Below are 503,947 nucleotides of genomic sequence, written 5' to 3' on the forward strand. Positions count from 1 at the left end.
TTTTTTGTATATCTTTTGGTTAAAGGAATGTCTATAGACCGTGCAGTTAAAAGTTTCATAATTAGCATGAATTAACAGGGATATTTACATTTTGTACATAGACAGCATTAAGAACATTTTTCATGAAATAGTTTATTCACATCAGATATTCAGTTGTCACTTAAAATCAGCTATTTAAAAATAATACTGTTCTGGTCTCATGAATGTGGACATTTTGGACATTTTATTTGTATTTTTTAAGTGCCAACTCTGAAAATAAATAAGCAATTTGTGAGGATAAATATTTTTAAAGGTAACTCAGCATGTTTTTAGCACCAAATACTGACTAAAAGGTTTATTAGTTGCAATTATGGCTTGTCTGTAGAACAAAGACAAGGTCAACTGACTGGACATGTTAACCTCTTTCTCAGGTGGCAGCTTCCCACCTCACAGATCATGGAAGAAAAAATTCTTGGAGAATCTCATTTTGCATTAGAACATGTTTTGTGTTAAGCAAAACATATTTTACAAACAAACTGAAAGTGGCAATTGAAAATTCTGGGTGTTTTGCCTGGATGAATAGTTACTCTAGGCAGGAACTCTGGGACCTTTTGTTCCGTGGAGTTGTGTGCTTACTACTGTACAGTGCATGCGCTATAGGTTATTCTAACTGGTTTTGTTGATGTAAACATGGAAAGTATTATATTTTTATAGAAATGTTTATTTTTAATGATATAAGGAAAATTTTGTTAGACCACAAAAATACCACACTGTGAACATTTCAGACAAGGTATGTCAGACTTGGATTCCTAACAGCATGATTTCCAATGGCTGTAAAGAGTGATAAGGAAACTTACTGATTGCCAGTCCACCCCACCCTCATTACATCACCCAGACTCAGGACTCAACGCCAAGGGTCAACAGAGCAAGCTGGACCAGCATGCGTTACAGTAAAACCCAACAGTTGGACTTGTCTGTTGTGGCAGGAAAATGACCACAACCGAAAGCCCTTTGACAACGGTGGGACTCAGCAGAAGACACAAGGAATTGTACTGCAGAGAGATCTCAGTTCCACTGTTACTACTTAATAAATGTGAAGAGGAATATTAACTCACAGAGGGTTATAAATGGTGAATGCCAAAAGCAACTGCTCTGCAGAAACTCTATCAATGAGCTCAAGAGAAAGAATTCATCGAGAATAAAAAGAGCTAGGGGAAAACAATCCATCAACAGGATGGACCGACCGCATAGCCTGTACATACATGCTTGAGAAAGCTGCAATGTGAAAATCCTGTTCTCTATTTATGAACCTGTGCTTAGGTTAATGTGTCTGGACATATTGTGGGAGTAAGTGATTCTGCTAAGAATTAGATACTTGTCACTGCCTATACCTGCAGTTGAGCTGAATGGTACTTTGTATGTTAATAGCTGTTGTTCTGATAAGTCATCCAGTTAAAATAAAGTGATGTAACATCTTGTGTACTGAGAGTGGGGTTATTGCTAGTCATGCTTGCTCACCTACTCCATTTACATAATGATGGAGGAAGCCCAAGATTGATTTCACCTGGCTCCATCGAGCACATCCATAAATGAGAGCCTTAGTCAAGTTAATGCACGGGCAGCAGCTAAACAATTTACATCCTTGAATCTTTGGAAGTGTCTTCATTTCTCAGGGTGGTTTTCTCTGAGTTGCAACATTACCTTCTTGTCTCTGACAGTCTTTCAAATGCCAAAGGTTCTGGTTTCTGTTTTAGCTTTGAGCTCTCCCCAGCAGGATGTATCCATGGACCAGACAATATGGCAATCAACAGTAAGCCCATGGTTGGTGCAGAAATAGATACCCCGGTGAGGCGGTGGAGAGATGCCTTCTTGCCCCCTCGAAACTACACTTTCCATCCACACACATGCCCACCCTTCTGAGCCTTCAGTTGCCAGAGAAACTACCTTCAGGTGATCTCCACGTTGTACTCTTGTAATGGTGAAGGAATCCAAGGGTGATGATTCAGTCATCTCCCAGAACTGTGTAGCACTTTGAGGAAATCTGATTTTAAAAGAAGCAGGTTTAACTGGGTGCAGTGGCACATACCTGATACCCCAGTACTTGGAAGGCTCAGACAGGAGGATCACAGGTTCAAGGTTAGCCTCAACAACTTAGCAAGAGCTTGTTTAAAAATAAAATAAAGCCGGGCGTGGTGGCGCACGCTTGTAATCCCCGCACTTGGGAGGCAGAGACAGGAGGATCGCGCAGGTTCGAAACCATCCGCGCGCGCTGGCTTATGAGACCCTGTTTCCAAATAAAAAAGTATAAAAAATAGGTCTGGGAGTGTAGCCCGGAGGTAGAAGGGCTTCCAGGAACCCCAGTACCACCAAAAAATAAAAAAATAAAAATAAAATAAAATAAAAATGCCCCATTAACGAAAATATGTAAATAAGGACCCAGGTTTAAATAGATGTCTACAAAATACAGTGGAGGCCAATTCTTTACTAGTAGAGGATCCAGTCCCTGTACACAGCCCAACTCCCTTTCAGCCAAGAGGTTCATTTCCACAGGAAGTACAGTCACTTCTGTGTGCTCTATAAAGATAAGAACCTGTCGTCTTTATATCCCTAGTATCTGGCATTTAGCAAATTCTCAAATAATACTGAACTGAAACCAAAGTTTTGTGTCCTCGGTTAACTGCTTTATACTACCTTGGAAAAAGTTATTGCTTCTGTAGCTCCCATGACATTTGGTGAACACTGGCATGGGGCAAGGGGATGGGAAGCTTTGGGAAAAGGGAAATAAAAGGATACCTCTTTGCAAAGATTTTCTGGATGCTTTGAATTTTTAATTACCTTATGGTAATTAATTTTCCATTTCATGATTAAAAACATCAATTACATGTTTATTCTCTACAGGGGAGATTATTTAAAAAAATAAAGGGAAGGGAGATGAAACCTGTAAAAATGAACCAAATGTTCAGGTGCTAACATCGCCACACTGTTAATCTACACGATTTAGCTCAGGAGATAAGAGTATGTCAAAGAAAATGATTAGCGTTTTATTTAATTGAACAAATATTTATCACGCACTTATGTATATCAGACATGATGCTATACTAGGTAATGGGGATATAAAACTAACCCTCTCATTCCAAGGAATTTAATGGAAGAGACAGACAAAATTCCACAATTAGTGAATATTAGAACTATGCATTTCTTAGATCTGTAGAATATGTTAAAGAAGAATAGCAGTTTAAACACACACAAAAAATAGAGGGTCTTGGGCAAACTAAGCTCTCGGCAACATACTGAACCTTTCTAAATCTGATTCCCTGTTTTTGGTCAAATAGGTTAATCCTGCTTGCCTGAGAGCTGAAAATGAGTGTGCAAAGTTACCCGGCATGCCAGTTACTCAAGTACTGCATTATTATTATTATCTTTAGTCTTGGACAGTGAAAACCCATGTAAGGTAGCCTGTGCCTGGTGTGGAAGGTTCCTTACAGGGTTCAAATCTTTCTCCAGCTTGCACTTGCTTTCTACAGGAGAACCAGAGCTGTGTATGTTCCTACCTCCTCCTCCAGCATCAAGTCATGGGATAGTGAGGGTGGCAGATGAGAAGGGGGACAAGACAGCGGCACCTCTCCTTGAGTGCAGGACACCCAAAGGTGCCCCCATCTCTTTTTTCTCTGAACTCCCTTTTATTCCTTTTAACACATTTCCAATTACTGATTTCTTTTCTCTTTTTAGACTTCAGACCTATAATCCACTATAGACGTGGAAAAGAACCATCCATCTAAATTACAGGAATATTGCATGCGGGTGCAATGGGAGGAGGCATGGTCCTTAGTACTGATGTCCAGATGTTGTCATTGTTATTTATTTTGCTCAAATACATGGTCCAGGTCCAGAAAAAATACTTAATTGTTTAGCTATATGCTGCATGTTTGTTTGATAAAGAACACTTCATAAATTCTCTTGCCCATCCAGGTAGCTACACAGACAGGATTTACTCATGTGACACAATTTCAGAACAACAACAAAAAAAAGGTATGCTGATGAGGCTGAGACAGGAGGATTGCAGGTATGAGGCCGACCTCAGCAACTTAGGTCCTCAGAAACAGAGACCCAGTTTCAAATTTAAAAAAATAAAATTAAATTAAACAAAAAGGGCTGGGAGTGTAGGTAGGAAGTAGAATGCCTCTGGGTTCAGTCCCCAGTACCAAAAAAAAAAAAAGAAAAAGAAAAAAGAATGAAAGAAAAGGAAGGTTAGACACACATTGTGCCCCCAAAGAAGAAACACTTGCGCTATTTTTTTCTTTTTATCTTGACTTTTTCTTTAGGACTATTTCAATTCTCTATCAAAAAACTGGAAATAACTTCAGTCATAAACCAGTGAAATATTTCAGTTGGTGAATTGAAGGTAATAAAACAGAGGCTTGCCCAATCTGTCCTTTATTGTAAATTACTCTAAAGGTCTCGATTACGTCAGCCAAAGGTATTGATCACAACCTTGAGAGGTTTATAACTACTATTGACTTATCGTGTGACCCTGGAGAAGAAATCTAGGAAAATTGCAAAAGCATATCTATGGTAATGAAAAGTCCATCATTAAGGGGACTTACTGTCCTGTCCTCCAACTAGTACTGTGTTGACCCAAGGCAAATATACCAGAAACAGAAGCAACTTCTGTCTTTTCCCATTTCTCCATTGAATGTTTGAGCTATTGTGATGAATGTGTTTTTCTTCTTCTTTTATTATTATTATGTTTTATTCTTGGAATTGAAGCCGGGGCATTCTACTTCTGAGCTACACCCTCAAACCCATTTTATTTTTATTTTGAAACAGGGTCTTGCTAAATTATGGAAGCTAGCCTCAAATCTGTGATCCTCCTGTCTCGTTCTCCCAAGTACTGGGATTACAGGCATGCACACACCATGCCGGGGTGTGTTTTTCTTCTTATCAATAAAAAGCGTAGTTTATTTAAAAGCTGGTATGAATTATTAACCCATGTAAAATTATTATATAAACATCTAATAGCTCCTAATCTATTATTATTGTTAATATTAATATTATTCTTAGAGTTCCCATATGGATCAATTTAGAATTGGTTTCGAATATTATTCTGAAAAATTGGACCCTCCTTAGTCAAGTAATCTGAAAACCAGGTAGCATTACAGATGGACATCTGAGATGAAAAGAGTGGTCACAGTTTAAATGCACAAACAGAAGTTTCTAATTTAGATAAATTATTAACTCAACAGTATTTTGAAGCACTGGACCCGGATTTCAATGATAATTCATTTCCATCCCTTTCTTGAAAAGAAGCCCTTTGTCTTTATAGATTTATTTGGTCACCGTCACAAGAGTACATTCTTTTCACCACGTGAGTTCCAGGCTGGCAGAAACAGCCCCTAATCCTCTGACCTCTCAGCTGGAACGACAAAAATGCATAAAATCTTACCCGGCCAAAAGAGCTCAACTTTAAAAATCTTTGGCATCCAAACTCATCAGTACTGCTCCCCCCCCACACACACACACACACAAGCCATTTGCGTTCCTCCTTTATGGTCCACGGGCTTAGCAACATCAATTTCTATTTGTATTGGGCAGCCTGGAATTTTTCAGCCCCTCTATTTCATCTATCTTTCATGGTTGTTTGTAATTTTCACAGTGTTTTTACGAGTCCTCTTCCCTCTGCCTCCCATCGTAGGAGAGTGGGGAGGTGGCACTGGACTCTTGGCCACTTTGTTCCTGTGACATCTGCTCTTTCCATTACAGACAGGCAGGGGCTTTCCTTCTGCAGAGCTGTGACTAACCAGCCGCCGTATTCATCAGTGGCAACAATTCTTGTCAACAAGAAATGCCAAATTCAGAGCCTTTGTGAAATCCCGCACCCAGAGACCATACTGCAGTCATGTGATCCTCAGAGACAATTTCAGGAGCCCCCCTGAAGAGAAACCCAATTGTCCTAGGGTGATACGATGGCAAAGCTGTTTCTAATTCGCTGTTTCCCTCTGGGGAATTGAACTGAAATTTTGAATTAGCATTAGTGGTAGCCACAGGGTTTGTGGGAACACCTGGGTGAAAAAGCAGCAAATCACCCTCATGGAGATACTTTAGAAAACTGGTCTCACGAAAAAAATACTGAGTGTTAAAATCACAAAGATTTTTTTCTGAAAATGAACTCAATTGATAAAAGATAATAATGATAACAAGAATGATTTTATCCCAGGACATATCACAGGAATTAATGACTATCTGGAAGCTAATAGGTTAAGGTAATGCTCTCCAGGATTACTCTTGCTTCATGAAATGCTGTTAGTTTAGTAAACAAATGCTTAAAATGGCAGAAAGTACAAAATCTTTCTGGCTGATTCCCATAGACAAAAAAAACAATGCAAAAATGTGCCGTGTGCATCTCTTACTAATTTTTTTAAATTTATTTGTGATTCAGAATATATATTCTTTATAGTCATTTTTTCATATATCTGTCTCATTTTATTCTGAAGATGTGTTTACTTTTGAATTATTTAATTGACAGGGAATTAACCTGTTAATAAAAATACAATTTCCTGTAGTGCAAGCATATCAAATTTCCTAAGATTACGTTTGCCTTTAATCATCTTATCCTAAATGCTCTGATCTGAAGAAGATGTGGATATTCCATGTGGGTATTAGAATATTGCTTCCAAATTATACTTGGCTTAGAAGTCATTTCTCAACATCTTTTGCCAAGATTACTTGAAGAGCTGACCTCTTGGTTCTTCCGTCCTCATATCGCCTGACTTACAACCTAAAAACAGCTGCCAAAATGACCTAGTTGGTTACATCAGTTACCTACTTGAAAACTTATACCCATTCCTAGATGTCCCCTGCAGCAATCCATTATGATGTTTTAGTTTTTTTTAAGACTATAAAATCTATCCTCCTGGAAAAAAATAATGTTTAAACTAGGCAAAAGCTATAAAGTAGACAGGGAATATCCTCTGACCACTCCCTCTCCCCTTCCTCCTCATTAAGCAATGTAATGCTCTCTTGCAGATTATTCCAGAAACGCTTCACCTCAGGACAGGTATAAACTAGACACATCAGTACATCCTGTATAAGCCTCTATCTTGTTGACTAAACTCTTCAGTACTTAGCCAGAGATCCCCACATGAGGAGACTGTCTTTCCATCTCTGTGACTTTCAACTCCCACTCAAAATATAGCCCCCCCCCTTGCTGGGTGTGGTTGTGCCCACCTGTGATCCCAGTACTTGGGAGGCGGAGAAAGGAGGATCACAGGTTCAAAATCAGTCTTAGCAACTTAGACTCTCAGCAACCTAGACTTAGACTCTGTTTCAAAACAAAAGTGAAAAATGGGCTGGTGCTGTAGTTTGGAGATAAGAATGCTTCTGAGTCCAATATCCAGCACCACACACACACACACACACACACACACACACACACACACCCCTTCTGAAAATATGAGCTGTATAAAGTAAACAGGGCTAGACTAAGTTCTTGGAAACAACTGTGCCCCCAACCCTGTGGTTTATAATTTGGTGTCCCTTCAAACCAATATTTCTTAAATTATTTGCTGAAGTTTTTTTAAGCGGAGAGAAGATTGAAATGATTGTCTCTTAGTAAAAATAAAATTAAAAAAAAACAGATTTACTTATTTCCACTTGCAAAGGCAGAATAAGCATACTAAAAAAAAAAAAATTAGCAAAGCATTATACCTTTCTAAAATTCTCTTTCTCTTTTATGATAGAAGTTTCCAGACCGGAAACTATAAAGGGATTTAAATGTAGATAATAAATATAAATCGTCCATTCCTTGTAAATAGCATTCTGTGAGGGATTCTTCCAGAATTCAGCCGACAGATGACTTTTCACTGACTGGAACCGTGCTCACGTACGTGTGGCGAACACACACCACACACCACAGAGAGGGCTTGTTTACTGTAGCGAGTTACTTTCCCTCACCCCAACTGTCCTTTTGGCAGGAGCACACCTAACCTAATTTTGTTGGTTACATAAGGAGCCACATGTGGAAACCTGGACGTCTGATATCACAGTACTGACTGAATCCTATGGTAAGCCAGTGCTAGATGACCTGCCCGGCAGGCCCATCCCTCACTCTCATACTGGTTAGAAGTGCTAGAAACTAAAATTTAGGTGGACACATTTTGGAATCAGACATGCTAGGTTTGAATCAGTTCCAACACTTAGCAGTAGTGTGTGATTTTTGGACCAGTCGTTCAGTCCTCCTAAGCCTGGTTTTCTGCATCTCCAAAATGGAAACACTCACAGTGGTTTTTCAGTGAGATCGTGCAAAAATTGAATGGCACGGTACATGCAAGGCTTTCAATAAATAGCAGTCATTATTTCTGAAGAACTTGGTTTTCACTTTTTTTTATTTTTATTCTTTATAACCTGCCTACAAGAAGGTTCAATGTAGATGACCCAGGCATAAAATTATCTCCTAAAGGGCCCAAAGTTTGCCATCCTCCAAAGAAGTCCCTAGTTCAGCCTTTGACTTTACTACCTGTGTGACTTTCTGTGTCACCTGAAATGTGTGTGTGTGTGTGTGTGTGTGTGTGTGTGTGTGTGTGTGTTGTGGTACTGGAGTTGAACTTATGGGCATTCCACTTCTGGGCTATACTCTAAGCCCTATTTTATTTTACTTTTATTTTATTTTATTTATTTATTCATTCATTTATTTATTTTATGGTACTGGGGATGGGATCCAAGAGCATTCTACCTCTGAGATATACTCCAGCCCTATTTTATTATTTATTTTGTTTTATATTTATTTATTTATTTATTTATTTATTTATTTATTTATTTTGAGGGTCTGGGGATGGAACCCAGGGGCATTCGACCTCCGAGCTACACCCCCTGCCCTATTTTTTATTATTTATTTTGAAACCGGGTCTCACTGAATTGCAAAGGGCCTCACTAAGTAGCTGAGGCTGTCTGCGAACCACGATCTTCCAGTCTCAGCCTCCCAAATGCTGGGATTACAAGTGTGCGCCACCACGCCCATTATTTATTTTGAAACAGTGTCTCACTAAATTGCAGAGAACCTCTCTAAGTTGCTGAGGCTACCCATGAACCTGCAATCCTTCTGTCTCAGCCTCCCAAGTACTGAGATTACAAACATGTACCACCTCGCCTGGCTCTACTTTATTTTTTTTATTTTGAAAAAGGGCCCCTCACTATTGCTGAGATTCTCATTAAGTTGCTGAAGCTGTCCTCAAACCTTCTATCCTCTTGTCTCAGCCTCTGAAGTTCTCTAGGATTACAAGTATGTGCCATTATGGCTGGCTTCGCTGAAACTTTTGAAATTTCATTTTCCTAAAAGTAATTATTCTTCACAGTGGTGACTGTAAACATTAAATATTTGACAATACATTATAATTTTTTATAAGCAGAGTCTTACTCTGTTGACCAGAATTGTCTCCAACTTCTGGGCTCAAGTGATCTTCCTGCCTCAGCCTCTCAAGTGCCAGTGTCACCATTCTCCACTATTATGATTATTAGATTCATCAAAGTGATGTTTATACATTAAAAGTCTTCTTATAACCATCAGATTCATGACATTCCCTCTAACCAACCCCAATACTTTATTTCCTCCAACATAATTGCTGGTCACTAAAATCTGTATTGAAAATCAAAAGACTGAAGGCTGGAAAAGATAGAAAAAGAGCCAGAACCAGCCTCGGGCCTCACCCCCAAGCTCTGACAGGCATTGCTAGCTAATGCATAAACAATTCCAAGTCCTCTTTGGAGTTCAATGTTTGGGGGTGAAATCATTGCTCCTTCTCAGAGACAAACACAAATGGATATCTGAAGCGGTGTCCTTTGCTAACAGAAGCCATGTTGAGTTTGAATCTCATCAGCACAAGTGTTTTTCCAACATAATAAATTGCTCTTTGTTCAAATCAGAAAGTGAATTCACTTTATTTTCCAAAATCACTCCTGCCAGGTTTCCTTGATTTAATTTTATCTTTTTTGTCGGCTGACAATGGAAAGCAGAAGAAAATATTCTTGCTAAGGAAATGAAATATTACCAAGAAAAACAGGCATTCTCACAGTGTATGAGGTAGCTTTTTTTTTTTCTTCACATTCAATCATTTTATAAGAAAAAAGGTTACCCTTTGAAACAACAGCATTACGGTGGTGACTATTAGGTCATATCTGCACTGCCCAAAAGAAAATGTCGGAAAGAAAATTAACTAGTTCATAAGGGTCTGGACAACATTATTTTCTAAAGGAAATGGTCCTTCGTACATAGAAAGAATAATAAAATGATAGCAAAGAGAAGTGAGAGTTGAGACAATTGTTGAAATAATTTTAAAAAATGAATATTTACTCATCATATAGTTAATATGCTGCTAATTAAAGTATCTGTGGAATTTAGGTAAAACTGTCTGCAGAGAATACAATGGACCTAATGATTTCTGAAATTCTTTATTTAGCTAAATTGCCTTCATTTAATATCAGAAAAGCACTTTTCCTCCTGGTTGATTGGTAGGAAGCACTTGTAATAAAGGAATAAGGATAGGAAGCAAGCTCGGGCCAGGTTCAGCCTCCTACTCACCATTTGCCTATGGACAGATTTGGTTTTGCATGGATTTAACTTAAAAATATTATTTAGAGCCTTCTACATGATGGGACTGTTCTAAAGAAAGAAAATACAGCAAAGAATATAACAGCCAAGTCTGTTGGCCCCTGGAGGCAATTTTGCCAAAGCAGAGACGTGTTTATTCCAAAGCACTTACTCCAGTCTATCTTTTTTTTTTTTTCCCCAGGTCTAGGGATGGAACCCAGGGGCATTTGACCTCCGAGCTACACCCCCTGCCCTATTTTTTTTTTTAATTCTTTATTTTGAAACCCAGTCTCACTGAGTTGCAGAGGGCCTCGCTAAGTAACTGAGGCTGTCCGCGAACCGCGATCTTCTGGCCTCAGCCTCCTGAATGCTGGGATTACAAGCCTGTGCCACCACGCCTGGCTACTCCAGTCTATCTTGAGAGGTGGATGATGATAGATAGGAGATAGATAGATGATAGATGATAGATAGATATGATAGCTAGATATAGATGATAGATAGATGATAATTGATAGATAAATGATAGATGGATGATGTAAAGTCATTCAAACAGAATGAGACCACCTAGGGATTGAAGTTCTAGGGAGTCAAGGATGCACTCTCAGGAAACTATCTAGAAATCAGGGAGGTGAGATTGAGAGAGTTACTTTATTATAAAACACAAAGTAATTATCTGGAAAGATCAAACCAAGTATTGCATGTTTTGCCACTAACCTGTTAAAGATACTTAACAAATATTAATTTCTTCCCTCTTTTTTAATCCTCTCCTTCATCACCCACTCCTGCTGTGCCAATATAATTAATCTCTACTTCTATAAATAGAGAACTGAGCCACTACTTGCCGTAAGGAATTAAAAAATCCGTTCTTCTTAACTTAGCTAGGTCCCGACTGAGCACACACTAGCGTGTCATCGAGTGTGGTCACGACAGTGATCACATAGCGACAGAACTCCTCTGCTCTCCAGGAGAATTTCATTTCATTCAAATTATCTGAGTTCCCATCACTAAATTGACACAAATTATATCTGAGACCATCTATTTTAAAGTGGAGAATTGTGTATCCTGGATTTACCTGTTCCCTTTAGACATCTTCCACTCTGCCTCTGTTTAGATCAGCTTATATAATCATTATCATAATTAGATAAAGATCCTAAAAACAACAAAAGTAATGACCCAGAATAAATCGAGAGTATCAGGATTAGATTCAGAAAACCCCAAATTAACTGTGCAGTACAGGTGACAAGATTATATCTTTTACATTAAAAGTTGGGGGGTGGGCAGCTGGGGGCCAATTCAGAGGATACACAGTGTGCCAGGAATCCATGTTCCCATTTTTACCTCGCACCACCCCAATGCATCATTTCTTCATCCAATTTTTGGTACTATACTAGAATAGCAGAGATAGGATGATTTATAATGAACAAAATGTGTTGGCTCATGGTTCTGGAGAAGTCTGAGATAGATGGACCCGCATCAGGAGAGGGCCTGCTTGCTGTACCATTCATTCCATGGTGGATGGGCAAAGAAAGAAAGAGTGAGAGAAAGGGGGCATGGAACTCATCCTTTCTTGAAAAACTGGCTCCCCCATGACAGCACTGATCCACTCACAAGGGCAGAGTTCTCCTTGCCTAGTAACCTCTCATTAACCCCCACTCCCAGCACCAGAGCATTGGGATTGGGTTTCCAATGCATGCTTGCAGGGGGAAGCATTCAAACCACACCCTTATAAGCCTATCCTCAAACTCACCTCATGGTCCAGATGGCTTCCTGAGTTTCAGGAAGGAGGAGGAGAGGCTGAGTCAGACACGTTAAGAACCTTCCTAGAACACCTTAAAACTCTTCCACCTACATATTTGACCAGAGTGCCGTCTCCTCACTACAGCCAGATGCCAGAATGACTGGGATGCGCAGACCTTTATTTGTGGTCCCGATTTGCCTAACTAAGAACTAGGATTCTGTTAAAGAAAGAGAGAATATTAATAGGCAACTGATAGTCTTCTGTAGTGTGTATACCAAATCAGTGTTTCTTTCTCTTTTTTCCCCTTTTTTCTTTTCTTGTCTTGTAGGGAGAAAAGAGAGGGTAGTACAGGGATTTGAACCCAGAGAAACTCTGCATCTGAGCTACACCTGCAGCCCTTTACTAAGTTTTGTTTTGAAACAGGGTCTCACTATTTTGCAGAGAGTCTCACTAAATTGCTGAGGCTGGTCTTGAACACCGGATCCTCCCATCTCAGTCTTCCAAGTACTGAGATTATAGGCATGTGCCACCATGCCTGGCTCAAACCAGTATTTTCTATAAAATAAACCATTTTTTAAATCTTTCCTTTACACAATCATCTGTCCTGGATTTTTTTTCTTTCTTTTTCTTTCCTTTTTTCTATTTGGGGCTAGGGATTTCTAGAACCTCACCTAATCTAGGCAAGTGCTCTACTACTACGCTGTATCCCTGTCCCGATCCTGGCCCCTTTAATCAAGTTTTGTTCTATCTAATTTCAGTAAACTCAATATGTACAGACCCATTTGTATTATATAAGTCATTCATCAATATTATATTTATACTTTTATTAAAAAGAAAAATAAGGACAGAAGTACTAACTGTAACAGGTTATTATGCCTAATTTATATACCTAATTTATAAGCATATAAATTAGGAAATTTTGGAGTTCAGCATAAAAGAAACTCATTGTACTAGAAGGGGGTAAAGAAGGTTTGTTTTGTTGTTGTTGTTGTTGTTGTTGTTGTTGTTTGTCTGGCTTTTTTGGGGGGGTGGTACTGGGGATCCAACTCAGGGTCATTCTACCTCTGAGCTACACCCCCGGCCCTATTTTTGATTCTTTATTTTGAAACAGGGTCTCACTGAGTTTCAGAGTGCCTCACTAAGTAGCTGAGGCTGGCCACAAACCTGAGGCCCTCCTGGCTCAGTCTCCCAAGTACTGGGATCACAAGTGAATGCTACCACACCTGGCTTGAAGAAGGTTTTAAGAACAAAACTGGAGACCATTATGCTAAGTGAGATTAGTCAATCATAAAAAGTAAGAAATCAGATGCTTTCCCTAATATGTAGAAGCTAGGGAGAAAAGGGGTGATAGAAGGAACTCTAGACAAAGAAGGAGAAACAATAGATGAGCAAATAAGGTGACCTAACTTAGGGGAAGGGGATGGGGGAAGAGGGAAATTTCCTAATGTATATTCACAAACATATCAAATTCATGCACTAACATGAGAATGGGGAGGGGGAGGGAATGGGGAGGGAACTGGGGAAGGGCTAAATGAGTGATATGTGCATGTATGCCACTACCATCTTGTACTTCATTAAGATGTATGACCTACAATACAACAATAAAACATTTTTTTAAAAAAAGAACAGAACAAAAATGTACCTGAGTTAGGCCTGGATGGATATGTAGGAAAAGAGCATTCACCACGGAAGGAATCATGCCAGCAAAGAAGAAAATATAAGAATGGTTAAGAAACAAGAGAGATTAATTTAATATGATAATACTCAGGAAAGAAATAGTAAAGTGTCTTTTGATAATGACCCCTGGTTTGCAATCGACCGTGAACCTCTTTCTTCTGCATATAGCCTAATGATCTTTTCTATTTTCTCATGATCTGGGAAACTGGGTTTGGAAATTCAGGGATGAGGTTGGGTGATGGAAGAATCTAATCAGAACAAGAGAGAGTCTTTTGTTCTTTTTTGGCTTCAGTTCCTCCAGCTATAGTGTTGCCAAGCCCACCCATACCATGGGAGTTAGCACATCCAGAACCTTCCATGCCTGTGGATACAATACCATGCAATGCTAGAGCTGCTCTGGGCTGTTACCTCCTTGGAAGAACATGGCATGCCATCTGGTGCATAGTAAACATGTCTACTATTGCAGATGAAGAACCATTGACACTCCTGGAGCTGAGGCCTGTGCATTAGAGGAGCAGAGAGGCTTTGATATCTCCTTAAGGTGGCAGGAAGTGGGGGATGACAAGAGACTTTTAAAAGATGAGCAATGAAATCAGAACTATTGTTTGGAATAATACCTCCAGCAGCATGGATTAGGGAGGAAATATCTTAACAGGTATGTTCCAGTCATTCATAGGTCCAGCTGACTAAGGCAGAAACTGCAGCTGTACTGAAGGGCTGTACTGAAGGAGGCAAGGGGTCAGCACCCCGTGATCACGTCACACTGCTGCTTTATGATTGTGTTTGATGGCACAATTGTTTACAGCCCTTGACTTTCTTCCCTGCCTTATCATTAGTGTTACTTTAGAATAATGAAGCCTGTTCCGTCCATTAACTCCACTAACATTTGATCTCCCCATGGATTGAGGTTAAAAATTAATTACTCTTCCAACATATTGATTACATGACTATAAATATAAAAACAGAACTGCAGAGCAACTGCCGGGACCCTTTGTTTAAACAGCATGTTTGCTCTTTTTAAAGGAGGTAATTAATGTTGAAGGAACTTGAAACTGGGAGAACGCACTGGAAAAGCAACCCTAGAGTGCCATCTAGTGTTGACAGTGTGTTTAAACTCAGCCCACCAAGGAAGGATCTGACTGATGACCGTGTTAAAACTACACTATGCCTGAAGAATAAAAGCCAGATTCTTAAGCTGCCTGTATTACTTGCCACCTGCATATAAACATGAATTTTAAATTTAAAAGATTCTCATTCTTGTACTGCAGCGAGAGGAAGGCTTTTATTTAACTTTTAGGTTGCGACATATTAACAGAATTGGAGGGTATTGGTTGCACCTTTGCCTCATACCTCATTCAACAAAGTCTAAATGCATTCTAGGAAAAGGTTGGCCCTGAGAGCTAGCTTGTAACTCTTCCTTTTCACCGCTAAAAGCAGGTAGTTTTCAATTATTCCGTCTAATTAAAAGTGAATCCATAATCATTTGTGAATTAAAGGATGGGTAACGTAGAAGAGGGCAGGAGCTGGCATTAAAATCTCCCGCCAAGCAATTCATTGTTACTGGGGTGGCTTATATATCACAGTTCAGCCTTCTGCAGACATTAAAATTCACTTTGTTTTGTGTCCCTAATACCACCCAACCCTTGGGAAGCACGATTCTGACATTATATTAGGCAATTCACACTGACCTAGTAACTCGAAGCAATCATCACTGGTAACTTAAAATGACTACACTCTGAAGGAAATAGAGCCTAAGGTCACAGTTGTAAATCCAACACAGGAAGGCCAAAGATTATAATCTTTATGTCAAGAGCTGTGGATTCCTTTCTGCTGAGGAGAGTCATATTTCAAAGACTTTACTAATCTGAAACCTATAGGGGGTTGTGACAATAACAGATATGGCTTAAGTGACACCAAACACATTTTAAAGAATAGGTAAGTCAATTACACATTATGTCTGAAGCGTGGACTTTATAGTTTTAGCTTCATACTATCCTGAAGCCCACATATCATAATGCCTTATGAATTAAAAGGCTAAGCCCTAGTTAGTGAAGGAGGGGTGTGATCCTGGGTATATTTGCATAGTTTGCAGGCAGTCTCTGAGTTTGCTGTACGATGTGTCAACAGGGAGTGTTTGTTCTATTGAACCTTTGTGCTCTTGAGAGCAAGGTCAAAGGTTTGATCCCTAAACAGGACAGACAGCCTCACCATTGGGTACCTCAAGACATCTTATCCATGTTTTCTCATAATCATAAGGTTTTAGGAGAGCAAACGAGTAAATTGGCCACTAGAAAAACATTTTAATAGTTTATTATTTGTTTTTATTACATAATTAGTGTATACTTTCTCTATGTAAAAAAAAAAAGTGAAGATGTAATTTTTTGAAAGTTGGAATTCTTGCAGATCCTAACAATCCCCTCCAGGACCACCCTCTGGTCTACATATTCTCTCAGCTCTGTGTTCACACACGTCTCGTACTTAAAGGAAAATATACATTTATATTATTTTAGAGTTTTAAAATGAAAATTTCATTATAAACACACAATCTAACCTGTATATTTTCACTGTGCAGCATATTACAGGCATTTTTTTCAGCTCATAACTCAATCTTCTTCATTGCTGCCTAACAATCTATAAGATAGATATTTCAAAATGTGTTTAATCATTCCTCTCTTTACAGGCATTCATGCTGTTTTGACTTTTTTTTGTTTTGTTGCTTTTATCATTACAGAAAATGCTGCAAAAATATCTTTTACATGTAATCTGACTTTTTATTCTTCTAATATAAAAATCCAAAGTTGTAGTGCTAAATCCAATGCAGTGTGTATTTCACTCAAAATAGGCAGATAATCTTCCCCAGAGAGTGCCCCTTTCCACACTCCCAACAATATATGAGAGTGCATATGTATTCCTCACTAGCACGGGATGTTAGTGCTCTTTTAAATTACTATTGTAGAGCCGGGCGTGGTGGCACACGCTTGTAATCCCAGTAGTTGGGAGGCTGAGACAGGAGGATCTTGCAGGTTTGAAGCCAGCCTCAGCTACTGAGTGAACTCTCAGCAACTTAGTGAGACCCTGTTTCCAAATAAAACGCAAAATAGGTCTAGGAGTATAGCCCGAAGGTAGAAAGCCCCTGGGTTCCACTCCCAGTACCACACAAAAAAAAAAGTTATTAAAGGCCTCTTTAAGCCAGGCGTGGTGGCGCACGTTTGTAATCCCAGCATTCGGGAGGCTGAGACCTGGAGGATCGCGGTTCGCAGACAGCTCAGCTACTTAGTGAGGCCCTCTGCAACTCAGTGAGACCCGGTTTCAAAATAAAGAATAAAAAATAGGGCAGGGGGTGTAGCTCGGAGGTCAAATGCCCCTGGGTTCCATCCCCAGACCCACAAAAATAAAATAAAATAAAATAAAATAAAATAAAATAAAATAAAGGCCTCTTTAATCAACCAGCACCTTCGAGTAAGGTCTGCCGACCTTGGGGGAAGGGACCAATGACGGAGCAGCAGAGTCACACGGTCAACAGAGTCACAGTCAAAAGAGTCATGGTCGGTCAGCAAAGTCACACAGTCAGAGAGGAAGTATGAAAGTTTGTAGTGGGGGTCTTGAGGTAGAGCTAGCGTCATGGGAGTGCTGATTCTCTCGCAATATCTGGAATCTTGCAACAGCTGGCCTCTGTCTCGCGATGTCAGGAGTCTTGCAACATCTCCACTTCTGGCTTCCAGGGTTCCACCTCCTGTCCCTGCTGTGGGGTCCCATGGGGGAAGGGAGGGATCTGATCTATCAACTATAAAGTAAAAATGATTTTCACTGTTATAATAATTTGTCTTTCCATAATCAACGGGGCACTTGACTTTGCGTGTTTATTAGGCATCCAAATTTCTTGTTTAAATCTGCCTTGTCTTGGCCTTTGCTCATCATATCCTGTTCCTGATTTTTTTTCCTTGGGTCATTGTCTTTTTCTTAGCAGTTGGTAAAACCTTCCCATTTATTAGAGATATATTCCCCTTCATTTTATTGCAAATTATTTTCCCAATCGATTGTCTTTTGATTACATATCTTTTGTTTATGTCTTTTACCATATAAAATTTCAATATTGTTCAGCTCAATACATATGTCTTTTTTAGTGTTGTGGTTTCTTACCTACCCTATTAGAGCCCCTCACCCCAAGTATTATAGAACAGTAATTTCAAGTGCGTATTGTAATGATGGCAGGTCCTAACTCCAGGGATCCATAAAACAGGAATCTCAAACGTATCTCCACAGAAGTTTAGCAGGTAAAGGAAATTGATGATGCCAACCAGTAAGAAAAAATAGGACTCTGAAAGCTGAGACAAAATGGGATGTGGATGCTCCATCCAAAGGAGGCAGGCAGAATTCAAATCAAGTTGGCCCTTTGGTTAAGTTGAGCCCGCCCAGCGTTACCACATTTTCTCTTGTTTTCTTCTTTCAAGAAAGTCCAGCCAAACAATATTTTATGTAAAATCTCCCAATTTCATATATGCCAACTTTGAAATAAACTTGCTCAGGCCAGACCAGCTGTGTCTGTGAGCCTCTGATACGAAACTAACTTCCCTCATAGCACTTCACTATGAGGAAATGGATGCCCAAGACTTCACCAAGCACTCACTGTGCGTGAGGCACTGAAACTTACATGCAGCATTTTGCTTAAACCTCAAAATATCTCAAAATATCTTGACCTTGGAACTGAGGACCTCAAAATATCTTGACCTTGGAAATGAGGCTCGGCCACTTCACTACACAATCCCCTAGGAAATCATTAGAAAGGTGTGTGTACCAATGAGCTATAGAGATTGCAAATGAACAAACAAAAATTATTAGATTCGTGATCAAAGAAGTCCCTTTGAAAAAAGAATCTCACTTCTTTTCTTCTAAGAGACATAAATCCTGGCAAAGTTTAGGATTTTGAGGCCTTTTATTTCAATGAAGCAGCCTATTAATAAGGACAAATAACACTGATTCATTATATCTGTGGATGCCTATAAATACATTCATAATATCTCATAAGTACCTAGATTTTAGGACAATGGCTTCAGGTCTTGGTATCCCACTGTTTTTTTTAAGGTATGTATTAATTAAATTAATTCAGGTCTTAGAATAATACATTATATGCAGAAATTGAAAGAGACAGAAAAGGTAATAATAAATACTTGATTCTGCCTCTGATACCATGTTAAATATCTTAAGTTGAAAGAAAAGCTTCCTTCTTTGACACACAGTAAGTCTGAACATATGTCTTAACAGAGTTGGGCACATTTGCTCAAGCTCTGAAATTTTGGAGAAAAAAAGTTCAAAAGAAAAAGAACAATTATTTATGCTGGTATTATAATCTTGTTTTTAGTATTGAGGATTGGGCCCAGGGTCTCACTAAGTTGCTGAGGCTGGTCTCAAACCTATGATCCTCCTGTCTCAACCTTACAAGTACTTGCAAGTGATTACATGTGTGCACCACCATGCTCAACTTGAGATTGCTTTAAAAGGGAGAACTTTATTTTATTTTATTTATTTTATTTTATTTTTTGCAGTACTGGGGATGGAATCCAGGGGCATTCTACCTCCAAGCTACACTCCCAGACCTATTTTATATTTTATTTATAAACAGGGTCTTACTAAGTTGCTGAGAGCCTCATTAAGTAGCTGAGGCTGGCTTCAAACCTGTGCAATCCTTCTGCCTCAGCCTCCCAAGTACTGGGATTACAAGCATGTGCCACCACGCCCAACTAAAAGGGAGAACTTTAAAAGAGCAAATTCTTGGCCAAAACATTCTCTACATACTATTATTATCTCCATTTTGCAGATGAGGAAATAGGAGCAGAGAGAGTTATGGAACGTGCCCAGGATTATCTGAATAGTTGGACCAGGAATCAGACACAAGTAGTGTTCCCCCAAGAACCCATGCTTGTAATCAGTGTTCTACAGATGGGTAACCTTGACCCTTTTCCTTCCTAAGACTCAGATAACTTATCTTCAACATGAGGATAATAAAAGTTATTCCATCTAAATCCCTATGTCATTTTGAAGGATAAGTGAACTCATTTTATGTAAAAGTCTCAGTAAGTTAATAATTATTACTCCTTCTTTTCTGATTTTCAGAAATGAACAAGATGAACTCTAGGTAAAATTCTGAAATAGATGTCCCTTTCCAACAGAAAGGTTCATCTGTTCATCATTAAGCAAATCACCTGGCACTGTCCTTCCTTACACGATTACTATACTTGGAAATCAGTTGTGACATTCTTTTGGTGGAACATTTAAGTATACCATTTGGAAAGCAAAATGGACCTAAAGTTAAAGATAAGGGTCCAACACTGGTTTCAGTCTTACCAAGTCTCTGACATACTCATTCTTCCAACTCCCCATTTTTAACCCTCAATTCCCCTTTCATGGGTCAATAAGGTGTCCTGCCTGCCTGTGCTTGATAAACCACCAAACAGTAAGCTGATGTTTGTTTCACTGTCACTCATAGAACAATGTACAGCTTAAGGAGGAGAGGGAGAAGGAAGGATGCCCCGGCAGGGAGCCAGCCTCAGTAGCTGTGGGGCCCAAGGACTATAGAGAGGCTGACCTTGCTGATCAAGAGTTGTGTTGCTTTAGGCAGTTTATGTAGGGTTTTTTTCTAATCAGTTGGTTGAGATGATTTCTTTGACTTCAGTCCCAACCTTCCACAAATAAACTATTCATTGAACCTTTCATTCAGGTATCAAAGTCTATTTAACAACTGTGTGCATGGCATTGTGTTAATCATATTAAATGCTGAGGACATGGTAGTGATCAAACAGATTCCCTGTCCTTATGGAACTTGCATTCTCCAGGGAGAAACGTATAACCAATGATAACTGTGTGGGATAAGTGCTATAACTTACCTGAGGTGAGACGACAGAGTGGGTCCCTCCCCTCTTTCTCTCTCTCTCTCTCTCTCTCTCTCTCTCTCTCTCTCTCTCAGTATTGAGGATTGGATCCAAGGGCATTCTACCTCTAAGTTTTTGAGTGTCTCACTAAGTTACTGGGGCTGGTCTTGAACCTGTGATCCTCCTGTCTCAGCCTCGCAAGTACTGTGATTGCATGTGTGCACCAGCATACATACCCAACTTGGGATTGCTTTAAAAGGGAGAATTGATATGACATCTGGATGGATCCAACATGGAGAATAAGGAAAGAGGATTAGAAGATGATTACTAGGCTTCTGCAGTAATCATTCAGAAAGACTATGTCACCATTTGCTTATATGTAGACAATTACAAGAGAGGATTGTGGAAGCCAAGCATACCATTTTGGATATGCTACTTCTGAAATGCCTGTAAGACACTCAAATGTCAAGTTGAACTGTATGAGCCTAGAACCCAAATGAAAGTTTGGAATTGAAGAGAAAAAGAAAGGGGGGGGGAGGGAGATATCATGAGCTTACAGACAGCATTTAAAGACATAGGAATCCATATTAAAGTGTTGGGTTTTACTTTTCCCTTGGTTATTGGCATTTTAATTAGTAATAAAGTCTGAAAAACTTTCAAGACTGGATATTTTTTAAACCCCTGTTAGTGAAATTTTAATAACATTATATATTTAAGGAAAACTGTTTCTGACCAGTAATTATAAGGAAATTCTTAAATCCCTACAAATAATGTCAATGGAGTAAACTGTAGACTGATACAGTAGACTGAGATAGGACTTCAAATGAGACAAACCTGGGCCCAAATTCCAATTCTGCCATTGCTAATTATGTGACCTGTAAAATTTGTCTTAGCTTTGGGAGACTCTGTTTAGTTGTTTGCACAATGGGAATTAAAATATCCAATTGTGAGTTATTGTGGGAAATGCAAATAATAACTGTAAATAATGCAAACATTCCTAGCACAAAACAGTGCTCAGTATATAGTAGCAATATTAAATTTTTCTTTTTCCTGACACAGCAGAATGTCTTGAAATATACAACTTGTACTTCCACACCTCACTCCTCGACTAATTGCGATCCATCTCCCATTTTTCCATTCCACTGGCCCTGTTCTTGTCAGTCCTCAGTGATGTTAAATCTGTTCTCCATTTGATGCCACTTCTCGCCAGAATTTGATCCAGTTGACAACTTTTCCCTCCTTGATTAGCTTTTTTCTCTTGGGGTCAGTGATACCATGCCATCCTGAAATTCCACATGTATCACAGGAAGACTCTTTCCCATTTCTTTAGCTGGTTCCTCTTCCCCAGCTCACACAGGAAATGTTGGAGCTCTCAGGCCCAGTCCTGGAGCCCCCTCCTCTGCATCTTCATTCACTCCATGGGTAACAACAGCCAGTCCTACAGTTTCTCATAACGTCTACAGAATTCCAAATGTGCATCTTCCCCTGAACTCCAGAATCGTGTATTCAACTGTCTCCTTGACATTTCCACATGGTTAGCACCTCATATTTAAGTCTTGACCACACGCCCACATTTTTCGTCTTCTTCTGCCATCTCAGTAAACATCATCATCATCCAACCAGTGCCACTCTGCCAATATCCCACTCATCCACACATACTCCTAACTCTATGTCCAAGATATACCCACAGCCTGTTTCATCTCTGCTGCTGAATCTCAAGGCCAGGTCACCATCATTTCTCATCTGGATTATAACCCAAGCTTCCACTATGAACCATTCTTCCTTACCCACCCTGAACATTTAAAAATATAAATCAAGTCCTTCTTCTTCCATGCCTAAAATCTTTCAGTGGATTCCTGTGGCACTTAGAATGAAATCTGAGTTTACTAGCTTCTTAAAACTTACATGACTGAGCCTCAGCTTCCTTTCCACCATAGCCTGTTCCACTCACCCTCTCTAGCACACAAAACTTCCTGCCTTACCCGTCTTCTTTCCTCTAAGCCTATTTCCTTTTCAGTATCTCACCCTAAGTTTTTTCTTCCACCTGGAACCCTCTGTCTCAGTTCTTCTCATAGAATGGTCCCTTCTCATCATTCTTAGGTCTTCCCTGACCACCTGCTCTAAAGCAGGGGCTCAGTCTACTCTATCGTGTAATCTTATTTTATTTTCCATTTGTCATTTATAATTATCTAAAATTATCTTACCTCTGCATTTATTTCTGTATTACTTGTCTCCACTCTATTAGAATAGATGCTCCAGGAGAGCAAGGACTGATTTCTCTTATTTATCTCTGTACCCTTGGCACCTACACAGAGGCTGACTCCCAATAGACACTCAAATATATTTGTCAAATGAGTGAATGAATTAACAGTAGTTGATATTGTTCTGCTTAGGTACAAAGCTGAGGCACAGGTGTTATGAAATACCGCCTACTGTGTGGTTCTATTTTTTGCTACTTGGCAGCTCCTTCTATTTTATTAAACTGCCTTTTCTACTCCTTATAAGCTTTTATCCACCCACCCACCCATTCCTTCTTCTTCCTCTTCCTCTTCCTCCTCCTCCTCCTCCTCTTCTTCTTCTCCTCCTCCTCCTCCTTCTTCTTTCTCTTTCTCACTCTTTCCTTTTCTCTCTCTCTCTCTCTCTCTCTCTCTCTCTCTCTCTCTCTCTCTCTCTCTTCTTCAAACAGGATTTCACTAAATTGCTGAGGCTGGCCTCAAACCTGCAATCTTCCTATCTCAGCTTCCCAAGAACTGAGACTATAGGTATGCGCCACCATCATACCTGGCCTCCACTCACATTTTAAAAGTTAGTGCTTCCCAAAATTAACTTGTTATTAAAAACTTTCCCCTAAACATCTCTTACAACTTCTCCTCCCCATGTCTATTGCCTTAACTGAGACCTCATCATCTTTGATCCTAACATTATAGTCTCCTGATTGGTCTCCTTCCCACCAATTTTGCCATTCTTAAACTCAATATACAAGTTTTCTAATACATGCATTTTTAGTTGACAGCCTCTGAGTTTCTACTTTTTTATCCACAATCCTAAAATGGGGGAAACCCTCTGTGGTTACGCCCCTGCCTCACATCACAGTCCACAGCTCTCCCTTATCCTCCTATGTTCTAGCCATTGCAAAGTGACTTTCAAATGTCCTTCTGTTTTCATGTCTTTGCTAGTACAAACTGTTCCTTTATCTGGAAATGCCTTTCCATCAGTCCCCGCCCCTCCCATCTGTGTGTTCAAATCATACTCTTCCTATACCTGACTCAAGGGTCTCCCCTGCTGCAAAACTTTCTCAAATCTACCAAATTTCGAGTCAGGTGTGTGGCGTACACCTGTAATCTCAGTACTTGGGAGGCTGAGACAGGAAGCTCACAGGTTCAAGGATAGCCTCAGCAAGTAGTGAGATTCTTATCAACCTAGCAAGACACTGTTTCAAAATAAAAATAAAGCTGGGCATGGTGCCATATGTCTGTAATCTCAGTACTTGGGAGGCTGAGACAGAAGGATCGCAGGTTCAAGAAGAGCCTTAGCAACTTCTTAGCAAGACCTTGCTTCAAAATAAAAAATGAGCCTGGTGTGGTGGCGCACGCTTGTAACCCCAGTACCACCAAAAATAAAATAAAATAAAATAAAATATGAAAAGTATAGGGGAATAGCTCAGAGATAGAAGGATGGAGATATAACTCAGAGATAGAATGCCCTGGGTTCAGTCCTTAGTGCAATGAAAAATGAATGAATGAATGAATGAATGAATGAATAAATAAGTCTGGGTGCCCATCAGTCTTTCGCTCTCCTGTTTACCCTCCCAACATGAGAAAACTAAGAACTCTTCCTAAAATAGTAAAACTAAAGGGGAACTTTCCAATACCTTCAGTAAAATGGAGATTTCAGTAAATGATTGTACTTTATAATAATATTAGATTATATCATACATCTGGCAAAGATGACTTTATTTAGTATGGTAATTATTGCCAGTCAGCTTTTAATTTCTCCCACTTCCTACATTGCTTCTTGTTTCTACCTGTGGGATCACTGGTTATTAGAGGCCCATTCTATTGTACCTTTCACCTACCATTTTGAAAATGTGTAGCATTTTCTATTGATTTTATGCTGTGCTTTCTGGAATCTGTTGACCCTGGAGGACTTGTTCTGCTCTGGCATAAGTACAGACAGTTCTGTGTTCACCTTAGTTCTTACTCTTTCATAAGAAAAATATTTCATTATTATGGGTATTTTATTACTATGGGGTTTTGTATGTCTTCAACTGATAACATTTAGAACATGGCAGAAAATTTAGAGGGACCAAGCAGATGTCAAAAGGAAGGAAGACGCGCTTGGTGTTCTTTCAGTGGGTCCTAAAAATACCTACCAAAGGAAATAAGACTGGAGCATCTTGTGGTGCCAGAAAGCAAGAAAATACTAAAACACATGCTTACACACACACACACACACACACACACACACACACACACACGACCCAGCTGAAAGACTTCCCAAGGCCAAACCTAGAACAGTCTAAGCAACAAAATAGGGTAGTATCAGATTATAACCTAATTTATAAAACAAAAAAATCTATAAATCAATACTAACAGAAGGAAGGATAAATTTCAATGAAGTTTTCATGCACAAGAATTTCAGATAATTTATGTAACTGTTCCTCCTTCAAAGAAACGGAGCATAACTCCCCTTCTCAAGCCCTAAGTATTTTCTAAGCATAGTGACTTCCTTCCAAAGAATACAGTATGGAATTGGGAGGAGTGAGTGGAGAAACCTGACAAACCCTGCCTTAGCCAGGTGATCAAGGTCAACATCAACAGTGAAGGTCACACTGATAGTACGTACCCTTGACACGGTGCCATGAAAATGACGCTTGACCTCTGTGGTTTTCCTCCCCAAGCCCATAACCCCACTCAAATCATAAAGCTTACCAAACATCTAACCAAGCCATGTATGGTGATGCATGGCTGTAATCCTAGGACTCGGGAGGCTGAGACAGGAGGATCGCAGGTTTGAAGCCAGCCTCAGCAATTTAGCGAGACCTTGTCTTAAGAAAAGTGAGATCATAGGCTTCATAAAACCAGCCTCGGCAACATAGACTTTCAGCAACCTAGTGAGACTCCGTTTCAAAATCAAAAAATAAAAAGATCAGAGATTGGAGCTTAGAGATAGAATGCCCCTGTGTTCAAGCTCCAGTACCACAACAAATAAAAAACTATCAAGGTCATCAAGAACAAAGAAAGTCAGAAAAACATCACAGCCAAGGGAACCTGAAGAGACACAAGGACTAAATATAATGTGATATCCTCGCTGAGCTCTTGGAACAGAAAAAGAACTTAAAATTTAAAACCTGAGAGAGCCAGGTGCAGTGGCTCACTTCCATGATCCTAGTACCTGGGAGGCTGAGACAGGAGGATCGCAGGTTCAAGGCCAGCCTCAGCAACTTAATGACAGCCTCAGCAATTTAGTGAGAACCTGTTTTAATTTATTTTTAATGGAGAGTTGTGGATATAGCTTAGAGATAGAACACTCCTAGGTTCAATCCAAGCCCCCCCCAAAACCTTAAGAAGTATGAATTTTAGTTAATAATAACATATCAATATTGGTTTAGTAATTGAGAAAAATGAAGCATACTAATATAAGTTATTAATAGCATAAGAAACTGAGTGTGGGGCATGTGGGAACACTGTATACTATCTTTGCACTTTTTCTGTAAAGCTAGAGTTGTTATAAAATAAAGGGCCTATTTTTTTTTAATCTACCTACATATTTTTCCCTTGCTGACCTGACCATTATGTCACTTAGAGTTTTTGTAAAATATTCATTGGAAAATAAACATCAACTGAGAAAAGTAGCTCATTACCACAGCTTCACTTCACATAGCACTCCTCTCACGCTCCTCTCGCCGTATGAGCCCAGGTCTAGATATTTCCTTGTGGCCGCTCAGAAGGCCTCCTGCTGAGGGCTCCCCTGACCCAGATGCCTCTGTTCCTCACCTCGGTTGTGCATATCGCCCCCAGCACCAGTAACAATACAGCGGCGGGTGAATGAAGTCACGTGACAATTGTTCTGGGGTGTCAGGAGGGATTAATGGTAAGATGTAAAAATACATCATAGAATACTAATTTCAGAATAATGCACTTGCATCCCCGCGCTTGGGAGGTGGAGACAGGAGGATCGCGCTGGCTTAAGAGACCCTGTTTCCAAATAAAAATATAAAATAGGTCTGGGAGTGTAGCCCAGAGGTAGAAGGGTTTCCAGGAACCCCAGTACCACCAAAAAAAAAAAAAAAAAAAAAAAAAAAAGCACTTGCACACCCCTGGTTACACTCCTTTGACATTCAGAACACTTAAGGACAAATGTTTAAAAGGCACTACCACAGTCAGGCATGGTGCTACCTGCCTGAAATCCCAGTACTTGGGAGGCTGAGAGAGGAGGGTCACAGGTTCAGGGATAGCCTCAGCAACATAGTGAGACGCTCAGCCATCTAGTGTGACCTTGCTTCAAAGCACAAAGTTGAAGGGACTGGGGGTATAAGTTGAAAGTAGAATGTCCCTGGGAATCCCCAGTATATATTTTTTTAAAAAAAGCACTTCTACATATTACACATAGATTTGACTACATGGTACATTATACAAATATGTATCGATACATAGCACTAGCTTTCAAGGGCACATGGATACTCCTGGGCCTAATAAGACATACTCGCATCCTTCCATGGGTGAGAAGAGGAGGGTTTCATGGAGAGGACATCTAATCAACTCCCTCAGTTCAAAGACCTTGCCTGTTACCCTCTTCCTGCATCTTCTGCAGCTTACCTCTGGTCTCTCTGGCTCCTCTCCTAACTGAGCTCCCCTCTTCCCAGGTGTGGATTTTCCCTTTTGGCTGCAAGTCCTGTTGTCTAGCATCTGCCTAACAGCCATACTTCCTGCCCACCGCCACCACCATCCCAAACATAGAATTGCTACTTAGATGGCACCTGTCCATTCACAGCTCATCCCAGTCCACTTCTGGTATCAGAACTACTCTGGTTTTTATTTCTGTTGATTTTCATTTCTCCCTCTCCTAGAAACTGAAAAGCTGAATCAGTAGTTTATTTTCCCACCATTAAAGTGGGCTCACTGTGAAAGTTATCTATTATTATTATTATTATTATCATCATCATCATCATCATCATTATTATTTGGTGGTACTGGGGTTCCTGGAAACCCTTCTACCTCCTGGATACACCCACAGACCTATTTTATATATATTATTTTATTTGGAAACAGGGTCTCTTAAGCCAGCAAGGCTGGCTTCGAACCTGCAGGATCCTCCTGTCTCCGCCTCCCAAGCGCGGGGATTACAAGTGTGCGCCACCACGCCCAGCAGTCTAGCATTTTTAGATTGGTTCCTATAACACAATAGAGCTCTCAAAACATACATGCACTGCTATGCCTGCTTTTCTCTCTTGGTTGGGCCCATAAAACATACAGACAGAGAAGAAAGAAAATATGGAGAGTATATCAGTTTGATAAACCTGCTGTAACAACCACAAAGCAAGTGGCTCAAAAAAAAAAAACCACAAAACAAAACAGAATTTATTGTCTCACAGTTCTCAAGGCTGGAAATCTGAGATTAAAGTATTGGCAGGGTTGGTTCCTATAGAGTGCTATGCAGAAAAATATGTTTTATGAAAAAAAATTAAAATATGTTTTATGAACAAAAAAGTTAGAAGCCAGATGCGACAATGCATGCTTATAATCCCAGTACATGGGAGGGCTGAGACAGGAGGATCACAGGTTCAAGGACAGCCACAGCAATTTAGTGAGGCCCTCAGCAATTTGGTGAGACCCTGATTCAAAATAAAAAATAAATAGAACTGGGAGTGTAGCTCACAGGTAGAGTGGCTCTGGGTTCAATATCCAGCACCAAAAAAAAAAAAAAGAAAGAAAGAAAGAAAGAAAGAAAGAAAGAAAGAAAGAAAGAAAGAAAGAAAGGAAAAAGAAAAGGAACAAATATTTATGATGCATCCTTTTTTTCATCTGTTCATCCTCTATTTTTTAATTATAATTTTTGGTATTAATAATTGAACCCAGAGGGATTCTACTTTTAAGCCACACCTCCTAGCCTTTTTTATTTTTAATTTTGAAAAAGATCTTACTAAAGCCAGGCATGATGTGCATGCTTGTAATCCCAGCATTCGGGAGGCTGCAAGAAGAGGATCGCGGTTCACGGACAACTTCAGCTACTTAATGAGGCCCTCCGCAACTCAGTGAGACCCTGTTTTAAAATAAAGGATAAAAAAAATTGGGCAGGGGGTGTAGCTTGGAGGTAAAATGCCTCTCAGTTCTATACCCAGTCCCATAAAATTAAAAAAAAAAGAAAAAAGGAAGGAAGGAAGGATGGAAGGAAGGAGAAGGAAGGAAGGAAGGAAGGAAGGAAGGAAGGAAAGAAAGAAGGAAAGAAGGAAAGAAAGAAAGAAAGAAAGAAAGAAAGAAAGAAAGAAAGAAAGAAAGAGAGAGAGAGAGAGATCTCACTAAATTGCAAAGGGCTTCACTAAATTGCTGAGACTGGTAGTAAATCTGTGATCCTCCTGTCTCAGTCTCCCAGGTACTAGAATTACAGGCATAAGCCACCATGCCCAACTAGGATGCCTTTTTTAAAGCTCAAAAGTAGGCAAAAATACTCTGTAAAAGTAGGAATGTATGTGAGATAAAAATATAAAAGCAAAAAAAAAGATTAACAAATTCAAGATGGTAGTTGCCTGGGGTGAGGGAATGACAGGGAACGAGAAGTGATGGATGGACAGGGACACACAGTGGGCTTTCAAAGTACTGGTAGAATATTCTCTATCTTTAGCTGGATGAAAGGCACATGGATGCTTGTCTCATTATTCCTTAAGACATACAAATTATTTTATACTTGTAGCAAGTAGGGATTCCTGGGACGCAGCCTCTGAGATAGAAATTGTCATACAAGAGATCTGAATGCTCTTGGAATGAGCAACTGTGAGAGGAATTGGAAAAGGCATTTTTGGGTAGAGGATGACATGGGTCTGCATTTCATCTTAATGGAGGCCTTGGCCAGTGGCCTAAGGAGTTTGAAGCTGGGATATTCCTTTAGGGCTGTCTTGACTTGTTGGTGGAGGACAAGTCTTCATACACCCATGTTGATCAGTCACTGGTCATAGGCCACCTTGGAGAGATCGTGACCTTGGGCAAAGAAACTCTCTTTAGCCTAAGCCATCCCCACAGTGGGCTCACAACTGAGAACTTCTGCTAACAACACTCCCAGCATCCGGAGCAAAGTCCTTTATGCTTACTTATTTATTTATTAGTTTTTATTGATACTGGAGATTGAAGCTCCAGGGGGCTTCTACCTCTGATCTACTTCCCCCATCCTTTTTATTTATTTCATTTTATTTTGAAGGCAGGGTCTCACTAAGTTGCTCAAGGTCCCACTGAATCTGTGATCAATTTGTTTCAGCCTCCCAAGTACCAAAGTCCTTTATTCTTGAAAGAGATGGAGCAGCACATCACCATGTCCACTACAACACCAGTTTATGGCTGATATTTTTCACAATAAGAAATCATTTTTTAAAAAAAGAAAATATGTAAGTCAGAAAATCTCAGTTGCCAAATGCTTTGTTTAGAAGTGCTATAAATCACAGACATGACAAGACAGAGTCAGGAACATACCTGGAGAAGGACTGATGAGGAAAAAAACTGAGCACAGAGTTGGGAGTGTCCATCCATAAAGTCATACACAGAATTTCTGCTAGCGAAGGTAAAACCAGTGAATCAGACATGATTTGGTAATAGGACCCAGACATAGTGGAGTCAGCTTCGTGGAGTGACTTAGTGTGACAATTCACAGACAATTAATGTTATTAACAGGGCCACTGCTTTGTCCACACCCAACTGTAAGTGGCCTATCCCTATGCACACTTTTATCCTCTGCTGGGGAGATCTTTATTTTTTTTAACTATATTATGCATAAGGGTCCATTAGGGTGGTAAAAGTTACCCCAAGAATTCTAATCTTAAGGTAAGCTCAAGTTATAGTAGGGGGTCACCTTGTCTTCACCTATTTCCAACCATCTCATAATAATAATAAAAGCTCCCATTTACTAATTCTTCACTATGAACCAGGGGCTGTTTTAAGTGTTTTTCATGTACCATCCCATTTATTCTTTATAACAATGAAATGACATGGGTACTATAATGACTTTTTACATTTTATCCATAAGAAAAAGGAGCATGAGGTGGGTTAAGATGCTTCCACAACTTCACCAAGCTAGACCATCATTGAATCTAAGAGAGACTATCTTCTCTCTGAACATCAAGTTCCATAGAGACAGAAGCTCTGTGTATTGCACAGCCCTCTGTGTACAGATGCAGACTTGACTTACTGATCACAGTGGGACAGCTCAAGGCTGGGATGCAGACACAGCGTCTGGGCATGGAAGGCATGCCTGGGTGGGGAAAGCTGTAGGGTGACGGATAGCAAAGGCCCTGAGGACCAGAAGCCACTTTCACTTGGCTCCAGTCCTGACTGCCCAGCAGCCCCCAGGAGCTCCACCCTGAGCCCACAGTTCACTTTCCGTGAGCAACTAGGATCGTGGCCTGAAGTTCTTGTCCGCAGATGGATTCCGGGGGTGAGATGAGTAGTACCAGTGGACAAAAGAAGAATGTAGATGGTTTCTCAGTTCCATGGAGAGGCAGCAAGATCTAAGTAAAAAAAGAAAAGAAAGAAGAAATCTTTTCTCTGAAGCAGAAAATGTCAGTATTGGAATGGGAACTTTGAGGGCTATCCCTATCAAAAAAGGGTTAAGAGCTGGGTGTGGTGGCACATGCTTGTAATCCCCGCTTGGAAGGTAGAGATAGGAGGATCACGCAGGTTCAAAGCCAGCCATGCTGGCTTAAGAGACCCTGTTTCGAAATAAAAATGTAAAGTAGGTCTGGGAGTGTAGCCTGGAGGTAGAAGGGTTTCCAGGAACCCAAGTGAGATTAGTCAGTCACAAAAAATAAGAAATTAGATGCTTTCCCTAATATGTGAGAGTTAGGGAGAATTGGGTCATAGGAGGAACTCTAGATGAAAAAGGAAATCCTGTGGAGGAGCAAACAAGACAACCTAAAGGAGGAGAAAGGAGGGGGGAAGAGGAAAATTTCTAAAACACACAATGTACTTAAACATATCGAAGTCAACCACTAAGCCAAGCAAGGGAGGGAGGGACGGGGAGGGAATGGGGTGGGAATTGGGTAGGGGTTAAATCAGTGATGTGTGCATGTCTCTACACACAAGTTTTTTACCCCAATATGATGTATGAATATAATGCACCAATAAAAATAAAAAAATAAAAATTAAATTAAAAATAAAATTTAAAAAAAGAGTTAAGAGCTAGACCACGTGACCAGACTGACTAGGTCAAAGGCTTAACTCCACAACTGAGTCATCGGTGACCCTGGGCAAGTGACTGGAAGTCTCTGTGCCTTAAGCATGGAAGAGACAGCGCCCACCTCGTAGCACCACGACCCATAGACAGTTAACAGGGGCCGAGTGTTTAGAGCCCCATCCGACCACGGCTGTTTTAGATATCTCTGTGCTATTATTACTTCTTCCTTGGGAGTAGGACATTGTCAGCCTTGACAATTCTATTCCGGCCTTTCTGTTTTTATCTCCAGGAAATCAAGGCGTGGCTCTGGGATCCAAATCCTTGGGAGGCACAAAGTGAGTCACCGTTCTGTCTGGAAGGCAGGCAAAGTGCCTAAGCTAACTCGGCGATCATACCTGGAAACGTGTCAGAATTTAAGATAGAAAAAACAGAAGACACAATCACGCTTTCTGGGCCTCCCTTTCCTTATCTATAAAGTGCGGTGGGGGGCGCGAGTTCAGTTGGTGGAAACTCGGTTCTGTAGAGCCTTGGTACTCCTCAAAGGCATCGGGGAGGCAGGGAAGGGGAGCTGTGCAGGCAGCCAGGCCCCCACTTCAACCAGAGAGGCTCCGCTTGCTTGCGTGTGTTTTATGTAGTATTACAAATGTAAGAATAAAATACCTGGAGGTGGAAATGGAGTACAACTACAGGCTCTTGACTCAAAATGTAATCAAGTACTTCCTGGAGAAGAGTCTCAAAGCTCCTCTCTTTGTAATTAAGGGCACCGCCACTAAAATACTATCCCCTTTTCTTTTATTCATGAAAAATCCAAATGAGCGCAATTTGGAAAGCAGCAGGGAGGGGAATGAACAAATTGAATTAATTCTTGTGCTGAATATTAATGTAGTGCCACAAAAGAGGAGTTGCTCTGCAAATTCAGGGGAGGTAAGAAAATATTATATCCTACTTAGAGACTGAGCACCATCTCTGAGAATTTTCTTTTCTTTTCTTTCTTTTTCTTTCTTTCTTTTTTTTTTTTTTTTTTTTTTTTTTGTGGTACTGGGGATGGAACCCAGGGGCATTCTACCTCCGAGCAATACCTCCAGCCCTATTTTTTAAATTCTTTATTTTGAAACAGGGTCTCACTGAGTTGCAGAGGGCATCACTAAGTAGCTGAGGCTGGCTTCAGACTGCGCAATCCTCCTGTCTCAGCCTCCCAAATGCTGGGATTACAAGTGTGCACCACCAAGCCTGGCTTCTGATAATTTTCTCATTGCATATGTGTGTATTTGGCCCAATAGGCAGGCCTCCCATGGTTGACTTCTCCATCAGGAAAGGTGCCTAGACACCAGGATAGTTCCAAGGGCCCAGGAAAATGTTTTAATGTTCATTTCTGTTAAAATCAGAAGTATATGTGTGGGCATGCATGATACATGCATGTATGTCTCTATATATGCATGCATGTATATATGTATATGTACATATATATTCACATATAATAATGAATATATATTTACATATAATAATGAATACAGGCTGGACGGGTACCAGTGCAATCATAAAATAAAAATGCTGCTATTTGTTTAGAGAGGAAGTGGTCCTTGAGGCAAATGTGTCTACAGCTCCCAGCTGTCATAATGTAGCCTTCATGCCTGCTGCTCACAGCAATGACAGGTCACAAAGGGAACCAATGCACAGACTCCAAGCCCAGGCTAGACCCTATTCTTATGCTAAACCTTACAATGTGTCACAACTTACCATGCCAGCAGCCTTCTCCATTTTCCCTGAGGAGCCCCCAGGCTTCTCCAATGACTCCCTTGCCTAAGAAGGTTGCAGAACCTTCCTATTCAAATGTGGTGGCAGATGGACAGGATGGGCCTCACCTATAAGACCTTGGTGGAAATGAACATGCTCCAGCCCCACCTTGGACCTGCTGACTCCAGATCTGTACTTTTTTTTTTTTTTTTCAAGTACTGGAGATGGAGCCCAGGGGAATTCTACCTCTGACCTACACCCCATCCCTATTTTGAAACAGGGTCTCACTGAGTTGCAAAACACCCCGCTAAGTAGCTGAGGCTGGCTGGGAACTCCAATCTTCCTGTCTCAGCTTCCCAAATGCTGGATCACAAGCGTATACCACCATGCCCAGCTCAGATTTATACTTTTATAAGCTCTCAAGTGACTTTTATGCACATTAAACTGTGTGAAGGGCAGGACTAAGACGAATGATTCAAATGTAGAGGACTGAGAACTGCAGAGAGAAAAGGCAGAGCCTGGAGCAATATAGATACCTGAGGGTAACTGGGCTTTCCTTAAAAAGAGGAAGCCAGACATGGCGGTGCACACCTTTTATTCCAGGACTCATGAGGCTGAGACAGGAGAATTCACAGGGTTGAGGCCAGCATGCAGTAACGTAGTGAGACTCTGTTTCAAAATAAAATAAAATAAAATAGGTTTGGGATGTAGCTCCAAGGTAGAATGCCCCTGGGTTCAATTCCCACTATCACGATGCACGGGTGGGTGGAGGTAGTACAAAGGGCTGGGGAGCCAGGAAGGAATCAAGGATGGAATGCAAAGGGTCCCCTCCTGAGGGTTGTAGCTTCCAGGTGCTTGTCCCAATGGACTTGGAAACACTTTCCTGCCTGTGTTCTAAGTCTGAACATACCTGGCTACATGGAGTCATGATGCACCACAGGCCGAAGGGACAGTACAATAGAAGGGGCAGTTACTGGCACCACATTCTCCTCCCCACCTAGGCCCAGGGTGAGGGGCTGCATCCCATCAGGGCCTGGGCACAGGGCTTCAAGGGGGCAACCAGCAGCAAAAGGAGCTGAGGTCCATGGTGGCACTAAACTCGATGCCGAAGATCTGAGACAGCAAGGAGCAGCTTCCAAGTAGCCATCTTCATTGGGACACGAGATCAAAACACATGTTCTCCCTAGGTTCCAGAGACGGCAGACACTAGTTTTAAGTTGCTTTTTTAATTTTTTCTTAAAGAGATGGCTTTGTTTTTAGAATGTTTGAAAGCTCTTTAAACTGAACAAATTCCTGAGTCTCTCTTAACTGCAAAATTGCTTATTACAGCCCTAATTCTCCCCACTTTGGGAAGTTTGGGGGCACCTCTCACAGATGCCTTCTCTCCACCTTCTAACCAGTTGCAGAAATGTGTGAAGGAGCCTGAGAATGGTAAAATAATAGGACGTGTGTGTGTGTGTGTGTGTGTGTGTGTGTGTTTATTTTGCAGTACTGGGAATTGAACCCAGGGGAATTCTACCTCCAAGCTATATCCTCAGCCCTATTTTTTATTCTTTATTTTGAAACAGGGTCTCACTAAGTTGCAGAGGGCCTCACTAAGTAGCTGATGCTGGCCTTGAACCTGAGATCCTCCTGTCTCAGCCTCCCAAGCACTGTAATTACAAGCATACACAACCACATCCGGCTAGAACCAGTTTTATTACTGGTGAAGCAGAATGAGGAAACAGAAGAAAAAAAAAATGAGAAGCAGAAACACATCGGTAGGAAAAGCCTGATTGTCCTATGGCCATACCAGTACTTGGCTCTTAGAAACAGCTTGGAACCTGGTCAAGCCATCAATAACAATTTGCCTCAGTGAACAGCTTTCTTTAAGTCAACCAATCATCATCATCAGCTCCTTTGGGGCCAATCACAGACTTGCTTCAAGAAGTAGGCTATGGGGATGAGCAAACAACAGCCTCATCTATGTAACCACCTTCTACAGCTGACATCAAAGCTCTTAGGCTTCCACAAGGAGGCTAATCCCTGACCTCCACATTTCCTGAAAACCCTGTGTATGTTGGCAATATGCTCAGAGAATCTGTGCTTTCCTTACTATGGTTAGCAATGAATTCGGTTTGGTCACTCTATTTTTAACACTGAATGATGACCTCATTACCCTGGGTACCCTGAACCTAGGAATCTGTATTCAAATAACCTCTCCAACCAGTTGCAGGTAGAGAATTTTAGTTAGTTCAAGAAATAAATCAAATCTGATACAGTGGCACACATTCTATGATCCCAGTTTCTGAAAGCTTGAGGAGAATCACAAGTCAGGTTCAAGGCCAGCCTCAACAACTTAATGAGACCCTGTTTCAAAATTGTAAACACTAAAATAAAATATGTCTCGGAGTATAGCTCAGAGGTAGAATGACCCTGGGTTCAATTCCTGGCACCATAATAAAAAATAAGTAGATTAACTGCATAAAATAAGAGACACGTGCTTTACCACTGTTACATACCAGCCCAAAGCAAGTTCTTTTTAAAGATAAACTCTAGCTGTTCTAGTTGAATATGTGGAAAATAAAAATAAAGGGAAAGATTGTATACTGCTGGTACTGCAAGAAGACAGATGGAGAAAAAATACTTTCCTTTCTGTGTAAATTAACATAGCCTTTCTTGAAAGCAGCTAGGCACATATGAGTCAAATTCCTTAAAGATGTATTGTACTAAGCTGGGCATGGTGGTGCACACTTGTAATCCCAGTACTTCGGAGGCTGAGACAGAAGGCTCACAGGTTTGAAACCAGCCTCAGCTACTTAGTGAGGCCCTCTGCAAATCAGTGAGACCCTATTTCAAAATAAAGAATGAAATAGGACCAAGGATATAGCTTGGAGGTAGAATGCCCCTGGGTTCCATCCCCAGTATGACAAAAAAATAAAAATAAAAATAAAATAAAATACTGTACTAGCCACTATGGAGATCAGTATGTAAGATCCTCAAAAGTCAAGAAATGGAACACCATCTGACTCAGCTGACCCTAATCCTAACCCTTGGGATCTTTCCTAAAGAATTAAAGTCAGAATACTTTAGCGATCCATGTATACCTCTGTTTATAGCAGCACAATTCACAATAGACAAGTTATGGAGCCAACCTAGATGTCTGTCAACAGATGAATGGACAAAGAAAACGTGCTACATGTATACAATGGAGTTTTACTCAGACTTAATGAAGCACAAAATTATGTCATTTGCAGAAAAACAGATGGAACACAAAATATATGCTTAGATCAGCCAGTCTCAGAAAGGAAGGGGTTGTGTGTTTACAACTGTAGAAGGTGGAGAGAAAAAAGAAAACTTTAAAAGAGACTTCAGATAATGAAGAGAGTGACCAGGAGAGTAGTGGAAGGGTAATGGGTGTGGGAGGTAGGGAGAAGAAAAAGGAGGATGGAGAGCCAGGCATGTGGTGCACACTTGTAATCCTAGTACTTGGGAGGCTGAGACAGGAGGATTGCGGGTTTGTGGCCAGCCTCAGCTACTTAGTGAGGCTCTCTGCAAGTCAGTGAGAACCTGTTTTGAAATAAAGAATAAAAAATAGAGCTGGGGGTGTAGCTCTGAGGAAGAATGCCCCTGAGCTCAATCCTCAGTAATGCATGTGTGTATGCAGGGACACGCACGCGCGCGCGCGCACACACACACACACACACACACACACACATACACACACACACAGAAAACAGTTCAGATAATGTTCGTTTCATATGTGAAAGTATCACTACCAATCTCATTAACATGCATGGGAAGGGAGGGGGCAGCGGGTGGGAGGTAGAAAGACACACGCCAAGTGGTTTATCGTGGATGTCATTCAGAATGCTGTTCACCCTCCTAAAATGTTCAATTAGTTTTGTAAACATTTTTAAATGTATAAACTATAAAATACAACTGGCAATTCCTCCCAGACGCTTGACCAGCAATTCATTTTAGTCATCATCTTGCTTCCAACGATACTGCCACCCTTCACTGTGGATTTGGGTCCAGGCGCTGCTCTTCTGGTTTGGGCATGGTTTCTCAAGTTTATAGGACTCCTATCAACCTAAGGTTAAAGATCTTGCCAGCTGCTGGCACTTCTGCAAGGGCTTTCTCTACCCACGAGACTTGGGTTTCCCTGGAGTTTCACTTGCTTGGCCTGGGAAACCCAGTTTCCCTTTTCAGTGGTCTACAGGGGGGTGGGGGGGGGAGTACACTTTCTGCTCCCCCCCTTTCTCCTCTACTCCCTCAGAGTCCCACATCCCAGGCTCCCATAATCCTCAAGCCCATGAAAAAAGCTGTTTCACTTGTTTCAGTAGGCTCTGGCCACTCATAAAAACAATTTCAAACCTTCAATTAAAAAAAAAATAGATGTGAATTGTAATTGCATAGAATCTCAGGTTTCTCAAAAACTGTTCATCTCACACTAGGATGTTACATGTGAAAACAGACACAGCAAAATGCAGGAGAGCTTTTATGAAATGTCGCCTCTTTTGTGACTCGTAAGTCCTGAGCTTTTGTTCCCTTCTCGGATCTGCCTGCTTGATTTGCATACAAATTTGAGTTACAATGAGTTCTCCTGAGCCTTTCCAAGGCTAACCACTACTTTGGTCCCCAGATTAGTCCCCATTATACATCCCACTCCAAGATACTTCACCCCAGGGAGCTGTTGCCTTGATTTACTGTTTAATGTGGCATCAGTATAGATATCATACGGTTTAATACATTTTCTTTTTTGCTTTTTACTAAAATTAATAAAAATACACTTAGTATTTTGCATAAGCTGAAGACTGTAACATTTCAAAGGTTATACATCTTAAATTATGTAAGCATGCAAGTGCTTTTTTCTTTCTTTCCTCCTTATTATCATCTGTACAAGATTGCAAAAGTAAACCCCTAGGATTCTCAGAATTCTCATAGCACTAGAAAAGGAATGGCCATGGGCAAGAGAAGATTAAACTTGAATCAAATGTACCTTGCACTTTCTTACATTTTTTAGTGCACTAGATTTATTCAGAAAGCTCATCATCCTATGGGTTGTGTTATGGAATTGTACAAGGATATGAAAGAATGGCTAGACTTGTTATTTTGTAAAATAGGCCACAAACTCAACAATAAGAATACAATCCAATTAAAAATGGCCCAAAGACCTTAAAAGACACATCACCAAGACATGTGGATGAAGTGCACAAAATTCATTTCCCTGATGTTTAATTTAAAGGAAAGCATTGTGGCTTAAATATGCTTTGTTCTTTCCAAAATTTGAGTGCCACTGTGGCAGTCTTACGAGGTGGGTCATGAGGGTTCTACGTGATGAATGGACTAATCCTTTTGTGAATCACCATTAATGAATGGTTATGACAGAACCGGCTTTGTTATAAAAGCAAGATGCCTCCGTCTCACTGAGTGATGCCCTCCTCCATGTGATGATGCAGCAGGAAGGCCCTCTCCAGATGCTAAGGAGATGTCTGTTCCATGTTCTTGGACTTCTCAGCCTCCAGAACTGGGAGCTAAATATGCTCCTATTCTTTATATATTAACCAGTTTCAGATATTTTGTTACAGCAACAGAAAACAGACTAGAAGGTAGGGAGGAGTTTCTTTTTTCTTTTTCTTTTTTTTTTTTTTTTTTTTTTCAGTACTGGGAATGGAACCCAGGGACACTGTTCCTCTGAGCTACACCCCCAACCCTATTTTTTTTTTTTTTTTTAGTCTCTTTTATTTTTGAAGCAGGGTCTCGCTGAGTTGCAAAGGGCCTAAGGAGTAGCTGAGGCTATCCCGAATGCTGGAATTACAAGTGAGCACCACCACGCCCGGCCTGGAAGGAATTTCATAAGCACCGTTGAGAGTTCTCTCAAAATTTTATTTGGATAATAATTTGGCTCAATTTTTAGGGTTATAAGTTATGGTAACTGTTAAGTCTATTTTTGTATATCATATCTCAAATTTGGTTCTGATATTAATAAATTTGTTATAATTGTGTGTGCATGTGCCATGTGCTAACTGTTTCAATGTTCATCATTCTGTTAGTTAAAATTTTAATATTAGGGTTCTTTGAATATGGTTTTTCTTTTCCAAACTCATGTTGAAATTTGAGTGCCATTGTGGCAGTGTTGGGAGATGAGGCCTTTAAGGGGAGATTGGGTCATGAGGGCTCTGCCAGCATGAGTAGACTAATCCATTTGTCAATTACCATTAATTAATGGTTATCACAGGACTAGCTTTGTTATATTAAGCAAGCTTTGTTATAAAAGTATTTCAACCTTCTATTTTCACAATTCTTAGGATCGTAAAATATAATAAAAATGCTAACAATACAATGTGATTTAGATTTTTTTTTTTTTTGGTATGTGTGTGTATGTAGTATTGGGGGTGGACCCAGGGGCTTTTCTACCTCCGAGCTGTACTCCCAGACCTATTTTATACTTTATTTGGAAACAGGATCTCACTGAGTTGCTGAGAGCCTCACTCAGTACCTGAAGCTGACTTCAAAGCTGTGCAATCCTCCTGTCTCAGCCTCCAAAGCGCTGGGATGACAAGCGTGCGCCACCACGCCTGGCCTTTTCTTGTCTTTCAGACAAGGCCAGTAGTATTTGTCAGCCTGGGAGAACCGTCACTGGTTGTCTAGGCAATCTGACAATAACAGGTTTGTCAATTTTGGATACATTAATGGTGATTGACAATTGATTTTTTATATTAAAAATGTAAAGTCAAATCAGGTAAACACCTAAGTGTTAAGACTAAGACCATCGTAAAGCTGGATGTGGTGCGTGGTGGTGCACGCTTGTAATCCCGGTACTTGCGAGGCTGAGAGAAGGAGGATCGCAGGTTTGTGGCCAGCCTCAGCTACTTACTGAGGCCTTCTGCAACTTGGTGAGACTCTGTTTTAAAATAAAGAATAAAAAATGGAGCTAGAGGTGTAATTCAGAGGTAGAATACCTCTGGGTTCAATCCCCAGTACCTCAAAAATTATATAAATAAATAAACAAATAAAATCAAGACACTACATCTCACTAATAAAGCCAGTCTTAAAGCACTTATGACATAAATTTTTAAAGTCTAAATTTGTGATGCTCTTCAGTCTTCCTTCCATCATGTTTTGGAGTGTGACTGTAGCAGGGAGAGTCATCCTCCTCAGAAGCAGCTTGCTTGGCTTTCCAGATTTCTCATTAACAGTCTAGTGGGTTGTTTTGGGGGCTCTTGGCTCCAGGGCTACTGGCTTTAGGCAATCCATCTATGATAGACTAGGCTCGCTAAATGAACTGGTGTTTTGTATAATACCCATTCATACATTTTAACATTTGGGAAGAACAAATAAACCATTACAGTTATACAAGAGTTAACTTTTACTTTAGAAGTAAATTTTAGAATCTAGGGCTTAATAAAATAATCATAAAGAATAGAGATGGTCATTATCTTAATATAACCTCACTGTAAACTTTTTGAATACCTTGTAAATATAACCATTTTTACCATACATGCAATATTCCTTTCATAAGCTTTATCCTACACAAACATTCTATGACATGCTTCTGCATGTCATAGAATCTTCTGCATGTCATAAATCTTCTGCGACTCACACTTAGCTTTCTGCAGGCTGTACTTTTGACAAAAAACTTGGAAGCTCAAATAAGGAACCAGCCAAATCATTGTATTAATGGTGAGTTTCTTTCTTAAGTTTTTTGTTCTAGTTTAGTTTAGTAAGTGCTTTGCTTTGGAAAATTCAAGTAATAAAAATATCTTATTGTTGCCTAAAAAAATACAAAGAAGTTTAACCTGATAGATCATCCGGTAATCGTAGGATTTACAAAGAAACTAAAGAAGGCTACATGGTAGAGCCCTTAAATGTGTGCCCCCGTATAGTCTTGAAAACCATGCTTAGAAATTGTCTTTATTTAAAAGCTGTAGGAAGGATGCAGCTTAAGTAGAAGTAGGGTAAGAAACATGACACCACTAAATTTGTATTTTGAAAAATAAAGTGTTTTAGAAAACTTAAAAACTTCTAATTGTTCGCACAGTGCTAAGATATTGCACCCATGAAAACAAAATGAGATATTTTTTCCAGCTACAATATAGTAAAAGGACTGAAGGTTTTAGGTAAAGCTGATGAACATACATCTGATTGTTCTCTCCCATGAAACCCACTAAAAGAAACTTTTTTAAATTAATAAATATACAAAAGTGTGAAAAAAGGAGGAGAGACAAGAGTACCACAAATGTTGAGGCTAGAAAGATGACCAAAGCTGACCTGGAGACCTTCAAAAGCCAAATCCTTTAGTGGTCATAGGGAAATCCAAGACCAGCCTTATTTGCAACCATGAATCTGCCAGGGCCCATAACCAGAAAATCAGGGTGAAGTGGGACCCCAGATCAGGAGGAGAAGACGGGAGCTATTTGGGAAGCCAGCTGAGCCTCAGAACCCCTCCCTAATTCTGCTGCTGAACAACTATCTCTTCCCCACCCTGGCATAAATTTGGAAGCTCGTTCTCTGGAGAGGGTCAGTTAGGTAGAAGGATTTGGGACTGCTGGATTCTAAGCAGAGTTGAAGGTGAAAATAGAGTACCAAATACAGAAATTAAGGGATTTTCTAGCTAGCGATGCTGAAAAAACAAGCTTTCCTTTCTACTTGGCCTCTAAACTACTACTTGACTGGCCCTTCCCCTTCTGGAGAGGTGTGCTCTAAGTTTTCTGACCAAAGCAAGAATCACAAAGGGCTGAGTTTGAACATCCTAAAGTAAAATCCAACTATTTTGTAAAACACCTATAAACATAAATGTGGTGTGCTCTGTTCTGGAGGGAGACACTGCCATCCAAGGCTGTTTTCTTTGCACATTTCCTTAGAAATGATAATCCATATCAAAGGAAATTAGACCTGCTTGCTAAATGGGCATAAACATGAAAGAGTCAATAAGTATTATCTCCCCCATGTAAACACTCAGATCACCCTGTACATCTCCTTCATTGCACTGGCCACAGTTGAAATTAGAGTTGTTTGAATGATCATTTGTTTGCTATCTGTCTAGTCCAAATAACACCCAGTGGGAATTTCCATGAAGGCCAGGACCCTGTCTATCTAGTTCATTGCTGCATCTCCATATGACTAGCGAAATGTGGATACAGAGTAGACAGACCATGCATGTTTTCGAAGAACTGCTCATTGATTATTAGATTTGAGTCTATTAATAGAGATACAACCAGAAGATGAGTGACTGGATACTGATGTCACAAAACAATGTGGTTTTAATATTTCTTTACATTTATCCAGTACTTCATGCTATACTAAGCACATTTCACTATTTGAAAGCTTCACAATAAATCTCTGAATCAGAGGAAGAGGTTAAAAGACTAAGTATAATTTAAAAGTATATATTTATTTCATCCATTATTTCAATCTAATTGTATATAAAAACATTTCTCATTTGTGCCATTTATTTTGCATATATATATATATTGCTTTATTTTTTATATTTGGCTTTATAGCTTTTACAACCAGAATGAAAGCTGCTTTGGGACATAAATCATATCCTGTAGTTTGCAGTTCTCCCTCTTCTTCCTCTCTGATTTGCCTAACTTCAAGCCCAGTTCAGGTGAGTTTCTGGCTTTATTTTATTTTTCTTCCCATAAAGATACCTCCAGAATTAGCCCCACTGTATTTCAAGGCATAGTCTAACTGAGGAAAAAGTAAAATCCTTAACAAATCAGCACCTTGGGGCTCATCTTCAAGGACAGTCCCAACTTTATGAGATGCTCTAAGGTTGATAATTGGTTCCTCACCCCCAACCGGGAGCCCCAAAGTGCCCTTGGGTATATAACCTGCTCCATATTTTATTGCTATCCTCATGCTCCTACTATCATAACTTTTGATAATGTCTCAGTCTCAATGTGGGGGAGGCAAACAAATTGAGACTGAACTCCTCTCTAAACAGAAACCTGGAGTACAAATTACAACTCTCAGAACTTTGCTGTCCTGAGGCAAGGGAGCTGGACTTTCTTTCTTTCTTTCTTTCTTTCTTTCTTTCTTTCTTTCTTTCTTTCTTTCTTTCTTTCTTTCATCCTGGGGATTGAAGCCAGGGATATTTTGCCTCCCAGCTACACTCCCACCCCTTTTTTCTTTTTTATTTGGAAGCAGGATCTTACTAAGTTGCTGAGAGCCTCACTAAGTTGCAGAGGCTGCCCTTGAACCTGTGTTCTTCTCGTCTCAGTCTCCCAAGTACTGGGATTACAGGCATATGCCACCACACTGGTTTATATCTGCACTTTTTTTTTTTTTTTTTTTTGGTACTGGGATGAAACCCAGAGGCATTCTACCTCTGAGCCACACCCCCAGCCCTATTTTTTAATCTTTATTTTGAAATAGGGTGTCACTGGGTTGCAAAGGGCCTCACTAAGTAGCTGAGGCTGTCTGTGAACCACCATCCTCCTGTCTCAGCCTCCCAAATTCTGGGATTACAAGTGTGCGCCACCATGCCGGGCTTTGTACTTTTTAATTCTAACATCTAATAGTCACTGGTTCAGAGCTGCCCAAGAGGAGCCAAACTCCCAGCTCTGTGCTTGGTGGCAAAGTGACCCTTTAAGCACAAGGGCGGTCCTCCAAAGAATAATTGCAGGTCCTATGAAGGCACTGAGAAGTGTGGTAAGTCAAACTGTTAATCAAGGAAAGCAGTGAAGCAGAGTTAGTAAAAAGTGTTCTGAGGGTATGTGGGCAGCACACTTAATGTCAGACACAGCTCTAGCCATCAGAAGCAGCGCTACAGTTCTGTTTGTCCAAAACAGCTCACAAGAAGCCAGGCATAGTGGCACACACTTTTAGTCTCAGTACCTGGGAGGCTGAGACAGAAAGATCACAGGTTCAAGGCCAGCCTCAGCAACTTGATAAGATCCTATTTCATTTTTTTTTTAAGTGCTGGGGATTTAGCTCAGTGATAGAATACCCCTGGTTTCAATCCCCAGTACCAAACAAACCACCACCAACAACAACAACTACAACAAAAACATTTTACAAGAGAAGACCATAAGAAATTGGGGGTGCTGCCACTCAGCCTAGGACAGTGGCTATGGGTGGCCCTGCACCTACCTGAGAGATGTTACAAGAAGGAGAAGACAAGATGTCATGAGCATGTAGACCTCTGCCCCAGGGGAGAGTACTAGGGAGAGTGCCAGAGCTACACTGGGAGAGACCTGAAAAGAAAGGGAGATGTAGAGGTGATGTGTCAATATCAAAGAGGAGGACTGCTGCGTGAGCCTTTCTGAATAAACACAGATCACTGTGCATCTCTCAAAGAACCAAGATGGAGGCACTTGGGCAGGTACTACTGCAATTCCCTGGACTAGACCTCAGCTGCCGAAGTCCAATTTTATCGGAGGTTGCTGAGGCTCAGGGAAAGACAAATGACAATCTCGTTTTGCTGCTACACTGCAACTCTGACATTACTAAGTCCAAATAAGAGTTTAAAGTACTAACATTCATTGTGGGTAAGAAATTAAAGATACTGGATCTGTCTTTTCACTTGTTACCAGCAAATCTGTGCATGATGACTGACTCCTTTTTTTTTTTTTTTTGGTGGTACTGGGGATGAAACCCTTCTACCTCTGGGCTACACTCCCAGGCCTATTTTATATTTTATTTGGAAACAGGGTCTCTTAAGCCAGCGAGGCTGGCTTTGAACCTGCGCGATCCTCCTCTTGTCTCTGCATCCCAAGCGCTGGGATTAAAAGGACGTGCCACCACACCCGGCTGACTGCTACTTTTGAAGTTTAGAGTTGGACAGTTTGTCATTCATGGCTTGCTATTTATATTGCCACAAAGGGAGGTGGGGATTTTGTTGTTGTTGTTTATTTGTTTTGCCAATGATTGATTGGCCTAATGGTCTCTATGCATGTTGTTTACAAAACTATTTCTGAAGTCATAATAATTCATTTTACAAATGCATCCGAAACTAAGTGCCACACTCAATGGATATAAAAGAGGAAAAAGGAAGGTTCCTGGGTTGAAAATAATAAACACAAGATACAGGTTGGTTGTTACTCATGGGAAGAAGGAGCGGGAATCAGATCTGGATGGAGTCTGCTATGCTTTTTTGTGTACTTGACATATTTTGTAATAATCCAAATAAGTAAATGAAAAAAAAATATAAGCTTTAGAATTTCCTTGCCTAACTTGAAGGATCACATTGGGCACTACCCACCTCTTGTACCGGATTTGGGATATCGTGTGAAGATGCTAAACTCTCAACTATACAGTGACGAAAATGAATTAAAAAGTAAGAACCATCGATGAAAGGGGTATGTAAGTGCTGACTGACCAGAGTTGTAAAGAGTAGGATATATTTGTATGATTTTGGAGTTTGGGGGAAAAGTTTGCTCTCTTATTCTTGAGTCCCCAAATAATATTTTAGGACAAATAATATTTTAGGGCTGAGGCAGGAAGATCACAAGTTCAAGGCCAGCCTGGGCAATTTATCAAGACCCTGTCTTGAAACAAAATTTAAAAGCCTGCGTATATGGCTGAGTTGTAGAGTGCTTGCCTAGCATGTGCGAATCCTTTGGTTTACTACCTATTTATTATTTATTTGGGAGAGAGGGAGAGAGAGAGAGAGAATATTCCAGAAAGAACCTCAATAGAGGCATAAAGCAATATGATGTATAAGTAGCTTACTATGTTTGTATTATGTGAATTTAGTGTATTGGGGAGAGTTGGATTGAACAAGATTAGTTGTAACCAAACTAGGCAGGTCAGCATATTCAGGAGGGAGGAGCTGAAAAACAAGATCTCCCATAATTCCTTGGTAGCTTTAGAAGTCTGAATGATCCTTGTCAGACTTCCTCTGGGACACCATTTTTGCATATGTTTTCAAAACAGGCTGAGGAAATGGATCGCAGGTAGGACAATTACAAAGAAACCAACAGTTTAGGCCAGTATTTGATTGAGAATGGCAATTATTGTTAAACATAAGGACCTTACATGGGACCTGCTATGTTATTGATCACAAGGGTAACATTGTCAACCAAATACTAGCTAACACTAATAGTTTTTATTTTTTTCAGAAGTGAGGTAAGTCAAACTGTTAAACCGAAGAGATTAGTTTTCTGGTGCAAAGATAACATCAAATGATGTTATATAAGTCCGTTAGCTAGTGCAGCCTTCAACTGGTCAATCAGTAACACTGAATACTTGTCATCTTATACCTTATGTAATAAGATATGTATTTGGAGAGTATATATGTGTGAATGAACATGAATGTGGCCATCAGGATACTTTGGGTTTTATTTTTATTTTTTGTGTATTTATTTATTTATTTATTTATTTATTTATTTATTTATTTATCTTGCAGTACTGGGGATGGAACCCAGGAGCATTCTACCTCTGAGCTACACCGCCCCCCTCCCAGCCCTATTTTTTGTTCTTTATTTTGAAACAGGGTCTCACTGAGTTGCAGAGGGCCTCACTAAGTAGCTGAGGCTGGCTGCGAACCGCGGTCCTCCTGTCTCAGCTTCCCAAATGCTGGGGTTACAGGCGTGAACCACCACACCCGGCTATACTTTGGGTTCTAAAATAATATCAATTAGATGTACAATTTAATCTAATATTCCATTTACATGTAAAATAAATAAGAGGCTTGAATTAGGTGATCCCTAAGATTATGGTTCTATGAAATTAGGAAGCTGAGTTACAGCTCAGTGGTAGGAATGTTTGCCTAGCATGAGCAAGGTCCTGGGTTCAACTCTCCACAGCGAAAAAAAAAAAAAAGTAAATGAAATTAGACAATATGGTCGGGCGTGGTGGCACACGCTTGTAATCCCCGCACTTGGGAGGCAGAGACAGGAGGATCATGCAGGTTCGAAGCCAGCCTCGCTGGCTAAGAGACCCTGTTTCCAAATTTTAAAAAAAGATTAAAAAAAGGTCTGGGAGTGTAGCCTGGAGGTAGAAGGGTTTCCAGGAACCCCAGTACAACAACAACAACAACAACAAAAAAAAAAAACAAAAAAAAAAAGAAAGAAAGAAAGAAAAAAGAAAAGAAAGAAAAGAAATTAGACTATATATATGTAGTACTGCGGATGGAACCAAGGGGCATTTTACTCCCAAGCTATACTCTCAGTCCTATTTTTTTTTTTTAAACAGTGTCTCACTAAATTGCAAAGGGCCTAAGTAGCTGAGGGTGTCTGCAAACCACTATTCTCATGTCTCCTGAATGCTGGGATTACAAGCGTGCGCCACCACGCCCGGCTATGACCTGTGATTTTGACAAGCTTCAAATGTCAGGTGCCCAGGGCCTCCTTCTGGAATGTTCTTTGGTACCTATCCTTTAAAATTCTGCTCAGTTATATATTTTTCTTTGAAACTCTCAAAAATCTCTAGAGTTAGTACTTTTTCTTCTAGATTTCTATAGAAAAATTTTCATTGATTTCTCCTGTACCTTTTAAATGTTTACAGTATACATACAGGAAAACAGATTAAGAAGTACATAAGCAATTTAATATATAAGTAACTTAAAAAGAAACACTACAAAAAAAAATCAGGTCTCATGCAGTTAATTGGGAAAGCCAACATTATACCACTAATAAGTAGAATAAAGGTAAATGTGGAAATTAAATAAAAAATTAGAAATCACTGCGGTGGTAGAGCATGCTTGTAATCCCAGCATTTGGGAAGCTGAGACAATAGGATCGCAGTTCCAGGACAGACTCAGCTATTTAGTGAGATCCTTTGCAAGTCAGTGAGACCCTGTTTCAAAATAAAGAATAAAAAATGCAGCTGGGGATGTAGCTTGGAGGTAGAATGCCCCTGGGTGGTTTCATCCCCAGTTACACACACACACACACACACACACACACACACACACACACACACGTTAGAAATTCTCTGTAGGTAGGATTGTATGGGAGGAATCTTTAATTTCTCATTTTAAGATAACTGATTATCAAGAATACTAATATATTTGGCCTCGCTGTCATATAATGATCATTTTATATTTATACCTATTTTATTTTATGTGGCAGCTTGAAATCTTTCCAGAATGTACAGATTATGTAAATTCTATAATTCCTTTTAATTGTATCAAGAGGGTGGTATTGGAAGAGCACCAAAAGGATTATCAGAAATTACACATAATTGGTGTTTGTATTACTATGGGAACCACGTATGAAGTATCACCAAGGTTACAGTTATAAACATCTCTGGCTCAAATTATTGCAAATATTACCAAATTAGGGTGAGGTTTCTAAAGAAAAAGAGGAACCAGTTAATTAAGCAACAACATTTACCAAATAGCCACTGTGTATATATTACACAGGGAGACATTAGGTGTCCTTTAGTAAACAAGAAAAAACACTGGGGAGGGGGCTAAGCCCCAGGAACACCATTGGTACAGTAGGTAGTATGAACTGAATCAATGTGATGCCAGAGAAATAACCTTCATTAACATTTTATTTGTTAAAGAGTTCCATCAGGACATTAGACAGGGAGAAAGATCGTGCAAAGAATATGGGATATAGAATAAGTGTAAGTCACTTGCAAATATGCAACATTGTACCATTTAGCCTCAGGAGTGAAATTTAGCCTCAGTTTTTCTTCTGTAAAGTGGGTATAATAAAGCACCTTGTTTCATGAGATTGCAGTGAGAAATTAACAGTGACTTACAAAGCATCAAAGAGTAAACATGCTATCCAGTGAGGTCCTGGGCCAAACAGTGTGGTTTATTTTTCATGTCTTCTTCACAGTGTTTATCTTCATACCTGCTTTCCCCCGCATGTGTTGGCATGCTTCCTCTTCCCCTTTTCTCTCCAAATGAACGCTCAGTAAATCACTTAATAATAGCGTCTTGCATCTGACTAGTTATTGGAACTCTTTAAGTTACTCTCACATGTCATTTATAATCAGCTGTCAGATTCATCTTGCTAGACATATTTCTGATCATGTCATGTCGCTGTTCAAACATTCTCAACAGCTTTGCATTTTCTGCTGAATACAATCTTAACTCCTATCTAACTCTACCACTCTAACCTGGCCCAATCTCGTCTGAATGGAAGCTAAGGAGGATAGGGCCTGGTTCGTAATTGAATGGGAGAATTGCAAACACTCCAACCCTATCCCAGGACTATTAAATTAGCAACTTCCAACTTTAACAAGATTTCCAGCTGACTCATATACATGGTTCCAGTACATCTTTACTCTTGTAAACTTGAAGCTTCAGCAGTAGAATTGCCAGATTTAGCAAATAAAAGTAAAGGACAGCTAATAAAATTTGAAACAATGAATACTGTTTAGTATATCTCAAATGCTTCATGGGAAACACTTAAAAGGTTAATTGGTGGCCTGGCATGGTGGCGCACGCTTGTAATCCCAGCATTTGGGAGGCTGAGATCGGAGGATCGCAGTTTCTGGACAGCCTCAGCTACATAGTGAGGCCCTTTGCAGCTCAGTGAGACCCTTTTTCAAAATAAGGAATAAGAAAAAAAAAAGAGGAGTGAAGGTGTAGCTCGGAGGTAGAACGCCCCTGGGTTCCATCCCCAGTGCCGCAAAAAAAAAAAAAAAAAAAAAAGAAAAAAAAAGAAAGAAAAGCGAAGTGTAGGTTCATGTATAGCGTGACATAACATTGTATGTCTCTGCAGAAGTACAGTGCCTTCCTCAATTGCTCAATGTTTAATGAATAAAGTGAGCTTGATAAGTTTCCTTATTTTGCTCAACACTGTCCATCCCCAGAGAAAAACACAGTGGCCGGCACACCATAAAAGACTAATAAATACTTGTTGGGTGAATACTTGAACGTATTAAGAGCAATTTTCCGATTACGGACTGCATATTTTAATTACAACGGAGTGTTTTTTCCTAACGCTCAAAACCTGTTTTACACGGGTACAGTTTTTTTGCATGTTCGCTGGCAGAGTTCAGGACTCGATGGGAACATAATCCAGGGCTCAGAATGTACTCGTCCCAGACGGGGTCCATCTGGTCACCGGTGGGGTGAGAAACCCACACTCCTGATGCTGCCGAGCCCGCCGCCGCGCGGGGCCGAGCCCCGCCCCCTCCCGGCTTCCGCGGCGCCGCGCGCGCGCCCGCACGCACGCACACACGCGCACGCGCGCGGCCTCGGCGCCGTCCCGAGCCCCGGGCGGGGGAGGCGGCGCGTGCGCGGCGGCCTGGGCGGCGGGCCCCTCCCTTGGCGGGGGCGCGCGGCGCGGAGGACCGCACGGGAAGGGGGAAGTCAGGTGGCCGCTGCCGCCGCCGCCACGGTTTGTCGCCAGAGGGAAGATGGCGGATCTGGAGGAGCAGTTGTCTGACGAGGAGAAGGTAGGCGGCGCGGGGCGGCGGCGCGGGCGGCAGGGGGCCGCAGAGCCTCGGTGCAGGCGGCGCCGGCGGCCGGGCCCGGGCAGCGCCGCGGGCCGCCGTCCCCGCTCGCCCGCCCCGGCGCCGGTGCTGTCAGCTCCCAGGCCCCGCGCGGGGGCAGCGCCGCGGGCCCGCTCCTCCGCGCCTTGTAGGGTGTGTGCTCCGAAAATAGGCAGCGGCGGCGCCGGGCCTGCGCCGCCCGCACCCGCTCCGCCCGGCCCAAGGGCAGCGCCAGCCCCAGGCCGGGCCGGGCGCGGGGCGAGCGCGCAGGAGCAGACCTGCACTTCTGCCTTCCACTTCCCCTCCCCACAGCCAAATGCTTCCTTTTCTGGTCCTCTGGGGTGCTTCCTTTCCCTTAGAGGTCTCTCGCGCGCGCCCCCAGCCCCCACTGCCCTCCGCCGCCTTTCCCCCCTTTCCTTTTCTGGCTGTAGCTGTAAGCTTTGCAGCTCCCATGTTCCCTGGAAGGCTGTAGAGTTGCTCACAAAAAGGCATCGCTCCCCCTCCCCCGCGCCCACGGCTGTTTTGTGCCCAGGTTAGCATCTGCCCCTCTTCACCGCGGGGGGGACGGTTTGGTAGCAACCCCGGCTTCCTTACAGGACTTCTCCCGAGGAGGGGAGATTGTGCAGCTCCTCGTGACAGTATGTTAGATGTGGTGACAGCAGTGGAACCAGATGAACGACTCAAATTCTCATTTAAAATAAGAAATCTGATCTTTGGACCAGTTCGTATTTGCTGGTTTCCTTTGGCTACTGTAAAGGCCCAGTACCCGAGGGGCCGGTAGGGTGGGAAGAGAGAATCCTACTAATTTTGAGTATTTCCTGAAAAGGGCCTTGACCTTTTTCAAACTTAGAAATAACTGTTGTACTAGCCGGGCGTGGTGGTGCATGCTTATAATACCAGTACTTGGGTAGGCTGAGGCAGGAGGATCTCAGCTTTGAAACCAGCCTCAGCAACTTAGCGAGGCTCTAAGCAACTTAGTGAGACTTTATTTCCAAATTAAAATAAAAAAAAGAATAGGGCTGAGTGTGTAGTTCAGAGGTAGAAATGACCCTGGATTCAATACTCAGCAACACACACACACACACACACACACACACACACACACACACAGAGAGAACACATACAAATATGGTAGTTACAGTTTGGGAAATGTCCACTCTTACAGTGCTTCATTTAAGTTCCAAAATAGTCATGTAGGAAACAGTTACATTGTGGTGTTTAAGAAATGCTAGTGTAAGCTAAAGGATGTTTTGAGTTGGAACCCTGTATTCTTCAGTGTTTTCATATTCCGTGTTCTTGCACCTGACTGTAAGGCTCTATCTGGCCTCTTGTGGATGCGCAGAAGTCAGCCTTACCTTCATTTTTGGACTTCTTCATGGTTTTCGGTGAAAGTGATGATAAAACAACAGAATGGGGACATAAACATAATTCTCCATCATCTACAGACCCAATAGGTAGATCCTTCTGTTTCCAAAGTTGCTGTGCAGTAATGTGTGTAACATTGGTAGAGAGCCATAAGTTGATAGCTGAAAATGAACACGAGTGGGCACACACACAGACACATTGAAGATTAGGTCATTCTAAAAACTTGTCATTTTCTCCCTATGGCTCTTAAGTGGTAGTAATTTCAATGGCCAGAAAGATGGCCAAGGAGAACTCACTCAGTGTGGGAGGTAATATAGACCTACCATGTGTTGTAAAGGCCCCAAAATGCAAAGTCTTTTCAAAATCAGATGATAAGATTCCTTATTCCCTGGGCACTTTCAGGGCACTAAGCTTATTGGGGGTAAGGGGAATGGTGTGTTTTAAGTTTGCTATTCTAAATTTGATTTTGATGTTTTGAGTTTTTTAAAGACCATTCTGTAGATATTTTACATATAGATTTTAACACTATTAGATTTTATCACTATATTTTCTAATTTAAGAAAAACAGGGCCCAAATATTTGGATTAAATTCAAGGAACCAGTTAAGTGAAATTTTTAACAGTCTTGTTACTTGTCTGTATATTCTTTTATTCTTTGAGGAGGAGGATGTTGGGTATGGAATCAGAAATGGAAAGGTTTTGGTGGCCGTGGTGGCACACGCTTGTAATAGCAGCATTTGGGAGGCTTAGACAGGAGGATTGTGGTTTGCATACAGCCTCAGCTACTTAATGAGGTCCTTTGCAACTCAGTGAGACCCTGTTTCAGAATTAAGAATAAAAAATATAGCTGGGGTGTAGCTCAGAGGTAAAACGCCCTTAGGTTCCATTCCAAGTACCAAAGGGGTGGGGGAAAGAAAGAAAAATAAATGGAGAGGTTTTAGGGGTGATTTTTTTTTTTTTTGATGGTACTAGAGATGGAACCTAAGAGTGTTGTTCCTTTCAGCTACTGCCTCAGCCCTATTTTACTTTTTTTTTTTTTTTAAATTTTGAATCAGGGTCTCAATTGTGGAGGGCCTCACTAAGTAGGCGAAGCTGGTAGTGAACCTGTGCTTCTCCTGTTTAAGCCTCCCAAGTACTGGTATTACAAACATGTACCACCACTCCCAGGTCAGGGGTGGTATTTTTAAAATAATACTTAAATTGTGTTACCCTTCCTGCCACATTGTAATTTTCAAAAATAAGCTGTTAATATGTTTCAACTTTTGAAATTTTCATTATAGATTGCAGATCTCAGGAAGTGAAGCTGTTAAGGTATATGTAAAACCACACGTATATATGCCTGGTTCAGACAAACACATTTGTCACTTAGTTTTACTTAAAGTTGGAGGTATGCAGTTTTATAACTAACATTTCACAGATTTAAAAAGTAACATTTCAAAAGCTAAGTAACTCACCCAAGGGCACCCAGGTAGGAAGTGGCAGAGGTGGGATTGAAAACCAAGTTTGTCTGAGCCCAGGGTTCATGTGCTTTGTTATTATGCTCCCTGAAACAAAATTGGTTATAGGACTGTCTTTTGGGTTTGTATCTTGGTTTTTATTTTGTGACCAGTTCATTTTGAAAAAGGAAAAACAAGTTATTTTTCTTTTTTAATAATTGTAAATACCAAGCATTAAATAGTATTGGGCTCTAGATTTGTGTTTTCATCATTTCAGATCAGAGTTTATTATTGTCATTTAAGATATTTAAATGTCTTTCTTATGCTTTCCTGTGGTGAGAAGCATTTTAGGAATTAGTCTAGGATAATAAATAGCTTTGCTTATTTAAATCATGTGCAGTTGCTTTTTGAGGACAACCACTATGAAATTTAATAACCTTTCCTCTTTTGACCAGTGGGTTAATAGGAATATATTTAGCTGAAAAAGTACAAATGAGGTTCTTTAAAACCATTAATTTGTTGTAGTGTGTCCCACTGACTTTTTTTTTACATTGTTATATAAACACTAGACCAAAAACATTTCACATTTTCCATTTGTGGATCAACTATATTGTATGGTAAAGCATTTTTATGAATTTCAAATTACATGAAATTATGGTGTAAGGCCTAAATGAAAAGAGCCATTTCCAAACTCTCCAGAAGGATGATAGTTATTGGTGGGAAAGGATCTTCTTTTACTTTCTGTCCCTGCCTCCTTCCCCAGTGATTAGAATAAATCACTCCCTTAGCTTCAGCTTTTAAGTCTCTGCTGTTGTATTTCAGGAGTGTAACTCTACTTCTCTCTTGAGCACTGGTCCCACATTTCTCTCTGTGTGCTGGTCATATTTACAGAAGATGGTTAACTAGAAGTGTTCAAATAGAACTGGCCTAAAAGTAAATTTGTAACCTTCCTTCTTTCTCTCCACTCAAAGGCAGAAATCTATCTCTTCCTGCTCCTCTTTCTGTATTTCCATTATTCTCTTTATCTAGGACTTTAGTTCTGTTTTTTTTTTTTTTTTTTGGTCCTTTATGAAAAAACTAATTTTGTCACTTTCATCATCAAAAATGTATCGTACAGCCGGGTGTGGTGGCGCACACTTGTAATCCCCACGCTTGGGAAGCGGAGACAGGAGGATCGTGCAGGTTTGAAGCCAGCTGTGCTGGCTTAAGAGACCCTGTTTCCACATTAAAAAAGAAAGTATAAAATAGGTCTAGGAGTGTAGCCCGTGGGAGTGTAGCCCAGAGATTGAAAGGCTTCCAGGAACCCCAGTACCATTAAAAATAAAATTAAAAAAAAATGTATCTTACACAAATCATGTATTTCTTGCTTGAAAAGTTAACTCATTTCAATTAATACTTGGCTTACTGCCTTTGAGTTAACTGAACTATTAAATTAGCTATTGTTTGATAATGATTTCACTGTTCAAACACAATGCAAATTGATTATACCTACTCTGTGACAACAGTTAAGGAAGAAATGAAGCCAGGCGTGGTGGCGCACGCTTGTAATCCCCACGCTTGGGAGGCGGAGACAGGAGGATCGCGCAGGTTTGAAGCCAGCTGTGCTGGCTTAAGAGACCCTGTTTCCACATTAAAAAAGAAAGTATAAAATTGGTCTAGGAGTGTAGCCCGTGGGAGTGTAGCCCAGAGATTGAAAGGCTTCCAGGAACCCCAGTACCATTAAAAATAAAATTAAAAAAAATGTATCTTACACAAATCATGTATTTCTTGCTTGAAAAGTTAACTCATTTCAATTAATACTTGGCTTACTGCCTTTGAGTTAACTGAACTATTAAATTAGCTATTGTTTGATAATGATTTCACTGTTCAAACACAATGCAAATTGATTATACCTACTCTGTGACAACAGTTAAGGAAGAAATGAAGCCAGGCGTGGTGGCGCACGCTTGTAATCCCCACGCTTGGGAGGCGGAGACAGGAGGATCGCGCAGGTTCGAAGCCAGCCACACTGGCTTACGAGACCCTGTTTCAAAATATAAAAAAAAAAATAGGTCTGGGAGTGTAGCCCAGAGGTAGAAGGGCTTCCAGGAACCCCAGTACCACCAAAAAAAAAAAAAAAAAAAGGAAGAAATGAGGAAATGAGGAAAGTGGGGTTGGAAAATATGTATCATATCTATTATTTCCTTTCTGTTGTATTTGCTACTGTGTGTTTGTATTAGTTACTGGAATTGAACCTGAGAGCATTCTACCCTCCAGCCCTGTTTTCTTTTTTACTTTGAAGTACGTTCTCACCTGGTTGATTGGAATTTCACTACTCACTGAGGCTGTTCTTGAACCTTTGATCCTCCTGTTTCAGCCTCCCAAATACCGCAGGTATGGGCATGAGCCACCATGATACTTGGCTGCTCGGCTCTTAGGTTTTTATGATAGTTTCTAGACCTGTCCCTTCCATTACTTTTACCAAAGCTGTACTTTAAATATATTGTTTCTCTATTCTCAAAATTTTAGTGGCTGGATCCTCTATTGCTTTTCCAAGAAAGCCTGCCTCTTGAAGTATTGTCTTATATTCCATTCTAACCTAAATAGTTCCAACATTTTTATGTTTCTTTTTATTTTTTTTCAGTACAAGGTATTGAGTCAGGACTTCAAGTGTGCTAGGCAAACATTCTACCACTAGGCTACAATCCTCAGCCCTTTTTATTATATTTTGAGACGTTGCCCAGGCTGACCTCAAACTTGTCATCCTCCTGCTTCAGCCTTTTAAGTAGCTGGGTTTACAGGTGTAAACCAGCATGCCCAGCCTTTTCCAACATATACTACTATAATATATATGTTGTATAGTTATGTACTTTAATAATTATCATGCTGTGACTTCACAGAGACCTGCATACTAGTACATTTCTAACAGCTTAAGTTATATAATCTGTCAGCCTCAATATCCTTGAAATTTGATAACATAATAATAGGAAGTACCTTTTCCATTAAAATATAATTATAAGTAGTTTCTGGTATTTACTTATTTATTTATTGTACTGGGAATGGAACCCAGGGACTTTTTACCTCTCGGCTACACTCTCAGACCTATTTTCTATTTTATTTGGAAATAGGGTTTCACTATGTTGCAGAGAGCCTCACTAGGTAGCTGAGGCTGGCTTCGAACCTGCATGATCCTTCTGTCTCAGCCTCTCAAGTACTGGGATTATAAGTGTGCACCACCATGCCCAGCTTAGTTCCTGGTATTTAGTAAGTGTAATAAGTGGTAGACATCTTTCTCTTCTCGAGACCTCTCATCCCCTTTGAGCATTGGTAATGTTCCCAGGTCTGTTCTCTGTTTTGAAGATGAAAATTTTACTCAGCCTTCAAGATTTAGCTCAGATGACATGGCTCATTTAATATCGCTTCTGAATTCTGTAACACATTAGTATTAAATACAACTCTGCTTAAAAGTTATTTACCATGAATTCACGGAATCAAGAGAATATAAGTTTTATGAATAGTGGAAAATAGTATATGGATTTTCGAAGAAAAATAAAATGAGCCAAAGTTTTCATTCCTAAATAGTGCTATAGATTTTAAAGATTTATATAGTCAAATGAAATTCCTGGTGCTCTTCAAGGCACAGGTGATATTGGCTGGAGTTCAAATGCTAAATATTATTTATAAGTAGATGATAAAACTTTTCTCACTATAAAAGCATACTGGCTTCTGAAACTTTGTTAAAACAATATTATATTTCATCATAATTAATGTTAAATTAGTATTCTTATTAACTAAAAGGCAAACTCAACCACTAAACTATGAATTTGAAAAGTACCTATTCCTAATTTCGTTTTGTAGATGAATTCTGTTATTTCATCAGTTCCTACTTCAAGCAGGAACTTGATAGCAGTTGTAACATAAATGGAATTTTTCCGACTTTGCACAATAAGGTAAATTTGTAATACATTTCAGTGTATTTGAGTCATTTTTACATAAAACAAGTATAATTCAATAAATAGAATATTGTATTTTATTATAAAAACACAGAGTGCCAAATAATTTTCAAGTTTGAAAAGCATGATGGCAAAACTTGACCTTTAGTTCCATACTCTGACCCAAAGCTTAATCAGTCCCTTGAAGCAGCAATGTATTACAAGAAGTGTGTGCATATCAAAATGGGATCTTTGCCTTCTCAAGACCATTCTTCTTACGGGTTTTAAAAAAAAAAATACTCTTAGAGCCTGGTGGTGCTTCCTTATAATCCCAGCTACTCAGGAGACTAAAGCTGGAAGTTGGCAAGTTCCAGGCCAGACTGCACAACTTAAGGAGAAACTGCCTCAATGTGTGTGTGTGTGTGTGTGTGTGTGTGTGTGTGTGTGTGTGTGTGGTCATGTGGATGGAACCCAGGGGCTTTCTACCTCCAAGCTATACTCCCAGACTTATTTTCTATTTCATTTGGAAACAGGATCTCACTAAGCTGCTGAGAGCCTCACTAGATAGCTGAGGCTGGCTTCCAACCTGCTTGATCCTCCTGTCTCACCCCCCAGGTACTGAGATTATAAGTGTACACTACCACGCCTGGCATCAAAATAAAATTTAAAAGGGACTAGGGACAGGGTGTGGTGGCATACGCTTCTAATCCCAGTATTTGGAAGGCTGAGACAGGAGGATCATGCAGATTGGAAACCAGTCTCAGCCCCTTAGTGAGGCTCTCAGCAACTCTATGAGACCTTGTTTCCAAATGAAATATAAAATAGGTCTGGGATTGTAGCTCAGAGGTAGAAAGCCCCTGGCTTCAATATCCAGTACCATAAAAAATAAAAAAGTGAAAAAGACTGGGGACAGCTGGGGTATAGCTCATCTGTAGAGGACCTGTTTAACATGCAGAAGACCTGGGTTCAATCCCAAGTTTTTTTTTTTTTTTTTTTAAAAAGCTCAAATGTTAAAGGAGAAAGTCACAGATTTATTTTGAAGGATAGATATATAGACATTATATTCTTGTTCATATGACATATATTTATGTTCAACTATGAGTCTGTTGTTTGGGGACTTTTCTTGTACATTTTAGTTTACAATATTTCTATTAAAAATAACTTTTGAAAACTATTTACCTTCATGTTAATTCTTTTACCAGATATAGGCTGAGTGTCCCTTATTGGAAATGCTTAGCACCAGAAGCAGTTCAGATTTCAAAGTTTTTCAGATTTTGGAATACTTGCATATACATAATGAGATATCTTGGGGATATCTTGGGGATGGGACGTAAATCTAAACACAGAATGCATGCACATTTCATATATGCTTTGTACACATAGCCTAAAGGTAATTTTATACAAAATTCTTAGTAATTTTTTTGAATGAACCAAAATTTCATGGTGTGGAGTATTCCACTTGTGTTATGTCAGCACTCAAAATTTTCACATTTTGTAGCACTTTGATTTTGAATTTTTGAATTAGAGATGCTCAGCCTGTACTTTAAGTGAGATTGTAGAGGAGGGGTAAAGAGTGACCCTGTAAGTGGAAGTTTTATGTACTCAGCACAGAGTAGGTGTTCATGTCAGAGTGGGAGGCCTTTAAGGAGCAGAGATTAAGAAGGACTGTGAGACTAAGAAAATCCTTTAGATTCAAGAGAAAGGGGCGAGAAACATTTTATCCACTACATGCTGGGCACATGTATGCTCTCAATTGTCAGAATTACCTTGTTTCTGTCCATTTTGCAAATGGGAAAACTTGTGCAGATAAAGCCTGCTGTATAAGTGGTAGACCAGGGGTCATCAGTGGTCTTCAAGAGAGCAGTTTTACTAGTCTTCAGAGCAGGGAATGGTGGGAGAAAATCCTACCAAAGTCTAAAAGGAGTGCTTATGTTTTTACTCTTCCAGAAGTGACCTTTCAGTCTAGTCTGCATTGTAAACTAGCAATCAGACCCAAAGACTTCCCAATTTCTACCTACTTTTGTTACAACATTTAGCAGTTATGGTACAGTTACCTGATATTCTTACTTCTTATGTGTAATTGTAGTAAAGTTCTATATTACACCAGTGGTTTTCAACTCTGTCTACATAGGAGAATCCACTGGAGAGTTTATCAACAAACCTGAATGCACAGACTCCACTCATGGGGAAAGCTTGAGTGTACTTTTTTGTTTAAAAAAAAAAAAAAAAAAGCTGCTCCCCAACGAATGTACGACCTAGGTTGCATTTCACTGTATTAAATGCTTAATCAGTACTTTGATTAAAGTACAAATTATTCTTGAAAAACTTGGTAGTGAAACAAAAGAGAAAAGAATAGGTTTTACTCCATCACATTTTCCTATTTCATTTTAAGAAAAATTTTAAGACAAAATATCAGGGATGTTTTGCCTGAGATATGATTCAACGAAGAGAAAGAAATTGAAAGATAAGAATAGTTTCTTAATGCTTACTTAGGGGTCATGGGTTTCTTAACATTTTAAATAAATGGTAAAACATCTTTAAAGAAGAATTGATGTTGTATTCAATAGATAACCTAGATTTAGGTTAAGTCTATGAGCTCTATTTTTAATTACCATGAAAAATGATAATTTTAAAGGAAAACTTGTTAAGAAAAACTTATGAAAACACATTACCATTCTTAAATTTATTTGTATTAAATTAGTCCATAACATGGATACATGCAATAGTAATTACTTGGTCATAAACTATTTAAATAGCTTAATGTTTTAAAAAAGTCATTTTCTTTCTTTTTTTGGTGGTACTGGGTTTCCTGGAAACTCTTCTACCTCCGGACTACACTCCCAGACCCATTTTATATTTTTATTTGGAAACAGGGTCTCTTAAGTCAGTGGGGCTGGCTTTGAGCCAGTGTGATCCTCCTGTCTCTGCCTCCCAAGAGCCGGGATTACAAGAGTACACCACCACACCTGGCCTTCCATTCTTATTTATTTATTTATTTATTTATTTATTTATTTATTTATTTATTTATTTTTTACTTGTACTCTCAGCAAGGCTTGGATGATTTTTAGAGAGTTGTGGGAAACAACTTCAAATAATTCTTGAAGTGGAAAAATGCAAGCCAGGCATGTTGGCGCAAGCTTGCTTGTAATCCCACCATTCCTGAGGCTGAGATAGGAGGATCGTGGTTTGCAGACAGCTTCAGCTACTTAGACCATCCACAACTTAGTGAGACCCTGTTTCAAAATGAAGAATAAAAATAGAGCAGGGGGTGTAGCTCGGAGATAGAATGCCCCTGGGTTCCATCTGCATCCCCAGACCTGCCAAAAAAAAAAAAAAAAAGAAAAAAGAAAGAAAAAAAAGAAAAAGAAAAATGCATAGTAGCTCCTTTACCTTTATTACCAGTCTCTGAACAATGTTCCTTTTTGATGTCACATTCCCTGAGAGAAAAGTAAAACCTATGATTTTTTTTCCTCCATAAGACCAAATGCCTCAAATTTTGCATATACAATCCCTTACTGAATCTGAATGTAATATCTGGTCTCCCATCAGAATTACCTAGGGAGATTTTCTAAAATATAAATTTCAAGGTCTCAGTTGTAGAGATTGGTTTTGTAGTTTTGGAATTGAGCTTGGGAATGTGTATTTTCTCCAAAAGCTTTTCAGGTGGCTGTGACAGACATCCATATTTGGGAAATTCCCAGCCTCGTGTCTCCTTCCTTGATCACAGAGGAGATAATTGTGTGTCATGGTGTTGAACATGTGGAAATTACAGGGCGGGTAGGTGGTGTTCTCAGATAAAATACAGATGCTTGGCTATATTTGAATTTAAGGTAAACACTGGATCATTTTTTGTTTAAGGATTTCCTGTGTGGTATACCTTTGAGCTGCTGGAAACCTCAAGGCTGTTTGTCTCTAAATTTAATGGTTCCATATGACAGTGGTGGTGTATATGTGTGTGCTCCTGTGCACTTCTTATACTTTCATCTCCCCCTCTTATTTCAGTTGCTTAAGATTTTAAAAAACTTTTAAATGTTTGGCAACTTGCTATGTTTATAGCAACTTTGATGAGAACTCTATTTCCTGATAAGGAGACTGACAGCAGTTTATTAATCACATATGCTTTTAACAGGTAAGTTGAGGGGACACGTAGCATGCAGGGCCACACAGACAGTGCACCTGGGCACAGTGAGCAGTTGGGCTGTGGAAGGCAGACTTTGTAGTATCAAGAGGTTGGGGTGACCCCTGCTTCCCAGGGGAGGATGTGATTAGCTTGTTTGAGTTGAAACAGACTAGCAGAGAACTGAAGCCTGCTACTTAGGGATAAGCAGGAACTGTGTCTGTTCCCCTTGATAAGGAGGCTTTTTTGGCTCAGGGGCCTAATCTGTGGGAAAAGAGCAAAGGGGGAACCTGTACTTAGACCATTCAGGACACACATAGAAGGTCTTAATTTCAGACCTTCTACCACAGGTCTTATTATCAAAAGTCTTGTTGATGATGCCCTAATAAATAATATTTTATGATGTTTTTAATAGTTTGAGAATTCCCCTATCTATACAGCTGTTTCTTCTAGTAATTTGTAAAGTATAAGCTATTCTGCTGTAGAACTGTGTATAACTTTATCATAGTAGATAAGAGATTGTTAGATCATATAAATGAAGTAGTATGGAGGCGAGAGTATTAGACAAGAGTCCCTGTTGTAAGGCTAAGTAGAATGATAAGGCACAAGTACTGTATGTGGCACAACAAAGAGTGCATAGGTTATAGCAGTAGCAGAAAGAATAGAGGCAGTAGCCATTGTAGTAGTGCTTACCCTGTGCCAAGCACTTTTCTAAGTGCATTATCTCATTTTCTGCAGTTGGGAAGATTAATTTTGTTTGCTTAAGGTCAGACAGGTAGTGGAGTTGTAGTCTGAATCTATTCAGTCTTAAGAGCTTGTTCTGTTAACAGTTACATTTTAGAGCTTTGGAATTGACATATCTTGCAAAGCACTTTATCTTATCGGCAGTGGGGCACCATTAGGTAATTTTTAAGCAGGAAAGGAACATCAGAATTTACATTGAAAATTATTAGTCTGCTGGCAAAGTGGAAAATGAATTTTAGAGAAAAGTGAAAGTAGAGTCAGGGCAGCTTTGTAACAATCCAGAAATAGAGTGGCTGGGTCTGAATGGAGTGTAGACAGGAAAAAGGGGATTGAATTTGAGCAAGAAGTATCAATCATTGATCATAACTATGGGAGAGAGGAAAATGTACACTGATTGTAGGCAGTAACAATAATTTTCTCAAGAATGGAAAGGAGTGGGTTTGGGTGAGACAGTCCAGTATATCTTGGAGGCACTTGAAGATTTCTAAAAGACAAGTTATACTTAAAAAATCTTGATTTTGAGAAGTTGTTATAGGAGATATATAGATTTGAGAGCCACCCTGTGGTGGTAATAGAAGCAGAGGAAGTGAATGAGATCACCCAGATATTTCTTTTGTCTTTATGCTGTCTTCTTTATCATCATAGAAAATTGCAATCTTGTACTGAGAGGCAGTTATGTGAAAATCCTGTCTTCATTTGAAAACTTCATTTGAATCCCAAATCTGGATCATTGTTTCTACTTTCCTAAATTAAGAATAATAGCCAGGTGTGGTGGTACACATCTAAAATTCCAGTACTTGGGAGGCTGAGATAGGAGAATTACAGGTTCAAAGACAGCCTCAGCAATGTAGGCCCTTAGCAACTTAGTGAGACCCTGTTTCAAAATAAAAACTAAAAAGTGGTGTAGATTGGAGGTAGAATGCCCTGGGTTCATTTCTCATTGCCACCAAAACAAAACCCAAAACCCAAAACTGTCAGAATACTTGTAGGTAATATTTTATTTTGTCTAGGAAGGCCAGGGTTTTAAAAAGGTTAAGAAACCTTTCACCCTGCACAAGAGTCAACTTAAGATGGATCAAAGACCTGGAAATTAGACCAGAGATTTTTTATTTTTATTTTTTGGTGGTACTGGGGGTGGAACCCAGAGGCTTTCTACCTCCGGGCTATACTCCTAGACCTATTTTATATTTTATTTGGAAACAGGGTCTCACTAAGTTGCTAAGAGCCTCACTAAGTAGCTGAGGCTGGCTTTGAACCTGCGCAATCCTCCTGTCTCAGTCTCCCAAGCGCGGGGATTACAAGCGTGCGCCATCACGCCCGGCAAACCAGAGATTTTGAAATTACTAAATGAGGGTGTAGGTCCAATGTTCCAACATACTGACATAGATAGAGACTTCCTCAGTAATAACCCCAAGGCACCAGAAATTTAAATGAGGACTAATAAGTGGGATTGCATTAAAGAGTTTCTATACAGCAAAGGAAACCATCAAAGACCTTAATATAGAACTGACAGAGTGGGAGATCTTTGCCAGCTACTCTTCTGATAGAGGAATACCTAGAATATACAAAGAACTTACGAAATTTACAGCCAAGATAAAGCAAGTAATTCAGTTAAAAAAATGGACAAGTGAACTAAATAGACATTTCACAAAAGAAATACAGATGGCCAATCAATATGTGAAAAAATGTTCAGCATCATTAGCAATGAGAGATGGAAATCAAGACTACTGAGAATCCAACTAGAATGTCAGTCATCAAAAAGTCAAACAACAATAAATGCTGGCATGTAGGGAAATAGGAAGTATTCTACACTGTTGATGGGATTACAAATGAGTGCAGCCTCTATGGAGATCAGTGTGGAGATTCCTCAGAAAACTGGGAGTGGATTCACCATGTAATCCAGGTGTACACTCTTGAGTATCTTTCCAAAGGGACTGAAATCAGAATATTATAATGATACATGCATATCCGTGTTTATAGTTGCACAAGTTGCAATAGTCAAATTATGGAACCAGCCTAGGTGTCTTCAACAGATGAATGGATTACAAAATTATGGGATATACACACCATGGAATGCTACTCAGCAATTAAGAAGAACAAAACTTGTAGGAAAAATAGATGGACCTGGAGACTATTATGTTAAATGAGATTAGCCAGTTGCAGAAAGAGAAGGGTCATATGTTTTCTCTCATATGTGGAAGCTAGGGAGTATTTAGGGAACAAGAGGGACTTTATACAATGGGAGAGAAACACCAGTGGATGAGGGAGGTGTTTTAGGGGATGGTGCGGGGGGATTAATAAACACTTCCATTGATGTTATGTACACATGTGAGAATACCATTGCCAGTCTCAATCTCATGTATGGAAAAGGGGAGGGAGGGATCTGGGGGAAGCTCACTAAGTGCTGTGTGTGTTTATGTCACTAGCACCCTGAATTACATTATGATGTGAGACTACAGTGCACCAATGAAAGTATATAAGGAAGATATTTATCTTTTTTACTTAACCTTTCAAAAAAATTAGAAAATCACTCTTAGTGACCATCTCAATAATTCTATAGGCCAAAATCACCAATGGATGCTAAGATTTGTTGGCAAAAGTATAAAACAAAAACAGGTATTGACAGAGTCTGTAAGTATTTCTCAATGTGATAATTATAAAGCAATAAATAGTAATTTTATTATATCTATTTATTTATTTATTTGGTGGTACTGGCTTTTCTACCTCCAGGCTATACCCCCAGACATATTTTATACTTTCACTAAGTTGCTGAGAGCCTAAGTAGCTGAGGCTGGCTTCGAACCTGTGCGATCCTCCTGTCTCTGCCTCCCAAGTGCAGGGGTTACAAGTGTGTGACACCACTCCCAGGTCAATAATGCTTTTATATTAGGCATTTAGCTGGGCATGGTGGTGCACGCTTGTAATCCCCGTGCTTGGGAGGCGGAGACAGGAGGATCCTGCAGGTTCGAAGCCAGCCTCGCTGGCTTAAGAGACCGTTTCCAAATCAAAATATAAAATATGTCTGGGAGTGTAGCCTGGAGGTAGAAGGATTCCATCCCCAGTACCACCAAAAATAAATAAATAAATAAAATAAAATAAAAAATAAAACTAGGCATTTAAAAGATTAAATAAAAAGATTTTGAATGTTGCTTTGAATATACCACTTTTATCTCATGAATGAATTACTTTATAATCACTTGTGTATGCTCTTCTACAAAAGGTGCAGAAGACGAACATATGGTTATATTTTTTATCTTTCTGTATTTTTTTACACAAAATAATGTATAGACTTTTCAGCTTTTGGCTTAGGTAAGTATTTGAAGCTCTAGTAGGTTAGCTTTTCAAAACTCCTCTATACATCTTGGTGTGACTAAATAAATTAGATCAGTAACATTGAAATAAGTTAGACATCAACTTTTGATTTTAACTTTTATGATGAAGTACGTTTTTGTATTTATTCTAAAGAAAAATAAATTAGATCAGTATGAATTAGATCAGTGAGGTTATAGAGGGATAGAGATTATCTCCCCCCAGTCACCTCTTACTAACAGAAACCATCCCCACTTATGGAGTTGTGATTTACATTAATATTATAAAAGTAATAACTTTCCTAAGTTTTACTCCAGTTTGATAGGAAGTGACTTTGAAAAAATATATGGAAAAGATGGTAGTTAATGAAAAAGGAGATTTAGCAGGAATGTTCCTAATTATTTCACTGGATTCTTGAAAAACGCTGTAATTCCCAATAAATAGGGTGCAGCTCCACATATTTTAGATTTTACATTTCTGTGTTAAAAAAAATTGTAAGGCGGGGCGTGGTGGCGCACGCTTGTAATCCCCACGCTTGGGAGGCAGAGACAGGAGGATCGCGCAGGTTCGAAGCCAGCCTCGCGCGCTGGCTAAGGAGACCCTGTTTCCAAATAAAAATGTAAAAATAGGTCTGGGAGAGTAGCCCGGAGGTAGAAGGGCTTCCAGGAACCCCAGTACCACCAAAAAAAAAAAAAAAAAAAAAAAAATTGTAAGAAAATGTTCATCTGTAGGTAGAGTTGAATTCCTGATTGCATTCAATTACATATTTTATATTTAGCTTGTAGTATGACGTTTAATGACTAAAACAGTAGTAGACAGCTTAAGTTTGTAAAATATACTGTGTAAAATCCTCTGAAATCATTTTCAGAACGTTAAAATTATATAATTTTGCAGAAATTATAATTTCGTTAAAATTATATAATTATATAATTATATAATTTATCAGAGATGGGTACTATTCAATGCTCATATCTTCATTTCTATTTTAGGTACGTATAGCAGCAAAATTCATCATTCATGCCCCTCCTGGAGAATTTAATGAGGTTTTTAATGGTGAGTGTTTAATTTGTAACACTAAGGCTTGATTTTATATATATATATATATATATATATATATATATATATATATATCTTTTTTTTCCTAAATTACAATAAAAATATTTGCCAGTCTGAATTTTGCAATAGCTAAGTATAATATATAATATATGATAATTCTGGTTGAACAAATCTGCCCCCTTAAAAGAATAAAATAAAATTTAGTCTAGTTATTGAATATAACCTTATTCTGGGGAATAAGCATTTTTTTGTTCTTATTTTTGTTTAAATAAAACTATTAATCACAAGCAATAGATATTTAATAAAACATTGAAATAAGTTAGATATCAACTTTTGATTTTAACTCTTTTATCATGAAGTATGTTTTTGTATTTATTTTAAAGAAAAATAAATTAGATCAGTATGAACAGCCAATAAAAGTTTTCCTCATGTATAGAAGATGATAACATGAATAGAAGCCATTTATTGTTTAAATTATGTCCTTAAATCATTTTACAATATTTATTTTGCTAGACTTCATTGGCAAACATTTTTATAATTATTTATCCATAGGTCAGAAATGTAAACTGCTGTGGAGTCTCCTGGTTGTTATAAAGATCATAGTAGTATTTGCTCTTTAGTAATAAGGATGACTGGGTTTGAAACAGTTACCAAGAAATGGTCTTACATGGTCTCTTCTCAAAATTTTTCTTAAGCAGTTACAAGATTAAGTTACCACAAATACTGTTCATGTGTTACTATTTTTGCTTTTTATGTATTTGGCCTTCACCATGCCTTAAATTAAAGGTGAATTTATACATGGCTCTAGTTTCATTCTACTCTACTCTGGAGTATATTGTATGAATGTTTTTAAAGAAGTTTACTCATTTTCATTTGTCTTATAAGATAGAGTAGAAACTCATCTCAAAAGATTTGGTTTAAGTAAAAAATTAAATGAAGTCGAGCCAGACTTGTTGGTATGCACTAATCCTAGTACTTGGGAGGCTGAGACAGTAGGATAGCAGGTTCAAGGTCAGCCTCAGCAGTTTAGTAAGCTTTTCAGCAACCTCATCAAACAGCTAGACCCTGTTTCAAAACAAAAAAATAGAAAAAGGGTTGGGGGCTGTAGCTCAGAGGTAGAATGTCCACAGGTTTAATCGCCAGTACCAGAAAAAAAAAATTTTTTTTTTAATGAAGTTAAAATTACTCTTGAAAAATCCCTTAAATCATCCACATATATTGAGTATAAAAATTACATACGGTGATTTTTAAAGGCATAAAATATAACCACTGAGCTATACTTACAGAAAGAATGGAAAGTCTAAATAGTTTAAAAAAATAAAAGTTCTGGATATTGAGCCGGGCGTGGTGGTGCATGCTTGTAATCCCTGCACTTGGGAGACTGAGACAGGAGGATCACACAGGTTCAAAGCCAGCCTCAGCTACTTAGTGAGGCTCTCAGCAACTTAGTAAGACCCTGTTTCCCAATAAAATATAAAATGGGTCTAGGAGTATAGCCCAGAAGTAGAAAGCCTCTGGATTCCACCCCCAGTACCACCAAAAAAAAAGTTCTGGATATTAAATTAATTTTTTATTACAAACTCATGTGGTGAAATGGAGAGTTGTAGAAAATTCAAAGGTACTTACACTTTATGTAATGTATACTTCTGCTTTAATATTCAGTCTCTCTAAGCTACACATGTATTAATACATTTGCTGGTTGGGGGATTAAAGAAGATAGTCTCCTCTGCTTAGGTTCAAATTTGGCTTCCACCTTAAATTGATAATGGTGAAACTGCACTACAGTTAGTAACCACTGAACTCCTATAAAATTCAGTCAAGAATAAACTATGGTTTTAAGAAAAGTGCTCCCCAGCACCATTTTGTTCTTTAATTTGAAACAAAGTTTCTAAGTTGCAGAGGGCCTCACTAAGTAGTTGATACTGGCTGCAAACCTGCAATCCTGTTTTAACCTTCCAAGTACTGGGATTACAAGCATGTACCACCACACCTGGCTTGCCCTGTGTATTTTTTAATCAGGAAGGTCTTAAAAGGATGTATGAGTCATAAAAATTGATTTTTCTAAATCTCACTTGAAATTGACATTGAATTATCAAGAAATGGGCAACTGAAATGAATAGATATTTCACAAAAGAAGAGATACAAATGGCCAATAGATACATGAAAAGATGTTCAACATCACTAGCCATCAGGGAGATGCAAATTGAAACTACGCTGAGATTCCATCTAACCCCAATCAGAGTGGCAAACATGAAGAAATCAAACAACAACAATTGCTGGCGAGGATGTGGGGAAGAGGAACTCTTTTACACTGTTGGTGGGAGTGCAAAGTAGTTCAGCCACTATGGAGATCAGTATGGAAATTCCTTAGAAAACTGGGAATAGATCCACCATTTGATTGGGCTATACCACTCCTGGGTGTCTTTCCAAAGGGGTTGAAATCAGAGAACTACGTTAACATATGAATACCCATGTTCATAGCAGCACAGTTTGTAATAGCCAAACTATGGAACCAACCTAGATCTCCATCAACAGATGAATGGATTGCAAAATTATGGGAAATACACACAATGGAATTCTATTCAGCTATAAAGAAAAATAAAATAATAGCATTTGCAAGAAGATGGAAAGGTCTGGAGAACATTATATTAAGTGAGATTTGTCAAGAACAGAAAGAGAAGGGACATATGTTTTCTCTAATATGTCCAAGTTAGGGAGTAGTGGTAATACCAGAGGGATTCCAGATGATGGAGGGGAAATCTCAGCAAAGCTTGAATGGAAGGATAGGAGAGGAAGAAAGCTGAGGTTGTTCAATGGAGGAGCTACATACGAATATGTGTAATAGCAAAAATACAACATGATTAACCTGGACACTCTCTATTAGGGGAGAGGGAAAGGGAGGGGAAAGGCATGAAGCATAATGTAAATGTACACCACTCTCAATATGTTCCACTTATAAAAAATAAAAATAAAAAAAACCAGAAATCGACATTGAATTGAATTGATATGTTTTATCTTGAACCTGTGAATTTGGCCATTAGCTAAGAACTGTGGAATAGAAGTGAAATACAGAATTCATTTAATAAATTTTAATTAAAAGGATAGTTTAGAGTTAAAAGAAATTAAATAGTTAAAAAGGAAATCTTCCATGAATTTGTTTATTTTTATGAGTATTTTTGTTGAAAACCTTGGTGTCAGAATGATTCTAACAGAAATAAGTTTTAGAATTACTAAGTGATAAAATCTTATTAGTTCAGTGGTTTTCCAAATGCTCTTTCTGGATTCAAAAGCTAGAATGCTAACCCTTATACCATAGAACCACTCCAGATGGTTAAGCTGGCTATATTACAATTGTTGAAATACTGCATTTCTGGTCCTCCATTCTGAAAAACTAGTTGGGTCTGGAGTGGGGCTCCAAAGTCATTTTTGTTACTATAAGCCTCCCATCTACCACCATATGTTTCTAAAGTGCAGCCTGGCTTGGAACTATACCCTAATTTTATTATTCAAATATTAGTTTTCCTATTTCTTCTACTCTCTTTATGATATAAAAGCACAATCTTCATTTTTATAGTAGAGGTAACTAGATCAAATAGCTCCAACTTTATTATTTTTCCATTTGGAACTGGAAAAGTTAGACCACTATTAATTATTGTATTTAAATATTGAACATAAAAATTGTTTATCAAATAGAAATTCTCAGTTGAATTTTCAGAATATGAATAACCATAATTGTAATGTCCATATTTTTAAAATAGTAGTACTTGGATAGAAGCTTCCATATTTTAAAATCATTTAACTTGGAAATACTGTTAGTGGTTAATAAAAGATTGTTTTTTTATAAAATTCTTTTCTCCACTGTTTGAATGAACTACTTCCAACCTGTGTGTGTGTGCATGTGTCTGTGTATGTGAGAGAGAGAGAGAGAGAGAGAGAGAGAGAGAGAGAGAGAGAGAGAGAGAGATATTGATTGATTCAGACAGACAGAGACAGAAAGAAAGAGACAGGATTGATCTCAGGGACATTCTACCTCTCAGCCACACCTCAGCACTATTTTAATTTTTATTTTGAAACAGAGTCTTGCTAGGTGGAAGAGTGTTTCACTACTTGCTAAAGCTGTCCCTGAACCTGTGATCCACTTTTCTCAGCCTCTCAAGTACTGAGATTCAAGTGTGCACCACCGTGCCTAGCTCTGAATCTCTCAACACAGTGCATAAATATGCTAATACTATGCTGAATTTCTCTCCTCTCCCTCTCTCCCTCCCTCTCCCTCCCTCTTCCTCTCTCTCTCTCTCTCTCTCATTTTGAATGTATTTTCATACATTCAAAACTATATGTTTACATTATTATTTTTTTTGTGGGTTTGAGGATGGAACCCAGAGGCATTCTACCTCCGAGCTACACCCCCTGCCCTATTTTTTATTTTTTATTTGAAACAGGGTCTCACTAAGTTGTGGGGGGCCTCACTAAGTAGCTGAGGCTGTCTGTGAACCGTGATCCTCCTGTCTTAGCCTGTTGAATGCTGGGATTACAAGTGTGCGCCACCACGCCTGGCTTGTTTACGGTATTATTATTAATGGCTGTCCAATTTTACACTATATATAAGGACTGTAGTCTGTTTTGGTTCTCTGCACTTTTAATAAAAAGATTAAGATAGCGACTATATAAAATAGCCAAGTGCTTAAGAAAAATAATTAATGAAAATACACCAAGACTAGAATTTTGTTTGCTTTTTTGGTGAGACCATGTGTGATTTTCTTTCTTGTACGTTTCAAGAGTAAATATTTTCCCAATAAAAATACTACTTTTGAATTCTTGTTTTAAAGTTTAATAGTTCACTGTCTATATAAGAATTGACTCTAAGATTAGAAGAGAATTGAGAATCAACTACGAGAGATCATTAAGTCAAAGAAAGTAGAATTCTTCATCTTTTCTTTGAACATGAACTCACAGAAATGCCTGTTAGACTCTGGTCACAAACTGTTACTTGTTTACTTTTCCTATGGAGCAAATTCATTTGAAACTGATGATTACATTGTCAAACTAAAAGGTATAGTTCTAAGTCTTTCTGCAGATTTTATCCTACCATCTTTCGTGTGTAGCTTATCTTTAGTTCTTTGGCCATACATTATAGTCTGCCTGCATAAACTATTAAGGGTACAAAGTGGTATGTATTTCTATTTATTTCTCTAGAAAGTGTCTAAACAAAATCTTTATTTTTAAAAAACTATCATGGTATGTATATGTGGATAATTTGGTCATTACAGTGATATTTTGATCTTGCTTTTTATTTGGGATGGGGCATGATAATACATAATTAAAATAATCTACACTTTCTATATTCTGCAAACAAAAATCATAATAAAATGTAATATTTGCTTTACAGATGTTCGGTTACTACTTAATAATGATAATCTTCTCAGGGAAGGAGCAGCCCAGTGAGTATTTTATATTATCTTAACTAAAATAACTTGGAGAATGAAAAGATGTTTTAAAAGTGGTACTTAGCCAGGCGTGGTGGTGCACATTACAATCACCACGCTTGGGAGGCTGAGACAGGAGGATCGTGCAGATTCAAAGCCAGCCTCAGCTACCTAGAGGCTCTCAGCAACTTAGTGAGACTCCATTTCCAAATAAAATATAAAGTAGGTCTGGGAGTGTAGCCCGGAGGTAGAAGGCCTCTGGGTTCCATACTCAAAAAAAAGTGGTATTTAAGCACTAATCTCTGACAGAGATAATTTGTACATCAAGTTCAAATATATGCAATATATCTACTGAACTTGAAAAGATATATTTTTTATCACATATAGAGGCTTGACCATAGTATGAAATATTTATTTATTGTATGGTTGGCCATGTCTTATATAATCAGTACTACCTTTTGGCACTGGCAAAATTAGGTGAAGTTATTTTTGAAGTGGTGATTAATTTTTATGTAGATTTTTATTGTTACTTTATGTTTGACTCTAACAGACTTTGAAATCTATGAGTTTAGGAGTTCATCCATAATACAGTCCATAACACACACATTTACTGAATTTTTTAGTGATTCAAAAAATTAGGCAATTCTATTCCTAACACATTGTCTTTAGACCAGTAAACACAGCCATGACTTCTTACCGACTATCCTAGGATTTTAGAGAAGTAATTGACTTGCTCCCCACTCTTACCTCCCAAAATAAGATCTGAGGACTCATATTTTGGGTTAACCAACTGCATTACTCGTAGGAAAGTAATGAAGTTTGTATAGATTTTAAGCGCCTTACAAAGAATGTTTAGTATCCATCGACTCAATGACTTTTCTTCCTAGTATACTACCCAATATGTGGAATCCTGACTCATGGGGGGAGTTTTCGCTAGTTCTATTTTAGTAACATTTGAGAACTATTTAAAAAAAATTAGCCTTTATGTGGTTAATCTTATAAGGTAGAGGTTTAATAATAGATTTTTTTCTGCATCTCTTTTGCTTCTGATTAAAATGTGTTAGTGGATTAGAATTTCTGTTTATTTTATTGTAGAAAAATAGACCTAACATAAAATTTACCATTTAACATTTTAAAAAGTGTAAGTTTGGTGATTATAAGTACATTCACATTGTGTGACCATAACTAGTATCCATTTCCAGAATTTTCTCATTTTTCCAAACTGACATTTATAACTCCTAATTTTCCTAGGCCCTGGTAACCACCACTATCTATAAATATGGCTACTCTAGGTACTTTTTCTATTTGTCTCTGTGTCGATTATTTTACTTATTTTCAAGGTTTATCCATGTTATAGCATGTGTCAGAATTTCTTTCCTTTATAAGGCTAGTATTCCATTGTATGTGTATACCACATTTTGTTTATCCATATCTTTCAGTGGATATTTGGGTTACTTCTATCAGTTCATTATATTAAAGGGCTTCATAGAAATTTAGTTACACCTTTGACTTTTGTTACTAATTTCCGAGTGAATGGCCACTTACGGCCAAGGTTTTTTTTTTTTTTTTTTTTTTTTGGTGGTACTGGGGTTCCTGGAAGCCCTTCTACTCCGGGCTACACTCCCAGACCTATTTTATATATTTTTATTTGGAAGCAGGGTCTCTTAAGCCAGCGTGGCTGGCTTCGGACTTGTGGGATCCTTCTGTCTCAGTCTCTCAAGCTTGGGGATTACAAGCCTGCGCCACCACGCCCGGCTATGGCCAAGTTTTTAAATCCTTATTGTTGTTTTTTTTTTTACATCTATTGTATTCTTCTACAGTTTCTCAAAATTAAATATTCACTTGTCATTTTGCAGATATCTGAATGTCTTTGAAAATTAAAAATCAGTGATTAACTTTAGAATTGGTTCAGTGTCCTCTCTGTGAGAAATAATTTTTTATCAAAAAATGTTATTAGCCCATGGTTTTCCTTTTCTAGTTCTGAATTATTTGAAATATTCCAACTTGAATATGTGATCATTTGTCACCTATTATTAAGGCTGTCCAAACTGCATAACATAAGCTTAGACAGCATCATAAAAACATTCAAAATATGTCCAGGTAGTCTAGCTAGAGTAAGTATAGCTCCACAGACTGTTTGGTCTTTGATTGCTTTTTAAAAAAATACTGAATTTCTTTCATACAAGTATATCTCTTTCTCACATATATGTATTTTCCCTCTATTCTTTCACCTTTGCCCTATTGCTTTATCTCTTTTAATGTTTTTTTCCCCCTTTCTCTCTCTTTATCTTTTTGTAAGGGGGAAAACAGGGTTATTATTCTGTAGAGTGTTCTAACAGAACACTAAAGGGCACAAACTCAGTATGTTTCAAAGTAAAATTAGACTTACTGAAGAGTTGTTGCTGTGAAATCTAGAACACTTTGAAATAGCCAGAAATAGCTTTTATTCAACAGACAAAAGAATGTCAGGCTTCAGTGTGATGAGATAAATAAGCCTCTTAGGGATTTTCCAAAGGATAGTTAGATGTCCAATAGCAGGCCAAATGAAATAAAATGTAATAATAGAGGCATATCAAAGGCCTTTAAAGCTCAAAGGAATACAATTCTAATTTCTATGTAGAAATATTTTTTAAGTTGATTCTCAAATAGCAAACAGGATTTTAATATTGAACAAGAGAAATGATGTGGCTAAACTGAGGGAAAAGTGTCATGTGATTTGATGAATAGCTAAAAGTGAAGATTGTAAAAGCTACAGGAATAACTGATGTGGAAGTGGATCACTGGGCCACAGAACCCTACAGGGGCAGGGAGACTTAACAATATCTCCTGGAGTGATGAACACTATCTAGATACTAGAACCCCAGTAGGTAGGCGCATGGGTTGAGGGTAGATGAGTGAGTCGGTGCATGGAGTGAGTTTTCTGTACTGAAGGGACATTGGAAGACATCAAGTTCACACTGCTGTTTTTATGCATCAGTGGGCCCATTCTGGCAAATAATAGGTTTGGATCAAAACCCAGATATTCTTACTCCTAGATTATTGAGTTCCTTTTATATTATAGATTATTTGTTACTATTTAACTTGATCTACGCATATAAATTCTTACCTATTATTGTTTCCTTTATAAGTTTTCTATTCTTCCTTTATCTACTTTCCCAAAGTTAGAGGTAGATGGGGTTTGATTGTATGGGCAGTAAAAAGCTTTTGAGACTACATTACTATTTAAATATATTACTGAATGATGGCTTCTAGAAAAATGAATTCTAAATTCCAAGATACTTAGTTCCCAAATATGACTTTGCAATAAATCCTTTAAGGGTAAGTAACTGCCCAGCTACATTGAAAAGGCTGTTCTTAGGGGAATTACAGTTTTAATGAACTAACAAAATCAGAAGTGAATAGCTACTTTTTCTTTCTTCTTCCCTATGCTTCTATATTACACCCATCTTTTTTGAACTTGTCTTCCATATGCTTCTATATTTACACCCATCACTTGCAGTGTCAGGAATTTGACAGGTAGTAATTTAATTCTGATTTGCTATTTTTACTTCTAGTCTTCTTTTAACTTACCAGTTATGTTTTGCTCAAATGATTATTTCTTTCTGGGGAAGACTCAGGAGCTGACACCTGAAAATTCAGTGGACATCTAGCCATCCAGAGTAACCTGAAAAGCATCCTAGTAGATTAAGTTTAGAGATATGCTCCCAAATTTAGAGACATATGCCTAAATTTTAATTCTCAATATCTTTTCCTAGATTTATTAGACTATTTTATGATTATATGTAATTTTGTAGAGTATTTCCTATGTTTATATTGCATAGTTTTCTGTATGTATGTATGTATGTATGTATGTATGTATGTATGTATGTATTATTATTATACTCTCATGTGAAAGTGTAGAGAGACTTTATTCCTGAATCCCTCCTGTCATATTTCCCAGCTCAGTCTCCACAAGTCTAACATGGAACGTGTAGGGCAGCCTAATTTCATCTTCTGGTCCTATTTTCTCTGCTGCCCAACTTGTCGTACACACTACTGCCAAATTAATGTTTACAAGCACTTCTCTGTTTTCCTTTTTCAAGAAACTTCTGTGACTGCTTTGCCTCCCAAATAAAGTAATTATCCCATCATTTAGGGCCATTCAGTTCAGAGTCACTGAATTCATTCTATTGCCTGGCACATTGAGATTGGTGCTTTCTGAGATGTGAGACCTGTCTTCTATCTGTTTTGCCTATACCAGTCCCTCTAACTGAAATAGCCTTTCTTGCTTATCACTCCATTTCTAGGAGACGAGAGCATACCCAATTTATTAAGTTCATTTGCCAGTATCATATTCTTCATGAAATTATCCCAACTGCCTTCTTTTAATTTTGCCTTAACAAAATGCAGTGAAGTGTGTGTGTGTGTGTGTGTGTGTGTGTGTGTGTGTGTGTACGCGTGCGCGCGCTCGCACGCATGCACACAAATGCTCACATATATACCCTACAGTGCATTATTGGTGGTTCTCTTATGGTACTTTCTACTTTGTGTTATATTTATTTATTATCTGCTATTCAGATGTAAGCCCATTGGTGCTGTGATTATCACAGCACCTAGTCTGTTATGTGTTTTTTGAAATATGTAGTGCTTGAATAAATGGCTATGTATCTCCGGGACATACTCCCAGACCTATTTTATACTTTATTTTGAAACAGGGTCTCACTGAGTTGGGGAGGGCCTCACTAAGTAGCTGAGGCTGGCTTTGAACCTCTGGGATCCTCCTGTCTCAGCCTCCCAAGCACGGGGATTACAAGCGTGCACCACCACGCCCTGCTTATCAATCATTTTTAAAAACAGCTATATCTTTATTATATTTATAGTTAGTATAAGATTCAATAACAGAATTATAATTTTATTAATCTTAGCATGTGTAATATAGGAGACTTGTTGACAGGTGAATTGTTTGACTGTTATTTTAAAAAATCATTAAATGTATAATTTTAAGTATTGGCCTTTTTTTTTTTAGTGCATTTGCACAGTATAACTTGGACCAGTTTACTCCAGTAAAAATTGAAGGTTACGAAGATCAGGTATGTTTTATATAAACATAGACTTTGACTATTCTTTCTTTGGTTTATAGCAACTCATATATTCTACAAGAATTATGGAGTGGTATGCTTAAAGATAAAAAATTTCATTTTAATCATAGCCACTTACTGTTAAAGTAAATGAAAATTTAATATATTTGGTTGGTTGAGACTAATAATATTAGTAGAATGTCTCTTTTAGAAATGGATGGGCTGGGCGTGGTGGTGCACACATGTAGTCTCAGTACTTGAGAGACTGAGATAGGATCACAGGTTCTCTGCCAGCCTCAGCTACTTACTGAGGCTCTCCACACCTTGGTGAGACAGTTTCAAAGTAAAGAATAAAAAATAGGGCTGGGTGTAGAGCTCAGAATAGAATGTCCCGGGGTTTCAATCCCTACTACTAAAAATAGAAAGAAAAAAAGAGAAATACTCAGGTGTAATTTATTTTAAGATTTTAGAAAAAAAATCACTTTAAATCTACTTTCTTGTTTTTTATAGGAAAAAATATCAGTCCTATATTAATTCAAAATCTAGAATATATATTAATAAGATTTATATCATAATTTGGTTGCTCTGGAATTCTATAATTCTTCATGTGAATAACTTAGCATTTAGTAATTATAAAGTGTTTTGATTTCCAAAATGAAAGAATTGTGAAGCTAAGAAAGGCCACAAAACGTCACTAGCTTTTTTTGTTGTTTAGAGTCAGTAATTGGTGATTATGTTAATTCATATCATGCCCATGTGAAGTACAATTTATATAAAACGATGCTTATGTGAAGTTCACTTTATATAAAACCATGTAAGGAGGGAACTGATAGACGGTAAAAGAAGATGGTTAGGAAAGAACCTAAGGCCAGGTGTGGTGGCACACTTGTAACCGCAGAACTTGAGAGGCTGAGGCAGGAGGGTCACAGGTTCCTGGCTAGCCTCAGCTTTTAAGTGAGGCCCTCTGCAACTTATGAGGCCCTGTTTCAAAATAAAGAGTTAAAAATAGGGCTGCGGGTGGCTTGGCATTAGAATACCCTTGGGTTCAATCCCCAGTTCCACAAAAAAATAAAAATGAAAGAACATAAGAGAAAGTTTTTAGTGGCCAATTTTGTTAAAGCTTGTGTTTGGAATTATTCATTAAATAATATGTAGTCTTTAGATAGAAGCTCATAAAATGCAGGGATACATATATATATATATATATATACACACACACACACACACACACACATACATACATACATACATACACATACATACATACACACATAGATAAAATTATAATGTTTTAATCTCCCCAATTTATTTTTGGAGATTTTGCTTTTTGATCTCCCCCTCCCCCTTTGTCTGTCTGTCTCTGTCTTTCTGGTTTTTTTTCTTTTCTTCTTTCTCTCTTTTTAAACCATTAAGAAGTGCTATTTTAGCCAGGTGTGGTGGTATATGCCTCTAATCCCAGTACTTAGGAGACAGGAGGATCATAGATTTACAGCCAGCCTCAGCAACTTAGTGAGCCCCTTCACAACTTAGAACCTGCTTCAAACTAAAAAATAAAATGAGGCTGGACATGTAACTCAGAAGTAGTATGCCCCTAGGTTCAATCTTCAGTGAAACACACACACACACACACACACACACACCCACACACACACACCCACCACCACCACCACCACCACCAACAACAACAACAACAACAAAAATGGTGCTGTCTTAAATATCTTCGTACATCTGGTCACACTGTGTTTTATTGGGATAAATTCCTAGAAGAAAATTTGCTGGGTAAGGAAGTACATCTTTTAAAAATGTGGGGTTCTTGGGAGGCTGAGACAAGAGGATAAAAGGTTTGCAGCCAGTCTCAACAACTTATGACTTAATAAGACCCTGTTTAAAACAAAAAAAGAATAAAATAGAGCTGGGAAGATGGCTTGGAGATAGAATGTTCCTAGGTTCAATATTCAATACCAAACATAAGAAAAGAGTGGGAAGTTTTCAATTTCATTTTATGAACCTAGCATAATTTTAATACTAATACCTAAAAAGATAAAACTATTTTCACATATGATGTATGATGATAGATTTTGTTTGTTTTTTGGTGGTACTGGGTTCCTGGAAGCCCTTCTACCTCCGGCTACACTCCCATGGGCTACACTCCCAGACCTATTTTTATACTTTTTTATGTGGAAACAGGGTCTCTTAAGCCAGCATGGCTGGGGCTGGCTTTGAACCTATGCGATCCTCCTGTCTCTGCCTCCCAAGCGTGGGGATTACAAGCGTGTGCCACTACGCCCAGCTATGATGATAGATTTTTAAATTTTATTAATAAATTTGATCTAGATATATCAAAAGAATAGCATACCAAGACTAATGTATTTAAGAATAGAATAGTTCCTTGTAAAGCAATATATTGGTCTTACATATTAACTAACATATCAGAGAAAAATCTAGTATCAATAGATAAAGGGATCTGAAAAACCCAGTAGCCATTTCTCATTATAAGGAAAACTTAAGTAAAAATTGAAGTAGAAGAAAACTTTCTAAATACAGTTGTTTAACAAAACCCATAATAAATATCATAGACTACAAATATGAGGACATTTAAAAATTAAAAACTTATTAGTTGTGCTTACTTCTTAAAATTATGATTTTTCATGTTATACCAAATAAGACAAAGGAATGAGAACCTGAAAATCTTAGAAAAGAAATCTCTTTGGTGATTGATTTATATATTTAAGAATACCAAGAGACTAGTAATATAATCCCTGACCCAAAAGAACTACTGATGTTAAAGAATTTAGGGAGGATGCTGAATTTAAGATGAGTACTAATGAAACACTTATTATCTATCTTTTCTTGCACCAAGGAAGTATATAAAACTAGAGATGAGGGTGGGATAGGTAATTCCACTTGAAATAATGGTAAGAATTGTACATTAATTCAGGAATAAGCTTAACAAGAAAGGCATAGGATCATGAAGAAAATAGTAATTGTCTTCATGAAACATAAAACAGAGATCTGAACAATGTAAGATCAACCACTCAGAAAATTAAGGGTTGTATGTTTTTTCATGTGGATGCTAAAGAGAAAATAAATAAAAGGGGCTTAAGATAAATGAGGGAGAGATCAGAAGAATAGTAAGAGGGGATGAAGAAAAAGTGATGGAAGGAGAGTGAAAGGAGGATAGAGGAAGAAAACAGTTGAGATAATGTTATGTCCAACTTATAAAGGCACCACGTCCAGTCTCAGTAACGTGCACATGGAATAGTAGGAGGGAGCAGGGTGAAGTGAGGAGGTAATATACCAGCCGATGTGTGCATGTAGCTCTTTGACTCTCACTCTGATTATAATTATAGTATCCAATAAAAGCATTTTAGAAAGCACATTATATCCCAATCTTGCTATTTAATTTTTTAATAATTATGAACATTTGTTAAGCACCAAGAATATACTGTAGTGGTTGACATATTAAAACATAATTACTGATATAATTCCCTGCCGTGAGCTTACAGTCTAAAATGAAATACAACAATGCTATAAGCCTACCTTAAAATTTCCTAAACTTAGAAATGGCTATTTTGAGGCCAGGTGTGGTAGCGCATGCTTATAATCCCAGCATTTGGGAGGCTGAGAGCAGAGGATCTCGATTTGAACATCCTCAGCTACTTAGCGAGGCCCTTTGCCACTCAGTGAGACCCTGTTTAAAAATAAAAAATAAAAAAAAACTAGGGCTAGGAGTGTAGCTCGGAGATAGACTGCCCCTGAGTTCCATCCTCAGTACAAAAAAAAAAAAGCTGTTTGGCAAATGGATGAGGCAAAATAGCCTGTTATTAACAGTGTTAATAAGGCTTTGAATATGATCCAGAAAAATACTGTACTCCTGTTTTTCCAAATTACTTGCTGAGAAAAAAGAGCACTTAGAAATTGGTAAGAGCAATGAATTATTTCAGGTTGCCTTATAGGAATTTAAAGAGATGCCTGTTGGCCCGAGTTTTCCCAGTATCCCGGCAAAGTCTCATGGAAAATATTACAAACTAGATCAAATTTTGTCTTCCATTCCACTTAAAACTTCAACTTCTTCTTTTTTTACCCATACATATGAGCTCCAATGATATCAAGGAAGAAAAATACTTTATCTAGAAAAATTACCCTCAAGTATTAGAGGCCTAACAATTTGAACTTCCAGGAAATATTAATTCATATTTTAAGAGAGGACTGAGCAAAGACAGCTGTGGGACCTTTGGCTATAGGACATGTAAACCTCTGACATGTAAACAAAGGCAGTTGAGTTCATATTTTTTTTTTTTTTTAACAGTTAGATGTCTCTTTATTTGTCTCTGTGTTTAACTCCAGAAAATATTGGTATGAACTATCCAACTCTTGTAATGATTTTAATGTTTTACTTTAATAGATTTTTAAAAAAATTTTTATTGGTGCACTGTATTCATATATCATAGTGGGATACAAAAAACTTTTGTAGACATACATGCACACATCGCCCAGTCAGCCCCCACCCGATCACCACCCCGTTCCCTCCCCATCCCTCCTTCTCTTTTTTTTTTTTTTTTAGGTGAAACTATCATATATTTATATATTTATTTTTCAGAAAAAATCTATCCTAATATGGAATATGGACTCTAGATACCCAAAACAATCTTGAAAAAGAACAAAGCTAGAAGATATATATTTTCTAATTTCAAACCAAATAAAGCTACAATAATTGAAACAGTGTAGTACTATTCTAAAGGCAGATATATAAACCATTGGAGTTAAATAAAAGCCTAGAGATACATTCTTCCATATATTGTCAAGTTATTTTTGACAAGGTTTCCACAGACATTTGGTGGAGGAAATAATAATCTTTTAACTAAATATTGTTGAAAAATAATAATTACATGAAAAAGAATAAAATTGGACCCTTACCTAATCCCGTATACAAATATTAACTCAAAATAGATAAAAGACCTAAATATAAATCTTAAGACTATAAACTTTTAGAAGAAAATCTGGGTCATAAAACCTCACAGCATTGAAATTGGCAGTGATTTCTTGGATATGATTTCAATGACACAGGCAACAAAAGGGTATACAAACTCCCTAAAAAATAAAATATTGTATATCCAAAGACAGTGTAAACAGAGTTAAAAGTTACTGATAGAATGGGATAAAATATTTCCAAATGCTATATCTGAAGGTATATTAATATTCCAACTAGAAATCCTAAAAATTAACAATAATAAAAGCAAACAATACAATTTAGAGATAGGTATAAGACTAACATAAATAATGAATCTCCACAGATAACTAATCTTAGTTGTCTGTTGGATAGAAAAATCTTGTTTCTCTGGTTCTGGTGTGTGTTACCTATTTCTTCTTTGTAGTTAATCTCTTTGAGTATTTTCTCTACTGCTGGTTTTGAAGACATAAATTCCTTCAGTTTCTGTTTGTCATGGAAGCTTCGTATTTCTCCATCTAATTTGATAGAAAGTTTTGCTGGGTAAGAAATTTTTGGCTGGAAGTTGTTTTCTTTCAGAGTTTGGAATATGTTACTCCAAGCCCTTCTGGCTCTCATGACTTGGTTTGGGAAGTCTGGAGTGATTCTAATTGGTTTGCCTCTGAATGTCACTTGGCCCTTTGTTTTTGTTGCCTTTAAGATTCTCTGCTTGGCTTCCACATTGGTCATTTTGACAATTATGTGGCGTGGGGATCCTCTTCTCCGATCCTGTCTAAAGGGAGTTCTATAAGTTTCCTGGACCTGTGTATCGACCTCTTGCTCTATGTCTGGAAAATTTTCTGCTATTACTTCCTTGAAGAGATTGTTGATCCCTTTGGTTTCACCTTCTTTTCCCTCCTCTATTCCAATTATTCTTAGGTTAGCTCTCTTAAAATGGGCCCATATTTCTTCAATATCAGATTCCTGCTGTCAGATATTCTTTTCTAGATTAGATACTATGTGTTCATTTTTGGATTGATCATCTTCTAAGAGCGAGATTCTATTCTCCATGTGGTCTAATCGGTTGTTGGTACTTTGAATTGAGGCCTTTACTTCATTAATTGCATCCTTTATCTCTTTTTGGCTCTTTCTGAATTCTTTTCGAAACACCTCTATTATTTCTAAAGTTATTTTCCTGATTTGATCTTCTAGAAATCTCTGAATTTCTGTTTTATTGGGTTCTGATGTTGTGGGGTTGTGGGCATTCATTGCTCCATTGTTATTCCTCTTTCCCATGATTTCGGGAATTTGTGCCTTCTCTGGGTTCTTCCCTTGGGTCACTATGACTTCACTTAAGGTGCTCTGGAACTCGAGTCTGTGGTATCTCAGTCACCAGTACTCCTTTACTGGGTTGTATCGCAAAGTTTCAGACCCAGGGAGTCAATAGAGGCTGCTTTAGACTATGGGGGGTGCCAGGTTGCGCGTTCTCCTATGGTGTGATATCTCTGCCACCGCCACTCCCCCACTGGGTCAAGTCCCTGATAGTCAGTACTGGGATTTCTCCTCTGGGGCCCGCAATTTGACTCACTGTTGTTGAATACGCAGATGGAGCTGTAGTGGACTTGGTGAATTCCCATATTTCTTCAAAGTGATTAAGAACATATATAAATGGGGGCTGGGGACATAGCTTAGTGGTAAAGTGCTTGTCTACCATTTGCAAGGCCCTGGGTTCAATCTCCAGCTCTGCCCCCAAATAAAAAGAATATATGTCGATGCATGCTTTTCTGATCCGTATTCCTTGTGTAGGAGTACATAAGACCCTATATTATAAACTATCCTATTTTGCCTATATGCATAGTATAATAATAAATACTTTAAAGGTTTTCATTGGTCATCATTGACAGAGGCACACTGAAGAGATTTTGATTATTGTCAAATGCAAAGACTGTTTTAAACTCTGAGAACATATAGTCTTAAACTACATATTGGTTATTTTCAACCATTTAGGATAGTTCTTTAAACTCTAATCAATCTTAAATTAATTTGATACAATTTGAATTAGAATTTTGAGCAGTTCCTTTATTTTGTATTTTCATAAATTTTAATTGTTTATTTTGATACTAGGAATTGAATCCAGGGGCATCCAAGGTCTCACTAAGTTGCTGAAGCCAGCCTCAAACCTGTGATCCATCCTCCTGTCTCAACCTCCCAAGTACTGGGATTACAGGCATGTGCCACCAAGCCTGGTTTCATATATTTTATATGGAAAAAATATGTGCTTGAAAATAACCAAAATGTAAAAGAGAACAGTTAAGAATAGTGAAGGAGAATTACCTTAAGAATTACATTATTAGAAGATATTTTACAACCAATGTAAAGTCAAGCCAGTGTGCTGTTGTATACAATACAAAAATAAGTGTAAAACAGCATAGAAAACCAGGATTTGGTTCTAGAATGTAAGAACATTTTACACAGATATTGGCACAACTGATTTTCATTAAAAAGGAAGTTAGGTTGGACATCTATCTTATATGACATACAGAAATAAATTGCAGATAGAGTTTAATTTTTTTTTTTTTTTTTTTTTTTTTGCGGTATTGGGGATGGAACCCAGAAGCATTCTACCTTCAGGGTACACCCCCAGCCCAATTACCCTATTTTGAAACAGGGTCTCACTGAGTTGCAAAGGGCCTTATTAAGTAGCTGAGGCTGTCCGTGAACTGTCATCCTCCTGTCTCAGCCTCCCAAATGCTGGGGATTACAAGAGTGCGTCACCATGCCCGGTTAACTAAAATTTTAGAAAATCTGAGGAGCTACAGACACAGCATAAGATCAGAAAGGCCACGTTAAATAAGACTGGAAAAGTCAAACTATACAGGATGGACATTTTGCTACATATTGATGTTTTTGAACCAAAGATTGAAACAGATGCCTTAAAAAACTTATGGGGAGGAGAATCAAGAAAAAGAATATTTACTCACAGTAAAGCAAATGGCCAACAAAGTTGAAACAATTTTTAGATCTACAGCAGCCTGAGAAATGTAATTAAAATCCTACCCATTCCTTCTAAAAAGAAAAGTTGTTGATGGTGGTGATATGGACAGAAACATAATCATGTATTGTTTGTAGAAATGCGATTGTTACAGCTTTTTTGGAAAGCGATTCAATCATAAATATATCTAAACCTTTTACCTGCTGTCTCTGTTACCACTGCTGGAAATCTAAGAGAAATAAAAACATTACAGAACAGTAAGATGACTATGGTTGACAACAGTTACATTTGTATTTTAGAATAGAATGGCATTTGAATATTTGTAACACATAGAAATGATAAATATTGAGCCGGGTGTGGTGGCGCACGCTTGTAATCCCCGCGCTTGGGAGGCTGAGACAGGAGGATCGCACGGGTTCGAAGCCAGCCTCAGCTGCTCAGTGAGGCTCTCAGCAACTTAGTGAGACCCTGTTTCCCAATAAAATATAAAAAAGGTCTGGGAGTATAGCCCAGAGGTAGAAAGCCTCTGGGTTCCACCCCCGTACCACACACAAAAAAAAAAAAAAAAAAAAAAGAAAAAGAAATGATTAATATTTGAGGTGATGTGTATGGCAGTTATTCTGATCTGATCTCTGTACATTATATACAAGTATTAAAATATCACGCTGTATTCCATAAATATGTACAATTATTGCATCAATCAAAAAAGAAAAGCATCCAATGAAAATAAAAACATCAGTATATTAAAATATATGATTTTGTTATTTTTAATGGTGTCTTTCCCTCCAATAAAGAGAACAACCTGGAAAAAAAGAGACGGTACAAAAATGATAAATTGTTATATGCACATTATGAGATAATTTGCAACTACTATAAAGAATCATGAGAGGTATATCAATAGACTGAGAGATTTCTCTAAGATTTGAATGTTGGAAAAAAGCATATACTTGTGTGCATGCATTCTTATTCTGTTCTTGAAAAATAATATTCTAAAAGCCATGTTTATGTTTGTATAAGCATGTATATATTTATATATTTAGGATTTCTTGATCATGAAAAAAATTTAGATACATCTTGTGTTTTTAACATATCTTATTACATCAGGGAAAGGAAAGTCCTATAGCTAAGGAGTCAAAGTTTGAGAGAGTTACAATGGTAGGAAAAGAGGGGAATCTTAAGAAATAAAACACAGAATATTAATTTTGCATGTATAATTTAAATCTATATAAATGAATAAATTGTTTTTTAAATTAATTTAAAATGACCTGACTGATTAGTTTATAAGGACAAAAGCAGACTCTTGAGAGCAGATGAGATTGTGAGCCCACAGCAAAGTAGAGCACACTGAAGGACTTCTTCCCCAGACTACAACCATTTCTGTAACTCTCCTGATTGGAGATCATTCCCAGTTCCTCAGTTTTGAGGAAAGAAGCCTGATTATCAGAAATAGTAAACTTCTGGTAGTTTGCAAAGGAAAATCTCTCTCTAACAGTGGGTGTAGTAGAGGATGCATATTTTCACAAAGTATTTAGAAGTTATGTTGGGAGAAAATCTGCTCTACCCTGAATGAGAATAGCCTCATTGCCTTTATGTTCCACTCTTTTGAAGTATTGTAGTGTACCATGTGTTAAACCAGTTGCTGGGAGTAAAATTGTTTTATATTTTTAAGGGCAAAGGTTAGGTGAATATATGTTAATATTTATCCGTACTTTTTATTTTAAATATTTTTTCCTAAATTCATTCTGACATTAAAGGTATTGATAACAGAACATGGCGACTTGGGAAATGGAAAATTTTTGGATCCAAAAAACAGAATCTGTTTCAAATTTGATCATTTAAGAAAGGAAGCAACTGATCCAAGACCCTATGAAGCGGAAAATGCAATTGAATCATGGAGAACTTCAGTAGAAACAGCTTTACGAGCTTATGTAAAAGAACATTACCCAAATGGGGTCTGCACTGTAAGTCAGCTGTGGGCAGCTTTCTGCTTTAGGCATTCTCTTAATGACCTTTCTCAGTTATAATTAAATTAATTTTCTTACCATTGTCTCAGTACTATTTTGTTGTTTGTTTTTTTGTGGGTCTGGGGATGGAACCCAGACCCACAAAAAAACACTTCGACCTCTGAGCTACACCCCCTGCCCTATTTTTTATTCCTTATTTTGAAACCGGGTGTCACTGAGTTGCAGATGGCCTAAGTAGCTGAGGCTGTCTGCGAACTGAGATCCTCTGGTCTCAGCCTCCCGAATGCTGGGATTACAAGCGTGCGCCACCACGCCCGGCTCAGTACTATTTTAAATTACCTGAGAAATAGCATCTCCTAGGATTGTGAATAAAAATGATCATCACAAAGTAGGTCCAGTTTTTACTTGTATGGAAACAATTATATTGGCATTTATATGTTTAAATATGTTACCTACTTTGTTATGATCACTGCATTTTGAATGAAAACATACTGTATCATGCTTTCTTGTTTTATATGCTGAATATTTTGTAGTACAAGTAGTTACAATAAATTTTACTTTGCTGAGTGTGATGGCACACACTTATAATCCCAGTACTTGGGAGGCTGAGACAGGAGGATTAAGCAGGTTCGAAACCAGCCTTAGCTCTACTTAGTGAGGCTCTGAGCAACTTAGTGAAACCCTGTTTTCAAATAAAATAGGTCTAGGAGAATAGCCCGGAGGTAGAAAGCCTCTAAGGTTCCATCCCCACTACCATTCACTCAAAAAATAAAAATAAATAAATAAATTTTACTTTATTGTGAGCCTTTGTTATCTGTTATAATTTGACTAGATGTGGATATTTGAGAATTTGTTTTTCTAGTTCCTGTATTGGAATGATCACCAGCTTTATATCCTTTTGTATGTTTCTGTCAAAGTGCTGTACTATCTTCAATATTTTACAGATGATTAAAATTGAGTATTTTGTGGTCCTAAATTCACACTTGTCCTTGTTTTCTTTACCAATAAGGTGTATGGTAAAAAAATAGATGGACAGCAAACCATCATTGCATGCATAGAAAGCCATCAGTTCCAGGCAAAAAACTTTTGGTAAGTTAACATTTTGTGTAATTGAAGGGATTTTAACATTGCTTATATTGTTTAGAGTTCTTGCATTGGTGATTAGGACTATATCTTCTTTGTTTATGATTGATTAAAAACAATATAAGCATGGCATGAAATATTAGTCTTTTGATACAAGAAAGGAATTTGGTCCATAAATGACCTAGTCATTAAAGGCAGCAGTAGCCAGGCGTGGCACACACTTGTAATAACTGCAGCTTGGGAGGCAGAGACAGGAGGATCGCACAGGTTCAAAGCCAGCCATGCTGGCTTTAAGAGACCTTGTTTCCAAATTTTAAAAAAAAGTATAAAATAGATCTGGGAGTGTAGCCCAGAGGTAGAAAGGGTTTCCAGGAGCCCCAGTACCACATACACACACACACAAAAATAAATAAATAAATAAATAAATAAATAAATAAATAAATAAAAAATAAAGAAAGAAAAAGAAAGAAAGAAAAGAAAGAAAGAGGCAGCAGTAAATTTGATAGCATTCCTTGACAGGGGTGTGGGAGAGAAGAGTGTTTTTGGAGACTAGCAGGCAGCAACCTATGGAGCATGTGTTCATGCAGGCAGACCAGTTGGCAGGCTCACATGCTCATTCTGAGGAGAGGATGTTCCTGAGTGAAACTTACGTGGGAAAAAGACAAAAGTTATTATAAAACAGAAAACCATGATTCTTTTGTAAAGTTGGGGACTCCAAAGTGGATGTTTTTATGTTTGATTGAACAGTCTGGGAAAATACAGTTAGAATCATATCTTGTGGTTTTGTATTTGAATTATTCAATTCTTTCTTTAAAAAGTCTAGCCCCCCAAAGTAATGACTTCCACTGTTATTCTTAGATATTTGACAAATTGTTGATCTTCTTTATATATAGATAAAAATATTACTGAGTTATTGCCAATTATAAAATTCTGGTTCTCTAAATAAGACTTTGCAACTTTCTTTTTTCTTTCTTTTTTTTTTTTTTTGGTGGTACTGGGGTTCCTGGAAACCCTTCTACCTCCGAGCTACACTCCCAGACCTATTTTATATTTTTATTTGGTAACAGGATCTCTTAAGCAAGTACAGCTGGCTTCAAACCTGCACAATCCTCCGTCTCCACCTCCCAAGCGCAGGGATTACAAGCATGCTCCATCATACCCGGCTACAGTTTTTATTATTAACTTACATATTTGTACCAGGAAATGTTTAATAAAATCAATACTATAGTTTACATAAATGTAATAACTTCTTTTGGAATTATGAAATAAAAATTGATCAGGACTAACATGTTATACAATTCTTAATAGTTTTCATATGTTGGGTATTAACTCTAGGTGTGCCATTTTACAAACTTCTGATTGGGTAGACTGCAAAAATATTTAAAGAAACCCAGAAATAATTTTACAGCAAAAGCTAGTATGGTGATTCATTAACACTATGTCCACTTAAGAAATAGTATTCAAAAAAGTTAACAGGTATTAATTTATACATCAGAATGCTTTAATATGCAAAGAGCAAATAAGATGAAAAGAAAGGTGCTATGAAAAAGCTGTCAGAAAAATAGGATACAATTTACTGGTAGACAGAAATTAATAATATACATCTTGTTTGTAATTTCTCAGTTTCTTACCGTGAATTTGTATACCAAAAAGGAAAGGGTGAAGGAGCCAGGTGTGGTGGTGCACACTTGTAATCCCAGTGCTTGATAGGCTGAGGCAGGAGGATCGCACAGTTTCAAAGCCACCCTCAGCTACTGAGTGAGGCTCTCAGCAACTTAGTGAGACCCTATTTCCAAATAAAGTATAAAATAGGTCTGGAAGTATAGCCCGGAGGCAGAAAAGCTCCTAGGTTCCATCCCTAGTACCACCACCAAAAAAAAAAAAAAAAAAAAAAAGGAAAGGGTGACTGTTATGTGAAAATTTAAACCTAAAGTTGGAATGTTTATAGCTTTCTTTCTGGCTACTGTTTAAAAAAATTATTTGGTACTTTTTATCTTATTAAGTATGGTAAATGTGATGTGTGTATGAAAGACCTTGGTAATCTAAACATTTATTCACTGTATTCTTAATTAAAACATACATAAGTGATTCATTTGATTAAATAGCTTAAATTTTTTCTTCAAGAAATAAACTTAATATTTAAACTTGGATTGTATTTTAACCCTTAACTTTAGAATTCTGAAGTTATTCATAATGTAGGTTCTTTCTTATCAGTTTGTGAAGATTAATTATGTCTTATAACTGAACTTATTAACCTTTTAATATTTTTGACTATTTTCAGTGATTAAAAAGTAAACATAGCATCTGTCTCCCACACACTCTCACACTGCAGCATTAAATTTAAGTCTGAAACTTAATATTGATTTAAATTATTTTCCCTACCTTATTTACAGCTGCTGTTTTTATTTTTAAGGAATGGTCGTTGGAGGTCAGAGTGGAAGTTTACAATCACTCCTTCAACCACTCAAGTGGTTGGCATCTTGAAAATTCAGGTATGAAATAAAACGTTTGTTTACTATTCTCCTGATGGTTCTGAACAAAGAAACAATTCATAAGTTTACATTTTTATAATACGCCACATGTCTTTTCCAGATTTTTGTTTTGGCATAATGATAAAAACAAGTACTGTGCTTTAAATCTTTTAAATAACCTTGCAGTTTGTTCCCTAGTCATCAAAAATCTGTAAGGATAGCTGACAGATTCTAAAAATTGCTAAAGTTAGATACTACCATTTGGTCTGCTCTTCTGTCATCGCAGTTGAGTGGAGTTGGGTGAAATATAGGATTTAGTGTGTGGATGTCTAATATGTGTGTGTGTGTGTATATATATATATATATATATGTATATATATATATATATATGTATATATAATTATTCCTGTGCTCATTTGGCTTACATGGAACCCACTAGAATTGAGTTTTTACTGTTAATGTAAGCTAAAATACATGGAAGAACATTTCATAACTAAATACTTATTTGGATGTAAGTATTACTAAATAAGTAAAAGTACTGACTAGTGTTCTTAAATTTTGGTTTACCTACATTTGATGATCAGCTATCATGAAAGATACTGCGCCAAGAGCTGTAAAAGAATGAAAATGGATCCGACAGTGTGGCTGTGTGACAATCTGACTCTGGTATACATTTCTGGTGTTTAATACAATTGTCTTTATGACTTGATGCCTACACCCTCAGGGACCAGAAGATAGAAACCACGAGTACAGAATTTGAAATCAGACAGTCTGAGTCTGAATCCCAGCTCTGCCAGTTATTATTTGTATTACATCAGAAATTCATTTAAATTATTTTCATTTGTGTCCTCATTCACTTAAAAACCACAGTTAAAAAACTGGTATGTTTGAGGATTGGTTAATGGGGTAAAATGGTTAGAACCAAATCAGACACAAAGGTGCTGAATGGTAACTATTATTGTTAACATTATTCTCTCCGTTAGGCGTCAGTATCTCTTAGCACATTTTAATATGATGCCTCTGGTTAGACCAAAGCTTATTGAGTACTTAGGTTGGAATGTACATAAGGTGGGTAAAAGAGAGGAGTCACTGGGGAAATGCAGAGGTGACTGACAAATCAACTTTGTGCCTTGTATGGCATAAAATATGTCTGGACTATATTGAAGTTAAGAGTGAATCACTAAATGGTCTTAAGGAGAAATCTAGATTTACATTTTAAAAAAAATGATCTTTCTGATGGCAACATGAAAAATGGATTAGGGACAGCAAAGGAGCCAGCAATTTAACAAAATAAAGACATGATTACATGCTGTACACTCTGCTAAGTTTTGAAACCAGAGCTGTGAACCAGAGGCATCATACTGAATATTCTGGGTTTTAGTACCAATTAAATGGCTATAAGGTAAAAAAAAAAAAAATCTAGAAGTTAGATCACTAAAAAATTTACACCTGCCAAAATAATTGTAGGAACATCGAACTAGTATCCTTTTTTAGACTGAGGATACGAAGAGTCTTGATGGAATTCAAAAGGTCTTGCGTTCTGCAGAAAAGTCTGGGCTAAAGCTAACATGAGTATTCATCTGCAGTGATGTGATTGCTGAAGCCATGAGGATCTTGCTGATTCCTATAACATGCTTTTTGTGATTTCTTTTTCTAATAGGTTCATTATTATGAAGATGGTAATGTTCAGCTAGTGAGTCACAAAGATATACAAGATTCTCTAACAGTGTCTGTAAGTAACTAATTCCACAATAAAATAAAAGGAACCTAATTCTTCTATAAAACCAGAACAGTTTCAGAACTAATATTTTAGGTAATACTTTTGCTTCAGAGTATTTTAAGATAAAGATGATAATTATAGTTCTGTACCTAACTTTGTAACAGCTCTGTTGAGATATAATTCACATGACATTTAATTCATGCTCTTAATTCATGCTCTTAAAGTATGATGTTTGTACATCAATCACTTAGATTGAGTTGTTCAACAGTCACCGCAAACTAATTTCAGAACACTTTCATGTTCCCTAAAGGAAACCCTCTGTCCATTAGCAGTTACTCCTCATTCTCCCCAGCCCTTCTCCCTGCAACCACTGCTCTACTTCCTGGCCTATCTATGGCTTTGGTATTCAAATGTTACATATAAATGGAATCAGATACTTCTTTCACTTAGCAAGATTTTGTTTATTCTTGTTGGAGAATACATAAATACTTCATTACTTTCTGTTGCCAAAAAAGTATTTCATTATATAGATAGACACATTCGTTAATGGGCATTTTGGTTATTTCCTACTTTGCTATGAATGTTCATATACTCTTTTTGTATAGACATTTGTTTTAATTTTTCTTTGTAATATACATAGTGGAACTTCTTGATCATGTGCTGTGTATTTAACATTTTGAAAAATTGCCAAGCTTTTTCAGAGTGGCTAAATCATTTTGCAGTTCCACCGGCAGTATATGAGGGTTTGAATTTTTCTAAATATTTGCCCAAACTTATCTTCTTTATTATAGCCATCCTAATCAGTATGATGTGCGTCTTATCATTTCTTTTTACATTTTCCTGATGACTAATGATGTTGAGCATGTTTTATGTGCTTATTGACCACTTACATGTCTTTGGAGAATGTTCCATTCCCTTGCCCCTCTCTCCCCTCCCCCTCTTTCTTCCTCTCTCCCCTCCCTCCCTCCCTCCCTCTCTTGTACTGGGGATGGAGCCAGGGGCATTCTACCTCTGAGCTACACCTCAGCCCTATTTTTTATTCTTTTTTTTTTTTTTTTTTTTGTGGTACTGGGGTTCCTGGAAGCCCTTCTATCTCCGGGCTACACTCCCAGACCTATTTTTCCATTTTTATTTGGAAACAGGGTCTCCTAAGCCAGCGCGCGCGGCTGGCTTCGAACCTGTGCGATCCTCCTGTCTCTGCCTCCCAAGTGTGGGGATTACAAGCGTGCGCCACCACGCCCGGCTTATTCATTATTTTGAAACAGGGCCCCACTAAGTAGCTGAGGCTGGCTGTGAACTGGGATCTACCTGTCTCAGCTTCCCAAAGGCTGGGATTATAAGCATGTGCCACCTTGCTCAGCTCAGCTCCTAGCCCATTTCTTAATTGCTAATTTGTGTTTTTATTATTGAGCTGTAATTGTTTATTTCTAGGTACAAGTCCAGGATCAGATAAGTGATTTGCAAGTGTTTTCACCTTTCTGTGTATTATCTTCCCTTTCTTGATTGTCCTTTGCAGGAAAAAAACCTAATTTTGATACAGTTTTATTTATTTTTTTCTTTTATGATGTGTGATTTTGTGCTTTTAGTATATTAATAGAAGATTGACCTCAGTATTATCTGTGAATTATGAAGTGTTAGCTTTTACATTTACATCTATGATCCTGTGCTGGATTTCCAAACTGGATTGTATATACTTTCTCCAGAGTGATTTCATCATTCTTTCCATTGCATATGCAACTCTTTTCTTGTTGAAGTTTTTGATCCCAGAGGTATTAGCAATATAACATTAACAGTAACATTTTCTTATAAATTAGTGTTCTCTCTATGAAAGTACCAGTGTATCAAATACTGTAACTGCCAATATACCAAATGACCCAACTTACAAATGTTAAAGAAAAATATTTTTAATTTCAAGAAAGTATTTAATTTTAAGAAGCATGTAGGAACATGTTGGGCCAGGTACTACTTGAGAAGAGAATGGAGCTCTATATTTTTTAAGATTTTCATCAACACTTAGGTGATTTCTACTTTTTTTTTGTGTGTGTGTGGGTGTAAGAATTAACCCCGGGGGATTTGACCTCTGAACTACACCCTTTGCCCTATTTTGTATTTTCATTTTGAAGCAGGGTATCACTAAGTTGAAGTGGGCCTCACTCAGTATCTAGACTGTCTGCGAACCACAGTCCTCTGGTCTCGGCCTCCCAAATGCTGGGATTACAGGCATGCACCACCAAGCCCGGCTAGGTGATTTCTACTTTTGTGCTAAATAGCTCTCCTTGCAAAGTCTGCCAGTGTAAGAAACTTAGGAATGTCTGGACTTCCCAGATACTGTGTTGCATATAGTTATGTATTTGTATTTGTCACATGTAGTATTTGTATTATTACAAGGGTATTTGGAACTATCCTCTTTGGAGAGTTTGACATTAAAGAAAGATGCCTTTTAAGCTTTGTCCAGAAAATTATAGACTATAGATATGAGAGTGGCTATCCTAATTAAACTTTGTTAATATGCTCATTCTGAATCTCAGGAGTAATTACTTTTTTACTTTATTATTTACAATTCTTATTGCTTCATTTTTGGAAAGAGATATTTGTATGCAAGAATATATGTAGTATATGTGTATGTACATATAAACACAAAATATGTAAAGTGAAGTATTTTACCACTTGATATTAAATAGAAATATAGATTTCCATAACTTTATATAGTTAGGAACAATGCAATCAAACTATATATTGGCATATTAAATATTATTAAAAATATTTAAATAGAATTTACCTTAAATATGCTCTTTCTGATTGTAAGTTTTTGCATCATTATGGTGGTAAATATTTCGCAGTAAATACTTAATATTTAGACAAATAAGGCATAGTCATGAATTAGATGAAGTTTTTGCTGAACTTTTTACCTGTAAATGTTGTCTATTAGATTGTATCTCAAATTTTCATCATTATATAATGATGAAAATTTAACTTACCTTAGGTTAAATATAGAAACCAGGCTCATTCTATAGACTTTTAAAATACTGTTTGCCTGGTCTTTTGGACTTAGAGTAACTGATCTTATAGTTTTTTCTTTACTTATTGTCATCTTCATCTGTATTATTTTTAAATTACAATACTTAACCATACATATATTTTAAAATAATAGTGTTTTAAATTACCATTTTATATATTTTTGGTTATATTTTTCATTCAGAATGAGGTGCAAACAGCAAAAGAATTTATAAAGATTGTAGAAGCTGCTGAAAATGAATACCAGGTATGATTTTTTTAATATTATATAACCTATTTTCACCTACAGTGACACTAAAATTTTTATTTTAGTCGTAATCCTGAATATTTTCACTGTTTTACTGTACATATAGTTTCTTTGTTGGGTGTTAGCTTAGTACAAGGGCAGATTTGTGAAAATGTTGTTTAAAAAGTATTGACAGATAAATTAAGTGAAGATTTTTTATTTTTAAAACACTGACTCTCCTTTAGCCAACTGGAATTTTTGCATATTGGTCAAAACATGCAAATTTAAATTTTCTTTCTTTTTGTTGTGATACTGGGGATTGAACTCAGGGACATTGTACCTCCAAGCTACATTTCTAGCTTTATATTATTTTTTACTTTGAAACAGCGTGTCACTAAGTTGCAGAGGGCTTCATGAGGTAGCTGTGATCCTTCTCCTCTCTCAGCTTTCCAAATACTGGGATTACAAGCATGTGCCACCTTGCTTGGCTTAAGTTTTATTTCTGATTGAAATTTTAATTGAGATGTGTCCTAAACCATTTGGATTTTATTTAATCTGCTTAGATTCTAATGTTTCATTTTGTGCTCTACTTTTTACATTATTAGTTTTTAAACTACATACTTGAACTTAACTATTTGTGAATTATGCAAGTTTCTACCCCTTATAAACAGTAATTTATAATTGTTCTGACTGAAATAGTAAAGTAGATGTAAAATGAGGATACAGCTATTATATCAATTTATAATTTCATTAAGGTAAGTTATTCAAAATGATTATAAGCTTTTTCTCATAGATGCTTTTAAATGCTTTTAAACTATGTTGGGAGCTGGGAATAGTGGCACATGCTTGTAATATGAATACTTGGGAGCCTGAGATAGGAGAATCATAGGTTCAAGGACAACTTCAGCAGATAGTGAGACTTCTCAACCTAGTGGTACACTGCTTCGACATACAAACTAAAATAGGGCTAGGAGTGTAGCTCGAAGGTCGAATGCCTCTTGGTTCAATACACATACACAAAATACATGTTGGAATTTTTGATAATTTAAAAGCAGTTAAAAAATTAGTAAAGATTATTCTACTATAAATTATTTTGTTTCTTTCATTTAAAGTTCTAACTACTGTTTTTCATAGACTGCCATCAGTGAGAATTATCAGACAATGTCGGACACTACTTTCAAAGCCTTACGTCGACAGTTGCCAGTTACGCGCACTAAGATTGATTGGAACAAGATCCTTAGCTACAAGATTGGCAAAGAGATGCAGAATGCATAAGATGAACATTGCATGGCGGATCATTTTAGTGTCTTTGCGTTTAAAAAAAAATTGTTGCAAAAGTATTCAGAACTGTCAAGTTGCCCAGTCACATGGGCTGTTGCCATTTAAAATCACTGTAATTAATTAGTTTGGTTAGAGCACAAAGCTTAGCTAATCAACCATTATTTTTCATTTCTTTTGTTCAGAGATGGCTGAAAATGAGATTTGTTTAAATGTCTTTTACTTTCTGTTATTCCTTTCTTATAATGAAGAGATGATTCCTCTAGTTTGTGGTTAAACACTTTTGAAGTATTTAAAAAATATTTTACTTACTGTAACCCTGAAATTGTCTTTGGCTTATGAAATGGGTAACTTTTGATATTAGCCCAGTTCTTTTTAATAAGGTCAATAATGGACATTCTAGTTTAAGGTGGTTGATGGACTTAGCCATATATGCTGCTAAAGAAATTGTCTACCTTTTCCCCCTCACCTCTTCTACTTATATAAGATTGAAATCAGAGGGAAAGCATTTTCTACATTGTGTTTAAACCTTTCAGTAAGGTTATTTAGCTAGCTTAGTGTTTAACTAAACTTTTTTTTAAACAAGGCCAAGGTCTATTGCTGTTTTGAAATTCTGAAATTAAATAAGAATACTTATTTCAGAAATGCATTTAATGCTTTTTTCTTGTGACAGTTACGCAAATTAGCTTGAATTCCGTATGTCCCTGAGTTATTTTTATCATAAAGCCACAAATGTATTATAACAAGGCAAATTGTAATATATATAATCATGAACTCATGACCATGTCTCAGTTTATTTTTTTTCCTTGGATTGAAAAGTACTGAAATTCAGTGTGACATAAAAATGAAAAATTTCCTATTTATTTGAGTAGATAATCACTTACCACTGAGTCATATGCTATTTTAAAATACTTTCTTTGAATACTGTAATTCTTAACTGGTTGTAAATTAGAAGAGTTCGGAGTACATACAGTGTGCAGTCTCAAGTTTTTCCATCTTCCTATGCATCATAAGCATGTTTGTAATATTTTTAAAAAGTAGATTTACTGATACTACAGGAATTTCAGGCCTGTGGTGAATGTTAGTATTTGCTATAAGGAGTTGGGTGGATTTGTGGTTTCATTCAGTTTTCCTGCTTATACTTGAGTGGAATCCATTCCTCACATACTCCTGCAGAAGTATGGGCCTGGAAATGTTTTTTTTTTTTTAAACCACTTTTATTATGTACAATAAAATATTTCATTAGCTTGAATTGTAGATTTTTTAAAATTCCTCAATGAAAGCATTTACTTTTTTTTTTTCTCCAAAAAATCACTTGGGCTATGAAAGCATTATGAAGTTATGGCATTTTGTCTAAATAATTTTCTCTTTAGTTGTACAAGTTTTGATCTATCGGGATTCCCAAGGAAAATTAATTAGTAACATTATCTGTTTTCTTTTTTAAAAGCAGACTCAAAGGTTTGATAGTGATTCTAAACTAAATACTAGATGAATCTAATTACCCTCGTTGTTATCATTTGGGCTATCATGGGATTTTATCCCATGGAAGTCAATTACTTTTGCTCTGTTTTATAACCTAGATACATTTTTGAAAATATATGCAACTGTTTTTTAAGATTTGCATGTGAAAGGTAAAACATATAAAAATAATTTATAACTTGCCAAAATAATGGTTACACAATAGACTTCCATTTTATTACAGTAAAAGGGGAATGAAAACTCAAAGTATTCTAAAGCTCAGGGATGTGGTTTTAATAGGAATCCTAATGACTGTTGTGCTGAATAGGCCAAAGCATTTGCACAAGAGCAGAATCAGGAGAGCTAGGAAGCTGTGCAAGAGCCCAGTGGAAAGAGATGCTGGTTTGGGTGGGAATGGTGGTTATAGAAAGTGAAATGCTAAATCCAACAAGATTTGCTCAGAGATTGGTTGAGACTCATCGAGGATGCTAGGAGCTTGCGAAACTGGAGAAGATTCCAGAAGGAGAGCAGGTAGGGGTTGAGGGCAGTGATCTGATCAAAAGCTCATTTTAGATTTCAAGGGGAATATGTAGCAAGCAGTTAGATATTGAATAGAGGACAATGCTCTGGGTTAAAAGAATGGGATAGAGAATGAGCCTGGAAAACAGTTTAATAGCCAGGCAAAATGAAAGACTCCTCAAGGTGAGTGAGCACTGGTTGAGAACAGAAGCAGCACGTGTGTGAAGCCGCACAGGTGCAGGCATAGAGCCAGCCCATGGGTTGAATTTAATCACGGCAGGCTTTACCCAGAGTGTGACAGCCTCCCCACACAAAGGGGGATCACTATGGAGAATTGTGGAGACGTTGTGGCCAGTGTTCCAGGGCACTGAAAGCATCGTAAATGGGGAAAAAGCAAAGTGGAAAGTTCTGCCCATTTATACTCATTTTCTTTTCACTTTGGGTAAGGCTTAATGGAGGAAAATGAATTAAAATTTAAAAGGAAATAAGTTCCATGCCAGAAACTTGAAATAAAAAAGCCTTAAACCAATCTAAATATTCAGCACTAAATGATCTGTTGTTGTATTGGGATATGGTACAGCTTTTAAAAACTGCTAAGTCAGCTTCATATAGTAACATACTATAAAAACTTGAGAGAAAAAAGCAAGTTACAGAATGACACTCTGATATTATGTTAGTTTAAAAATCTGTAAATACATTTATGTATAGCAAATATATAAAATATAATAGGATACAAAACTAAATCAGGATTGTAAATGTGAGAAAGAACATGGAATGGGATTCAGAAGTGGTATAGAGGGAGTCAATCATAAGAGTTTATTTCTTAAACTAGGTGGTAAGTACACAGTGTTCATTACAACATTTTTATTTTTTTATGTCTGACATTTTTCATTTAAAAAGCAACATAGTTCAAGTCAGGTGTGGCAGCACATTTTTAATCCCAGTACCTGGGAGGCTGAAACAGAAGGATCACAAGTGCAGGACCAGCCTTTGCATCTTAGCAAGACCCCCAGCAACTTAGACCCTATTTCAAAATAAAAAGGACTGGTGATATAGCTTGGAGGTAGAATGCCCCTGGGTTCAATCCCCTCAGTACCACAAGATAAAGAAAAAAATGTCAACAGAAGTAGAAACATGAAAACAAATACATTAAAAATTAAAATTAAAAATACAAAACACTGACTCAGGCAAGATAGAAAAATTAGACCATACACATAGAATAAATTGAATGGAAAGTTTACTCATATCTCTTCAAAAAGCCATTAGACTTAGTGAATTACATCTAAATTCCCACAGATAATTTTCTGTTACAGGAATTACAGATGGTACAAAAATAAGAAAGTCTATGAGTGCAGTAGAAGTTTAAATAAAAATATACAAAAAACTTTAAAATTGAAAGAAAAATTCCTGGATATATTAATAGCCAAAGAAGGCTATATTTGGCCCATGGCTGTAATTTTAGTACTTGGGAGTCCGAGACCAGTGGATTACAGGTTTGAGGCCAGCCCTAGCTACTTAGTGATAACTTCAAATTAAAAAAATTTTTTTTTTTTTGGTGGGTTTGGGGATGGAACCCGGGGGTATTGGACCTCCGAGCTGCACCCCTTGCCCTATTTTTTATTTTGAAACAGGGTCTCACTAAGTTGTGGAGAACCTCACTAAGTAGCTGAGGCTGTCTGTGAACTGTGGTCCTTAGATTACAATCATGTGCCACCATCCCTGGCTCAAATTTTTAAATTTTACAAAAAGGGCTGAGGATTTTTTTTTTTTTTTTTTTTTTTGATGGTGGTGGTACTGGGGTTCCTGGAAGCCCTTCTACCTCTGGGCTACACTCTCAGACCTATTTTATATTTTTTTTTAATTTGGAAACAGGGTCTCTTAAACCAGCAAGGGGCTCCAAACCAGCGCGATCCTCCTGTCTCCGCCTCCCAAGCCTCCGCCTCCCAAGCTAGGGGAGTACAAACGTGTGCCACCACGCCTGGCTAGGGCTGGGGATTTATTTCAGAGGTAGAATCCTCACCATCAATTAAACAGTGCTACTTTGTGACCAAGTAGTTTGTCAGTGGAGTGCAACAATTATTCCATGTTAGAAAATCTAGCAATGTAGTTTTACTACATTAGTATATTAAAGAAGAAAAACATATAAATCCTCTTAGTAAATATCACCAAAACATTTGGTAAAATTTAGTACCCAGTTCTGATTTTAAAAGCATTTCAAATCAGTGGTGGTAGAGACAAATTGCTCTAAACGATGTTGAGACAAGAAGGCAGCCAACCGGGGAGATGGAATTAGGCTGAATCCCTACCTTGAGCCATACACCAAGTTAAAATTAGAACAAAGATTAAATGGGATAAAATGTTAAAATTGGCTGGGCATGGTGGTGCACACTTGTAATCCAAGCATTTGGGAGGTTGAGACCAGAGAATTGCAGTTCGCGGATAGCTTCAGTTACAAGGCCCCTTACAACTCAGTGAGACGCTGTTTAAAAAATAAGAGTAAAAAATAGGGTTGGGTGTGTAGCTCGAAGGTACAGTGCCCCTGGGTTCCATCCCCAGTACCGCAAAAAAAGCTAAAATTGTAAATGTTCTTGAAAAAATAATTTTTAAGTATTTTCAGAATTTTAGACAACTCAAAATTCACATAATATATTTAGTTTCATAAAAAAATAAAGAATTTCTACAGGATTTAGAATGCTTTTAGCAAAGTCAAAAGACAAATCACCTACAGGAAAAAACATATTAAACAGATTGCTTGTTTTTCCAAATGTCAGATGAGTTCTTCTTTCACAATAGAAAATTGAGTCCCCAACCTTATGGACAGCCTTCCCAGTCTTGGATTAGCTGGACATTTTATTGAGGGGTAAACAATAAATATAGCTTGTTTAGGACCCTGCAATTTGGGTTTCTTTTTTTTTTTTTTTTTTAATCACTTCTGACTCTCATTCTATACAGAATTCAGTCCTGAAGAAGAAACCTAAAGTTCAGCATTGGCTAAGGCAATGTAGATCATCGGGGATCCAGCTGACGTGTGGGTGCAGTAGCCTGTACTAGATTATCCTGCAATATGGCTTTTGCCCCCGAGGCATGATATGCCAGTGCGCTCTCTCAATCCTTGTGACAATCAAAAATCACCAGCTGAGCATCATTTGGGGGACTGGGACAGGAGGATCATAGGTCCTTCCGCAGCAACTTAGATTTCAAAAAATAAAATAGGGCTGGAGGTGTTGCTCAGAGGTAAAATGCCCCAGGATCCAAACATCTCCAGTACCAAAAAGTAAAACAACAAAAAAAATTACACCAGAGGAAGGGATCCTCGCTCTGCTTACTGGGGCAGTTGAGTAGGGCTTAGATGTTGCGGGCTGGAACGTTGGTGACCCTTGGTAGGCGATGACAATTTTACCTTGAATACTCTGGAAAGTAGGTTTACCATCAGGAAGTCCTTGGGCTGAAAGCAGCTGAGCTACAGAGTGGAGGGGGTTAGCAGCTATACTGGGTGTCCTCCCCTTTCTGGAATGTAGGAGGGGACATCTGAGTCCAGTCGAACTTTTCAACACAAATCTTGTACGGGTTACCATGTTCTGATTAGGAATTCCAGAGCATTTTCAATTATACTGAATCTAACCATTGGGACCGTTCATTGTATCGCTTTTAATTTATGGGCTGCAGGTCCAAAATGATATTCCAATAAAACAAAGTTGAAGGCAGGGATGAAAATACAATAAGCAAGTCAGGTGCAGTGGTGCACGCCAGTAATTCAACACTTAGGAGGCTGAGACAGGAGGATATCAGTTTCAAGACCTGCACCATAATTTAGGCCATTTCAAAATAATAAAAAAAGGGCTGGTGGTGTAGCACAGACAGAAGGCCACTGAATTCAATCTGAAGTGGAAAAAAGTGGGGGAAGGGAGGGAAGAGAAGGAAGAAAGATAATATATTGACTGCAGACCCAAGCCCATTGTCTCAGAAGAGGCTTAGTTTTCTATTGTGTAACAAATGATGGCAAAGTTAGTGTCCTAAAACAATGCAAGCTTATCTCAGTTTCCAAAAATGCAGGCACTTGTTGACTGGGTCCTCTCTGCTTAGGGTCTCACCTGAGATAAAGTCAGTGTGATGTCTGGGGTTACACCCTCATCTGAGGCTTGGATTCTTCCCCCAAGTTCTTTGAGAATTTAATTTTTATTACACAGTCACTCCACTTATCATAATATGCATGACAGGAGAGCTTTAAACACTATTATAATATGCTCGACAGGAGAGCTTTAAATAATTACATTGAAAAGACCGGCATCATGGTGCACACTTGTAATCCCAGTATTCAGGAGGCTGAGACAGGATCAGGGTTTGAGGACAGCCTCAGCTACTCAGTGAGGCCCTGATTCAAAATAAAGAATAAAACATAGGGCTGGGGGTATAACTTGGAGGTAGAATGCCCCTGGGTTCCATCCTCAGTACTGCAAACAATTATTATTATTGCATCAAAATAATGTGTAAATGAGAACTATTCTGGGCAGACTGCTATGTGGAGATCACCCTGGTCAATTGTGACTTAGAAAGCGCCCCCTCCCTCCCAGCTGTGACCAGCAAGGGTAATAGTGAAGAAACTTCCCAGGAAGAATGAACAAGCAGTTCTTCTCAGAGAAAAGACGCATTGGCTATGCGCTGGGCTAACCAAGAAACTCTACTGACGGGAGGGACCTTTACATTTCTGCAAAGTGCTACTTCAATTTTTTTTATTTTTTACTTATTTGGTACTGGAAATTGAACCGAGAGCCGTTATACTGCCAAACTATACTCCAAGCCCTTTTTAATTTTTATTTTGAGACAGATTCTAGCTAAGTTGCTGAGACAGGCCTCAATTCTACGATCCTTTTGCTTCAGCTTCCCAACTACTGAGATTATAGGCATGCACCTCCATGCCTGGCTATTTTTTTTTTTTTTTTTTTTTTTTTTTTTGCGGGTCTGGGGATGGAACCCAGGGGCATTCAACCTCCAAGCTACACCCCCTGCCCTATTTTTTATTCTTTATTTTGAAACTGGGTCTCACTGAGTTGCAGAGGGCCTCACTAAGTAGCTGAGGCTGTCCGTGAACCGCGATCCTCCAGTTTCAGCCTCCCGAATGCTGGGGCCTGGTTCTTTTTAATTGACACAAATTTCAGTACATGTACACACTGTGTAGTGATTAGATCAAGGAAATTAGCATACCTATCACCTCAAACATTTCTTTGTGCTAGGAACATTGCAAATTGTCTCTGCTAGTTAAATATCCAATTAATTGTCAGCCATACTTAACCTACTGTTCTATGAGAACATTTAGAAGTTATTTCTCCTGTCCAACTGTACCCATGCAGAGTGGTAATTAATAAGCGATGGTAAACCAGGTGTGGTGGCGAATGCTTGTGACGCTTGGGGGCTGAGATAGGAGGATCCTGAGTTTGGGGCCTGCCTTAGCTGCCTAGTGAGGCCATCTGCAACTTAGTGAGACCTTCTTTCAAAATAAAAAATAGGGCTGGGGGTGTAGCTCAGAGGTAGAATGCCCCTGGGTTAAGTCCCCAGTACCACAAATAGTAATAAGCAATGGTGACATGTCATTTCTGCCTGTTCCATTTATGAATCATAATCATGCTATCTGCACACCTGGGCAGATAGTGCATTTTCACTCTTAGTTTGCTGATGGTCATTTGCTGATGGTGAAGAGACCCGTGCACTTACCCAGCTGCCTGGGACTTTGAGCTGAGTGAAGGAAGAGAATGGGTCTTTGGTGGTGTATCCCTTGGGGATAGCATTCTTTGTGGAGTAAGAAGGGCTCATGCACATAGGTCAAAGGAGTAAATCAGTGGCAGAAATTGAGGGTGGCCCCTTCTGTACCCATTTTTAGCTGTGCATCTGCCCCTCACAGAATAGAGACAGTATCTTCCATTTTGCCTTAGAGCTAGAAGTGGTCATGTGACTAAGTTCTGGCCAATGAGAAAGGTGAAAATATTGTAAGGCAACTTTCTGGCTCTCTAGGAGTCAGAACCTGCACAATTCATTCTCATTTCTCTCTTTCTCTGTCCTGCTCCCAGAAACTTGGATGTCATCAAACCTTCATCAAGTTGAGGCACAAATGGTGTGTGAACCCCATCCTTCACTCTGGTACCCCATGCCAGCTGGCATCACCTATTTAGATTTATGTCAGAGAGGGAATTAAACCTTTTTATTATTTAAGTCATTTATTGCCACCTGTAGCTTAAATTATTCTTAAAAGATAGTCTCACTTCCCCCTAACCCCATCTTGTCTGCTACTTAAAATGAAAAAAGAAGAAAATACAAATGAGCTGTAAGATCTCACCAAACCAAATGATGGGCATTTGGAACTTATAATCTTGAGTTAGGGAACATCCTTTCTAAAACAAAACAAAACAAAACAAAACAAACAAACAAAAAAAAAAACCAGGCAAAACTAAAAGGAAAAGGAAAAAAAAAAGGCAAATACAGTGGCACACATCTGTAATCCCAGTATCTGAGAGACAGACAGGAGGATGACAGGTTTGAAGCCATCATCAGCAACTTAAGAGACCCTAGACCCTATTTCCAAATAAAAGATTTTTAAAAGCCCTGAGGGTGAAACACGGTGGAAGAATGCCCCTGGGTTCAACTGCCAGTGCCAAAAAATAATAATAAAATACTGATGAGTTTCTCCTCCCAAAATACTTAACATTTCTGATCACAGAATGTGTTCAGTGTTCTATAGAACAATCTATTAGCAATGACAGTCAACATTTTCTCTTTACCTGCCTTTTGGACCTATTACTTTTGTGTATGAAATCTTTTGTGGTCACAGATTTTATGCCTCAGTACTCATTTTAGTATTCTGCATGAAGGAAAAATTGTTTGAATTTCAGAACATATGTTTGTGTAGGATGAGATTAGGTTTTGAGAAATTTCCACCAGAGGAACGGATGTGGTTACAGTTCCAAAGAGAGACCAGCAGATGTCACTGTTCTCGCTTTAAGACGATCACAGCTTAGGGGGATACTGAATGGGGAGGGAATGAGGCCAAGACCCTAGAATAAACTAAAAGATTTTGCATCTGCTCTGGTTCCCCTACAACCCCTGTCTTATGTAGTCACAGCAAAGTGATCTTTTTTTTATAATAAAAATCTTGTAATTTTCCACCCCTGCTTTCACATCCTCAGTATCCCTTGCTAACAAAGGGGTGCCTGCCTGCCATCTCGGGTTGGAGGTAGAACTATAGCCACAACAGGAGGGCTAGATGATGTGAAGGACCCTGCATCTTACCCCTCAGTCTTGGACAGTCACATTTTCAGCAGCAAGTTACTTAACTGTGGCTTAAACTGAGGGCTACAATCTGTGGCCTGTGGGCCTTATCAACAAAGATTCTCTCCCCTTCACCAAACTCTACTTGGGCTCTTCTGAGCTCCTTTTTCAACTAAGCTCCTTTTGGACTTTGGGGCTGCTGTGTTTGTCTGCATTGTTGAATTTTAGCAAGAACCCAGCTAACTTGATTTGCCAAGAATCTCCCACCCCAAGGCAAAGTCTGCTCACCCTGGCCTGCCTTCAGCAATAAAACTGTTAGGTTAGTTTAGCCAGAATCTGATGTTTCCTCTCCATAAATTCCCATCCACCAGCCACTCCCTGTGCTCCACTTGGATACTCCTGCTTTTCCTTGTTGTAGTCAGAGTGGAGCCCAGACTTTGTCCCCACTGTATTAGTCCTACACTTATCATGACTGTGCTGAATAAAGTCTCTTACTTTTTAAATAAGTGTTACAAGTAATTTTTCCTTTAGCCAAATTTAGCCTGTTACCTGCTTAAATTTAGCTTGCTCAAATTCAGTCTGTTACCTTAGAAAGCCAAGAAAGTTTTTTAATGTTATTAAATGGTTGACTAAAACTAGAAGAACAACACCTATATCTAGTGCTTTTGTGTGTGTGTGTGTGTGTGTGTGTGTGTGTGTGGTACTCGGGTTCCTTAAAAACCCTTCTATCTCCAGGCTACACTACCAGACCTGTTTTTTATATTTTAATTTGGAAACAGGGTTTCTTAAGCCAGAGAGGCTGGCTTCGAACCTGTGTGATCTTCCTGTCTCCGCCTCCCAAGGGCGGGGATTACAAGCGTGCGCCACCACGCCCGGCTATCTAGTGCTTTAAAGTATACCATGCACAGCTCTCAACTTTTATACTTATTAGCTCTTTTAGTTACTACACCCCAATGAAGTAGGTACTATGGTTCATTTTATAGATGAGGAAACTGAAGCTTCTAGATACCTTAAGGATGTGGCCAAAGATCATAGAGCTAATGCATATTCAGCGGAAAAGTTAAACAGAGGGAGTCTTAGACCCAGAAGAGATGCTCTTAACCTGTTTCCGTCCTATGAAAGTGTATCCAATACTTTGAAAACAGGTACATAAGTGATGAAAGCTCTGGGCAACACCTTCTGGGAACCTAGTTCCCAAGAGGGAGGATCACTGCATCTTAGAGACCCAAGGGAAAGCTTTGTAGGCAAAGAGGCCATGTTTCTACTGCTGTGATAAACCTTAATCCCAATTAAGGGAGCGTGACTCACCTCTTCCTACAAAAGAGTCCCTTCATCTCATAAGTAAGAGTACATTGCAGTCAATGGTTAGATTTTAAATTTTTTCAGTAAAATCTATCATGGATGCCAAGTGTGGTGGTGCATGCCTATGTTCCTAGTATCTGAAAGGCTGATCCAAGGACAGCCTCAGAAAATAGTGAAACTCTCATCAACCTTATTTCAAAATTAAAATAAAAATAGGGTAGGTATAGGTTGGAAGTATAATGCCCCTGGGCTCAATCCCCAGTACCTAAATAAATAAATAGTCTGGCACTGTAGCTCAGGGGTAGAAAAAATGCCTTTGGGTTTAATTCCACTATACAGATATAGATAGAAGAAATTTACTAAGAATAAACTTAAAAGTACTACTGGGCATGTGTGCTGAGAGTACACTGATTGCTCAAATATAAGAGAATGGCCCAATGAACATGTTTGTGGGAGGAGAAGAGGAAACCGAGCTAGTCAGATGTGAATTGTATCTGTTGTAATAAACATGTTAAAAGAAATTTTTATTCCTGTGTAAGTATGTATATAAACCTATTTTGCCTCTGAGCCTGCAAAGCTCGAAATATTTACTATCTGGCCATATATATATATATTTTTTTACTATTTCCTTCTTATCTTAGTTTATATGCCACATCTGTCATTGTCTTCCTCTTCCTCCTCTTCCTTGTCTCTTCTCCTCCTCCTCCTCCTCCTTCTTCTTTCTTCTTCCTCTGTCTCTCTCTGTGTCTCTGTCTGTCTCTCTCATATTGGGGACGGAACCCAGGGGCTTTTTTTTACCTCCAAGCTACATCTCCAGCTCTTTTTATTTTTGATTTTGATAAGGGTCTCACAAGGTTACTGAGAGTGTCACTGTGTTGTTGAGGCTGTCCTTGAACCTGCAAACCTCCTGTCTCTGCTTCCCAAGTACTAGGATTTCAGGCATGTACCACCATGCTTGGCTTACATGCTGTCTCTTTACCGAGGCCTTCCCCTTTCTCTTTCTCTCTCTCTCTCTCTTTCTTTCTTTTTCTTTCTTTCTTGTAGCTGAGGCTGTCTGTAAACCGCGATCCTTCAGTCTTAGCCTCCAGAGTGCTGGGACTACAAGTGTGCGCCACCACGCAGGGCTCCCTTTTTTCTTAATGCATCCTACTGCCTAGATTTTGTTGTTGTTGCTGATGACACGTTTAGTGCTTGTCTTCCCCTGATAAATAAGAACCTTCACTGTCTAATTCACTGCTTCATACTCAAGTATCTGGAGCCAGGAGGAAGTGGAGAAAAGTTTGTTGAATGAATGAATTATACTGAAAATAACAGTGGAAGTCTGTGAAACTTTTACTTTTTTCTTACAGAATACCAGAAAATTATTTAGGTCAGAAAATACTGGCCTGTAAGGGCTATGGCCCCAGAAATCAGATTTAAACCTTCATGGTCTTTGTTGGTTAGGAAGACACATTCTTCAAGGTGTACATATTTCAAAGCATCCTGTTGTACAGTCGCAAGAGCCTGGACTTGGACGATTTCCTTGAGGGGCTGCATAATCCCTCAATTCTGAACTTCTTGTTATGTGAAATGCAAACATAAACCCTGATTTGGTTAAACTCTTGTTATTTAGAGTTCATAAATAGTATAAGCTAAAAACAATCTGAAGGGGTACAAACCTGAACCCCCAGATCCTAAAATAGGATTGCTATAGAAAGTCTTCAGTAAAATGAATGAATGAAATGCACACAGCATTTCTTCATGACCAGAGACACTGAAAGAAGGAATAAAGTGGCGACCTGCAGGACTCAGAGGACCCTTCACTTTGCAGTCTTGGTGACTGTCATCTTTCATGGAGCATGAATAAAAGTAGTGTGGATGCCGCCCTGTGGATTATACAATACGGGGTGTCCCCAAGATCCCCCAAATGCATGTACATCAGTTTTTTACTATACTCACATATATAAAAAATATGATTTAAAAGTTCTTGATGGCTGTGATGGCACATACTTGTAACCAATATTGGAAGTTGAGACAGGAGAATAGCAAGTTGAAGAACAGCCTTGGCAATTTTGTGAGACTCTCAGAAATTCAGTGAGACTCTGTTTCGAAATAAAAAGGACTGGGGGTGTAGCTTAGAGGTAAGATGCTCCTGGATTCAATATCCAGTACTGAAAAGAAAGAAAGTTCTTACAAAATTCACAAATCTTCAAGAATATCCCATTGTGAGGTATAATGTCCAGAAGGCCAATGCTATCCGAGATTTTTCATTTCAAAAAAGTGATCACATAACCCATGAAAAGTAGGTGCCTCTTTTGAGCAGTTTTTAACATTTTTTATTGGTGCATTGTAATTGTACATGATAGATTCACAGTGATAAATTAATCAACATTATTTTGTCGTTTCTGCCCCTATACCTCTCTATTGCCCTCCCCCCTCCCCAGTCCCCTTCCCCTACTATATTAGTCTCTTTACTGATTTTTACAAGATTCCTTTCCTTAACTTTTCTTTCTCTAGCTTCCACATATAGCGAAAGCATACAATGCTTGATTTTCTGAGTTCCCTCCATTTTCCTACAAATGACATCATTTTATCCTTTCTGGCTGAAGGAAACTCCACTATCTGTATAAACTACATTGTCTTCATCCATTTGTTGATTGACATCTAGGTCGAATACATGACTTGGATATTGTGAATTGGAGCACTTCTTTATAGTCATGTGCATTATTTGCTATCACCTAGCTGTATAAATATATGAGAGCTTTAAGCGCCTATATGTGTGTGTTCCTTCCCTTACTAAATCTGTGGCAACTTTCAAGTTAGAAGCCAGCACAGGTTAGTGTCCAGCATGGAACTATACTCTTCTTTTAGCTGTAAGATATCTACCAATTAGCATGACCTACTTATTTGCTCATCAAGTACTATTCATCTACAGTGTAGCATCAAGCTATTTTTGCATTCTAAACATAGACCTAAGAATGTCCAGTTTGTTTTTATTGGGTGTTCTTAAAAGCAACTCTTTCTATCCCCTCAGGATATCTATGAATGTATAAAAAAAAAAAACAGGTTGATGTACAAATCACTCAGTAAGTTAAACCATTTACTTTATGGGTTTATATGAAAGAAATACAGAGATTTTCTTTGAAAAGAATGATGTGAAGAGTCTGGCGATATTGTGCATATCATTTACTGTCTTCCTCCCACTCTCCTCTGCCCACTTGCCCTCGGTTGTAAGCTCTGCAAGAGCAAGGCTGCTTGTTTCGTTCACCAATGTGGCCATGCACCTTGAATACTGAATCCTTGGTGAGTAAATGAACTGGAAAACAACTGCCCATGTCAATCAGGTAGCCTATAAAGAACTGTTGTTTGAAATGTATGAGTGTTTTCTGTTGCTATAACAAAATTTCTGAGGCTGGGTAACTTAAAAATAAAAGGGTTATTTCACTTAGACTTTTGAAGGGAGAAAACACCAAAAGGCCTGGCGATGGCTCTAGTGAGGACCTCATGACAGATGGCATCATGTCAGAAGTGTCTGCTAGAATGATCATATGGCATGACAGGATGCCAGAGAGCAAGGTGTGGCCAGTCTTGTCTTTTGTAACAACTCCCTCTCTCAAGAACTCAAGAGCCCATGAGAAGTACCTTAATCCTTTCCAAAGGCAGAACCTCCATGAGGTTCCAAAGGAACCCACCTCCTAAAGGTTCAAGACCACCACTCAACAACACACACTGGGTACCAAGCTTCTGATACAAGTACCCTTGAGGAACATACTCAAACAAAATCCAAACAATAGAAAAACACAAGACTAGATCATTCTACCCATAAAACATGAATACTTCCTAATATGAGTTACAAAACATGTAGAGTTATTTATGGAAATATTTCCATAAAAATACCCATATTATAAGATTCATATCTATTCATATTTATTCCTCTAGTCCTTAGGATATATAGTGGCTAGGATTTGGCACTTTCATATTTACATTGTGTGCCCTTTATATAAGTCCAAGATACACCTATTCCTTAAGGCCTGACCCAAAGGCTGTATCCTCCCCAAACAAAGAAACCTGCAAATGAATTTCTCACTTTTCTTGAATCCTTCTAATACTTAATTCGTACGTGTCTTCAAAGACTCATCCAGTTGCAAATCTTCTAATATTTTGAAGACATTAAGACTGTTACCCTCACACCTGGAACAATGACAAAATGGGAAAAACATATGAAGCAACAGTTGTTAAGACCTTGGACATAAGGTAACACAGCACAGTGATCCATAAGAGTTAAGAAACAGGGCTAGGGGTGTAGCTTGGAGGTAGAATGCCCCTGGGTTCCATCCCCGGTACTGCAAAAAATAAATAAAATGCGTATATTTTATTTTATACTTAGTATATTGATATTGTAGACCATACCATTTTATAAATACATAGATACACACACTTTGGGAATGAGTTTAAACTTTTTTTTATTATTGACCAAAGTTTGGAGACCATTTTCACACATAGGTGCCCATTAACTAAATTCTATGTTGCTTTTACTATATCATGATTGCAATCTCACCACAGCTGGCTAATATCTGATTTTGGAGTTTTGTTTGTTTACCTCATCTTCTCTGTCTATAATTTTTTTGGAACGCAGGTGTTTCGTGGACAAGATTAAAATGGAAGTCTTAAATTTGTGAGAATTATTTTCTCAAAGTTCTTTCCCATGCCCTTGTATTAAACCTTTGCTTATTGTTACTACCTCATGCACTACAAAATGATGTTTTAGTCAAACACAGATATATATATATATATATGATGACAGTCCCATAAAATTATGTTACCCAGTGATGTTATAGCCATTTCAGTTTGTGTAAGTACACTCCATGATGTTTTCATAACAAATCACCTAACAACGCATCTCTCAGAAGGTATCTGTCATTAAGTGACACATGACTGTATTTGCTTTCTAATGTCTTAGTAAAGCAATAAAAAGCATAGATAAGTATTAAATTAAAAGAAACAGCAAGTCATAGTTTTTTATTTTTAGGTCTGTTTTATTATGGATATGTGTTCTTAGTTGTGATTTTTAAAGTTGCAGATGTATAATATATACTCATATATCTGTCCTTGGCTTGTTTGATGGAATTAAATTTATCAGCATATTAAGATTTGGTAAGGGCTCTCTGACTCCCCAGATATGCTGATGCCTTGAAAAACTTGAGAAGCATTATTTTATTTTATGGCTTTGATATCTGGTGTCTGTTAATAGCAATGGAAAGAATAACATTGTGAACAGATAAATTATTTATGCACAAATACATAGTTGTGAGAGCAGATTTCAAAATTAGACAAGGGAAGGAAATAAAGTCCCATGGCAGCTGAAGAGAAGAGCAAATCCACTAGGAGGTATAGAAAATAAACTTCCTCCTACTTCCCAGTTTTGCCCAGGGTAAGCTCTGCATCTCTTATGACTTGTAAGAAAGATCAGAGGCCACTTAACCCAATTGTGACGGGCGGTTCCCACACATAAGCCTTCTAGTTTTTGTTGTTGTTGTTGTTAAATAAATTTTTATTGGTGCATTGTAGTCATACATCTTAATGGGATAAAAAAAAAACTTATGGAGATATACACGTATACATCACCCAATCAGCCCCTACCCAATCCCTCACCCCCCCCCCTCCTTCCCATGCTTGGTTTCCTGATTAACTTTGATATGTTTGGGGTTTTTTTTCTTCCATATATGGTCAAGTTATTTTTGACAAGGTTTCCAAGAACATTTGGTGAAGGAAGTAATAATCTTTTCACTAAATATTGTTGAAAAGTAATGACTACATGAAAAAGAATAAAATTGGGCCCTTACCTAACACCCTATACAAATATTAACTCAAAATAGATAAAAGACCTAAATGTAAATCTTAAGACTATAAACTTTTAGAAGAAAACCAGGGTCATAAAACTTTACAACATTGAAAGTGGCAGTGATTTCTTGGATATGATTCCAAAAGCACAGGCAACAAAAAAATAAACAAACAAACTTCATAAAAAATAGAAAAAATATTGTACATCCAAAGACAATGTAAACAGAATTAAAAGTTACTGATAGAATGGGAAAAATATTTCCAAGTGCTATATCTGAAGGTATATTAATATTCCAAATAGAAATCCTAAAAATTAGCAACAATAAAAGCAAACAATACAATTTAGAAATAGGTAAAAGACTAAAATAGATAATGAATCTCCAAAGATTTTTATATGACGAATAAACCCATGAATGTCACTCATCATTATCATAACTAATCATTAAGGAAATACAAATAAAAACTATAGAGAAATACTACTTCACACCTGTTAGGATTGCTACTTAACATGAATTACCTTGCTCCAGCCCTTTATCTTGAGTTTGTTACTATCTTTACTTGTAAAGTGTGTTTCTTGTAAGCAGCAGATGGATGGATTCTGTTTTTTAATCCATTTTGCCACTTGATATCTTTTTATTGGGGAATTGAGGGCATTTACATTCAGTGTGATTATTGAGAGATAATTTTTTAATTCCTAACATGTTAAGATTTTATTTCTGTTTGAAATACTGTTTATTCTTCTTTGCTTAGTTGTCTGCTAGATGGAAAATCTTGTTTCTCTGGTTCTGGTGTGTATTACCTATTTCTTCTTTGTAGTTAATCTCTTTGAGTATTTTCTCTAGTGCTGGTTGTTCTTCTAGTCTTCTTTTTCTCTGTCCCTGATGTTTACATTTTTTATTTCTCTTCGGATAGTGTTTTCTGGCTATGAAAAGCACAGATTTTGTGGCAATAGAGATCGAATGTTAGCAGGACTCGTAAACGCTGTTTTTCTCAGTCATCATCTTCCTGGAAGCCTCAGCCTTCCAGTTTTAAAACTGGTTAAGTTCCAGCAGAGCTGGATGAATTGGTCATGAATCCCCCTACCTTCTCCAGGAATCACTTCTGATAGGATAAAATAGGCTATTATTGATCCTAATTTACAGATGAGGGTGGGTGGTTGGCCAAACCTCTGTTAGAATTCTCTCAGTGGCCAGGCATGGTGGCATATACCTGTAATCATAGTACTTGGGAGGCTAAGACAGGAGATGAGCAGGTTGTCCAAGGACAACCTCAACAATGTAGCGAGACTCTATTTCAAAACAAAAACTCAAAAAGGGCTGCAGGTGTAGCTCAGAGATAGAATGCCCCGTTCATACTGAGTTCAATTCCCAGTACCCACCCCCCAAAAAAAAATCTTTCAGTGTTAGGAAACCAAATATTGGATATTCAATAAACTCAAACAAAAATATTTCCCCCTAAAATTTACATGCATCGGTTCTTTCTTACATGAAAATCATACAGGGCTTCTGTTTTATGTCTTTAAAATCAATTTGTTGAGGGGTTAAAAAAAATACAACAAGCATATTCTACCCTCCCCTCCAACTCAACATAGTCATTTCAATACAGCACATAAGACCTGTGCTAAGCCCACAGGGAGATTTAACAAAGGAATATGAGCCAATGAACAAATCTAAGAATAGATTACTACATGTGGGCTGTAAGAATACTTACTACATGTGTCTAAATATGGTAGCCCACAATAAGTGCCATTTTAGAATAAAAGTGTAATATGCAATGCATATGACAACCAGAAGTGCAGAGAATGAAATCTAGGCTACAGGAAGTTACTTGTTATAGTTTGTCCAATCAGTTATACTTGACAAATTAGTACAAATTGGCTTGATTTTGGGGACAGCTCCAGCCCAAAGGAGAAATAACACACTTGTTCAAAGAGACAAAACTGTAGCATAAAAATAGTATAATGAAGATAATTTTGAGGGGGAGAAAAAAGTCAAGGGAAGTCAAAGCTCCAAGTATAAATCATATTTACTAACTTTTGTTATTAATAAGGAGATAAAACCCAGTATAGTCAGATGTTCACAGAGCACTAAATTTAGCAACTTTGTAAGTGGCATTAAAATGCAGAATAAAATGAAAACCTGAAATGAGTTTTGCAATGCAAAGTAGAGAAGCTAGAACTAATATTAGACATACAGTTAAATTAGGCTGGAGTGGGCAATTGCATTATTCAATATTAGCCTAAAATGTACTTTAAGATAAAAATAGCTTTTTCTATCCACTTGTTTTGGATTAGATTTCTACAGAAGTCAAATATCTTAGATGGTATGAAATTTCCACTTTAATTTGCATGCCTAAGTGTAGTCTTGCATGGTAAATGAGAACAAAATTAAACACAAAATTAAATCAGTAAGGAAATATATCTTGGTAAAAAATCAATTTTTAGAAATTTAGGAAAATATTCTGTGTATCAATAAAACAAATGTAAGCTGGATGTGGTACATACCTATTACCCCAGCTATACAAGAGGATCGCAAGTTTGAGGCCAATCTTAGAAACTCAGAGAGACTCTGTCTCAAAATAAAAGATATAAAGGGCTGGTGCTCAGTGGTAGAGCACTCCTGAATTCAGTCTCCAAAACCAGAAAACAACTCAAAGCTAATGTAAGCTCATGTTACAGCTATTAGATTTTTAAAATTCTACTAATAATTTAATAATATCACTCTAACTATTTATTTTTTAATGCAAAAGATTATTTAATTATGTGTCTAAACCTATCCTTTGCTTTGGATATTTGTGTGCATTAACTTGAAATGTGAAGCCACAAAACCAGGGAATAACATGTTATGTTCATGGAAAGTAGACAGACTATTATTTTGGTATTTGAAAAATGCTATGGTTATCACTAGTGCTGAATATTTTTGAAATCATGGACTCTAGTTCCTGAAATCCTTGTTTAATGCTGTGCCCAAAATATGCTTTTTAAAATAAGATAATAAACCTAAAGCCAGGGGCAATAGGGCCCACCTGTTATCCTAGGAGTTGTGAGGCTGAGATGGGAGGATCCCAGGTTTGAGGCCAGCCTCAGCAACTAAGCAAGACTGTATTTCAAAATCAAAAATAATAAGGGCTGAGGGTGTAGCTCAGAGGTAGAATGCCCCTGGTTCAATCATCCCCCCCCACCCCCAAACACACGCACACAGGTAGGCATGCGCAAGAAAAAGAGAGAGGGAGAATGAGGGAGAGGGAGAGGAGGGGGAGGGAGGGAGGGAGGGAGGGAGAGAGAGAGAACTGAACTGACGAGATATTTTAAATATTCAAAATATTTCAAACAAGCTGGTCATGGTGGCGCACGCTTGTAATACCAGAATTTGGGAGGCTGAGACCAGAGGATGGAGGTTTGCCGCCAGCCTCAGCTACTTAGCCTCTGATACTTAGTGAAGCTCTCCGTAATTTAGTGAGAGACCCTGTTTCAAAATAAAGAACAAAAAATAGGGCAGGAGGTGTAGCTCAGAGGTCAAATGCCCCAATACCCAGAAAAAAAAAATTGGGCTGGGGGGGTGTCGCTTGAAGGTAGAATGCTCCTGGGTTCCATCCCCAGTACAAAATTTTTTTTTTCAGATAACAGATTTTTTATTTTGATAAAAAATGTTATAATAGGCCAGGCATGATGGCGCATGCTTGTAATCCCCGCGCTTGGGAGGCTGAGACAGGAGGATTGCGCAGGTTCGAAGCCAGCCTCAGCTACTTAGTGAGGCTCTCAGCAACTTAGTGAGACCCTGTTTCCAAAATAAAATATAAATGGGTCTGGGAGTATAGCCTGGAGGTAGAAAGCCTCTGGGTTCTACCCCCAGTACTACCAAAAAGAAAAAAAAAAAACCAAACTTTTGGATTGGGGGTAAGCATAAAAAAGGACATTATATTTCCACTATTTAAAGAGAAACAGAAGGACTAATTCAACTTGGACTATTTTTTGAAGAGTAAAGAGACTGAGTGTCATAGTAAAGAATAAAGTAAAGATGGTGGGCAGTACTGTGACCTCTCGTGATTATTTAGCCTCAGAAACAAAGGGTCAGATAAAACTTCACAGGGTTCCTTAAATTAAGTTTTTGATATGTTTGTTGAACCTATCAGATATCTTTGCTATCAGATTTTTAAAAATCTCATTAGAAGAAGGTGTGTTGACCTCTCTAATTATTTCCAAAGGATTTTTAGTTTTCTTTGAAATAAAGGAACCATCTTCCACTGCCTGGGCGGAAAATGGTTTTTTAATAGCTAATTTTATTATATAAGTACTAATAAAGTCAGACCAGTATATTGACTTTTTTGGGGAAATCATGCCTTCACTTTGTCTTGTATCTTGACGTAGATAATGGCAGGTATCAGAATACTCCCTTTTGTTCTACTAAATCACGACAGAGTATTGAATGGGGGTGGAAAGGCAGATCCTTGCACATGAGGAAAGTTGTGTTAGTGTTCCAACACATCTTGGTTGACGTGCAGCACCAGGGTAAATGGCTACACACAGCATCCGCTCCTCTGACTGGTCCTGTCTGCCTTCTCCATCAATCAACTCTGAGATACCATAAACTCAAACAGTTCCCATTCAACTGAGTACAGCAGGGGCAGACATGGAAGATACCACACTTTCTCAGCTTTGGGATTAAATAGGGGAGGTGAGCCATGTCCAGAAATAGTTGAAGAAGCTTTGACAAGAGCAAGATTGACATCTGAATTCAAATCCACACAAAAAGTGCTACTGGGGGGAAATAAAATCTTCACTTATGTTCTAAAATTGTCCATAATAAAGGGTTGGGGACAACCCTGCAGACACAAGCTCTCAGAACCCTGACACATGGGGAACTGTGGCTGACAGTCCAGGCTGCTGAGCCAGATGTCGGGAGGGCTGCCCAGCAGGCAGCTATCTCATGGGCTGCATTTGTCTGGCGCTCCATCACAAAGTGCTTTCCAGTGTGTGGTAGTTGTCCATAAACTCTTCAAGGAAGTGCTCGGCACATTTACTCTTCTGGCTGGAAGGCAGGTGTGTCACCAGGATGGTGCTTGGGAGACTTCGGGGGTCTGGGTTAGGTCTTTGGCTGCTGACTCATGCTTCATGGAAAGCTCCCCATTCGTGCTTTGACCACAGTGGTCAAGGGCACTCCAGGCCTCCTCAGAACACCTGTACTCACTCTGGCCCAAGACCCTGTCCCATAGCCGGCCGTCTCCTACACATCTAGCAGGATATTGATGAGAGCCTTCTGTATACCCTTGAAAGGAGTACTAGTGTTTCACAGATCTAGCAAATACAAATGGAAATTCTTGCCCATTAAGGAACAGGGGTGCCTGCCTTCAGTATGAAACAGGATGTCAGAATTGTGGATAGCATCCAGAGCTTTCATCCTGTACAGATAACTGTAAGTAGTAACTTTGATTTCCTTAGTTTTCCAGCTTTAACAGTCTTACAGTCATTGTCTGCAAGGAGCTAAGGTTCATATCTGATATCCTGAACCTTGGATAGTTGAATATCAATTTCCTCTTTCAAATCCTTGGGGGGCATTGTATCCACAGTGGCACGTGGTTCCCTTCTAGATTTCACTGCAGAATGCATGATTGCCTCTTCACAAAAATAAATAGCAGTACAAATTCCAGGCTCCTGTAGGCCATGACCAGCACAATACTCACCCCACACAGCCAAGTTACTGTGGGATCCCATGGCCTCCCTCCCCGCGCAGATCTGCTGTGTTCCCCTGGTCCTGCCTCATAAGCCCAGGATACACCGAAGCAAAGTTGTCTGAGTTCCCTGGAGCTCCCTGGCCACTTCCTGATGGGGGGAGACCAAGCCAGACTGGGCTGTAAACATGGCAGATGGGATGGGGGGCACTGAGACAAGAAGACTTGTCCCAGCTTTGCCTAGGACACATGACTCAGGCAAAGGCACCGGGGAGCAGCGAGTCACATGTTGTTGTTGTTTTGTTACAGGGTGGGGGGGATTGAACCTAGAGGCATTCTACCTCTGAGTTACATCCCCAGCCCTATTTTACCTTTTGTTTTCAAACAAAGTCTTGCTAGGTTGCCAAAAGTCCCACTAAATTGCTAAGGCTGGTCTCAAACCTGTGATTCTCCTGTCTCAGGCTCCCAAGCACTGGGATTATAGGTGTACACCACCATGCCTGGCTTCAACTTATTTATATAGGCTTGATTACTCTATTTTTGCATTCTTGTATCAGAATTTTTCTGAATATCAACAAGGCTAAGGTATGTCAAATATTGACTTGTCTATCAAAGGCTTTATGTAGAAACTAAGATACCTTTGTTAGGAGTAGGAAAATAAGTAGTTAATATGATTATAATTCATCATATTATTTCTAGACCTAGCCATTGTCAATTGTTTAAGATATATGTGTCTAAGATATATATGTATATTGATTATGGAAATGCATTTTTTGATACTGGGGGTTGAACCCAGGGACATTCTTTTTTTTTTTTTGGTGGTACTGGGGGTGGAACCCAGAGGCTTTCTACCTCCGGGCTATACTCCCAGACCCATTTTATATTTTATTTGGAAACAGGATCTCACTAAGTTGTTGAGAGCCTCACTAAGTAGCTGAGGCTGGCTTCGAACCTGCACGATCCTCCTGCCTCAGCCTCCCAAGCGCAGGGATTACAAGCGTGCGCCATCACGCCCGGCGAACCCAGGGGCATTCTACTTCCTAGATATACCCCTAGCCCTCCTCTTTTTATTTTGAAACAGGGTCTTCCTAGTTACTGAAGGTCTTGATAAGTTGCTGAGGCTGATCTTGAACCTGCAATCCTCCTGTCTCAGCCGTCCAATTCCTGGGATTACAGGCAGGCTCCACATGCCCAGCTTGGAAATGCATTCCTCCTTATACATGTAGAATTATATCTTAAGGAAGTTCTCCCCAAGCCTCATTCAATTTAAATAATCTTGCAAACTATACACAGGTAGTTGAAATTTCATCTCATTAATACTCTAAGAATGTTGGCTTGAAGAAGTTAGAAATGGCAAATTCCCATCCAAACCTGTTTTTCTGCTCTTACTGGTTCTCAAAACTAAGCTAGGTTGGATTTGCACTTTTTCAGTTCCAGGTAAATCATGAAATAAAGGTAACTATTTATGTTATCTATGACCATACGGTACTGACCAATTAACTTATAGGCAAGATTTTTCAAATAAAACCCCAAAGTCAGCAAAATTGTTTCTTGTGTTTAAATCTCAGATGAGAGCCAGGCACGGTGGTGCATGCCTGTAAGCCCAGTAGGCTGAGACAGGAGGATTGGCTTGGTCTTCCCTCCTAAGTTTGAGGGCAGACTCAGCAACTTAATGAGATCCTGTTTCATAATAAAAGGGGCTGGAGGTGTAGCTCGGAAGTAGAATGCCCCGAGTTCAATCCTCAGCCAAGAAAAAAAAGAAAAAAATCTCAGATGAACCCTAAAAAGCATTTACAAATATTGATTCTTAAATTTATAACAAGCCGGGCGTGGTGGTGCACGCTTATAATCCCTGAGCTTGGGGGGCGAAGACAGGAGGATCACGCTGGTTTGGAGCCAGCCACGCTGGCTTAAGAGACCCTGTTTCCAAATAAAAATATAAAAATAGGTCTGGGAGTGTAGCCCGGACGTAGAAGGACTTCCTGGAACCCCAGTACCACCAAAAACAAAAAAAAAAAAAAAAAAAAAAAATTATAACAATGCATAAAACTAAAGACCCTTTTCCTTCCAGTATTTTTCTGTATTATAGACATAGGTCACCATGCCTGGCTAAACTAAAGACTTTAACAGGGTGTATACTTCCAAACATCATCATTTACAAAACAAGAAATAAAAGAAATATTTTGAAAGAACTTTTGAAGTTACTTGCCAATAGTACTGGTTTCTTTTTTTTTAATTTTTTATTTTTTATTGGTGGTACTGAGGGTGGAACCCAGGGGCTTTCTACCTCTGGACTATACTCCCAGACCTTTTTTTTTTTTTAAATATATTTTATTTGGAAACAGGGTCTCACTAAGTTGCTGAGAGCCTAAGTAGCTGAGGCTGGCTTCGAACCTGTGCAATCCTCCTGTCTCAGCCTCCCAAGCGTGAGGATTACAAGCGTGCACCACCATGCCTGGCCTAATAGTACTGGTTTCTTATTCAGCTCAGATATCTTATTAAACTAAGATACACATTTTAACCAAATATTGTCATGCACTATCAGACAATTTCCCCCTTGTGCAAACATCACAAAACTTAAGATAGCTACAATGTAACTAGGTGATACAATATATGAATCTGTTATATATGGTGCTGTCATATATGAAGTCCATCATTTCCAAAAACACTGTTATGTGGTATATCACTATATATGAGACAGTGTGTGTGTGTGTATATTTGTGTGTGTGGGTATATGTGTGTATGTGTGTGTTACTAGGGACTAAACCCAGGGGGCATTCTACCTTTGAGCTACATACCCAGCCCTATTTTATTTTCATTTTGAAACAGGTCTTCCTAGGTTGATTAGAGTCCCACTACTTATTAAGGCTGTTCTTGAACCTGTGATCCTCCTGTTTCAGCCTCCTAAGTACTGGGATGACAAGCATGTGCCATTATGCCTTTTTTTTTGTACTGGGGATTGAACCCAAGGGCATTCTACCTCCATAAAAATAAAATAAATCTTTATTTTATTTTTTAAAAATTTAAAATAGTGTCTCACTAATTTTTTGAGGTTGGCCTCAAAATTGCAATCCTCCTGTCTTAGCTTCCTAAATTCTGGGATTACAGGTATGCACTACCAAGCCTGATTTATATAAGACAATATAAAAGAAATGTAGGAACATTTGTTCTTACATAATTCCCATAAATGGTCATTTTACTCCCATTATCTAATTCTGATGTGGTTACACCTGAAACAAACTTTCAGAGAAGTTTACGATAGTGGTGAAAGGCCAAAGGAGTAAAAAAAAAAAAAAATACCTGTCCCTGAGTGTCCTCTCCCCCACCCCCTCTCTCATACAGTGCTGTCACATACTAAGTTAAATCTATGTAATACTATTCTTTGTGTCTGTGTTTGTAAATTGTAAGATTTAAGGTTTCTTTTGATATAGTTGATTTTTCACTCCTAATCATTCCTTTATATGTGATTCAGTCTTTGATGAACTTGTATCACCACGCTTTTTGTAGCAGGAGGTTTGAGAGAGGACTAAAGCTGGGGTAATAATAAATCACTCAACACTAATGGCCTTCTTTTGCTACTGGAGAAGAAAGCTATGGGCCAGGTGTCGCCCTTGGCACTTTTGGTATGCACTGCACACAGTTCCTTTGTAACAGGTACAGAGTAACCCATTGTACAGATGGAGCAGCATAGCTCAGGGATACTAGCCAGTGAGTGAAGGGCAGGGTCAAGAACCGCACTAGCATGGCCTGGCTCAGGACCCACCACAAACTTCCTGATGGCTGGCATATCTTAGTGAAGGGCCTGTACATCTCGAGGGAGTGCGAATCTTTCTATCACAAAGAAGATGCTATTTCTTTTGTGTGTGTATGGTACTGGGAATTGGACTCAGAGGCATTCTACCTCGAGCTGCACCTCCAGCCCTATTTTTTTCTTATTTGGAAGCAGCGTCTCACTAAGCTGATATGAGCCTCACTGAGTTGCTGAGGCTGTCCTCAAACCTGCAATTCTCCTGCCTCAGACCCCCAAGTACTGGGGTTACAGGAATACACTACCACACCCAGATTTCTTAGTATTTCTTATATCTCCACTTATGTAAACATCTGGATTGGTCATTTCCAGCGGTGTGTTTAATGACAAATAACTGGAGCACCTTATTAGTATTTCTGTAAAGCTAGGGTCAGACTTATCACTAGTTTTATCTGTCCCCAGCTGTGCATAGAGCCTGCAATCCAGCCTACTGAAGCAGTCACAGTTTGTAAGATATCAAGCTTTCTTGCATCTATTTTGAAACACAAAGGCTTCAAATCCCCTTCCCACCCCTGACTGCACACCAGGGAAAGGCAGTGGTAACACTAGGCTGACTCTAGAGCATCTAGCGGACAATTAGAAAATTGGAGCTGAGTCATATCCACGTCTCTTCAATGAGGTTCATTGGCACCAAACAACACAAAGCCCCTGGATGTTCATTTAAATCAAGCAGATAATATCCTAGTTCTGTGAGTTACAGAGATTCTGCTCGATTAATCATCACAGAAAATATACTCACATCATTTTATTCTAATGTGACTCCGGGCATCATTGTGAAATGCAAAAATCATTTGGTAGTATGCTGCCATAAATAACTATAAAAAAAAAAAACACTGAGTGTGTGTGTCAGTTTCTCTTTTTCTGGTCTCTATCTCACTGTGTTAGGTCAAGTGCACAGAAGAAAGGGGAGCTGAGAGAAAGGATGGAATTAGTGAAAATGGGAGAGAATTTCTATTACCTGTGCCAAAAATACGACCTGCATGTTCAAGGTTAAAGAAGCCAAATTCATTATGGAGGAAGCTACAATTTTGTGCAGGGGTGGAAATGTGTGATCCTTTCCTCTTCACCCATCATAAAGGTCACAGCCGACATTCACATAAAACAGGTTAACTAGAGAAAAACCTAACAAACCTCTACATAGCCTTGAGAAAGGAAGACTCAAAGACCTGGGAAAACTGTTTTTATAAGACAGCCATGCTGAAGTATCATTGTATAAAAGAACATGGGAATAGATGAGGGCTGGACCCAGCGAGGCCTTCAGATTTGTCCTGTGCGTTCCGATTTGTCTGGGTCTCTCTGGGTAGCATTCCTTCTTCTGGAAGTATGAGGCAAGACTTCTCTAGAAGGAGCTTTTAAGGGAGAAAGTGATAGGTCGGGTCCCTCCCTTCCTCCACGGGACCCTGTGGGAACAGGAGGCGGAACCCTGGAAGCCAGAAGCGGAGATGTCACGTGATTCCAGACATCTCTGGGCAGACTCCAGATGCTGCGAGACTTCAGATGTCTCTAGAGGACCAGCTGCTAGTTCCACCCCAAGACCCCACTACATAAATACCCTGACTTCCTCTGCTCACCACGTGACTCTGCTGACCACATGACTCTGCTGGTCAGTCATCAGCCTCTTCATCAGCCCCTTCCTCCACAGTGGGCAGACCTCGCCCAAAGGTGCCAGTTTGATTAAAGAGGCCTTTGATAACTTGGCTGGTGTTTGCCTCCTTTGCCACCCCCAAATCCATTTCAATGTTACAGAAAGCAGAGAAGGACCTTTCTACATTATATGGCTTGCTCTGAGGGAGAAGAGTTCTAGTTTCTATGACCCACCTTTGAGGAAAAAGGAATTCTGGTTTCTCTGGCTTGCTTTGCTTTAGGGGAAAAAGAGGGTCTGGAGGGAACTACCAGTCCTTTTCATTTCTTTATTTTGAAACAGGATCTCTAAGTTGCTGAGGTTGTCCTCAAACCTTTGATCCTCTTGTCTCAGCCTCTGAGTACAGATGTATGTCACTGAGCCCTGCTAAAAAAATTATAATTCAATATTCTGGTGAATGCTGGGAATTTTAAATGTCTCGGCTGTGTAATGGAGGAAACCTACAATCGTTCAATTAATATCTAATACATAGAAAGTCAAATTATTTATGGACAGAAACTGACTTAAAATTTTTCATGCAAGCCAGGTGTGCAGGCACACGCTTGTAATCCCAGTGCTTGAGAGGATGAGACAGGAGGATCACACAGGTTCAAAGCCAGCTTCAGCTACTTAGTGAGGCTCTCAGCAACTTAGTGAGATCCTGTTTCCAAATAAAGTATAAAATAGGTCTGGGAGTATAGCCCGGAGGTAGAAAAGCCCCTGGGTTCCACCCTCATTGCCACACACAAAAAAGAAAATTTTCATGCAGTCAAATATTTTATAAAATGCAATGTTTAATTCAGCAGTGGGCAAAATTTTCCAAAAAACTTTTTTTGTTGTTTAAAGTCACACATGCAAAATAAGCCAAAATTATCCCAGAGAACTGTTTATATTAAAACTAAGTGGAAGCCAGGTGTGGTGGTAGATGCTTGCAATGTAATCTTCATTCTTGAGAAGCTGACATAGGAGGATCATAGGTTCAAAGCCCGCCTCAGCAATTTGGTGATGCACTCTGCAACTTAGTGAGACCTTGTTTCAAAATAACAAAATAAAAGATAGGGCTGGGGATGTAGCTCGGAGGCAGAATACCTCTGGGTTCAATCTCATCACCACAATGAAACAAAAGCTCCAAAAATTGTTGTTTGAATTGTGAATTGTGATGGCAAAAAAAAAAAAAGTTAATCCTGTCAAAATTTCTTTGGAACTCTCCCTCCTTTTGCTGCTTCAAAAAAGAATAAAGGTGCCTGGCGTGGTGGCACACACTTGTAATCCCCGATCACACAGGTTTGAAGCCAGTGCTGGCTTAAGAGACCCTGTTTCCAAATAAAATATAAAATAGGTCTGGGAGTGTAGCCCGGAGGTAGAAGGGTTCCATCCCTAGTACTACCACCACCACCAAATAAATAAATAAATAAATAAATAAATAAAAATAAAGTAAATAACTCTGCAACCAAAAATCTTGCTAGATAGAGCGATTTATCCTCAGGCCTAATAGTTGGTGACATGAGTACAACTACCTTCTCCTCCGTGCCCTAGGTTCATTTATCACTCTGAGCCTGAATCCTGAGAATAAGAGTGTATGGCTTAAGATCCCCGGCGGTGGCACGCGTCTGCCGAGGCAGAAGGATCACGAGTTCGAAGTCGGCCTTGGCAATTTGGGTTGCTCCATCTCAAAAAGTAAACACACAAAAAAGTTGGCGACGTGGCTCAGTGGTAGAGCGCCCCCAGGGTCAATCTTCGGTGTCGAAAAAGAAGAGGAAGAAAAAGGAGGAGGGAGAGGGAGGAGAAAAAGAAGAGAAAAAAAACAGACCCCTGAATCCAAGATTTCAACTGAGTTTCGGCTGGACATTAGGGTAACCCCGGCAACCACCGCGTGCCTCAGTTTCCCTACGTGTAACGAGGCTAAGAGGATGAGCTGGCAGGAAGCGCGGAACGGCGCCCGCGAGTTCTCATTCCGTCGAGTTTCCCCGCGCGCCGCTCGGCCCGTCCTTCCATCTATTAATACAATCAATGCCCATGGGCCGGGGCCGAGGGGGCCGGGGCCACGTGACCGCGCGCAGGCCACTCGGGGGCCCGGGGCGGCCGGGGCGCCGGGCGGGCAGCGGCGGGCGGGCGCCCGGGGCGGGTGAATCATCCCGCCAGACGCGGAGCCGCGCGGCGCAGAGCGGCGCTGGAAAATGGCTGAAGCGGCCCCGGGCTTTCTGGAGCAGCTCAAGTCCTGCATCGTGTGGTCCTGGACGTACCTGTGCACCGTGTGGTTCTTCCTCGTGCTCTTCCTGGTCTACATCCTGCGGGTGCCCCTGCGGATCCACGACAACCTGAGCACAGGTGAGGCCGCGGCCCGCGCCCGCCCCTCCCCCGCCGCCCAAAGTTAGTGCAACTCGCGCGGGCCCGCGATGGCGGGGGCGCGCGGGCCGGGCGCGGGGGCGCGCAGGCGGGGGCGCGCGGGCCGGGGGCGGCCTGGGGGCCGGGGCGCCGGCGCCGCGGAGGAGCGGCGGGAGGAGCGGGAGCGGCGGCCCCCGCAAGTGTCCTCGCCGCCGGGCCCGGGACGCGCCCTCCAGCCGGCCGGCGCCCCCTCGCGTCCGGGATGGCGGCCCCGGCCCCGGGCCGCCCAGGGCCGCGCAGGTGTCCTCGGAGGGCGGGCGGGCGGGGGTCCCCGAGGCCCCGGGAAGTGTCCGAGGAGGCTCGGCGGGAGGTGATGAGCGGCGGCCCCCCAGGATCCCTCCCACGCGCCGGGCGATTCACACCCATACACTGGGAAGGAGGGTGACAGTCCTTTAAGTCCGGAAATAATTGTGGATTCGAGGTAGATGGGCCTTAAAAAAAAAAAAAAAAAAAAAAAAAAAACTTAAAAAATTTTTATAGTAGGCTGGGAAAGTCTCCAGTCCTGAGTTGTAAGATTTGGACACCTGTTTATGTGTATCTCCTGTCTTGTGGTCTCTACAGACTCTGGGAATCCAGGTCTGGAAGAGTGCTTTCCTGGGGAAGTAACTTTGGGGGGAGAACGAAGGACACTTGTAATAATGCGCTCGTTCTGTTAGGACTTGCTTTTGTAAGTTGCTAACCTTCAGCATCTTAATCACTTGGACTTGAACTTGTTTCTGTTTATGGTTGTTTCCTGGTATCCCTTGGATGGTAACCCTGGGAGGCAGATAGGATTCTGCACCCAAGAATTCTCAGTCCATTACTGGTCATTCTAGAGCCTGGCTTTCTGGCGTCCCACCTTTTAGGGTGGCTCTTTGTCACAATACTGCCTTCCTTACTTTAGGCAAATATAGCTTTATGATACCTTCCAGTCCCAAGTTTTTTATACTTTCTAATCTAGTACTTAAAATTTTTTTTTTTTTTTAATTTTTGGTACTGGGGATTGATCTGGTCCCAGGAGTATTCAACCTCCAGGCTACATCCTGGCCCTTTTAACTTATTTATTTATTTATTTATTTACTTATTTATTTATTTTTGAAACATGGTTGCAAACCTGCAATTCTCTTGTCTCAGTCTCCCAAGTATTGGGGTTACTAGTGTGTGCCACTGCACCCAGATGATAAGGAACATTCTGTATGTGTGTGTGTGTGTGTGTGTGTGTGTGTGTGTGTGTGTACCTGCATGTGCACACATGTGTAGTGCTAGGGATTGAACCCAGGGCTGTGTGTGTGTGTTTGTATGTATATATATATAGATATAAACACACATACATATAATGTCTTTATTGGTAAGTAATATATCTACCATACTTATGTAATATATATTATATGTAATATATTTATTGGTAAGTACATTGCATTTTTTCCCTTAGAATATTCATTGTGGAATTTTTAAAAATGTGACCATTTCTCATTAATGCATGTTTAAATTATTTATTTCAAAACACATTTATGTACTACGTTGGCTTAAACTAGGTTAAATAATCGTCCATGCATGTAAGTGTACATGCACACACAAGTGCCACATACCAGTGCTTTTTACAGAACAGACAAGAAGCAAAATACCTCCTGGGAAAGGGTGTGGATTTCCAGGATGACAGTTAGGGATTCCTCCCAGCAACTTTTCATCTAGCATTTCTTTCTCACAGAACTGCTAGATGCCTGTGGAGGCATTTCTCATTTGGGCTTATAAGCTATAGAGACATTTTTGAGGAGGAGCAGGCCATCTGGGCTGTACCTCACCAGACGTATGGTAGAAGTAAGCAAGCCTGAGGCTTTTCTCCCAATGATTCTGGACTTCTGTTTTCAGAGTGGTTTTATGCACATTTTACTCATAAAGAAAGCTAAAAGACGCATGCACAGAATATTCACCTCTCTGCTATCTATGAGGATGCAGCGAGGAGGAGAGACTTTGGCATCAGGTGTGAGGTAATGATGGCAGTAAGCCACCCCAGAACAGATTAGGCTTTTCCAAAGGCATTGACAGACATTGGAGGCCTTTTTTTCTTCCTTTTTCAGTAAAAGTGAGAAATTCTAGTAGGAAGACTGCCAGAAGATTCAGTTGCTGTCTACTGAATTCCCTCTTTTCCTTGCCAGTTCCTTGGGAACAATTTTCTTCAAGTTATTGAGGAGGAAGGCTCAGAGAGAAAGACCTCCCTAGCTAGCATCCCCTCTAGGTGAGGCAGGAATTGCCCTCCCATGGCCAAACTTGACTTTTCAGGGAGTGTTGAAAGGGTTCTGAGGGAACTCATTTTGTTCACAACTCCTGTGCTGTGTGCTCTTTCTTCCTGTTCCTGGAGAGGAGCCGTGGGAGGCGCAGGCCTTCCACACCATCACAACTAGGCAGAGCCAGGGCACAGGCCCAGCTTGGCACCTATAGGAAGCAACATAAAAAAATGTTCCTAGTTGTTCTTGGCTATCTACTTGGCATGTTCTCGATATCTTGATTATCTATGACATTTTAAAATATTTTTAACTTCATTTGATTGTATTTTGTGGCAAATGTGCCTGACTTGATTTTTGAAGGAAATTCACAAATGCCTCTTATGTATAGGATGCTGTGGCTGGCGCTGTGATGAGAAAAGATGTGCAAGTGTGAAAAACTGACACTAAATAAGGATTTTATAGCATGAGTTCATCTTCTCTTAATGCAAGATGGAGTGGGGCCGATGGGGATTTCTCTTGAACTGAATCGGGGAAAGTGAATCTGGTGCTGAGTTTGGGGTGGAGAAGGGTAGACTTCCAAGCAAAGGCACATAGATGTGAAAATGCAGATGAGATTCAGAGAGCTTATGAATCACTTGGAATTTATAATTTTTTTTGTGGGATTGAAATTTGGGGTGTTCTACATCTCAGCTCCACCCTCAGCCCTATCTTTTTATTTTGTTATTTTGAAACAGGTTCTCACTAAGTTGCAGAGGACCCTGCCAAGTTGCCGAGGCTAGCTGTGAACCTGAGATCCTCCTGTCTCAGCCTCCCATGTACTGGGATTATAGGTATTAACCATGGCACCCAGATACATGGAGTTTAACTTAAAATGATAAAAGAAAAGGAACTTAACGAACAGCCATACCTTTTTAAGTTCTTGTATCATGTGCAGTTTTCCAAGAAAGGATACTCTTTTCAGGGTATAGCTTAGTTTCATTATACTATTTCTCTACTCTCACTAGCTGGGTTTGCTTGGTTTTCATTGCACTGAGCCAGTGTCATTCAGGGTAGGGAAACAGTTTAAAGAACTCCACAGTATTCGGTTAGACTACACAGAAAACTTCACAGAGGCAACAAAATCTTATAATGAAAAATGAATTATAAAAAGAGAAGCTATACATATTAGGAATAGCACACACTGGTTAACTTTGATAATTTTTTTTTTTTTTGGTCCTGGGAATTGAACCCAGAGGCATTCTACCTCCAAACTACACCCCATCCCGATTTTATTTCTTATTTGGAAACAGGGTCTCACTAGGTTGCTGAGATGAGAGCCTTGCAAAGTTGCCAAGGCCAAGGCTGGCTTTGAACCTGCAATCCTCCTTGTCTCAGCCTCCCAAATACTGAGATTTTCAAGCATGCACCATCATGCCCAGCTTGATTATTGATTTTTGATGTTCAGTCCTTGAGCTGGATAGGAGAGTGTTATTAATTTTGCCTTTCTGAAAATAGGATGACTTTTAACAAGATTAAAAAATACCACAAATTTTACTAGTTGTCAGTTTTCATATGAATTATTGTCATGAAACAGTGCTTTCCAGGGAACAAAACCTTAATTGTAGATGGGAACATTCACGCAGTACATAATTCAGAAAAACAATAAGTAACTTTGTCTAAAATATTTAGCATGATAACTTATTTTATAGAGTTATATTGATAGCAATTTTTTTAAATCTACCCTGTGTTTAAGGATTTGTTTATTTTGTGGCACTGGGATTGAACCCAGGGGCATTCTACCTCTGAGGTATTCCACTAGCCCTACTTTGTATTTTTATTTTGAAACAGGGTCTCTCTAGGTTACTGAGAGTCTCCCTAATTTTCTGAGGCCATCAGAACCTGCGATTCTCCTGTTTCAGCCTCCCAAGTAATGGGATTCCAGGCATGGACTACTGTGCTTGGCTGCTTAAGGTTTTAGATGTTGCATTTGAAACGTCATGCATGATATACCTCTTCTTTTTTTTTTTTTTTTTGGTGGTACTGGGGTTCCTGGAAGCCCTTCTACCTCCGGGCTACACTCCCAGACCTATTTTTTACATTTTCATTTTGGAAACAGGGTCTCCTAAACCAGCGCGCGGCTGGCTTCGAACCTGCGCGATCCTCCTGTCTCTGCCGCCCAAGCGCGGGGATTACAAGCGTGCGCCACCACGCCCGGCTATACCTCTTCTTAAAATATGTATGTACCTTTGGTATGACTGAATCAAACAACTTAAGTGATTGTCCAATTCTGCTTCCAGAAATGCAAGTTTTCAAAGACCTTTAAACTCCTATTTTAGAGCCGGGCTTGGCGCACGTTTGTAATCCCTGCGCTTGGGAGACTGAGACAGGAGGATCACACAGGTTCGAAGCCAGCCTCAGATGGCTTAAGAGACCCTGTTTCCAAATAAAATATAAAAATAGGTCTGGGAGTGTAGCCCAGAGGTAGAAGGCCCCTGGGTTCCATCCCCAGTACCACCAAAAAAGTAAAAAATAAAAAAACTCCTATTTTATTCCTTTTGAATAAAAAAAGTGATAAAATTGCCTGGCCTAGGCTTAAAGATCTTTTATTATAAAATATTTTATGTTAATTAAGATGTCAAATACAAATGCAAAAGTCATACTGTTGAAATTATTTAGCTATAACTATGGGTTATTTTTTGTTTCATTATTTATTTATTTTTTAAAATTAATTTATTTTTTAAATTGGTGCATTGTAGTCATATATCAATCACATTGGAGTATAAGACTTGAGAGGATATACAAGCACACATCATCCAATTAGCCCTCATCCAGCCCCCATCCCATTCCCTCCCCCTCCCTCGATCCCATGCTTGTTTGGTGATTAACTTTGATACATGTGTTTATGTACCTCCTTCATTTTAAAGAGGCTCCGTCCTCCAGTATTCCATACCCTCTGATTGGTCACATTAGTTGCTTCACGATAGGGCCCTTTCTATAGCTCAACCTCTTCCTGTTGTCCCTTTCCTCCTAGTTATTGCTGATTAGGGGAAGTGTCTGATTTACATTTTCTGCGATATTTCTCTGTGCATGCTGCGTTGCAAGTACCGATCCCACTCTTGACGGCCCCGTAGTGGCCTGGCTACTCAGTGGACTGATCCAGATCTCGCTGGCTCAAGCTGCGGCCTTGCCTCATGGGAGGCCCCGGTTCTGGTCTCGCTGGCCCCCACACCGGCCTAACCCCTCAGCTGGCTTCGATCCAGGCCTTGGAGGCCACAATAGTGGCCTTGCCTCACGGCAGGCTCTGATGCTGGCCATTGGCCCCGGCACCGGCCTAACTCCTCGGCAGGATTCCGATCCTGGCCTCGGAGGCCCCAGCACCGGCCTTGCCTCACGGCAGGCTCTGATGCCAGCCTCGCTGGCCCCAGCACCGGCCTAACCCCTCGGCAGGCTCTGATCCTGGCCTCGGAGGCCCCAGCACTGGCCATGCCTCACGGCAGGCTCCGATGCCGGCCTCGCTGGCCCCAGCACCGGCCTAATCCCACGGCAGGCTCTTATCCTGGCCTCGGAGGCGGCCTTGCCTCACGGCAGGCTTCAATGCCGGCCTCGCTGGCCCCAGCACCGGCCTAACCCCTCGGCAGGCTCTGATCCTGGCCTCGGAGGCCCCAGCACTGGCCATGCCTCATGGCAGGCTCCGATGCCAGCCTCACTGGCCCCAGCACCAGCCTAACCCCTCGGCAGGCTCCGATCCCGGCCTTGGAGGCCCCAGTACTGGCCTTGCCTCACAGCAGGCTCCGATGCCAGCCTCGCTGGCCCCAGCACCGGCCTAACCCCTTGGCAGGCTCTGATCCTGGCCTCGGAGGCCCCAGCACTGGCCATGCCTCACGGCAGGCTCCGATGCCAGCCTCACTGGCCCCAGCACCAGCCTAACCCCTCGGCAGGCTCCGATCCCGGCCTTGGAGGCCCCAGTACTGGCCTTGCCTCACAGCAGGCTCCGATGCCAGCCTCGCTGGCCCCAGCACCGGCCTAACCCCTCGGCAGGCTCTTATCCTGGCCTCGCTGGCCCCAGCACCAGCCTAACCCCTTGGCAGGCTCTTATTATGGGTTATTTTTTTTTGTGTGTGTGTGTATGTGGTGTTTGAAAATGATTGTTCTCAGCCAGGCGTGGTGGTGGACGCTTGTAATCCCCACGCTTAGGAGGCTGAGACAGGAGGATTGCACAGGTTTGAAGTCAGCCTCAGCTACTTAGTGAGGCTCTCAGCAACTTAATGAGACCCTGTTTCCAAATGAAATATAAAAAAAAATAGGTCGGGGAGTATAACCTGGAGGTAGAAAGCCCCTGGGTTCCATCCCCAGTACCATAAAAAAAAAAAAAGAATAAAACAAAACAAAACAAAACAAAAAAGAAAATGATTGTTCTAAGTTGGGCTTGGTGGTTCACACTTGTAATCCCAGTACTTTGGGAGGTTGAGACAGGAGGACCGCAGATTCGAAGCCAGGCTCAGCAACTTAGTGAGGCCATCTGAAACTTAGTGAGACCCTGTTTCAAAATTAAAGAATAAAATAGGACTGAGGGCGTAGTTCAGAGGTTTAATGGCCCTGGATTCCATCCCCAGTACCACACACACACACACACACACACACACACACACACACACAAGAAAATGATTGTTCTAATTTCTTTTAAGTTTGAATAATTGTGTTTATATAAAACAGAATTTAAAAATACATATATTAGTTTTTATTGGCCCATTGTAATTATACATCATAGTGAGGTTCCTAGTGACATAGAGATACATGTACACAGCATTCATTGTGTGTGTCCCTCTGGGCCCTTCCCTGCCCCACCTCCAACACCCATAGATAAATGAGATTAGCCAGCACAGAAAGTAAAGGGCTGTGTTTTCACGCATAATGTGGCCTCTAGAGAAAACCTGAGAAACAAAGAGGATTTCAGATACATGAGAGTAGACACTAGTGGAATTGGGGAGGGGACTTGGGGAAGGAGTTATGGAGGAGAAACTGGAGATTTGATGATGGCTTTAAATTTAATGAACATCCTGGAATTGTCCTCTAGAGGGCTTGGTTGCAGTTTATATGTCTTTTTCTGCTACTGTGCCTATTGTCTAGAATGTTCTCCCCTATCTATAAATCCCATGAGTCCTTTTAAAGCTTTTCCTGCTGCCTTCTGATACCATTAACTGAAGGTGTGTTGGCAGTTTTTGTGTTACGTGAATTGTGGCATGTGTATGTACATGCCAATAATTTTGCGCATGCATGTCTCTTTATGTGTATATATGTTTCACTACTTCTTTTAGGCTCTAGCTATTTGTCTTGCAGTGTAATTCCTTGTACATAGTGGGTCTTTATCATTCACTGGGTGAACAAATCAGTTATTATGCACATGGTGAGTGGGGATTAGAACACTAGAATTAGTCACATGCATTACTGAGCATGTGTCCTACCTAAGTCAGAGGGTGTCACCAAAACTTACATTCTCTGATGGGTCATCCATAGCTAATTCATGGTGGTCCAGTTTATGAACACATAAAAAGACATTTATCTGATGATTGTCAGCTTTGATTTTAGTCAAAGCTACATTCCACATGCCTTAGTTGCCCTTACTTACTTTTGGACATTTTTCCCTCAGTCATTCATGAAGCAGTCTGAACGATGCCCTCAGCCCACAGTTTCTCTGTGTGTAAAACAACAGCTTTACATCCCTTAAGGTTTCTTCTGTCTCTGTGTTCTGTGTGATGTCTTGGGATGAATTCTACCAAGTGCAAAGTATACCAGCAATCAAATACGTGACATAATATGTATGTTTTTTCTAGTTTTGACTATTCTTAGTGTTTGCAACTTGAGATTTCACGTGCTTCCTTCAGTAGCTTTCTATTGCATTGAAAATTAAATGGCTTACAAAACCTTGAATCTGAACTTCCACCTCTCTTTTCTCCTGTTGACCACCTTTCACACAAACTGGGGTTCTTTTTGTCTTAGCCCGGATTGTCCCTGCCACGTGGCCTGTGCACTGGCTGTCCTGTCCACCCAGAATGCTTTTCCAATTGATTTTTGAATGGCACTCTTCTTGACATGTACATTCGTGTCTCTGCTTCAATTCACTTTTTTCAATTCCATTCTTTCCTTGTTGACCTTATCTAAAAATGACTACCCTATCACTTTATCACCAGATTTCAATTATCTGCATGGCAATTAGCACTATTTGATGCAAGTCTTGTCTATTAATTTATTGCCTTGTCCCCTATGTGACTATAAACTTAGTGAGAGTGGGGACCTTATTTATTATGTCATGTCTATTTTCCTATGAATCCTCAGGACCTAGAACAGAGAGTGTCTGGGCTTAAACACATGCTCAGTTTGTATTTGTTGAATGACTGAAAAATTATGTCAGTTGGTTGTAGTCACTCAGGAGTAACACTGTCCTTGAGGAAATAATTTGGAAATCTACCATATAGTTAATTCTTAGGAGGTCGAGAATGTCTTTACTGACTTTAGTAAAATTAGAAATGTTTATTGATGTTCCAGACTCTTAATACATTTTGATTCACTCTTTAGGGGAAGAATTTAAGGAAGGCTTTTCTTCTACTTCGTATTATAAATTTAAAGAATGTTGAATCGGAACTTAATAGCTTTGAAAGTCAATTTATGTGATAATCTGGTATTTCATAGGCAGATATTTACAGAGTTAAGTACCTTATAATATCAGTAAGGATGGAAAGTTGGGTTATACCAACATGGGAAAAAGAAATGACTGTGGAGGATAGGAGTAGAAGAAGGAGTTGGCTGAGAAATTTTTCTAACCTATATTAGCAGGCATAATGAAACTTAACACACAGAAGCATAACTTGATGCGATTAGTAATATTTCAACACCATTTTAACTTCATGTGTTTGTCTGTTCCCTTCTCTAACTTTAAGAACTATTCATAAGGTTATATGAGAAGCCAGAATGAAAATAGTTTTAGCATTATGGAAATTTTCTTTATAGTCCATTTTCTTTACAATTTTTTTATGTAAGGAAAATAAATACAACCTGTGGTGAGATAGAAGGAAAATTAGATTTAGGATTTGAAGACTTGTGTTCAAATTCTAATTTTTCATGTGTTTGGTAACTTTGGAAAAATTACTTAGTAAGACTTTGTTCCTATTAGCATTCTCATAGCCATAATCTAAATACCTTACCACATAACTTAGAGGAAAGATTTATTTTCTCATAGTTTCAGGTTCAGTCCATGTGAGGCCAGGGATTGTGGATCTCAGGCCATGGGGTGGGAGGAGAGAGAGGGAGAGAGAGAGAGAGAGAAAGAGAGAGAGGGAGAGAGAGGGAGAGAGAGGGAGAGAGAGGGAGAGAGAGAGAGAGAGAGAGAGAGAGAGAGAGAGAGAGAGAGAGAGAAGAGAAGAGGAGAGGAGAGGAGAGGAGAGGAGAGGAGAGGAGAGGAGAGGAGAGGAGAGGAGAGGAGAGAGAGCGCGCGAAAGAAAACATGGGCTGTGGCCCTCACATCATGGAGGCCTGAAGCAAGAGAGAGAGAGTGCAGGGAGGAGGAACCATATATAGCCCCAAGGACAACTCCCCAGGCACCCACCTTTCCAGCCACACCCAGATAAATCCATTTTAATGCATTTATCCACTGCTGGGATTACAATCCTCATGACTCAACTATATACCAACCCTAAATATTAAAAATTATCTCTTTAGGGGTCATTTTATATCTAACTATAACGGACTCTTTCCTTATTTATAAGACAAGATTATTTTTAATCTTCATTTCACAGGCTTATTTTGAAGTCTTTAAGCAAGATAACATTTAACATTGATCACTGAGCATACACATATTATATACCTTGTTGTCCTAGTCCATTTCATTTTCTCGCATCTGTGTTCACTTATTACTTAATTGACTGGTTAGTTTATTGGATCACTAAGAGAAATAAGTGCCTATAAAACTGAAGCTATATTATTTCTGCCAGTTATTTGGACACATGATCTCATGTCAGTTATATTCTTTTGGGTTCTTACATTTGTTTTCTGTATTGGACAATTAGCATCCTCTAATATGCTATCTTGTTTGCTAATGCCTCCAAGTGTGTTTTGATTTTTATGAACATAGACTATATATAGAAATCACATATTAAAATTAAGTTTGAGTGTAAATCTAGTGATAGGAACTCAGGAAGGGTGAGTTCTTTTATGAGTCATTGTGCTGTTTGTTTTATCATTGATTATTAGACAACCTGGACTTGTTCACAAAGTCTGCTTATATTCTTTAATGTAGCTGATATTCTCTTTGTACACGTGGAATCAAAATTGTTCAAAACAAAATGAATACTGTTGAGATACTAATAGCCCTAGCAATATAAATGAACACATTAAAAGTGCATTTTAATGTGAAAGCAGCTTAATTTATGAATGAGGATGAGAACTTCATGGGGACTCTCACAGTATTTTTGGAAGAAACTGTTTTCTTACTATATTCAGAAGCACTTGAGACAAGAATTGAGACTTTTTTTTGGTGGTACTGAGGTTCCTGGAAGCCCTTCTACCTCCGGGCTACACTCCCAGACCTATTTTTTAATATTTTTATTTGGAAACATAGTCTCTTAAGCCAGCATGGCTGGCTTCGAACCTGCGCCATCCTCCTGTCTCCGTCTCCCAAGCAAAGGGATTACAAGCGTGTGTCAGCATGCCCGGAAAGACTTTTTTTTTTTTTTTTTTTTTTGGCGGTACTGGGGATGAAATTCAGAGGCATTTTACCTAGAGCTACACCCCCAGCCCTATTTTTTTTTATTGTTTATTTTGAAACAGGGTCTCACTGAGTTGCAAAGGACCTCACAAAGTAGCCGAGGTTGTCCGCGAACTGCAAGCCTCCTGTCTCAGCCTCCCGAATGCTGGGATTACAAGCATGCAACACCATGCCCGGCTGAGACTATTTTTTTTTTTTATCTTTGCATTTCTATCATGTGGCAGTTGCCCATTGACAATACCTGAAAAAATGGCTGTATGACTGAGTGCAACCAAGACTTTCTGAGACTGATGGCACTGGTGGTCCATATTTCATGTTATCACTGTGGTATTCAGCTTTTTGTAACTGTGACCAAAATTCCTTACAAGAACCACCTAGAGGAAGAAAGGTTCATTTTGTGTCATGCTCAGCAGGCGCCAAGGCAAAAACATCATGGCGTGGCAGAGAAAGACTCTTGGGTCACAGTATCCAGGAAGCAGGAAAAACACGGGGATGCAGGTAGGAACAGATAGAGTTCCCTAGGCCACGTTCCCAGGGACCTGCTTCCTCCAGTACCGCCCCAACCCTGAACCTCGCTGTACTGGGCACCATGTTTTTAGAACATGAGACTTTGGGGGCCATTCCAGATCCAAGCTCTCTTAGTTCATGGGGATACTGTTAATTCTCAGCACTCAAGACTAAGGTTATCATCCAGTTTCACAACTGAAACAGATTCTCCTGTGGAAGCTGGCAAAAGTTCAAAGACAAGGGAAGGAAAAGAGCATGTCAGTGTGTTCAGAGGAGGCCATGGCCAGTGGGGGAACTAATGGAGAAACTAGGCGAGAAACATTTTGGGGAAGATGAGGTAGTATGGGCAGACGTGACTGGACAGCTGGGTCAAGAGTTGCTAAATGATCATGGAGATGTGGGTCTGGAAGAGCGTTGACAGAAAGGGTGTAGCTGGACAAGTACCACAACTTAACGGGCACTTACACATCTTAAATAGCCTTTAATAGACACATACTCGGACACTGTACGAATATTTGCATGGTCGAAATATTTGCCTTCCAGCTTGGTGATAGAACTATCCTTTGATGAGAGCACAGCTTTATATGAAATGGTTACATGAACGAGAAAGTGTTTTTTAGTTGTAAAATCTTAAGTCCAAGGCATTATAATCACTTGTTTCTCCAGAAGCCTATGTACTGTGGGCCTACCTCTCACAAATAAATAACAGGTTAAGATGTATAATGGGTATCCGGGCATGGTGGTGCATGCTTTTAATACCAGTACCTGGGAGGCTGAATGAGACAGGAGGATCCGGGTTCACGGCCAGCCTTGGCTACTTAGTGAAGCACTCTACAACTTAGTGAGACCCTGTTTCAAAATAAAGAATAAAAAAATAGGGCTGTAGCTCAGAGGTAGAGTTCCCCTGGGTTTAATTCTCCAGGGGGGAGGAAATATATATGATCTCTTATCCTGGATATTTTTTCTAAAATCATACCAGTCAGAATAATGGGATTTTGACTGTTTGGAATCACACTACTGAATGTTTGTTGTGTTCGTCCTTATTGTATTTGGGACGTCAGTGTTTGAGGTGAGGATGTAGCCTAGTGGTGGGAATACTTGTATAGCCTGTGAGAGGCCCTGGGTTCAATTCCCAGTCAATCTCAATCTCTCTTTCCCTTTCTTTCTCTTTCCTTGTCTCCCCCCGCCCCTCTCTCTCTCACACACACACACAGACAGACACAGATTTCAATGAAGATATCTATAAAGGGTTTTGAATTTTCCGAAGACAGAAAATATGTAATAAAACTCTTTTTGGTATTTCAGTTGTGGGACATTTGCTCATGTGTTACTCTTGCTCGGTCATTTAAATATAGCAGGCATTCCTGTGATACCCAATGTGCTAAAATAAGAAACCGACAGGCCCAGTTAGCTTTAGCAGTGTTTTCTTAGCTGTGGTTGTGGCTAGAAGAATCGCTGTTTAATTTCAGTTACTAAATCTTTCAGCAAAGTAAAGGCAACATTTATCTGATGAGCATATTTTTCCCCTCTGAGTTTTAGGAAACTGAAAGTGTACTAGTTACATTCATAATCTGTGGGGAACTCTAACTTTGTTTCTCAAGTTGATCTCCAAATCTAATATAAGATCTCTGTAGGTGTCAGTCTTTCAGAAATTTTAAGCAAGCCTGTAGAGAGAGGACTTTAAAGGAATCTTAGGTCAGTGAGCAAGGCCTAATTCTTTTTTTTTTAAACTATAAAAATCTTAACAATTTAACATAGCAACAGCAGTAAAAGAACTCTGAGGCATAATATAGTCTTAGAAAAAAGAAGTAGGTTTTATACATAAGCAGTTTGGGCCTGGCTTTATGTTCTTTAGAGACTTTTTTGATATGGTCTTGTCTTGAAGTTAAAAATTGAATAACAATAGACACTATATCCTCTGTCAGTGTTTTTCACTTTCTAGTCTGCTTGTTTTGGGAATAAGAGATTGAGATTTACTTCCTTTCCAAATTGGTTTTTCTCTTTTATATGATAGGTGCTATTTGATGAGCATTCCAAGTAGAATTAATAAAATAATTCTATTGTAGTGTTTTGTAATTTATTACATCCACTTGACTCAACTGATTCTCTTTCTGTGACATAAAGTGTCACATAGTAAGAATTTGTAAAGTGTTACATAGGAACAGTTGCTATGACCTGGTTTATACTTTTCCCTGGAGGGGTGTGTGTGTGTCTCTGTGTCTGTGTGTGTTCCCCCGCGCGAGCGTGCACACATAGAATCATCCTCTAGTATTTTTAATTTAAAACAATTAAACAAATTATGCTTTCCCTAAGTTCAGGCTCAAGTTGAGATTATGGTTTAGAGAGAAATTTTTATTAGTTTCTGTATGTTCCAGAAATGTAATACTTGACTGTTTGCAAAATGGCTCTTTTAGGAAAAGGTGTTTTATTTTTTTATTTATTTATTTTTCTCTTTTTTTTCTTTTTTTTTTATTGGTGCACTGTATTCATACATCATAGTAGGATACATACTTTTGTAGACATACATGCACACTTTTCCCAGTCAGCCCCCACCCAATCCCCACCCCATTCTCTCCCTATCCCTCCCTCCCATGCTTGGCTTAGTAGTTGACATCTAGTATTATGGAAATTTATCTAAAATTAAAAATGATAATCTCACATAACAGTTTCATTTGTCTGATACCAAGCTTTTGATGACTTAAAGATAACATTTCAATATTTCTTTTTGCTTTCTTTCTTACCAGAGAATATTTTTTTCTATTTTTTAGGTGAAACTATCATATATTTATATATTTATTTTTCAGAAAAAAATCTATCCTAATATGGAATATGGAGTCTAGGTACCCAAAACGATCTTGAAAAAGAACAAAGCTAGAAGATATATATTTTCTGATTTCAAACCATATAAAGCTACAATAATTGAAACAGTGTAGTACTATTCTAAAGGCAGATATATAAACCATTGGAGTTAAATAAAAGCCTAGAGCTAAATTCTTCCCTATATTGTCAAGTTATTTTTGACAAGGTTTCCACGAACATTTGGTGGTGGAAATGATAATATTTTAACTAAATATTGTTAAAAAATAATAATTACATGGAAAAGAATAAAATTGGACCCTTACCTAATCCCATATACAAATATTAACTCAAAATAGATAAAAGACCTAAATATAAATCTTAAGACTATAAACTTTTAGAAGAAAATCTGGGTCATAAAACCTCACAACATTGAAATTGGCAGTGATCTTGGTTATGATTTCAATGGCACAGGCAACAGAGGAGTATACAGACTCCCTAAAAAATAAAAAAAAAAATTGTATATCCAAAGACAATGTAAACAGAGTTAACAGTTACTAATAGAATGGGATAAAATATTTCCAAATGCTATATCTGAAGGTATATTAATATTCCAACTAGAAATCCTAAAAATTAACAACAATAAAGGCAAACAATACCATTTAGAGATAGGTAAAAGACTAACATAAATAATGAATCTCCACAGATAACCAATCTTAATTGTCTGTTGGATGGAAACTCTTGTTTCTCTGGTTCTGGTGTGTGTTACCTATTTCTTCTTTGTAGTTAATCTCTTTGAGTATTTTCTCTAGTGCTGGTTTTGAAGATATAAATTCCTTCAGTTTCTGTTTGTCATGGAAGCTTCTTATTTCTCCATCTAATTTGATAGAAAGTTTTGCTGGGTAGGAAATTTTTGGCTGGAAGTTGTTTTCTTTCAGAGTTTGGAATATGTTACTCCAAGCCCTTCTGGCTCTCATGACTTGGTTTGGGAAGTCTGGAGTGATTCTAATTGGTTTGCCTCTGAATGTCACTTGGTCCTTTGCTTTTGTTGCCTTTAAGATTCTCTGCTTGGCTTCCACATTGGTCATTTTGACAATTATGTGGCGTGGGGATCCTCTTCTCCGATCCTGTCTAAAGGGAGTTCTATAAGTTTCCTGGACCTTTGTATCCACTTCTTGCTCTATGTTTGGAAAATTTTCTGCTATTACTTCTTTGAAGAGATTGTTGATCCCTTTGGTTTCACTTTCTTTTCCCTCCTCTATTCCAATTATTCTTAGGTTAGCTCTCTTAAAATGGGCCCATATTTCTTCAATATCAGATTCCTGTTGTCGGATATTTTTTTCTAGATTAGAAACTATGAGTTCATTTTTGGATTGCTCATCTTCTAAGAGCGAGATTCTGTTCTCCATGTGTTCTAATCGGTTGTTTGTGCTTTGAATTGAGGCCTTTACTTCATTAATTGCATCCTTTATCTCTTTTTGGCTCTCTCTGAGTTCTTTTCGAAGCACCTCTATTATTTCTAAAGTTATTTTCCTGATTTGATCTTCTAGAAATCTCTGATTTTCAGTTTTATCGGGTTCTGATGTTGTGGGGTTGTGGGCATTCATTGCTCCAGTATTATTCCTCTTTCCCATGATTTCCGATGTTTGTGCCTTCCCTGGGTTCTTCCCTTGGGTCACTATGACTTCCCTTAAGGTGTTCTGGATCTCGAGTCAGTAGTATCTCGGACCCCACTACTCCTTTACTGGGTTTTATCACAGAGTCTCCGACCCAGAGAGTCGATAGAGGCTGCTTTAGACTGTGGGAGGTGCCAGGTTGCACGTTCTCCTATGGTGTGATATCTCTGCTACCGCCCCTCCCCCACTGGGTCAAGTCCCAGGGAGTACAGTACTGGGATTTCTCCTCTGTGGCCCGCAATTTGACTCACTGTTCTTGAGTACGCAGATGTAGCTGTACTGGCCTCGCTGAATTCGCTGCTGCTGCCGCCGGGGGCAATATGGCGCTGCTGCTACGCCCTCGGCTATGGGGCTGGCGTTTTTCTTCTTGATTTTGATTTCTACTCTGAATCCCTGCAGCGTGTGCTGAGCTCGGCCACTGGGAGCTTTAGATGCTCTCTGCGCGGAGAAATCCCGCCTGGCTGTTCCGCAGTGGCTCACCTTGGCTTGCTGTAGCCATCCTGTGAATTTGCCGGTGCTGCCGGCAGTATGGCGCTGCTGCCGCGTCTGCCGCGGCCTCGGGCGCAAGGCCAGTTATCTCCTCTGTGGCTCTGTTCTCAGTCCGCTTTCTCTCTGGAGCCTGGTGATTTTTTGTTTCACTGGTTTTGGTGTTTTCTGGCTATGAAAGGCGCTGATTTTGTGGTAATGGAGATTTGTTGTTAGCGGGGCTCTTAAGCCCCACTTTTCTCGGTCGCCATCTTTCCGGAAGTCAGGTGTTTTAAATTATACTCTTTACACAAGAGATGAAGCATGAGAGGCCAGATTATAAACTTTAAATATTAGAAACTAGTTTTTCAAATATCTTCTTAAATTGAAAGTTGTATATATATTATCAATAAGTAAATATCTGAAAAAAAATATTTTTTGGTGGTACTGGGGTTCCTGGAAGCCCTTCTACCTCCGGGCTACACGCCCAGACCTATTTTATATTTTTATTTAGAAACAGGGTCTCCTAAACTAGCGCGGGGCTGGCTTCGAACCCGCATGATCCTCCTGTCTCCTCCTTCAAGCGTGGGGATTACAAGCGTGCGCCACCATGCCCGGCTGAAAAAATAATTTAAAAAATCTTATAATGCCGGGCGTGGTGGCGCACGCTTGTAATCCCCTTTCAGCTGGACATGGTGGTACACATTTGTAATCCCCGCGCTTGGGAGGCAGAGACAGGAGGATAGCGCAGTTTCAGAGCCAGCTGTGCTGGCTTAAGAGACCCTGTTTCTAAATTAAAAAAAAAAAAATGAAAATAGGTCTGGGAGTGTAGCCTGGAGGTAGAAGGGTTTCCAGGATCCCAAGTACCACACACACACACACACACACAAAAAAAAATTATAACAAGTCTAATCAATTGTAGCGATTCATCATCCTAAGGAAAACTTTTTCTGTTTTTCGTATAGTATTTAAACAAATTCTGTTTTGAGAGGAAAAGTATAGAACTGATAATTTATCAGTTAAGTTTGAGCAAACATATGCAGACATTAATTAATTTGAACTATAAAGTTACCCCTGAAAGTGTTTTGGTTTTACACTGACTTATTTTTTTATTGCTTATCTACAGAAAATAATGTAACAATTTCTGAATGCTTTTAAAGGACAGTTCAAGGAACTATGATTCTTAAAAATGAGGATTTTGATTTTTACCATGAGAGTAAATGTAATGGGGGAAGATAAATAAAATATTCAAGCAAGAAAATACAAACAATATGCTACCATTTGGGCTAAAGAAGACCTAAATTCAAAGCTTGCATGAAAACTGGCCAGCTGCTAAGAGAAAAAAGTAAAGATTTACTATTGCTCAGTCCAAAGAGAAAATTTAAATAATATTAATAATAATAATTTAATATTAATAAAATTAAATAATAAGTATAACAATTAGCAGGCTGAGACAAGCAGAAGGAAAGGAGTTGTATGTCAGTGGTCACGGGCAAGTGCATGTCTCCTGCTGTGTTTGTTACGTTATGGCCAGTCCTTGTTTCATGCCTAGCTGACTTTCTAGCAATAAGCATGACTTAGACATAAAATATAGGAGCTCAGTGGTAGAGCGCTTATCTGGCATTTATGAGATGAACACACATACACACACATATACACACGCACAAACAAGTTGAAGTAAAATATGAATTCCCTTATTTATATACTTTTTTACATAGTGAAAATCCATATATTTAGAATTCACTAGCTACAATCTGCTTAGATGATCCCAGTTTTGTTGGTAATATCCAAAGCATCACAATCAGGAGCCAGTCCAACATATGTCTTCCCTCCATCAGGCCTGACCAGGTATTGACCTTGGCCACATCAGTGTTTTAGAGCTAGTGCCTGTTGGCCTTGACATCTACAATAAACTCAAGTGTGTGTTGTCTTCTGTCTTCTTCATGGCTGCTCAGTCGGCAGGGGAGCTTGATGCATGGTGGTCAAGCTTCTTTCTCCTGGGGGCACTCTTCCCAAGGGTATTTGGGCCGACTTGAGAGCCATGGTGTCTTGGGCGGCTGGAAGGTGGATGATGTGTGGATCTTCGTTTTGTGGCTTTGGACACCTTTCAACATGGCCTCTTGGACTTCAAAGCCTCTGTTTTGGCTTCAGCTTTGGCAGGAGTTTCTTCACTTTCTGCCGGAGCCAGCCGGCAAAAGTATGGGTTCGGAAGAGAGGAGTAAGGATGAAAGAATTCAAACAGAATTCAACTTAAGCATGGGAGGGTCGCCAGCCTACTCCTGGGTTGATATCTATACTGGCCTACGACCGGGTTTATTCTCTTGTGGTTATTTATACAGTTTCTAGCTTCAGGTTACCCGGGAATACAAGAAAGACAAGTCCAAAGTACATATAACATGGGGCAGGTCAAACAATACCCTGGTGCAACACAAACAACACAAACCTAATCTTAGCTCAGACCAAACAATAGCATCATTAGTTCTAAGAGAGTCTTAATTACTTTGAAACCTCCATGACCCCAAACCTTGTTGACTCTGGGCGGAAGGACAGTCAGAAGTATTCTTTTAGTCCCCACAGCTTTCAGTGCCATCTTGGTGAAAGGGATGAAGTCCTTTAAAAGGTTTTATTTTTTCAGGGCGTGGTGGCACATGCTGGTAATCCCCACGCTTGGGAGGCGGAGACAGGAGGATCGCACTGGTTCAAAGCCAGTCTCACTGGCTTAAGAGACCCTGTTTCAAAAAAAAAAAAAAAAAAAAGTATAAAATAGGTCTGTGAGTGTAGCCCGGAGGTAGAAGGGTTTCCAGGAACCCCATTACCACCAAAAAGAAAAATTTTTTTCTAACACTTGCAAAAACCAAATAATATATAATATATAATATATAATATATATATAAAATGTAGATGTTAGAACAGTATATTTTTAGTGAATTATACTCTTGTTGTAGTCAAATTGATTACTTCCATAATATATATTTCATTAAAAACATAGTATTCATATGTGAATGCCTTTTTTTGTGTGTGGTACTAGGGATGGAACCCAGAGGCATTCTACCTCTGAGCTTTACCCTCAGCCCTATTTTATTCTTTTATCTTGAAACAGGGATTCACTAAGTTGAGGAGGGTCTCACTAAGTTGCTGAGGCTGGCCCAGAACCTGGGATTCTCCTGTCTAAGCCTCCCAAGTACTGGGATTACAAGTAATCTTGTAATGGTTCTGAACCTATTCTGCAGGCTCCAGCCCTCCTAGGGCCCAGTAGCACTCATCTGCCCCCATTGGGGGCCCCCAAATGCTCCCCCTTGCCTATAAGTGCTTCACTTTCACTACTGGTACTTCTGGCTCCTGGTACTTAGGACCTCAGTCCTATCTTTCCTTCTCACTGGTTCCTATTGTTGGACCATCAAACACACAACTCAATTTAAAAATGGGCTATTAAGTTGAATAGACACTTCTCAAAAGTGTTGGCTACAAATGGCCAAGATATACATGAAAAAATGCTCATTAGCAGTCAGGGAAATGCAAATCAAAACTACTCTGAGATTCCATCTAGCTCCAATTAGAGTGGCAGTTATTAAGAATACAAACAATAGCTGGGTGTAGTGACACACACTTGTAATCCCAGTACTTGGGAGACTGAGGCTGAAGGATTGCAAGTTCGAGGCTAGCCTCAGCTGCTTAGTGAAGCCCTCAAAACTTAGTGAGACCTTATTTCAAAATAAAGGATGAAAAATAAAGCTGGAAGTGTAACTCAGAGGTAGAATGTCCCTGGGTTCAATCCCCAGTACCACACCAAAAAAAAAAAAAAAAAAAAAAAAAAGAATACAAACAATAACAAATGCTGGTGAGGATGTGGGCAAATAGGAACTCTTCACTTTGGTAGGATTGTAAATTAGGAATGGTGGTTCTAACCACCATATGACCCAGCTATACCACTCTGATGTCTTTCCAAAGGAATTAAAATCAGAAGACTCTAGTGATACATGCATACCCATGTTTATAGCAGCGCAATTCACAATAGCCAAATTATGAAATCAACCTATGTGTCTGTCAACAGATGAATGGATGAAGAAAATGTGGTATATATACACAATGGAATTTTATTCAGCCTTAAAGGAAAAGATTATGTTATTCGTAGGAAAATGGATGGAACTAGGGAATATTAAGCTAAGTGAGATCAGCCAGTCTCAGAAAGTCAAGGGTTATATGTTTTCTCTCATATGTGGAAGCTAGAACAAAAATAGGAAATAAAGCTAGGTGTGGGGGTGTACTCCTGTAATCCCCGTGTTTGGAAAGCTGAGCAGGAGGGTCAGAGGTTCGAGGCCAGCCTCAGCAACTTAGCAAGGCCCTCAGCAACTTAGTGAGATCTTGTTTCAAAATAAAAAGTGAAATAGGGCTGGGTCGTAGCTTGGAGGTAGAACATCCCTGGATTCACTCACATACACACACACACACACACACACACACACACACACACACACGGAAACTACAGGGAGTTCAGTTGAATGAGGGGAGGAAGGGAACAGTTAAATAAGTGTATGCTCATACATGCAGGTATCGCTACCAATCTCACATGTATGGGGAAGAAGAAGAGGAGCGGGGTGGGATACAGAGAGAAATACAGCAAGTGATATGTGCGTGTATTTATGTATCGCTTCGAATCTCACAATGATGTAGAATTATAATATACCAATAAAAGTATAAGCCTGTAAAGAACGGCTTTCACCAGTAGTCTGTAAAAGTCATTGTCCCCGGGGCAGGTTGCAGATGTAGCCGATCAGGTCCCATCCATCTTTCTGTTAATTGTATTCAGCCTTTCCACTTTATTTTATTTATTTTTTTTTTTGTGTGTGTGTGTGTGTGTGTGTGTGTGTGTGTTTGTGAGTGAGAAAGAGAGAGAGAGAGAGAGAGAGAGAGAGAGAGAGAGAGAGAGAACAGCTCCCCAAAAGGGAAAGGGAGGGGGTCCCGAGAGGGAAAAACCCCCAGCCTTTCCACTTTAGAACCACCAAACTTGCCGGGCGTGGTGGCGCACGCTTGTAATCCCCCCCGCTCGGGAGGCGGAGACAGGAGGATCGCGCAGGTTCGAAGCCAGCCGCGTGCGCTGGCTTAGGAGACCCCGTTTCCAAATAAAAATGTAAAAATAGGTCTGGGAGTGTAGCCTGGAGGAAGAAGGGCTTCCAGGAACCCCAGTACCACCAAATAAATAAATGAAAATTAAAATGAAACCACCAAACTGTAGTAAGGTTGATGGTGCCTTTTCCATATTTTAGCCTCAAGGTCAACACAGGTTCAAGCCATTCACCAGCTCTGCGGTCTTAACACTAGTCACCTTGTTTATAACTGAGGATAATAATAGTAAGCACTTCATATGATTGTTGTGAGGATTAAATTAGCCTAAGTCAAGTACCAGCACATTCTGAGTGCCCATGCCATTGTAGATATGTGCTTATAGCTTTACTGCCATAATCCTGACCTTGTCTTATAATTCTTTATCAGGCTTAATCAGATTTTTTTCTTGAGTTAGTTTCTAGACTCATAGATTTTTAAAATGCATTTGAGCTGGGTATGATGGTGTATACCTATAATCTCAGTACTTTGGAGGCTGAGACAGGAGGATTGCAGATTTGAGGTCAGCCTCAGAAATTTTTTTTTTTTTGGTGGTACTGGGGTTCCTGGAAGCCCTTCTACCTCCAGACCTATTTTATACTTTTTTTGGAAACAGGGTCTCTTAAGCCAGCACAGCTGGCTTCGAACCTATGCTATCCTCCTGTCTTACCTCCCCAGCGTGGGGATTACAAGCGTGCGCCACCACGCCCGGCCAGCCTCAGAAATTTTGAGAGACCCTCTTTCAAATAAATAAATAAATAAATAAATAAATAAATAAATAAATAAATAAAATGAAAGGGGTTGGGCATAGCATGTTAAGTACAGTGTTGCTGGGATCAATCTCTAGTACTAAAAAAAAGTATATTATTTTTCATCTTTCTCATCTTTCGTCTTTCTCCTTTTCCATAGATACATACACACAGATTTTCTGTATGTTTTCTGTTTTCATTTTTTGGTGGTACTGGGGGTGGAAACCAGAGGCTTTCTACCTCTGGGCTATACTCCCAGACCCATTTTATATTTTATTTGGAAACAGGGTCTCACTAAGTTGCTGAGAGCCTCACCAAGTAGCTGAGGCTGGCTTCGAACCTGCGCGATCCTCCTGTCTCAGCCTCCCAAGCGCGGGCATTACAAGCGTGCGGCAGCACACCCGGCTATGTTTTCTGTTTTCAATTTTGAGGAGAAATACAAGACAGCAACAGGAGGAGTTCCAATCCTAGTCAAAATAAAGAAGGTTTCATTCGCCATTTCCTAACAGTACTGCCTAACTATTAAGCAGTTTTGCTTATTTTCATATTTTTTTTCCTGGAGCTTCTGGAACTTCAAGAGTATTTCAAAGCCCAATTCACTAACCTCTTCCCAGATCTTGATTTACAAGCATGCGCCATGGTTCGGTTATATTCTTCTTTTTGGTGGTGGGGGTTCCTAGAAACCCTTCTACTTCCAGGATACACTCCCAGACCTATTTTTTTTATACTTTTTTTTAAAATTTGGAAACAGGGTTTCTTAAGCCAGCATGGCTGGCTTCGAACCTGCGCGATCCTCCTGTCTCCGCCTCCCAAGCGCAAGCGCGGGGATTACGAGCGTGGCCACCACGCCCGGCCTTCAGGTATATTCTTCTGAGCGGAGCCAGGATGGAGATGAGACGAGTGAGGTTGCCTAGCTGCAGAACCTGAGGAGAAGCTAGGGAGTCCTGCGAGAGCGAGCGCACCACTTAGTGACTTTGCCCCTTTAAATTTTGCACCTCGCTTTGCTCATCTTGGTACTGTCCTGATTACAAACTGTGTCCTGTTTATTTCTTCTTTATATTGCAGTTAGAATATTATGTTGATTTAAACATCTTCTATGCATTTATAGGTAGATTATTAAGATAAAATTTATTTAGAATGATCTGTTTTATAAGAGGAGGTGTTAGATCTGATTTGTCTGAGAACTCCTGCTCTAGGGCACATACTTGGAAATGTCCACTTCTGGGTTATTTAAATATCTTTGACTTTATTAGATATTGCCAGATTGCTTTAAAGGATGGGTGTAGCAGTCAGGAATTATGGCAGTAATGCTACATTATAACAAACAAGCTGAGCATGGCTCCATACCCCTATAATCCCAGTACTTGGGAGGCTGAGACCGGAGGGTCGCAGGTTCGAGACCAGCCTCAGCAACTTAGTGAGGCCTTCCACAATCTAGTGAGACCCTGTTTCAAAGTAAAAAAATAAAATAGGGCTGCAATGTAGCTGAAAGGTAGAATGCCCCTGATTTCAAACCTCAGTACCACACATACACACACACACAGATAAACCAAGTAGCCAGCTATAGTGACCCGTGCCTGTAATCCCAGTACCTGGGAGGCTGTGATAGGACAGTTGCAGGTTTGAGGCTGGTGTGTGATAACTTAGTAAGACCCTGTTTCAAGATCAAAAGGGCTGGTGGTAGCTCAGTGGTAGAATGCCCCTGGGTTCAATCCCCAGTACTACACAGACACATAAAACAAAAACAAAAACATGTCAAACAAATAAACCCAAGCAAAAAGACAAACAAAATGCTTCAAAACCCATCGACTTAGGACAGTAAGTGTTTACTTCTCCCATCAGTCCGTGAGCTGTTGCCCCTCACACGTTGAGCTGGGCTGGGCGTGGGTTCCAGGCTGCAGGTTTGGCTGAGTTTGGGTTGGTGGATGCGCCATTGCTTTCATTCTCTTGCATACGGTACTAACTGGGACATATTCTTCTCGTGGGAAGTGGCAGAGGCCCAAGAACACAGGTGGACATATGTAAAGCCTCATGTGGTCATGCCTGGAACTGGCTCACTGCCATGCCCGCCACCCTCTCTTGGCCAGAGCAAGTCTTGTGACCAAGCCAACATCCGGGAGCGCTCAGTGTAGTGCCTGGTGCTGAAAAGTCACCTGGCAAAGATGGGGATTGTAATCATAATGCAGGGAAGATGTGAAGAATTCCGAATGAAGGTTCGGTTTACCATCGTGATGTTACAGTTACATACTCCTCCAGTGACAGTGCAAACTCCTGTTTGTCTACATCTTCACCAATTCTTGATGTTACCAAGCTTCAATATTTTTGCTAGATTAGTGGGTGTCAAATGATATATTGCCATTTTAATTTCCGCTTCCAATTTCATCTTTCAAACTGTATTTGTTGTAAAAGATTATCTTTCTCTACTGTGAAGTCAGGTAGTAAGAACGATGAGGCTTTTTGTGATGAAAATAAAATGCTTCTCATCTATCACTACCCTCCTCACTCATCTCTCCTGCTCCTAGGCATCTGGGCTTTTACCATCCTGACTCTCGTCTGCTTTAATGATTTATCACGGAGAGTGACCCTTTTTCCAGTAAGCCTTTTCTCTCCTTCTGCCTTCTCAGGTCTCATGATGCCACTTAGATCTAGTCCTCTGCCCACCTTTATTCTGTATCACGAAAGTCCTAGAAACTGTGGACTAGACGAGTCTCCTGGGTTGGTAGATTGGTGGAGCAAAGGACCGGGCAGAGTATCAGTTTGAATTCTCCTAGGCAGACTGTGGACAAGATGATGGTGTCTGTGTAACACTAACATTAACACCTTTTGTCCCGTCACACCAGGAAGCAAAGGCTGGCTTTAGGCCCTAGGAGTGTGACCAGTTCTTGGTGTCTCAGTACTCCCAGCCAAGAGCCATCCTTCAAAAAGAAGAATGTAGATGAGGAAGCCGGGCATTTCTGAGAAGTTCTGCTGGTTTAGTAGGACTAACAGGGATTGACATTGCCAGGAATGGTCTGTCCTAAGACCATGCGGCTTGATATCACCAGGAAGGTCTGTCCTGAAACCACATGTGTTTCTTTCAGATGGGAGAAAGCAGACTTTTCATATGACTTGATGCTCTATACAAGGGTTTTTTTTTTTATGTGATGTTTTGAGTTTATAGTGTGAGTTCTAGAATTCTCAAGGCTTAGTTTTGGTGAATTCTCATTCCCACAACCTAGCTCCTTAGTACCGCATTTCTCCCTGTTGCTAAGTGGGGCAAACATGCCTGTTTGTTCTAAAGAGGTGATTTTACTCTGGAGTTCCTTAACTTCAACCTTTGGGTGGTCATGAAATCTGAGTTTTGAGGCCACAGTTTTAGTAGTGGTTGGCTATTCCAGGATTCTATTAGGCTAATGGTTGGTGACGTGCCATATCCTTTAACATAAATAACTTTATTCTCTTAGGTAAGCATGGAAAGGTTCACCAATTAACGCTAGAGTTTAGCTGAGCCATTCTCTTCCCTCTGCTGTAGGCAGTCATCTTCAAAGAGTGGAACCATAGGTCAGGAAGGCTAGGCTAGCGTATGTGCAGCCTCATGTCTCTAATGAGAATAGGGGAGAGGTTGTTCATTTGCAAACATGCGCTTTCTGTCCTCCAATTTCCTCTCCCTGGAGGCACCAGTTTCCACAGGGTCTCCTTACTATGGGTCCCACATCTGATATCTTAGATCCCAGCATCTTGAAAGGTAACAAATGTACCAGAGTAGAGTAGACCACTTAGACCCTAGCAAGGCTCTTGGCTAGAACTTGCTTTGATATACATCATGATGGGTAATTATGGCTGATAAAGACAGAAGATTATGTTAATGGAGATCCTAGGAGGAAATAGATCATATGTCCAAACTGATCATTGAGAACTGACTAAAAGGACTATTTACAAAGGTGTGGGTAGGAAAATAACAAAGAATATTTTATTGCTAACAAAAGATCACTTTGTTGATTGAGACCACTAGTTATACCTTTTCTCTTCCTCCTGGTAGAACTCAGTTGTTCTAAAGAATTACCTACTTTTAAGGCTCATCAACATCTTCGCCTCTTCTTTCCTTTCTGCGTGGTTAGTTAGAAAATCCTGTCAAGTTTCTACTTGCCTCACGATCTCTCTTCAGTTTCTATGTCTGCCTTTATTTCAGCCCCTATAATCTTATTACAGTAATCTCTCAGCTGATCTTCCTGCCTCTAATCTCTCCTAATCTCCCCTACAACCAGGATATTGCTTTCAAATCCTTTAATATCTTCCTGTTGCCAGGCAAATAAAAGAGAGACATCTAAACCCTCTTGGTTCCCAGGGGCCCTTCCTGCCTGATGCTCAGTACTTCGCATCCCGTGCTCCACTCAGCGTGCGTGCTCACGTACACCGTTGCTTCCATCACGCTCGTATCGTTAGTCATTTTAAGAAGTCTTTACTTTTGTTATCAGGGAGGCCAGATGCCTCATCTGCACTTTGGCTGCTTCTAGTTTAACTGAGTCCAGATGGTTCCAGATACTCCAAATCCTAAATACCCACATAACCAGTGCACTCCGTTTTCTCCTCATCTCCCTGTCCTGTGCTCCCTGAGGACCCTCACTTTTTCCTCCAGAGTTTTGCTTCTACGTCATAGCGCATCCAGGCTGGTTAGCCCCTGGAGGTCCCTCTATTACTCCAAAGTCTTTTTTTTTAATGAAAATTTATATTTTAAGATAATATCAAATTTGTGGAAAAGTTGAAATTTCAAAATTTCAGTATACTTTTTTTCCCTGAACCATTTGAGAATATATGGTGGCTGTATTACTCTGAAATACTTCAGTGTGTATGCGCTGAAGACAAAAATATTTTCTATGTGACCACAGTACAAGTATCAGAATGAGAAATTATTAGTCAGAAACTGGTATAGTACCACCATCTAATTCTTAATTCCTGTTAAGTTTCACCAGTGGTTCTAAAAATTTACTTTACAGCAAAAGAATCCAGTCTATAATCGTATCTTGCATTTAGTTGCATCTCTCTCTAGACTTCTACAGTACGGAGCAGTTCCCTTAAGCTTTCATTGACTTCTTTTTGGAGGAGGTAGGAATGCTTGGGATAAACCTATTGGGCATTCTACCTCCAAGCTTACACCCCCGGCCCTTTATTATTTTGAAAAGGTCTCACTAAATTGCTGAGGCAGGTGTCAAACCCAGAATCATCCTGGCTCAGCCTCCCACGTGGTAGGATTATAGGTGTGCACGTCCATGCCCAGCTATGACCTTGACTCTTGAAGAATACATCCTGTTTATGCTTTGTGTTTCTTACTGTCTTATATCAGGCAGTACATGCTTTTTCTTTGTCTTATTGCTGATGATTCTCATTTTGATCATCATCTGATTAAGGCTGTGTCAGAGGAGATTCCCTACTATAAAGTTACTCTATTTTCTTTTGTTGTTAATGAGTCCTTTTGGAGAGGTACCTTTGAAACTATGTGAATTGTTCATCGGACTTTGATGTATTTATTTAGTAATGCTTTGTACCAGTTTGGGCTTTTGATTTCCCATTTTGTTCTGAGGGCTAGAACTTTTTCCTGTCATTATTATTCAGATAATCAAATTGTCCCAGATTTGGCCTGTGGGAGCCCCTGCAAGCTGATGTCTGCATTTTTTGTGATATACCCCTGTCATTTGATGAGGAATTGATTACTACGTAGGATGTTAAAACGTTCAGTTTCATCTTGTACTTACTGTGTGCCAGCCTTGGAATCAGCAATTTCTTTAAGGTTCCCTTTTTTTTTTTTTTTTTTTTTTTTTTTAGTGGAGATAAATATTTAGAAGTAAAGACCTCTGTACAATATGTGCTTATGGCCATTTGGGAGTCGGTGCTCCAGATCCTCCCAGGGGACAGAGCAAGGGGATCCATGTATAAATTCATTTATAGTTTATGCACATTTGCAGGTAAATTGTTTTTATATCTGTCCGGTTCTTCTCCTTGTCTTGAAGTCATGAGTTCACCTTGATACCTTAAATTCTGATTTTCTCTCTAAGGTCATTCCATTTTCTTCCTTCTTGACAGTTGAGAAACCTAGGCTCTATTATCCTTAATAGGCTTGCTTACCTGCTCAGTCTCTCTGTATGTAGCCAGTACTCTTTAATATCCCTTCTCATATGAATGCTGGGCAGCCCTGCTCAGAGGCTTTGCTGGTCCTGTTTGGGCTCCAGTAGCTGATATATCCTACCCCCCTTCCCTGTCCCCGGAGGGCGCCTTCCTCACACTGGCTCTGATGCTGTGTGTGGTCTACTGTCCTGCCCTCCTTTGCTTGGCCTTGAATATTCCAGCCTGGGCTGCTCACCCTGCCCTGGGGTCTCAGTGCTGTCCCTGCCCCTCTCTCAAACACCAGATATAAAAGCATAAGGACAATAAATATTAAATATAGATGCTTACCTTGCTTGGCCCCAAATATGGCTTTAGAACTGAATTATTTAAGAAGGGGAAGGGAAAAAAGAGGGAGTCTCACCTTTATAATCAATTCCCCTCCCTTCCCTTCTCTCCTTCCTTTTTAATTTTTTTAAACTGAAATAATCCATTAATCAGTTACTGCAGACCTGGAATTTTAATAGCAACATTTTTTTTGGTGCCTAAAAGTCTTGTCCTCTATTATTAAGCCATGCCATCATCTGTTTGTTATATTATCCAGTTCTTAAAATGGTACTGATCTAATTCTTTGAATACATATGGAAGAACTGAACCTTGTTCCAAAGAGCATGTCTGCTAGAAAATGGCATTCTAATGTAAGCTCCAGTTTGCACACACTTTTTAGTCTCCCTCCCCCCCGCCCTCCCTCTCCCTCCCTCCCCCTCTGTGAGTTGTATGTACAGGCATTTGTGTTTATAAATATACAGAGGTGTCCCTATTAATGCCACTAACATGTACGGAGAAGGAGGGCGAGTGGGTAAAATGCAGAGGGAAATACTTAAGTCATTTATAAAGACTTCTCTTGTGAAAGGGATAGACTTTACACTTTTAACTTTAAAAAAAAATTGGGGAAACTTCTGTTTCTTGAAACAGGTTATAGATAAGCAGCCTGTGTGGTGGAAGGACCTCCTGATCTGTGGACTTCTTCACTAGTCTGGAAGTTGTTCAAGGACAGGACTCGGAGGCTCTGTGAGAGCAGTGTGCACCTGTCGTGGGCACCTTTGTGTACCCATCCCCAGCACTGCTGTGCCGCACAGAGGCACTGCTTTCAGTTCATATTAGTTTGTGAGCCCTGGTTCATACTTAGGTCTGATAGCAAAGTCCATGATCTTCTCATTACATTTCACCATGTTCAGGACTAGGATGGGCTCTGTCTACTTCTAACTAATGTGTGGTTATTTCAAAGTCTGAAAGATTACCTGTATCCTAGCAGCACACTTCTCCTGCCCATGTTAGACACAGTTATACATCGCCTAAACAAATGCTCAGTGAGTTTTACACACTTTACCTATCGCATTATTTTATTTTTCCATATATTTCTCAAGTACCCAGTGATAAGGGATAGATGGGTAAGATACTCTATCATTTTCTATCTGCATCACTTAATTATTAATATCCGAGGGTCGGTTCTCTCACTTGTATAGTGGGGATTTTAATTAATTCCTTACTGGGTTGCTGCAAGGTGCAGATGTGCCCTCATGGGGCCAACTGTGTGCTCATTAAACAGAAGGATGTTACCAGGGCAGAGATAGTGTCCTAAACACTATTTGCTGTTGATCTCTACCTAACCATGGGCACTGCCCCCAGCTACATTACTAAGACACTTGTTAGCAAAATTGGGTCCTGCATAAGAACTGTCTATGATACGGATTTTTGGCTGGTACTTTTTACATCTACCACATGTGCATCCAGTAGCCACTCTTTATCTGCAGTAACTCTTGTTGCCACTAGATGGTGTTTGTCCTACATAGTCCTGTGATATGAGGAAAAGCACATCTTTGAGAACTATATAGTGGTATTGATACACACACTATTCTGCTGATGAGATATTTTAAGGTTAAACTGTAGGGTAGAGGCAGAAATTACATGAGAATTTAAAAAGTTCTTTGAGATCATTCTGTTTATCTGTATAATTCCCAACCTTTTAAGTTTATCATGTTTAAGCGTAGGGATTACAAGCGTGAGAGCCACCACGCCCAGCACCCTACATTATTTTTATGTCAATAGAAACTGTACTAATGGGTTTCTACCTTTTATAAATTAGAGCAATTAAAAATTCACCATAGCACAAAGAAAAAGAATTACTCCTCAGAACACCAAACCTCACCCCTGTCTGTACCAGTTGATGCCTCTATGGTCTTGGGTAAGTTCCTCAACTGCTATTTAATTTTCTAGTAACTAAAATATGGGAAATAATTATGGACACATGACATGTTTATTGTGAGAATTAAGTGAGATTAAACATCTGAAAATGTTTTACTTTTAATCTGTAAAGCAATTTAAAGATGTTAACTGCTATTAGCAATTTAAAGATGCTGATATTAATGCCATCACTATATATATCACTATATATATGTACACACATATATATATTTAATTCAACTTCATTACTAAAAGGTATTCAAGAAATAAAAAATAAATAAAAGTTAAGAGAGATTAGCAAGCCACAAAAACTGAAGGGCCATATCTTTTTCTTTAGTAGGCCATAGCTAGGGAATAATTGGGATACAGGAGGAAATTAATTAATTAATTAATTAATGTTACTGGGGATGGAACCCAGGGGTATTCTATCTCCAAGCTACACCCCTAGTCCTATTTTTTATCCTTTATTTTGAAATAGGGTCTCCTAAGTTGCAAGGGGCCTTACTAAGAAGCTCTGGCTGTCCATGAACCTCAATCCTCCTTTCTCAGCCTCCCAAATGCTGGGATTACACCCGACTCAAGAGAAATTTTAGATAATGGAGGAGAAACTCCAGTGGACCTATGGAGTAGGGGGTGTCTAGGGGAGGGTAGCAGGGGGAATTAATGAAGAAAACATTTCCATTGATATTATTTACTCATTTGAAATTACCAATGCCAATCTCAATATCATACATATATGGGAAAGGGGAGGGATTGGGGAGGGAGCTGGGGGAAGCTTACCAAGTGTTTTATGAATGTATGCCCATCTCACTGCACTACATTATAATGTGAGGTGACAGTGTAATAATAAAACTCTCTGTGTGTGTGTGTGTGTGTGTGTGTGTGTGTGTGTATGAAGATATTTACTTAAGAATGAGATATGAATAAATAATGAAATTGTGATATTCATATTATTGAGATGTGCACAAAATTGGACCTAGGCTAATTCATGAATCAGAACTTTCAAAGTAATGAAGCTATTTGTAGGCCCATATGATATCCTGTTGATTTTTCAATGTAATCAGAAAAGCTTAGCAGATAGTTTGTACTCAGACCTACTAAGAGTGGACAGTTTCAGCATTATCCGCAACAAAGCGCACATCATTTGCAGTATGATGACTGTTAAGACATGTGAAGCAGCTGGACATGGTTAAGCATACCTGTAATGCCAGTATGTGGGAGGCTGAGACCGAGGATAACCAGGTTCAAGGACAGCCTTTACGATTTAGTGAGACCCTCAGCAACTTAGAGATGAAACCCTGTTCAACATAAACGGTCTGGGGGTGTGTAGCTTCCTGATGAAATTCCTTAAATACTTATCAAGCCTATCTAACACAGAGATATAGAGATAACAACACAGAGGTTCCTTCCTTTCATGAACTTAGAAATAAACAGATGTTGTTGGCTGAGGTGAGTCACCATAGGAGAGGTTATGTAGGATCCAAGGAAAGAATTATCAGAATTTTTGGCACAGGACTATTTTAGATGAGTAGCAGGGGAAATCCAATTGGAGATTTCCTACTTATTGTGGTTTTCATGAGTATCCAACCTAACCAGTTTGAGAACCAGTACTTTGGTGAAAGATAATTTTGATATTTAGCATTTATTAAATGGCACTCAGAATAGTTCTGGGCATGTGGGATTGGAGTCAGTAACAATGGAAAATGGGGTGACACTGCTTTTTCATCTTAGGTAGAAGGGAGGATGGGGATTTTAATAGCAAATTGAGCATTAATAGTGGCAGAGCAGAGTTGGTTAGTTGAGAGCTGGTGGATGGACAGGGTGAGACCTAGAAGGATGATTGCATGCATATGTTCTTCTTTTCTGAACCCTTTCAGATAGTTGTCCACTTACATTCCTAGTCTCCAGTGTTCTAGCCATCAGCCTTTCAGTATGACTCCTTTACTGCTTTTCCAGCAGGACACTAGCCAGCGCCCAGGGATTTATAGTCTGATCCTATGCCCTCTCTTTTTGTAGACAAAGGGGGAAGACTTTTATTGGAAGAATCTCCTTCACCATTCTCAGTCACTCCAAAGGAGGATTATAAGCTGTCCAAGAGTGTTAGCATGTTACATAGAGCCATCTAAATGGGCTTGGTATTTTTCATCCGTAGCCATCTAACCAGATTCCCCATGGATCTGAGATGTGGGGAGGGACAGGAGTTCATTGGCAAGAGGAGACGCCCTGGGGAACTCAGCCTACTTGGCCTCCCAGCCTGCTGTGCCACCTGCCCTGGCTGTTTAGAGCTATCACAGCAAAACTTCTCCAACGACGTGCTGTGCTTAGTACTGTATTCCTGTCACTGGCAAGTGGCCTCTGGTTTGGTTCCTGAAACTGCACCACCCCCTCAAATTCATATATGTCAATTTCCTGTAAGATTGCTCTTAGACCAGTTCAACAGGGGGGAGGGAGAACGGGAGGGGGAGGAGAGTCTTTATAGACTTGCTGCGTGGGTCAGTGAGACTCCTCCTCATGTTCACTCAGTCTCTGTGTGGTACCAGGAATTACCCACACCGTAACAACTTCTTTTTTTTATTTCCCCTTACTTTGCTAGCTATTCCTAATGTTGGTAACTTTTTTCTCTCTTGCTAGTTTAGCGGTACTGACCTGTATAAATCCAAAGTGTTTGACACTCCTGAAACTCTATAAAAGCCTCAGAGATTTTCCTGAATCTGTCCATATGTCAGCTGCATTACTTGTTTTGATGAATCTGTTGATCAGAATGTTTATTTGGATATCTTTGAAGTAGTATTGGTGGCATATTAGGCTGCAAGTTTTTACCCATTTTTATAAAATGGAATGTTTATTGATATTAAAAAATGACCTTAAAGAGTATTTTCTCCTTGGCTTCTTTTTGCTCACCTGGTTCACTTGAGAGCAGTATTTTAGTTACCTGCATCACTTAGTTTTTGTTCTCTTTTTCTGAGTCCTTTAACACATTGTGAGGTGTAGATTTTATAGTTAAATTTATTTATTTTAGTACCGGGGATTGAACCTGGGGGCATTCTACCTCTAAGCTACACTTCAAGCCCTTTTTATTTTGGAGTAGGGTATTGCTAAGATGCTGAGGCTGGCCTCGAACCTGTGATCCTTCCAAGTGCTCTCAGCATCCCAAGTACTGGAATCATAGGCGTGTGCTACCACTCCTGGTTTAAATTTATTTTACATTTCACCGTAAGGCAACTTTTGTTGGTGGACAAATGTATTTATTCTAATAATATTATGAACACTAGAGGGCACTCTGTAGAAGAAAAAGCAGCAGATTTGTTCACGTCTTGATTTTTGAAGCCTCTGCGAACATAGTTATTGAAATAATTGAGGCTAATGATCAGAATGATTATTTTATTCTGATCATGTATGGGAGGAATAAATCATGATCTGAAATTGGTGCGAAATTACTTAAAATACGTAACAGAAGATAAAAGGGGAGCACTGTCTCTTGGGATGATGGTTTTTGTCTCAGGATGTACTTCTAAAATGTGCACTTTCAAAGTGACGTACATGGAGACTAACAGTATGAAAACATACTTTATTTGTTCAGGATATGCCTGCTGTAGTCTCCCTGAGGGACACAAAAATGATTTAGATACACCCTGTTCTCAGAGAATTCATAGTCTAACATAATGCTATCAAATAGAAACATGAAATACAAGCAAGCCGTGCACACAATTTTAAATTTTCTAGAGGACACAGTAACAAAGTAAGCAAAACAGGTGTAATTAATATTGATAATAGAGATTTTGTAATCTAATGTATAAATATATCATTATTTCAAAATATACCAAATATAAAAAGCTGTGGCACGTTCAGTACTTTTATACAAAATGCTTGGGATTAGAAATATTTTTGATTTGGGTTTTTTTTTTTAGATTTTGGGGTATTTGCCTACACAGTGAGATATCTTTGGGATAGGACCCCAAGTCTAAACACAGAATTCGCTTATATTCCATATACACCTTTTAGTCATAGCCCCAAAGTAATTTAATGCAATATTTTTAGTGTTCCTGTATTTTAACTGTGATAGGACACAGGAGGTCAAGTATGGAGTTTTCCACTTGTGACATCATGTCGACCCTCAAAAAGCTTGTATCTTGACCATTCTAGTTTGCAGGTTTTTGGGTTAGAGATACTCTTTCTGTATTGAGATATTTATGAAATTCACAAGTTTTTCTAAGACTTTGGAATGCAGAAGGCACTTCATGTGTACCGCCTGTCTTCACTTGGATTTGTCACATTGCAGGCGCTCAGTAGTCACTGGTAGCTTGTGGGTGCCCTTTTGGACAGGAAAACTGTGGGTCCCAGCATCCTAGGAATCCAGCAAGCGGCTGTCTTTATTGAGGTATCATTAATATATCAAAAAAATTTCCCACTGTAGTGTACAGTTGTTACACTCGATTTTTAGAAACAGCACCGATTCTGATTCCAAGGATGTAGTATCTTTTCATCTTTCTGAGTTTTTTTTAATTCTATTTTTCTATTTTTAATGTTTCACATTCCTTAAAAATTTGTCTGCTGTTTTTGTCACTGTTTCTTCTGTTAGGAAATTTTCTCATCTGTCTAGTTATCCTTTTTGGTAGAAAATTGTATGTGTGGTGTCTTTAGTGGTAGGGAGATTGGTTATTGTTTAACCTTTTATTTCTTTGTAGAGGGAGTAAGCGAGAATGATTAATTCCTCTTTCAGCCTTCTCCTTTATCAAGCTGGGACCAGTTTGTTTCTAGACTGGGTGAACGTATCCCTTTTACTTTGGTTCAGCATGTTAGCTCTGATTGTACCTAAGAATCGCCTTCTTCTTTGGGCTTAGCATTATTCTATGTACATATGGGACACAACCTTTCTTACAAAGATTTTTACTAATTTAGGTTGCTGTAATTCCATTGAAAAAAAGCAGATAGAAAGTAGGTGGACAGTTTTCTCTATTTTATAAATTGCAATATACAAGCATAGGTTGACCTATCTGTTCTGTACACTGTCTCCCCTTTCAGGTTTCTGTTCAAATGTCATCTTCTCAGTTCAGCCTTCCTTGAACTTCAAACTTAAAGTTTAAACTATAGACCTAATCTTTTCCTATTCTTCCCCTCCTCTTCTCCTTCCTTCTGTCTGTTCTCTCTCTCTCTCTCTGTCTGTTCTCTCTCTCTCTCTCTCTCTCTCTCTCTCTCTCTCTCTCTCTCTCTCTGTGTGTGTGTGTGTGTGTGTGTGTGTGTGTGTGTGTGTGTGTGTTTTACTGGGTATGGAACTCAAGGGCATTTTGCCTTAGAACACTCCCAGACCCTCCCCCCTTTGCAATACTGGGGACGAGCTCAGGGGTATTCTACCTCCAAGCTACACTTTCAGCTCAATTTTTATTCTTTATTTTGAAACAGGGTCTCACTGAGTTGCAGAACACTTCACTAAGTAGTCAAGGCTGTCCACAAATTGCAATCCTACTGTCTCAGTCTCCCAAATGCTAGGATTACAAGAATGCACCACCATGCTCGGCCATCCCTTTTTATTTTTATTTTTTGTTTTGAAACAAGGGATTGCTAGGTTGCTAAGAGTCTAACTATATTGTTGAGGCTGGTGTTGAACTTGTGATCCTTCTATCTCAGCCTCCCAAGTACTGAGACATGTGCCACCATGTCTGGCTTAAGCCCAGTGATCTTTGAAGCCACAATACTTGTCATGGGCCAAGCACACAATTATTTAAAGATTGTTTCTGATGGATCACATAAACTTTTATTCTTGAAATGAATACTAGGAAGAGGAAAAATAAAATTTGTTCAGAAGGATGAAATTAAGCCTTGCCCTGTAGAACCTTCAAAAACAGCAATAAGAGGAACTCTAAATATATTTGAAGACAGAAATTTAGCTAAGGAATCAGTAGTACCCTTTAATTGTATTGTGGAAGGTTCAGATAGAAAAGCAGGTGTCAGAAATACTATGTGATTTTTTTTTCCTTATTATAAGGTAGATAGATATTGGGAGGTAGAGGCCCAATTTTCAAGTTTTCTTTTTTTTTTTAAATTGTGGTAAGCCCGGCGTGGTGGCGCACGCTTGTAATCCCTGCGCTTGGGAGGCGGAGACAGGAGGATCACGCAGGTTCAAAGCCAGCCACGCTGGGTTAAGAGACCCTGTTTCCAAATAAAAATATATTAAAAATAATAGGTGTGGGAGTGTAGCCCGGAGGTAGAAGGGCTTCCAGGAACCCCAGTACCACCAAAAAACCCAACCAAACAAAAAATTTGCAGTAAAATATATAACGCAAATGTTATAATTTTAACAATGTTTTCTTTGTGTGTGTGTTACTAGGGATTGAACCTAGGGACATTCTACCTCTGAACTACGCCCTAATCCTATTTTATTTTTTATTTTTAAAGGGTCTCACTGAGTTTATCAGGGTCTTACTAAGTTGCTGAGGCTGGCCTCAAATCTACAGTTCTGTCTTAGCCTCTCAAGTACTTGGATTACCACCATGCCTGACTTTTAAAACATTTAAGTTTACACTTTTGAGGTACTGAGGGCATTTGTATTATATTGTACAACCAACAACAACAACTATCCATGAAACATTTTCATCTTCTCCAACTGAGATGCTATAGACTTCCTCCAGCCTTTGGCAGCCCCCATTATGCTTTCTGTCTCAATGAATTGTAGGAGCTCAAGCATATAATATTTATCATTTTGTGACTGGCTTATTTGACCTAGCATAATGGCTTCAAGATTTTAATTTTTCTTTTAAAGAAAATAGATTGGAGGATGTTTGAGAATTGATTACTAAATAAAGTTTATTTAGTTTTCTGACATTCAAAGACATCTTTCGAGGGCTGGGGGCATAGTGTAATAGTAGAGTGCATGTTTAACAACAGGGCCCCAGCTTCATTCCCCAACACAAAACAAATAGAAACAACAACAAAAAATTGAAAAATTTATTTTACATATCAGTTAAAAGTTTAAGTTTCCAAAGTATCAAAGATATGTAAGGACATTCTTCTTAATTATTTTCCAAAATAATACAATGTCTAATTGACCAGTGATTTGTATGCATAAAAATAATAGAATCACTGACTAAGGAAGCAGTTATAGCTCTTTGGGGAAAATTAGCCTGATTCTTATAGTATAATTTACAAGATGAGATGGTATATTTACCTTCCACAGGGAGAAACCAAGGGACACTGTGTGTGTGTGTGTGTGTGTGTGTGTGTGTGTGTGTGTGTGTGTGTGTGTGTTGGTGGTACTGGGGTTTCTGGAAACCCAACCCTTCTACCTCCAGGGTACACTCCCAGACCTATTTTATACTTTTTAAAATTTGAAAACAGGGTTTCTTAAGCCAGCGTGGCTGGCTTCAAACCTGCGTGATCCTCCTGTCTCTGTCTCCCAAGCGCAGGGATTACAAGCTTGCGCCGCCATGCCTGGCAGGACACAGTGTTTTTAGATTAAAAGAAGATTCTTGGTTGATATTTTTGAGTGCAAGATTATTCAGATTGAATTCAGGAAGGCATGAGAGAGAATATTTTGATACAAAGGAGATCTGTCTTAGATACCACAGTGAAAAAGAGAAGTATATAGTTTTAGAACATGTAGGTTTAGCAGTGGTTTCTCTGTTGGGAAATTGATACTGTGAAGTAAATGAATGGGTGATGGACTGGTCATCTTCTGTTTTCTCTTTTAGATTCACTTTTCACCTTTTTTTTGGCTTTGTCTTCTGCCCTAGAATGCAACCAATATCGACTTCCAGTCAGAGGTCTTGCCTCTGTCTTCCAGTTGCATTTAGCCTGTAGGAAGAAGCTGGTAGGATCCTGAGGATTTAAGGAGGAGTTATCTGGCTGGGTCTCTCACCAAATTTCATGCACCTTCTGTACTTTTGTAAATAGTCCCTTTACTAAATTCTCTTCAAAATCTTCTAATTTTTGTGTGGGAGCCTCTTTCCGCTAAGGACCCCCCAAAATACTCATGATACAAAATACAAAATCCAATGGCACCGCCCCAGCTGGAGGTCTCTTACTGTGAGACAGTGTGTGAAGCACATCTCTTACTGTGAGACACCATGATCTCTGTGTGTCGTTACCTTTGACAAGTTAGAGAGAGAAATATTAGCCCTCTGCATGGGCAGAGGGACTTGTGGTGCTGCGCATATAGACATATCTGTTTGCCCTAAAGCTTTTTGAAAAACACCTTACCACAAAGGAAGACATTATTATCATTATCCTCATGGCCATGAAATGCCAATGATGGGGAATGAGGCCTTCCAGGTGGGGTGATAGGACGGTGGCAGGATGGTGATATCCGAGCCTTGAATACAAGTGCCGGTGCCCAATTGGGAGGCCATGGAGCGCAGCCCTGAGTGAGTGAAGCTGTCTTGCAGAAGGGGTGGATGGTGCCGCACAGTGTAAAGTCCTAACCCGCTCGCTCCTTCCTCATCATGGTTTTCATCTCTTGATGTGGATTCTAACTCCAAGCGTGTTAGAAGTGGCCAACCCAGATGTCTGTGGTAGGAGCTGGAGGTGAATGTAATGAGGCAATGTATTTATTCTAGTCAGTTGCTATGGGGAAATGGGGATCATGTGTGGACTCTAAACTTCATGCATAGTTGAAAACATCAACTTTTATGCAAAAGCTTCCAGTTTCCAAATGTCAGCAACTAATTACAATTTTAAATATAGTTTGGATTTAAAAAAGAAATCTACATCTGAGAGCTAGGTATGGCCCCACAGGTTGCCAGTTTTTTTTTTATCTTTGATGTATGGCTCTCCTAGTGACCTTATAGGATTTAACTGGAACTGGAGTTCCCACCCCTTCTTACTTTTGTAACAGATGAATGTGTCTTCCGGTTTTGGGTTCCTAATGTTAACTCTGCACATTTCTAGTTCTTTATGTTTGACTCTTATGTCCAAATGCGTTGTAATGCATTTTGTGATCTACTGTCTAGGAAATTGAGCTAAAAACTCTGTCAACTCTTGTGGAAGTTGATCGAGAGAATGATAATATGAACTTATTAGTGCTACTTCATTGTATCAGGCTTATTTATGTCCATACGGTCTGTCCGTAACCTAGCAGTACATGAAAGCTTTGTTATGTTCTCTCCTCCAGCCCATTACCTGTTATTTTCTCAATCGGTCCACTACTCTTTATTGACCTCAGAATGTCACTTGGTATGAGTTAGTTATTTCAATGTTTTCTCATAGTGCAAATGAGTAATCCCCTTTTGCCAAAGTAGGTAGAAAAAGTCCCTACATCACATCTGGATATTATTTACACTTTCTTGTACACAACTGAGTGGGTGTGTACAGCTGATCCCAATTTGTGTCCTTTAAAAGAGTTGTTCTGAGCTGGGCGTGGTGGCATATGCTTGTAATCGCAGTACTCGGGAGGCTGTGACCGGAGGATCGCAGGCACAGGGCCAGCCTCACCAACTTGTGAGGCTCTCTGCAACTTAGTGAGACCCTGTTCAAAATAAAGAATAAAAGAAATTGGACTGGGAATGGAGCTCAGAGGGAGAATGCCTCTGGATACCCCCCCCCCACACACACACACAAAGATTACTTCTGGAGAAGAAGATGTATCACAAGAAAAGGGTTCTATGGCTAGTAAGTTGAAGAAATGCTACCTGCCCTGTGGCCCTGTAGGAGAGCCGCAAGGCAAATTGGACTGGAAAAGTGTAAGTGCTGTAGGCACAGCACAGTTAACTTCGTTTAATCCAGAAATTCTTTCATTCTCTCAGCCACTCATCTTTCAACTAATTATTGAGCACATATGAATAGCAAAATAGCACTTGTGCTATTCTTCCAGGATATACTGTCCTCATGGAACTTAAGTTGTGGCAAGAAAAACTGGCAGTAAAGAACTGAATTAATAAATAAGTGAATTCTTCATGGATTGTGAGAAGTAACAGGAAGGAACTAAAGAGAAGGACGTGATGGAGAATAACCAGGGCCTGTACTGAGCTTGAGTGGACATGAAACCTAAGGAAGGGGAGGAGCTGGCTCTGGTACTAAGGCGGTGTCGGGGGGGTAGTATTCCAGGCAGAAGGAACAGGAAGGGCCAAAGTAACATTAGCAGATCACTGTGCCCCTACCATGTGCATGATAATCTGTTAGCATCCATCTTGGAGATGAGATGAGATCCTTGGTTTACAATGCACTATGCCTACAGTCTCAGAACTCATCAGTTTCTAGTGGAACAGGGATGGAATTCAGGCATGCTTGTGAAAACTACTAGAGGTTGGAATATCTACCCCTCTTGCTTTAAAAAATACTCATCCTCTAAATAATCTTAGGTACTCCAGTTTGGATAACTATGCTTTACAAGGAATTAGGATAGAAATCACTACACTCATCTTAGAGGTACAAATAGAAAAGAGGTAGGAAAATACTTTTCCAGCTTTTCCAGGAATTTATGTACTAAACATCTTAAGAAACTTGGAGTCTAGCCTTCTAGGCCCCTTTGTGGGCACAATTCCAAGGTGTGCTAAGTGTGTGAACAACAAACCTAGTGAGGAAGAGTATCCAGATAAAGATGACAGATGAAGAGGGGGCAGCTCTGAATTTGGGAGAAGCAAATAGAGGTCTGCATCTCTGTGGACCCAAAAGGCTACCCAGAGCCTTGTGAAGGGTATACCAGCCACTGGATACTTTTCTTGTATTAATAAAACAAAGTTTGGCTCTCAGTAGGAAAGTAAGAAAGGTTAGGCACATTATGGGCATTATTTCACCAATCAGCATTATCTTGTAGAACGGTCTTAGGAGCTACTGCACAATATGCATTTTGTGAATAGTAAACAACTTGTTCTGATATTAAAGCTTCTGTTTCTAATGTTGCTTGTGCCTGGAATTTCATCCCAAAGCTAATTGTTAAAAAGAATTTGAAAGCTGGGAGTGGTGGTGCCTGCATGTAATCCCAGTATGTGGGAGACTGAGACAGAAGGATTGCAGGTGTGAAGCCAGTTTAAGCAGTTTAGTGAGGTTCTTAGCAAGATCTTGTTTCGAAATAAAAAATAAAATAGAATTGGGGATATAGCTCGGGGGTAGAATGGCCCTGGGTTTAATCTCAAACTTCACTTATACACACACACACACACACACACACACACACACACACACACACACACACGAAGAGTTTAGAGATGAACTGCAGATCACAAAAGTACCTTTTGTTATGGCCACTGAAGAATATTAAGTCTTTGCTGTGGACTACCCTCAGATAAGGTAGCTCAGGAAACCTTAGAATTCTGCTGTCCAGTAGATCTTTTTGCATTAGTGGAAATATTTGTAATGTAGCATCTGTTCAGCTCATGTGGCTGATACAAATGAGAGACTAAATATTTAATTTAAATCTACATAGTTGTATATAGCTAGTGAGTACCATATCGAATAGCACAGGCTTAGAAGTAACTTCAGCACCTTAATGAGGCAAGAAACGTGATATAAAAGCAGAATGACCACGGGACTTCAAAGCAGCTTGTTTAATAGCTCCTTCAGGGATTATTCCTGTATTCCATATCATCTTTGTTTGCAGTTAAGATTATGAAAACAATTGGGTTATTAAGAGAAGCTACAAGCCGGGCGTGGTGGCGCACACTTGTAATCCCAGCATTTGGGAGGCGGAGACAGGAGGATTGTGGTTTGTGGACACCTCAGCTACTTAGTGAGGCCCTTTACAACTCAGTGAGACTGTTTCAAAATAAAGAATAAAAAATAGGGCTGGGAGTGTAGCTCAGAGGTAGAATTCCCCTGGGTTCTATTCCTAGTAACACACACACACACACACACACACACACACACACACACACACACACGAGCTTACAGCTGGGCATGGCAGTGCATGCTGGTAATTCTTACTGAGACAGGAGGATCACAGGTTCAAGGACAACCTCAGTAACATAGCAAGACTCTCAGCAACCTAGTGAGACTGTTTCAGAAGAAAAAAAAAATAAAAACAAGTGTTGGGAATGTAGCTTGGAGATACAATGTCCCTGGCTTCAATCCCTAGTACCACAAAGAATAAAAAAGAGCTACTTTTGAGCTTTTTGTGACTTATGAAGGCAAGGAAATGACCTAGAAGGTTGGGAGGGCAGCCTGTTCCACTGGGGCCATAGTGAAATGTGCACGTGGGCCTTGTGTTGTCACAATGAGTGGCCGGTGCTACTGGGCTTTAATGCCTGGGAGTCAGGGATGTTAGAATACCCACAGTGCCTCTCTGAGAAGTACTCTTGGCTTTTTTTGATGGTAAGAGTTTTATTAAAATTTAGAGATCCTAGCACTCAAAGGGTTATCTCTTTTCTGAAAGACTCATATGTCTGGTGGACATTCCCCAAAGCAATGGACATAAGGATTTTCTGTATGAAGCCTGTGGTGTTGTGAATTTAGGACTCCATTTCAGCATCAGGCAGTTAGTACCACATTGTAAAGCTGCTGTTGGAAAGCCCTGAGGAAGCTATTGATGTTTAGAGCAGAAGTAGCAAAGCTGGCACCTTATCTAAGGTGTGTATAAATCTATGGGAACCACTGAAAGAGGTGAGCTGCGGGTAAAGGAGGAAAGCAGGAGGTCTCATGGCAGCTGAAACCTCACCTAAGAGGCATTTACTTCTTCATTGTAGAAGATGAGCCAGTCAGTCAACTTGGAGTATTATGTAGCAGAAAGTATTTTTAGAATACACTATGGCCTCCTTCAGAGAACATATTAGAGAGCCACAGCAATGCTGGGTGCAGGTGAGTGGGTTTCCTGCTGTTTTTTTGTTATGATCTGGAGCTCAGGTATCTGTCTGCAAAGGAACTTTTCACATGGCAAGTGAACAGGCAGGTAGAGGCTTTATGTTTGTGTGTGTTACAGAAAGAACGATGTCAGGTGGTAAATTTACAGGGGTCACATAATGGTATGTTCTGAAGCATTCACTGTGGGCTGTTAAGAGAGCCTACAGGCCTTCTAGATTGTCTCTGGGGCAAGCTAGGAAGAATATATGCCTTTTCTAACTCATTGTGACCAGAGACCATTTTTTAGAACAGTGGTAGTATCTCTTGTGTGTGTGTGTGTGTGTGTGTGTGTTAATTGTGAGTGCTAGACTGATAATTGCATAAAAGATAGTATAAGAGGTATATTAAAAAAAGGGAAGATCTTTATCTCATACTAGGAGAAAATACTTTTTTATCTGTATTATAATAAAAGTACATAGAAACCTGTTTGGTCTAATTTTAGCTGAAGATCAATTAAGATCTATTATTTTGGGATTTCAGGTTTCTAGTTCAGTTTTGTTTTTATATTGTATTTGGTTATGTTTACATTTATTAATTCCAGTTGATAACGCAATTATGTTTGCAATGAAATGATCAGTGATATAAAATTCATTAGCTTCCTCAGGTTGTAGAGGTGTGTGTGTGTATTGGGTAAAGGCACATTCCATGGAATGAAATATTGTACAAATCAATAACAAAATCTATTCTGTTTATAATATCAGATGCATCTTCTGAATTAATTATTCTAGAGTGTGTAGTTTTTCCCCTTGTGGTGTTCTGAACGGCTTTTAAAAATGTTTCTGAGGAAGGAGTTTGAGTGGGTTGACTGTGGGCTGCAGTTGCTGCTGACTTGATTCCATTATGCGGCAGTGTCTTTGTAGGGTGGCTGCAACCTGTTTAGAGATGTCTCTTTCATTTTCAGTTATCTCTACAACTCAGGGTCTCTCAAAATGATGCTGCCGTGATCTGTTGCCTACTTTTTCATTTAGAAAGATGAGTTTTTTGGAAACCCCCTATAAATCCTATTTAGGTTTATTCTTTTCTTTTAAGTTTCTTTACATTCTTATGGATGAACACTGAGTAGGATAGATATGTTTTTGACAGAATAATTTGATCCAGATGCAATATGTCTTTTGGATATGTAACAGGAAAATTGTTAAATTATGGAGAACAAAACCCTTAATATTCAGAAAATGATTCCTTGGACAATGATAATCAGAAGTCCAGGGAAATAGCCAAAGGTTTCTTTGGCCTTGCTTTTCTTTTATCCACTTGGCTCAGAATTTTATCATTTCAACTTGGGCAAGTCTCTGGAGAGAAAAGATGAAATATTCAGCTTGTTTAATTTTCTAACTATTCAGAAATATGTTGTATATATTGAGAACAAATGAATACTCTGTAGACATCTTGAAAACTCTGGCAAAGTAGGTATTTACAAAATGATCGACTCTTTTCTATAGCTTTTACCATATGGCAAAGATGGAGAACATGGCTGTGATAGTATAACATGAATGCTTCTATCCTAGTGTCTAACAAATACTAGATAATGAATGCTAGCTAGCTCTGTCTTTCTTTTTATTTCAAAACCTCTTCTTTTCCCTGCCTGTCTCCCTCCCTCTCTTACTCTTTTTCTTTATTCAGGTTATTTTTGGTTTGCTACTGGGGATTGAACCCAGGGACAGTCTATCTCTGAGCTAAATCCTGAGCCTTGTTTTATTTTTTATTTTGAAACAGAGTCTTGCTAAGTTGATGAGGCTGGCTTTGAACCTGCCATCTTCCTGTCTCGGCCTCCTAAGTATTAGGATTATAGGTGTGTACCACCATGCCTGGCTCAAAACCTTTTCTTTTGTTGAAAATGTAAAACAAGCATTCCTAGGATCATATATAATTTTTATTGTTTTGTACAAATACATTTATCCTTTACCAAATGAACTACCAAAAAGAATGCCCCTGTCTGTGGCTATTGACTGCAAATTCAAAAGCTCTGTGCCTTCCACATACTTTATCCCTACTTTTTTGAGATGGTTTGAGGATTATTCAACCAAGTTCTTGTTTTGTTTTCTGGGAGAAAAATGTGGGAGCTGTCATTGAACTATCCCCCAAATAACTAGTCAACCTATTTACTCTTAAGAAATCTGTTAGCTGAGTGGTGGCATACACTTGTAATCCCAGTAATTGGGAGGCCTAGCTGGGAGGATCATAGGTTGCTGCCAGCTTTAGCTACTTAGTGAAGCCCTCTGAAACTTAGTGAGAACTTATTTCCAAATAAAGAACAAAATAGGACTGGCTGTAGCACAGAGGAAGAATGCCCCTGGTTTCTATCCTAAGTAAAACACACACACACACACACACACACACACACACAGAAAATTCTGTTTCCCAAAGGCATGGATTCTAGTAACTAGTGTCTGAAAATAGAATTTTGACCATAGAAGTGAAACTTATTTTTTCATTTATGTTTATTTTATATTTGACATTTAAAGTACTTATGTTTTATATATCTGGTATATAAAATATCTCTGGTCCTCTATTTTGTCTTGTAATGCTTTAGAAATAACTGTTTTAGTATACTTTTAAAACAGTACCTAAGTTAAAAAGTATATAAGTTGCAGAAATGACTAAAAAGATGACTTGACTTTCATGGAATATTGTGGGTAGAGTGAAGCATTTAAGACACTTTAATCTGTATTTCTATAACAAAGATTTGATTCAAATGGAGTTAGGTAAATAGTCTGTGGGAAAATGGCATGTTTTATGTTTTTCTTTCCTGAGCTATTTTTGAACCATTACTATGTTTAAATACATTGCAGCTGTATAATGCCTGGAAGTTCACTCGTCTCTGTATTTTGTTCATTATGATATCATCTATCTTCAACATATACTTTGTTTTTAAAGAAACATACACACTTTTTGTATTCTTAATAAAATGCCAAGACAGGTCTATGGGATATAGTTTTATTTAAATGGGATTGGCTTAATATGTTATAATACCAATAAAATAACTTTAAAATTTTCCATTTCATTTATCATTATTTACTTATAGTTAATGAGAACAAGTTTTTAATGTTAGCAAGACATATGAACATTACATAGAGTAGGGAAATCTAAAAGCTGTCCGCCTAATTCAAGTCTTGCTCAAGTCTCACCCCACTCCCCTATCATTTCTCTCCTGTCTTTCATAAACCACAGATGACCCATTTTCCTCTCTGTCTTCACATTATTTGTCATCAATATAAAAACATTTCCAGTATTCACAAACAGGAGCATCAATTTCTTAATGAAATGTCAAAGGACATTACTCATAGACCCCATGAGATTCAGTTCCTTCCTTGCCTATCATACTTCCTCCTAAGTGCTGATGGGAAGCATTGACTAATGTGGAGGACTTTTAAGATCCAGTATGCTGATGAATTCGCAGACATAAATTTAAAAATAAACTATGTTCATGAAAAGTATGTAGGGTGTGTTTCTGCTCAGACGATAGCAAAAAAAAAAAAAAAAAAAAAATGTCGTGGGAAAAAAAATCCAAGTTGACTTGAGAAGATGGAGTGAGAACCATAGGAAAGAATGGCACAGCTGCAGGAGAGTTCTATCTTTAATCAGGCATTTTAACATTCAAAAAGCCACCGCATTTTGTTCATTATAAATAAATGCATACCATAAGTAGGAATATTTCAGAGATATTTTATTAAGAAAGTCGGTTAGCTGGGTGTCTTGGTGCACACTTGTAACCCCAGGACTTGGGAGGCTGAGACAGGAGTATCACCAGTTTGCCGCCAGCCTCAGCTACACAGTGAGGGCCTTAACAACCTAGTGAGATTCTGTTTCAAAATAAAGAATAAAAAGTAGGGCTAGAGGTATAGCTCAGAGGTAGAAAGCCTCTGGGTTCAGTCTCTAGTACTACACAAAACAAAAATAAAAATAAAGTCAATTATAGCTTAATTGCTAATAATAAGTAATACCAATTCATGATATTTTTCCATTTAAGAGTGCTTGTCCAAGTATCCTCATGTGACCCCACAGCAACCTGTATCTCATATCTGAAAGCTGAGTAGTTAATACAGTCACATTGCTGTGCAAACAATCTTTAGAACTCCTTCATCTTATAGAGACTAAAGTTCTATACCCATTAAACAACAATTTCTCCTTTCCCCCTCTCCAGCTTCTGGCAACGACCATTCTGCTTTGTTTCTATGAATTTGCCTACTTTAGGAGCCTTATGGAAGTGGAGTCATATCAGTATTTGTCTTTCTATGACTGGCTCATTTCACTTACCATGTGTCCTCATATGTTGTAACGTATAGGAATTTTCCTTCTATTTTTTCTACTGTATCTTTTAACTCCACAATCCTATCATATTATTTCTGTTCCTTTATAAATGATTCTTCTTACCCAATCATGTGTTGCAGATGTCTTCTCACATCAATATGTGTACACCATTATTTATATATCATTTCTGTTATCACAGGGTGACTATCTCTTATTCAAAATGCTCCAGACCAAAAGTGTTTTAGTTTTCAGATTTTTAGTTTTTGGAATATTGAATATACATAATGAGACATCTTGGTGTTGGAAACCAAGTCTAGACACATTTGCACACATAGCCTGAAGGTAATTTTGTACTTTTTTTTTTTTTTTTTTTTTTAGTGTGCCTGCATTTTGACTCACCGGGTACATGAAGAATGCTTTGGATTTTTGAGCTTTTCAGGTTTCACATGTTTGGATGAGGGATGGTCAACCTGTACCAAGTACAGCATCCCTGTTCTACAGATGGAGAAGTTAAGACTCAGAAGAGTAATTTTCAATGTATAAGCAGCAGTGGCAGGGACTTAGCCCAGGACTACTTGATTCTAGAGTCAGAGTCAGAATACATGTGGGATGATACACATAGGTATAAATGAAGCACTTTTGAAGACAGATTTCTGTGGAAATGAAAGGACCTGACTCTGGCTTTTGCTGTAGGGAAGCTGCTGCTGTATGGTGGTATCCAGCACACATGTCTGTCTCTAGAAACATTTCCCACGCAGTTCTCTCTGCTGCATTTCTCTAGAGATCACTTAGATCTGTGTCAAGACTGGGCTATTTCAAAGAAAGTAGTAGTTGTCCTAATCAGAAATATATTTTCAGTGTCCTTTCAAAAGGTCGGAGATAAAAGAACAGAGAGGAAGCTATCTGTTTCTTATCTGAAAGATAATGAAAAGTGAAAATGTCATCCACGTGAACTTTGATAGAAATATGCTGAACCCCTCACCCCCATGAACTAGGTCTGAAATATTGATCGATGTAGCTCATTAAAGAATTGTTGTATTTTAGAGCTATAAAAAACCTCAGAAATAATCTGAACTTCTTAATTTCACAATGCGGTTCTTTTCTGAAATGCTTTACCAAAGGAACTAATCACAGTTTGAATTGTAATCTTAAATTTCTGACTTCTCACAAATTCTCCTTCACCCAGTGTTGGTGAACAGGGGCAGATCGTCTCATACCAAACTCTCAGCTACTTGTGTTGATGCCCTAAGTGTGTTCTATAGAGAATTTCCAGGTTGTAAAGTAATTGAGGAGACACGAAAATCTTAGCAAATGTTTTTTATTTTTATAGCTTTTGAGGGCTAGAGATATATGTTAGTTTGAAAATGTTTTTATCTCGTGAAAGTAGTTTGTTTCTCAGAAGTTGATTCAGCATCTTTCTAATGTGATTGGTAATTAATAAAGTAGTATGAGCTGTCAGGACGAGGTGTTCTCATAGTATCACTAGAAATAAAGGGAATTGGAATGAAAATTTCCTTCACTTTCCATTCTTTATCCATCAAAAGTTTGTTGATAGAAACTATTAACTTTGTTCGTCTAGTCAATGGCAGAGACCTAATTTAAGATCAGGGATCTTTCAGAGAAATTTCAAAGCAGCTATAATAAAGGTTATAGAATATAAGTTAGCAAACTATAGTTTACAAGCTGTCTTTTTTATTTTTTTTGGCATGGCTTACAAACTAACATTTTTTAAGAACAGTTTAGGTTGGTTAAGAAAACATATTTGTTCCTATCACCATGAACCTCACTTTGATGTATAATTACAATGTGCCAACAAAAAAACAAAAAAGAAAGATTGTGACTCATTGAAGGTTCAGATGGTGGCATTTTTGGCAATAAAGTATTTTATTTTATTTTATTTTTTAAGATTTAAAGAAGTTTATTAGAAAGAAATACAGAGGATAGGTACAGCTCCATACCAGACTGGCATGGAGGGATGACCCGAATGAATACACCCGCAATAAAGTATTTTAAAATTAAGATACATACTTTTTTAACATAATGCTGTTGCACACTTAATAGACAAGTCTAGGGCATAAAAAGGAAAATTTTAAAGAAGAATACTATTTAATGATGTGTGAAAATAGTAAGAAATTCAGCTCAGGGTCTATATAGTTTTATTAGTAAACTGCTATACACATTCATTTATGTATTATTTATGATTACTTTTAAGTATTGTTCATGGTTACTTGGCAGTTGAGCAGAGTGACAGAACCGGATGGTGCCACAAAATATAAAATACTTACTAGTTGGTTTTTTAAAGAAAGAGTTTGCCAGTGCCTGCTACAAAACAGCAAGAAGAAGCTGGGTGTGGTGGTGCACACGGTGATCCCAGCATTTTGGAGGCTGAGACAGGAGGATAGTGGTTTGCAGATAGCCTCAGCTACTTAGTGAGGCCTTTTGCAACTCAATGAGACCCTTTTACAAAATGAAGAATAAAAAATTGACCTGGGGGTGTAGCTCAAAAGTAGAATGCCCTGGGTTCCATCCCCAGTTCCACAAAACAACAAAAAAACCCAGCAAGAATGATTTATGTTTTGAATTACCATGGAAATTTGTGACCTTCTTTGCTTACCAAGTACTCTGGTTGAAAACAACCACATTTCTTAGAGACTGTCTCCATTGGCTTTTGTGTCTGGGACACCCCATAGCAGTCCATTCATGATTATTTTTCACGACTTTTTTTTTTCCCCAGTGGTTCTTTTTGCCAACACAGTGACCATACCAAAATCTATACAGGAAGGTCTTTGGTTTGCCTTAAGAATCTTTCTTATGGGGGGATGTTATCTGGCATGGATACCTCCCTGTGTGTCCTTGAAACCTGGATATTTATTCTCATCTTCACACTAGAACACTGATTCAAATGTATATAAAAATGACTTTCATTGTCAGAATGTGAGCTGAATGGCATATTTATTGATATATTCCCATTTATAGGAAGAAAATTCTAATCTTTTATATTTTACTAGGCATTTTAGTAACTTTAGTCATGTTTTTCATGACTCCTAATTTTACACTAAGAGTAATTAATGTGTACTCTTTTATCTGTTAACCTTAAATACTTAAAATAATGTATTTTTAAAACAATAATCTTCTGATAGAGTAAAAACTAATATTTATGGCTAAATAGTATACTCTACTTCTTTTTTTTTTAATTTTATTTTATTGGTGCACTGTATTCATACATCATAGTGGGATACAAACTTTTGTAGACATACATGCACACATCGCCCAGTCAGCCCCCACCCGATCCCCACCCCATTCTCTCCCCATCCCTCCTTCCCATGCTTGGCTTAGTGGTTGACATCTAGTATTATAGCATTTTATCCAAAATTAAAAATGATAATCTCACATAACAGTTTCATTTGTCTGATACCAAGCGTTTGATGATTTAAAGATAGCATTTCAATATTTCTTTTTGCTTTCTTTCTTACTAGAGCATATTTTTTTCTGTTTTTTTAGGTGAAACTATCATATATTTATATATTTATTTTTCAGAAAAAAATCTATCCTAATATGGAATATGAATTCTAGATACCCAAAACAATCTTGAAAAAGAACAAAGCTAGCAGATATATATTTTCTGATTTCAAACCATATAAAGCTACAATAATTGAAACAGTGTAGTACTGTTCTAAAGGCAGATATATAGACCATTGGAGTTAAATACAAGCCTAGAGCTAAATTCTTCCCTATATTGTCAAGTTATTTTTGACAAGGTTTCCACGAACATTTGGTGGTGGAAATAATAATCTTTTAACTAAATATTGTTGAAAAAAAATACTTACATGGAAAAGAATAAAATTGGACCCTTACCTAATCCCATATACAAATATTAACTCAAAATAGATAAAAGACCTAAATATAAATCTTAAGACTATAAACTTTTAGGAGAAAATCTGGGTCATAAAACCTCACAACATTGAAATTGGCAGTGATTTCTTGGATATGATTTCAATGGCACAGGCAACAGAAGAATATACAAACTCCCTAAAAAATAAAAGAAAATATTGTATATCCAAAGACAATGTAAACAGAGTTAAAAGTTACTAATAGAATTGGATAAAATATTTCCAAATGCTATATCTGAAGGTATATTAATATTCCAACTAGAAATCCTAAAAATTAACAACAATAAAGGCAAACAATACAACTTAGAGATAGGTAAAAGACTAACATAAATAATGAATCTCCACAGATAACCAATCTTAGTTGTCTGTTGGATGGAAACTCTTGTTTCTCTGGTTCTGGTGAGTGTTACCTATTTCTTCTTTGTAGTTAATCTCTTTGAGTATTTTCTCTAGTGCTGGTTTTGAAGATATAAATTCCTTCAGTTTCTGTTTGTCATGGAAGCTTCTTATTTCACCATCTAATTTGATAGAAAGTTTTGCTGGGTAGGAAATTTTTGGCTGGAAGTTGTTTTCTTTCAGAGTTTGGAATATGTTACTCCAAGCCCTTCTGGCTCTCATGACTTGGTTTGGGAAGTCTGGAGTGATTCTAATTGGTTTGCCTCTGAATGTCAGTTGGCCCTTTGTTTTTGTTGCCTTTAAGATTCTCTGCTTGGCTTCCACATTGGTCATTTTGACAATTATATGGCGTGGGGATCCTCTTCTCTGATCCTGTCTAAAGGGAGTTCTATAAGTTTCCTGGATCTGTGTATCAACCTCTTGCTCTATATTTGGAAAATTTTCTGCTATTACTTCCTTGAAGAGATTGTTGATCCCTTTGGTATCACTTTCTTTTCCCTCCTCTATTCCAATTATTCTTAGGTTAGCTCTCTTAAAATGGGCCCATATTTCTTCAATGTCAGATTCCTGCTGTTGTATATTTTTTTCTAGATTAGAAACTATGCATTCATTTTTGGATTGCTCATCTTCTAAGAGCGAGATTCTGTTCCCCATGTGGTCTAATCGGTTGTTTGTGCTTTGAATTGAGGCCTTTACTTCATTAATTGCATCCTTTATCTCTTTTTGGCTCTCTCTGAGTTCTTTTCGAAGCACCTCTATTATTTCTACAGTTATTTTCCTGATTTGATCTTCTAGAAATCTCTGATTTTCTGTTTTATCAGGTTCTGATGTTGTGGGGTTGTGCACATTCATTGCTCCAGTGTTATTCCTCTTTCCCATGATTTCGGAGGTTTGTGCCTTCTCTGGGTTCTTCCCTTGGGTCACTATGGCTTCACTTAAGGTGCTCTGGATCTCGAGTCTGTATTATTTCAGACCCCACTACTCCTTTACTGGGTTGTATCACAGAGTCTCCGACCCAGGGAGTCGATAGAGGCTGCTTTAAACTATGGGGGGTGCCAGCTTGCACGTTCTCCTATGGTGTGATATCTCTGCCACCACCACTCCCTCACTGGGTCAAGTCCCAGGAGGCCCAATACTGCGATTTCTCCTCTGTGGCCCGCAATTTGACTCACTGTTCTTGAGTACGCAGATGTAGCTGTACTGGACTCGGTGAATTCACTGCTGCTGCCGCCGCCGGTGGCAATATGGCGCCTCTGCCACGCCCTCGGCCATGAGGCTGGTGTATTTTTTCTTCTCTGGTTTTGATTTCCACTCTGAATCCCTGCAGCGTGTGCTGAGCTCAGCCACTGGGAGCTTTAAATGCTGTCTGCGCCGAAAGATCCCGCCTGGCTGTTCCGCAGCGGCTCACCTGGCTTGCTGTAGCCGTCCGTTGAGTTCGCCGCTGCTGCCAGCAGTATGGCGCTGCTGCCGCGTCCTCGGGTGCGTGTGTCTCCTCTGTGGCCCTGAGCTCTGTTCTCAGTCCGCTTTCTCTCTGGAGCCTGGTGGTTTTTTTTTTTTTTTTTTTCTGGTGATGGTGTTTTCTGGCTATGAAAGGCGCTCTTTTTGTGGTAATGGAGATTGGTTGTTAGCGGGACTCTTAAGCCCCGCTTTTCTCGGTCGCCATCTTCCCGGAAGTCTATACTCTACTTCTTATAAAAGTTCTTTCCCTCTCCTTATAGTTGTGTTTACGTAGTGTCAGTTCCATTGAGGCTCATGAAGGAAGAGAGGTCATTTTATTTTATAAGAGGCCACCTAAAGGCTTGGATTCTGTCATCGTTACCACCATTTTTTAAAGCATCAATAGCAGGTGTTTTCTATCCAGAAAGAGCTCTTACCTGAATGTTTGGGGTGTGATAAAGTAGGTCTTCTATCAAGTTTTACTCATGCCTTTAGTAGTAATTGTGTTTTTGTGCATGCTGAGGATGGTTTTGAACTTTGCCCTGGTGCTGTGTCATAGAGATTAGACAGCAGTGGTCTAGTTCATTGCTTTGAGCTGCTCATAGCATGAGTGTTTGCCCTCATTTCATAATGCTGTTTTGTTGTCTGCTTGGTGCTGGGTGCTCATTGGCCTTAACATGAAAGTTTTGAGGTATGAGCAGTAGAGTTCACTATGGGAGGAGTTGGCCTCAGTCTGTAGGAATCTTCTTCCTCCAGAGAATCCTTTTTGCAATGGCATCTTCTGGCACTTTGGGATATCCCTGTGGGCTCTGTAAGCAAGCCAATGAAGGATTACCGAACGTAAAATAGAAATGCTGAGGTCAGATGCAGGCGGCAGTGGGTGGTACGGAGTCAGGGAGAAGGCAAGGTGAGGTATCTTAGGTAAAGCTTGTTCTAGTTTTAGCAGTAAGGGGAAGTTGGAATGAGGCATAACATTAAGGCATTTTAGCTTAGTTCTGACATCGAAAGGAAGGGGAAAGTGAAGGGAAGCCCCTTATTATCATTTCTAAAATGTGGAAAAACAGGCTGAACATGAATGATTCAACTTTTTTCACGGGTTAGTACTGAGAATTGAACCCAGAGGTGCTCTACCACTGAGCCACACTCCCAGCACATACATTTATTTATTTATTTATTTATTTATTTATTTATTTATTTATTGGAAACAGGCTTTCATTAAGTTCAGCAGGCTGGTCTTTAACTTGTGATCCTCCTGTCCCAGCCTCCCAAGTACTGGGATTACGGGTGTGCACGACCGTGCCTGGCTTCCAACACTTATTTCTAAGTGTTTAGTATTTGTCTACTGGAGGCCTGTCTAGAAAGGCATAACGTGCCTGAAAACAGAAGGAGGCTTCCTGGGAATCTCAACTTTCAACACAAGTGCAGTGGATTAGGACAGTACACCTGCTTCTGTTTCACCCTTGGGGAGGACTGTTTCCTTAGCCCTAGAAAGACAAAAGAAGAGATGGTGCAGGCCAAAGGAGGAAGCATGATTACCAGTGGTGAGTTACTTGAGATTTTTCATCTAGCTATAGTGGGTTTGAAGTAGAATCCTAGCTCATTAGAGTTGAATTAGATTTTAGGGATCATTCCATTTAACTTCTTCTTACCAGTGAGGGAACACGGTACAGAACTTATCTCAGGCCAGAGAAATAAAGAGTGACAGTGTTGTTGCTTTAGGCTCCAGGTCTCTTGATTCAGTAATGGTGCTTCTTCTAGCCTGGATCATGAAGGGTTAAATTGTGGTCAGAATCTGGGGTAGAGTTCAGGGGTACAGTGTGCACTTATTTATAGCTTACTGATGACTCAGTGAATTGGAGCTGGGACAGTGGTTTCTGGCCCATAGGCTAGAGCAGGTGACTTGAAAAGAACCTCTGACTTTTCTACATTGTTTTATACATATATATATATTTGTGTGTGTGTGTGTGTGTGTGTGTGTGTGTGTGTGCGCGCAGTAATGGGGACAGAACTAAGGGGCATTCTACTTCTGAACTACACCCCCAACCCTATTCCTTATTTTGAAAAAGGGTCTCACTGAGTTGCAAAGGGCCTCACTAAGTAGCTGAGGCTGTCTGCGAACCATGATCCTCCTGTCTCACCCTCCCAAATGCTGGGATTACAAGTGTGTACCACCACGGCTGGCTCTGTTATACATTTTTAAAAGGTGGAACTGTGTTGTGATTGGGGAAGAGACATCGAGGTGCACTAGCAAGTCTTATTTGCTGAGGGTGACTTGGAGCTAGAGAAGGTTCTTGGGAAATGGGAGGGGAGCTAGTTTAAGGCCCTCAGGAGTGATGCTATGCTTAGATATAGAATATCCATTGTAAAGCTCATTAATGTTTAGGGTTGATGTAATTAAGTCATGAGTGTTCCAATCTCATCAATGGATAAATCTGTTGTGCTGGACTTACTGGGTAGTAACCTAAGCTAGTGGGGGTGGCTGAAGAAGGTGGGTCTCTGGAGATGTAGCCTTTGAATCCTCTTGTTTGCTCTTCCTCTCCTGCTCGCAGCCTCCATGATGTGAGAACAGAAACTTTGCTTTCTTTCTCTGTTTCCTGCCACCCTGAGATCCACAGACACTGCTTCACGTGGATTAAACCCGAAATCTCCAAGAAAACTTGGAGACCAAATAAGTCTGCCTTCCTCTAAGTGGTGTGGCCAATCTTTTGGATTATATCAGTGAGAATGTTGACTGAGAGAAGCGAGCTTTGAAGTTACAGCCAGATGAACCTGCTCTAAGTATTTATAGTGTCCAGGCCAGCACTATCTACTGTGACATTCGGAGAACTGAGAAATAGAGAGGGACTTAGTGGTTGCTGGGTGTACAGATTCTTTTATGGCTATCACTTTCTGCACTTGAGTACTTATTTCTGCTTAACTGGCTAACTTGACTCTCATTTTAAGCTACCACAGTAACTAAACATTATCCATTTCACTCTACTTTTCTCTTTAATATTTCCATATGTTAGAATTGAAAGTAGCATTTTAAAAGATAATTCTTATAAACTGAACTGAAACATCTGGCAAGTTATAGGGTTCATTTTGGGGGGAAGTGATTTTTTTCTTCCATTTATTGATCACCTACTGGACAGAGACAGTGTTGCATATTGGTTAAGCACAATGACTTTGGGATGGATTATTCCAGTTGAATCCTAGACATAATGGTTATGGTATGTGACCATTGGCAAATTATTTGTCTTACACCTTACTTTCCTCTTCTTTAAAATGGGGATAATAACAGGGTTAATTTAAGGCTTAAATAAGTTAATACATGAATTAGAACAATGCCTGAGATAGACAAAAAACTATTTACATATTAGCTGTTACTATGTTCCAGGCATTGATTGAGGCCTTTTGTCAATTTATGTGTATGCTGAGGCGCAGGCAGATTTTAAACTTTGCTTAACATCATGTAGTTAATAAGTGGCTAAGGCAAGACTTGAGTCTTCTCTGACTCAAAACATGGCTCTAACCATTCTGTTGGATTTCTGAAGTCTGGCAGTTCACTCAATTGTAAGGTTATAGGTTTTACATTTACCCATCTACCTATCTGTCTTTCTGATTTATATTTTCCCCATGCTCTGACTTTGTTAATAAAATGCATTTCCTTAAGATATCTGTGAGTTAAACAAGAATTATCAAATATAAAAGAATAAAATAAACCACTCTTAAAAAGAGTGCTACTCAGATAATTAGATAAGAACTTTAAAAATCCATGCCAATAGTACTAAACTGTGAAAGGCATAATATGACATTTCAGGTGACATCTAATAACAGCAGGTTTTCCACATAGTTGTAAGCTTTGTGTGGAGCTTTGGGTAATTATTATTAGCTGTTTTGAGCTTACTCTTTTAATTCTGATGTTAATGTCTCAACCATTTGCACATCTCAACGAGCAGGAATAAACTATATAAAAAGTGTGTGTGTGTGTGTGTGTGTGTGTGTGTGTATGATTTGGGGATTGAACCTAAGGCCTTCTATCGGAGCTACACTTTAGCCCTCTTTAAAGTTTTTATTTTGACCAGGTTCTCATTAAGTTACTGAGAGTCTTGCTAAGTTGCTGAGGCCGGTTTCAAACCTGAGATCCTCTTGTCTCAGCCTCCCAAGTACTGGAATTACAGGTATGTGCCACAATGCCCGGCAAAATTATGTCAAGTATTTATAACTCATGGGAAGCTTCCTATCTGTACCCTAGCCTGAGGTAGAGAGAAAAGTGAGATGAGCCTGTTTAGTAGCAGTGATGGGTGAGGCTGATGAAAATTAGCAGCTTTTGCCAGATCACATGGTGATGCATCCTTGACTAGATGACCAAGTGATAAAATTATCGGGGAGAACTGTTAAATCATAATATTGAGCTCAGAATTTATAGATTTTTATACAAATAGTTTAGATATTGTTTTGGAAATTGGAAATCATATGTTGTAGTATTGCCAACTTAGTATTTATTCTGTGGAGAAACACAGAGTGAGGAAAGCAACAAAATTAACCCAACAAAATACTTCACTACTCTAACAAAACCATCCTAAACAACCAGTACCGTATCTTCTTCAAAGTACCTGCAATTTCTGGGTGGTATTTAATCACTCTAAATTGGAAATTGCTCAAACGTTCAAGTTTCCTTAAAAAAAGGAAAATGGAAAATTTTATTTGTTCATTCATTTATTTATATCTTATCCTTTGGCAAAGTAAAGAATTGTATCAAGATGAAGTAGCCATTGTAAAAGTTTAAAGTTTTAGCTCAGACACACTCCAGCAAAACAAATGGCATTGAAGGAAAAGATGGCTCAGGTGTTTGGCAACGTGACATGAAAGATTACATCAGAAAGAGTCTGTCTCAATAAGGACCACATGCCCTTCCCAGCTGATGTCTGTTTCAGGACTTGGAGACAGGAGGTGGAGGTCCCTTGTCTTAGGTATGCTTGAAGGATTGTTCTTTCACCACCTTCAATAGGTTCACTTCCAAGTTAGTCGGGTGTGTTTCAATGTGCATAGGTACTATCAAATGAGTGGGCATACTGACAAAATTCTGACTACAAAATTGTACGCTGGCACTTTTCAGGGTTTGTGGCTTCATTACACTGAGGAACAGGATGAACTATGGATCTCTTCTTGGCACTTAGAGAAAAAAAGAGCTAATGTATCCTCTAGTTTTAACCTCCTAATGCAGGAGTGAAATGGGAACAAGTGAGAGTGAGTTTTCTAAGAGTGACTTTAAAGAACAGTCAGAAGAGAGGGGAGCTGCCGCGCTGCAGCCGCTGCTGCTGAACGGAGATAAGCAGAAGCGTGCGTGCGTGCACTGCCACATGGCAGGAGGCTTCCCCAGCAGCGGGCTGTCCAGGGAGCCGTTTCATTTTGTGGCTGATAGAGTTGTACTTTGGAAAGTACCCAGTTTCCTGCTTGCTGCTTCATTATGGATTATACAGGTAAAATTAGATTTAAAATGTGTTCTGGATGTATAGGACTACTTAAAATATGATAGTTGAATTTATATTGAAGTTATTTTGGTTTATGTGTACTTCAAAAAATGTCAGTGAATTTTGTACAGTGTATGCCTTTGTTGTATACAGTTGTGTTTAATTTAGGATAAGCACTTCAGAAAATTTCTCAGCTATACCCTTGTTTCTTCTGCTTCAGTTTGGGTCACTCAAATGGATTTAAACTATAATCCATAAGTAATTCACATTTCTCCCCTCTGGGCCAAAAGTTTTACAGTACAAACATCTGAGTTAAGGTTATGCCATACAGAAAATCAAATATATACAATAGTAAATTTTATTTCAGAGCTAGGTGCCAAAAATCCTTGTATTGAAAAGTGTGTGTGTGTGTGTGTGTGTGTGTGTGTGTATGTGTGTATGTTACTGGAGATTGAACCCAGGGGCATTCAAGCTATATCCCCAGTTATTTTTATTTTTTTGTTTTGAAACAGGGTGTCACCAGGTTTCTGAGTCTCAGTTCATAGCTTTCCTTGCCCCTGGGATCTGTCTCCCAAGCACTAGGATTACAGGCATTCACCACCGCTACTGGATTATGGATATTATGGATTTACAGAATAAATCTATTTGGGAAAATTAACTTTACCCACCTCTTGGAAGGTTTGTGCTGTGTATGATGAAGCAGGAAAGAACACACTTGATAGCCCAATTCAAAGAAATTAAATTTGTGATAGTCTCTCAGAGCACCTTATTGTGTATATGTTTTTAGTAATACATTTGTGCCTTTCCCCTTCAAACAATAGAGTCACTGATTAATTCTGTTTTTCTATTGCTTGTGTATTGACATTAGGACATTTCTCTGTTGTTCAACACATAAAGTTATATATCTTAAAATATCAACTTCACATATATAATTTAACAACTAGACATGAATAATACTAAGAAATTAAAAACTTTAGTGAAAACAAAGCAAGTGGCTTTAGAGAATTCACAGATATGACACTTTCAAAACTTGTTGTGTTTGCTGTAGAGAAAATATATAGTTTAAGTTCTTGCCACATTAATAAATACATTAATTAAATCAGTGTGTGATATGGTAGGAAGCTATTGTGAATATTGTCATCTATAGTGATTTTTGCAAATATTGACACATTTGCAACTATAAGTGTATCCAGTCTATTAAACTTCAGACAGAACAACTCATGTTTTCAGCTCATGGGAGAGTGAGCTCTTTTGGATTAGAAAGAGAAATCAATTCTCCTATCAGCTCAGTTCAGCACAACTGCTTTTGTATTAATGATATTTTATTGAAGAGAATATTTTCCAATAGAAAACTAATAATAAGTAGAAAACTAATAATAATAAGAACAGATTTATTGTAAAAAAAAATTAAGGATCCCCACATGTGTCTGTTTATGGCTTTTGCCATCCCTTTTCTTCCACATGATTTCCTTGTGAACCATATGGGTTCAACCAGGAGTGGTGGCGGGTATCTGTAATCCCAGCACTTGGGAGCCTGAGACAGGAGGGTTGCAGTTCAAGTCCTGCCTCAGCAATTTAGGAAGACCCTGTTTTAAACTAATAATAATAATAAAAAAAAGTAAAAGGGTTTATCTCCGAGGTAGAATGCCCCTGGGCTCAATGTTAACCCTCAGTTACCCACCTGCCCCACCACACACACAAAGAAGTTTCGCCTTAGTTTTTGGTTAAAATGTCAGCAGTTTTAGGATGGCCCTACCTGAACAGTTTGACTTAAAATTGGTCCCCTGTTCAATGTCTGTTTCCTCTGATTCTTCTTTAGCTTACTTTATAATAATATCCCACCACTGACATACTACATATTTGTTTTTCTGTCTCACCCACTCGGATACAAGCTGCATAGGAAAGGGAGTTTTTCACAGCTGTGTGTAGAGTGCATACTAGTAGGCTGCCAGGAAATACTTGTGTAGTGACTGTATGAGTGGGGGCTCCTTTAAAAATGACTGCTGCACTACTTTAAGATTATCACTAAGCCGGGCGTGGTGGCGCACGCTTGTAATCCCAGCATTTGGGAGGCTGAGACCTGGAGGATCACAGTTCGCAGACAGCCTCAGCTACTTAGTGAGGCCCTCTGCAACTCAGTGAGACCCGGTTTCATAATAAATAAAAAATAGGGCAGGGGGTATAGCTCGGAGGTCGAATGCTCCTGGGTTCCATCCCCAGACCCGAAAAAAAAAAAAAAAAGATTATCACTATTTTTATCCTTTCTCAGTAGCTTTCTACTTTTATAATTATCTTGACTACATTTTCTTTTATTGCTAATTTTATCCTGAAATTAATAGTACTGTCTTTATAAATGCAAGGGCAAGATTGGAGGCAGGGATAATAAGAATGAATCCAAAGATCAGGAATATATTATATGATTATTATATGATTTTTTTGGAGAGGGTATGGTAAGAGACCTCAGGTCAGTTTTATTCTTTTCTTCATAATCCTTAGGCAACCTATTAATATTTGTGTTCATTCTCTGCACTGACTACAGGAGAGAACTGGACTTCTGGAATCATTTTGTCAGTGATGTGTTATCAGTGATGTGGATCCAAACTTCCTAACGTGCTTAGAAATACCTCAGGAAAAAAAAAGTAAAAATAGGTCTGGGAGTGTAGCCCGGAGGTAGAAGGGCTTCCAGGAACCCCAGTATCACCAAAAAAAAAAAAAAAAAAAAAAAAAAGAAAGAAAGAAATACCTCAGGTCTCCATGTTACAGGAAGTTCCATAGGTTTTAGATGTGATTTGCCCAAGGTTTTGGCAAGGAAATGCCTGATAGTTTTAGTATACTGAACCCGTTAACAGTTGTTGAAAAAGTAGACTTAAAAAAAAATATTGAAGCCGGGCGTGGTGGCACACGCTTGTAATTCCCGCACTTGGGAAGCGGAGACAGGAGGATCGCGCTGGTTCGAAGCCAGCAGTGCTGGCTTAAGAGACCCTGTTTCCAAAAATAAAAAATAGGTCTGGGAGTGTAGCCCAGAGGTAGAAGGGCTTCCAGGAATCCCAGTACCACCCCAAAAAAACAAAACAAACAAAAAACCAAATTGAAGCCTTTATTTTACTTACTCCTAGAAGTCTGTGCCAAAAAGTAAATATAGGCCTGCAGAAAAATGTGTTTTCATGTTCATATACACACTGCCTGTATGAGTTGGCAAAAGGAGCAACATAAGTGAGTGGGTAAAGCTGTTAGTGCATATAGGTCATGGTCTCTGTTGGAGAAAATTTACCTAGGGACCATTTTTTTGTTCTTTCCCTTTGCTTTTCTGATGGCCACACCCATCCACAACTTGAGTGGCAATTCACATACAGTATCTTATATGCAGTTTATGTTTTTTTTTTGTTTTTTTTTTTTTTTTGCGGTACTGGAGATAGAACCCAGGGGCATGCTACCTTCAAGCTACACCCACATTCCTATTTTTTATTCTTTATTTTGAAACAGGGTCTCACTGAGTTGCAAAGGGCCTAAGTAGTAACTGAGGCTGTCTGCAAACCATGATCCTCCTGTCTAAGCCTCCCAATTATATGCAGTTTAAAGGAGATCTATTTCAGGGAAAAATAAATAAATAACATTAAAATAAATCTTATATATGCTAGCCTTCTGGCTTTAAGGGTCAGTCATTTTGAACTTTGTCATTTCCCACTTTCTACAGTTATAATTGAATACCATTATTGATATTCCTCCTTGGTTGTTGACCTATTTTTGAAAGAATACATTTTTATTAATTTGTGATTTGATTAATACTGCAGTTTTTTTGGATCTTTGTATCATTTTTAATTTTTTCTCTTTGGTCTGATGACCTTTCTCTTGATTTTTTTTCCTTCCACCTTTTCAGTTGGTGTTTATTTCCTCTTTATTTCAGTTGAATCTTTAAAACACTACATAATTCTGGCAATTATTGACTTTTCTAGAGGCATTATAGTAGAGTGATTAAAAAATATTGCTTTAGAACAAGACTGCCTGGGTTTGGATCCCAGCATGTCATTTACTACCTGCATGACCTTGGCAAAAATTGAATCATTTGTCAAATGTGGATAATACAGCACTTGGGAGGCTGCAACAGGAGGATTGCAGGTTCACAACCAGCCTCAGCAACTTAGCAAACAACCTAGTGAGACTTTGATTCAAAATATAAAAAATAGGGCTAGTCTTATTTTTTTCTGCAACGAGATTTGTTCTGTATTTTATGTAGTATCATTGTAATAGTTGAACATTTTCAATAAGCTAAAGGTCAAACTACCTTGAATGTATTATGGCACATTCATACAGTGAATTATTCTGCAGCCTTAAAGTTTGAAGTAGGTCAACATATACAGACCAGAGAAGCTGCTAATGATATTTATAGATGAAGCAATTTATAGTTCTACATTCCTATCATAATTTAATGTTTAAAAATGATATCTATATTAAGATATATCTTTTAAACATAAGAAGTTATTGGAAAAGGTATGTACCTTGGTTGAGTGGGTGGAGAGGAGACTTGGATTCTTGATCTTTCTCTACTGTGTATGATTTTAAAAGTGTGGGATTATGTAATTACATACAGAGGCACTTTTTGTGCACTTCATTATTTTTAAAACATTACAATTTTATTTGCTTGTGTTGTATAGGCATTCTCATGGAAGTTTGTGTACTTCTAGTATGTATGTGTTTAAGCTAGGTTTCTTAGTATAAGATAATGCAGGAAAACTTATTTTTCCGGTGAGTCAAAAGACAAATTATTAATATCTTTACATGTTTCTTTGAGTAGATTAAAAAGAAATAATGTTAGTAAGAAGTGCTCACTTATACACAGGTATGTGCACATGACCTTAAAATATCTGGGATTCTCTGGAAAATGACAGAAATTCTCATAGGGCAAAATTAAGAAAAATAAGGCAAAAGGGATGATAGGAGAAATATATGTATGTGAATATATTCATAGAGCAATGTATTTCACATTTGAGTAGTTGCAAAAAAACTAATAATATAGTAATTAACATTTGAGTGCCAACCATGTGCCAAGCAGTGTTCTAAATAATTTCACTATCCTCTATGTTTATTTGTGTGTATATAAGTGCCAGAATGTAAGTGCGGCAGTATATACATACTTCAGTCTACCATAAGCTTAGAGAAAATAAAACCTTGAACTCTTCCTTAATTACTTGTTAAAAGTGGATTATTTTTCTTATTTCAGATATTTCTAATTCCCTTGAAAAGTTCTGTTTTTTACAATAAAACCAGGAACTCCCATCTGCCTATCTTTGTGGTTAGTTGCTATAAAGCCAGTATTTAAATTTGAGGTCTGTTACTGCCTGGTATCAAAGGATGAGGAGCTTCTCAGGAGGGAGAATGTCTCTGTGGTTTTTGGTCTCGTGCATTTTGTGACAAAGGAATTTCCCTTTGAAATGTCCTGCTCCCCTGAAGCCCCCCCGGATCCTCTGGCTGGAGCAGCGCAGTCAGTGTATGCCGAGTCCCTGACGTCATCCAGCGTAAGCATAAGCCCCGCTATTGTCTTACCGCTACAGCAGGGCTGAGGATTGCAGTATCCGCTGTTGCTGCTGCACCCAGTCCTGCCTCACTGCATCTCAGAAGCGCTACGTCTGCCGGCTCTCCTTTGCCCAGTGGATTTTCAAAAGCTGCTCTTCGGTTTTGGGTGCTGTAGGAGCTCTTGCTTTTCAATCACACAGGAGAAAACTGAAGCTCTTAAGAGGAGAATCTGGCAGCTGGACACAGCTCAGACTGCATTGTCTGGCTTCATGACCCCTGCTGTGTAGCCAGCTCACCCCCCGCCCCACACACACACAGGCACACTCTCCTTGCTTTGCTTCCTCTCCTTTTTTTTTTTCTTCTAATTTTTTCAAAAGCAGCTTCTGGAGCCAGCCATGTTTGGCACTGAATCTTCATGTAAGTACATGGATCCCACTTCTCTGCTATTTAGAAATCTGCTTGCTTGTCATGGTTTCATTGGCTTGGAGTTCGTATCATTGCCTTAGGTCAATATTACTATTTGTATTTTGACTCTAATTACAGAGAAATTAGTCTCAGGGAAAGGACTCCCCTTAAATGGGTTATTCATTCTTACAGCCAGGGATGTCAGTGTGGTGGTCAAAACCAGGCCTCTAAGAAGACAGGATCCAGGCAGCTTCCAGGAACGTGCTAATTGATAGGATAGGGGCCTGTCACTGATCCATTGTTGTGGGCTCATAATGATGCTTAAACCCTAAAACAAATGCTGGGAGGATATGAGATGAAACTGTTTACAACTAACAAAAGAAAGGCTTACCTTTTCCATCTAAAGAGAGAAAATGGTATCATTATACCCTCTTCCTCCATATTTTTACAAAAGCATAAGAGTAGATGTTATGTGTAGATGACAGAAGAATCAGAAATTGCTTTATTTTTGACGATGGGTTTTTTCAACAATGGCTTTAATTTTGATGCATTGGCAAGCATCACAGTCCAGAAGTATCATGTTTGCCTTAAAACTTATACAGTGAAATTGCTTTGGTGCAGAGCAGGCCGTGCACAAAGAGCTGAGCTTGAACAGCAGTTGTGGACACCTAAAACTGGTACATAAAAAATCACAAACAACCTCTTTGGGGATTATTTAACGTTGGGCATAGAATAACTTGTCTGCATTTTTACAGGCTCCTCACAAAATTTTTTCATCATCTGTCAGTCAGCAAAGGTGACAATTTAAACTGTCTAAGGAAACTCAACCTGCTGGCCCAGAACTTAAACACTGTCACCACACTGTCTAGGCAGGAGGGAGGGGTTTGGGGCAGGAAATTTAGCAAAACGATTTCTTATGAATTTGTAGTTAGACCTTTGCTTTCTGATCTCAGGTGTCAGTGTGACTATTTGCATAGCTGATGATTATTACAGAATAGTAGCATTTTAAGAGAGCATAACAGTCCTTGCTTCATTTATTTCTTTATTGGCTCTTTTAAAGGGTCATTGTTGTTTCATTGTGGAAGCTTCCTATCTCTGAAACTACCCCATTGCCTAAACAAGTTCAAGACAGAATAATAGTGAGATGTAATGTCTCATTCAGCACATGACAATTTTCTAATAATTTAATTTTTGAATCCACTTAATGGCTCATTTGAAATTATCATCCTCCAAGAAATAAAATAGATCATTAAGTGTCAGAGACCTTCTTCCAAGTTTAATTTCAGTTGTGGAATTTTATTTATGTAGAAGTCTTAAGTATGGACAGAAATATTTGTACTGGATACTAAAGGAAAATTAGTCCCATTATTTTGCTTAGCTGGAAGTGGAAGTTGAAAGAGTGTGAGAGTCTTTGAGTTCTTGAAGTAGGCACTCTGCCATTGTCTGGCCTGTTTTATCAAGCCTACACGTGGCCTTTCTTGAGCATCAAACCTGATCTTTGATAATATTGTCCATGTGCTATATGGTAAGTTTGAAAACTGCTGGTTGCTTTTGGTCTCCATAGCTACCAGATTGCTGAACAGAGCAGAATACCATTTGGAGGACCAAACACTGTCATGCAGGTTTTTAGCAGTTTTTACTTTAATACTGAATATTAAGATTTATTTCTTATCACTAGAAACCCATAGATAGACTCATTCTGTCAGGGAACATTTAGGGCTGAAAATGGACTGCCTTTTTTAGACATAACTGAGCACAAAGTTTGTGTATTTTCTTTTTGGCAAGTGTATTTTGTGTTTTGAGGTGTAGTTTTCTACACCTTTGGTTTCTAATTGGCAGAGGTTATTTTATAGGCTCAAAACTATTTGCATTTAGAATGTGCAGTAAAATAGTCAAATTTGATATTCCTAATTAGTTTAGAAGGGATTTCCCTAACAATGGTTTTCTTCCTAAACTGTCTTAGAAATATTTGTTTAACTATCCAACCTGTATACAATACTGTGCTAGGTCATGGAAAGGTTAATATTTTTTCTAACTTACTCTAAGGATTTTGTGATTTAGGTTGTAATGATTTAGTTGTATGGAATGGTTTTTACATTTTTTTTCTTTGGTAGTAGGGATTGAAACCAAGGGAATTCTACCTTTGAGGTACATCCCAGCCCTTTTTTAATTTTTAATTTTGAAATGGTGTTGCTAAGTTGCTGAGGCTAGCCTTGAACCTATGATCCCTTATCTTATCATCCCAAGTACTGGTATTACAGGCGCATGCCACCTCATCCAGTTGGATGATTTTACTTCTTAAATTGAGACATGATTTAAAGCTGGGCGTGGTGGCGCACTCTTGTTATCCCCGCGCTTGAGAGGCGGAGACAGGAGGATCGCACAGGTTCGAAGCAAGAGCACTGGCTTAAGAGACCCTGTTTCCAAATTTAAAAAAATATAAAAAATAGGTCTGGGAGTGTAGTCCATAGATAGAAGGGTTTCCAGGAACTCCAGTACCACCCCCCCCAAAAAAAAATTGAGACATGATTTACATGTAGTAAAATGCATAAGTCTGGGCCTGCAGCTTAGTGCATTTATATCCTTGTTTATACCTGTGAAACCACTATTCAGAGCAAAATACAGAACATTTCTCTAGTGACCCTTCCTGTTAATATTACCTTTTCTCTTTGTCAAAAGGTAACCACCATCCTGACTTCTGTGATGCCATAGATTCACGTTGTAAATAGCTCTCTTTAATTATCCTTTTCCCTTCCTTGCTCTTTGTGCACAGAAGGAAATGTCTGAATTTTCAAATATTTCATTAAGTCAATTTTATGTTTCAGACCTTTGAGGTTAGGAATTTGTTAATATTGCTTGACTTAAACAATCCCCCCAAAAATAAAAAAATAAAGCCTTTAAAATGAAAAACAACAACAACAACAACAACAACAACAACAACAACAACAACAACAACAACAACCCTGGAAGAATATAACCTAGTTCAAAGTTAAAGATTTACGTACCTATAGCAAAAGAAATAATAAATGTTCTATTATGCCCAGCATCATCATAGTCATTACCTCTAACAGGGTCAGTTTTATCACTTTGACTTAGTAAGATACTGAATTTTCCAGAGTCTTATAGATTGACCACATATATTTTGGGTCTACTTGAATCGCAAGTCTTCTCAAGTATTTGTAGCCTAATCATTATAAAGTGGGGAGTGTGGTAAACCTGAGCTAATTTGTAACTCTACAATCATCTTGCTGTATTTCACTGAGTTTTTTCTTTACCAAAAGTGAAACATGAGAGTAGTATCTGTTTTTTAATCTGCTTTAAGGAAGTATAATTTTAGTTTCTGGGGTCAGAATAATTTAGATGTAAGAATAACTGCCAATAAAGTTTTACTAAGGAATGCAGTCATTATAATATATATATATATTTGGGGTACTTAATTTGATGATAGTTCCTGCCAGACGTGGTGGCACAAGTTTGTAATCCCAGTATGTGGGAGGCTGAGACAGAAGGATCACAGGTTAGAGGTTAGCCCCGGCCACTTAGTGAGGCCTCTGCAACTTAGTGAGACCCTGTTTCAAAAAAAAAAAAAAAAATAGGGATGAAGGTGTAGCTGGGAGGCAAAATGTCTGTAGGTTCAACCTCCTCTATATGAACTATGAATCTGATAGGTCATATTTTAAAATCAGTCGAGTTTCTAAACCCCCCCCCCAAACAAATTTTTATCTTTTGTGGAGTAAGGAAAGCTGTTAAAGAAAAGTGTTCTCTTTTCTTTTTGTGGAGAAAGCTAGTTTTACAGTGCTGCCACTTAGTTAATCCTCCCTTTTAAAGTTAGTTCTTCTCCAAATATTAACCACTTTAAGTATGATGAAAAGTGGGGGTGGGGAGGGCAGCAAGCACAGTCTGAATGTATGCCATTTTCAAAATGATCCACACACAAAAATAAATAAACAACAAAAAAGTACGATGAACATTTATTCAATTAGTGTTTACTTGGATTAGTCCTAGTTTTCCCCCATCCCTCTCTCTTTTGCCATGCTTAACTTTTTAATTTCTCGAGGGTACAATTGAGGGGTTCCATTTAAGATGTGGTGGGAATTGTGCTCCAGCATAACACATTAATATGTCTTCCAAAACATCTGCCTTTCTTAGTCCAGCAAGAAGAGCAGTACCTTCCCTGCAGAGAACCAGGGTGTCTCTGGGGGCAAACAGCATTAATTAGTCCCTTCTCAAGAAATTTTGTTATGGCTGAAATAAAGGACACATCTAGAGTATCTACAAAGGAGGAAGAAATCACCTACGTACCAACAAAGTGATAGTGTAAGACCCACGCTCCTGAGCTTAGTGGAGATGGGGAGATGACAGATGGGCTTGACAGGGGATCAGAGATGCTCTTAAACTTTGGGGTGGTTGGTCCACTGCATTTCTCCTCTGCATCACCTACCTGTATCACTTCTCAGGATGCCCACAACATCGTGGATAGTTAGTCAGAATCTGGGAAGGATTAGAGGTACATGCCCCATGATTTGCATATGATGAGCACCAAATGCTCAGCTGTTGCCTTTTGTTTTAATTACTAATAAGTTTTGTTTTATTGCATTAAGTTGCAAGTGACAGTGGCTCAGTTTTAATAGTGAGCATGGTATTATGTTGCCAAGAACAAAGTATTTATCTAAAAACTTGAGCCATTATGTGAGAAATAGTCAAAGAAATCTACTCTAGCAGTATTAGGTCACCAAGACACTGTAAATAAACATCTCTTTGATGAAGAAACAGAGGTATACTCTTTTATGTGCATTTCAGGGTCTTTATAAACAATTGGTCACAAATGAGATTCAAATTGGGTCTGTTATGGTGTAGTTTCTGAGAATTGGTTGAGATGTGAATAGTCATTCAAACATGGCTATTCATTACTGGAATATTTCTCAATATAATCGCCAAATTATTAAATGTGTAAGAGATTGCTGTTTCTGGTGTTTAGTGTGCTTGGCATTTTAGTATTATAGTTTTCCCCTTTATTAATGTTCATCATGTAAAGCTAGAGAATTTAGGAACATCAGCTATTTCCTTTTTTTTTTTACAACTAAGATCTGGTTGTTAATATTTATAGCTACACTAGATTTTAGATGCTTTCATATGATATAGAGCAAAAAATAGACATACTTAAATATGTGCCTCAAAACTCCCCTCCATGTAAAAGGATAATATTATTATTACATAACTTGAGATAAATAGAATATAGATGACTAAAGTTAAAAATATGAAAATTCACTTGTGGGCCACAGGGGTTTATGTGAGGACATGGTCATACAGAAGTCAGGGCAGTCAAACCCCACATGGTGCTTTGACTTACCTTGCTGTATCATACTTTCTTTCCTTTTCATAACATAAGTTCTAAGGTGACATTTCCTTTTGACTACCTGTTAATAGTTGACATTGTGATTTTTTTAGAATTAAGATATTTTAAACTAAGATAGAAGTAATTGTTTTTTCTAGATATTTATATACTTTTCCATTAGCACAAAAATAAAAATATCCAATGGTTGCTTAGTTTCACTTCAGTGTTGGTCTCCTAATTCTTAGTCTATAGTTTTGGTTTTTTTTTTTTTTTTAGCAAAAACTATATATGAGTTTTCAGTTACTTGTTTTCATTGCCACAATGGGCCAGATTAATAGCTTGTATAAAATAAAATAAAATGGGGAATCTGTCAGGGAAAATTAACATCAAAGGAAACTTGTCCTATAGAATCCCCAGAGAGTTACATAGGATGTAAATGGTACGCATTGTTCTTATGGATCCTCAGCCTGAGAAGTCATTGATCATGTGTATTTTAAAACACTAGTAATAGTCACTGTACTAACTTAGGTTCAAACACTGTTAAATTTTTAATACAAGATTATACAGGACACTGCACTACAAATTGTATGGTTGTTTTCATTTTGTTGCATTTTTGAAGAGTATTGATTTCTTCCCATTTTTTTCAAATGAGTAGAAAGCATTAATTAACTAATGGATGAACTTTGTATTAGTTTTAAAAGTTGTGTTTACTGTATGAGAATACTAACTGAAATATTACTATTTGTATTAACAATGATTCAGGTAATTTTGAATTGAAATAGGTGTAATTTAATGCATGCTGTAGAAATGGCAGCATCACATGTCAGGAGTGACTGAGTACAGAGACTGGCCCTCAGTTGTCTGGATTAAAATCATGTCTGTACCATGTATTCCCAGGACTTGGCCATCTACTGTCTTAAGTTCAAAGTGTGGCTGACTGAGTGAACTTTTGGTGACAGGGGAATTGGAGTTTTGGGGATAGAACACCTGCACCAGGGAGGTACTTATCAAGGGAGAGTAGCATCCAGCAGTGGGAAAGACTGGCTAAAGAAAGGGATACCTCACTTCCTAAGACTGGGTGGAAGACTAATCTCCTTCATGGGGACTTTTGAAGGGGAAAAACTGCATAGAAGTGGGTCAAGTGGGTCGGGGTTGGCAAATGCCCACATATTTCTAACTTCTAGTTTCTCCTGTGGTGGGCATCACTAATTAGTCATAGCACTCTTAAAGGAATGGCTTAAAAACACTAAAAATTGGGATGTTCTCCACTTAGAGTATACATATGTCATTATAATAGTCATAATATTTAAATAAACTTCTCAAAACTTACTTAAGGAAAAACCTAGAATTTTTTTAAAGTATTTAGAGATGTTCTTATAGATATAAACAATTTGTGTCATGTTATAGCTTTCAGTAATAGAAATGGGCTAATGATACAGAACTATCACTGTTTTTTGCTGAAATTTACACTAGTTTGAGATACATTCCCAGAGTGTAGTAAGTCACATGGAATATATGAAGCAGTCACATTCTTTAAAATTTGAATCTGCTCTGGGTTAGGTAATGTCACTGAGAATATGTGTGGCCTTGTAGGTGGTTAATACAGAATTTAATATAAATTTCTTAGTGAAGAATTTATCACATTTATGATACATATCAGAAACATATCACTAAACAACTCTCATCATCCTTCAGAGCAGGAGAAGGTGATGCAAACAGAATAATACCTTGGGGACTTTTATTACTAAGCCCAAATTTGATAATGGATAAACTGCCATATATTGAAAACTTGATTATCTGATCTGAGTTCACTTTTTTATTAAATGAGTTTCTATAATGATTTATTTGCAACATGAAAACCGAGAATTGTTTATTTGCATACCTGATATATTCCCAGAAACTAGAACAAATATTTTTTACCTCTTTGTGAGGATTTTGGATTAAGATTCTAGCCTTTTGGCATCTTTCGGGCAGTAGCAAGACTCATTGGAATTTATGTGGATTGGGCAATCACAGTTACTCTATTGGAATATTCTTTATTCCTTCCTCCACCCCTGGCTATTTCTAGGAGGAAGCTTTTGGTGGGGTCTGGCTTAGAGAGAGACACATGGATGGTCCAAGCCTGGTCTTGCTTTAAAAGTCTGGCTATTGACTAGGATTCAGTGAAACTGCAGGCAGGAATGCCTATACTTGGCTTCTTCATGTGACTCAAGCTTCTTACAGCATGGTGCTGGGTTCTCAGAGGGAATATCCCATGACTCAAAGTTCCAAGAGACCTAGGCAGAATATGCAGGATTTCTTAAGATCTAGCATCGAGAGTCTCAGAAGTTCCTTCTGCCATATTATAGGCCAAGGAAGGTATTGTGAAGAGCCAGATTCAAAGAGAGAATAAGACCTCTTCTAATGGTGAGGGAATAGCAAGATCAAATTCCAAAAACATGTAATATGGAAAATATCATAGCAGACATCTTTGGGAAATACAGTTTGACACAAGTAGTTTCCAAACTCTTCATCATGTAATTGGTTCCCCAGAGATGCTGCTGGGAGTCTCTAAATCAGGGGTGTGTAAACTTTTTATATTAAAGGCTAGAAAGTACTTTAGACTTTTATACTGTCCAACTCTGCCACTGCAGTCTAAAATTAGACAAAGATGAATGTGTGTGGCTCTGTTCCAATAAAACTTTGTGGGAACTGAAATCTGAATTTCTTATAATTTTGTATATAAAACATTTTTTGTTAAAAAAAAATAAGCAACATTAAGGGCCATATAAAACCACATGATGAACAGGCTTTTTAGCTAATAGACATTTGTTTGCTGATCCCTGCTCTTACATTTGACTTAATTTTTATTTTTAATGACTGAAAATGCTAAAACAAAGAACAAGACACAAATTTCCCTACTATAAATAATTTTGATATATTGGGAAATACTGATGCATTAACTTGTATTTTCAATGGTGGACTTTATTATTGAATATTATAAATCTGAACTTACAAATGTCTGTTTCATATATTATTAGGCTTTTGCATAATACTTTAAAAAAAGGTTCTGATAAAAACAAGTGAAAAAGGAATGGGGATATAGTGCACTGGTAGAGAGCTTGCCTAGTATGTGTGATGCCCCGGGGTCCAATCAGTAACCCCCCCCCCATGCAGCATAACCCCTTGAATCCTAGTATTTTTATATTTTATTAGTACATTAAAATTATACATTATAGTGAGGTTTAAAGTGATACAAACACAATCACATAGAACTTTGTGTCTATTTCCGTCTGCATTCTACCCCACTCCCCTCTCCTTATTCTCCATACATGTTTACGATTGGTAGTGATAACTTCATATATGGATTTAGCATTATTTGAACTGTTGCTGTCATCAATCCTCTTTTTACCCAATCTCACCCCCTTTCCTAGATTCCCTTCCATTGTTCTACCGGTCTCTTTCATTTTTCTAAAGTCCTTTATATTTTCTATTTTCTATATGTTCTATTTGTTCTCTATATGTGGGAAAATATGTGACTTGATTTTTGGAGACTGAGCTCTGTTAGCATGGTATTCTTTGTTTATACATTTTTTGCAAATGACACAATTTTGTTATTCTTTAGGACTGAATAAGATTCCATTGTGTGTATATACCACAGTTTCATAATCTGTCCATCTGTTGATAGACAGCAAAGTTGGTTTCATAATTTGGCTATTTTGTGAATTGAGCTGCTATGAATATGAATATGCATGTATCACTAAACTATTCTGAATTTAATTTTTTGGAAAGATGCCAAGGATTGGTATATCTGGATCATATGGTGATTCCATTCTTAGTTTTTTGAGAAAGCTCTATACTGATCTCCATGTGGTTATACTAATTTACAATCTCACCAAGAGTGTATACAAATTTCTATTTTCCCATATCCTTACCAGCATTTATTGTTAGTTTTCTTGTTGGTTGCCATTCTAATTGCATTTAGGTGAAATCTCAGTGTAGTTTTTATTTGCCTTTGATTGATGTCAAAAAAATTTATGTATTTATTAGCTATTTGTATTTCTTTTGAGAAGTGTTCAGCTCAGTTGTCCATTTTTTGATTGAGTTATTTTTTAATATTAAGTACTTTGCATTCTTTATATTCTAGATATTAATCCTCTACTCGAGGAGTAGCTGGCAAAGGTTTTTTTTCTAATTCTCTTGGCTTTCTCTTCACACTTCATTGTTTCCTTTGATGAACAGAAGCCTTTTAATTTGATGCCATCCTGTGTATTGATTCTTATTTTTATTTACTGAGCTTTGGGGGTCTTATTAAGGAAGTCTCTACCAGTGCCTCTATGTTGGAGAGTTAGTCCTATTTTTTCCTCTTAGTAATTGCATAGTTTTTGGTCTAATTTTTATGTGGTCTGATCTCCATATTGAGTGTACTTTTTGGTGCAGAGAGAGGGGTCTAATTTCATTCTTCTGTGTATGGGTATCCAGTTTTCCCAGCAGCATTTGTTGTAAAGACTGTCTTTTCTCCAGTGTATGTTTTTGGCTTCTTTGTAAAATGTCAGCTGTCTATAAGTGTGGGGATATGTCCTTGTATTTTCTATGTCATTAGGTTTTACTTTCTCCCAGTAATGGTAAAGCCAATTCTGAAATTACAAAAATAGCCAGGCTTTTTTTTTTAAATAAGAGAATACTTAGTCAAAGTGAAGTAACTTACATCATCCACCAAATATATGCTTCTAGGAAAAGTACTGTAGAATAAAATATAAAAGTCGTGGCAGTAACATTCATTAATTTGAATTTGGAGGCCGTATGAATGCTCATGATTACAAGAGATCTGAAGCCACACCTATCTCTTAAAATGTTCCAGGTAACAAGTGTCACCTTTAAAACTGAAATATAACTTGATTTTTATAAAGAACCTTTTCTATTTGACTTTACTTGTAATAGTTTTCAAAGTTCTCAACCTTTATAAAGCCAGATAGAGATTGAAGTGACTTGAAACAAAATATTATGTATATGAATTAGACATATAAGTCTATACACATACTTAATGCCAACAGCAACTAATGTCCAATTCATCTACTCTTGTTTCAGATGATTTACAAAAAAGTGGTCCTGTAATAAATAATCCCCGTTAACTAATATAGTCTTCTGAAAACTATAGAGATGAATATACTTAATGGATTGTGAACACATGTGTGCGTTTTCACCCTATTTATGAGTTAGTCCCATACAGCCCTACTTTGTTAGTTATTTTTAGTATGTATTTATATATTGTGTATATATTTAGTATACATATATCACAATGTTTAAGAAGTAGGGCTTTGAGTCAGGCCAATAAGGGGCCTAATTATATTATGTGGCCTTGGGCATCTTATCTCTTAGCTTTGGTTTGTTCATCTGTCAAATGGAAATAGTTAACCTCATGGGATTGTTATAATGATTAAATTAAATAGGTAGAGTGGCAAGCCCTTAATAGTGCATGATAAGAAATCAGTAATTTAATTATTCTTGATGTTTTCCATGCCTGGCACGTTGGTGCACGCTTGTAATCTCAGTACATGGGAGGCTGAGGCGGCAGGATCGCAGGCTTGAGGCGAGCCTCAGCAACCTAGCAAGACCTGAGCAATTTAGTGAGATCCTGTTTCAAAATAAAAAATAAAAAGACTGGGGGTGTAGCTTGGAAGTAGAATGCTCCTGGGTTCAATCCCCAGTACCAAAAAGTATTTTTTTTTTAATACCAGGAATATCTTATACTGTAGTATCATCAATACCCTGTGTGTATGATATAAAATAGAGTATAGGCAAGGATAAAATTGCAGCATCAAACACCAACGAGAAAAATTGCTTTAAATGGAAAAAACATTAAGATCAGTTCCTGCCATTTGCGGACGCAGTGAATGCAATGGTAATTTATGCATTTATACCTTATATTAATATTTTCTTGAATAAGATGTTTTCACACATGTACATTTACATGTTATCAGACCTCTTGCTTCTTCAGGTATTATTCTTCTGAGTTTCTGTATTTCGCCCGCCTGCCTTACCTTGTCTTCCCCTCCCTCCTTCCCTCCCTCCCTTCCTTCCTCTTTCAGTTATATAACACACACTAAAATGCAAAGATATTTAATCCTGAGAGTTTTGGCATAGAATTTTGACAGCACTGCCCAAAGGAAGATACACAACATTTCTATTCCCTTCAGAAGGCTCCCTCATGCTAATTTCAAACAATTCCCCCTCCCCAAAAGGCAATCATTTTCTGTAATTTTATTATTTAAGATTAGCTTTGCCACCCTTAATATATATGGAAGTACACAACCTGTGTTCTTTTGTGTCAGCTAGCTTGCCGATCATGTTCTTCAGTGCCCAACACCTGTTCAAAACACTCTCAATGACTCTTCATTGCTTTTTGAACTAAATATAAACTCTGGGTGTTCATAGCTAGCCACCATATGGTCCTGACTTTTCCTATCCTGCCTTAACTCCCACTACTCCTCTGTACATATACCACAGCCAAGCAGAGCAGTTTGCTTTTTCCCGAGTGCCTTTTATCATGCTCCGCCTTCTCTTTGGATGTACCCTCATTTCCAGCTATTTATATCTCAACTACTCTTTCACTCTTTGCTGTTGTTCATCTCAGGTGCTAGTTACTTACAAATTTTCCTAGGTCTCTTAATGTAATTCTCAATCCCCTTTTAAAAATCTTCATCTCATAATCATCATAAACACCAAACAATGACTCTCATTTTCCCTCCAACATTCTCCTCCCTGTTCACTTTTCCTCCTAGTCACTGTCTCCTACCAAAAACATCCTGCACTTTTAAAATATTCTGCTGTACTTTCTAATGGCAGGACACAGATCCTGGCTTATATGCTCTGCAGTCAGACTTTTTGGGCTGGAATCTTTATTCTTCTATCTGCATGACCCTAGCTATATAGTTACCTTTTCAGTTCCTTCCTCTGTAAAATGAAGATACAAATAGTACTTTCATAGCACTGTTGTGAATTTTAAATGCCTTAAGATGCTTATTACCTAGTAAAGGCTCAATTAATGTTCCTATTTTCACAAGGTATTATTTAGTCATTAGGTTACTGTCTTAACCTTTCAATTGCATTTTACTTTCTTCAGGATTGGAGTTTACTTATTTTAGTGTCTACCAAACTAAATTAAAAGTAATTTGTCTATTACTAGTTTGCCACTGGAAAGTCTAAGAGATATTAGGGGAAGGGTAAAGAATTACTTACAGACAGAACACCAATAGTTCTAGGTGTTTTATCCTTTTATTACCTAGCAACTATTTTTAGTTATTTTCAACTCTTAGACTATCTTATTAAAATAAACACAACGATGTTAGCACTGTATTTATTAAGAAAAATGTGAGTGTAATTTATACCTTTGTAATAGTATCATTTAAACTTATTTAAAACTTGATATTTAAGGAGAGTCTAAGGACATACAATCACTCCCTGGTCTATATTATTGCATTTTTGTTTGCTAAATTTTCTTAAAGCATTCATATGGTTTTAAAAAGCTTTGTAGTACTTTGATATAGATATTGTAGCATGCTTTGCATTGCTTCATCTCAATTTAGATGGATTACGTAGTATTTTCTTCTCTAAGGAATTTTATAAACTTTTCTTGATTCTTAATTGGGATGGATGGAGTTATCACTGTGCAAGGAGGGAAATAATATACCTTTGAGTTTAGTGTTGGTTTGTTTCTTTTAGGATATATACTACATGTATCAGACATGGTTTCATGTGCTGTCTAAGGAGGAATGGCCAGCAGCACTGCTGGCTCTTCCAGTAGTTGTCAATCATGAAAAATTCTACTGTGGTGTTTCTACATGCATAGCTTCCCTTTAAGCTTTCACAAAGCAAAAATTGGTGTTTTCATTTGGTTTGCAGAAGGTTGGTGAGCTGTCTGTTCTTTTTAGATAAAAAATACCTCATGCCCTGAGTCCTTGGGTTTTCATCTGCTGGGAAATCATCATCCACAGTCTGACTATAGTCCACTTGTTTCCCCTGTTAAAATTGACCTTTTCCAGCTTCTCTTAATGAGGAAGTTGGAGCCTGCATAACACCAGCTGTGTGTAGTGTCCGAATGGAACAATAATTCAGGGATGCAGAGTGTGTCTCGCCTTTGTTTCCTGAAATTGTACATTGATTTTTTTCAGTAGGCTTATTTCAAATGAATGAAAGCAACATTTTCTATTTTTAGTTTGTTATTTCTTTTGGAGGACATATTTCTGTAAAAAGCAAATAAGCTATCTGCAAATTCAAAATTTATTTGGTACATCTAATTTGCTTAAAGTAAAACACACACAATAGTAGAAAGTTTCACTGAGTCAGTCAACTTTAGGGCTGTCAGACCCTTTCTCTTCGCGGCAAGTTGATAATATAAAGTGGTTTTATTTTTATTTTTTTTTATTTTTTTATTTTTGGTGGTACTGGGGTTCCTGGAAGCCCTTCTACCTCTGGGATACACTCCCAGACCTATTTTTATATTTTTATTTAGAAACAGGGTCTCCTAATCGAACCTGCGCGATCCTCCTGTCTCCGCCTCCCAGGCGCGGGGATTACAAGCGTGCGCCACCACACCTGGCTATAAAGTGGTTTTAAAGGCTTTTTCATTATTAATAAATAAATATCTTCATTCTATCCATTGTGGTCAGCACGAGGATGTTCTTTTTCATGAATATTTTCAGGATTTTTTTTGACATTTTTAAGTGATAAGACTGAATTATTTTATAGTATTTTCTTTTTTACTTTGATATTGAATTTATTTTTATTTGTAGATTCAAAAAAACTTTTTTTTTTTTTTTGGTGGTACTGGGGTTCCTGGAAGCCCTTCTACCTCCGGGCTACACTTCCAGACCTATTTTATATTTTTGAAACAGGGTCTCTTATGCCAGCGCGGCTGGCTTCGAACCTGCGCGATCCTCCTGTCTCTGCCTCCCAAGCGCGGGGATTACAAGCGTGCGCCACCACGCCCGGCCAGGGTTAATCCCTTTTAAAAAACATTTTATTTTTTAGATTTTTTTGGTGAGCAAAGTCTTTATCCAATAGTCAGTCTTTAAAGATTTTGGTTGTTTAGGATCTAATATGAATGAATAAATATTTGCTAGTTAATATGAAAAACTAGGTGATTGGAAATTCTTGAGAAGTAAACAAGTATTATATCACTTCACACCTATTTCCTAATCCATTCTGGATGTTTCTTAGGATATTAGCGTTATAAGCCTGAATTTTCTGTTTCTGACTGAGTACATTTGTGGAGGTTCCAAGGCTGAGAAGTAGAATAGGCACTTGCTGTTTAATAGATCTCCCTGGGAATTGTTTATTACTGTTCGCGAAGCTCATTCCAAGTGTCAGGACTTGACTTTTCTGTGTTTCATTAGAACTCCCTACTCTTAAAGCACTAAACTTTCTATTTCACCTTTTATGCAGTTACACCATCTCCCTGACAATGATTTCCTCTTCAGGCAATCGAGTCAATGAAATGGATGATTAGATGTGAGCCCAAATAATGCAGAGTGTCTTACCATTGATACTGTGGGAGACCTCAAAAAGCATCACATCTAGAATAAGGTATAACACAACATTAATCATGAATCGGTTGAATGGTTAATCTGGATAGGATCTTACTGGGTATTTTACTCATGTTGCTGACTGGACTTCTGTTTGCTTTAAATAATTGACCGCAGGAATAAGGCTGAGTACCAGCTGTGCTAGGCCCTGTGCTGGGCTCTGTGCTATTTTCTGTCCAGACACCGTTTTCCACAAATTAGAAATAAGCATTTAAGCTGCCTTCTTTCAGAGAACCCTGTGGACAGAGAAAGGGGGCAGGCCAGGGACATTTAGATGGCAATTGCCTAGCTCCCAGGCAACCATATATAGTATTCATACACCTTTTGGTTTGGCTGCAGGTTTTGTGTTTTGAAATATACTTGCATAATAATAAAATGCCATCCATTTGGTGGAAAAGTCCTAATTGCTTGAATCTTCCCATCCAAATTCAAATGTTTTCCTAGGGGTCGGGATAGGAGTAGACGTAGTAATAGTGTCAAACTTCTTTTTCTTTCTCTCCAGTACTTCAGCCTAAAGGTCTGTTTTATACTCTTATGAAATCTAGCATGCCACTTCATAATAAGTTTTCTTTTTCTTCTAACACAAATTAAAAGCCATTGGTTGGAGCCAGGTGTGGTGTATGCCTGTAATCCCAGTACTTGGGAGGCTGAGATAGGAGAATCAAAGATATGCAGCCAGCTCCAGCAATTTAGTAAGGTCTTAAGCAATTTAGCAACTAAGTGAGTTCACGGATTCAAAATAAAAAATAAAATTGGGCTCTGGGTGTAGCTCAGAGTTTGAACCAAGCCCTTAATTTAATCTCAGTAATACACACACACACACACACACACACACACACACACACACACACACACACACACAGAGTTATTGATTGGTTGGGCCCCAGCATTCTGGCTCTGAGAATGCTGGCAATAGTGGTGGGGTGAGCAGCTCTGCCCTGAACAGCTGCCATGGAAGCCACATGGGCAGCCAGAGCAGTTGCTTGTGCCATGTTGTGTGAGGCAGCCCTCCCCCTAAACACTAGTGTTTTATGGTGATGATTAGGGGAACTTGGCATTTGGGAGTAAGGGTCCTGTGACCTGGTATTTTATATGAAAGCATTGTATTTTCATGTTATTTCCTAATGCACAGTCCTACTACAAAAGCTTCCTGAGGAGAGCCAATTCAGGCTATAGAGGAAAAGATTTTATGACGCCATTTAAACTGAGAAGGCATTCAAATGCAATAGATTAGGATGAGGCACAAAGCAGATGAGCCAAAGGCAAAAGACTGGTGGTACAAGGTTGACTGTCATCACCCCTGGTAATCTCAGTTAGGAGGAGACATTTTCTTTCACAGTCTAGATAATTGAGGGCTCTGATGGCGAGAATATATGATTTTATTCAGTTTTCATGAGACTGTGAGAATTATCTATCATACATTCAGCAAACTGTTTTACTTAAAAGATTTTTTTTCTATTGTTTTTAGGATCCCTAAAGGTTTCACTGATAGTCTGTGCTTCTGATATGCGAGGAAGGAATCAAATGGGATTTAATCATATGGCAATAGTATTATCTTTAATTTCACAACATTTATCTGGATAAGAATGAGTCCAGGATCTGACATGATTTCGCTCTTCTCGTCCCAGCATTTAAGTTATCTCCTCAATGAGGGATGGATACTTCGGGAAATAGTTTACTTCAGTAGGCTTCAGGAGGATATTAGTGGGAGTTTTTATAGAATCAAGAGGTACATTAGGAAATAATGGTGCTTAGTGTGTGGAGATGCTGAGAGTAGATTGCTCGATTAAAGGGGACCACAAGCGTGCACCCGGTTTCAAAAATGAAGACTAAAACCTAGGGCTGGGTATAGGTTGGAGTATAATGCCTCTGGGTTCTATCCCCAGTAACACACACACACACACACACACACACACACACACACACACTAAAGTAAATAAAATAAAAGGGACCAGTGGGGGAAAAGAGGTAGCCTTTCTATTACTATGACTTAAATGAGAAATATCTGATGATAGATGCCTGACACCAAAAAAGAAATAGATCTAACATAATATTTTAAAGACTAATTTTCCATAATTGACCTGGAGTCACTTTTGCTGCTAATGGTCGTTTTCAAGCTTCCTAAGAAAAGACTTGTTCACTCCTGTTTTCTGCATTAGCCTATGGAGCCCAAGTTTAGCCTCTGTCCTTATTTGTGGTACTGGAGATTGAACCTAGGGAGATTCTACTGCCAAGCTACATCCCCAGCCCTATTTTATTTTATAAATTTTGAAGCAGGGACTTACTAAATTGCAGAAGGCTTTACTAAGTTGCTGAGGCTGGCTAAGAACCTAAAATCCTCCTGGCCTCCTGAGTATTGGGTAGCTTTTCTTGTTAATACTATGTTTTCCTTACAGTGCATTGGTTGACAACTAGTGGCATTTTCATTTCTAGGCTGGCGTGAGAGCGATTCTTTTTTTTTTTTTTTTTTTTTGCAGGTTTGGGGATGGAACCCAGGGGCATTTGACCTCTAAGCTACACCCACTGCCCTATTTTTTATTCTTTATTTTGAAACAGGGTCTCACTAAATTGTGGATGGCCTAAGTAGCTGAGGCTGTCCGTGAACCGCGATCCTCAGGTCTCAGCCTCCTGAATGCTGGGATTACAAGCGTGCACCACCAAATCACTTTAATCTTTTTAGTATATGTCTAAAGTAATGTATTATTTCCTTAACAATTAGAGTTAATTTGCATGGTAGAAATTTTAATACAAATAACAAAAAAGAAGGGAAAAGAAAGAGCTAAACAGTCTCTTGGTTAAATCTTGGTTCTGCCCTTCACTGGGCTACTGCTTTTTGGCAACTAACTAATCTTTTGATTAAGGACAGTACTCAGCCCAGAAAGGTGATTTGAGGGTTAATGAGAGCGTTTTTGTTAAATAGCTTAGCACAGTGCTCTACATATAGTGTCTAATGCATAGTTACATAAGTAATTGTGAATAAATATGTAGTGAGTGCTTAGAAGTGCAGGACTAAAGGGATTTGTGGTATACATAGACATAGATAGGTCTATGTCAAGGGGTCTGTGGGTGTGTATAAAATCTAGTGAACACCTCTAGTCTGTCCTAAAGGAGAGTGCCCTGTTTAAGAAATGCGAAGCTGGGTGTGATGGTGCCCGCTTGTAATCCCAGCATTTGTGAGTCTGAGAGGAGGATCATGGTTCACAGCCAGCCTCAGCTATTTAGTGAGGTTTTAAGAACTCAGTGAGACCCTGTTTCAAAATAAGGGATGAAAAGTAGGGCTGGGGGTGTAGCTTGGGGGTAGAGTGCCCCTGGGTTCAGTTCTCAGTACCAAAAAAAAAAAAAAGAGATTTCATGGTTTTGAATTACATCTCAAATCCTCTCACTCAGTGGTAAGTCCTTTTAATGTATCTTAATATAGTCTTTGAGTAATCTGTGTAAGAGAATATATTTTTATGTATATTATTTTATAATCTGCATTTTTCATTTAGCAATATTAATTTTGTGGTACTGGGTATTGAACCTAGGGTCATTCTACCTCTGAGCTATACCCAAACCCTCTTTTTTGGGGCTTTTTGGTACTGAGGATCAGACTCAGGGGCATTCTACCTCTGAGCTTCACCCCCTGCTCTATTTTTTATTCTTTATTTTGAAACAGGGTCTTACTAAATTACAGATCAGTAATTGAAGAGCAGTCACAAAGGAAATAATCCCCAAGAAAATTCATCATTAAGATGCTTATACATAAACAAACTATTATAAGAAATTCCAACACTGTCAATTAGTTAAGTATGTATTTACTTGGATGCATGCAAATCCCTTCTCTGAGCAATGAATTCATACTGAGCAGATTGCTTCACAGTAAGTCTGTAGAGGTATACTCCACTTTAAATATTGGGATCTTGATCTAGTGATAGGACATGTTTCTTTACCAATGGATTTGGGTATACCTGTTTGTCACTGTGGGGTGCTGCTTAGTGTCAATTCCTTTTAGGAAAAACCATCACTCAAGTTGCTATCATATTTAGACTTTGATACTTACATTTAAGAATAGTCTATGCAATAATAGTATTGCCAAAGACTTTACATTTACCTTTGAATTAATCTAATTCCTTGAATATTTTCCCTTAATTTTTTTTTGTAGTAGTGGGGATTGAACCCATGTTCATTCTACCTCCAAGCTACACCCCAAATACTACTTTTTTATTCTTCATTCTGAAATAGGGTCTCATGACATTGTGGGGGGTCTCACTAAGTAGCTGAGGCCTGCTGTTAACCTGTGATCCTCCTGTCTCAGCCTCCCAAGTAGTGGGATTACATGTGTGTGCCACCACACTCGGCTCCCTAATTTTGTCAGAATTTATTCCATGGAAACACACACACACACACACACACACACACACACACCCCAAACGTTATTATCTACCTTTTTTTTTTTGCCTCTCTTCTTCGTACTTTTATTCTAGCTCTTTACTTCTCTTCTATCTGGACTGATTCAGAGTTATCATTAGTAGAAGATGCTTTCTCCAGTGTTCAGGATTTCTCTGGGGAACAGTTCTCTGGGGCTGTATCTGCCTTAAAGTGAAGGTTCTGAGCATGGGGAAGAGAGACTGGATAATGTCCATGTAGGCACATTAATTGATTTCCACTCGAGGGTTTTAGAAATGTGTCATCCTGCAGTGTACAATTGAATCTTTCCTGCATATTTATTCAGTTGCTTTTACAGTGAGAATGAATATAATTTTAGTAGCACACAGAATAATTATTTATTGCAAATTGTGCTGTAATCAGAGTGTTCTTTTCTCCTCCTCTGAATCCTAGAGATGTTTATGTGCCAGGGAATCATATTTCCAGTCACTAAATCAATTAGAGCTGTGGTATGGGTATTTTTAAAGAATATCAACAAAGAATGAAGAGTTTCAAAGTAGTTGTAAGACAGTGTTACCAAAACTTTTGAATATTAGCAGAGGATGAAGGTCTACAAAATGATTGCTACCGGGAGCAATTATTTGGAATGTTCTTTTCTTTTCCTGTATGTTGTTTCTCATTATATTATTATGTTTTACTTTTTTCATGATAGTGGGTATTGAACCCAGGGACATTCTATCTCCAGCCCTTTGTTTTTTTGGTGGTACTGGGGTGGAACCTACAGGCTTTCTACCTCTGGGCTATACTCCCAGACCTATTTTATATTTTATTTGGAAACAGGGTCTCACTAAGTTGCTGAAGCTAGCTTCAAACCTGTGTGATCCTCCTGTCTCAGCCTCCCAAGCACAGGGATTACAAGTGTGCGCCACCATGCCTGGCTTATGTTTTATTTTGAAATAGTGTTTCACAAGGTTGCTGAGAGTCTTGCTAAATTGCTGCGGCTGGTCTTGAACCTGTGATCCTCCTGTCTTAGCCTCCCAAGTACTGGGATTACAGGTGTGAACCATTATGCCCAGATGCGTTATTGCTTTTGATATTATACCGAGGAATATGGGTGACCTTGTATAACCTTTCAGAAATATTCTTGCATACTAAATACACATCTATTTTATTCTCTTTTTATTTTACCGAATAAAAGGCTACAATCCATACTTTTATGTTATTTATCTGTTTTGTCATTATTTATTTTGGTATTGGGAATTAAACCTGGAGGCATTCTGTCTTTGACCTACACCTCTGCTCCCCTTTGTTATTTTGAAACCAGCACTCACTAAAGTGCTGAAAGTCTTGCTAAATTGTTGAGGCTGGCTTTGAACTTGTGATCCTTCTGTGTCAGCACCTCAAGTACTGGGATACACTACTACCCATGGTGCAATCCATACTTTTATATTCCTTGAAGTTCTTTTTAATCTTGTGTTTTAAAAGATACAGATTACCATTTATAAACTGGGTACAGTGGCACACACCTGTATCCTAGGGGTTTGGGGGGCTGAAGCAGAGGATCATGAAGCTTAAGACCAGCCTTAGCATTTAGGGAGACCCTGTCTCAAAATAAAATCTAAAAGAGGGCTGGGGATGTACCTCAGTGGTAGAAATCTTGCCTAACATGTGTGAGGTCTTGGGGTTCAGCTCTTGGTACGGTACCAATAATAACTAACTAATGTGGAGACTACCACTTAGATTGTATTCTTCATAGTATAGCTTCACAGTAGTTTTTTATACAATTATACTAGTATATTACAGTTTGTTCAAATAATATCCTATCAATGGACTATTGGGTTGTTTTTCAGTTTAGTATATAGTCTTTGTGAAGTTATATATTTGTGTTTGTGTAAATGGAGTTGGTAGATCATTTTATAAATTTAGAATTTTGCTAAATTTTATTAAATTATCTCTAAAGAAGCCACCCAATTTATACTGTCTTATTGCCCATGTCTGGGCTAGATTATGCCTTGGTTTTTTAGAAAATAGTGTAAGACACCAAGAGACAGAGATTAGAAAGAATGTTACTCTATCTTTATTCCCAATTAAATATAATGCCAAGCATTGTGGCATAATTGCAGGAGAGACTCGTCAATTGTCCAGCTGATTTGGGTCTTAGAAACCCTGTGGCTCCCTTGGCAGTGATGAGGGTGGACATGGGCACCCTACCATGTCCTGCTGGTTAGTTTCTGTGGGATGACTGCAATCATGTGGAAGGTGGGAGGAGCCTTGTGACATACAACTTTGTCTTCTCCCCTACTTGGGATACAGGTGGACATATAAACACAGTATTTGCCTAGTATGCATGATTCTGCACATTTTTTCTTCTGTTTTAGAAACATGAAACCTGTCTCTGTAAGGGGCACAAGACTCAGGCGCATATTGATTTTGCAACAACAAATATGATGTTACTCTAATAAGCAGGAGAAAAATCATATTTCTTTTGGAGTTCTTGAGTCCTGTTATAGGATACTATGCCCAAGAGTCTTTGATACAGTATAGTCAGAAATAAAGTATGACAATGCCTGCCATTCCCCACTTTGACCAATGCTGTGTCACTTTAAAAAACTGGCAATTCTGATATTTCTTAGCTATGTAATGTTAGGACGATTTCATTGCTTTCTAACATATAAAATGAAAATGATAGTACATAAGTAAACATATTTTTATAACTATAAAATTCCTAAACTGAGGGTTGAAAATAACATCTCATTTCAACTTATTTAATTACAAATGCAGTTAAACACATGTTTTATTGAGCATATTTAATAATGTTTTATAAATATAGATTTTGTTATTTTGTTATTTTTGTGGTACTGGGGATGGAATCCAGGGGCATTCTACCTCTGAGCTACATCCCCAGCCCTATTTTTTATTCCTTATTTTTGAAACATGGTCACACTAAGTTGCAAGGGCCTCACTAAGTAGCTGAGGCTGCCTGAAAACCTCGATATTACTCTTTAGGGGTAGGATAAATAGTGTTTTGAACCATTATTTCAACACACAAAACAGTTCGCCTTCTTGATTTAGAGTTAATATAAGTAGGGCAGGTGGTGTGGCTAGGTAAGCACTTGCCTAGGTTGTGTGAGGTCTTAGGGTCCCAGCAGGCCCCCACCCCCACCAAAAATAATGTAGTAATTCATAAAGAATTAAGTAGACATTCAGGAGTGAATTTTTATTGAATATCACAAAACACATGCTATTTTTAACTTTTGGAACACCTTGCCTTTTTCCAATCGCTATACTCTCTCATGTCTGATTATATATAGTTTGGGGAGCAAAATATATTTTGTCTTAGTAAGTTTTTATTTTGATTTAGTCTTCCAGTGGAAGAATAAAAACAAATTATTTAAAGGCAAATTATGCTTTATACTGTTGCAGTTGTTTGGAACTGGTGTTGATAAAAATAATGTCAAATGAAGCAAGCATTTGTATGTATTGCTAGGATGTTTGTTTCTTTTTTCTTTCTTTTTTTTTTTTTTTTTTTTTCTTTGTCGTACTGGGGTTCCTGGAAACCCTTCTACCTCCAGACTACACTCCCAGACCTATTTTATACTTTATTTGGAAACAGGGTCTCTTAAGCCAGCTCGGCTGGCTTCGAATATGTGCATCCTCCTGTCTCCGCCTCCCAAGAGTGGGGATTATAAGCGTGTGCCACCATGCCCGGCTTTAGGATGTTTGTTTCTATTCCTTTTCGATTTTCCATTGTGTCCTAAAAAACTTCATTCTACAATTTGAATAATTTGTATTTTTTGACGTTAAATTTTCAGGCCAAGAAATATTTGTTGGATTGCATGCATATTATTTCCATGATGACCGCTTCTTATTCCCATGTGTACAAGACTTCTCAGAGGAGGGCAGGCAGTTTCTGCTATTGCCAAATTTCCTTCAGCCAATTAAGGCTTTCATCTCTCAAGATGAGGAAGTGATCATTTACACCATCTTGACCCATAGATGTTATGACTCCTTGAAGTTCCTCAGAATACATCACAAATGTTTCTTAGTTCAGATATTTTAAATTCTGTTAATTTTTAAGTCCAAACCATCACACCTTCATGCGATAGAAAGAATTATTTTCATTTCCAGTTGTAGATTCTAGTTGAGCGAGTATTAGTGCTTGCTTTGCCTGTGGATGAAGACGATAGTGTGTGTTTCTTAAATATTCAGCCAGTTTTCTTTAAGTTCATTTGCATTTGTCTAGTGTCACAAAGGTTTTGAGAGGATGATAGAAAAACACAGTCTTAAAGTCACTCTAAACAGGGTCACTTCTGAGTACTCTGCTTCCTGGACCACTCTTGCCTCTCGTCATTTAGTTTATCACACACATTATTCCTTTGCAGTACACAGCCCAGGGAGGGCACTTAAACACTTGCTTTTCCCTTTCTTCTCTCTCAGAAGTCTTTTTTCCTTGATGTCATAGAGAAGAGAAAAGAAAGAAAGTTGTTAAGGTTTTGATTTACATATCTGATGGAATGTTTCATTTTAGTGAAAGGGATGTAGAGGGAGAGAAGGATCTTATCTCTATTTAAACAGAGTTGATACTATCGCTCGTTTTTTTTTTTTCTCGTTTTTTTTTTTTTTTTTTTTTGGTTTGTTTTGTTTTGGCGGGTCTGGGGATGGAACCCAGAGACATTTGACCTCTGAACTAGATCCCCTGCCCTATTTTTTGTTCTTTATTTTAAAACAGGGTCTCACTAAGTTGCAGAGGGCTTCACTAAGTAGCTGAGGTTGCGAACCATGATCCTCTAGTCTCAGCCTCCCAAATGCTGGGATTACAAGCGTGGGCCACCACGCCCAGCTCTGTTTTTTTTTTTTTTTTGTTTTTTTTTTTTTAACCTGATAAGGTCAGGACCAATTGAGAGCTTGACATGTATCAGGCACATTGTATTTTGTGTACTTAATTTAATCCCTGAGGTAGGTTTTATTTTTCCACTCACATAAGAAATAATGAATTCAGAGGCATTTTAAAGAGCATCTAAGGTCACACAACTGTGTCAGTGCTAAAAGTCAAACCCAGGACTCTGTCTTCAGAGTCAGTGCTTGTTCACTCATCTAGACTTACCTCTCCCAATAGTGTTTATGTGCAGGTACCTCTCAAGTTTATGTACGTAATCTAGATACTTCTATTCCAGTCTAAACCTCTCCAGTGGCCCAGTCCATCTCCACTTGGATTTCCTATCCACGCTACAAACTGAATATGTCCCTCCGCTGATTTTGAACACCTGCCCCCCTAATATTCACCCAGTCATCCCTTTTCAGGTTGTATCTGTATCATCCTGTTACTCAGGTTAAAAACCTTGACGTCTTTCTCGGCTCATTGTTTCTTATACTCTACCTAAATGATGTCAAGAAGTCGTGTTGGGTTTTCCTGAGATCTATATCTATCTCACATTGCCACGCTGGTCTACAACCCCAGCCACCTCGATTACTTAGAGAGGTCTCCTGATTGGTTATCTATCTCACATTGCCACGCTGGTCTACAACCCCAGCCACCTCGATTACTTAGAGAGGTCTCCTGATTGGTTATACACTTTTCACCCTTACTTCCCAACTTCTGCTCATTAACCGGAGAGCCTTGTCCAGTTCCACTCAGACCTTGAAACCCTTTCACTCAGACCCTCCAAATTCCTTCTGTACTTTACCTTCAAAGAGAGGTAAATCCGTAAAGGACCTCTTTGATCTCAATTTCCATTATATTCCCTCTTTTTTTTTAAAGCATTCATGTCACTAATTTATTTACAAACATATCTACTATGCTGTGAATTCAAGAGTTTGATCCATTTGTTCAAAGAGATTTTATTTCTTAAAACATTCTTCATATGTGTTAAATGGATACATCAAAACATCTTTCTTAAGCAGTTGTTTTCTTACTATAAAGAAAGGTGCCACAAAAATCCAGATCCAAAGTATAAAGACATCGTAATCAATAATCACCACTTGTTTTCCACTGAAAATGGCAAATTCTTGCCTGGGCCCTCCTCATAGTGGCTCTGGTGGACCATGGAGGTGGTGAACCTCTAGATGCTCTGGCTCAACATGACGCTGCTGTGGGGCTCTGTGAAAGGCGCAGATGCCCCGGCAGAAGAAAGGCCACACCACACCCTCTCTTCCAGCCGGCCTTGCTCCTTAGTGCATTATATTCCCTCTTGCTGACCTGCTCTGCACAGGTCTTCTTGCTGTCCTTTGAACACACCAGCCACCCTGACCGGTCAGGGCTTTTGCACATTTTATTCTCTCTCTTTGGAATGTGTTCTCTCCATATTTTCAAAGCTCACGTTCTAATTTCCTTCACATCTTTGAGCAAGTGGTACCTTCTCAGTGAGGCCTGCCCTTCCCACCCAAGTTGCAGGGACTCTGTCTCTCTTATATTTAGTTTTTCTCCATTAAAACTGTCACCTTTGACAAGATTGTATCATTTATTTGGTGATATGTATTGTCTATCTTCCTCACCTTCTAGCTGCACACTCCCAACCAAAGCTCCCGAGAGCAGGGATTTTTAGCTGCCTGGCTCATCCTTGTATGCCTAGGACTTATGCTAGAACACTGTTGCTGGCCAGTGATATCTGTGAAATGAGTGAGTTCACTCACAGACATAGTATTACTGTCTGTGCTAAGAGTGAAAACTATAGAGGCCATTCAAGGCTATCAAGTTTTTAGTTGATATGACCCTTTTAGGATTTCTACAGCAGTTAAGAGGAAGATCATGTTCCAGAGAGGCTGGTACTGTTAGTGGTGAAAAGAACCAGTCTGTGCCGCACAATTGCTTTGTACCAGATGCTCGATGCAGATGGATTGAACACATTCATTCACATCTTCCAGTAGCCCTTGAGGAATAGGTGATGTGTGTTTTGCGGATGAGGAAACTGGTTTAGGGAGACTGTGTTCCATGCTGAAAGTCAACTTCCCTGTAAGTGGCCCTAAGGAAGAGTTAGTGCTTTCCCCAGAGCTCTGCCCCACTGCTGTTCTCTCTGCCCCCCACTGCCTGGCCTGTATGGTGTACCCCATTTCCTTAGCATGGGTTATAAGACCCTTCCTACTCTGCATGAGCCTGTTAGGTGAGCCTTAGTTTTCCTCTCTCCTCTGCAGCATTGTCAACTCCAGCTTCTCTCTGAAGTCTTGCTTTTCACCTAAAAGGCCATATCCTTGCAGGTTCGCACCTCTGCAAAGTATTTTTTCCTCTAAATGAAATGCTTTTTCTTTCCTTTTCTGCTTAGGGAACTGCGCTTGTCCTTTGAATCCCAGCACATGCGTCACTTCTGTGAAGGCCTTTTGGGGGAAGGTAGTGGGTCATTGCACATCGCTTCTCAAAGTGCTGCCAATCATCCCATGTGCTAGTAGTACACCAGGAATGGGGTTTAATTAATTTATCTATTTATTTGGTGGTATTGGGGTTCCTGGAAGCCTTTCTACCTCCAGGCTACACTCCCAGACCTATTTTTATATTTTTATTTGGAAACAGGGTTTCTTAAGCCATTGAGGCTAGCTTCGAAACTGCGCGATCCTCTTGTCTCTGCCTCCCAAGTGCGGGGATTACAAGCGTGCGCCACCACGGTCAGCAGTTGGGCTTTAATCTATTCTTCTTTGCTTTACCAGTGCCTAGAACAGGGCCTGCAATGGACTATTCACTATATAAAGGTTTCTTTACTTGGTGATGTAATGGTGACTTGAGCTATAGTAGGTAATGTAATCTTCAAGGGATTTTCATTAGAACATGGAAGGGCATAATCTAAGAGAAGCCTAGGTGACACCTGAGAAATGCTGTGAATGAAGTGCTCATTTATATATTTATTGTTATAGAGTATTTACCAAGTGCATGGATTTAATATAGGCTCAAAATCTTTCCCTGCTAGTTATTTCAGGTTCAACTTTGCCAGTTACCCCTCGGAGCCTCTTCTTTATCTAGGAAATAAACATTTTGGTACCTACATACCTACAATAGTGCTAATAATGTATGTAAAATATATTATCTCTAAGTATATTATTACAACAATGCTCTCTGGAGGTGGTATTTGTACTATGTTGTCTTAGGTCTAAATTACATTGAATAGATTGGATAAAAATACTAAACGAGGGACATTAGTCATTAGTTTTGCCATTTGTTTGTGTTACACTTGTGGGTTTATCCTTTAGAGTGATTTCTGCCACTCACTTTTAATTTTTAGCACCATTTGAAGTGATAAGTTGAAAATCTTAAATATTTAAATCAAGAAGTTTTAGAAATAGTTATTTTTTGTGTGTGGTACTGGGGTTCCTGGAAACCCTTCTACCTCCGGGCTACATTCTCCAACCTATTTTTATGTATTTTTTTTTATTTGGAAACAGGGTCTCTTAAGCCAATGAGGCTGGCTTCGAACCTGCGTGATCCTCCTGTCTCTGTCTCCCAAGCGCCATCATGCCCGGCCTTAGAAATAGTTATTGTAGGGAAAGCAGTTGGAACTCCAGTGTTGTGTGTTTATCCGAAGAATTTAATTACAAGCAGTGACAATCTCAATGTCCTTTTTGAGATGGGTAGGGAAAGGCTTTACCAAGTAGAGCATTTATTGTAAGAACTTAACTTCACCAGAATTTGTTTGCAGAGCCATGTGATGTGGTGTCCATATAATAGAATTATGTTTAGTAATTCCTTGAGGAAAATTTCAGAACCATGCCAATGCGCGTGTCCAGATGCAATAGAATTTTACATTAGCTTAGTATCTGGTAGTTATACCCTGTGTGTTGTCAGAAGGCTTCCTAGGCTGGCAATAATTAAAGGATATGGATGAAATACACGTAATATGAAATCTGTGACACCTGAGGGTAGGTTAGACAGCTTAATACCAGGTGTTAGAAGCTGGGGGTATTTTCATGGTTATAAATCTCCATGTCAAATTTTTATTCTAGAAACTGGCCTGAGAAGGCATGCTGAGAAATCAAATGCAGAAGTGAACAGTGATTTAAGAGAACACTTGGAAGTAAGGGATTTATTTTCTCTGTCTTTCTCTCATTGTTATTATAGAAATGCCACAAATTACAAATGAAACAAAGTATGCTTAAATTTATTAAACTTGTTTTGTTTAGCTTCTAGAGATACACAGTGAAAAAGATGGGAATTGTTTTGTCTTAATGGATCTTAAAGTTTAATGGATAAAGCAGACAAACAAAAATGCAACATGTATTTACCAAGCAGGGTGCAGGGGACAAGGGTAATTGGGCTTTTAATTCTGTTAAGGAAAGAGAAAGCCTTTCTGAGGACTTGAGAATTCAGGCGCACGATTACAGAAAGTCAGACTTGTGAAGAGAGAATGCTTTAGAAAGGGGCTCAGCATGTGCAGAGGCTCTGGGTGTGGGGAGGAAGGGCTTGGCTGGGACTACGACACTAGTATCACCAAGATGGTGAGCAAGGTTGGAGAGGTAAGGGAGGGTAGATCCTGCACGGAGTGGATGTTCTTCATCGTCTGGAGCCTAGGGTGTAGGGGAAGTCACTCTGGGCTATAAAACTCAGTTGGGTCCACCATTTGTAATATATAGAAAGTGGAGTCCAGTGGATACAGCAGGAATGGAAGCAGGAGACCAGTGGGTAAGATGAAAAGCCATGGTGGCTTGGACTGGGGTAGTTGCATGAGGAGGGGAGAGGATGAGTTCAGAATACATTTGGCAGGACTAGTTGGGTTGGATGTGGGGAGGGAGGGAGACAGTGAAATCAAGGATGATTGCCAAGTCTCTAGCTTAAAAAACTGGGTGGATGAGAGTTCCATTAACCAGTGTAGGAAATTGTAGGAGATGAAGACATACGACAAAACCAAAGAAAACTTGGAGGTTGGCAGAGTCTAGCCATCCATTTGTTTTAATTCCCATTGTCTTGCTTTTTACTAAAACAAAAGCTTTTCATCTGCTGCAGACTCTGAACACAGAACAGTTGCTGTGTCATTAATAATTTATACAGTATCTTTGAGTAACAGTGTGTGTATGTGGGGGGGGGTCCAAGGCCTTGTGGTTCTGATTTCCTAGAATCTTTCACAAGACAGATTTGAAAGAAAACGTTTAAAAACAAACACAAAAATGTCCCTCCGTCATTTACTACTATGGTGCAATTTCAAGGGTAGTAATTAAATTATACTCTGTGTCACTCTTCATTTGGAGGTATAAAATTTAACTAGAAAGGTTATCTTTCTTTCCTCCAGGACCTGTTCTACCAACACCTGCACCCTATTTATAGGAAACTAAACAAGTTGATTGATGTGTTTTGCTTTAGAAGCTTTTTTCCCCCCATATGAGCTACTAGAAAGGACTTTGGAAGCACAGCTTTGCAACCTTCAGCCTGATGTTGGTAGTTATTTTTGGAAAGTGATTATTCTCAACAGATCTTATTTTTTCATAAAAATCACTTTAATTGTTATAAATATAATATCTTTATTGTAGGAAAACTGGAAAGTACAGAAGTAATACAACCACTTTTAATCCCAATATGAAGAAGTAATATTTTCTCCTAGTACTTTTAAAAAAAGTTAGTCACCTTCCCTTGATGACTTGTAATAACAGTATGTGGAAGGCTGAGACAGGAGGATTGCAGGTTCAAGATCAGTCTTGGAGGTTCTCAGCAACCTAGCAAGACCCCATTTCAAAACAAAAAATAAAAATCCTGGGGGTTTATCTTGGAAGTAGAATGCCTGTGGGTTCAATCCCTGGTACCCCATCCCCCACACAAAAAGAAATGATTTCTGTGATGATTTGTATTTGAAGTGTAATTTATTGCTTTCATTTTTTTCACTTTATGTTCTGTGTGACTCTTTTCTATAGCTTTTAAACTTTTTCAAAGACATTTTAACTATCTGTGTAATATTTCATGTTATGGAGTACTCAATTTCTTTCCTTTTCTGTTGTTGAACATTTAGATTATTAGCATTCTTTATAGAGAAGTTTTAAGTTTCGGGGGAAAACCAGACAATTTTTACAGAATACGTCCACCTGCCTGCCCTCTTGCCTGCCTGTCTTCCTCCCTTCCTCCCCTCTTCCCTCCATACCTCTCTCCCTTAACTGAAAGCCCTGCTAAGTTGCTGAGGCTGGTTTCAAACCTGTGAGATCCTTCTGTCTCAGGCTCCAAGCACAGGGATTATAGGTGTGCACCACCATACCTGGCCCAGAATACAATATTTTAACAAAAGAAAAGAGATCTTCTACTCAAGCCCAGGATAATTAGTAAATGCCACTGTCATCTCCAGGCAGTTTTAGAAGAGTGATTGGGTCACACAATGACAGCAGTAAGAAGCCTAGTGTCCTGGCAAGCCATTGCTAGGCGCTCAGCCCCTGCCATACTTTCTGATGCTCTGAGAGGTGCCCAAGCTAACCTCGGACTCCTTTACTAGGCTGCTCAGCATCGTCACTTGAGGATCTTCACCCTGGTCCTTTTGAGCTTCTTGGTAGCACCTCTAGATCTTGTCTTGCAGCACCAGCTAGAACTAGGGAGAGAAAGGCACAGCTCTCTTACCAGTTTGGGCTGCTATATCTGCACAGCTTCATGCTCAGCTAAGCTCTCCACTGTAGCAGGCCCTCAGGTTTTGGCAGGTCTCCTCCTTCTAGCTGTCTATACAGTCAACAACTCAGTGTGGAGCACCTTCCAAGCCTTAGGAACTGGCTACTATGTACCTCATAGTCCATGCTTAATGGGAAATATTTATATGAGAAAAAAAGGTAACTTATTTGTGGTTTGAGAGAGTAGTATGGCAAAGCAGAGTTCTAGGTGGCTGACTTTAGCTAACTTTCCCACACGCTCTGAGCACTCTAAATATTTTAAAACTTGTACAAATACCCCTTAAAGGATGAGCTGCATCTTAAAATGAAAGACAATAGAATGCACTGAGTGAATTGGAGGCCTTGCCAGTAAGGCTGTGTCTTCTACTGGCCTCTTCTGATCTTGGCATTGTCAGGCTGGTCCCCAGCCTCCACAAGTACAGGTGCGTTAGAATGCTTCCTACTGTGGTGCCTGCTATGGGGCACCTGCCACTACTGAGGGGTGGAGGTGAGAGGATCAGTGCCCCAAGTGTTGCCCTGATGTTACCTTCTAGTAACTTCATAGGTTCTGAGCTGAGGGTCGTGACACATGCCTGTGATTCAAGTAGTATGGAGGATGAGAGAAGAGGATTGCAGGTTCAAGGCCAGCCAGGGCCACTAATGAGAACCTGTCTGAAAATAAAAAATAAAAGGCTGGGATGTAATTCAGTGGCAGAAGGACCCAGGCTTCATTCTCCAGGAAACACACACACATACACACACACACACACACACACAGATTCACGTCTTAAGTCTTTGATACATTTTGAGTTGATTTCTTTTAACATGGTGAAACATAAGGGTCTATTTTCATTCATTTACATATAAATGTCCAATTTCCCTAGCACAGTTTATTGAAGATCCTTTCCTTTCTCTAATACATGTTTTTGGTGTCTTTGTCAAAAGACATATAATACATGTCTGTAAATACATGGCTTTGTTTCTGGCCTCTATTCTGTTTCTTTTGTGTGTGTGTGTGTTGGGTGGGTACTGGGGTTCCTGGAAGCCCTTTTACCTACAAGCTACACTCCCAGACCTATTTTATATTTTGAAACAGGGTCTCTTAATCCAGTGCAGTTGGCTTCGAACCTGCGAGATCCTCCTGTCTCCGCCTCCCAAGCGCAGGGATTACAAGCGTGCGCCACCACGCTCAGCTATGTGTTTGTTTGTACGCCAGTACTACATTGTTTTTGTTGCTATAGTTTTCTAGTGTATGTGTGTGTATATATATATATATAATTTGTTTGGTGGTACTGGGGTTCCTGGAAACCCTTCTACCTCAGGGTTACACTCCCAGATCTGTTTTTATACTTTATTTGGAAACAGGGTCTCTTAAGGCAGCACGGCTAGCTTTGAACCTGTGCGATTCTCCTGTCTCCGCCTCCCAAGCGCGGGGATTACAAGCATGCGCCACCACGCCCGGCGTTTTCTAGTATATTTTGAAGGCAGAAATTGTGATGCCTCCAGCTTTTTACTTTTTGATCAAAATTGTTTTGGCTATTTGGGGTTTTTTATGGTTTTATATGAGTTTTATAATTTTTTTCTATTTCTAGTATCATTGGTATTTGATTGGGATGACATTAAATCTATAGATTGCCTTGAGTAGTATGAATGTTTTTCAATATTAATCTTTCAATTCATGAACATGGGTTATAGTCCCATTTTATTTTATTTGTTGTATCCTTTTCAATTTTTTCATCAGTGTCTTACAGTTTTAAAGATATTTCACCTCCTTAAATTTATTCTTAGCAGCTGAGTAGGGAAGTACATGCCTGTAATCCCAGTACTCGAGAGGCTGAGACAGGAGGATTGCAGGTTCAAAGACAGCCTCAGCAATTTAGCAAGACACTCAGCAACTTAGTGAGAACCTGTTTCAAAATAAAAAGGTCTTGGGGGTATATCTCTGAAGTAGACTGCTTCTGGGTTTGGCCCCCAGTACCAAAATACTTACATACATATATACACATGCATATACATGTATGTATACATATTCCTAGCTATTATAAATGGAATTGCCTTTTTGACTGATTACTGGTATATATTACTGGTATATGATTACTGGTATACTTGCCTAATTACTGGTATATAGAAAGGCTAGTGATTGTTGAATGTTAATCTTGTATCCTTTAATTTTTCTGAGTTTATTAGTTTTAACAGTCTTTTTGTCGATGTGTTTTATACTGGGTATCAAACCCAGGGAGGTTTGACCTTCAAGCTACACCCCTGTGGTTGAAGCTGTCACTTGTGACTCTCCTGTCTCAGCCTGTAATTACTGGGGTTATAGGTATGCATCACCACACTCATTTCAGCTCTAACAGTTTTTTAGTGGAGACTTTATTTTTTTTTAATATGGAAGATTATATTTTACTAAGGATGGAACTCAGTGGTAGAGTGCTTACTTTATTTTTTTGAGGTGGTGAGGATGGAACCCAGGGACATTCTACCTCCAAGCTATACCTCCAGTCCTATTTTTTATTTTTTATTTTGAAATATGGTCTCGCTGAGTTGCAAAGGGCCTCACTAAGTAGCTGAGGCTGTCCACGAACAGGGATCCTCCTTTCTCAGCCTCACGAATGCTGGGATTACAAGCATGTGCCACCATGCCTGGCCTTAGAGTACTTATTTTGTATGCATGAGGGCCTAGATTTGTTGTGAAGCACTGCAAAATAAATTTATATATGCTTATATATATGTATATGGATATATTCATATGTGTGTGTATACACACATATACATATGGATATATGTGTGTATACACACACACAGTTTACTTTCCTTCATTCTGGCTTGGATGCCCTTTATTTCTTTCTCTTGTCTAATTGTTCCTGAAAGAATTTTCTCCATTCATTTTTAATATACCTCAAAGTAACTTGAGTACTATGAAAATATTAGGCACTAAACCTTAGGCATTTGTATATTTATTACATGCTTTAAGTTAGGGATTTTCCTAATAAGATTATTTATTAATGTATTTATACTCATTGGCTTCAAATGCACACACACAGCAAATGATAACCAGTTGACTCCTAACACTAACTAGATATGATATTTAACACTCATACTAAATAACCAATTTAAGTATAGTACAGGAAACTTCTTTATTGTTTATTTTTTACAAAAAAAAAAGATAGTGATATACTAGAAACAGTCAAGAAACCTGAGTTTGGTCACTATATAATATATGAACATGGGCCTATCATTATTAACTTCCTGGAACCAACACCTTTTAATATAAAATAAGGGTGTATGCTAGCATTACAGTAATTATATCAGAATGGGATATTTTAGAGAACCTTAGTTGTTTTGACTCCCCTGACTCTTAGAATAAGGGCTGTTTCCTGGGTGTGGTCCAGAGATTCCATATCTATATGTGGTATAATTCATTCATTTTTCCCAAGTTCTTATTTTTCAAAATTTTTTCATAGTGGAGATTGAACGCAGATGCATTCTACCTCTGAGCTACAAAGCTAGGGTCTCACTAGTATTTTTCAATTCATCAGTGGTAATATTTGCAAGTGGGTGTCAATGGTATTAGGAATACTGATTGTATGAATGAGTGGTTAGAAACACATCTGGAGTTTTTCTTTGGGGAAATAGATTGTTCTATAGCCAGTCATGTCATCTATTTAAATATGACAGGGAACTCAATAACCCCCCCCCTTTTTTTAAAAAAAGAGCAGTTATTTCCCATGAAGTGTGAATGATTTTTTTTATATTTTGGTTTCAAAATAAAACAAAAATAGTTGATCTGATTTGGCTTTAAAAATTTTGATAAAAACAGTTGATTTTGAAAACATATTTATCACTAGGTGTTATAAGTCTTTTCTTTCTTGCTTTTGCTGTGTCATGTTTTTATTGGTACATTGTAATCACATATCGTGATGAAGTTCAGGGTAGAGGCATACATGCATACAGAACTTGTTGAGCCCTCCCTCAGTTCCCACTCCACTTTCTCTCTCCCCCCACCTTCCCATGCACAATGCTGTGATTGGCCTTGATAAATTTGTGTATGTATGTCATGTCCATTGATATGTGTTTAAGTATTTAAGTATATATTTAAGTATGATTTGAGGGCTGGCATGGAAATAGAAGTACAGAGAAATTGTTGAGTATAGCAGTCTTAAATAGGCATGGATGAGGCTTCTTCACCCTGAAAGTAAAAATAAGTATAAGATAAAGCATCTTTTCTATGAATGTGCAGTATTTTAATTTAAATACTTTTCAGTTAATTTACAAACATAATGCAATTTCAGTCAAAATCATCCTGGAATTTTGGGGAAAGAGTGATCTAATGGAAAAATAAACAGGTTTCCTAAGGAACATTCCCAAAAGGAAAAGCAATGAGTAATATGATAAAAACCTGTAAGCACAGATCTATGGAAAAATACTTGAGTCTAGAAATAGATCCAACAGTCGGTTAGCTCTTAATATGATAAGTGTTTTATCCAAAAAAGGAAAAAGTAATAGTGGCATTGGGAAGCTGAATAGTAGTTTCTTAAAGTACTTAAATGAACATCTTTTTTACACTCTAGCAATATAAATAAGTGACTTTTTGGTGGTAAAATGTACATAACAGAACATGCCATCTTAGTTGTTTTTAAGTATACAGCGCAGTGGTATTAAATACATTCACAGTGTTGCACAACCACTCACCCCACCCATCTCTACAATTTGTCATTGTGTAAAACTGCCTGAGGCAACCAGTATTATACTTTTTGTCTCCATGACTTTGCTTCTTGTGAATGGAATCATACAACATTTATCTTTTTAAAAATAACTGGCTAATTTTACATAGAGTAATGTTCTCAAGGTCCATGTTGTTCCATATGACAAGATTTTTTCTTAAGAGCGAATAATCCATTATAGGTATATGCTATAATTTGATTATCCTTTCATCTGTTGTAGATAAAACAGATGGGTTTCTTCCTCATTTTAGATATTGTTAATAATTGTGCTCTGAATGTAGGTATACAGATATCACTTTGAGACCTTTTTCAAATTTTTGGGAGGTATATACCCAGAAGTGGAATTTTTCTACCATATGGGTGATTTTTTTTTAAATTTTTTGAGGAACCAATGCTTATTCTTTTTTATTGACCAAACATTGAGATTTTTATAGCTGAATAGACATACCAGATAATTAACCTAAGAGGATGTACAAATATTAAACCGGACATAAAAATGTTTATTATAAGTTATGACCGAAGATCGTGCTTGAGTTTGTGTTATTACTGAGATAGTTCTTCCTCCCTTCATAAAAGGAAGCATCTCATTTTGGCAAAGTTACAGTAAAATTTCTACACTTCCATTTATCTTTTGTAACCATACAATAAATTCTCATAATGATTATTTAAAGCTGGTTTACAAATAAACACATGCCCAATCCAGAGATGATGGATGCCATTAGGACAGTAAGATATAATAGTCTATTATGCTGACTTAATCACTCATATTACAGAAAAAAACTAGTATGTCAACCAATCAGTCAAATGTCAGTTTACACTTTTTTTTTCAGTACTGAGGAATGAACCCAGGGGCATTCTAACTCTGAGCTACACCCACAGTCCTATTTTTTATTCTTTATTTGGAAACAGGGTCTCATTAGGTTGAGGAGGGCCTCACTAAGTTGCTGAGCCTGTCCACAAACCTGCGATTCTCCTGTCTCAGCCTCCCAAGTACTGGGATTACAAGCATGTACCACTATACCCAGCTACAATTTTTACTTTATTTTTATTTTTATTAATTAAATTTATTTTTGTGGTACTGGGGATGGAACCCAGGGGCATACTACCAATGAGTGACACCACCAGCACTTTTTTTTTATTCTTTATTTTGAAACAGAGTCTCACTGAGTTGCAAAGGCCTCATTAAGTAGCTGAAGCTGTCCGTGAACTACAATCCTCCAGTTTCAGCCTCCCAAGTACTAGGATTACAAGAGTACACCATCATGCCTGGCTTTACACTTTAACTTTTTTTTTTTTGGTGGTACTGGGGTTTCTGGAATCCCTTCTACCTCTGGGCTACACTCCCAGACCTATTTTTTATATTTTTTATTTGGAAACAGGGTCTCTTACGCCAGCCTCGGAGGCTGGCTCCGAAACCAGCGCAATCCTCCTGTCTCTGCCTCCCAAGCACTGGGATTACAAGCATGCGTGTGCCACTACTCCCGGCCAACACTAACTTTTTTTTCTTTTTTTTTTTGGTGTTGTTATTGGGGTTCCTGGAAACCCTTCTACCTCCGGGTTACACTCCTAGACCCATTTTTTAAAGATATTTTTAATTGGAAACAGGGTCTCTTAAGCTAGCAAGGCTGGCTTTGAACCAGCATGATCCTACTGTCTCCCCTCCCAAGTGCGGGGATTACAAGCATGAGCCACCATGCCTAGCCAACACTAACTTTTAAAGAAAGCAGGAAGCTCTTTCATTACTGGTGAAGAAAACTAGTATAGCTTACTTGGAGAAAAAAGGCAAAAAGGTTTAAAAAATTGCTCAAGTGGTATGGTCTACTAACTCATAGGAATTTGTCCTAAAGAAATATGGTACAAGCAATGCTCAGATTGTTGTTTCCGCCAATAACAAAGCATTGGCAAGAAGCCAGTGTTCCTGGGAAGTGCTGGTGTGTAAGTGATGTGCACCAAATGACAAGACCTCAAGTCTTTATGATGAAAAGTATGGAGACTAAATACTTGGGAGATACATTTAGAATCACTTAACGAGAGCCCTTAATGAGGTGAAAAAGAATTTTGTGAAAGCTAATAGGCAATGAAGTAACTCCATCAACATGATAGGTTATAGAGTTCTTTCAAATGATGTTTAATGTGTTATCACCTTTTCCATAAATAAATGAGAAAGGAAATCTAATTCCTGCCCTTGTGAAGTAGATTAAACATATCATAAATTAAAACTCCAAGACTGGAGTTTGAGGTCTCCGAGGTGATTGGGATGTAGGAAGAGGCTTTGGCCACTTGGCTCTGTCTGCAGTTCTAGTCACAGGGTTCAGCTCTAAAGACTTTTGTGCAAAGAGGGGCATAGGGAGAGCCGCTGTCAGGGTTCAGCCTACTAGTCAGGCATTGCACTGGCTCCTGCTGGACTTTTTCAAACCTACCTTCTACAACTTTTTTGAGTGGAGCATGAAGTGATATAGTAGGAATAACTTGAATGCTTTCCACAAGACATTGGTGTAAATTATTGTGTCAAATAATTAGTGACCCAGAGTGTGTGTGTGTGTGTGTGTGTGTGTGTGTGTATAATTATCCAGGTTCCTACATGGTAAGAAAATATTCATGTAAATATACTACTTTCCAGAAGACATTTGTCAAAATCTTATTTACATATGTAAAGGTACTGGATAATGGAAGGTCTAGATGCACAGACGGAGCAGAGCTTGAAGAAGGTGTATAAAGTCACAGAAAGTGAAGGGTTATGTGTTTTCTCTCATATGTGGAAGCTGGGATACCAGAGGGACTTCTGATAATGGAGGAGAAACTCCAGTGGAGCAAGGGAGGTGGTCTAGGGTAAGGAGGAGGGGACCAGAATGAAGGAATCACTCCAGTTGACATTATGTGAGAACACCAGTGCCAATCTCAGAACCCAGTATAGGGAAGGTGGGTTGGGGAGGGGGCCAAGGGAAAGCTGACCAAGTGCTTTGTGCCACCATCACTATGGTGTGAAAATACAATACACCAATAAAAGTATTTAAGAAACAAAATGAGTACTAGAGGGTGACACTGACATTAAAAGGAAATGTATAACCATTGCTGTGCCAGATAAAAGAAAATACATGATAGCGATTCTGAGTTGTCACTTGGAAAATTAATGTGTTAAGACAAAGCTTGCACATTAATCAATATATGTAATTAGTTTATGAATCCATAATTAATCCAGGCACATTTTCGGAATATATTTCTGGGTTGTCCTGATTTAAAAGGATAACTTGAGTCTGATGTGGTGGTGCATGCTTGTAATCCTAGTACTTGGGAGGCTGAGACAGGAAGATCAAAGGCTCAAAGCCAGTCTCAGCAATATAGTGAGGCTCTTAGAAACCTATTGAGACCCTGTTTCCAAATAAAGAAATAAAATTGGGCTGGGGGTGTAGCTTGGAGATAGAATGCCTCTAGGTTCAATCTCCAGCACACACACACAAAAAAAAAAATTAAAAAAATAAAAGGATGACTTGTTTGCCACTGATTTGATGGCATATTAGCTTGGGTTGCCATAAAAAAATACCATGGACTGGGGGTCTCAAATGCCAGGAATTTATTTCTCACATACACTGAGATGCCTATTTTAGAGAAGTTATGGGGTTTAGAAAGCCTAAGGTCGAGGTGCCAGCTGACTGGGTTCCCTGGAAAAGGCTCCCTTCCTGATTTGCAGGAGGGCGCCTTCTTACCTTGTCTTCACATGGTGGGCAGGGGAAGAAAACTCTCAGTTGCCTCTTTTTTAAAGCACTGATTCCATTATGAAGGTCTCTCCCTCATGGCCTCATCTAATTCTAATTGGCTTCCAAGGACTCCATCTCCAAATACCATCACACTGGGGGTTGGGCTTCAACATAGGTGATTTGGAGAGATGCAACTCAATCCACAGCAGATGATGATTCTGCCAAGAGGGGCCCTATCTTATACTTTTCTGACTCCCAAGAAGATGGCCCATTTTAGCTGAAGCACATTTGCTGTCATGGAGAGATCAGTCAGTAATATTTGATTAAAGACCATAACCTATTAATCTTTTGCTCATTGTGATACAAAGTTCAGTCAATTATATTTTAGTAGTAATCTACAGGATTCATTTCAGAAAGTTGTCTTTTGTAAAATGCTAAGTAACGAGTTCAGCTGATTATCCTTTTTCCTTTTCTAAGACATTGATATATTTAATATAGCAAAGTTTCTAGGACACTATAAATTTATGAGTCTTCTAAAATTATAATAGTTTATCATAAGTAAATTAAATTTAGATTCTTACCAGGAAAAAAGTGAATGTTTATGTTTATATACTCAGAATGTCAAACATTGGATAGGTTTCAGGATGAAAAACAAAGGGAGAAATAGTACATTCTGAACTTGGCTAGCATTCCTTGTGACCAAACCAGTTAATCTATTCTGTACCTCCCAAGTGGATTAGTTTTGTCTCTGTAGTTAGAATTATTCATGCATTACTCTCTCACTTAGACAGATAGAGTGGAGCACAAAACATTGAAAACTTTTTAAATTTTTTTATATTTGTCAAGAGAAATAAAACCAGTACATTTGTTTTTCACATTTCTGGATTATTCCATTAATCTATTCTGATATCTTATACTGATTTTTTTTTAACCTACTATGATGGGGCATTGTCCTGGAGACAGAAAAACACATCTCTGTCAAAATCAAAGATGGACTAGGGAGTAATTTAGTGGTAGAGCACTTATATGGCATATGGAGGACCTGGGTTCAATATCCAGCATACACAAAAATCAAAGATAACTGGAGACCAAGCTTTAAATGTTTGATATTTAATTTCTTTGTTTGCTTTTGTGTTTCATTCTTTTCTTTTGAGATTCTATGCAGAACCAAGTTACAAAGAAATCCATAGGATAAGGTTCATTTTATAATGACTGATGATTTATTTAAATTATAAAATGCAGCTCCAAATCTCTTACTCTCCTCCTCTCTCTCGTTTATTTATTTATTTATTGGCTTTAAGCCAAGAACAAAGTAAAAGCTTTCAGAATGATAAAACCTTACTTTTCATTCCTTTCTGTTTCTTTCAGTTGATAGAGGAGAAAGATTATGTTGATATATGTACAAACCTAAGCATATGTACTATTTTCTTGGTTTCTTCTCTCTTCCTATAGAAACACGATTTACTTGCTTCTTGGAAGAAAGCTGAGTTTTTATAAAAAGCATGCTACTTGGAAAATATCTGTGGTACTATTGTCTCCAGCTAGGAGATATAACAATACCAATGAGTGCCATTTATAACAATTTCCAAAGGTATTATTTATATTAGTGTATGAGAGCTGAAGTGCAGTTTTGTGAACATTAAGTTCATTTTTAGGGAAATAATTAGGTTTCTCATATTCCTTTAATATTACAGCATAGCTACGACAGTGCCATAAGACACTTAAATATTGTTTTGCTTTGCTACCTTTGGGTTTTTTTGTTGTTGTTTCAGTACTGGGGATGGAACCCAGAGGCATTCTACCTCTGAGCTACATCCCCAGCCCTATTTTTTATTCTTTGTTTTGAAACAGGATCTCACTGAGTTGCAAAGGGCCTCACTAAGTAGTAGCTGAGGCTGTCTGAACCGCAATCCTTGTCTCGGCCTCTCAAATGCTGGGATTACAAGCATGCACCACCATGCCCAGCTTACCTTTGCTTTTTTATGTAGTATTTTTACAGGAGAAAATGCTAATTTTTGTTAAAGATAAGTATTAGAGCTGAATGTGGTGGTGCAAGCTTGTAATCTCAGTACTTGGGAAGCTGAGACAAGAGGATCTCCGCAGGTTCGAAAGCAGCCTCAGCAGCTTAGTGAGCCTCTGTTTCCAAGTAAAATATAAAATAGGTCTGGAGGTGTAGCATGCAGTTGTAGAAGGCCCCTGGGTTCCATCCCCAGTACCACACACACACAAATAAGTATTAAAATTTATGGGTCAATGTACATGGAGTTTTTTTTTATCTTTCTATTAATACACTAGTTATTTTAAGTAGGATAACAGGAGACAGAACAATATAAAATGGATTGGTTATCATTTATTTAATGTTTCCTTAGGAAAAAAAATAAAGAAATATGTAATTATCAGAAAAAGCAAAAACATTAATGAAATATCAAAGTAATTAAAAAGTTACTTTCCTTTAGGCTTCTGTCAGGGGCTTTCAGAAACGTCTCACAAGAATTTTCTATTTTTACTATTATGTAATTAACTTGAGAAAAGTCCCAAGTGTACCATATCTACAAACAGGCTTCAGAAAAGGTGGTGGCTCCAATGTGTACAGTGATATCATCAAAGGGAAGGCAGGCGTCTTGTGGTTTGCATGTGGAATTTGGCTATACTTTTTTATAAACTAATAAATTTCAGCAGAATTTACAAACCATAATTTTGTTCTGAACTTTGCCAAAATATCTTCTGAAATCGGTCATCAGATTAGTTGCTGTTTTATAGTGAAACTTATTTTGTAGTGGAGGTTTACTTTTCTTCTTTTTTTTTTTTTGCGGGTCTGGGGTTGGAACCCAGGGGCATTTGACCTCCAAGCTACACCCCCTGCCCTATATTTTATTCTTTATTTTGAAACCGGGTCTCACTGAGTTGCAGAGGGCCTAAGTAGCTGAGGCTGTCCGCGAACCGCAGTCCTCCAGTCTCAGCCTCCCAAATGCTGGGATTAAAAGCGTGTGCCACCACGCCCGGCTGGTTTACTTCTCTTTTCCTGAGCAGTCTATTCCCTGGGCTGGGGATTTTAGGGGAAAGCATTCTCTTTAAAATATTTTCTCCCCAGAGATGTGTGTAAGGGAGAAGACCTTCCTCCATGTCAAAGGACAAAATTATCACAGTTTAATGATCTTAATTGGCTTTGCTTTTTAATCTAGAATTGGGGAAAACTTAATTTCACATATTAGAAAAAGTGTTCTGATGATTCCAGCAGAAGAGATTGGTTTTATAGACCAAACAGTGACAAAACAAATGAAAAGGTCAACAAATGGATTCATCATTTCAAAGTTACTTTCCCTGTGAGAAAGGAACAGGGAGATATAATAAGAGAAAAATAGCCCATTGGTTAACTTCAGGTTATTTCAAGTTACCGTGTGTGTGTGTGTGTGTGTGTGTGTGTGTGTGTGTGTGTGTAAAAGGCAGAGGGAACTTTATTACAGCCTTGAAGCTGGGCTGTATGGGAAATTTGGCTGTTATCTTTCTAATTCTGATTCCTTGGAAAATCCAAACAAATAGCTTAGTTTCAGCTTGGTGACTTGAAATTCTAGCATGACTCCATTTAATTTGCACCCAGTCTGTTGGGGTCTACTGAGTATATGAGCTTAGTCCAAATCAGTGGCCTCCTGTATGTTTTGACACCTGTAGCAACTTTAAGGTTTCCCAGAAAGCAAGTGTCATGAGAACAGAAGACGATGGATCCCCTCTGTATTCTCTACAGTTCATAGTTTATTGAGAATGCTTAGTTTCTGCTTTTTAAAACAAATAAAACACACTTTGACCTTAAATCGGGGAGATAGGAGAAACTAGTTAGTGTATTCTTTGTTTTTCTTTTGAGTGTATCTTTTAAACGGACCAGTATTTGTGCTGCCTGGAACTCTGCAGCCACTGTCACATATATTAAGTCAGTTAAGTCTGGAGTAACCCTGTGAGGTGGAGCTGTTTTTCTAATTATACTGGTATGGAACCAAGGCTCAGCAAGGAAGATATGCCAAGATTCCATAACTGGTTGAGAATAGAAAAGGGAATTTGAGCTCTGGGGCTTAATTCCAGTGTAGTACACTTTCTTCCAGGCCAGTTTGCGCTTACTCTTGTGTTCTATCCAGTGCAGGTTGCGTATGTAGAACTGAAAAGGAAAGAATTCTGCCTCAAGCCTTTATTTTCATATCTGGGTGTCTGCCAAGGTTATGCGATCTCTTCCATGGTGTAATCCAAGTCATTTCTCTTTCCCTCGGAACACAGCAGTAGCGTTCTGACTGTGTATTCTTCCTCTCACTGTGGCAGTTATCGTTTTGAGATGTAATTTGGATCATGTCATCTCTGCTTAATAATCTTCAGTGATTTTCCATTGTACTTAGAATAAAATCCCAAATATATATTTGGTCAAGGAGAGCCCACACCTTCTGATTCCTGCTTATCTCCCTCCCTTACTCAGTGATCACCTTAGGACCTTTGCACCTGCACTTCTCCTGTCTGATTTTCCCTCCTCACTGCTTGCGATCCTTCGGATTTTGGCTAAAGTACCTTCTCTCTCTTTCCAATCTACATCTTTGTGGTCTTTTCCCTCTTCCTGGTACTTATAATTTGCCTTTATATCCAGGTTATGGGAAGTGGTGAACCAGGATTTAGACCCAGGTTTCCTCTCTAAGACTATAAACTCGGGGAAGGCAGAGGCTGTATCTGTATGTTTGTTATATTCCCAGTACCTGGCACATAGTAGGCTCTCAATAAATATTTCTTTAACAAAGAAGCCAATAATGACTTATTTTTAATAGTTTTATTGGAAAATATTTCACATGCAGTAAAATTTACTCCTTTAAAATGTGCAAGGCAGTGGTTTTCTAGTATGTTCACAGAGTTGTGCAATCATCGCGGAGATCTAATTTTGAAACATTTTCATCATTCCAAAAAGAAACTTTATACCCATTAGCAGTCACTTCTCATTTCCCTTTCCCATCATTCCTTGGAAACCACTCATCTACTTTCTGTCTCTATGGATTTACTTATTCTGGAAATTTTATTTAAATTGAATCATGTGAAGTATGGCCTTTTGTGACTGGCTTCTTTGGTTTAGCCTAATGTTTTCAAGTTCTACCTATATTGTAGCATGTATCTGTGGATTTTTACTACTGAATTCAACTTTAAGGATATAACATTTTATCCATTTATCAGCTGATAGACATTTGGGTGTTTCTACTCTATGGTTCTGTGTAAATACTTTTATGAAGATTTTTGGCCAAGTTTCTGTATGGACATACATTTTCAGTTCTCATGGGTATGTACTTAGTAGTGGAATTGCTGAGTCATTTGGTAATTCTATTTTTAACATTTTTATGAACTGCCAAACTGTTTTCTAGAATGTCACAATTACTAAGAAAACCAGAGATATATGGTGTTTAAAAAAAATAAAAATGGTTTATTCAAAACTATTGTAGCAGGGTGAAAGAGACCCCAATAAACAAGTAGGGTGAATTTTTAATACAACAAGGAAAAGTAGAGATATATAGCCAACTTTTGGAGTACGTGTAGGATGAGGTCAATGGATTAAAAAAAATTACTGTTTCAGTTAGCATTCTTTTTGCTATAATCCAAAGCAGCTGACTACGAAGCTTAGAGCAAGGATGGTGTATTTGCTCAGTTTTGGAGATGTCAGGGGTTCATTCTGTGTCAGGCTGGTTGCACCATTGGAGCTCAGACCATGGCAGTGAGAGGTAGAGAGATAGAAAGAGTGGGAGAGCGAGAGGGAGAGAATATGCATGTAAGAAAGAACACAAGTCTTCCACTCTCACATCATGGACGGCAGAAGTACAAGAGCAAGTAAGGGAATTCAAAGACATGTAGTCAGGTAGCGCAGTCCCTAAGGCCACACCCCCAGGTCCACCCCTTGAGCCCCATTATATCTGCCAAGGTTACCACCCAAAAAATCCATTACAATGTATTTATCCACTGATGAGGTTATATCCTTCATGATATAATTATATCTGCACATTAATACATGAGCTCTTCAGGGGACATTCTGTATCTAAACCATGACAATTACCAAGAGGGTAGGATGACCTGACCCAACAGGATTCTTGTTAAAGGCTGGACAGGGTGATTTGATATCACCTGAGGGATGGTCTGGGATGAGGAATTTGACCAGATTTTGAGGATGATCAAATATGGGAGATAGAAGCAACAATAATTTAACCAGATTCTTGCCAAAATTGGGGTGTTTCAAAGCAGAACACAGAAGTCCAAAAGCCAATGCCTCGTTGGGAAGAGGTTTTGAGAAGCCTGGCTCCAGTTTGGTCAATGAGGCATTCTTTTTCATACCCCAAATAGGCAATTCAGGTATTACCTTTCCTGTTACATCTTCTCACAGATGTGAGCAATAGGCTTCCCTTCAGTATTCTTAAGTCTACAGAGTGGGATTTAATTTGACATCCAGAAATATTGGCTGACATATAGCTGGAATATAGCTGATATTTTTCTTTAAGACAGGTAAAGCTGCTTTATTTTCTAGTTCATGCTTAGATATTACTTTTTCTTTTTGTGTGTGTGGCACAGAGGATAGAATCCAGCGCATTCTACCTCCAAGCTAAAGCCCAGTCCTATTTTATTTTTATTTTGAAACAGGGTCTCACTAGGCTGATGAGAGAGTCTCACTATTTGCTAAGACTGTCTTTGAATCTGAAATCCTCCTGTCTTAGCCTCCCAAGTACTACAATTATAGGCATGATCCACCATGCCCAGATTTTTTTGTTCTTTTTTTACCTCTTAGATCTGTATGGAAAGATATGGCAGGTCTGATAGTTGCGTCTCTTTGGAAATCTTATTTATACTATAAAGAGTAAGAGGCAGCACCATATGTTATAGAATTTACAATTTAGGATACTTATTTCATTTAGGTAAATTACTATTTCTACTTAGAATTTCCATTTGAAATAAAGAATTATATAATTTTTCATTCTCAATTTTTATTATTTTCTATTTTTTCTTTTCTTTTCCATGCCTTGGGGATGGACTGACTCTGATCTAGTACTCAGTATTTTTGTTACTATTACCTTATCCCCCTTAATGAAGCATAGTTGGAGAAAGTTGCTTAAAAATTAACCAAAAACTACTAAGAATGATTTTTAACTTTCTCAAACTGTTTCCTCCTGTATTTTTCTGCTTTACTACTCATCTGTAGTATGTTACATATCCTCAGTTAATACAAAATAAAATTTATTTTGAGAACTTAGTGTTCCTAAAAATAATTGGCTATTCTGGAGAGCTAGGAATCCACAGTTGTTACTTAGAAAAATGAAGGAAGGCCTCCTTTGTGTGACTAAGGCAGAGCTTCCTAACCTTCATCAAGGTTAACTGTAGCCCTTTCTGTACAGTGAGCAACTAATGTGTGCCAGCTCCTCTTGTATGTGCTTTTATTACAGGAAGTGGATTCTAATGATTATAATTGATTGTGTTACATTAAAATTCACAGCACATGCCTCTTACCTTACATGGTGCTCATTCTCTGTGTATTTAACTACTGTGCCATTTTGCCTTTCATTTTGGCTTGGGGTACCATGATTTTAGAGGATGAGAAACAGAGCAGCTGGGGAAGAATGAATAACGAGAACCCAGTGCCAGGATTAACATACTGATGCAGATATTCTGAGAAGGCATCTTTTGAGGCAGGTTAAAAGGAAGTGCCAAGTGGGACCAAAGCAGACCTTGCCCTGCCACGTGATGCTAGTCCAGGAGGTACTTGGCTTCATTCGCTTTCAGATTGCCAGCTGCTTACACACAGCTAAAATGAAAGATTATTATTACTATATATTTGAAAATTATATTTCTAAGTATGGTTTCTAAAGTTTAGTATTTGGAATTTCTAAAGTTTAGTATGTTGACAGCAGCATATAGATGAAAACTTAAAACTTAGAAGTCTAAAAGGAAAGTAGCTTGCCCTTCTTCCCTCTGCAGATTTTTTAAAAGAATGTGCCTCCTCTGTAATTAATTTTCAGAAGATGAGAAATTTTTTCACTCTTTATTATGATTGAATGTAATTGAATTTTAGGCAATATGAATTAAGATGGGCATACAGCTTTACTATTTTAGGTTATATGGGTGTTGAATTTGCAAAGAGAGAGAGAGAAAAAAAGAGGGAGGAAATAACTTTGGAGTTTAAAGGGCATCCTGCAGTGGGTGTTCAGTATAGGAGCTTGAGTCAACCCTTTTTCTTTGCTACCAAATCTCCCTTTTCATCATATATTTGGTGTCTAGCAGCAGACAGTATCACTTATTTTTGTTTGTTTTGGTTAATTATTATTACTGGAAGAATTCCCTAATTTCTTTCTTTTGTGGAGTCTTTGAATAGTTATCCAGACAGAACACACTAAGAGCTTTTGTAATTTCTCAGACAGGTGTGTATGGAAGCACAGTTTGGCTCACAGGTTATCAGGAAGCCCTTCCTGAGCTGTGACCTGAGTCCTACTGTAGATTTTAGGATCTTCCCCTCAGTTCAGTGCTTTTCATGCTTCCCATATGGGAGGCATGCCCTAGCCAGCTGGGGTCCCAGGCTAACGCAGCTTTCACTATCCCCTTGAAATCCTTTTAAATTTGATTTTGTGTTCAACTGCGTAATAGAGACATGATTGTTTTAATATAAAATATTTAATTTCCTAATCATCAAATACAATAGAAGGCCGAACATGTTTAAGTTGAGACTTCTTGATGTTGTATGTACCTCAGTTTGGAGGATCATGGACTTAATGTGGCTTTGGGAAAATTATTTTAGTTGACTAAAATATACCTGATAGATACCAAGTACTTTCAGAACATATGGTGGTAGAATTTGGATAATTAGCATATTATTTTGGCTTTTTACTCTTATTATAAAAAGAGGCGAGACTGAAAGTCTAGTAGTCTGATTTGTAGCCTTGGCTCACTGTAAACTTGTGGTGTTGGACAAGTTACTTAACATCTTTCGACCCATTTTCTTTATCTGTAAAATAAAGGCATGAATAAGAGATAAAGAAAAATTTTCCAAAGTGTGTTTTGTGAATTATTAATTGCATAACATATTCTAAGAGTGATGGCCAGGTGATGGCAGAGGGGAAATAGGGAGCTGTGGTTAATGGGTATAGAGTTTCCGTTTTGCAAGGTGAACATGTTCTGGAGATTGGTTGCATAACAGTATGAACATATTTAATACTACTAAACTGTACACTTAAAATAATGAGTAAGATGGAAATATCATATGTGAATTTTACCAGAGTTAAAAAGATATTCTAAAGTTCACCTCTAAATAAACCTAAATTGTGCCTATACCCTGCCCCTAGAGGGTTATAGTACCTTTAGCATCCTCAGCATCCTGTACACAAGAAAATATTCTCAACTTTTGCCCAGCACTTCTCAAATTGTCATTCCATCAATTAAACTAACATCTCTTACTAGGAGCCCTATTTGGAAAGAGGTGATCTGAGCTTATCCTGCTTAAATATTTTATTCTTCAAAGACACCATGTGGACTATGCCGAAATAAGACCTAGATAATTGACCGGTAAGGATTAGGTCAGGTCTTCCCAGCTGCTTTCATGTCATGGCTTGCACAGAAGTACTGTTATTTGTGCGGCACATGGGTAAACAGTACGTAGCCCTGTGCTGGGGAACTCAGTAACCAAATCAACACATCATTTGGATGGAGATATGATAATCAAGTGCCTCAACAGTTATCACTGAGGAAGAAACTGCATAGAATGTCTGGTTCTTCAGGTGTCATCAGCTAGCATGCTTGGCCCATGAGAAAGAGGTAGAGGTAGAACATACAAAGCTCTATACTACTTGATTTTTCTTGGTCACATTTATTGTTCACTTTAGACAAGCGGTAAATCAGGAGGATCATCTCCATGGCTTTATTACTGGTCATTAAACTAACTGGAAATCCCTAATGTACGAGAGTGAGGAATGAGAGGTTTCTAGGAGGATAACACTCACAGTTTATTTAATATACTGGCAGCAATTAATTCAACAGCCTCCTATTATTAAAATGAGAGCTTATGTGCTAATGTTATACAGAGAATTGACACTTAATGGAGGGACTTTTTTTTCTACTTCACATTTCCTAGAGAAATAATTATCTGATAGTTACATAGATTCAATATGGGGAGGAAAACATTCATATTAGTATATTCTTAAAAAGAAAAGGATCAGTGAGTTCATTCTACATTTTCTACACTAACATCCTTTATTTTGAAGCCATCTTTAGCCCTCATCCTCTGTTGGTGTTATATTTTCTGAATGACTTAAAGATTAATGGTTTACTTAAAGATTAAGTAAGCCAGTAGATGAAAAACAAATTAGAGTTTAGAATGATCTATGTCCATGTTGAGTTAGTATTTTTTATTTCGCTTAGCTAGAAACTAAGTAGTCATGATCTATTTGGTAACAGACATTGCATTTTCAGAAGTGCCAGGTTGTCCAGTCATGTTCTGCACCTATTGCTCCTTTCTCCTTAATTCTTATTTTGCCTTAATTTCCTCTTTACTGTTTTCTCTAAGAATCCTGTTGGAAAGAGTTTGAGTTTTAAAACTAAACGTAAAACTGCATCTTGGCTTAGTGACTGGGATCCACTGAGAAATTCCATTGACAACCTATTCTGGGCTAGTCAACAGTTTAATGACCACCTATTGAGCTTGTTTGATTTGTCACTTCTTGGGATCTGGCCAGGAAGGGCCAATTTCTTTTAGCAGAGCTAGAAGATGCTGGTGGGCAGGAATTTGGAGAGATGCAGCCTCTTCAGCTAGTCCAGCTTCAAATGTAGACAAAAGTGTGATAGTCCAAAGTGGTACAGTCATGACATTCAGTAAGGGAACACAGAAGCCATAGCAAGAGGAAAGTGGAGACAAAGAAAGGGGGAGGATGTGGACTGCCAGGGGCTGGCAGTCCTCAGAAGTCCAGGCAGGCTCTGCTGGCACCCAACCCAGGCTCTGAGGCTAGGCTCCACTTACTCAGATGTTGGGCTTTGGTTTCTGAGAACACTGAAAAGAGTGTGATCTTAATTAGGTTACTGGAATGAGCCCTGCAAGAAAAGAAGAAATGCAGTGGTAAACACTGTTGGAAATCAATAGGCTATTTAGCCTTATTTTTAGCCATCCATGCAATCTAATGCTGTGCAGTATTTTAAATGAATAAGATAGATCGAGAAATGGGAAAACTATCCATGATATATTAAGCGGAAATGCATTTGTAGTATGTTGTATAGCATATTTTATTTTGGGGAGTTTGAAGTGAAAGAAATTTTGGGACATGATTAAGTTAGACCTCTGTTTAGATGAGTGATACAAATACCTTGGATACACTGTATAGGTACAGATATACTTTATAGGTTCCTAATGAATTCATTCATCTGTCTCCAGAAAGGTCCATAATTGAATAATAACTGCTTGTGTTAGCAGCACTTGGTGGGTACTCCTGAAAAGAAGCAGCTTATCTGGTTGGGCAGCAGATTTGTGGTTATAGATGCAAACTCTGGATCTTAACTGCCTATGTTTAAATCCTGTTTATTTCACTGTCTACCTATGTGCCTTTGGGTAAGTTCCTTAAGTTTTCAGAGTTTGTTTCCCCAACTATAAAATGAAAACAGTGGTAGTAATTACTTTATGGGATACTTATAAGGAATATATGAGCTAATATTTTTGAAATATGTAGAACAATGTCTGGCCCTGGTTAGCTCTATGCAAGTATTTGTTATGCAATAAAAATAATTTTTTTACCTTCCAAGAATCAGTCAGGATCTAGCCTCAGACTTTTTCTATGTCATGTGGATGTTGTTCTCTTAAGACGTTAAACAAAATTTTTAAAGAATTCTTTGTGGGGAAGTATAGTTAAGATTTTTATTCGCAGACCATTAAGAGTCTTTTTTTAACCTTAATTCTCCTGAATTTAGGAAAATAATCACACTGCTTACTTTATGTTGGCTGTTCTATGTTTTTGTAGAAGTAGATGTTCTATGTAGTTAATCTCGTAATTAGTTTAGATGGCTGATCTTTTTTCCTCAGAGTGCTTTGGAAGTTAGGAAACTTCAACCAAACTGTCCACCTTCCCCTGTTTCCCCAAACACTCTAAAATGGTTTGACATAGGATAACACAAATTTTTACACTTTTGGTGAATGCCCTGGCCCAGATTAGAACATAGCAATGACATTTGATTAAACTGATTTCAAATAAGAAGGTGTTTTATAATGGTGTTTTAATTAGAACCGCTGCAAAGTTAGATGTGATTGGCTTCTCCTTAGATATGGTGAACAAGGCTGTCTTTGCATCTGTTCTATTTTTGGTACAGATGTATCACATTGAATTATTTAAAATTAATTAGCATTGTACCTGAAATATAAGATGAAAAACAGTATGGTTTATTGGTGAATTTAGTACTTTTGAGTATACTTGATTTATCCTTTCTAGATTAATTTCAAGAAATGATCACTTAAGAATTATCTCTTGGTAATTAAGGTGATACCAGTGGTATGTTAATATGGTCAGAATAATTCTTACACCTTAGTAGGTTGCCGGAGCCAGCCGGCAAGAGTACGGGTTCTGAAGTGAAGCATGAGGATAAAGAGTTTTTATCTCTAACGTGGGGAAGCCGCCAGCCTACTATCTCTACTGGTCGACCCCTGTTCGTGGGTCAGTATTTCCTATGGGTCGACGACTATGCCTGGGTCAGTATTCTCTATTGCGCGGACGCTCCTGGCCAACGCAACTTCTGGGTCAATCTGATCTTTCTTGCGCCGACACCGACCTTGTTTTTCCAGAGGTATTTATACACAGCTACAAGTCAATCAACATTCTCGTGCTACCACCACCGGAATACAATAAAGACCAATACAAAACACACACATTACAGATAGTCCTATCAGTACCCTCGTGTCATCACCACCTGATCCTCTCTCAGACCTTTTTGAACTTTCCATAACCCCAACCTTGTTGACTCTGGGCGAAGGACAGTCAGCTGAATCAGAGACACCAATCTAGGAGAAGGCCTTAATGGCTCCCAATAATTCCCCCTTTTTTACTATATTCAAAGACGACTGTGCCTGTACTAACTGCTCCGTGGCTTTTTTTTCTAAGGTTAGGGGTCATTGATAAATCCAAACCGGTTCCTCGTTTTTCCAAGTAATAGGATCGGCATGGAGTACAGGCTGATCAACAGCACCTTCTAAAAATATCCTAGACCTGCTCGAGGGGGTTGTAAATGAAGCTTTAAAGGCTCTATAACACCCTGACTATTTATCCCTAGACCTTCCTCTGGTAAAAGTCCTTGATCTAACATTTGCTGTGTCACTATAGGGCTGGGACTATAAAGATATACACCCATGTTCTGCATAACATCTTGGCCCCATAAGTTGACAGGAAGTCCTGGAACAATATAGGGCTGAAAAACTCTAGTATGGCCTTCCTCATCTCTCCAAGTAAGCCAATCACTGCTTTGTTCGGGGTTTTGCGTCTGTCCTATACCTTTAAGGTGAGTGAGGGAAGAATGCTTAGGCCATTTGTTAGGCCATAGATCAGCTATTATGACAGAAACATCTGCTCCCGTGTCTAATAACCCTGAAAAATCTTTCCCATTAATAAACAATTTCAATTCTGGTCTTTGAGTTCTAATCGCTTGGACCCAAAAGGCATCTGATGAACCAAATCCTTTTTTACCCCGTTTAGGTCTCTGAGCACTATTAGTTTGCACCTGAGGTAGCAATACTAATTGTGCCAGTCGTTGGCCTGCATTAATAACAGCTATCCCTTAAGGAGAATGTATCATAATTTTTATTTCTCCTTCATAGTCAGAATCAACTACGCCAGGGGCCACTATAATTCTCTTCATGGTGACACTACTCCGTCCTAACAATCCTACTGTCCCTTTAGGTAACGGACCATAAACGCCAGTAGGAAGGGCTTGCATTCCCATTTCAGGAGTTAATACTGTAAGGGTGGAGGCACAGAGGTCCAATCCTGTGCTGCCTGGGGTTGCACTGAGTAAGTCCTGAATGGTTTGTTTTGTAGAGAGTTGTCCTGCTGTGGTACAGCTGTCTGAAGTGCCCCATAACATTGTTGCTGCGGGGCCTGAGGCGGGCCGCTCCTTCCATTTCCCAACAGGAGCTGATTCCCTTGTTCATCAGTCCTTGATTTACATTCCTTAGCCCAATGCTTCTCTTCTACATCGAGGGCATAAGCCTGGCTCTCGTTTATTACTAGCACTCTGCATCTGTGGACAGTTAACTAAATGACCATTTTGTCTATACCCATAGCTTTTAACCATATTATTCTTAGTTCCCAATTTTTTATGTTGTTGGAAAAGGATTTCTTGTACAGTTTTCCCTTATAATGCTGCAGCCATAGCTAATCCCTGTGTATATGCAGGTCCTATATCGGAACATAGCCGAATATAATCAGACAGGTCTCCTTTCTAAAAGGGCGTAAGGCAGCTTGGCAAACAGTATTAGCATTCTCAAAGGCTAATTGTTTTATGAGCAACAGCCCTGCTTCACTGTTGCCTATCAATCGACTAGCAGTTTGTAATGACCTGGCTACAAACTCCTGATATGGCTCATCTGGTCCTTGTCTTATTTTTGAAAGATCTTTTGTTTTCCTGAAGAAAGTAACTTGTTCCATGCTCGACGCACAGTAGCATTGGTCTGAGCATAAGAAGCTAGACTAAATTTTAATTGCTGAGTAGTCTCCCTAAGTTGTCCTTCTAACATATCAAAGTTTCTGGGTATTCTCTGAGCTATGTTCAAATCTGCTGTGGATTGACACTGTTCTGCAAATTCAGACTTCCATAACAAAAATCACCCCCTGATAAGCTTGGGCTGTTTCCAGTCAGAAGGACACAAAGCCTCCATAGAGAGAGATTCTACCATGGCTTGAGTAAAAGGTGCTGTTGGTCCCTATTGAGCACAAGCCGTTTTTAATTCTTTTAATTGTTTGAGCCAGTTTTGTCGGCATCTAAGAAATCTAATGCTTCTTTAACCATCAGGGTCTTCAGTATCCAGGAAAACTCTAAACCCCCTAGTAATCTTCATTTTTTGCAGCCTGATTTATTGCTGCTTGAAGCAGTGAAATTAAAAAAACAACTCATCTCTATGGTAATGAGCAGCAGATTCTTCCTTAGGAAGCTTAACACAAAGCATATCTTCTAACATATATGCAAAAAAAAAAAACTTTGACCCATTGGATATTATATTTTGACCCATTGGATTTTTACAACTTTTATTTTAGGAACTTTTTTTTAAATAAAAAACTGGATACCCTAGTGATTTTTTTTTATTTTTTATTGGTGCATTATATTCAAATATCATATTGGGGTAGAAAACATGTGTACAAACATGTACACATCGCTGATTTAACCCCTACCCAATTCCCACCCCATTCCCTTCCTGTCCCTCCCTCTTGCTCGGATTAGTGATTGACTTTGATATGTTTAAGTACATTGTGTGTTTTAGAGATTTTCCTCTTCCCCCCTCCTTTAGGTTGTCTTGTTTGCTCCTCTATAGGATTTCCTTTTTCAAGAGTTCCTCCTATGACCCGTTTCTCCCTAACTCTCACATATTAGGGAAAGCATCCGATTTCTTTTTGTGACTAATCTCACTTAGCATAATGTCCTCCAGTTCCATCCATTTCCCTGAAAATGATGTAATTCCTCTATTACTATTTACATGTTAGGCGCCTTCATTTTCTCTTAGTTTCTTCATTTGCCGGCTTAGTCTTTTTTGCACAAAGCTTTACTTTAGTGACTGATTATATATTACAAAATTCTTACATTTCACCGCTACCAAAAATCTTTTGTGCGCGCTTTTTTATTCAGCGGTGTCCTTCACAGGATCCTCAGTTTCAGAATTTTCCCGTACTGGCCACCACCTGCCGGAGCCAGCCGGCAAGAGTACGGGTTCTGAAGTGAGGCGTGAGGATGGAGAATTTTTAACCCTAACGTGGGGGAGCCGCCAGTCTACTATCTCTACTGGTCGACCCCTGTTCGTGGGTCAGTATTTCCTATGGGTCGACGACTATGCCTGGGTCAGTATTCTCTATTGCGCGGACGCTTCTGGCCAACGCAACTTCTGGGTCAATCTGATCTTTCTTGCGCCGACACCGACCTTGTTTTTCCAGAGGTATTTATACACAGCTACAAGTCAATCAACATTCTCGTGCTACCACCACCGGAATACAATACAGACCAATATAAAACACACACATTACAGATAGGCCTATCAGTACCCTCGTGTCATCACCACCTGATCCTCTCTCAGACCTCTTTGAACTTTCCATAACCCCAAACCTTGTTGACTCTGGGCGAAGGACAGTCAGCTGAATCAGAGACACCAATCTAGGAGAAGGCCTTAATGGCTCCCAACACTAGGTATTTTTATGAGGACTCAAGATGAAAATAATCTAAAACATGTTGCAGCTAGGTGTGGTGGTGCATGCCTATGATCACAATGAGGTTAAGGTAGGAGGAGGATGGTAAGACCATAAGACTCTGCCTCACACTCTCTCTCTCTCAAAAACCAAAAAGAAAAAAAAAGGGAGTGGGGCTGGTGATACAGCGGTAGGGCATTTGACTAGCATATGAGAGGCTCTAGATTCAATCTCTAGTTTTAAAAAAAGTAGTATAGACTGACTGTTTTTAAAACGATATATGGTTTTATTTATTATCAAAGTAATATATGTATGTATAAAAATGTTAAGACCATAAGAGAATGTAAAAGCTTAAACCAAAGTTTTCTATAATCTCATATCATCCCATCTTTCAGAACAATTACTGAAGTTCCTAGTTTTATGTCATGCTTTGAAAACCTTTTCTTTGCCAATTAGAAGACACTAACACCATATATGGCAGAAAAATTTTATCTACTGTGAAATAAACAAAAAAATTCATAATTCTACTCCCCAGATGTGAGCACTGTTGAAATGATTACTATATTTATATCTTTCCACATTTCTTTCTAAACTACGTATGTTGCAGAAACTATACATAAGTTTGTGTACCTATGTGCTTATACAGATAATTCATGTATAGTCTATGCATTTTTTTTACAAAAATGTCAAACTGTATATAGTCGTATACCTTACTTTTTAAACTAAATGGCACCTTCATTTTTCTATGTGATTTACAACTTGTTTGTTAATGGTCATGGTACCGTTCTATCATATAGATAAAATATGTACTATTATTTAGATATATAATATGTAACCATTTTCCTCAATTGTATATTTTAGTTTTGGGGTTTGGTGTTTTTTTCTTTTGTAAATAATATATTTATATATGTATTTTGCTGAATATCTTTGAAGATAAATATTTATACAAATCCACTATCATCTCCTTAAAGTAAATTCCTAGATATGTAGTAATTTTTTAAAGAAAAACAAAAAGATGCTCAGTTTCTCAGTTCACATGTACAAACTTATGAGATTGACAAACGTGTAAGCTCTCATTAGATTTTTAGAATGATTTAAGCAAGTACATTGAAAATTTCAAATGTCAGGCATCTAGCCTTAAACACTCTAAAGCACATGATGTACTTAAACATATCAAAGTCAACCACTAAGCCTAGCATGGGAAGGAGGGATGGGGAGGGAATGGGGTGGGGATTGGGTAGGGGCTAACTGGGTGATGTGTGCATGTATGTCTACACAACTTTTTTACCCCATTATGATGTATGAATACAATGCACCAATAAAAAATTTTAAAAAGTATTAAAATACTGTAATTGAAAATATATCACCATATTTACACAGGAGAAGCCTAGATATGTATGCCTTAACACTATTCTTATTTGTGACACTGAGTTTTATATACATTGACTGGAACTGTATATATCACACCCAAACTTGAATCCACAGTGAAAAATGTGGCCAAACACAGGCTTATGGATTGCTCGGTAACAAATAAAAGTACATTTTCTTGGGGAAATTATCATAACTTGAAAAATATAAAAGGATACTATTTCAAATATTGATTAAAGCAAAATTGTTTGGCCAGAATACAATTATGAATGTAGTGTCTGACTACATTTAGATCATTACTGCCACTTAGTGAGCTCAACACAGGTGACATTCATATTGCCCTAAATCCAGGATAGCAATCTATAATGGAACGCCTGAGTGTTTTTATTTTAAATGATCCTCAGTTTATACACCACTTTTGATATTTTGGATCCAGGAAATGTTTGAATATCTCTTCACAATCAAGCATTTCCAATCTATTAATCTTTTCCTTTAGACTTCAATATTTATGGAAATTACTTTAAATGTAACTTGGCACAAACCTATAGCTGAGGTTTCAATCACGTCCTTTATCTTCTTACTGCCCTAGTTTATCTTAGACATAAAAACCATTAAAATGTAGATAACTCTATCTACATAGAGTACCCTCAGTACTCTATGGTTTCAAGTAGCTTTTATTTAGCTTGTTACTATTATTTTTAAAGAATGAATGGTTCATCAGAGTGAAAGGAGGAAACCAAATGTAACAAGAGTGACTGTTCAGTAATGTGACCATAAAAAAATAAGTTTCATTTCTAGGTAGCTATTTTTATCCAAGGAATCGGTGTTCTATAAAATGATCATTTGAAATGTTTTCAGACTTGTTACTAGGTATATCAGGATTCCAGTATAGAAACAGAAACTGTTAAGATGTGTATGGAGAGAACAGGGAGGGGAAGGAGTTGCCTTACTTAATTGGGGGTTCACTAGGTAAGTCAGAAATAGGTAGGCAGGCCATTAGAAGGGTAGGCTAGAGCTCCCGGGCACAAGCTGAAGCTATTATATGCAGGTGAAATTTCTTCTTTGTTAGCGAAGCCTGTTAAGGCCTTTCAAATGATCAAATCAGGCCCACCTAGATCATCCTAGGATGATCTTCTTAAAGTCAACTTTGTGTACTTTGTGTACTTTAATGGCATCTACATAGTACCTTCACAGCAATACTTAGTGTTTGATAGCCTAGCCAAGTTGACACACAAAACTCACTGTTATGCTTAATATCTGAACTAGTTTACACAAAGGTTCAGTTTATCTACTGGCTTCACTGTTATAAAGTCGGTTGATCCATGATAAAACCCAGAAATAGCCCATTTGATGACACTGTTGACATTGTTTGGCTGATATAAAATATTAATATATTACTATAAAATTTATCTTTGAAGTACTAATAGTTACAACAATTGAGAATATTGAAAAGAAATTACATCAGGCTGCAAATGCAGGTTTTAAGAAATCTAGAAGAATGGAGCGTCACTGGAATACTGATGATTTACCAATAAGATTTAAAGAGGCAAAAAGTCATTTAACTCTAAGATTTCAAGTGTGAGTTAAACAACCCTGAAGGACACATTTATTTTTTTCTTCTGTTAAAGGTACTCTATTATCCTGGATGCTATCTTTTTTATTGGTATGTATTACCTATACACAATAGCAGGTTTCATAGTGGCACATTTATCTGTGCATATAAGATAATTTGGTCAATTTCACTCAAATAAGAACAAGTATAGGAATAGGGCAGTGCCCAGTACATCCCCTCACCTATTATTCCTCCCTCCTCCACCCCTTACTCTGCCCTTGTGGTCTTCCTTCTACTTTCATAATGTCCTTTTCCCCCCTCATCTTCCACAAATGAGGGAAAATGTATAAAACTTGTCTTTCTGAGTCTGGCTTATTTTGCTTAATATGGTATTCTCCAGTTTCATCTCTTTTCCTATAAGTGACACAATAGTTTCCTATAGCTTAATAAAACTCCATTGTGTATGTATACCAGTTTTCTTATCCACTCATTGGTTGGATGGACACCTAGGCTGATCCCATGATTCCATAACTTGGCTCTTGTAAATTGTGCTGCAGTAAAAAGGGATATGCATGCATCTGTAAAGTGTGCTGGCTTTTAATTCTTTCAGATAAATTCCAAGGAATGGTGTGGCAGGATCATATGGTAGTTCTATTTTTAGTTTTTTGAGGAAGCTTCAAACTGATTTTCATAGTGGCCGCACGGATTTACATTTCCATCAACAGTGTATAAGTGTTCTTCTCCCCTCCTGCATCCTTGCTAGCATTTATTGTTATTTGTAGTCTTGATGATTTTCATTCAGATGGGATGAGATGGAATCTGAGTGCAGTGTTGATTTGCATTCCTCTGATGGCTGAAGATGATGGACATTTTTTTTTCATGTAATTGTTGGCCATTTGAAATTCTTTGGAGAAATGTCTCTTCAATTTATTTGCCCATTTATTGAATGGGCTATTTGTTCTTAGGGTATTGAACTTTCTGAGTTCTTTATCTACTCTAGACTTTAATTCCCTGTTAGGAGAGTAGCTGGAAAAGATTTTCTCTCCCATTCTGTAATCTGTCCATTCTGTAGTCTGTCTCTTCTCAATGTTTTTCTTTAGTTATGCAGAAGATTTTTATTTGATGCAATTCCATTCATTGATTCTTGCTATTCTTACCTGGGCTATAGGAGTCCTATACAGTAAGTTGTTACCTATGTCTATGTGTTGAAATGTTTCTCTTAAAGTTTCTTCTAGCAGTTGCAAAGATTATGGTCTTATATCTAGATCTTTGATCCCTTTGGTTTGATTTTTTAACAGAGTGAGAGATAGGGACCTAGTTTCATTCTTCTACAAATGAACATCCAGTTTTCCCAGCACAATTTGTAAAAGCGGCTTCCTTTCTCCAATATATGTCTTTGGCACCTTTGTCAAGATCCAGATGATTATAGCTGTGTGGATTTGTCTCTGTGTCTTCTTCTTGGTCTATGTGTCTGTTGATTCAACATCACGCTGTTTTTGTTAGTATGGCTCTGTCAAATATTTTGAAATTGGGTAGTGTGATACCTTTAGCATTGCTCTTTTAGCTCAAGATTGCTTTGACCATTTTGGTCTTTCATTCTTCCATATGAATTCTAGGAGTATTTTTTCTAAGTTTGTGAAGAGTATTACTGGTATTTTTATGGGGATTACCTTGAATCTGTAGATTGCTTTTGGTAAAACTGCCTTTTTTATTTTTATGATACTGGGGATGGAATCCTTCTACCTGCGGGCTACACTACCGAACCTATTTTATATTTTTATTTGGAAACAGGGTCTCTTAAGCCAGCGAGGCTGGCTTCAAACCTGCGCGATCCTCCTGTCTCCACCTCCCAAGCGCGGGGATTACAAGCGTGCACCACCGCGTCTGGCTAAAATAGCCATTTTAACAATATTATTTCTACCTGTCTGTGAACATGGTATGTCATTCCATCTTCTAGTGTCTTTTATTTCTTTTTTCAGAGTTCTGTAACTTTCCTTGTACAGTTCTTTCACCTCCTTGGTTACATTTATTCCTAAGTAATGTGTGTGTGTGTGTGTGTGTGTGTGTGTGTGTGTGTGTGTGTGTTACTGGCAGATGCCTGGCATCCTAAGTAATTTTTTTAATTGGTTCATTATGATTATACAGTGTGTTGGGGGATTTTTTTCAAGCTATTGTGAATGGAATTGTTTTCCTGATTTTTTTTTTTATCAGTGAGTTCATTATTGATGTATAGAAAAGTTGTTGATTTTTGCATTTAATTTTGCATCCTGCTCCTTTGGTGAACTTATCAGCTCTCCAATTCTTCTAGTGGAGCCTTTATGGCTTCTAAGTATAGGATCATATTGTCTGCATATAGGCATGATTTACCATCTTTTTTCTCTATTTGAATCCCCTTTGTTTCTGTGTCTAGAAAATATTAGAGAAGCACTGCTTTTATTTAATGTAAACCAGGAACAAGCAAACTTTTTTCTGTAAAGGGTTAGGTAGGTAGTAAGCTCTTTGGCTTTGCAGTCCTATCGCTTCTGTCACAACTATTTAACTATGCATCCATAGACAATACATAAATAATGAGTGTGACTATGTTTATAAAACCTTAATTATTAATATAGGCTGTGGGCTCTATTTTGCCTGCAGTTTGAAGTTTGCTGATCCCTGATGAAGATGAACCTGGCATGTTTGTTAAAATAGTCACTTACCCTGTCTGTAATACAGTACATATCTAGTGATAGGACATATTTTATTACAATGCATAAAGTTGGTAATTGATTAGCTATTCAATGAATAAATCTTTTTTTTTTTGTGGTACTGGGAATTGAACCCAGAGGCATTCTACTTTCCAGCTATAGCCCCAGCCTGATTTTCTTTCTTATTTGGAAACAAGGTCTAGCTAGGTTGATAAGAATCTTACTACTTGCTGAGGCTGTCCCTGAATATGCAAACCTCATGTCTCGGTACTGGGATTACAGGTGTGTGCTACCATGCTTGGCTTAAACCAACTTTTTTGCTATGTAATAAGAACCATGGAGGAATCAGAACCAAGTATAGGAATAGGGCAGTGCTCAATCTTGTTAGGTAATTAAGGCTATTATATATGTAAAATCATTAGCAAATGATTTAGATATATATATATATTCATATATAATAATTATATAACATTATATATTGATTTCTTTATTATATATACATAAAGAGGAATGTTCCTTCAATACTCAAGAAAGGAAAAAAAGGAAGCATTCATATCTGTTTTTTGTCTCAGCATTTAAGTAGGTCAGGTGTAGGGATTTCCTGGTAGCATTTGGAGATATCATGGTAAGGCAAGTTGCTGAGTACCAGATTCCTGGTCTTGCTTCCTCCTCTGTCTTATTATTAATGGATAATAATAAGGGTAAAAGGAAGTTGAAGAATAATTTGAGAATATATGTAGAGGACATAGGCATTGGGTAAAACATAGACATCCAAATACTCGGGACTGGGAATAAAGCTGAAGGATAGAGTGCTTGCCTAGCACACATGAGGCCCAGGCACTACAAAGAAAAGCAAATTCAGGAGCCAGGCCATGCTTCTGTTTTCTTTACTAGTTTGATAGGAATAAAGATATATTTTTATATTTTTTCTTTGATCAAAAATGATAAGAGCAACTGAATTTCAAGATGTCATTTTTTTCCTGTTCCCTGGTTTTAGGATAGTAGGTTCTTGTTCTCTGTTATTTGGGTGTGTCCATCAGTGTGATGCATGTGTTGTTCATGGTGGGTGGTTCCTGAGAAAATCAGAGGAAATAAGAGACAGGTACATACCGATTCCATTCAAGAAAAAAAGAAAGGGAGGGAAAGTGACACACACACGAAAGGAGTACATCGAGTCACTAGCGCTCTATGATAAACAAGGTAGTTTCAAACTCAAAAGAGGTAGGTCTCATTTTTGTTAAAAACATAGTCTTCCCCAGTAGTCTTCAAGTGGAATTTTTTTTTCTGAATATTTCCATTCAGCAACTAGGTTCTGGTTTGATGTTCTCTGCAGCTGTTGGTCTGTCTCATGTTACATTCCCATCATTTCTAAATCTGGTTTCCCTGTAATGAAGCCTGAGAAATATCTTATTTAATGGCATCTAAGTTTTGTGTCTGTTTGTTTTTTGTTCTTCAGAAGGCATTTAAGCTAATAGTGATGCCATCTCACATAATGACATGCTTCTCTATACATCCTCCTTTCTGTTAGTAAACAATATTTATGGTTTGCATGTGTGTGATCACTGTTTGCCTTATGATTGTCTAGGGCATCGTGAAACTCATTTTAGTAATTTAGTTGTGTTTTTCTGGGTGTCATCATACACTCACAGATTGTCCCTTCAGCATCAAAAGACAATTAGAAAATAGAAGGAACATTGCAGTAAATTTTACTTTCTAGCAAATTGTGGATAGTGGTTTTCTTCCAGTAATGTTTTCCTATAAATTTCAGAATGTTCTGTTATAATTCAGGACATAAAATAAAACTCAGAAAGGAAATTAAAAGACAACCTAGGGGAAGATTAATACCAACTAAGACTCCTAAGAGATTAATATGCTTACTAAGGAAATGTTTTTATAGATCAGTGACATCTCAATAGAAAAAAAAAAATAGGTGAACAACACGAACCAGGAGTTCCCCCAAAAGCAAAAACTAGAAAAATTAAACATAAAAATTTAGCCTGCCTATTATCTAAAAAATTTTCTCTCTCTCTCTCTCTCCCTCTCCCTCTCTCTTTCTCTCTCCTTCCGTCCCCGTAATATGGTGAAACAAATTTTTGATGAGAGTAGAGAAGGGCGTAACCATTCCAGAAAGTCCTTTGGTAATACAAACTGAAAATTTAAACTGCTGTTAGCTGCTGGGTATGGCAGCACATACCTGTAATCCCAATACTTGGGAGTCTACGAGAGGAGGATCACAGGTTCACAGCCAATGTCAGCAACTTAGTGAGCCCCTCAGCAATGTAGTGAGGTCCTGGTTTTTTTTTTTTTTTTTTTTTTTTGGTGGTGGTACTGGAGGTAGAACCCAGAGGCTTTCTACCTCCAGGCTGTACTCCCAGACCAATTTTCTATTTTATTTGGAAACAGCGTCTCACTAAGTTGGAGAGCCTCACTAAGTAGCTGAGGCTGGCTTCGAACCTGTGCGATCCTCCTGTCTCAGCCTCCCAAGCTCAGGAATTACAAGCATGCGCCACCACACCCGGCTTGTGAGGTCCTGTTTTAAAGTAAAAAAAAAAAAAAAAAAAAGAGCCATTTGATGGCATATGCATGTAATCCTAGTACTTGGGAGGCTGAGACAGGAGGATTATATATTCAAGGACAGCCCAGCAATTACTGAGAGTCTAACCAACCTAGAAGACCCTGTTTAAAAAATAAAATAGTTCTAGGGGTTTAGCTCAGAGGTAGAATGATCCTGGGTTCAACCCCTAGTAGCATACACATAAAAAAATGCTTGTAGCCTTTGACCCATTAATATAATTTCTGAGAATCCGTCTTAAGGAAGTAATTAGAGATGCCATCAAGATATTAGACACAAGGATAGTCACTATTATTTCCTTTAGCAGTGAAGACATCAGAAAATTTAGAAACAATAGAAATTTCCAATGACAAGTGGTCACATAAATTATGCAAAATCTTCAAGAGAGAACATTAGCATTAAAATTCTGTTTTCAGAGAACATTTGATGACTCTAGAACATGTTCACATGATATAAAAAGAATGAGTGGCTCCTAACAAAGGACTAGAGAAAGAAGTCAGGTCTTCCAATGTCTGTATTTAAGTTCTGGCAATTAGACCATGCTACCTCTCTCTGTGTGAGAGTTTTATCTCCACACATAGTAAGATAAATGAATAAGGAAAAAAATAGAACAAACACCAGAGTGTGTAACGTTATCCTACATTGCTAATGATAGCTTGAAGGGAGATCAAGCTCATTTAGCCACTACCCACCTTCACTTCCCACTCAGGAGGAAGTTTCCCCATGGCCCTAGATAGGATGTGGCTTGGGGCAGCCCTTTGCTATCAGATCCTGGAGAGTTCCCTGAGCCCAGCCATACAGCATGGCCTTCGGGCACCAGATTGTCATTCTGAAAGAGATAGTGACTACTGGAAATTTGAAACTTGGGCATATGTCTTTGATTTTGTCTCTTCATATGCACTGGCAATTCTCAAAAGAGAAATGTATCCAGGAAAAAAGAGTACACAGGCTTTGGGGCTATGCAGAGCTGTATTCAAATCAAGTTTCAACTACCTAATAGCTGCATCTTTTCAGGAGTCATTAACTCCATGAACTTCAGTTTCAACCTCTTAAAATGGGGAAAATTAGAGCCAGGAGTAGTGGCGCAGGCTTGTAGTCCCCGCGCTTGGGAGGCGGAGACACAGGAGGATCTCGTAGGTTCGAAGCCAGCCGTGCTGGTTTAAGAGACCCTGTTTCCAAATAAAAATATAAAATAGGTCTGGGAGTGTAGCTCAGAGGTAGAAGGGTTCCCAGGAACCCCAATACCACCAAAAAAAGGGAAAAAATTAATTATGATATATTATTATAATGCATCACTAAGATAAGTAAAAATAAAAGGGGGTAACAATGCTAACTTTATTTTTTAACAATTTTTTTATTGAACATAAATAGTATACATTTAAACTATATTTGGTGCCCTCTTCCCCCCGCCCCCATTTTCCCTTCCCCCCTCCCACCAATGGTTGTCCAGCTTAACCATGTCATATTCATAATTTTACACATATTCAGATGTAGATCCTCATTAATCAAGATAAGCCTTCCTCCTCTCCTATCTTTCCATTCAAACTTTGCTGATATTTCCCCTCCATTATCTGGAGTCCCACTGGTATCCTCTGTGTTTCCTAGTTTGGGTATATTAGAGGAAATATATGTACCTTCTCCTTCTGTGCTTGGCTGATCTCACTTAACATAATGTTCTCCAGGGCTTTCCATCTTCTTGCATGCAAATGATATAATTTTGTTCTTCTTTATGGCTGAATAGAATTCCATTGTGTGTATTTCCCAAAGTTTTGCTATCCGTTCATCTGTTGATGGAGATCTGGGTTGGTTCCATATTTTGGCTATTACGAATTGTGCTGCTATGAACATAGGTATGCATATGTTGCTGTATTTCTCTGAATTCAACCCCTTTGGAAAGATACCCAGGAGTGGTATAGCTGGATCTATTCCTACCTTTCTTAGGAATCTCCACACAGATCTCCATAGTGGCTGAACTAGTTTGCATTCCCACCAACAGTGTAAAAGAGTTCCTCTTTCCCCACATCCTCGCCAGCATTTGTTGTTGTTTGATTTCTTTATGCTTGCCAATCTGACTGGTGTTAGATGGAATCTCAGTGTAGTTTTTGATTTGCATCTCCCTGATGGCCAGTGATGAAGAACATCTTTTCATGTATCTATTGGCCCTTTGTATCTCTTCTTTTGTGAAGTGTCTATTTAGTTCATTTGCCCATTTCTTGATTGGGTTGTTTGTTTTGCTAGTGTAGAGTCTTTTGACCTCTTTGTATATTCTGGATATTAGCTCCCTATCACAATGGTGGTTGGTAAAGATCTTTTCCCATTCTATAGGCTTCCTCTTTAGGTTATTGATAGTTTCCTTTGATGAGAAGAAACTTTTTAGTTTGATGCTATCCCACTTGTTTATTCTTGCTTTAATTTCCTGAGCTTTGGAGGTTTTGTTGAGAAATTTACTGCCTGTGCCAATATGTTGTAGTGTTGAACCTATGCTCTCCTCTAATAACTTCACAGTCTCAGGTCTAATTTCTAAGTCTTTGATCCATCTTGAGTTGATTCCTGTGTTTGGTGAGATATAGGGGTATAGATTCATATTTTTACAAATGGTTAGCCAGTTATCCCAGCACCACTTGTTGAAAAGGCTGTCTTTTCTCCAGCATATGTGTTTGGCCCCTTTGTCAAAGACTAATTGACTAAAGATGTCTGGGTTTGTTTCTGTATCTTCTATTCTAATTCAGTGGTCAGTATATCTGTTATTGTGCCAGTACCATGCTGTTTTTTCTACTATTGCTCTGCAGTATAGTTTGAAGTCTGGAATTGTAATGCCTCTTTCATGTTTCATATTGTTGAGAATTGCTTTGGCTATTCTAGGTCTTTTCTTTCTCCATATAAAGTTCATGATTGATTTTTCTAGGTCTCTGAAGAATGTCACTGATATTTTAATGGGAATTGCATTGAATCTATAGATCAGTTTTGGCAGAAAGGCCATTTTGATGATATATATTCTGCCTATCCATGAGCACGGGAGATCTTTCTATCTTCCAAGGTCTTCTTCAATTTATTTCTTTAATGTTTTATAGTTTTTGTTGTAGAGGTCTTTTATGTCTTAGGTTAGGTTTATTCCTAGGTATTTTATTGGTTTTGAAGTTATAGTGAATGGAATTGTTTTCTTTGTTTCTTTCACTGTGGATTCGTTGTTGGCATAAAGAAAAGCCACTGATTTCTTTAGGTTGATTTTGTATCCTGCGACTTTGCTGAATTTGTCAATCAGCTCCAGAAGTCTTTTGGTTGAGTTCTTTGGGTCTTCCAGATAAAGGATCATGTCATCTGCGAATAAGGATAATTTTAATTCCTCTCTTCCTATGTGAATTCCTTTGATTTCCTTCTCTTGTCTTATTGCTACAGCAAGAGTCTCAAGGACTATATTGAAAAGGAGAGGTGATAGTGGGCATCCTTGTCTTGTTCCTGACTGTAGCGGAAATTCTTGCAGTTTTTCCCCATTCAGTATAATGTTGGCTTTGGGTTTACAGTATATTGCCTTAATGATGTTGAAGTACTTTCCTTCTATCCCAATTTTTTGCAGTGTTTTTAACATAAATGGGTGTTGGATTTTGTTGAATGCTTTTTCAGCATCTATTGCTATGATGATGTGGTTTTTGTTCTTGGCTCTATTTATGTGGTGAATAACATGTATTGATTTGCGTATGTTGAACCAGCCTTGTTTTTCTGGGATGAAACCAACTTGGTCATGATGTATTATTCTATTGATATAGTTTTGAATGCGTATAGCTAGTATTTTGTTTAGAATTTTTGCATCTATATTCATTAAGGATATTGTTCTGTAGTGTTCTTTTCTTGAGGTATCTTTATTTGGTTTGGGGATTAATGTGATACCGGCCTCATAAAAGGAATTTGGGAGAGTTCCATTTCTTTCAATTTCCTGGAACATGTTATGAAGTATTGGTATTAGTTGTTCACTGAAGGTTTTGTAGAATTCAGCTGGGAACCCATCTGGGCCTGGGCTTTTCTTTGGTGGAAGAATTTTTATTGCCGTTTCTATTTCTTTGGTTGTTATTGGTTGGTTTAGGCTTGCTATGTCCTCTTGGTTGAGTGTAGGAAGGTTAACTGTGCTTAGAAATCTATCAATTTCTTCCAGGTTTTCAAGTCTATTGGAGTATAAATTTTTAAAGTACCTTCTGATAATCTTTTGAATTTCTTCACTATCTGTGGTGATATCTCCTTTTTCATTTCTAATTTTGATAATTTGAGTTGATTCTCTTTTTCTTTTGGTTAGGTTGGCCAGGGGTTTATCAATTCTATTAATCTTTTCAAAGAACCAACTTTTTGTTTTATTGATTCTTTGAATTGTTTTTTTGTTCTCTATTTCATTTATTTATGCTCTAATTTTAATGATTTCTTGCCTTCTGCTGGCTTTGGGAATAGACTGTTGCAGAATTTCTAGGTCCTTGAGTTGTGTCATTAGGTTCTTTACTTGGTGATTCTCTGTCCTTCTTATGTGGGCACTCAATGCAATAAACTTTCCTCTTAATACTGCCTTCATGGTGTCCCATAGATTTTGGTAGGTTGTATCTCTGTTTTCATTTGTTTCCATAAATTTTTTTATTTCTTCCCTAATTTCTGCTCTTACCCATTCATCATTCAATAGTGTATCATTCATTCTCCATGAATTTGAATACTTCCTTTCGAGTTTCCTGTTGTTGATTTCTACTTTTATTCTGTTGTGGTCTGAAAAGATGCAAGGAATTATATTACATTTTTTGAATTTGCTGGTATTTTCTTTGTGTCCCAGGATGTGTTCTATTTTGGAGACGGTTCCATGGACTGCTGAGAAGAATGTGTATTCTGTAGTTCCTGGTTGAAATAATCTGAAAATGTCTATTAGGTCCATTTGGTTTTTGGTTTCCTTTAGTTCTGAAGCGTCTTTACTCATCTTTTGCCTTGCAGATCGATCCCGTGGTGTGAGAGGCGTATTAAAGTCTCCCAGAATTATCGTATTTGGGTCTACTTGGGATCTTATGTCCAGAAGGGTTTGTTTTACAAATGTGGTTGCACATTATGTTTCCTAATCCACATTGCCAGTCTATGTCTTTTGATTGGTGAGTTAAGTCCTTTGACATTAAGAGATATTATTGAAATATGATTTTTGTTTTCTGCCATTTTGTGTTCTGTCTAGTGTTGGGTGGTTTGATCTTTCTTCTTTACTTAAATGGCCCACTTATTTACTTACTCCCTTCTCTGATTCTGAAGTCTGCTTCTTTTTTCTTCCTTATGGTTTATTTCTTTAAGAATTTTCTCTAGTGTTGGCTTTGCATTCATGAATTTTTTGAGATTCTGTTTATCCTGAAAGACTTTGGTTTCACCATTGATCTTGAATAGTAGTTTTGCTGGATAGATGAGCTTTGGTTGGAAGTTATTTTCTTCCAGGGTCTGAATCACATAGTACCAGTCTCTCCTAGCATTCATGACCTGGTTGTATAGTCTGGGGTAACTCTTATTGTTTTGCCTCTATATGTCACCCTTCCTTTTGTTCTCACTGCTTTTAAGATTCTTTCCTTAGCCTCTATATTGGTCATTTTGCTTATTATGTGGCATGGAGTGGTCTTTCTTTGGTCCTGTCTCAGTGGAGTTCTGTTTTTATAGTAGGATGATGCTTGACCTGCAGTGGTAACATCCATCTCCAATACAGGTTTTCAGTCAGGTACCTTCTGAGTTTGTGGTATAGGATTTCTTAGTGTGAGGTTAAATGACTCATTCAGACCTACACTGTGACTTCAGTAACCTTGGGTTTTAAGAATTAGGCAATCACTAGTTAAATGACACATTTTTTCCCCAGCAGAATGGATAAATGGATCATTCACAGAGAAGGATGACAGTATTTGAAAACCATATGAGCTAATAAGAGTAGAAATGAAAGAGAAAAACTCCATCCACAGGGACTGAGAACACTTTTTATTAGGGATAAAAGAGTATATGTAATTTAGAAACGTCTTTTTATAGAATTTTTTTAGAAACTCCCTTAGTGACATTTGAAAATGTCAGTACTCTAGTTTCCATGATGGTCACATACCATTCAATCCAATTCCTATCAAAATACCAATGCCATTCATTGTAGAACTGTAAAAAAAATAATAATTCCACTACCCTTTAAGTAGGAGTTTTTTTTTTTATAGTAGGGTGATGTACACGTTGTGTAAATTCAGATGCTTTTGTAATTTAGCACGTAGAGTTCACTGCCATCCTGAACCTGGGGAGGTAAATTTAGGTGCCTTCTGGAAGTCATAACTGCTCATTTGTTACAAATACAAAGCCAAATATACTTGCTAGAATGGAAAATAATGCGGCCAGGGTTTGCTCTGGACAACCAGGCATTTGGAGCAGCTGGTCACTGAAATACTCGCCTGTCTGGTTGATTCTCCTGTGGTCTCTTACCTGTGCGCTGTGTACTCTCGTGGAGAGAGAGCCAGCTTTATGCTATGTCCAGCAGGCATTACTCTGTGGTGCAGCTTTCTCCTCCAAAGAAAAGCGAGCTCATTTTTGAACTTTTATAGAATACAATGAAAAGATTAGCAGAGGACTTCAAAACAAAGTAAATTAAAAGGATGTGGAGAAATCAGGATAAATAGAACTGAAAAGTTATTTTTGTTCTGTCATATAATCCCATCTAGTAAAATAAGAATTTACATATGTGTTGTCAGTTTCAAAAATCAAATCAATTCAAGTGCTTCCCTGTGCTTTAATTTTTTCTTAAAAGCACATATAAAAAGATGAATCTCACAAAAATTTGGTATGAAAGTGCTGTGTGCATATATGTCACTATCATAATTATTTATATTATGATGTGAGACGATAGTCCACCAATACAAATGTATAAATTTGCCGGGCATGGTGGCGCACGCTTGTAATCCCTGCGCTTGGGAGGCTGAGACAGGAGGATCGCACAGGTTCGAAGCCAGCCTCAGCTACTTAGTGAGGCTCTCAGCAACTTAGTGAGACCCTGTTTCCAAATAAAAAATATAAAATAGGTCTGAGAGTATAGCCTGGAGATAGAAGGCCTCTGGGTTCTACCCCTAGTACCACCAAAAAAAAAAAAAAAAGGAATAAATTCCATAAATTATTAATTCCAAAACACCATTTCAAATTTAATTTTTTTCAATAAAATTTTTTTTGGGGTTGTACTGGGGTTCCTGGAAACCCTTCTACCTCCGGGCTATACTCCCAGACCTATTTTATACTTTTTTAAAATTTGGAAACAGGGTCTCTTAAGCCAGCATGGCTGGCTTCGAACCTGCGCGATCCTCCTGTTTCTACCTCCCAAGCGCAGAGATTATAAGTGTGCGCCACCACGCCTGGCTCAATAAAAATTTTTATCTAAAACAAAATTAAGCCGGGCGTGGTGGCACATGCTTGTAATCCCAGCATTCGGGAGGCTGAGACCGGAGGATTGTGGTTTGCAGACAGCCTCAGCTACTTAGTGAGGCCCTCTACAACTCAGTGAGACCCGGTTTCAAAATAAAGAATAAAAAATAGGGCAGGGGGTGTATCTCAGAGATTGAATGCCCCTGGGTTCCATCCTCAGACCTGCAAAAAATAAAAATAAAAATAAAAGTTTGGTATGAGAATGAACTGGTATTATATTTCTTAGAAGGGCTATTTGTTTTTGTCATGGAATTAAGGTTTGAGTTTTATTTGTAATAAAAGTTTGAGGTTTATTCTTAATACAGACATAGCAGGAATAGCAGGAAAACTTTTATTCATAATAAAAGTTTGAGTTTATTTGTAATAGAAAATAGCAGGAAGTTCCCTCACCACTCATGGTCCCTGATCACTAGCAGTTTGACCTTGGCCCCACTTCACCAGGGTTCCCCAGACTCACCCTTCATCTCATATTGCCAAGAGCCACATCCTTCTGCACCCACATGAGCATCATCTGACACACCTAACTTCCCACCCCTGTGGTGTTTCAGGGGCTTGTCTCTGAAATAATTTCCAAAGTTGCCCAGGTTTTCCACTACCCCATCACTGCGAGGTGCATCTCTTAGTCACAGTTCAGTTGGGTGGTGAGTATCTTCTCACTGTCTGCTACAGAGAGTCCACTTCTCTTTTTGGGCCAGCATTTGAGCCAGCGTTCTCTTCAACTGCTTCTCCTCAGTGACCCTATTCTGCTACCTGATAGCTTTGCATATGCTGTACTATGGACCAGGAATCTGTGCCCTTTCTTTCCTTCACAATCTCATGTTCAAAGCTTATCCTTTTTTTAGAACCTGGAAGGATGTTCCAATGATTAGCCTTCTCTGATCCACTTAGCTGGAAGTAATATTTATCTTACGTCTCTGCTGACATGCCTCATATCCTGGGTTGTGTTGTTTGTGTGGGCATCTTACTTTCCTTTCCCAAGTGGAGGGTCAGTCTCATTATCATATCATATATTGTCCCAGTGTTTAATTCAGTGACTTACACTGTCCGTGCATGCGTGCGTGTGTGCGTGCGTGCATGCATGCGTGGTGTGTGTATGTGTGTGTGTTGCTGAAGATGGAAAGGGCTTTGCACATGCTAGGTGAGTGTTCTTTCATTGAGACATAGCCCCAGAACTTATACTTTTTATAAGCTAAGTAAATTTTGGATAATTAAATAAACTAGTCAATAGTATTATAGTATTATTAACACTTATTGAAAGGTGTTTTAGAATATGGGTGGTTGTTTCATGACTCTTAATATTCTTCTTACTTTTCTTGGCTGTTTCCATGCATTTTATATTTAACAGCTATTTGTTCAAGTAGCTGACTGCTTTCAGTATTTTGAACCCTTCTATGAGGTAGTTATCTTTGTTCTGGCACATTAAGTAATGAACTACTAGATTCAACTTTGTAGCAGTAATCTTAAGTCTAACCAGTGAGTATCTCTCTGTGTAGCATCTGGTAAACGATGATTAAATGAGAAGTGACCAAATTCGTCTCAAGATGATAGAAACTCTCAGCATATCTTGTACGGCTGATGCTGTGTGGAGCTGTTTGGAGCACCCCAGTGTGAACCCAAGAATTTCTGAGAGTGTTCTCTTACGCTCTTCATTTTAGCCATCCTATAAGAGAATGTATCACAGTCACCCCATCGACACCTCACCTTCTAAGAATTCGGCAATCCAGTCATTTCAACTCACTAGAACACAAGCACAGAGTAAGAAAAGCCAGTGTGTAGATCTCATACAATGAGCATCAAAGGATCTTCACGAGCACCATTTAACTTTTGTTATCAATCATAGTTCTTATTTTACAGAGTTCCCCCGCACATCCTTTGGGACACTGTTTAGCATCCTTCTCAAACATTCTTTGACAAATTCTGTCTCCCACCCCAGCCCAACACTGTTTCTAGAGCAACACTCAGAATTATAATTGCCAGATCATTTGTCTTCATCTCTGTTTCCCACAAACCCCAGAACTCCTAGAGGACAAGAATTATGTGTCACACACCTCCGCATCACCAGCATTGTACATAGTATCTGGCACAGACTAAACATAAACATCTTTCGAATTACTTGCTTTTGAAGTCACAACAGATTTTTAAGTATCACATTCAGAAGGGGAGAAAGCAGCTTGAAGCAGAGACAGAACAAAGATAATACTTAATATCTGATAATCATGTCATATGATAAAAATAACATGAAAAGCTCAAAAGACATATCTATCTGGGGCCACTTGTGTTGCGAGGGATAAAACCTATGGTATGTCAACAATTTTCTGAAAACATTATTGCATTCTAACACAGTTCTAAAGTTTATGTTCATTTTGAAGAATTAAGAGTTACTAATTAAAGATTGAAATATGTTCAAGACATTCTATTTAACACTATAATCAAGTATGTAATGCATTTGGAAAGATTTCCTTAGAAAGTGACTTTAAAAAGAAATGCATCTTTGGTATTTAATAGGATAAGTCCTTAATTACCTCAATTCTAACTTCCAGGAGGCCAAGGTCTTGCTGTATGAAGATAATTTAGCTGTGACATTCTTCATTTATTAATGAATACTAGTATTGAGTCTACTTTATATGCTTTCACACTGTATAGGTACTTTGGGGATAGAAACACACACACACACGCACATACACACACACCACACACCAGCAAATATAAGTCCCATCAAAGACTTCTATTTTAATTTGGAGCTTATTATCAGAAGTTTGAGAAAAAAATTGGATCTCTTTAGTCCAGGCTCTGTGGTTGTACTGGAGGATTGAGACATGGTGTGAGTGCTTATGGCCTAGAGATGCTCAGTGCCCAGAGCACATTGTCATGGCAAAGTTTCTTCTCCTCTGCAATAGAATTATGGGGAAGATTTTTTTCTCCAAAGACAGATATATGTTTTTCTTTGTAATTTTTAGTGGTTTATAAGAAACAAAAATCATAGTTGCCTTCAACCCTAAGTTTAAAAATGTCTTTAATGGCTGGAAATTTAATAAGACATGGAGGTCTTTCTTCCAAGATCTCCCAAGAGGTAATTTTTGACCAAGACGGAGTTGCTCATTATCAGCCTACTTGTAAATAAAAAGGAATAGATAATCTGAGATTTTGCCTCACTCGTCTTTGAGAGCTGTCAGACCTTGGGCAGTCCTTCATGATGACAGGGAAGGTTGACAGATGGTCTCCCTCCTACAAGGGAAAAGGGGACACAAAGACTGAACACTGCATTGTCCATGAGTGTATAGTTTCTCAGATCATAGCTGAGGAAAGAAAGAATGTGCTCAGTAGAGCCAGATGCCCAGGAAAGAACAAACAGGATACCTGTAAAGTTGCCAAGGCAACATCAAGGGTAGAAGGAAGAGTAGACAGAATGATTTATGAGGATTTCTTGCTGTAGGAATAGGTCTAAAAATACACTTCCATTTTTTTTTCCTTACAAAGATAAATGTCACAGGATTTATCAAGGGACTTATGATGCATAACAGCTTGAGACCTTATATACCCGAGAGACCAGGGAAAGAACAAGGAGAGGAGAAGCATAAGCAACAAATGAGAAGTGCTCCTGGTGTGCTTTGAATCCTTATTGAACTGATGCTGTGTCTGGATGTACAACTGATCTGTTTAAAATGTGCACATGTTGTATATTTAAGATCTGCCTAGAGATAAGACCAATTACTGGGGTATAAAGTAAGACATTTTATTTTCATGTTTTAAAAATAGTTTCTCTCAGCTTCTACTTTAGCAGATTTTTTATTATTTATTTATTTATTTATTTATTTATTTATTTATTTATTTTGCAGTACCAGGGATGGAACCTTGGGCATTATACCTCCAAGCTACATCCTCAGCCCTAGTTTTTAGACTTTTTATTTTTAAAAAAGGTCTCCCTGAGTTGCAAAGGTTCTTGCTAAGTAGCTGAGGCTCTCCATGAACCGTCATCCTCCAGTCTCTGCTTCACAAATTCTGAGATTATAAGTGTGTGCCACCACACCCGGCAGTTTTATATTCTTTATTTTGAAACAGTCTCACTAAGTTGCAGAGGGCCTCACTAAGTAGCTGAGGCTGTTCTCCAACTGCAATCATCCTGTCTTAGCCTCCCAAATACTGGGACTACAAACATGGGCCATCACACCCAGCTTCCTTGAACAGATTTTTAAGGAGAATTACATATCAGGAAGTGGAATAACTTATCATGGTTACAGAAAAATAAGTTACAGTTTATTTGTGAATAGTTGAGAAAGAAGTTCTTGGTGTACATTGAGTTGGCTTTTCTTAGCCCATTTTCTGGGCATGCTGCAATTGGCCAGCATTATTAAATGCCCATGTTGATTTTCATTATTGTGAGTTATTATATTGGTGACTGAATCAGCTTTATATTGCTGTGTACCAAGTTACCACAAATAAAGCAACCTGAAACAACACACATTTGTTATCTCACTGTTTCTGTGAGTCCAGCCATGGTTTGGCTGGGTCTTTTGCTCTAGGTCTCACAAAATTATGATTGAGGTGGTGAAGGCTGCGATTTCATTTTGCAAATTCAACTAAGTGAGATTCTACTTCCAGGCTCACTGAGACTATTGGTAGAAATCGTTGCCTAGGATTTGAGGATTTGAGTTTCTCACTGGCTATTGTAGAGACTGCCTTCTATCTACGTGGCCTTTCAGCATGGCCACTTTATTAATCTAGCAGGGTGATTTTTTACTATCTGTTATCAAGATCTTTGCATAGCTTTTATTAGAAGCAAGCCCTCCATTCCACCCACGCTCAAGGGGAAGGATTAAATAAAGTTATAAATAACAGGGGATCAGGGTCCCCTTAGGGTTTTTCTATCACAGGGTCATTCTGAGGAAGAGGGTAAATTTTAAACCTGTGCAGTACGAAAATTTGTTTAAAATAGTATCAAGCCATTGATGCTTCCATTTTTCATTCTGTTGCCCTTTGGTAAATGAGAAAATACAGAAGTGAAGCTGTAGCCTTCCTTGGTGGAATCAAGTAAAGGGAAGGAAAGAGTTAGCAAGACTGAAAGAACAAAGAAATGAAAGAAGAGAATTTTCCCTATTCCTACATGCCAAAGTAATGGATCAAACTAGTCTAGTGTGTCTCTAGTCTACTTTGGAAGTTGGAGGAAATAGTTTGAGACTAGGTCCCCACTAGAATAACATATGCTGTACTATACTTCCTATAGTCAAGGGACTACTGTCTGAAACAAAATCAAAAACATTGCTTTGCATGAAATGGACAAATTTTTAGTCTGCCTTGATGTACAGTCTTTAGGCCTAAAAAGTATTGCGGCCTTGAAAGTTTTCCCTTGCAATTAAAACCAGCATGATTGAGTCATGACCTAATGTGACTTAGGTCAAAAGTCATAGGGGACTTAAAGAAAGCTGAAGAACAGGATTACAGGTGGCTCTAATGTGGTCCAGCTATTCCCATGGTATCTAGTAAGGCAACAACCGGTGACTTACGATGACATGGTAGACTCCAGGGAAAATAATTTCTTTGCTTTTTAAAATGGCTACCTTCAAATTCACTCTAAGTTTAGTACTGCCTCAAGAATTCAGTTAGTAGATACATTTTTGTTTCCCCAGAGCTTTGGGTCAAACCTAGGGTCTCATGCACCCTAGGCAAATGCTCTACCGCTGAGCTACAGTTCTATTAATTGATATTTCATGTTTTGTGGGTCATCCATGTTTAGCATAAGGATATACCGTAGGTATTTACTTCTTAGGCTGTTGTCTGAGACACAAGGTTGGCCACAGAGAAGATGACCAATAAATGCTCCTACGACAGCTGCTACGATATCATTGTCTACACATTCAGCTCTGTCTCTGCTGCTTTTTGTAGCTATGGTAATATCATATGCCAAATCACAAAAGGAAAAATAAACATAAGCCAGAAACATGACTGGCTGTCACAGGGTCGCCCAGGATCCCTGCGTGGGCCTCCTTGTATTCTTCAGTTCCCATAGTGAACACCTTGTATTATCTCCCTACCTATTCTTTTCTCAGATCCATGGAAGTCTTTCAATTTTTTATCCACGTATCTGCTACCTCCTACTAGTTTCTTCTCACATTTAATTCCTTAATTACTTCATATTTACTCATTGGTTAAGTGAGAAGACTGTGCCAAGTTCAAGTTTAGCATCCTTAGAACTCTGGAGTCTACCATGTCATCTTAGAACTCTGCCTGATGCAGTCCCTGAGTCTGCCCTGGAATAAATGTTGCAGTATTTTATGAGCAGTTAAAAGTGTCTTGTTGGGTCCAATTAAAAGGCTTCTCATTTATTTGTTTTTCTTTCTGGATTGAAATAGGGCATTATAAAGTCTTATGAATTTATCCTTCATAAAAGTAGATTAATGTTTACCTATTTGGCTTTTGAATTTGTTCTGATTAGCCTCAATAGGTATGGAGATAGCATTGATATATCTGTAGATTTTATAAATATATATTTTTCTCGATGCATATTTTCTGCTTCAGTTTTTATACTTTATGAGGTCCTCATGTGTTTTCCAAAATAATTGCTAGTGATCCCAATGAAGCTGGGCAAGGTGTTCCTGGTTTTAGGACAGTTCAGCCTGCACTTTGTTCTCCTCCTAATTTACTGGAGGAATCTTTGATTGGATTCTTCCCCTTCCAGAGTGGCTTTCTGCCTTTCTAACCTGGTGTTCACATAAAAATGACAAAATCAGAGAGTGTGTGTGTGTGTGTGTATATATATATATATATATATATATATATATATATATATGCCTTTAAAAGTGAGAGGTAAGAATCAGTACAATATGAAAAATATCTGGCTTACAGTCTCATTTATTGAGCTCTCTTTCTACTGAAATATGACTGTTTTCCTTTTGTTCTTGTTCTTTGATGCCATGCTCATGAGCTGGGGGGCAGGCTGATTTGTGTTTAGGTCTTTGCCTCCAGCTGTAAAATAAAATGAGCAATAATCTTGACCTCATGGAGTTGAAATGGGAATTAAACCTTTTAATATGTTGAAGGGATTTATTTATAAACTTTAAATACATAGACAGATAGATTGAAACAGCAAGGACCCAGTATTAATACTGATGTTCAGAATTGCCAAATGCTACATGTTATTTTCCCAAATAACTAATAAGAGTATGAGATTAATGAATTACTAAATGAATACTTCCCACTCTCTAGATGTTTCTGTTACTGCTTCTTTTACCCTCTATTTGTCTCTATTTCTTTTAATATACACCATTATCTCTTTCAACTCCAGCCAGCTTTCTATAAGTAGACATAACAGAGAAATACATTTTAATTATTAACTACTCCTGCTGTATAATCTGAAATAAAAACAAATGAGTGGAATTTTTATTTTTATCTCTTTCAAAGCTCAAGTGATGTTTTTCTTCACTTATCAATTAGTTTTTGAGCCTTTGCCTCCAGTGGATCAGTGTTTCAGTAGAAACCCTTTCCTTTCCATTACTTTGAACCTTTATTTCTAGGGAGTTAGCAGTGGTGCCTTTTAACTCGGGCGGCTCTTTTCTTTTTTCTTTTAGGATTTTATTGAAATCCATGCTTAGTTTTCCAGAAATCTACTAAAAAGTATATATTACAGCTATGAATGTTCACAATTATAAAATAACAAAGTAAATATTCTGTCTTGATTACTTAAAAAGAATAGGGAAGCTGGGCGTAGTGTCATATGCTTGTAATCCCAGCATTCAGAGGCTGAGACAGGAGGATAGTGGTTTGCGGAGAGCCTCAGCTACTTAGTGAGGCCCTTTGCAACTCAATGAGACCCTGTTTCAAAATAAAGAATAAAAAAAGTAGGGCTGGAGGTGGGGGTGTCGCTCAGAGGTAGAATGCTCCTGAGTTCCACTCTCAGTACTGCAAAATGAACAAACAAGAAAATAGGGGTCTGGGTATGTTGGCCCATACTTGTAATCCCAGTACTTGAGAGGCTGAGACAGTAGGGTCACAGGTTTGCTGCCAACCTCAGCTACTTAGTGAAGCCCTCTGCAACTTAGTGAAACCCTGTTTCAAAGTAAAGAATAGAAAATAAGGCTGCAGTATAGCTTGGAGGCAGAATGCCCCTGGGTTCAATTCCCAGTACCCCAAATAAAGGGAAGGGGAATTTGGAGAATTTTAGGCACCTCAGGGAGGCTGTTAACAAGCTCTAGGATATTTTTGTTTTATTTTATTTTTTACCCTTTTAAAAAACCTGCTTCCTTCTACTCATTGGCTATTGCAAGGGAAGTTGTGTTTCTTTTAATGGCCAAGCAAAGCCTCCTCAATGGTGCCTTCCTCCTCTTGACTGAGCTCTAGGCTGATCACTGCATTCATGCCTTTGTCTACTGCCCCGGAAGAGTCCACTTAGCTCAAGACCTGAATAGAGACTGAGCATATTGTGTTAGTCCTGTCTCCTGTGATTGGCAGTGACAGACCACAATCAAGCTAATTCATCTGAGAATGGATACATGGGAGGAGGGCTCATCAAGACAATGCTGGGTAGCAGAAAGGATGGGATCAGTGTGCCCTTCCGCATCCAGCTCTTTACAAGTGGGCTATTGCTCAAGCTCCTTCCCTCCTTAACAATTGCAGCTGCTTAAAAAGGCCACATTCTGGCCCCTGCTCCTGGAAGCAGGTCTCATCATCTGCTCAGATTGCCTTTTCTTCCCCACCACTGCCCACCTCCCCGCTTTTGATTAACTCCAGTCTACATGCTTCCGTCTCCTGGACATTTTCCCTGACCCCAAACCTGGGTTGCATCCTTTTTATATGTTTTATAACATCTTGTGTACAGGACCAATCTGTATATTTATCAAACTTGGTGGGAGTTTCTTGTTTACTTCTATGTCTTTCAACTGCATTATGGGCTTCTAGAGGGTGGAAACTGTGTGATTCATTCTTTCCTTTATTCATGCTCTCATTCATAACAGAGAGAAATATTTGTTAAATGAGGGAATGTGGCATCTTCATTCATTTTGGTGATATTACTTTGCTTTCTGGGAAGATGGTTCTACTTCTTAAGACCTTCATCAAAAATAAATGTGAATATCCTTACAAAAGAGTTCATTAAGTCTCTTTTTGTTTGGGTAATAATTAGAGTTTTATGCAGTATCTCACTAAAACTGACAATGACTTAAATATATTTATAAACTATATAATTAATAACTAATTCAATGAACTGAAGGGTGGAAATTGGTCAAGAAGGTGCCTGTCAGTGAATATTCCTTTTCATAGTTTACTTTTATGTTTTGCTGGGAGTGGTGGCACATGCTTGTAATCCCAGTACTTGGGAGGCTGAGACAGGAAGATCTGGGTTCATGGCCAGCCTTAGTTACTTAGTGAGGCTTTCTGCAACTTAGTGAGACCTTGTTTCAAAATAAAGAAGTAAAGCAGGGCGTGGTGGCGCATGCTTGTAATCCCCGTGCTTGGGAGGCTGAGACAGGAGGATCCCACAGGTTCGAAGCCAGCCTCACTGGCTTAAGAGACCCTGTTTCCAAATAAAAAATATAAAATGGGTCTAGGAGTGTAGCCTGGTGGTAGAAGGGTTCCATCCCCAGTACCACCGAAATAAATAAATAAAAAAAATAAAGAATTAAAAATAGGAGGGAGGTATAGAATGCCCCAGGGTTTCAATCCTAGTTAAAAAAAAACTCACACAAAAAAACCCCAAACTGATACATTGGTAAAACTGATACATACATACTTTTGTAGATTTGTTCTTTCTTTTTAGGGATAGCCATAGTATTATAATCTTTCATAAATATATAATACAGTTGTTTCCATTTGTTCTGAGGCAAAAATACTGCTTGTTGGGTGGCCAAGGACTCTAATATACGGTTCCCACAAAACATGTAAGAACACCTTTCCTTTGTGACTGATAGTTTCATAACAAGCTTTGATTAAGCTCTTCAGGGGTTATGAATCCATGAAAATAATTCACAGTAGTTTTAGGAGGTAGGTCTTATCTTTTTATTTTCTTTTTAAAATTTTATTTAGTGCACTGCATTTAGACATCATACTGAGCTTCAGTGCACATAGCTCTTGGTCTAGTTACCTCCATATCCAACCCACTCCTTCCTCATTCATCCTCACATGTGTTGGTGACATCAGTAGTATTGGTAGTATCTTAACTGTTTTTTCTTCCAGTATCTATAACTTGATGCCTAGTGTTTTGAGTCTATATAATGGTTAGTCATTTTAATGGGACTTCAATATGGCTTTAGAATTCTTGCCACCAGAAACAAATGATTTTGCTAGAATGACAAAGAAAAGAATTGTTTCTTCTTGCATACTCATGCGTTCCCTGTTCTTCTCCCTGCCTCTTTTTTTCTTTCAGTGAGCATGTTTTTGAACACATTAACACCGAAGTTCTATGTGGCCCTGACAGGCACCTCTTCACTAATATCAGGTCTTATTTTGGTAAGTGGTGGAATCTTTCCCATTTAAAAACATACTGATTATTTATATGTGCACTATAGCATATGTACAAAAAAATCTGGGAGAATATAAGCCAGCAGTTTGCAGTTACTGTCTTTCTTGCTTGTATATGCTAGGTGGGGAACTTAGAGATGTCTTTCAGTACCCAGGTTACCCTTCTGTGATATTTGAAAAAATGTTTCTATAATCATATGCTACTTTTTCTGCAAGAGAAAATCAAATGTATATAAAATGCAAAATAAAGAAAGGTATAATTCTATGTCAAATTCTAGTGTCTGACATACTACAAAGTTCAATTAAAAAGTTTTTTGACACCCATCAAAATGGATTATTAGATATAATAAATATCAATAGAAATATAGCTCAATTTTTCAAATGTATTGAAATAGATTCTGGTTAATTCTAATCCTTTCCCCCTCATCTTATTTTCTCTTAAAATTTACACTTCTTTATTTCATCCGTAAGAAAAATTCTAAGTAGACAAAAAAGTAATATGACTATCATCCTTATGGCTCTTTACATTATGCCCTATAATAGTTGCAAGTGTGCAAAATTATGATGTCTAAAGTAGTTCATTTTAGTGACCTCAAGTGAGCACAGTCTAATGCAGTGGGGCCTTCTAACAGAATTAAATGATCTTTAAGGGAAAATATGTTTAGAAAAAAATTGTCTATATATACTCTTGTAATTAAATTTTTTTGGTGATACTGGGGATGAAATCCGGGGGCGTTTCTACCTCCGGGCTATACTCCCAGACCTTTTTTATATTTTATTTGGAAACAGGTTCTCACTAAGTTGCTGAGAGCCTCGCTTAGTAGCTGAGGCTGGCTTCGAACTAGTGCGATCCTCCTGTCTCAGCTTCCCAAGTACTAAGATTACAAGTGTGTGCCACCACACCTGGTGTAATTAGTAATTTTTTAAAAAGGCCCATGAATAATATTATAAAATTGATATTAATAAAAATGGGTGATCGGTATAGAAAAGTTTTAGAGAAATAATAGACCTAGAATAACGTAGGATTTTAGAAACTGGAGCTTGTAAGGAGCCAGAATAAAAGGGTATATTGGAAAGAAACTTCTGAACAGGTGGAAGGAATGGTGGTGGTGTGGGGAGCATCCTTTCGTAGTGAGAGCATATCCAGGTTCATCTTGCTCCATTCTTAAACACCATGGGATGTTTAAGGTTGATGTTACTGAGCTAGGAGCGTGAAGAATGTCAGCAGGATCCACTCTGATTGGTCACATACATAGAAATCCAAATAGAAAGCCAAACACTGGTTGAAAAACCAACCCAAGGTAAGAGGAAGTACATTAAAATGTGGCCTCAAAATGGGTTGAAATAAAATATGTGTGGCAGTTTGTACATGTTGCCTCTTAAATACAGTTAAATACATGTTTCCCACCCATACAGGTCTCTGAAGTTTTTCCTGCTCTGTAGAGATAAAAGAAAAATAAGGACACTGTAGAAAGTTACTCACAGAGTTGGTCATTAATTTCTTCCATTTAATTATTTTATTCTGAGATTATGTTCCTCCTGTTTTTTCATGTCGAAATTTCCTTCTGAAATAATGGTATATGGTGGTATTATTGTACTGTAATCACTTGGCAAAGAAACTTTGGAAACCTCACGTTGGTCTTGAGATTTAGTAGGAGGAGGGGAAACTGAAGAAATTTCAATAGAATGTCAAATCTAGCTTATGAAACCAAAAACTTCATCATTTTACTCCTCATGAACCAGAGGAGGCACAACAAAAATTGTTCAAAGGAGAAAAGGCAAACAGAAGTATCTGAGTCTGACCTAGACCGATGAATAGAGAAGAGAAAAAAATTCAATCTCTGGGAAGTTGTCCAATTAGAGGAGCCCAGGGCAGAATAAAATGATCTGAGAGAAGATTTAGTGGATCAGAGCTGGCAGAAAATGCTATGCTAGAAAACCACAGGGGGAAAATGGGGTAAATATTGAAGGTTTGTATCTTCCACATCATGAATCATCCCAAAGGTTTCTAACTTTCTAGATTAAAGAGATTTTCATTAGGAGGGAATATGCCTGCTATTTAGTGTTAGGTAAGAAACTATAGTAATGTACTGAGAATGTACTGTGTAATGTATAGTAATGTACTGTGCAATGCACAGTATCCAGAAGAGGACAAGGAGTATGTAAGTGATGGAGGGAGAAAGTAAGAAAAAAGGGTGTCAGTTTCAATGAGGCAGGCAATGAGAGAGAACACCATGGACCCTGGGGACAGCCAGCAAGAGTTAACTTTCCAGGACTCCAGTCATTCAGCCCAAGCCTATTTGAGACTTCCATTAGAGAAAAAAGAAAGTGTTTTGGCCGAGTGCATGTAGTTTGTGGAAAAGTCAGGCCCACAACCTACATCTTCAGGCTCCTATGTTTTGTGGTAGTGGGTGTTGAGCCCAGAGCCTCATACATGCTAGGCAAGTGCTCTAATACTGAGCTACATCTCTAACCCTTCTTATTTTTTATTTTGATACAGTTTCCCAGGCTGGCCCCCAACTTTCAATCCTCTTATGTCAGCCCCCCAGTTACTGGGGTTACAGATTGAGTCACCACACTGAGTCTCTATCTTAGTATTCTTAAATGGACTGAGCAGACTTCAGCCTTGGGATATACTTACACATACTTGATAAATTCTTAATAAGTGTCTCCTGAAAACAATGCAGTTAGCCAGGTGTGGTGTTGCATGCTTGTAATCTTAGTACTTGGGAGGCTGAGACAGGAGGATCACACAGGTTCAAAGCCAGCCTCGGCTACTTAGTGAGGCTCTCAGCCACTTAGTGAGACCCTGTTTCCAAATAAAGTATAAAATAGGTCTGGGAGTATAGCCCGAAGGCAGAAAAGCCCCTGGGTTCCACCCCCAGTACCACCAAAAACCAAACAAACAAAAAACAACAAAAAAAATGCAATCTTTTTGCACATATTTTTTTTCAGGGAGATGGGAGAGCTATTTATAAGTTCCCAATGGATAGATATTATGTATATTTTAAATAATAGTTTAATGTTTTTTTCCTAAAACATCTTTGAAAAAAGTTTTTTAACTAAACAAACAGGAAAAAAGTGAATTTTTTTGATATAATTTTATGATGAAACTGGTGTTTCACTCCAATGTGGTGGGTGGATTTTATTTTTATTTTTATTTTTATTTTTATTCTTGCAGTGTGCACTAACACCTAGCCTGTTGAGATGATGCTTATTATGGTCCATACACTGACCTTAAGCACTTTCCACGCTAACTCATCTACTCTTCACAACAAAACAGTGAGGCCATTGCTAGTCTTGTTTCCATTTTACATACTGAATAGGTGTGATAGGCAAGTTAGAAACCTGTCTCAGATCACATGGGCAAGCCTGTGCTTTTATGGCTCACATCACTGCCTCTCTGGATAAAAGTTCCCAGCTGATTTTCTGGCCTGCTGCTCAATAATGAAAGGTCTAGATTTTATTCTAGCAGTATCATGGTATAGATTCATAGGCTACAAATGCATTGCCACAGTGTGAGTTATTTCCTTTCACTCTGGAAAATCAGATCTGATGGTCATGTTTCCTTCCAACTCAGAGATGGTGAAGTCAGTCCCCTGTGTAATAAAGGGATTTCCCTCAGCCATAGCTACCTTTGTGGATAGGGGCTGACTAGGCTTCTCCCGTGCATAAAGTGCAGCTGCTATAAAACAGGAGGATTGCTGCTGGGCCGTCTTGTGGAACATTTGCCTTGCAGCATTCTCTGGAAGCACAGGATGCTCTTGACTGATGTGAAACTTTGAGCAGAGCAAACCTCTCATGGAGGAAGATTTTGAAAGCCCTTTCTCCAAAGCATTGACCTGTACTGAGGGCACAGTAATTGCAGTGTGTGGGAGTAGCTCTTGCTAGCTGTAGGCGCTTGCTTTAGAGGTTGTGACTTTAGTATCAGCGAGCCTTTGGGGGACTTGGCTTTGCTAGGCCTTGAAATGAACCCAGGTGATGTTTATGTGCAGTTAGTATTCTTTCCTGCCAAGTGCATTTCAGGGAGAGGCAGTGCCAGGTAAAGGAAGGATCAGGTGCTTTGCAAGAAGGCTGTGTGCATAGAATACTTGGAGCTCTGTTTCCTGGCACTAGGGAGACAATTACCTAACTGCTCTCCTCTGAGCAAAGTTCTGAGAGCCTGCCATGAATATTCAAAGTACAGGGCTGCCCCCAGGAGAAATGATTGTTTAGGGACCTCAGGATTCCTATGCTGAGACAGAAATTATCAGATCATTTGATGCTGTGGAGAAGTAAAAACAAACAGAAAAACTTAACATTTCCTTTATGAAGAAAAAGTCAGTTAACTGAATAAATATACATAGAAATAAAATTCATTTGGCAAACACTGATTTTATATTAATGTGCTTAAAAATAACATGGGCATGTATTTTACTGGATAGCACCAGCAGTTCTTATTTCTCAAGTTGAAGCTGGCAGCGAGTTCATTCCACCACCCATCTCACGCTGCCCTTTTGGTTCCCATGACTATCCAGGCAGCTCTCTCCCTTATGCAACTTGAAGCTGCCCCTCTGCTTGCTTGGCACAGCTTCCCCATCCCAGCCAGCTCCAGCCACAGGAGCTGCACCTGTCGTCATGCACCAAACCTGCCAATTTAATCTTCCATCTGCTAGCAAGGACATGTCCAGTCTGTTTGAAGTGGACTCTTCAGGCAATGTTTATTTCAATGGAGAAAATTTTGAAAATGGTACTGTGATTATGTAGAGAAAATTCTCAATTCTCTTAAAATGTTGATAAAGTGGAGACCGCTTCATGTTTTATTGACATCTATACTAAGATTGCTGTATACTTATTAACACATGTAGAAACATATCGATATACAAGTTATATGCAAGTTAATAGGAACATGTCTATATACAAATTAATAGGGATACATTTTTCATGCATATATTAGAGATGTTTAAAAGCCAATTGGGACATAGTTTTTTAAAGTCAGAATCAAGAAAAAATGAGAGAAAATTAGAACAGTAACTAAAAATATTTGTTTCATGGATTGGAGGAAGAAGAGATGACAGTTGGATAGGAATCAGTTATAACAAAAGGTCCATTTATTGAGTTCCTACTCTGTGCCAGTGTATTAAACACACTGCATACATTATTTCACTTAATTTTCATTGAAATTTTAAGTAGTAGGTATAACTTGTGCCTTTATACTATTGAGTATAAACAGACACAAAGACTAACTAATTTGGCCAATGTTACAGATAAGTGGTGTGATTCAAATCTAGATCTCTGACTGTGCCCTCCTTCCTCTTTTGTTTAAAAGTAAGGGAATGAGGCTGGAACATTGTTATATCTCCTTTCAACTCCTTTTCATCCATCCAAAGAACTTGAACTGCACTTTAGGTAACATTTTAATGGATACACAGATGGATCATCCCAATGACTGACTCTGGATCTAAGGGAAAAAAAAAACTTGGGGAATCTTGATTGGAAGGGCTTTCAGGGTGTGGAATCAGCACACAAATGCCAGACTGTATGCTATAAAAGCAAGTTGTCTTTTGGCTCTAGAATACAAGATGACAGAGATGCTGTGGGGCCAGATGGCATCAGAACCTGCAGACAGCAGGTGGAAACTGAGGCTCATTTGGTCTCATCAAATTACAGCTTCTTAAGTTCATCATGAAAATTGATGATCTTCTGCAGGAGAACAAGGGCCCATCAGGGTTTTTGAACATGAGAATTTGAGTGGATCTCATTAAGGATTAGACACAGGAGAGGTAAAGAAGATGAACAAGCTGCTGGAGGATAGTGGGACAAGACTGCCTGCCTTTTTCAGTTTACCTTCAAGCATAGATTGATAGGGTTGAAAGTCATGCAATTGCAGGGTGGAGGCAGGAGCCTACAGCAGCCATCCAACAAACCAGTAGAGACTCAAGACTAGGCCTTTAGAAATAACTTGCTCAGGTCAGAGTTAAGACTAGAATTTAGGTTTCTGCTGCTTTGCCATACCATCTGCCTCTGATAAAGGTGTTATCCAGGAGAGCAGGTTGTAGAATGTTGTAGCAGTTGATATTTTTTTTTAACAGACCCACAAATGTGGGCCAGATGGATATGAAAAAGTGGAGAGATGTGGAGAAGGAGAAAGAGAAGAAAATGAGGAAAAGAGAAAAGAAAGGGGTAGAGAGGAAATCAATAGCCTTCTTAGGAGGAGACATTTTTTTCTTCTTCCATTAGGCCATGGATTAGGTCTAGTTTGGCTAGTCTAGAACATGGACCAACACTTAGCATAGTTTATAATTGTATCTTATTCATGTGATCATTTGTTGGCCTCTTCCTTTCTAGGAAGCATCACAAATGCAGGAACCACATCCATGTTTTTGTATAGTATTATATACCCCATACTTACCATACCAGGGTAAAAGCTTAAATAATATTTGTTGACTACACTGAAGGTTCAGGAAGTTAGTGGACTGATTGACTCAGAAGTATCCGGGAGCTGAACACCTGAATCAGAAGCTCTGGAGGAGGAACCTGGAGGAAAGCGACCTCCACAGAATGAGCTGGCAGGGCTGGGGGACAAGTGGCACAGGCCAACGTCTCCTCATTCCTACTGATCCCCATGACTTCACCCAAGGAGAGGGACCCTCCCTACCAGCCCACAGTAACAGATGTAGCAGTGGAAAGTCCCACCGATGGCCACACAAACACTAAAGTAGGGGAAGATCCTTTCAAAGAGCTTACCTTCCTGTCTTTTTTCTTAAAGCCTTTGTGACAGGTGGCCAGGAACAGGGATGCAAGGATAATAATGCCAGATCTTGATGTAGCCCCCACAACTGTTTAGGGAAACAGGTGGTTGAGGAGAGATTGGCTGAGATCCAGGAAGCAGGACACCAAAACCCACTTGGTAGCTACCCAGTATTCCTAAACAAAACATAGAAGCTGTGATTTTCTTGTTTTGTTTTTATTTTTGTTCTTGTTTTAAAGAAGCTATGTCTATCAGGAAGAATTGGGAAGGTCTTTGAAAGGGTCAGTAAGTATAAAAGAAAGGATATACATTAGAATTCAAAGGAAACTAAAAAGACCACAATTATTATTGTAATGTATGCCAGTTGCCTTGGTTTATCTTATTTAAACTCAGTCTCCTTCTCCTAAAAAATGCTATCAGATATATATTTGAAGACTTAGAGCAGGAGTCAGTTTGGAAGTCTTTCCATCTGAGAGCAGACTGCCAGAAAGTTACCCATTTTTTTCCTACCATCTCTGTATCCATCCTCCTGTGATATTATCATCTACTTTAATTCTTAGGAAGCAGAGCCAGTTTCCAGCTATGACACCATCGGATTAATTGAATTGATATGAAATTACTAAGTTTTTTACTATCTGGGAATCTTGAAACATTTTTAAGTGCAATATAAGGTCTAAGGAAGTTTTTAAGTCATGAAGAGAATTGTTTTATAGGGAGCATGCCATTCAAAAAAAAATAGGAATCTAGACATCTTCAGGAAAGAGTCATATTTTATAGTGTGCAAGATGGGTGGAAGAGCCTCATTTACAGATTTTTGCTAGATTTTTGATCACCTTTTCTTTCATTGTGCTTGGGTTGGAGACCAGAGGCATGGTACCACTGAGCTACTCCTGTGGCCTTTTCTTTTTATTTTGAGACAGTCTTACTAAGTGGCTGAGACTTGCTTTGAACCTGTGATCCTCCTGCCTCCCCTTCTCCCACTCACTGGGATTATAGGCATGCACCGCCATGCCCAATTTTTGATCCCTTCTTGCAGATAAAGATGAGACAAATTGCACTTTAGACCAGCTACAAACCTGGATCTCTGCCTCAAGCTCCAGTACTCCTAGGGCACCCTCTCTATTTCTGACAAATAGTAATGGAGATGGTCATTGAACATTGGTACTTGGATCCTTATTGAAAGGCTTTGTTATATAATCTGGGCCCTGAGTATATCTTATGGCCCTTCTGCCATGCAAAGTTTAGGTACAAACCACTTCATTAACACTCCCTTTCCTAAATCCATCCCCACCTCCCTTACTCCCAGAAGAAAACCCTTACCTGCACCTTTTCCAAAATCAGTGTTACCTACTTTTTGTCCCTTTATTGCCTCTTACCTGTGAAATAGTTCAAACCACATCACATTTCCCAAGATAAAATATCTTCCTTTATTCTTTCATTCTTCTCTTTATTCCTGTCCCAGCAAGGAGTGGCCGGCTACTTTTCAAGGTAGGATGTATGTGCTTCCTGGGACCTTGCCAGCCTTGATATGCCATCTGATCACTTGTAAGCTTTCCACCTTTAGTTTATCTCATTTCACTGGATTCTTTTTCCTTCTACAAATATGTGTGAGACTTTCTTTTTTATAACAAGCAAAATAAACACAAAACCTTTCACGATTCTGCTGTTTATTTAGTCTGTATCCCAATACAGTAACTGTGCCAACCCTTATTATCATCCACCTTCTAATCACCCAACCATTTAATATTGAGTATTTACTCTAAACTTTTTTATATATTAGTACACTGAGCCCCAGAATCAAGAGAACCACCCAAAGCCATACACCCTCGCTTTCTAGTTTAAAGGGTTTTGCCTTTAAACTAGATTAAGTTTACTGTCAACTTCCTAAATGCCAAACCCAGCGATACATTTTAGTTCTCATCTTATGTGATCCATATAATTTTTGCAGTGGAACATGAACAGGAAGAGGAGTGCTAGAGAGATGGAGTATTTAAGTCTATGAAATGCTTGCATTTATGTTTTAAGTTTTTGATTATCTTGGCTCTTTTTTGTTTCACTGTGGAAGGCCCAATAAGCTACCAGTATGTCCAAGAACTACATTTAAAGTCTCAGTTTGTTTATGAGAGCTTTCCTGTTTATACTGTAGGTATATGCCAGGAAAAACAATTCAGAGTGACATCAAATATGTGTGCATTAAATAATACTGTCTGCTCATTTGGATCTGTGAGGTGCTTACCCCCAACCTGATGTATTTGGGGATAAGGAGAAGATTGTACTAACAACCTCAAACTAGAAGGCTTGGCTTGAAATTTCAAAAGGTTTCAAGCCCTTTGCTAGTTGTTTATTCAATGCATATTGGAGAGGCAGGTGTCCTTCTGCACACTAATATCCCAGTACACAGCCGGGGCTGTACTGTTAGTGTGAGTCGATGGCTCTGAGAACAGCCCTTACCTGAACCCCACTCTTGTGCACCTGACCAAGCCTGGGGAGTTGCTGTTTCATTTGATCCCTCTGTAAAGGAAGTAAAGCATTGAGAGCAGGTGAGATAAGGCTTTATTCTAGCTGCAGCAATTTAAAATTGGAGATCTAGGCCTCCAGTACCCACGGGTGGCCGAATGGGTGCATAGGAGCTCCTCATGGAGACTTTCCTCCAGCACATCCACTTGTCTGTGTGTCTCTGTGTCCATGTGCCCACATGGCCGTAAGTCTGCATGCCTGCACCCTGGACTGTCCCAGTCCAGTTTAAATACCAAATCAAAGCAAAAGTGGCAACCAGCCAAGACACAGAGTTACATAAGAAAATGGCATCCTCAAGGACACACTGAGCTTAGTTCTGTTTTTCCTATAGCAGCGGCCTTCACAGGAGGCAAGGAAGCCTAACACATACCATGTTTTGACTGTCCCACACCCACAAACAGTACAGTTTTAAAAATAATTTTCTATTATTTAACAATAGTCTATTCAAGAGTCAATAATGAAATGTTTTTATGAAATAAGTAAGTATAAAGGTAATTAGCTCTATGTTAATTCCACATTCCTTATTTATTATAGACTGCAGCAAAATCATCCTGTGAGACTCTGGGATGTAGTTAGTTCTTAAGTCTTTTCTATGGAATAAGTTATGACTGCTTAAGGAACAAATCCCAAATCAAAGAGGGCTGAGAGGAGAGGATGTGGGAGGGGGGCGGAGGGCACGGCTCAGGGCTGTGTGACGTCACTTGCTTCTCCAGAGCTTAGGAAGTCCTGACTCCATCTGTCGGGTGACCATCATTGTCTTATTCTTTTGTTAGTGAAAGTTACTTCTTTTCTCTTTTATAATTCATGTAGATAACAATTGGTGAGCTTATGAACTAAGAAACACTAATGGCATACAGCAAATGTTTGTGTTCCTAAAGCCCTTCTTACCACATGGCACATTGCTGACTTTTATCAGTTGGTGTTTTCCAACACATGATTTCTCCTTTTTTGTGTGTTGTGAATTGAACCCAGGGGTGTTCTACTTTCAAACTACATTCTGAGCCCTATTTTATTCTTTGTTTTAAAGCAAGGTCTCACTAAATTCCTATGCCTCACTAAGTAGCTGAGGTGCGCCTGATCCTCCTATCTCAGCCTCCTAAGTACTGGGATTACAAGTGTGAACCCCCCAGGCCTGGCTTCTCTTTTTGGAGATGGGACCATGCTATGTTGGTCAGACTGGGCTCTAACTTTTGCCTTCTCCTTTTGAGCTGAAGTAATCTTCCTGCCAATTAACTGGGACTGTAGGTGTGGGTCATTGCCTGTGACCCATTCTTATTCTTTTGTTCTGCAAAACCAATATTCCTCTAAGGAAATTTTTTTAAAATGGCTGGGGGCATGGGGAGACTTTTCTCAGTAAATATTTATAAAGGTTTGGTTTTACAAGACTATGTAGTGATAAGAATTGGAATACTTTATAAGCTATAATTTGAAAGCTAGCTTGTTCATATGCATTTCTGAAGTTACCTTTCAACTAAGGTGATTTTCCTTTATGTGGTACTGGGGATTGAACCCAGGACATTCTACCTCTGGGCTACACCCCCAGCCCTATTTTTAATTCTGTGTTTTGAAACAGGGTCTCACTGAGTTTCGGTGCTGGCCACGTACCTATGATCCTCTTGTCTCAGCCTTCCAAGTATAGGGATTACAAGCATGTGCTACCATGCTTGGCTAGGTAAGATAATTTTGTTATTTGGTTATTATATTAAATTGGAGGGAAATAATATAGAACAGATTTTTTTTGCAGGTCGGGGATGGAACCCAGGGGCATTTGACCTCCAAGCTACACCCACTGCCCTATTTTTTATTCTTTATTTTGAAACCGGGTCTCACTGAGTTGCAGAGGGCCTCCCTCACTAAGTAGCTGAGGCTGTCTGCGAACCGCTATACTCCAGGACTCAGCCTCCCGAATGCTGGGATTACAAGCGTGCGTCACCATGCCCGGCTCTAGAACAGATCTTAATAATGTTCTTTTTTGTGGTTTTGGGATTGAACTCAGGAGCATTCTATTTCTGACCTATGTCCCAACCCTATTTTGTTTTCATCTTGAAACAGTATCTCATGAAATTGCTGAGACCCTAAGTTGCTAAGGCTGCTCTCAAACCTGTGATACTTCTTTCTCAGCCTCCCAAGTACTGGAATTGTAGGCATGGGCCACCATGCCAGGTGAAGAGAGTACTTTAATCCATGATTATAGTTATGTATTATTTTGAAAGCCAATCTTCAGCAGGGAAAACCACTTTGAAAATTTAAATATTATTGGCATTTTAATTTTATAAAAGCCTTTAGCTGCTATAATTATATTTTGGAAGGTGGACAGAATTAGTAAACAATCTATTATATGGGCATGTGTACAGAAATCATAACTGGTAAGAGGCATCATAAATACACACATTATTTTTCTGTTGTAGATATTTGAATGGTGGTATTTTCGCAAATACGGAACATCTTTCATTGAACAAGTCTCTGTAAGCCACTTGCGCCCCCTCCTGGGAGGGGTCGACAACAACTCCTCCAACAATTCTAACTCCAGCAATGGGGATTCAGATTCCAACAGGCAAAGTGTCTCAGGTATGGAAAGTTTCTTATAAAATTATTATGAATATAAGACATAAGAATATTGTTAAAGATGAAGCTTTATAGGAAAAATTCAGTTTATTTTCTGATGGATTTGACAAATATGTATCAAAGAAGGAGAGTATAAACATGCCAAGGTATAGAAATATTTATGCTATTAATTTATTTTTCTCCCATTTGATTTAGCTAAGGGTCATTTAGGTCAGTGTTATGAACCCAAGGCCAATCTTATCATTGACAGCTTCTCAAACCTTCATGAATGCGTACAGTTTCTTTCTTGATAATTGCAGAATCTCGTCTCTAACTAGATCTGATTGCATTACTCATCTGCTTAAAAAGGCTTCATTAGTTCCATTGATGTGGGATTCACATCCCACATTCTTAGTACAGCACAAGCTGCTTCTAACCTATCTTACCAATTTGGCATCAGTCATAATTCAGTCCTTTCCTTTTGTGTCATTTTCTAGTAAAGTTAAGGCTCCTTTTCTTTTCTAGTACATTCCCCATGCCATGATTCTCATGACCCTGTGCCTAGAGAAATCTGTTTCACTTTACTCTGTGTTTGTTCATCCATCTATTTTATCCAGAGCTGGGTGTGGTGATGCACACCTGTGATCCCAGTACTTGGGAAGCTGAGACAGGAAGGATCACAAGTTTGAAGCCAGCCTCCACAATTCATCGAGGCAATCAGCAACTTAGCAAGACCCTGCCCCCCCCCAAAAAAAAATAGGGCTGAAGTAAACTGCCCCTGGGTTCAATTTATTAAATAAATAAATAAGTTAAAATGCTTGTTCCCATGGAAAAAACTGGGAGAAGGATTTGCTTCTTAAGGTGAAGGGCATGAATTCTGAGATTTGAAGGGTGAAGAAGAAGAAGTTAAAGAGCTAGATTAGGTCTTTTTCTAACTTATAACAGGTCAATCCACACTTCACAACTGGCCGGGTTATAAACATCAAGGAGCAGTGGATATGTATTTTATTCCTGATGTTGAGTCAGTACTCTTCTGGTAGACCCTTTGCCTGCCAGACATGAGTGGCAGTAAACAGTTGTGGTCACATTTAGTTCATTCTAAGGATGCACGGTGAGAGATGGCACCACCCAGTAACAAAATTGTTGGCGACTTGATAAATTCATCCGCCTTGTAAAAGAAAGAAAAAGAGGCCTGAGCAAAGCAAAATATCACTTTAACTAGCTCCTGTAATAAGTGAGACTTATAATTCTAGTGAGGAAGCCTTATTCACTCATCATCACATAAGCAGCTGTGGGTAGTTGCTGCCACTTTACATCCACTGTGAAGGCTTCACAGATTAAATGTGCTATTGTCTGGCTCTGAATGACACAGTACAGAGCAGAAAATTATCAGATTAAAACAAAAAGTATCTTTATTGAAGTGCACTCTTCATAGTGAATACACGTATGTTTCCATTAAAGCCCTTCTTTTCTCTCTACCCAACATAAATGTCTTGACATTTCTGAATGCAATCAAGAGTTCATTCTCTCTCCTTATTATCACTATTATTTCCCTATCTTTCTTAGTGAATGTCTTGATTAAGCCTTGTTCATTATATGAATCTTTGGGAAAACCAAAGCCCTTTAAAAACATATTCAGACAGGCATATATAACCTGTAGTACCAGTTATTCAGGAGGCTGAAACGAATGAGGGGGATCACTTGAGCTCTTGAGTTCCAGGCCAGATTGGGCAATATAATGAGACCCAGTCTCAAAAAAAAGGGGGGGGGAAATTACATTCAGCAATAATAACTATGGAAATGCTGTTTATTTGTATCGAATTTTTATCTGGCTAAGACTGAAATTTGAATATTAATATTCAGTTCTAGCGTTTGCAGAGTTCCCACTGTGTGCTCCATATTTTCATTCATTTCCTATAAAACATAGCATTTATAGTATGATTTCTTAATAATGATTAAATACTTTAGAAAAATGGAATTGCCTTCTCTAAATATATGTAAGGCTCCATCTATTCCCTTCTTTTTGACATTTGGACTTTTAATATTTGTCTAATTCTGCTCAACAAACATGTATGTTGGTATGGAAGTACAAGGTACCATGAAACTAATACCATTTTTATTTCTCTTTTGTAGTGGTTTTAATTTATTTTTTAAAAAGATAAATGCTACAAAAGTACATTGTCTTTATTCATCTCTCTTTGTAATCACTTTCTATTTAATGGTCTGGTTTCAGTTAAGTGTAAAGGAAAAAGAAGGTCCAAAGTTTAGGGTAATCAATGTATTAACTTAAAGTAGATGGATTTGCTTTAAAATTCCTGTTGCCTTCATAATAAAAAAAATGATGGTTGCATTAACAACAAAATGGTGAATCTTTAAATTTTCTCTGAACATCATAAGACAGCTCTTTGTTGAATCATATGAGAAATAAAATGTGCCTATCAAAGTCCTGTGGAATCCTGTGGGCATCCCAGAAGTACTAAAATGGCATTGCTTATTTGAGAAAATCATTTAAAAAGCTTTTAAATGATTTTTATATTTTTGTTTTAATATTTTAACTGAAAATATCAGTGATAAACATTGACCTATATGAAAACTCCATTGAGTTCTTTCCTTAATTTGGACTTAAATCTAAAAGATTTGGTTTATGAAAGATGTGGAATGCAGGTGGTAGAATGAGGAGTGAGGAGGGTTATTATGGTTCACAGCAGACTATGAAGCCCTTGAAAACTTGTGGATCTGTGCACAGATGCCTCAACACAGGCTTGCTCAGAATTTTCAGTGCTCATTATCTGTGGGACAGTGATATGGTTAATTCTATCTATAGTTTCTTACTCTAGTTGACCTTTAGCCTGTGTGTCTTAAGTTAACATTTGTGAACATTCTATTTATTTTATTTGGGAACTAATCTGTTATTTTTCTTCCAAATATACAGTTTCTGATAAACTCTGCTGATATATTGTTTTGTATCACCATGTTTATTACTGCTTTTTCCTTTTCTTTTTTTTTAAATAAGGCTTTATTTTATTTCTTATGGTACTTTGGAATGAATCCAGGAGAATTCTACCATTGAGTTACACCCCAGCTCTCTTAATTTTTATTATTACTATTTTTAAAATTTTGAGACAGGGTCTCATTTAAGTTAACTGCACACTGGCCTCAAACCTGCAATTCTCCTTTCTTAACCTCCTAAGTACTGGGATTATAGGCTGCACTACCATGGCTAACCTAATTATTTCTCAATTCAGTGCACCTTTTTTGTGTGTGGTACTAAAGATGGAATGCAGGGGCCTAGCCCTGTTTTACTGTTTATTTTTATTTTTTTGTGGGTCTGGGGATGGAACCCAGGGGCATTTGACCTCCGAGCTACACCCCCCTGCCCTATTTTTTATTCTTTTCTTTTGAAATAAGATCTCACTGAGTTGTGAAGGGCCTCACTAAGTAGCTGAGGCGGTCTGCGAATCACAATCCTCTGGTCTCAGCCTTTCAAATGCTGGGATTTCAAGCGTGCGCCACCACCACGCCCGGCCTTTACTGTTTATTTGGTAACAGAGTCTTGCTAAGTTGATGAGAGCCTCACTAAGTTGATGATGCTGTCCTTGAAGCTGAGAGTACAGGTATACGCCACCATTTCTGGCAGCTCAATGAACTCTAATGAGCTTATTTAAAGTATGACCAACTTCTCACTGTCTTAAGGGAACTTATTCTCAGAGCCTCATAACATTATGAATGTGGGCTTATGAGAACATCTCTTTTATAATTTGTCTTGTTTTCTAATAAGAGTCTATTAAGACAAAAGCCTGAAGCATTCATCTTCTTCCAGATATTGGGAAAGTACAAGATATTCCATCACATGAGAAGTATTCTTGGAAAAGTCAAGTTTAAGTTTGTTGAGACACTGCAATAGCCTTTTGCAAGAACTGGATCTTCAGGCTCTGATACATACATTTGGTTTCCTATCACAAATCATATTATTTTAATCTTCATAAGATACATATTTCAAGTTTTCAATAATCTAAGTAATTCTTATATATGTGTATTCTAAATTCAAAATTAAAATTTATTATAGCCAGGCGTGGTGGCGCACGCTTGTAATCCCCGCGCTTGGGAGGCAGAGACAGGAGGATCGCGCAGGTTTGAAGCCAGCCACGCGCGCTGGCTTAGGAGACCCTGTTTCCAAATAAAAAATATAAAAATAGGTCTGGGAGTGTAGCCCGGAGGTAGAAGGGTAGAAGGGCTTCCACAAACCCCAGTACCACCAAAAAAAAAAAAAAAAAAAAAATTCTGTAGAGTGCAAAAATATATCTGAAGATGTATATAGATCCACATTATCCTAACAGAAAATTTTCTCTATAGAAAGCCGTATAGTTCTAATAAAATATAACACTCTTAATGTCTGCTATCAACTTTACATGATATTATTTCACTTAATCTTTAAAATAACTCCATTAATAAGGAGACACTATTATTACTTTCACTTTTTAGGAAGTTGAAGTCATCTCCCCAAAGTCACCTGACTCAAAACTTGGAAAGTCTTTCTTCAGAATTGAGGTTCTTATACATGATGTAGAAAATTTAAGTGACTAAGGTTTACAAAGCCAGGGTTAATGTAATTATTAAGCAATTAGAATAAGTTTAGCAAAGCCTTGTACTACAGTGTGTGACATTACTGGGGAAATGACATTAACCTAACTTACTTTAGAAACAACTCACTGGCCAGTGGCTGAGAGCGCACGCTCTGAGGTCAGACGGATGCGGCTTGAATCTTGACTCTGTCCCTTTGATAGTAAGTGACCTTGAGCATGTCACTAATTTTTCCAAGCCTTAATACTTTAACCTATAAACATGAGAATAGCAGTAATTTCTACCTTAAAAACTAATTTAGAAATTAAATCAAGGCAGGCAAAAATATGAAGTCAGAAGGCAGTCACTTGGCAGTGTCTCCCTGATGAGCCGTCTTCTCTGTGACTCTGAGCAGTGAGGATGCTGCAACCTCTTGGGATATGGCTGTATGTACAGCTAGCTTACCTGCTAGCTTAGTGACTCTTAAGCCACATCTTGCAGTGTTTGCATTTTGGATATTTCTTCCTCCAAAATTGCAGATTGCTATGTGTCAAGGACAGACTTTTGGGTGGCTCCCTACAAGGTGAATAGTCTCCACAAGGTGAACTCAATGTGTACTTGTCAAAATCTAATGCAGGTCTTGATCTTAGCCAGTGTTTATTAAATCTTTTCAAACTTTTGCCACTAAAATTTATATTAGAGTACAAATTAGGTCTCTAGTTAAATGGTGAAAAAGCCTAAAATATTTTTTGTTGCCTGTGAGTATTTTTCCCCCCTTTATCCTAAGAATTGAACTCCAGGGCATTCTACCTCTGAGCTACACTTCCAGCACCCCAATCCTTTTACTTATTTTGAAGAAGGGTCTCACCAAGTTTTTGAGACTAGCCTTGAACCTGTGATCCTCTTCTCTCAGATTCCTAAGCACTGGTATTACAGCTGTACATCACCATGCCAGGATGGTGAACATTTATTTAATAAGCTTATTTCATAGTTTCCACATTAGTTGATAGATTGATTAAGGTCAGAAATGACCAGAGAGAAAGGTATGACAGATGAAATTAAAGGTTTAACCATTTTGACAATATTAGTGAAAAAAGTAGTATGTTATTTTTCTATCTTTCTGAAAGTAGATCAATAATAATGATCTTAAAACTTATAATTACTCATAACTTTCTCTTGTTCCATAAATGAATTTGAAGTAGCAACATATTCTTTGAACTGAAAACTAGCTACATGTGACTTTTTGCCTTTATTTCTAATTATTTTTCAAAACAACTATTTTGAAATGCTATGAAACATTTAAGACTTAATTATTTTTAAAAATGAGTATTTTTACTCTTAATTATTGCTTTAAATTGATCTTTTGAAATGGAGGAATGATTATTTCTCAGATAATCAAAGCCAATAAATGTAGGCATGTCACAAATTGATTCACTTTGGGCTAACCTCATTGTTGTAATACTTAAAATAAAAGTTTAGCTAGGGCTTTTTGCTATTATACTTTGGAAACAAAGTGTTTATAAGTATTATTAAAAGTGTCTCATGTTTCCCTAAGGGAGTTTTAATTATAATTATATGAAGTTACAGATTTTCAAAATTGATGCTGCAGATTAACAAGTACATAGTAGGTTAAGAGTCAGGGAGGTTGAACATCAGATCTTAATCTCATTTACTAAGAAACTGGGGGGAATTCTCTAGCTCTTTTCTACTTTACTTTTTACTTTTATAAAAAGGGTCTATGCCAGGTGTGGTGGCACACGCTTGTAATCCCAGCATTTGGGAGGCTGAGACTGGAGGATCATGGTTCATGGACAGCCTCAGTTTCAAAATAAAGAATAAAAAAATAGGGCAGGAGGTGTAGCTCAGAGGTCAAATGCCCCTGGGTTTCATCCCCAGACCTGCAAAAAAAAAAAAAGGTTCTAACCTGTGTGATGTGATGTGATGGGTAAAGACAACCCATCCCCAGTACTGCAAAAAGTTAAATTAAATTAAATTAAATTGAAAGGACCAATGAGCAGGGCATGGTGGTGCATGCTTATAATCCCAGTACTTGGGAGGCTTAGACAGGAGGATCCAGGTTTGTGGCCAGCCTCAGTTACTTAGTGAGGTAATCCACAAATTAGTGAGACCCTGTTTCGAAATAAAGAATAAAATATTGGGCTGGGGTGTAGCTCTGAGGTAGAATGCCCCTGGGTTCAATTCCCAGCACCACACAAGCACAAGCTTAAAGCTATGACAAAAGTTGCTGTCAGAGCTGTTTATCATATCATCAGATTTAAGATTTAGGGAAAAGATGGTAACTTTTTAATATAAGAAGTCTTTCCAGGCATTGAATTAGGAATTTATATATTTTGAAGTGCCTACAAATGGAGATTTTCTATTAATTTTAATTATAGAAAGAAAATAATTAACGGTTAAGTTGGCTGTAGAATGGTTTTTTTCTTATGTGATTAAAAATCTTGTGACTTTAGAATCTTTTGGCTTTTCTAAGAATTGAGTTCTCCTTTTTCTTGAGGCTATGACAAAGGGAAAAGACTGTGGTTCTCTCAAAACACTGACTTTTCCTCTAGAGCTTCTTCAGGTAAATGCACATTACCCGTTTTACTTTTCTACCAAGACTGTATGTTCCCTGATGTCATAAACTACCTGTTTTTGTAAGCTAAGGCCCAGGGCAGGGGCTAGTGCATAAAATCCGTTTACCATGTCTTTGAACCACACAGTCTTAGGAGTGACAGGGTGGGCATTCTCAAGGAATAGCTGGGTATAAAAAGGTGTGAAAGAGTATGAATGAGATGGAAGGTTTTAGTAGGGAGTGATGAGAAGAAAGGCTGCAAAAGGGATTGGAGATTGCTTTTAGAAGTAATCTAGTAGTGAGCATTATTTTGTATGTTCTTTGTCTCTTACCCAGAAACGGGTGTGGATCTGCTCTACAGACTTGGGAAACTAAATAAGTGCTATTTTAACGTTGTCTTCTTTTTCTTGGCTTTGCTTTCTTTCTTTACCTCCCCTGTTTTTGTGGTCCTGGTAATTGAACTCAGGGGCATTCTACCTCTGATCTACGCCCTCAAACCTATTTTATTTTATTTTTTGAAACAGGATCTCCCTAGGTTTCTGAGAGTCTTGCTAACTTGTTTAGGCTGTCCTCGAACCTGCAATCCTCCTGTCTCAGCCTCCCAAGTACTGGGATTACAGGCATATGCCACCATGCTTGCTTCCTGTTCTATTGAAGTGTTTTCTTGCATGCAGGCTAAGGTCAGAAATTTTCTGTCAGCAGTTGTGAGTAGAGACTGCACTGTGTATTACAGCAAATGGAATCATATTGAGCATGTATTTCTATCAGGGTCTTATTCATAACTAGACTATTAATAAGACTACCATGTCCTTGATGCAGTCCCAGTCAACGTTTAGAGCTTCCAAAGGACACTAAAATTGTTTATATTAGTAAAGGATGGAAAATTATTTTTGGAAGTAAAATTTTAAATCTGATGTGAACCAAGGAATTTATTCCTCAAAGGTACACACAAGATAAGAAATGGGAACTCATGTGGAAAACTCTTACCCTCTGGAGATCTGAGTTTAATATCGCCTCTTAAATCTGCATACTCTAATATGTTTGGCATTTACACCCTTTGTACGTATCTCTAAACCGATCAGGCAGCTGGATATTTAGGGAGTATGTTTCTTAGAATGATTCCAGGCTAAGAGTTTTTGTACTAAAGATAAGATTATGGAACAGAATTACAAAGAATAAATTAATGTAACAGTGACCTAAATTGAAGCAAAACTCTGAAATATGTTAGTATATGTACTCTAGATTGTTTATTTCTTAAAAGAAAAATAATCTCCCAGTCATATTTAATTTAAAAGATATGACCTATGAAGATATTTATATACTTCCCTGTCACCTTGTTTTCTTAGGACTATTTAATCTGTTCACAGTTATTTAAATCTTCATTTCTTAGTTTCATAGATAGTTGAAAAAATGAGAGTAGAACACCTAAATGACACTAATGTTAACAAGTGTTTTGTTAAAGTTTAGTTCTTTAATAGGAGTCATAAAAGCAGTATTTCCTAATGTCTCCTGCACCCCCTGCTGGCTGTATAGGACACTTCCTTAAATCAAGATAGCTTTAGATGCTATTCAGTGAATACTTTAGGTATACACACTATTTCTCTTTAGAATTATTTTGTTGTTTAGAAATACTTTTAATTTTTATCTAGAATATAATAGGGTTAAAATTTTCATTGAAGATCATTTTTCTTCTAACTAGTTAGTTGATGTTTGAACAGTATTTATCCTTCCAGACTGTACAGTACTATATTTATTGGAATCAAAATATTTGCCACAATTCTTTTACTAATATTTCAAATGAAATTCAGTAGAAGAGGAAATATCTTCTCTAATGTTTGTATTTTATTGTAAATAATTCTACCGCGTACATAAATCTGTGTGTATGTTTATTACGTGCTAACTGCAAACCTTTCAACATTCGTGAGACTTAAGTAGAGGAGCACAGAAAAGGAGGGAGGGAATCGGGCCGGATCTGGGGGAGGGCTTGGCGAGTGCTGTGTGCATGCCTCTATTACCTGGAACTTCATCAAGATGGATGATTACAGCGTACCAATAAAATAAGATTTAAAAAAAAAAGCAAAGCATTTTGAATCTTGCAAGAGTTTCTCAGAGAAAGAATTGACAGTGGTGTGGTCCAAAGAGTTAAAACAGCCAGAAGGGCAGAGATCATGGTTGTCCGGCCATGATCTGGAGCCAGCATGATCATGGCACCTTCAAGGAGCTTTATGTTCGGAGAAAAAGTAGGTGCCTAAGGGAAAGATAGTTTTCTAGTCAGTGACATAGGAAGTGAAAAACCATCACATCTCAGCTTCTCAAGAAAACATTCAGAGAAGCTGTGCTAAGTGAGCAAAGATCTTTTCCCAAGTGGCAATTAAGCTAAGTGATAAAAACAAAAGTAGGGCCATTATTTATAAACCCTGAGTAAATATAAAGTGGGATTCTGTCCTGATTTAAAAATAAATTCATCTTCTTTAAATGAAAACATGTATTACTGTTACAGAAGTAGAATATTTTAACAAATATTGACTGAAGTGTTACACACAGTATTCCCACCCTGCTTTATGCTCCCCATCATCACACCATGTTGTAATTAATGTGTTACTGGATTCTCCCATTGAGTGCTCAAAAAATACTCACTGGGTGGGTGGATAGAAGGGTGGATGTTGGCTGTACAAGACCAAGGGGAGAATCCTAATGAATCATCACATGCCCTTTCGTGTTCTTTGGATTTCTGCAATACTTTTGTGTGTATAAGTCGTTGGGTGTGTTTTTGAATGATCACACGCATACACACACACACACACACACACACACACACACACACGTTTTGTCTATGTTTAAGTGATTTTAAATTTCTAATGAGACCATATTAATCCAAAAAATCTAGAAATATGAATCAATACAAAGTCTTAATCATAGGATGTTTTGATGTTTTAAGAATTGTAGCTTATTAGTCACATGCTTACAATAGCAGTCTTAAAGCTGTGGTTGACTTTTTTTCTTTATTTTTTGGTTTGTGGTTCTGGGACTTGAACTAAGGGATAGTCTACCTCTGAGATACACCTCCAGCCCTATTTTATTTTTTATTTTGAAACAGAATCTAATTAATTACCGAGGCTGCCTTGAAGCTGCGATCTTCCTATTTCAGCCTCCCAAGTACTGGGATTCTAGGCATGTATCATTGTGTCCAGCTTGGTTGACTCTTCTAAGTTAAAGCGGTTTAGTTCTAAGTTTCTGTGATCCTTGTTTAACTAAGAAGTATAATCTGTTACTATCTAACACTGTGATATTAGTTTGATAATTAATGTGTCTTTATAATTAAATGATGTTAAAATGCTTTACTTTCATAGCATTTCTTCCTATAGTGGTATAATTTTATTTTCTTACTACTCTTCAAGAAGGCAAAAGAAACCTAGTGAATTATCACAAAAACAGAATCATTGTGCTTCATAAATAGGAATCTAAGGCTCTGTGTCTTATACATTATACCTTTAGTTTGTCATGAATGAAGTTTAGTGTGTCATGAATGGTGTTATTGTGAGATATAATTTAGAGTAGCAGAATGTAGTTTTACTTTTACCTGTACCTTTTGGCTATACTGTTAGAAGTACACTTGTAATTCTAGCATTTGGAAGGCTGAAACAGGAGGATCGCAGATCGCACACAGCCTCAGCTACTCAGTGAGACCCTGTTTCAAAAATTAAGAAAAAAAAAAAGTAGGGCCGGGGGTGTAGCTCAAAGGTAGAATGCCCCTGGGTTCCATCCCCAGTACTGTACACACACACAAAAAGAAGTAAATTCATAGAATCTACTTGAGTTTCTTGAAATATTGGTAGAAATTTGAATTAGTTGATTGCTAATGAATGATACCTTGATTTGGTAAATGAGGAAATTTGGCCCAGAAAAATCATTGAAACTCCAAAGTTCTAAAGCCACATTTTCTGATTAGTTAATCATAGTTTTTTTTTTAATTTTTTTATTGGTGCACTGTATTCATACATTATAATGGGATAAAAAAAACTTTTGTAGACATATATGTACACATCACCCAGTTAGCCCCTACCCAATCCGCACCCCATTCCCTCACCATCCCTCCTTCCCATGCTTGGCTTAGTGGCTGACATCTAGTATAGCAATTTATCCAAAATTAACAATGATAATCTCACGTAACAGATTCATTTGTCTGGTATCAAGCTTTTGATCACTTAGAGATAACATTTCAATATTTCTTTTTGCTTTATTTCTTACCAGAGGACATTTTCTCTTTTTTTTAAGGTGAAACTATCATACATTTATTTATTTATTTTTCAGAAAAAAATCTATCCTAACATGAGATATAAACTGTAAATACCCAAAATAATCTTGAAAAAGAACAAAGCTAGAAGATGTACATTTTCTGATTTCAAACCTTATAGTTACTATAGTTGAAAAAGCCACATTTTCTGATTAACTCCTCATAGAGTTTCTCTATGTAGCTTCTCATATAAAGGGTAGAGAATAAAATTTTCTTATCAATTGGCCAGGAAGGATGTTTTGATGAATTAAATAGCTTCTAATGTCACTGAACTTATGCATAACATGTTCATCTTTCTTTTTGTTGCAGAATGCAAAGTATGGAGAAATCCACTAAATTTATTTAGGGGCGCTGAATATAATCGGTAAGTATTTTGACAGTTTGGGAAATAAATGGGTCTGGTTCATAGAGCAAAGACAAAAAATGTTTTTACTGGTTCCTTTAGGGGTCATGAAGCAGCCTACTTAGTGCTTCTAATTTTTTGATATTGTACTCAAAATTTTTTATTTTTCTACTTTATAATATTTTAGCATGTATTTGAGATACTTTATGATATGGGTAACTTTTAGAAGTTTTCTCTTCCTTCCAGTTATTCTTTTAAGTATATATTATATAACCACAATATTTTGAATCTTACCTTGAACATGGTTATAAAGATGCCAGAGATGTTCTGTTAGAATTTGATTTAATCAAGAAGTTAGGCAAATTAGAATTTTCATAGCTTTGGGGAAATATCTGTTAATAATTCTAGTTGGGGAAGGTTTTTATAAGCAGTGGCTAGTTAAAATTTTAAGGAAAAAAAGCACAGAGGGAAAAGTTGACTTCTTTTCCGGTCATTCCTGAAGGAAAATTTAAAAAATCATAATGCTTCACAGCTGGGCGTGATGACACACGCTTGTAATCCCTGCGCTTGGGAGGCGGAGACAGGAGGATCGCGCAGGTTCAAAGTCAGCTGCACTGGTTTAAGAAACCCTGTTTCCAAATAAAAATATAGAAAATAGGTCTGAGAGTGTAGCCCGGAGGTAGAAGGACTTCCAGGAACCCCAGTACCACCCCCCCAAAAAAAAATTATATATATATATATATATATATATATATATATATATATATATATGCATGCAGGCGTGGTGGCACACGTTTTTAATCCCTGCGCTTGGGAGGCAGAGACAGGAGGATCGCACAGGTTCGAAGTCAGCCCCACTGGCTTAAGAGACCCTGTTTCCAAATAAAAATATAAAAAATAGGTCTGGGAGTGTAGCCAGAGGTAGAAGGGCTTCCAGGAACCCCAGTACCACCCCCCCCCCCACACACACAAAAAATATATATAGCCAGGAGTGGTAGTGCACACTTGTAATCCCCGAGCTTGGGAGGCTGAGACAGGAGTATTGCACAGGTTCGAAGCCAGCCCCGCTGGCTTAAGACACCCTGTTTAAAAAATATGTGTGTGTGTGTGTGTGTGTGTGTGTGTGTGTGTGTGTGTGTGTATGTATGTATATATAATAGGTCTGGGAGTGTAGCCTAGAAGTAGAAGGGCTTCCAGGAACCCCAGTACCACATATATATATATGAATGATGCTTCATTCATTAGAAAAGCTACTTTAGTATTCAGTTAATGGCTTGTGTCTTGTTTTTTTTTCCCCCCCAAAACTGTCTGGCCATCTTACTTCCCTTTTACAGGTATACTTGGGTGACAGGACGAGAGCCTCTGACTTATTATGACATGAATCTTTCTGCCCAGGACCACCAGACATTCTTTACTTGTGACTCGGACCATCTGCGTCCTGCAGATGCAAGTATGGAAAATCCTTTGGAGAGTTACTGGGTGGGAGAGTTACTGGGTGGGAGGGTTTTCCAGATTGTTTTTAAGTGCCAGGGTTTCTGCTTTTAGAATATCTGCTTTATAACCAGGTGTTGTGGCATACCCCTGTAATCCCAGTACTTGGAAGAGTAAGGAGGATTGCATATTCAAGGTTAGCCTCAGCAACATAGCCAGACTTTCAGAAACCTATTTCAAATACAAAGTAAGAAGGGCTGGGGTTGTAGCTTGGAGATAGAATGCCTCGGGGTTTATTCCCCGCATGTACGTGTACGCATGCGCGCGCGCGCACGCGCGCACACACACACACACACACACACACACACACACACACACACGATATCTGCTCTACTAGAAACCTAGTGAATAAAATATTAAATTGCTTATTCTGTAGTAGAACACAGAATTCTGATACTTAAAGCTTTACCCAGTATGTGGGAGGCTGAGACAGGAATTACAGGTTCTTGGCCAGCCTCAGGAACAGGGTGAGGGCCTCTGCAACTTAGTAAAACTCTGTAAGACTCTGTTTAAAATAAAAAATTGAGCTGGGTGTGGTGGCACACACTTGTAATCCCTGCACTTGGGAGGCTGAGACAGGAGGATTGCACAGGTTCGAAGCCAGCCTCAGCTACTTAGTGAGGCTCTCAGCAACTTAGTGAGTCCCTGTTTTTAAATAAAATAGAAAATTGGTCTGGGAGTATAGCCCGAAGGTAGAAAGCCTCTGGGCTCCACCCCCAGTACCACAAACAAACAAACAAACAAATTAATTAAATAAAATAAAGCTGAGAGTGTAGCTCAGAGGCAAAAAGGTAAAATGCCCCTGGGTTCAATCTCCAGTTACTCCCCTACACACACACACACACACACACACACACACACACACACACACTCAAAAAGCTTTATCCATAGGCTATTCTCTTTTGAGAGCCCTAAGCAGGAACTATTTTTTTCTACTTTCTGTCTCTTTGACTTACAAATAAATTTCCATATTCCTTCACCCCCTAAAAAAGAAAAAGGTTTATTTATCCACAAGGAAGTATATCAATGTAGAGATGAATCTTATTATAATGATTTATGATTTTAAAATATATCAAAGTTGGATAGATAAATTTGAAGACCTGTAAATCATATGTGGAGCTCATTAAATTAATAGTTCTCATAGTTAAGATAGAATGAAAAGTTTTAGCTCTTTGACAGTAGTCTAATTAAAAGTCAGGATGCAGTGAATCCACTGAATCAAAAAATGAATATATTGACATATGTCTATTTGTAGGTTCACTAGCACTGAGTAGGGATATGGCCTTGGTTACTACAGTCTGTATGTATTTTCCATCTTAGAGAAGACTGTTTAACATTTATATTTTACTTCTTAAATTCCAAATAATCCAACTAGTATGTTTTGTATTATGAAACTTAGTTGAAGTAAATATTGAAAAGAAAAAAGCAACCTTCAAAAAAGGAATTTCTACATGCTCTTAAAAAACTGACTCATAAGATGTAAATTTATCAATTGAATAAAATAAGGATAGTGTTACCATTTATTTTTTTGTGGGGGAGGTACCAAGAATTGAACCCAGGGGCATTCTATCTCTGAGCTACACCCAGGCCCTAATGTTTTTAAACAGTCTCACTAGGTTGCTGGATGTTCTTTCTAAGTCATTGAAGCTGGTCTTGAACCTGTGATACTCCTGTCTTAGCCTCCCAAGTACTAGAATTACAGGTGTGTGCCACTGCACCCTGTTCTTACTTTTATTAAGGTATTTCTTTCTATTGTGGGACATCATCGTACAATAAATATTACCAAGCATTGAGCTTCTCATAATATATCCACAAACTGCTCTAATACATAAAAATCTAGAGTAGCAGAAAAATGTTAGGAATATGTATATATGTTAAGCAGAAGCCTCAAGCACCTTTTTCTGACTTCACTAGGAATTCTTCAAATAAATTCAGAGTATTCCAATATCTAGACCCTGGAGCAAATGCTTGGGAAAATGACCAATACAAATATGTTGTGTCTAAATAAAATAACTTAGTAGTAGTGCCATTTCAAAATGTGTAAAATTGTATGTATTCTCATACAACAAATGATATGAATGTGCAGAAGAAATAAAATCTCTATTAGAGTGCCTTTTTCTTGTTTTCTTTAGCCTATAAGATTTAGGTCTGTAGTTTTATGAGCCCACCAAAATTTGATATCAGCAGTTGAAAAACAGTAAAATAGTAAATTAGAATGTATTTATGTGCCTTTGTAGATATGGTTTGACCCTCTTGGTAATGGAAGTCCCTTGTAATTTAAGCTAAAAAATATTTATTGGCCTGCATCAGGTTTTCCTCACTCTACGTACTGTTTGACTTACTTTTTTCTGTTGTCCTAACATAGTAATGCAGAAAGCCTGGAGAGAGAGAAATCCCCAAGCTAGGATTTCTGCAGCTCATGAAGCCTTGGAGATTAATGAGTAAGTGGGAGAAATCTTGCTGTTCAAAAGGAAATCTCATCTTTTGCTGAATATATTCAGTTGCCACTGATAGGATACTGACATTAACCTGTGCATTTGAACTGGGGGATTATTTGGGCATTATTACTTTCTGCAATTTTCTTCCCGTGAAGGACAGCCAAGTAAGGGTGGTTTTAGTCATTTTAGGAAGCAAGACAATGGCTTCACTATGACCCTAGTTTAGAATTTAATTTAAATCCTTCAAGAATTGAATTAACTTAAATATCCTCACAATATCCCACACATCCTGGGATATTGTGAGGACATAAAGTAAATACAGTTTTTGTATATCTAAGACTTTTTGATAGGGAAATTTTTCCAGATGTAGACTTTTCATCTGTACCATCACGTTTTCTAGGAAGAATTTCTGGTAGTGGGGGAGGCATAAGAGACATAAGGTAAAAATAGTTACATTAAACAATATTTGAAGATCAAGACAAAGATAAGAGGAAATGCTGTCCTTAGTACTGCTAAACATTCTGTGAATTACCAAGGAAGGCTGAGAAATCTCTTCTGGAGATCTCAGAAAATGGGAAATATTCTTAAAGTTGGAGTCATAAAAACTTAGGATTGGCAGAGACCTTAAAGGTCATTTAGCTTAACCACCCATCTGGTGCTTGAATCACCTCGACACTGTCTTTGCCAAGTGGTCATTGTTAAACTATTTTATGATTTTTCTGAAGAAGTTTACAGAATCTTCTCCAGAGGTCTTAGAGAAAGAAAAAAAAAAAAAGATGCACTCAAGATTTGGAAATCCTGCCGTTGTAATTAATTAATCAGATGATCCATATGGTTTCTGATTCTGTCATGCAATATATGTACTTGCCACATTCTTGTCATCTATAAATTTGAGATGCCTGCCTTCTGTGTGTCATCCATGTTTCTACGGAAAGTATCAGGGCCAGGAAGAGAACTCTGTAACATGGAATATAGGAACTATACCGTAGGTTCATGTCATCATGAATCACCATTCTTTGGTATTATGCAGCTACTCAGTTACACTGTGACTCACTCAGCCCATATTTCCCCATTTTGATCTTAAGAATCATAGTTGTAGCTGTGGATCTTTAGTTTATAGTAAAATTATTAGAGAAAGTTGTTAGTACGGCTTGATTTATTTATTCTTCATGAATTTAAGCTGGCTTCTGATGGTTACTACTTTCTTTTGGATGTGCTTGGAGACTGTCTCTTAATTAGAATATCTTTCCAAATTACTATTCTGTAATTGGGAAGTTAATCTTCTTCCCTTTGTGGAAATTCATACTACATTTGTCATCTCATCTTCTGGTACCTCTCCATTCTTTGTGATTCCTTAACTGTCCATAGAGAGAGATTCCATGGCCTGGCTAGAAGATCTGTTGGCTTCCTGGGATCTGCCCATCCCAGCACAATGATTCGTTTACAGTGGAGTAGTTATTTGCTGTCTTACTTCGTTTTACCCATTTTCAAAGTTTAATTTCTTCTCCCCTTTTTAGTCTGACAGTCATTCTCCTTGCTAGAGAAGCTAGGCACAAGATGGGAGTGAGAGCAAGAGGGTTTTGCTTTCTCTTTATTATCTGCTGCTATTGACCATAAACCTTCCTTGTTTTGGTGGTGTTATTTGTCTCTTTTGCTTATTTGTTTTTGTGATGGTTTTAGAGAAATAGGGAGTGGTAATAGGGCCTTAAGCTTAATTGAAAAATAGGGAATAGACATTTGTCTTTAGTGGAGTTTTTTTTTGTGTGTGTTTTTTGGGGGGAGGTTGTTCTTTTATGGGGGAACAAGCCTCAGGTAATTTGGAATTTTAGCTCCCCTTACATTATTTTGATAAATTCATACCACTCTCTTATAGTCCTTCATTACATACCCTCTTTCTATCTTTTTTATACCCTTAAAAAAACTAACCTGGAAGAGATTGCCGTGAAGCTGTGTGTTAGTTACTTACGTGCCACCCCTCTTTTCTTCCTACTGAGAGGATCATTGGTGATGACAATTACAAGTGAACTTTCGGAAGCTGCTCAATCTTCTTAAACCATTTTCCTTCTGAATCTCATGTCATTGAATCATACCTCTTTTCTTTGAATTTTTTGAAGTCTACCTCCCCTTCTTTGATTACCCTGACCTCCAAAATGACCTAATAACTCTCTCTAAATGTTCCTATCAGTTTTCATTTCACCAACTATTTTTTTCTTCTTGGTCAGAATTAGGTCCAGAGTTGAAGTTCCCCTAATTGCTTCCTCTACCATCTGGGAGATAAAATTGTTACCAAAGTAAGTCAAGAACATGTCGGGTGCCCTACTTCTAACCAAATGAGACTTCTAGCAGATATCTGGATGGTTGACACCCCCATCACCACACTCTCTTGCTTCTGTATGTGTTGTGTTGTGACGAGGATGCATCATCTATATCTTCCATTGAGCTGAGCAGTCTGTTCTGTACTCCACAACCATTAGTACTTCTATTGCTCTCTCCTTTTTCTTTCACTCACAAGCTCTTAGCATGTTTCTACCCCAAACTCACGAGTTTCCACACAGATGTATGTTTCTTGGCCAGTAGTGCTACTCTGCCTCTCCTCCTAAGAATACTGTTGGAAATATAAATAAGTAAAGCAACCAAGATAGCCCCAACCATTCTTGAGTCCCCAGCCCACCAGCTGCAGTCTGATTAGGCAACTCCTCTGAAACTGTATTTACCACTCAGTAATATAATTTAAATTTTCACTTCATTACCCTTGACCCATATGTATATGGCGGCATAGTTTTTCCTCTGATGCCTATGCCAGTTATTAATCACAGGACAGTCTCAGCATCATTATTGTTTTTTCAAAGTCATGTATGCTGCCCTCCACAGTCATTAGTTTTCCAGCTGTTATTTTCTCCCTACCTCAGAACATTCAGTTTAAAACCCCCATGAATAGTCCCTGCCTGAAATTAGAGAGATTGGCTAAAGAACTTAAAAGACCCCCTTCTTAAGACTAAGCTTAACTAGTGACCCCTGACCTTCCATTAGCTAACAAGTTCAGGCTCCTTCTCCTCGCTGGCAGTTGTAACTTTGGCTTCTACACTCTGTTTATTTTCTCTCTTGTGGTCTGATGGAGATAAGTAGGGAAATGGCCACAGAGAGACAGTGGAGAAGGAAGAAAGTCAAGGGGTGGGTACAGACTGGGACCTACCTGGTCTGTTCTGGCCTCACTATTTATTTTCCCATTATATTTCCTTCTTTGGCAGTGGGTTGTTCTTCATATGTTTGGGAAAGTTTAAATGTCCAGGAGCTCCCCATGGTTCATTAGTTAATTGCATGTCCTTTCTGGCTTCCTACTTCAGAGGGTTGTTGAAAGGATTATATGAGATGATCTTGTTGAGTGCCTGGTACAGTGCTTAATATGAACTAAGAAACAAACAGCAGCTTGTTGTCAAAGGCATGAGACTGAACTCTTCTGAGCTACTGTGGCTGCATCAGATTTTGAGTTCTTCAGAAACAATAATACCTGTAGGTTTCACTGGTGTTCTCTGAAGAAGAAAATCAGTGCTGTTATGCCTTGTCAAGGCATGCTTTTTATAAATGAGTAACTTGATTTAATGAATTTCTCCCTCTGAAGATATCCTTTGATTGAAAAGAATCTGCTTAGTAAACTTACATACGGTACCACTAACTTTTATGGTTGGAAGGAGATATTTAATAACTGCTCTTACCATTGCTGTGATCACTGACGTTTGCTGAGCATGTACCACATGCTGGCTGCTGTACTGAGCACTTCACATGCGTCACCTCGTTTAACCTTCACAACAACACCGGGAACCAGTAGATTCCCTTTAGTTCTCCATCAGGGAGGCAGAGTAAAGACTTGCCCAAAGTCACACATGCTAATAAGGGGCAGCGTCCACACATGAGCCCCATGTTCCTAACACTACACATCCTTCCTCTCAAGCTAAAATGTAGATGTTTCTTTTGTACCATTATTTTGTGTCAACAGCTACAAACAGGGGTGCATGAGCCAGCTGGCCACTCTGCATGTTTTGGCGTAACTCCTTGCCCTTCTGCATGAACTCCTCCAGTCTGTACCCATGTCCGTGGACTTGTAATTGACGGTGGTTATTATCTGAATGGACAGGTGTGCAACTGCTTATATTCTCTTGGCTGAAGAAGAAGCAACAACCATTGCTGAAGCAGAAAAACTTTTTAAGCAGGCCCTGAAGGCTGGAGATGGCTGTTACCGGCGTTCTCAGCAGCTACAGCATCATGGATCCCAGTATGAAGCCCAACATAGTAAGGTTCCTCCAGGTTGATGCATTGGGGATCAGAAATGTAAAATGATCAGTCAGGACAGATTTTCAGTCTAGTTCAAAAACGGATTCTCCTAGATGGGAACAAATATTGTCTTTCACCTTTCTTGATTTTTATTAATTTTTTCCTTTTTATGAAAGCACTTGGTATACAGTTCATTTCATTACTGTTTATGTTCACCTTCTCTTTCTTGCCCATAGATCTCCCAATGCAAGAAGTAAATGGCAGTAACCTTTAACAGTAACCTTATTTTTCCCCAGGAATTCTTCTGTATTTCTGTTCATCAGTTGCTTTTTTTTGTCTCGAGACTTTAAGTCCCAGGTGGAAACAAGGCTTCAAGTAGTGTTAATGTTGTCAAAGGTTTATATTATAAGCCTTCTGCAGCCGGGCATGGTGGCGCACGCTTGTAGTCCCCGCGCTTGGGAGGCAGAGACAGGAGGATCATGCAGGTTCATGAAGCCAGCTACGCTGGCTTAAGAGAACCTGTTTCCAAAAATAAAATAGGTCTGGGAGTGTAGCCCAGAGGTAGAAGGGCTTCCAGGAACCCCAGTACCACCAAATAAATAAATAAATAAAAATAAAAATAAGCCTTCTGCAGCATGAGCTAAAATACGACAACTAAGAATATAACATTTATGATTATGTTAGCATTTAGTTCTTATTTAAGAAACAACGGTTTCTAGAATAACCCGAAGTTTCTAATTCTGTTCTTTAGATTAAAAATAATGCTTTTATTTAAGGTATCTCTCTAAAATCCCAGACCTTTCGCTGTAGTATGCTCAGTTGAGAGTCAGTGATAGTTTGGAAAAACGAAATCATTTTTGTAATTCCCTGAGCCCCTTGTCTCGTCTTTGTTGGTTATTTAAACAGAAATTCAGTGATCCTTGCGGGAGAAAAGTGTTTTCATGTTCCAACCAAAATTTAGGTTGTTTGTTTAAGGTGGTGGTCACATCATTTCTCCCTTCTTCAATTGGGAGAGTAGGACTGTCTCCTTCATACTTGAGATTATACAATTAAATTTTAATATAAAACTTGGATTTGGTGTAGGGTCTCGCATTAGTCTCTGTAAGGTGCCAGCAATATCTTTACATTAGAGCCTGCATATGCATGGATACATTATACAACCCATCAATACACAGGCTTTAATTTTTTCTCAGTGAATATATATGTTAATGAAGTCTATAATCATCTATATCTTGTCCTTTTAAAAAGTACAATGCAGCACACTTAGATATGTAGTAAATGTCTATTTTGTGAACTAAATGAAAATTAGTACTTAAAACTACATGACCTATGATATAACCTAAGAAATCTTTTTCCTTTATTCTCTAAATTAAGTCCTTTCAACCTATTGGCTAAACCTATCCAAAAATATAATAATATCTTTAAAATAATGTGTAGGTACTTGGCAGTTTTTCAACACACATCTTGATCTCATTGTTTAAAACTCGAAATGTTCAGACTTGGTCTTAACATCTTTTAATAGCTGCATATTATACATATACTTAATCTATAACAGGTGTGTCATATTTTTCTCAAACATGGTGATTTTATTGAGGATTAAGCATATGTATGTTCTCACTGGTCTGGAAATGGATCCAAAAAGACATAATTAAATAAAAGATTAAGATAAGAAGTTGTTAATGTACGTCTTAAGGGCCATTTTAGTGACTATTGTTATAACTATTGGGCTTGTCAGTGCTTTCTCTAACACGAGGCTAGTTTTTCATTTGTTGCATACTCTATTGTCATATCTGGAATGTGTTATATTGCCGTCTAAATTTGGCTGCTTTGAGGACCTGGAGATGATTATGATGTCACTAGTGTTAGAGAAGGAGTAATGTGAAACAGGAGTTCAAGATGAGGCTTCTCCAGACTTAATGTCAAGAAAAGAAAAAATAGTTCATGAGGATGCAACCTGAGATTCACCTCTTTGCATCTTTACCCAAAGCCTGCACACTTGAAGAATGTAGAGTTCTTGTTTGTAAACTGGATGTGATGTGGGTATGTTCATTTTCTCAGCACTTTGTGGCAGAGGATTTTGTTTATTATCAAACATTGAACATCCAAACTCAGAAGCATGGATTTGGGTAATCAGTCACGTGATTTGACCTTTGGAAGTCTAAGTACTTTTACCTGGCTCTGTGTTGACTCTACTAGTAACAAAGTCGCCCTTGCTCCTGGTGGTAAGGAAAAGCCAAAGCAGCAGTCTGTTCTGAGGTTCTTCTTTAAGGGCAAGGCAAATGAGCCTCTGTATTTTTTCTTCCTGCTCAACTGAAAGGTGTCATTTTTTAAATTTTGGTGTTTTATATCTTCCTCTTCAGGACGAGACACCAATGTCTTGGTCTACATCAAAAGAAGGCTAGCAATGTGTGCCAGAAGACTCGGGAGGACCAGGGAAGCGGTGAAAATGATGCGAGACGTGAGTGTGGGTTTGTGTTTGGGGTGGGTGCAGTGTGCCTGGCTTTGAGCCGGGCAGCCCACGGAACAGACCTCGCAGACACAGCCGGCCTGGGTGGTGTCCCCGGGGCCCAGAGCCTGCTCCCCGGTGGCCGGATGAAGGGTCTTGATCAAGTTACTCAACTGCACCTTAGGCTCCTCACCTGGAGGATAATGATAACAGTCCTCAAAACAACTTAAGATTGCTCTAGGAAGTGTATGAGATAATAGATACCAAGCTTTTAACACAGTGACTGGCACATTAAAAAATCATATTAATAAGCCTTTGGGGCAGTAATAGAAATGATAGAAATGAGATCAGCCTTTTTTTTTTTTTTTTTTTCTGGTTTGGGGATGGAACCCAGGGGCATTTGACCTCTGAGCTACACGCCCTGCCCGAATTTTTTTTTTTTTTTTTTTTTTCTTTTTGGTGGTACTGGGGATGAAATCCAGGGGCCTTCTACCTCCAGGCTACACTCCCAGACCTATTTTATATTTTATTTGGAAACAGGGTCTCTTAAACCAGCTGAGGCTGGCTTCGAACCTGCAAGATCCTCCTGTCTCAGCCTCCCAAGCGCAGAGATTACAAGTGTGCGCCACCACGCCCAGCTCCCCCTGCCCTGTTTTTTATTTATTTTGAAACAGGGTCTCACTAAGTTGCAGAGAGCTTCACTAAGTAGCTGACGCTGTCCACGAACCGCGATCCTCAGCTCTCAGCCTCCTGAATGCTGGGATTACAAGCATGCGCCACCACGCCTGGCTTAGCCATTTTGTTTAACTGACGTCTGTGTGTAGTTGTGAGGGAGAATTGAATACAAATTGTTACCTTCAAATTTAGTAATACTACCAAGCTAATCCAGGATTTTCCTAGATTCTTAAGAATCAGGGTACTTTATTAGTTGTCAACATAAAACTCAAGAAGAAAAAAGTAGTTAAGAGTTTTAAAACAAAAGAGAACCTAGAGAGATTGTTATTATGTAACTTTAAAACAAAACAGGGTTTTAAGAGAAACCAATAATAGAACTTTTACTTCTACATTGCTATTGTGATTGTTAGTAAGAAGTACTTTCCATAAAGAAACTAACAATGGTGTGAATGGTATAAAAACAAAACCTTGGTGAACATTTCATTCTTCCACTGTATTCCTGAATTAGAAGGCATAGATAACTGCCCTTTATAAAAACAAAAGAATCAAAGGGGCAAGGTGAAAAGACCAAGGGACATTTTACTCAAATCTGAGCTCATGGGTTTGAGCATAGGACTCTGCAAACCCAGTGAGCCTTCCTTAGAATGTCTCTGGAAGAGCAGGTCTTCATGGGAGTTTTCAGGTACTCTTGGGCAGAGGGAGCCTGTATAGAGCCTAGCCCCATTATTTCTGTGAAGTACAGCACAATGTGAAGGCCCAGGTGAGATGCAAGCATAGGCTTGCCTACTGCATTAAGCAGCAGTGTTAACTCCCAAATCTGAGGAGTGGAAGAAGAGGAGGAAGATTAGGAAGTTGATATATGCTTAGCTAGGATTGAATTCTTTGGGTTGAAGGAAAAATTTGAAGAATGATATCTAGCATAAGACCCAATTTTAAGAAAAGGAGATTTTTGCAAATGCATGGATTTATTCTTAAAGCATTTTAGCTTATGGAAATTTTATCCCTTGATACAGCAAAGAAATTGCCAGTCATTTTGGCTCCGAAGAGCTGGGAACTTTATGAAGGATGGGATATTTCTCTCTCTTAATTTGGTACAACCACGTTCAGCCTTTATCAAGGTGTTTTATTTTTATTGCCTCTTTCTTTCTTTTCTTTCTTTTCTTTCTTTCTTTCTTTCTTTTTTTTTTTTTTTTTTTTGTGGTACTGGGGCTCCTGGCAGCCCTTCTATCTCCAGGCCACACTCCCAGACCTATTTTATATTTTTTATTTGGAAACAGGGTCTTAAGCCAGCACAGTTGGCTTCGAACCCGCGCCATCCTCCTGTCTCCGCCTCCCAAGCACAGGTATTACAAGCTGGCGCCACCACGCCCAGCTTTATTGCCTCCTCTTAACCTTAATTAGGTATACATGGAAGGTCAGATCTTGGTGATTTTATTTAGCATATACTTAAACAAATTCATAGGAGAAACAAGTGGTTATTTTAATTTCTGTTCTTCTGTCTCATTCTGCTTACCATTTAATCAATACATCTATCTACTATATTTCTTCTTTGATTTGCTTTTTGTTTAACATTACTTTATGGTTACTATTCAATTTATTGAGCTGATTCAAATAGAGGTTTTTAAAGAAAGTCTGAGTTTCAGTAAAAGAAGCACAGTACAGGGGGTCAAAAAACCTGGGTATGAACCTCAGCTTTGCTCTTTGCTAGCTTTGTGACCTCGGGCAACGTTTACCTTTTAAGATGGACTTTTTCCATAGCCATTCATAAATTAGAGATAACGATTCTTACCTGAAAGGGCAATTCAAGGGGAGAAGTCAATGAAATAATGTACTTGGAGCTAGTGGCCTAAGCCTATAATCCCATTATTTGGGAGGCTGAGACAGGAGGATTACAGGTTTAAGGCCAGCCTCAGGAACTTAGGGAGGCCCTGTTTCAAAATAAAAAATAAAAAAAGGGCTAGGGGTATAGCTCAGAAATAGAATGCCCCTGGGTTCAATCTCCAGTACTCCACCCCCAATTAAAAATAAATGAGATAACATGAAAACTCCTGGCACATATAAAGATTCTTATAATATTCCTCTATTTTCTTTATTATATAAGCTAGTATATAATTTAAAGATTTTGAGATGATTCATCTTTTTCTTTTTTATTAAATTTTTAAAATTTAAATATTTTTTATATTCAAAAAATATAAAAAAAACAGTGTGATCAGGGTATTTGTAAACAGTAAGATCAGGGTATTAGTAAACAATAAGATCAGGGTATTTGGCATATTCTTTCCCCTAAACAAATTTCTTTTTTGTGAATGAATCAATCATTTGATGAAATAATTTTTTCTTGCTTTCTCTTTTTACATGCATGTATACACACACATACATATCTATGCATATTTATATTAATATAGATATTTGTTTCTTTTATCATATTTCTAAAACAACCTATCTTAGTCTTAAAATACCCATTTATGTTGCCTTCTCTCTGGGATCACAGAACATGCAGGAGATGAGGGCCCCACTGTGGCAGTCCTGTGAGGCACACTGTCTGATATGGTAGAGATGTGTTCCGAAGAGAAATATTTGAAGTGCTTTTTCCCTCAGACACACCTTCTATCGCCTCTCACCCCTAAACGGTGGGGTGAAGACCTCTATGTTGAAGCTGCAACTGTGCCAGCTTTGTGGAGACAGTTGTTGGTCAGGCCTGACTCACCCTGCTCAGGTCATGGCTCAGGGCTGAGGGCTCACTTCTCTCACAACATTTTTACAAACCACCTCACTGTAAAACTTCCTCGGATAAAATAGCACAGTGAGTTTCAGCAGCCTGCTGAAAAAGCATTCAGGCAGAAGGTCTAATTTTTTTTTAGGATACAACTGTCCTCTTCCCGCATATACAGATTTATACTTTCCCAGAGCATATTATAAGTGGAAATAGAAAGGCCAGCATCAGAATGGCTTCCATGTAGAAAGCAGTGTCATTTTTTAAAAATTTCTGGAACCAGGGTGGTGGCATGTGCTTGTAATACCAGGATTTGGGAAGCTGAGACAGGAGGATCACAGTTCACAGAGGTCTCAGCTACTTAGTGAGGTCCTCTGCAACTTACTGAGATCCTGATTCAAAATAAAGAATAAAAAATAGGGCTGAGATATAGCTCAGAAGTAGAATTCCTCTAGGTTTCATCCTGAATACTGAAAAAAATTTTTTTTTCCCCTGGGATCCAGGTGTGGTGGTACATGCCTATAATTTCAGTACTTGGGAGGCTGAGATAGGAGAATTGCAAGCTCAAGGCCAGCCTTGGCAATTTAGTGAGAGCCTGTTTCAAAATAAAAATTCAGGCTGGGAGTAAAACTCATAGGTAGAATGTTTCTGAGTTCAGTCTCCAGTGTCCCTTCTCCTCCTCCTCCTCCTCCTCCTCCTCCTCCTCCTCCTCCTCCTCCTCCTCCTTCTTCTTCTTCTTCTTCTTCTTCTTCTTCTTCTTCTCTCTCTCTCTCTCTCTCTCTCTCTCTCTCTCTCTCTCTCTCTCTCTCTCTGGAAACCCTTTAAGGAAGGGTGATCTGTTCCTTGGTGGGATGTCCTGAAAGAGAATAAAAGGAGATTCTGGAAAGGTGGCTGTAGAAGTGTTCTTACATTTTCATGGCTCAAGATTTTACTATGGCTCAAATAACATATTGATATCATCAGTAAAATATTGATGAAGTAAACATGCATTGATGCCTTAGTGTCAAGATTCATGGTTTCTCATTTTCTAAAGCACCACATTAGTTATTTTGGATCCCCCAAATGTTGTTTTTTACAAAAAAATAAAAGCTCCATAGTCATTAGCTCTCTTTTGTAATCAAGAAGAATACTCCTTTCTGCTGAAGGAATACTTTAGTAGTGGGCAGAGCCAAGCAAGCAGGATGGTTTGAAACTTCACTGCATGGTGGTATTTATTATTCAAAATGAAAAGGTTGCACTTTCTGCTTTCTTGAATTTAAAAGAAAAAAGCTTTCTCTCTCTCTCTCTCTCTCTCTCTCTCTCTCTCTCTCTCTCTCTCTCTCGATGATTTTGCCTCCCTAATATTTGGAATTTGGTGTAATTTCTTCTCTCCTATTAACATCTATTGTCTAGATACCTAACGTTTTTCTTTTATCTTTCTCCAGACCATCTGAATAGGTTTGGAATGGGAGTTCATAGGGCTGATGATTGTGGTCTGATCCTTTACCCCTACCCTGGTGTGGATGCTGGCATTAACAGGATACTCTGCCTCTGTGAAAATACTTCACCCCCAGTACCACAAAAAAAGAAAAAAAAATGAAGGAGAAAGAGAGAAGAAACATGGATATAATGAAGCAAAACTTCACCCACTGAAAATTTTAGCTTAAAATCAGACCAAAGACTAAGTTATTATTAGGCATATTTGTTTCCTAGAACTGCTGTGATATAGAGCCAAAAATTGGGTGTTTTAAAAAATTTTAGTCTTTATTTTTTAATAAATTTTTAATTTTTGGTGCATTTTAGTCATACATCTTAATGGAATAAAAGATGCTGGAGACACAAGCATGCATCACCCTTATCCACTTCCTTGACCCCATTCCCTCCCCCTCCCTCCTTCTCATGCTTGGCTTAGTGATTGACTTTGATATGTTTGTTTAAGTACATCCTGTGCTTTAGAGAGTTTCCCTCTTCCCCCTCCCATCCCTTCAGTTTGGTTGCCATATTTGCTCATCTATGGAATCTCCTTCTCCATCTAGAGTTCCTCCTGTTACCCATTTCTCCCCAGCTTTTGTATATTAGTGAAGGCATCCTATTTCTTATTTTTTTGTGACTGACTAATCTCACTTAGCATAATGTCCTCCAGTTCCATTCATTTCCCTGTAAATGATGTAATTGTATTTTTCTTTATGGCTGAGTAAAATTCCATTGTGTACATGGGGCTACAAGTCCAAGGACAAGGTGTGGCAGGGCGTTCCCTCCCTGAAGGCTCAAACTGAGAATCCCTCCTTGCCCCTTCAGCTTTCGGTGGTGCCTCAAACGTTGGCCTTCCTTGACTTGTAGACACTCTACTCCAGTCTCTGCCTCTGTCCTCCTGGGTGTCTATATCTCTGTATCAAATTTTATTCTTCTCATATGCACACCAGTCATATTGGGTTTATGACATCATCCTAAGTTGCGTATGTCTACACAAACCCAATTTCCAAATGAGGTCACATTGATAAGTTCTGAAATTTAGGTTTATCTACCCTGAGGACACAATTCAACTCACAATAGCAGGCATAAAAACTCTGAATATGCTTTCATTCATTCTTTCTTTTTTCTCTCTCTCTTCCTTTCTCCTCCCCCCACTCTCTTTCTTTCTTTCTTTCTTTCTTTCTTTCTTTCTTTCTTTCTTTCTTTCTCCTTTCTTTCTTTCTTTGCACTACTGGGGATGCAACCCAGGGGCATTCTACCTCTGAGCTATAGCTGCAGCCCTATTTTTCAGTCGTTTTATTTTTTAAACCAGGTCTCACTGAGTTACGAAGGGTCTTGCTAAGTAGCTGAGGCTGTCCATGAACTGTGATCCTCCCATTTCATCCTCCCAAATGCTGGGATTACAAGCGTGCGCCACCACGCCTGGCGCTTTCATTCTTTCTAAAATTTCTCTGGTCAGCCCAAACCATGTTACATTTTTTTTTTTTTTTATGGTATTGGGGATTGAAGCCAGGGGTGCTCTACCATTGAACTACTTTCTTTTCCATCTTTATTTGTATTTTGAAACAGAGTGTCACTAAGTTATTCCATGCAGGCCTTGAACCTGTGAGCCTCCTGACTCAGTCTCCCAAGGACTGGGATTACAGGTGTGGACTACCATGCTTGGCTCATGTTTATATGCTTTGACCATGTTGAACCTCTTCTCATCCTCACCTATAAAAGTTCTGCTAACTATTATTTTGTGCCCTTACTCCTGGCTCTTTATAAAACATAGCTCAAGGGAGCTGTGCCCTGCCTGCATTTCATTCACTTCTCCAGGATTTTTAGCTGAGAGCTAAAGGGTTTCAGTTTTTATTGTTAATAACTTACATGGTAAGTATAGCTATGTGCCATAAAATTCTGCTAAGAAATTTGCATATACAGGCTTATTTAATTCACACATGCCATGGGTGTCCTGTTAAATCACTCAAATAATTTATGCTCATCATAACAAGACAAAGAATAAGGAAGTTATAATATTCCCTCCTCTCTTACAATGCCATCTCACCGAAGTCGTCACACTTGCTGTTTCTCCTTTCCTGACAGTCCTTAACATTTTTTTTTTTTTTTTTTTTTTGGTGGTACTGGGGTTCCTGGAAGCCCTTCTACCTCCGGGCTACACTCCCAGACCTATTTTTACATTTTTATTTGGAAACAGGGTCTCCTAAGCCAGCGCGCGCGGCTGGCTTCGAACCTGCACGATTCTCCTGTCTCTGCCTCCCAAGCGCGGGGATTATAAGAGTGCGCCACCACACCCGGCTAGTCCTTAACATTTGATCCATGAGAGAAATTGCCTTCACAGGGATGCTCAATTTCTGAGCATCTTTCGCAAAGATGCAGATGTGTGAGCGCCTTTACTCAAGAAAACAAGTTTTGAAATGATTTTCCTTGACATCTTTTCACATTTATTTTATCTTTATTCTCATTTTTAAAAATCTTAAATCACTTATTTGTGTAGTACGTATACATACAAAAAGGGCTGGATGAGCATAGAGAATGATTTTTTTTAGCCAATTTTTGAAAGGGTAACTAAGGTTCAGTAGTTTTGGAGCTTCTTGGATGCAGGTACCATGTTTTTGCTGCGTGTTCCTCATAGCACACAAAACAATATCATGTTGACAGAGGCGGTCAATAAAATACGTGAGTCGGTAAATCTGCAGAATGCCATGCAAATTCCCAGTTAATGCTTTGCACTTGTGACCTTTAATTCCCAGTTTCCTGCTGATTATGATACCTCTTTGTTATTGGTTTAATTCTAATTTTCTACCTGCCTAAAAATGGTAGTATTTGTTCAAATTAATATAAATTAAAATGAGTTTCACTTAAAAATTATTATAGATGTTTATTTTATATCCCTTTCAGGGTGTTAGAGGTATCCTGGGGTGTGAGTGATTGACCTTTGGGAATTAGCTTAATAGTGTTAATTGAGGATGCCCTTTAAATAATTTGTGAAAAGGAGCGCTTCTAGTGAAAACATACTTTAGAAAATATACACCTCTAGGACTAATTAAAGCATTTCAAGCAGTAAAGACTGCTGACTTACAAGATTCCTACTTATTTTCATGAGTGAAAATCTTTACAAAATCAATGATTTGTAGAAGAGAGGAAGTACAGCCTTCCAAGACCATTTGTAAAACATGCTGCAGGCAACATTTTGCAATAGAAATCTTGCTTTTATTGTAAAAATCCAGAGATTTTTAGTGTTAGGAAGAAGAACTCTAAATGAATATTTTGAAGGCTAATTTCTATACCCTTTTATCTCTTTTTTTTATTTTTTAAGTTTCTAGTTTTGTTCCTTCTTTCTACCTTTCCATTCCAAAGGTCACATTATTTCTTTTGGGTTCAATATTTCATGTTTCTTTCCTTAAAAATGTAATGAATTTTATGGATAACTTATTCGATGACTTGGTTTAGAAGTTTTTTAAATTGGCTTTTTAAGGAAGTAAAGTACCATTACTTGAGGATGGGATGTGGGAAGAGTTGCCTTTAATATGTTTCTTGAAAGCAAATATTGCACATATAAGAACTCATCGATTTTCAAAGTTAGACTTTAAGTGAACCTCTCTGCCTGGGTGTGTTGGGGGGCACTGGGACCCATAGACATTTTATCTCCAAGCTACACCCTCAGCCATATTTCATTATTTATTTTGTTTTTTTTTTTGTTTTTTTTTTTTGTATGTTTTTTTTTATTGGTGCACTGTATTCATACATCATAGTAGGATACATACTTTTGTAGACATACATGCACACTTTTCCCAGTCAGCCCCCACCCAATCCCCACCCCATTCTCTCCCCATCCCTCCCTCCCATGCTTGGCTTAGTAGTTGACATCTAGTATTATGGCAATTTATCTAAAATTAAAAATGATAATCTCACATAACAGTTTCATTTGTCTGATACCAAGCTTTTGATGACTTAAAGATAACATTTCAATATTTCTTTTTGCTTTCTTTCTTACCAGAGAATATTTTTTTCTATTTTTTAGGTGAAACTATCATATATTTATATATTTATTTTTCAGAAAAAAATCTATCCTAATATGGAATATGGAGTCTAGGTACCCAAAACGATCTTGAAAAAGAACAAAGCTAGAAGATATATATTTTCTGATTTCAAACCATATAAAGCTACAATAATTGAAACAGTGTAGTACTATTCTAAAGGCAGATATATAAACCATTGGAGTTAAATAAAAGCCTAGAGCTAAATTCTTCCTTATATTGTCAAGTTATTTTTGACAAGGTTTCCAAGAACATTTGGTGGTGGAAATGATAATCTTTTAACTAAATATTGTTAAAAAATAATAATTACATGGAAATAAGACTATAAACTTTTAGGAGAAAATCTGGGTCATAAAACCTCACAACATTGAAATTGGCAGTGATTTCTTGGTTATGATTTCAATGACACAGGCAACGGAGGAGTATACAGACTCCCTAAAAAATAAAAAATAAAAAAATTGTATATCCAAAGACAATGTAAACAGAGTTAACAGTTACTAATAGAATGGGATAAAATATTTCCAATTGCTATATCTGAAGGTATATTAATATTCCAACTAGAAATCCTAAAAATTAACAACAATAAAGGCAAACAATACCATTTAGAGATAGGTAAAAGACTAACATAAATAATGAATCTCCACAGATAACCAATCTTAATTGTTTGTTGGATGGAAACTCTTGTTTCTCTGGTTCTGGTGTGTGTTACCTATTTCTTCTTTGTAGTTAATCTCTTTGAGTATTTTCTCTAGTGCTGGTTTTGAAGACATAAATTCCTTCAGTTTCTGTTTGTCATGGAAGCTTCTTATTTCTCCATCTAATTTGATAGAAAGTTTTGCTGGGTAGGAAATTTTTGGCTGGAAGTTGTTTTCTTTCAGAGTTTGGAATATGTTACTCCAAGCCCTTCTGGCTCTCATGACTTGGTTTGGGAAGTCTGGAGTGATTCTAATTGGTTTGCCTCTGAATGTCACTTGGCCCTTTGCTTTTGTTGCCTTTAAGATTCTCTGCTTGGCTTCCACATTGGTCATTTTGACTATTATGTGGCGTGGGGATCCTCTTCTCCGATCCTGTCTAAAGGGAGTTCTATAAGTTTCCTGGACCTTTGTATCAACCTCTTGCTCTATGTTTGGAAAATTTTCTGCTATTACTTCCTTGAAGAAATTGTTGATCCCTTTGGTTTCACTTTCTTTTCCCTCCTCTATTCCAATTATTCTTAGGTTAGCTCTCTTAAAATGGGCCAATATTTCTTCAATATCAGATTCCTGCTGTCGGATATTTTTTCCTAGATTAGAAACTATGAGTTCATTTTTGGATTGCTCATCTTCTAAGAGCGAGATTCTGTTCTCCATGTGTTCTAATCGGTTGTTTGTGCTTTGAATTGAGGCCTTTACTTCATTAATTGCATCCTTTATCTCTTTTTGGCTCTCTCTGAGTTCTTTTCGAAGCACCTCTATTATTTCTACAGTTATTTTCCTGATTTGATCTTCTAGAAATCTCTGATTTTCTGTTTTATCGGGTTCTGATGTTGTGGGGTTGTGGGCATTCATTGCTCCAGTATTATTCCTCTTTCCCATGATTTCCGATGTTTGTGCCTTCTCTGGATTCTTCCCTTGGGTCACTATGACTTCCCTTAAGGTGTTCTGGATCTCGAGTCAGTAGTATCTCGGACCCCACTACTCCTTTACTGGGTTGTATCACAGAGTCTCCGACCCAGAGAGTCGATAGAGGCTGCTTTAGACTGTGGGGGGTGCCAGGTTGCACGTTCTCCTATGGTGTGATATCTCTGCCACCGCCCCTCTCCCACTGGGTCAAGTCCCAGGGAGTACAGTACTGGGATTTCTCCTCTGTGGCCCGCAATTTGACTCACTGTTCTTGAGTACGCAGATGTGGCTGTACTGGCCTCGCTGAATTCGCTGCTGCTGCCGCCAGTGGCAATATGGCGCCGCTGCTACGCCCTCGGCTATGGGGCTGGCGTTTTTCTTCTTGATTTTGATTTCTACTCTGAATCCCTGCAGCGTGTGCTGAGCTCGGCCACTGGGAGCTTTAGATGCTCTCTGCGCGGAGAAATCCCGCCTGGCTGTTCTGCAGTGGCTCACCTCGGCTTGCTGTAGCTGTCCGGTGAACTCCCCGCTGCCGCCAGCAGGATGGCGCTGCTACCGCGTCTGCAGCGTCCTTGGGCACGAGGCCGGTTTATCTCCTCTGTGGCTCTGTTCTCAGTCCGCTTTCTCTCTGGAGCCTGGTGATTTTTTGTTTCACTGGTGATGGTGTTTTCTGGCTATGAAAGGCGCTGATTTTGTGGTAATGGAGATTTGTTGTTAGCAGGGCTCTTAATCCCCGCTTTTCTCGGTCGCCATCTTCCCGGAAGTCCCTCTCATTATTTATTTTGAAAACAAGGTCTTACTGAATTGTGGAGGGCCTTGCTACGTTCCTGAGGCTGGCCTCCTACCTGCAATTTCTCTTGTCTCAGTATCCCAAGTACTGAGATTACAGGCCTGCACCACCATGCCCAGCTTCTGCCCCCCTTTTTTATTATGATTTTCCTGGTATTTTGAGTATATTATTGGCAAATAGTGTATCATATGGAGAGGAAAAGTGTCTAATGAAAGCAAATAATAACCATGGTGTTAACTGAATTATACTGTGTATTTAATATACATACCAATCAATAAGAGTTAAAGAAAAAACCCCAAGGTATATGAGAGTGTTAGCTAGAAACAGTGTTATTTTCTGTGCCATTAGGTGTTATCATTTACCTGAAAGTCTCTTGCATCGTAATATCTATGTGATTGACTGCCTGGGCCTCACTGTCAGGAGTTTTCAGTGTGGTGAGTAGTGGTCTCTGCTTAGTAGGGCTTTCAGTGGCCCATGACCAGGCCTGTCCTGATGCCTGAATCTAGGAGACCAATTCAGCGTATTTCCTGTATGCCTTCTGTCTCTCAATGGTAATTACAGCTCTTCTGCATTTCTGATGTTCTGCATTTTGTCTTCCCATAATTCCGTCTTGGTTTCATTCAGTGGCTGAAGCCAGGCCCACTATGCTTCTGATTCCACATGTTTTCTCTCCTACAGCCCTGAATTTGCTTTACTCACCTTGCCTTAAACCATTCATCATTCATCCATTCACTCTTTATCAAAAGTATGAAATATTCACTCCATATTAATTCCTGTTCTGGGTAGTTGGTAAAATCAGTGAACAAAATTAAGGACCTTACTCAGCTTACATTCTATCAGAGAGGAGAGACAAAAAATAATAAATAAGTATATATTTAAGTATATATTTTTATGATGCTTTAAAAAGTGAGAAATGCTGTGGAAAACAAGAAAAAGTAGAGCAGAATAAGGATTAGAAAAGCCAGTAGGCAGAGAATCAAGAGGCCAGGGAAGCCAATTCTTCTTCTTCTTCTTCTTCTTCTTTTTTTTTTTTTTTTTTTTTGGTGGTACTGGGGTTTTGAAAAACCCTTCTACCTCCAGGCTACATTCCCAGACCTATTTCATATTTTTATTTGAAAACAGGGTCTCTGAAGCCAGCGAGGCTGGCTTTGAACTTGCGCGATCCTCCTGTCTCCACCTCCCAAGCGTGGGGATTACAAGTGTGCGCCACCACGCCCGGCGTGGAAGCCAATTTTAAATAGATGATGGATACGTATAATGTGTATAATGTGAGACATGACATTTAACCAAGGACTGACGGAGGTGTGGAAGCTGGAATGTGATCTGCACTGGGAGACTCTGAGGCAGGGGTATGCCTGGAGTGTTCACTGACAGCAAAGGAGCCCTGGGGTGGGCACAGCAGAGTAAGCCCAGGAGGGGTGGCAGGTTAGAGATAGGGTAGGATTTGTGCATCATAGCAAGGACTTTACCCTTTACCCTCGGTGAAATGGGGAACTCTGCAAGGTTTTGAGCACGTTGATAGGACAAGACAGTTTTTACAGGTGGCAGTGTGGCAAGGGAAGAGCCAGGAGGCCAATCAGAAGACTCGTGTAAATATTGGTGAGAGACCATAATGGCTCAGGCCACAGTGGTAGCAGAGGAGGTAGTGAGTGGAAAGTCATCAGTTTCTTCATATATTTTCAAGTTAGGACCAACAAAATTTGTAATCAGCCAAATGTGCAGTGTGGGGTAAAGAAAATCAGGATGATTATAAGGATTTTGCCTTTGAAAGAAAGGGGTTCCCGTCAGCTACGATGTAGAAGCCAGCAGTGAAAGGTTTTGTTTTGAGAAAAGGTTAATAATTCAGTTTTGAGTGTGTTACATTTGAGAAAACATCATACATTTTCACCATAAATAATGGCTTTTTGACATTTTCCTGGAACATAAGAATTTTGGGCATTATTGAGGTAAGGGAACCATTAAATGGAAGGAAAGTAATAGGACATCTTAAATTGGTAGGGTCCCCTTCTAAAACAGGTAGTGAGGAACTTTCATTATATTACCACTTGCTTTTATAGCTCCAGGAAGATGAAACCTCATTGATTTCTGAGAATCCACCTTGCAAAATATATGATATACTGGGATGCGCACACTTTGCATCCATGTCTATAAATTTACTTTACCCTTTATATTCAGCACTGCTTTTCAGGTCTGTGCATTTTTGCTCTATGCACCTCTCCTGTCTAGTTTATGGCTCTGGCTGCTCATCAGATTCCATGTTATGCTCTTCCTCTGTTTCACTTGACCTTTTCTTTAGCGAAGGACTCAGGTTGCTTCCAGCTTTCCTTTATCTCTACAGAGCTGTAAGGGACATCTATATTTGCATGTGAGAAGCTTTCAGTGGGGTGTATAACTAGGTATGAAATTGCTGGATATTCAGATTGCTATATTCTTGCTTGATTTCAGTGTGTCCCACCATTTCACTCAGAATAGCTCTCTATTCTTGTTTAAATTCTCATCAGCTATACAAAATTATGCCCACTTTTAAACAATCTATGTTTGCTCTCTTTGAATATATTTGAAATTCATTATATATAGCTTTTTGTGATGTCCTTTCATAATTAAAAAATACCCTGTAGTTTTTTTTCTTTTTTACTTTGTACTTTCTTTGCCTCCTTTTCTTTTCCCTTATTGATGTTGGCAAAGGATTGTCTATTCATAGTACTGAAATTGGTGTTGTGAGGAATAAAGACAGTCTTTTCTATTGAAGTAGCAAATTGCATAGAAGTGTAATTCTTTCCATAGTATAACTGTAGCTTAGGTATTCATTTTGTAACCATACATGAGTGTGTATGCTTCACTCCCTGAAGCTTCCTGAGTGTCAGTCACCTTGGCACATATGACCTTCAGCTGACCTGCGTCTTTCAGAATGCCAACCATCTTAGCTCATATGACTTTTGGTTGATCAGGAATCTCTCAGAATGTTAAACTTTGTTTTAAAGTTACTGCCTATCATAGAAAGGAGCCAACCACAGAGTTGTGAACCCAAGCCCTCATCAATAAGGGAAAGGGGCAAAATCACATTAGGGACAAAAGCCAAGTGGACTGCCCAGCCAGTGTGCTTGCTTACCAGACTTTTTGTTAGTTGCACACCTGTCTGCACAGAAGTAAAGTGCCTTGCCAAGTTGCTTTCAATTTCATGAGTTTTTATTTGAAGCTTCCCTAGAATCTAACAGTATTGTTAGCTTCGCCAATGAACACAGGATTGTTTGAATTGCTCCTTCATCAAGTCTTCCTCCTCCCTACTCCACCTCCCACCAGTCCCCTTCACAGACCCTCCCCTTGGTCGAAACCATCATCATCCCTCTTTTGGATTCTAATACTAGCTTTCTACTGGCCTAACTGCTTCTCGTCCTGTCCCATTGCATCTACAATCCAAGTGCTTGCTAGAATATAGTCATTTGAGACATGTGTTAGATAATACTGTTCTTTGACTTAGAGCCTTGCAGTCACCACTCATCACACTCAAGAGTCAAGCTCTAAAGGTGGCCAGTAGGCCCTACACATCCCCTTCTGCACTTGCTGGGTCATTTTCCTAGAATACTCCTCCAGATATCCTCACTCCCTTTGGTTCCTGCTGGTCCATCACCTCTGCAATCTTACCTTTCCTCATTGGTCTATTTAAATTTGCATCCATCTGTACTACACCACCATCCCCCAATGCCCTTCATTCTTCACTGTCATATTTATTCTCCTCAAAACATAACCAATGAGAGTCCATATGTCCATATGCTTTTTTTCCCCTTTGGTACTGGGGCTCGAACTCCATGGTATCTTGCCTTCAAGCTGTGCCTCCCAGCACCTTTTTGTTTTAAAATAGGGTCTCACTGAGTTGCTGAGGCTGTCCTCAACCCAATGATTCTTCTATCTCAGCCACCCCTGTGCTGGGATTACAGGCTTGTGCCACCAGACCTGGCTGACAATCTGTGTATATTACATATACGTTTCGGTTGTTTTATTTCACTAGAATTTTATTTTCAGGAGGGCAAAACCTTTTTAATCTGTTTATTACCATATCCCAGGAGAATAGTGCCCAATATACAGTAGTCGATCAATAATTATTTGAATAATGAAAAGCTAAATAGATTGGATGTAGAAAAAAAGAAATAGTGTAATCAAGGAAAACCTAGACATGGGCTGTGTGTTTCAGCCTGTTCAACTTGGTGGTAGTTGTACTTACTGCAGGAAGAACAACTAGGGAAGAGATGAATTTTAATGGTAAAGCAGGAGTTACATATAAGTCATATTTTTTTTAGGTACTTGCTATACTTTTAGGTGGAGATTTTAGAATAGCAATTAGATCTAGAATTCATGAGTGAGAAGTATAGGACTTATCAACATATATGGTATGTGTGATCATGTATGCAGAGAAATAGAGGAGAGAAAGTTAAGAAGTGAGTTCCAGTTGTCTCCAGATTATCTCACTGGGTAGAGGCGAAGCATCCCTTGACTTCTGAGAAAGCACAGCTGGAAAGCTAAGAGTAAAACCAGGAGAGTGTCATATCACCAGAGCTAAAAGAAGAATTTTAAGAGGAGTGGGAGTGACCTGAGAAAGACAGAGACAAAAAGGAAAAAAAAAAAAGAAGACCAGGCTTTGGTTGTCTCAGTGAAATTACAGGGCCAGTTTACGCAGGAATAATGGTATAAGGTAGCTAAAGAGCAGTGCATACTTTCAGAGCATTGCAAGTTTGAATTTTAGATGAATAGTGTCATGAGCTGCTTAATTACAGTGGAGAAAGGGTCTTTTTTAAAGAAGAACCTCTCTAGATCATTAGATAAGAAATTCACATGAACTAAAATAATCTACATTGAGGGTAGGTCTTGAGGCCAAGGGCAAGAAAATGGAACTGGGTATTAAGACAAGCTTTAGCATGGAAAGTTTTTTTTACCAGGCAGAAAACAAGGTCAAAGAATTGTAACAGGTAATGTAGCATTACAACAGGAGCTCCCAGGGAGCAGGGACTTCTCTGCCCAGTGGCTGAGCAGTAGTAGTATGGCTATGCTTGGAGAACTAGGAAAGGTTTGTGTGAGAAATTAACAGCTCCAAAAGAAGACGGTAAAGCCAACTGGCTTTCTATAAGTAGTATATGAACGTGCTGGGATCGTGTAATCATAGACACAGGTCTAGAAGGGTTACGTGGAAAGATTCGGGAGGAAGGCGCACACAGGAAGGCAGAGTGACTACAGAGGTGGGCAAATGGCACAGGTTGCGGTACCGATCTTCTGCCTATTGCCCTAAAAGAACCTTCCATTCTAGCTCACTTTTGTGTGATCCTGTTGTGACATGCCTGCCAGAATATTTGTTAATTCTACCCTAGATAACCAAATGCGTTAATCTCCTGCATTGCCTTATTTACCATTACCCCTGTGAATGTGGAAGGGTGTCTGCCAAGCACAGTGATTGTGGTTTTGGCATGAAAAATCCTTTCTGACAGTAATTGTTGGCCAGTGTGTTTCACTGCTTGTTGAGGCCACTCCTAGAACAAGAGAACAATGTCATGTCATCACAGAGGAAAGGATGCTCATGGTCCTCTTATCCATGGGCCTGCTTCCAAGCCATTCAAATGTGCCTTGAGTTGTCCAGGTTTGTTCTCAGGGCTGGAGCAGAACTGTACTTTAAGCTGTTTAGAACGAGAAAGAAATATTTTACTCAAAATTATTACCTGTCAGCATTGAAGAGAGTATCAGTCATTCTCTTCCTCAAGACAGTATGAACGCCATGTCTTTCTTTCCCCCCCAACAGCTTCACCTTTGGGGTTCCTTCAAATGTGTTTACCATAGACTTTGGAATGGGGAAATTTCCTCTTTCACAGCATAAACAATGGTGCTATCAGACCGCTGATTTTGGATAGGAAAATTCTTAGCTGTCTAAAAGCAAGGTAAATAACTGTCACTGAGTAGTACAGAGGTTGAGGAAGAGAATCTGCAAGTGTCTTAGTTTTGCCTGGGCTTGTACTTGTTTTATCTTTAGCCAACTAAGGAAAAAATAAAAGAGAAAGTTTCATGCTGAAGGTATTTTTTGCTAGGAGCTCTGTATACTCAGAGCTTATCTTGTTCACTGCAATTTTAAAAGAAAGTTCCCTCTCTGGAATGAATGGAGCATAATTTTGACAGGGAAAATAGATACTTATTGAGATAATCTTCTAGCTCTTTGAGTTTGGGGGAGATATGAAACTGTCATTGGCGGATCATTATCAGGCCTGCAGCTGTTATGTTCTCTTTAGTTCTCAGTGAGGGGCACATTTACACGATAGGTCAGCCACTAAAGAACTAGTTGGATGGTGATTCAACTAACTGTCCATGCACATCATGTATTGACTGTGTTACTTTTCAATAGATGTGGCTTAATATTTGCCTTTGAAATCATTCTGAAAATGACATTTTCTTATTAGTGTACGCTTAAGCTTCTCAAGGCTGCTTTTTATTGTGATCTGTGTAAAGGGAACTCTCATGGGCCTCTGAGGATTCTAATATAAACAATTCATTCTTCCCTTTCCTAGCCATAGTGTTGGTAAGAATCACTGACAAAATAATAACCATGCAATATAGAGTGTCTTTTCTATTTTCTATTTATGCCTTTATTTGAAACTATAATTAAATAATGTCAAACTTGCAACTATAACAAAATAGTATCTGCTGTTTGAATATAATACAGGCCAAATTCTATAAACTTTAATTAGGCTAAGTTTGCATTGACCTCAGTAGGAATCTGGCTAAGGTTCTCTTTTAATTACCTCTGCCTTAAAATATGTAAGAATTTTCCCATTGCTTTTCTCACTCAAGGAACAATACATGGATAGCTAAATTAATAAGATGTTTAAATAGATACAAATCAAACTTGAAAGGTTTAAACTGTTGTTTTCATTCTGTAAGTCAACTGAGAAAAAGCATACAAACTGTAGTTCTGAATTATGTCCATAGAGTATTTGAAATCCAGTGAATTAACTCTCCTTTTTTTCCCCACTTGAGCTCATAAATGTTAACCTCACAAGTGCCCCAAATTCTCCCATTGAAATAAACTTGAACTGACAATAGCCAGATGATGTAAAATTGAAACTGAAATTCTATCCTTGGCCCATCCCATGTTCTCCCCCATAGGTATTAGAGGAATTATAGGAGAGTTAGTATTTTCATTCCACGTAAACTGTAATATTTGGGCAAAACAGGGCATATAAATTTCTTGCTGCCATGAGAAAGCAATTACCAGTGTGGAGAAGATAGCGAGCAATAAATAAACAGAACTATGCTAGATAGTGAGTGAGTTTAAAGATTTATTCAGAATGACTTAGTTTATAGAAAACAGGCCTCTGTACTTATCATATGCTCTCATTCAAGCTTGATATGATGGGAGCTGTGGTCTTTTCATAACAGGAAAGCTAATTGTGTCACCAAGTCATTTTTTGTACATTATTTTTAAATAAATAAAACCAGATATGCTATGTGGTATTGTGCAACTAAAAAAAGGAAACTAGTTACACCATAACAAAACAAACAGTACTTCGAAAATGCAGCATACCTATGTCAACATCATGTAAGAATAATGACCCCCATACTGTGCCCAGGTGGGGACTACATGTGCACGGTTAACTAGGCGTTATCCTTCTCTTGCTGATGAGAAGAATGAGCTCATGAAGGGCCCAGAAATTCCCGAATGTTGACCCACATCTTTATGATTGCAAAGGTGGTCGTGCTCTTGACTTGCAAACTGTACTTCCTCTCCCACGATGAATCCTCTCCTGTCTGTCTAGATATCGATTTATCTTCCATTTTATTTGGAAAACAATGAACTGTGTGTGTGTGTCATAGCATTGATGTTATTTTAGAGAAGAAGCAAAATCAAATTTTTATGACAAAATATTTTATGAGGTAGTCTTTCTCAGCCTACCCCCAGCCCCAACTCTTACCTTATAGTTAGTTAAACTCTGAAGCAGCCTTCAGGATGAAATGATAATCTTTACTCATGCTACATCTATACTAAACCTCTTTCTGGAACCCAGTTGGAGAATGAAGAGGTGGGGCTGTCAGCTGTGATTCATGTGAGGTTAACTATTTGTATCATTATAGATTTTATATGCAGTATATAAAAATCTGTTGGATCAAATTATTTTTGGGGGGGATTCTCTAAATGTTGTTTAGTTGGTGACACTTTTATTTAGACACCAGCAAATACTCTAGCACCTAAGGAGCTAGAGTCAAATACCAAATGGGAAGAAATAATTTTGCCTCAAAAGGCAATTGGGGAGCCAGGCATGGTGGCACACACCTATAATCCCAGTACTTGGGAGGCTGAGACAGGAGGATGGCAGGATTGAGGACAGCCACAACAACTTTGTGAGATCTTGTTTCCAAGTAAGAAATAAAATAGCATTGGGGGTATAGCTTGGTTGTAAAATGCCCCTGGGTTAAATCCCCAGTACTGTGAAAGAGAAGAAAGAAAGAAAGAAAGAAAGAAAGAAAGAAAGAAAGAAAGAAAGAAAGAAAGAAAGAAAGAAAGAAAGAAAGAAGTCTACTAGGAAGCAAAACAAATCAAGGTGTAATGAAAATCTTATCTCTGCATGCCCTGAAGAAAGGAATCACACCTGAAGTGTATCTCTTAAATATATCTTATAAACTTTCTATTTTTGAGGAAGACTTTCTTTCTTTCTTTCTTTCTTTCTTTCTTTCTTTCTTTCTTTCTTTCTTTCTTTCTTTCTTTCTCCCAGTACTGGGGATTGAATCCGGGAGCATTCTACCTCTCAGCTACACCCCCAGCCCTATTTTTTATTTTTTATTTTTTATTTTGAAACAGGGTCTCACTAAATTGCAGAAGGCCTCACTAAGTAGCTGAGGCTGGCTGTGAACCTGCAATCTTCCTGTTTCAGCCTCCTAAGTATTGAGATTACAAGAGTGCACCACCATGTCTGGCTAGGAAAACATTTTAATTTTTTAATTAAAATTTTTTTTATGGAATACATTTTTAAAATATAAAAACCTAAAGATAAAATAGAAGAAATAGCTATACACACTATCCGGGATTAAAATAAATAGTAATATATACTAAATTAATAATAATCAATTGAAGTTTCTAAATTTTTGCTAATATTATTATTTTTTTTTACTGAAGATTGATCCCAGGGGCATTTTACTTCTGAGGTACACCCCCCAGCCCTATTTTTATTCTTAATTTGAATCAAAATCTCACTAAGTTGCAGAGGGTCTCACCTAATAAACTGAGGCTGATATTCCTGTTTCAGCCTCCCAAGTATTGGGATTATAAGCTTGTGGCATGACACTCAGCTTAATCCTATTTTCAAATAATAGAAATAAAGCAATATAGATAAGCTACAGCCTTCCTTGGACCACCATTTACACCATCACCATATTCCTCTAAGGTGCAAGCAAGTTTGACTTTTCAGTTCTCATACATTTTTATAACATACACCCGTAAACTATGTGTAGTTTTGCATGCATTTTTAAAATCTGATTAAATGACATCATACTTTATGATACTTATCTACAGTGTGTTTGTTCACTCAGAGCTGCTTGAGTTTTGTCCACATTGAGATTTGTTATGTGCCAAATGATCCCTTTTATCTGCTGAATAGCATCTTGTCCTGCAAGCAGACCCCATCTCGTCCATCTGTCCACTGTTTAGGACAGGGTCTCCTTATCCTACAGTGCATATCTCAGCGTTTGCTTCCTGGGAGACACGTATGAACGGCCCTCAGGAAAGCAGGCCGGAGGGGGAGCCCTGGGTGGTAGGGAAGCTCTCTTTCTATTGTACATTTAGGTAAACCAGCTGTGATTAAGAAATGTTATGTTTTTAAAGTACAATATCACTGTGAAACTTGTTTTGTAAATCTTACTCATATTGACCTGGGTCAGCAAACTAAGGCCTACACGGGCCAAGTTCCGCCTGTTGCCTTGTTATGTAAATAAAGTTTTATGGGAACATAACCTTGCTCATTCATTTACATAGTGTCCGTGGCTGCTTTCCAGCTACAGTCATTGTTGAGCAGCTGCAGCAGATACTGTATGACTGAAAAAGCCTGAAATAGTTATTCTCCGGTCCTTACAGAAATGTTTGCTGATCCATGTAAAATATTATTCCCTGTTATCACTATTTAAAAATTTTTCTTGTGGTTTGTAATTTACATAACATCCAGCCACATAAACAAGATGATTCCAGAAGGTGATAGAAGCAATAGAAAGTGGTAGTGCTGGGTGGGTTGAGTAGTTGAGAAGCTGTCACGTGAGCTGAGACCCAGGAAGCAAGAAAACCAGAGCTCGTGGAGGCCAAGTGATTTGGAAAAGTTGCAACACAGGTAGTTTTTTTTTTTTAACTTCAAAATAACTCCAAATAGAAGGATCTCTCATCTCTAATACAGCTATCTTCTTGAACTCATGTAAACACAATGCAAAGCAGAAATGTAAGGACTGCAGCTGAGTTTAGTTCTGCACTTGGCCGTCCAGGGCCTGGGGCTCAGCTGTGCTGCAGTTTGGACTCAGTGCTGATGACTGGCTTTGAATCATAGTCCCGGCACTAACTGGGCTGAGTCACTTGAACTTGCAGCTCCTTGTGCTTCGGTGGGCGGGGTGGGAAGAGCTCCTCTGTAAAGTGAGGAGGGTGTTTGGAGGATCTCTGCTGGCTCTCACTGTCCATGATGCTGGGACTTTAGGAGGTGACGTTTGATCTGGGCTACAGAGGGTGGGGTGATTTTGACAGGCTGCCTTGTAAAGGAAAGGAAAGGTATTCCAGGTGGTGAAAACAGTTTGGGTAAAAATGCAGTGGCTAGTAACTGGAGGAAGAACTCTAGGATCTGAAAGATGTGTGTGGCTGGAGTTTGGCATGTGTGAAGTGGATAGAAAGGAGGCTGGCCAGTAGACAGAGACTGGTCATGAGGGGATACTTATTGTGCTGAGGATTTTGGATTCTATCCTGAATTTGGTGAGAAGCCAGTCTACTTAAAAAAAAAAGTCTCTCTCCTCAACCAGCATAACAAATGTATGCATATGCCTTTTTAAAAAGTGTTTTGTCGGTGCATTTTTGTCATATATCACAATGGAGTACAAGATGGTAGAGGCATACATGCACACATCACTCATTTAGCCTTTTAAAAATATCTTAATATGAGCCTGGCATGGTGGGGAATGCTTGGGAGGCTGAGACAGGAGGATCACAGGTTTGAAACCAGCCTCTGCAACATAGTGAGACGCTGTTTCCAAATAAGAAATAAAATTGGGCTGGAGGTGTAGCTCAGAGGCAGAGTGACTCTGGGTTCAGTTCCCAGTGCCCCCCCCCCCAAATCGGAACATATAGAAAATATAGAAAAAGAAATAAAAATCTTAAATCCCTCCAACTAGAAACAACCACTGTTAAACATTTAAGTATATTTCTACAAAGTGTGTTTCTGTGCATAGATACATAAGAAAAGCATGGTTTTATTGCAAAATACAGAGTATTTTGCTTTTTCTAATCTAACTTACATAGGCCAGCATTTCCTGGGGCATGCCATTAAAAGCTATTTGAGAATTTAACTTCTAATGACTACACGTAATAGCCCCAAAGATGCCTATATCTTATACTACAGTGTTTCATAATGGCTGAAATGTTAAGTTGCTTATATTTTAAATTTTTAACTATCACAACAGTGTTGGGATTAAGAGCCTGTTTGTAAATTTGTATTTACACCTATTTCTTTGGGTTGGGTCTCGCCTCATCTGTGGTCTAGAGGGTAGATCAAGTCGTGCAGGAACATGATAGAGTTCTATTTAAAAACCTCTATGACAGCCTTCTGGAAGGTGAATTGGAAAGAGGTGAGCCCGGAGCAGGCAGATTAAGGTGGCTATTTGAGCAGTTTAGCCACGTATTAGGGCCTAAGCTATTGGCTGTGAGGACAGAGAAGAGATGATACTGATTTTTATGGTGTTTGTTACATACAGCTTTCTGTGCACTTGATAGAAGCTGTAAGACTTATTACATATTAATTTAGGGGCTTTGGGGAACTCTAAAGTGGCAGTAGTGGACTGGGTGGAGAGGAAAACAGAGGATTAATGGTACTCTTTCCCAAGATAGGAAATACCAAGGAGGAAGAAGTTTGAAGGGTTGGTCTAGGAAAGGGGGAGTTATCAGCTCAGTATTTAGTGTGTTGCATTAGGACGCAGAGGTAGAACTGTCAGGAAGTTTATAAATTGATCCCATAGCTTAGGAGAGGGGTGAGAGCAGGATGTTGGCATGTGAGAGCCACCCATAAATGATGGTGGTACTGAGCCGCTGGACACAGAAAGTGGTTCAGGTGTTTGTGAGAAGAGGATGTGTAGCAAACAAGAGGGGAATTAGAGAAGGAGCCACAAGTTCTGTATGAGAAAACTAGAAGAGACTGATGGTGAGAAAGCAGAGAGGCAAGAGCTTCAAGGGAGAACTCATCAGCTTGTCCAGCGATGCTGGGACCAAGCAAGAAAAGGGCCAGAGGCTGTCCTCAGGAGGACCTTGAGTCACCTCTGACTGTGGGCCTGCAGGCTGAGGATGGTGGGGAGGGCAGCCGCCCTCGCATGGCATGGTGAGAGTGAGCCACGCTGAGGGAGGAGAGATGGAGCTTGTGAGAGTTTGGAGGCTGACGGAGCCTGCAGAAGGCTTTACTTTTTCTTCTTGTTTCTATGGAATAAGGAAAGCTACATTTGTAATTGTCATACGACTTAGCCACCTCTCCAACATTTGCTGCTCTTGTTTAAAATCTTTTTACTGGTAATTGGTTTTTTGGATGTAGTACACTCTGCCCAAGATTCCAGCAAAGCCCCTCTGCTCCAGCCCCACATCCTTGAGTTCTGCTTAAAAGACCTCTGTGTTGTGACTTTACTCCCAATGTATTTTAATAAGACTCAGGTTTTAATCTTCAGCAACTAATATTTGGAAATTGAGTTTTAAGATTACAGAATAGGACTTGTTGTCCTTGAAGTCTGATCATTACCTGAAGAGTTGGTCTAAAACGATAAATGTTTAAATGTTGCAGTTTAGAGAATGTCTTTAGTGTGTTGCCAATTGCTGAATGGCAGAGAGCTTTTATTCTAACAAGCTTTAATTAGAAAAAAACTAAGAAAGGTGATGTCAACCAGAATCAAAGTGAAGCAGAACAAGAAATACTTTTATTGGTTACAGAACATCGGCAACGTGTGGTGTCGTCTTATTCACTTTCTTTACTAACAGTGAAAACACTGCAGGCCTCTCGAGGGCCTTCAGACTGTCGGTCTTCCCGAACACATAATCATTTGGATAGGTGTTTTTCATTGGTAATATGATGCTCTTTGGGGTTGCAGAAAATTATTTATTTTTAAAGATATGCTAAATGATTCTTGGCTTTAAAAAACAAAACAATATGGTAAATGTTCTTAATGAAGAAGTAGTCCATGCAGTGTATCCACTGATTTCTTGCCTGGCAGTGGATTAGCCTGCTTTTGAGTATTACTTCTCTCAGCATAATTGCTTTAAAGATGTTAACATAAAAAAGAGTTATCACTCTCTTAGAAGTCAAGTAATGGAAAACAGGTACCCATGTAGGTGATTACGTGGAACAGCATAAATATATGACTTTGCTTTATGAAGAACTTGGTTATCTTTTTTGAAGATGAGATTTTATCTTTCTCTAAGATAATATTTTGCTACGAAAAAAGTTCAGTATTATTTGTTTTAGCTCTCGTGGGACCTCTTTTCCTCATCTAGAAGCTTTGGGCCATTCCTTCACTCAGTTTCCATCACTCACCTCTCTTGCCTCTTGACTTTCCAGTGAGCCCTGTTCAGTCTTCCCAGGCCCAGCCTAGTCATGTGACAGTATGCTCTGTCCCTGGTTGCTGACCACTGTGAGCGCGAACTGCACAACAATGGCAACCGTAGCCCCTGAGATTCATGGTCTCCAGCTTGTAGGTCCTCAAGATGGCCTTTTCAGTCATTGTTCCTTCCTTAAGCAGATCTATGACTAGTTTGCACTTTTACCCCTGTCTTTAAAAGTCCTTAAAAGATGATCTCGACTCCTGTTTTACTGAGGCTACCATTCAGAAACCTGTGCCCTTCCTCCTTTACTATAAATGCATCTATACCTACACTTCTCTCAATCCATGTCACTTTCTAACTACTTCCCTACTTCCCCCCTAACTTTGTCACCAGGTGCCTCAAAAGTAGAGCCCACCTGCTTGCCCTTCTGTTCTCTGGCTGCCCCCTAACCTCTCTTAGCAAGCTAACCAGTGATCAAGCTATTAAAGCCTGGGAGATACTTGGACATCTTCTTTAGTTTTTTTTTTTTTTTTTTTTTTTTTTTTTTTGCAGTACTTGGGGTGAAACCCAGGGATCTTCTACCTCCAGGGTACATTACCAGACCTATTTTATATTTTATTTGGAAACAGGGTCTAAGTTGTTGAAAGCCTCACTAAGTAGCTGAGGCTGGCTTTGAACCTATGAGATCCTCCTGTCTCAGCCTCCCAAGTGCAGGGATTATAAGTGTGCGCCACCACACCTGGTTCTCTTCTTCAGCTTTTATGTAAGCCTTTCTCTCTTTTGGATTTTCTCCCACTGGAGACAGGTTCTCACAAATAAACGTGCCAATTGTCTGGGCTAGTAATGTAGCTTGTTGGTGGAGCACTTGTCTAGCATGCATGAGATCATGGGTTCAAGGCCCAGAACTCCCCTAGACACACACACACACACACACACACACACACACACACACACACTACATATATATATATATAATGTTTATATTTTATGTACATAAAAATATTTATATAAAATATATATGTATGTATGTATTTGGTTTCATATGTATCTATAAAACAAAACCTGCTATTTTTCTAAATTATCAGGGAAAAAAAGAAAAGGAAAAAGAAGTATTTAATGCTTTAAAAATAACAGTCATTGTGAAAGCTTATAATCCAGTATCAACTATACTTTTAGGAGTTACATTCAACTTTTGTATTAGAAAAATGTTATATTTCAGTGTCTATTATACTTTAAAAAGCGTTAGAAGCCAGGCCCACTGGTGCATGCCTGAATAATCCCAGCTATTCAGGAGGCTGAGTCAGGAGAATCTCAAGATTAAGGCCAACCTGGGCAATTTAGTGAGTCTTTGTCTTAAAATAAAAGGGCTGAGGTGCAGCTCAGTAGTAGTGTGCTTGCATAGAATACATGAGGCCCTGTATTCCATCACTAGCACCAATAAAAATAAATTTTTGTGTTTCATAAAATGTTTGACTTTAGTAATCATTTCACTGTATATATGTTACACTTAAACATCATATTTTATACCTTAAATATATACAATAAAAGTATAATAAATATGTTAATTATTCCTTTGTTCCTTCTTTTCTAGTTAATGAAGGAGTTCCCTCTCCTGAGTATGTTTAACATCCATGAAAATCTTTTAGAAGCCCTTCTGGAACTACAAGCATATGCTGATGTTCAAGCAGTCTTGGCAAAGTATGATGGTAAGTCCTTGGCTCTTTCTATGCACTTGAGAACTCCCCTCTTCTTGATATATTCCAGTGATTAAAGTGGGAGGATCATTTCAAATAGCACAGAAATTTGATAACTCTCCTCTCACAGAATTTTCACCTACAGTTTTTGAAAGTGTTTTTTAGAATTTTAGAATTTTATGCTTAGCAGTGGTCGAAACATTGTGTGACCTCTGCTCCATTCTGGTCCTTCATTCCTCATGGACTCCTCTGGCTCTCTCTCCATCAGGCAGTTATGTACACTCTGCTCTGTTCCCTCATGTCAGGAATCTCTCTGCAGGCAGAATATGCCCTGTTGGGACAGCACCAGAGGCTAGACGTCTTGCTATGGTGCCACGTTAGTTTGCTGTTACCACTGCCTGCTGGTCGTGCTGATGATCGGGAGGAATACTATTATGATTTGGATAGAGAATATTCCCCAGAAAAGCTTATGTATTGGCGATACAAAAATGTTCAAAGGTGAAATAATTGAATCAGGACGTTAATCCCATTAGTGGTTACGTCCACTAATGGGATTAATAATTTGAAAGGGCTTGTTACTGATAGTAACAAGGCAGGTAGGGTATGGTTGGAGAAGGTAGGTTACAGGGGTATGGCCTAGGGGACTACAACTCTTCCTGGTCTCTTCCTCTGGCTTTTTCTCTGCTTTCTGGATACTGAGCAGCTTTCCACAGCCACACCCTGCCATCATGATGTTTCTACCTTGGAACTGGCTGACCAAGGATTGAACCTCTGAAATTGTGTGCCCAAATAAACCTTTCCTCCTCTGAGTTGCTTTAGTCAGTTTTTTGGTCATAGTAACAAGAAGAAAAAAAAGTGGACTTAAACAAAGTAGTCCTTGTATATGTGATAGCTCAGCAAATATTTAGAGATAACATCATGTCTATTTTTTTCTCATTAGCAGAAGATTCCCATTTGTTAACAAGATGGACTTTAAAATCCCTTCACCATTCTGGTTCTCACCCATGAACTTATTATGTTTTTCCTCTTCTTAACAACCCCCCAAAACAAACTGGCCTATCCTAGAGGCTTTATTTATTATTTTTTTATTTTTATTTTTATTTTTGTTGGTACTGGGGATGGAACCCAGGGGCCTTCTACCTCCGGGCTACACTCCCAGACCTATTTTATATTTTTTTATTTGGAAACAGTCTCTTAAGCCAACGGAGGCTGACATCGAACATGCGCGATCCTCCTGTCTCAGCCTCCCAAGCGCGGGGATTACAAGCGTGTGCCACCATGCCCAGCTCTATCCTAGATATTTAAAAACTCTTCTGTTTATAGTTCTGTTATCCATTAACTCACTACTTAATTAATTTTATAACGATTACCTGCATAATTACCTTCCATAAGCTAGCTACTAGAATCACTACAGAACTTCATACAATTTTGCCTTATTTCAGTCATTCTTTCCCTGAAATAAATGTGTTTGCAAACTGGAAATTATGGAATGATTACTTATATAATCATTTTCTTTATAAAATATTTTTAGTAAGCATATTTATTTTAAAAAATATCCACATCACAGATTCCTAGGCCTTCATCAAACATATAGAGCAAACTGCCTTTGGATCTTACCTTTGGCATAAAATTCTTCATATGGAACCTCTGAAATGGGATGGATTTTTTATCCACTACATTTGGGGAAACTGAGGCGTTGTGGGCTGTCTTTGTTTTGTTTTTCTCAAATTCTTGCTCATATTGGTGAAAACTAAAAGCCCTCAGCCAGTGATGGCCTCGTTTTGCTTGTACAGACATAAGCATCTTGTGTAATAAGATATATGCTACCTAGCATGGAACTGATTTTAGAAAGAGAGAAAAGTATTTGTATAACACTTTAAAGTAAACAAAGTTAAGAGTGTTTGGCCTTCATGTCAGCTCACCTTTCTTTTCTGTTTATGTGCTGAAATTTCACTGTTCCACTGAACAGTGGTATAAGCTTGAGAGTTTAAGCTATAGGGCTTTCTTGTAGCCACAATGCTCATACATTAAGCCTCTTTTCATACCAAAGAAACCTTGTCTCATGCCCATGGGATCAGGTGGCAATATACTTTCCCAAATGCCATAGCCATAGCAGGATTCCTGTGTTCTTATCCCCAACGCCGGCCTGCATTCAGCCTAATCTATCGAGGCTAAAGTAATAAAGATTTAAGCCATAGAGCCTTTGGGATCACAAGTCTCAGAAGGCTCCTTTCATGAAGATCTCAGTTCACTACAGAAATCAACAGCCTTGTGTGCTATAAAACTGAATGCAAAATAAAGAAACAAACTCACTTGGAGCTTTTCATTGTCTCTCTGCATCCCTCTGGAGCGCCTCCATTCCACAACAACCAAAAGCTGATTTATTAGATTCTGATAACATATGTTCACATTATTTGTTATAACCGCCCGTCCCACCCTTCACTAAAACTTGGCTCACACTTTGACAAATTCCTTTGTTGCAAATGGACAAACTCAACCTATCAAGGCCCTTGTGTTGAGCTTTGTTTATGTTGTGTACCTGGCAACAGAGATGATGTTCTTGCTCATTATTCATGGAAAAAGAGCCTCATTAGTGGCGGGACACAGACTGTTGCTGAGATGCCTTGTTAGGGGTTTCCAGTTCAGCAGTTGTCAATAGAGTGCGGATGACCTAACCTCAGCTGAGTCCTGGAGGGACTTTCGGTGCTGACTTGGCTCCATCCTATGTCATTTACAGTAGACATATGATGAAGTGGCTGCTGAAGTGACTGTCCTTGAGGGGTGAGCTGCAACCATTGAAGACTGTTGAAAGCATGGCTCTTGTCTCTTATCCCATACCATGAAATAAGCTCTTTCAAGTCCATCCCTGTTGCTTTTCCTGGAGACCCAAAAAGCCTTGACAGAGCTGCTGGCCCCTTATCTGGCCCTGTGCAAGGAAGTGGGTGCTTTAGAAGATTTGGATGTCAGACAGCATTTTGGGACACCCTGTTCTTATCTATGAGATGCTGGAGACAGCAGTTTGAATTCAAGCCCATCATCCTTCTCCACAGAGCCACACCCCAGGCAGCAGAATTGGATGCTATTCTCACAATTGAAATGCTTGGTTGGATAGCTGTTTCTTGAATGTCTTATGGGCATGAAGTCCTTCTCCATTACATTTATGTGGGTGGTTGAATGTTTCAAGTAGCGCGTTGGGAAGCGACACAGTAGGATTAGTGGTATTTTCTGACCTTTGCAAAAAGAATTTAGAAAAATGGCAAGACATGGGGAGAGAAGAAAAAAAAACAAGTCTTGGGTGAAGGAGGAAGGTAAGATATATTCCCCTTGCCTCATTCTTTTTCTTTATCATTTAAAAAAAAGTTTGGGCTTGAGTTTGAAAATTCCTGATATTCATCATCTCTTATAATAAAGCCTTTAGGAATCCTGGATCTCTACAGGGATTTCCCAGTTAATTGGTCACACCTCCTTGTAACCTGCAGTCTAATTTTTATTTTGCCCTTGAGATAATGTCTCATGTTTTATTATTCTGGCCATGAGTCTGTTATGCTGTCTTATCATCCTCAAGAGTTTTCATAGTATTCTATTTCTAATTTATTAATCAACATTATAAGTGGACAATTTTCATCCAGAGGTTGGTCTTGGTTCTCTAATGCCTGTCACCCAATTACTAACATAACAGCATCAGCAGCATTTATTGGGTTCTTCGAATGTCAGTGTCATGGCATGATTTTAGGCTTTCATGGCTGAACTCATTTATTTTCACCAAAAGCATCTTTGTTAGCTCCATTTTACAGCTGTGATGTGGCTGAGATGTTTAAGTATCTTGCTTACAAGAAGAGGCTGAAATGCCAAAGTAAAGCTATGTAGAAGTTATGAGAGAAAAGAGATGAGCTGAAAACAGTCATTGTTAAATATGATATGAATGCCAGGAGGAAAGGAAAGCCAAGAATACAAACGAAGGGGCTCCACCCCAGGCCCCTGCTCTTAACTGTCATCAGCTCTTTCTGCTGTTGGCAGTATATTTTGAATTTTTTTTATTAATACCATCATATTATTATTAGCTACAGTTTATTGAGGAATCTATTATATGCCAAGTGCACTATACACGTTAGCTATATCCTCACAATAAACTTGCAAGAAGGTAGTTATTCTGTGTTAGCAGATACAGAAACTGAGGCTTTGTGAGTTTAAGTAACTTACAAGACCACACATTCTTAGACAACTGTAGAGCGCGAATTCAAATCCATTTCCATCTGGCTCTAAAACCCATGTGTTTTCCATATAAACATAAGCCTTTCTGAAGTGGCTGGCCTGGCCCTCTTATGCTGATAAAGGCATGAATTCATTGGGCTGGGGCAAGGGGTACAAAATTTCATGGATGCCAACTATCTTTTAAGATTTTTTCCAATTATTCTTTAAGAAATGAATGTATCTTTATTTGCTTTATTTCTGAAATTATCTTCAAAATGCTTTTCGTCTTTAATCAACTCATAATTGAATTCTTTGGATATAAAGTCGAGTTAATGTATAGTATGTTTAATTTTATATTTATCATCTTTTGTCAGTCATACATTTTCTATAAAAACAGCATTGTTTTCAAGACCATGAAATCATCAGAACCTTCTTTTGGAAGTCCTTGTAAAAGTAGTTTCAAGCTTTGGATTGCCTTCAAAGAAGTTTGTAGGCCACCTATGTTGAAAACTTTCACCTTAAAGATTAGAATGGTAGTGTGGAAAATAATTCATGCGTTTATTATTCATTATCATTTGTGCATTTCATTTTTAGAAGATCCTCACAGCACAAGGAAATGCAAATGTGAGGGCTGCATTGTACCTGAGGAAACATCTGGTCCTGCCTATTTCTAGTTGATTCCAAAAAAGCAACCAGGTGGTAAGGAGATGGGTCAAGTCCTATCTCTGTCTTTCCAGTCCTGAGATAACTCCAACAAATTACTTAACATTCTAAGCTTGGGCTAAGTAGCTTGCACAGGATTATACAGTTGTTAATTTTTTGTAAAGATTAAAGTAGTTTAATCCATGCTAAGTATTTAGAACTGTGTGGGTCACAGTAAAAATTTAAAAACTTTAGCTGTTCTAAAGAGCCCAGATTGCTATTTCTGAACTTTACTGTTTTCTCAATCTTTTTGAAACAAAACCACGTATAAATTGTCAGTTGAAATGTGATAGTAAGAGCTCAGTCTTGTGGTCCCCCCAGATGGCAGTGCTATAGCCTATTTATTAAAATTAATTATGTACGTAACAAAACAGATGTATAGATATTTAACAGGAACTGAAATGCTTAGTTCTATCTGTAAACAGTTCTTAAATTTGGGGAAAGATGGAAACACAAATGCCAGGGCTTTTCACTCCTGCTTGAAAGACAAAGTGGTTTTTTTTTATTCAGAGCAACTTCATTCAGCCTTGGAGCAAATTTACACCAATGTTAACTCAGATCCAAACACTTTTGGATATTTATGCCATTAATTCATTTAGTGATTGTCCTAAATTTGGGCACAGAGACTTTCCTGTAAGGAACAGCTGGTCTTTCTTATAGTCATAGATGTTATATAAATACAACAATGGTATCAAGACAATTTTTACTGATGCCATTGAGCCCATCCTAAATTAGCATCGTTATCTGCCATTTGGTAATGTGCAAAGGGTATACTTTCTAGAACAGGACATGTTTCTAACACTGGAAGAAATATTTTCATTAGATTGAAAACAGAAGTTGTAAAGAAAGTCATTAGGGAATCACTCCCTGTCAGGACTACTTAGAGAGTAAGTTGTTAGCTAATATTGTTTTGCAGAGTCAGCATGTAGTTATAAGTAAAAATTTCATAACTTTGTTCATTGCCCAAGGCCTTATAGCCAACACAAATTATTCAACTATCAACATAGTTTCTTTGAAATGGTCACTGGATACCCTGTCTTTTGGTCAGCCTGTTTTCCATTTAAGTTTAAGGAATAAGCAAGGATCGGAGGGATTTGAGGTGTCAGGAGGACCAGTAAGATCTGTATTCATCAGCACTATAAGTGTTAGGCTTTCGAGGCCTCTAAAATAGAGATTTTTGGGTTAAGTATAAGATGTGAATTTTGATGCCACAGGCACAAGAAGTTTCAGAAAGATTCACCACAAAATTAGGCTACATTTGCAAAAGAAGGTTTGAAATGCTGTCAGTTCCACTTAGCAACTCTAAAGCTTTTCCAGTTCCTTCTCTGGGCTTAGCATTATGGAAAAAATCAAAGATGCCAAGCACATACTTAAAGAACAACCTATATGAAAATTGGACAAATGAACCACATTGCTGTGTTAATGAAGAAATAGTCACCAGCTCTGATATCATGGACTGTGGCTTCAGGCCCATAAGCATCAGTCACTGAGAAATAATGGCCCTGTGCCACTTTGCACTAGAGGCCCTGCTTGATTTGGACACCAAGAGGTAGATCTGCCACAAGGATTGGGCCTTGAGGTTACTTTAGAACAAACGATAAACTGTCAGGTGATGGACAGGAGTTCTTATAATAGGTGTTATTTCAGTGAGAACTGCATACATGAGAAACTTTCCTCTCTGATGGTGAAAACCTTTCATGAATGCATGAGTGTGTAATTCACGTAGTTGACACATGCACAAACCCTCTAAATTTATGTTGGAGTTAGTAATTCTTATTGCCCAGTTATCATAATTAACCAAGGTAATATTCCTACCCCGCCAGTCATTACCATCATGCAAACTACCATCTTTGGCTTCAAGCACCAGCCACAGACAGGCCCTGTCATAGACCTTCTAGGGTAATCCAGACCAGAAGTTGCAAACAACATCTGGTGTTTGGCTTTGTAGCATAAGAATTTTTCTGGGTGTAGTTGAATGTGTGTTGCCTGCCCTTTCCCCTGACCATAATTACTAAGGTCATGTAGAATTTCCAGATTGAATCATTAAAATCCCAGGTGGCACATATTTTTTCAGGTTCTTGTATCAATTCTTTTTATTTCTTCAGTAAAATTCCCCCTTTGGTTGAAAGGGGATTTTGGATTGGCTTCTTGAAGATAGAGGAAAAAAAGACCTCACACCGTCTGGAACCAACAACAACAGCATCACAAAAAAAAATCTAAGGATAGAATTTTGTATTTTGCTTATTCTCTTTGCATCATATCATGAGTGGAAGGAAACAGAGAAATTTTACTGAGGACATCCACATGGAGGGAAGTAACAACACATCACAATCCACAAACCAGTTATGAAGGAGAAGCAGATTTTTAAAACTTCCCCCCATATTTGTTTGTTTGGTCATGGTTCCAAAATCATCTTTGAAGGCCACATATGTTGGATTAATATGAACTTCAAGTATATCGCCTAACCAAGAAAAGTAATTTTGGTTGAGTATCCCTTATCCAAAATGCTCGGAACCAGAAGTGTTTCAAATTTGGAAGTGATTTGGATTTTAGAAGATTTGCATAGTTGAGCATCCCTAATCTAGAACTCCAAAATCAGAATGCTCCAAAATCCAAAATTTTTGAATGAGGCTTGACAAGTTTTGGATTTGGGATTGTTGGATTAAGGATACTCAATATGTACTTAATACTAAATAATCTTAAAAAGTTAAGCAGAGAATTTGGGAGGCTGAGACAGGAGGATTGTGGTTCATGGCCAGCTTTGGCTACTTAGTGAAGCCCTTTGCAACTCAGTGAGACTCAGTCTAAAAATAAAGAACAAAAAGTAGTGTTTGGGGTGTAGCTTGGAGAGAGAATACCCCTGGGTTCTATCCCCAGTACTGCAAAAAAAAAAGTAATTAGAATAATTTTTTCATATTCTTTCAAAGATCTATCAAATCCTTATTTGTTGAAGATACAACTTTTTATGTGTTTGTGGATTTAGATATGAATGTGATCTATTAGATGTTGCCAAATTTTCATTCTAATGGGGGAATATACTGAACTCACAATAGTGTGTTTGATGAAGATGAATCTGTGCCCAGAAAGTCTTTGAGAGTGCGCCCCGCATGTCCTCTTGGTCTCAGAGCCTAGTGTACTTGATCTTCATTCAGAACATCCATGGTCAATTGTTAAATGTCAATGCCATTGTTTTTTAGTGTCCTCATTTGTGAAGTGGTTTGGGATTTATTTATCTACTGGATGCTACCCTTGAAAATCTTTCAGAATCATAGATGTGAGAATTGAACCTCAACTGACCTCTCACACCTAGGCACAGTAATGATCCACTATAAGATACATCTAGTTGGCTAGTATTAAAAAATTCTATGACTGAAAATTGTTTTATCCTATCTAAAGTTTTGCTCCATGAACTTTTCTTGCACTGAATTTTCACTATTAGCCATTTCTAACTTCTGAAAATTCAAGTCATTCTCCATAAGCTGACCTTTTCTTTCAGCAACATCATTCCAGTAAATGGCCCTTAAGGAGCTGGGAGAGGTGTGGCTTGCCTTCCTTGTTCTAGCCAAATATTCTTCTTTTCTTCAACCTTGTTTCATCGTTTTTTCTTCTTGCCCACTTTTTCATTTCACTGCCATTTCAAGTAGACATCTAGATTAGAGCACCAGTGTACTCTCATGCTTTCTGCTGGAACTCCACAAGCAAAGGTTAAGTATAGTACACATGGGGTGAGAAATCACACCTTTCTGACTCCCTCTTGAAATGCCCAGCAACACTCACCTCTTTTGGTTTCCAGAAGCTAAATGAGATGTAAATGTTTCCAAGAGGAAGGAAGCTAATATCAAGATATTTGAGATTTTAGTACCTCAGTGTAGGACTTCATCCAGCAGACACTGCCCACCAACTGTATCTCAGATGTAGTTTTGTGTTGTGGGTACAAGTGATAAAGAAGTCGAAAGTGGTGGTGCCCAGTACTTGTTAGGCTGAGACAGGAAAATTGCGGGTTGAATGACAACTTCAGAAACTTGGCTTGGTAAGGCCCTCAGCAACTTAGCAAGATTCTGCTTCAAATAAGTAAATAAATAAATAAATAAAGCCACACATGGTGGCACACACTTGTAATCCCAGCATTTGGGAGGCTGAGCCAGAGGATGGAGGTTTGTGGACAGCCTCAGCTAATTATTGAAGCCCTTCGCAACTCAGTGAGACCCTGTTTCAAATAATAAAAGGACTAAAAACAAGGCTGGGGTGTAGCTCAGAGGTACAATACCCCTGGATTCCACCCCCAGTACCACACACATACGCATGAATAAAAAATAGAGCTGGGGGTGTAGCTCAGAGATAGAATGCCCCTGGATTCAATTCCCAGTGCTGAAAAAAAAAAGTGATGAAGAAAAAGAAACACAGCTTTTTCTCCTAAAATACCTCTATGAAAGAAGGAGAAGCAAACAAGGGAACATAAAATTGTTGTAAAGTATAAGGGTTGTGATCGACTTTAACCCAAGATGGAATGGACACCTCACCCAGCCAGGGGAAGTAAGGGAAGGCTTCCCAGAGGAGGTGGGATTTGAACCCAACCAGACAGTGAAGGCGCTTGAGTCAGAGAGCACATCGGAAGTTGCAGGGGTGCACATTGACGTGGTTTGCGTGGGGTCCGCCCTGTATCCCACAGAGTGGAATGATGGAAGAGGCATGCAGCAAAGGGCAGATGATACATTGGGTGAGTCAGGTGGGAGGAGCCAGGCCTCAAAGGACTTGGGGTCTGGCTTTAGTTTTATTCTGCAGGACTTTGAGAGACCTGAAGGCAGTGTTAGCAGAGGAGAACTTTGGTCTGACTGCAGAGGGAGTAGAGAGGCTCTGGGGGTTCACAGTGTAGTTGGCTTATCTGTGTGTGGGCATAGTGTGGAAGTTCTCAGATGTAAGTGTAAAGTGCATTAGAGAAGGCAGAAGAGGTGTTTTTAGAGTTGAAGCACCATTTTATCTTATAGGGAAGCATTTGTAAGGTTTTTCTCAACACTGATATAAAAGGTTAGTAGAATTTGGTTTTCCTTCTTTAAACTATAAATAGTAATCCCAATGCAGAAACTTTGTCTCCTTAGTGGAAAAACATCCTATTTTAAACTACAACTACTTACCTTTATTTGCTCTCTGGTGATCTCTTCGCTATAGGAATTTGAGGCTAATATTAGCTCCAGCATATCACAGACATAATCTTTCAGGAGAGTGTAACTAAGACACAATGAAGAGGCTGCAAGGGCTCATATAACCCATTGACACCTACTTACTTCTGCTGGGTCATAACAATGATACAAGGAGAAAATGTGTAGAATGTGGGGAACAGGTGGAGTGTCCACTTGTACCATATATAAAAGGTTGAATTTGGAGACTGATGTACCTGGCGTGATGCCTACACAGGTACTAGAAGTCTCACTTGCTGAAATCAAAGCATCTGATAAACTCCCCCCTTGCTCACACTTGAGTTGCTAGCACAGTAGAGAAAACATACAGGTAATGTCCTGGATTTAATTATTATCACAAAAGAAATACCTTAAGCAAAGAAGACTAAGAGAAGGGATCATTACACATAGACATATTCCGTGGATCTAAACACAAAGAAACCCAAATAACAAAAAGCCAAAGCCATGTTCTATGTTTTTAATTCAGAGGAAAGGTAAATATGAAGCATAGAAGCCTATGCAAAAGAGAGAAAAGAAGAAACTTTGTCTAAAGTCAATCTCAATAAAATCCAAAAGGTTTTGTTGGTCACACAATCCTAGGAACACTTGAGAAGTCTCAGCTGTTCAAAGCCAGACCACCCTAGGTTGTATCCAGAGAGGCCTAGTAGCCATAGCTCCTCAGACCATGTGATTACCCTTCAAACTGGCCAGGTTTACCAAAGGGGTTGAAATCAGAGAACTGCAGTAACGTATCCATACCCATGTTCACAGCAGCACCATTCTCAGTTGCCAAAATATGGAACCAGCCTAGGTCTCCATCAACAGATGAATGAATTGTAAAATTATGGTAAATACACACAATGGAATTCTACTCAGCAATAAAGAAGAATGAAATCATGTCATTCGCAAGAAGGTGGAAAGACCTGGAGAACATTATGTTACATGAGATCAGCCAAGCACAGCAAGAGAAGGGACATATGCTTTCTCTAATATGCTCAAGCTAGGGAGTATTAGGGATACCAGAGGGACTCCAGATAATGGAGGGGAAACCTCAGCAAAGCCAGAATGAAGGGGTAGGGGAGGAAGAAGGCTGAGACTAATTAATGAAAAAGCTACATTCTAGTATGTGTATACATATGAATATAACATAACTAACTTGGACACTTGGTATTGGGAGGGAGAGGAAAGGGGACGTGGGGGTGGGGAAGGGCACCAAGTACTGTGTGAATATGCCATTGTCAACATGATTCACATGATGATGTGAAACTATAATGCACCAATAAAAAATAAAATATAAAAAAGGACTACTTTTCTAATTCAAAATCATCCATTGTCTTGTAACAAAAATTGGTGAGAAGTTCTAAAGAATTTGTCTATTGAGGAACTGAAGGTATTTTTTTTCTAGAAAAGATTAGTATGGAGGCTGTATTTTAACTAATGTTTGAAAAGCTGACTTGAGAATAGATTATGTTGTTGTGGGAGGCAAAATTAGTGATTTGGGGAGTAAATATTTTTAGAGAGTTAGAATAAGGTGGAATGATAAAAGACAAATAAAATGGTGCAGAGATTAGGTTGGTAAGAGAAGACAGCTTTGGGCCACCACAGGATTTTAGGTTATCTTTTAAATTATTGAGGTATAGCCGGGCGTGGTGGCACACGCTTGTAATCCCCGCGCTTGGGAGGCTGAGACAGGAGGATCGCGCAGGTTTGAAGCCAGCCGTGCTGGCTTAGGAGACCCTGTTTCCAAATAAAAAGTATAAAATAGGTCTGGGAGTGTAGCCTGGAGGTAGAAGGGTTTCCAGGAACCCCAGCACCACCAAAAAAATAAAATAAAATAAATTATTGATGTATAAATTACATATTGTAACATGTGTGAATTTTAAAGAGAGAGGGAATGACTTTTTACTTATGTGTACAACTGTATGACCACCTCCCAGAATGAAACGTAGAACTTTTCATTATCTCAGAAAGTTGTCTCATATCCTCTTCCAGCCAGTAACTGCCTTCCAGCCCAGAAGTAGCCACTTTCCTGACCTCTGTCATTAGACATTAGCTTTAAAAACTTCAAGCAACCACTTCAGAACACTGTTTAGCAGTTTCCAGTGAATTTAAACAAACATCTCCCTTCTGATCTAGCAAATCCATTTCCACTTCTATATCCAGGAGAAATAAGGTATTTTTTAAGCTTACAGAAGAAATGGCCATTTCAGCCTTATTCATGAGAGCCTAAAGCTGGAAAATAATCCAAATATCCATTAACAACAGAATAGATAAACATATAGTATACCCACACAATAAAATAGTACTCAGCAAGGAAGAATGACACACCAATACTTGCTATTATATGCATGAATCTAAAAGATGTATGTGTGTAAATATGCTGAGCCAAAGAAGCCAGGCTCAAAGGAGCACATAGATTTATCCCGTTTATATGAAGTTCAGGATTGTCGCATTTAACGAGAGATCTTCATGACTATTTTATTTCACATGCCTAATACTCTTGGAGAAAACTTCTTCCCCTTTCAGAAAAGAGCATGTGTGAACACAAGGCAAAGATATAGGAGGAAAGTTAAACTCATGCCAGCAGTCCGGCTTTGCTTAAGTAAGAAACATTTACTTAGCATCCCTTGTTTCTGCCATGAGTCATGGGATTATGTGGTCTTTCATCATATCATTTCCTTTTGTTTCCTCCTTGAATTCTGTGTGTGTGCATTGATGGGGAATGAACTCAAGACCTCATGAATGATAAGCACCTGCTGTATCACTGAGCTGTACACCCAGCTTGCATTCTAATTCTTAAGAGGACTCTTGGGCAATAAGTTAAATGCCACTTAAAAAACACAGAAAGGCACTCCAGATTTAGAGTCTGTTCATACAAAACTACTTAGAATGATTTTTTAATGTCTTTCTCAAAATAAAATTTCTGAACAAATTAATAGGCAATATTGGAAGGCAAGTGATTTGTTATTATTCTCTGCTCCAACTTCTTTTATTACAATTTTCATCACTACTGATACCTACTTGTTATATCATTTATCCATGAAATAATAATAAGCAGAGAATAGGGCGATGGGTGTAGCTCAGTGCTAGAGCTTTTACCTAGCCTGTGTCAGACCCTGGGTTTGATCCCCAGCACTGCAAACAAACAATCAAAAAACAACAAAAAAAGGCTAATGTCTCCAGGGGACAAGTGTGAGGAAGGAAACAGAGGGTACCGCTATAGAGTTAGCACAGGGAAGTTTCTTAGTGATGATGGGACAGTTCTATGCCTTGGTGGTGAGAGTTACATGGATCTAAATATAGGATAAAATATGGGATTGCATAGAGACACACACTTGAACACATGGAAAATAACATCTGTAGATGTTAGTACTGTACCAATGTTGACTTTTTATTTTTTGACATTTACAGTTAAATAAGATGGCACCAGTGGGGAGAAACTGAGTGAAATTCACAAAACTTTTTGTAAGTTCTTGTGAACCTATAATTATGGTAAAACATGAAATTTAAAAATGTTAATAGACGCCGGGTATGGTGGTGCACGCTTGTAATCCCCGTGCTTGGGAGGCAGAGACAGGAGGATCGCGCAGGTTCGAAGCCAGCTCCGCTGGCTTAAGAGACCCTGTTTCCAAATTTTAAAAAAGCATAAAAAATAGATCTGGGAGTGTGCCCCGGAAGTAGAAGGGTTTCCAGGAACCCCAGTACCACCAAAAAAAAAATTGTTAATAGACAACAATAATCTAGTCTCAGCCTTTGGGGGCAGGATAGAGATGAAAAAGGTAGGGCTCATAGCGCAAGCAGCCTATAATTATTTTCTTGTAGAGGATAACATATATGGTTTTTCATAAAAAGTGAACAAGAATTTCAGTTTTTTACTCTGATTTGGATGTTAGGCAGTAATGAGGTGAAGATATGTTGATGAGGTGACTCCCTTAGCAGGCACACTGCAGAAGTGTGTGAGCACTGTGAGTCTGAAGACCTGCAGGCTGACAGTGCCTCATAACCTTTGTGCTGCTGTTTCTGGCCCTGGCGATGTATTTACCCACGGACTTGCTTCACACATTCTATTGAACAGAATTCTTCCTTCTAGTATGATTGAATTGTTATTTTCAGTTATTATGGGTAAATCATAGAGAAATAAAGAAAAGCAGTAATAATCCTATCTCCCAGACCAAAAAAAAAAAAGACAACAAAACACACTGTTGATATTTGGTATATATATATATATATATATAACTCCAGTCTTTTTATCTCTTTCATATAAATGTTTCCAAAAATGAATATTAATTCACACTTTTTATAAACTAACTTTTCTTGTTCATATGCACACAACAAACATATCTTCCAGATCATTCAGTACCTTTCTACCACATGATCTAATGACTCATTGAATTGTACCCTGTGAACGCGGGACACCTTAGCCTCCTATGAGTACATGTTTAGGCTATTTCCAATTTTCTACTGTTAGGAGCAATGTTGTAATGAGAAGCTTTTGTGCCATTCATGGTTATTTCCTTAGAATAAAGTCCTAGAAGTTGAATTTCTGGGTAGGAAAAACGTAAACGCTCTGGATTTACCTTGCCAAAGTATGCTGCAGGAAGGTATGTTTCATTTTTGAACATGGAAATCATAAACCAAACATTTGAGCAGCAAGATGAAGGGAAATGTAGGATCAATTTCTTTAGTGTGGTTTATCCCTCCTTGGAGACTAAATTCCATTGCCAACTAGATGTATTGTTTTTACAGAATTGAAAGAAAAACATTAAAAATATCTAAATAAGCAAGTTATGTAAGAATATTTTTGCTGTTCTTAACTTTTCATTAAATAATGAGAACAAGGCAACATCAAAGCATAAAAGAATAAGAAATGGAAGGTCACTTCACTAAATAGGAGGGAATGTTTTCATAGAGCTCTTTCTCCTTATCCCCATTAGATATTGATTAAAGTAGATTATTTTAAGCACTTAATTTACATACAATAAAGGAGTAGGGTGGAATACTTTGGTGGAAAAGATGTACTCTAGTAGTCATTATATGACTGAATCCTTTTGAATCTTTCTAGTTCTGAATGTCCTGTCTATGAGAGTGGAGAACATGGCTCTGGATTAAATATCTTTTCTTCTGGGTTAAATATCTCTAGTTCTTCTGGGCATGGTGACACATGCTTGTAATCCTAGCATTCGGAGGTGGAGACCGGAGGATCGCGGTTCGCTGACAGCCTCACTTACTTAGCGAGGCCCTTTGCAACTCAATGAGACCCTGTTTCAAAAAATAAAGAATTAAAAAATAGGGCTGAGGGTGTAGCTTGGAGGTAGAATGCCCATGAGTTTCATCCCTGGTACTGAAAAAAAAGAAGAAAAAAAATATATATATATACATATATACATACATATACATACACACACACACACATTATATATATATATATATATATATATATATATATATATATATATATATATATTAGTTCTTTGCTGGAATACCTCAGATATATTTTTTTTCCTACATTTCCAACTGCTTGAAAATGTCAGCTTGACTGATTAGGAAATCATCACCATGCACTTCTATCTTTGTCACTGAGAAGCTAAGTCCTTTCATCCTGAGGGCTTTTTCTTGGTTTATCAAGTGGGGATCTATCTTGTGCCACCACCTTCAAGTGATTATGATCTTTGTTTTCTGCCTCATCTCTTTCCTTGGAGTTTTCATTGTTCCTCAATCCACACAAAATTGCCATCTTGATACAGAAGGGACAGAGGTCACACAGTACTGGTGGAACCAGGCTTAGATAATTCCTAAATAAAACTCTAAACTTTTTTAAAAGTCTGAACTTTCAAACAGAATCTGTGCTCTATCCAGTACTTTTTTTTTATGTGTTCAATAGCAATCACTAAGTAAACTAGAAAGCAAGATGAAAGTTTCCTGTATTCATATCCCCCACTGGAAAGATGCTACATGTTTAGATGTTAAAAGACCAAGACAAATCTTCAAGTCTGATATCCATTTCTTCTTAGTTCCAAGAACACCATTCTATGGTATGTGTGTGGTGGTGAAAATTCATTTGCATATAGTGTATGAGATCCAGGTTACAAAGGCCTTTCCCCCCCTTAGTTCTGAGCTGATATTGTTACCATGCAAAGGATGCCTGCTGGCTGCACAACAGAAGCCAATTAGTGGAGAGGCAGGGTGGTGGTAGATAAAGAACCTTATTGTTTTATTCTTTCTTTTTTTTCTTTTTTAAATTTTTATTGGTGCATTATATTCATACATCATATTGGGGTAAAAAACTTGCGTGTACATACATGTACACATCACCAATTTAACCCCTACCCAATTCCCACCCCATTCCCTCCCCTAAATGAGGGGATGGGAGGGGGGAAGAAAGAAATTCTCTAAGAACTTTATTTTGATGAGTTAGCTGGTGAGCAGATGGAAGATCATCTTGTCCTAAAATGCCATCTTCCCAAGTTGCTGATGTAGGAATGACTTACGTAGGAGACAGTGGTTGCACACTAGTGGGCACCTTTTCATAGTTGGAGGTTTGGGCCAGTTGATGCACATCAGAGCCTAACTGTCTAGTCATGAGATGTTTTTCAGTTCTGCAGATCTTAAAGCAATGATCATTATTTCATCGGGCTATTCTAAATAGCTTGCACGCTGAGTTCCTGACATACACAGTGGACAGGCTAGAGGGTGTAGCTGCCCCAACCCTATCTTACTGATCACCACACTCACAGAAATACAAGAAAACATACTTCACCTGGCTATTGCGGAAGACAAAGTCAGCCAGGGGTAAATAGAGTCAGCACGAGATCTGTTCTCAATGTTTGGCTTCAGTATTTCCTATTATTGTTTTTTTTTTTTTATCAGTGTCATTAATATTTACCTAAAAGAGAACTTTCTCAGGCTGGAGTTGATGGCAAATACTTGTTATTGGAAGGACTGACTTTCTCTTAGGAAATTATTTTGTTCTATTGTCTACAGAACTTACTTCTTCAGTCCTGCCCTAGTATATCTCTTTATAAGTTGAAAACAACACTGAAAAGATGCTAGCAGGGCATTCTAGGTGTTAAGGGCTCCTCTAGCCTCGAGTGAATTTTGCAGCAACTCTGAATGGCGTATTTTCACCTGTTTTGAATTAAGAAACTACTCCTGTGTCATAGTATAAAATTTGGTTTTGAATGTTGAAGAAATACTGATTCATCCTATTCTGAAAAAAATGGAATTATAATTTATAAACAGATATTTCCCTTAAAGGGACTGCCCTCTTTGAATTTATCTACTTTCAGTTATATCCTGTACTTTTGTTTTTAAACTCATTCTCTGAATCTCTTACCTACCCCATCCCTACATCTGAAAATTTCTATAAAATCGAAAAGAACTGTTTTTATGGTTGCAAATTAGTCTTTCATATGAAAATCTATCATAGATTTGAATGAATAAAGATTATGTTCTTTCCTAAAGAATTTGTATATGTGTGTGTGTGTGTGTGTGTGTGTATCCTTTATAACATATTTCATGTGTTAGAGATTTTTATATACATATTTATTCTTGACTTTGGCTTTTATAATTTTAGGAAACACTCTTAAAAACTGAATATGAACCTATTAAAATTTAACACAAAGGAAATTTGGCGTAAATCTGACCACTAAAAAATAATTTATTTAATTATATGGGTTTATTTAAATTTCTACATTTTTTTTCTCCACATTGAATTAATTTTTATGGCAGACAAAAGGTCCTGCTTAGATTTAAATTAGAGCATACAAAAGGTCCTGTTTGGATTTCATATTATGGATATTCACATAATGATTAAAGTTACACATTTATAGCTAATCTCTACTTACATAAACTCAGCATATGAAATTGAGTATTTTAAAACAAAATGATAGCCCGGTGTGGTGGTGCACACTTATAATCCCAGTATTTGGGAGGCTGAAACAGGAGGACTGCTGGTTCAAGATGAGGGCATGGTAATTTATGGAAGCCCTTGTTTCAATGTAAAAAATAAAATAGATCTGGAGAGTATCTCAGAGGTAGAACATTCCTGGGTTCGATCTTCAGTACCCCCCCCCCAACACACACACACATACGACATCGAAGGTAATTCCTGAAGAATCAGCTTGGTAGATTTTAAATACGAATTGTTCACAAAAATAAAAGTTGCCCTAAGTTTCAACACATACCACTTTGTTACAGTAAAGAAGAGCTGAAGTTTTATGTAATGCATGCATTAAAATATTCTTAATTTGTACTTTATTGCATTATGTAATTAAAATGTTTGTGTATTAGAAATCTTTGCTGTTCATACTACAAACTTACAAGAGTTCCTGATTTCTTTTTCTCTAACAGATATAAGCTTACCAAAGTCGGCAACAATATGCTACACAGCGGCCTTGCTCAAAGCAAGAGCTGTGAGTGACAAGTAAGTGCCTAGTGACTTGTGTGCTGCTAAATGCCTGGCCTGACGAGGAGGTGCACTGCCTCTCAGGGTGTTCCTTGGAAGTTTCTCTTAGTCTTCGAGGATCCTGCTTATTGGCATGCATTTCCCAAAAACTGCTGGTCTTTTCTTTCACTACTAGAAGAAGGAAGTGTATCTCCCCGGGTATTTTAAGGGTGTGGGGTCCTTAAAAAAGGAGTTGTATGAAATTCCACACCTCTGAGGTACCTTTTTGTTTTTCTTTTTGCCAGACCATAGATACCAAAATGCCTGCTTGGGACTTATACAAAATGCTGTCCTTTTATTTGCTTTTTTCTTTTTTATATTTCTCTTTCTTTAGCAGTCCATAACTGGGGGATTCAGTGTGGCAGAGGGGTATTCATCTCCCATACTTTATCAATGTCAAATTAGAGTCCGTTTGCTGTGAGATGCCACTTAAGTGGGACACTGGTCCATTTTATTCAGGCAGGTGACTGTGGCATTCAGAATCTCCGTAGACATGGGAGGATGACTGGCAGGTGACAGAACAGATGATTTAACTGTGTCTAAGTTCCCCAATCCAACCCCTCTGTAGCATGGAAAAGCAGAGAACAGGAAAACAGCCTCTGCCGTGTCAGACAGGTTTGCTGTTAAGTGTGTGTGCACTTCAAGACCGAAGTAATTTTCTTTCATTCTTTTTTATCCTGTAGATCGCCAGTACCTACTGCAACATCTTTTCTCCCTACACAGCGACTCCAGCTTGGGAGGGCAGGGCCAGGGTTGTCACAGCTTCCCCTGTGGTGTCTGCCTGCCAAGCACAGCTCTGGAGTTAGCCCTGGGTGTGAGGTGAGAAAGAGATTGCATGGTCTGGTTTTTTTTTCATTCACTGGGCAGGTGTCTGGCCCAAAGTTTGGGCACGCACACCCCCCGGCCGGGTCGGCCCAGGCAGGCTTGCCTGCTGCCGAAGCTGCAACAGCTTAACTCTCCAGTGCAGCGCTGACATTGGGTTGGGAGCCTCCTTTAAAATTCTCCCCAGTTCTGTTTTTAACCAAGTGCGCTCTTCTGTAACCCAGTTCTCTCTTTTTCCTACACTGTCTGCCCTTGTCAGTCTCCCCTGTCTCCCCATCTAAGCAGGTACCTCCTAGAAAATTTAGATTAGCTATTTAGACAGAGACACTTGACAGCTGAATCTATTCCTGCCTCCACTAGATGCAAGCACGCTTTCTGCTTCTGCCGGGGTTCTTGCTGGCCTCGGTCCGAGGGGTCACTCACAGGTCCCGTGTAGTGGAAGCTTGGCGAGCTCTGGCCACTGGTTCGCTGGTTTTATGGGCCCTGGAGATGTAGATGACTTTCTGGGTTGATGTGCAAGCAGTGGTCCCAACTGGATGGTGTTTGTCTTTCTGCTTTTCAGATTCTCTCCTGAGGCTGCATCTCGGCGGGGGCTGAGCACAGCAGAGATGAACGCAGTAGAGGCCATTCACAGAGCTGTGGAGTTCAACCCTCATGTGCCAAAAGTGAGTCTGCAGGATTCTCACAGGAGCGCGGGGTCATAGAGAAGGCGTTCCCTGGCCATGGTGTCATGTTCTCAGCGTGCCCAGTTATGAAAGGAAAAAAACCCAAAAAACCACGAACTGCAACCAACAGATGTTGAGGTTCTTGGAGTTTATAAGCATTAAACCTCTGTTTTAAGCAAAAGCTACACTTGAGAGACCTAGGGGTTAATTTTGGGACTTTACATGGTAAGGTAAATTGATGGACTCATTTAGGCAAGCCGGGTCAGGATGTCCACAACTGGCCATTTAAGTCATTTCACATTGGTGATAGTTTTACATAGACCAAACTCAGGAAATAAACCCCACTGTGAAAAAATCTGGTAAAAAACACTGGCCAATGTGACATCCCATGTCTTTTTAAGTAAATGGTAGTTAATCAGTATTGGCAAGACAATAATAGGGAAAATCTTAAAGTATGTAGTATTTTGAGGTGTGAGTACTATTTCAATAGATATATATATAGTAGGGAAAACTTGTCTTAGTTGTTAACCACATGACTCTCCAACTTATGAATACTCAGTATTCCCCATATATTTTTCCGACATTTATTTTAAAGGAATTGAATCAGAACCAAGGATACTTCTGTTATCTTTCATTCTGGAGACAGATGTGTAGTTTTGACTTACCGATATTTGAGTACCTGCTCTGTGATAGGTGTATAGCGGAGGGTCAATTTCAGTTTCTTAATATTAAACACATCTTAGCCTCTAAGAAACTCTGCAGTTCACATCACATATTACAAGGCATAACTTTCTTGGCAAAATATCTCATGAAGGCTTATTGGTGAAAAATGACAAAGAAAGGCTGTTTGCTTGTGTTGCAGTAGATAGTGAAAAGATGAGTGTGGATGTGTGTATGGGGATAATTTATGGAGTTACCTGCTTTAATTCATTTTGTAGATATCTAGAGTGACAGAGATAAGTGATCTAATATCATTCCTGAGGTTTACTCAACTCAGAGTCATTTTTTTCACATAGCAGGAAATTGAAGAGCGTTGCACGGTGCCGTATCTGCACAAGGATGTATTTATCTACTCTAGTCCTGGTGTATAACAACTCACAAAGTATTTATATCCACAAATATTGTATATAGGGTGCTATAACTGTCTTTTGTATAATTTTTTTCACCTTCACTAAAAATGCTTATTGAACTTTGATTAAACTTTAAAACTAACCATTAAAATATTGTTCTGAATTGCAGTAAACTTAGGTCACCCATTAATATTTATGGAATACCTCTAACCACAGACCTAATCTATATGCATAAATAAGGCTCTTTAAGAAGTAGTACTGAGCCATCCAGTCCTGGATTCAGAGGCCAGGCTCTGGTTCCAGTTCCAACTGTCATTTATCAGCCATAGAACCTTAGACTTAGCATTTCTGAACTCAGAGTTTCCCTTAATCTTTTAAATTAAGATGTAAATATAAGCACTCCTTATCATCTGTGATAAAGAATAAGCAAGATATAATATATTTGAAGTTTTATGAAAGCACTCAAGAACCATATATTGTATATTTGGTTTGTTGGGGGCCCCTTGAGCCTAAGAACCACATCTTAATTTTTCCAGTAACACTCACTAGAGCCTGATAATCTTGAGACACAAGATAGAAATTCTGTACAATTCTTATTGGTTAGACATTTCAGTTGGGGGGCAGTCTAACTCTTGAGCTATACACCCAAGGCCTATTTTATTTTTGAAACAGAGTCTCACTAAGTTGTGAAGGACCTCACTAAGTAGCTGAGGCTGGCCAGGAACCTGTGATCCTCCCATCTCAGCCTCCCAAGTACTGGGATTACAAGTGTGTGCCACCACACACAGCTAATAATCATTTAATCTTGTGATAATGGTATGAAATAATTAATTGAGCCCCTAAAAGGTTATTCAAAGCCTGTAGAAATAGTTTAAGGATGCCATGGAAGAATTAAGCATAGTCAGTTGGCATTCCTACAAAACAGAATTATTTTCAAAATGAGAACATTTCAAATATTTTGTTAATATATATTTTAAATTGACACATAGAAATCATACATATTTATAGGGTACAGTGTGGGATTTCAGAGCAAAAATGTTTCAGTGCAGATCAGGGCATATCTATCACCTCATACATCATTTCTTTGGGAACATTTCCAATATTTGATTTTTCATGCTCTTGTTCATGAAAGAGAGAAGAGAAGATACCCAGGTACACTGATTCTCTGCCACTCTGCTTTGCTGGTGATTGTGCTGAGGGGGAAACCCTTCATATACTCACATTTCCACAGAGAGAAGTCCCTGTGAGTCATTAGTCCCATCTGTTCAGAATTAACCGCAAAAGTCTGATACACATGTACTGTACACAGGGTGTTCTAGACACCCTTTACACGCATTGTGTCTGATGAACAACTGGATCATACTCCAGCAAACACGAATACTTGCATACACAAATTGGTACATTTGTAAGTATAGAATAGCCTCAATTCTCATGAGGCATCAGTGGAGGATATACTCTGGGACTGTTTGTGTAAAGGAGACCTTAAAAATCATCGGGTCACTTCCTCACCCTGAGCTCAACCCTCTCCTCATAATGGTATCGTGCTAACTATTTTTAGTATTGATTTCTATACTAAACTACATATACTCTCATTTTGGGGAACAACACTTATAAGGTTTATCCTGTTATATTCCTTATTACATAAACAAGGACACTGAGGGGTTGGAGAGGTTATGTAACCTCCTGGTCATACAGCAAATAAACAACAGAGCCTTGACTGCTGCTGAGTTATTGGTCTCCAACACCACCTTCAGTTTCCTCTCAGATCCCAGCAGGGGCCAGAGCCTGGGCCTGCCCCTGCAAATGATGGCATGGTGGACATATCATTTCTCAAGGCAGTCAGCTCTTTATGGACAATTAGATTTCTTCAAGATAAGCAACACTGCCGGGCATGGTGGCACACGCTTGTAATCCCATGCTTAGGAGGCGTAGACAGGAGGATTGTGCAGGTTTGAAGCCAGCCTCTCTGACTTAGGAGACCCTGTTTCCAAATAAAAATATAAAAAATAGGTGTCTGGGAATGTAGCCTGGAGGTAGAAGGGTTTCTAGGAACCCCAGTATCACCAAATAAAAACAGACAACAAAAAAGATAAGAAACACTTCCATGGCTTATTTTTTTTCTCTCTCTTTCAGGAATTTTCAGGGGCCCACCACAGGTATTTTTTAGTATCTATCTGTTGTTGTGCCTAATTACAGTCTCCTCAGAGAGGGGAAAAATAGCAAATATGAGAACTATCATCCATAAGTTTTCAGCAGGCTTTCATCTGCTATGAACAGAGGTTTATACCACTAAACAAACAAACAAAAAAAGCCCATTGAAAATATGTCACCATCCAATGCTAAGTATTAGTTATTTAGCCCAGGAAGGCAGTTTTTAGTAACTCTCCTCCCCTGCAACCTGAGGAGTGGGAGTCCAAGCTGCCCCTCACCTCCCACAGGACTGGAAATAAAAACCCGTGAAGAACTACAGGTCTCTGTTCTGAAGAACAGCTTTGTAAGCACTCTGACGCTTAACACTAGGATTCCAAAGTTTTTTATAACAACAGATTAATAAGGAGGAAGCAGGCAGACTCACCCTTACAAATCAGATCATTACTCCCCTGTTAGAAAACCCAGCTGTGGCCCTGGCTCCCACAGAAGATATAAACTACCGAGGAGGCTCCTTGGGACTCTTCCTCACTTGACCCAACTTGTTTTCCTTATTTCCCAATTCCTTCTAACAATCATTCCACAAGCATCTTCCCCTCCTTCCCTCTTTCATCTGAGGAAATCCTACTCCTCCTTCACCCCCACAGTTAAAGTCCCCACCAGGAAGCCCGTTCTTCATCATCAGAATCAGTCCCTCTCCTCCACAGCGTCTCAGTGGAGAGCATTGAGTGTGTGTTGGGGGAGTACTGGGAATTGAACCCAGAGACATTCTACCTCTGACCCATACCCTCAGCCTTTTTGGCTTTTTATTTTGAAACAGAGTATCATTGCTAAGATGCTGAGGCTGACCTCAAACCTGTGATTCTCCTTTCTCCTCGGCCTCCCAAATACTGGGATTATAGGCGTGCTTTACCCACCCATTAATGGTGGTGATTTTCAAAAATGAGTACACTGTTCAAGAAAATGAAATTTCTAATACATTTGAGGATCCCCTCCCCATTTAATGGGACTAAAATAGAAGCTTCTCATTTAAAGGAAGTGTGTGTGTGTGTGTGTGTGTGTGTGTGTGTGTGTGTGTGTGTTTTACCGGGGATTGAACCCAGGGGAATTCTACCTCTGAGCTATACCCCTGCCCCTTTTTATTTGTAATTTTGAAATAGAATTTCACTTAGTTATGAGTATTCTTTATTCCTAAAAGAAAATTTCACTATGGTGTTGGATAAGCGAAGAGCTGCCCTCAACTCCTCATCTTTATCTTTGTGTTATAGTGTATTAGTGTTGGGGAGGGGTCTCACACATATGGCTCCTCACCTACCTTGCTCTTAGCAAGTTTCAGATCTACAGTGGCTAGGGAGGACATTTCTGTCAGTGACCCATTGCTCATACAGATCTCAGTTAACTCATGCTGTGTGCTCTTACTTCACTGCTTCTTCCCCATAAGCCCTTCCAAACAAGGAGACATTTTTGAGAAGAAAAAAAAAAAGATTACGTATTTGTTTACACTTTGTTACAGGTAGTATTAGATATATTTCCCTTTGTAGTGGTATTATAAAAACAAATTCCATTTTGTATTAGAGGAAAACATAAAGAAATCACTTGTGATACTATCATCTAGTCATATTTAAAATTTCCCCTTTAGCCTTTTTTCCTATTCATTTATTTTGTTGATAGTCCTAGGGATCGAACCCAGGGCATTCTACCCTTGAGCTATACCCCTAGCTCTATTTCGTTTTTTATTTTTGAAATACAGGCTTCTAAGTTGCCAAGTTCTGGCATTGAACCTGTGATCCTCCTGTCTCAGCCTCCCAAGAACTAAGATTGCAGGAATGTCTCTATGCATTTTTAATACTTGACATTTTATGTTTTGTTTGTTTGTTGGCAGTACTGGGGTTCCTGGAAGCCCCTCTACCTCCGGGCTACACTCCCAGACCTATTTTTTTAAATATTTTTATTTGGAAATTGGCTCTCCTAAGCCAGCATGGCTGGCTTCGAATCTTTGTGATCTTCCTGTCTCCGCCTCCCAAGCATGGGGATTATAAGCATGCACCACCACACCTGCCCGGCATTTTTAAAAATTACCACAGAGCTCTTGGACTACAGTTAGGTATTGGGGGTTTATTTTTTTTCGAGGGGAGGATTTCCAGTTTTGTTTGTTTTTCTTCCCAGAAACCAATTTATTTAGGAAAGCAGATATATATTTAGGGGAGAATACAGAATGTCATTCTGTCTCAAGGGACATATCTTTTGGGGTAAAGTAAGAAATACACATTCAAAGGAGGACATGGCCATCTCCAAAGGGAAAGAAAGGAACTGGTTGGTCTGGTGTTAATGTTTACAGGGGGGCAGTAGCTGGAGGCTGGACTAGAAGGAGGAGTCAGGGCAAGGCACACAATTTTATTTCAGTACTATTAGCATAGGTGCAGTGCCCTCCTTTACTTTTTTATTTTTATTTAAAACTTTGTATTATTTAAGAAAACTTCATATATATATATATATATATATATATATATATATTTTTTTTTTTTTTTTTTTTTTTTTTTTTTACTTTTAACAGACAAGGGCATTGGTTAAAGACAAGGGCCAAGAATTTGATCTCTGGACCTGGGTTTAGATGATTCCGGAGTTGTTTGATTTGCATTTCAAAGGTTTAAGGGCTGAGTCTTTGCTGCATTCTAAGGGTTCATGGTATTTCTCTTTTGAGATTCAGTATATCTATCTGTTCCAGAGTTTTTGACCTTTAAAAGATTATCCTTCAGCTGGGCGTGGAGGCCCAGGCTTGTAATCCCGGTACTTGAGAGGCTGAGACAGGAGAATCGTGGTTCACAGCCAGCCTCAGCTACTTAATGAGGCTCTCCACAACTTAGTGAGACCCTGTTTCAAAATAAGAATAAATAAAAAATAGGCCTGGAAGTAGAATGCTCCTGGAATCTATCCCAGTGCTGGAAAAAAAAAAAAAAAAAAAGATTTTCCTACAACCTAATACTAAAGTCTGAGTCTTGTTATCCTTATGCTTTCAGTCCTTTTAAGACAAGTCTGTTTCCTGGAGAGAGAGAGAGAGAGAGAGAGAGAGAGAGAGAGAGAGAGAGAGAGAGAGAGAGAGAGAGAGAGAGAGAGAGAGAGATATTAAAAATGTAACATGAAATTTTTAAAATTTCAGTTCTGTTAACTGTATGAGCATCATTGAATAGTAAAATTCTAAAAACTTTTTCATCTCATATTATTAAAACTCTACTCCGATTAAATAACATCTCCCCATATACTCCTTACCCCAGCCTTTGACAACCATTATTTTCACTTTTGCTTTAGTGTGTTTGACTTCCTCTAATACATTGTATAAGTGGAACCATTCAGTGATTGTGATTGGCTTATTTCACTTAGTATAATGTCCTAAGGTTGATCTGTGTTGCAGCATAACTTCTTTCTTAAGGCCTAGTAATATTCTATTGTATGCATATACCACATTTTCTTTATTAATTACTCTATCCATGGACATATAGGCTGTTTCCACCTCTTGAATATTGTGAATAATGTTGCAATGGACATGGTAATGCAAATATATATGTTGAAGATCCTATTCTCACTCTCCATGGATACCCTTGAATAGGATTACTGGACATATGGTAGTTCCTTTTTAAAATTTTTTTGAGGAACCTCCTTACTGTTTTTATTCTTAACTGCACCGTTTTATATCTCTGCCAAAAGCACACAAAGTTTCAATTCCTCCATATCTTTGCCAACACTTGTTATTCACCCAAAGAGGTGTTACTGTGGTTTTGAATTTCGTTTCTCTGATGCTAAGCATCTTTTCCTATACCAGTTGGCCATTTGTATGTTACCTTTAGGGAGATGTCTATGCACGTCCTTTGCTCATTTTCTAACAGGTTTGAGGTTTGGGGCTAATCAGCTGTAGTTATTTCTTATTTATTTTGGATGTTAACTCTGTCAGACATGCAGCCTACAGATGTTGTCTTCCATGCCGTAGGTTGCCTTTCTCCTAATTGTTTCCTTTTTTACACAGAAGTTTTTCAGTGTGCTATAGTTCCATTTATCTATTTTTGCTTTTCTTGCTTGTTCTTTTCATGTCATATCCAAGAAGTCATCACCAAGACCAACATTAGGAAGCCTTTACCCTAAGTTTTCTTCTAATAGTTTTATAGTTTTTATTCTTGAGTCTCTAATGCATTTTGATTGTTTTTTGTGTATGGCCTAAGATATGGGTCCAATATTATCCTTTTGCATGTGGATACCCACCTTTCCCAACACTATCTGTTGAATATACTGAGTTATTTCCTGACTAAAGTACTTTATTTCTTGAACTATATACATCAAGTTGACACTACAGGTCAACTTACATAGTAAGTATCTTTGAGCAGAAAAGTTTTTTGGGTCTTCAGGACTACTTCCTTAGGGTAGATTTGCAGAATAGGAATTACTGAATCACATGGAGAAGCACTTTAAGGTTCTTGATATTTATTTCAATTTGCTTACTAATGATGATGATAATAATAATAGTATCAGTCTACACTGTCATAACCAGGCAGCTCCATCACCATGTTATCACCATCATTGTGCAGTTAGTTTAGTTAAAAAAGAAGAAAGTTGGGTGTGGTGGTACCATTCCTATAATCTCAGTACTTGAGAGGCCGAGGCAGGAAGATTGCAGGTTTGAGGCCAGCCTCAGCAACTTAGTGAGACCTTGTTTCTAAATAAAAAATTAAAAGAGCCGGGTATAGCTCAGAGATAGAATACCTCTGGGTTTAATTCTTACTACCAAAATAAGAAGACAAAAAATAGTAAAAATTTATGAACTTATTAAATATAAATAGAATTTTGTTCTTTTATTTTGTATAACTTTGTTCATAATGTTGATCATTGTTAGCTATTTCATCATTTTCTAAATTATCAAGCCAATTATGTACAATTTCCATCATCACTTAAATCCATTGAAAGTAATGGCTTCATAGGACTGATGATGAGTGGGTGAAATTACCTCCTCTAATTCATCCAGTACATGCTCAGTACCCAGTGGGCTCACCATCATCTCTTGCTTCTTACCTTCAGTTCCAGTTCTTTACTCTTGGCCTGGGTGGGAGGCTGCCTAGAAACACATTAACAGTACATCTTGGGCCACCCCATCCTGGAGAAAAACAACCTAGGAGTGTGAGAGTGGCACCACAGTGCCCGACCTAGAGTACTCTGAGCTACCTTTAGGTCTCCAGACCTGAGGGCTGGCGCTAGCATGTTCCACCTCTAGCTATTGTCTTCAGAGATTCGACAAATAAAAGAGGATCTGCTCTGGCTTAAAGTGGGAGGAAAAGTTTGGTAGCCTAGTGTGTTTATCTACGAAACTATCAGAGGTAATCAACTAGTAAGGAGGAAAGGCTTATTTTGGCTCACAGTTTTGGAGGACTCAGTCCATGATTGCTTGGTCCTTTTCCCTGTTCCTGTTCCCTGTGGTCCCCCTTCCCTGTGGGAAGGAAGTGGTTCATCTCATAGTAGCTGGGAACAGAGAGAGAGAGGAAGGGGACAGGGTCCTGATGACCCCTTCAAGGGCACACCTCTAAGGACCTAACTTCCTTCTCTAAGGCTTCACCTTTTAAAGGTCCCATCTCCCAATAGCACCATGAACTGGGGGCCCAGCCTTAACACTTTGAGGCTCATTTTATATCCAGACTATAGCACCCAGCAGCCTAAGTCACCTCTGCACACAGTTTAGAAAACACCAGATGTTTATAACCCACCAACACCACCAAAAGATCTTGAGCTTCTGAGGTACCCCCTTAAGATAGGAGGCCCCAGCAAAGGAGGGGTAAGGAGCCAGGTCCCCTCCTTGGGGTGCCTGAATGTTTTGGGTGGAGCCATTCAGGAAAAAAATATCACCAGCACCGATAGGGAAAGCCTTTGTGTCAGTCTTGCCCTAAATCCCAGAACCATGGAACCTTGTTCTCTTCTCACTGGGCCACCCTGGGGACAGCGGAGGTCCTATAGGCAGTCTCTGAGGGGCTCGGGAAGGAGGCTGCTATGCTCCAGAAACTCATTGTGCCAGCAGGGCAGCATGGGCTGGGCTGGGCAGAATGTTGTGGTTAGGACTTAACCTGATAGATACTTAGTTTTTAACTTAGAAGTTTGGGAGTATGGAAAGTCATGAGAAAATAGTAAAGATTTAAGAATGTTATGACAGAAATGCATTCCCTCTAAAAACTTTCTTATTTTCTTAAAGCTCATCTAATGTTAATCTAGAAACTCTAGTTTCATGGGGATTTCAAGAGGCTTGTGGAGAGAAACATTCTGGTAATCGTATATGCTAATGGAGTATCTACAGGACATTGTTATGGTGATGGAAATTCTATTTCATGCAAACACTAAGGCAATTCTCCCTTTATATCTTGGTAAAGCTGATTGACAGAGTATAAAATTGCTTTTTAATCCAATTTAGGAAACAATGTATAGTGGGTTTTAGCATTTAAAAATGCTTGAAGCGTGGAAGCTGAAATTCAAAATACCCTGGCAGATTATCTATGATATTGTATATCAATTGCACATTTCAGAAATATTATTTCAATATAAATTTCTTTGAATTGAGTCATATTTTGTTCCCATGCCTTTTTTGGGGGGTGGGGGAGGGATTAGAGTGAGGAGAATGTATTGGAGAAATATGACCCAAAGGAAAATGAACAGGCACCAGTTTTTAAGTCACATTTCTCAGGAATAGAAATTTCTTTAAGACAAAAAACACTGCAGCTGCTCCCACCCAGGCTACCCACGCAAAGGCCACCTCTGCCGTGATCAGCCCAAGAGGGCCTTCCCCACCAGGGTTCATGGGGACCACCAGATGTTTCCGCCTCCTCCTATTCACCTCCGCTCAGCATTTGGTCCACTGACACCCCTCCTCCCCGTTGTTTTTGCGTTTTGTTTTGTTTTGTGGGTGCTAGGGATTGAACTCAGGGCTTTGCTCATGCTAAGTATATGTTCTACCACTAAGCTGCTCCTGCAGCCCCTAGCCACTTTTTATATCTGGGGCCTATCTCAGCTTCATGACATCTTTATGGGCCAATGCCAAGGTCTGGGAACTCTCCTCCTGTGTCCTTTCTCTTCCCACCCTGCCCTGCAGATTGGTTTGAGGGAGAACCCTCTCTTCTTGCTCAAAACTCTCCTGGGAGAGCTCCTGGGCTCCGCAGCCCAGCTCTTGCCTCTAGCCTGCAGCACCCCAGCTTCTCTCCAGCCTCTCTCTCTGGCTCCATACCGGCTGCCAGGGGCACCTGCTGCCCTCAGGCCTCTCTCTAGGGATGAGCTGCAGGCACTGGAAGCTATTCTTGTTACCTTAGCCTCTTTTTTCCTCTGGTATCTTTATCCTCGCTAAGGACCTCATGATATTCTGGTTTTCTAAGCTAACACCTTCGTAGTCCCCCTTGATTTCTTCTCACTCACAGATTCAGCCAGACACTAAGTCCTGGGGAAGCCCTCCCCCCGGTTTTGTCACTCTCCCTCGGTTGTGATAGAAGCTTGCTAAGACTTTGCTATCTCCCATCTCTCCTCTGTCTCGTGGCCCCACACACAGCTGGCACCATTTCTCTCAAATCTATACACAGCACCCACTCAGTTCCTGATTGTGCTTGGGGTGGTTTTCAAATGGTCTTTTGAAGAGTTGTAAGGATTCCTCAGACTTGTCCTAGGTTCCTGCGCTGGTCCCCATTTTATTTTCTTTAAACAAATTATTCTGTGTCTAAGAGTAAAAGGCACACTCAGGACCACATCACAGGCTTTCCACCGCCTGCCGCCCCTGCTTCCCTTCCTGAGACAGTGGCGGAGCCTGAGCTCCCGTGCAGGTTCTGTCACGTGCACAACCTGCACAACCCAGGGCAAGCTGCTGAGCCTCCAGCCTCCATTTTCCCATCTATGAAATGGGAATAATATTCGCTCCCCCACAGAGTCACTAAGGTAATGCTTGGCTTGTGTCAGTGCTTAGCCAGCACTGGCAGTTAATATCCTAATACTTGGGCTTTACCACATTATGTGCACAGGGTGCCCTGTGATGCTTTGGGACCACTGCCTAGCCTTGCTCCTGGCCTACGGGGCTCCTTCCCCAGCTGTGCAGGGCAAACTCTTGCTCATTTAATCAGCTTGTCTGTGTCTTCTGTATCCGTGAAGCCTTTTCAGACACAATCCTCTCCATTTGCTTTCTGAGTGCTAAGGGTATACTTAGTACTCTTACGAAGGCACGTATGGTGTTGAGTATTGTGTCTTTGCCTGTACCTTGCCCTCTCTCTCCTTGCCTATACCTATTTCTCCCTCACCCCTCCGCTGCCCATTACCACCACCCCAACACTCCCACAAAGATTATAGAGCATCAAGGTAAGGACCAAACCTGATCGATACTCACATCTTGGAGATAAATCATTGGTGCTTCCAGATCTGTGTCCTTAGGGGCACACTGTGAGCGCTCCCTTATCTGTATCTTTGAGATACACTGCAGATGCTCCTAGATCCATGTACTTGGGGCATACTGTGTGTATTCTTATATCTGCATTCTTGGGACACATTGTGCCACTCGTGTTTCTGTGTCCTTTGGACACATTATACATGCTCCCACATCTGTGTTCTTGGGGTACACAGTAGGTCCTCTCATATCTGTGTCCTTGGGAAAGCCATGGGTGTTCCCATAGCCATACCCTTGAGGTATACTGTGGGCACTTATATTTCTCTGTCCTTGAGACATACTGCAGCACTCCCACCTTTCCTTGGGACACATTGTGGGCAATTACATATTTTTTTCAAATGAAACAAAATAACTGATGAGTAGAAGGAAGAAGTAAGTGCTGTTGTAATGTGGGCGCTGAGTGGTACCACAGGTCACCAGGTCTAAGTTGGCCTTTCAGCTTTGCTTAGTACTGACTTTTATATTGGTCAGTCAGTACCTGGTCAGTTCTTAACCCGATCTGCTACTATGACAACACTCTCACATGTTTTATCTAGAAACAGACTGAGTTTTCTGAGTCTAGAGAACCATACACAAAAACCCCAACTCACCTCCACAGTAATAGGAAGATTTCATTTTTTGTGTGTGAGCAAAAATAGCTACCATTTACTGTATCAGGTACTCCGTGAAGGCTTTATGTATAGTGTCTTATGTAATCTTCAAAACTTAGAAGAAAAAAGCTGTATATTTTTGTCACCACATTTTCACAGGTGAACAGAAGTGAAATTAAGTAGTGTGTCCCAGTTCTCATAGCCAGGACTCCAGACAGTGGTCCACAGTGGCAGATGCAGATAAGGGGAGCCAGGGCACATTTGTGATGCATCCTCCATTCTCCATCAGTGAGACCTGCATGAGCCTTGGCCCCTTGTGGTGTTCCCAGCCTCCTTCACTTGCGTATCCCGTTGAGCCCAGGGATCAGGCAGCTTAGAAGTCCAGCATACGTAGCTTCTCTTCCAAATGGTGCAGATTTTATTCTCAGGACTCTCTACTGCTATTTCTAAAGACATATTTTGGGAGTTTAGAGTCTTTTAGCAGAGCTAGTTGTAGATATGCCCCCAATTTCCATGCCTGGTTACAGTTTTGTTATTGTTTGTATGGTTTATTTTTGTGTGCTTTTTTATGAAAGTTTAGAAAACAGGTTTGTTATTACAAAAAATACATACACACATATGCATACATGCATTTATCAGGAGTAAAAATAGCTACTTATTTTAAAAACTTGGAAAGCACAGAAGGAGCACAAAAGAAATTGATCTCTCATGAAAACTGAATATTTAGCCCCCAGTAACATTCAGTCTTTGGCCTTCCAATGTGTTCAATGCCTATATATACATTTTTATTAAAATAATAATCTGCTATATGTAGTATGGTGCAGTGATTTCTTTTTTTCTTAGTAATGTATCACAAACATTTTCCACTGCCATGTTTTGGGAGCAACTTGACAGCCATCCACTAAATGCACCGCAATTGAATGTGCTGTACCCCATTCTTTCACATATTGTTTATGCCTATGTTTTGCTGATGATTTTCATATGACTTCTGTTATTGTTGGTATCTAAAATTGCAAAAAGGGTTCTGGATTAATTTTTGGCATTCATATCTATGTGAAAGATAACTTTGGGGTCATTTTCACTCCAGTTTTTTTTTGGGGGGGGCCTGGGGATGGAACCCATGGGCATTTGACCTCCAAGCTACACCCCCTGCCCTATTTTTTATTCTTTATTTTGAAACCGGGTCTCACTGAGTTGCAGAGGGCCTCACTAAGTAGCTGAGGCTGTCCACGAACCACGATCCTACGGTCTCAGTCTCCAGAATGCTGGGATTACAAGCGTGCGCCACCACGCCCAGCTCACTCCAGTTATTGTAGAATTTTAAGACCATAATGGAAGACACCTTAGCAGTCACAAGGGGTAGCCTGTGATAGGCCACATCTCTTCTGCAGCTTTCCGTGTAGGTGAACATCCTAGAATCAACACCTGCACGCATGGCCACCACCCCCATACAAAGACCAGAATCCTCTGCTCCTTTGTGTATGTTGTGGTTTTATGTGCTCTTGTATCGAGCATAGGCAACTAGATTGTGACACAAACAGCTTTTGAAAAGTTGTTTCCGAAGCCTCTAAAGGTTCTATACTTCGATCAGTGTGACTGAGAATCTGGGGAGGAAGTTAGAGGCAGAAGGCCGTCGAGATAGCAAGTGTGCTGGCTTAGCTGTTAGAAGCCAAGCGGTTAACGCAGACAGGCAAAGTGTGTTCTCTGATTTGCGAGCTACAGCTATTCTAATTGATTTCTGCATACTTGTGGATAGGGATCTGCCCTCTTCCATTTATTTTTCTCTTGACAAGTAGGATGTGAAATGTTGTTCCATGCCTTTCTAATTTAAATGCTGCACATGTTGAGAATTGATCTTGCCAGCCATTTTAAGTTTGGCCAAAAACATAACACATTGTTGTTATTAGTCCTCATCATTTGGTTAGGGCCAACATTCTGTTTGGAACTATAAAGGAGTATAAATCTCCTTTATGGGCATAGCCTATTTCAGGCATAACATAGATACAATGAGAAAGCAGAGCTGAGTTTCTTTGGTGAGGTGCTTTGGTTGGCTTCATGAAGTTACCTGGGTCAGGGATGCTCATTTGAAAAGGCTAGAAAGATTTTAATACTACGTTTGTGTGTGTGTGTGTGTGTGTGTGTGTGTGTGTGTATATACATATATACATATGTATATATGTATATATGTATATATATGTATATGTATATATATGTATATATATATGTGTGTATATGTGTGTGTGTGTGTGTGTGTGTGTGTGTGTGTGTGTGTGTGTGTGTGAGGAAGTTTAGGAAGTGCATTAGGAAAAATTAAGATGACAAGGTTCATGGTCTTGATTCAGCTAAGAAAATGACATGAGTAATTTATATAAGGAAGCATATGAAAAGTACATATACACAAAGATCAGAGGGGGCTTAGGGGAGAAATAAGGCATTACCTCACAGCCTACATTTGGGGCTGCAGATGATGTCCTTGAAACCATATGCATCCCACTCAGCCTGCAGGCTGAGTAAGCCATCTGTCTCATACCATGTGTATGTCTATTTTTCAAATGTATATAGGTGCCCTAGTAGTCAACAATGCTTTAAAATGAATGTGTGTACTATGGCTTTTGTCATCCTGTATCAGGTGGTACCACACTGATGATTTCTATTATGGGTGTCTGTGAAATGTTTTCATGTTAAAAAATGGTTCTGTTATTTGGAGATTAGAAACCATTTTCTACAGCAGTACAATCCAAAAGAGTTTTCAGCAATAATGGAAATGGTCCCTGCATTGTTCAAAACAGTCATCATTATTCACATGGAATGCTTAAGGACTTCAAGTGTAGCTAGAGAGATAGGATCATTGAATTTTTTATTTTATATTATTTTAATCAAAAGCATCTACATGAGGCAGAAGCCGCCATATAGGACAGGGACAGAGCAGATCCACTGCTTCCTTTGGTCATTTCTGAATCCCCCCTCCACTAAATTTTCTCTGCCCCACTTCCTCCTAGTTTATCTTCAACCCACTAATGTGGATGACTTCCAGGCCCCGGTCTTCTCAGTTGCCCCTATTTCAAAAGGGCCTTTAGAACAAGAGAAGATGCTTAGTGAATCAATTTTGGAGCCTTTCCTAATTATAGAAATAAAAGGAATGGTAGTTTACACTTTTCTGCTAGCCACCATCTTATTTTCAGTGTCCCTAAAGAGACTTAAACTGGGACACATGACTAGTTGTTTACATATTTAGTTTGTTTCAGATTTTATACAGCATGATCTTTATTTTAAAAGGTATCTGTTTGAAAGACAGGATGGCTATGAATACAATTATAAGAAACACAGATCAAAATGTTATTCTGAGGCTCTCATTAGGCGAGGAATTTTTCTTCTCATTTTTTTCCTGATGATTATTAAAGGTAGCAAAATGATCTTTTGTTTCTAACTTACTCTAAAAATATATATAATTTATAGCACTTTCAAGTTATTTATAAGTTATGTTATATATAATCTTATATATATTAAATTATATATAAGATATCTAAGTTATGTTTATATACATATATATATATATATCTTGTGTTTAAGACTATCACAAGTAGTAATAACATACATAATAATGGCTTCTACTAAGATAACAAAATCACAAGGGGATATAGACAGGTAATCTCTGAACTTTATAAAGTCCACCTTTTATATATTTTCATTTACTTTTATTTGTGTGTGTGTGTGGTACTGGGTACTGAGCCCAGGGATATTCTACCTCTGAGCTACCCACCCCCATCAGCCCTATTTTATTTTTAATTTTGAAACAGAATCTCTCTTACGTTATTACATGCTGGTCTTGAACTTGGAATCCTCCTGTTTCAGCCTCCCAAGTTCTGAGATAATGGGCATGCACATGATGCCTGGCCACCTTTTATATTTATACTGTGATTGACATCACAAATATAGTTATATTGTTAGGTAATTCTCCATCACTACTTTTCCCCAAAGATTTTTTTTTGGTACTAGGAATTAAACCCAGGGGCATTCTACCTCTGAGCTACAGCCCTAGTCCCCCTTTTAAAAAATTTTTATTTTGAAAGAGGGTCTCGCTAGTTGATGAGAGTCTCACTACTCACTGAGGCTGTCTTCAAACCTGAGATCCTCCTGTCTCAGGCTCTCAAGTACTGGGATTACAAGCCTGTTCCAACACACCTGCCTTCCCCAAAGTTGTTTTTGTCCTGCATTATCTTGAAACAAGATCTAGAAAGAAAGCAATAGTTTGTAGGATCAAAAAAGGCAAATAACCAAAAAGTTCTTTTAGAACGCATGCTTTGAGAAATTTTCTTCAAAATAATAAATGCCTTTTATTGACCAGTCTGGAAAGAAGTCCTCATGTTGAGGGCTTTCTATCTGGGAGGGCTTTCTTCCCCAGCTGCCCTGAAGTGCAGTATCTGTTCACAATTCTCTTTTTGAGGCCAGAGGCTTGGAGATTTCTTGAAATGTCCGATCCAAATTTTAGAAAGTTTCCATTGCTGAACAAAGAAGCCAAATGTGTCTCCCTGTTCCTGGATGGCTATAACCCATGACCCAAGCACGCCAAAAGGAGAAGAAGCGGAGAGGCAGCTGGTTGATGCCCAAAGGGTACAAGTCCTCAGCTACAAGATAATGAAACATGGACAGTGGTGCAGTGCTCTTCATCCTGTGTGTCAGGACTCTTCCATCCTTCACCCTCGTTCATAAATATCCACTGACAAAAAAATCCACATGCAATTATCTCTGACATTAAAGTTTGTCTCCTGTACACTGTACACATCCCTCTATGGCTTGCTGATCTCCATTTTAAAGGAGTTGCGTGTGTTGTAATGATGATTGTGGCTGAGGTGATGGTGGTGGTGGAGTGTGTGCACGTGATGTGTTGGGCATGAACCAGAGCAGGGAGATTAGGAGGAATGGGGCACCAGGAGAATACCAGCCAACAGTAAATAGTGAACATTTACAAATGTAAAATACCCTCCAAAATTACCTTCCCTTTCTATTCTTTAACAAATATGAAAGAATTAAAATGGCAGTGTAGTCATCCTTCAGCCCCCAGGAGAAGACAACTCCTACCTGTTCTCCCACCTCCTTTGTAGAATATAGAAACGAAGAGGGGAAAGGTGAGATGTTTCCAGTCCTTGGGAAAGGATCTAAGAGAACATTATGTTCATGGTCTGGACTGTTCCTCACTGTTTGGTTTTCTCATGTGCAGACCACCTCCCTTCCTCCTCTTACATCTTAGCAGCTTGGGTGGCTCTTTTCATAGAAAAAGCCCTTCAGAGTCCTTGACATATATGTCTAGAAAAAAATAATTGGCAGCACTAGTCAGTCTCCAGTCTCTGTAGTGCATTGATGAGCCATACAACTTCTTGACTTTCAATGCGTCCATTTGGGTATTTCGTTCTGGTTATAAAATTACACCAAATTATTGAGTCTTCTGCATTTTTCTTTATGCTCTTTAAATCTGTATTTATTTCTTTGATTAGGATATCTTAGCCTGCAAGCTCTGATCTGCACTATAGGAAACTATTACAAGACTAATAATCTGTCAGCAAACATTGAATGGCTGGATGTTTTAGTAATTGCCTTCAAATGTAGTTAATGAGGTTGCAGGTTTGATGAAATACTTGTAAATGCTGGCTCTGTGGAAATCAACCTATTTCAATATTGAATTCCAAATTACTATGTATTAACACATCTGTCTCCTGCCTTTTTTATTTCAGTACCTACTAGAAATGAAAAGCTTAATCCTACCCCCAGAACATATCCTGAAGAGAGGAGACAGTGAAGCAATAGCATATGCTTTCTTTCATCTTGCTCACTGGAAGAGAGTGGAAGGGGCTTTGAATCTTTTGCATTGTACGTGGGAAGGCAGTAAGTAATTTTCTTTTTTTTAGCATTTTAATACTTTTATTGGTACATTGCAATCATACATCATAGTAAGATTCAAAGTGACACATTCATACATTCACACGTCCCTAGGTGTCTTTCCCTCTTTGTTTTTTTATTTTATTTTTATGTGGATCATTTTGAAAATGGCATACATTCAGACTGTGCTTGGTGCCCTTCCCCCCTTCCCTTCCCCCATCCCAACAATGAGTGTCTAGGTTGACCATGCTACATTCATATTTTTACACATATTCAGATGTAGCTTCTCCATTAATCAACCTCAGCCTTTTTCCTCTCCTACCCTTCCATTTCAGCTTTGCTGAGGTTTCCCCTCCATTATCTGGAGTCCTGAATGATACACTATTGAATGATGAGTGGGTACAATCAAAAATAAAGGGAGAAATAAAGAAATTCCTGGAACTAAATGAAAATAGAGACATAACTTTTCAAAATCTATGGGACACTTTGAAGGAAAGTTTAAGCCAGCTGTGGTGGCATATGCTTGTAATCTCAGCTTTCAGGAGGCTGAGACCTGAGGATTGCACTTAGCGGACAGCCAGCTACTTACTGAGGCCCTCTGCAACTTAGTGAGACCCTGTTTCAAAATAAAGAATAAAAATAGGGCAGGGTTTTAGTTTGGATGTCGAATGGCCCTGGGTTCCATCCCCAGACCCGCCCCCCCCCAAAAAAAAAGAAAGGAAAGTTTCTAGCATTGAGTGCCCACATAGGAAGAAGAGAGGGTTGCCAAGTAAACAACCTGATGACACATCGCAAGGACCTAGAAAGACTGCAACAGTCTAATCCCAAAGACAACAGAAGGCAGTAAATTACTGAAATCAGAGCAGAAATAAAATGATATAGAGAATTAAAAAACAATTCAAAGAATCAACAAAACAAAAAGCTAGTTCTTTGAAAAGATTAATGAGATTGACAAACCCCTGACCAACCTAACCAAAAGAAAGAGAGAATCAACTCAAATTATTAAAACCAGAAATTAAAAAGGAGACATCACCACAGACAGTGAGGAAATTCAAAGGATTATCAAACTATTTTGAAAATTTATACTCCAATAGACTGGAAAACATGGAAGAAATTGACAGATTTCTAAGCACATATAACTTGCCTAAATTGAACCAAGAGGACATAGCAATCCTAAACCAACCAATAGCAAGCAAAGAAATAGAAACAGCAATAAAAATACTGTCATCAAAGAAAAGCCCAGGCCCTGATGGGTTTCCAGCTGAATTCTACAAAACCTTCAGTGAAGAACTAATCCCAATACTTCACAACTTGTCCCGGGAAATTGAAAGAGATGTAATTCTCCCAAATTCCTTCTACGAGGCCAGTATCACATTAATCCCAAAACAAAATAAAAATACCTCAAGAAAAAAAATTACAGACCAATATTCTTGATGAACATAGATGCAAAAATTCTAAACAAAATATTAACTATACACATTCAAAACCATATCAAGAGAATTGTACACCACAACCAAGTCAGTTTCATCCCAGAAAAGCAAGCCTGGTTCAACATATGTAAATCAATATACATTATTCACCACATAATAGAACTGGAACAAAAACCACATAATCATATCAATAGATGCTGAAAAAGCATTTGACAAAATCCAACATCCATTTATGAAAGTTTCTTTCTTTGACAATTTCTTTAAAAACAACAACAACAAAAAATCCTTAAACTATTTTGTCCCTAGTGTTCATGATGAATAATAAGGATTTGCAAAAATTTAGCTCTTGTTTTCTGTGGTGGTCCATTACTAAGACAGTCCTTAGGTGTTCCCTTTCCCATGGTGGTGGTCATGTATTGCTAGTGTGATGCCACACTAAAGCTTGAGAATACCAATATATAAGCAGTTGGGGTAAAGCTAAAGCATTTTAAAGGAGGTCTTTACCACCCTAACGCCCCTTGTTGCAGACTTGGGCAGTTTCTTAACATCATAATAATTTTTGGCATGGGACTAGGCCTTGTGCTGGACTCTGGTTACCACTTCATAGTGGCCTTTCTGGAACAGCTGGCTAAGAGCCACAGTTATCCTGCCCTGGAGCCAGGTTGGCCACTGCAGAGGCAAAGCAGGTACATTTTTGTGCAAAATGAGTCCTCTGGACCCAGGTGTTGGTGAGAGCTGTAGCATTGTTGTGAATGGATAAATGTCTAAGGCCTGTCGGGTAGATGTTGGGATAAATAAGTCTGAGTTACAACCTCTCTATGGATACTGACATTCCATGTAAGGAGGAGAGTCTGTAATGACAGGTGAAAAATTCTCCTAGCCCCGGAGAAATATGTTGTCTAATTGGAAGGATTAAAATCAGCATGCAGCAGCTGCCTGGTGGCTCTTCAGAAGGGAGAGGTCTCCAGGGTAGAGCAGTCATAAGTAACCTTAAGATCAGATGAGATTTTCAGTGGAGCCTTGAAGAACTAGGAAAGGACTAAAAGCAAGGACACTGTATGAGAATATAAATTAAAGAAGACCCAAGACAGATTATTAGACAACATGTACTCTGAAATTCTGATTATACTAATCTAAGAAAAACAGGCACAATGTGTAGCAATTTTTCTCTTATGGGAAAACAAAACAATAAATACTAGTCTTTCGATAATTTTTTAATAATTTATCTCTACTCTGAACAGCTTTATATTTTTTTAATTCTTTCACTCTTTTTATCTTTTTTGCTTTCATTTCCATTTTGATAATCTCTCTTCCTTCCTTTTCCTGCCCTTCTACAACCTGCAAGAATCCAACTTGGTGCAGGAAGGGAGGTGGTAGGGGAGCAAACTAGGATGGGGTAAAAATAAATTGACAGAGATGGGACTCAAAGATGGTTGAAATTTATTTGTTTTGGAAAATTATTTTAAGGAATAGTGGGTTCACTTATATACTTTACTGTTTATTACTTGAGGGATATTGATTTGACTAATGCTTCTACCCCTGTTTGTTAAGTGTAATAACACACCGAGGTGTCCTGGTCAGCAGTTGTATTTTGATATGTTAAGATGTGGCACACTCCTTTGAGAGGGTGTGGGCATGGACACACTCCCCTCTGACTTGGGCTCATTGCTGCATAGAAGATACACATCTTATGCAAAAGGACAAACGAAATTTTTATTTAAACATGAGAATCTAAAAAGCCCAACAGATTTGAATGTGAGAAGCTTCATCTAGTGTTAGTTATGGAAAAATTAAGCAGATAATTGATCTACCAAACAAGAGCATATTTATACATTGGCATCTTGGAAAGTTATAGAAGCTTACCAGTTGGATCTGATTGATAACATCCAACCCGATAGAAAGGACTTAGAAGGGGATGAGACAAGGGGTGATAAAGACAAGGTGTTAGGGATGACATCACTGTAAAAAAAAAAAAAGTAGAATCCCATGGAGAATAGCTAGAAATTCTCTTTGTAAATTGGTGATCAGATAATGTTGGGGAGATACTCTGATCATCTGGAAGTATAAGAAATATGAAGAGGCATTTGGGGGCTGCAAGACCAAGGAAGGTAGCAGTATCCGGGGAATGAGATTGGTTTACATTGATTTATTGGGATAAAAGAGGGGGTAAACTTTTAGACATAATACAGTAGGGCAAGGAAATCATAAACCTCTAAGAAAATGAAAATTGACATTTGATCCTTACAGATAAAAAATTCCTTTGAAAATCAGGTAGCTGTGATACCAGTCAAAATCAGTCATACTTCCACTCAGTTTTTCAACGAGAAACATGACATTTAGTTTTATAAAGAAAACCATGAGCATGCTTGCTATGTACTAAGTGCTTGAGAATACACTTAAACCATGTTTATGTAACTGGAATTTATGAAAGGTTTGCATCTCCATCTTTTCACTTACTCTTCCTGATAATGTTCTCAATTAGGATAGAAATGGCCATCTCAGCTTTTTAGGAGAACAAACACAATCTCGCCTCAGGTTGCTGCTTCAGGGCAGTGGCGACAGCTCCCTCTCTGGAGGCCTGGTCCTGGGCGGGCTGTGCTAGAGCAGAGGAGGCTGCACTTCCCCCAGTGCACCACTTGGTGGTGCCTTTTGACATCTCCAGCCTCAGCCTAGGTTTTCTCCTTTGAATCATTTTTTTTCTTCATTCTGAAATTTAAGGCCATTCCTCAACTCCCACCCAACTTCCCTTCTTTATTAGAAAGAAAATATAGGGAGAGGGTAACAACACCTAATTTCAGCAGGTTCCATGTTAAAAAAGATTATTAGAGTATTGTTTGGATATTTTTAAAGTCTTAGTTTTGACAAAAAATATTGTTTAGGAGGTAGAGGTAGAGGTTTTGGTTTTGGTTTGGTTTCTTTTTCTTCCCCTTTTAATGAATTGATTATGTTAGAGCATTAGTCATTCTGTGGAACTGAGTTTCCATCCATCAAGCCAAAACAAAACAAAACAAAACAAAAAACCCACAAAAACTTTTCATTTATGATAAAACCCCAAAGTCCAGCTGATGCATAGCAGAGATTGTTTGAGTTTGAAACATATGGTGGTTAAAGAAAAAAAAATAAAACACTGAATCCTCAATCACAAATACATCAGCATTTCAAAGCTTTCCAAAGTGTTTGATTCTTCACGGCCTCAGCCCCTAAAATTATACAATGTGTTCCTCAAAGTCAAGATAATTAAGAAAGGAGTAGTTTTAATTTATAAAATTTTATAATATGTTCCTTTGATTATTACACAGCTGCCACCTTATCCAAATTATGCTTATTTTAAACACTGAAGGTTCTGGTTATCCTCAGACACACACTACTGCCAGTATGAGTTGACGATAAAAAAAATATATGAATGAAAGGTCTCGTTTCAACTGGGTCTTATTTACAGTGGTATTGCGCCTTATGGGGCCCTGTTTTAAATGGCACAGCTCCTATTCTACCTGTATTAAATACTTAAGTGCCGTTATCTCCCTCCTACCTTCATCTTTTGAAGCCTCTGTTTGGGCTTTATTTATTTTATAAAGCAGCGTTGTCTGCCGACTGTGAACTTTAATTTTCTAGTTCTATACATCAGAAGACGAGTACACCATGGGGTAAATCACTTAGCCTTTCTTTGTTTCTGTTTTTTTTTTTCCACTTGACCAATAAAACTCTATTTTCTTTTTGGAGGTCCCCCCAAAGAATCCACTAAATAATGTATAAGATTCGAAGGTGGTGTTCTTTAGGAGGACAAAGGCAGAGTATGTCCTTTGAAAGGGGGAAAATGGCCCATTGTTGAAGCATAGGATGAGGTTGTGATTCTAATTTATTCTCTTTGAACCTAATGGCAAATACCCCTCACTGTAAGATGCGGTTCCTAGGGCATTTCCTCTAACCAAACCTTTCCTCCATAAGGCTGGCACCTTCTAGGCTACTAAGGAGAAGCTCCCCCTGCTTCCACCCCCTAGTAGATACAAGGCTACATTTTATACTTTGGGAGAAAGCAGTGGTCAGATACATGCCAGGTCATGGCTAACCCACTCTGCTAGCCAGTCTCCAGATACCGGGTGTGATGTGTCCCCACACCGGCCTCATAGACCCAGCTGGTACCTTTTTTTAAATAAAATTTTTATTGGACATATTTGGTTTACATTTAAGCTATGTTTGGTGCCCTCTCCCCCCGCCCCCATTTTCCCTTCACTCCTCCCACCAATGATTTTCCAGGGTAACCATGCTACATTCATAATTTTGCACATATTCGGATATAGACCCTCATTAAACAAGTTCAGCATTCCTCCTCTCCTATCCTTCCATTCACACTTTGCTGGTATTTCACCTCCATTATCTGGAGTCTCACTAGTATCCTCTATGTTCCCTAGTTTGGGTATATTAAAGGAAACATATATATCTTCTCCTTCTGTGGCACCTTTCTTTAATTCAGCCTCAGTAAGTGCCCACATGTTTTTGCTTTTCTTAAGCAATGGGATCTCCTTGTGTTGCTCAAGCTGGCACCTAATTCCTGGGCTCAAGTGATCTTTCTGCCTCCACCTCCAGAGTTGCCAGGACTACAGGCAGGTGCTATTGCACCTGGCTTCAGCTGAGATTTTAAAAGGAAAATTTTATATCTTCTTAATTGTGTGTTAATTTATTCATCTCCTTATTCAACAAATATTTATTGAGTTCTTCTTTTGTACCAGAAATTGTGTTCAGGGATTAAAAAATAATGAAAATGCCTTGTGAGAAAATGTGAGTGTGTGTGTGTACAAATACGAATGTGTATATATATATATATATATATATATATATATATATATATATGTGTGTGTGTGTGTGTGTGTGTATATATATACACACACATATATATACATATATATAGTGTGTTGTATGTGTAATGTATATATACATATATAGATATAGATATATATCTTACCACGCATATATGTATCTAACCACATATATATAACCATATATATCTAAGTACATCTTACAGTGAGGGATATTTGCCATCAGCTTCAAAGATATAAGATATGTATATAGAGAGGTACACACACAAGCACACATATACACACACACTTCTATATATCTATCTATCTCTCTATATATACATACATATACATATATGGGGGGTATAGATACCAGCAGTTCTTTTTTTATTTTTTATTGAACATAAATGGTATACATTTAAACTATACTTGGTGCCCTCTCCCCCCCGCCCCCGTTTTCCCTTCCCCCCTGCCACCAGTGGTTGTCCAGGGTAACCATGCCATATTAATAATTTTACACATATTCGGATATAGACCCTCATTAATCAAGTTCAGCCTTCCTCCTCTCCTATCTTTCCATTCAAGCTTTGCTGGTATTTCCTCTCCATTATCTGGAGTCCCACTGGTATCCTCTGTGTTCCCTAGTTTGTGCATATTAGAGGAAAGATACGTACCTTCTCCTTCTGTGCTTGGCTGATCTCACTTAACATAATGTTCTCCAGGGCTTTCCATCTTCTTGCAAATGATATAATTTTGTTCTTCTTTATGGCTGAATAGAATTCCATTGTGTGTATTTCCCAAAGTTCTGCAATCCGTTCATCTGTTGATGGAGACCTGGGTTGGTTCCATATTTTGGCTATTACAAATTGTGCTGCTATGAACATAGGTATGCATATGTTGCTATAGTTCAACCATTTTGGAAAAATACCCAGGAGTGGTAGAGCTGGATCATATGGTGGATCTGTTCCCAGCTTTCTTAGGAATCTCCACACAGATCTCCATAGTGGCTGAACTAGTTTGCACTCCCACCAACAGTGCAAAAGAGTTCCTCTTTCCCCACATCTCGCCAGCATTTGTTGTTGTTTGATTTCTTTATGCTTGCCACTCTGACTGGGGTTAGATGGAATCTCAGTGTAGTTTTGATTTGCATCTCCCTGATGGCCAGTAATGTAGAACATCTTTTCATGTATCTATTGGCCCTTCGTATCTCTTCTTTTGTGAAGTGTCTATTCAGTTCAGTTGCCCATTTCTTGATTGGGTTGTTTGTTTTGCTAGTGTAGAGTCTATGAGCTCTTTGTATATTCTGGATATTAGCCCCCTATCAGAGTGGTGGCGGATTCCAGCAGTTCTATCATAAAGTAGCAGGAAAAAAATAAGATTGCTGAGGGTCACTAACAAACACTAGTAAGTCTGCTGTAGACCCCTACAATTTATCTTCAGAATTAAAACGTAGCATCATTATATCCAACCAAGGGAAATGATTTTCCCTAGATCTCTTTCTTTCACTTCTACTAGAATAGTGGGGATCACAAACCAGGCTTTTGACTTCTGAATTTTCTCTTTTTCCGCACTGGAATGCCTCACAGAAGACAGCTGGCCTCTGTGCCTGTTACTTACATTGTAGTGAAAAGTAGAACATAAAATTTGCATCTTGGTGATAATTTTCTGTCCTGCCATTTATACTTATAATTGTCAACAAAAAAGTAAAACCTTTATTTACAAACTAGGATCTGACCTGGCAGAGAAAGCAGGAACTTTAGAAAGACGGCAGGAAGGTAAAGAGAAACCAAAGCTCTCTTGAGCAGCCAGGTGCTGAGTACAGCAGGGGGGCCTCCCTGTTACCCACAGGCTCTTTACCAGCATCACAAAACGTTGACTCAGATGGACTCAGATTAATGACCTGCCCAGAGTTACGCACCTGCTAGCCTAGTAGGTCCTCCTTTAGATGTCACACTCTTGCTCCCCCGTTAGACACGTATAGCACCACATCGCTCTCCTTCAGGCTCTCATCGCAGTGGGATCAGTTAAGCTTATTTTCAGAATCTCTGGCACATGTCTCCCACACCCAGGAAGGAGCTCCGTGAGTGCTGAGGTAGGAGTGCTTGGCTTGCTTGTGTCCATGTTGTATAAGAAGCACTCACTTGTGGACAGGTGACCAATTAAAAGAGGAAGGGCTGAGATTCCAATTCAGTTTTCTCTATTACACATAATCTGTCTAAAGTTTTCAGAGATCCTCTTTGACAAGGCAACAAAGACAGACCCAATATCAAAAACACCTTCTATTCCTGTCTGTATAATGGGTAGGGTGAGAGGTCATTAATTCGTATATCCATCCTTCTAGCCATCCTTTGGTTCTTTGGGGCTCTCACCAGCACCAGTGGAGCGCCTCTGACGGGAGTGGCACTGATAAGCTTGGAGCCTAGAAAATGTGTTTGTTTGGTTAGGGATAGAAGACGGCAGTCATGCCTCAGATGTGACTTGGAGGGTGTAATATGTTCATTAACTAAATCTCAGTTGCATTTTGGCCCTTCAACAAAGGTGCAGCTGAAGACCAGGTAGAGGAGGGGATGGCTCACAAAAGAAATTGCAGAAATGTCATTTTGATTAGTGTGTACTAACTCTCAGTAGCACAGATTTTTTTTTAGTTTTGTTTTTAACCAAATAACATGTATTTGTAATTTCTCTGAAATATATTTCTTCTCAGACAAAGTTGTTTTAGGAAAGTCTGTGGTCCTTTAACAAGTAATTTTTTTTTTTTTTTTGGTAGTACTGGGGATGGAACCCAGGGGCATTTTTACCTCCAAACTATAATACCTCCAGCCCTATTCTTTATTCTTTATTTTGAAACAGGGTCTCACTGAGTTGCAAAGGGCCTTGCTAAATAGTAACTGAGGCTGTCCTCAAACTGTGATCCTCCTGCCTCAGCCTCCCAAATGCTGGGATTATAAACGTGTGCCACCATACCCAGCAAGTCTGTGGTCCTTTATAAATCACTTCAGATAGACTTTTTCTCTTCCTATTAGCACTGCCAAATCAGTGTGTGTGTGTGTGGTGGGGGGGTTCTGTACTGGGGGTAGAACCCAAGGGTATTTTACCTCGGAACTATACCCCAGACCTATTTTCTATCCTTTATTTTGAAGCAAGTTCTCACTAAATTGCAGAGGGCTTCACTAAGTAGCTGAAGCTGTCTGTGAGCTGCAGTCTTCCTGTCTCAGCCTCTCAAGTACTGGGATTACAAATGTGATTGGACCCAGTGGCATTTTACCTCTGAGGCTCACCCCTATTATTCTTTATTTTAAAATAAGGTCTCACTGAGTTGCAGAGGGCCTGCTAAGTAGCTGAGGCAGGCTGCGAATCTGAATCTACGATCCTCCTGTCTCAGCTTTCCAAGTACTGAGATTACAAGCATGCACCACCATGCCTGGCTTTCAGTGCATTCTTAACAATTGCACTTGTAAAATTTCCGGACATTTGCCTAAATGCACGAGGCTCTCAAGGAGCAGTTGCATGTCTTTGCAGTGAAAAGGACCAGGAGGTGGGAGGTGAAGCTGCGAGGGCCACACAGTGCCTCTTTCTGGCTGTCTCCAGACTTCCCTTTCTTATCTCACACTTTGCTGGACCCTGCACTGCCAGGTGGGTAAAGGATAGAATTGCAAGCAGAAATTGTATTTGCTTTTGTTTAGTGAAGCCCAAATCCTTAATATTATTTTACACAATCAGTATAAATGACAACTGACATGAGAAATAGAAATCTTAACAGCACCAGAAACATCTTTGCAGTCATGAGAATGGTAGGGTAATAAAGGATGTATACATACATACATACATACATACATACATACATAAATATATATATAAACATATATGTGTGTGTATATATATCCTTTTTAAAATTCTATGTAATCAATATATTTACCATTCCCAAAAAGATTAAAGACCCATTAAAGAACAAAAAGACTAAATTGATGCACAGAATTCTACCTGCATGCTAAATAATGGAGAAAAATCATTAGCATTTAACTGAAAAGACACCAACCAATCATTAAATTTCTATGGTTAAACACATCAAGATATTGCATTCCTATATTTCACTTAAAAATGGTTCCCTGAAGTATAAAATGATTTCAATTTTGAATAAAATTTAGCATTCAATTTTATAGGCACTTTGAAAACCAATGGTTTATTTATATCATCTGAACCTGAACGGATTCTTTAATTATAGCATCCTGGTTACACATGAAGAATCTGGACTTTTTTTTTTTTAAAGCCCAACTTCCATTTAGCATTTCCACATTTTTTGGATGCTTTCAGAGAAGCCATCATTTATGGAAAATGGTATTAAAATCCTGCCATACTGTAGTTTAAATGCAGAGTCAGTCCTTTCCAGAAGAAATTTTAGTGCATGCTATAAAATTTCTAAAAGTTTTTTTTTTGTTGTTATTTTCATTTGCTTTCTTGTTTTCATCCTCTTGAAAATCTGTCCTATTGAGGGAGGTATTGGTTCCTTGAAACGATCCTTGTGTATTAACCCATTAAAGGAACTCCTGTCTTGCTTGTTCTAAGGAGCAAAAGGAATTTTTATTTGCATGAGAGTAAAGGTTTGATTGAACTAGAGTGAGCCTTTTATTTTACAAGAGTTAAAGTCTGGGGTGCTTTTAATGTTTTAATCTCTGTTTAAGAGGTTTCTGTTACAAGAGGAAAATTGATAACATTTTTACCTCAGTAGACTGCCAGCAAACTGGCTCTGCTCTAATCCCACATTTATAGTGATTTATATTCTCCGTGGCAATGTGCTGTAACCTCAGAGTGATAGCACTGTGGTGTAGATTGACTGCATTCCAAATGCTGGAATCACATACATAATGTTTTTACTTTTAAATAATATTCAGACACCAGAATAAATACCATATGTGCACTGATGCTGGTTACAATGGGACCTTGTCATTTCTTGTGAGGGAGAACATTCTTTGTTTCTGATTCCTGTTTGAAATAAGTATGCAAAAGACAAATATGTACATTGACAGCATTTTGAGAAGGCTTTGGTAATTACACAGGCGAGGATGTAGCTACAGTTCCTTGAAACATCACATTTAAAACTAAAAATATTGCTGTGTGTTGCCACAGCCCTCACTGACACACAGGGAGGCAAGGATTGTTATCCACTGTTCTCAGAGAAGAGAATGGCTTTTATGTTCTGTATCTACAATGTGCTGCAGTTAAAGGACAGCTGTTGAAGAAAAATGACCTCTGCGAGCACCCTTCATAGGAACAGTGAGACTAACATGCTGCTGACATTGTCACGGGAAGAATAACACACTCGATAACGTGAGAGGATGGGTTGATTGGAAAGCCATAATTCAGTGCGAGACCTAATGTCATCTGATGCCACAAAGGCAGATTCAGGTGGCCTGACGTCCTCAAAATGCAGATAATCAATCTCTCCAGATCTGCCCCCCCCCATGATGGTAAAGATTTAAAAGTTTCATAAAGTTAAGAGATGCTTCCAAAGTCGTGTATTTGTGGATTTTTGTTTTTATCCATCTTGGTTGGAATTCTAATCCCCTTAGACATATTTTTTAAATAGACATGGTAGAATGCCTTTCATATTTGTATATCTACAGCAGGCTCCAACAAGCCAATCCACATTTGCTTTTTGGGAGAAGCATTTCAATCAATCCAGGTTTGCGTTATTACCATTGGCTGAGCTGTATCGAGTTAGAGCTTACAACATTTTTATAATATTTTAAAGATGATTAGACCCTAGGCACTGATATTGATTTCTTTCCTACTCCCCTGCACCTCTCTCCCCACCCAGTTTTGTGAGGTTTGCCCAGAATATATAGTGTGAGATTAATGTGCGAGTAATACATCATAAATGTGTCTGTGACGTTTTCTCTGGCACTTGACTCAGGGTTTGGGTAAGTCTTGCCTCCCTTGTAGGAGTGTCCCTCATCACAAAAATACTCAAAAGTCCCTTTTTGAAGTTGAGAAGTTAGTAGACAAACATTAAGCTTACATATTGTTTCTCCTTTGCAGCTTTTCGGATGATCCCTTATCCCTTGGAAAAGGGACACCTGTTTTACCCGTACCCAATCTGTACAGAAACAGCAGACCGAGAACTGCTGCCCTGTAAGTTTCACCTCTCCATAGCCCTCTCTTCAGCCAGGGAGGGTGCCGTGTCTAAAGGTGGGGATGGGAAGAGGTGGGGATGATAAATGTTTATAATGTTCTTTGTCTTTTATTACTTTTCTCCCAACCCCTGGCCTTGTGTGATAGCACATGTATTAAAGTGAATTATGTGAGTGGGTTGGGCTTCCTGCTCTTCCAAGTCTCTCCACATTTATCAAAGGGATAGATGCCAAAGTACTGAAATTTAGAAGAAGAGGCATCCTGTGCAGATTGGCCTCTGAGCACAGAAAACCTTAGCATGGGGCTCACACTTGCCAGGCTGGCTTGTGTTGGGGGGCTTCTGCTTGGGCTCTCCAGTGGGTCAGATGTGGTCTGCACAGCCTGGATTTTGAAGAGGAAGTGCTGACTTCAGAGGGAGCTACAGATGAGTCACGGGCGGGACGCTGGCATCTCCTCCAGAGGCGAGGTCATGGGGCAGGGTGGCGTGCGCCCCGTGATGATGCGGCGCTCTTGGCCAGAGGGGTTTCCCGTGAACAGCTTGTGGACTGCACACAGCGAACTGGCTGACATGTGCAGGGCACACGTGCAGCCTCAGCACTGTATAAAAGCAACAGAAGGGAAACCCTGCCCTCCAGGACCTTGCAAGCCTGCAGTCCGGTGGCCCGCACCACACGTGGAAAGTATTATTTTGCTTTGCTGTAATACACCATTGTTTTGACAATTCAGGCTAAGTAGTTATTATCAGATCATACTGTGTAGAAGGATCATGTCCGGGCTCTTCATGTGGCCCTGACTTAGGACATATTTTCCTCCCACAAGTAATAAGCTCCAAATTTTGGCTCTCCCATGTCCTCTGGTCTGTCACTCTCTCCCTTTTACCAGTGCCAGTCAGATCAGCATGGCATAGCTAGAACCTATATAGTGTTTTGTCCAGGGGGCAATGTAACTTTGGAGCCTGAGTACACGGTAAATGCGCACATGCCAGCCGGCATCATTGCACCAGTCCTGTCTCCAACACGGTGGGTCTGGCTGTGGAGCTAATTGCTGTCAGCAGACTGTGGTGGAAGGAGATACCTCACTTGTTTTCTTGCCAGCCAGACCCAACATGAGGTTTGTCACTTAGGGAACATGGATATCTCAGTGATGTGTTCCTCATTATTTGAATTTTATTGTAAAAAGTGTCTGGTGCCTCACACGACATTAGATTTGCTTTCAGAAATCCCTGCTGTTGGCCCATAGTTCACTTTTTGACTCCCCCCTCAGGGAGATCCTTGTTAAAGTTTCAGTTTTCTAGAAAGAAAGACAGTTTTCTGAAAAGTATAATGTTTTTAAATGTTTTAATTGAGCCCAATTAAGTTTCCATGGAGATAGATTAGGTATTAGAACAAGATGACAGTTCTTAAAAGAAACTTTCTAGGGATAATCCTTACAAGCCTGGAATAGAAAATTATTTAATTGAATGTCATGGTCCAAGTCTGGTCTCCCTCTGAAATCTTTTTTGGGTTGAGTTTTGAGGGTGAGAATGTGAAATATTTGCTTGTTTTAAATGCTACCCATAATTTTGCACATTACAAGTTTAATATTGCCACATTAGGCCTCGAGTGCACCTCTACCCTATGTTCAGATCCTAGCAGGTTGACCCACCTGAATGCAGTTGGACAAGATGACCGCTTGTCCCTCCTGATCTCTCTCCCCTCAGTTTTCCGCAGTGTGGATTAGGGTTCTGAGTGACAAGAGCTGAACGGTCAAGGAGAGGCCTTTAGGTGTTGTATTTCTTCAGGGAATGGGCGCTCTGGATCCTTCTGGCTAGAGGGACAATATTGCTCACAGCCCCTCCACCAAGGTCGCAGCAGGTGGTTCTTCCTCCTCTGTGCAGCCCCCCCCAAGTCAGCACATCCATCACCCCGACACTCACAGATGTCCGCAGAATGACCAAAAGAGAGAGTTGATTCTCTTGGCTTTTGTACCATAGTTTTTTAGTTTTCCCAAAATCCAATGTTTGAAGTTTAGAAGTTATGAAAGATACTCTAAAGAACACCACTTTTTTTTTTTTTCCGGCGATTGTTGTAAATGTATTTATCATCAGGCGTCTTCTACAATTGTGCCAGATAACCTTAACAGCCTTGAGCCTCACCCTTGTGGGTCAAATAGGCCAGTGTGTGAGGTCCTTGTTGAATGTCTATCCGGGTTAACACTCCCACTGACATCCTTAGAGTGTGCCAGGAAAAAAAAATACAAGATAAACTCATATCACCTCATTAGAATGATTTTTAAAATACAGGAAGATAAAAACATGGAAAGGCGCTTTTTTTTGTAAACTTGATTTTGGATTTTCCGTATTTTAGACAATGAACATGTGTTTTGTAACCTGAATAAAGTTCTGTTGTTTCATCCTTGTTCACTTTTGATAAAGGAATATTGTTTACTAGGCAGAGATGGTGCTACTTTTCTTGTCCACAAATGTGTGATATCCCCTAAGTGTGCCTCCAGCCAGAGCAGAAGGGGCCAGGGCAGATGTGGGCTACTATTCGTCAAGTGTCCTGCCTGCTCCATTCTGACAAGTTTCAGCCCATGCTCTAAAACCTCCATCTCACCACTTGAGAATTCTCCAAGGATACTTTCCATGGCAGCCCTAATATCTCTCTGTGTTCTTCTCCACAGCTTTCCATGAAGTCTCAGTTTACCCAAAGAAGGAGCTTCCTTTCTTTATCCTCTTTACTGCTGGACTGTGCTCCTTCACAGCCATGCTGGCGCTCCTGACACATCAGTTTCCGGAACTCATGGGGGTCTTTGCAAAAGCTGTGAGTGTTTGCCAAGGCCAAGTGCGGGCGCGGGGGGTGGGGGGTGGGGGAGTGTGCTAGGGAGGTAGCTAGCGTAAGGCAAATGGGCCATCATGGACACATACCTGCAGGGATCCTTTGCTCACCATTTTCTTTTCTTTTTATCAATGGAATCAAAGGGTGAAAGGTCCAATTAGAAAGTGCAGGTGTTAATGCATGCCTGGCCTCAAACAGACTTTCAGCAAATCCCGAAAATTACCTGAGGTCCAAAAGGATGAACTAATCGAAGGAACCCTATTAAATGAGAAATAGGTGTGAAAGTATTCAATCTTGTATGTACTGAAAAAACATAGTTATAATCTTTGAATATTGAAGATCTTTCTTTGCAAAGGATTATTTATATATATATATATATATTTTTTTTTTTTTTAATGGCCGCAAACCTTGGCTTGTTTGAGAAATGAACTGTGAGAGGACATGAAAGTGTGTAGTTTTAAGATGAGTACCAACATGACACTTAGAAGTAAGGTAATGGGTAAGATTCTTCCGGGAGAGGCATGGAGAAGAGCTTCCATAAGACAAGCAGTCTGCACTGACAGCCAGGAGCCACTGTTTCTTCAGTGAACACTGACCCTTTCAGCCTGCTCTTGTAGCCAGGATAAGTTTCTGATGTTGCCACACAGGGGATTCAAACAGAAGGAATAAGGAAAAGAGTCAAGGTGGTTTCCCTGGAATTCCATTCAGATTTCAAGTGGAATCAGGAAGGATGGTTTCTAACCTGGCTGGGTTGATTTAATCCCTTTCCAGATGATTGACATTTTCTGCTCGGCAGAGTTCAGGGATTGGAATTGCAAGAGCATTTTCATGCCTGTTGAAGATGAACTGGAGATCCCACCGGCACCTCAGTCTCAACATTTCCAAAACTGAAATCACCACCCTGCTTCTCCCACCTTCTCCTGTACTCCTGACCTGCCCCTGTGGCCCTGCCATCCGCCCAATTGTGCAGGCCACAAACGCAGCAGCCCTCCCGTGCTAACTTTCTTTCTCCCTGCATCCCATCTGGCTCGGTCTTCACACCCTGTGGGTTCTGACTTCCCAAGCTGCCAGGAGTTGCATAGATGTGACTCACCTCTCCTTCCCTTCTCTTTCTCCGCAGAGCATCTCTTAGTTTAGGTCCTTGTTTCTTCTTGCCTGGACTTCTGTCATCTTCATAACGAGGCTTCTCTGGGTCTTGCTCTCCTCCAGCCTTTCAGACCGACGCAAGAATGGTCTTTCTAAATTGCAAAGCTAAGCATGTCACTTTTCTGCTTGAATTTTTCCAGCGGTTTCCCACCCACTTCAGGATGAAGCTCCCTGGTGTTCTTTAGCATGCCCCACAGGGCCTCTTGTCACCTGCCCTTGCTTTCCTCTTCAGCCTCATCTCTCCAGACCCTGCTCTTTGGCCATAGTGAATTACTCACCCTGCACAGAAGCACCAGGCTCTTGCACACCTCGATGCCTTTGCACGCACTGTTTGCTCTGTGTGGAATGCCCTTCACCACCCCCTCACTCTACTAAACACCTCCTTATTCTTTCATAGCTTCTTTTAAATTTCCCATAGGCTGAGGGAAGTGTCTCTCCTCCACCAGTCCACAGTGAGCACAGTGAATGCCTATATTATCACATTTATTGTTCTTTCTTATTATCAGGAAATTGTCTGCCCCCTTTAGAATGTGAGCTCCTTGGGAGCAGGACTGTGTCTTCCACACCTCTGTATCCCCAAAGCTTTGCACAGTGCCTTGCACAGAGGAGGTTTTCAATAAATGGCTATAAAATGAATGAATGGTAGTGATCTCTGCAGAAAGAATCAATGTAAAAATCAGGTGCTGCTTAGCATTTCATTCCTTCTTTTATAATCATGGACTCTTAGAATTGAATGGGACCTTAAAGAAAGCACCTTTAATAGTAACGCTGAGTAGAGATCATCTAGGCTCATCTTGAACACTTCAGCCGTGGGGAGCCAACCTACTGGACATCAGGCCCATTTCATTGTTGGATTGGCCAGAACTCCTTATTATACCACTAAAATCTGCCTCCCTTTCATTTCTATCTCTTATTCCTATTCTACCCTCTGAGACTACACCAAACAGACCTACTTCCTCTTGCAAATTCTTAGGTAGCTCATCTGGTCACCCCTCACTACTTTCTCTTTCCTCCAGGCAGAATAGCCTTAATTTCTTAAATCTTCTCTACTAGACATGATTTCTAAACCCAGCGTCATTCAGGCTTAGATGCCTTTACTGTCCTGCATTATTCATTGTTTTCAGTTCCCGAGCCAACCTCTAAGTAGGAGGAGTTTCCAAAATCCTGAGCTTAGAGTATAACTTAGTAAAATATACAATAAGAATGTATTTGTAGCATTAGAAAATTACTATTCTTGCTAAAAGGAACCATTTCTCCTTAAACATTGTTCAAACATATTTGCTGAAGCATGCCATAGGTCCAGTATGCATCACTGAAATGACTAGTAGCATTTGGTGCGATTTGGGGATCAGTACAGATTCTTGGCCTCTTAGTGTACACAGAGACCATGGCCACGCCACCAAGATCCAGAACTTATGTCAACACAAGATTCTGATGTCTGTTTTTAACATAGACCCTACCCACCTCTGAGTTCCCATCCCAGGACTCTGACCTTGTGAAAGTCAGCCCTTTGAGCAGTCTCTGAGTGTTGCATGGAGACTGTCCAAACAAAAGCTTACCAGGAATCCATGGGTTCAGCCCTGCTGCACCTTGGATCATCAAAAGAGCCTAAAAGTTTGGTGCCTGGCCCACCCCAGCCTCGGGGGGTCCTGCTTAATTGTCCCAGGAGCAGCCATGGGCATCTGAGTTGTCACGTGCCCCTCAGGTGACCCAGGTGAGCAGCCAGAGCTGAGAACCACGTTACTGAGTAAAGACTCATGCCTGAGACCATTTCAACCAGCATGGCACTTGGAAGGCCAAGAGAGGAAAACAGAATGTGACTGGGTGTTTCTGGAGAGGTTGCACAGTGGCCCCTCCACAGATCAGGAGAGCTGAGTATATACGGGTATTCCTCACTTCAGTTTCCAAAGCCTTAGAAAAAAAAGCTCTCTAAAGAGTTTTGATCAAATGATTGAAAAAAATATAAATCTTCCATTAGGTCTTGCATATTTTATACTCCACCAAGGCGTGGCAGTGTTCTTAGCTACCCAGAGTTTTCTCGTGTGGTTTTGATAAGTTTGCTTTTAAACCTCTGTCTGGAGGATCGTCACATCCATCTTGCCCTTCATTATGGCCTCGTAGTTTCCAAAACGTCTGGAGAGACTTGGTGGGGAAAGAAGACAGATGGCCCGAAGGAGACAAGCCCCATCGCTTCCTGGCCCCCAGAGTCTTCTCCACATCTTCTCCCCACCACCCCACAGCCCCTCCCAGTGCCCCCGCCCCACACCCCACAGGTTATCAAGGCTGCCCTATAGGCTGCCTGTGACCATTTGCAGCTCGTGAAAGTGATTTTCTCAGCCCTCTGATGAGATAATGTCCTGGTATAATGACTTTTAGTAGATGCAGAGAGATTGCACTACCACCCCCAGGCCTCAGGGCTTGGGAACTCTCCAGTGTTTACCACTGACTTCCAGTAAGGAAGCCCAGAGCCAAGGGTGAGCCACTGGAAAAGAGCTCAAGCAAGGCCTCAGCTGGCCTCCCCTAATCTAATCTACCTCAATGACTTAGGACTGACTCCTTCTAGAATGTTTAGTTGCCAAGATAAGGTTGCTCATATAAATAAGTTCTCATTGCAGAATGTGGGAAGGTCGGTGTCCTGACCCCTCCGCTCTCAGGGGCCCTGTCTTTGCTCCTCTGGTCTCTCTCCTTCCCTGAGACTGGGCCCCCTGCCTTCTGACTGGTCTTCACCATAGGCCCTGACCTCTTTGAAGTCGGATATTGATTACAGTGAGATGTCAATTGTCTGCTTGCAATAGGGCACCTGGAACTTATTCAGATAACAGAGGCGCTTCTAATGCTAAGGAAGTATTTTGGGAGCCGTGACCTTCTTCTAAGTAACAGTGTCTCAGGAAGAGGAGGATTGGGCTCTTGAAGTGCCTCTCCTTTTTATTAGTCCAGTTGCTTTTTCTCACCACAGGACACTGATTGAATTATGGAGCATTTGGGTTGAAAATTTGACCAGGTATGTCTGCCCTCTGGACAGAAGTTTTAGACATTGAGATGGATAAGCTGACCACGTGGCCTGGTTTTGCTCAGTCAGACTTGACTTTTCATGGCATAAATTTCCCCCTAAGTCTAAAAGTGAAACTGCTGCTTCTCTTTATTCATTGGTTCAAGGGCTCTGGCCAAAAAATATATATATTGATTAATTTTCAAACATCTAAAGAAATACAGCTGAGCAACCCAAAGCATCCTGAGGAGGAGGGCATGTGTCTCCAAACTTTGAAATATACCTACTGATGAAAGCCACTGACCTCAGTCTATCATCAAGTGAAAGGGTGCCTTTCCACATTGGCTACTGCCGCCCTGTGGGTGTGCAGCTGGAGGAGGCTGTGTGGAGGGAAATGGTGTGGTAATAAGGGCAGTGCATCCTGGGACCTGCAAGAGGGCAAATTAGGCTTTCTAGAAAAGCTCAAGGGATCCTTTCTCAGTAGTCTCAAGGATAGGATATTCTAGAGGTGAGAAGTTACTCATTCTGTACGTGGAGGCATCGGAACTTCTTTCTCTCTGGAACCTTGTTAAGAAGTGCAGGTGTAACCCAGGAAAGAAGGGACCACTGTATTCTGTCACATGGTATGGGAAGAGAAGGCAGGTATGAATGTCAGGCAGGGGAAAGCTGTCCTCTGGATTTTTCAGAGGCCTCCATTATGTGCTCTTCATTCCATGTCAGGCCAGGCCCAAGACAAAGCCAACAACAGAGGTCTTCATTTTGAACCAACTTAGTAGCACCATCTTCCTTCTACACGTTAGAATGAGGCTCACTGATGCCCCACGTTTTAGTGCATAGAACTGTGCAGACTCTGAGCAGAGCCTTTCATCTCACTGCTGAAGCTCATGCTAATATTCAGCAGTTGCTTCCCACTCCATCATACCCTCAGCCGTTCTAAATCTGGTTTGGGTCAAGTCTTTGAGATATGATAACCACAAGCAGTATCACCTTGTTTATGGAGCCCCATCTTCTAACACCTGTCAGTGGTCAACGCAAACCACTTCAGCCCTTAGCTCCTCTTTATGGAGCTGAGTACTACAGGCCAGTGCTGTGGTTTATAGAGCTATGGTGGGTGGTGGTCTCCATGTGTGTTTCACTTACATATATAAAATTATGTATGTATAATTTTCCAACATTATATTGGCTTGATGCTATCAGTAGACTTGCTCCATATTTTCCTTTCATAACTAGGATTTTGCAGACACTTTCAGAGACAGCTCAGACAGTAGTTACTCATTCCCGGGACCTGTGTTTCCCCACGATCCCTTTCAACTGCATTCATGGTATGGTACCCACCGTCCAGCTTTAAAGCAACAAGGGTGGGGAGTTGCCCCTGAGTGTGAGCATCCTAAGTTCTTCTGTGTATTCAACAAAGAATAATATTGGGTTATCAGAAACGGCCCTAAATCTGACACGCACTTGAGGAATCATCCTACCTTTGCTTAAGCTCTGATTTGGCTGCCTGTTTCTCAGCTGCCAATGCAGCCGGGCATTCAAGGCCAGCGTTCCCTGGCACGCTTCTAGCCCCTAAGGAATTCGACCCCTCACTATTGCAGCTAAATGGAATTACTCTCCTCTGGCCATAGCTGCCGCTTTCTCATTTCTGTGCTGGCTGTCTGGAGCCTGGAGTCCTTTCATCCTTATCCATCACTGTCTTTTGGTATTCCATCCATCTATTGCAGTGTATTTCAATTACCTCCCGGTATAAAATTTTCCCTTATCCTTTTGACAGAATAGCGTCTCTCCCTTTTCTATGTTTTCCCAGAGCTTTCTTTGGGCTCTGTCCTGATTGCTTTTATGCCCTGTTTGTTTCTCATTTTGCTCTGTCCGGATCCTACAGCCTTGCTGCCCCCACACTGAGCTGTGAGCCTCCTGGCAGTAGAAGTTTCATCCTAGGCTCCTGTACTTCTCACCCAGCATCTAAGGAACACACTGGGCAAATGTCATGCAATTGCTATAAAAGATGGACTGAAGAAATTATCTTGAGTTTTCTTTATATAAATCTCACACTTAATGGTCCAGGTATAATATTTTACAGGCCTTGCCAGTGTATTCTGGACCTTAAAAAATGAAGGAAAAGGAAAGGTTCTGAGACCAGGAATTGGGGACAGCGGACACTGTACCTCCTCCCAAAGATCCACAACCCCTAGGCCACATGGCCAGCGGAGGAGCCTGCTTGTCCTTCATTGAATGCACTGACGACTCGTTGTTTGTCCTCAGAATCTCTTTCTCCTCTGCTTACATACTGAGCCTATGCATGTACATTTATGGGAAGAGCTGGTAGTATAGAAAGTGCTGTGCAGTGGACAAGGAATTAAGACAAAGGACTCCACAGTAACAGAACCAGGTCTCAAACCCTAGCAAGACAGTGCCTTGGCTCTGAATGGACAGAGGCCCAGAAAACCATCCAAATACCCTTTTCCTCCCTGCCCAGGATAGGAATATGCTGAATGTCTTGTGGAATGAAGTTGAGAGTGTGTGTGTGTGTGTGTGTGTGTGTGTGTGTGTGTGTGTGTGTGTGTGTTGGTGTGTTGCTTGGGATCAATTTGGGATCAAACCCAGGGCCTTGTGTATGCTAGGCAAATGCTCTACCTCCTCCAGCCCACAAAACTGATTCTTTACAAGAACATTATCAGAATGGAGTTGAGATTATGATAAGTCTCAGACAAAGCATTTGGCTTTCTTAAAAGGCACATCTAGCCAGACACAATGATCCCAGGACTGGGGTAGCTGAGGCAGGAGGATTGCAGGTTCAAGGCCAGCCTCAGCCACTTAGTGAGACTCTATTTCAAAATAAAAATTAAAAAGGGCTGGGAGTGTGGCTCAGAGGTAGAATGCCCCTGCGTTCAGTCCCCATAACCAAAGAGAGAGAGAGAGAGAGAGAGAGAGAGAGAAGGAAAGAAACAAGACACATCTAATGAGTAGTAAAGAACCAAATGGAAGAGTTCCTGAAGGCCCACTACTCAGAGCAGCTCTCTGAACAAGGATAAGTTCTCCATGGATTAGCCAGCTTTCTGCCTCTCCAGGCTCCCACGATGCATACCACCACTGTACAAGTGTTTGGGAGACAGCAGGACCCCAAAGCAATGCCTCTGCAACAAGCTTGACTTTTCTTAAATTGCTCTTTCCATTTGAAATGAGTTCTATACCCAACCAGACGATCAAGTCACCATGTTTTAACTCTGCTCACATGTAGCCCATCTGTCATTGTTACTTGATGACTCTCCTCATCGACATGGGCAGCCAACAGATCTTGAAGATGACTAGGAACCTCAGAGCCATGGCAGCCGGGGGGATGGAGGCCATCGGCAGACCCTCCTCCCCACCCCTGACAGTGCGGGGCCGGGGCTGGGACACGGGAGTGAGCAGCCGCCCTCGGTTCCCATGACCTGGAAGAGAATCCAGTTGGGAGACGCAAGTGTGGTTGGGAGGTTTGTTTTGTAGTCCTGTCGGGCCCCTGCTGACTCCTGTGTGTTCTGGTCCCTTTGCAGTTCCTCAGCACTTTGTTCGCCCCCTTAAACTTTGTCATGGAGAAGGTGGAAAGCATCCTCCCGTCCAGCCTGTGGCACCAGCTGACGCGGATCTGAGGGGAGCGCGCTGTCCTTCTCGCCCGCAGGCCGCCACCGTCTCTTCCGTGCCAACTCCTTGTGGACTGCAAGAAAGCATGACTTTGAAAAAGGGAAGCCATTCCGAGATTTTAAAATGTTCATGGACTTTTTGTTCCATATTAAAAAGCTGTTTTTGTTGTACAAAATTCATCAATGTTCAGTTCTATTTTATTTTGCCTCCAGAAAAGAAGAAAAAAGGAAAAAAAAATAAACTTTTGTGTATTGCAGCAACCACTTGTGTCTTCTTATGTTCTTCCTTCTAGCCCTGAAAGTGTTGCTGTTCTACATAAACCAATGGGTTTGCATTAATTCCCCAGAGAAACAAGTCTGCCAAATGCTGCTGTGTGATTTTCTTTGCTGATAAGAACTCATCTCAGTGGGCCCTTAGGACCCCTCACAGTCAGTGGCTTGGAAAATGGAAGCTCAAAGCTACCACCCCAAACCAAATATCCTTCTAGTCCACATGCAAGCACACTAGAGAAGCTTCCAGAGTGAATGTCAAGAAGCAAGGCTCTGTCCACTGCAGGTCCCAGCTCAGAGACGCTACTTTCTGAATGGCCCTCCACACTGAGCACCAAGAAGCTTTTTATTTTCCCTGTTTGAAAACTTATGGGGAAAAAAAGTTCTGGTGAGAAGCTACAGACCCAACGGCCTGTTGTAGAACCTGACTATCTACACTGCCATTTTCAAAATGTTTTCCCACAAGAGTCCTTTTTAATTTTTATCATGTTTGCATTCCTGATGCTTTAATGAGAGCATTCTTTGAGCATTTTAGTGATCTGAACCAAAATGACCATTTGTCCTCACCACCTCTAAAAGCCTTCCACATGATTCATACCTTGCAGAGCATCTGGCTTCAGTTAGGCAAAGGAAGAAAAATAAATAAACTCGAATCCTCTATCTGAAGTGAAAAGTACTTCTACTTAAAATCTCAATTCAGTGCTTAAAGAGAGGACTGTCCTTTCTATAGTTTGTTTTCCCTTTTATTTAGAATTCTAAATCATTCCCTGCCTGTGTGAAGGTCGGTGGTATACAGTGAAGCACCACCCACTCTCCTTCCCAACTGGGCTGTGGTGAGCTCCTGTCTCTGTCCCAGAGCAGCCAGCCAGGCAGGTAAATTTAAGGGCACCTGGGCTTCTCAGACTTTCAGCAAACTTTCCTTTGTGCAAGGTCCTGATGAGAATAAACAGCTGACTTCTGCTCTCAAGGAAATTATCTGGTAGGAGGTTGACTATACACACACACACACACACACACACACACACACACACACACACAGATACATGTATGTATGTATATATATGTATGTATACACACCAGTAGAGCTGCACTTGGGGGCAGGGGCCATGTCAGCCTTGTTGACCTCTTCACCTCTTTCTTCCCCCCCACAGCTCTTCACAGAGTGGATGCTCAGACGCTTGGGTGAGTTGGTGCGGTGTATGATAGGTCCAAATAAACTTTCATCTATGTTGGAGGAGAGAGATTGGTTCCAGCTGAGAAGGGCCAGGGGCAGCTTAGATTTGTAATTTAGAGCTGAAAGAAAAAGGGATTATTTAATGTCATCCTTTGATTTGATAGATGAGGAAACCAGAGAGATGTTGGCCTATGCAAGCTCGGATTCCAGGTCCTGATAAGCAGGAAAGGTTTAAGGGCTGTAGCAAAGGGAAGTGGAAATGGCCCAAAGCAAGTTGTTGATAGAGACCCCATGATGCAGGAAATGCGGAATAGCCATGTCAGGTGAGGCTTTAAAGGAGCCTAGTAAATTCAATAACTAGGACTTTAGAGCCCCTTCATGCAGAGGTAAGGCAGAGATGAGATTTTGAGGGGCAGAAAGAGGGAAGAGGAGAGGTGCAGGTATGGAAAGAAAGATGGTGGCAAGATGCAGACAGCGTTGGGGAGTGAGAGGAGGGACTGCGGAGGGAAATGAGTCCTGGGCCAAAGAGGAGCCAGTCAGGCCAAGAGGAAGGAGAGGTCTCTGAATTGCAGAGAAGCCAATTATGTGAATTGACTAGTCTTTTGCCTGTCATCTGGAGTTGCTCTTGGAGCAGAGACTGTGGCCCCAATACTCCCTTCCCTTCACAACCTTCTCAATTACCTGCCCAACTCTTGAGCACACCCCAGACCCACTCTGAGTGCTGGCCTCGCAGGCCGGGATACCAAGGAGGTTGCTGGCTTCTAGTTCTTCCATCTTTTACTGCCTCAAAGGACCAGCATCCAGGCTGGCTTGTTTTATTATTTATTTATCTAATTTATCCATTTATTTATTTAGTATGTATGTATGCATTTTGGTTTTTTGATATTAGAAATTGAACTCAGGCCTTGTACCTCTGAGCTATATACTCCCAGACCTTTTTATTATTATTATTATTATTTTTATTTTAAATTAGAGTTTTGCTAGGATGCTAAAAATCTCACCAAGTTTCTGAGGCTGGCCTTGAACCTGAAATCCTCTAGCCTTAGCCACCCAAGTTCAGGATGTGCCACCACTCAGAGATGTTTTTGTTATTAAGATTTTACGCAAACCTGTAGAGAGGCAGAGCCAGAGTGACTGAAATAACATCAGAAGCTTCCAAGGTGGTCATTTTGTGTGAGTTCTAACACTTCTTGCTCAAGGTCCAGGGTCCTGATTTTTTGCTGAATTGGCTTGCTGCCTTCTGCTTTTATTTCTTTTTCTTTTGTGGTGGTGGTACTAAGGATTGAATCCAGGGGTTTTCTACATCTGAGTACACCCCCTTGACCTATTTTGAGGGGTACCAGGGATTGAGCCCAGAGGCACTCTTCCTCTGAACCACACCCCCAGCTCTATTTTATTTTTTATTTTGAAACAGGGTCTCACAAAGTTGCCAAGGACATCAGTAAATTGCTGAGGCTATCCTCAAAACGGCAGTCCTCTTGTCTCAGCCTCACAAGTACCGGGATTACAAGAGTGTGACATCACATCAGACTCTGCTTTTATTTCTGCATGAGACTATGTCAGTATCCATTCTGATGGACTTTTCTCCCTGAAGACTCTTCCTCCCAGCAGGACAGTAAATGTCCTTTACTCTCAACGAATATGCATTTGTTGATTACAAGTGCAAACACTCTAAACATCAGCTAATTGAATCAAGCAATGTATACAAGAAATAATACAATATGACCAAATGGAATGATCTGTAGGTTTGTTTTCAACCTTATCAGCATGATCATTATCAAAGTCATTATGGCTTTACTAAAGAATTAGGGACTACTCCTTACTTTTGCATGACCTTGAAAATAGTCCTATAATTATTTGTTTTTACAAAATTAAACTCCAACATGAAATAGGTGAGTTTTGCTTTTTTTTTTTTTTTTTTTTTTTTTTGCAGGTCTGGAGATGGAACCCAGAGGCATTTGACCTCCGAGCTACACCCCCTCTTCTATTTTTAATTCTTTATTTTGAGACAGGGTCTCACTAAGTTGCAGAGTGCCTCACTAAGTAGCTGAGGCTGTCCTCAAACTGCGATCCTCCAGTCTCAGCCTCCAGAATGTTGGGATTACAAGCGTGCGCTACCACGCCTGGCTGATTTTTGCTTTGTTAATGGTACTTTTTTTTTTAATCACTTTTAGAAAACTGTCATAGAGCCGGGTGTGGTGGCGCACGCTTGTAATCCCAGCATTCGGGAGGCTGAGACCGGAGGATCACGGTTCACGGACAGCCTCAGCTACTTAGTGAGGTCCTCTGCAACTCAGTGAGACCTGGTTTCAAAATAAAAGAATAAAAATTAGGGCAGGGGGTGTAGCTTGGAGGTCGAATGCCCCTGGGTTCCATCCCCAGACCCACAAAAATAAATAAATAAATAATAAACAAAAACTGTCATAGTAATTAGGCTATGCAAATTTTCCACTTCTTTTCAGTTGATCTAATATTTTTCTACAAAATTACTATTTTCTCTAGTCAAATATGTTGCCAGGGAGTCACAAGGGTATTTTATTTATATATTTAATTCCTTCTATATTCAGGATTATTTCTTTTTTTGTTTCTAGTTGTGTATATTTTGCTGTCTCTGTCTTCTCACTCTTTAATCAGCCTCACTAGATTTATCTATTTTATTCTTTCAAAGAAAGTTTTTTATTTAATAATCCATTCAACTATTCTTTCTTATATAATTTACTAATGTCAATTTCAGTTTGTATCTGCAATCTTAGGGGTTTTTTCTTTATATGACTTGCAATTTTTCCAATTTCCTTAGATGAGTATTTGGTTCATTTTTATTTTATTTTACGGAAGAATGCATAGCAGGCTATAAAATTTTTCCCTGGATTGCTTGTTCGCTACATTTTTCTATAAAATATTCTTTATTTTTTCAGAAATTTAGAACTTTCTGTTTTAGTTTTTTATACAAGAGTGACTACTTTTGGAAGCATTTCTTAATAATTGGTTCTTCATTATTGTCCTTAAGGAGTTAATTTATTGTAATCCTGCAAAATCTAATGAAAACCATCAAGTACAATAAACCCTGATGCTTCACAGCCACAGGTAACCTCTAAGTAAACTTTGAATTCCTCTTTCCATATATTTAATTGTATTTTTCCTCAGTGTGAGACCTCGGGGGTGATGTTAAAATGTTTCAGGTATATCTGTGTTCCTGGTACCGATTTTTCCACTTGTAGTTCTCACTGACCTATGACCATGCACTTCGCCAGGTTGAGTCCCCAGAGATCTGAGAAGCCACAGGCGAGTGGTGCCCTCAGTTCTGATAAGAGGGACCTGGTGAGTCCCTAGACATCCCCATCCTGCATCTGCCTCTTGCCCTGCAGTCCTGACAGCTCAGGCCAGCTGTTCCAAGAATTGCAGTGTTCAGGGGTCAGGCTGGGAGAGGCCTAGATGGTGCCTAAGGAATCTAGTCTTGTGGTTCTGGCTTTTGAGGGTCAGGATAGCTGAGGCCATGCAGATGGGGACTGGCTGAAATGGAAATGTCCAAGGAGATGACTGGCCCTCTATCTGGAAGGTTCTGGAGAACTGCATGGTCTGGGATGACAGATGACCTCCAGGTGACCCCATTACCTCCTTCACAGTTCTATCTACAGTTCTCCCACAGGAGAAAAAGGGCAGACAGGAAGCACACTCCCCCTCTTTCTGCTCTGTCACTTCCAGTGGGTTCCACAGGCCCCGGGACAGTCTTGTGTATGGGCAACCTTAGGGGGTACCTCGCAGAGTTGAAAACCTCAGCTGACCATCACTGAAAGGCAAGGAAGCCCCAAGAGCTTGCGTGTTTGTCTAGGAAAGGGGCAGTAAGTTACAGTTCTGCAGTGTGCAAGGAATATAATTCTTTTAAAATGTTCTTTAGAACCACCTGCGTTGAGCCCCCTCCCACCAAGCTAGCAGGGAATTTCATGTCAGTCATGAGCAGGATGCGGTCCTCCTCAGGACTGGGGCTGTACTCAGAAGGGCCGGGTCCTGGTTGTCTCTGATGGTACCACACAGTCCAGGCTTGAAGTGCTCCGGATGGGCTCTGCCATCTGCTTCCATAACACACACAAGGCTACAGGGCCTCAGGGTCCCCTGGACCAGGTTCCCCATGGACCCCCTGGCTCGCCTTCTGAGGTCTGAGTACTGCCCTTCAGCTTCTGCAGCCTCCCTCCCAGACACCAGGGCCTCTCTCCAACCACAAGTTCTTCCCGCCCTTCTGCCTGACAGCTTTCCGGGACAAAGCCCCACAAATTCTGGGTTCCCACTTGAAAATGTAAAAGGGAGAATGCAAGGAGAAAACATGAATTAACAGTTCTAAAATATTCACTCTGAAACTGGGCGTGGTGGCGCACGCTTGTAATCCCAGTACTTGGGAGGCTGAGACAGGAGGATTGCAGATTCAAAGCCAGCCCTGACAAATTAGCAAGGCCCTCTGCAACTTAGTGAGACCCTGATTCCAAATAAAAATAAAATTGGGCTAGGGGCTTAGCTCAGTGGTAAAATACCTCTGAGTTCAATCCCCAGTGCCACAAAAAAATAAAATAAAATAATTCATTCGGCAAATAAAATAACCTCCTTCTCATCCAGGATAAGTTAGATTGATTTGTGCACTCAGTCCTGCCCTGACCTGAAATTCACCGAGGGCCCCTTGCCTGCCAAGAATACTGTCCTGCTCTCCAACCACACTTGAGTGGCAGCATCGTACATTTATTTGTCTGTTTCCCCAACTGGACCACAAGGAATTTGATTTCTGCAATATAGCATTCTGAGGATACCAAGGAAAAAGCAAACTCAGTTCCTCCCACTGTGCATTGACAACACAGATAACTTCCAGCATCCCCAGATGTGTGGGAATTTCTCCCCACCAGCAAGGGAGCCAGCAGTCCTGCAGCAGACACCAGTGGGACACGAAGGCTCCATCCCAAAGATCACCACTCTTCCAACACACACTGCAAACCCAGGACTTGAAACTTCTGACCTGCCAGCTACAAACTGGGGCTTCTATGACTCCCTCTTTAAACTCTAAGGAGAACTAGATGCTAGAGTATCTCAAAAAACTCAGGAAAACATGTTTACTCATTTATTATTTTAGAGGATAGGAATAGACAGCCAGATAAAGAGGTGCATGAGGTGAACTCTGGAAAGGTCCCAAGCACAGGCCCTTCTGTCCCCAGGCTCTGGGGTGCGCCAGCCTCCAGTGTGCGGATGAGTGCTCTCCATCTGCCTCAAGCCTCCATGTGCTCAGCTGTTCAGAAGCTCTCTGACCCCGTCCTTTTGGGCTCTGATGGAGACTTCATTGCACAAGCATGTTTTTTTTTTTTTTTTCTTTGAGAGGGTACTAGGTCTTGAACCCAAGAGCATTCTGCCTGACTTTTACCATACTGACTTTAATTTAAATTTGAAACAGGGTCTCACTAAGTTGCCGAGGCTGGCCTTGAATCCGAGATTCTTCCGTCTCAGCCTCCCAAGTAGCTTAAGCATGACTAAAGCATGGAGAACTGTGTAGGTATGTGCCTGGGCCAAATGCTAACAGGCTGAGTAAGGAAACCAGCAAGGCCTGTCTGCTCGGGGTCTTCTCGGCCTCTCTGGGCAGGGTTCTTACCTCCCAGGGTGGGAGGCTCCCTGCTAAACTGGGGTCATAGGATCTCCTATCAGACAAGGTGGGTCAGGCATTTCTTTATGGCCAGCTCCAAGACAGAAAGCGAGGAAAGATTGGACTGACTATATCTTTAGTTTCTATGACCCACCTTGAGAAAAGATATGTTAGTTTTTATGACCTTTCCTAGGGAGAAAGAGGAGCAGATAAAAGAGGGTAAGAGCAGGCCAGAAAACGATTTTGCTTTCTGAGGAATGGAGTGTCCTAGTATTACTGTCTCTCACCTTTATCATTTCTGAAACAAGAAAAAAAGGCCAACTACTTTAACAGAAGATACGCTAGGCCATTTAGCAGATAACAAGAGCTAAAGACAGGAACTCTGGATGAACATTAAAATATTTAATGCTATAAAGCCATTACATATATGCTATAGTCTGGATCATGAATGTTCCCTTAAGGCCTGTGTGTTTAAGACTTAGGCCCTGGCCTGGGCTATTGGGAGGTGGTGAAGACTAAGAGCTGGAGCCTAGTGGGAGGTTTTGTGGTCGCTGGGGGTGTGCTCTGGACAGAGACTGTGCAGCCCTGCCCCTTCCTATTTCTATTCTTTATTCTTACCAAGAAGTGACTGGTTTTGCTTCTCCATGTGTTCCCATTATGATGTGACACCACAGGCCCAAAGGGACAGGGAAAATGATCCTGCACCCGAACCTCCCAAACTGTGAGTCAAAGTAAACCTTTTTATTTTATTTTATTTTATTTTTTTGGTGGTACTGGGGATGGAACCCAGGGGCCTTCTACATCTGGGCTACACTCCCAGACCTATCTTATATTTTATTTGGAAACAGGGTCTCTTAAGCCAGCGTGGCTGGCTTCGAACCTGCGCGATCCTCCTGTCTCAGCCTCCAAAGCGCAGGGATTACAAGCGTGCGCCACCATGCCTGGCTAAACCTTTTCTTTTTATAAGCTGATGTATCTCAGGTATTTGTTACAGCTATGGGAAGCCACCTCACATAGTGTGTGTGTGTGTGTGTGTGTGTGTGTGTGTGTGTGTAATGTTACAGGCACGTAAGTTCACACCACACAGTTTAGAACTAGCAATTCTATATTCTAGAATATAAAACTCAATAAATGTTGATGGAAAGATGGAGCAGACTAGATGCTAAGGGTAGGGAAGATGATGGCACTAAACCAGAAGGGAACATCATGTTATAGGAGTCCAGAAAAAAAAAATGTATTAAAGCTTTTTATTCTGTTCTTGAAGCAGCAGCTTAATGAGGAGATTTTGCAAAAGCTTTGCCAAGAGGCTTTTTCTGGGAGGTATTATTGTCCCACATTCCCCAAATGATCATTACTAATGTTTATTATGTGCCATATACTACGCAAGGCTCTTGATGTCCCATATTAGTTAGAGGTCTTCTGAGAAACAGAGCCAATAAGGCACACGTACACACGCACACACTCATGCACACACAGAGGTATACACAGGCATGCACAGGCACACACATACCTGCACACACTCGTGTACACACACTCGCGCAGGCACTCACTCTCCTATTAGTCTGCGAGCTGGAGACCCAGGAAAGCTGGTGGTGTTATTCAGTCTGAAGGCCTGAGAACTGGGAAAGCCAACAATGTAAAGCCAAGTTCAAAGGCTGGAGAAGACGAGATGCATGTCCTAGCGAACAGACAGACAGGAATCAAGGGTGAATCTATCCACGTGCTGCCTTGAATTCTATTCCCTTCTTTGACAAATGAGATGAAGCCACCCACAGCAGAAAGGATCATCTACTGAGCCCACCAGTCTGAGTGCTTATCTCATCTGGAAACACCCTCACAGACACCCTCTGGACAAGCTGTGGTCCACTGAAGTTGATACGTAACACCAGCCATCACATGGACGTAACTCTTAATGTTCCACGCCCCTCTGTGAGTGAAGTCCTGATGCCATCATCTCTGTGAGCAGTGACTGTGACTGAGACAGGAGCTGGGTTTAGCCCCCAAGCTCTTGGCAATGTACTGTATAGCCAGAGGGTGTCTGCTCGACTCTCCCCAAATTTCCGCCTGGCTCTCCTCTCTACCTGGGAGCAGGTCATTCCCCAGCTAATCTTTATTTATCCCAATGGAAGAGTGAACCAGGGGATGCTGCCCCTCAAATACCCTTGACAGATGCAGAGCCAGAGCAGATCTCAAAAGCCAAGGAGGGCTTCACATTTTTCTTCATGTTCCAGTCTTGCCCATTTTGGTAGGATGGCTAGAATGAATGTTCCCAGATTAGATGATTTGAGCACAAAATAATAGGTGTAATTCTGTGCTCATAAAACAAGAAGAGGATCCTCTAATGGACTTTGATCATTAATTTTTGAGAAATGTTGGCGCAGTAAAATGTTTGGTTTTGTTTGTGAGAGTCATTGCAACCTTTACCATTCTCTTGGAAAATCCTGATATCAAAAGCAATGAGAAGAGATATATATATATATACACACACACACATACTTGCTGGGTTCAGTGGCTCACAACTGTAGTTCTAGTACTTGGAAGGCTGAGATAGGATAATCACAGGTTTGTGGCCAGTTTCAGCAAGTTAGCAAGACCCTGTTTCAAAAGAAACAGGCCTAGGGATATAGGTGAGATGTAGAATGCTCCTGGGTTCAAACCCCAATAACACACACACACACACACACACACACACACACACACCAAAAATAAATAAACAAACAAATAAATGGAAGAAGAAACATGCTTAGCCCAGCACTTTTCCTAATTAGATCCTAGGACACTCTCCCTTTTTATTAGGAAATATTAATTAACATCTCACAATATTCATTTTGGACATTGGACTAGACCAATGTTGAAGCAAAAGGAACTTCTCACAAATAAGGCATGTGGCCATTCTGAGCAGCTTGTCCACCCAGCCCAGGTGGGGACCTGCCAGACAGCACTTGAAGAAACCCAGCCTGAAACTCTGTGCTTCCTAGTCAAGCATCATGTGCTGTGTACCTAAGAGGCCCCCTGGTCTGGCCAAGAGCTGGAGCCCTAGAGGAAATCTTGGGCCCTTTTATCTTCCCAGGGATTACAATATAAAATGGAGAGATTAAGCATTGGGGCAACTGGCACAAATGAGTGTTCTCTCTCCAGTCACCTAAGAAGAACCCACTGGCTGTTTCTGAGCGTGCCTGTTAAAATCTAGGTTTCTGGCTATGGTGACCAATCAGCAACTATCACTCTCACCTGGAGGCCTGTCAAGTGGAAACCCCTCTAAGCTAGGTTTTCAGGAATCCTCCCACCAACCCAAGGCCATTAGGCCTATATCTAACAAATTATATTTTACATTTTTAAAAGCAGGTTACTGACAAATAGGATGATCCCTCCACAATTAAAATTTGATGTCCGAGTGAGAAAATCCCCTGCTCTGGGAACTCCCATGTCACTCATTCCGTATTAATGCTATTTATTCTCCCTCATTGTTCTTTTCTTAAAAAATGGCTCCCCTGGTTGCAATGTTATGTTAAGCATATTACATGTTACTCCAAAGTCAGTTCATATATTACATCTCCTTGCACTCCTGGGTATACATTTCTGAATAGCTCTCACTCCACAGTTACAGTTCCACATTAAATATGGGCTGCCATGAGTGGAGCCGGAGAGCCTTGTCTGGTCCATTCCTGGCTTCTTGTTTTCCCTGGAACGTTCCCCCCACCACCTCTCTATTGTACTCTCCTTAGGAAAGTGTCTTTTAGTAAGAAAAGTCTACCTTAGGAAAGTCTAATACCTATTTCTAGAGTTTTCTGGAAGGAAACATAGCCATCTGACTAAGTGCTTGTAGCCTTGTGTGGGGGAATCACAGTTGGGCACAGGAGTGGCCACACAAAGTAGAGGAGGCAGGAGGCAGGAGGTGGGTGCCAGGAACCATCGTGACCATTGCAATATTTTTCCTTCTGTAATATTAACATCAGAATGAGTTTTTATACAGCCACAAAGTGTTTGTGGTCTATGGCCAGCATGCTCTCCAGCATCTGTGTCATCGAATCATTAAGAGATCGCTTCAGGGATTTCTCAGAATGTGATCTTTTTAGTCACTTCAGGAGACCCCACTATAACAGCACCTTTTTATTTTAATTTGCTGCAGAATTCAAGCTCTCCTGAGCCACCAGCTTCATTTCATTCATTCATTCAACCTATCATGTGCATTAGTTCCATCTGGTTCTGGGAAAATAACAGTGACCAAGTAAAACTCCAACACACTCGTTATGTGACCTTTGGGGGAAAGTTCTCATATGCAGTTGCTGGGTCCAGTTCTCACATGGCTGATGCAGCAACTCTCTCCTCTGGTGTGACTCTTTTGAGTAGTAAATAAGCAAAATCAGACCCCCTCCATGTCATACTCAAGGGGACTTATGCAATGATTCTCAGTGGCCCTATAGGCTCTCAAAAGGTGAACAAGTCAAGAGCCACTTTTCTCCCACGCAACTTTGCCAGTTCCAGTTTCCTCCTTATGCTCTTTGTTTAAAAAATTATCTGAGCCATTACCCAACACAGTGTGATGAGCCCCAGACCCCTCTCTTTTCCCAGATAACGGGGAATCTTCAGAGGAAAAGTGGCTGCAATGGGACCAGGACACAAGAGTCCCTGGAGCCCACTGCTGTCTCTTGGCTACAAAGCCGAAGGCCTAAGACCCTTGACAAATGAGAATCAGATTGTGTCCAAAATACATCTCAGCCTCTTAGGGCTGTCTGTATCCATATAAGGAACTGGTCAAGAGCTACTTATCAGAGAGGTTCTTGAGGGCAAAGAGAAACGACAGGGCACTTCAATTAGCTGAACTGTCCCCAGCTCTGATGAGCACACGGCTGTCAGGAGGGGTATCAGCTATTCAGATGGGATTTTATATTGAAGAGCTGCAGAAGGTTCCTCTTTTTCTTTCCTTGACTCCTTCAAGCATCTTTTCTCATATTTTCATAGACTTCAAAAATATATAGAGTCTAAAAATATTTGAGCTATTGGAGAGTAGCTACTTTAATGAATGTATCAAAAGAAACTGCCTAATGATTACTGGCCACCTCAGCCAAATTCAAGTGAAAAAGGTCATTCAGGGAATCTACCTGCTTCTCCCAAATGGCCCAAATAAGAAGGGATAATTTGAGTGATGACAATTGCTCCAGGCATTCATTTCTGTACCATTCTTAACTGTGATCAGTCACACACAGAAGAAGCTCTATAGCTTCTAGAGATAGATCATCAAATTCTTTTTGGGACTCAGTAGGAAATGTTTTCAAAAATGTACATTTTCAGGACTCATATATTTGACTTCAAATATGTCTGTAGGTGACTTTTAGTTCTCAAAGTTCTCACCAGGAACTTAATAAACACCTGGGCTTTTAAAAATTGGGGGCTCCACTTAACCCACAGCCAATTTTCTGCAGCTGGAAGGACAATGAACCAAGTTGGTTTATACCTTTTTTCACCCAGATATTCCCCCATCTCTCCTATGAAAGATATTAGCCCTGAAACTGGATTTGATTTTCCCCGTAAAGCATAGGAAGCCTTCCCCCAAATACCCTCTCATGATACAATTGTGACAGCCTCAGAACTTCATATTTTAATGTTTTTCTTTATTCATCCTATCATACTATGGACTTATATCTTTTCATTTTCAAAGTTCAGCATAGTGTTTGTGTTGGTAGTCATCAGCAAATGCTCAACAGAAGGAAGAAAGGAAAAAGGGAAGGAAGGAAGGAAGGAAGGAAGGAAAAGATGTTTGGATTCCTCTAGGTGTTTTTCTTCCAGGCTTAATCATGACAGCCTGAGCCCTTGGGACACATGGCTGGGGCAGGGAGCACCCATTGTGCAATATAGTTTAGCTCATGACATTTCAGAAAGACCTGAAATTATGAAACTCCTAGAAGAAAACACAAAGGAAAGCCTTCATGACTTTGGTTTGAGCAATACTTATTCATATGTAACACCAAAAAAAAAAAAAAGAAGAAGAAGAAGAAGAAGAAGAAGAAGAAGAAGAAGAAGAAGAAGAAGCTACTAACGCAAAAATAGACAAGTGGAGAAGTTTCTGTGTATCAAAGGAAATAATCAACAGAGTAAAAAAGGCAACCTGTGGAGTGGGAGAAAATATTTGAAAACCAGTTATCTTACAAGAAGTTGATATCTAAAATATATAAGGAACTCATAACAATGCTAATATGATAATACCAAATAACCTAATTAAGAAATGAGCAAATGACATCAACATTTTCCCAGAGAAGATAAAAAATGACCAACTGGTAAATGAAAAATGCTCAAAATCACTAATCCTCAGGGCAATGCAACTCAAACCAAAATAATATATCATCTCATACCTGTTAAGATAACCAGTATCAAAATATTAAATTATAAGCTTTGGTGACGATATGAAGAAACTGGAACACTTGTGCACTGTTGGTAGAAATGTAAGTGGGTGCAGCCACTAGGAAAAACAGTTTGAAGGTTCCTCAAAAAGTTAAAAATAGAATTAGCATATGGTCTAGTAACCCTGCTTCTGGATATAGATCAAAGAATTGAAACTAAGATCTTGAAGAGCTTTTTTTTTTTTTTTTTTGGTGGTGGTACTGGGGGTGGAACCCAGAGGCTTTCTACCTCCAGGCTATACTCCCAGACCTTTTTTTATATTTTATTTGGAAACAGGGTCTCACTAAGTTGCTGGAAGCCTCACTGAGTAGCTGAGGCTGGCTTCGAACCCGTGCGATCCTCCTGTCTCAGCTTCCCAAGCTCGGGGATTACAAGCGTGCGCCACCACGTCCGGCCGATTTTTTTTTACTCTTATTTTCTTTATAGCACTAGTCACAATAGTTAAAATGGTGTGTGTGTGTGTGTGTGTGTGTGTGTGTGTGTGTGTGTGTACGCGCGCGCACGTGTTACTGGGGACTGAATTCAGGGGCATTCTACTTCTATGCTACACCCCCAGCAATATTTTTTATTCTTTATTTTTGAAACAGGGTCTCGCTAAATTGTGGAGGGCTTCACTAAGTCGCTGCAAACCTGCGAGCCTCCCAAGTATTGGGATTACAAGCTGTGCCACCACGCCACCATGCCTAGCATCACAATAGCTAAAATGTCAACATAATCTAAGTATCCTTTGATAAATGAGTGGATAACTAAATGTGGTACCTTCATATAATAAAATATTATTCAGCCAAAATATGGAACCAACCTAGATCTCCATCAACAGATGAATGGATTGCAAAATTATGGGAAATATACACAATGGAATTCTATTCAGCTATAAAGAAATATAAAATAATAGCATTTGCAAGAAGATGGAAGGAACTAGAGAACATTATGTTAAGTGAGATTAGTCAAGCACAGAAAGAGAAGGGACATATGTTTTCTCTAATATGCCCAAGCCAGAGAGTAGTGGTAATACCAGAGGGATTCCAGAGGATGGAGGGGAAATCTCAGCAAAGCTTGATCGGAAGGATAGGAGAGGAAGAAAGCTGGGGTTGTTCAATGGAGGAGCTATGTACGAATATGTGTTATAGCACAAATACAACATGATTAACCTGGACACTCTCTATGGGGGGGAAGGGAGGGGGAAGGGCATGAAGGACAATGTAAATGTACACCACTCTCAATATGTTCCACTTATAAAAATAAAAATTAAATAAAATATTATTCAGCCATAAAAGAGAGGAAATCCTGTCACATGCTGCAATGTGGATGGATCTTGAGAGCATTATGCTAAATAAAGTAAGCCAATCACAGAAGGACAAATACTGCAAGCTGCCATTGATATGAGAAATCTAAAGTAGTCAAACTTTAGAAACAGAGAGATGAATGGTGCTTTTCAGGGGCTGGGAGGGGGAAGAGTGTCGTCTTTACCCATATAAAGTTTTAGTTAGGCAAGATGAGTCAAGTCTGAGATATTTCCTCTACAACTTTGTTATAATTAGCAATTCTACACTGTATACTTAAAAATGGAAGAGGAAAGATCTCAAATAATACTTTAAAAAAATGCCTCCTTTCTTCTTTTGTTCCTATCCTGACAGATGACTGACAACATTCTTCTTATAATTAAAGACAATTGTTCTCTTAGGACAGGGCTTCTCGATCTCATCACTATTAACATTTTAGGCCAGACTATTCCTTGTGGTGAAGGAATGTCCTGTGCATTATGGGATATTAGCAGCTCTATTAACCACTCACCTCTACACACTAGGTCCCAGTAGCAAATCCCATTCCAACCATTAGGACAACCGAAAATGTTTCCAGAAATTGTCCTGTCCCCTCTGGGCCAACATCACTCCTGGCTGAGAACCACTGCTTTGGGCAGAGTCCCAGCAAGCAGAGAGCCTGGACCCCCAGACATCAAAGGCGAGGGACAGGTGCAGCATGTGGTGGCTTCGTGACCTGGTGAAGTCTTCAGCTTGAGGAATGCAGCAGGTCGCACCATGAGGGTAAACATCCTCCTCTGATTTCTACACACTAAAATGGTGAGAACATATACAGCACATATTGCTTTCAGTTTACCTAGTTTTCTATTCTCAATAGAATGAAGAGAGAAAAGCTTTTTTTTTCTCTGCTGCCACAAATGACCACAAACTGGGTGGCTTGAAACAATAGGCAGATATTAATTCACAGCCCCAGAAATCCAAAATCAGGGTGTCTACTGTGTCACGCTCCCCCCTGAGGTGTTATGGGAAAATCCTTCCTCTCTCAGTTTCTGGTGACTCCAAGTGATCCTTGGTGTGAGGCTGCATCAATCTCATCTCTGCCTCCATCCTTAAGCCTTCTCCTTTGATTATCTCCTCTATACTTGTCATTGGGCCTTCAAGATAACCCAAGATGATATCATCTTGAGGTCTTTAACTTAATAACATTTACAAAGACCCTATTCAAATAAGGTCAGATTCCAAGATGTGAATATACTTTGTTGATTGGACCTCACTCTATTACATATTCTAAATAATTACCTATTACATACTTTTTTTTGTTGTTGGTACTGGGGGTGGAACCCAGAGGCTTTCTACCTCCAGGCTATACTCCCAGACCTATTTTATATTTTATTTGGAAACAGGGTCTCACTAAGTTGCTGAGAGCCTCACTAAGTAGCTGAGGCTGGATTCAAATCTGCGTGATCCTCCTGTCTCAGCCTCCCAAGCACGGGGATTACAAGCGTGCGTCACCACGCCCAGCTTTATTAAATACTTTAAAACAAAGCTTCATTTAAAAAAAAAGAGACTGATGTTTTTATATTTTGTGTTTTTTAACACTTGAACAAAAGTTTACAAATATGTTAGAATTATAATTCAAAGACTTTTTCCCCCAGGTTTGGTTGCTGACCCAGTGCCATCATCCAGAACCATTAGTCCTCATTTCCCACAAAGACATGCTCCCACTGCTGCAGTGTGGGTGTTGAAGACTTGCCTGCCATGCAGCGATGTGCAGAGATGGACTTTGGGGAAGTGATTAGGTCATGAGGGTTGTAACCTCAATCATAGGTTCCTGAAGTGGGCAATACTGTCCCTTGGAGGTGCTGAAATGAAGCATAGATCCATAAAAAATAAAAGTTGTCACTACATCTTTCTGTTTATTTGATTAATGATGATAGGCTTTTTTTTTGAGGGGGGAGGACTGAGTAATTTGTTTTTCTGAAAGGGTAGTGGTAAGCCAAGTAAGCTGGGAACCTCTGGATGAGTTCATAGTGAATGGGACAATAGGAGGTGGGGTCCTGTTGGAGGAAGTGGGTCCCTGGGGTTACACCTTTGAAGGATACATCTTGTCTCTAGCCCCTTCTTTTCTCTCTCTTACTCTTTCTTCTCTCTCTTTCTTTGCTGGCTTATATGAAGTAGGCATTTTTCCTCTATTATGCCCTTCTGCCATGATGTTTCCAACTCACCAAAACAAGCCTAAACCAGTGGAACTGGCTAATCATGGACAGAATGAAACCATGAGCCAAAATAAACCTTTCCTCCTCTAAGTTAATTTTCTTATGTATTTATTTTATCACAGCAGTGAAAATCTGACTAACATTTCTACGTAACCACAGGACAACTATTAAAATCAGGAAACTGACAGGTGAGGGCTTGGAATAAAAAACAGGTTGGGAACCCATGAGGAGAGCACGGCAGGGGCAGTGGGGCATAGGGTGGTGTGGGGGGGATGAGTCGGGGATACTATACATCCCTGCTGTTGTTCAGGATGTAACTCCTCCTCCCTGGTCTATTGCTATTACTCTCTGCTGGTCTGCCTACCTCCAAATTCTTCTCGAGATTGAAGCACAGGTTTATTGCAAAATTTTCAGCTCAGATTTTGCACTGTGTGCAGGGGAAGGCCCAAACTCCTCAGAAGGACACTCAAGGCCCTGCATGGTATCACTTACACACTGCTCCTTCCACATACATCTCCTCACCGAGCCTGACTGACCCTGAAAGATTTTCCTGTGTGTGGTATTGGACATGAAACCCAGGATCTCAAGTATCCAAACAAACCCTCTATCACTGCTGAGCCCCATCCCCAGCCCCGGTTAGGAAGATCAGTCTTCGCCTTCTGCCGATCCAGATGGTTGCGCATGCTGGCGCTCAGGTCAGTGGTCACTCTTCTGCAAAGTGGTCTTTGATTCTCTCTGGACAGAAACTGCATTGCTCTTCTTGTCTCCTTAGCGCGTGCTGTGTTCAGGATGTCCTCACAACTCGTACTGAAGTTAAATTTCCTGTGATGCAATAGAAGAGTGTAGATGCAAGCCACGATATTTGTTGGAGCTGGGGTCTTTGCGAGGTAATTAAAGTTAAATGAGGCTGTAAGGGAGAGGCCCTAATCCAAATGGGACTGTGGCCTTTTAAGAGGAGGAGCCTCCTGGGCTAGGGTGCCATGGGGTGTTCTGTGCTCTCCAGGGATGCTGCAGAGTCCCCACCAGCATAAAAACCTCATCACATGAAGCCACCTCATCCAGGTCTGCCCAGCCTCGGGACCATGAGCCAAGTGAACAATTTTTTATAAATGACAGTGGTATTCAGTGTAGCAGCAGAAAACAGGTGCATACCATGTATTATCTTCAGTGATTAATTTACTCTGCCTTGAATTGTGATCATCTTTTTTCTGCCTACAAGTTCTTTAGCAGCAATTGTTGATCACTACGTATATTTTGTTCCCATCTCATTTCATGTTTACTGTAACTTTTCGGTGTAGGATTGCTATCTATCTTAGCCAAAGAAGGAGCTGAAAGGAGGCTGGAAAGGCATACATCTCTTCTGAAAGTCACACTGCTGGTGAGCTGTGGGACCAGAAGGCGACCCGTGCTCTCTCTGAGGTGAGCTTATCCTCCTTCTTCTGGAACAATGTGTCCTGGTCTTAACACTGCTTTGAAATCTCATGGGAAATTATTAGAAACTATCGCTCCACCCAGGCATTCTGATTTAAACAGTATGAAGTATAACCTGGGCGCTTAGCTCTTAATAGAATGTCTCTCCAGTGATTCTGATGCACGTCATGATTTGAGAAGCCTTCTCTAGGCTATCGGACATTGTCCCAGTGTCTGGCAAACAAGGGCACTAAATCTTTTCTCTATATTCTTTTCTGGTTCATTGGGAAATCTATCCTTAAATCTTAAGATTGACAACAACTGTGATAATAGGCCTCACTCCCTGAATCCTCCACCTGCTCCTGTGGCAGGCTGCAACAGCCACACACTCCCTGACCCCAGGGGGAAGGATCTTTTGGGGTCAATTGATCCTCGTGGCATAATTTGATATTTTTATATTACGGCCAAATTTATGGAAGAAAAATTAAAAAATAAACTTCTTTAAACATTTAGTTCCAGTAAGGGTTAATTCATAACTTTTAATATTAAACCTTGTCAAAGAGGAAACCCTACCTGACAAAACCATGCCATGAACTTACCTGCACTTCCTATCTAATGAGGAGAGCGTGCATTCTTACAAAAGTCCACGGAAGCTTCTGTTTTGTTTGAAGGAGCAAACAACCCAAAAGATTTTTCATCATCTATGAAGGCCACAAAGCTATCGTTTTCAGATGTTATTAGATCCAAATGTTGGTCATTGATGGCAATAAACTAGAATATATGAGCGATATGGACATCCTTTCTGTATACTCAAAGTTCTGACTTAATAAAATAATTCATTTACTGAACTTTATTTGGAGTCCTTGCCACATACCCACACATGGTGTTTGTAGTACAGGACCAAGTACTTGATAGAGCCAGATGAATCACACAGTAAGGTTCTTTTAGAAAGATGCCTGAAGCCATGCTCAACAGCACCAGCCAGTTCAATGATGTCCCAAGGCAATAATTAAGGAGATGCTGCAGGGTCTCGGATGAGAGTGCTGAGTGGCCCAGGTGGGTTGCTTGCCATGGACGCTAGGTGAGAGGACCAGGTGGATTTCATGTCTTGGATGCTAACTTTGGCAATTCAGCTTCTTCAATTGCAAGGCGGGAGCATCCTATTACACGCTTATTCCCAAGCTTCCCCTCCTAACTCTGTGGTGAGGGTGAGGGTCTGTCCTTGCATGGGATAGGGTGACCGTAGAGGCCTTGTGGTGAGGTATCTATTTAACTTGGAAGTGGGGGATGTTGAGGAGGATATCTACGGGGCTTGATGAGCCAACATACCACACCAGTCATACTAACAGAGACAAAATGAGAGAAGAAATTAATAACTGAGAAGAGAAGGAGAACCCTAAGTTATTATTATTAGAAAATGCAAGAGGCAGCTGCCACAAAGGGAGGAACAAGGGGAGAGGCTGTGGTTATTAGAATATGGGAACTTCACTGGGGCGTGGTGGTGCATGCTTGTAATCCCCGCGCTTGGGAGGCTGAGACAGGAGGATTGTGCAGGTTTGAAGCCAGCCTCAGCTACTTAGTGAGGCTCTCAGCAACTTAGTGAGACCCTGTTTCCAAATAAAACATCAAATAGGTCTGGGAGTATAGCCCGGTAGAAAGCCTCTGGGTTCCACCCCCAGTAACACCAAAAAAAAAAAAAAAAAAAAAAAAAAAAAAAAGAAAAAGAATGTGAGAACTTGGTTTCTGGAGCTACGAAGGGAGGGATCCTGGCCAGAGGTGCTGGGATCCCACAGTGCGGCTGGTGTGGAATGGGGGAGGGGAACTGCAGACTGTACCTGCCTCTGCTGTTGGAATAAAAGGACAGGAACAGCCAACAAACAGCAGAGGCCCCTTCCATTCCCCCTGCAGCCTTGTAATCCTCTCCAGCACCTTTCTCAAAGAGTCGATCAAGGTGCCACTGGTGAGGTAGAAATGGGGTAGCAGCCTCAGTCCAGTGGCCAGCACCCAGCACAAGGGTAGTTTGAGGTGGGGGCCAGCTTAGTAACCAGTCCAGGAAGGAACAAGGACAGGGGAATCTAGAGGCATGGGCAATTGTTTGAGCAAACTTGTAACAATACCTTGCATGTCCAAATACCTGTTCTGTATCATTTATCCACCTATTCCGCAACGCTCACAACCATTTAATGAAGTGAGGCTGTTATTCACCTGTAGCCAAGGAAGAACTATAGCTCAGCAAGACTGAGTAACTCTCCAACCTTATCCAGCACAGGGCAGGCAGAATGAGATTAAACTAACATGGCTGTCTTATTTCAAAGCTCTTCCCACCACAAAATGCATGGGGTGTGCTGAAAATGTACATTTACACAGTAATGTGTGGTTAGACCACAAGGGCGGGAAACAGATTCAGAGAGGGGAGCTGGGGCTAGAGTGTGGATGGGGTAAGGGATTTGGACGTTAGAAAATTCAAGTGGTGAAGGGTTTAGAAGACTTTGGTGAAGTGATAAAAACACTCTTTTAGAGTGAACAAGACGCAGGCCTTATTATGTGTTAGTTATGATAAATTAAAAATGAAATGGCCGGGGCCTTGGCTTGGGTGGTGGCAATGAAAAAGGTGAAAGGGAGAAATACTCAGAAGAAAGGATAAATGAGAGTGGTTGGATGTAGAGTCTGAAAAGTAGGGCTCAAAGATAATTCTGAAGTTTGTGGATCTACATATCTAGAGATAGACGCTATAGGAATTTAAATGTTTTCATCTTTAAATGTGGCCTCTGTCTCTCAGGATGGCCCCCAGTCTCCCTACACACCCCCAGAGCATCAAATTCCCAACACTCTGCTCTCTCATCTTTATCATTAATAAAATTGATAATATAAAATGAATTGTAGGTAACTACTGTGTAGTTAGGAAAAATATTAGAATGCAGATTAGGAACTGGATTCTGCAACCAACGCACGGTTATTCAGTAGCCGCTTGACTTTATCAAAGTCGTTTACCGGTTTGGCTGAGAGGATGCATTGGAATAAGGGATAGCAATGATTCTCAGCTTCCAGTGTACATCATAATCACCAGAGGAGCTTTTTACAAGAACCAACACCTGGGCCCAGCTTCAGACAGTCTGACTAAATTGGGGTAGAATAAGATCCATTTTCTTCTCAACTCAATATGGTCCAAGGGGGCAGGTGACTGAGGATGGACCAGGTGGTAGAGAGTGGGTCCCAAGATGGATGGAGGGTACAGCCAGGACACTTTTTTTTTTTTAATCGGCATCTCTGATTATGTATTTTAATGCCTTCTCAAATATATGCTCAACTGACCCCAAGGAATTTCACTAATGCCCAAGAGTTACCAGTATAAGAGAACTCACCCTAACTAGTTTACTAGTGGCATCTTGAAAGACACAGAGGCTAGAGGAGAAAATATTTCTGCTTGTTCATACAACCCAAGAGGGTATTTTGTATTTCCATGGTGTCTCAACCAAAAGTAAAAACATTCAAGGTTTCAGTTGGATTTGTCCAAGAATAGCAAGCACCTGCCACTCTATCTTTCTAATTGTGAGTGCCAAAGGGCTTTCAGAGAGGGGCAGCTTGGGCAAATGACTGCAATTCTTTTTTTTTTTTTTTTTGCTGGTCTGGGGATGGAACCCAGGGGCCTTTGACCTCCACGCTACATCCCCTGCCCTAATTTTTATTCTTTATTTTGAAACAGGGTCTCACTAAGTTGCAGAAGGCCTCACTAAGTAGCTGAGGCTGTCCAAAAACTGCGATCCTCTGGTCTCAGCCTCCAAAATGCTGGGATTACAAACATGCGCCACCACGCCCAGCATGACTGCAATTCTTAGAAGGCCCACTCATGACTTTGGGTGGTCCAAGCCAAACAGAGCCCCGGTGTACCCAGGGAGTAGGTACTATAAAAGTACGATTAAAACTCCACTTGAGCCAGGCATGGTAGCACATGCTTGTAATTCCAGTCCTTGAGAGGCTGAGACAGGAGGATCTCAAGTTCAAGGCCAGTTTCAGTAACTCATCAAGTCCCTTAGCAATTTAGTAAGACTGTGCTTCAAAAAAAAAAATACATCTGGGGTATAGCTCAGAGGTCAAATGCCCCTAGATTCAACCTCAGTAACACCCACACACCCACACACCCATCCCCCCCCCAAACAATATTACCCCTGAATTCTATTGACTCAAGACAGTTCTCACAGTTCAGCATAGCTTTTCCTCCAGTGTTAAAATATTGCTTATACTTCTTTGATCTCTGAAGGGATATTTGGTTTGTGTTTTAAAAGGGCCATTTATACCTAAAAACAGTATCTAAATATAAATTTCACACCTTGGAGTGCTGTGAAGCTCAAGTTGAAAGAGTGGCTGTTCCCAGAGGCAGGGCACTGAGGAAGGGCAGATTCAGGTCTTCAAGTGCAGTTTATCTCAGGGTCACCTGTTCATTGAGGAAATGGCCCTATTAGCTCATGGATGTAAATATCCCCTCCCTCTACCCCCTCACTCTTTTTTGGTAATGGGGATTAAACCCAGGAGAATTCTACCTTTAAGCCACACACTCAGCCCTTTTTATTTTTTATTTTGAAACAGGGTCTTACTAAGCTGCTCAGGCTGGCCTTGAACTGCATTCCTCCTGTCTTAACCTCCCAAGCACCAGGTTTATAGGCATGCCCCACCCTGCCCAACTTCTTTGTATCTTAAGTGCTACACATGTTGTGTTTTAGGTGGAGGCCTAAATGTTGGACCTTTATTTTGGATAGGACTCAGATCGTGGATTGGAAGGAGGTGGTGGCAGGTGGGCTGACCATCCAATGTACCAATGATGCCATACTTTTACAATGCCATACTTTTACAATGGATACCCGTTGCTGAAGCTTAGCCTTGATGTCAGGGAGCCTGATGGGAGGATTTGCAGGGTGAAGCATGTGTATACATCCTTGCCTACCCTATCAGCCCTCGCCTAGTTAGCAGCACCGGCCTGTATAACTGTCTCCTTAGCACACTGTGGAGTATGTGTTTGTATCACTTATACTGCTAGTGGCTTCAAGTTACCCCTCATTCTTAGCATGATATAAATAAACACCAAACTCACCTCTGTGACTACTGTTTTCTTGGCTCAGCCTTTTCCTGAATTGGCCACCAGGAATAAAAAAATATATATAGTTGTCAAAGAGTCTACTTCTAAGATTTCCAGAACTGTGAGCAAATGAATCTTCCATCTCTAAATTGTGGTTGTAAAGTATTTTAAATTGCAGCAATGAGGATGCTGACTAAAAAAATAATATTTATGTTTTAGTGAGGATCATAGGTTCAAGGTCAGCTGCAGCAACATAGGGAGACCCTGCTTCAAAATAAAAAATATATTAGGACTAGGGGCGTAGCTCAGGTAAAATACCCCTGGGTTCAGTACCTAGAAACACACGCACACAACACACACACACACACACACACACACACACACACACACACACAGATGAAAACTAGCTCATGATTACAATTAGACATTAAGCCCAGGTACATTCTACCTCTGGTCTACAACCCCAGTCCTTTGTATTTTTACTTTTAATCTAGGTCTCACTAAATTGCTGAAGGTCTTGATAAGTTGCTGAGGATGGCCTTGAACATGCAATCCTCTTGTCTCAGCATCTCAAGTACTGAATTTACAGATATGCATCGCCACACCCAGTCTGAAGCTTTCTTAAATGGCTCATTATATGTGTACTCCAAAAGGGTTACTTGAAGACACTTCTCTGTTTTGGGGAAGATATGCTTATATTGGAAATGTAGCTTTATAGATTAATTTCACTGAAATCTGAACATTTTATATTAGATTTTTAAAGATACTTTTTCAATTTATTTAAAATATTCTTATTCCATTACTAAAGTTTTTTGTTTTGTTTTTGTTTTGCAGTACTGGGGATGGAACTCAAGGGCATTCTACCTCTGAGCTACATCCCCAGTCCTATTTTATTTTATTCTTTTTATTTTTTGAAACGAGGTCTCACTGAGTTGCAAAGGGCCTCGCTAAGTAGCTGAGGCTGTCCGGGAACCACAATCCTCTGGCCTCTGCCTCCTGAATGCTGGATTACAACCGTGCGCCACCACATCTGGCCTAAAGTTTTTGTTTGTTTTTGTGGTTCTGCACTGCCATTATTATTTACTTCTAGAATTTTTGGTTTTGATGGTAGTGGTGGTAGCACTGGAGATTGAACCCAGGAGCATTCTTCCTCCACACTACATTCCCAGCCCTTTTTAAAAATTTTATTTTGAGATAGGGTCTCAGTAAGTTGCTTAAAATGGCCTTAAATTTACAATCCTCCTTTCTCAGCCTGCCAAGTATCTAGGATTATAGGCATGCACCATCATGCCTGGCTCTTTGTAGGTATTTTTATTGCTATTATGAGCAATAAAATCCTAACAGATTTCTCCACTGTCAGTAAATTCTCTCAATGTCCACATCTACGAATCTTTTCTTCTTTAGGATTGATTGAAGAGTTTTATAATCACCTTTACCCTACTATATGATAAGAAATAATGCATTTATTATTTTAATCATTATTACTAATATTGCAAGATGTTTACTAAACAATGTCTAAAGTTTATCGTATTTCTACCTTCCTCAGAAACATAAAAGTCTTAAAATGCTTTAAAATCCTTTTCATCTTGATATTTTGTAAATACTCTACTGCACTTTATTTTTGTTGTTTTTTACCAGAAATTAGTAGTAGCTGGTTAGCTTCTATTTTATTTTTTATTTTTAAATATACTTTTATTGGCCGGGCGTGGTGGCGCACGCTTGTAATCCCTGCGCTTGGGAGGCAGAGACAGGAGGATCGCGCAGGTTCGAAGCCAGCAGCGCGCGCTGGCTTAGGAGACCCTTTTTCCAAATAAAAAAAGTATAAAAAATAGGTCTGGGAGTGTAGCCCAGAGGTAGAAGGGCTTCCAGGAACCCCAGTACCACCAAAAAATAAAAATAAATAAATAAATAAATAAATAAATAAATAAATATATACTTTTATTGGTACATTATAATTATACATTATAATTAGGTTTAGAGTGTTAAAAACATACATGTACACAACACTTGGTATATTTCCTTCCAGATCCTGCCAAACTCTCCCCTTTCCCATACATGTTATTGAGATTGTCATTGATAATTTCATTTATGCAAATAGTATTATTTGAACTGTTTTCTTCAATTCTCCTTCCCTCTACTTCTCTAAACCCCCTTTGTCTCTATCACTCATCTGGACTCTCTCTTCTATTTACAATCCCTTTTGTTTCTCAATTTATCTTTAGCTTCCACATATGAAAAAAATACAACCCTTTACTTTCTGAGACTGGCTAATCTCACTTAGCATAACATTCTCCAGTTATATCCATTTTACTGCAAATAACCTAATTTTGTTGTTCTTCATTTTGTTTCTGTTGAGGACACTGGTTTTATTTTTATTTTTTTATTTTTATGTGGAACATATGGAAAATGGCATACATTCAGACTGTGCTTGGTGCCCTTCCCCCTGCTTCTCCTTCCCCCCTCCCAACAATGAGGTTAACCATGTCATATTTATCTTTTTATACAAATTCGAATGTAGCTCCCTCATTAATCAACCTCAGCCTTCTTCTTCTCCTATCCTTCTAGCTTTGGTGAGGTTTCTCCTCCATTGTCTGGAGTCCCTCTGGTATCCCTAATACTCCCTAGTTTGAGCATATTAGAGAAAACACAAGTCCCTTCTCTTTCTGTACTTGGCTGATCTCACTTAACATAATGTTCTCCAGGTCTTTCCATCTTCTTGCGAATGGCATGATTTTGTTCTTCTTTATAGCTGAGTAGAATTTCATTGTGTGTATTTCCCATAATTTTGCAATCCATTCATCTGTTGATGGAGACCTAGGTTGGTTCCATATTTTAGCTATTATTAATTGTGCTACTATGAACATGAGTATGCATATGTTACTGTAGTTCTCTGATTTCAACACCTGTGGACAAATACCCAGAAGTGGTATAACCAGATCATATGGTGGATCTATTCCCAGTTTTTTAAGGAATCGCCACACTGATCTTCATAGTGGCTGAACTAGTTTGCACTCCCACCAACAGTGCAAAAGAGTTCCTCTTTCTCCACATCCTTGCCAGCATTTATTGTTATTTGATTTCTTTATGCTTGCCACTCTGATTGGGGTTAGGTGGAATCTCAGCATAGTTTTGATTTGCATCTCCCTGATGGCTAATGAAGTTGAACATCTTTTCATGTATCTATTGACCCTTTGTATCTCTTCTTTTGTGAAGTGTCTATTCAATTCAGTTGGCCATTTCTTTTTTTTTTTATTGGTGCACTGTATTCATACATCATAGTGGGATACAAACTTTTGTAGACATACATGCACACATCGCCCAGTCAGCCCCCACCCGATCCCCACCCCATTCTCTCCCCATCCCTCCCTCCCATGCTTGGCTTAGTGGTTGACATCTAGTATTATAGCAATTTATCCAAAATTAAAAATGATAATCTCACATAACAGTTTCATTTGTCTGATACCAAGCTTTTGATGACTTAAAGATAACATTTCAATATTTCTTTTTACTTTCTTTCTTACCAGAGAATATTTTTTTTCTGTTTTTTTAGGTGAAACTATCATATATTTATATATTTATTTTTCAGAAAAAATCTATCCTAATATGGTCATTTCTTGATGGGGTTATTTGTTTTGCTAGTGTAGAGTCTTTTGAGCTCTTTGTATATTCTGGATATTAGACCCCTATCAGAGTGGTGACTGGTAAAGATCTTCTCCCATTCTGTAGGCTTTCTTTTTAGTTTCTTGGTGGTTTCCTTTGATTAGAAGAAACTTTATAGTTTGATGCCATTCTACTTGTTAATTATTGCTTTAATTTCTTGCACTTTGGAGGTCTTGTTGAGAAAGTTACTGCCTGTTCCTATATGTTGTAGTGTTGAGCCTATGCCCTCCTTTACTAACTTCAGAGTCTCTGGACAATTTCTATGTCTTTCATCCATCTCAAGTTGATTCCTGTGCATGGTGACAGGTAAGGATTTAGTTCCATCTTTCTACAAATGGGTAGACATTTCTCCCAGCACCATTTGTTGAAAAGGCTGTCCTTTCTCCAGCATATGAATTTAGCCCAATTGACTATAGGTGTGTGGGTTTGTTTCTGTATCTTCTATTCTATTCCACTGGTCAGTCTGCCTGTTGTTGTGCCAAAAATATGCTGATTTTACTAGTATTGCTCTATAATATAATTTGAAGTCCAGAATTGTGATGCCTCCAGGTTTTTATTGCTGAGGATTGCTCTGGCTATCCTGGGTCTTTTTTTTCCATATAAAATTAATGACTGGTTTTTCTAGGTCCATGAAGAATGTCATTGGTATTTTAATAGCAATTGCATTGAATCTATAGATCACTTTTGGTAGAATGGCCATTTTGATGATATTTATTCTGCCTATCCATGAGCAAGGGAGATCTTTCCATCTTCCAAGGTCTTTTTCAATTTCTTTTCTTAAAATGTTTTATAGTTTTTATTGTAGAGGTCTTTTACATATTTGGTTAGGTTTATTTCTAGGTATTTTATTGGTTTTGAGGTTTAGTGAATGGAATTGTTTTCTTTATTTCTTTTATTGTGGATTCACTGTTGGCATAAAGAAAAGCAACTCATTTCTTTAGATTGATTTTGTATCCTGCAACTTTGCTAATTTGGTTAATTAGCTCCAGTAGTCTTTTGGTAGCGTTCACTGGGTCTTCCAAATAAAGGATCATGTCATCTGTAAATAAAGATAGTTTTAATTCTTTTCTTCCTATTTGAATTCCTTTGATTTCCTTCTCTTGTCTTATTGCTGTGGCATGAGTCTGGAGGACTATATTGAAAAGGAATGGTGGTAGTGGACATCCTTGTCTTGTCACTGATTTTAGAGGAAATTCTTGCAGTTTTTCCCCATTTAAAATGATGTTGGCTTTGGGTTTATTGTATATTGCCTTAATGATGTTGAAATAAGTTCCATCTATTTCAATTTTCTGCAGTTTTTTTTTTAACATAAATGGGTATTGGATATTGTCAAATGCTTTTTCAGCATCTATTGATATGATCATGTGGTTTATGTTCTCAGTTTTATGTGGTGAATAACATGTATTGATTTGTATATGTTGAACCAGCCTTGATTTTCTGGGAAGAAACTGACTTGGTCATGCTGTACAATTATCTTGATATGGTTTTGAATGCATATAGCTAGTATTTTGCTTAAAATTCTTGCATCTATGTTCATCAATGATATTGGTCTATGATTTTACTTTTTTGAGGTTATCTTTATTTGGTTGGGGAGTAATATAATACTGGCCTCATAGAAGGAATTTGGGAGAATTTCATCTCTTTCAATTTCCCGGAACAAGTTGTGAAGTACTGGGATTAGTTCTTCACTGAAGGTTTTGTAGAATTCAGCTGGAAACCCATCAGGGCCTGGGCTTTTCTTTGATGGCAGTATTTTTATTGCTGTTTCTATTTCTTTGCTTGCTATTGGTTGGTTTAGGCTTGCTATGTCCTCTTGGTTCAGTTTAGGTAGGTTATATGTGCTTAGAAATCTATCGATTTCACCGGGCATGGTGTTACACGCTTGTAATCCCCGCAGTTGGGAGGCGGAGACAGGAGGATTGCGCAGGTTTGAAGCCAGCTGTGCTGGCTTAAGAGACCCTGTTTCCAAATAAAAATATAAAAATAGGTCTGGGACTATAGAGTATATCCCGGAGGTAGAAGGGCTTCCAGCAACCCTAGTACCACCAAAAAAAAAAAAAAAAAAAAAAGAAATCTCTCGATTTCTTCCATGTTTTCCAGTCTATTGGAGTATAAATTTTCAAAATAGTTTCTGACCATCCTTTGAATTTTCCCACTGTCTGGGGTGATGTCTCCTTTTTCATTTCTGATTTTTTGCTTTTTGGCAGGTCTGGGGATAGAATCCAGAGGCATTTGACCTCTGAGCTACACCCCCTGCCCAATTTTTTATTCTTAATTTTGAAACAGGGACTCTTAATTCTTAATTTTGAAACAGTGAGTTGCAGAGGGCCTCACTAAGTAGCTGAGGCTGTCTACGAACCGGGATTCTCAGCCTCCCAAATGCTGGGATTACAAGTGTGCGCCACCATGCCCAGCTTCATTTCTGATTTTAATAATTTTAGTTGATTCTCTCTTTCTTTTGGTTAGGTTGGCCAGAGGTTTGTCAGTCTTACTAATCTTTTCAAAGAACCAGCTTTTTGTTTTGTTGATTTTTTGAATTGTATCATTCAATCTCCATGTATTTAAAGAGTTTCTTTTGGGTTTCCTGTTGTTGATTTCTACTTTCATTCCATTATGGTCTGAAACAATGCAGGGAATTATATTACATCTTTTGAATTCCCTGGTGCTTGCTTTATGGTGCAGGATGTGATCTATTTTGAACAAGGTTTCTGTGGGCTGCTAAGAAGAATGTGTATTCTGTTGTTCTTGGTTGAAATATTCTGTATATGTTTATTAGATACATTTGGTTTATAGTTTTCTTTAATTCTGAAGAGTCTTTACTTATCTTTTGCCTTGAAGATCGATCTAGTGGTGTGAGTTGTCTGTTGAATTCTCCTAATAGTATTGTATTTGGGTCTATTTGAGATCTTATGTCCAGAAGTGTTTGTTTTAAAAATGTGGCTTCCCCCACATTTGGGGCATAAACATTTACTATCATTATATCTTCTTGGTGGATTATTCCTTTTAAAAGGAAGTGCCCTGCTTTGTCTCTTCTGATGTGTTTTAGCTTAAATTCTGTTTTGTTGGATATCAGCGTTGCTACCCCTGCCTGTTTTTTGGTCTCCATTAGCATGATATATCTTTTTCCATCCTTTCACTTTCAGTCTGTGAATGTCTTTGGCGGTAATGTGAGTTTCTTGCAAACAGCATATTATTTGTATTATGTTTTTTAATACACATTCCCAGTCTGTGTCTTTGATTAGTGAGTTAAGTCTTTTGATGTTCAGAGTTATTATTAAAATATGATTTTTGTTTCCTGTCATTTTGTGTTCTATCTTATGTTTGGTACCCTGTTATTTCTTCTTTACTTAGATGCCCTGCTGATCAACTTCATCTCTTCTCTAGTTCTGAAAATTGCTTCTTTTTTCTTCTTTATGGTTTCTTTCTTTATGTATTTTCTCTAGTGTTGTCTTTGAATTCATGATTTTTTTGAGATTCTGTTAATCTTAAAACACTTTTGTTTTTCCATAAATTTTGAATAATGATTTTGCTGGATATAGCAGTTTGGGTTGGAATTTGTTTTCTTCCAGGGTGTGGATCACATCATACACAGTCTCTCCTGGCATTCATGACTTGGGTTGTATAATCTGGGATGATTTTTATTGTTTTGCCCTATATGTCACTCATACTTTGTTCTCACTGCTTTTAAGATTCTTTCCTTAACCTCTCTGTTGGTCATTTTGATTATTACATGGCATGGGGAGATCCTTCTTTGATCTTGTCTTAATGGTGTTCTGTATGTCTCCTGGACACATAGGTCCAAGTCTCTTTCCATGTTTGAAAAATTCTCTGAAATTATTTCTATGAAAAGATTACAAGTACCCTTGGTCTATATCTCTATTTCCTCCACATGGAAAATAGAATCTCTCTCTTTGAAGATGATCACATAAAAAATGAAAGTATAGTGTATAATTTAGAAAAGCAAACAATTCTACAGCATGAATTAATATCAGAAAAATTTCCAAACATAGAAAAAGAGGTCAATACACAGGTACAGGAAACTTTAGAGAACTCCCTTTAGACAAGATAAAAAAAAAAAAGATCACCACACCATATTATAGTCAAACTGACTAACATAGAAGCCAAAGAGAGAATCTTAAAAATAAAAGATGAAAATAAAAGATCAAGTGACATTTAGAGGCAAACATTTTTGTGTCCCAATTCCATTGCATTGCCCAACAAACTGGTGATGTGCCACATAACATTTCAATTAGTCAGGAACCACATATATAGTAGAAATTCTTTAATTCTTTAAGATTATATTACCTAGTGACATTGAAGCCATCTTAGTTTGTTAAGTACACTATGCACTCCCATAATGACAAAATTGCCTAATGACTCAGTTCTTGGAACTTATCTTCATTGCTAAGAAATGGGTGACTGTACTTCCTTGTTGATTCCTATGCTGGTGGTCAGATTTTTCCTTTATTGAATATATAGACCTTTGAAGGTACTGACTCTATGTGGGAAGGGAGGAGATGTTGTTTCTTAATTTTTTTTTGTACTGGAGATGGAACCCAGGGGCTTTCTACCTCTAGGTTACTCTCCCAGACCTATTTTATATTTTTATTTGGAAACAGGGTCTCACTAAGTTGCTGAGAGACTCACTAAGTAGCTGAGGCTGGCTTCAAACCTGCACTATCCTCCTGTCTCAGCCTCCCAACTGCGGGGATTATAAGCATGTGCCACCATGGCTGGCTTGTTTCTTAATCTCAATTCCCTTCTTCAAGAAAACCCAAAGTTTTATTTCCTGTACCAACACGGTGTTTTAAATACAAATTTTAGATTGAGAAATTAATGAACCTCCACTGGGGTACCAAAGCTTGAGTTTTCACCTCTTTTTCCTTTTCTGCCTTCCTGAATGTGAGGGTAGGGGTGAGGATGGTTCACTTACACTTTTCAAAGGATGATTATTTTACGATATACAGAAATTCTAGGCATTTTGTAGCAAGAGGCTTTGGGAGGGGAGTTTGTTTTGCTATATGACCAGAAATTACTTCATCTATCTTATTCAATGTTGTTTTCCAAGCACTGGGGAAAATGTTTGATAGATAGTTGTACCAGATATTGGTTGAATAAGTAATTCTTGAAGGAATAAAGCTGAACAACATCCATGTCTGCTAAAAGAAAGTTTCAAAAGATGGGTTGTCTTTACCAGGCAGCCTGGGTAAAGATGAGAACTTTAGGGTACATTCAAGGACAATGACAAGAAAATGGCATTGGGAGGTAATTGCAGATATTTTGAGGTGCCACCCTCATGGGTGTCTTTAATTACTTAGGAAATCTGATTCTTCTATAGTTGCTATAGGGGGAAATGCTATATGTCCAAGAAATAGAAAATTGCTTTTGGATATCATTTCACTCAAGTTATTGCTCCAAAAGAATGAATCACATTCTAGGCAGGATTAAACTCCTTCGATTTTATTTATTTATTTATTTATTTATTTATTTATTTAAGTACTGCCTTCTGTGTTATTTTACATTTCTTAGCTTTTTCACTGAGTAAAATGCTTATCTGGGTACATTTTTAAAAAAATATATAAATCATGAATAAACATGAATGTAAATATGTTCCATATACTTTTAAAACATTTGTAATAGAAAATTCTCCACCCTCTCCCTTGACCCTTCATTTGAGATTCCATTTAGATAAATAAAGATTCTCTCTCTGGCTCTCACTGTACTTCTCAGATACTTATATAAGGACATGTTCTTGATTCCCTTACTTTCTGAAGAGACTTCCCTTTTCCCAATTTGGCCATCATCAGAAATAATTCCAACTAGGGATAGACTAAGTGAGCAACCAATTGCAGGTCAATTGAAGGTTAGTCCTGGAAACCTGGACTGTTTGTAGATCAGAAGGTAGGGGAGTCATCACCTGTTTTTCTTGGAATCAGTGTCCTGACATCCAGTATTACACAAATCTTCCCAGTTTGCTTTATGTAGAGAAAGAACATCTATACTTCATGTAAAACAAGATGAAAATGTTATTGCTAATAAATGCTAATGTATTTGTATATACTTTGTGCCTTTTAAAACACATTATTACGTTTGAATACCATTCTGAAAAATATTTCTTGGACATTGTTGCTGAGAAAATTTTGTCTAAAATTCTGTGTAAGAGAGGAAAGACTATTGTAAAATGTCTTTTTAAAAAGTATTGACCCCGCCGGGCATGGTGGCACACGCTTGTAATCCCCGCACTTGGGAGGCAGAGACAGAAGGATTGTGCAGGTTCGAAGCCAGCTGTGCTGGCTTAAGAGACCCTGTTTCCAAGTAAAAATATAAAATAGATCTGGGAGTGTAGCCTGGAAGTAGAAGGGTTTCCAGGAACCCCAGTACCACACACACAAAAATATTATTGACCCAATAAAAATTTAAAAAAATTATTGACATGTTCCTTCCACTTGAGTAACAATGCATTAAAGAGAAGTTGAAGGAGGACTCTGAAATAAATCAAGACTCAGACCACGTTTAAGTTGAAACATAATAATTTAGGACCATCCTCAACTGTGTATCGAATCTCCACATGACAAAAAGTTGTCATGACTAGAAAGTTCAGATTTTCTAGAATATCTTGAAACTATTTTATTTTAGATAAAAGTGCTTTTTAAAATATATAATTCAAATTCATTTACTTCCTAGTAGAGCTTTGTTATATGTGTAGCAACATATAATCTGCTGTCTAAATTTAATATAAATTAAGTAAAAAAGCATAGAAATCCTTTGGCAGTCCGCTTGAATCTGGGCTGTGCCTCTTAGAAGCTTATAAGCCTGGGGCAAATTACTAAATCTCTCTGAAACTCACCTAGTCTCAAAAATGGGGGTAGTTATATCTGTATATAAGAATGGTTCGGGGCACTACATTTAATCACACACATGAAAGTGTCTATAAAGTAGAAGTGAAGGGCTAGGTGGTGGTCCTCCCAGATGTTCCTAGCAAGGGTATGTCTTTCTTGGTAGTCCCTGATGCACGTCTAAGATGTAGCACAGAGGTTGACTCATAAGAGATGCTAATATAGACGTATCAAATGAATAAGGGTTCTTTCCTGAAGATGATTCAGTATATTGCTTACATCACAGTCCGAATCATAAAGTTCCTTTTGTTTTCTCATGAATACCATCCCGAGGTCGGAGTAAATTATCTGCAAGTTTTCTTCCAATAGAGACATTCTCAGATTCCAGGAACCCTCCCTCTCCGCATGCTGGAAATGTGGTGTAAACTCATTGCTTTGTCGCGTTCATTCATATCCACATGACAGAGAAACAAAATTTATCAAAACTGCCCAATTAACTGTCTACATGCAAAGCAGAGGGATCATCTTGACTCATTCATGCAGTCGGTTTGGAAAAATGAAAAGAAATTCACCAATGAATGGTTAATTGGAGAAGTATTCAGATTCATTTGTCTGTATAGACAGTCTACTGAGTAATTCTTATTTCCATTCCTAAGCCCTGTAGAAAAGGAAAATTTCTCATCTGTGAATCATAATTCTAATAAAATCTCCAAGGGCTGGTGTAAATACTTTTTAAAACATGAGTGCTTATTATTTCATGAGGGTTGCTGAGAAGATAAGGCATTGTTTATAGTTACAGCAATATATAGGGAAATCAAACCCGTACTCCCTTCTCCTGGTTGTACTCTGAGGCTGGGAATATTTGTCTTGATTAAGCATGATTCCAAAATGACGACTCAGAGTTCAAGGCCTCCCTTACTATTGGAGAATAATGATCAAGGGGCAGATGCCAGCGTTTCCATGGGAGACTCCGAATCAGATGTAGTTGTATTTCCTGATATTTGTTGGGCTGCTGGGGGGTGTCCACCTGTAACATGAAGCTCCTAAACATTTGCAGATGAGTTTCAAGGTCAGCCAGGCTCTACTGCAGAAACTGTTCTGAGCAATCGACTGAGTGGATACTGGATGCATCTTCATCATTTAATTATTTGAATTGGGTTTATGAGCAGTACTGTGATTCCTCTCATCTCTGGAACTTAGGAAAGCCTGTGATGCTATTAAAAGAGGAATGGGTGGACTGCCTGGGGAAATCCAGAGCCCATGATTCAATTACAGGGGCTTTCACCGGGTCAGTCACTACTTGGAAATTATGAAATCAAGTTAAGACTCCAAAAATAGTTTAAATGTTAAATTGATCATACTGATCAGATTTTAACACTACAAAGGAGAATAAACAGGAGCTATTTATTCACCCAAGTGGTCCTCATCTCCTCTCCAGTTCTTCGGGCAGCATAAAATATAAATATAGTTTGGCACATAAATTATTGTCATGTCCAAGAGGACAGGCTTCCAGGTTCCTTCTGTGAGCTGCTTGTCACCTGTCCCCAGCTCTCCAGCCACCCGGGGTCCCTTGTTTTTTCTCTATCATTCAGGCTTTTGCCTACTCCACTCAATGCAGCTTCCCTACCACTCCCTTAGTCCCTTCTGTGCTACGGTTGCTCTTTATAGACAGCTCTTTCTTTTTTCTTTTTAAATATACCTTTATCAGTGCACTGTAGTCTCATATTATAATGTATTTCAGAGTGATCGGGCATACACTCATATGCACACAAGCACCTGGCGAGCTTAGCCAGCTCTTTGAATTCTTCACTCTGCTAAAAATCACCTGTATGAGGCTGGGCTGACCTGCTATCGTGGCAACGTGCATTGTTACCTTAACTTGGAACCCTGGCTGACTCTTTGCTTGAAACTTGGGCTTTCTCCATTTTCCAGTGCCTTCTCTTTATTATTACCCTCTGCTCTGTCCTGAGAAACTCAAAATTATCCCACCGTTTCAGGCAGAGCTATAATGTTCTTACTTCTCCATCTTCCAGGCCAGATCTTGGGGATTTTTTTGTCCTACTGAGTATTGTGAAACGGAGGCTTTCCTAAGAATTCTGCCTCTGGATTTAAAAACCACATTATTGTTTCTCCATGTTAATCTCCTATCCTTTGTTTGATTTCCGAAAGTTATGACTTTTTCAGAAACCCAGGAGCCTCATGCTTTCTCAGACCAGGGGCATATCATGTGGGCCCCAGTAAGCTTCAAATGTTGTCTTTCTCACTCTGACCTCCATGATGGTGAAGACTTCTATGGTTGCAAATTTTACAAAAGATTCCTTTCTAGCTATTACTACTGAGAATTAATCTCATTAAACTAATATTCGCATGAGGTGTTCCTACCTGAAATTGTCTTGCATTTCTTTTCTTTTCTTTTTTTTCTTTTCTTTTTTTTTTGGTAATACTAGGGATAGAATTCAGGGGCATTCTACCTCCGAGCTACACCTCCAGCCCTATTTTCAAAAAAGAGTTGCAAAGGGCCTCACTAAGTAGCTGAGGCTGGCCTGGAACTGATATCTTCCTGTTTCAGCCTCCGAATTTTGGGATTACAAGTGTGCAGCACCACGCCCCGGCTTTGTCTTGCATTTCAATTGAAGACTTTAATACCAAGTGTGAGACCATTGCTTCTCCACTGGGAGTCCTTTCACTCTTACCCTCTCTTCTCCGCCTTATACATGGGGGACATTGGCCATGTATGGAGTTATTTTTGGTTGTCACAACTTGAGGACTGAGGGAGTTGCTTTTGTCATTGAGTCAGTATAGACTAGGGTCGCTTCAAAATGTTCTATGCTGTACGGGACAGCTCCCTTATACAAAGGGTTAGATAGTAGGAGATTTCATTAACAATTTCTGGGCAAAAATATTTTGGGGAAAATGTCCTGTGAAATGCACAAAGAAACACATAAATAACCTCTTTTACAGATTATCTGAATAGATATGAGAATTTCTGGGAGAAACAATGGAGTCCTAACAGGACAGTGAGCAGACCAGCTTTAAGATTTTGGGATGTAGTCCCCACCCTTTTTAAGTCAGCTTACCAGGGGAGAGAAAAAGGAGAGGGTGTAGGTTTCCTTTGCTTGAAGGAAAATAACAAACTGAACACTGAAAATTCACTTTATTATGTTTTGATTCCCATTTCCCGAGCTTTCACTGTGTGAAATAAGCAGCCTACACAATCAGGATGCACAGATCTCAACAAAGGGGCAGGGGACCTTGTGTACTTCCAGTTGGGTGGAGAAAATGCCAAATACCTACAGGCAAACCATTCATTCAGAGAAGTTGACGGGGTGGTGTTGGAGAGGCTGGAGGGGGCACATGCTTAGATGGTGCCCAAGGGAAAGCCCAGGGTGAAAATCTGGACTAATTCCTCAGTCCCGAATGGAAGCCTTACCCATCCACTTGCAAGAATGGTTATCAGAAAGGTAAATTAATTGCTTGCCCTGTGAGTCTTTTAAAACTTGAAAGACGCCTCTCAGTGGAATTGTTTAAAGGGTGGTCCTGAGAAAAGACAAGGGAATAGTTCCCATAACCTGCAGGGATTTCTTTTCACCAGAGGGTTTGGCAAGACTACCACGAGTTTAAAATAACAAAGTTAACACTGAAAATTCACTTTATTATGTTTTGATTTCACAGAAAATGTAGACTTGTAAATAACAATAGTTCTTCATAACAATCTGCGTGACACTTTTATTAGCTTGTGGAAGTGGGAGGTTTGGTTAAACAGGAATCCATGTGAATATCAGGGGTGGGGGGGAGCCAGGGCTTGGAACAACTATGATTTAGAAAAAGAATGATCATGTTGGGCTTTGCAAACCACCTGTCACCTTGCTGATCTCCAGAAAAATGTAAAGAACATATTCATGGATGAGTGAAAATTTTCTCTGCTTAGGTAAGAAGAAGGTCAAATCAGCACGCCTTAGCTGTCAGCTCACACCAGCAGACGGCTTTTCAGAAGTTCAGCATGGGCCTGACAAAAGCTGTTTACCAGTTTTGGAACTGGTGAGGTCTATTTGTTGAATACGATTCTTGCTCTTAAAGACAAGGAAACCTAGGTCGAAGTACAGTAAATAGACACAAAAGGAGTTTCTGGTCCACTGGAAGCTTCTCTGAGCCTTTAGAGAGTGAGAAAAAGGGAGATAAATGCTTTTCAGCTGAGTGAGACAACACTAGCCCAGGCCAGCCCTTAATAACTGAGAAGTAATAACAAGAGCCTGGCCTGAAATGCATCAGGCAGGGCGCATGCTCCGTCCTGTGGGCCGCTTGGAGACGGCCTGCCTCAGGTCAATACGGTCCAGAGCGAGGCTCCTGCCTCAGTTCATATGACCAGACAGCCAATGTGAAACTGGATTTTCTGATTTTTAAAGCTATTTTCTTAGAACAAGAAATGCGATACCTGATTTTTTCTCCTCTCACTTTGTAATAATTCAGATCAAAGGGTGTATAGTTGTGACCATTTCAAAACACTTTTTGAAATTAACGTTGGCAGCTTGGAACAGAGCTGCATGCAGATGACGGGAGTCATCCCGAGGAAGGAAGCGCTGGGAGGCAGGGATGGGGAAAGAGCAGCAGGAAGAAGGGTGGGGTGCCCGATGGGAGTGGAAAATGCCACTGCCCATGATCACAGAGCCCGGCCAGCCACCAGGCTAAAGCTGCTTGCTTCGTTTCCTCTTGCACCCCCTGGCTTCTTCAGACTGAGTTGCCAATTGACAGATCCTCCTTCTCAGGTGTCTATTTCGATCTGTGATATGGAATAAGGGGTGCAATCCTAATCTGGGAGCCCCATGCCTCTCCCACTTCTATCAGCAGCACGCCAGGTGCTCGGGAACTGGAACCATGTGTGACCATAGCACAGGGGTTTTGGCGTCCAGCCTAAGCTACTTGAAGGGATATGTTGGCTTCTTAAGGCAGGGCACCAGCAGCTCTTTCAGACCACAGGGGCTGCCTGGGATGCTGTAGAAGTCAGGTATCTTGCCAAAGTGTGTTCTGAGAATTCAGTCTATCACCAATCACAAACCAAGCCAGGGAAACGAATTTGTTGAAGCAAGCAACTCCCATGCGAAGTGTCAGGGTCATGTGCAAATTGTGTCTTTATTATAGAAAACTCCAGTGAAATAGTCAAGGTCTATCTGGAAATGTATTTAGACAGTGCAGAAAGCTCATAGGTGTTACCTTGGACCTACAAAATTTAGATTTATAAGAAGACTTAGTGGGAGGGAGTTTATTTGGGAGTTTTGACCTGGCTAGAGTCAAATTATTAGTTAATTTGTGCTAGAAATTTCCCTAAGAGCCTCAGGCAATCAATAATTTAGTGAATTTCAGAATCCTGGACTATTGATCCTCTATCAAGCCCTAAAGAAAACAAGCTTGAAATTATCTTCTCCTGTTTTAAAATTATCATTCAAATATAAATGTCCTCTTTCAGAAGTAAAAACAGACAAAACATTTCTCTTTTCCTCTGCCCCCTTAGGAAGCACCTACTGCCACTCACAAGGGTTGCCAAGCTTCCTGTGCATAATAGGACAACTTATGCAGGTAAATTAGATAAATAGGTCTTGTCTCTTTGCTATGTATCAGAAGCGGTGTACTTCAGCACAAAAAAAAGATCAGATCGTAACGCCCCAGTAGTAAGAAACAAAGACAAAAACAAAACACAAGCCAGGCGTGGTGATGCACATTTGTAATCCCAGCATTCGGGAGGCTGAGACGGGAGGATTGCGGTTTGCTGACAGCCTCAGCTACTTAGTGAGGTCCTCTGCAACTCAGTGAGACCTGTTTCAAAATAACGAATAAAAAATAGGGTTGGGGGTGTAGCTCCGACATCAGATTCCCCTGGGTTCCATCCCTACAGCCGCAAAGAAAAAAACAAACAAACAAAAAACACAGTGACCATGCCATTGAAAGCTAAAATTAGAAACCACTAGGTTCAGAGAGAACCTAGTTTCACTGAGCGAATAGTGTGCGACCTTCTTCAATGCGCCTGCAGTGCGGTCCTTTCTGTGGGGGAGCCCTGGGTGAGGGCTAGCATGTGGACACATCCCTTCACTTCCCTGGGTTTCCGCGTTCCCAAACCATGGGGAGCTGAGCTGTCCTCAAAGATTCTTCCCCATCCTAGACTTATCCATGGATTCCTGATTTCACAGTAAGAAGGGCTGATGGCTTTGGGACCCCCATGGATGTGTCATGAAGGCAGCCACATCACACGTCAGCGTCGCTGAAGGCTGAGTCGCTGTCCCCTGGCCTGGCCTTCCACACAGTAAGCTTGGGGCAGCTGCTGTCAGCTCCACTGTACCCAACTTTTAAATACATAGATTAAAAAGAGGAAAGAAACACTTTGGAAAAATTAGACAACTAATATGAAGGCTTGGGAGTGAGGAAAAGAAGGTGAATCCAGACATTGTTAAGCAGCAAGGAAGCAAATATCAATGATAACAAAGTATTCCAGTGGGTTAATGTTTACGAGCTTCAGGCTAGATGATCCTGCCCCCCTAAAAAAGGCCAAAGTATTAAAGAACAAGCAAGCATCAATAACTGGACACCAGATAAATATATATATACAATGAAAAATCCTATTTGGAAGAATGAAACTGTAGGAGGCAGTGAGCTTTGGAGATTTCACCTTTCTTTCATTTCATATTAAAAAATGGGGCAGGCAACCTCTTCATTTTCCCTGAATGTCATCTTTTGGTTGATGGCAGAAGCCAACCACTATTTGCATATAGGCATTCTCATAATTACAGTTGGGGCCCTTAAATATAGTCTCCAAGTTACGATCTGTTTGCAATATAATATAGTAGGGTGACCGACTTTATAGGCAAGGCTATGTGTCATTGGCTTTAGTTAACATATTGTGTCATTTTGTGAGCAGCAAATAAGCACAGTTAGAAATGATAGGTCCTTGAAATGTGCATGAAAGGAGCTGGGTACTAGCAGATGCTCCTCAGCCTACGTGGCTGACTTCTCTGGGGCATCTGTGTATGGTAAAGCTGTCCCAGGCATGACTCAGCGCTGGAAACCTGTCTGTCAGCATTTTGGTTTGCTGGTCTTGCTGTCCCCAAAGTTTTCATTCTCAAAGTTGTTTCAATTGCAAAATACCATGGGTCACATGCATAAGACCAGATAGGAATTTGCCTTCATTTTTTCCTTTTATTTGTTTTAATGCAATTGCTGTTATTCCACTCACTGAATTATTTTTCACCATATTCACCCAATAGTCAGAGACCATTGCCAGATGATCCATCTGCCTTTGAATTCCCTGCAGACCCTAGTGAGAAGATGTCTCATTCCCTGAAGATTCTTTATACTGAGGGGACAGCATTGCATAGCAATCACCTGCTGAGGCGTGGGTTACTGCGAAGATTCAAAACACCGCTGTACCAAAGGATACATTTCTACCTTATTATATCAGAGTTTAATTTGGCAATAATTGCCTTGAAAATATGCATTTTAAAACTGAAGTTTATTGAAAGCCATCCTTCTCCAAGCAATTACCAATGTCCCCCAGGGATGGTGGCTGTGGACATCATTTGATCAGACAAAAGATTTGCTCAGGCTTTTCAAGCATCAGTGTTACTTGGCACAGTCTATTCAGCTCTCCTTACTCTCTGGAGGGAATTATGGGATTTTTAAACTGTGAACCTTTGTTGGAAGACTCAGAGAAAGCTCATTTGAGACCCTCTTCCCCCTGACCAACTGCTCTCAAAAGAGGAAAAGTCTAGGTGACAGTGGTCTGGGCCCATCGCCCTCTCCTGTAACAGCCTGCCATGCCATTTCCAAAGAGAACTCTCCAGGAGGAGAGGTGACCCTGGGATGCCCAAAGACAGATACAATAGGGTATGCTCTATGTGCAGTACGTGGCCTTGCGTCCTGGGGCCCCCAGAGAGGCAGAGGGGGCTTCTCTTGAGACCAAAGCCACATGCCTTAGAAAACAGCCCCCTGGAGACACCCCAGAGGTCCAGTGTCCTTGCAGATCCAATGGAGTCCTTGTGGGCAGGAAGGTGGAGGGTACCCTCTACTAGGTCATGTAGAGGTCGTCCAGTCGGCGCTCTTGGGGGCCTTGCACGTGTGCACGTCCAGGGCCTCCAGACAGTCCTGGCAGCGCACGGCACAGCACCAGTGGAATTTACACTCACACTTGGTCATCCGGGTGATGCGGGAGGTGTCGTAGCCTCTCCCGCAGCACATGACTTCACAGCTGTCCATGCCTCGGGAAGTCAGGTTGCACACGCGGCCTGCTGTACCCAGGGAGCCTGGAAGACAAGTCGGGGAGGCGTCACTGAAAGGGTTTCGGTGGAATAGAATGTGCTTTGGGAGGAGCATGCTCCAGGCCAAGCTCTGCCCCACCTTGACTCAGCGATGGTTGTAACACATCAGTCCTCTGAGCAGCCTCAGAAAGCTTAGAGGTGCCAAGAGGGCAGAGGTCAAGAAGAACAAACACAGAGCTTTGTCTACACCTTGGGGGACCTGAATCCAGCTTTCCTACTTCTGAATTGGCTAATTTTTCAGGATATCCCTACCCCGGCTTGGATTGAAGGGTCATTGGATAGACAAGGCCAGATCAGTGTGAAAGGGAGATTGGTCCTCCTTCTCTCTCTCCCACCCTCGAATCACATTAAGGAAACTGGAGTGGGACATGGTGGTGAATGTCTGAAATCCCAATACCTAGCGGCTGAGACAGGAGGATAGCAGGTTTGAGGTCAGTTTCAGAAAAGTGAGAATCTCAGAAACACAGCCAGACCCGATTGCAAAATAAAAAATAAGGGTTGGGCAAGTAGCTCAGAGGTAGAATGTCCCGGGGTTCAATTCCCAGTAACCCCCAACCCCTGTCCCAAAAGGAAGCAGTGGTTATCAAGGTTAACTCGCTCCAAATTTGTAGGGGTGGGTGTGACAACCTTGAAAGGAGGGAATTTCACCTTCCTAGACCTGCTTACTTTGGTGTGTTAGAAAGAGGCCAGAACTCGGGTTGCTGATGGAGAAGGGCGGCATCATTGGTGTGAGACCCTGAGGAGGGAGGGCACAGCCCTTCCTGGTTATCACTAATTCTTCCTCTCCCCCATAGTTTAGCATGCCACAGGGATGTGTATGAGGCACCTGAGACCAGAACTTCAAATCTTCAGAGAATAAAGCTGGCATAAAAAAAAAAAAAAAACAATCTGCTAGGAATTACTAGTGTAACACCATCTTAGGGTGATATTCGCTAACTGGTGGCCCTTATTTCTGTATTTGTTTCCAAAAAAAAAAATTTCAAAGATAAAAAGCCTTTTACTTTACTCTACTATTGGGGAAAACACCCAGAATTCTTTTCCAAGAGCATCCATCATCAGACAGCAGAACCAATGTGGGGGACAGTTTTGGAGAGTTTTCTCAGCATACAATGATTCTTTCCACTTTCTCTTCTACCAAGATCAGCACCCAGTAGACACGCTACACATGACCCTGCTCATGGGCAACAGATGGTTGGATCACGGGTGGACACCTGACCAGTCAGTAGGTTTCCATGAAGACCTGCGATTTTGACAAAGAGTCCCTGTCTCCATGTACAACCTCAGTAGCCATTAGCAGCCATGTTCTTCGATTAGGTCAGTGGACCAGGAGATCCACTGAGACAGGTAAGAAGCAAATGCACCCAGACAGTGAGGAACAGACGAGAAAGAGGAGCTGGGGAATGCTGCCTGAGACAGGACCGTCCCCTGGTTCTGCTTCCACTTCTCCTGGAGGCCTGATGAGATTTCTACCTCAGAGTTCCTATAAACTCTGGATCCTTCTAAAAATCTTCCTCTTAGCTCAAACGGTTCCCAAATGATTGACAAGCCTAGAGAATCTAAGCTTTGTTTTTAGCTCCTATGGTGCTAGGGATTGAACACAGGGGCCCTCTACCTCCAAGCTACATCCCAGCCCTATTTCATTTTTATTTGGAAATAGGGTCGCGCTAAGTTGTTGAGGGGCCTCGCTGAGTTGCTGAGGACGACCTTGGAACCTGCAATCCTCCTGTCTCAGCTTCCCAAGTACTGGGATTACAGGCGTGCATTAGCAACGCCCGGCTGTTAAACTCCTTGCTTAGAAAAACATCAGGATAAAAAAGATGGTGACTTCACTTATTTTCAGTTCCTTCGTCAACTAACTAGGAATGTCGCCCTCTTCATAACTTCTACGGTGCCTCATGACTCTCTGTTTATCACAATCCGCTGTGTTACAATTATCTACATAAATGTCATGTTGCCCTGCCTGTCCAGAATGACCAGGGAAACAGCAAGGCCCAAGCAGGGTGTGGGGTCACGAGGAGCAGGGGTGGGGGCAGAACTTGCTCTGCGTGGTCAGCCGCAGAGAGCAGGAAGACAGGCAGAGGGATCTCCTGAGGACAGGAAGGATGGCAGAGGGCCGGGCCGGGTGGAGGGCGGGTCAGCCAGGGGTGGCCCCAGCCTGCCTTGTGCTGAAGAGGCTAAGGGTTAGCAGAGGCAGCAGCTGGGCCCAGATTCGGGGCAACCATCAGGACAGTCCTCAAAAACATGGACCCGCTGGCTGCCAAATGCTCTCTCTTAATAGCACGCCCATTATTTCATTCAATAAACATTCAGTGAACACACGCATGGGTAGGATGCTGGGTTAGCTGCTTGGGGCTTGTGGGGAGGAAGGGAATAAAATAGCTGGAACCCCGTTCCTATCCTCAGGGGACTCATAATGTAGTGAAGAGAGAGATGTGGAGAGATACTTTGCTTCTTCTTGGGAATTGTCTCATTTGCTCAAGGCCTACTGAAAGCCACATGTGCAAAAACACCACAGCAGACCAAGCTCAAAGGCGGTACAGAAAAGGCCGAGCATGGAAGACTTGGGGTTCAATCCTAGAGTTGCTATGTGTCAACCGTCTGATTTCGGGTAAGTCACTTAACCTTGCGAAGCTGCAGTTTCCTCTCACGCAAACTCAGGATAAAAACAATTCCTTCCTGTTTGAGTTTAGAATATAATGTGTGAAAAAGCACCTGACATAATAAGTATGAGCCAGTCATTTCTTCATTTGGTACGTGTTTACCGAGTACCTACTAGGTGCTAAGGACAGTCCTGAAAGTTTAGGATTTATCAACAAAGTAAAGATCCTACCCTAGGGGCCCTAGCCAAACACATTATACTATTTCTTGGTACTTATAGTAGAAAACAGGACTAGAAAAAGGGTCCTCAACTGTACGGATTTTACAGAGAAGGTGGCATTAGAGGTAGGATTAAAGAACGAATAGAAGGTGTAGAGGGAAGGAAGCAGGTTAACGGTATCCTGGGCAAGAGAGAACCTTCTAGAAATCCTACGAGGAAGTTCACAAGAGTGCCCAGAAACAGAGTACAGATTAGACAAAGAGCACACAAGAGGAGACTGGAACAAGAGGTTAAAGCGTCTCCATGCCTTGCTAAAGTTTAGATTTTATTCCATGGCAGGTGATGAGCAAGGTCAGATTTTTTTTTTAATTTTTTGGTACTGGGGATTGACCCAGGGGCATTCTACCTCTGAGCTTCAGTTCGAGCCCTTTGTTTAATTTTGAAACAGGATCTCATTAAATTGCTGAGAGTCTTGCTAAATGCTGAGACTGGTCTCAAACCTGCAATCCTTCAACCTATCTCAGCTTTCCAAGTACTGGGATTGTAAGTATGCGCCACCGTGCTGGGCAAGGCCAGATTTTTTTGGGGGGGTGGTAGTGGAGGGCTTTACTAGGGATTGAATCCAAAGGCATTCTACTTCTGAGCTATACCTCCAGCCTTTTTATTTTGTAATTTGAAACAAGTTCTTGCTAAGTTGCTGAGGGGCCTCAGTAAGTTGCTGAGGCTGTCCTTGAACCTGTAATCCTCCTGTCTACTCCTCCCAAGTACTGCAATTACAGGCATATGCTACAGCATCTGGTCAGGACAGGTTTTTTTTTTTTTTTTTTTTTTTTTTTTTTTGTAGTACTGGGGTTCCTGGAAGCCCCTTCTACCTCCGGGCTACACTCCCAGACCTATTTTATATATATATATATTTTATTTGGAAACAGGGTCTCCTAAGCCAGCGTAACTGGCTTCGAATGCGTGCAATCCTCCTGTCTCTGTCTCCTAAGCACGGGGATTACAAGCCTGTGCCACCACGCCCGGCCAGGACAGATTTTTAACCAAGGGAAAACATACAGGAATGATAAGTCTGGAAGAATGACTTGGGGCAGGGAGGTAAACCTGGAAGCTGTGTGTCCAAGCAAGAGTCAACAAGTGGAGACAAAGAGGCCCAATACATGACAGGCCACCGAGGGCGCACCACTAGAGCTTGGTGACTTACTGAATAACGGGTAGAAGTGCCAAGGGGGCAAGGACTGAACGTGTTTGGCTCCAAAGCAAGGAGGTGACTGGTCCCTTTGATGACAGCAGTCTCAGCAGATGACACAGATGACGCAGTGGATGGAGGAGGAGACATGGGGACAGTGTGTGTAGACAAAGCTTCCAAGAAGCTTGGTAATGACGTGAGAGCAGGGCACAGGGCTGATGGCCTGAGCTGGGCCGGAAGGGTTGAGTTAGGCTTGGAATCTCTTCATGCTGTTACTCAGCAGGGAGCCGACACAAGGTTTGCATTTTAAAGTAGGTTTTCACTTAAATGAAGTACAAAAATGGGGTGTGGGGGGGTGGGGACAGTGCCTGTTATTGAAAGCCAGGGCAGTAGACAAAAGGAGTGTGAGTGAGGCTTCTAGAATATTTTCCTCCTGAGGTTCTTGACCTCAATTTGTGGTTGTGTTCACTTGAGAAAACACTGAGCTGTGTGTATGTGAAGTGCCCACTTTTCTGCATGTATTGTATTATCATTTCAATAACAAGGAGACGGTGGGGAGGGAAGAACAGGAGGCAAGGAGGAGAAGCCACATGTGTCAAGACCCATAAAGCAGCACAGCTCTGTGAAACAGGTGGAGAGGGGAAGTGTGCAGAGAGGGGAGTGGCCAGAGCTGAGACCAGGATGGAGCCGGCTTGGGGAACAGGTTGATGGTTTGAACTTCAGCCTGAAGGCAAAGGAATTCCATTGAAGGTTTTAACCTAAAAGGGAACAAGATCTGGTTTGTGTCTCCAAAGGATCACCTGTGTGCTGGGGCTGAGTGGATGGCAGCAAACCAGAGCAGGGCAGGGAGACAAGTTAAAGATCCAGGAAGTTCTCTGGGAGGTGCAGGCAGCCTGGGTGGAGGTGGTGGTTGTGGGGCTGTGAGAGTTAAGAGGATAGGAGAAGCTAGGCTGGGCAGGCAGGATGTGGTGACTGGTGGATGGACGGGGAGGGGGTGCCAGGCATCAAGGGGTCTTCAGGTCCTGGCTTCAGAGACTGTGTTGATACTAGTGATTCCTTGAGGAGGGCCATGCCTGGGAGGGGCTGGTGTGGAGAACAGATAATGAGTTCAGTTTTCAGCATGTTCAGTTTGCTGCGACTCTGGGTCATCCAGTTAGAAATGCTCACTGGAAGTTCTCTCTGGGATACCTGGAAGAGGTAGGGAAGGAGTCATGGATTTGGAAATCTTTTGCTAGAGTGGTAACGGAAGCCATGGAGACCCTCAGAGGGTGTGAAAAGTGCTCTCACTTGGCATCCCAGTAGTGACTCTGAAGTTTTATCTTTCTGTTGATTTGCTCACAAGCCCTGAATACCAATAAACATCCTCAATTTCCACCAATCTGTTTTTATCAAGATATGCAGATATGCATATGTTTCCATACATTAGAATTCTTTATCGTTGCTTGGGCTGTGGAACTTAGGGGGCTAGGACAAGGAGGTCAGCTTCTTATTCCTGCATCAGGGTGGATGCCTTTTACTGACATTGAACTTGGTGGTCTTTCCCAGTGGCCGGAAACCTCATGAGTTCTGAGCTGGTGGGTTTTGTTCTCCAAATGAAGACAACAGGACTGGACTCCGAACCGAGGGATTGCTCAGTGAAGCAACCTCAGCACCATCAGACCCCAAAAAAGGAACAACACAGCCATGGCCATCAACACCAGCTTAACTTAAAAGCGATTTCAACAAAGGAAACACACGCAGGCAAGGAGCGGTCTCAGTACTTCAGGGCTCAGTATAAAATGCTGGGGAGCACAGGTCATGGGAACATGCAGGTCTTCACTGGCCGCCTGAAAGTGGCGTAATGAGGGCCCGTGAGAGGGAAGATGAGAGACGGTTTTGAGGAACGAGGACCACTGACATGAGAGCGGTGGCAAGGTCGCAGCCTGGAGCCTTAATGGGTCCCTGAGGCAGGGGCGCCGGGGAGCGGCCAGCAGGGAGGGAAAGGGCACCTGTGAAGTAGAAGAGGCTGAGGCTGCCCAGTGAAGGATTGCAAACTGGCCGCCTTGGGCTTTGGATCTAATTAGATCTAATGACAGGCTGCAGGGCAGAAGGACAGTTCTGATACTTGCTGTCATCTCAGTAGAGCTCAGATCCCTTTTATCAAAACTCCAAAGAAAGCATTTTCCAGAGTGCAGAATCTGTATGAAGTTCACAGGTCCTGCTTTCCTCTAATGGAATCATGACAAAGACCCATTATTACTGATAGCAGCAGGGCTGCACTATCTTAAGGGCCCCCCTTCAGTCTCTCTAAAACTGAGAGCATCCCTATTATGCTTAAAATAAAAGGCAAGAATCAAGATCATACATTTATGTCTGTGTTTTTAAGGAAAGAGAGTCCCTGAGTTTTATGGGCTGCTGGCTTGCTTAGTTATAAATATTTGCGATATATACCTTTAGATTTTTTTTTCTCCAAAGAATACACCAATGTATTAATGAACAAGTCACTCACTCCTGTTTGGGACACACTGGGAAACATGGGGCTAAAAACGCCAACTATGCCTTCAGCCTTAAGCCCATAAAGGTGAGTTTTCACATTTTCATAATTGAGGGGGCTGGCAGCTGATCTGTCCTTTCCTTTCTCCACCTCCTTTCTCTCTTCTTTCTTCCTTGTTTTCCATTTCCCCTTTTCTTCCTCCTTTTCTTGTTGTTTATATCTAGAAATCCAAACGCAGGGAGCGCCTCCGTGGGCGCGGCCCTGCCGCCAGCCCTCTACCTACACTGTCTCATTTCACTCAGAAGCTCCTGGGGCAGGTTCCTGTCATGAGCACCCTGAGGATGGGAAGCGGAGGCCAGAGAGGCCCACCTGGTACCTGCCAGCCCCAAAGCAGGCTCCCTGGGATCAACCCAGGACCACTCCTGGGCTCTCCCTTAATTCCTTTATTAATGAAAAACTTGCAAAGTGCCCATTGTGACCTTTTAGGGAAGGGGCCTTTTTCTCTGGCTTACAGTGTGCAGTAGACAAGTCACCTATGGTTACGTGAGAAAATGAAAACGGCACGTGGTCACTGCGGCGCTGGCGGTTTGTGCTGTTTCTCCCACAGGGAGACTCCAACTGGACTCCTGAGACCTTTCTGAAGAATGGGAGCAATGTCTTTGCAATGCCAGGATGTACGCTTCCAAGACATGTATACCCACAAGGTGGCTTTGATATCTATCCCTGATGGGGCCCAGGCCAGGACAGGTACAGGTTGACCGAAGCAACAGCGTCAGTTTGTATCTCACCCCCGATGGAACTGCTCGGCCCAATCCCTGACCTAACTCCTCATGCTTCATTCCAAAATTCTCTGCATCATTTTCAACAACCAACTTGACCCTTACAGGGTGAACATATGCACCACACAGTACCTACAGAAGCGTATGTGGTGGCTCTAAAAATATTTTCAAAAAGACACTTTAAAAAATAGTGTTAGCCAGGCCTGGTGGCACACGCTTGTAATCCCAGTACTTGAGAGGCTGAGACAGGAGGATCTGGATATGCAGCCAGTCTCAACTACTTAGTGAGGCCCTCTGCATCTTAGTGAGACCCTGTTTCAAAGTAAAGAATAAAACAATTGGGCTGAGGGTGTAGCTTGAAGGTAGAATGCCCCTGGGTTCAATCCCTAGCACTACACACACACACACACACACACACACACACACACACACACACACAGTTAACTCATGGCCCTGTCATTCTCTTCCAAATAGATAAGGTAAAAAGATAAGTTGGGCGTGGTGGCACACGCTTGTAATCCCAGGACTTGGAAGGCTAAAACAGGAGGATCACGCAGGTTCAAAGCCAGCCTTGCTGGCTTAAGAGACCCTGTTTCCAAATAAAAATATAAAATAGGTCTGGGAGTGTAGCCTGGAGGTAGAAGGGTTTCCAGGAACTCCAGTACCACCAACCCCCCCCCCAAAAAAAAACCCAACAACAATTGGGTGTGGGGTGTATCTTAGAAGCAGAGCCCCAGGGGGTTTCAATCCCGAAGCACCACAAACAACAACAATAACAACAACAGGATAAGCATATTTATATACTTCACCTTTAACATGTTTATTTTAGAAGATCATTCATATTGCTTTATAACATTTCTTCCTTTTTTTTTTTGGTACTGAGGATTGAACCCAGAGGCATTCTACTTCTGAGCTACATCACCAATACTGGGATTACAGGCATACACCATCACACCTGTCTCTATAACATATTTCTTATTCCACTTCAATGTGCACAGTTCACTTGAGAGAGAAGTGACAGGGAAGCTCATTTCTGTGACTTCCCTTGGCTTTGGTTGTGGCCAGCCTAGGGACAGAGCCCCATCCCGAGGCACAGAGTTCTGTGGACTCAGACCCCCACCTCTTGCCATCTTCACCCCAGGCAGAGCCCACTGGGTTCAGCAATGCCCCTGCAGATATGCCTTTAACCCTCCCTGTACTGTCCTCCTCCCAACTCTCATGAGAGCTCACATCAGCTCAGGGAACAGAAGATGAAGAATTGGACTTTCTAAATCACACATGTTAGGGACCACATAGGATTCTTTGGAGAGGCAATACTGAGGGAACTTGACTGAATTGAGCATCCCATCCCCAGAGCTATAAAATTAATACTAGAGTCAGGGTTCCCAGCGTAAACACATTTCTGTCTCCACCAACATGCATCTTCCTGACAGCAGAGGTGGAACAGAGGGCTTTGCCTAATAGTTCCCAGACCCATCCCTCTGGGACCTGGAGGAAGGGCGCTCTAGCTCTCTCTCTCTCTCTCTCTCTCTCTCTCTCTCTCTCTCTCTCTCTCTCTCTCTCTCAGCCAGTGTCTTTGGAAATTCCTACCACTCAGGCTGACAGAGGCCCATATGTTGACCATTAGGGCCTAAAGCAAGATTCACTTAGGCCTGTCATCCAATAGGCTGTTTCTCCTCTGGTTGACTTACAAGTTGTCAGTAATGGCACAGATTTATGGAGGCAACAAAGGAATGTTACAGAGCAAATGTTGGAGACCGCACATTCATCTGCTTGCAGGGTCTGCCTCTTCCTCGCACTGAGGATCGCATGGCTAACGTGCCTTCAGGAAGACAGTATCTCAGATGATTTTAGTTAACATTTTCCTAACATGGAAAAGTAACGGGCACAGGAAAGCTGTGTGCCATTAAATTTCCAAATCCTGTAGTGGATTCAGTGTCGTTGCCATCGGACGGACTCTGTGAGGCTTTTCGTATCGGGCACATCCAGCCTACCCAAAGGTACTTTCTGCCCCCCTGCCTGCACCCTCTAAGCATACCATCCCCCGGGGCACGTAGAGTTGTCCCAGTGGACAGCTGGGGTCTTCTGATGTGACGGCCATGCACTGTTTCTTCTGATAAGTTACTCTCTTTCCCCTCCCTCCTTTCCATGGAAAGTTACTGGCTTTCCCCTCCCTCCTTTCCATGGAAGGTCTTCCTATATGTCTAGATTCAAGCCTCATTGAGCATCTTCTCTAGAGCGCCCCCTTCTGCTCCATACCCACTGGCCTCCCTCACAAGGCCTCAGAGGCACGTCATGTGACTGGGCTCCTCTACTGTTCTGAACTGTCTGACCATTTCTTACGAACCCTGTCTGCCCAAGGACAAGGGTTAAGTCTTATTTTTCTTCTATCTACTATAGAGTGCTCAGTGGGTAGTCAACATATATTTGCTGATTTATTAAATTAAAAGCAGTTTCTTAAAAACTAAAACCAGCTCCTTATCCAGAGTGGGTACCATTCTCCAGGAAGTAATTATTCAGTAGTTATGTACTTGGTGGAAGCAGAGCAGTGAGATCTTGACTTGCTGTGTAGACAGAGAAAGTGTACAAGAAATGTGACGTGTTTTAGGTGGGTGGGATGCTACATACCTATAATCCTGGTACTTTGGAGGCTGAGACTAGAGGATCTCAGGTTCAAGACCAGCCTCAGCAACTTAGCAAGACTTTCAGCAACTTAGAAAGACCTTTTAAAAAAAATTAAAAGGGAGGAGGGGCTGGAGGTGTAGGTCAGAGGTAGAATGCTCCTGAGTTCAATCCCCAGTACCATAAATAAATAGAAATGTGACATGCTTATAAGTGATAAAAACTCAAAATGATAACTTAGAGGGGTCTGTGGCATCAAGTTAAATTGCAAATAGTAAAATTAATTAAAACCCATTCAGTTTTTGAATTATAAGTCTTTTAGAAATTACCAGATGGAGGACTATAACTTAAAAAAACAGAAAAAAAGTTAATTTGTTCCTAGTTACACAGTGATCAATAGTAACAGGTACCATTTTGTAACACCAAAGTTTTCTAATTCATAATGCAGTGTTCTTTCCCTAAGAATGTGAAATTTGCATAAATTTCAAGAAGACATTTAACAGTACAAATTGGGTTTCAAGAGGAAAGCTTAAATGGAGGGATCGAATTTATTATTTTAACGCACTTAAATATTATGAGTTTTTTTCAATATGTTAATATGGTAATTAGAAATGTGTTTTCTCTGTTCCTCACCTCCAGAGAAACCACATCTATTTGGTGGGTCCTTTGTTGTTAACAGTTCACATTATGTCAAATAATTTGAAGTGAGAAAATGAACATTTCAGTTTTTTAAAGTAGTTTTTTCAGTTTTCACAAATTCAGTCTGATTGCCACTGCAAATTAATTCAAAGTAAGTATGTTTTAGTGTATCCTAAAACTACAGTAATTCTAAGTTTATAATTTGAAAGACAACACTTTGTAGATCATCCCTATAACATAAAATAGGATTGGATGTAAAAAGTATTTTTGCTTACATTAATGATGAAATCAGATGAACTATTCAGTGATCCCACTGCAGGTAGTAAATAAAAAGTAAAAGTACTGACTAGAAGTGCTGAATGGAGTGTGTCTGCTGCTGCATTTATTTGAGACCTTTTATCTCATAGATAGAGATGGCTGGCAGGTAACCTCTGTAAGTGGCTAGCAAGCCCTGGAAACACTATGCTAATGCACTTGAATGGGGGGGATTCCATTTAACACTTAAGATTAACTGGGAATTTTTGTAGGTTGTTTGTTATAAGATAATCAGCAATGAGAAGATATGCTCAGTAATTCCCTACCAGGAAAACAAGTTATCTTTAAACTATGAAGCCGCACCAACATAGCCAAGAAAGAATCCAGCTGATCTAAGGAGCATATGCCATGTTGTTTATAAGTTGCCATTTGATTCAGTTCAATTTGATGGACACATTTACACAGTAGGTATTGGGAATCCAGTAACCAAGACGGATGTAGCTCCTGTCATCTTGGAATCCTCCACGGAGCCCAGGGCAGCAGGCAAGTCACAAATTAAGCACTGGGGCACATGCTACGCATGGAAGCATGGAGCTGTGTTTGGACCTATGAAATAGCAGTGAGGATGGAGAAGCAGGTAGGGTCGTCATACCTTTAAGAGGTCCTGGTGATAGGCTTGGGTGATGGAGGCAGGAGAGACAGGAGTGTAACAAGTAATCTGTGGGTTTGTGGCTTGACCATCAGAGTGGATGGTACTGCCACTTTATGAAAAGGGGACACTGGGGAGAAATAAGTTTTGAGAGTGGAGCGAATCAGGAGGTCAGTCTTGCGCTGAAGCTGGGAGAGCAGGCTTTGGCTCTGTGATAAGACTAGAGGACACAACAGAGGACAGGGATAACAACGTGAATGAAGAGGCCCACAGCGGAAAGAAAGAACAGCGAGAGGAAAGGGTCTAGATTGAGCCTGAAAAGCCTGCAAGATTTAGAAGAGGAGGAACTAGCCAGGTGTGGTGCCGCACACTTGTAATCCCACATTTGGGAGGCTGAGACTGGAGGATTCTGGTTCGTGGACAGCCTCGGCTAAATTAGTGAGGCCCTTTGCAACTCAGTGAGGCCCTGTTTCAAAATAAAGAATAAAATATAGGGCTGGGGTGTAGCTCGGAGGTAGAATGCCCCTGGCTTCCATCCCCAGACCCGAAACTAGCCACTGAAATTGAAAAAAGCCAGCAATCAGGGTAGGAGGAAAATGAGGAGAGGGTGGTGTTATCAAGGTTAAGAAAATAGTGTTTTAAGGAGGAAAAGGTTAATTGTATTATGTGTCACTTAGTTTGAAAGGGGAGTTTACTGGACAGTAATCAGCATTAATTATACCACATAATATTACTTATGAAAATGGTGGCTTATATGCCTCACTAAAACATTTTTTTACACAGTTCTCTTCTGGTCTAGCTGCCTTAGCACCTTTTAGAGTCAACTCATTAATTTTTGTGAGTCTCAAAGCGGAAAGAGATGAATAACTTAATCTTTATATTGTCAAAAATGACAAATGTAAGGTAAGACCTTGTACAGAGTAATGGAACAAGGCATGGAGCCCTTTCCTGTCCAAGCCTGAGAGTTTCTTATCACCTAGAATGTGTCCCACTCATTGCCTGGCTACCACTTGGCTCCTCTACAAGGGCCAGAAGGTTGATTATACCACGAGGACAAGGACCCAGCCTGCTTCCTCATCTTTGCGTCCCCAGGGCTTCTGCATAGAAGGATCTCCATAAATATTTGTTCAGTGAAGAAATGAGGGCCCTATGATGTACTGGTACAAAATGTACAAATTATTATCTAATATGCCTAGCTTGTTGCTCTCTAGCTTTTAATCAGCTTGAGGGACACAGTCTGAATTCTTGAGTTTTTGCAAACCAGGCCACACCACGAGGCATGTCTAAAACACCAACCTCTGAACACCAGGATTGGGGTTCCCATGGGTTTGAAGTTCTGTTTACTAAATATAATCATGTAAGCTTCCACTCTTCCCAGCTTGCAGACACAGGTTTACAGCAGACAATAGCTTGCACACCTGTTGAGCTCTGTGTGTTTTTGAACTTGACTGGAGAAGAGGTGGAAGGCTGCCTGTTTCCTGCAGATGGAGAGGAGACCTCAGGGTGACCCTTGGCCCAGGTCAGGGTGTTACATCCTAGCCAGTGAAAGTGGCCAGTGATTAGGTGCAGACCTCTCTCCGGAGAGACAGCAGCATTCCTCAGTTAGAGATGCTCCTATCTCTAACTGAAGGGCTTCTTTGATTTACAGATGCCTGGGGCAATCGCCAGAGTAGATAACTATGGAGGCACCAGAATATTCCTCCCAGAAACCCCAACCTCTGAGATCTAGCCTCCAATTTGGCCTGCAAAATGTCACATGTACAACTTCACATGGCTGTTTCTACTCTTCAAATCTTAGCTGTGTGGAGGAGTATTTATAGTCAACCATCAGATATTCATCCTCTTCAATTGAAGACTGGGGGAAAATGGCTTGTTATTATTGTTATCACTATATCTTTTTTTATTTTTCCCTTAATTAATTTTAGGAACAATAATAATTTTTTTTTTCTACTGGGGATTGAACCCGGGGCATTCTACCTACAAGCTACACACCTAGCTCTTTTTTTTTTTTTTTTTGTATTTTTTTTTTAAACAGGGTCTGGCTAGGTTGCTGAGAGTCTTGCTACTTGCTGAGGCTGGGCTTCCTCCTGCCTCAGCCTCCTGTCTCAGCCTCCCAAGTACCACCACACCTGGCCTAAAGACACTAACACTCTTAAAAACTTGAAGGGCGTGTAAATGAAAAGGGCTTCGAGTTAGCCTGAACTACAACATGGGTGCTTAACTCTGTTTAATTTCGACCTCCTCACCACACTAAATCCCCATGTCCTCATGTGTCATCCCTTTTATGAAACAGGACCAAGAACCACCACCACCCAGATTTCTGGGAGGGAAGTGGTATGGTAAGAAAGGTGTGGATTTCTGTTTTGGTTTTTATTTACTTACTTTTGTTTACCAATTTAAAGGACATACAGTTGGGCAAGTTAGGTAACTTTTTGGAGGCTCCTTTTCTCCTCTGGAAATGGGGGAGACTTCCGGGAGAGTCAGGTAAGGTGTGGAGCACAGGCCTGACTCTGAGCGGGAACTCAAACCCTGCTTCCAGCATCCTTCCCCAGCACAATCTGTACTCAAGGGAAACAACCCAGGGTCTCTGTTCTATGACTCTTCTCAAAAATCACTGGTCCTGGTATTTCAGGCTCCACTCAAGGGCTGACTGTGCATCTGTCAAGCTGATGCCAGTCAAGGGTTGGCTGGCTGGAGTTACTTTAGTGAGTTAGTCACAGTGAGAGCGGGCTCCTGAGGATGGAGGGCATAAATGCAAAGGAACAACGTCCTCTTACACAGCGCATACGGGGGAAGAGGGTATATTGGGGGGGGGTGACGTTTTTTTAGAGATCCTCAAACAAAGAAAGTTTTTCTCCTTTGTAAGAGATCAAATGCTCCAAGAAAAAAGAATGACTCTGTAGATTTCTTCTTCTACAATATTTAGGACAAACCAGGGATGGTGAACTTCCTAAATCATTGATATTCTTTTAAACTTTTTTTTTTCTTGGTGAAACTGGGAACTGAACCCAGGGGGATTCTATCTCTGAGCTACACCCTCAGCCATATTTTATTTTTCATTTGGAAATAGGGTCTAACTAGGTTGCTGAGGGCTTCACTAAAAGTTGCTAATGCTGGCAGTGAACCTGTGAACCTTCAGTCTCAGCCTCCCAAGTACTGGGATTACAGGAGTTGGCCACCATGCCTGGTTAAAAAGTTTTTCAAACTTTGATCTAAGTTTGAAAAGCATACAGAATCTCAGAAATAGCCCCTTGAGTTTCTGATTCACTGGGTTTCCAAAGAGGCCACCACTTTGGAAAAGAACGGACTAGACCTGTAGTCTTTATCCACTGCACAGACCTCATTGACAAAACAAGCCAAATCATGTCTGTCAATGTATTACACTGAGCAGGAAGCAGTGGCTAACCAGCAAGAGCAAAGGCAATCAGTTCCAGGGACCACTTGACTACATTCAACCCGCTCACCACCGTGGCTGTTCTCCAGCTGGTAAGTAGAAGGTGCCCAGATGAATTGAGTCTTAAATGTGCACGACACAGAAAGAAAAACAACCATTAGAACAGAAACAAAACAAAACCCATAACAAAGCAGACTGGGTGGTATGAGATGAGACACAGGGAAGGGTGAATGGCAATTTTAATAGAGAAAATGAAAATGAAAAGTGTATGTTAACTTGATTTAAATTTTACTGCGATCTTTTGACCTATTTAGGAACCTGGCTACCCTTAATGCAACCCATTATGAACATGCTAGAATTCATTTATAAGACGAGCGTGGTGGTGCACGCTTGTAATCCCAGCATTCGGGAGGCTGAGACCGGAGGATCGCAGTTCGCAGACAGCCTCAGCTACTTAGTGAGGCCCTCTGCAACTCAGTGAGACCCTGTTTCAAAGTAAAGAATAAAAAATAGGGCAGGGAGTATAGCTCAGAAGTCGAATGCCCCTGGGTTCCATCCCCAGATCCGCCAAAAAAAAAAAAAAAAAAAAGTTTACTTATAGAAAACAGATCTGTCCTAATATGACTCTGGTGCAGGGGAGAGGGTCCCTCGATGCATGCTCACTCAGCTACACATGTACACACGTGTGCTGCGTAGGTCCTTAATATAGATGAAGAGAGTGTTAGCATGGACCCAGCACCCTCATTTTCCAGAATAGAAAGGCTCCTGCATCTATTGTTAGGAAGCAGGAAGCCTCCTTTCTCACAGGTATCAGAATTCTTTGTCATATCTCTTTGCTCCCACAAATAGAGGTCAGAGGCTACTCCAGAATGACTCCATATCCTGAAATTTTTGAACTGTTTCGACTGACTTGCTAGAGCACATGCCACAGAAATTTATCCCAGCCATGTGAGGTCTCATCTTTACAAAGCCAGCAGTCACACAACCAGAACCCAGGTCCACCAAAGAGATACGGGACACAGAATTTCTCAGAGAATGCCTGTATCTCACACCTCGGGCTATTGGTCCTTGACTTCAAATATAAATGATGAAACAAACACTCCTTTAACAAGTTAGCCAGCAAGATATCAAACATCCTGAATCGTATTTTCACTAAAACAATCATCTGTGGTCAATAGAACTGAAAAGGAATATTGAGAGGTGTGCACAGATGATTCTGTTTTTTCTTAGGCTCCGCTGAAAAGGGTGTGACATAATTTACAAATAATCTAGGAGTCTTACTGGAAATCTGATCCAATATTTTGGAACTGGTTACTTACAAAAAAGATCAGGGTGGGTCCTACTTCATCAGAACCAACCAAGAACTAAAAGTTTTAAGTCAGATAAGCTAAAAATGTGCTGTGCCTAGTGTGGCTGAAGCCAGAGGAAATGGTGGAAAGGAGAGATGAAAGTCCTCCATTCACCTCTTATCTACTGCGAGTCCTTGGGCAAAATTCTTCACCTCTTGGAAGATCAGTTCCTCTCCCATAGAATGGGATAATAACATGCATTACAGACTTTTTGAAAGAGTCAAGGAGTGAAGGCAGACCAAGCCCTTGTGTGCAGAATGTCTGTTATTTTAGAATTGAGAAATAAGCTGGGTGTGGTGGTGCGCACTTGTAGTCCCAGCATTTGGGAGGCTGAGACAGGAGGATCATGGTTTGCAGCCAGCCTCAGCTACTTAGTGAGGCCCTCTGCAACTCAGTGAGACCCTGTTTCAGCATAAAGAATAAAAAATGGGGCTGGGGTGTAGATTGGAAGTAGAATGTCCCTATATTCCATCCCCAGTACCGCAAAAAAAAAAAAAAAAAAGAAAAAGAAAAAAAAAGAGGAAAGAAAAAGAAATAGAATTCTGCTCTATACAGGGAATAGGGAGAGCAAAGTGTGGAACAATAATTTAGTAACTTGAAGAAGCAACAGGAATGAGATTTAGAATCCCCCATGTGGGAAACAGAAAAGTATGGTCTTCATGTCACGACATGTTCTAGAGACAGGAGGTCGTCATCAAGTATAATTGTTTGCCTCAATCTGAAGCCCCAGAGAAGACGTGGTGGGAGGCAGGTACCCTGATATTCGACACAAAGTTCTTGCTTTTCAAGCTTGGTCTTTTAGAAATCCCAGCTTGGGAGACAGGCGAGGTGAACGTGCAGTTTCAGGTTGGAAGCACAGGCCATAGAGTTAGATGCCTGTTCCCTCCTCCCCGGGAGATTATGAGCTGGTCATTGGCTTTTCTTATCTGTACAGTGGTCTGCTTATCTGACTTCACAAATTAAGATGTGAATTTGGCTTTTGGTTGTTGTTGACCATCTAGGTGTGTCCCTCTTCTTATCTTTTTTTTAGTAACTAGTTCCAATCCATTGATGTCATAGGGCTGCACCACAGATTCAACAAGACCATGTGTGTGATGATCTAGTCTCATAATTGGCACACAGTAGTCAATTCATAGGAGCTAAAATAATTATAATATCATCATCTCCAAGTCTCGTTTGAAGGAGCAGAGACTAAGCATCTAATTAAAGGCAGAAGGGGAGCCATACCCCTGGGACAATTTTGTATCAAAGTACAGGTTGCATAGAGGATAGGCTGAAACTTTGGCCTGACAGGTAGGATGACTCGTAAAAGCACGTCAGGAATGCAGTGGGGCACAGCGTCTGGTCCCTGCGTTCCGCAGTCATTAATCCATAGGCTGCATGTACAAACCTGCTTCCGTGCTCAGAGAGCTAGCTAGCAAACCATGAGGAAAACTCAACCACTCTAGGGCAAAAAACGGGCTTGGGCTTTCTCATGCTGCTCCCTGGCAATCTTGCCTCTTGGCCCATCTAACATTAGGAGCTTGCTGCCACCTGTACTGTCTTACTGATTCTTTTGTAATTATTTTGACACAAAAAGCAAACTCTGAGTTTAGAGGATTCCCCCGCCCCCTGATATTGAACTCCCTTGCTTTCTATTTAGATATTGGCTTGAACAAAAGTGGGGTCTTGGCTCCCATCACGCCTGTTTACTTAGACTTATTTGACTCATTCTTAGTTTATACCAGAGTCTTTGCAAAGAAGGAGCTAAGCCTAGAGTTGGGTGTTGATCAGGAGGGGTGAGGGGTGGAGAGTGCTCTTGGATAAAACCAGACAGGTGGGAGCAGCCACTATATCAAGGCTGACAGAGTCGCTCTTTGAGTGAGTTCAAGACAGAGAAGGTGCAAGTTAGAAGGGAAGGGTGTGGTATTAACAAATGAGGTGCCTCCTACACAGCCTTTACACATTGCCCACCTATGGCCAAGAGAGGAGGGACAAATCCTTACTTCTGAGTGGTCAGCAACTTCTAAGCATAGTGAAAAGGCCAGGGGAACATGAAGGGGGGCAGATTTCAGAAGAGGCTAAATTTAAAGTTCCAGGGACCCTTTTTCACAGTCACAGAGGTAGAATTTGTAAGGGTGGGGGTGAATTGCAAAGCTGCCCTCCTTCCAGCTTGAGGATCTCATGATAGATGCTGGGTGGCTACATAGAGTCCACTAAACAAAACTTGGCCCAGGCTGAAGAATTTTGCTAATCTGCATATTTTGAGTTTGTGCCATAGACATTCTTGTTAGGGTCCCATTTCTCCAGAACCTGCACTTTATCAGTGCGCTTCCCTGGTTGCTCAGGAGAGCTTTCTACACAGTCTCAGTAGGAATTAGAAAAACCCAGGTGTGGTGAAACATTAATAGCAGTACTTGATAGGCTGAGACAGGAGGATTGCAAGTTCGAAGCCAGCCTCAGCAACTTAGCAAGAACCTGTTTCCAAACAGAGAATGAAATAGGACTGGGGGTGTAACTTGGAGGTAGAATGCCCCTGGGTTCAATCCCCAGTACCAATCAGAGCTTCATGAGCTCAGAATATGAGGATGGTAGTCTGCACTTACAATGAAGACAGGCAGATGAGTTAGGAGAATTACTCCTGGTGCGACGTGAGAAGGGTATACAAACCACATGAAATATTAGCCCTCATTTTAGTTTTAGATTACAAACGAATGTTGATTGTTCTTAAAGGTAGATTTCCCCCCTTAGACTTAAAACTCTCCCTTTGAATTTCATGAAGTATTGCTAGCTGAAGCCATTTAACATGGTGAGAGGAATGTCAGATCGATAAAAGGTGTGTAGCCTGATTTAAAACCAAACCCTGAACCCCTTTAAAGGACAATAAACATATTTTAAACACACACACACACACAGAGAGAGAGAGAGAGAGAGAGAGAGAGAGAGAGAGAGAGAGAGAGAGAGAGAGAGAGGAGGAAAGAAAGGACAGGCTGAAAACATAGACCGTCAAACTGTGGAGTATGGATGAACCTCAAGTATTGCTAGCTGAAGCCATTTAACATGGTGAGAGGAATGTCAGATCGATAAAAGGTGTGTAGCCTGATTTAAAACCAAACCCTGAACCCCTTTAAAGGACAATAAACATATTTTAAACACACACACACACACACACAGAGAGAGAGAGAGAGAGAGAGAGAGAGAGAGAGAGAGAGAGAGAGAGAGAGAGAGAGAGAGAGAGAGGAGGAAAGAAAGGACAGGCTGAAAACATAGACCGTCAAACTGTGGAGTATGGATGAACCTCATTTAAATTGTGGGTCACTGATGGTTGAAAGAAGTCTTTGCACTTACCTGCCTCTCGGTCCCTGATACAGTAGTCTGGAGAATTCTCAAAATACACGAGGTCATTTTTCGTTGGCTTCTTAAACCTCTTGTTAGCCACAGTAAAGCCAGTGCCATCCTGGTTCATGACCACCTGGATGGCTCCGTTGTACTTCCTCCACAGATAATCGCCTGTCTTTCTGAAGTCGGCCATGGCCAGCCAGCATGTCCGCAGGGTGCACGAGCCACTCACGCCGTGGCACTTACATTCTTGTTTCAGAAACCTTTTCACAGCCTGCGGGAGACATGTGTAAGTTTAACAAGGGGCCTTGAGCTCAGATGCATCATGCAACTTTCCTTACCTTCAAGCAAGCAGAGTGGTACCCAGGACCCCGGAGCCTGGGCTTATTCCAAGAAGAGGTTGGAGCATCCCTGGTTGCTTGCTGGCCACTTTATTCTAACCTCACAGTGCTGACTGCAGCAGACAGGGATAGTGGTAGAGAGGAAGGGAAACAGCCTAACTTTGAACCATATTGACTGTCAGTGTCACAAAAAGCTCACTATTTAATAGGGTACGTGGACAGTTTGAAGATTGAGAGAATGAGTTAGAGTATTTAAAAAATAAACATAGCGCCGGGAATGGTGGCGTACGCTAGTAATACCAACGCTTGGGAGACTGAGACAGGAGGATCCCACAGGTTCGAAGCCAGCCTCAGCTACTTGGTAAGGCTCTGAGTAACTTAGTGAGACCCTGTTTCCAAATAAAATATAAAATAGGTCTGGGAATATAACCTAGAGGTAGAAAAGCCCCTGGGTTCCATCACCAGTACCACACAAAAACATAAGTAAACATAGATTTATTATTTTAAAAATATGTATCATTGGCTGGGTGCAGTGGCACTTCCCTGTAATCTTAGTACTTGGGAGGCTAAGACAGGAGGATCAAAATTTCCAAGCCAGCCTCAACTTATGGAGACTTTCAGCAACTTAGTGACACCCTGTTACAAAATAAAAAAGAAAAGAGGCTAGGAGTGTAACTCAGAGGTAATCTCCAGCATATATATATATATATATATATATATATATATATATATTTTTTTTTTTTTTTTATCTAAAATGCTTGGGACTGGGAGTGTTTTAGATTTTGAAACATTTGCAGATACACAATTGGATGTCTTGGGGATGGGACTCAAGTCTAAACACGCAGTTCATTTACGTTTCATAGACACCTTTTACCCATAGCCTGAAGGTATTTTACATGCTATTTTAGCATGCCTGTATTTTGACTGCGACCTGTCACAGGGCATCATGTCAGTGCTCAGAATGTTTCAGATTTGGGAATATTTTGCATTTCAGATTTTCAAATTGGAATGCTTCCCCTGTACTCAAAGAATATTTGCAAAGCAGTTGCTAAGTCTTAATCTTTCAATGACCCAGCAATAGTCATGGTTGCTACGTAGGACTGCTTTGTGATCCAGGCACCGTGAGAACACTGTACGTCCTCTGTCTCAGTAATCTTTTAGGCATCACAACAGCTCTGGACCACCATTTTTTATTTTTCAGATGAGGAACATGGCCTAGGGAGGGCAAAGCTCTTACCAAAAGGCACAGAGCCAGTGCAGGACAGAGCCAGCTATACTGAAGCTGACAAGAAGTGGGGAGAATCACCTCAACTCTGGCCACATACCCTGCTTAGGTGACGGGCTGAGCTTGCTCTGTTCTTTCTTAAAGAGGAAGCAATGGAAACTGGGACAAGCCCATCTTGTCTGGCTTCTGAGGTGACGGCCTCTTCTCTGTGGATGTGAGGCCTGTGGAGAGGGAGGGGCAGGTGAACCCCAGAACTACCCAGAGAAGATTTTTGCTTTGATCTTGGGCTGCACCAAACGCAGGGCCACTGGTGACTTGTCAAACCCAGAGCTACTTGGTGAGCTGTCCCATCCTGTTCCAAGAGAAGAGATATCTGCACCCTTGGTCCTCACAACTGCCCTGCCCTGAGCGACTGCTCTTCAGATTTTACAGATAAGGAAACCGAGGATCACCTAGGGAAGAAGGGAATGTGACTTGCCCCAGCTCCAGGCCTGGGGTGTGGAGTGGGTGGAGGAAACCCAGGTTCTGAAGTCTCCTCCATTCATAGAACACTCACATACATGGATTTCTCCAACATGCTTTTTAAGAGCATGCTTGCTGCTCAAAACTTCCCTTGTTCCTTTTTTTTAAGATCCATTGCTTCAACAATTGCCATTTATTTCTCCCCCACTAGTGAGCACTAATTTCCTGTTACGTTTATGTTCCCCAAGTTATTTTAATAAGAGCTTTTAACAGTATACTGGTGATGAGGGGCTATGACCATAGACACGATGAGATGCAAAAGAAAAGGGTGCTGTGGTCTCCCCCACTAGCCCTGGAGATCTCCCTGATAGTGGCTTTGGTCCTCAGTAACAGAGTGGAGGAGAAGCCTTTGTACTGATGGATTTGCATCCCCAAGTCAGAGGGTGTCTAGTGTGAGGGCTCAGGCAAATGCAGTAATCCTCTTGATGATATCCCCTGCAGTGCTACTCTGAACAAATTTCAAGGGCAGCTATTTCTGAGAACTTAGAAGTAGGAGTTTCAGCTTTGCTCTGCCTTCTTCCTGAGATTTCTATATAATTGGTTGGGTGTGGGTAGGTGGCCCTAGCGTGCAGTGCAGCCCCCTCCCCACCATCCCCACTGTCCCCACACCACACACACACACACACACACTGATCCTTCCAGGCTGCCCCTCCCCACTGGCCTCACTCCAGGTAGTTTTTTATTTTTGCCTTAGGGTATGACTTGGTTTTGTCTCTTTTGTCACCTCAGTTTCTGACCAAGGTTACAGTAGAACCAGAGTTCAGAGATGTTCTTCGTTCCAGAAATGCTCTGGTTTGTCTAAGTGTCTAGAAATGTGTCAAGAGCATAAGGAGCAACTACAGTCAAAACATCTCAATGGCCCTGGGTTGCTGGGTCCTGTCACTGTTGTGCTGGCTTCTCCCAGGTGGGGCCTCATCACTGCACTCAGATGCTGTTTCCAGCGCTGCCTCTGTTGTAGGAGCCAAAGGGCCAGGCCGGAGAAGCCAGCAGGAAGAGGGCCATTAGCTCTGCTCTGCTCTCCGCGTAGTAGGAACCTGGCCTCTTTTTCTTATTGGTGGTGCTGGAGATTGAACCCAGGGATATTCTACCTCTGAGCTACACTCCCAGCCATCCCCCCTTTTACAGTACTGGGGGGTAGAACCAGGGGCATTCTACTTCCAAGATAACACCTCCAGCCCTGTTTTTTATTCTTTATTTTGAAACAAGGTCTCAAAGTTGCAAAGGGCCTCACTAAGTAGCTGAGGCTGTCTATGATCCTCCTGTTACAGCCTTTCAAATGCTGGGATTACAAGTTTGTGCCACCACACCTGGCTTCCCAGCCCTTTTTATTTTATTTATTTATTTATTTATTTATTTATTTATTTATTTATTTATTTATGCGGGACTGGGGATGGAACCCAGGGGCATTCTACCTCCAATCCCATCCCCAGCCCTATTTTTTTTTTTTTTTTTTGTGTGTGTGGTACAGAGGCTTTCTACCTCTGGGCTATACTCCCAGACCTATTTTATATTTTTATTTGGAAACAGGATCTCACTAAGTTGCTGAGAGCCTCACTAAGTAGCTGAGGCTGGCTTTGAACCTGTGCGATCCTCCTGTCTCAGCCCCCCCAAGCACAGGGATTACAAGCGTGCACCACCAGGTCCAGCTTTTATTCTTTATTTTGAAACCAGGTCTCACTGAGTTGCAAAGAGCCTCACTTAGTAGCTGAGGTCCACGAACCGCGATCCTCTGGTCTCAGCCTCCCAAATGCTGGGATTACAAGTGTGCACCACCACGCCTGGCTTTTAATTTTTATTTTGAAAGACAGTCTTGCTAAGTTGCCGAGGCTGGTCTCAAACCTGTGATGTCTTGCCTCCCAAGTACTGGCATGACAGGCATGTGCCACTGTGCCTGGCTGGGACCTGGCAACTTTAAAGGATGTCTCAGAGTGAACTTCCTCTCTGGAATTAGCTGCACCACGTATCCCTCTCTCCATATCTGCACATCACAGGTGTTTGCTAAGCCATACTTCTAGTCCCAAGAATGATGGGAAATATTACCATCCTCTCTTTGTAATGCAATTTCTAGGTAGAAAGCTTCAAAGCTATTATTTTTGCATGATTAATGGAAGGATCTGCATATTAGCTCAAAATATAAGTTATAAATCCTTACAAATGCACATGGTAGTGCCAGAAACTGTTGCTCATCTGGACTTCTTCTCTTCTTAACAGTTTTGTTAGGGTGATGGGTGTCTGCATGCTCTAAATAGGGCTCTCTTTGACTCTAAAATCTAGAATAGTCATCTCACTGTCCTGCTACTGATTTATCTCAGCATGAAAATACAATGATTCAATTTGGGCTAATGTGACTGATAGAAGAAATCTTTGGGGGACTTGTAAGAGAGATGTCTTTACTTTTTAAAAGAGGCACCTAAGGAGAAAAGCATTTTCTGTCTTTAGATGCTATTCTTCACAGGGGCCTCCTTGGGGCATGAGGGAAGTCAATGTAGGACAAAACACTAAGCTCGATTTGAGAAATGTCAGAACTGGGATCTGAAGGACATTGCTGAGTTGCTGAATAAACCCAGCTGGGCCCTGCCCTGACTCTATACTTATTGTAACCCAAGATAATAGGTTCTCCACATTATTTTCCTCAGGGTCTGCCACTAGCATCTGAAAGTATGTCACATGGTACCAAGGTCAGATATATATATATATATATATTAGTCTACATATACTTTTATTGGTGATTGTGTAGTAATAATGGGATTTATCCAACAATTAACCTTGCAGGCAGTGAGACACCTTCTCTAGCTGGGTTTGCTCACGTCTCCAGCCCACATTGTTAACACACAGTCCATCCATGCTCTATCACATTTGAGGCTACCTCTGTGTCTCCTGTTTGCTGATTCTCAGATTTGAAATTTGGCACCTAAACCTGAATGGCCTATTCTGGAGTAGTTGAGGTAAAAGGAAGACATGGGACCACGGAACTCACAATGAGGATTCCTCATTCAGTGACTACTGAATTTCAATATTCCAAAGATATAACAACAGTATCACAATAACAGCCATTTATCAGATGCTTAACTATGTTCCAGTCTCCATATCTAATGGTTAACACATATTATTTTATACAATTAATTAGGCAAAGTCAGTTATTATTTTCATTTTACAGTTAGGAAAATGAGGGCTCATTGAGAATAGTAAAAGCCCTAGAGTCAGATAGACAGAGGCAGAAAGAAGGTGTGGACTGATATATTTTACTCTCAAGCTCAATGTGGTGGCTCGTGCCTATAATTGCAGAGGTAGCACACCCTTGAATTCCATCCCCAGTACTGAATAAAAACAATAATAAAAATGACATGTTTGCCTCCCGGATCTGTGATTTTTTCCTAAGGACACATTTAAAATCCTAATATAATCACATTATGATATTTGGAAATTCTGAATTATGCATATTATGTTTCTGTTCATTCATATAAATAACGATTGGCTGGGATGATATTTTAGGCCTGTTACAATGGGAATAGGGGAGACAGAGAAAAAATAAGAGAAAATTTACATTGTATTTTCCAAACTAATAGTCATTGAAAATTTATTAAGTAGGCAATTCACAGAAGAAATACAAACTACTAAAAAGGACAAACAGATGTTCAATTGACTAGTAATCAGTACCACAGAAAAATCTGCATATATGTGTCTATATGGAGGAGGAAAAGAAGAAACGTTCTTTTGCAACCTGGATGCAGCCATGGGGGATTGCAGGGTCTGAAAAGAGCGGGAATGACGGTCAAACTACCACACAGAGTTGAGACAAAAATTCAAGGATTGTTTCTGGTCAACTAAAAAGCGTGGTGCCGTGGTTCAAAAGAACCACCTGGGGATCAACAGAATCACCTGGGGATCATTTCCAGCTGACCTCTCCACCCCAGACTGAGTAAGTCAGAACCTTGGGTGGGTGAGGAGCCCAGGCCTGGATAGTACTTGCAGTTTCTTGGTGATTTTAACCCACAGCCAAGGCTGAGCATGGCGTCCAAACTCAGGACTGCAGGAGACAAGGTAAGAAACCCTGTGCCCTGGCAGGGGGAGGGAAGAGGACTATGAAGGGAGAGAAATGCCCATGGCGGGGGCTGGCATTACATTTCTAGGAATAGGGAAAACTGACCATTGAATTAGAAGTTGTTTCCTAAGCTACACCTCCAAAATGTCTGAACCGCCAAGAAAACTTTGCCGCAAGTACCAACCTCTGCTACTGCTCCTTTGGAAAGAATGAAAGGCAGGTTGTAGCTGGTGAGGTTAAAACCAATTGCTCATGGGTGGATGGGTTGATAGGGCTCAGCAGGGGAGCCGGCTGCATTGGTGGGGGGCTCCTGTGGTCTCTGAGGTGCTGAGTGAGGAGCTGGGGAGCTTTCCACTCACTGCCGCTGATGGAGGGGCTGGTGACATATGATCTGGGCAATAAAAGAATGAGTGACCAAAGCAGAGGACCTCTGTTCTCCCACCACCTGTCTAGATGTTGATTCTATAAATGGAAAACAATGACATCGGTATAATGCAGTAGGACCTCCATATCCCTAGATTGAACCGATCACAGATTGAAAATATTTGGGGAAAAATTTCCAGAAAGTTTCTGAAAGCAAAACTGGAATTTCCACGTGCACAGTACTATGCTGAATCCATGGGAATGAAGTGATAAGTCAGCACACCCCACTATAGCCTCCGCCACCCCATCCTGCCTCTCTCGGGACTCACTATTAGAGCATCGTTCCCACGCACCTTGTTCATGTACTGTGCAGTTAGGCCAATGATGGTTGTGTCCATGTTGAACATGTGCAGAATTTTTCTTATCATTATTCCTTAAGCAGTACAGTATACCAGCTATTTACATGTCATTTACATTGTTTGAGGTATTATAAATAATCTTGCGATGATTTAAGATATATGGGAAGATATGCATAGGAAATGCAAATACTATACCATTTTTATATGAGGAATTTGGACATCTTTGGACTTGGGTATCCACAGGGGGATCCCGGGATTCATTCCCCCACAGAAACTAAGGGATGACTGTATTGTTAACTGCACAGCCAAGTGCAGTACTGTGCCAGGACTGCATTTTATTATCTCTAGTTCAATATCACAACCTGTCAATGAGGATGTTATTGGAGCGAAGTTTGGCGTTTTCTCATTTTACTTACTACCAGTTATATTGGCTATAACTTCATGCTTTCTGTTCTCACAATCATCCCACCTTCTCTATTGCCTCTCCTCATTTCCCGGGAGGTCCACCATCCTTCCTCCTCTTGTTCAAACCTGAACTGGTTCCACAGCTGAGACCTAATACCAGCCCTCTTCCTGTGCTGAACACACTCTCTCCTAGATCCCACATCTCTTCTTGGTTGATTCTTTTCATTTGCTGCAGCACAATCTTGAGTAACTCCTTCAAAGGGCATGGAGGATGCATTTTCTGAATTCTTGCATGTCTAAGATATCTTCATTCATCCTTCAAACTTGATTAATAGCTTGGCTGGGTATAGAATTCTGGATTGAAAATAAATTCCCCTCAAAACTCCGAAGGTATAGCCCTGAAGGCTTGTGGTAGTGTTGCAGATGAGAAATGTGACATCTAGCTGATTCTTTGAAAATGGATTTGTTTTTGTTTACATTTCACTTTGTATTTATCCCCCATGAAAGCATCTCAAATCTTTCCCACATTCTTTATGTTCTGAAATATCACATCTCAGGAATTTTTTTTCCTCATTAATCTTGCCTAACACTCAGCAGGCCCTTTCAAGCTGGACTCTCAGGTTCCTGAGCACTGAGGCATTCTCTTTAATATATTCTTTCCCTTCACTTTTTAAAAAGTCTTTCTTTATGGTATCCTAATTAGTTACTTGCCAAGCCTTCTGAATCAATCCTCTATGGCCCCTATAATTTCTGTCTTATCCTCTCAGTACTTTCTTCTTGGCTTCTTGAAGAAGAAATTCCAGCAGAAATGGAAGAAATTTTATTTCTGGCTCTCCCTACCTCCTTATTTAGTTCTCTTCAGAGGAGAAGTGACTTATCCAACTGGTGAGTTAAGAGGAAGGGGTAGGACCTGTGGGGCCCAGGTCACTTCTCTTTGGGGACTTGGGAGCCTGCAGAGAGGATGAGTTGAAGTCAGCTCCCATCATCCGACCTGGGCTCCCGTGTCCAGCCTTGGCACCGTGTGCTGCCTGGAAGTACCGTTTTCTCATGAAGCATCCTCTGATTCAGGCTTCTCCAAGTAGTAAGAGTGGAAACAACTTTTCTAACTATGGTGAAGTATTGATTTTACAGGTGTGCATCATCACGGCTGGCTTCAAAGCCTTGAGTCTCTGTGATGAGACTTATTAGGCTTTTAAAAAGTTCTTTTCTCATTCCTGGATTACTGCCCCCTTCCCCTGAGATCATTTTCCTGCAAATTTTGGTCTTTTTCACTTATGCTGCTGAAGTTAATCTAACATATGGTAATCCTCAGTCTGTCTCTTCGCATTTAAGAATAAAGTGGTAAAAAGGCGTTCAGAGCGAGGTGTGGCAATGTGTGCCTGTAATTCCAGCTACTCCAACTGGGGCTGTAGCTCAGTGGGAAAGCACCTGGGGGTTCAATCCCTAGTGTTGTGTGTGGTGGTGGGGATTTTATTTTTATTTTATTTTTTATTTTTTTGGTGGTTACGTAAGTGTGGCTTGTGGACCATGCGTTCTCGTGAGTGAGCAGGCACTGGCTATTATATTAGGCACTTTTTAAGACAGAAGGCCTGGGAGACCAAATGCCAGATTTGCAGGAGTCTGTTCATGAGCAGACGGCAGGGATGGGGTTCTTGATTCCTATGTGGATTTTTTAGTTAATATCAGTTTTCATGCTTCTCTCCAGTGCTTATCTGTACCTGCAATTTCCTTAAGGCATCTTGGTCCCGCCTTGGCTGTTGCCCTGTCTGGACTCTCAGCCCCTCCCACACAATCTGCCTTTACTCTTCTAGACTGGGGCTTCTCACTAAGTAGCTGAGGCTGTCTGTGAACCGCGATCCTCCTGTCTCAGCCTCCCAATGCTGAGACACCAAGCCCGGAGGAAGCACAAATCTTAATCAACCCATTCCCCCTCTCCGGTTGTCTGAATCCCACCTAATTTTTACTCTGACATCCGGTCTATACATACTTGCTATTTTGATATAGCTATGTTTTAAAAAGGCAAGTGAATTTGATGACTTCTAAGGATAACAGTACTCTTTTGGTGGTTAGCTTCATAATAACTTAATGTAAAACTTTTCTCAACATAAACTCTTCAATAGGCTCACCATTGCTTTAGTGCTGAAATCTTGGCAGGCCTTTTATGTGGCTCTTCAGTCTGGTTTTTGAGCATGTTAGGCTTTTGATGTGCAGGGGCTATTTTCTACTTTTAGAACTCAGGGAAAAAAATTAAAGCCCTTATTTTAAAAAGGAACGTCTAGATATCCATTGAGACAGAAGTCTGAATGTTTTTTAGGAAAAGTTATGGGAGATGGATATACAAGCAGTGCATAGAACAATTATATTTTCTATTTCTCTGCCCCAACTTATTGTCAAGAGCATAAGGAGACAGAACATTCATTGGGTTCTTACCACATACCAAACCATGCTAAGCACTTTATGTTCACTGTTTTACTTAACCTGCATGAGCATATAAGGTATCTGGTATTATTTTTCCCTATTTTACAGATAAGGATGTTGAAACACCTAGAAGTAGTGGCCTCTGGGCAGTGAGTGACCGATATGTGATGGCCCAGTCGCACCAGAGTAGAGGCACTGTCCCACCCACTCGCGAGTGTATCTCATGCTTGGGGTTGGCAACCTCTACAGGTCATGTTCCCTAGATTCTGTGAACCCTACAAGTTTTTATTCCTAGTGTTTGCATATCTAATTATAGTCTGAAAAGAATTACTTTGTCAGTTAAAAAGATGAACTTCTCCCAAGGAGAATGAAATGATGGTTTTTGAAGTTAGCTTTTCTGAAGATCGAATCCAAACAATCCCTAGGTGTGTTCCTTTGACTTCTTTGCAGAACAAGAGACTTTTTTCTTTGTAGGTACCTGCATTATGCTAAGTTTATGAACCTTGTATTGCATCGGACTAATTCTATTCCTATCAGAAAAAAAAGCCATCTGCTTTATACCATGTGAAATATTTGCCAACGTACAACTGACCTTGCTTAGAAATCATATTTAGAATGTATTTTAGATCTTTATGTACTGTGTTTTTACTACATTATTTAGTTAAACTTGAGCATTTGAAGAAGTGTGAGTACTTTGCTTCTGAGCTGGGTGTATTCCACAAAGCAGCTCACATATTTCTGGTCCCATATCAGATTTCCTGAGGGACACACACATGAAAAACATACTATTTAATTTTCAGATGCTGGCTTCAAGCCAAATACATTTATTAACAATTAAATCCTTTTGACAGGTCCCCATCTCTAAGATAGGCATTGCTGAAAATTGGACCAATTTATGCCCTTCAACCATACAAGCTTTGGAACTAGGAAAACGAGGAATATTTATTAGCAAACTGTGCAGTTGCTTTGCTTATGCAAACATTTATTAATTTCAATAAGGCATTGTGATTTCCTGGGCACTGTCATCCTTTAAAAATAGTGACTGTGGGTGGGCTTACCTAGAAAATATAAGGTGTGGAATTTATATTTGTGGGACTTAAGAACACTACTGTTGACTAACCGCATATATAATAATTCTAATTGACTAATGAGGCAGGTCTAAGGAACATTTTCCATTAATAATGGAACTTTACATGTAACCGTAGCAATTTTGTTAAGAGTTATTCCCTGTTTGGGGACTTTACTTCTGGTAATTTTTTGATTCATATGGTATATAAAGACCTATAGCATCAAGCACATACCAACATGTATGAGGTGAGGCTGACGGGTCTGGTCTGATTTTTGAAAATGTGTTTAACTTTATGAACTATGGAGACCAATCAGAAAACAAATATCCGCGAAGCACAGTCTGTGCCCCATAAAGATGCTCATGATTGCTGGAGGGAGGGTTAGGCTGAATAGGTTAATGCTCTCTGGCTCTGTAGTCCAGTTGGGTTTTGTCATTTTTTTCCAATTGATATTACTTACTTTTTAAGAGTATTGTTTCCTTTTAATCAGATCCCAGTTCTCTGAGGTTAGACCTACCATTTGTTTATTATGCATTTCAAGTGGTATCAAAGGATCTAGTCTTTGAAGTCTTTATTAGAACTCAGATTTCCTTGCCTGTAAGGTTGCGCTTACATCTTGTATAATACCCATTTTCTGTTTACTTTGGAAGCATTTTCAGTGGACGGAACTGAACAGTATCTGCTTTGCCCCTGGATACCAGTAGTCCAAACGCATCCCTAGTGCTCCCCAGAAGTGAACTTGTGGGGGGATGCTTGTTGGAGCAGAACATGCAACAATATTCTGAGCCCCTTAGCCTATGAACTCTTCCCATATGAAACAAAGGCACCATTATGTTGGGGTTTCAGATAATTTCGATTAGTAAATATGTTTAATTTATTTGCTAGTTCTGGCCACCTTACTAGACTCCTGTATCCTTATTTGCAAAATGTGGATCATAATGGTACCTACCTCGTAGGTTTGCTTAAAACCTAGTACATATGTGTGTGTATTTTATTTTACATGGTAACTCTACCTAGGCTAAGTGGTCCAAGGCTGTGCCCAAGTATTAGAGCCAGTTTCCTGATTCCAGAGCCCTATTCTCTCTACTTCTTCAGTCAAGATAACATGCATAGCTACTGAGTACAGTGACCATAAACATAATAATGATTACATTAAAATATAAGTATCAACACAGGTGCCATATGCTAATATTTTATTATTAATAAATGTCAGGAAGCTTACCTTGTCATATCATATTTAAGACTAAAAGTAAAGTTCAGGGAGAAAGAAATCTTACAATTGTCCTGGTAAATATGTTTCTAAGTCATTAATTCAGATATATTATAGAAGGCTTGACCTATGAGATCCATCACTCCTTGAACATGGACTCTAGAGAAATTAACAAATGCACAGAAAGGAAACTTAGCTACATAAGTGTCTCCTGCATTGTTTAAGTGCTTTCTCCTGCCTTCCCAGTCACATCTAATTGTCACTGTATGGTATTCTAGGCTCTCCAAGCCTGGCTGACTCTCCTACCTCCCCTTAACTTTGTCTTGAGCTCCACCCTTAAGAGCCTGGTCATTCCTCAGTGTCATGGCATGCTTTCCGATCAAGTACGTATTTTTTGTGGATGTCTTGGGGATTGAAACCAGGGGCATTATACCTCTGACCTATATCCCAGCCCTATTTTATTTAATTAATTAGTTAATTAACTAATTTATTTTTGAAACAGGGGTCTTGCCAAGTTACTGAGGCTGGTCTTGAAACTGTGATTTTCCTGTCTCAGCCTCCCACATACTGGGATTACAGCTGTGCGCGGTTCAGTTGGCTTTCTAGTATCTTTCTTTGTCTCTGTGTCTTCCTCCCGAAAAACATTTCCCACGAGAAATATTTCCCACAAGAAATATTTATCTCCCGCTTAAACACCCAGTTCTTTTGGAACGCAGCCTTCAGAGATCTCCTCAGAGAACTGGCAGTTGGGCTTTTCTGTGATGCCACTGCACTACTTGCCTTGCAATGACACTGTACTTGTCTCCCCGATTAAAAGTTAGTTTGTTGCCAGGCACAGTGGCACATGCCTGTAATCACAATACTTGGGAGGCTGGGACAGGAGGGTTGCAGGTTTGAGGCCAGCCTCAGCAACTTAGGTAGATTATCAGGAACTTGTTTTATTGTTTCACAATAAAAAATAAAATAAGGTTGGGGTATAGTTTGGAGGTAAAATACCCCTGGCTTCAGTCCCCAGCTCCACAATGAATGAATGAATAAATGAAGTTTGTTGTGGTCAGGGGCTTCTCTTGGTCATATTCTTTTTCACATCTGGCTTAGTACCAAGAAAGGCTCCCTTCCCAAAGTAATTCCTTAATAACTTTAGTCCTTTAGGACTAGTGTTCTTAAATTTGCAGTGCTATTTGTTGAAATTTTGTGACTGCCCCAAATAAGGCCATGTTGCTTTGGGTATGCTGCTCACAATAACCAGCAGTTACATTTGCAGCCTTAAAACAACTTTCTCCTTATTACTTAAAGTGAATACATGCTCATTTTAGAAAATCTGTGAAGTAAAGATACCCAACAGGGACAAAGTCATCATTAAACTCTTTCAAGAGCAGAAGCTGTTTCTTTCTCCCTCTTCCTCTTCCTCTCCTCCTCCTCCTCCTCCTCCTCCTCCTCCTCCTCCTCCTCCTCTTTCTTCTGTTTCTCTTTTGCCATACTGGGGATTGAATCCAGGGGCATTCTACCTCTAAGCATTCTACCTCACAGCCCTGTTTTTTATTTTTAAATAGCCCTATTTTTATTCTTTATATGAAATATTGTGGAGGACCTCACTAAGTAGCTGAGGCTGGCTGTGAACTTGCAATCCTCCTTTCTCAGCCTCCCAAGTACTGGGATTACAAGCGTGTGTCACCATGCCTGGCTTTCTTCCTTTTATTAAATATGGAATATGTTTGTTTTCCTTAGAGATCATAGACAGAGACAATAAGAAAAAGTAGACAAGTGTCTACAGGCAAATACAACTGAGTGTGAACCCCAAGCCCAGCATCTCATGATTATGTGACCCTGGGTTGGCCAACTCATCCTTCTGAAGCCTAGTTTCTCACTTGAAAAGTAGAAATCTTACTATTGTTTTTTATTCACATAGGACTTTGGGGTAGATCCTATAACAAAGTATTTGATGGTACTTTATAAATTAGAAAATACTACTTGCCTATTTTTATTACGGTGTCAGATTGTATGGAAGTCTACAGACTGATGGAGCAGTCCACCCTACTATGTACCCCTTCACATTGAACTGTACCTGTTACTAACGACCATCACTTCACCAAGGGGAAGGAACTCCTCTTCCTGAGCACCTGCTCTGTGCCAGTTTCCCTGCTACTGGCCTTGCACTCGCCCTCCCATGCTGCCACACATTCCCTTTTTACCTCTCATATGAGAATTACTGAAATTCTGTGAGCAAAGGCACTGGCATCATGAGATTAATACTAAAATAGGTCTGATCTCAAATTTTATGTTCTTTTTGTTTCCATTATGGTAAAACAACATCTTTTGGAGAAAATATTTCTACAGAGTTCTCTCATTCTTATGGGAATTTTTAGACTGATTAAATGGGCAATTTGGATATGTGGATTACTTCGGTATAGATTCTCTTAGAAAATGTTAAAGAAGTGACTATTTCATCTTGGAAGAAAGAGTCAACTAATTTAAAATACTTTTGCAAGCTGATGAAAGGGAACAAATAGTGGATACGAACCAGTTATCCTTTACTTGTAATTTGTTAAATCTATCTTAAAATATAACTTGGAAATTCTTTTTGTGTGTGTGAGGTACTGGGGGTGGAACCCAGGGGCTTTTCTACCTCCGGGCTATACTCCCAGAGCTATTTTTATACTTTATTTGGAAAAAGGGTCTCACTAAGTTGCTGAGAGCCTCACTAAGTAGCTGAGGCTGGCTTTGAACTTGTGCGATCCTCCTGTCTCAGCCTCCCAAGCGCTGGGATAACAAGCGTGCATCACCATGCCCGGGTAAATTGGAAGTTTTCAGAGCTTGGCTTCCTTGGACTTAAAATGAGCCACTGAAGGAAGTTGTAGAATTTTCTTCTTAAAAATACGTGTCTTCATCAGGTAGACTTATCTTTTTAATTCTTATTTGGAAATGGAAAACTAGACTCAAAAGATGAGGCTCAAGAGAACACCAAGAAAAAACCATTGTACATTCTGCTGAAATTCTGATCAAAATAAATAATTGCAAAGCACAGAAGCTCTAAATGATATTATAGTAAATACGTGAGAGTACTCCAACCAGCTGCTGTAAGTGAATTAGGATGCTCTAGTACTGGCAGGGAGAGTAAGGCCTGGTATGAATGGCAGTGTTGAGTTCTACCTTTTAACATTGGCTAAACTGAGGAATGATCTTGAAATAGATGACTTTTTTTTTTTTTTTAAATGCATTGGTTTCCCACTATCGCTGCTCTTGGTTTTAAAAGCAGATGTTCCCATTGGACAATTTGGAAAGTACTAAAAGGTACAAAAGAGAAACAAATGGACTGATGTTGCTGTCAGCCCCAGGAGGCTGAGGTTTTCTAGAGCCAATTGAAGGTGCAGCTCAGGAGGCCTGCCCCCAGGCAAGCCTAGGCTCTTCTCGTATTGATTCCACGGACCTCTGCTGATACAAAGGGGGGGCAAGGACTGGGGTCTAATGAGCGCATAAAGAGAATTAGAGATGCATGTTTATCTCAATACACTGACTCTCATTACCGTTCATATTCACTGACATCATGCATCTCCTTGAAGGAGTCTGCCCACCCACCATTAATTAAAGCCACATTTTAAAAAGTCAGCGTGTGCACTTTTATTCCAATCAAAAGTAGCCTCCTAAGTTTTGCAGAGTAGGCAGGAGAATATCTGAGGCCTGACAGCTGTTCACCTCTACACAGTGAACAATCATGTGATTCACATTAAAAGTTGTGTTTATTCAAGGCCTAGAATATTATAGCTAAGATCTATTGTCTCAAAGAGTTGAAACATTATCTAATGACCTATTAAGCAAAATTAACATTTATTTGGAAAAGTTTTAACTCTTTTGGAAACAGTATAAGACCGTATGCCTTTATCTTTCCAAATAGGGACATCTAGCTATATATCCTAATCTATATACGCTGTTTGAATAATTAAGCAGCAGACTCTTATCAAAGACACCCCACTTTATAGCTTATACACACATGCACTATCAATGTCAAAACAAAGGTCAATAGAAATTGTTTTATCTAAATCATTGCACAAGCAGCAATTACCAATAGTTTTAGGATTGCACAACCATAGTCTATATTCTTGGCAGTAATCGCTGTAAGTTCATAAATTCATTAAAATAAGGAATGTGAATTTTAAAGTTCAAGAAAGGTACTATTTGTAAACAATTCAGGCCACACTCATCTTATTCCATCTGCTAAGCAAGAGTTTTTTCCTTCCAGCTTCCTTTACATGAGATTTGTTCTCTCTAGGAACCAAGGAAAGAGGTTTTCATCCAGACATATCTACATTCTTTTTTTTCTTCTTTTTTCTATTAAAGCTCCCACTGGGGGCCTTTCAATTTTATGCCAATCTTTTCTTCTATATTAATATTATGCACATTTTTTATGTTGTGTTGATAAAAGACAAATTATGGTTATTTCCTCCCATTGGCAGTTAGATTATTTTATAGTGGTTCTGACCAAATATCTCTTTAGCTCAGCCAGTTTATACTTTCTACACAAAGGCATAAAGTACAGCATTCAGATTCTCTTGTTATTCTGGTTAAGCCACCCGGTAGAAGGACATAACTCACCAGTGGATTTGATCTTTGGCGTTGATATGGTTTAATCCGTGGTCCTAGTACCTTTGGACTAGGAGTTAAAACCTGGGCTCTAGTCCTCACCTTGTGTACCTCGAGGGTCTTGGTCTTCCCATCTAACATAGGTATTAGAGAGTAACTCTTAACCAGATTTGGTGAGGAATTTCATCAGGACAAAAGGATACAGGCCAATTTCTTCCCCTAGTCCTCCTACAGTATCAACCACAAGTGGGCTTCCATGAGTTGGAGCCAGGGCTGACTCTACAAAGCAGCAGCCCTGAATCTAGAAGCAGCCAACAAACAGGCCTGCTGAATCATGTTCATGAGAACTTTGGGGGAAGATGCTCTGCCTCCTGATACCCCTTAACCTTCCATGAGCCACCCCGAAGTGGGATGAAGAGCTATCCTAACCCACAGATTGTATCTTCTGCCCAGATGATATAGTATCCAGAGAGATTGTAAAACACTTGGCTCAACATAATGCCAAAAGCAATGGGTGGACTCCTTCAGCTCTGCTGTGGGAAGGAAGGTGGGGTGTGGGTGGGAGCTTTCATCCCAGTTGGTGGTTTTCTTTAGAACAAACTGCTCTGGACTGGGGGCAGAAGGAAGTTGCGGTTACGCTGCATTTTATCAACTCTAGGAAGCTAAAGAAAAGCTCGAGTGACTCAGGGCCATGCGCGCTCCACGCGAGCATGGCTGCCTTCGCATACCTTCCGGCCAGCCCTGTTGTTGTGAAGATTCATCAGTGCCCTGGCGTCCTTGCCTTTCCTTTCCTTGGCATCCACGAACGCACGGGCAAACTTGATCCCGTAGTCAATGTTATCGCTGCAGCCACCCCAGTCGAAGGTGCCCTTGCCGTCTTTGGCGGTTCCCTTCTTCTTTGGATCACAGGAACAGGATTTTAATTCTCCTTGGCTACAGGCCCTGGTGATGGCAAATACAACTCCAGCTGAAGAGATGGCGTAAACAAAGGCAGATTCCCGACTACCTGAAACAAAAACGCTTTTCTTAAAAGTGGTCCGGGAGCGCTAGTCCTGCCTCACTTTACCAGGGTGCCCGCTTAGTACCAGGTTGGCCTCTGACACCCTTTGCCACTACACAGAAAGGGGCCAGGATGCTGCTAGAAGGATACTTTTTTGGAGCCAAGGCTCTTTCTCTAGTATCAGTCATTTCCACTGAATGTAGGCATCTGTCCATTTAGGCACCTTTTGGGCTACACTTCTTAAATACACATGATAAATGAAAATGATGGATGGCCTGGCCCAGCTCCTCGTTTCATTGAGTTTTATATGTATACATGGCTCTCGTTCGCCCAGAACCCTAGATGTCCCAGAAGGGTGGAGTGTGGCATCTTCTTCATCAGTAAAATCCAATCTGAGTCCTGCAATTCCATAATCTGACAGGGTACTCATGATAAACCTTGTAAGGCGGGTGCAGTGGCCTGCACCTGTAGTTTCAGTTATTCAGGAGGCTGAGTAGGGAGGCTCATTTCTGGAGACTAGGAGTTTGAGGCCAGCCCAGGCAAAACCAAACCCAACCCTTCCAACCCTCAGGGATTATTGAGGATGCCCTTATACATTTCAGTGATAGAAGCCTGAAATATTGAACTCAAAGAAATCGAGGGCCTGAGGTGGGAAGAGAATCCAGGCAGTAACCAGGCCCTTGGCATCAACACGGGAGAGCTTTGGCTTAACATCAACTTTCACAAGTAATTGAGAGATTGTTGAAGGCGATATGCAATATCCTCCAGTTACAGACTGTGTCTAACCATTAAAGTGAATTTACTTTCTTCTGGAACACCTGCACTAATCACTGGTATTGGGTAAAAGACAGTGAAAAGCTTTTCTTTGGTTTTTCTGGAAGGAAACAAATTTACCGCCTATAATTAGACTCGGGCAAGAAGCCTTTGGGGTGCTTTCTTAGAATTGTTCTTTATTAGAGCACAGGCTACTTTCACTTACAGGCTGAAAGGTACATATTTCAGTGCAATAACTACATTAAATTATTTTAATAATCTGTAGTAACTCATAACACGGTGTTGTGGTCTAGTGACAGATATAAAGCTCTTTAGGGTCCGTGTACACCTCGTTTCTCAAGTGGAGCTGTATTTCATTGTTATTAGCACACTTTTTTAAAATTAATGTTTAGTGCAGCAAATATATTAACAATCAAAATAGAGGCTGGACAACCTGATGTCAATGTGAGGCAGAGGGCAGAGAGCCATTCGGTGATTCAAAATGTCAAGACGAGTGTGACTTTTTGAACCATGCAGCTGGGGGAACAAACCACCTTTTTCCATTGAAGTCCTACTTGTTTCTGTTTGTCATTCAGTGCTAAAATTTATTAGACATCCCTTACAATATTTGTTCTGCTAGCCTCATTATTAAAAAAAAAGTAGGAAAACATACCTACATTCTATGATATGGCACTTACCTCAGCCTTCAGAAAGCATCACTTCCGCCCCAATACTAACCATCAAAAAATGAACCCATCATGCCTGTAGCCAGCTAAAATCAATTAGATGAATATTTGCGATAAGTAGCAGGTTGTGGTCTCCAGAGAGGACTGTGTGGTCATGGGAGAGCCCCAGCTTATATTCTAGGGATCACTGATACTCTAAGTGGAATTGAGATGTTGTGTAAAAAAAAAAAAAGTGAATAACAGATATGAATGTGGCGTAATCCCAGGTAGTAGCTTCCAGATAAATGTAATTATTATTAGGCTCATTTTACAGTTTAGAGAAATACCTGGTTCATAGTTACCTTATTTATATGCTAAAGCCTGCTTTTTTACTTGGAGTCCAGTGTACATGTTTACAGCTCTCACCTCAGGGGAAAAAAAACCCCTAAATGTTTAGTGCACTTAGCACTACTCTGGTCTTTTGTAGGGAGACATGGAAGCTCTGGATGATAAGGTATCAGTGGCCAGATAATTGTGTGTGTGTGTGTGTGTGTGTGTGTGTGTGTGTGTGTGTGTGTGTGTAGTACTGAGGATTGAGCCCAGGAACATTCTATATCTGAGCTACATCTCTAGCTCTATTTTAGTTTGAAACAGGGTCTCACTCACTAAATTGCAGAGGGCCTTGCTAAGTTTCTGAGGCTGACTGTGAAGCTGAGATCCTCCTGTCTCAGCCTAATAAGTACTGGAATTGTAAGTTGGGCCAATATTCCAGGCTCAGATAGTATTTTGGTTTGTTTTGTTTTTTGGTGGTACTGGGGTTCCTGGAAGCCCTTCTACCTCCGGGCTACACTCCCAGACCTACTTTATACTTTTTAAAATTTCCTGTCTCCGCCTCCCAAGCGTGGGGATTACAAGTGTGTGCCACCACGCCTGGCCTCAGATAGTATTTTGATAGCAGTAAAGATACAATTTCTAGGTGCAGGATTCATCCTTGTGTAATTTGCAAACAATTACATTAACTTGTTGGCTGGAAAAAATATCACAATCTGCTACATTTAAGAAATAACTTCCAAGGCAAAAATATCACCTTTCTGAAGATTTGTCTCTTATTATTGAAATATATTACTAAGTAGCTAGATGTTTTATTATTTAAATAAAAGTTTAGCGCATTGACTTTTTATTTTACCTCCAGATGTTTTGGTATCATGTACATATAATCTTAAGATGTTTTTAGTTAAGTGTTTTAGATGAATCACTAAAATGCTATGTGTGAAATAGTAGCACATTTCAAAAGCTGGCATTGAAACAAAACAAATTCTGATATTGGGCCTCTTCTTAGAAAAACTGATTCTGTTTAAAGCCATCCCAAAATGAAACAAAATCCAGATCTAGATGGTGATATACTTCCTGATGTGTTATGATTGAAGCTTCTCTCATTATAGATTGAAATAAACCAACAGTGTCTTCTAAGTAGGTAGACACAGCTTTGTCTGGGTTGGAGGTTTGGTACCTGAGAAGGCAAAATATGAGAAGCTAGAGTTCCTTGAAAATCATGGGTTGTTCAACTCTTTACTAAAATATTTGCTTTTTTCCCACCAGTACAAGGATGAGGCCTAATGAATCTTTTGTTTCTCTTATTCTACAATTCTGGAAGTATGGTCTTTATTTACTTTTGGTACTAGGGATTAAACCCTGGGAGCATTCCACCTCTAAACTACCTCTCTAGCCATATTTTATTTTTCTTAGGAAATAGAGTCTTACTAAGTTTCTGAGAGCCTCACCAAGATGCTGAATGTTGAGGCTGGCCTGGAAACTGCAATCCTCCTGTTTTAGCCTCCCAAGTACTGGGATTACAGGCATGCACCACCACACCTGGCTTGGAGGTATGTTCTTTTCTTTCTTTCTTTCTTTTTCCCCAGAACTGGGGATGGAACCCAGGGGAACATTCTACCTTCAAGGTATACCCTTAGCCCTATTTTTTATTCTTTATTTTGAAACAAGGTCTAACTAAGTTGCAGAGGGCCTCACTAAGTAGTAGTTGAGGCTGTCTGTAAACCTACAGTCCTCCTGTCTCAGCCTCCCACATACTGGAATTACAAGTGTGTTCTATCACGCCCGGCTTGAAGGTATATTCTTGCAAGAATATTTTTTTTAGTTTTTTTTTTGCCTGGGATCAATGACTGTCTGTTGAAAAAACAATTATAAATGTTCCTAAAAGTTGCTCTAGTTCTCTAAAGTAATTCAGGCAAATGTTCTCCATTTCTCTATGACCCTGCGACACTTCAGTGACTCTTGTCTTCTCTCTGTAATGGTGCTCCCCATTGCCTCTTATATTCCTCTGTAAGCACAGTTAGGTTTCCAGAGCAAAGCTCTTCGCAGCTCTGAGATGTAAATGTCCCTCCAAGCAATTAATGGTAAAAATCGTTGGATAGCTTCATTGGAATTTCATGATTATTTCCAGGATCAGCTGCTTTAGGCCAAATCCAACCCTCCCATAACCAACAAAAACTGTCACTTACAGTCACAGGAGCTTGCATAAGTGTTTGGGAAGGAATCTGGCTTTCTGTGAAGAATGGAAAGAAATCCTGTATGGGAGGCCTAAGTCCTGAGTACTTTGGCAGAGCATTCGGTGCCATCTGAATGAAGCGCAGGCTGTTCTCGCCTGTGCACCTGAGGCCTTCTACGGAGTCAGAAGAGATCTATTTTCTCTAATTCTAGTCTATTCCCTCTTAGTAACTCTACAAAGAAATTGCTGAATGAACTCCCAGCTTTGGCAGAATCCTTAGGATGGATAATCAAAATTGCTTCTTGTGATTTGTAATACAAAGCTTTTCTTTTTTAAAAAATGGAGACATCTTAATGGATCTAGAGGTGATTATTTTATATATGAGAAGTGCATCTAATTTGAAAATGGTTTTGAGCACTTTGAAAAAAAAATGTGATACATCTTAGGTACTTAAAGCCTCCAAATAATAGATTCCAAGATTACTTGTGCTAGATAGTTGCAAATTATCTTTGATAGGGCCCGGCACTTCAATTGATACACTGGTGAGCTAATTGAGGTGAAGTATTCAGATTCCATGAAGCTGAAATTTTTTCAAAAATTTGCGATGTCATATCGAAACTCCAAAAGGAATGCAGAGAATATAGTTCTTAAAACTAGAGAATAAAATTGCAGAATATCGCAGTAAATTAACTTTAGGGATACTCTAAGAGTAAGAGTACTACGCCCTTGGGGGATTTTAGAGACATTCAGTTATGCATTTGGCCTCATAAAACCCTGGGGCCGTGATGATTACATGATAGAAACACCCTCTGTTAAGCATTACCAAGTGCACAGCCTGATGATTTTCTTAGGAATGGGGGAGGCAAGTGTAAAGTTCCATTTTTCTGGGGTTTGCACATACACCGTTGTGCTTTCAGTCAGATTTCTCAGTAGCAAATGGGCTGTGTTATTTCTTGGAGAACACTAATCATGTCAGGTTAATAGATGGAGGTATATTTGAGAATAAAATTTGATTTTCAATTAGTTGTCTCTGGTTATATACTAGTTTTATATGTACTGTCATTATTCAGAATGTTTAGATAGTGTTTAAGTCTCCTAAGGAAAAAGAAATTGTGTATTTATAGTTACCACTCCTATCTTCCATAAATAATTTTATGGCCTGAAATGTAGCTGAAAAATAATAGGCACTTACTATAAATCCATCTGGTCATTCATTTGAATGAATGAGTGAATGAATGAATGGGGTCTATGATACACAGTACACCAAGCAAGGTGTTGGGAACACAGGCAGGTCCCTGCCCATCTGGAATTGACAATCTATTGAAAATAATGGTGGACTTGGATACAGAGTGATTTGAGACTACGTAGGCAAAGGAAAGGTCATAGGTGATGAATAGAGATTTGTCTCTGCTTCTGAATAACACTTTTATGTTACTTTTCTTTTTTATAAAATAATGACAATCTTGGCTGATAAAAGATTTGAGAATTCTACTCTAATCTTCTGCTCATTTTTTTTTTTTGGAAGACCCCAGAAAGATAAGGGGGGAAAGTCAAATAGCCCTTTGACTGGCTGGCTCTTCCATTCTAGGTACAAAATCTGATCCTGGGGGTGAGGGGACATGCAGGGTTGAAGTAAGAGAGGGAGCAATGAAAGGACAATGGCCTGAGGTACTGGATCCTGCTCTAGGATTGGCCTCCTTGAGCACTTTTGACAGGCCCTTGATTTCTCCACCTCACCTGCAAAATGAGACAGTGCCCATCCACAGCACAAACTGCTTAGAGGTAATGCAGCAAAAGATGACCTGGGAGCTGGACGTGGTGGTGCACGCTTGTAATCTCAGCATTTGGGGGGCTGAGACAGGAGGATCATGGTTCGTGGACAGCCTCAGCTGCTACTTAGTGAGGCCCTGTGCAACTCAGTGAGACCCTGTTTCAAAATAAAGAATAAAAAATAGGACTGGAGGTGTAGCTCAGAGGTAGAATGCCCCTGAGTTCCACCCCTAATACTGAAAAAAAAAAAAAAAGCAAAGAAAAGAAAAGAAAAGATGAGCGGGGCTTTGAGGACCAAGTTGAGGAGGAGGCAGAGCAGGGGTTGGCAAGACTTACTTCGGAGCAGGACCCTGCCGAAGAGGCTGTGATCCCTGTCCAGGGTGTTGCAGTTCCAGCGGTGCTGGCGAAACTGGTGCTGGCACTCTGCAGTCCACTCGGCCACACCCAGCCCAATGGCACGCATCACGTCCGGGTGCCGGTGGCACAGCTGTCGCTGGCGGCTCACCAGTCCTGGCACATTGTCACACATCACCCTGGAGGAGCCACCGGTAGCTCTCATGTACCTGAGAGGGACAGACATAGCACTGAGAGCCCGTGAACAGCCAGGCTGGGCTCCCTGTTCCTTGGGGAGACCTGAGTTCAGAGCACTGTTTAAATATGAACTTCATATCATCTGGGTAATATTAGAAAGCAAGGGTTATTTAGTTTGAATTGAGTGGAAACGCAGGCAGAGGAGGCATTGATGAGTGACCTGGTAGAGGCTACTCCCAAATGGACTGAATGCCCGGATGTGAGGCAGGGGCTACCAGGTGAAGCTCTGTGCAGGTCTTGGTGGCAAGGTCTACAGTTGAGGGTCTGAATGTGTGTTGGGAGAACACACAGAGATGTTTTCCCAAGAAAGCTCCACTCTCAGCAGCAGTGCATCTGGAGTGGGCTCTGGAAGACACTGACCTTTAAGAGCTCCTCACTCCCATTTATTTGACCGGAGTCTAAAAAACTGTCCGTATCTATCTAGCCAACACCTGCTGGAATCTGATGTTACATTCCACCCACAGACAGGCTGCTCTTTTCTTGCTAAAGAATCCTTTAAGTAGTTCCATTTTCTAGCTCTTTTTAGCTTTGATAAAAAACTATTACAAAAAATAAAAATTCTTTCTATTGTTATTAAGGACACTAAATGTTTGGAAGAATCAAACAGTGTTATAGCACCATAAAGTACTTTTTGAAAAGAAACCTTAACAAAAAATTACATCATCATCCCTACCCAGATGTTCTCTATTAGTTGTGAAATGTTTAGAAAGGTACCTTTTATATAAACTCAAGCTGCCATAGGTGTCTTTTGAAGCGATCAAACAAGGAGAATGTCTTTTTCTTGTATTTTCATTATTTTATATGATCATAAAATCGTTACAGCTGTGACTTCCAAAAAATATATTTAAGTGACAGCTGAGAGACAATGTGACAAAATGCCTAAGCAATAAATAATGTTTATACACCCATGGAAACAGCAATAGTCATTTTATTGAAAAATGGTCAGTCTGATAAATCAATCTCTGATCCTGTGTCAGCAATGTCAAGGCTAAACGCCTTAGCCTTCAAAGAGGGTTTCGGGTGGAATTGAACCTCTCTTCCTATCAGTTCTCCGCCTTGCCCCTTTGAAGAGTTCCAGTGTCTTTCTAAAAAGTTCCCTGCTCTAGTCCCTTGCTTGGCTCAGAATACTGTTACCAAAGTCATTAAAAAGCAGCCCACAATAACCAATCGTCCTGAATCACTATTTTAGCGTCTGCTTTGAGACTTTCAGGTAGGAGAAAGTTAAGAGAGCTCAGAACTCCATCTCTTTCTGAGATCAGAATGTAGAGCTGGGGACGAGTTTCTGGATGGGTAGAGAACCCACCTTTGGCACTCTTAAAGGTGTTAAGACCTGTTTACCTGCGAACATTCCATCATTGTGTAAAAAAAAAAAAAGGCAAACAAATCTCAGAGCAACCTACAAAGGACAGCAGTAAAGTCACTCCTTAGGGTGATACCTTGGACTCTTTAGGGTGAGTAGCTTTGAATAAAGGCGATGGTTCCTACCTGGAGGCAGCAAAATGTTCTTCTGCCTCACTGGGGTGAAGCATCAGGAATGTGGGAGGACAGGAAATAATGCAAAATCACACGCTTAGGGCCCCACGACTCCTGACCGCCTGAATTGGTTTATCTTGAGGCAGTTTTTTGAGGATACCGGGTCGGGGTGGGGGGCGGTTGTAATTTTCAATGTTGTTACACACACACACACACACACACACACACACACACACACAACCAAGCTAGAGAGTCTCTCTCAAGGTGGAGGGATAAGAAATGGGTTGATTTTGTTGTCGTGCTGTGGATCTTAACCAAATATCAGGGACCTCATTCAAGGGGCATGTGTTTTTTTTGGAGTTGTCAAAGCTGAAATGGGTTAGGAGAAAAGCGAAGGGACGCCTATGCGGGCAGCGGTAAGACCAGGCAGCAGGATCAGGCCAAAACCCACCACTGCGGGGAGGTGCCCCCAGCGGGGGGTCTCTGTAGCCAGGGTGGACCCCTCTCCCATCTCCAAAATCCACTCCGAGCCCAGATGCGTGGACTTACCACCATGAAGAGCTGACCTCGGGGGTGAGCCAGGCCAAAAGCAGAGGGAGCCAGAGCGAGATTCCACCGAGAGGGGCGTTCATGTTAACCCCCTTGCGTCCGCATCAGGTCAGACTCCGTGTGCGGGCGCCATGCGGGCCGGAGCAGCCGCGCTCAGCTCGGGGAGCGCCTCGTCACGGCCGCCGGCGCCTCGCCGCGCCCCCGCCCCCCGCGCGGCTGCTGCTAGTGTCGAGAGACTCGCTGATAAAGTTTCAAAAGACGAGCCCCGGGAGCGATAAAGGGCAGCCGGGGCGCCTCGCCCACAGCCCTATTCCCCAGGCGCTGCGAGAGCAGGCGGCGCGCAGCTCTGCGCCTCCCGTGCGCCCCGTCCTCCCCGCGGGCGCAGCCGAGGGCGGGGCGGGGGGCACCGGCTTTATACAGGAGTGGACGGAGTGATGGCCAGGGATGCCTGGGGGTGAGGTGAGACGGGAAGGAGGAGCACCTCTGCGTGGCTGCGGGCAACGAGGAGGCGGCCACCGTTAGGGAATCTTTGGGGCCAAAGAGCATCCGTGGGCTGGAGCCACGGGACCAGCATTCCGGATAGGCGAGGCCACCCTCGGCCAACAGAAGTCCCGAGGGTGGGGAGGCGAGGGTGGGGAGAGGCAGACTGCTGTGTACAGATGCAAGAATCCCTTACTGCTTCACCTTTCTCCCTGCCTCTGGGAGGAGAGAGGACGCTTGTGCATTCGGAGCTTGGGCAGGTTTGGGGAGACCTGGGCTAGTCTCAGGGAAATGTAGACTCTGCGCCTCGATTCCTCTGTGCTGGGCTTATGTACGAAGCTCAGGAGGGTCCTTGACCCTCGGAACCTCACCCAGCTGCCTCGGCCAAAGTACCAGAGAAGGTGCGGTTTTCTTCTTTCTTTCTTTCTTTCTTTCTTTCTTTCTTTCTTTCTTTCTTTCTTTCATCTTTTTCTTTCTTTTTCCTTTTTTTTTTTTTAACGCACACCCACCCAGCTCCTCCCCGGCGCTGGGGAGCAGAGAGCAAAAGATCACAGAGGGAGGATCGGGGCAGCCAGGCGTCCTCGAGGTCTGCACCCCAGCTTGCGGATCCCCTCCCGCCGCCCAGGTGCTCAGCTTGGGCGCCTCCCGGAGGCCGAGAGCCTGGGTCCTGGGCGCGGGTCCCTCGGAGCCGAGGGAGGGGCCTGGCCTGCCGGGTGGAGCATCTTGAGCTGCCTCTGGCCTGTAGCCCCGCCGTTTATCACCGGAAAGGAAGGAAGACCAGGAACTCACTGTAGCCCTGAACTGTTCCATAGCTCTTTTCCTGGGGCGGAGGACCCACCACCCGCCCGGAGAGTGCCCTGGGGAATAGTGTGTGCTTGTGTGTGGTGGTGGCGATTCATGAGGTGGGGGGCTCTGGAGAGGAAGGACAGGGGCGTCCAGCTCCCCCACCCGCCCACCTCTTGGGCCCGCACGGCCAGAACGTCCGCTCTAGCCCCCAGCGAGTGCGGAGAAGCTGGAGAGGCGAAGCCCAGAGATGCCAAAAACCTGAAAGATGCTGTCATCGCCACCCCTTCCCCCACCCTGGTCCCTGGCAGGTCCGGCCCCTCCCAAGCTGACCCAGATACATCCCCGTTTGGGTCCGGAAAGGGAGGGGAGGGAAGCGAGCACCGCGCCACCCACGACTGGGGAAGAGCAGGGCTCCGCGCCAGGGCGTTCGTATCGCTGGGCTGCGACCCAGGGGAAGTTCTGCCGGGTCTGCGCTGGTCGCCAGGAGGGGAGAGGGCGCATTTCTGCTCTGAGGACTTGTGCGGGCTGGCTGGGAGGAGGGGCGCGACCGCTGGAAGCAGCGGAACCTTGGTACCTCCGCGCTGACGCCCAGGAGCCTGCTTCTCCCGTGAAGCAGACCTCCAGACGCTTGTGGCTCAGTTTCTTGGTCAGTCCAGACACTTGGGACCATAGAAGGGACGGTTGTCTCCTCCCCCGTCCCATCACCAATGAACCATAAATTGCCAGAGTTTCCATTCTAACAGTGAATAAAACTGGGTTATGTATGTGAGTTGGGAAAGGTAGGCAGCTATGTGCTTCTGTCCTGGAGAAGGAGAATTTAAACTACCTTAAAAACTCCAACTCAAAGTTCCACCCGTCTCGGCGCGTTGTGCTCATGGTTCAGGGATGTTAGAAATGCCAGGAGTGTGACCATCAGCTTAGAAGCCCTTCTTCTCCGCCCAGGGAATTACTGAGTGGCCAGGAGACCTGCCCTTCAGAGGATGGGGAGGCCCATGGAATGACCTAAACCTGAAACAGACCTCCTGGAAAGCGGATGGACCATCCTCCAGGCTAATTAAGTCTGCCCAAGGGCTTCACTCGGAGCAGGAGGAGAAACTGCCCCAGGTCTCCCAGAGAAGAAAGCAGTTTGGGTAAAAGGCAAGAGGCTGAAAGAGTTCAAGAGAGGCTGGTCCAGATGAGAGAGTAGGCCCACCCAAACACTCTTTTCCTGACCTGTCTAGAGGCCGTCTGGACCAGATGACTTGTCTCTTCCAGATCTGTGATTCCATTTCCCTCCCGTACTCCACCCCTGTTCACTTATGACCCAATACTTAGTCCAGACAACTCCTGCTCCTACTCAGAAGGTCACTGCCCCCTTCTCAGCTGCACCAATTCTCTTCTGTGCCCCTCACTTCGAGGATGGGGGGTGTTCACTAGAAGAGGTAGTTGAGGGTGATCAAGGAAAGTCGAGGAAAAGGTTACAGCAGACCTCACTTCTTTTCCCAACAAGAACGAGCCTCCTAAAGAAGAGTTAATAATTAATGAATCAAATTGCATACAGCGTCAGCCTAGCTATAGCAGATGAGGTAAGGAAGTGCCTTTAGATGTAGGAATTTAATATCTGATTTATTATTTCTTCATTGAGAAATCTCAAGATTGGCTGTAAAATGCACTTACAGTATACAGAACCCAATTCTCTTTTTGGAAATTAATGTTAGCTTGCTTGTAACTTCAGTATGTCATTGTGAGCCAAATGAGTCAGTCTATTTTCTTAGTTAGATCCATTGTTTGTCTAATCTCCCAGGGTAGAGAAAGAGAACTAATTCACTACCAAACCATCTCCACCCTTTAAACATGGAGCTACTTCTGCAACCAAATAGTCATCTGTCTTTCAGTCTGACCTGGCTACTTCCTAAGGCAGTGATTCTCCATAGAGCTGCTCAGTGATGGAAGGAATGGTTCTATTAAAGATCATTTAAATCGCAGTGTGCATTTAAATTACTGCACATCAATGACTTTAATTTTCAATGCTAAAAGAATAACAGGTACCTTACTTGATTTTTCTACAGAAAAAAAGTACTATAAAACTGGGCAAAACTATAACAAGGCTTATCTCGTAGGCACTAGACAGTGGGTAGCACAAGACTGTGATTCTTAAGAGAAGAATAGTCATGAGGTGAACCCCGCCTCCATCCCAGTATTGTCCTGGATTTCCTGAAGGCTTTCCCCACCCCAAGCAGAGTGGGAATCTCGATAGTCTCAGTTAAGGAGAAAGAGAAGAGTTTGGGGTTGTGGAAGCAGGTGGAATCAGCACGATGGCATTTTTGAAAATAGATAGTTATGAAAAGTGGGGCCTCAGAAACCTATGTGGAGACTCAGTATGAGGGAAAGAGCTGGCTGAGTATCACCTTATGCTTGAAAGGCCTGACAACACCCCACTGCATGTCATGCCCAGTTGGCAGGGTAGAGGGCCTCAGTGAGCACTGTACTCTCTCCAGGTGAGAGTGGAAAGGCCCTGCCTTAAAAGAAAAAAGAAAAAAAAAAAAAAAAAGTAAGGTCAGCCTGCATGGTGGTGCACGCTTGTAATACCAGCATTCAGGAGGCTGAGATGGAGGATCTTGGGTTTGCGGACAACCTCAGCTACTTAGTGAAGCCCTTTGCAACCCAGACCCTGTTTTAAAATGTAAAAAGGAATAAAAATAGGAGTAGGGTTGCAGTTTGGAGGTACAATGCCCCTGGGTTCTATCCCTAGTACTGCAAAATAAAAAATAAAGAATAAAAAATGACTAAGGCTGGGGGTATAGTTGGAGATAAAATGCACCTAGGTTCCATCCCCAGTAACACACACACACACACACACACACACACACACACACACGTAATGACCAGAGTCTGGTGTGGTGACACAGGCTTGTGAGAGGCAGAGACAGGAGGATCACAGGTTCAGGCCCTCTGCAACTTAGACCCTGTTTAAAAATAAAGAATAAAAAGTAGCCGGGCGTGGTGGCGCACTCTTGTAATCCCTGGACTTGGGAGGTGGAGACAGGAGGATCATGCAGGTTCGAAGCCAGCCAGGCTGGCTTAAGAGACCCTGTTTCCAAATTTAAAAAGTATAAAACACAGTGGGCTAGGGGTATAGCTTAGTGGGAGAGCACTTGCCTACTCTCCATGAGGCCCTAGTTTGAGTTCCAGAACAACAAACAAACAAAACAAAAAAACATGATACCTCCTCCCTACCACACATCATTAACAATAAGATTGATCAGTGAAGAACACAAAGAAGGCAACCCATACTCCAGGGAAAAAAGTCAATAGAAACTTGCTCTGCGATAACCCAGATTATAGGAAATGTCAGGAAACAAAGTATAAAGAATATGGTCATTATGAAAAAATAGAAAAAAAATATCGATAGAGAAATGAATATCATTGGAAACAAAGGGAAATTTAGGAACCAAAAAGTACAATAATTTATAAAATGTGTGCTTCTAGCAGTACAAATTATTTAATTTAAAGAACATACAGAAAAGTTATTGACAATTAAGAAAACAGAACCTCAGACATCTGTAGTGTAACACTAATCAGTAAGTGAATCACAGGAACTAAAAAAAAGGAGAGAGAAAATGGGGTAAAAGCCTTCTAGAAATAATGCCTTGAATTTGTGCAGTATGGCAAAATACATAAATTTGCAGATATAATCAGTGAAAATGTCCTTCAAAAATGAGTTAGAGTTCTTCCACTTTTTCATGGGAATAAAGACTGTGTTCCATGAGTAAGTGTAAAAATGAAATAGAGCAGGCTGAATAGACTCCACAGCCATGCCAGGCAAGGTCCAGATGGGCCATGGGTACCAAGCCCAGGTGTGCTGTGCACACTTGTAATCCCAGTTCTTGGGAGGCCGAGACAGGAGGATCACAGGTTCACAGTCAGACTCAGCAACTTAGGAAGATCCTCTGTAATGTAGTGAGACCCTATTTCAAAATAAAAAATAAAATAGGACTGGGGTTGTAGTTCAGAGGTATAAATACCCCTGAGTTCAATCTCCAGTAAAACAAGTGAGAGAAAAAAAAAAACAAAAACAAAAACAAAGTCAGCCTTCCTTGGAGGAACATAATACTAGTGAGGAGCTCTATAAACTTTTACCCATATATCCAGCATCAGATTGAAAAAAAAAAAAACTCACTTAGCAAGAACATTAGAAAATAAAAAGATACTTATAATTTAAAGCTCTTATTTATTTGAGATTTTAAAAACAACCCAAAGCGATGTGTTAAAAATTAACAAAAAATCAGATAATTTAAACAAAAAGTTTGAATCTATACAGAATATTTAAATAAAAATATAGAACTAAGGGGAGAGCAAAGGGAAGCAGTGACTGAAATTATGAATTAGATGGGTTGAGGAACTACCTATAATCAGCAGAAAACTGATTAGTAAAGCAGAGAAGATGGCAATATTAACTGTCCAGATTAATATGCAGAGAGAATTAAAAGGATAAAAGTTACAGAAAAGAAAATAGGATTGATATGCTAGAGTGAAGCAGTCTGACTTAATTGTGATAGAAGAGAGTGAAACTAAAGAAATATTTTGGGGCTCCTGCAGTGGTGCACACCTCTAATCCCAGTACTTGGGAGGCTGAGGCAGGAGCATCACAGGTTTTAGGCTGGCCTTGGGAACTTACTGAGACACTGTATCAAAGAGAAAAGAATAGGGTTATGGGTTTAACTCAGAGGTAGAACAATCCCCAGTTTCTCTATCTAACACACACACACACACACACACACACACACACACACACACACACACACATTTCAGGGTAAGGATCCTGCCAACCATGTCTTCTATATTCATTGTAAAGATTCTCCAGAAATTAAGAAAGAATAAAGATGCTTTCATACAAAAGTCAGCAAAGCTGATGAGTAAGTAAGTAGGCTAAAGAAAATTGACCCAAGATGGAATTGTGAAATTACAAGACAGAATGAAGAAGACCAAGAAAGGCAAATGAGGAAAAAAATAAAGTTATATTGATTGTTAAAATAATTTTAAGGTATTTGAAGTTTAAAAAGATAGAAGAAAAAAATATATATCACTAGCACAAAGAGCAGCAGAGATTTCCAACTCCACCTAAAATGGGATGAGTCGACTCGGGTCTGTCTGTCACAGAGTACAGCCGTACATAGATAGCCGTACATGAGAAGATAGACTGGGAAGACTGGAAATTTAAGCACTACTGAATGGTAGTGAGTTCCCAGTTTGTTTTTTCTTTGTTGTCCCACAGATTAGACACAAGGCCAAAACCTTGTCATGAAAGCCTAGCATGGACAGAGACCTACAGAGGAGGCATCCAGAGAAGCCCTTAGTTTTGATGTGAGGATTGGGAAACTATTTCTAGTAGATGGGAGAAGTCCTCTGTTTCCTCCCCCAGTTTGCCCCCGCCTTTCCCCTGTCTTGTGTTGATGTTGCCAGCAGCAACAGTGGCAGTAGTGGGGGCCCACAGATGCCTACAATTCTGAGAGGGAAAACTTCTCCAGAGGAACTATGGTTTCAGGAAGGTTGGATGAGACTCCATGGCTTTCGTTTTTTATTTCTGTATCCTTCTGCCATGTGGCTCCAGACATGAGTGTAGACACAGGCAGAGTGATATACTAAGAGCTGTGATTTCTGTCTGGAGAACCATAAAGAGGAGTCTTTTAAATAAAAAAGTAGCTAGGAAGTCTTGAAGAGGGAGAAGTTTCAGAAAGCAACCCTATGAAGTTATAGGTGAACTCCTGTGCTTACCCTCTAAGCTGCAGATATGCCCTGAAGATAATACCAATGACTTTGGTCTGCAGGACAGACCACCACTCAGGGCCTGGAGAAGCCATTGAGTTTTAACACAGGAGAAAGTTATGAATAGACTAACGTCAGAACCAACTAATGTCAGAAGGCTGATGGGAATTTGTGGACTTAACCCAGCTGAGTTGATTGTATGCTCAAACAAGAATATCAGCATTCTCTATAGGCAGGATTTAAACAAGACGCAGAGTCTCTTAACATTCTTTTCCAAATGTCCAGAATGTGATGAAAATGACTTAGCACACAATAAACCAGGAATACTGCAATTCAAATAAGAAAAGAACCAAAGGACACTATTGCTTAGATGACAGATATAATTATCAAAGACTACAGAGGGGCTATTATAAAAAAACCCACAACATGAATATTCTTGAACAAATATATAGTAGGAAACCCCAGCAAAGAAATAAAAAATGGAAAGATGAACCATAAAAATTTTAGAACTGAATGCTAGAGTAACTGAAGTGTCTTCCGGGATAAGACCAATAGCAAAATTGAGGTGATAGAGGAAATAATTATTAAGTTTGAAGACTAATCAATAGAAATGAACTTAACAGAGAAAAAAAAAAGATTGAAACGTCATGACTTCAGGGATCTCTAGAACAATACCACAAGTTATAACATTTTGCTATCTGAACCCTAGGAAAAAGAAAACACTTCATTCAGCAATAATAATAATAATAATAATAATAATAATAATAAATAATAATAAAACTTTGCAGAAATAATGGTTAATTCCTTCCTAAATTTGACCCAAGGCATAAAACTACAGATTCAAAAGCTCATTAAAACTGGGCTTGGTGGCACATACCAGTAATTCCAGCTGCTTGGGAGACTGAGGCAGGAGAATAACAAATTCTAGGCCAGCTTGGGCAACTAAGTGAGGCCCTGTCACAAAATAAAAAAATAAAAAGAAAGGGCTAGGAATATAGTTCCGTGGTAAAGTGCTCCTGGATTTAATCCCCAGTTCTGAAAAAAAAAAAAAAACCCTTGTAAAATCCCAAACAGGTTAAACCAAATAAACTAATTCCAAGATTGAGCATAATAAAATTGCTGAAAACTAAAGGCAAAGACAAAATTTGATAAATATAAAAGATAATATGAAGAACAAAGGGGGATGATTTAAATAAATTCAGATTTATCATCATAAATTATGAAGGCAGAAGGGTGTGGAAGAACTTTTCTAAAACACTAAAAGAAAATAATCATTAGCCTAGAACTCTATATCCAATGAAAATATCCTTCATGAATGAAAGTAAAATAAAGACATTTTCAGATAAAGAAAAACAAAGAGAATTCATTGTCAGCAAACCTGTTCTAAAAGATTTGTTTAAGGAAATTCTAAAAATCTCCTTTAGACAGAAGGAAAATGATACAAAAAGAAAACCTGAAGAATTGGGGTGAAAGAAAGGCAAGAGAAATGATGTGTCAGTAAATAGAGATGTCTAGTTCTCTCCAGATTTGTAAACTATGATCATTGAAGGCAAACATTGTAACATCCTCTGATAGGTTTTCATTATAGGAGGAAGTAATATGTAAAAAAAACTACAATATAAAGGGGGAGAAAAAAGGGACTTATATGGTGATAACTTTCTACACTTTCTATTAGGAGTAATACATTGTTGATTCTAAGTACACTGTAAAAAATTTATGTACCACAAAAATTTATGTACATAAAACACAGTCCTTACAACAAACACTTAAACGTATACAGGTAGCTACAACAACAACAAAAACTAATACATTAAAATAAAATAGAAATATTAAAACTCAAAAGAAGCCAGAAAGGGAAAAACACATGGATGAAAAACCATGAGAACAAGCCGGGCGTGGTGGCACACGCTTGTAATCCCAGCATTTGGGAGGATGAGACTGGAGGATTGTGTTCTCGGAAAGCCTAAGCTACTTAGTGAGGCCCTCCGCAACTCAGTTGAGACCCTGTTTCAAAATAAAGAATTAAAAATTTGGCAGGAGGTATAGCTCAGAGGTCAAACGCCTCTGGGTTCCATCCCCAGAACTGCAAAAAACAAAACAAAACAAAACAAAAAACCATGAGAACAAAGAGCAGTCAAGTAATGGAATAGTAGACTTGAAGCCTTACCTAATAATTATATAAAACAGATATAGTAAAAACAAAGTCATTTAAAATGTTATTCGAATGAATAAAAACACAAAACCCAGATGCGTACTTCCCATGAAAACTTCACTTCAAATATAATAAGTAGATTTAAAAGGAGGATAGAAAAAATAAAACAAGAGAGAGCTTAAGTTGATACATCAATATAAAAGATATCTAAGCAAAAAAAAAAAAATGCCCAAGATAATGAGGGACACATGACAAAAAGATCAATTCACCAAGATGACACAGTCCCATTTGTGTATAGACCAGCAACAGACCTTCATAGTATATGGTGCGAAAATTAACTGAAAAAACCACCAAATACACAATTACAATTGGAGATGTCAACGCTCCCTTCTCAGTAATTGACAGAAAAATCAAATTACCAGAAAGTTAAACAGTACCACCAACCAATTGAATTTAGACATTTATAGAATACTTCAAGTCTGTGACAGCTGAATACATATTCTTTTCAAGTGCACACAGAACTTTTAGTAAACCAGACCATGTGCACAGTAATAACCTTAAAAACGTTAAAAGAATAAGAAACATATAAGGTATGTTCCATGGATATAATGAAATCAAATGAGAAATCAAAAAAAGAAAGAAAATAAGAAAAGTCTTTAATCCCTTGGAAACTATACAATACACTTCTAATCATTTACCAATAAAAAATAAATCTCGAGATATTAGAAAATATTTGAATAAAAATGCATTGTGAAACTAATAAGTCAAGAACACATACTGTAATCTCCTAGGCAACCAATAACAAATAAAAACTATTAGTTATCTATTGCTGTATAACAAACTATCCCCAAACTCACAGTGCTTTAAAACATAAATTTATTAGTATTTTTCACAGTTTTGCGGGTTGACTAGACTCAGCTTGGCAGTTCATGCATGGCATCCTTCATCTGTTCCTAGTGGTTGCTGTCGGGATTAGATTCATCTGAGAGTGTGACTGGGCCCGAGGGTCCATATAGCTTTTCTAATCCTATGTCTTGCAGCTTTGTGATCTACATTATCGAGATTTTTTTTTTTTTTTTTATGTGTGTGTGGTACTGGGGATTGAACCCAGGGGAATTCTACCACTGAGTTACACCCCAGCCCTTTTTTGTTTTTAATTTTGAAACAGAGTCTCACTAAGTTGCTGAGGCTGGCCATGAACCTGCAATCTTCCTATCTCAGCCTCCCAAATCCTGGGATTACAAACTCTGCCACCATGCCCGGCTATCTAGATTTCTTATAGGACTATTTGACAGAAGAAGTAAAAGTTGCCAAGTTAGATAAGAACTACTTTGGATTTTGTGAAAGCAGTCACAGGATATTTTTAAACTTAAAAGGGTGAGAAATGGACTCTGCTTCTTGATAAAATAACAAGATGACACCACAGAAGAGCATGTGGCAGCAGGAGATATTATTGTTGCTGTCTCTGGAAAATAGAATCTTTCACTGTTCACATTCTTTCCACATGCAAAATAAACTCCCTCTTTCCCAAGTCCACCAAAGTCCCATTCCAGTATAGCATTGACTTGAAGTCCAGGACTTCGTTATCTAAATAATATCGTGTGTAGAAGAGGTTCTTTAGGTGGCAATTCTAAAATGTATATGAAAATGCAAATCCAGGTGTCGTGATACACATCCATAATCCCAATATTTGAGAGGTTGAGACAGGAGGATCACAGGTTTGAGGATAGAGGATAGCCTCAACAATGTAGCCAGGTTCTCAACCTAGGAAGACTCAAATCAAAATATTATTATTATTTAAAAAATTTTATTGGTACATTGTATTCATACATCATAATGGGATAAAAAAACGTGTAGACATATATGTACACATCGCCCAGTTAGACCCTACCCCATTCCCACCCGTTTCCCTTCCCCTCCCTCCTTCCCATGCTTGGTTTAGTGGTTGACATTGATATGTTTGTTTAAGTACATCTTGTACTTTAGAGAGTTTCCTTCTTCCCCCCTCCCATCCCCTCAGTTAGCTTGCCTTGTTTGCTCCTCTATAGGATCTCCTTTTTCACCCGGAGATCCTCTTTGGCCAGGTGTGGTAGCACACACTTTTAATCCCAGTACTCCCAAGTACTGGAGGCTGAGACAGGAGGATCATAGGTTAGAAGCCAGCTGCAGTAACTTAGTGAGGCCCTCTGCAACTTAGTGAGTCCTTGTTTCAAAATAAATAATAAGTAAAATTGTTCTGGGGGTGTAGCTCAGAGGTAGAATGCCCCTGTATTCAATCTCCAATTCCACAACAAAACAAAACATGCAAGCAAGCAAGCAAACAAGCAAACAAAATTCCCCAAAATCAAAGTATAAAAGAGGGCTGGGGCCGGGCCTGGTGGTGCATGCTTGAAATCCCCCTCCCCGGCCGCTTGGGAGGCTGAGACAGGAGGATCCAGCAGGTTCTAAGCCAGCCTCACTGGCTTAAGTGACCCTGTTTCCAAATAAAAATATAAAAGAATAGGTCTGGGAGTGTAGCCCGGAAGTAGAAGGGTTTCCAGGTACCCCTGTACCACACACACACAAAATTATAATAATAATAAAAAACATAAAAAAAATAAAAGCGGACTGGGAGGTAGAATGCCCCTAGGTTCAATCCCCAGTAAAACACACACACACACACACACACACACACACACACACACACACACACACACAGAAAAAGAAAAAAAGGGTTAGGACAATCACGACAATTTGAAGAAAAAAGTTGGAAGATTTAAACTAGACAATATCAAATGTACTTACTACAAAGCTGTGATAATTAGGGCAAAGTGGTATTGTGTACAACTAGTCAAACAGACAAAAGAAACACAATAGTGAATTAAAAAATAGAACCATATAAATAGAACCAACTTAATTTTCAGCAAAAATGCAAACCAACCAGAAGAAAGGCTCTCTCAATATTTGGTTATAAAACAACTAGCTGTCTGCATGGAGAACATTAATCCTGAGCCCTATCTTCCATAATGAAAAAATAATCATTTGAGATGGATTGTAAGCCTAGATGTTAAAAGTCAAAACAGTCAAGCTTCAATAACAAAACAGGATAAATTTTTAATGACTTTTTTGTGATACTGAGAATTGAACTCAGGGGCATTCTATCTCTGAGCTACACCCCCAGCTCTATTTTATTTTTATTTGGAAACGGGGTCTCACTAGGTTGATGAGAGTCTCACTACTTGCTGAGACTGTCCTTGAACCTATGATCCTCCTGTCTCAACCTCCCAAATAGGGATTACAAGTGTGCATCACCACTCCCGGCTCTTAGTGACCTTTATATAAGCAAAATGTCTCAAATAGAACATAAAAAACACTGTGACGAAAAAGAGAAATATGTTGAACATCACTGAAATTGAGAAATATTGTTCATCAAAATACCATTACAGCCAGGCATAGTGGTGCACACTTGTAATCTCAGTATTTGGGAGGTTGAGACAAGAGAATCACAGGTTCAGTGGTAGCCTCAGCGACTTAGGACACCCATTGCATCTTGGTGAGACCTGTTTCAAAATAAAAAATAAAATAAGGCTGGGGATATAACTCAGAGGTAAAATGCCCCTGGGTTCAGTCCCTAGTAACTAGCATGCGCGGGTGCGCGCGTGTACACACACACACACACACACACACACACACACACACACACGACAAAACAACAAAAACATATCCATTAAGAAAGTGAAATAGCCGGGCGTGGTGGCGCACGCTTGTAATCCCCGCGCTTGGGAGGCAGAGACAGGAGGATCGCGCAGGTTCGAAGCCAGCCACGCATGCTGGCTTAGGAGACCCTGTTTCCAAATATAAAATGTAAAAATAGGTCTGGGAGTGTAGCCCGGAGGTAGAAGGGCTTCCAGGAACCCCAGTACCACCAAAAAAAAAAAGAAAAGAAAGAAAGCGAAATAGTAAGATTCAGACTGACAGAACATATATGCAATACTATATACAATGAAAGACTTTTATCCTGAATATTTACAGAACTATCAGTCAAAAAAAAAGATACTCCAATTGTAAATGGATGAAAAACTTGTAAAACAAAAGGAGAATGATCGGAATTAACATTCCCTTCTTAGCGCTACTGTTTCCTTTCAAATTTTCCATCTGGTATTGTGTTAAAATTTTAAGGGTGTCCACTTAAAGTAGTAAAAAGGTTGCGAATTTATGAACCAATAGAGGAAAAAAAGATCAATAAAAGCTTCATAAATTCAAAGGAAAGAAAGTAGATAAAGGAAAAACCTAAAAGGTATGTTAAAAAGAAATACAAATATACCAATAATCACAATAAATGTAAATAAGCTAAACTTTCCATCACTGTTCAAAGACGGGTTGGTGGATAAGTCTCCTCCTTCTCCGTGTGTGTGTGTGTGTGTGTGTGTGGGGGGGGGTACTGGGGTGTAAATACAGAAGCATTCTACCTCAGAGATATCCATTTGTAGTTAAAAAAATTTTTTTAGTTCTTTTTCCATTTTTAGTTTTTTTTTAAATATTTTTTGTCTTTTAGTTTGTTTGCTTTGAAACAAGTTCTCACTAGGTTGCTGAGAGTCTTCTTACATTGCCGAGGCTATCCTCCAATCTGTGTTCCTTCTGTTTCAGCCTCCTAAGTACTGGGATTACAACCAGTTACATATTATTTAAATAAATATTAGAATTAAGGTCACAGATTAACCTCAGCCTTCTTCCTCCCCTACTCCTCCCTTTTGGCTTTGCTGAGGTTTCCCCTCCATTATATGGAGTCCCTCTGGTATCCCTAATACTCCTTGGCTTGAGCATATTAGAGAAAACATGTATTTCTGAGGTTAATCAATGAAAAAGCAACATTCTAATATGTGTATATGTGTGAATATAACATTGTTAACCTGGACACTCAGTATTGGGAGGGAGGGAAAATCAGAAGGGGGGGTACCAAGTACTGTGTGAATATATGCCACTGTCAATATGAGCCACATTATGTTGTGAGGCTATAGTACACCAACAAAATAAAATAAAAAAATGACCTCCTTTATAAACACTTCTATTGACACTCTTTACATATATGAAATTATCAATGCCAATCTCAATATCCTTGTGGAGAAAGGGAGGGAGTGAAGAGGGAGCCGGGGGAAGCTGACCAAGTATTCTGTACATGTATGTCCCTCTCATTCTGAACCTCATCATAATGCAAGGCTACACGGCACAAGCAAAAGTTGATTTTAAAAAGAAACATAACAATGTTACAGAAAGGATGAAAGTATAACTATATTATAATCAGACAAATTAGATTTTAAGACAAAATATTGTAAAGATAAGAGGTTGATCACATTATGATAAAAAATCTACTCTGGAAGACAGTAACAACTTGAAATTTCTAACAATACAGTCCCTAATCTTCATCGCAAAAATGCATAGCAGCCGAGCATTGTGGTACACACCTGTAGGTCAGAAATTTAAACTGGGTCCAAGTGGGCCATTTTTCTTCTCATCTGTACTGGAACTTGTTTATGTGATGAAAAGCAGAAAAGCAGCGAGAGAGGGAACTCTAATGTACAAAAGCTTTTCCAAGCCTTTGTTCACATCACATTTTCTAGTGTTCCATTGGCAACAACAACAGTAATATATATTTATATAAGAAAGAACATCAGCTGGGCGTGGTGGCGCAGGCTTGTAATCCCAGCATTTGGGAGGCTGAGACCAGAGGATCGCAGTTCATGGACAGCCTCAGCTACTTAGTGAGGCCCTCTGTAAGTTAGTGAGACTCTGTTTTAAATAAAGAATAAAAAATAGGGCAGGAGGTGTAGCTCGGAGGTCAAATGTCCCCGGGTTCCATCCCCAGACCCGGAAAAAAAAAAAAAAAAAGAAAAAAGAAAGAACATCACCACCAAAAAATCACGGACACTAGCTAGATAGGGTTAAGAAAGAGATTACACTCCCCCTCCCCCCAGCCCCTTTACTTTCTTTTTTAAACAAAGCCGTTGTCTCATTGCAATAGCATAGATGTAGGAGGAAAAGATTTTGTGACCATTTTTATACTCAATATATTGATGGAGCATAAGACAAAAATTGGTAAGGATATAAAAAGATTTGAAAAAAGATATTGTTTTTGATTAATGAATATAAATTATGTAATATATAATTTAAGAATTCCAAATCTGTTAAAGTGGACAGGATATACATACAAGAAATTGATTTTAATACAAAGCTACAAAACTAGTCTCAGCAAAAACCAAAGAATTGTTCTTTTATAAAACCTTTTAAGACCCAAGCTCATTTGAGCTAAGAATTACTTATAAGAAAACCTTTTTCAAAAAAGACACATTTAGAAATTTTAAAATGTTTCTACATAATTTATCAAAACATAATTCATAATAGGAATTATAAAATATTTTAAATGGAACAATAACATAAATATTATAAAATAATTTAGGGGATATAAAGTGATATTTAGATAAAACTTTTAGCTGCAACTCCTTTTAATAGAAAAGAAGAACAGTGTAATGAACTGGATAAATCCCCTCAAAATAGAAAAATAACAAAGAATAAATCCAGGAAAGCAGAAAATGAGAAAATATAAAGAAAATGAAAAACACAAATTTATACATTAATTTAAAAATTTCAATAAAAATGAATGCCAGCTCCTTTAAAATATTAACAAAATAAAATTAAATAGAGCAGCTTTTTACAGGACAGATCATCTAGGTGGGAAGGACAAAGGTGTGCAATATTGGGAAAAAAGGAGAATTGCAGATTTGGTTTGATTTAAATAAGAACCCCAACTCATTTTAGTGAAGCAACTCTTGATATCAGACTTAGACAATGGCAATACAATAAAAATACTTTAATATCATTTATGATTATGGATGTAAATATCAGAATGAAATATTATTATACAATGTATATTTGTAAACCATAATCCAAAAATTCAAGAATCCTCCAGCATTCAAAATATCTGTCATACATAATTTACCATATAAACATGTGAAAAGGAAATACTGTTACTTCAAAATATGCGGAACAGCTGGGCGTGGTGGCGCACGCTTGTAATCCCAGCATTTGGGAGGCTGAGACTGGAGGATCGCGGTTCGTGGACAGCCTCCACTACTTACTGAGGCCGTCTGCAACTCAGTGAGACCCTGTTTCAAAATAAAGAATTAAAAATTGGGCAGGGGGTGTAGCTCGGAGGTCAAATGCCTCTGGGTTCCATCCCCACACCCACACACACACAAAATATGCAGAACAAATACTTATTAAACTCAATGTTTACATGAATTCTATATGTTTTTAAAATGCTCTATACACCAGGGGGATAAGTAGACTATAAACATAAAAAGATGCTCAAGTTAACTAAGTTAAAAAAGTACAAAACAAAACCAAAAAAATCAACTTTGTGAAAACCATCAGGTGGGAGAACACTTAAGTCAGTTAATATTAAGAGTTGGCATACGGTGAGTGTAATGAACACTCATGCGGACGTCGGGTAGGTCTGTAAATTAATACAAAGTTCGATGCAGTCAGGCTCTCACCTGGAAACAGATGGCAGGATAATTCAAGGAGGTTTGATTTACAGGGAGGCTTTAAGAAGGCGTGAGTTGAGGAGCTGTTACCACCACAGACTGAAAGGGACAAGGGGAAGGAGTGAAGGTTCCTGGAACCCAGAAGGTGCAAATCTTATAGAGACTGCCTTGAGAGGAGCAGGCCCTTCAGGTCAGGAACAGGGGAAGGCCAGGAAACCTTGTGGGTTTGGAGGAGTCAGTGAATAAACACCTGAATAAATAATCAGCCCACAATTGCCATCAACTCTTTTTCTAGGGTTCCTCCTAGGATAAATGCTACCAACAGCCCTAGGAATGTTCTTGTAGTTCTTAGCCTCTCCACTGAGTGGGCTGGACCAGGGAAGGCTCTGGAGGGGCAAAGAGAAGCTAGTCTGGCAACCTCAGTTTTTAATGAAGTGGAAATATTTGTGACCTACCACTAGCTATATATAGTATTATGTCATAGGCATATGAGGAGACACATTTGTGTATGTACTGAATCATATTATTGAGAGGACGATGTAGACATAACTGGACATTTTACCATTGAGGAAACAGGCAGGTGAAATGCAGAAGGACATGGACACGTGCCCTGTACTGTAGATCTAGCCCATCCGCTATCACAAGAGGGACTGATAAACTGGCTTTTAGAGATCAGCAGTTTTCTTCTAATCTGCAGCTTGAGTAAACATTTTTACATGTGACTATCACAGAATTTGTTGAAAAGGGAGAGAGGAAATAAAGTCTTATCAGATAATTTACTTTTTGACCTTTTAACTGTTGTGTAGATTCTGAATATATATGTGAGTTTAGAGAATTTAAGTATTTTTAATTATATGTCACTACATTGTAGAAAATATTGGTCCTGGCAATTTGAAAAATCTGACTTATTTTCTCAATAGAGTATCATTTTTGGTAAGGGGAACTGCATGTCTTATTATTTTAATATTTTATTCAAATGTAGGTTTTAAGTTAGCTAAGTGACTGGCAAATAGTATATACACAATTATAAGCAATTACTTTTAGTATGATTATTATTGAAATTTCCTTCTTATAGATGACAAAGCAGAGATTTGGAGCTTTCTAAAGCTAGTTAGAGGAATAATTGAAATTGGAATCCAGGTCACCTTTGTCCTAAGTCAGTATTAATGATAAAAATCCACAACAATGACCATATCAATGCATTTATAAGAACAACTCTAGCTTAGGTAGATACTTATTTTTCAGATTTGGAAACTAAGTTTCATGGAGAGTACTGATTAATAATGAACATGTTTCATGTCTTATGCAAGGATACTGCAGATTAGTGACAAAGTTGGGTTCTCTGTCATTTTGGTGGGCTCTGTTTATTCTGGTGGAGATTAGGACATTTATTTGGGAATCCTTTCCTGTGTACTCTTGTGTAAAGGAAGAGAGAAAACAGGAGTGGACAGAAGGAGAAGATGGGCTGTGATACAGTCTCATTAAAGGTCTTGTCCAACTCCACTGAGTACTCTAAAGTCGGATGGTATTTCAGAGTTGTCATGAGATCAGGGTTGTAGCCTTTATTACTTATTTACTTGTTTATTTACTTATATACTTATTTATTTCAAACAGGGTCTCACTAAGTTGTTGAGGCTGGTCTCAAACCTGCTATCCTCCTGTCTCAGCCTCTCAAATATTGGAATCATAAGCATGTGCCAATGCACCTGACTGAAACTGCAATATCACTATGCAGAGTAGGACAGGACATGCTTTGGGAACTCTGCTCCCTTTAGCAGAGAAAACTACTAAACAATGACGACAGGTTAGGGCCATCCACTACTGCACTCCCAGTATCTACAAAACAGTCTTTTATTCTTAAAGGCAGATTTGGGAGCCACATCATGTATCTATTTCAGGAAACCTTCCTAAGAACAAAAGCCACAATTTTTCTTTCATTTATTCTGTCATTCTTACTTTATCTGAAAAATGACTTAAGGACTTTACGTAATAACTTAAATTTTTGCTTCTGCATTTTTATTTACTATTGGTACAGCAAAGTTAATCATGATAATGTTAATGGTAATATTACCACCAATATAACAGTTCATTGTTAATATTACTAGCTGATGGTAAATTGCATTACCACTGAACATTCTAGGTATAGTTACCTTATACTGGCAGCAGGGGAAATTGTGTATATGCAACTCCAAAAACTTTTAATCAAATTAACATTGAACACATGATAAGAAGTTGCTTTTACATGTGGCATAAATCTCTTCTAAAAGATTTCATAAATAGGGAGCTTTGCCCATTTTCCATTTGTTTAAACTATTTTTGTGGGAGGGTTTTGGGCTGAAATTTCTCATGGGGAAAGAAAAACGAATCTATGCAGAAACTTTTTTTTTTAAAAAAGCAAATCTTTCAACTATATTCTCTTTTATCAAACAGATTTACAAAGTGATTATTTTGGGTCTTATGTCTTTGATACTAATCTTACTTTTTTAATAGCAAACTATTTAGGTTTCCTGATCTCATATAAAGCATATAATATGGGTATAATGTTTACTAATGCTAAAATAAACACTTAGTAATTGTTTAAATGAGTTAAAATGTCATTACAAGATTACTAAAACTTTTAAGATATTGGCAACAACCAAATGGTAAGAATTACTCTCATAGCATAAGATCTCTGATGGTGAGATCAACAGCAAAAGCATCAATAAGAGAGACAATTTGTCTAAGCACCAAAGCCTCTTGTGTGTTTGTTCTCATTTCAGAACTCTTAATTGGATCCATTTCCAAAGATGGCATTATTCTGATTCACTTAGAGAGACCATCTGTTTCACAGATTAGGAAACCAAGGCCCAGGGAATGTACAAACTAATAACAACAGGGCTAGAACCTAGGATTCCTTCTGCTTTGTCTCCCTGTTAGCTGCCAAGGTCAGGGGCAGGCTGGTGCTTGGGAGGGAAGGTAGTATGCAACAACAGACCTGGGCTTCTAAAAGAAAACAAGATTAACATGTTAGAAGGATACCAGGAAAAAAGAGAATTCATGTCAATGACTAAAAGCTGAAAGATCAGCTGAGAAGAAAAACATTATCAACCAAGATAAGTCAAGAGATGGTTCCACACTTGAAAACAAGACAACCTAGAGGAGGAGAAAGGAGGGGGGAAGAGGAAAATCTCTAAAACACACAATGTACTTAAACATATCAAAGTCAACCACTAAGCCAAGCAAGGGAAGGAGGGACGGGGAGGGAATGGGGTGGGAATTGGGTAGGGGTTAAGTCAGCGATGTGTACATGTCTGTACACACAAGTTTTTTTACCCCAATATGATGTATGAATATAATGCACCAATAAAAATTTTAAAAAGAAAATGTCTTTATTTCTTCCCCTTCAAATATATTAGACAGTATTAAATTTTTTTTCATTTTAGAGTATTAATAAGATCTGAATTTACAGGTAGAGAAAATATAATAGAATATCACTTAAACAGTTTAGAATTAGTTTCTCTAATAAATAACAAATGTATCACATAAGTCCAGTATAACATTTTTATTGGCACTTCAAATAAATGTATTACTCACTGGTGGATGTGCCAAAAAGAAAATCCCCACCCTATTTCCACCCCCACAGAGCTAAAATGATTATTTATTAAGCAGTGACAGAGTGACTTGGAGTACAAAACAGAAGTTATCATGGCTATCTGAGTTCTTTAAGATTAACTGTTTGCATAGTGTTAAGATTAGAAAAAGGCTACTATCCCTCTAAAAACTTTTCATTAAAAAAAACACCCTAAATTTATTTTGATTCTGGTACTCGAAACTGTAATTGGCTTCATTTCTGAGTGAAACTCTTTTCAACTTTTAAATATCTTATATCTCTCAATTAGTTCATTAAATGTAGGTGTTAACTGAAATACCTTCTATAGGAAAGCTTTCAAGATTGAGAGTATAGTTTTACTTCATCCATCATTTGTCTAGGCCTAATGTATCTTGGTTAAACCTAGGTGATCTTTCTCTTTTGCTTCCAATAGACTTTAGATGCTTTTAGAATTTTTAGCATCCTATTGCATTAACCTAAAGCTTAAATAAGAAATATTTAGCTAATGTCTCTGGATTTTGAAAAAGAATCTTGCACACTGTTCTGGACCCAACACTATACTAAACATAAAGTAGATTCCCCAGAAATACTGGTTAAGGGATTTCACTGTCAAGATGGTAGTCTGAGTTCCATAGATGT

The 503,947-nt window shown here is 39.6% G+C and overlaps 3 protein-coding genes and 1 pseudogene across 9 annotated transcripts; 2 read left to right on the forward strand and 2 right to left on the reverse strand.

Annotated features, from left to right (window-relative positions):
• Positions 1-51,202: 51,202 nt before the first annotated feature.
• CAPZA2 (capping actin protein of muscle Z-line subunit alpha 2) lies at positions 51,203-97,446 on the forward strand (the record flags this gene model as incomplete). 2 transcript variants are annotated; one of them, XM_080701063.1, is made up of 10 exons in its annotated part: positions 51,203-51,241; positions 67,148-67,211; positions 72,601-72,652; positions 77,643-77,706; positions 87,368-87,574; positions 88,587-88,666; positions 91,074-91,152; positions 92,792-92,863; positions 96,051-96,113; positions 97,227-97,446. In XM_080701063.1, 10 exons carry the CDS (start codon positions 51,203-51,205, stop codon positions 97,365-97,367), a joined length of 861 nt encoding a protein of 286 aa, XP_080557189.1. In that variant the 3' UTR covers positions 97,368-97,446. The 2 variants fall into 2 exon arrangements, with proteins under 2 accessions (XP_080557189.1, XP_080557190.1); XM_080701064.1 differs by lacking the exon at positions 87,368-87,574.
• A 21,231-nt stretch (positions 97,447-118,677) lies between these two features.
• LOC308266818 (protein C1orf43 homolog) lies at positions 118,678-126,956 on the reverse strand (annotated as a pseudogene). Its single transcript has 2 exons — positions 126,633-126,956; positions 118,678-119,573 (listed from the first exon to the last, which is right to left on the reverse strand). The product of its transcript is annotated as a protein C1orf43 homolog (transcript).
• Positions 126,957-126,999: 43 nt separating this feature from the next.
• ST7 (suppression of tumorigenicity 7) lies at positions 127,000-395,514 on the forward strand (the record flags this gene model as incomplete). Of its 5 annotated transcripts, none has more annotated exons than XM_080700959.1 (16): positions 127,000-127,150; positions 273,423-273,505; positions 285,173-285,332; positions 297,044-297,098; positions 298,412-298,527; positions 300,934-301,009; positions 303,229-303,297; positions 305,139-305,293; positions 307,636-307,733; positions 334,367-334,481; positions 352,886-352,958; positions 354,364-354,466; positions 372,441-372,591; positions 384,845-384,937; positions 387,599-387,738; positions 395,419-395,514. In XM_080700959.1, 16 exons carry the CDS (start codon positions 127,000-127,002, stop codon positions 395,512-395,514), a joined length of 1,734 nt encoding a protein of 577 aa, XP_080557085.1. The 5 variants fall into 5 exon arrangements, with proteins under 5 accessions (XP_080557085.1, XP_080557086.1, XP_080557084.1 ...); XM_080700960.1 differs by having other exon boundaries at positions 372,441-372,576; XM_080700958.1 differs by lacking the exon at positions 395,419-395,514 and adding an exon at positions 388,525-388,644.
• Positions 395,515-437,469: 41,955 nt separating this feature from the next.
• On the reverse strand, positions 437,470-483,119 carry WNT2 (Wnt family member 2; the record flags this gene model as incomplete). The annotated part of the gene is made up of 5 exons (XM_080701485.1): positions 437,470-437,699; positions 457,209-457,473; positions 474,458-474,735; positions 480,760-480,986; positions 483,037-483,119. The coding sequence occupies 5 exons, from the start codon at positions 483,117-483,119 to the stop codon at positions 437,470-437,472; spliced, it is 1,083 nt and encodes a 360-aa protein (XP_080557611.1).
• Between the last annotated feature and the right edge of the window lie 20,828 nt (positions 483,120-503,947).

This window comes from Muscardinus avellanarius, assembly GCF_963383645.1.
Source record: "Muscardinus avellanarius genome assembly, chromosome: 9".
Lineage (NCBI taxonomy): Eukaryota > Metazoa > Chordata > Mammalia > Rodentia > Gliridae > Muscardinus > Muscardinus avellanarius.